The sequence below is a fragment of the Phocoena sinus genome, chromosome 14 (genome assembly GCF_008692025.1).
Source record: "Phocoena sinus isolate mPhoSin1 chromosome 14, mPhoSin1.pri, whole genome shotgun sequence".
Lineage (NCBI taxonomy): Eukaryota > Metazoa > Chordata > Mammalia > Artiodactyla > Phocoenidae > Phocoena > Phocoena sinus.
This window is the reverse complement of record NC_045776.1, coordinates 54948326-55525041: the sequence shown is the minus strand read 5'-3', so window position 1 is coordinate 55525041 and position 576716 is coordinate 54948326. Positions and strand designations below refer to the sequence as shown.

General features: G+C 42.7%; 2 protein-coding genes, 1 long non-coding RNA gene and 2 pseudogenes across 9 annotated transcripts; 2 read left to right on the top strand and 3 right to left on the bottom strand.

Annotated features, from left to right (window-relative positions):
* The first annotated feature begins 46331 nt into the window (after window positions 1-46331).
* LOC116738893 lies at window positions 46332-47933 on the top strand (annotated as a pseudogene).
* A 106850-nt stretch (window positions 47934-154783) lies between these two features.
* On the top strand, window positions 154784-480284 carry DLGAP1 (DLG associated protein 1). 3 transcript variants are annotated; one of them, XM_032602889.1, is made up of 10 exons: window positions 154784-155740; window positions 223722-223936; window positions 301292-301469; window positions 313796-314036; window positions 417280-417656; window positions 425634-425725; window positions 454765-455186; window positions 472855-472946; window positions 477174-477326; window positions 480075-480284. In XM_032602889.1, the coding sequence occupies exons 1-10, from the start codon at window positions 154784-154786 to the stop codon at window positions 480282-480284; spliced, it is 2937 nt and encodes a 978-aa protein (XP_032458780.1). The 3 variants fall into 3 exon arrangements, with proteins under 3 accessions (XP_032458780.1, XP_032458781.1, XP_032458782.1); XM_032602891.1 differs by lacking the exon at window positions 154784-155740 and adding an exon at window positions 160844-160956; XM_032602890.1 differs by lacking the exon at window positions 480075-480284 and having other exon boundaries at window positions 477174-477674.
* LOC116739010 lies at window positions 172932-184927 on the bottom strand (annotated as a pseudogene).
* On the bottom strand, window positions 395016-409487 carry LOC116738955. 3 transcript variants are annotated; one of them, XR_004345411.1, is made up of 5 exons: window positions 408956-409487; window positions 401944-402415; window positions 398661-398799; window positions 396113-396936; window positions 395016-395714 (listed from the first exon to the last, which is right to left on the bottom strand). It is a non-coding gene; the product is annotated as an uncharacterized LOC116738955 (long non-coding RNA). The 3 variants fall into 3 exon arrangements; XR_004345410.1 differs by having other exon boundaries at window positions 395016-396936; XR_004345412.1 differs by lacking the exon at window positions 401944-402415 and having other exon boundaries at window positions 395016-396936; window positions 398661-398802.
* Window positions 480285-509972: 29688 nt separating the features above from the next.
* TGIF1 (TGFB induced factor homeobox 1) lies at window positions 509973-518498 on the bottom strand. 3 transcript variants are annotated; one of them, XM_032603270.1, is made up of 4 exons: window positions 517958-518498; window positions 517514-517698; window positions 511838-512064; window positions 509973-511028 (listed from the first exon to the last, which is right to left on the bottom strand). In XM_032603270.1, exons 2-4 carry the CDS (start codon window positions 517527-517529, stop codon window positions 510453-510455), a joined length of 819 nt encoding a protein of 272 aa, XP_032459161.1. In that variant the 5' UTR covers window positions 517530-517698; window positions 517958-518498; the 3' UTR covers window positions 509973-510452. The 3 variants fall into 3 exon arrangements, with proteins under 3 accessions (XP_032459161.1, XP_032459162.1, XP_032459163.1); XM_032603271.1 differs by having other exon boundaries at window positions 518007-518498; XM_032603272.1 differs by lacking the exons at window positions 517514-517698; window positions 517958-518498 and adding an exon at window positions 516003-516459.
* Window positions 518499-576716: the final 58218 nt, after the last annotated feature.

Sequence of the window (576716 nt, the reverse complement as noted above, 5' to 3'; positions counted from 1 at the left end):
TAAACTAACGAGCAAAGCAGAAATTAGGGAGAGGTTAAGAACGATTATTCTAGTACTTTCTAATCTGATGAAAATATGGAACGTTGATTAAGGACTTTAAAAATGTATATTTATTTATTTTTGGCTGCGTTAGGTCTTCTTTGCTGCATGGGCTTTCTCTAGTTGTGGCGAGCGGGGGCTACTCTTCATTGCAGTGTGCACGTTTCTCATTGCAGTGGCTTCTCTTGTTGCGGAGCACGGGCTCTAGGCGCACAGGCTTCAGTAGTTGTGGCTCGTGGGCTCTAGAGTGCAGGCTCAGTAGTTGTGGCGCATGGACTTAGTTGCTCTGTGGCATGTGGAATCTTCCCGGACCAGGGCTCGAACCTGTGTCCCCTGAATTGGCAAGCGGATTCTTAACCACTGCGCCACCAGGGAAGCCCAAGGACTATTTTATTAAAGAGCTGCAGCTGGGGAAAAATGAGTTCATCTGGTCCAGTATTCTGTAGAGCACAAGAACATTCATTCATTCATTCACTCTTTCTGTTGTTCATTCAATGTATATTTATTCAACACCACTATGGATACAAAAGTGACCATAATGCTTGCTGCCATCAAGAAGCTTACGGGGGCGTGGGGGCGGGGGGAGGAAGGGAGGAGCTGACAATGATTCCTAAGAAATGGATAATGCTCTAATTGTGATGAGTACAGAGTATGATGGGAGTACATGGGTTCCAGAACCTTCCTTGTAGCTCCTAACTCTGTAATCTCTAAGATGTTGACTTCCAAGTGGCTCATCTCCCAACTGTGTGACGTGATCATCTGCCTCTGGAACTGACTGCCTCAGCCCTGCTATAAAAGGTCTCTATGGATAGGTTTTTATTTGGCTCTTTTTTTCCGAGGGAAGTTTCCTCTTTGCTTCCCGACTCCAACAATTAACTTGTAAGGCCAGTCTTTCTCAGGCCCCGTGCAAGGATAGAGCAACCTAGACCCAACTACTACTCAGCCACTTCTCTTTATTTTTTTTCCCTTGATTTCTTCTGTGTTTTCTTGTATTTGAAACTTCACTGGACGAAAACCTAGGTAGCTCTGTGTTTTATGTGCACTTCCCCAGCTGGGGAAGTGGTCCTTCTCAGGATATCCATAGGTAGAATAGGAAAAAAAAAAAATGGCATTTGGTCAAATGATTGAGGGGAAAAATAATGTGTACTGAATCATTTCTCTTAGTACAGAAATTTTCAGAGCCTTTAGTTAATAGTTGTATCGTGAATCTCCAACAGGGGTAAAATCTCATTTAATGACACATCCGTTGTTTTTAAATTGAAGTATAGTTGATTTACAATGTTGTTAGTTTCTGGTGTACAGCAAAGTGATTGAGTTATACTCATATATATTCTTTTTCATTTTCTTTTCAATCTGGTTTATCACAGGATATTGAATGTAGTTCCCTGTGCTAAACAGTAGGACCTGTTGTTTAATCCATCCTATATATACTAGTTTGCATTTGCTAATCCCAAACTCCCACTCCAACCTTCCCCCACACCCCCTCCCCCTTGCCAACCACAAGTCTGTTCTCTATGTCTGTGAATCTGTTTCTGTTTCATAGATAAGTTCATTTGTCTCACGTCCCTTTTGTGTGTGGGCAATACAGCTGTTATCATCTGGAAAATTCTGAACACAGTTTGGGAAATCGCTTTCAAATGTCCGTCCAAACATGTCAGTAATTGCCTTCCATGTGAACCAGTTATTCCTTAGTTACCTTAGGAACTGCTGTCCCTTATGCTCCATAATCAATATATTTCTCTTATTATTATTCTATTAGTTATAAAGTATCAAAGCTGGGAAAATGAAGGAAAGAAGTCACTTTGCTTATTATTCATAATGTCACCTTCAAGTTTGTCCACATGCATATTTTTACATGGCTGCGGTCACCACATGTGGTTTCAAATATGTAAAGAATTTAATATTATTTCTTTTAATTTATTTAATTTATTTTTATTTTTGGCTGTGTTGGGTCTTCGTTGCTGCACATGGGCTTTCTCTAGTTGAGGCAAGCAGGGGCTACTCTTCATTGCAGCGCGCGGGCTTTTCATTGCGGTGGCTTCTCTTGTTGCCGAGCACGGGCTCTAGGTGCGTGGGCTTCAGTAGTTGTGGCACGTGGGCTCAGTAGTTGTGGCTCGCGGGCTCTAGAGCCCAGGCTCAATAGTTGTGGCGCACGGGCTCAGTTGCTCCGTGGCGTGTGGGATCTTCTTGGACCAGGGATCAAACCTGTGTCCCCCGCATTGGCAGGCGGATTCTTAACCACTGCGCCACTAGGGAAGTCCCGAGAATTTAATATTATTTCATAGGATTTTTCTAAGTTGCTCTCTGGTCTTTTTAGTTCCATTTTAACTGAAGCACCATTTTCCAGTCGTCAATTTACTTATTTCCTTACGGTTAAACAGTTAAGTTCCTTCCAGTCCTCCCCTACAATAAAACCACAAAGGACATCTTAACTTAATTCATTATATTTTTCATTATTTTCAGACAGATTTTTCAAAGACTCATCCTCCTTTGAAACTCACTGCTATAAAGCTCTTTTATGTCCCTTATTGAAGATTACTCTTTAAACTACCCAGCAACCCCTAGGGTTTTTACATATAGTGATTTGACAAACACTGTTGTTGATTTCCCATCAACTAGCTTTAAAGTAGCCATGTGAACTACCTACCAAACAAGCAAGACCATTTTGGGGCAAAAATGGTCTGAAACACTGTGTACCCACTGGGTACACTTATAGAGGATTTTCCTAAGTAGGTCATCATTTTATTTTCATTGATGGCACAGTCATCGGTGCTTTCAGTAGTTTTGGTGGAAGTATATTTGTAAATGCAACATATATTTTATTCTATCATCTAAAAAGAAATTTTATGCTACAGATCAACCAGCTAAAACTCAACTTCACTTTTTTTTTAACCATAGGACTTGGCTTAACAAATAATTTGTTTTTTTAACAATTTCTTGACCTTCTTCACCAACAAGAAGAGATAATAACTCAGAACCCCCATATTGCAAACATTGTAACACCAGACTTATTTGGTTATCAAACTTCTGTGAAGTTTAATCATTCTGACTAGTGACTTACTTGACAGATATTCACTGAGCACCTATGATTGGCCAGACACTGTTATAGAATATAGTCATGAACAAAAGAGACAAAAACCTTTTCTTCACAAAGATGTCATTCTAGTGATAGGAAGAGAAAGACAATAAAATAAAAGAAGGTAGATTGCATATATAGAAGGTTAGAATGTGACAAATGATGTAGACAAAAAAGAAATCAGAGAAAAGTGAAAATAATACCAGAGAACAGAGAGAGGGTTGCAAATTTAAATAGAGCCACCAGGGAGGACCTTACTGAAAAGGTAACAGTTGCGGGCAAACCCTGACGGAGGTGAGAGAGTGAGGTATACGTGAACCTGAGGGTAGGATATGACAGGCAAGGGAAAGGGCACATAGCAAAACTCCAATATAATTGGGATTTACTGTGTATGAGAAAGAGCCCCAAAGTTTGGAATTAGGAAACCTAGATTTTCGGGTGAGCTCCTGTAATATCTACCTACGTGACATTTATTAGCAAGTCACTCAGCATCTCTGAAGTTCGAGTGAAATGTATAGGGATGGGCTTGGGGAACGGAATCATTTCTGAATTTCTTCCCTACTCTACAATTCCATAGCTATTTGTTCATGAATAACTGAGTCATTAAGAGGAGGTTAGGTGGCATTTATTAGCACATCTAATTCACAAGGCAGGGAAACACAGGATGCATTTAAGAAAACTCGACATCGCAGATGCCTCCAGTGAACGGGTTCAGTGCTTCAGTGTTACACATCAGTAATATGGAAGTCATAATTACACCAGATACCTCATTCTCTGAAACAGAGAAATATGCTGATTCTAGGAGTGATGAGGATAAAGGGATGAAATGGTAATAGATTTCACCTGCTGGGAGCACTGTTAGTCTCATGAAAGTTCCTATTTAGTTTGATATGATGTGTCATTTCAACACGTGGTATGGTATGTTCTGTCCATGCATTTTGAAAACCGTCCAAGGTCTGATGGTTATTTATCTGCTGCCAATCAGAGTGCCCAAGCAAGTTAGGACACTGGCATCCCAGGGAACAGAGCAAGGCAGTGCCGTTCTCAGCACGTTCATTTTATGATTTGTCACGTGCTTTCATTTTTCCTTAAAACTACACTTTGCGTAGAACCACGAATAAAAGTAATTGGTAGCTATGTGATAGATATCCACACAGAGAGATGGTTCCCTGTACATTTATATGCTTTGGGTGACCTTTAGCGATTAAAAATTCATATGCCTGAGACAGTTTTTGCACTAATAGCACCTCGTCAGGGAAAGAATGAGCGGACTTTTTAGCATCTTCCCAGCAGCCTTGCGTTTATTTCTAGATTTTTCTATTTAGGTCCACTTTACAGCTGTTTCTAGGAAAGAAGCATACCTGATTCTTCTCCAGCTTGGAACGGTTTTTGTTTTTTTTTTTCATTTTTATTGAAGTAGATGAGACCGAAACTGATTGGCTCACCAAGGGCCCTTTAAGGAGGATATCACCATTGTGCGCTATTTAAGCAGAACCGTCCTGAAGGCACCACAAGGGATGGTTTTAAATTTCAGCTCTTAGTGAAGTAAATCAGCTTCAAGGTCATTTATACCCCAAGCTCTGCCCAGGGCTGCTGAGCTGGAGAGTCATGACCCGAGTCACCGTAAACAGAGGTATGTTTTATCTTCTCTTTTGCTACGGCTCTGTTTTTGCAGCAATGCCATTCTAAATTGACCTCAAAGCAATGAAAATGTTATATAGCAAGTGGTCCTATGTGAACAAGAGCTGTAGAACTTACCTCCTCCTGTGGAGACGGGAGGGAATGTGAGGGAACGAACATTTTTTGGGAATACTTGCTATGTTCCGGATTCTGGACTACATACTAAAACATACCACTTCATTTGACCTTAGTACAGTAGATCGTTATTCCTGTTTTTAAACGGAAACTGAGACTCGGGCGAATCTTACAGGTAGTACGTCGTAAAGACTTCCAAAATCTCTATACTTTCCCCCAAAAAAGCACGCTGACTCCCATTAGCTAGCCACTGATTGATTGCACAGGTCCAGTAGTCGTCTGACTTTGAACCCCAGAGCAGCCCCATGGCTGCCCCAGAGGCAGGGGGGCTCCAGGAGGCAGGCGCTGTCTGTTGCCGGGGGACATGGCTGGGACAGCAGCTGATTCAGGCTGTGTCACTGGGGGCTGAGCCACCACCCCTAGAATTCGTATCTTAATAATGACAGGTAGCCTCCTGAACCTTGGGAAGTACCAAAACCCTCAGCCTGACTTCACAGGACCTAATGCCAACTGATACATTTATTTTGTGAGACATTGCAGGACTGAGACCAAGGAACAGATTTTTGCATCCCCTTCCTGATAGATGGTTTCCCTGAGGAGTCTCTCTTGTAACCCAGAAAGTCACAGAAGAATCCGAAATAGGGACTTAGGCACTACTAAATGGATACCTGTCTAGCGAATCGAGTATGGGATGATCATCTGGTGCTTTTCCTAATCTCCAGACCTAGAAATGATTGTTTAGAATCAGAGCTTCGTTCTTCTAGGAGGTGTTGTAGACTCAGAAGATTCTATTCTCTCAACTGTTCTCTTTTGCTACTTTTTTTTACATCCTCTGGTAACACCCAACCCCTGTGTATTTATGACCCAGTATACTCTGAGGTTTCAGTATTCTACCCTGAAAAGTGCAAAAACCATCCTAAACTAGAGAAGAAAAATTTGGCCTCGTTATTTTCTTGAGGCAGCACTTTTTAATCCTCTTTTCTTCAGGCTCAGAGTGGCGCGTGGGACTCCAGATGCCTCACAATGAAAGAGCGAGGGACATTTGTGCAACTCTCTTAGTCAAGAAAAACCACTAACGCCTGGAATAGTTCTCAGTGGTTTAGAAGCCTTTTTCTAGCACTGCTTAAACTAAATTCAGTTTAGCCTAACTAGTGTGGGGGGGGGGGGGGGGGTGGCGGGGGGATGGCAGAGGTCAAGGGGAATCGACTTAAGAAGCACCTTTGTCTTTTGTAAGTGGAAGTACCACTGTCGCCACAAGAACCCGACAGCACTTTCTGACATAATGTTGTCGATGTTCTTCTGGGAAGAGTGGGCACCATTTTGACCTTAAGACGACTTACCTCCCACCAGGAGGAAGCAGATTCGGATTCACTCATCTTGAGGCATCTGTGTTGGGCTGTTTTCGAGATAAGACCACTTGTATCCTGGCAAGAGATTGTTTCAAAGCAAAGTAACCGTTTTCTAAAACTGCTTGGCAACGTAAAATGTCAATTTGAGGAATTCCTTGAGGGTCATGGAAAGAATCCAAGAAGTGTCCTGTGTCTATGGTTAGATTAACATTCTGTTTACATTTGGAATCACAGCAAATAGGACTCAGGTGCAAAACGCCAATCTTAGTAAAGAGCTACACTCAGGAAACTTTTTACTTGGTATTTGTGTTCTGGTGAGAATGGCAGCATCACAGTCCAAAAGTAAGATGAAAGGGGACTTTGGAGTCAGAGAACTGAGTCTTGGGTAGTTGTGTGATCGGGGTCCAGTGGCTTTACCTAATGCCCTGAAGGACCGTCACCAGGTTGGTGGAATGGTTATGACAATGATACCTCATTGAGTTGTCACAGGTATCAAATGCAACGTGTGCAAGAAATGCTCGGGGAAATGAAGGGTGCGTGCACCTGGCCTTGGACCGGGTCAGCGCTGTGTCCCTGCACACACTCCAGACTCAGTGTCCTTTATAATTACTGTGCATCCTCCAGCCGTCTCATTTCCTTCTAAACCCCCGGAACGCAGAATTGTGCTAGTAGCCCGGTCAGTGCACAAGAGGCAGTTGTGGCTGGCAGGCAGGCAGGTAGACGGGGAAGTTCCTGCTCTTATCCGAGTTGCCCAGCATCCAGGTCTTTCTCTCTCCGTCTGGTCCCTTCATGCCGCCTGGTTTCTTTTTCACTCCTGGATTGCTGTCTCCTGGGTCAGCCATCTGAGTCTTGGAGACAACAGCCTGAGATCAGGCCCCATCACTCCCCCAGGTCAAGTCCATGCTCCACAGAACTTGTCCCCACCTCCAGATCTGCCCTGGGTGCCTTTTCATGAGACATAGCGATACTCTGCAGAGAAAAAGAGGTTGTGATCAGGACGCCCACCCAAAGGAAGGCTTTCAGAGTGTGGTCGTCAAGGATGCTCTTCACCAGATATGTCTAGTCTCCCCATTTCTGGTTCATAAGGAACTGTACTCCCCCGACCCCTCTAGTTAGCTGTGGCCACGTGAGTTGCTTTGGCCAAGGACACGTGAGCGCGAATGGTTTTGCCGCTTCTGAGCACAAGCGCCCGGAGACAGAGGAGAATTTGACACGTCCCTTTTCTTGCCTTAGTGAAAATGGAAGCCAGTGTCCAGTGAAAAGCCTTAGTATTGGCATTGCTGGGGGTAATAGTCACTTGATCCAACTCAGAAAGACTGGAATCCTGCCCAGCGGTGTTGCTCCCTGTCTGCCAGGCCTCACCAGGGAAGCTGGGATTCCACAAGGACATGAGGTCAGGGCTCCATCATCTGAAGCTCCAGCCTCAACTGCAACTTTTCCTTCCAGTCCTAAAGCTGAGACAGACTTCTCTTATTTTTTTTTTTAATTGAAGGATAGCTGATTTACAATGTTGTGTTAGTTTCTGCTGTACAGCAAAGTGATTCAGTTATACATATACATTTTTCATATTCTTTTCCATTACAGCTTATCACAGGATATTGAATATAGTTCCCTGTGCTATACAGTAGGACTTTGTCATTTATCCATCCTGTATATAATAGTTTGCTTCTGCTAATCCCCAACTCCCAATCCATCCCTCCCCCAGCTCACCTGAGAGAGACTCTGATGCTGATACTTTAATCTAGAGAAAGTTTTAGGCTTTCCTGAAAGCTATACGACTCTCATGGGGAACAGTTTTGCCATGGCTTTCAGGAAACTTATAGCCATATCTGACACGTAGTCGCTGTTACTTTTCCCCTTTCAGGGAGTACATTTGCATCCTTGTATTTTCTTTGAACCCCATTTTTATTCCAATGTTGGTATTAACTTTTTAAAAACATCTCTTATCATCACCTAACTAAAATATGTTTTGACGGAGCCAAAGAGTTTATTTTTTTTTCAAAAAACTTGCCTATCTGAGGTCCGTATTTTTTTGTGTGTTTTTTTATTGAAGTATAGTTAATTTACAATGTTGTGTTAGTTTCAAGTGTACAGCAAAATGATTCAGTTATACATACATATATTCTTTTTCAGATTCTTTTCCATTATAGGTTATTATTACAAAACATCGAGTAGAGCTAAAAACATGTGGCGGTCACAGCAGGTGAGGACAGGAACTGCATCTCATTCTTCTGAGGGTCCCCCACCCCAGCATGGGACCCGGCATGTAACAAGTACCCAAGAGTACTCTATAGAGTGAATGAATTCGCATTTTAAAAACAAGTATTGGGCTTCCCTGGTGGCGCAGTGGTTGGGAGTCCGCCTGCCGATGTGGGGGGCGCGGGTTCGTGCCCCGGTCCGGGAGGGTCCCGCGTGCCGCGGAGCGGCTGGGCCCGTGAGCCGTGGCCGCTGAGCCTGCGCTCCGCGGCGGTGAGGGGCCCGCGTGCTGCAGAAGAAAAAGAAAACAAAACACAAGTATTATTATTCTTGTAGCTAAGCCTTGGGGCAAATCTGAAAACAGGAGAAAGGTTCTTCCGTTTAAGTCAGCAGGAACAGCTGTATCAATTGGACTCAGTCCTGAAAATACGATTCAGACTCATCGTGACATTCGCCGCAAATAGAGGCTAGTGCTGCTGTTTGCGCCCTGATTTATACTATGGGTCAGATTTTCAAAATAGGAATCCAGATTATTTTTCTTCCTTGAGACGGAAGCTGGATTAAAAGCAAGGTTTAGCCAAGCAGTGACTTCGTTTATGGCTTCAAGAAAGCAATGGTTCTATTTTAAGACCATCACTCTCACACTTGAAAGTAAAGTGAAGGTTACTGATGATAGTAGAAAAGGGAAAACATCGGCAGAGTCATTAATGAAGACACAGTGCTGTGTTGACTCTTATCTTTTACCCCTGGCTTTAAAAAAAAAAAAAAAAGTATTTATGCCTTAGGTAGTGCCTGTCAGTAAATAAAATGGTAAATTTTCCATCATTATTTTGGAATTATTCTGAATTTTTTTTTTCAGTGCTGACTCATGCATCACACATGCATCTGGGCAAAATTTAGCAATTCTTCCCTCTAACACAACAAAAGACATATTCCTCCACCTCTGTTCCCCCCCCCCCCCCCCATCATCTTACTGATAACCCCGTTTAGGAATATTTTAACAGGAGGCCGTGAGAAGCGCTAATCTTTACAGAAAGGGCATATAATTTGCCATCGGTGGAATTTCAAACTTCGGGGGAGACCCACGTGCACACGTGGCAGGTGTGCACGTGTGTCGCCTGTGTGTCTCCTGTCCCAGATTCCCCGTACAGGCATAGGCGTGACCCCAGCTGACTGGTCAGTTCTGCCAGACAGAGGTATCTTGTTTAATAATTCTTACCATTAGAGCAAAAACTCCTGGAAAAGACCTGATAATCCCTCAACTAAGCTAATGTAAACTAATTCATAGGATGACCAAAAAGTTACATTCGTATTATGTAGACAGAATATTCTCTTATTTTTATTTTTTAACTTCTTTCGTCCTTGAAATTCAATTACTTTGTCAGGATATGTCTCCTTTTTTAAAAAATATTTATTTATTTATTTATTTGGTGTGGCAAGCAGTCTCCTTAGTTGTGGCTCCCGGGCTCCTTAGTTGCGGCTTGCCATCTCCCCAGTTGCAGCACGTGGTCTCCTTAGTTGTGGCATGGGAACTCTTAGTTGTGACATGCATGTGGGATCTAGCTCCCTGACCTGGGATCAAACCCAGGCCCCCTGCATTGGGAGCGCAGGGTCCTATCCGCTGTGCCGCCAGGGAAGTCCCTAGACAGGATATTCTTCCCCAAATACATTGAACTGAAGAGTCAAACAGGTTCTGTTTGATGAGGTAAATGCACACTTACCTAATAAAAATTAAAACCAGTTTAAGAGAAGACTTGTTCTTTGGCATAAAAAATCAGTTGTCCTAAATATATTTAAATATTTATTTTTAAGTATGTTTTTTAAAAAAATTTGCTCTATCAGGGTTCTTTTAAAGTAGGTGTTAAGCTGGGACAAAGTGAGAGAGTGGCATGGACATATATACACTACCAAATGTAAAATAGACAGCTAGTGGGAAGCAGCCGCATAGCACAGGGAGAAAAGCTCGGTGCTTTGTGACCACCTAGAGGGGTGGGATAGGGAGGGTGGGAGGGAGAGAGACGCAAGAGGGAAGAGATATGGGGACATATGTGTATGTATAACTAACTGACTCACTTTGTTATAAAGCAGAAACTAACACACCATTGTAAAGCAATTATACTCCAATAAAGATGTTTAAAAAAAAAATCTCTGAACTTTAAAAAAAAATAAAGTAGGTAGAGATGGCAGGATCATTTGGGATCCGTACAAAAATGATTTCATCTTAACAGGAACAGATCAGTGAGTCATAGTAAAAATTTATAGTTAGCACAATGGATTTATGCATTTTTGTTACAGTATCATGATAGTTTAAAGATATTTGATAAGTATCTTTAAGTCTGTAATCAGATAAATCTTGGGGGGCAGAAATGCTTATGGGCTAAGAAAACCTAGTTTGAAAGCAACTGAAAAAAAAAGGTGAAGGGTTTTTGAAATCACCGTAGAAGTCACGGGATAAAACGGATTCATTGCAACATCTAATTTATATATCTCTCTCTTTTTTTTTTTTTTTTTTTTTTTTTTTTTTTTTTTTTTTTTTTTTTGCGGTACGCGGGCCTCTCCCTTTGCGGAGCACAGGCTCCGGACGCGCAGGCTCAGCGGCCGTGGCTGGCGGACTCTCAACCACTGCGCCACCAGGGAAGCCCAATATATATCTTTTTTTTTTTTAATGTGGATGTTGAGTAAAGGACATCATGTAATGTAGGAATGCATAATGTTGGGAAAGTGTCTTTGTGATTAAATTGCTGGCTGCAAGGTGAGCAGGTCTAAACACTCAAGAGAAAAGGGTGCCTGGGCCATTAGACAGCAGCATAGGCTGTGCTCAGAAATGACCTTCACAAAGAGCTTTAGATGATGATTACGTTAGTTGAAAGGGCTCCAAGCAGGGAAGTCATTAATTTTGGAAGGAGTTGATCAGTGATGCTTTTCATTTCTCTCTGCTGCTTCACACAAGACTAATTTATTTGTTTTTTAAAGATGTGAAATTTTCTGTCAAACTCTTATGTAGTGGAATAATAGCTATTTTACAGTGAAAGGGGGGAGGGGTACCCTCACTTGTTGTAACTTGATTCCCCAAGTTCCCTTTTGGAACGTTTCTCTCTACCTTCTCCCCAAGGCTTACTAAACGCAGAATCTGAATAATTTTTAATAATTCAGTCAAATGGCAAAGCACATTACAGATATCTGAGCTGGAGCTTTTCCTGGTTTCTGAGTGGATTCTGTATTTCCCTGTAGCCTCATTTTACATCCCTTCTGATGAAGTTTAAATCCAGTGCTTATCATTCTTCCCTCATAATAACTACTCATTCACCCATTCAACAGATATTTACTAAATATTTTCTGTGCTTTCTGTGCAAATCATGAGTCAGTTACGCTCACGTAAGTATAGCGTTGGCCAAAAACTCCGTTCGGGTTTTTTCCCTAAGATCATACGGAAAAACCCAAACAGTGTTTTTGACCAGCCCAATATATTGTTATTTAAACCTGCCAGTCTCAGTGGCTGCTGTAATTGGCCATCCAGATACCCATTTAGGACCAAAGTATTTATTGCACCCCCTGCTGGGCGTGTTGGCAGCTGATGGCTCTCAGCTGCATCCCTGCTGGGGCATTTGGTTAAAAGGAGCTGCCTCACTCAAGGTTAAGCTTCTTCCCCGGGGCAGCCCCCATCCAAGGACTAGTCAGTGATGGCGCTACAAAGGCTCAACCCCCTTGCCTCAATCTGGGACGATTCTGAAGGGCTGTCTGAGCTCCAGAGCTCAGCATTTTCCTCCACCCCATCCTTCTTCCATGGCTACTTCAGTGACGGTTCTCCCCAGTGTACCCGCCCCTGCATCCTGCTCTCAAATCTCCATCTCTGAGTCTGTCTCCATGGAACCCAACCTGAGACACGATAAACCATAGAGCACCACCTGTCCAAGCCATTCTTCACCGTTCCCTCTATTGTTTCCATCATCCCTCTTCATATTCAGAGCTGCACTGTGTTTTGGGTTACCACAGTAGCCATTGCTTTTCAGATTCGTAGCCATTGCTTTTCAGATTCTAGCCATCGAAACAAAATGCTCTGATATTTTCTCCCAAAACTTCGCAGTCTGACCAGTGGCAGGTGAGTGATGCTGGGTGTCCAGACTGTGCTTAAAGAGAGTGATAAGATTGATGCTCGGTGCTAGTCTGTTTTGAAAAGCAAACTGAATCATTAGCTCGTCTGGCAGAGCATTTTCAATTGACTCCCATTAACCTAACTTTCTTGTGTAGCACATTATGCTTTAAGTAGATTTCATAGTGTATTGTTTTCGCCCATCAGGAGAGCAAACAGTAGGAACTAGCAAAATTAGGTCGCATGGGCTTCCCTGGTGGCGCAGAGGTTGAGTCCGCCTGCCGATGCGGGGGACACGGGTTCGTGCCCCAGTCCGGGAAGATCCCACATGCCGCGGAGCGGCTGGGCGCGTGAGCCACGGACGCTGAGCCTGCGCGTCCGGAGCCTGTGCTCCGCAGCGGGAGAGGCCGCGACAGTGAGAGGGCCCGTGTACTGCAAAAAAAAAAAAAATCAGGCCCCATTTGTTTATTTTTGTTTTTATTTCCATTACTCTAGGAGACAAATCCAAAAGATATTGCTATGATTTATGTCAAAGAGTGTCTTGCCTATGTTTTCCTCTAGGGGTTTTAGAGTATCCAGTCTTACATTTAGGTCTTTAATCCATTTTATTTTGGTGTACAGGGTTAGAGAATGTCCTAATTTCATTTTTTTTTTTTTTTTTTTTTAGATACGCGGGCCTCTCACTGTTGTGGCCTCTCCCGTTGCGGGGCACAGGCTCCGGACGCGCAGGCTCAGCGGCCGTGGCTCAAGGGCGCAGCCGCTCTGCGGCATGTGGGATCCTCCCGGACCAGGGCATGAACCCGCGTCCCCTGCATCGGCAGGCGGACTCTCAACCACTGCGCCACCAGGGAAGCCCTAATTTCATTCTTTTACATGTAGCTGTCCAATTTTCCCAGCACCACTTATTGAAGAGACTGTCTTTTCTCCATTGTATATTCTTGCCTCCTTTGTCACAGATTAATTGACCATAGGTGAGTGGGTTTATTTCTGGGCTTTCTATCCTGTCCCACTGATCTATATTTCTGTTTTTGTGCCAGTACTATACTGTAGCTTTGTAGTACAGTCTGAAGTCAGGGTGCCTGATTCCTCCAGCTCTGTTTTTCTTTCTCAAGATTGCTTTGGCTGTTCAGGGTCTTTTGTGAAACTTACATGAAACTGTAAATCAACTAATTTGTTCCGGTATCATGCAGGTGAACTACTTTGTCTCAGGTCTCAGCCTTTGCACCTTTTAGTTAAATTCGGGCTGGGTCAGAAGAGGACGGGGCCTCCTACTGGAAGAGGCATCAGCTTTAGCAGGGCTCTGTATGCTGGATTTATAACCTGTTACACTGGGGTTCCTGAGGCAGTTCACTGATGCTTTTTGCATGTACTTGAGGAAAATGAGTAAGATCAAGCACCCTTTTCTGTGGTGGAAACTTAAAGACTTCTTTCTGTTAGAAATCGTTATTTTCATCCCTGAACTCCAAGGAAAATAGAAACATTCTAGGACTGGATATTCTGTTTTCTTCCTCACTATTCAGTTGCCTATATCAAATATTTATGAAGCACCGAATCCATATGAGAAGATGCTGACCTTCACACTTGGGACACATCAGGGAACAAAACAGGCACTGTCCCCACCCTAAGTTCCTACCTTTGTCCACTTTCTTTATCCCACTTCCCATGGGAGGGAGGAGCTAGGAAAGGAAGCAGTGATTTTATGGAACATACTTCCAGATTTTCACACAGGGCTTTCAGTTATTCTTTTCTGTTTTATTCTCAGATCATGTGGCTCACTTATTTGCTTAGATTTATTTTCTTGAAATATAGTTGACTTACAGTGTTGTATTAATTTCTGCTGTACAGCAAAGCGAGTCAGTTATATACACATTCTTTTTCATGTTCTTTTCCATTACGGTTTCTCTCAGGAGAGTGAATCTAGTTCCCTGTGCTGTACGCTAGGACCTTGTTGTTTATCCATCCTATATATAATAATTTGCACCTGCTAACCCTAAACTCCCAATCCATCCCTCCCCAACCCCTTGTCAACTACAAGTCTGCTCTCTATGTCTGTGAGTCTGTTTGTTTCTGTTTTGTAGATAAGTCTAATTGTGTCCTGTTTTAGATTCCACATATAAGTGCTATCATATGGTATTTGTCTTTCTGTCTGACTTACTTCACTCAGTATGACAATCTCTAGGTCCATCCATGTTGCTGCAGATGGCATTATTTCATTTCTTTTTTGTGGCTGTGTATATATATATTCCATTTTTTATATACATATGTAGGTTATATGGTCACTTTTGACTACTGGAATGCAATTTTTGGTGTGAATAAGACTGAAAGCTCTCCCCCTCCTCTACATCACCTGTAAATATTGCTGGTGTGATGAGGGGCTGGGAAGGTGCAGGGAGGGTATATTTATTTAGTGTTTAGGATACTCCACGGACTTTACATAAGATGTGGTATGTAACCCGCACAGTGAATCTGAGAGTTGGATACTCTCTTTATCCCTGTGTTCTGTATAAGACAGCTGAGCCTTAGCGAGGGACTCCGTAACTTTCTGGAGAGGACACAGATGGTGGGGGACTGAGCCAGGACTGATCCCAGGTCCACCTGCCTCTCCCTCCTGTGTTGATTGTGCCGGTAGAAACATCGCACTCTGGTCTACCGGCCTTATCATTATATCCAGAGCTAGAGAAACCATTCCCCAATACAGTAAGCGTGTTTTCAGATTTTGAAACAAACGTGCTTTAAAGTGAGTTTGAGCAATAGAGCCTCGTGGGCATAAGACACTCAGAAGAAGAGGACGTGTTACAAAGATGGGTGTGACGTCGGAGGCGTCCCTCATGATGGCCGCCACGTATACAGAAATCTATTAAGAGTATGTGTTTATTACTCTTCAATCCTAAAGTTGTAAACTTCGTGAATTGTCTGAAGCCAAAGAAGGAGAGTTTGCGTTTCATGGAGGAGTTAAAATACTGACACAGAAAATATTAGTTGGTTGTCTCTATATGTTCTGCTTTGTTTTGCAAAGGATGCGGAGTGGCCTGGAAGGGGAGTTGTCAGTGGATCAGTAGGGATATAAATAAAAATTGATATCAGTGTAGGTGGAATTTAAGGCTCTGAATACTTACATTAAGCTGATATTCTTAAAAGCTAAAGCAAAAAGGAAAACTATGTATGAGTTTGTTGGTCGTCTGTCTACCTTAATTGCCAGGACAAGGATGCCAAAAACACAGCCCAGCACCTGGCCCTTTCCCCACCCACACACAGTATGAGTGAGGTCACAGAGCTCTTTTGTGCAAAGGCCAGACGGGGTTCAGGTTCATGTAAAACAGTGCTCTTGGCCGGCACTACCCATGGATTACAGCTGGCAAAAATGGAAGCCTCTTTTTGTCATCGTGGACTGGCTTCTCTAGTACGTGCTTGAGAGAGTACTCAGGCCTCTGAAAGGCTGAAATGGTGAAACCCACCATTTGATGTGTGTTTCTCTAGGGAGAGGCTTGAGAGCTTTTGATCCATGTAGGGAGAGGCTTGAGAGCTTTTGATCCATGAAAGGGTCACAGTCAGGAATGCATTGATCTTGGGTCCTTTAAACCCCCTTCAATATTTCTGTCGAGGGCTTCAATAAAAGGTGAGCAGCACATAGTTCAAAGGCTCACTTCTCTGGCAAGGGCCTAGGGCCAGTGTTCTGTGTCGCTGATTAAAGCAGGGCCGTATACTCTAATGATCAAAGCCACCATCAGCCAGCCCCGTCTTGGGAGAACTGAGAGCCTCATCCAGGCTGGCTCGGACACCCACCTGGGCAGGGAAGGGTGAGGCAGAACCGGTCAGATATGCTTCTTGAGGGTCTTCTCTGTGCCAGAAAATGAGGACACACTGTTAGATCAGGCTTATTAATTACTATTTGTGTTATTTGTTGTGAAGGACGGAAGGGCTGGAATTGTCCGTAAAATTGAGCTGAGTATCTCCCAGAACAAACATACATATCTCCAAAATTTTCACCACGTATTTCTTTTCAGGGTCTTTTAAAGGTCTAAAACCATCATGTCAGTTTAGGAATAGAGGAATATGTTTATAACAAACAGATCTAAATTTTCATCTTGCTGGTTTAGGACTATAGAAATGTCCTGTTTTTAATTCTGGCCATTAAAATAGTTTTTTGGTGCGTTAAATTCAGAGACTAGGTTACTCAGGCAGTACCGAGCAGATTTGTTAAATTTACATTGGAATATTTAATGCTCACCACCAAGTGAAGCCACCAATTGATCATGTTTTAAGGAATTTAGTGTTACGATTATTAGAAGGATCCTGTAGAAAGGGGATGGAAGTTTGCACTCATCTGATGGCTTCAGTTTCTCCATGAATTAGAGAAATGTCAGAGGTTTGAGGAGTTTGTTTTGCTACAAGCAAAGAAAATATTTGTCAACTTCACTTTTAACCATGCACAGATATCCAAAATGCACTACTCATTTATACAATACGGTAGGATTATCTGGAGTGTGATGCTGGGCAAGTTAACACTCTGTGCCTGCTTCCTCATTTGCATAACGGGGAAGTAACAGGACCTACCTGAGAGAAGTGTCGTAAGTACTCGATGTGATTGCCGTAGGGAAATGCGTACCTCTATGTCAGTAGTATCAATATCTGACACATAGTAAGCAAGTGTTGGCAGTCATTAAGGAAAACCAACAGCACCAGAGACAAGCTAAAATGAACATTCCAAAGAAAGGACCCCGATGGAAAAAGAATTTTTAAAACAGCATTTTTTCCAATTAAAAAACTTTCAGAGATTAGAATTTAAAATTGCTCGTAAGGAACACTGAGAAGCTACTGCAACCATGAAACGGAAGTGATCTGTTAATAAGATAGTCAAAGAAAATTTAGAGCATGACAGGTAAAAGGACAAAGCTATAAGACAAACAAGAGCAGTTCCAGCCTCCCTTGCAGTTTGGTGTGGCCAAAAGCACGGTTTCTGGCCAGTGGAACCTGGGAGGTGATGTGTGTCACTCCCAAGCGCAGCCCTCTGTGCGGTGAGACGGTGGCTGGGATCGCACAGGAGCCAGGGTCTTGCTTGTCTGTGGCCACGGCAGAGGGAACAGTGAAATTCAGTGCTGCACTAGGAGTCTGAACTTTGGGGGTATCTACTGAAGTGTTGGTTTTCTCTAGACAGGAGTGTCATCAGCAGATGTACATTTCCAAAAATCCACTCCTTGGGCTGGTGGAGGAGATCTAAGGGGGTGGGTGGGATGGACGGCAGGGAGTAAAGGCTGAGACTTAACCGTTTCACCTGGGTGGTTACTTAAGTCTGATAGAGGCAGTGTTGGAGGACGGATGGCAAGTGAAATTTGGGCAGGTAGCAGCAGCGTGGCGTTGAGATGCCGGGGTAGGAAACAGAGGTGGTCACACATGTCATAGCTCTGGGGGTGCTTGTGCCTCACGGCCTCGGTCCTTTTCCCCCATCAATCACCTCCTGCAGTCTGTCTGTCTCAAACAATTTTCGGGCTGTTTTCTATCTGGAATATACAACCGCCCCCACCTGGACAGTCTAGAAGTTTCCTGAACTGCCTTTTCCCCCACGTCACCGCTTCCGTGAAGGGCTTCTCTCTCCTGCAGACAAGCCTGACTGCTCATCCTTTGCCCCTTCTCTCCCTTCATGACCTATGGAAAGGAGGTCATCGTGCGCACCGGGCATTTTTCCCACTAGATGGAGAGCTTTGGGATGGTAGAGATTTTTCATCATCTTTATGACTACCAGAGGACCTATGACATAATAGGTGCTCAGTAGACGTTTGAGCTAATTAATAGAATAAGGGGACAGGAAAAGGTATGAACCTTGAACTGGGACCATGCTCGCTTGCCTTCTCATACAGTCTACCCAATTGTATGATTCCTGTTCTTTTAGTTGCTTCAAAATTAGCAATTTTCTTATAAGGAAACTCGGCTTAGGAGCATGTGAACACACTTGCACTGGAGGAAGAGAAAGAAAATTAGTCCTGCCTGCCTTTTATTTATTTTTGGCTGCACTGGGTCTCCGTTGGGGCGTGCAGGCTTTGGTAGTTGTGGCGCACGGGCTTAGTTGCTCTGCGGCATGTGGGATCTTCCCAGCCCAGGGCCCGAACCCATGGTCCCCTGCATCGGCAAGTGGATTTCTAACCACTGTGCCAGCAGGGAAGCCCACTCCTGCCTTTCTAACAGCCAGAGTTTTCCACAATTGTACATTAGAGCATACTCAAGTGAATGTATCATTCGCCTAGTGAAATGGTTAATGGTAACTTTAACTCTTAGGACATACGTAGTTTTTCGTGAGTTGTTTACCCAATATATATTCTCCCCTTAGTATCAGAACTCCAGTTTTAGTTGGAGTAGCAATGTGAGCGACTGAAAAACCACATTTCCCAGCCGGCAGTACACCAAGATGTGGCCATTTACATTAAAAGAAGTGAAATTGAGTTCGTTGTTTGTAGTGAGGTGGATGGACCTAGAGACTGTCATACAGAGTGAAGAGTGAAGTAAGTCCGAAAGAGAAAAACAGATACCGTATGCTAACACATATATATGGAATCTAAAAAAAGAAGAAAAAATGGTTTGAAGAACCTCGGGGCAGGACAGGAATAAAGACGCAGAGGTAGAGAATGGACTTGAGGACACCCTCAAGGGAGGGGGACGCGTAAGCTGAGACGAAGCGAGAGAGTAGCACGGACATATGTACACTACCAAATGTAAAATAGGTAGCTAGTGGGAAGCAGCCGCATAGCACAGGGAGATCAGCTCGGTGCTTTGTGACCACCTAGAAGGGAGGGAGAGGGAAGAGATATGGGCATATATGTATACATATAGCTGATTCACTTTGTTATAAAGCAGAAACTAACACACCATTGTAAAGCAGTTATAAAGGTTAAAAAAAAAAGATGTGGCCATTTAAATCAGTCCTGGCTAATGAGATGGTAGTGAAAAGGGAGTAGGGAAGTTTACATGGCTCTTCAAAAAGAGCTGACATGCCTTGGAGATTTGTCCCTTTAACCTCCTACTTCTGACCCTGGTGGCTGGCACCCTAGCAGCTGTCTTGGAACAAGAGGTGACCTTGAATAGCTGTAGAGTGGAAGAGCATTAAGCATCTGAATCTGGACTACCAAAGAACCAAATGCAAGCATAGGATGGGTTGTCTCCTATGGTAGCAACCTAATGCTATCTAGCCTGGCTTCAAGGTTTGGTAATAGATAGATAGAAGTGCCCTAATGATTCTTACGATTTCCACATTGTTTTGTGTGTGCTCAGGAGGTAACAAATTTTCATCTCCGTGGAAAAATTAGGGAAATGATACGTAACACTGTGAGACGTCTGGAAGGGCCTTCAGGTAGAGCCCGTTATGGAAGACAGCATAATCGTACTCCTTGTTGATTACACAACTCAGAGTACTAGGCGCTCTGCGCTCACAGCTCCGTGCTGATTACAAACACACACAAATGCTAGGGTGTGCGGCAAATCACTGTTTGCCTTTGCCTTTTCTACATATGTAGTCTTTAACGAGTCAGTGAGATATGCTGGTCCTTTTGTCCCCTGGCATGCTACTCTTCTTTTCCACTGCGCTGTTCTCCCCCGCCACCCCACTGCTGCTCCTTGTGGCCTGGCAAAGGGACTCACTCATTCACCCAGTGGTTCTTGTTCCTGGGAGGGTGGACACCGTCATTCTTTTTTTTCCCTCAGCTGTATTGAGCTGTAAATTAACATTGTGTAGGTTTAAAGTATACAGCATGATGATTTGATACACATATATATTGCAAAATATAAAGGATAGTTAACGTATACATCACTTAGTTACCATGTGCATATGTGTGTGTGGTTAGAACATTTATTCTTGGGGTAGCTTTCAAGTATACAACACAGTATTATTAACTATAGTCACCATGCTGTACATTACATCCCCAGGGTAGAACTGACAGCCTGCACCCTCTGACCAGCATCTCCCCGTTTCCCAGCCCCTGGCAACCACAATTTTACTATTTCTGTGAGTTCGACTTCTTAGATTCTACACATAAGTTAGAGAATGAAAAATGTTGTATAATCGCTCTCATTTCATTTAGTAAAATGGTCTCGAGGTCCTTCCATGTTGTTGCAAAAGGTAGGATCTTCCCCTCCTTTTGATGGCTGAATAATATTCCATTATGTATATTTATTTATACCACCGTCTCTTTATCCATTCATCTGGTCCGGGACCCTTTCTATGTCTTTTCTATGTCTTGGCTACTGTAAATAATGCTGCAGTACACATGGGGGTGCAGATAACTGCTTCAAGACAGTGATTTCACTTCCTTCAGATACATACCCAGGAGTGGGATTGCTAGATCATTCTATTTTTAATTATTTGAGGGACCACCTTACTGTTTTCCATAATGGCTGAACCAATTTACATAACTGCCATGGGTTATTATGCTAAAATTTTCCATTCCCAATAGAATAAGGAGAGGAAGGGAAACAAGTAACAAAGGGAAGAGAAAACGCCATCCTGCCATGGGCACGTGATGGTCTCCTCCACTCTATCCCCAGTCTTACGCCTGGTACTCTCCTTATTTCAACAATTGTGTCATTAATTTGTTGAATGAGTGAACATGTAATGACTAAGCAAACGTTTGGTGCTGCCATGGTGGTTGTCCCAACATCAGCTGAAATACAGAAATAGTAAAGGAATCTCAAGGACTGTTTGGCTAGTACTGTCCACAAAGGATTGATAATGCCAGACCGTAAAGCAAAAACCTGGCCCCCCCGCACCCACTCGTTCAGGGAAAGAGGCATAAGTCCACAGAAAACTGGCAGATATCACTCCCTTCCTATTTCCTGTATCAAGGCTTCATCAGTATTTGTTCTTCTGCTTTTGCCTTTGAATAACCTTGTTTCCCTTTTGCACATTGGTTCAAAAGTCAGAAAAATATAACCCCCTAAAAGCAGCGTGTTGGGCACTTGTGCTGCTTGAATAAAAAGCTAGGGTAAGTGTAGAGAAATGGAGATCATTATTTTTCCACATCATTGGTTCTGGCTTGTCTTTCACAGCATGAGAATAAAACACTTTGTGAAAGTTCGAAAATGCTGGGCATGAAAAATGATTTTCATTTTTGGACAGATGTGATGTATCTTCAGAAGCTATTTCTAGCCAACAGCTTACCTGTCGTTTTGAAAACCTTCACTCCAAAAAAACCTCTAGCATGATGAAAACCTCTTCAGCTTTCTGCATGGAGTCTTGGGGTCTAAAGATAAAATTAAGAACATACAAACACCTTGTAACCATAGGTGTTTATGTAACTGTACTTGAAAACTTAGGTGTGTGGTTTTGTAAAGGGATGACAACTTGATATTTTCATTTGCCAGAGTAGCTGGACAAAGTAACATTGTTGTTTCTATGTAATAAAATTCTACTAAAAAATCCTAATGGGTGGGCTGCCCAGATAAGAGCAAACACCCACCAGGATTCATTAGTAACTAACTCCACTTTAAAAAGTGGTTTATGTGATAGGTAAGGAAATAAAATTTGGAAATTTTGACTTCTTAGCTTGCATTGGCAGAAAAGGGAAAACCATAATAGAATAACAAACTTAAGACAATCTAAAACTAAAGCTAGGGAATAACCTCAAAAGAAATCAGCCTGAGTGAATGTTGACTGGTGTCCATGTGGCTTATGCAATAAGCATGTAAATCCTTGAGAGACGTCACCACATAATATGACAGGAGAGCAAACCAATCCAGAAACACAGAGTAGCTAACTCACAATGATGAAAACAGGTGGTAAGATAACGGTTTGTTCTACTGAGTGCTTAACACGAGCCCAGTGATAATGCTGAATGTTTTAACGTGTGCTGTATCCCATTTATTCCTCAGCACAGCCCTATTTCGATACAATCACCTAGTTTTTTTATTGAGGTAAACATTGCCATACCTGCATTTCACAGAGGAGGGAACAGAGGGGAAATTCCAGTTCGAGATGGTCATAGGAGGATCCTAAACTCACCTGCTCTCACAGAACCCTGAATCTACATACAGAAAAATTGACACACTGGAGGGGAAAAAATGTCGAAGCACGTAGGAGAGGCCCTAAACCCCACGCACAGCACGGCAACTCCTACTCAAGAGGGAACTCGTAACCTTGAGCTTTTCCCTAAAGAGGGAAGGGTTTGAACCCCACATTGGTTGCCCCAGCATTTAAGATCTGCACCTGAGAGATGAGCCCCAAGACATCGAACTTTGAAAGCCACCGAGGCTTCATCCCCAAGACCCACGAGTCTATAGTGAAGTAAGAAATAGGTCTTCAAGGGCTGGTACAGGTTCTCCTCACCAGGTCCCAGAGCAGAGGCAGCCAAGTGAAAAGTGCCCAGTCTTTCTGTGAAGGACGCTTATTTCCTTATCCTAAAGCTTCAGCCTGAGGGGCAGAACACTCATCCAGGGGCCTGTAAAATACTCTTCACAGAGGAGGCCAGCAGGTACCATTGTGCACCCTTCCTTGCCCCAGCTTGTCAGCACCTCTCAAAAAGGAGGTTGGATATTTCACTGGCACCTGCTGACCAGGGGACAGCACTATATTGCCAGGTTCTGGTGGCCAGTGAGGCTTTCACTCACAGGCCCTGCGGGACTGTTACAAACGGAGAACAAGTTCTTAATTGGCTACCCCACCCAAGGCACAGCACGGAGAGAGCAGACTGAACCACACCCCAGTCTTTCTGTGAAAGAGGCTTCTTAGCTTATTTTCATAGCTGTGACCCAAGGGGGCAGGCTTGAAATTAAACACACAGGAAGGGGCCAATTACAATCCTAGCCAGAGGAGAAAGGCATAGCCCATCTTTACGCCCTCGCTGACCTCAGGTCATCAGTGTGTCCAAGAAAGGAGCCTTGTGTACATGTCAGACACACTGGCTCTTGGGTCCGCCAACCAGAGGCCATAGTTCTTGTTATCCGGGCTCAGTGACCAGCAGGGCTTGTGTTCACAAGTTCAATGTGATGGTAGTAAAGAAAAAAAAACAGTTCTTACCTATCACCCCAGGGCTCAGTGTAGAGATAGAAATACCCCTCTGCCAGTCTTCCCTTGAAAAAGGTATATTTGCATACTTTTGCCTAAGGGTATGGCTTCCAGTCAGCCTCAATCTGTTTATGAAGAGCCTCACCTTTGGAACGTCGGTTGATTATGGCATGCCCTAAAGTAGGGAACCTTTAAAAACTCAAGTAGGCTACTTGAACAATCACGAAGGTTTGAGAGAAAACCAAGAGCTGGGGCAGGGTTAAGTTTCATCCCCTACAGGAGGTCACTCCTGCAAAACTGGGAGAGGTGGTAGTTTTGAGCTAATGCACAGAAACCAACAAGAGTCAAGCAAAATAAAGAAACAGAGGAATATGTTCCAAATGGAAGAGCAAGATAAAACCTCAGGGAAAAATCCTTCATGAAACGGAGATAAGTGATTTACTTAATAAAGAATCAGTATAATAAAGGTGCTCACAGAGCTCACGTGAAGAATGGATGAACAAAGTGAGAATTTTCAACAAAGAAATGAAAAATATAAGAAAGCACAAAGAGAAGTCACAGAGCTGAAGAATATAGTAACTACTGAAAAGTGCTCTAGAGTTCAACAACAGACTAGATATAGAGGATAGGATCTGTGAACTCAAAGACGGGGCAGTGGAACTCACCCTATCCGAGCAGCAAAAAGAAAAGAGAATGAAAAAGAGGAAAGATAGCTTAATGGACTTATAGGATAATATCAAGCAGACAACACTGGCATTATAGGAGTCCAGAAGAAGAGAAAGGGGCAGAAAATGTATCTGAAGAAATAATGGCTGACAACGACCCTAACCTGGGAAAAGAAAGTCATTCAGATCCAGGAAGCCCTGGGAGTTTCAATAAGATAAACCAAAGACAGTCATATCAAGACACTTTACAATTAGAGACTCTTGAAGAGAAAAACAACTCGTTTTGTACAAGGGAACCCCTACAAGACTATTAGCGGTTTTCTCAGGCGAAACACTGCAGGCCAGAAGGGAGTAGTATGATATATTCAAAGTGCTGAAAGGACAAAAACACTGCCAGTCAAGAATACTCTACCCACAAAAGTTTTCCTTCAGATTTGAAGGACAGATAAAGAGTTTTCCTAACAAGCAAAAGCTGAAGGAGTTCATCACCACTACAGCAGCCTTAGTAAAGGGCTCTAATTAGTAACAAAACATATGACAGTATAAATTTCGCTGGTAAATACATTATAAATTTCACTGGTAAATATATAGTAAAATTCAGAATACTCTAATGATGTATAAAGGTGATTGGTTAACGATTTAGACATCTAGTATGAAGGTTAAAAGGCAGAAAAGGTAAAAACTGTAATTACGGTAATTTGTTAATGGATACACAAGATAGATAAACGAGGTAAATGGTGACATCAAAAACACAAGACATGGGGTGTGGTGCAAAAATGTAAAGCTTTACTCAAATGTAAATGGATTAAATGCTCCCATCCAAAGACAGAGAGTGGCTGAATGGATTCTAAAAAACAAGGCACATCTCTATCCTGTCTAAAAGAGACTCACTTCAGATATAAGGGCACATGCAGAATGTAAGTGAAGGGGCGGAAAAAGATTATCCATGCAAATGGAAACCAAAAGAAAGCTGGAGTAGTTGTACTTAGATCAAACAAAATAGACTTCTAGACAATGACGGTAATAAGGAATCGAGAAGGCCATTATATAATGATAAAAGGGTCAATCCAACAAGAGAATTTAACATTTGTAAATATTTATGCAACCAAAAGACGAGCACCTAATTATATAAAGCAGATATTAACAGACCTAAGGGGAGAAAGAGACAGCAATACAATCAAAGTAGGGATGTTCATCAGTGGGATGTTCATCAGTGGATAGATCATCCCAGAGAATCAGTAAGGAAGTAGCAGCCTTAAATGACATTAGTTAAGTCTGGTATTAAGTACATCAGTGACCTGAACAGACGTGTACAGAACATACTATCTAAAAAAGCAACAGAATTCACAATAGGTCATATGTTAAAGCAAGTCTTACGAAATTTAAGAAAGGGGAAGTCACGTCAAGCATATTTTCCATCCATAACAGTATGAAACTAGAAATCAATTAGGAGAATACGACTGAAAAGTCGCAAATATGTGGAGATTACACAACATGTTACTGACCAATCAGTGGGGCAAAAAACATCAAAATATACCTCGAGGCAAGTGAAAATACAACACAACAAAACTTATGGGAAAAGTTCAAAGAGGGAAGCAAAAGTCGTTGGAAGAGGGAATTTCATAATGATAAATGCCTACGTCGAGAAGCAAGAAACATCTCAAATAAACCACCTCACTTTACACCTCAGGAACTCAAAAGAGAGGAAGAAATAATGTCCGGTGTTAGTACACAGAGAGAAAATGACCAAGTTCAGAGTGCAGTTAAATGAAATAAGAGACTAAAAATGATCAATGAAACTAAGTCACTTGTTTTTTTTAGAAAAGAAACAAAATCGACAAACCTTTAGCTAGTATCACCAAGGAAAAAAAGAGAGGACTCAAAATCAGAAATCAAAGAGGAGACATTACAGCTGATCACCACAGAAACGCAAGAGATCAAGGAGACTACTATAAACAAGTATACACCAACAACTTAGAAGAAATCAATAAATTTCTAGATGTACAGATAGTCCCTGAATTCTGATGGTGCAAAAGTGACATGCATTTAGTAGAAACTGTACTTCTGAATGTAACTCTTCTGTATGATTCTCTCTTGTGGTGCTGGACAGCAGCAGCAAGCCACAGCTCCCAGTCGGCCATGTAAACACACAGGGTAAACAACCAGTGCACTTCACAACCATTCTGTTTTTCACTTTCGGTAGAATCTCAATAAACTACACTTTATTTTAAAACAGACTGTGGGTTAGATGATTTTGCCCAACTGTAGGCTAATGTAAGTGCTGTGAGCATGTTTAAGGTAGGCTAGGCCAAGCTACAGTGTACAGTAGGTTAGCTGTATTAAATACATTTGCAACTTCTACAAAGAAATAGAAAATCTGAACACACCGATTACCAGTAAGGAGACTGAATCAATCATCAAAAACCTCCCAACAAACAAAAATCCAAGACCAGGCAGCCACACAGGTAAATTCTACTGAATAGTTAAAGAATTAGTATCAATTCTTCACAACCTCTTCCCCCAAAAACCGAAGAGGGAACACTTCCAAACAAGGTTTTAAAATGACTTTTTAAAAATGACTTGCCCTCATTTTACAAGGTCAGAATTACCCTGATACCAAAATCAAACAAGGATGCCACGCACATACTCTCCCACACACACACACACACACACACACACAAATTATAGGCCAATATCCCCGATGCACATAGATGCAAAAATCCTCAACAAAATACTAGCAAACTGAATTCAACAATACATTAAGAGGACCCTCAAGATGCCAGAGGAGTAAGACGTGGACATCACCTTCTTCCCCACAAATATATCAGAAATAAATCTACACGTGGAACAGCTCCTACAGAACACCTACAGAATGCTGGCAGAAGACCTCAGACCTCCCAAAAGGCAAGAAACTCCCCACATACCTGGGTAGAGCAAAAGGAGAAAGGAAAAACAGACAAAAGAATAGGGACAGGACCTGCACCTCTGGGAGGGAGCTGTGAAGGAGGAAAGGTTTCCACACACTAGGAAGCCCCTTCGCGGGCAGAGACAGGGAGTGGGCAGCGGGGGGAAGCATCGGAGGCACGGAGGAGAGGGCAGCAGCAGGTGCAGAGGGCAAAGCAGAGAGATTCCTGCACAGAGGACCGGTGCCGACCAGCACTCACCAGCCCGAGAGGCTTGTCTGCTCACCCGCCGGGGCGGGCAGGGACTGGGAGCAGAGGCTCGGGCTTTGGAGGTAAGATCCCAGGGAGAGGACTGGGGTTGGCTGCGTGAACACAGCCTGAAGGGGGCTAGTGCACCACAGCTAAGCAGGAGGGAGTCTGGGAAAAAGTCTGGACCTGCCAAAGAGGCAAGAGACCATTGTTTTGGGGTGCATGAGGAGAGGAGATTCAGAGCACCGCCTAAATGAGCTTCAAAGACAGGCGCAAGCCACAGCTATCAGTACAGACACCAGAGATAGGCATGAAACACTAATGCTGTTGCTGTAGCCACCAAGAATCCTGTGGGCAGGCACAGGTCACTCTCCACACCTCCCCTCCCAGGAGCCAGTGCAGCCCACCACTGCCAGGGTCCCGTGATCCAGGGACAACTCGCCCGGGAGAACGCACAGCACGCCCCAGGCTGTTGCAACATCACGTGGACCTCTGCCACTGCAGGCTCGCCCCTCATTCTGTACCCCTCCCTTGCTCCGGCTGAATGAGCCAGAGCCCCCTAATCAGGCACTCCTTTAACCCGGTCCTGTCTGGGCAGGAACAGACGCCCTCAGGTGACCTACACGCAGAGGTGGGGCCAAATCCAAAGCTGAACCCCAGGAGCTGTGTGAACAAAGAAGAGAAAGGGAAATCTCTCCCAGCAGCCTCAGGAGCAGAGGAATAAATCTCCACAATCAACTTCATGCACCCAGCATCTGTGGAATTCCTGAATAGACAACGAATCATCCCAAAATTGAGGCGGTGGACTTTGGGAGCAACGCAACTGTAGATTTGGGGGGGTTTGCTGTATGCGACAGACTAGTTTCTGATCTTTATGTTTACCTTAGTTTAGTTTTTAATGCTTGTTATCATTGGCGGATTTGTTTATTGGTTTGGTTGCTCTCTTCTTTTTTAATTCCATTTTTATTTTAAAAATATTTTTTAAATTTTTTATTTTAGTAACTTTTTTGTTTGTTTGTTTTATTTTTCTTCTGAGCCGTGTGGCTGACAGGGTCATGGTGCTCCAGCCAGGTGTCAGGCCTGAGCCTCTGAGGTGGGAGAGCTGAGTTCAGGACATTGGACCACAGGAGACCTCCCGGCCCCACATAATATTAGTCAGCAAGAGGTCTCCCAGAGATCTCCGTCTCAACGCTAAGACCCACCTCCACTCAACAAGCAGCAAGCTACAGTGCTGGACACCCCATGCCACACAACTAGCAACAAAGGAACACAACCCCACCCATTAACAGAGAGGCTGCCTAAAATCATAAGTCCACAGACACCCAAAAACACACCACCAGACACGGGCCTGCCCACCAGAAAGACAAGATCCAGCCTCATCCACCAGGACACAGGCACTAGTCCTCTCCACCAGGAAACCTACACAACCCACTGAACCAATCTTACCCATTGGGGGCAGACACAAAAAGAACAGGAACTACAAACCTGCAGCCTGTGAAAAGGAGACCCCAAACACAGGAAGTTAAGCAAAATGACAGATAAATACACAGCAGATGAAGGAGCAAGGTAAAAACCCACCAGACCAAACAAATGAAGAAGAAATAGGCAGTCTACCTGGAAAAGAATTCAGAGTAATGAGAGTAAAGATGATCCAAAATCTTAGGAAATAGAATGGAGAAAATGCAAGAAACATTTAACAAGGACCTATAAGAACTAAAGAGCCAACAAACAATAATTAACAACGCAATAAATGAAATGAACAGTTCTCTAGGAGGAATCAATAGCAGAAGAACAGATAAGTGACCTGGAAGATAAAATAGTGGAAATAACTACTGCAGAGCAGAATAAAGAAAAAAGAATGAAAAGAATTGAGGACAGTCTCAGAGACCTCGGGGACAACATTAAACACACAAACATTCGAATTATAGGGGTCCCAGAAGAAGAAGAGGGAAAAAATGGGACTGAGGAAATATTTGAAGAGATTATAGTTGAAAACTCCTCTAATATGGGAAAGGAAATCAAGTCCGGGAAGCACAGGGAGTCCCATACAGGATAAATCCAAGGAGAAACATGCCAACACACATTATCAATCAAACTAGCAAAAATTAAATACAAAGAAAAATATTAAAAGCAGCTAGGGAAAAGCAACAAATAACATACAAGGGAATCCCCATAAGGTTAACAGCTGATCTTTCAGCAGAAACTCTGCAAGCCAGAAGGGAGTGGCAGGACATATTTAAAGTGATGAAAGGGAAAAACCTACAACCAAGATTACCCAGCAAGGATCTCATTCAGATTCAACGGGGAAATTAAAACCTTAACAGACAACCAAAAGCTAAGAGAATTCAGCACCAGCAAACCAGCTTTAAACAAATGCTAAAGGAACTTCACAAGAGAAGGAAAAGACCTACAATAACAACCCCAAAACAATTAAGAAAATGGGAATAGGAACATACATATTGATAAGTACCTTAAATGTAAATGGACTAAATGCTCCAACCAAAAACATAGATTGGCTGAATGGATACAAAAACAAGACCTGTATATATGCTGTCTACAAGAGACCCACTTCAGACCTAGGGGCACATACTGACTGGAAGTGAAGGGATGGAAAAAGATATTCCATGCAAATGGAAATCAAAAGAAAGCTGGAGTAGCAATTCTCGTATCAGACAAAATAGACTTAAAGACTATTACAAGAGACAAAGAAGGACACTACATCATGATCAAGGGATCAATCCAAGAAGAAGATACAACAACTGTAAATATTTATGCACCCAACATAGGAGCCCCTCAATACATAAGGCAAATGCTGACAGCCATAAAAGGGGAAACTGACAGTAACACGACAATAGTAAGGAACTTTAACACCCCACTTTCACCAGTGGACAGATCAACCATAATGAAAATAAATAAGGTAACACAAGCTTTAAATGACGCATTAAACAAGATGGACTTAATTGATACTTATAGGACATTCCATCCAAAAACAAAAGAATACACATTTTTCTCAAGTGCTCATGGAACATTCTCCAGGATAGATCATATCTTGAGTCACAACTCAAGCCTTGGTAAATTTAAGAAAATTGAAAACACATCAAGTATTTTTTCCGACCACAACACTATGAGACTAGATATCAATTACAGGAAAAAATCTGTTAAAAATACAAACACTTGGAGGCTAAACAATACACTACTAAATAACCAGGAGATAGCTGAAGAAATCAAAGAGGAAATCAAAAAATACCTAGAAACAAATGATAATGAAAACACGATGGCACAAAACCCATGGGATCCAGCAAAAGCAGGTCTAAGAGGGAAGTTTATAGCAATAAAATCCTACCTCAAGAAACAAGAAACATCTCAAAGAAACAACCTAACCTTACACCTAAAGCAATTAGAGAAAGAAAAACCAAAAACCCCCAAAGATCAAATCAGAAATAAATGAAAAAGAAATGAAGGCAATGATAGCAAAGATCAATAAAACTAAGAGCTGTTTTTTTGAGAAAATAAACAAAATTGATAAAACTTTAGCCAGACTCATCAAGCGAAAAAGGGAGAAGACTCAAACCAACAGAATTAGAAATGAAGTAACAACTGATACTGCAGGAAAAGAAAGGATCATGAGAGATTACCACAAGCAACTGTATGCCAATGAAATGGACAACCTGGAAGAAATGGACAAATTCTTAGAAAAGCACAACCTTCCAAGACTGAACCAGGAAGAAAGAAAAACAGAGCAATCACAAGCACTGAAATTGAAACTGTGATTAAAAATCTTCGAACAAACAAAAACCCAGGACCAGATGGCTTCACAGGCAAATTCTATCAAACATTAAGAGAAGAGCTAACACCTATTCTTCTCAAACTCTTCCAAAATATAGCAGAGGGAGGAACACTCCCAAACTCATTCTACGAGGCCAGCATCACCCTGATACCAAAACCAGACAAAGATGTCCCACAAAAAAATATCACTGACGAACACAGATGCAAAAATCCTCAACAAAATACTAGCAAACAAAATCCAACAGCACATTAAATGGATCATACACCACGATCAAGTGGGGTTTATCCCAGGAATGCAAGGATTCTTCAATATACACAAATCAATCAATGTGATGCACCATATTAACAAACTGAAGGATAAAACCAATATGATCATCTGACAGGAAAAGCTTTTGACAAAATTCAACACCCATTTATGATTTTAAAAACTCCCCAGAAAATAGGCAAAGAGGGAACTTACCTCAACATAATACGGGCCACATATGACAAACCCACAGCCAACATTGTTCTCAATGGTGAAAAACTGAAACCATTTGCACTAAGATCAGGAACAAGACAAGGTTGCCCACTCTCACCACTCTTACTCAACATAGTTTGGGAAGTTTTAGCCACAGCAATCAGAGAAGAAAAAGAAATAAGGGGTATCAAAATCAGAATGAAGAAGTAAAGCTGTCACTGTTTGCAGACAACATGATACTATACATAGAGCTTCCTAAAGATGCTACCAGAAAACTACTAGAGCTAATCAATGACTTTGGTAAAGTAGCAAGAAACAAAATTAATGCACAGAAACCTCTTGCATTCCTACACACTAATGATGAAAAATCTGAAAGAGAAATTAAGGAAACACTCCCATTTACCACTGCAACAACAACAAAAAAAGAATAAAATAGGAATAAGCCTACCTAAGGAGACAAAAGACCTGTATGCAGAAAATAAGACGCTGATAAAATAAAGATGATACAAATAGATGGAGAGATATTATACCATGTTCTTGGATTGGAAGAATCAACATTGTGAAAATGACTCTACTACCCAAAGCATCTACAGATTCAATGCAATCCCTATCAAACTACCAATGGCATTTTTCACAGACCTACAACAAAACATTTCACAATTTATATGGAAACACAAAAGACCCTGAATAGCCAAGGCAATCTCGAGAAAAAAAACGGAGCTGGAGGACTCAGGCTCCCTGACTTCAGACTATACTACAAAGCTACAGTAATCAAGACAGTATGGTACTGGCACAAAAACAGAAACATAGATCAATGGAACAGGATAGAAAGCCCAGAGATAGGACTCTCCTGGTGGCACAGTGGTTGAGAGTCCGCCTGCCGATGCAGGGGACACGGGTTCGTGCCCTGGTCCAGGAAGATCCCACATGCTGCAGAGCAGCTAGGCCCGTGAGCCATGGCCGCTGGGCCTGCGCGTCCGCAGCCTGTGCTCCACAACAGGAGAGGCCACGACAGTGAGAGGCCTGCATACCGCAAAAAAAAAAAAAAAGCCCAGAGATAAACCCATGCACATATGGTCACCTTATTTTGATTAAGGAGGCAAGAATACACAATGCAGAAAAGACAACCTCTTCAATAAGTGGTGCTGGGAAAACTGGACAGCTACATTTAAGAGAATGAAATTAGAACACTTCCTAACACCATACACAAAAATCAACTCAAAATGGATTAAAGACCTAAATGTAAGGCCAGGCACTATAAAACGCTTAGAGGGAAGCATAGGCAGAACACCCTATGACGTAAGTCACAGCAAGATCCTTTCTGACCCAATGCCTAGAGAAATGAAGATAAAAATAAAAATAAACAAATGGGACCTAATGAAACTTCAAAGCTTTTGTACAGCAAAGGAAATGATAAACAAGATTAAAAGACAACCCTCAGAATGGGAGAAAATATTTGCAAATGAAGCAATGACAAAGGATTAATCTCCAAAATATACAAGCAGCTCATGCAGCTCAATATCAAAAAAACAAACAATCCAGTCCCAAAATGGGCAGAAGACCTAAATAGACATTTCTCCAAAGAAGATATACAGACTGCCAACAAACACATGAAAGGATGCTCAACATCACTAATCATTAGAGAAATGCAAATCAAAACTACAATGAGGTATCACCTGACACCGGTCAGAATGGCCATCATCAACACTCTACAAACAATAATGCTGGAGAGGGTGTGGAGAAAAGGGAACTCTCTTGCACTGTTGGTGAGAATGTAAATTGATACAGCCACTATGGAGAACAGTACGGAGGTTCCTTAAAAAACCAAAAATAGAACTACCATACGACCTAGCAATCCCACTACTGGGCATGTACCCTGAGAGAACCGTAATTCAAAAAGAGTCATGTACCACCATGTTCATTGCAGCACTATTTACAAGAGCCAGGATATGGAAGCAACCTAAATGTCCATCGACAGATGAATGGATAAAGAAGATGTGGCACATATATACAATGGAATATTACTCAGCCATAAAAAGAAACAAAATGGAGTTATTTGTCATGAGGTAGGTGGATCTAGAGACTGTCATACAGAGTGAAGTAAGTCAGAAAGGGGAAAACAAATACCGTATGCTAATGCATATATTTGGAATCTAAAAAAAAAGTGGTTCTGAAGAACCTCAGGGCCTGACAGGAATAAAGATGCAGATGTAGAGAATGGACTTGAGGACCCAGGGAGGGGGACAGTTAAGCTGGGACGAAGTGAGAGAGTAGCATGGACATATATACACTACCAAATGTAAAATAGATAGCTAGTGGGAAGCAGCTGCATAGCGCAGGGAGATCAGCTCAGTGCTTTGTGACTACCTACAGCCATGGGAGGGAGATGCAAGAGGGAGGGAGGGGATATAGGGATAGATGTATACGTATAGCTGATTCACTTTGTTATACAGCAGAAACTAACACAACAATGGAAAGCAATTATACTCCAATAAAGATGTTTAAAAATAAATAAATAACAAAACGTGTATTTACTAGTAAAAAGAAAAAGATACATTAAAAGGGTCATACACTGATCAAGTGGTATTTATTCCTGGAACGCAAGGATGGGTCAACATCTGCAAATTAATCAATGTGATACACCACGTTAACAGAATGAAAGATAAAAATCATATGATCATTTCAACAGAGACAGAAAAAGCGTTTGACACAATTCAATATCCATTTATGATAAAATCTCTCAACACAGTGGGTATAGAGGGAACATACATGAACATAATAAAGGCCACATATGATAAGCACACAGCTAATATAACAGTGAAAAAAGCTGAAAGATTTTTCTCTAAGATCAGGAAAAGACAAGGATGCCCACTCTCGTTCACTTACATTTAACATAGTTTTTAAGTCCTAGCCAGAACAATTAGGCAAAAAATACCCAATACATATCGGGTTGGAATGCAATCTCTAGAATAAATAGTCTAGGGCAATTAATGTAGTAAAACACTATATTTAAGAATTAAATAGAATGAATTTCAATAGAAAAACTAAATACATATAAAAAACCCTAAAGACTCTATCAAAAGTCTGTTAGAACTAATAAATTCAGTAAAGTTGCAGGATACAAAATCAGTGTACAAGAATGTGTTGCATTTCTGTACACTAGTAAGAAAGTAAGGATACAATGCCATTTACATTTACCTAAGAATAAATTTAACCAAGGAGGTAAAAGACCTGTACACTGAAAATTATAAGATCTTGATGCAAGAACTTGAAGACAAAAATAAATAGGTGCTCATGGATTGAAAGAATTAATGTTGTTAAAATGTTCATACTATTCAAAACGATCTGTGGAATCAATGCATTTCTTGGCCTCTAGGCTCCCGCGGTCTAGCAGAAAAGACCAAGGCACACAGGAATGCCAGCGCAGTCAATAAGAGGTAAGTACAAAGGACTACAGATGCAGAGAGGAGTGAATAATTGTCTTCTGTCTAGAAGCTCAGGGAAGGCATTGTTCAGAGATTACATGTGAACCAGCCCTGTGAACCAGCCCTAAGGTGAGTGAGGTTTCTCCAGATGAAGATAGGGGCCAAGGCGTTCTAAAAGGAGCAGTACCATAAGGGCATATGGATGTGACAGACGCAAGGTGCATCCTGAGAGCAGTACCTAAATAATGGGAGCATCTTTTGCTTGTGAAGAAATGACAGAGATGATACTGAAACAAAAGATGGGATCCAGATTTTAAGAGGCCTTGGGCATCACCTTAGAATTGTTCTTTATCTGTAATCACTGGACAACATCACAGGCTTCTTCTGGGGTGGGGGTGAGTCCTGTCATGATACAATTGTTTTAGAAAAATTAACTCTGGCAGGAGAAGGAAGAGAGACTGAGAAGAGAAGAATGTGGTGAAATAGTGGGGGTAGAGGGGCAGGACCACAGTGTGGGGGCTGGAGGCTGCAGGCTGCCATCCTCCCCTCCCGGCCATGCAGCTGCCACATAACAGACTCTACAGCAAATCTCTAAAAGTCTTAGATGAAAACACAGGAAGACCATTCTTTGACATAAATCACAGCAATGTCCCTTTTGATCCATCTCCTAGAGTAATGGAAATACAAATAAACAAGTGGGACGTAATTAAACTGAAAAGCTTTTGAACAGCAAAGGAAACCATAAACAAAACTAAAACACAACCCACAGAATGGGAGAAAAATATTTGCAAATGATCCTACCGATGGGATTAATCTTCAAAATCTACAAACAGCTCATGCAGCTCAATATCAAAACGAGGGCTTCCCTGCTGGCGCAGTGGTTGAGAGTCCGCCTGCCGATGCAGGGGACACGGGTTCGTGCCCCGGTCCGGGAAGATCCCACATGCTGCAGAGCAGCTGGGCCAGTGAGCCATGGCCGCTGGGCCTGCACGTCCAGAGCCTGTGCTCCGCAACGGGAGAGGCCACAACAGTGAGAGGCCCGCATACCACAAAAAAATAAATAAAAATAAAATATCAAAACGAAAACAAGCAACCCAATCAGAAAATGGGAAGAAGACCTAAATAGACATTTCTCCAAAGAAGACATACAGATGGCCAAGAGGCACGTGAAAAGATGCTGAACATCACAATTATTAGAGAAATGCAAATCAGAACTGAAATGCGGTATCACCTCACACCAGTCAGAATGGCCATCATCAAAAAAATCCACAAACAATAAATGCTGGAGAGGGTGCGGAGAAAAGGGAACTCTCCTACACTGTTGGCAGGAATGTAAATCAGTACAGCCACTACAGAGAACAATATGGAGGTTCCTTAAAAAAACTAAAAACAGAGCTAACATGTTATCCAGCAATCCCACTCCTGGGCATAAATCTGGAGCAGATCATGGTTCGAAAGGATACATGCATCCCAGTGTTCACTGCAGCCTACTTACAGTAGCCAAGACATGGAAGCAACCTAAATGTCCATCGACAGAGGAATGGATAAAGAAGATGGGGTATGTGTATACAGTGGAATATTACTCAGCCATAAAAAAGAAGGAAATAATGCCATTTGCAGCAATATGGATGGACCTGGAGATTATCATACTAACTGAAGTAAATCAGAGAAAGACAAATGTCATATGATATCGCTTATGTGAAATCTTAAAAAGATACAAATGAACTTATTTACAAAACAGAAGCAGACGCACAGACTTAGAAAACAAACGTATGGTTACCAAAGGGGAAAGGTTGGGGGGAGGGATAAATTATGAGATTGAGATTAATATATACGCACTGCTATATATAAAATAGATAACCAACAAGGACCTACTCTGTAGCACATGGAACTCTGGTCAGTATTCTGTAATAACCTAAATGGGAAGAGAATTTTAAGAAGAATAGAGACATGTATATGTATAACTGAATCACTTTGCTGTAATCTGAAACTAACACAACATTGTTAATCAACTTTACCCCAATATAAAATAAAAATTTTGGACTGGGGCTTCCCTGGTGGCACAGTGGTTGAGAGTCCACCTGCCGATGCAGGGGACATGGGTTCGTGCCCTGGTCCGGGAGGATCCCACATGCCACGGAGTAGCTGGGCCCATGAGCCATGGCCGCTGAGCCTGCGCGTCCGGAGCCTGTTGCTCTGCAACGGGAGAGGCCACAACAGTGAGAGGCCCGCGTATCGCGAAAAAAAAAAAAAAATTTTGGACTTCCCTGGTGGCACAGTGGTTAAGAATCCGTCTGCCAGTGCAGAGGACATGGGTTTGAGGCCTGGTCCAAGAAGATTCCACATGCCGTGGAGCAGCTAAGCCACAACTACTGAGCCTGCGCTCTAGAGCCTGCGAGCCACTACTGAAGCCCACGCACCTAGAGCCCGTGCTCCGCAACAAGAGAAGACACTGCAGTGAGAAGCCCGCGCACCCCAACAAAGAGTAGCCCCTGCTCAACGCAACTAGAGAAAGCCCGCGCACAGCAACAAAGACCCAATTCAGCCATAAATAAATAAATTTATTAAAAAATAATTTTTTTTTTAAAAAAGAGGCTGCTGAAGACTTAAAACCTGAAGTAAGAAGACTTAAATATGGGGGGTGGGGATCAAAGCTGAGTCATGCATGTGTAGGCAAGAAAGACTTTCCCTCTACTCTCCCAGGTTCAATAGCTGGGTCTACAAAGTAAACTAACAACACAGACTAACAGGAGAAAAAGTATACAAATGCACTAACTTTTTTTTTAAAAAAACATCTTTATGGGAGTATAATTGCTTTACAATGGTGTGTTAGTTTCTGCTTTATAACAAAGTGAATCAGTTATACATATACATATGTCCCCATATCTCTTCCCCCTTGCATCTCCCTACCTCCCACCCTCCCTATCCCACCTCTCTAGGTGGTCACAAAGCACCGAGCTGATCTCTCTGTGCTGTGCGGCTGCTTCCCACTAGCTATTTTACGTTTGGTAGTGTATATATGTCCATGCCACTCTCACTTTTTCCCAGCGTACCCTTCCCCCTCCCCATATCCTCAGGTCCATTGTCTAGTACGTCTGTGTCTTTATTCCCGTCTTGCCCCTAGGCTCTTCATGACCTTTTTGTTTTGTTTTTTTTTAGATTCCATATATATGTGTTAGCATACAGTATTTTTCTCTTTCTGACTTACTTCATTGACAGACTCTAGGTCCATCCACCTCACTACAAATAACTCAATTTCGTTTCTTTTTATGGCTGAGTAATACTCCATCGTATACACGTGCCACATCTTCTTTATCCATTCATCTGTTGATGGACACTTAGGTTGCTTCCATGTCCTGGCTATTGTAAATAGAGCACAAATGTACTAACTTTTAATGTTATATCCATGGGGGGCATCACAGGGGGAAAAAAAGTGAATACCCAAAAGAGATGTGAGATTTGAGCATTTATATACCATACTGTCTTAATAGGGGAAGTGGAAGGGGGATGTAGGCCACTTCAAGGAGAGTGAATGATTTTTAGGAAAGATGGATGGGGCCTTGGAAGGGTAGATGGGAGACATGATGGTTGTGACAGAGCTTGTCTGGCTGTGATGGGGACTTCTAGTGTCCTCTTCTACGTTAAGAGTCAGTCTTCCCTGGGTGATGAAACTCCCAGGAAGGGATGGATGAGAGTTGAGTTCCTTTGGGAGGATCTCTGTATGTCGGGGAGTTCAGAGAAGACCTTTCCCTGCATTTGCATTTTTAGCTCGAAGTTAGCCTTACACCAATGAGGCATATTTTAGGGTGGCATATTCTGCCACCCTTCACATTCTATAAACAATTCTTAATTGTTGGGAAAGTCAGAGATGAATATGGCATGGCATTTGCCGTTAGGACTTGGAGCAAGAAGTTAGGGCTCTGATAAGAGGAGAAACATTAGCTTCAGAGTAGAATGAAGAGCCAGAGGCAGGGGTGTGTGTGACATTTTTGAAGAATGGTGATTTTAGATGTTTAGCCTGCACAAGGTGAAGGTTTAGTAGGTGACAAGTAAGAGAGTACGTCTGTTCCAAGCTGGCTCCACATCAGCTCCAAGGGGAACTTGACTGACTCACCTACTTTCCAGGTGCTTCCTGGACATCTGTGTTGAAAACAAATGACCAATAGAACTTGATGCACAACTAGGTTTGAGAACTATTGGAACCGATCAGATATTAGGAACTGGATTATGGATGCTCTGAGTTTTAGAGAAGACAGTGAGCAGTGGATTGCTGTGGACCAGGCATGACGGAGGGGGATCCCCGTCCGAGTGGCCAAGCAGGGATGACAAGGAAGAAACGAGACACAAAGATAACACTGATAGTCATGGAGGCATGGACAGAAGGGAGAGAGTAGGCAAACAGAAGTCGGCTGCATCATACCCTCTTGAGAACATGCCAATGTTCACTGCCCCACCCAGAGTACCCAGTATCTTGACTCACAGCATGAGAATGGAGTAGGTGTTTGTTGAATAAATGACTGAATCAAGTAAATACATGGGGAACAAAACCCAGGAAAACTGAGGGATTGTGGAATATGGTATCACCAAAACATAACTCAGAAGAATAAACGTTTAGAGGAAAAACCTGAATCCAGTTTTAGACTTAGGTTTAAGCAAACAGACATGATGATACAGGTTCAAATGTTTGACAAGCCAGTGTACAAAAGGAAGCCATCGGGCTCCTAAGTTTCTGTAAGTTTCCATCACTCCCTCCTGTTTCGTTTGTATTTGACTAGGGAACTAAAATATGCATAATGTTTCTAACAGGCAAAATCTACCCTGGGATCCACTGAGTGCCACTAGAGGGTCTGGTATCTGCTCTAGAGAAATCCTGATTGAATGACAAAGATGCCAAGAACAGTAAGTCACTATGGAGGAGCAAGGTGGGAAGAATGGAGCCCGTGAACCGCAGATATTCCAAAGTAAGGAAGGATTAAGGTTGTAGGGAATGTCTGTCTATATTTCAAAGCCCCCTGCCAGCTTCCCACTATGCCTCCACAGTCCAGCACACCCCACCCAACAACAAGCATGTGTGCGCACGCACACACACCCAATTGCTTGGGCAGTTAGAGACCCAAAGAGTCTGTTGAGCAGACTCTTGACTTTTTTTGGAACCATAATACAGAAAGAAATGCCTGAGGCAAAAGGTTAATGCACCGTCAGAAATCACGGCCACCTTCCATTTATCCAAGCTCAACGCTAACGTTTTAACTTTAAAAATATGCCCCATTATTTCCAGCTTGATCTCTTAGTGATTTTATGTAGGTTATTTTGATGAAAGCTGAAAATCTTTCCCACGCTGGTTGTCCTATACTGTGTAGCCAAAATTCATAGAACAGAAACACCTTCCTTTTAGTGACTCACTCTTTTTCCTTTTCTGACTCATATGGTTTACCTTTTTTTTGTTTTTTTTTCACAGTAGGGATCAGTGAGTATTCTGGTAATCTAACTGATGTATATTTCAGGGCTAACAACAGAACATTAACATTGGCTGAGGGCAGGACTGGAGAATATTCACGTTACCTTCTGTGAAGAACAGGCTTACAAGGCTAGAAGGGAAAAAGGGGTTACTGAGGAGGAGGGAAGTCCTCCTAGCTTTTCACTATTAACCTACCTGCTCCATCCATGAATACCCAGGAAACAAGACAAAAAGATTCAAAAATTATTAATACCATGGAGAGGAAAATAGAGTTTCAATTACCTCAAGTCCATTGATCCTTCTTTAATGATGAAAGAAACAGCATCTGAACCAGAGAACACATAAGTGGCTCAGAAGTAGAAAGCTGCCTCTCTCTCCGAAGTCAATGTGACAAATCTTGCTTAAGGCAGACAAGTCTACTTATTTGAACCATACCACTTGAGCCACATATAAGAATTCTTTAATTATGATATGACCTTAAGTTAAATTCCCTGAAATTTCTGTGGATTTCTCAAAATTCATCCAGAATATTCAGTGCTCTTAAGCTGTTAAATCATCCGCCAGGACTCCAATCAGGCTGTCAGTTCTTTGAACTTCTGCACCTTTAGACCCTGTTACCCAGTCCTTGCTGGACTTCCTTCCCAGAGCCTGAGGCTGTGCCAGCACCGGCACCCACACCGAACACAGACACACCCACGCAGAACACGGACGCACCCACACACCCTTTAACTGTGAACAAATGAAAATGAAAGCATTGATGAAACTGGCAGAGCTAATGACCCATTCCAGTGTCTGCTGGCTGGTCCCTGTCCTCCTGTTGGGAATTTTCTCTGTATCTATGACATCCCTCTCTCCAACCTCTTTGCCTCTCTTCTTCTCTGCTCTACTAATACAGCAACAGATTTGATACCATCAGTTTGTCTTTGATAGAAACACATTCACACAAAATGTCATGTCTTTCAAACGTTCACATTTGATGCCTGTTTGTGTCAATATGTGTAAAATGAAATATTTTTTTTCAAGTTGAAAGAGTTTCTAAGCTGAACATTAAGCAGGGATAACTTAAATGCCCTGAAGATAAATCTGCTTCCAATCTTAACCTGCCTGAACAAGAAGAAAATGTACCCCCAAAGAAATTAGATCCTTGGGCTACTTTCTTCTTTTTTTTTCTTCTATCTCTTAAGAGTCATTGTCAAGACCCATATATATGCTGTCTAAAAGAGACCCACTTCAGACCTAGAGACACATACAGACTGAAAGTAAGGGGATGGAAAAAGATATTCCATGCAAATGGAAACCCAAAGAAAGCTGGAGTAGCAATTCTCATATCAGACAAAATAGACTTTAAAATAAAGACTATTAGAAGAGACAAAGAAGGACACTACATAATGATCAAGGGATCGATCCAAGAAGATATAACAATTGTAAATATTTATGCGCCCAACATAGGAGCACCTCGATACATAAGGCAAATACTAACAGCCATAAAAGGGGAAATCGACAGTAAAACATTCATAGTAGGGGACTTTAACACCCCACTTTCACCAAAGGACAGATCATCCAAAATGAAAATCAATAAGGTAACACAAGCTTTAAATGATATTAAACAAGATGGACTTAATTGATATTTATAGGACATTCCATCCAAAAACAACAGAATACACATTTTTCTCAAGTGCTCATGGAACTTTCTCCAGGATAGATCATATCTTGGGTCACAAATCAAGCCTTGGCAAATTTAAGAAAATTGAAGTTGTATCACGTATCTTTTCCGACCACAACGCTGTGAGACTAGGTATCAATTACAGGAAAAGATCTGTAAAAAATACAAACACATGGAGGCTAAACAATACACTACTTAATAACGAAGTGATCACTGAAGAAATCAAAGGGGAAATTTAAAAATGACTAGAAACAAATGACAATGGAGGCACGACGACCCAAAAGCTATAGGATGCAGCAAAAGCAGTTCTAAGAGGGAAGTTGATAGCAATACAATCCTACCTTAAGAAACAGGAAACATCTCAAATAAACAACCTAACCTTGCACCTAAAGCAGTTGGAGAAAGAAGAACAGAAAAACCCCACAGTTAGCAGAAGGAAAGAAATCATAAAAATCAGATCAGAAATAAATGAAAAAGAAATGAAGGAAACAATAGAAAAGATCAATAAAACTAAAAGCTGGTTCTTTGAGAAGATAAACAAAACTGATAAACCGTTAGCCAGACTCATCAAGAAGAAAAGGGAGAAGACTCAAATCAATAGAATTAGAAACTAAAAAGGAGAAGTAACAACTGGACACTGCAGAAATACAAAGATGATGAGAGATTACTACAAGCAACTCTATGCCAATAAAATGGACAACCTGGAAGAAATGGACAAACAGAAAATATGAACAGACCAATCACAAGCACTGAAATTGAAACTGTGATTAAAAATCTTCCAACAAACAAAAGCCCAGGACCAGATGGCTTCACAGGCAAATTCTATCAAACATTTAGAGAAGAGCTAACACCTATCTTTCTCAAACTCTTCCAAAGTATAGCAGAGGGAGGAACACTCCCAAACTCATTCTACAAGGCCACCATCACCTTGATACCAAAACCAGACAAGGATGTTACAAGGAAAGAAAACTACAGGCCAATATCACTGATGCTCATAGATGCAAAATTCCTCAACAAAATACTAGCAAACAGAATCCAACAGCACATTAATAGGATCATACACCATGATCAAGTGGGGTTTATTCCAGGAAGGTAAGGATTCTTCAATATATGCAAATCAATCAACATGATACACCATATTAACAAACTGAAGGAGAAAAAACATATGATCATCTCAATAGATGCAGAGAAAGCTTTTGACAAAATTCAACACCCATGTATGATAAAGACCCTACAGAAAGTAGGCATAGGGGGAACTTTCCTCAACATAATAAAGGCCATATATGACAAACCCACAGCCAACCTCATCCTCAATGGTGAAAACCTGAAAGCATTTCCACTGAGATCAGGAACAAGACAAGGTTGCCCACTCTCACCACTCTTATTCAACATAGTTTTGGAAGTTTTAGCCACAGCAATCAGAGGAGAAAAGGAAATAAAAGGAATCCAAATCGGAAAAGAAGAAGTAGAGCTGTCACTGTTTGCAGATGACATGATACTATACATAGAGAATCCTAAAGATGCCACCAGAAAACTACTAGAGCTAATCAGTGAATTTGGTAAAGTAGCAGGATACAAAATACATGCACAGAAATCTCTGGCATTCCTATACACTAATGATGAACAAGCTGAAAGTGAAATCAAGAAATCACTCAAATATACCATTGCAACAAAAAGAATAAAATATCTAGGAATAAACCTACCTAAAGAGACAAAAGACCTGTATGCAGAAAATTATAAGACACTGATGAAAGAAATTAAAGAGGATACAAATAGATGGAGAGACACACCATGTTCTTGGATTGGAAGAATCAACATTGTGAAAATGACTCTACTACCCAAAGCAATCTACAGATTCAGTGCAATCCCTGTCAAACTACCACTGGCATTTTTCACAGAACTAGAACAAAAAATTTCACAATTTGTATGGAAACACAAAAGACCCCGAATAGCCAAAGCAATCTTGAGAAAGAAAAACAGAGCTGGAGGAATCAGGCTCCCTGACTTCAGACTATACTACAAAGCTACAGTAATCAAGACAGTATGGTACTGGCACAAAAACAGATAGATCAATGGAACAGGATAGAAAGCCCAGAGATAAACCCACGTACATATGGTCACCTTATCTTTGATAAAGGAGGCAGGAATGTACAGTGGAGAAAGGACAGCCTCTTCAATAAGTGGTGCTGGGAAAACTGGACAGGTACATGTAAAAGTATGAGATTAGATCACTCCCTAACACCATACACAAAAATAGCTCAAAATGGATTAAAGACCTAAATGTAAGGCCAGAAACTGTCAAACTCTTAGAGGAAAACATAAGCAGAACACTCTATGACATAAATCACAGCAAGATCCTTTTTGACCCACCTCCTAGAGAAATGGAAATGAAAACAAAAATAAACAAATGGGACCTAATGAAACTTCAAAGCTTTTGCACAGCAAAGGAAACCATAAACAAGACCAAAAGACAACCCTCAGAATGGGAGAAAATATTTGCAAATGAAGCTACTGACAAAGGATTAATCTCCAAAATTTATAAGCAGCTCATACAGCTCAATAAAAAACAAACAACCCAATCCAAAAATGGGCAGAAGACCTAAATAGACATTTCTCCAAAGAAGATATACAGACTGCCAACAAACACATGAAAGAATGCTCAGCATCATTAATCATTAGAGAAATGCAAATCAAAACTACTATGAGATATCATCTCACACCAGTCAGAATGGCCATCATCAAAAAATCTAGAAACAGTGCTGGAGAGGGTATGGAGAAAAGGGAACCCTCTTGCACTGCTGGTAGGAATGTGAAGTGGTACAGCCACCATGGAGAACAGTATGAAGGTTCCTTAAAAATCTACAAATAGAACTACTATGTGACCTAGCAATCCCACTGCTGGGCATATCACCTGAGAAAACCATAATTCAAAAAGAGTCATGTACCAAAATGTTCATTGCAGCTCTGTTTACAATAGCCCAGAGATGGAAACAACCTAAGTGCCCATCATCGGATGAATGGATAAAGAAGATGTGGCACATATATACAATGGAATATTACTCAGCCATAAAAAGAAACAAAATAGAGCTATTTGTAATGAGGTGGGTAGACCTAGAGACTGTCATACAGAGTGAAGTAAGTCAGAAAGAGAAAGACAAATACCGTATGCTAACACATATATATGGAATTTAAGAAAAAAAAATGTCATGAAGAACCTAGGGGTAAGACAGGAGTAAAGACACAGACCTAACTAGAGAATGGACTTGAGGATATGGGGAGGTGGAAGGGTGAGCTGTGACAAAGCGAGAGAGAGGCATGGACATATATACACTACCAAACATAAGGTAGATAGCTAGTGGGAAGCAGCCACATAGCACAGGGAGATCAGCTCGGTGCTTTGTGACTGCCTGGAGGGGTGGGATAGGGAGGGTGGGAGGGTGGGAGACGTAAGAGGGAAAAGATATGAGAACGTATGTATATGTATAACTGATTCACTTTGTTATAAAGCAGAAACTAACACACCATTGTAAAGCAATTATACTCCAATAAATATGTAAAAAAAAAAAAAAAAAAAAGAGTCATCTTCCCATTTCTCTGCCCCAGGCGTCTGGACCGAGGGCTAATTCTTAGGGCCTCCTCTCTCTCTCTCGACCACCCAGGGTAGAGACTCCAAACACAACCCTAACAGATGCCTAATAGAATCCCTTGGGAAGCTTTCTGTCCCAACTACTGAATGCTTCCAGTGTATTTCCTCATCTTTCTATCTTCCCACTGGGGTCAAACTTCTCTAAGCCTCATCCTCTACCACCCTCATTAAGAATCAGTGCTCACACCAAAGGAAACCATGAACTAAATGAAAACCCAACCTACAGAATGGGAGAAAATATTCGTAAATGATGCAACCAACAAGGGCTTAATCTCCAAAATACACAAACAGCTCATACAATTCAACAACAAAAAAAGCAAACAATCCAATAGAAAAATGGGCAGAAGACCTAAATGGACATTTCTCCAAAGAGGAAATACAGATGGCCAATAGGCACCTGAAAAGATGCTCAACAGTGCTAATTATTAGAGAAATGCAAATCAAAATTAGAACGAGATATCACCTCAGACCAGCTAGAATGGCCATCATTAAAAAGTCTGGGCAGTGGCAGCAGATCCCGGCAAGTGATGGGAGTCCGTGCCTCTGGACCTGGCCCTGGTCCCGAGGCGTTGGTGGATGGGCATTCCGGGATGGCCTCCATGGAGAAGCCACCGGCCAGCAAGGTCCTGCTGGACAACACGGTGCCGCTGACAGCAGCCATCGAGGTGAGCCAGAGCCTGCCGTCCCACGTGGAATATATCATTTGGGTACAAAGAGGAATTTCTGTAGAAAATAGCTGACAGATTGTTAGGAGATACAGTGACTTTGATTTGCTGAACAACAGATTGCAGGCCTAAGTCTACCTCTTCCTCCCAAAAAACTGATTGGTAACATGGATCGTGAATTCATAGCTGAGAAGCAGAAAGGTCTTCAGAACTATCAACATTATCACCACATATCATATCTTGTCTAATTGTGAGCTGGTTAAGATGTTTTTAGATCCAAACAACTATTCTGCAAACTATACTGAGATTGCCTTACAACAGGTTTCCACGTTCTTCCAATCAGAACCAAAGTGGGAGGTGGTGGAACCACTGAAATACACAGGTTGGAGGAAAAGAAAGAAGTATTTCTTGTTGAAGAGTAAAAATCAGCCAAAGGAGCGGCTAGTGTTAAGCTGGGCTGACCTTGGTCCTGACAAATCCTCAGCATTGCTAATTAGAATGTTTAATGAAAAAGCAACTTTGAAGGACTTGATCAACCAAAAGACCCATTCCTAAGGGACTACCGCAACCCTAAGAAGATTCAAGGCTTTGAACTCCAGCAAATAAAAACATACAGGCGACAAATATTAGAGGTACTAAAGTTTCTCCATGACAAGGGACTCCCTTATGGGCACCTTCATGCTTCCAGCGTGATGCTGGAAGGGGACACTTGCTGGCTGCTGGACCTTGAGAATTCCTTGTTGGGCCTTCCTTCTTTCTCCCAATCTTATTTCTCACAATTCAGGAAAATCAGTACATTGGAGAGTGTGGACGTCCACTGCTTCGGCCACTTACTGGATGAGATGACGACCACCAGACTCAGTGCCTGTAGACTTCTCCTCTCCTGCACTGTCTATGGCTGTGGTGGCCATGTTGGAGTCTACGCTGTCTTGTGAAGCCTGTAAAGATGACGGGTCCACCATTTCCTGGCTCTTACAGATGCCATTATTCAGTGATGTTCTGATAACTACCTTGGAAAAGCCACGGTTTAAGATCCCCACAAAGTTAAGAGAGGCATTGAGCTTTGCCGAAGAATGTACAGAAAAGAGGCTAACTGACGAACAGAAACAGGTCCACCAGCATCAAAGACTGCTGAGAGCTCAGCCTCACCATGGATCTGAAGAAGAAAGAAAACAGAGGGAGATTATAGCTAGAAAGAAGTCAAAACGATCTGCTGTTGAAATCAGTGAAGAGCCTTCAGCAAAATACAGCAACTCCAATAATTCAGCAGGATCTGGGGCCAGCTCGCCTCTCACATCCCCATCATCACCGACTCCACCCTCTACGGCAGGGATGCCCGCATTACCTCCTCCTCTGCCACCAGCAGCTCCGTTGCCTCCTGAGAGCACAGAGGCACCCACACAGCTTCTGCCCTAGGCTGTGAATGGCGTGAGCCAAGGGGCCTTAATCAGCTCCATCCAGAATTACCGAAGAGGAACTTTGAGGAAAACCGAAACCTGTGATCATAGCACTCCTAGGATCGGCTAAAGCTTTGTGTGTACACCTGGAGGGAAAAGTCCTTTTTATTTTCCTTCCACCTCCAACCCCTAAAGTATCTGGATGAATAATTGCTGAGCCAGTACAGCAACATACGACTTTGCAGATGCTCACGTAAGAGGCTTTTCAAGAGGGAAATAGTCTTCAAGTAGAGTAAAGCCAGGCTGGCATTGCTGCCTTAAGAAATATCTTGCTCCTTTGTTACTGTTGAAAAGGAATCTTGTTCGTCATCTTTTGGTGGCAGCAGGAAATAATTGGAATCAATTATTTCCACCAACAGAAGGAAATGGACAAAAACAAAAACAGACAACATACAGTCACAGCGGTGAATGGCCTTCGTGTTGCAGTCCCTCCTGTCCTGTCAGACAGCTCCTAGAAATGTTCCTCTCAGAGTTCATTTCTCTATTCTAAAGCATTTTCTGGTTATTTCTTAGATGACACCCATTCTTGCTACCTTAATTTCATCCTAGACATTAACACTGTAGCCCAAAGCACAGTTATGCCGCGCTGAGAGTCAGAGAAGCAACTGAGTTCTTCATTTTCCCCTCAGATAGAACGGGGAAAGTTCATAACAGTCTCTTAAGTTCAAACAGGAACTCCATTGTGGTTATAGAACTCAGGGCTAAAGGAACTACTCTAGACTCTTAGTTCGCTTTAGTTAGTATGTATCGAACAGACAAACGTTAACATCAGAAAAAGCTCTTTAGAGGATCTTTTTAATCCTCAGCAATTAAGTCAAGTTTGGGGTTTGCCAGGGGAGGGTATTATTACAACACAAGTACATTTGGCAAAATGAGTTCTGATTTTTGAAAGATTTATCCAAATATATCATCTTTTTACTGTTACTCATTTATTAGAAAGATCCTTTATCCTGTGATTGGCTTAAACCCTTAAATAAACTGCACTTCAAAGGATTATAAATAATCCACCTAAAAATTCAAGTTACACACATCAGTGTTGGTTACTATGAAGAGAGAATGTCATTGTGTATAGTTTCACAGAATCTGTGATAAATGTTCAGCTGTATTTTTTATTAAAATCATGTCACCAAAAAAAAAAGTCTACAAATAACAAATGTGGAGAAAAGGGAACCCTCATACACTGTTGGTGAGAATGTAAGTTGGTGCAGCCACCGTGGAAAACAGTATGGAGGTTCCTCAGAAAACTAAAAATAGAGTTGCCATATGATCCAGCAATCCCACTCCTCGGCATATATCCAGACAAAACTATAATTCTAAAAGATATATGCACCCCTGTGTTCATAGCAGCACTATTCACAATAGCCAAGACAGGGGAACAACCTAAATGTCCATCGACAGATGAATGGATAAAGAAGATGTGGCATATATACACAAAGGAATATTACTCAGCTATAAAAAAATGAAATAATGCCATTTGCAGCAACATGGATGCAACTAGAGATTATTATACTAAGTGAAGTCAGTCAGAAAGACAAAGACAAATATATGATATCACTATTTGTGGAATCTAAATATGACACAAATGAACCTATCTATGAAACAGAAACAGAATCACAGACAATAGAGAATAGACTTCTGGTTGCCAAGGGGGAGGGGGGTGGGAGAGGGAAGGATTGGGAGTTTGGGATTAGCAGATGCCAACTATTATATGTAAAATAGATAAACAACAAAGTCCTACTGTATAGCACAGGGAACTAGATTCAGTATCCTGAGATAAACCATAATGGAAAATATGAAAAAGAATGTATGTGTGTGTGTGTGTGTGTGTGTGTATATATATATATATATATATATATATATATATATATATATATATATATAAATGAGTCACTTTGCTGTACAGCAGAAATTAACACATTATAAATCAACTATACTTCAATTAAAAAAAAAGGAATCATTGCTAATACCCTGTTGGGGAAGGAAAGGAAGAAGAGGTGTTTCGTACTGTCTCAAGGCCCGGTGATCACGAAGGGACACTTCTGAAGAGCAGCCGTGTTCTACTGGCCTGTGTCAGCATCCAGGACACTCGGGACCGCAGTGGGATTCTTCCCAGACTGGAGAGGGAGGCATTAGATAGGGTCCTGGCAGTGGGAAAAGACGTCAGCAGATCCCCGAACCGCGGAGATTTCACTGCTGAAGATTCGAGCGTTAACACGCGTGGCTGGTGATGCGACCAGGATGATGAAACAGCGTAGCGCGTCAGAACAACCGTTACCGTAGACATAGGCATAGAGATGCTCACTAACCACGTAAAACAGAAACCTCCAAACTTTCAGTCTTTTTAACAGTTATCTGGAAAATGGCAGCAAGATGGCATCATTTTTGAACTCCCCAAGTCACCCCATACAAACAGAGCAACTAGGAGAGCAAAAGCAAAACCTCACAGGCCACATCTACAGTCAAGTGGTGGGAAAACATATCCCTGTGTAGCCCCAGTATATGTGTGGGCTGGAATCAGTGACTGGTGACGTTAAGATATGCGTGTTACAGGAAACAGAAAGGAGGCAAAAGGGCCTCCTATGGCCCCAGGAGCCTGCAGAGTCTTGTTGGCTCCAGTCTGTGGGTGAACAGAGCACCACTGTGGGTGGTGCTGGAGCAGCCTGGGCCCCATGGACCCTCAACAGAGACCCGTAACAGATGTAACCAACGCCCCCTCTGAGACAAAGCCCCACAGTGAGGAGAGAATGCTGGGGATGGAATCCGTATTGAGGAGGAAAGAGACAATAGGGGCAAAGGAGACACGAGAAAGAGAAGATCCAGATAAAAGTTGGGGAGGGGGAAAGAGTAGATACCAGACGCTGTAAGGCTGTCATTGTGAACGCTTCCCAAAACAGATGCGGGATGCTAGAGCTGCGAAGCCAGGAAGCTCTCCTGATCCTACCTTCCCTCCTAAGAGTAAAGGAAACTCATGCCACTTAAACATTAGTACAGAAAACAATTGCAGTCAAAGCCACAAGGGAAAATGGACTGTGGAACACAATGATGTCCCTACAGACATGAAACGCATGCTGGCAAGACAGGCCGACCAAAAAATGACAATCTAATAGTTCACATCAAGCTAAATAAAAGGGAAATGAATGATAGGAGCCTTGAAAGAACAGCATAACCCAGAATTTTTTAAAAAGATGCTAATTAGAGAAAACACAGACTTGAAAAGCAAGTCTATAAAATTTGGGAAAAAGAGAGGAAAGAAAAATTCACTTTAAAATCTCAAGACTAAATAAGAACAACCAAAGCAGTGAATGAACACCACAGAAACTGCTTTAAGAAAAACAGAATGGGAAAGAATAACTATTTTAAATAAAAAGATAAAATATATATACATACTTTTATACTTATATAGGACAACAGGAAAGGAGATCTAGTGTCATAGAAGTACCTACAAAAGAGAATCTGTGTAATGAAAGAGAACATATATTGTCAATTATAACTCAAGAATATTTTCTGAAATTTAAAAAAGACTTGCACTACATACTGAAAGGACATACCTGGCAAAATTGACCAGAATGGCCCTGCACCTAAACAGAGTCTAGAAAAACTATGATCTTTAAATAAAAGAAAAATTCTTTCTGGTGCCAAATTTAAAGGTTCATATCCCTTATAAAGAAAGAAAATGAGACGGTCATCTGACTTGGCAATAGCAGTGCTTTATGCCAGAGGACAACAGGGTAATGTTTAAGAAACACAAGGAAAGGAAACCTGAGGAGTTTATATCCAGCTACACTGATCTTTAAATGTAATGGTCACAATTGCTTACGCCCACTTAAGAACCCAGAGTATAGTTCCTATGAGTCTCTCCTGGGAAATTTCCTGGAGGACAAGCTTCAGACAGCCAAAATGATGGAAGAGACATCAACAGTAGGAGTCGTAGTGAGCACTAAATACAGTATATTTGTTTGTATAAGTTAGAGTCCCTGTAGGTTCTAAGGGAGAGGGTGTAAGAGGAAATGGCCAAAGGATGGAGGGTAGATGAGAAAGAGGATGTGAGACGTAGAGGAAGCCCTCTGATTGTCTCACAGGTATCAATGGGGAGGAAAAAGGTATTCGTTGAAAGATTCTGGGGAATGGGAAACAGGGAGAAGAAGGGGTCACTAGCTAATGTCAATTTCCTTCATAGTAAGATGTTAGGAGGACGTAGTAAAAGGAGGATTAAAGGTATCATACACAGATATTAGTAACTTCATACATATTAGCTCATGTCAAAATATTAATAAAAAGGCATCAGAACAAAGAAACACAAACCTTTCTAAATACAAAGAGAGCAAACAAACACTGTAGACCAGTACTTCTCAAACTATTGGTCAGGAAGGACCAGTAGTTTTCTTTGTTCGTTTGCTTTTTGTTTTTTGTTCCCCACCCCCCCCCCCCCCAACAATGGCAAACCGCTATTTTTGTAAAATACACAGTCACATGCTTGGACTTTACGGCAGATTGCCTAAACATTTCTAAATGTGTTCTTTTGCTTTCTGTACATATACCATGTCTTAGGAACAAACAGTTCATGGATCAGACTGGTAAAGACCATCCGGTGAAAGAACAGGAATGTAAAGCAGTAAGATTAGGGGTGCGTGTATATATTATATATATGGAAATATACATAACATTAATGTGACAAAACTGATGCCTGTTAAATTAGTTAAACAAGGAGGCCGTTAGACTCATGCCCTGATGCCACAGAACCCTGTGTAAACAAACCAAAACCTAAGCCTTAAATGCTTCCAGGTTACAAAAATGAGACCTAAGGGCAACCCATCACAAAGGGCCAACTGGGCTTTACGCTTCAGCTGATCAGTAATTTCCTCACTTTGCTTCCACCTTTTCTCTGTAACTTTCTCCCCAGGCTTGCGTCAGTGGAGCTGTTAGAAAATTCCAGTTTGGCACTGCCCTTTTGAATCAATTTTTGCTCAGATCTTAAATTTTTTAAGATCTTTTAACATGTCAAACATCTAGATCCTATTAATAAATGTAAAAGGGCTTAATTCACCAATTCTTCGCAAGGATTTTCAGATTACTTAACAAAGCAAAATCCAACACTCCAGGTTAATATATTGATATATTATTTATGTATATTTTATATATGTATACTTTTCTCCACTTGGAATAATACATGTAATTTTTTCAGATGAAGGAAAGTCTGAAAATTACACTAACACTTGTCTAATAAAGAGGAAGGGGATAAAAATATATATGACATAGGTGCATATGTAAAATTAATAGTTATAAGTAAACGTTAACCTTAATGAAAGGATAAATCAGAGCATTTAAAAATAAAATAGTAACCAAAAGGTAGAGGTAGGAAACAGGACAGAGGGGAAGAGGGATAAGAATAAAAACTAGATTTGTTTTTCTAAATTTGACTTTAGAGTCATATAAAAATTTTTTTTAATTATAAAATTTATTTTATTTAAAATTTATTTTATTTTAATTATTTTATTTAAAATTTAATTTAATTTAATATTTAATTATAAAATTTATTTTATTTAAAATTTATTTTATTTTAATTATAAAATTAAATTTAACCTAAAGCAATCTCTAAACATCAAAATGCGACAGCTGAGCCTTATGTCCAGCAGGTGGCACAACAACACCAGGAGGACGCTTCCAAGTGTCTGAAACAGAGATTTGACTGTTGTCCTGAGTGGAATGTTACCATAAGGACAAAAACAGCTACAGAGAAGCTTAAACTGATATTTTCATCATTTTCTTGGTGGTATCTTAATATTTATTCTGAGACCATGTGTGTGTGTTATGGATAAAAGCAAATGGGTAATTATACTCGTATCATCGAAAACCTGAATATTTGACGTAAGGAAAGTACACAGCAAAAACTAAAATCCTCTACTACTAAGTTTGAATAAGAAGTATTTTATGATACACATTATTTTACTAAACTAAATAATTCCTAGCTTTGTCCTCTGAAAAGACTTAGAAACAAGTGCTCGATCTCACACACTGAGATCATGGTCTCCACGTACCATTTTCTACTAATAGGAATCAAGTGCTCCTTGAACAGCTGATTACAGATCTGTGGCAGGAAATATGTAAGATGATATCAGAATATCAAAGGCAGCTTTGATGATATCAGAATGCTGATATTAAGTTAAAGAAGCTCCCAGCAGCCAAAGGTGAGAAAACTTTAATAAACACAGTAACTGCAATAAGTTGAAACACATCAAGTGTGCTAAACTTCGTGTATTCCTAATGCTACTATGGAAATAAAAGACTACTGACCATCCTTGAAAATGCAGGGAAACCAAAATCATTACTTCACAAACTAGCAAATAAAGAGGAGAGATCAGGGAGGATGGAGGAGGGATGGAATGGGAGTTTGGGGCTAGCAGATGCAAACTAGTATATAGGATGGGTAAACAACAAGGTCCTACTGTATATAGCACAGGGGACTGTATTCAATATCCTGTGATAAACCATAATGGAAAAGAATATGAAAAATAATATATATATGTATAACTGAATCACTTTGCTGTACAGAAATTAACACAACATTGTAAATCAACTATACTTCGATTTTTAAAATTACAAATAGAAAATAAAGGGGAGAGATCAAATATTTATCCTGCTTTCTCTATACAAACTATTCCAAGTAACCAAGTAGTAGGTGAGATGCTTCTTTTCATAGAAGTATTTCATCTAATAAATGAAGAAGGAATTTAACATTTTCAGTGCCACTATTTTATAACCTTTAATGAATATCAGATTCAGACAATAGTAATCACTGACTGCCGATATCACCAAAAAGCCATCAGGCATGTGCTTCTGAATAGAGGTATACCCCACCACCTATGGGATATTTTTACCAAAAACTGAACCTTAATCTGATGACATCACTATTCAGTACTAGTTCTGTGGCGCTATCGAGCATTTGAAATGTGCCGAAGCCAAATGGAGATGTGCTTTAAATGTAAAATACACACCAGATGGCAAAAACTTAGTATGAAAAAAAGAATGTAAACTACTTCAATAATATTTAATATTGACTGCAAGCTAAAATAATATTTGTGTATGTTAGATTTTTTAAAATTATATTAAAATGAATTTCAGCTAATTCTTTTCCTTTTTTAAATGTCATTATAAAATTTAAAAGTACATCGATGGGACTTCCCTGGTGGCGCAGCGGTTGAGAGTCCGCCTGCCGATGCAGGGGACACGGGTTCGTGCCCCGGTCCGGGAAGATCCCACATGCCGCCGAGCGGCTGGGCCCGTGAGTCATGGCCGCTGAGCCTGCGCGTCCGGAGCCTGTGCTCCGCAACGGGAGAGGCCACAACAGTGACGGCCCGCGTACGGCAAAAAAAAAAAAAAAAAAAAAAAGTACATCGATGGTTAAAATAAGTGTATAAAAGATAAAATAAAATTATGTTTATGGCTAATATTATATTTCTATTTGGACAGCCTTGTTCTAGTTGTAACTACAGCTTACAGGAAATACCTTGGACAAAGGAACATGTTACATGGCACCAGAAGAACGGAAATAGCAAAATCCAGGCTTTTGGAATCACTGTAATTCATATGTCTAATCCATTTTAACGAGAGTCAAATTTAACATAAATGTATGTGCCTGAGCGTTATAATTCATGTAGAGGTAGTCATGAATATTAATATCTATGAAATCATAGATGAAATCATAGATTTGGTTTCTCAGTTATATTCTCACTGTTGCTCATAAAAATGTATAACAATTAAAAACTTATAAAACTTTGCATTGCCTAAAGTAATTTATTACCAGTGCTATGTGAACTGCCCTATGCAAAACACTGAAATTTTTAATTTTTAAATAAACTGAAAACTTATTATCTCAGTTTTGTCAGCTATATACATACATAATTATTATCTCTCTACTAGTAGAAAGCCTTGGTTTAAAATTTACTATGTCCTTAGACCTCCAAATAGCATTCCTATAGCGCATGAGAACTTAATTTAAAATAATTTTCTTGATTAAAATATAACACAAAACCAAATTAGACACGTGAAAATTTTAAATCCCTTCCATCCTCTCTTCCATCTTTACTGTTGTCCCCAAAGTTAGACATTAAATGAATAAATGTACTATAAAATGTCAGAATAGGTACTGACTTAACGTTTGCTCATACTTCAATTTTAATGACTTTTTTACATACTTGACATAATAGGCAACCAAAAATATTAGGTAATTTGTGTCTCTGTTTATTAAATCAGAATAATTAAATGGTATCTTAACTTCTATTTTTACTCATTTATGAAAAAATATATGAAAATTTAGCATGCTTTAATCTTTTACCAGGACAGAAATGTCTAGCCAACTCACAGAAAGATATCTTACACACTCATACAGCAGTGCACTGATAAATACGGTTATATATATTGAAAATCTTGGATTTTTTTTCTTTACTCACGCTGCACCAAAGCAAGCAACCACTAGGCGGCAGTGCTGTTAAAGCGACGATCTCTTGGGGATTGGAAAGGCCAGCTCAGATCAAACTACCAAAGGCTAATGAGATAAATAGCAACAAAAGCATGTGTTTGTTTCCCCTTCCTTTTCTGAAGTTATACGGACAATACGCAAATTCATCACAACCTCTTGGAAGAGACGTTTTGCGGAAAGCCTGAGCCCTTTAGCTTAGTGATAGTCTTTTGGTGACATCTTCAATTCAATTAAAATCAGCTGAATTCCAAGCAACAAAAGCATACATAGTAAGTAACTAACCCTATCGTTTCTCCGTTTTTTGGCTAAGATTGAAAGTACTAATTAACCCATAAAGCCGCCCACTACCTACAAAAAGAATAAGGTCAAAACTTAAAAATCCGAAAGCTATGAAAATCTTTTTACAGTTTCTAAGATTATATTTTTGTCTTTTTTAAGGGCATAAAGCTCTTGTGAGCAGTTACTTGACGGTACATTTCGCAAAGAGTATTGGACATAGTCTAAAAATCCTTAATCTGTGATAATGAAATAATCATTTATATGTCAGATGCAGAATAAGCAGACTGCTAAGTTCCAGTACCTTTTACTATGATGTGAACTTTCTAATATTCAAGCAACAAATCACTTTTTTTTTCATTTAGAATATTAGAATCTAAGTATTATAGAAGCTATACTTTGAATCATGGGTTTGACTTACTTATATTTTAATAAACTATTCTAGAGAGTTCACATTATTTCGTTTTGAACAATTCTTTAAGTCTCTTTGGAATATATAATTTCACAGCAGGTAGTTCAGGTGATTATAAAAGTGCATCATTAATTAATCCTAGTTGACTTTGATTCATTTCTTCAGATCTTTCTGACTTTGAAATTGTGCCTAGAATTTCTATAACCTGTTTGTCTTGAGGTTTTTATAAACAGTAAATGCTTTGCGCCTCTCCATGTGATGGCCATCATCTGGCTTTTGGCAACTAGAAATTGCAGCTCGCCAGGGTTTCTGTCAGGTTGGAGAAAATTTTAGTCTTACCATATCTGTCAGCATCCCATTGCACAGAGACGTGGCTTCAAAGGGTTGAAGAGAGAATTTAAAGCAGCAGCTGTTTACAGAGCAGTGGGCAGGTTAACAGAAAGCAAACAGAGAGGCTGAATTACCCAGAAATCAGCACAGTGGGAAGTGGTCCCCACCCTAGGCGTGAAGGGATGGAAACAAGGAAGAAAGAGTGTTTCCGGAGGCTGAGAGCACTGGAGCTGCCATCCTAGAGGAACCACGGCTGACACACGGATGCTGGGAGGAAGCACGCCAGACAGACCCACCCTCTGTCCGCCCTCCCACCCTCTACTCTCCACCAGTGCCTCTTGACCACCCAGAGCTCGGCAGGGAGGGGTGGACCACAGGGAGAGGGGTGGCCACAGCAGATGGGGAAGAAACAGGACCACTGAAGGGACCGACTCAATAAAGACAGTCTCACTACTGAAACTTGTCTGTATGGCTCCCCCCTGAGCTTTTTACTTCACTCCCCACATTCTTGCCAAACCAAAGCAGAAACAGTATTTTAGGGAAATGCTTCCTTACACATGCCAGGCTTTTAGACAAACGTTTTGTTCCCTACTGCATGCCTCCCATCTTTTGTGCGATTCAAGAGGAAGCACTGTTTGTGCTAGAAAAGCCTAGAACTGTTTCTTCTCAACATCTCACCGTGACAAGCTTTTGAGTAGATTCAGTGAAGTCAGTGCCCCTTGAGTTTGGGGAGCTCAGTCAGCGATCCCCAGAGAAGGGAGACTGGATTCATTCCCTCCTGTATCTCTAAGGAGTTGCCATGAAAGCCCCAGCTCAACTCAGCACCCCTGACTGGACCATTGGAATCTCACCTTGTTTGGCTGACTTTCAGTGTTCCCTTTCCTTCTTATAATCTATTTGAAACTCCAGCAGGAAAAAAAATTCAAATGCAAAACATGTCACTTTCACAAAATATGGTTCTCATTGTATCCTACCCCTTCCTTACCCTACCTCCCCTTCTTTTTTAAAATATTTATTTATTTATGGCTGCGTTGTGGCGAGTGGGGGCTACTCTTCGTTGCGGTGCATGGGCTTCTCATCATGGTGGCTTCTCTTGCTGCAGAGCACGGGCTCTAGGCACGTGGGCTTCAGTAGTTATGGCTTGCGGGCTCTAGAGCGCAGGCTCAGTAGTTGCGGCTCACGAGCTTAGTTACTCCGCGGCATGTGGGATCTTCCCAGACCAGGGCTCGAACCCGTGTCCCCTGCATTGGCAGGTGGATTCTTAACCACTGCGCCACCAGGGAAGCCCCCTTACCTCTCCTTCTGATCTTTCCTGAAAGGACGAAAGAAAAGGAAATCTCTATGGTTTCATTCTAATTACAGTCTCATTAAATGACTGACGATTTTGTCACACACGTATGGGCAAAGTTCTGTAAGAAAGCAACTGATTAAAGCTGATGACTTTCGTTCAAAAAGCATATTCTGAAATTCAATCGGTGAATAAAAATTTATGCTTTTTTTTCCCCCTTCTTTCCTCAGAGTCCTCTGCATTATGCAAAGGAAGCCTCATCTTATGTTTCCAACCCCCTTTTCTTTCTCTTTCCCCTGCACTGTTGGTTCCCATCTTATTCCCACTTACATCACTGCTATACTGAGTGGGTCCCAGGTGTGTGGGCTTTGTACCAGCAAGCTTTCTCTCTTTATCTACTTGCTTCTGAAGATAAATCCTTGGCAGAAATGCAAACAAACTGATTGGGCTTGTACATTTCTGTCAGGGGCAAGGCCTTCCTATAGCAACCCAATCACAAAACTGACTTGATTTTCTTCTAACAGTTCTGAGCAAAATTAAAAATTGGATACCGCCACCTACATTGGGGCAGATTTAATATTGCTGGGTTCTCTTGTGATTACAGGGTACATACACTCCCTCACACCTTTTCCAAATAGGTCTTACAAGTCTTCAAGGAACCTGTGTTAGCTAAATAATCTTGAGAGTTATTACAATGAAAGTCTGTTTTCTAAATGTTTGTACATTTATCGATGCCAGTACTTATAGTTCAGTTTATTTGTACAGGTTGTACCACTTACTAACAATGAGACCTAATTAAAATAGGTAGCTTTTATGTCAACTTGGGGGGGGGGGGGAAGGAGAAAAGCTACACCTTTAAAATATAGATCTTATCATTTCAGTTCAAAGGAGCCAGCTGGGCTATCAGACTTCCCCACTTCACAAAAGAGCTGCTTGGCTAAGGGTGTTCCAAACAAGACATCTTTTTTTTTTTTTTAATGCTTTAAATCATTAAAAATAGAGGGAACAAATCTAAGAAGGTAAACCAATTAAGTAGGAACTTTTCAATGAACATTTTTTTAGGCATATAGAAACTGCAAAGAGTAAGGATTTTTCCGCAGGCACTGTCTTATTAGGCTTGATTTATCCTGTTTATTGTGGAACCACATGACTGGATGTGCCATCCGGGGAGAGAAGTATTCTGTGATCTAGAGAAACATCTAGTTTCTCTTCAATTTGTCATTTTTAGAAATAATCACAAAGAAGTGCTTTTTTTTTTTTTTTTTTTCTGCGGTACGCGGGCCTCTCTCTGTTGTGGCCTCTCCCGTTGCGGAGCACAGGCTCCGGGCGCGCAGGCTTAGCAGCCATGGCTCACGGGCCCAGCCGCTCCGTGGCATGTGGGATCTTCCCGGACCGCGGAACGAACCCGCGTCCCCTGCATCGGCAGGCGGACTCTCAACCACTGCGCCACGAGAGAAGCCCAGAAGTGCATTTTTCCATAGTCTTCCATATACAAAGTATGTCAAGGCAGGACAAATATTATGATTTATATTCCATTAAATAGTCATTGTAGGGTTATTACCTTTGAATAAATTATGACCTCAAATGTATCTAAGGAAATTATAAAAGTGAAAATAAACGTATCTGAACACACTTTTTAAACTTTGATACTTACAAGGATAATTAAAACACTAGCACCTAGTGTTCTATAGATTGAGTTTAAATACGCAAAGCACTTGGAACAAGACCTGGCAGAGGTCACTGTAAGAACTAGCTATTATTATAGTTTTTAAAATATTATGGTTATAATTGAATTTTAGAATTTTAAAATACGATGAAAAAGAATAGCGTTCAAGTCAGTGGTTTTCAACCTTATTTTTAAGCAGCAAAATCTAATTTTTCAAAAATTCTTTCTGCGGGCTTCCCTGGTGGCGCAGTGGTTGAGAGTCTGCCTGCCGATGCAGGGGACACGGGTTCGTGCCCCGGTCCGGGAAGATCCCACATGCCGCAGAGCGGCTGGGCCCGTGAGCCATGGCCGCTGAGCCTGCGCGTCCGGAGCCTGTGCCCCGCAATGGGAGAGGCCACAACAGTGAGAGGCCCGCGTTACGCAAAAAAAAAAAAAATTCTTTCTACAAACACAAAAGGTCGAGTGCACCCCAATTAGTAGGCCAGATAAAAAGGAGTCTCTGCTTGAAGTGGGGCCCAGACTCCCAGCATCAGCTGAATCCCCCGAGGCAACTCCGGAACCCAGTCTGAAAGCTAAGCCAAGGCACCCCACCATTTCACAGATGAGGAAAATAAATCCTAGGGAGGGAGATGCCCTCATTCCCAAAGCCAGCACATTCAGATTGCTTCCCAGAAAATAACTAATCACCTGCTCTACCTGAAAACAAATGCTTTTTGCAGGAGATACTCAAAATAGTTAACCAGTAACCAACCAGAATATCTCTGCCTAGCTGGAGCCTCTCATAATCAGTATTAACTCGTTAGTTACTAAATTATAAGGCATTTTTGTGGGAGGCAGGATGTCACAGTGGAGGGACTGGGGAGCCAGGCCTTTAGTATCAAAGTGGTGTTAACAACTGGTGATTTCCTGTTGATGGGAATGTAAATTGGTGCAGCCACTACAGAAAACAGTATGGAGGTTCCTCAAAAAACTAATAATAGAGTTGCCATATGATCCAGCAATCCCACTCCCGGGCATATACACAGACAAAACTATAATTTGAAAAGATACATGCACCCCTATGCTCATAGCAGCACTATTTACAATAGCCAAGACATAGAAACAACCTAAATGTCCATCGACAGATGAATGGATAAAGAAGACGTATTGTGTGTACAGACACACACACACACACACACACACACACACACACAATGGAATATCAGCCATAGAAAAGAACAAAATAATGCCATTTGCAGCAACATGGATGGACCTAAAGATTATCATACTAAATCAAAAAGAGAAAGACAAATACCGTATGATATCACTTATACGTGGAATCTAAAATACGATACAAATCAACATATCTTTGAAACAAAAACAGACTCATAGATACAGAGAACAGACTTGTTTGTGGTTGCCAACGGGGTAGGAGAGAGAAGGAGTGGGAGTTTGGGATTAACAGAGGCACTCTATTGTATATAGGATGGATAAACAACAAGGTCCTACTGTATAGCACAGGGAACTATATTCAATATTCTGTGACAAATCATAATGGAAAGGAACATATATGTATAACTGAGTCCTTTGCTTTACAGTAGCAAGTAACACAACATTGTAAATCAACCATACTTCAATAAATTTTTTTTACATCTACTAAAAAATTTTTTAAAAAGAGGGCTTCCCTGGTGGTGCAGTGGTTGGGAGTCCGCCAGCTGATGCAGGGGACGCGGGTTCGTGCCCTGGTCTGGAGGATCCCACATGCCGCAGAGCAGCTGGGCCGGTGAGCCATGGCCACTGAGCCTGTGTGTCCGGAGCCTGTGCTCCGCAACGGGAGAGGCCACAACGGTGAGAGGCCCGTGTACCGCAAAAAAAAAAACAAAAAACAGAACTGGTGATTTCAACAATGTACAGTCATACTGAATGCACACTAGCTAAATGTCAGCTCTGGGGGTTTGAGATGTCCTCTGCTGGAAAAAAATCCACGTCAGATTGGACTCGTGTTGCAAATAGCTATTCTACAGATGGAAACTCCAGAGAACGGTATCTATTTCCTCTCATTTGGCCTCCCTAGACATTAAAGTTTTGCTCTCCCCTGGCCTTTTCCAAAACATTTAGGCATATTGTCTTCCAAAAGAAGGAACTACTGACGATGTTCACCATTCTTAAAGAAAGTAACAGTATAAATCTCCTCTCTTACGTGGGAGAGAGTAATGTGAACTAAATATCCATGGCCATAAGTGAATTTGTCTGTGATAAAGAACTATTGTGAAGTTAAAATTCTTAAACCCAGGTCCTTGCAGAAAGTTGACAGTAGTTGTCTGGGATAGAAATTGCATATGATTGCTTTGTATTTATCATTCAGAATAAGTCGAACAGTCCAGATAGCTGAGAACTACTAACTGCAGAAGTGGATCCATCTTAACAGAAGAGTTTACAAAGATACTTGTCGTTCCCTTGTACTTATTGAAATAAATGACTGTTGCCAGTGGTTCTTGACACAAAACGTTATCTGCATGATAGGCAGGTGATAGTGACAGCAGGAAAAAAAAAAGAACAAAGACCAGCCTGGTGCCCCAGATGGGAGGACTGGTATGCTGCATTGAACGGAAGGCGGATGCGGGGAGAGATGGGAATGGGAGACTGTGTGCGTGAGAAACCAGCAAAGTGGGTACAAACAGCTTCTTAACTTGAACTCGGATGGATTCCTGCGACTTCGTGAAGTTTAGACTAGACCCCCCCTATGTCAAGAACAGGTCTGGCCCTCTCTCATATTCCAGAAGAATATCTCAACATCACTTTTCTGGCTCCTGGGGGATGGAGGGAGGCACAAGAGCAAATTCGTTTACGTGTATGACTTCAAGGGAAGAGCATTTGGCTAATGAGTCAGCAGCTGTTTGATTAAGCTAATGACTCATCCTGGGATATTTATGGAGCACAACTATTTTTCAAGCTTGTAAAAATGTAAAGGAAAAAAAAAGCTCCCTAAGACCCCAAAAGCAGATGTTTCTGCAATTATGAACAAAGTATACTGTTCATACGGTAAGAACTGTAAACTCTTCCTCCAGATTCATCAGTTTATCTGTGAAAACATGTGCGTCTTCTTAAGAGGTGCTAGATTTATTTCCAGTGAACAGAGAACATCTACCGATTACTTATTTTATGGCAAGCATTGTTCTGTGCAAAAAAAAAAAGCATAAGACAAAAGCCCCAGCCTTTAAGGAGTAAAGTATGATAAGAAAGTTATATACCCCAAAAACATAACTAATAATGAAAAGTGATCTTTTTAATGTGAGTGTCATGGGCTATTATTGGCATAACTTCTCATCTGCTTATGATAAGTATATATTACATACTAGTTATATATAATTGTATATTATATAATTATATTGTGTTATATATCAATTATATTATTGTCTATTAATATGGAATCTATTACAATCTATTGTTATATTATAATTACTATATAATTATTAATAGCTTATAATTAATAGTTGCTATCTATTGAAACCTTACTATGATCCAGGCCTCGTGCATTTGAGGCCTCCTGTCAGAAGAGCGTGTATTCCAAAGAGAGTTTAAAATTAGACTAAAAGAAATAGCATAAACCCCATTGAGAGGAGACAGAGGGGAGTGTGACAGTGGCCTAAGAGGTTGCTGTCGGGACGCTCATCACTTTTGGCTCAGAGGTACTTGCTAATCAAGACAGGGAAACTGGATATGTTACAGAAACTCAAGGAGGTGGTTCATCCAGCTGGTGTCTTTGAATGAGGGTTCACGCAGGAATTAGATCTGAAATTGCCTCTGAAGAATGGGTAAGACTCAGTCAATGGAAGGAATTTCCCAGCAGGCAAATGGCTTGAACGAAAACAGTGAGGCAGACACAGGACAGTCACAACTCACTACCTGAACAGCCACAACTCCAATCAGTACATAAACCCGTTTGATAATGAAGGACACACGTGGGGAAGAATGGGCAGGAAACGTGGGCAGGAATCCGGGGCTCCTGGGCTGGAGAAAGGCTCAAAGGCCAAAGTGGATTAGTAGCAGGAAGATTACTCTGGGCCGAGTGCAGCGTGCGCAAGGCTGGCAGCGGGAATTGGGTAGGAGTCTGCTGTAGACTGGCCTAGGGAAAATGAGACAGGACCTACCACACAGAGAGAATGCCAAAGGAAGGAAAAGGAAGCCACAGCAGAGAAAGGTGACGACTACTCAACTGTGAGAAGCAACCAGAGAAAAAAACTAAAGATGGCTCTGGAGTCTGAAGCCGGGGTGACCGGATGAAAGTGGTGAGAGTAGACCTGTCTCGTCAGACAAGTTCTTTTAGACACAGCACTGAGCTTAGAGTGCCGGCCGAGCTCACGCTAGCGATGGACACAAGAAGCAAATCTCGCCCGCATCTAAAATACAGGGAACTGCAGCCAGGAGCTAAGTGGAGACCTATTTGAGCAGTCAGGGCCAGGTGACACTCGGGTGACTAACTGATGAGATCTCAGGGAATGTTGAGAAAAAAGCATCCTGATTGCAGGGGGGTGATAGTTACCTGCACTTAGAAGGCATATTAGTTTGGTTTAAATGACATAAAATTTTCCCCCAGTTTTGGAGGCTGGAAGTCAAGATCGAGGTGTCAGTTTCTCCTGGGGCCTCTCTCCTTGGCCTGCAGATGGCTGTCTTCTCCCTGTGTCCTCACATGGGGTGTCCTCATCCCTCTGTACATGTCTATGTCCTAATCTCCTCTTCTTATAAGGGCCCCAGTCATACTGGATTAGGTCTCACCCATAGAACCTTATTTTAAACTTCATAATGTATTCAAAGGCCCTGTTTCCAAATACAGTCATAGTCTGCAATACCTGGGGGCTTAGGACTTCCACATATGAAATTTGAAGGGACACAATTCAGCCCATAACAGAAGATAAGGAAACTCGTAAATGGGGAAGAGGATGAGCATTAAAGCTTCCACAGACACAAAGGGCCCGGGAATTACAGACTCCTCTTTTTGTTTGTATGTTAGGTGGTACCAGAACTGGCATTCTCTGAGGTCTTGCCCAAACATCTCCCATTACACAGTAATATTGCAAAATGAATTTTCAACGCCGCATCTTTTCAGTTCTGCACACCTGAGGGCATGGTGCCTAGAGAGTCATAAAAATGACCTCAATAAACCCAGTTAGTTAAGAAGCATAAATGACGTCTAGGTGGCGTTGATTTTTTTATATCAATAAACGCATCACAAAAGCAAGGTGAAAATCACAAGGAAGATGGTTGACACACTGCACCGTTTTGTCTTATGATTTTTTGATTTTTGTTCTTTCAAAAGACTACCGACTGGAGAAGTTTTCCAAGCTGTCCCACTCGGTGAGGGTGCTTATTTTCTTCTGTTCACAGGAGACTTCTCTTCTCTTCTTTCCATGATTTCTGACCAAATAGGGCTGTTTGTGCCTTTCTTTCCATTTAGAATTCCAAATTACCTGTCTTTTCATCTCTTCCCCTCAAGTCCAAGTTCCGGGCCTCAGCGGTAGCATTTCAGTGTTACCTGCTGTCATTCTAGGAGCTGTTTGCTGGAAACCTGCCCAGCTGTAACCTTCCTGAACATACTGATATCTCTTCAGAAAATAACACAGACTTTAGAGCAAGCTAATGATTTATTTCCCCATCCTGATAGGTTTTGAAAATGCTTCACTCACAATGGAAGACTGTATAAAATTTATATTTTTGTTCTCGGCAGGAGGGTGGGGTGTGAGAAACACCATAATCTCACGTTGTGGGGTCAATCATTCTTTACTCAATTTATGTTCTTCTACAGGTTTATTCTGGTATTTCCTTTCAGTAGAGGACCCAAAGCATTTTTTTAAACCTAAACATGTCTCAGGTAAACCCTAGTACTCCGGAGACAGCTCACTTTGCACATGACTTAGTGGAACGTATATTTTCAACCCCCCGTAACCAGCTAGTGGGAACTTGGCAAGTGACACATCCTTTGTTGGTCTGAGCTGCCTCATCTAACAGCAGAGATTGATACGGTGCTGAGTGCATCAGGAAAATGAGTTTTTTTATTTTGGAAATATTCAGTTTAGGGTCCTGTTCGAACATACAAATGTCCCTGTCCTTCTGGGATGGCTGTGAGATTAAATGAGTACCTGGTATAAAGTTAATTCAAGAAATGGCAGCCAGTGAGATTATTAACTCAAGGTAGCTTTTGCCTTTTCCTGCCGAATATCCCCTAAACTCTTGTACATATGAGATTAATGAGCGAGAGACAGATCCGCTCATAACTCTGCTCCGAGATCTCAAATAAGGCAAAAATAAATCTAAGTAACAAATATTCTTTTCTTTTTTTGTGGGTAAGAACAATTAACATGAGACCTACACTTAACACGTTTTTAACCGCACAATACTGTTAACTACAGATCTAATATTATACAGCAGATCTCTTGAACTTAATCATCTAGCATAATTGAAACTTTGTACCCCTTGAACAGAAACTCCCCATTTCTGGCAACCACCATTCTACTCTCTGTTTCTGCGAGTTTGACTATTTTAGAGACCTCATATAAGTAGAACCATGCCATATTTATTCTTCTGTAACTGGTTTATTTTATTTAACATGTTCTCCAGGTTCATCCATGGTGTCACATAGAGCAGGGTTTCCTTCTTAAAAGACAAATACATATCTGTATTCCTTTGATTTCTCTAATGTTTTCTGTAAGTAAATTTTATAGGAACCTGTTTCTGGTGGGTGATCGTAACTCTTTAGATACGAACATGAGTGATTCTATTTTACTCTTCAAAGTTATATTAAAGTTTAAGAATTGCAGAAAACTACCTTTAGGAAAAATATTCTAACAAATCTCTTAAAATACAAGCAATTGAGGCTTATTTTATCCTTTACTTTTCCATCATATTCTCAAACCGAATTAATAAGTAACTATTAATCACCTAAACTCTGTAAGGCACTGTGCTAGACTGCTGTAGAAAATCCTGAAAAGTACAAAATCGGCTGCTTTCCAACCAGCTGGGAAGAAAAGCCATAATGATGAGGGACAAGATGGATATAAATGCAACACATGTCTGAAGGGCCGACTGTGTGTCAGGCACATAGGGAGTAAGAACTACTTTAGACTATCTCATCGAAACCTCATCACATCCCCGAGGCGTGCCTGACCCATCGACGTTCAGAGGAGGTAAGTTGCCAGCCCTATGTCACAGGTCTGTCTTGCTCTAAAAGCCTAAGTAGTTCCTATATCATAATACCCATCATGAAAAGTTAAACGGTAGCCAACAACATACTAACAATAAACAACTGTCTAGATAATTGCAAAAGAGTTGTCATATGGTACTAGCAATGAAAAGTATGTGTTTTAAGAGATCAGAGGCAAGAATCGTTGGATTAAAATGATCAAGGAAAGTCCTACAAAATATAACCCGACACTATATCCTACATATCTAAGTGGTTCAGTACCCCACAAATTCTCTATAACCCAGTCCAGTCCATCATTGGACAACCAGACAATATTCAATCAGCTCTCGTTTTTTTTCTTTTTCTTTGCGGTACACAGGCCTGTCACTGTTGTGGCTCTTCCCGTTGCGGAGCACAGGCTCCGGACGCGCAGGCTCAGCAGCCATGGCTCACAGGCCCAGCCGCTCCGCAGCACACGGGATCCTCCCGGACCGGGGCACGAACCTGCGTCCCCTGCATCGGCAGGCGGACTCTCAACCACTGCGCCACCAGGGAAGCCCCAGCTATTTTAATTTCAAGCATTTTATTCCAAACCATACAGAACTGAAGGGCACTGGAGATTTGGGGTGACCTTCCCTTCCCTTGCCAGCTCTTCTCTAAGCTCTTTTGAGGCCCCTGCCCTTAGCTACTGGACCTTCTGGAGCAGGACGAGCCACCACTTTGCAATGAGCACAGAACGTTCCCAGGAACGCTTCCTTCCCTTCCTTCCCCTATAGTCCCTAAATTCTTTCGTTACCTTTTAACACCCCCAGGCCAAAGCCCTGCCTTCTGTTGTATATGACTCTGCCGTAGGCTGTCGTCTCAGCCATGTCTGAGTTATGCTAGCGTGTCTACCTCCTTGCTGGCTTTGAGTCATATCACAAAAGGTGACAGAGGAGAAAGTAGGGAGGAAAATCAAGAATTCTCTGAATATAACTACGGTCCAAGTCTTTTAAAAAGGTGTTCTGATTTAATAAATAAAGTACATTTTCCCCCTTAGGGACAAATACTCTGCATTCTGCCTGTCCAGAAATATGGACCTTTTGTAGGCGGGCATTTCTAATTTTTAATTTTCTTGTATTTTGACGTTCTGCTGTTTCCAGTGCATTTGTTATTTGAAAATCGTTTAAAAATAGGAATCTATATAAAAACAAACTAGGAGGCAAGGTTTGAGGGGCAAGGTTTTTTCTATTAAATTAACATATTTTAATATTTCATCAGAGATTAGGTCATGATGATAATAGCGCTTTTTATGTGTTGCTGATAGATTATTTAATACAGATCTCTGGAAAAGCAATTTTAATCAAACATTAAAAGCTAAGAATAGACTCATGCCTTTGACTCAGTGATTCCATTAAAAGAAATTATCCTAAGAAAACAATATAGCTTCTTCAATAAATGGTGTTGGGAAAACTGGACAGCAACATGCAAAAGAACAAAACTGGACCACTATCTTACATGGTACTCAAAATCATCAAAATGGGTTAAGGACTTGAACCATAAAACCTGAAACCCAAAACGATAAAACTCCTAGAAAAAATATATAAGGGGTAAGCTCTTAGACATCAGTCTTGGCAATGATATTTTGGATTTGACACCAAAAGCAAAGGCAACAAAAGCAAAAAATAAACAAGTGGGACTGCAAAAAAATAGCTTCTGTGCAGCAAAAGACACCTTCGACAAAATGAAAAGACAACCTATGGAAAGGGAGAAAATGTTTGCATATATTTGGTAAGACGTTGATATAAAAAATATAAAAATACTCAATAGCAAAAAAAAAAAAGCAAACAAGCCAATTAAAAAATGGGAAAAAGATCTGATAGACAGTTTTCCAAAAAAGACACGGATGGCCAACAGGCACATGAAAAGATGCTCAACAGCGGTAATCATCAGGAAAGTACAAATCAAAACCACAATGAGACATCACCTCACACCTGTTAAAATAGCTGCTATCAAAGAGACAAAAAATTGTAAGTGCTAGGGAGGATGTGGAGAAAGGGAACCCCTGTGCACTTTTGGTGGGAATGAAAATTGGTGTAGCCATTATTAAAAATAGTATGGAGGTTCCTCAAACAATTATAAGTAGAAATACCATATAATCCAGCAATTCAACTTCTGAGTATTTATCCAAAGCAAACAAAATCACTATGTCAAAACTATATCTGTATCCCTATGTTCACTGAAGCATTGTTTACAATAGCCAAGACATGGAAGCAACCTAAGTGCACACTGAGAGATGAACGGATAAAGAAAATGTGATACATACACACAAACACACACACACACACACACAGACATACACAAAATGGAATATCATTCAGCCATACAAAAGAAGGAAATCCTGCCATTTGCAACATTTATACACTAACAATGAACTATCATAAAGAGAAATTAAGAAAGCACTCCATTTACAATGCATTAAAAAGAATGAGATACCTAGGAATAAATTTAACTGAGGTGAAAGACCTGTACTCTGAAAATTATAAGACACTGATGAAAGAAACTGAAGACAAATAAATGGAAAGATAGACCATCCTCATGGATTGGAAGACTTACTATTGTAAAAATGTCCATATTACCTCAAGCAGTCTACAGATTCTAAGCAATTTCCATCAAAATTCCAATGGCATTTTTCACAGAAATAGAACAAATGATTCTAAAATTTGTATGGAACCACCAAAGATCCCAAGTAGCCAAAGCAGTGTTGAGATGCAAGAACAAAGCTGGACACATCATGCGCCCAGTTTTCAAACTATATTACAAAGCTACAGTAATCCAAACAGTATGGTATTGGCATAAAAACAGATACATAAATCAGTGGAACAGAATAGAGAGCCCAGAAATAAGCCCACACATATAGGACCAATTAATTTATGACACAGGAAGCAAGATCTACAATGGGAAAAAACAGTCTCTTCAATAAGCCATGCTGGCAAAACTGGACGGCTACATTTAAAAGAATGAAACTGGACCACTCTCTTACCCAATACACAAAAGTAAACTCAAAATGCATTAAAGACTTGACTGTAAGACTAGAAACTCTAAAACTCCTAGAAGAAAATGTAGGTAGTAAGCTCCTTGACCTCACACTTGGCAATATTTTTTTATCTGACCTCAAAGGTGAGAAAAGCAACAAAAACAACAATACACTAATGAGACTTCATCAAACTAAAAGGCTTCTGCACAGCAAAGGAAAATATCAACAAAAATAAAAAGGCAACCTACTGAATGGGTGAAGAAATTTGCAAATCACATATCTAATAAGGGGTTAATATCCATAATATATAAAGGATTTGTATAGCTTAATAACAAAAAAATAATAATTTGGTTTAAAAATTGGCAGAGGATCTGAATATTTTTCCAGAGACATACAGATGGCCAACAGGCACATGAAAAGCTATTCAACATCACTAATCATAAGGGAAATACAAATACAAATCACAGTGAGATATTACATCATACCTGTCAGAATGGCTATCAAAAGGACTAGAAGTAACAAGTGTTGGCAGGGATATGGGGTAAAGAGAACCCTAGACACTGCTGGTGGGAATGTAAATTGGTGCAGCCACTATAGAAAATTATACGGAAGGTCCTAAAAAAATTTAAAAATGGAACTACCTTATGATCCAGCAATTCTATTTCTGGGTATTTATCCAAAGAAAATAAAAACACTAATTCAAAAAGATACACGCACCCTGTATTCATTGCAGCATTATTTACAGTAGCCAAGGTGTAGAAACAACCTATGCGTCCACTGATGGATGAATGGATAAAGAAGGTATGGTATATATACCCAATAGAATACTACTCAGCGATAAAAAAGGAATGAAATCTTGCCTTTGCAACAACATAGATGGACCCTGAGGTGTCATGCTAAGTGAAGTAAGTCAGACAGAGAAAGACAAATACCATATGGTTTCACTTATGTGTGTAGTGGAATCTAAAAGACAAAACAAACGAAACAAAACTCACAGCTACAGAGAACAGAATGGTGGTTGCCAGAGGGGAAGGGAGTTTGCCGATGGACAAAATGCATGAAGGGAAATAAAAGGAACAACCTTCCAGTTATAAAGTAAGTCAGTCACGTGGATGTAACATACAGCATGATGACTAGGGTCAATGATAATACTTTACTGCAAATTTGAAAGTTGCTCTCATTACAAGAAAAAAAATTTTTTGTAACATGGTGACAGATAGTAACTAAACTTATTGTGGTGATCATTTCACAATGTATACAAATGTTGAATCACTGTGTTGAACACCTGAAACTAATGGCATGTTGTCAGTTAGCCTTCAATTAAATGAAATGAACAATTTTCTGATACTATAGGTCTAGCTTTAAAAGATTTAAAGACCTCACAGTACCATGAAGAAAATAAATAACATATAAAAACATGCATGGAGGAGAAAACACCAAAAGGGAAGTGTAACAGTGATGTGAGAGGGTGGTAAGAATTACGGGTGATGCTTATTTCATTTTGTCTATTCTCTACATTTTCTACAATGTATTTTTTCATTGTGATAAAATATACATAATATAAACTTTACCATTTTAACCATTAAGTGTACAGTTCATAGATATTGAGTACATTCACATTCTTGTGTAACGGATCTCCAGAACTTTTTCACTTTGCAAAACTGAAACTCCATACCCATTAAACACTAACTCCCCATTCCCCAGCAATGACCATTCTACTTTGTCTCTGGCTTTGACTACTTGAGTCACCTCATACAAGTGTAATCAGACGATATTTGTCTTTTTGTGACCAGTTTATTTTATTTAGCATAATGTCCTCAAGGTTCATCCATGTTGTAGAATGTGAGAGGATTTCCTTTCTTTTTAAGGCCATATTCCATTGTATGTATTGTATTGCTTTTACATGTTTTATTTATAAATTTTAAAATCCTACCCCACCATATGAATCTCACATTGACCTCTTCTCTGTTCAACCACCTAAAGCCCCTTTTCTACAGTAGGCCTTTTGACGTTGAATTTATTCAGTGTCCTGCTGTCATTTACCCGCTTCATAGCAAGTTCTTTATATCTCACTTTTAAGTGAAAGCAGAAGCCCTAGGACAGTTAGCCCCATAAAAAAGAAAAGCATTCAGTGGCCGTGCTGGGAGAGACAAACCCCTGATGTATTACAGGAGAGGCTGGCCTTTTTCTCTCCTCCTATAGTGAGGTCCTTTTGGTTGAAGGATATTGAAATCTGAAGCTCCTCTTAGGAAGCTGAAAAGTTTTTCAGAAAATATTTTAAAGTCCTGACTTGAAAGATCCTAATACATTATCTTCTGTCTTCTCCTATGGACTCCTGGGCCTTCCTTGAAACTTTACAGCCTAGATTCATTTTGTCAGGTTTCAGAAAGAACAAAATTACCTAAAATAGAGAAAAAAAAATTGGCAGGCAGTTTGGCCAAAGCTCAGAGTTGGTCAGCTAACAGCTCTGGCAGAAGGAAATGCTATAAGCCAGAAGCACGTTCCCCATGGGATGCTCACTCAGGAAGCCACAGGCCAACCAGGGAAGCCAATAGCTCCTGACACCTGAGCCAGGGCCACATAAGCTCTTGCACCATCACTCCCTCTCCCAAAAGAAGGATCAATTCCCAAACCAGGCTATTTGATCCCCAGTAAAAGGGGCACAAGGTAACAGAGCTCTTCCTGAGATGAACTGCAGCTTCCAGGAGTGAAAAAACTGGTAGCTTATTATTTGTTATTGGCGCTAGAAAAATCTTACAGCCTCATTAAAAACAAATTTATTGACTGTTTTCTGCAAAGGGCAATGTAATAGTTAATTTGATATGTCAACTTGCCTAGGTGATGGTGTCTAGGTATTTGGTCAAACCCCAAGCTAAACGATGCTGTGAACCCATTCTTTAGATGAGATTAACATTTAAGTCAGTTGACATTAGAGCAGATTACCCTCCATGGTGTGGGTGGGCCTCGTCTAATCAGTTGAAGTCTTTAAGAAAAAAAAGCTGGAGGTCCCCAGAGGAAGAGGGAATTCTGCCTCCAGGCTGCTTTCAAACCTGAGCTGTAACATTCCCTGGGTCTCCAGCCTCCTGGCCTCTTCTGCAGATTTGGGACTTGTCATCCCCCACAATCACATGAGCCAATTCACTCCTTATTGGTTCCATTCCCTGGAGAACCCTGAGTAATGCAGGCAAGAAAAACCAGGTAATTCTCTATTTGCTTTGCGTAGTCTCTTTTACTGAACATTGTTTTTTCTAATTAGATATAGGCAGCTTAAAGGCTGCATCCAGTATTACATTCCCTGTGTCCCTTACAGAATCTTGAAAAGTGCTTTGTAGATAGTAGGTATTCAATAAATATTTGATTTCTTAATTTGAATAAAAAGCCAGATGATAATACTGTCAAAATGAAGTCTTCCTGGGCAGTGACTTGTGGAGATTTTTTTAAATTAACTGTTAGACATGACAAGCCTGCAGCAAAAGACTTTGCTTCCATCAGTTGTCCTTTTTCTTGTTATCCTTTCGGAGCACCAAACCTAATTAATGTGGAGGCCCAGAGTCTGGTTCCTATTCTGGGTCAATGCTAACGATTGAAATCTAGGTAGGGAAATGTGACCTCAAGGTTATGCTCTAGCTACTGAAAGAGGCGGGTGGGGATGCTGGTGCTTTGGGACACATGTGGGGTGCTGGGGGGGGCAGTTGTGGAATCAAAGGTTAATACAGCTGTCTCAATGCTTGATTGTCCCTTAGGCCTGTATTCCAGCATTCCTGGCTTCAGGAAGTAAACATACCACAGCTGGACTGGAACCCTGGCCAGAAGCAGACCACGTAGGCCCCAGGGTGTAGGGCTTCTATGGGGTCCTCAGAGCAAGGGAGCAGGCTTATGTTCACTTCCTGAATCCCACTGAATATTAAAGTGGGGTTACAAACCCACAGCCAGCATCGTCCTCAATGGTGAAAAACTGAAACCATTTCCACTAAGATAAAGAACAAGACAAGGTTGCCCACTATCACCACTATTAGTCAACATAGTTTTGGAAGTTTTAGCTACAGCAATCACAGAAGAAAAAGAAATAAAAGAAATCCAAATTGGAAAAGAAAAAGTAAAGCTGTCACTGTTTGCTGATGACATGATACTATACATAGAGAATCCTAAAGACACTACCGGAAAACTACTAGAGCTAACCAATGAATTTGGTAAAGTAGCAGGATACAAAATTAATGCACAGAAATCTCTGGCATTCCTATACACTAATGATGAAAAATCTGAAAGTGAAATCAAGAAAACACTCCCATTTAGCATTGCAACAAAAAGAATAAAATATCTAGGAATAAACCTACCTAAGGATACGAAAGACCTGTATGCAGAAAATTATAAGACACTGATGAAAGAAATTAAAGATGATACAAATAGATGGAGAGATATATCATGTTCTTGGATTGGAAGAATCAACACTGTGAAAATGACTCTACTACCCAAAGCAATCTACAGATTCAATGCAATCCATATCAAACTACCACTGGCATTTTTCACAGAACCAGAACAAAAAAATTCACAATTTGTATGGAAACACAAAAGACCCTGAATAGCCAAAGCAATCTTGAGAAAGAAAAACAGAGCTGGAGGAATCAGGCTCCCTGACTTCAGACTATACTACAAAGCTACAGTAATCAAGACAGTATGGTACTGGCACAAAAACAGAAATATAGATCAATGGAACAGGATAGAAAGCCCAGAGATAAACCCACGTACATATGGTCACCTGATCTTGGATAAAGGAGGCAAGAATATACAGTGGAGAAAAGACAGCCTCTTCAATAAGTGGTGCTGGGAAAACTGGACAGCTACATGTAAAAGAATGAAATTAGAACACTCCCTAACACTATACACACTAAACTCAAAATGGATTAAAGACCTAAATGTAAGGCCAGACACTATCAAACTCTTAGAGGAAAACATAGGCAGAACACTCTATGACATACATCACAGCAAGATCCTTTTTGACCCACCTCCTAGAGAAATGGAAATAAAAACAAAAATAAACAAATGGGACCTAATGAAACTTCAAAGCTTTTGCACAGCAAAGGTAACCATAAACCAGACAAAAAGACAACCCTCAGAATGGGAGAAAATATTTGCAAGTGAAGCAACTGACAAAGAATTAATCTCCAAAACATACAAGCAACTCATGCAGCTCTATATCAAAAAAACAAACAACCCAATCCAAAAATGGGCAGAAGACCTAAACAGACATTTCTCCAAAGAAGATATACAGATTGCCAACAAACACATGAAAGAATACTCAACATCATTAATCATTAGAGAAATGCAAATCAAAACTACAATGAGATATCATCTCACACCAGTCAGAATGGCCATCATCAAAAAATCTACAAACAATAAATGCTGGAGAGGGTGTGGAGAAAAGGGAACCCTCTTGCACTGTTGATGGGAATGTAAATTGATAAAGCTACTATGGAGAACAGTATGGAGGTTCCTTAGAAAACTAAAAACAGAACTACCATACGACCCAGCAATCCCACTACTGGGCATATACCCTGAGAAAACCGTAATTCAAAAAGAGTCATGTACCACAATGTTCATTGCAGCTCTATTTACAACAGCCAGGCTATGGAAGCAACCTAAGTGTCCATCAACAGACGAATGGATAAAGAAGATGTGGCACATATATACAATGGAATATTACTCAGCCATATAAAGGAACGAAACTGAGTTATTTGTAGTGAGGTGGATGGACCTAGAGACTGTCATACAGAGTGAAGTCAGTCAGAAAGAGAAAAACAAATACTGTATGCTAACACATATATATGGAATCTAAAAAAAGAAAAAAAATGGTCAGAAGAACCTAGGGGCAGGATGGGAATAAAGATGCAGACCTACTAGAGAATGGACTTGAGGATACGGGGAGGGGGAAGGGTAAGTTGGGATGAAGTGAGAGAGTGGCATGGACATATATACACTACCAAACGTAAAATAGATAGCTAGTTGGAAGCAGCCGCGTAGCACAGGGAGATCAGCTCAGTGCTTTGTGACCACCTAGAGGGGTGGGATAGGGAGGGTGGGAGGGAGGGAGATGCAAGGGGGAAGAGATATGGGGACATATGTATATGTGTAACTGATTCACTTTGTTGTAAAGCAGAAACTAACACACCATTGTAAAGCAATTATACTCTAATAAAGATGTTAAAAATAAATAAAGTGGGTTTTAGTTACATTGGGAGAAAAAATTTTCTTATGCTTATCTTTAATGTTAATAGTAATCCTAAGATACCTCTAATATGACTTAATAAAGTATCATTGGTTCCATTTGTAGTTTTGATTTGCATTTCTCTAATAATTAGCAACGTTGAGAATCTTTTCATGTGCCTGCTGGCCATCTGTATATCTTCTTTGGGGAAATGTCTATTTAGATCTTCTGCCCATTTTTTGATTGATTTGTTTTTTTGATATTGAGCTGTATGAGCTCTTTGTATATTTTGGAAATCCATCCCTTGTCAGTCACATCATTTGCAAATACTTTCTTCCAGTCTGTAGGTTCTAGATTTTGTAACTGAGGGTTAACTGAGAGTAAAAACTATGGCTGTTTTGCAGCCTCGTAACAGGTCAAGATGTTTATTTCCATCTTTGTTTCCACTTTTTAACAAATTCCCTAAAAGGTACATAACTTGTTTTATTGATTAGTCCAGTATTTCTCCCTCACCTCCCATATGTTTGCAATACAAATTCGCTATGATTTGTAGCAATGACATATGTTGTAATACAGCATTTAACAGTTATACCTGCGTACAAAGTATGTTCATTACCAAGGCATTCTTTCCTTGGAGGACTTTTTATAGTTATTGGAGCCATTAGGATCAAGTTATGCAGCAATAAGAAACCTAGGATGAAATCTCTTTTTTAAGTTACCCTATTTTCCCTAGAGCCCCAGCGTTTGAAAAATGCAAACAAATCATCTCATATGTTCTCTATGAGATTTAAAATGAAATCTCTGATAAGTTAGTGCAATTAATTTTTATATGAAATAAGGGAGGGATAAATGGCTTGAGAACAATAGAATTCAACTCATCCTAAATTCTGCATTTTCACTTTTGTGATATGTTTGCTTTATCCTGCTCTGAAAAACTATGTTCTGTTGCTCTACCTACAACGACAAGCATTGATCAGACTTACCATTATTATTAAGCACTGATTAAACGTCCACACCCTAACACAACAAATCTGCTAGCTTCTCTGCATGTGCCTTCCATCTTAATGCAGACAAGACAGACAAGAGGGCCTCTTTTTTTGTTGTTTGTTTTTTGGTCACACTGCACGGCATATGGGATCTTGATATTTAATCCTAGAGTCTTCCTTTACATAATCTATATGTAAAAGGCCCTTTAGATGGGGCACATTAAAACATTAAATGAACACCAGCTTCGGATAGAGCCTCCTTAGTGGCAAGCTGACAGACGTGGAAGAGTTGGCAGAAGGAAGTTGGCACTCTTATTAAGGGCGATTTTGATTTTTTCATAGTTTTGTGGCTATTCACAGCTAAAATAAAAACCCAAACAGCTTCATCTGTGCTGATCTCTTTGTTAGAATTTTTTTTAAGGACAAATTCTGAAAAGTCTGTACTTGGGCCATGGTCCTCCTTTCTGTGAATAGGGTATCTTTACTTGATTCCAGGTATCTTTTATAAATTAGGTCCCGGGCCACTCTCTTCCTTCTATACATATTTTTGGAGAGCATGCACCCTTATTTTCCTAAAGTTGGAGTGTGTCAGTGGTGTAACATGTAGGGCAGAATGTGCAGGAGAGTTTGCAAAAACCAATGGGCGCTACACAATAGGAGAGCTCCTTGTGCTTCTCTGCCATTGAATCTTCAAGAAGAAATGACTAAAGACTACTTTAAAGAATTACTGGATGTGTTGATTGGCCAACTGCTAATCAGCGAGATTTCTAATAGAGCTCCATAATATCAGGGTACTGTCAAGTTTGGTACATGTAAATTCAAGTCTTTCGACCTGGAGAGAGAAGCCACCTTAATCTTCATGATTTTTCCTCTAAACACTTGAAGAGCAACACAATCCATAATCATCATTTTCCTTGAATATTGTTAGGAAAAGTAGTACTTCTCTTTCAGAACAGACTCCTGTCTTCCCAGCGCTTTTCATTCATGAGTTACCTCTTTCTCCTTTTTGTCTCATCAGCCTGGTAACACCTGCAGTGGATGTCTTTTAGAAGGAAGTTGGAGGAACAACGCTCTTCCCCCCAAAATCAGTTGTTTTATCACTAGTTGTTTGTTATTATGATTATTCTCTCCATAAAGTTGGGCAGGAAGAAGGAGAAATTTAAAAGCTCCTTTCCGGGGCTTCCCTGGTGGCACAGTGGTTGAGAGTCCGCCTGCCGATGCAGGGGACACGGGTTCGTGCCCCGGTCCGGGAGGATCCCACGTGCCGCGGAGCGGCTGGGCCCGTGAGCCATGGCCGCTGAGCCTGCGCGTCCGGAGCCTGTGCTCCGCAACGGGAGAGGCCACAGAGGTGAGAGGCCCGCGTACCGCAAAAAAAAAAGCTCCTTTCCATGGTATCACTTATTAGCTGTTCCAACAGAGGTTTGATAGAGTATGAAGATTCAAAGTAGTAAGAAAAGGTACTTCCCTTGAATTTCAATTATCTCTGCTTTTTCTAGGTAACATTTGCACAAGTAACTGACTGCCGTTTCTAAATCATCCTGCACACATTACTGTGCTCTTTCTAAAACTGCATAAGACAATTGTTCGTCTTTTGAGGACCAGGAATATAAAGATGCTTGCTATTTAAACCTTCCATGATGGTTTTCGCTAGGTAAACAGATGATGCTTGATATACATTTTTTTGTTAACTTTCTGTATTTTCAAGTTTTCTTTAAGGTGTACATTCAGCCATTTTATTCATCCAATGTTAGTCAACTGGCTGCCCTGAGACAAATGACATGCTGGTTGACGGGACTATAAAGAGAACAAGACAGACACGTACTAGAAATCTTGCACAAAATAAAAGACTGAGATCAATAGCCTGAAAGTGATATGAAATTGAGACAAGATTCAGCTTTTCCTTTTAAGATGAGAGAGCCTCTTAACCATGATTAAATGTCGATGGAAAGATACTGATAGAGAGTGAAGGGCCTAAGATACAATAGAAGAGGAGGCGAAGATGGGAGCCTGGTGAACTTATAGCTCCTTCCTCTAAGCATGATCAAAGGAGGAAAGATGTGATGGAGTTAGGTACATTTTCGGGACTAGTGTCAGGAAAATTTTCCAGTAAGTTATTTTACCTGAAAATAAAGAGTAAGAGGTAAGATTGATTGTTGGGAATGATTAACAAGTAGGCAGAAAGAACGTTCAAAACAGCTACCGGTAGAACACGAGGGAACAGTGACAAGGAGGACGTGGGCCTCCACCTGGCATCTGGTGCCCAATGTAGCTGAGAGCTATACATTTATACTGGGACCAATCTGTACAGTTGGGTGATTTTCTCAGAAGCACTCAACAGTCTTACTTACATAATGGAAATAAATAACCCCCCCCAACTTTTAAATAGCTTCACATAGTCTGAAGCCAAAAGTAGACTCAAATATGCCTTAAGCCAAAATAACCAAGGACGGCTTTCAGAAACGGAACGGAGAGTGACAAACACCACCATTAACCTCTGTATAGTCGTCCCTCAGTAGCCACGGGGGATTGGGTCCAGGACCCCATTGGATACCAAAATCCATGCGTGCTCAAGTCCCTTATATAAAATGGCACAGTATTTGCATAGCACCTACACACATCCTCTCATGTACTTTAAATCATCTCTAGATTACTTGTAATACCTAATACAACGTAAGTGCTATGTAAATAGTCGCTGGCACGTGGCAAATTCAAGTTTCACTTTCTGGAACATTCTGGAATTTTTTTTTTTAGAATACCTTTGACCTGCAGTTGGTTGGATCCGTCAGCACAGAACCCCCAGACATGAAGGGCTGACTGTACGTGATGTCTTCTCCTTAGATACTGTCATTTTCAGATGGAGCCTAGATGATGGGGGAATTTCCAGGGTGACAGACTGCCTCCGTCCTTGCCGGTGGTTCTCAAACTTGAGCCTGCATCAGGATCACCTGCAGGGCTTGTTCCAACATGGACTGCTGATTCAGTTTCTGACTCAGTAGGTCTAGGCTGGGGCCCTACAATTTGCATATCTATTAAGTTCCGGGGTACTGCTGACACTGCTGGTCGGACACCCCTGCTCTAAATCAAACCCTGCAACAGGATGAATCAAACCCTGCAACAGTGGTTAAAGTTACCAGAGCTGCTGTGTTCAGGGTCTATTTCCCATTCGCTGCTGGTTCTCTGCGTACCTACCGCGGTGCCCGGCGCATAAGTGACACCCAGTAACTGCTTTGAGGAAGGCAGGCAAACCATCATTACTTGAATGCCCTCCACGAATGTGGCTGGCACACTGCTCCGTGGACGCCGAGAGGCACTTTCACATACACAGAAACATCAACTCATTGATAACATCTCTGTGACAAAGGAATAAAATGCCGAGTTACTGACATAGCCTAAGCTCCTAAACTAATAGCATTTATTTCAGGCTATGATCTTAGTTCTGTATAAACAGGAGGTCACAAGTGTAGATCTTTGCAAACTAGAAAATTTCAAAAAGTATATCCTTTTCTTCTTTGACCCTGTAAGCAAAGCATTTAGTACCATAATCCCCACTTTAGGGAAAATCTGCAGAAACTTCTGCAGAACTAGTTCCGACAGAACTAGGACCACAGTCTCTTAATTCTTGTGATGTCACCACCGACCTATGCCTTGCCAGGTCCCGTGGTCAGTCTTCTCTGCATCTTGGTCGGTCAGCAGTTTGAACCAGCCGACTAGTCCTTTTTCAAACCACTGTCTTCTCTAGGCTCCGTGCTGCCTGGTTTCCCTTCCGCTTCTTGCAGAAACTTTTGCTCTCCCATCCTCTCCTGGACCCTGGAATGTCAGAAGGCCCCGGGGAGCTCTTGTCCTGACTGCCTTCTCCTCTGTCCCTCGATGATCTCACCCAGCCCCAGGACTGTGGACAGCACGCTGAGGTCACCCGGGTCTGCATCCCCAGCCCAGACTTCCCTCTCGCCTTCACACTCATTTATTCAACTGTCAGCCTGGCATCTCCACGTGAATACCTAATAAGCATCTCAAATGTCAGAGGTCCGAAACAGAATCCTCACCTGCCTCGAACCTACTTCTCCCCAGTCTTCCTCGTTTCAGGAGATGTCACCCCCATATATCAGTTACTCGGGCCAAAATCTTGGGCACCATCTTGGATTTCTTTCCTGCGCTCACTTTCCACAAACCCCTTTGATCAGCTTTTGCTCCCACACTCTTTCCGGAGCAACTCCTTTGTACCATCGCCCCTGCTGCAACCACAGTTACCACCTTCTCTCTTCCTTTAATCCATGCCAAGAGCTTCATAACTTCCCACTCACCTCCACTGGTCCATGCTCCACCAAGCAACTAGAGTGATTCTGTTTCCAGGTGAGTCAGACCATAACAGTTCTCTGATTGTAACCTGCCAAAGGCTTCCCCCCCACAAGCAGAATAAATCCAAGTCTCTTACCATGACTATAGGATGCTGCTTCCCTATCCTTATCTTCCACCGCTACCCTACCCAGCCAGCCCCGTGGAATCCCAGCCACCCTGGCCTTCCTTCTCCGTCTTGAACATAACAAGCCTCTCCTGCCTCTGGGCTTTCCCCCTTTACAGCTGCTGTTCCCTCTGCCTATAACTGTCCTTTTCCAACCCCTTTCCTAACCACATTCGCCACAGTGGTTCCCCGCCACCCCATCACTCTCTATCCCATTTTTATTTCCTTCTGAGCACTTACTTGAAATTATTTCAATAGTTATTTGTTTAAATATTTACCTGTATCTGGCAACTGGAGTATAAACTCCAAGCAGGCAGGGATTTTCTCTTTTTCATCCCAGATCACTTAGGGCGTTATTTAGAACATCGCACACCACACAAGCATGTTGAATTGATGAACTCTGTTGTTCTTCTACGATGCCATGCTGGTGCCTCTTAATGTATTGTTTCATAATTTGATCAGAATCTACTCCAGTATCCGGAAGATGGGTTGTTCCAATCAATGGTAAAACCACACACTCAAATCTCTTCTTCTCGAATCCCAAAAGTCATTATTCCAAAGATAGATGCTTGGGCCGCGTAACAGAAATCTCACGCCATGGTCTTTATGTAGTCCTCAATGTTTACTTTTAACCCAGACCATAGACTATGTTTTGAACTCCACATAAACCCCTTCTGGCTAGTGTCTTTCAAAATGCTACAAACAAGATCAGGTTTTTCACTCAAATCCTCCAGAATATTCTAGATAGACTTCAATTTGAGAATTAGTTGAAGTTCCCATACTGACTGTATTGCCCTAGCTCAAAAATATTTGACAGTGATCATCTGCTTTTTGGTGTCATTCAGCATTTTGTGTTCTGAATTGAGGCCACAGAAAAGAAATAAAGAGAATCCGTGCCTCAGGGTGTTTACAGAGTTGTGGGTTTCTTCCCTCCGTGTTTCAATTCTATTCCTTTAGCATTAAAAACAACAGGGATCTCCCTTTGGCCGAGTACTTAAAACCACCTTGCTCTGCTTTAGATTAGGAGTTAACCTAAATTTGGTTACATTTCCTACCACAGCCAGTTAATTCTCTTAATAGAATCATTATAAACCTGCAGGAATAGAAGCAAGAGTCATTCATCCCAATTAGACTGTACCAAGGTGAGACTCCCTTATTTCCACGCCGAACTCCCTTTGTCCACAGGTTTGTACTTCCTTCTTATATTTACGTACCACCTCCTGAAATCCCTTGACTGATAATAGCTTCCACTGGTTAAAACGTACGTCATGCTCTAGTAACTGCTGAAACACTAAGTGTATCGAAAGCGACTGTGAACACTTTGAGAGTAAGTTACACAAGTGTCCGCCTGAGGCCTGTCTTGTGCCTTTGCTATGCTAGGTGTCAGAATATATAAGTTGGTCAAGGTTCCTTTGGCTAAGAGTCCCTTTTCCTTCGAGGCTTCTCCTCATCAGACCACACTTACCTGGTAGGTTTCCCAAAGCGCCAGCGCCGGGGCGTGTGCCCCGCGTGATTCCATCCACTGTACTGATGACCCCCATGTTTACCCCTAGCCGTACGCTCCTAGCATCGCTCATGCCGTCATCCGTCTGTGGGGACGTGTGGATGCCCAGGGACACCTCACACACCACGAATCTGAAACCAAACTCATTATTTTCCTACCTTCACTGACACGTCTGCTCTCCTTTCTTCCTGTATGACATCCCGATTCACATGACCCACAGGACTGTGACTGACCGTGGTCCCCAGCCTGAAACACTGAGCTTTTTCCTGAGCTTTGTACTCATGATAAATTGATCCCTAAATCACATAGATTCTGCTGAAGAATACGGTGCCTCTGGCCTGACCTCTTCTCTCCACCCACGCTGCCAATTTTAGGAGCATAATTTATCTCACTCTTTTGTGTCTTTGATGAGGTTTGGGGGTAGATGGGTAGTCTACGTCTCCAGTTGTATCTTGATCTCCTCCTCCTAATTTTAGCTAAGGAATGACTCTTGCAGCCATGTGAGTAAGTAGCATTGTCCGATGGAAATACAATGAGCCACGCATGAAATTTTACATTTTCTAGTAGCCATATTGTAAGAGAACAAAGAAACCAGTGACTTTAATTTTGAGACTATATTCAATTTAAACCAGTACATCCAAAATATGACAATTTCAAACTATAATTTACATTCAAATTTTCAGTAGGTATTTCAGTCCTTTTTCTTGGTTCAGAGTCAAGTGTTCCATGGCCTCGTGGGGCCGGTGGCTGTCATATTCCATAATATCATTGTAGGTGGTGAACTGGAGTGGCGCTAACACTCATAGAGAAGGATATACCTATAGCATCAGTGAGCAGTCAGGCCATAAAATAAGATACTGGTGATAGAAACAAAACAATAACCCATAACTACGCTGAAAAATATGAAGGTAGCCATCAGGAGAGAACTCATAAAGCAGATGGAATCAAACTGAGGATAAAACCACAGCCCAAATTAGGGAGAGGGGCAAAGGGAAAACTTTGCAACCAGAAGATAAAGAGGTCCTGGAGATCTAACGCACAGAATCCTGATTAGAGTCAAGCATACTGTATTATATGCCAGAATTGCTAAGGAACCAGACCTTAAATGTTCTCACCACAAAAAAAGAAATGATCATTATCTGATGTGAGAGAGGTGTTCATCAACACCAAGGTGGTAATCATCTTGCAACGTGTAAGTGGATCAAATCCACACACTGTACACCTTGAACTTACACAGTGTTGCAGGTCAATAGTATCTCAAGTCAAAACAAAACATCACAGCCTAAAATACACAGAAGAGGATGGACCTTCAAGAATAAAGTTTCCTAAAAGAAAATCCCACTAGAGAGCTAGAGGCACACTGTATCAGGCCCTAGAAAGGGCCCTGGGGCAGATGAGTTGGTAATTAAGAGATGGCCTTGGGAAAAGCAAGGTAAGTAGGGCACCTCGCCCTCATGCACCTGTGAGCCCAGGCAGCTGTGACTCTCTCCTCCAGACTGAACGGCTCAAGAACTACTGTTTGATCTAGGTGAAAGCTCTTCTGCTGGTTTTTCTTTAAGGGAAGCAGACAAGAACCTGGGGGAACGAAATGGGGCCGGTGAGGCCAGTGTCGGCCCCCAGGGTAGAGCACTGAGGGTGTATTTGGAGGTGGGGACTCTAACAGGAGGGGCCCCTAGGCTTTGCTGCAGGTAAGGAGAAATGCCTCTCACCCATCCTGCCCTCCCCACAATGATAGAAGACGGACTGCTGAGATCAGAACTCACATTAATAGAAAAATTAATAGGGTTTCTTACTTCAGCGGAAGCAATTCAGACTTCAGTCCTGTCCTGACCGTAAGCGTGAACAGAAAACCAAGAATCGTCAAACTTTGAAAGAAAACACTTCAAAGCGAAACATCAAATTCGACAAAGTGAAGAACTCACTCCAAGGAAAGAGTGTCAATAGAAAACTAAGGCAACTTGAAAATAAATATGAAAATAACATAACCCTCCTCCTCAAATATTCAATAATATTTAATAAAAATAGAACAAATTAACCGTATGACCAAAAAACAAATATACAGTCTCAGCCTAAAGTCTGGAGAGCAGAATGAAACCGGCTCAAAGAATGAATACTCTGGAAGGAACCTCTAAAATATCCCGTAAACAAATGCAGGGATGGATAGAATGGGATGAGTCAGGACACGTAAGAATAGAAAATAGAGCCAAATCTTAAACATCTGTCTAATAGGAGTTTTAGAAGAGCAGAAACTGGAGGAGAGAAAATACTGAGCGACTTTAAAGAAAATTTCCCTGAGCTGAAGGGCACAGCACGGTTCACCTCCAGAATATTCAGATGTAAATAAACTTACGCATGTATGACATCTTCCAGGCAGAGGGAGGGGTGGACACAGATTAATTACAAGGGAGTGAGGACGAGGTGGGCCAGACTTGTCATCAGTAACGCTGTGTGCCAGCAAGCCTGGGGCCAACCTTCCCAAGCGCGGAGGGAAAATGAATAGTCGTTTGTATCTAGCTCATACTCAAATTTAATGTGGGAAAACAGAGCGTTCTGAATAAAGTTTACTAAATGAGGTCCTTTCTGAAAAAATAACTAGAGAATTTATTGCAGCAAATGAAGCCAAGGAAAAAGAAGGAATAAGGGCATCAGAAATACTACTATAGGGAAAATCTTACCACTAAGGTTTAAATGCCTGATTGTACGTAGTACAATAAAATATAAAACAAAAATTCCCAAAATCAGTATGCCGGGGTACTGTCACGTTCCAAAGCAGGATCAAAGCATTAGATGTGACACATTCCTAGGCAGCCATGCGAGCCTTTACCGGATCAAAGCATTAGATGTGACACATTCCTAGGCAGCCATGCGAGCCTTTACCGGATGTGACTCAGAGTCCAAGAACCTGCTCAGCCATATCAGCATCCTTCATCCAGTTCTGACACCTGAGCAGCTGGGGCCACTGCCCCGGGCGCGCTGGATTAGAAGGCCCACTGTGGCCTTCCTCTGGCCACGCCCCCCACAGCAACACGAGGAGTCTGTGGGATCCCTGAAGTCCATGCTTCCCATCGCCCCACCTGTAGACCACGCTCCTCGTACCTGGGAAGCTGCAGTTCCCAATCAAGCGTCCCTGAGCCGACTTCCAATCCCTGCCTAGCTCTTCCCGAGGTCGCCCTCCTGTGGCTGACCAGGCACCAGGGTCCTCAGTCCTCTGACAGGGATGGCCAGGGGGTGGGGAGTTAGGGCAGAGCCTGGACCCACACGCAGGTGCCCACATGCATCCCACTCCCGGCATGGGATGCATCCAGGTGTGGGAAGAGAGATGCCCGAGGACCCTCCGTTTGTGTTCCTGTTCTAAGCCCCCAAAATGTTAGGGACTGGCCTCCCTTCATCTTTGGCAGAGGAAGAAAGGCAGGGAGGGGAGAGAGGATTCAGTCAAGGAAGAAGTGGAGCTGAGAGCGGACTTCAGGAAATCACCAACCAGACTTAGCGACTAGAGAAGGGAGAGATGAAAGCTCTCAGACGGAGTGTCAGGAGGTTTCCTGCACGAAGTTAAAAGTGGCCTAAACAACGTGTATACTTACTACTGCACACAGCACAGGAGGGAGGCCCCAGGACGGTTTCTTCCGGTGGCTGTGTGAGATCCTCCATAACCTGCTTCCCTTCCATCTCTCCTCTCTGTGTCTGTAGTCAGTGCAAGCTTGACCTCTTCTGCCGTTGCCCTCAGGGGCCCAGCATGCTGACTCTAGCCCTAAGGGATGCAGCTAGGCAACGATGTCCAGAAGCAGGAAAATAACCAGCCTGTCTTGGGTCCCTTTTACAAAGCATGAAAAGTTCCTAGAAGCTCCGCCATCCCCCGCATCTCATTTGCCAGAACCCACCACTGGCCAGAGAAAGTGCCTTTACCCTTGGCCAGGACTGACTCAGGCTGATGCCAGGTGGCCCTGAAGCACAGCCCACCTTGGGGCTCTGTGGGCCAGAAAAGCGGGTGTGGCTGCAGGGCAGGCACCTTCTGGGGGGAAGGCCAGAGGGCCAAGGACTGACAGGGTATCTCCAAGCGGAGTTCCCAGACCAACAGCACCACCTGGGGACTTATCAGAAATGCCGATCTCCAGCTTCAGATCTCTGGAATCTGCAGCTCTGGAAGTGGGCCCATCAGTATGATAACATGTCCTCTGGGGGCTCTGAGGTGCTCAGGTTTGAGAACCACTGCCTGTACCCACCCCCCTCTAGTGGGATGAATCTGCAAAGGCGAAGAAAAGAGGGAACGAGCAGGCAGCTGTGAAACCACCCCAGGAGGGAAGGACAGAGTTGTCAGCAACGTCTAAGGCAGTGAAGAGACCTAGGTTTTACTTACAGAGCTTATAGGGAACAGGAAATTGATCAACTGCACCCAAAGCAGTTACATGCAAGCGAAGGGCTTTCAGGAAGGCCTGTGCAGTTTTAAGGAAGACAAAAAGAATCCAGTGGAAAACTCAAGACACTGGCAATGAGGTAATTCTCAGGGGAGGACTTTCCTGGGGGCCGTGAAGGGAGAGAGATTAGTGCCATGTGCTTTAACACCTGAACCACTTGTCAAGAGCAGCTGTTGAGCGTTTGGAATGAGGCTTATCTGAACTGAAATGTGCCATTGACATGAAGTGCACACTGGATCTCAAGCCTCAGTATAAAGAGAGAAAATGGACGATAACCCCTTACTAATTTTATAAAGATTACATGTCAGTAAAACAATTGACGGATTGTTTTAAATATATTCCTAAAACTAATTGCACCTCTTTATTAACGAGGCTACTAGAATTTTCACTTACATTTGTGGCTAACATATTGTTTCTGATGGAGAACTCTGGTCTAGAGCAAAAGGGAGTCTAATGTGTTTGGAGAAAAACTGAATGAAAATGTTTAGAGAAGAGTTTAGAAGTTTCAGGTCAACATAAGGATCTAAGGAAAACACTACATGCAGTTTTTTCAAGATTCTTCTCATGTTAAATTGTGTCTTACAATATATAGAGAGAAAAATGTTTCTGCCCCTTGAAAAGAAAGGAAAAAAAAAACCTGAGGGGCTTCCCTGGTGGCGCAGTGGTTGAGAGTCCGCCTGCCGATGCAGGGGACGCGGGTTCGTGCCCCGGTCTGGGAGGATCCCACACGCCGTGGAACGGCTGGGCCCGTGAGCCATGGCTGCTGAGCCTGTGCATCCGGAGCCTGTGCTCCGCAACGGGAGAGGCCACAACAGTGAGAGGCCCGCGTACCGCAAAAAAAAACCTGAGGAGATTATGAAGATACAGAAGTTCACCTGTAAAAGACTGGCTACTCATTTAAAGCTGTCAAGGAGGAGTTGAGTTCGTTGAGTGAGGATATAATTTGGTGCTGAAATTTCTTCCATGTTTGAAAGAAACCTCCAACTAGTAGGTTGAACTAAACTACTGGTGGACAAAAGAAGAAAAAGTTCCAAAGGTCATCCCTGGCTTTTTTTCGGTTCATGCTCGAGCAGAAAGAACAAGCCATAAGAGTAAGATGTCTGACAGTGTTCCTTGAGATGCTCTAGGTGAGCCCATCTCAGAAGTGCCTCAAACATCGAAACACAGGACTTGCTTAGGAAGAGTCTGGTACCACCGACTACGGCAAACAGGAGGACAGCGCTAACTGGGGGCTTTTTTAAAAAGCAACGTGTTGCCTCCTGAGAAGCTGTCACTCAAAACCTTCCTCTCAATGCTTGGAGGCCACACAGGGGAGAGGAAAGATGCTATAGAAAATATCCTTACTTATAACTCTATATCCTCAAGTTCCACAGAACCTACAAAAGCTTTCTTCCTCAACAGGCTTCAACTACAGCAACATGGATGGACCTAGAGATTGTCATACTAAGACAAAGAAAGACAAATATCATATGATATCACTTATATGTGGAACCTACAAAAAAGATACAAATGAACTTATATACAAAACAGAAATAGACTCACCAGACATAGAAAACAAACTTACGGTTACCAAAGGGGAAGGGGGGGGAGAAGGGATAAATTAGAAATTTGGGATTAACAAATACATACTACCATATATAAAATAGGTAAACAACCGGGACCTACTGTATAGCACAGGGAACTATATTCAATATCTTGCAATAGCCTGTGATGGAAAAGAATCTGAAAAATATATATGTGTATATAGATATGTATAGATAGATAGGTAACTGAATCACTTTGCTGTACACGGGCCACATTGTAAATTAACTATACTTGAAAAAAAACAGGATTAAACTGTCTTAGACTTTCTGTTTCTCAAATTGTGAACTCTCAACTTCCTTTTCTCAATCTTCATGTGTTTTTTTGGCCGATGCTGTAATACTTGACTTGGCTAGGAGACTGCTTCTTGTTCATTCTGTAGCTTATTTTTTTTTTGGCCTCCCTCAGATTGCATTTTCTCTTAAGAGTAGCACTGAAGTCCCAGCTACAACACCAGCCATTCCCCACTCTCCTTCTTATCGTTGTTTAAAAAAATATGAAACGGGGAAAAAAGTAAAAATGACCCCACTGTAGAATGTAGTCCCATCAAATACAGACTCTGAGATTCCCATACTGGGTTCTGCGTGATTTACTATAAAAGAGAGATGAATGGCTAGGACCATAAGAAAGACATTCTTCAGAGAGAGAACTATAGATCTAAGTGCTTTGCTTCCAACGGCAAAGTTTTAACAACCGGAGGTTTTATATGGTACATATATACAATGGAGTACTTCTCAGCCATAAAGAAGAATGAAATAATGCCATTTGCAGCAACATGAGTGGATCTAGAGATTATCATACTAAATGAAGTCAGAGAAAGACATACCATCTGCTATCTCTTATATATGGAATCTAAAAATATGACACAAACTTATCTACAAAACAGACTCACAGACATAGAGAACAGACTTGTGGTTGCCAAGTTGGGGGCTTGGGGAAGGGATGGAGTGGGAATTTGGGGTTAGAAGATGCAAACTATTATATATAGAGGGGATAAACAAGGTCCTGCTGTATCCACAGGGAACTGTGTTCAATAGCCTGTGATAAACCGTAATAGGAAAGAATATAAAAAAGAATACATATGTATAACAATCACTTTGCTGTACAGCAGAAATTAACACAACATTTTTTTAAATTGAAGTATAGTTGATTTACAATCAGAATTTTTAAATTTTCAAGTAACCAATGTCTAAAATACTTTTGAAGCAGAAAAATGTTGAATACATTTTCAAGGTTAACCAAACAAAGGAATTATCAGTGTGGTCATCAACAAGTAGGTAAAGTTTTGAAAATATCTGACACGTGTAAAATCGACCTCCTTGGTCAATGAAAACACAAACGCCATACCTTGAATGTGAGTATATTAAACTCCTATTGCATGGGGCTTCCCTGGTGGCGCAGTGGTTGAGAGTCCGCCTGCCGACGCAGGGGACGCGGGTTCGTGCACGCGGCCCGGGAAGATCCCACATGCCGTGGAGCGGCTGGGCCCATGAGCCATGGCCGCTGGGCCTGCGCATCCAGAGCCTGTGCTCTGCAGCAGGAGAGGCCGCAAAAGTGAGAGGCCCACGTACCACTAAAAAAAAAAAAAAAATCCTATTGCTGCTATAACAAATTACCACCAACGTAGGGGCTTAAATTAAAACAGCACACATGTGTTAGCCTACATTTCTGGAAGCCAGAAGTCCAAAATGGGTGTCACTGGGCTAAAGTCAAGGTGTTGGCAGGGCTGTATTCCTTCTGGAGGCTGTAGGGGAGAGGTTTCCCTTCCTTTTCCAGCTTCTGGAGACCGCCGCCCCCCCCAAAAAACATTCCTTCGCTCATGGCCCCTCCTTCATCTTCAAATCAGTCTCTGGCTCTGACTCCCCTGTTTTCCTCTCACTTATAAGGACCCCTGTAATTACATTTGACCTACCTAATTAGGATAACCTTCTGATCTCAAGATTTTTATCTCAATCATTCCTGCAATGTCCCTTTTGCCACATAAGCTACCTTATGGACTGAATGTTTCTTTTCCCTTCAGAATTCATATGTTGAAATCCTAACCCCCAAGGTGATGGTATTAGGAGGCAGGGCCTTTGAGAGGTGCCTAAATCATAAGAGTGGAGCCCTCCAGGGTGGGATTAGTGCCCTCATATGGGAGACCCCACAGAGCTCTCCAGTTGCCCTTCCACCATGGGAGGGTACAAGGGTGAGCGGACAGTCTGCTCTCACAGAACCCGACCAGCCTGGCACCCTGACCTCAGACTTCCATTCTCTAAAACCGAGAAATAAATTTTTCTTGTTTAAGCCTCCCAGTCTGTGGTACTTGTTATAGCAGCCTGAACTGACTGTATCATATTCACAGATTCTGGAGATTAGGACATAGCCATCTTTGGGGGCCGTTATCCTGCCTATTCAGGAGACCTCTAACGATTGGCACTTTCTGGAAAAGAAAAGAAAGGAGATGTTAGAGGAATTCCTTCAGAGTGAAACATCTTTATTTCATCTTCGCTTTTGAGAGATATTTTCCCCAGGTATAGATTTCTAGGTTGATAGGACTTTTTCTTCTTTACGTACTTTAAAGATAGATCTTTTTGGTTACATTGCTTCTGTGAGATATCTGCCATGCTTATCTTTCCTCCTCTGTAAACAACACCCTCTTTCTTTGGCTGCTTTTAAGATTCCCCCTTTGTTACCCGCTCTATACAGGTAGATTATGCCTTGGTGTAGTTTTCCTCATATTTCTCATGTTTGGAATTCATTGCGCTTCTTAGATCAGTAGATTTAATAGTTTTCACCAAATTTCAGCCATTATTTCTTCAGTAACCCCTTCAGGGGCTCCAGCTACACAAATATTAGGCTACTTAACATAGTCCCAGCTCACCAATGCTCTTTTGTCTTTGAGGGATTCTTTTTTCTCTATTTCATTTCAGATAGTTTCGATTTCTGTGTCTTGAAATCCACTAATCTTTCCTTCTGCAATGTCTAGTCTTCCATTCATCCCATCCAGTGTTTTTTTTTGTTTTTTTTTTTTTTTTTTGCGGTACGCGGGCCTCTTACTGTCACGGCCTCTCCCATTGCGAAGCACAGGCTCCGGACGCGCAGGCTCAGCGGCCATGGCTCACCGGCCCAGTCGCTCCGCGGCATGTGGGATCTTCCCGGACCGGGGCACGAACCCGTGTCCCCTGCATCGGCAGGCGGACTCTCAACCACTGCGCCACCAGGGAAGCCCCATCCAGTGTATTTTTCATTGCACACATATTAATTTTCTATTCAATTTGGGGCCCTTTTATATCTTCAGTGTCCCTACTGATCTTCTTGATTGGTTACTAGACACTGTGAATTTTACTTTGTTGAGTGCTGGATATTTTTGTATTTCTAAAAGAGATTATTGAGCTTTGTTCTGTGATATAAATAAATCACTTGGAAACAGCTTGATTTTTTTTTTTGAGTCGTGCTTTTATGCTTTGTTAGATGGGTCCCATGAATTCTGAACTGTTCCAATCTGCCTGGTAAGGACGAGTGCTATTCTCAGCTCTGAATGAGCACCACATGTTGTTTGCTAATCTTTTCAGATGTGTTTTCCCCCAGACTTGGGTAGTTTCTTCACATGCATTTGCTGGTCAGACCCTCTGCACCTCTCTGGGATTCTCTCTGTATAGCTCTCTCCTCTTGGGTACTGTCCTGAAAACTCCATCTGCCTTGGTCTCCTTGGACTTTGTCTCCTACACTCACGCAGTCAGCTCAGCTGGGCTCTACCTGGATTTTCCCCCTCCCTGGGCCGTAGCCTGGAAACTCTCTTTGCAATAAGTGAATGAAATCGACAGGTTTTCCCCATTTCTTTCCCATCTCTCAGGAATCACTGATTTTCATTGCCTGATGTCTAGTGCTTTGAAAACTGTCGTTTCATATATTTTGTCCAGTGTTTTTGGTTGTTTCAGGCAGGAGATAAATCTGGTCCCTTGTGACTCTACCTTGGGCAGAAGTACCTCAACCCTTTAGCAATTTATAGACCCTTTGAGAATTTCCTAATCTTGTATTTATCATTATCTCAAACAGTTCTTTCACGTGTTTCTCGTAAACAATTCTGAGACTTTCCATTTATCTGAACACAAGGCTGTGGCACTAGGGACATAAGTCAAATAACTTTTTGCTTTAAAATCATTAAGTGTGACTCAACTGTCTAGTGTGAAATAGTTTTCTTATTTTACTTATTAGAATATTGTTCACCTTTCATTGAAGTACATTCACTGTTTGATCTTTCACTCATCCTATTACTCATCTTCCAATGTGTCAGTTAAAATAAAACCTGTTCACACCGCTTGACATCAAATATCATGTTTTGACAGTTTGCTGTTAGAGGCTTTTGACCAGAGACTGTGCCCTACAGGGCCTTTTACTCCCATCTCTTGAGTGGCATCATATAAACATGGTTCTAATGTATGATAAGAAAGGAAGTGTTTCTAAGATAGTATCTTTTTAGGAAGATAGCTTTATTCTAAACTATGTTTGATCTTTTTATGTTTTCGACATTTGACCATTTCCTTCCTTAAAGTAAAATACCTATGCATTCGCAAGTGATAAACCACTGTCTATAGCCTTCGTATATTGAGAAAAACAAAATAAATATGTACCTAATGTTAAGGGCAAGAGATGAAGTGTCTTCTCATAATAATAATGTTGAAAATAGTTTTCCTTCTTCAGTACAATCTGACAGGAGTGGAAATAAAAAGCCCCAAGCAAAAAGTCTTGGATGAAATAACTTCATCTAAGCCATGGAGTCCCCTCAGCCATTTTTTTTTTTTTCTTTCCATCTTACTAGAGCCTAATTTATGAGAATCCCAAAGAGATAAGTAAAAAGGGTTCTGAACCCAATTCCAAGCGGTCGGGGGATGGCTGTTTCCCTATACCATCGAGCAATTCTCAATCCCCAAGTCAGGGTCCTACAGTTTAACTTAATTCTGACACTGTCTACCGGGAGATAGAGTCAGACCACACAGGTTAAGGGCTCAGTCCTTCAAGACTGCCACCCTCCCTCCCCCACTTCAGAGGCCAATCTCAAATCCAGGTTGTCACCTACATTTCTGACCAGACTATACATCAGAGGTTCCCACAACCCCTCCTTGGGTTCAGTTAATTTGTCAGAGAGGCTCACAGAACTCAGGAAGCCAGTTTACTCACTAGATTGCCGATTTATTACAAAGGATACAAAAGGATACCAACCAGTGGCTACATGAAGTGACAGACGGGCAAGGTATGAGGAAAGGGCACAGAGCTTCCATGCCGTCTCCAGGCAAGCCTCCCCACATCTCCGTGTGCTCACCAACCCTGAAGCTCTCCAAACCCTGTCCTTTTGGGGTCTTACGGGGGCTTCATTACATAGGCACAACTGATTAAAACATTGGCCATTGGTGACTGAACTCAACCTCAGCCCTCTCCCCTCCCCAGAGGTCAGGAAGTGGGACTGAAAGTTCCAGCCCTCTCATGTCTTGCCTGGTTTTCCCGCCAACCAGCCCCCATCCTTAGGTGCAGTCCAAAAGGCACCTTATTAACATAACAAAAGACCCCTTTATTGCTCTCTTCACTTAGGAAATTCCAAGAGTTTTGGAAGCTCTGTGCCACATAAAAGCTTTTATGTGCGTGTGACTGAAATATCAGACATCTTACTATGATCATTTAAGGATCCGTATTTCAATGGTTTAAATATTTCCATTTGGAAAATTTAGAGTAGAACTCTTGGACATACCACTGCAGGAGCTAAGAAAGTTTAAAGGACTGTTTACTCAAAAATCTGAGCTAAAGCAATTTCTTATGACTTTTAATTTTTTAAAGAATTAGCTCATTTTCTATGCTGTATATTTGGTTTACAACTAATAGACTTGGAGAGGACCTTCAGTCTCCTAAGGGCTGAACATAGAACCTAACTTTGGTGGGAACACAGTAGTATACGTAGACGAATCCTTCCATGGTTAAGTAGGCAAATGGCCCCCCAGACATCAAGAGAGCAACATATCACAATCTGTCTTGAATGGTTTAAAGAGATTCCAAGTGCTTATTTACTTATTGTAAACACTCTCTTACCTGTAATTTTATTCCGTTGCTAATGGTTCTGTGGCAATAAGGATAAACTGCTCAGCGTCCCCCAAAATTGTTCATATACTTAAAGATAAAATTATTCACCCAATCACCATCTTTCTTTATGTAAGACAATATCACTGAAGTTTGATAAATGAGTACATGTTAAGGGATTAATATTAATTTATCCTCTTCTCTGTGAACATTTGCAGTGGTTTTGCTTCTAATCGCAGCACACCCTTTTGTGTCACCTCTCGCCTGGCTCAGTCCGTTGAAACACAAGGCTAGTGGTGTCAAGGCTGCAGGTTGAGGATCAGAGTTGGCCAGTTCACTCGAGGAAAACCAACCCCTTGCAATGGTCAGAAGCCACCCAGGTATCTCCATTCAGGTAACTGGTTAATGAGTATCACAAGGGAAACTGGTCAGTGGTGTGACGTTAACTCAGAACAGCCTTCGCACCAACCGGAAAACCTGCTCCAAGGCTGTATATAGGCTTGGTCACAGTGCCAGAGCACCGTGATTTGATACAACGTATTAAAAAGCCAAGCAGTTTAAAGGAAATTAAAAAAATAAAAGCAGTAAAAATCATCTCTGAAAGGGGAAATTTTTTTTTTCTTCCCAAGAAGGTCTGATCTGAGTTCAAGGTTAGTTGACTTCGGTCACATGCTCCACAGATGGAGCATCTCTGAAAAACCAACTAATCACTAACAAGAATGTAATATGCCATTGGGAACCATTTCCCTCTAGTATAGCAATTTCCACGTTTTTCTACCGTCTTGCATTTCCCATAAAGTATCTCGATAATTCTAATAACCTAAATCTTCAAGAAAATTAACATTCAGTTAATCGGTCAACTTTTCTTCTTTGTAAAACAAAGAGGTTTTGGAATTACAAAAGATTTTAGTGGATACATTTAAAATTAAAGTCAGAGAGTTAGACCAAACAATAAATCAGTAAACAAAAGAAAAATGAAAATGAAGAACCAGTATACCAATTTCAAGACATTTTGGTAACTACTCTCCAAAAGTTTTCTAATACATTCATCAAAAGACACATTTTCCACCAAAATTTAAAAATCAACCATTTGAGAATTCTAAAATACCAACTTAAGTGTATTAGATGTCCATTTCCACTCTATTACAGTGATTTCCTCCCCCAGAAATATCTTTATGTATTTGTCTATGTGTGTATTTGATGTTTTTGAGTGCTGAAATTAAAAACCACTTTGAGAAAACTATTGTCCATCACATTCTAATTCACTTATTTTATTCTAATTAGAGTATTAATGCTTGAATAAGCTCTAGACAAATGACATTATTCCTACAGCATAGGCTACACACGTAGAAATAAGATTAGCTTTCTTCATTTGCTGTCTAGGGTCTGCTGACCCAAAAACGTTTTGTTGTTTTTTTTTTTCAATACAAAGGGCAGATACAGTAACTTCTTACTTGAATGACAATTTGCTTCATGTGCTGCGGTTTAAGGAAAACTTTCTCACCTTTTCTCCCACATTGGATCCCCCCTTCAGTCTTTCTGTTCCTTGAACACGGATGACTGTCATCCCATGTAATTCATTCACCTTGATATAGCTATACTTTTAAAATGTCGACCTATCAAAATCCTGTTTTATAATACTACAATTAGAAAAACACCGTGAACAAACAGTCCCTTTTGAGGGCTGGTAGGGATGAAATAATTGGCCAAGTGAATTTGCCTCAGACTAGGACAAACGCAAGCGGAGGTCAGGAGAATGACTTCAAGCAGAAAGTGTGGCCAGTTCCGATGCCATGGCTACTTCCTCAGCTTGAGAAGTTCTGTGTCTATCCTTCACTCATTCACTCGGCTTGCATTAAGTATTGATGATGTGCTATCCACTAGGAAAATTAAAATAAGCAACAATTAGAAACGGTTCCTGCCCTCACGGGGCTTTCTATGCAGTGGGAGAGAGAGATGCTTCTAATAATTCAGCAGACACATGTGGACTTAAGTGGGATAGGCAGCTGAGGGCAGGCAGGGTCTGTGACTGTAACAGAGAGGATTTGATTCCCTGAGGAGGCGCCGACTGACCGCAGGTTTGAAGGATAAGAGCAGTTATATCTCCAGAATGTCAATGTAAATCGTGCCATGACTTTCCACAAATGATGGAATATTGGCTTGTGCCTCTTTTTCAGAGTTCCTGTCCTGTTAGGTTTGTTAACTAGTCCTGAAAGGCTTGTAGGGATGCTCAAGCAATTGTACATTGAGTGGTAAGTCTAATAGGCAAAGCACCTTGGTCAGCTTCTTCCTGAATATGGAGATATCTGATTGGTGGCATGAAAAATCTCTGTATAATGTGAAATCCACTTCTCTGATATTGTTGTAAATCTGCATCTCTTCTGATGCTTTTCCTAGCACATACCATCTGTGTTTTAGGAGTGAAGTAAATGAATTTGTTTTCCTTAAAGAAACATCACGTGGACCACAAAATGTGTAGACAGGTGGTCTTCAGTAAGACACATTTTCTTCCAACGTGATTTACACTACTACTTAGTCTAATAATTACTAACACCTCACCCATCTTAAAATGATCTTCTTAGAAAGATAGAAAATAGCAGATTTCTTTTTGAGAACAAAGAATAAACTGGTATTTATGCCCAATGTTTTATCTATGTGATATTCAATACAATCAATTATATATTATATTGACTCAACCACACACATGCAACTCAATTCAACATTAACTCAGAGATGATGATGTCCTATGTAGGGAAAAAAAGTGTTGTTTAATAAAGAAAAAGTTGTTCTGACCAGTAAAATCATCTAGAGTAAGATAATGGAGCTATAACAGCCACAGTCCTGTGAGGAAAACAGAACCCATGCCACGTGATTCAATAGAGGTCATTTCATACAGGGAATTGGTTACAAAGGTGGTGGGCAAGAGCTGAAAAACAGAGCAGCAGCAGGAAACCTACACCACCCTGGAGCTGGGGGGTGGAGACACAGGGGAAAAGCTGTGTAACTAGGACCCAATGCCACAGCTGCATCACTCCTACAACCACTGAGGTAACTGCAGCAGAGACAGGGAGAAATACCCTGGCTTCTCCCTTCATTTTCCCACCAAGCTTCCCACCAACTCAACCTAACTCAAGCCAGTTGTACAGGAGGCTAGCATGGAGTTTGCAAATAGCCCCGTGATGCAGAGCAGAGGAAGGGCAAAGAATAAACCTGAAGGCAGACAGACAGATGACTGGCACAGAGCCAGGAAATGATGCCGAATGGTCCCATGCCTAAGGATTCCAGACCCCAGGACTGTCAGTGCTTCTTTTTCTAACCTTTTCCTTGAAACTGTCTTTCCTTAGAGCCACTTTTAACTGTTCCTTACTGAATGTGTTATTTTTTCCTTCTATACTTTGACCAACGTAGGCGTTGATGCTTGGCTATTCCCCTGTAAAAAAAAACAACAACAACAAAAAAACAATGCCAGACCAACTAGATCCACTCATCTGCAGAGCTTACAGCCAGGCTGTAGACATAGCCAGGCAGTGTAGACAGCCACGTGTGAAGTGCAAAGAAAGAATTCTGTGAAACCCTAACAGCAGTGCAGGGAGCGGAGGGGGGACTAGTCTATACCCAACCCAAAGTGTACAGATTGGAATGTAGTGGTTATGATGGGAAAAAATGGTGGGTTTAGGGAGTGGGGGGAGTGGAGCACGGCGGCCCAACCGTCCCACCCTCCAGCCTACCTTCTCTATTGTTGGGAGATCCACCCAAGGAATCAAGCAAGGAGCTATATCCCATTCATCATATAAGGCTGCCCCCTAACAATATCAAGAACTTAGTGGAAAAATCTTATAAATACATCTTCAAATTAAGGCAGGAAGCTCCAAAGCATCATGTCCGGGTTTAAATGAAATGAGACAAATGTGATTAGTTCTTTCGTTCAGTCAAAATTCGGTGTTAATTTTAGCAGTGACTCAGATCATTTCTGGTATCCTTTATTAGCAACAAGTCAGAACCTTTATTTATGAGTAACTTGAGTCCACAAAGAAAATGATACTTTTCCAAAAAGGTTTTCAGCAGAGACCAAATTATTGTAATACTTGATAGTTTTCTTCAGAGGAAATACTCTGCGCGTTTAAGATTTGTTGTTGTTTATGTGTTTTAGATTTGGAAAATTCACAGAAAAATCTTTTTACTGATATAGTAATGTAAATAACTTGACCAGGTAATAAAGCATATTTATAGTTGATCAAATCTATTTTGAATTGGCTTGGGAGACAACTTAATTTCTTAATGTTTGGCTTTATAGGGAAGCTGTTGATTTTTTAACTTAATTTTTATCTTATATTGGAGTGTAGTTGATTTACAGTGTTGTGTTAGTTTCAGGTGTACAGCAAAGTGATTCAGCTGTACATATACATATATCCATTCTTCTTCTGATTCTTTTCCCATATAGGCCATTACAGAATATTGAGTAGAGTTCCCTATGCTATACAGATGTTGATTTTTTAAAAAATTGATCCCTGTTGCTATGGAAACCATACCATTGACACATTAGTCAAGCCCCGGAGTGATACGGTCTAATAACTAATATGAAGCACAGAGAACAAATGCACCAAACCACAGTCTTCTTGCCTCATAACTACCCCCCATATTGACAGGCTGGACCGTCCATGGGTCAGAGCAAAGCCACAGTGGCCCTGCCATCTGAGACAGCAATGGAGAATAAGGATGCTTTTATAGGAGAAGCTCATTCTTTTTCATGTTTCTAAAATTATTTGTGCAACTAAAAGATTTAAGAAACAAGGGAATAAAGTAATCTAAGCCATGAAATCCCTAATCAGGCAAATGTTGCTATTAAGTACACCTGCTGTAGCTTTCCACCAGAATCAAAACCATTGCTCGGCATCATTAAGGTCAAAGTTTTGAGATGCAATTTCCTAGAAGATGAGACGGCCAAGAATTTCATCCCTGGGCTTGGCTTATCTAATAATTTTCATCCACAGAGATTCTAAATGTGTAGTCTAAGATTATCTTGGGTATCTACTATTGGAACTGTATGTTAATATTTTCATTATATTGGAAGGACACCTCATTAATTGAAACCATTGCTTTACGGAAGATATTAACTCTTGAAATCCCATAAGAAGATGGTCTTATCTTTCTTTTACAGGAAAGATACCGAGCCAGTATCTTTAAGAATTCTTGGTGGCGGTTCTTTTCTCTTCGAAAAATTTACCTTGACCTTCACGTTCACCTTTTTTATTTCTACTGAAATGTTAGAACCAACCATACTGCTCAGGGATACTTCCAAGCCCTACATCCTGCTCCAAACGAAACTATCTTTTAAATATTATTATATATTCCCAAACTATGAGACATGAAGAGGTCAAAGAGTAGTATATGTTTTTCCTTCAAGTTTGCTTCTATCTCATCAGGTGGTTCATACTTTGGCTGGCAAGTCCTGTTTTCCTCCTCAGTCACATTATTAGGTACAACTGGATATTCTAATAGGTAATGTTTCTGAGCTCACATACCAGGCACTCTGAAAGATTTTACATGTATTAACTCTCAGTATCTGCATCAATCTGTGCCTAGGCAGAAGGCTTGGTGGGTCCCTCTGTTCACCACAAAGGTGCAAGGTAGAAGCACACCAGGGACCCTCTCAATGACAAGGTGATTCTTACAGATGGCCAATAGGCACATGAAAAGATGTTCAGTATCTCTAATTATTAGAGAAGTGCACGTCAAAATTATGATGAGGTACCACCTCACACTGGTCAGAATGGCCATCATCAAAAAGTCTACAAATAATAAATGCTAGAGAGGGTGTGGAGACAAAGGAACCCTCCTACACTGTTGGTGGGAATGTAAATTGGTACAACCACTAGAGAACAGTATGGAAGTTCCTTAAAAAACTAAAACCAGAGCTACCATATGATCCTGCAATCCCACTCCTGGGCATATATCTGGAGAAAACCATAAATCAAAAAGATACATGCACCCCAATGTTCATTGCACTACTATTTACAATAGCAAAGACATGGAAGCAACTGAAGTGTCCTTAACTGATGAATGGATAAAGAAGATGTGGTACATACACACAATGGAATATTACTCAGCCATTAAAAAGAATGAAATAATGCTATTTGTGGCAACACAGATGGACCTAGCAATTATCATACTAAGTGAAGTAAGCCAGAGAAAGACAAATATCATATGATATCACTTATATGTGGAATATAAAAAAATGATACAAATGAACATATATACAAAACAGAAATAGACCCACAGACATAGAAATAAACTCATGGTTACCAAAGTGAGAGGATGGAAGGGATAAACTAGGAGGCTGGGACTGACATATACATACTACTGTATATAAAATAGATAACCAAAAAGGACCTACTGTATAGCACAGGGAACTCTACTCAATACTCTTAATGACCTATGAGGGAAAAGAATCTGAAAAAAAAAGAAATATGTATGTATTACTGAATCACTTTGCTGTACACCTGAAACTAATACAACATTGTAAATCAACTATACTTCAATTCTTTTAAAAAGACCCTATCTCAAAAAAAAAGTCACCTCATGAGGTATTGGGGGTTAAGACTTCAACATATGATTTTGAAAGGGACACAATTTACCCACAACAGAGACCTAAATCCAAGGACTGTGATACCTCGGGGATAAGAGATGCACATATAAGCTTATGTATATAAACATATGTATAAAGTGTACAATGTCACTTTACTTGCTGTATTAGAGTAAATAGTTGGAATCACTCAGAAAGAAGAAAATTGGGATGTGGGTTACATTAATGGCATTTGGGTTTATTTCTAATGCCTGTTTTTCTTAGGTATGGTTTGCAGTCCCTGAGCTAATTCCTCTCTTCTAAGGTTGACCAGTCCTACTGATTTTCACACTCACAAAGGGAGTGATCCTCTGTGAGACACAGACTATTTCCTGGCAGCAATGTTCTTTTTCTCACACCAGAAAAAAAAAATCTCTTTCACAGTAGATAGCCCTCTATCTTTGTAGTTTATCGCTTTTGAAACCTTGACATGAGTAAGCTCTCTGACGTGACGATGCCAAAATCAAGTGTTTCGTCATTACGTGAGTGAAGCCTGGCATTCTATGAAGCCAAACTTTTCAGTATCCAAGCAAAATTTTTTTTTTCCTTTTTTCCTTCCTCCTAAAATATATATTGATCAATTTAACCTCTTTGATCCTTGGAAAATGACAGGCGAACAGCTTAAGAAGTGGCGGGGTGGGGGGGAACCATAGGACTCAGTGAACTTAAGACAGAAGATTGATCCCAGAAAACTAAATAACCAGAAAAGAGATGTGAAATAGGAAACTGGATGGAGAGCAAGAAAGAAAATGGGAACCAATTTCCTTTGAAAGTGAACGGTGAAAAAAAAGCTGAAAATAAAACCAGTTCTTGCTTATTTTTAATAGCTGCATTAAGAGAGAGTTTCAGGAGAAAAAGCCTTAAAATGTTACTACTGGTCCCGATTCTCATCCTTAAGCTGACTCCCTCCTCACCAGGCGCCCCATCTCCCAAATTCTATCCACACCACCCCCCTCATATCTAATCCCTAGAGGGTATATTAGGTACAGGAACACAATTAATTTTCTCCATGGTGTGAACAAACCAAAGAATTTTCCATGAGAATTGTGAAAACAAATGATTTCAATTCAAGAAATAGTAAGGATCTACTATGTGTTAGGTACCGTATGTAATAAATTCCCGCCTTCAAGGGGGAAAAAAAAGCCCAGAACAGATCAAGATTTCTGGTCTTTACTCTGGCCACAGACTGGCTTGGTTCCATGAAGGGGCACAAGTCCCTACTTGTGGATCTAGCTCATTGCGGCACAATTCTCAGGAATATTCAGTGGTCACATTTCACCCATCTCCTCCCTCCCTGTTGGTTACCTCGTCCTCCAGTTCCCCACTTCTTCCGGTTATACAGTCGTGAACACAGTGGACACCCAGAACCTGGCCACTGATTGCCACCTCTGCCTTCACTGTCCGAGTTCCAGCCCATCACCTCCAGCCTGGATTACCCTGCTACCTGGTCTCTCCATTTCCACTCTGTCCCCTGTAGTATATTCTCACCTGGCAGCCAGCGTGATGCTTTTAAAGAGTGAGTCATCTCACATCATCCACTTGCTCCAAGCCCTGAGGGGCCTGCCACAGATCTCAGAGTGACATCTGACTGCTCACCTTAGGCCACAGGGCCAGGGCCTGGTCTGGACCCCACTGTCCTGCCGACCACTCCCTCCAGCTTTCTTGCTTCCAATGCTGCGGCTACACGGACCTCCCTGCATTCATTCTTCATTCCAGCACATTAATTGAGCAAATACTATCTGCCCAGCATCCTTCTAGGTACCTGGGGTACAGCAATGAATATAACAGGCCGGCCCTGAGGAGCTTTCATTCCAATGTCAGACACCCACCGAGCACACCCAGGCTCCCGGCCTGGCCCCTGCTGTTCCCTCTGCCCCCAGTGCTCTTCCCCACATTTCCACATGGGTCGCTCCCCAGCATGTAGGTCTCAGCCCAGGCTCCTCCCCAGAGAGGCTTTCTCTGACCTTCTCATTACTTTCTCTCCCCACGTGCTGCTTTATTTTCCCTCAGATCCCCATCATAGCTGACATTATAGGTTCAGCTGTCTAATGTCAGCTCCCTAGTCAGACTGAAAGATGCAAGAGGACAGGGCATTTTTTATTGTTTCAAGTTATTGGGTCAACAGCCCCAAAGTACCGACCCTTTTATACTTGTGTTTATGTTCTGACGCCTGTGTTGCTGCCAGGAGCTCAGCTGACGCGGCTCTCAGCACACCAGCCTCTGTAGCACCAACTCATCTGCTGTTTCTAATCCATTCCGAGCTTGGACACTGAATAACCACACCTCATGATAACAGCCAGTGTCGGCCCCGCGCTTTCATCCTCACGGCAGCCCTGTCAGTTGTGGTCTGTTATTATCCCCACTGTTCAGTTCAAGAAACTGAGGCTCAGAGAGTATAAATACTGTGTTTCTGGTGACTCAGATAATAAATGTTAGAGCCAAATTAGAATCAGTGCAGTGTGACTCCGAAGTCCTCACGCTTAACCACTATAATACAAGCCTATCCCTTCCTAGAGTTGCATGTAAAGAAAGAAAAATTGGCTGTATTGCCTGAGGGGGCTTCCTATGAGGAAGGGGCATAAATTTTGACACACCCATTTTGGTTACTTTGTACCTCAGAGGGGTCAAAGTATGGGGGGGGAGCGGCTATACAAAATAGTACAGCACAGAGAACTATACTCAATATTTTGTAATAATCTATAGGGGAAGAGAATCTGAAAGAAAGATATATATGCATATGTATATGTATAACTGAATCACTTTGCTGTACACCTGAAACTAACGCTCCATTGTAAATCAACTATACTTCAATTAAAAAAATAAAAAGAATAAAACACAAAGTATCGGGGGGCTAAACTCTAGATGTACGAGTTATAGTCTATAAGCAGCAGAGTTGCAGTACATGCCGGAGAGTAACTTGAAAGCATGTGTAAATTCATGTGACCTAGAGCACCCCCTCCACCTCCTCCATGTATTCCAAAGCTGGCTTCTCCTGGGGGTACCCACGTTTAGCCTCCATTCACAGCTCATTCTCTCTCTGCTTCATAAGCACTCCATGTGCTCTCTCCATGAATCCCCTACAAACTGGTTTTTAGTAAGAACTGAGGCAGGCAGCTTATGTGTCAGAGCTGACTTCAAACGCCCACACAAGATCACTGTCTCTCTCTCTCTCCATCCACGTTCACCGGCTTTCGACATGACGATTAGGACTTCTGAGTGGTGGGTCATCACTCCTTATTCTTTGCTCTTGGCAACGCTGACAGTTGCCACATCACCCTACGTGGGTCTCCAAATTGTGACTAGTTTTGCGGCTGTTGGAGGGCTGGAACTTTTCTCGAAGGCTATGCAACAGCATTTCGTCCATTCATGCACTCATTCAAACATCATCTTTAGATTCTTACTGTAGACCAGAAATCCTGCAAGTGTGATCAGACAGACCCCAGGGCCTTTGCTCAAGCCATTCACAGTCTAATAGGCAAGAATATACCCAGATGGTTGTAATAGTGTTGCTAGGGAAATCATGGCAAAATGCCTATGGAATTATGGAGATGCTTGTTGGGAGTGGAGTACCTATCCTGAACAAGGGGAGAATCTCTTCCTTTTCAAATGCTAGACCAACTAAGAAGAACTGGGCACATGGAAAGGCCAAGATACAGGGAAGGGAAAACTCAGCTCCAGCCAGAAATGACATGATCTGTAGGGAAAACCTAGAATTGATACGTCATTGGAGTGGTGAGGGGAGACCGCAGAACAAGGAGGAAACAGGAGTGGAGCTGAGAGAGGCAGGGTCGTGCCGGCCTCGGTTATGGTGAAGGTTTGGGAACTGATTCACCTCAGGATACGATCACAGCTTAAACAGAGCGAAGTCTGCGTGGAGATTGGACTGGCAAGAGGAGAGTGGGTTGGGGGCACCTAGCAAGTCTGAGGGATTCAGTCTGTAGCCCCATAACAAGGTAGGACTGAAAGATGGTGGCCTGACCTCTAGAGGATGACCCCGGTATGGCTGCAAGGAGAGAGCTGTGTATTATGGGCTAAGTCTTTTATTAGAAGCAATTAGTGAAGCCAGGATCGGGGATTTGACTCTTATACAGGATTTGTATGAGCAGAGTATTTTCTTTCCCTTGGGAAAAGACAACCTCTCAAACCCTGAAGGCAGAGTGAAACAAGCTTGGACTTTGGAAAGAGAGCAGATTCAAATCTGTAGTCTAGCACTAGCTGTGTGACCCTAGACAAGTTATCAAACCTCTCTGATCACAAGAGCCCTCCCCTGCAATGTTTACCATCTACACACAGTTTTCTGATCCGCTGTTGGGACTCAGACCCAGGAGCTATTAGCCATTTGCATTGCTCTTATCATCATCATCACTGCTTTGCAAAGAAGAGGTAGACGGGACAGCAGATGGACGGCTGCACCTGTCTTGTTGGAGATGATGAAACTGTGTCAACTTGTGTCATCAGCCCATCGTTGGGCATAGTAACCTGACACCCCTGTAAACAGCAGCAGCACCCAAAACCCTTGCTTTGAGGCACACCTGAGTAAGTTTTTTTTCAACCCAACTTGCCCACCACTACCAGATTAACCTTCCCAAAATACTGTAGTTTAGAATTTTCTATTTAGAAGCTAACCATGGAGCACTGTTCCATTTCTACTTCCCCGAGGAAGAATGGAAGAAATCTCCCAGGACCTGGAGAAGGAGGACGTCTATACCTGCTTTATCCACCTCACGAGGTTGCGGTGAGGATCAAAGCGGGTAGTCCCTGTAGACGGGTTCTGTGTGTTACAAAGCTCTATACAGTAAGTCCCCTACATACGAACCTTCAAGCTGCCAACTTTCAAAGAAGCGAATGTGCATACCAGCCCCCGTATGCCAGCTGGTATACGGTACTACTGTACTTTTCAAGGTACTGTAAGATTTTAAATGTTTTATTTTTTGGTGTTTGCTTTTTATGTACGTATTATTTGTGTGAAAAGTACCATAAACCTATTACACTACAGTACTACATAGCCGACTGTGTTCGTTGGGTACCTAGGCTAACTCTGTCGGACTTAACGAGCAAATTGGACTTATAAACACACTCTTGGAATGGAACTCGTTCGTATGTAGGGGAGTTACTGTACAGAAAAGGGAAATAGTGTTTACTGATGGCCTGCTATATGCCCAATGAGTAAGTATTCTTTCTTAGAGCCATTACAGTAACTCTTTTAGATATTTTTATTCCATCTTCAAAGATCAAGAATATCTGAGGCTCAGCAAGGTCAAGTCCCTTGGGCAAAGGTGCACAGCTCTCAGGAACGAACAGGGTTGGGATTCAGAAGTGTGCTTTCGATTCCTCGTTGGGTGCCTCGTGCCCTTTCTAAAAGGACCCCCTCACTCCAGGCAGACTCATCTAGCTAGTGCGCCGTGGACACTTTCTCTTCGCTGTTATCCAATTTTATCCCCTCTGCGCGGCCCCCACTTAGGACCTGCCCTGGCTGCACCTCCATCTATCTGTCCCTTCCCCGAGATGCTTTACTTGGCATTAAATCATAACACAGATAGCACGAGGGGTTTTTGCACTACTGTCTGGTTGAACTCTTAATTCTGAAAATTTCACTCTATGTGTAATTTTATGTCACCAATAGGTCTGAAAGTTTTCGGAAGGCAGAGACTACCCGTTCTCTATCATGCCTGGCATTCTATCGATTGATCCATCTACACCCACATGTAGTAGACATCCCTAGATACTTTAATAGAAATACGGTCAACATACAATATGATGTTAGTTTCAGGTGTACTACGTAGTGATTTGATATTTCCATACATTATGAAATGATCACCACAGTCTAGGAACCACCTGTCCCCATACAAAGTTATCATATTGATAGTATTACTGACCATACATTCCATATGCTGTATATTACATCCCTGTGGCTTAACGATCTGAGGTTTGTACCTCTTAATCCCCTTCACCTATTTTGCCCTCCTCCCACATCCCCTCTGGCACCCACCTGTCGTCCTGTCTCTATGAGTCTGTTTTCATTTTGCTTTGTTTTTTAGATCCCACGTATATGTGAGACCATACAGCGCTTGTCTTTCTGTCTGGCTTTTCATTCAGCGTACTCTCCTCTAGATCCACCCGTGTTGTTGCAAATGGCAAGATTTCATTTTTTAAATGGCTGAGTCGTATTCCATTGCATGTATATATATAACATACACACATACACATATATAAGCCACAGCTTCTTGGTCCCTTCATCTACAGATGGAAACTTAGGTTGCTTCCACATCTCGGCTGTCGTAAAGAACGCTGTGTATATCTTTTCGAATTAGTGCTTTTGTTTTCTTGGGGTAAATACCCAGACGTGGAATTGCTGGATCATATGGCAATTCTATTTTTAGTTTTTTGAGGAACCTCCATACTGCTTTTCATAGTGGCTGCACCATTTACACCAACTGATAGTCTTTTCAAAACAGATGGTATTTTCCTGCACAATATCCCAAAACAGTCTCCCATAGACACGCTGGTATGAGGACAACAGCTTGCTGGGTCCCGGGTCAGTCAGGGTCTTTAAAAGTAGTCAGGTGGGCTCTTAAACACTAACTTATTGGCCTGATCTTTGAGTCGCCCCAGGCAATGCATGAGGGTAGATACCCCTGGACATTTAAACATGTACGGAATGAATGAGTCAGTGAAGAAGAGGCCTCTCTTTACACGAGCCTCCCGGCTTGTTTACTGTGTACAGGCCTTGAAAGCATTCTGTTCAGGCCCAACACCCTTAGGGAAATTCACACAACTGCCATCTCCTCTTACAGCGTCACGTGTATGCTCACTAATCAAAATGAAGGAACTGTAACGGAAGTGCCTGTACTTTGTCAATATTTTTTTTTTTTTTTTTTCAGTAAATGGAGTTGTGTTATTAGTGACTAGGCGAAGTCACTAAAAAAAAGTAACAGTTAGCAGATCCTCGCAGAGAGACTGTCTTTCCACATGACTGCTCCCTGCCTGAGGCAACTCAAAGATCAGATCAATAAGTTAGTGTTTAAGAGCTCACTTGACTACTTTTTTTTTGTTTGTTTGTTTTTGCGGTACGTGGGCCTCTCACTGTTGTGGCCTCTCCCGTTGCGGAGCACAGGCTCCGGACACACAGGCTTAGCGGCCATGGCTCACGGGCCCAGCCACTCCGCGGCACGTGGGATCTTCCCGGACCGGGGCACGAACCCGCGTCCCCTGCATCGGCAGGCGGACTCTCAACCACTGCGCCACCAGGGAAGCCCCTCACTTGGCTACTTTTAAAGACCCTGACTGACCCAGGACTCAGGAAGCTGTTGTCCTCATACCAGAGTGTCTATGGGAGACTCTTTTGGAATATTGTGTGGGAAGATATCATCTCTTTTGAAAACACTATCAATTCGATGCGTCTGCCAGCTTTTCTCTACAACCGTGGCCACCGGGACACACTGTACCAGGTCCTCTCCTTGTAGCCTGAGCCCCTCCCCGTGTCCCTCAATTCTGACCTGAACAGATCAGGTCCCAAACCAGTAACGGTGTGAGAGGGAGAGTTCACACCAAGAGGGGACTGGACGCAAGGTGAGCAGGCTGTGATCAAGGCCGGTGGCCAATGACCAGGAGGCCCAGGCTTTCAGAAAGAGAACAAGCAGCCAGAAGAAAGAGGCCCCTGCCCAGGGCTGTGCTGCTCGGCCCCTTCTTGCTGCCTTCTCTGCTCCCGGGTTCAAACCCAGAGAGGAAGAGCGGAAAGATCAATTCTGGACAATTCGTTGAAACTCTGAGTCAGTCAAACTTGATTTCCAACTTGACTGTGAAATTACCCAAAAAGTTCTGAAAAACACTCCCTTCAGCTTCTTAGCAGGAATGGGGTCTTGAGAACAAATGGAGTTCAGATGTGGAACAACAGAGAACACTCCATTTCTGCCACTTGAATTGTGACTAGAGATTCTGACCCCAATGCATGTATTTGGTCATTATTTTATGCATGTCCATTTGCCTCACTGGACTGGAAGCTACAAGACGACAGAGACCATCTGTATTTTCCTCTCATTTTATCCTCAACTCCAAGTTCAATGAGTGCCCTATTGAGTAGCAAGAGGCAGGGGTGTCAAGTAGGAAGAGTCCAGCCTCTGAAGCTGGGAGACGTGAGTCCTACAATATCAGTTGCATCAGTGAATGAATTCCCAAGTGCAACGCGCCCCGCAGCGATCCACCACCTTGAACGCAGCCCAACTCCCAAGGTCAAATGTCTTCCCGTTCACCGTCTGTAAGTCGCAGAGCCCACTTGGACAGCAAGCTGAACCCCTAACTGCTGTCCCCTCCCCCCATCCCCATCCCCCGTCTGCCCTTCAGATGCCCTTCCAGTAGGAACCAGGCTGAGCCCAGCTCGCCCTACCTGGCTTCCACACAGCACAGGTGCGTGTTCTCAAAACAGAGTCTTCTTTTTCTAATGACCTAGACAGCAACTGGCTTAAGTGTTTTCTATTTCTGGCCGGTTACTGCCTAGCATCGAGTGGTCAAGCGCGTATGGAATAACATTTCAGGGAGAGGAGAAGCCAGTGCTAAGGTGACTGGTCCTTTCACGTTTCAGTCGTGCCTCTGATTCAGTTGTTATCTGCGAGATGCTCTGAGCAGCGATGAAACCAGTCTCCAAAGGTGGCTCCATCCCCGCTGCCTTTGTCACATCCTGTATGTTGACCTCATGGCCAGCCACGCCCCTTGATCCCCTCAGGGTTCCCAGGAGGTGGAGATGTTCCTTCTGCTGGTAAGCAGGCCCTGAGCTCTTCCCGAGGGCACGTCTGTCTGCTGCATCTTAGAGGCTGACTCCACAGCTTCATTCTGGCACAAACCTTGTGGCGGAGGTGGGGGAGTGTTTTGGGGGAGGGTATTGTTCCCATCTACCACTGAGCTTCAGAAGATGCCCACGAGGCACTTTTTGTTTTTAGTGGCTAGATCTCCAGAGGGGAAAAAAGCACCCAAGAGGATTTTTGGACCCCATACTCTGGGAGACCGGTTGTCAGGATATCTTTGGTTTGGGCTGTACCCGTTCATGCGTCTACCCACCGCAAGCTGCTGTGACAACCCCCGTCTGCCCAGTGCCCTTCAAGTGGCCCTTCCCAAATGGCCAGAGCTCTTTAGAGCCCCCCACGTGGGCAAGGTGGGCAGGAGCGTTATTGGGCTGTTTAAGTACATTCCGGACGCTCTGACATGGCCTTTCTACTTCTGTGACTGGGCCTGTGGTGGCCGGCATCTGCCGCGGCATTCCTCATTACAGGAGAGGTGCAGGCCAGGCATCAGTCCGAGCAGCAGCGTGGGAGGGAACACGCAGAGACCCAGAGACCGGCCGTTCTCCTGAGGGCACGCAGGCTGGAGGCCGGCAGACGAACCCATCTTGCCGTTGCTGAAAGAGGAGATGCGTCGATCAAGGCCACGAGGATGCAGACAGAAAAATGTGACCCCAGTGCCTCCCGGGATGCTCTATTTGCAAAAAGCCGTCTTCTTTAAGTGGGATTAATTATTGCCGTAATTACTTCGTCTTTTGAAAAATAATCCTCTGTCCAAAAGTGACACTGAGCTGCTACTGAGGTTTGTGGGAAGGAGCACGTCGAAAGGGATGCACCTTTAGATGTTCTGGCCAAGACCAGTGCCTGCTTCCTCCGTCCTGCCAGGTGGGCTGGGTTAGAATTACCTTGGGCATCGTGAATTAATTACAAGCACAGACTCCCAGGCCCCACCTTGTCCTATTTTGTCAGAGGGGATCAGGGCCCAGGAATCTAGATTTTTTTTTTTTTTTTTTTTTTTTGGCGGTACGCGAACCTCTCACTGCCGTGGCCTCTCCCGTTGCGGAGCACAGGCTCCGGACGCGCAGGCTCAGCGGCCATGGCTCACGGGCCCAGCCGCTCCGCGGCATGTGGGATCTTCCCGGACCGGGGCACGAACCTGTGTCCCCTGCATTGGCAGGCGGACTCTCAACCACTGCGCCACCAGGGAAGCCCCATGGGCCCAGGAATCTAGATTTTAACCAGCATCCCAATTCATTCGGAATCGTATCCAGATCTGAAAACCACTACCTGACCGTTGTCTGGCTCTGCATCTCACCTCCAGTCCCCGAGGAAGGCAGGTGCCCAGAGAGGAAGCCAACAACATCTCGTGCCCGGACCCAAAGTCGGGGGCCGGGGCAGGACTGCATGAAGGGCTACTTCTCCGAGTTCCGTCAGCCTAAAGGGCTAGAGCCAAAGTCAACGGAAAGACCACTTTGGCCTATTTCGAGGCCACAGCTCCCAAAGCCAAAGCTTGCGTCTCACCTCTCCATGCAGGGGAAGGCGAGAATGACCACGTAGATGCCAGACAGAGGCTGAAGGGAAGGGACAGCATGTTTGCCAACAAGCCAGGCCTTGGCGGAGCGGGCAGGGGGAGTGGGGAGCACGTAGCGGGGCTGCCCCACCTTCAGCAAGGCACAGCCTCTGCACCCAGAATGCTGCTGTGTCCTCCGGGCCTTCTTAGGGGAGAGAAGGGGCGGGCAGTAGAGAAAACGGTGGAGGCAGTACTTAGGCCCTGCTCGGAAGCCACCTTAGGGCCATTTTAGACCAGCTTTCATGTAACCATGACAACAAGGTAGACAACTCCCAAACCCACAAAAGGGATGCATCCGTTTCAAGGGCCAATGGGTCATTCCTGTTCTTCCTCAATCCTAGTGCTGTGTGGTTTCCCACAGGTGCTTGGATAAACGTCCAAGAGCTCCCTGGACTGTTATGACCCCACCTTTCAGAGTCACTGGACAACGGTGTCGTTGTCACCTCATCACGCCTACTCTCACGGTTCTGCCTCTTAGGAGTTGGTGGAAAGAGGAGGCAGGGAGCACAGAGGGATCCCCACTGAGTCCCAGGGACCTAATTCTGACGTCACCACCAAAAGTCCCAGGCCAGAGCATCTGGAGGAGTGACCATGTGGGCACCCCATCAGGCTGGAGTCTTTCTAATGAAGGAGGGGCTCAGAGCCGTACAGACTCAGGGGCAGCCTACACAGGCTCTGCGCTTCTGTCCCCCACTCAAGATGTTAAATGCTAAAAGTGAACTAATGCAGACTTCTAAAACAGACTGCTCCCAAAACCGCCTCGAGAAATAGGAGTGATGATTTCATTAGGAAAGTATTTTAAAATGCAAACCACCTGGGAAAATATTTGCTGCGTATTTGATAGCAGTGGGCTCAGCCCAATGCCAGGTACAGTAACTACTTGATAAGTTGTAGCTGTTATTGTTGTCATTAAAATAGAGCTTCCTACAAGTTGATACAAAAATAAGAAAGTGCTCACAGCAGACAGGTCACAAAAGATGAGGTTTAAATGGCCCACAAAGCATATAAAATATCCTCATTAAAAATCAAATAGTAAGTTAATAAAAGAACTTTTCCCCACACATTGACAAAATTTGCTTTTCTAGTTGTTATATTTTAAGATAATACCCAGTTCATCGCAGCCCGACCCTCGTAACCTTTCCATAGAGTGACCTGCCAGTTCATCTTATGAGATGACAAACTCTAGAAACGTTCGTGTATACTTTGGTGCAATAATTCCATGTGTGGAGAATTCAGTCTAAGAAAAAGAACATGCACAAATACTTATCTACAGAATGTCCCTTACACTGTTGTTTATTAAAGCAAAACATGTTATGAATTATCTAAATATTTAACAATAGAGGTTGACGAAAAATATCACTGTACAATATAAAGATATTCAGACATATATATGATGTTGCAGACCACCTTTCTGTCATCATGCAAAGATGGTCAGGATAGCCAATATTGGGAAAGGGAACTTGCAAAACCTGAATGAAAGTATCGAAAAATATAATGCGTGCTAACGATGATTGCCTGTGCATGGTGGAATTCTAAATCTTTTATTGTTTGGTTCTGCTTCACAGCATTTTCTAGTTTTTCTGTAGTGTATAAACATTGCTTCTATATTAAGAAAAGCAATAAACAATTTTGACTTTTAAGACTTCAGGACATAGTCCCAGACTTAAACACATGTCTCAACTGGGATCCCTCTTTCATCTTGCTAATATTTACAGAGAACTTACATATGCCAGACTCTGCTGGTGCTGGAAAGAAAAGCATACATGTTAGCTGTTAACTATTGGCTTAGTACTTCTTTTACTATCAGCACGATTAGTATTGGCACTAGCGTCCATATCAGTATTAGCATTATTAGGGGAGTGAGTATAGATGAGAAAACATACTATCATTGCAGGATAGTACATTCAAGCACAGGGAGATATAGGAGAGGTCGCTAACCCAGACTTTAGGTGCCAGAGAAGGGAGGGCTTCCTGGAGGAAGGGGTAAGTTTAAGTCAAGAGGGCTGCTAAGGAAGAGGAAGGGGACGAGTTGCTGGCAGAAGGAAAAGCACAGGCAGAGAATTCACTAAGAGAGCCATGGTGCAAAGAACCCAGGTCCTGGTTGAGTCATCCTTACCCACAGCTGTACACCCCCTTTGCAGAAAACTTTGACAAACACACTAAGGGACCTTTGTTCCGAGGAGACGATAAAAATCCACAGCAGAGAATTTAAAGTTCAGCAGAGAGAAATAAATTTAGTCTATATTACTCCTTTTTCTGCTAAAATACACATATCATAAGCATAAAAAATATTTAGGTGGGGGCTTCCCTGGTGGCGCAGTGGTTGAGAGTCCGCCTGCCGATGCAGGGGACACGGGTTTGTGCCCCGGTCCGGGAGGATCCCACATGCCGCGGAGCGGCTGGGCCCGTGAGCCATAGCCGCTGAGCCTGCGCGTCTGGAGCCTGTGCTCCGCAACGGGAGAGGCCACAACAGTGAGAGGCCCGTGTACCGCAGGAAAAAAAAAAAAAAAAAAAATGTTAAGGAGCACAATGGACTTTGAGCATATGACTGATGTGAGAAATATGCCTCTGTGTTCAAATGCTCCCCCAAGGAGAAATGCTCAACAACTTAACTGCCCAGAGAGTTGTCAAAAGGTCTCATTCCAAAAACTGGATGCCTAGCTTCTTAATGAAAAACTGTATTACGTCCTTATCGTCAGATAAGCTCATAAAACCTCTTTGGTTTATACAAATAGAAGACGGTACAGATGGATGCCATGAAGAAGCAGGGAAAATAGTGATGTAGATGGGGTGGGAGGGAGGGGAGGTCCAGAAACTTCACACAGAAGATGAGCTGCTTAGTGAGGATGTAGAGAAACCACCAATGGCAGGGGTGGGTGGGGGGAGGCCATGTAGGAAGGGAAAATCCCTAAGCAGGTCTATCTCCAAGGTCGTCTTCTGTATGTAACTGGTTTGCAAGTCAGATCATCTCAGCTTTGCGAAAAATACCGTAACGCAGAGAAACTTTTCTCCTGGTGTACAAGTACAAACCTAAATGATTCGAACATTTTTTAAATGAATTCATACTGCTTAATGACCTGATGTACCATGTACCTGTTACAATTTGCCTTCCTTAACAAATGCACCTGCTGGTATCCCATCACTTTACTCCAGTGGACTTCATATTAAAAGACAATGAATGTAAAAGAACAATTCAATTTTGCCTTCCTTATCCCACTAGTAGAAGGGGTTTTTTCAGCATCAAGATGCTAAATCATATGCACAGCTGAAGGCCTAACATTTGAAACTTCTCTGATGATGTAAGAAACATTTATTTAGGCTAAGAAAATTGCAACTGGCTGCTTTCCTCCTATGTCACAATGGCACATTTATGATTCTTACACTGATGTAACAGCCATTTATCATACTTAATGGGGTACATCATTCATTCAAATATTTTTTTCTAGGCACTGACGCTGATACGTATAATTATATATGCCCATTTGAATATGGAATGTACCATAATTTAGAGTTCTTTCAATCTTTCAATAAAGGCATTTATACAAGAATATGCCCTTCAATCAGGCCATTGGTTTTCCCCAAAATTTTACGATGTAAATATAGTTACTCATCCACTCTCGCCCCCTGCTTTTAGCATCTATTAATTATTCCTGCCTGAATCAGTTATTAACCAGCCTATGTGATCTTCTAACGATAGAATCATTTCTAGATTCATTAGTCGATATTCTACTGTAAAAAAAAGAGCTCTCATTTATTTAGCATGGATTGTATATACTTATTTTACTCAATTCTACTTATTTTGCTTCTCAAATTTTTCTGCCCCAGATTTGGTCAGAGGGAGCACCTTCAAGCAAACTCCTATGACATCTGATATTTCCCAGTGTTGCTCGAGCTTTTCCTTACTTTATGACATAACAAGAAGTTCCAGGATCATCTTGTATTTTCCCAGCCCCAGTATTGGATTTCACAGAGAAGCCATTTCCCCAAGGAGCCCTGATTCCTTTTAGTCAAGAATGGTAGTTAGAACCCAAGACGTGGGTGCTGGAGGTACGCGTGGCTACAGTGGTGTCATTGCTTCCAAGTCCTCTCAGTAGAACTAGGAAATATATGTGTGTGTATGTGTGTGCATGCACGTGCATGCAAGCACACACACACACACACACACACACACACCTCTATCTACATCTATTAGAAACCATTCGCTTAGACCAGTGGGTCTCCACCAGGGAGATTTTGCCCCCAAAGGACATTTGGCAATGTCTGCAGACAATTCTGGCTGTCAGAGCTGGGTGGGGGGGTGGCTACTACTCCCATCTACTAAGCAGAAGCCACAGTTAACTGCTAAATATCCTACAAACCACAGGACAGCCCCTCACAACGAAGAATCATCTGACCCAAAACGTCAGTAGTGCTGAAGTCGAGAAACCCTGCCTTACACTGTATCTCGGATTTCAATCCAGCAACAGTGCTGGCTCTTGGATTTCCTGTGACAGTGAGGAACACGGCCACCTCCAGCCACAACGTGCTTACTTGTGTGATCAATCCTCGAATACACAGAAAGTATCTTTCCGAATTGCTGTCCCATCTCTCCGCAGAGAAACAAGCCTACGTACTGAAACAGTATTTGTCTAGGTGGGATTTCTTTTGTTTTAGTTTTTGGTTTTTTGTTTTTTTTTTCTTTTTTGGTCTTTAGCCTAAAGATAGTCAAAGTGCTGTATTCACAAGTTATTTGGGTTTTTTTTTTTTTAACCTGAATCTAATTAATGCAGGAGAACAATCTGAGCTTTATTGCTTTGCTCTTCTCTATACTTGTAGCTCTGAAAATAAACTGTATTTTGCTTAGATCCGTATGTCCTGGAGTATGAAAGTCTTTAAATGAGCCCTATTGGCCTGTGTGATTTTTCTGGCTAAATTTCTTATACCAAAAGAGGTTATTTTCATAATATTGTTTTTTTCCTTACACATTAGTCTAAAAAGAGCAGGTTAAAATTTGAGTTATGACAACTCCGAGAATGCCAGGGCTGTAACAGGAGGGGCCAGGGCCCCATAGCGACTTGCTCAGGGTTAGAAACAGCGCTCAGCCTTCACATCTAAGTTAGAGATAGATGGGCACTTCTCAGCATACACACACTACTGTTAGGGGTACCAACAGAGGTAGTGCAAACTAAAATTTCTGCATCTGAAGATGACACATCCTTTGGAATCTTAAAAGTGAAAGAAAAAAAAAACATCCCATGAATCTGTTACTAAATGGAAATACAACAAAAACGGGTTTATGTAAGGTAAATGCTACCAGACCACTTTACTCAGGGGTGATGTATTTTGAACTCCCATTTACAACTCAAGAGCAGATTTTAGATGATATCATAGAGTATCATCGAAGGTAGCAAAACAGAATTAAAAACCAGTAACAAGATGTCTTTATTTCCAGATCTAGATCTCTCAGTAGAGCACTCTTCTGAGCTCCAGAACCTTGAATCTAACTCTGCTGGGCATTACCTCCTCCTAGGGCCCGCAGTCACCTACCCTCATCAAGTCCAAAGTAGATTTTATTACAGTTAACTCCAAGTACTGGTGAACTGTTTTGATGCTGACCAGTGAACTGGAACTGTTCACCCCCACAGCAGGGCTCAGAAACTAGGGAAGGAGGCAGTCGCCTCTGAGCTATTTAATTTACCAACTGCACGTCCTTACAACCCTTAACAAAGGCATACTTGAGCTGTTCTGTTTATTCTGACATTGACATATTACTTTACACTTTACAGTGTGGTTTGCCAAACATTTTTATTTGATCCTCTCGACAATCCTCTCCTACTAACCCCCTGCCTTTTTTTTTTAAGCAAAAAAATTCAACTTTAATAACATTCTCAAATGCACTCTCATAGAAATTGACAGACCCAAGATTCAAACCTGTATCTTCTGACTCTAAACTCGTGCCTTCTGAATTGTGTAGGAATTGCAGACACTACAAGTTTCTCTCGTGGTGATGTTCCCACTATGCACAGGGAAACAATGTGTGCATACACGTCCATATTTTTTTTCTCAAACGCTTGCATTACACTGAAGTAGTCTTCCCATTATATAACTGGGGAAACTGTATCTCAGGGGAAACTGTATCTCAGAGTACTGAATGATCTTGCCCTATATTACCCAGATTGGAAATGGCAAAGCCAGAACAAGACGGCAGATATCAGAGTTCCTAGTTTAATTCTCTTTCTTTACATTTGTGGATCATAAAAGAATGCTTCCCTGAAAATGCTTTCTACTCCTGTCGAGCTGTAGAATCAATCCAAATTGCATCAGTATGTTAGGAAATTAAATAATCCCTTTTACCACGTAGTGACCATAAGTGTAGCAGAACTACAGTTTTATAAACTTACAAGTTGAATTTTTAATGGTTAAGGCTGTAGTTGCCAGGCAAAAAATTAATAATCCTTTCTAGCAGTTATCAGCACTGAGAGTTTCGTTTTCGCCAGAGGAACATAGAAAACTGACATAAAATTACTCGTATGAGTCAGAATGTAGCACTCACCACTCAGGAAAACCGTTGGGAAGGGGAAGCAATTGACAAGAAGTGATCTCATCCTTGAAAGAGGGCATGACTATTGATTGCTATCTGGTCAACAAGATCTTCTACATCAATAGACATTGCTTCGTGGATACTTTGACATGTCTCCTTGGGTGGGGTGGAGCAAGCCACGGTCTAAATGAAGGTCTAGTATAACACAACACAAACATTCATTTCATAGCTATCAAGGAAAAGTTGAAGGGTGAGGTATGTGGCAGTAGGCAGCAGTCAGTATACCCTGGGAAAGAAATGCTGCCTAAATTAGTCACGTCAGGTGGTGGCAGAAGGAAGGTAGAAACTTGAAACTGTGGCACAAAAATCAGAAATACAGATCAATGGAACAGGTTAGAGAGCCCAGAGATAAACCCACGCACCTGTGGTCAACTTATCCATGACAAAGGAGGCAAGGATGTACAATGGAGGAGAGACAGTCTCTTCAGTAAGTTGTGCTGGGAAAACTGGACAGCTACATGTAAAAGAATGAAATGAGAACACTCCCTAACACCATATACAAAAATAAACTCAAAATGGATTAAAGACCTAAATGTAAGGCCAGATACTATAAAACTCTTAGAGGAAAACATAGGCAGAATACTCTGTGACATAAATCACAGCAAGATCTTTTGACCCACCTCCTAGAGTAATGAAAATAAAAATAAACAAATGGGACCTAATTAAACCCAAAAGCTTTTGCACAGCAAAAGAAACCATAAACAAAAAGACAACCTACAGAATGGGAGAAAATATTTGCAAACGAAGCAACTGACAAGGGATTAATCTCCAAAATATACAAACAGCTCGTGCAGATCAATAACAAAAAAAAACCAAACGACCCAATCAAAAAATGGGTGGAAGATCTAAATAGACATTTCTCCAAAGAAGACATACAGATGGACAAGAAGCACATGAAAAGATGCTCAACATCACTGATTATTAGAGAAATGCAAAGCAAAACTACAGTGAGGTATCACCTCACACCTGTCAGAATGGCCATCATCAAAAAATCTACAAATGATAAATGCTGGAGAGGGTGTGGAGAAAAGGGTTACCCTCCTACACTGTTGGTGGGAATGTAAATTGGTGTAGCCACTACAGAGAACAGTATGGAAGTTCTTTAAAAAACTAAAAATAGAGCTACCATATGATCCAGCAATCCCACTCCTGGGCATATATCCGGAGAAAACCATAATTCAGAAAGATACATGCAACCCAATGTTCACTGCAGCACTATTTACAATAGCCAGGACATGGAAGCAACCTAAAGGGAACGGATAAAGGACAGAGGAATGGATAGAGATGTGGTACATATACACAATGGACTATTACTCAGCCATAAAAAAAGAATGAAATAATGCCATTTGCAGCAACGTGGATGGACCTAGAGATTGTCATACTGAGTGAAGTAAGACAGAGAAAGACAAATATCATATGATATCACTTATATGTGGAATCTAAAAAATGGTACAAATGGACTTATTTACAAAACAAAAATAGAGTTAAAGATGTAGAAAACAACCTTATGGTTACCAGGGGAGGGATAAATTGGGAGGCTGGGATTGACATATACATACTACTATATATAAAATAGGTAACTAATAAGGACCTACTGTGTAGCACAGGGAACTCTACTCAATACTCTGTAATGACCTATATGGAAAAAGAATCTAAAAGAGTGGATACATGTGTATGAATAACTGATTCACTTTGCTGTACACCTGAAACTAACACAACATTGTAAATCAACTCTACTCCAATAAAAATTGTTTTAAAAAGAAACTTGGAAGTGACGCATTGCAATTGCAGTGAACTCAGTGGTAACCCGTCGGAGGAATGGTGAGAGCAGCCAGCATGACAGATCGATCCCATCCTACTAGTTCTGCCTCCGAGCATTTGTGAATTCCTTCTTACATTCAAAGTGACCGATGTGAAAAGGAAGATTTCTTTTCTCAGGCTCCTAACATCTGCAGAAAGTCATCAGGTGATGACTCTCCCCTCCCAGGCAGCTTTATCTAACCATATGCCCACTATTTCACAGTGGGTCTTACAGCAGCTCCTCCTTATTCGTGTCATTTTCTTAGCTTACTGCTTCTGAGCACAGGGTTGAAGTCAGACGGGTCTTTGTTCAAAGCTGGCTTTGTCACTTACTAGCTGTGTGGCCTTAGGTAAGTGCCCTAGATTTTCTGAGCTTCTGTGTATACTTCTGGAAAATGAAAGTGATAACGTTGTAGCGTTGCTGTAAGGATTAATTGAGATAATACAGGTCAAGCGCTTTATTTAGCACCGTTCCTGGCATATCACAATGGCTATTACAGTTGTATCGCCTTATATCTAGTACATTTCAGCAGGTTCCTATTTGATAGCATGACTCAAGAATCCCACTTTAACGAATCCATTTTTCCACTGCCTCCGTATTAACTTGGTAAAGCAGTATGATGACTGTGGCACCCCTTGTGCAGAAACCATCAGTAGCTCCCCTTTATCAATCCAGTAACTTAAAAACGTAAAGTCATTCCCAGTCTAGCCTCAACCTAACTCTCCAGCCTTAACTCCCAATTAAACCCATCGGGAATCTCCAGTCTGCCCCTGGTGCATTGTAGTGAGCTACCCCTGAACATGAAAACTTGGTAACATCAGTGGATGGTATGGAGTTCCCTTAATAACTCCCAAGGAAGCGATACAGATTTGCCAAGGGGAACCTTCAAACAAAGCTAAGGATGTGAGATGTGGGAATTGCAGGTCTCTCCCAAGTGCCTACCAAGGAGATTAAAATTATTCAAGATGCTTGCTGAAACCGAGGGCCAGAGAAAGGGCAAGGCCTTCACCAGTCTTTCTAGTGGATCAACTCTACGTTCAGGAATCTTTGACACGGCATGTGTGTTATCTTGGCCAGACTCTCACCGGGCTGTGCATGTCTTAGATTATCCGAATGTTTCCTCCATCCCTTTGCATAGCTGGCCTATGCTTTGCTCTTGGAAAACTGTAAGCACCTGTGCTGAATGGTTGGGACCCCAAGTGCTGCCTGCCGTCCTCCTCAATTCGGTTTCTCCATTTTCCTTCCATCCGCCCCTTCCTTTCCAGCCCTCCACCACCAGCAGTTCAGGGCACCATCACTGCTCCTTCTATTTCAATAGACACTGGCTGGTTCTCCTCCTTCCATGTTCCCTTACTGCCCTCGTCCCCCCGAGGAACGGTAGTCTCCTCTCTGAATGCCAGTCCCTGGAGCAACCGTAGCACTGGGAGAAATCATGCTTTCAGCAGAGAAGATGTGTGGGGAAAGGCTCCAGAAACATATTTAATGGCCTAACAGGCTGCACCTCTAGCTCCTGAATCAGAACTTCTGAGATACAGTCCCTGAATGTCATTTGATTACTTTTCCCCCTTTAATGCCTGTGTTAGGCCGGCTGTTAGTCACTTTCCACTGACTCTTAGAGGCTAGAGAGAGCCTGGAAAACACCTAACAGAGCGTTTCTTATTTCAAAGAAACTGAGGCTCAGAGAGGTGAAGTGACTGCTTTGACGTCGATGCACTCAAAACGAGAATTATTCTGCGTGCCAATGTCTCCTGTAGCCAGCATGTGTGTCTCAAAGCTTCTGTCAGGAGTGCTTCATTTTCATAGCAACAGACATGATATTTCAGCAACAACAAGAAAGCACACAGCCAGTCCAAGAGCCCGGTAATAACAGGTAAGGCATGTTTCACAGCTCAGCTTCAATAGAGATGATTGAGAGGAACCAGGACAACGCAGACGTGCCAGCAGCATCTCCATCCTTCAGAATGTTAATATCCCAGCACTTCCTCCTCTACCAGACCCTCTCCCCCTTGTCAGACACGAGGAAAACCCGTAAAAGTGTTTCCTTCCTCTTTAAGGCAGCTTAAAGGTGGGGGAGAGGGGAAGCAAGCTCCTCGAACCTGATTTACTTTTTTTTTTTACCTTCTTCCCACAATTCGTGCTACCACCACAATCCCATATCCTCAGTCTGAGGGAGAATGTGTTATTCGTTCACTGTGGTGTTGTTATCCGACATTTTCCCTTTCTCCCCAGGTACCGACTTTCCCATATACACAATTTTCACGATATAAGTTTAGTGTATTATTTACTGTAGCAGAGTATTTACTCCATATCCTTACGTACGTCATGCTGCTTTAAGAACCACCCAGAATACGCTCAACGACTGTCAAAGCCCAAGTCTTCTCTTACTTATGCCACCATTTATTTAGTAGCGAATGACAGGTGAATGGGGCAGACCCTTGAGATTGGCCAGGTATATGTCTAATGACTTGATGAACATCCACATTTATAAATACTAGTATCGCTCGTTATTCTATTATATGATGTAAAATATATTTTAGGTGACTCTTCCAGAAATGAGGACATAAAGATAACAAAACTGATGGAGAAAGATATTAGGCTCCTTGGACGCAGCCATCACTCTTAGACCAACCTCCGTTGCCCTCTGGTTCTTATCCACGGGCGCAAAGGCAGGACGCTGCTGCCCCCTGTCTGCAAGTCCTTCAGCCCCGAATGCAAACCCCTGCCTCTGTAATGGACACTGCAGCCATTCTCTGGGCAGTTCGCTACAATGCACTTGAAACAGCATCTATGCTCCTTCCACCCATCCTACCCTCTCCTGCACTCCCCACTGCAGTGACCAACTAGTTCCTCCCACCCCTCTGCAAGCATCAGCTCCTAAGATTAGGGGGAGGCAGTGATGCCTAGTGGTTACAAACACAGACTCCAGAGCCAGCCTTTCTTCACTGGTCTCCTGGCCCCCATCGTTTACAATCTGTATTACTTGGGGGCAAATTATCCCGTTTCTTTGGGCCACACTTTCCTCATTTGTAAAAGGGGGACATTAATAATACCTACACTGTAGAATTCTTAACAGGATTTGATGAGTTGGACTATATAAAGAACTTAAACAGGGCATCTGAACCAGACGTTTAGTCTTTCAGGGTATCCTGCTCAATAAATAAACTGTTGGCAGACAGGTTGGAAGAATGACTCCCGAGTTTCAACGTACACAGTGATAAGTTTGGATAAGTTTTAGAACCGGAAACTACCATGGTAACCTCATTGGACCATCCATCTCCCTACATAGGGTAGTCATATTAACTGTATGTTTTGTATTGTTTCATTTTGTAGATGTTGGTCCAAGTTAGGAGAAAGGGTAAGATTTTCGGAGTGATAAAGGAGGATGCTAGCAAGGTCAGAATTCCGGATTTTTTTTAATAAAATTAATTCCCACTGCCATTTTCTTTTTTGGCCACGTGCATGCCTTGTGGGATCTTAGTTCCCCAGCCAGGAAACGAACCCGTGCCCCCTACTGTGGTAGCACAGAGTCCTAACCACCGGACCACCAGGGAAGTCCCTGCCACTTTCATACCTTACTTGTTAGGAACACAGGTAGATATGGAAGAGTGGTCCACAGGTCTCAGTTTCACTCATGAGGATATCACGCGGTGCAAGTTCTTAGAAGTTAAAGGGAAGAGTTTCTGGGCAGCAGTTCAGTAAGTGTTGTTAGTATTTACAGTAATATGACGACGATGTTCTATAGCACGTGAATGAATGTCCAAGCTCAGGACAAACTAAGCAGGGTGTAAGGATGTTCTCCCCACAAAGTTCTATCGATTAACCCGTGAGAGCTTGGGGTAGACCTAAGAACAAGAGGTGTTCGTTTCGTGGCTTCTCCCCATCCCCATAGGAAAACTGTTCTTATCTGAGGGCAGCAGACGCTCACTATGGAAATTATCATCTCCCCAGCATCGGTGCCGATTGGCAATGCATGTCAGCTTGCCCACTCGCGACAGATGTCAAGGATCCCGAACCTTCCATATGCTCCTCTGTTCTCCGGGAAGGCACAGGAGCACGAAGCAGACTTGGCTGGTACAGCCGTGACCGTGGGTGTCTCTCAGCAACGTCACTGTCCTTGGGCTATTTAGCACCAGACAAGTTTCCAGCAAGTTGAACACATTCCGTGGTGGACAGCACAGGGAGAAAGTCAAGCTCTCAGATGTTTGGCTGTGAGTCTACGGATATCTCTGGGGTTTCTAATTAGCTCCCTTGAACAAGGGCGATATGGTTTGGCAGCATCATTTCTACAGGGTGTTGGGCATCTTGCTATAATAGAGAGCAGGGACTCTTCTGTTTTCATTGACTTTTCTTCTCACCGAAGGTCTCAGACTTGTCAGAGCTCGCTCTTCTTTCTAAAGGCAGCAAAATGTCTTCAGAAATGACATTCTCCCAACAGAAAGAATTTACAAATATTGCATCCAACTGTAACTGGTATTTCAGAAGGAGCCCGTTCTGGGCTGGTCTGCTGTTTTCCTTACATTTTCTTCCCCCTTATGATCGTTATTTTCAAAATCAAAGGCTTAGTTGATTTGGAAACTCTCCAAGCTTACACAAGCATTCCTAAGAACGGGTCAATCACATCTTCTGTTTGAGATCTGGTTCTAAAATGCCTTTTTCAGTTGCAACTAGCAGTTTCCATCTTTGTTTCTTTTCCTTTCCAACTTTCTTGGTTCCTTTTTGTTTTGTTTGTTTTTTGCTGTATGCAGGCCTCTCACTGCTGTGGCCTCTCCCATTGCGGAGCACAGGCTCCGGACTCACAGGCTTAGCATCCATGGCTCAGGGGCCCGCATGTGGGATCTTCCCGGACCGGGGCACAAACCCGCGTCCCCTGCATCAGCAGGTGGACTCTCAACCACTGCGCCACCAGGGAAGCCCCTCTTGGTTCCTTTTTAATCTTCTTGATCACCTCCTTAGGTCCTAACGGGGGCTACTTCTTCCCGGAGCTCTGGTGCAGAGAGCTGGCATCTTTCTACCGGGTCTCCATGAGGTTCACTTCCAAAGCCTCTGACTGTGGCTCATTCCGTGTGCTTTAAGTAGTCTCAGTTATTCTTGTACATAATTGTCATAGCTGAGCTTATTACACTCAGCTTATAATAAAACTATTAAAATTCTTTTTTAGGGAATCCCCTGGTGGTCCAGCGTTTAGGGCTCCCCACTTACACTGCATGGGGGCACGGGTTCAATCCCTGGTCAGGGAGCTAAGATCCCGAATGCCATGCGGCGCAGCCAAAAAAAAAAAAAATTCTTTTTTAAAAGAAGCCATAGTGAACATTGGAAGGGCTTTTAATTAAGACGGAGTTGGTAAATTGCTATGAAAGTAAAACATAAGTTTTCCAGTCCAAACTAGCTATGCATTTCCCATTTGTCATTTACTGAGTACTACCCTCTTGCTTTCTGCTTGAAGAAAAAATGTCATCTTTATTATAATGGTTTTAAGCTAGCAAGACATATGGCAGTGGATTAGGGAGGGAACATAATTTCAGTCACTGATTATTCATGAATAGACTAACCGAAGAGGGGCATTTAGTTTAAGGAGAAATAATGAGAACTTGAACTCTATGAAAATTTCCTTCCTTCAGTTGAGATTTTGAGCTCTTTTGAAATTTTGGTCCAAGTCCAAAAGGGTCAGTATTTCAGTCCTGCCATAGAAGTCATTCTCTGTTCTTAAATCAGGATAGAAAACAGAAAAAGTAATTATATGCCTCTTACGGAAAATTCAGGAATTCACTCCTTTTATATACCACTTTGAGTAATAAACAGAAGCTGTGTTTGACAGGAATATTATTTCACCTTGTAGCTCCATAACAATTTCCCTCAAATAATTCAGGGTACCTCTTCCTGCTAATGAGTCCTCCCAGAACCTTAGAGAGAAGTAGAGGCCACAGAACTGCAGAGCTGGAACAAACCTGACATCATCGAGTCTGGGGATTATTCCTTCTTCAGCTGTGAAACTTTTTGTTTCCAAACAAAAACTTACACTGGGGCCTGATAGACAGACAGACACAAGCAGCTGTTCTGGTTGAAGTAGAAGAGATAACAGAGTTGCCCCGACTCAGCTTCCCCCAACTCCCAACCCCTCCAAGTCAGCAAGGGGCCTTTCCAAATCCAATTCTAGCCCCACCTCAGACTCTTCTAGAAGCAAAGAAACAGGGGCACAGAAAGGGGGCTCGCCTTAGCTTGGCCGGGCTCACCGGCATCCCACAGCTCCACCTGTTTCTGTTTGAGCTCAACCCCTGTCCCCTCTCTGGCTTTGCGTTTCTCCGGGGAGCTTAGGCAATGCTGTATATTTATATTATGTGTTTATGCATTTAAATAGATATATGGATATGTATAACTGAATCACTTTATTGTACACCTGAACCTAACAACACTGTAAATCAACTATACGCCAATGTAAAATAAAAAATGGTTTACTAAATTAAAAAATACCCCCAGTTGATTGTAAGACCCTGGAAGGAAAGAGCTCGTGTGATTCCTTCATGCCACCCGACAGCCCCTCGGCATCCAGTGACGAGCTTTATACGAAGCAGGTGCTCGGGCCACAGTGACTGGTGTGAACTGAAGTTGCCCCCCACCCTGAAAGATGGCCCACATTAGATAAAGCGCTAGAGCTGTTAGGAGTACAAGAAATTCGATTTTGGCTTGTTGAAGTCTCAATATCCAGGTTCCTATGGGATGTAATCTTTTATTTTCCGACTCAAAGTGGGCCTTAGTTGTGCATCAGAGTATTAAGTGTCAGAGATCAGGGGTTTCAAAACATCAACACGTATCAGAATCACCCGCAGCGCTTGTTTAAACGGCCTGACTCACGAGGCCTGGGGACTGAGAAGCTGCATCTTTAACAAGGTCCCAGGTGACACGGATGCGGCAGGTCCAGGTCCTCTTTGAGAACAAACTACCGTTGACCTTACATAAAGCTACTAATTTGGCATTCAGTACATTTTCCACCCCTGGCATAGGCTGAGCCTGGAGCAGCTAGGTAGACGTTATCAATTAACCTCTCCTTCTGCAGCTGGGCTGCCAAAGAGGCAAGGGAAGTGCTATGATTCAGTAAAAGGAATCAGGATTTACTTCAATTCTGGCTAAATATTTCACAGAGGAGCCATTACTCAGCTCATGAGGAAACTGTCTTAGATTGCCGTGTTGTAGGGTTGAAAATGTATGTCATTTCCTTACCGGGTGATTCAGTGAGCTATCACATGCCGTGTCACCCTATACCCCACCGTGAGCAATCCTCTAGTCACTGGCCATCTTGAAGGTAAGCAACTTCCTGCTTATTCTGAGAGGTCGAATCCATCTACTGACAGTGGGTGGGGAATACATTTCTCTTGATCACCACAGAAAATGAAGGGAAATTCAGAAATAATGCCGTGTGCAGCAACATGGATGGACCTAGAGATTATCATACTAAGTCAGAAAGAGAAAGACAACATCAGTACCATACGATACCACACGTGTAATCTAAAATATAACCCAAATGAACCTATGTACGAAACAGAAACAGACTCACAGACAAAGAGAACAGACTTGTGGTTGCCAAGGGGGAGGGGGTGTGAGGGAGGGAAGGGTTGGGAGTTTGAGATTAGCGGATGCAAACTACTATGTATAGGATGGATAAACAAGGTCCTACTGTATAGCACAGAGAACGGTATTCAATATCCTGTGATAAACCCTAATGGAAAAGAATATGAAAAATAATATATATAGGTATAACTGAATCACTTCGCTGTACGGCAGAAATTAAACACTATAAATCAACTATACTTCAATAAAATTTTTTAAAATACAAAAATAAAATAAAGGGAAATTCAGGCACTGTCCTTTTTCATAAGGATCCAATCTTGACCTTCTTTGCATGATGACTACCATCATCCTCTTCGCCTACCATCAGAAAAAAGTTTTTCCCTAATTTGTATGAGATAATTTATGCAAAATCAATTCAGTTCCACAAACACTGAGTACTGTAAGCCAGCCAGTGTGCTGAGAAAAATCTGGTATGTATAAGATCAACCTCCATCCTAGAGGCCTGCATAGTTCACGTAAAACAAGGAAACGTGGCCCAAATGGACTCAAACTAGGTGCCCGGTAAACTTTTTTTTGTCCTCAGAGAGAAAGCCATTTGACCTGGTAGGCATTTACCATCCAGAAATTTCTAGTAGGAGTTACCCATTTGCTCTATTTGTACTCGCCTAATTAAGCCAGGGCTTTCTCAGCTCACAGCTGGAGAAATTAAACTCAGGAGGGTTTCAATGCCTTATCCTCAAGCAATTCGTGGACCAAAACCGGGATTAGAACTCTGACTCCTTCTAATTCCCAGCAAGCAATCATCCTCGCAGGTTTTGCAGAAATTCTCCCACCTCCACCCAGGCTTTTGTTAGCGTTCACGGTTTTTAGACACTACCGATGACATCAGAAAGATCCCTATTCTAAGTTTCTTCAATATTTTCATATATTTAGAAAATGAGGCATCCCTTCTCAATCCTTTATTTCTATCCGGGAGAGGAGGTGAATCATTCCATTGAAGCTGGCAATGGATCCCGCTTCATCACTGACGGCCCCCAGATGCTGCCAAGGTGGCAGGCGCTGGCAGATGGCGGTGATTTCTAATCACCAGTTTTGCCTTATTCTAAAGTCATTTATGGAGTTTTCATTGCTCTGGAGTCCACTAAGAAGACAGTAAACAATTTAGCCCACCTGAGGTCACTTACCCAAAGGCTGTGTTTTGTTCTAAGTCGTTACTCAATTTGAATTTTGGCCGATAGGAAACAGCAGGTTCTAATGGATGAAATTTTTGGTCTGGAACTTTTTTTTTTTTTTTTTTTAAACATCTTTATTGGGGTATAATTGCTTTACAATGGTGTGTTAGTTTCTGCTTTATAACAAAGTGAATCAGCTATACATATACATATGTTGGTCTGGAACTTCTTGACTTTCTTTTTTTTTTTTTTAAAGCCAAACCCAACTCTGCGTGCTTCGTCTTAAATCACTTGTGGTGGATCATACCAACATCGAAACAGCCAGCAAACGCATTACATTTTCACTTCTTTGAAAACGAGGGTATGGAGAGAAAACTGTCCTTCTGAGAACAGATAACATCTGCCAATTACTGCCCTGGGGACTCTTTACCATTTGAATAATGACATGATAATACACATTCTCACTGGAAAGATATTTTAATGATTCCTTAATATTAGCTAGGAATACTAGGTCATCGGTAAAACGTTTTTAACTGTGAAAGAATAGCAAATGATTTCTTCCTGTTCCTTGGCCACCAGGGGGCATTCTCAAGAACCTCTCATTAAACCCATCAAATAACGCTGGATCAAGAAAGCTGAAGTTTGTCAATATAAGCCTTGAACTTAACTTGGCTTAAAAATAGGAAAAAGTATTTCTTCTAGAAAACTCAAAACCACTTGAACATACCATAGTTAGATACCTAGGCAAGAGAAAATCACGTATGGGCTATATTCTTCTCATAAGAGCTTTCCAGCATTCTAGGTAAATAGAAAAGTGAATATACACAGAAGGTGTCTCAGGCAGGCAGTGAATAAGTGAACACCTTCTGTGTGCGGTACACCAAAGAGACGGCAAAAATGGAGATGTATGGTCCTTGCTGTTCCAGGAATTTACCCACGATTAACACTATTTGGAAGAACCAAGAGAAAGAGAAACCTATAAAGTTTTGTAGTTCCAAGTGTTTTCTTTTTTTAATCAACCACTCTCCCAGTGAAATAGAAGTAATTATCACTAATAGAAAGAAATCAAAAGCAGGAAAAAAAGATCCATGGTCAGTAGTAGCAAACTAGCATCCAGGGTTCTTAGGTGTCACCTCTAGACAGCTGGTCCCTTTTAAAACTCAGCCTGAGAATACAAGTTGCAGTTAATGGTCCATCAAGGTGATGTAACCCATGACATTAATCTGATATGAAAGTACAGATGAACTTATGACTAGTCAAAGACTAAACCTCAACTTCCATCCAGCCATTTCGGTTTATGTGGTCTCAGGTCCCAAATGAGGAAACTTAGGTGCCAAAAACCTGGAAGCTATGACGTCAAAAATGTTTCTTGCCTGCAGTCGAAAATTTCAGTCACATGCTACTAAATGGATGAACCTTGAGGACCTTATACTAAGTGAAATAAGCCGGCCATAAAAGGACAAATACTGTATGATTCCACTTACACGAGGCATCTAAAGTAGTCGAATTTATAAATAAAGAGAATAGAATGGAGGTTGGGGGAGGGGGTTGGAGGAGAGGGCAAGGGGGAGTTGTCAAATTGCTATAGAGTTTCAGTGCTGCCAGGTGAAAAGGTTCTGGAGGTCTGTTTCACCACAATGTATATACACCAAACACTACTAAACTGTGTACTTAAAAAACGTTCAAGATGGTAAATTTTATATGTGTATTCTATCACAACAAAAACGTTTTAATGACGTGAAAAAAAAGAAAACCTCACTTAGGAAAGATCTTCAGCAATTACCTTCAGCTGTTGAAGCCAGAATTTTTACCACTGCCCTTTGCCTTGTATAGCAAAGGCTATCGTGGCAATAAACAAGGAGCCAGGTGTCTCGAGGTTAGAATTACCACTGTTACTGAGATTTTTTCCAAGCAGACAGAAGTTCATCTCGAACTTAAAAGTCCATATTCTAACCAAACACCGCCACCTATTTTTAGATAGTATGCGTTGCATCTACTGATTTCAGCAACTCAAGTTAGAATTTCCTCAACACACACCTTGCCACCCGAACTATGAAGAACAAACTCAATGAGGCACCCATGCACCCATGACTGTGGCTCAAGCATCTTAAAAACTAAAATATGCAGATCTTTGCCTCAGACAAAATTTATTGTTCAAGATTTAGGAATACGCCGTCCCTAGCATGATACTTCAAACATATTTTTGTAAGTTACTTTTCACAACGTTTATTAAACGTGTATGCCGATTAATGCAAAATTGGATGCTACATAACATTCTGTTTAAGGACTTTTTGTCCCTGAGAAATCATATTTGTGAGATAGCCTAAATGTTTCCTCCCCCTTACGAATGCCACATAAAAGAATAAGCAGGCATAAATAGAGAATTTCTGAAAAAATAACAACATAACCCTCCGTGGCAGTGGCTACCGATATGGGAGCAGCACAGCAGACTCGCCAAGGGAGCATTCTGAAAAAACAGACGGCCAGGTCAAACCCCAGGTTTTCCTGAGTGGGGGGCCAGAAATCTTCTCTCAAGAGTGCCCCTGACGATTCTGAATCACAGCCAGAGTTAAGAGCGAAATTCGATAGTTATACACTCTGAGATGTTTAATCAATGACTTAGGAGTGCACAGCTTTCGTCCCATGTAAGTTACCCCTAAATAACACGTCAGGAGATTTTTTATTCGTTACTTCCTAATTACGTCACATTCATAAGCACGCATCTATCCTGTTCCCCATCACACTCTTTGTATATTGTGTTCTCACTTTGCCCGTGAGCCAAACGAACAGGGAATTATGTCTGACTCAACGTTCAGTAGTGTCTAGAACACCGACGCCGAGTCAAGCGTTAAAAAACAGTAGGACCTACGTGTGGCTTTCATACACCCAAAATCCTTTCATGCAGGTATGTCGGGTTTAAAATCTGCCCTTACAAATCACGTGTGCAGGAACATAACTTTTCCTTCTTTGTTACAAGTAAATTAAGCTTACCTTTGAGACCCCGGCTGCAGTCCAGATGGAGAACTTGGGATACTTGTGCCGTGAAAGTTAACAGCCACGCCGCGTGAGGTTCTTCCCTTTTAGAGAGAAGTTCGGTCAAATGAGGTATTTATTGTTTCTTCACGCCGGGAGGCTTTCCCAGCGTCCCACGTGGGGCTGCCGACGCCGCCTCCTCCCTGGCGTCTTCTCGCTGGCCCTCGGGTCCTCCGTGCTACCAAGAGTTGCTAACACCTGTGGTCCCCACCGCAGCCTCTGGTCATGAAGTGGGAGCACCTGTGTTGTCCCCGCCCTCACCTCGGGCCTCTGGTTCTTTCAGCACTCCTGCAACTACTCAGCACTGTTCCCTCCTCCCCCGGCTAGGGAGGGAGGGGCTCTCTGAGGTCACCCGTCCACCGAGTCAGCCCTGGACCCTCACCAATCCCAGCGTGAATCAAACCTATGAAGCCTCCCTAGTAGGCTTGCCATCTTTCCAAGGTGGGATGCAGGCAGAGGTCTGTGATGCTCCCAGGCCTGTCTCACCTGAGCCCACACCAGGTTTCGACCCTAGGAGTTGATAGGGTGAGAAGTGAGCCTCCTTTTCAAATTTGCCTGGAAACACAAAAGACTCCGAGGAGCCAAAACAATCTCGAGAAAGAAGAACAGAGCTGGAGACATCACACTCCCTGACTTCACACTGGTCTTTTTTTACACACTGTTTTCTAAACTGTAGGTCAAGAAATAATTGTGTTCACAGCCAGCATTTTTAAATTACATGGAATCCAATAGTATAGGGTCAACTAGAAGAGAACATTTGCTGTATTTCTTTATTTTATATTCTGGATCAAGAAGTAAACTATTTTTTTTTTTTACTGTCAAAAAAGGATCAGAAACTCTGGTCTCTCATTCTGTCACCTTTTAAACTCTCTGGTGTCCCAATAAGATCTTTTATCTCTGATATCTCTGGCTTTCCCAGGAAGAAAACACTTCCATAGAATCACCCTTCAAGCTCTCTCCTCTCGGATTTATTTTGTAAACTGTACTCTAAGCGTTGCAGACTCTCCTGTGTCTGGCTCTTCTCCCTCCTGTGTCTGGTCCCCGCAATGTCCAGTTAAGACGTTCATAATGACCCCTTCTGAGCTGAGGACGTTTTCATTCCTGCTTTCTCTGTGTCCCCTTGTGTCCTTCCTACCCTGGGGCCATTAGCTTCACCCTCCAGCCTAGTTTTAATGGTCAGAGGACCCGGGGAATCAAGAGAGAGAAAATACTACACAGAGCAATTCAAAATTTTAACCTGCCACACAGGAAGGTGGCGGTTTCCCAGCACTTTAAGTATTTTTTTAATGTTTAGACGCATAATAACAATCCCTCTGAACTGTTTGATTTGTTTATACTGGTAGTCACCTATTTTACAAGGCTAGATAAAGCAAAGAGTCATTTAAAAACACTGCCCTCAAACATTTAGTTTTGACTTAAAACTTGTAAGCGGTTATTCATTCACTAACCTTTCATGAGGCATCAAGGCCTTTTTTTAAATGAATCTATTGACTGAAGTTCCAAGCCGTCTTTCCTACGTGAACCACATTCATGACGTATTACCTACAAATTCTGCTTTCGGTTTTCTTTAGGTCGGGATGTACAAAACCATCTGAATGCAGCATCCTTCTAAATTGTCATTATTTTTTCCATGATTTACACTTGTCTCACCCACAACTACTTGAGCAGCAATTTTTAACAACACTTTGTCTTGTCAACCTTCGCAAAGCTTTCTCAATTGAAAGAGAAACCATTTCTTTAAACTCTTTTTTGAAGAGATTTTAGAGAAATGGCTTTTCTGCATTCATAGTTCAACGCTCTTTGTAATACTTAACTGAACTAAGTAATCGTAATGCCACGTTAGACTAACGTGAATAGATTTGAGGAAAAGTCTAGAAAAGCTCTAAAATAGCTCGATAGTGTGAGCGTTCCTTGTGCCGTGGGCAGCCTGGCTGTTTCTCCGGAGAGGATGAACAGGGTCCATTAAGCTGGGAAGTGAGTTAGGTGTTTTGTGAAAAGGGTTTCTACTGCACTAAGAAGAAAGATTCACCCTAAGATAAAGCAAAATGCACGGTATGATCATTACAGAAAAATGTCCTCATGTAGCGAAAAGAGCACTTTCTGATGGCGGAAGGAGAAAGCGGAAGTGAGGGAAATTATAGATTCTAGACACGGACACTGCTTCATTCATGACTTTGTGTAAATCAAGTAAACTTCCTAGAGTTCAAGGTTTTTTTAAATCTTTTTTGTTTTTCTTTTTAATGAAGCTTTTCTCTTCAGCTTCGAGTCCTATTGTCCATACTCACCCAAAGTTCTCGTGGGTCAACGTGGTTTAGGTGGAAAAGGGGTGAATTGTGCTGTTTCTTCTTCTTCCTCTGAAATGGGGGACTTGGCATCCCCCACCCCCGATTCCTCAGGTCTGCTCTGCAGGATGGTCATTCTGAAAAATGGCAAGAGGTAGTCTTTGTTTAACATCTTTATTGGAGTATAATTGCTTTACAGTGGTGTGTTAGTTTCTGCTGTATCACAAAGTGAATCAGCTATACGTATACATATATCTCCATATCCCCTCCGTCTTGCGTTTCCCTCCCTCCCTCCCTATCCCACCCCTCTAGGTGGCCACAAAGCACCGAGCTGATCTCCCTGTGCTATGCAAGAGGTAGTCTTCAAAAGATGCAGTGACCAGACAGTTTTACAAAATGCTGGGGTAAAAATGTTTAAAAGGTTTCTTTACTGAAAAACTTTACAGCCTTTAATAGGCTAAAGGGTTTGTGAATGTCTAAAAAGAGGATATAATAGCCAGCTTCCCCCAAATATATTGCACCAAATCTCTCTTTTTTTCTTTTCTTTTTTTCCTCATAGAATCTCTCTCAGGATTAGAGATCCACAGAAAACAACTTTGGGGAAATTCTAGCCCAGCTATTTCTGTGGTCCTTTCTATCTCCAAATTCCCTAGCCTACATCATTGGCTAATTGAGGCTTTTAACAAACAAGGTATTGGAAATGGCCAGAGAAGCAACGGGGATTATTTTTAAAAGACAAAAGCTTGCACAAAGTCAGGAAGGGTATGGAAATTTACCAGAACCTTCTTTTTTTTTTTAATTTTTATTGGAGTATAGTTGATTTACAGTGTTGTTAGCAGAACCTCCTTTTGATGTTTTCCCTGGCACCAAGAAATGACCACCAATAAACTACAATTACTTAAAAACTTGTGTACAATATTGGTATTGGTAGAAGTGATTTCCAAATTATCTCTGTTCCTTCTTTGGCCCCTCCCTTGATGCATATACATTTCAACTCTCTTGATTTATTTTTTCAATGTCAGTGATGAGACTATCCAGAGAAAATGGAACAGAGATTAAAGATAGTATTAGGAGTTAATAATAATAAAGAATGACAGAGTTGGGTCTTTCTACCAAGAAACCTTGCGAATTCATGTACCTTCAATTTTTCCAGAAAACGCATTTACCTCTATCTACCAAGTGAGTAAGGTTCATGTTTTTATTCCTCTTTTATTTTATGTGCAAGGGATAAGTGAGCCAGAACCAAAGTGTATCTTGAAAGACTAATCTCAAGTCTTTTTAAGGAGTGACTAACATTAAATGCATTAACAGCTAAGAATTATAGAAATTATACTCTTTTGTAAGAACAAAATATTTAGTCTTGACAGTTTTGCTTTAATTATGAGGTCTGCCTCTTCCAAGTGCTGATTCATTAAGTGGTTAAACTATAAAAAGATCAAGTGCATTTTCTCCCAATTTGAATGGATTGTTTAATCATCACTGAAAACTCACTGAATGGCAGCTCCAAGAATGCATATGATGGATGCCTTTACGGTCGGACTCTATAGACTGAAGTTTGGAGGCAGGACCAGATGAAATCCATGGACTCCATTTTTCCAGCAGCATCCTCAGAGGCCCAGCCTAACCTCGGCTTAACCCCAAGCTTGAGGACCCCAGAAGAATAAATAAAATTCCTAAAATTATATTTCCTTAAAGTTTGAGGTCATTCTGAGGCCAAGCCAGCATTGCCGCAGTGTTTGTAGATTTCACCAGGTCTGGTGCCACCTACTGGACCATATTACCACTGTTGACCCCCGAGCAACCCACATCTGTTCTCCATCTTACCCTGCACTGCTTAGTCCCATGGCTCTGGAGCAAGATGCCCTGTTTAGCATCTGTCTGGGTAGCACCCTGCAAAAGGATTCTGATCTCATGTGTCATCCTTCACAGCCTTTGGTTACGGAGAGAATTTGTCCACACGTAACCTAAACGCCGTGCCTGAGAGTGGATCCCCTCAATTTTGTTGGTATAAAGTGGAGCGAAGCGGAATTCTCACCAGATGAGGGTCAGGAAGGAAAACTTTTCCTCCAGCTCAGAGCTGTAGGCTTTATTACTGGCGTTTCCTTATGAAAGGGACCCATCTCTCTGGGAAATCATGCCAGTAAAATTTCACTAAGGCCAATAGCCAGCCACGGGATAATCTCTTTTTTTTCGTCTTGTGTGTTTTTTGCTGCATAGTTTCTGACATACGAATGTTACTTACTTCTGGCATTTCGGTATCGCTATTTTTCTAATGAGGCATCTGGTATGAAACAAAGCAACAATTAAAGGTCAGAGGCAGCTAGGATACAAGGATTTTCTTTGAAATGTGTTCTGTGATAATATCACTCCACCTGGAAGGAATGGTGAGCGCAACGAGCCCAGCTGTCTCCAGTGTTCCTATAAACAGCCAACACTCTCAGACTCAGAGGAGCAGGACACGTGGTACAAATACGCCTCTTATTGTTTATGGCTGTATCTAGGTTAAGGGAATTTTAAAGGGCGTGATTCCTCTGCGGTTTGAAACACATTCTGCAAAGAACCAACGGGCCATTTTTCCCTGTGAATGTTTGCAGTGTGAACACTGGGCTGGTCATATATAAGTTTATATATGTCCATATATTATATTCATAGTGTTATCGCAATTTTCTTGCCTCTAAAATGGAAAGATTTGGACTAGATTATATTGAATAAATAACGTTCATTAGAAAAATTATCTTTAATATTATTACAGATCTTTTTTTAAAGGAGGCAGATTTAGACAAATTGGCTGGATTGCCACATTCAAATTCCTAGTGAGCGTTCCCTTTTGCTGAGTTTGCATTTACTCAGTGGAGTAAGCAGTGCGCTGATTTTCTGCATTTCCTTACTTCGGCATATTCCCAGATGTCCCCACTTATTTATTAATTTCAGTCAGTAAGGTATTTAGTCAACAAAAATAGGGCGAGGTCAGAAAGACGCCTAAGAATCGGTTCTTGCCTTCTGAGAGCCTGCAATCCGAAAGAGAAAACAGGGCACTTAGGAAAACACTGAACGAATACCTTACATATAATGTACACGTACAGCAAGGTGCTGTCAGAGCTCAGAGAAGAGGCAGATCACCCCCAGATGGAATGAACAAAGAAGGCTTCATGGAGGGAGGACAGTTGGAATGGGTCTTAAAGGATAAGTAGGAATCTGAGGGTTTTCCACTTAGAGTCTTCAGGCCAAGAAGATACCAAGCATATTCTAGGAATAACAAATACCCACACAGTTTATGCAGAGGAGCTTGGGCCGATGCGTTTGGGAAATAGATTTGAGCGAGGTTATCAAGGGTCTTGAACGTCTGAAGTCAAGGCTTTATAAGCAAGAAGGAGCCATGGAACGTCTGTGAGTTGGTGAGGCTCGCGCATGGGGGAGCTGAGCAGAGGGTAGAGGCAGGAATAGAGCTCAGAATAGGAGATCATCGTTGTCATACAAACTAGAGACAGAGCCAGATCTGGCGTGGAAGTTAGAGAAGTCAAAAGAAGAGGAGAGATGTGAGAGAGGTCCATTTATCCATTAAATTAACAATTACCGAGCGTTAGCTGTATGCCACCGTTTTCCAAACATCCATCATTTGTACACCACCATCATGATTTTTGCCACATCTGCTTCTCCTGGTGTTATTTTTTTACTTAATATTTTTTTACAAGTAGACTCATTTTCAATTGAAATACATTATCCTTTTCAAAAGAAGTCTGATGTCACTTCCACTTGCCTTGCCTCCAACAGAAGTTAACCATGAAACTAAGAATAAGCAAAACAAAACAAGTTAATCACTTAGGTAGATGCTGTGTTTGCCGAAGCCTGCTTAAAAGGGAGGAAAAGCAAAAAGAGATTTAAAAACATACCATCAATAAACAGAGATGTTTCTGCTTTGACTAAACTCAATGGATTGTAAGAGAATTGAAGTGGAAATAACTTTCTCGTTATATGTCAGTACTAGGGTACTGTGCTCCGAGCCAGCTCCAGTGCTGGGTCCTAGGGATGCAAAGATGAACACCATCCTCTGTTCTCAGAGGGCTTGGCTGAGCAGAAAGATAGGAAGCCCACAAATGCATCCTGACAGAGCAAGAAGAAAGCCCATAGTGGGCAGTGGACGCCCTAGGACACTGCTGGCCCATTGGGAGCTTGGGGCGCCCCTCTTAGACTCCTTCCTCAGGTCATGGTTCCTTGGCAATTGAATCCTAGTTCTAGCGTTTAACTCCTATTTCATATGTGTGGGCTGCTTCCATCTAATTGCTAAGAACAAGCATAACAACCTGCCCTTATTTTCTGAGAAAACAAAACAAACGGGGAGATTTCTTAGGCTGAGCCGAAAAGTTAAAATAGGGTGGGAAACACCCCAGGTAAGTGGTAAACTATTGCCACATAGGAGGACCCACAGCAGGCTGTCAGATCCTTCGCCCCTGTCAGAGCTACAGCCTGAGATGAATTAACCTCTTAGACAGCCTGAGATCACGGGTCTGAGAGCCAGGGGCATGCAGCCCACTGTCCCTCGGCAAGCAGCTCCTAACTCCCTCCATGTGGTTCAGCTTTTATATTTTTAGGAGATTATACAGCTCATTGTAGACGAGCGGCTGTAAACTGGCAAGTGTATTGGCCTTAAGAGTAACGGAAGCCACCCCGCAGTGGGAGAGGAGGTAACTAGAAAGACGGCTGCCGAAACAATGGCTGAGCTTCATCATCGTGATGCTGTGCGAGGTGAATAAGATGGTGGGGTAGGGAAGCAGTTGACTTCTGAAGGACGAATAGGAGTTACTAGGCATCGAAGGGCATTCCCCAAGTGGAGGAAGGAAGCACCACACAAAAGTCATAAAGAACAGAAGAGCAGAATGGGTAAGGAAAACCACAGGTGGTCTGGGGGTTGTAGCCCAGAGCCTGGGGGATGGTAGCCTAGAGCCTGGGGGATGGTGAGAGGGCATAGAAGTGAGGCTGGGGGATATTCATATCAAAGCCCCGAGGGGCTGTGCATTCAGGCTACACGAGGGGTCAGGCTTTATGTTGACGGGAATGGAGACAGTTTTGGGCAGGGAAGGTGCGTGATCAGATTAGGAGGTGAGAAGATCATTTCTGGAGGAATAGGAAGAAGAGGTGGAGGCAGTGAATGGAAGAGGCAGTGGGACTTGAAAATCATTTTTACCATTTCTAAATCTTTCTCCTTTGCCCGTTTTGCTGTTCTCAGCACCCACAAGCCGAATAAGGGATGTCCAAGGCAGGATCCCATTATAACAAACTCCCACATTGGAGAAAATAGTTTTCCGGAGTCAAATTTCTTTTTTCTTCTAACCCGTCATCTAATCTGTGTCGTTCCTCCTGCTTCCCGAAGGCGTACCGTTCCTCTTTCACAAGTCTTGGAGTATCCACTCAAATGCATTTATGGGACATGTAACTGAGCCAGCAAACTGATGGGGTTTTCCCCCACCTTTTTGTTTTATCCATTCAACATTTATTGAGCACTTACTCCGTGCGTGGCATTGGGTTAGACGCCGAGCAGTCAGATCCCTTGAGGAGTTCACATTAGGGCGGAAGACAGAATAATGTGCAAATAAGTAGTCTTCAGTGAGGTGAATGCTTAGAAAGCACTGAAATGCGGTTCTTTCCAAGGGGCCATGAGTTGCCCAGGTCCAGGACTCAGGGGTGGAGGGAGGAGAGATGGTTAGGTCCCTGGGCAGGGCACCTGTGGGCTCGGATGAAGAACAGCAGTGTCCTGTGCCGGTAGTTACCCAAGTGCCGTAAGTTACCTCGAATTTCCAGGAACCCACAGGAGAGACAAACTGTGTTGCCTGTAACAGATTCCCTGTCCATCTCGCGTTCCTGCACTCTTTTCCCTTGGGCACAGAGAAGACGATTTCCCCAGGGCAGCCCTCCATTACCCATGGATCCAGTTTTACGCTGTGATTAGTTGCTATTGGATTCCAACCCTTTTCATAGAATTGACGTTCGTCCTTATAAACGTGTTTCTCCACAGCTTAATTTTTCAGGTTTTTTCATTTACATTCGGTGACCCAGAGCAATGCTCAGGGTCTATAAATAAAAATAAATGTTGATAGAAAACTTAAACAATTCTAAAGGGATTTCCTCATCCGAAGAACACAGGATGTTGACCATGTTGAAAACCAGTTATGTGGCTGCCAGTTGCAGACCGAGGACCATAACAGGTGAACTCTTATAATTTATAGAGCTGTTTTCTCCTAAAATAGCCTTCTCTAAAGGAGAGACAAGAAAAGAAAGAGGAAAAAAAATAATACATTTCTAAGCCCACACAAGCAAATAAAAGCAAAAAGTGGGATAGTAAGAGAAGATGCCCCGTTTCCAGTTAAACATTCTACATGCTAGAAGCTCAGGGCAACAGCAAGGACGTTTTCTGAAATCTGACCAACCCTGGGCATCTTGGGTCCAGAGAATAAGTAGTAGGGCAAAAGCATCCCCATTTTGAATCTCATTTCATCCAAAAGTTTTCTTGGAGTCTAAAATGAACGATTTTCCTGCAAGCAGCAACCTTTTAACGTCCCTATTCCCATTTGAAGCCACTTCCCATCTGGCTTACACAGTTGGGTCTCACACTCACCACCCTTGCTCGTTCTGAGATCTGCTGGGCTGGAATTTTAAGCTGCCCATTTATCTGGCCGGAAAGTGAAACTTACAACCCTCCTTCAGTGGAATTGTGTCTCGACACAGATTCAGGTAGAGGAAACAACACCGCTCAGTGATCAGAAGGAAAGCTGCCATGGGTGGTGGTTACAGCAGGGACCACTCATGGGATGCCAGTCCAGTGAAGAGTTGATTGTGAAGTCTCTCCCCCCCTCTGATTTCCTTCATTTGTCTTTTGGGTCTTTACTTATCTCTGTAGCGTAGGCTGCCTCCCTGAATGAAGGGAATTACCGCCCCCCGCCCCGTGCCAGCATTAGCAGATGGTGCGGGGAAGCAGCCATGCAGAAATTGAAAATTTCCAGGTTAAGTTTAGAGGTGTGAAGAGAAAAAAGGCGTCTTTCATGAAGAAGTTTGTAAATTCTCCTAGGTTTCTCGCAATTTTCCCTTTCAATGGCCTATCTACAGGTATAGGTAATATATATGTTAAGTATATGTCTGTGTCTCTGAAATCTGTATGCAATTTCCATGGTTGAAATTATTGTCTTATTAGATAATAACAACAGATGAACAATCCTACTTCTATATGATGCTGGAATGCGTGATTTTTCTCCTGGGTCCTCTTTTTAAGTATGCTTACGTGACTGTGTATTTAAATAAAAGTACATCGGTGATAGCAAAGCGACAGGGCTGCCACCCCACACATCAGCTTGCCCCCTGCAGGTGTGCTGCTGTACACAATGTGTACGTATGCTGCAGCCTTGGTGACATCCCATCGCTGTGGTTGAGTGACAAAGACGAACTTTGTCATCGATAGCGTAGGGGCACACAGCGCAAGTGCTGGGATTCAACTTCCTGGATTAACTCTGAGTAAATTATTTAACCTCTCTGTGCCTCATTTTCCTCCTCTGGGAAATGCAGACAATAGGAGTACCTACTTGCTAGGGCTGCTGTGATAACTAAGTGGATGATGCCTCTAAAGTGCCTAGGGCAGGGTCTGGCACATAGACCGATCTGCCTAATGTTTGCTGAAATATACTAGCAGGTATAAACTTAACTGAACTACCTCTTTAAGAAATAAGCCAGTGTCTTATACATCATCGCCTAACGGACAATATAATACAATGACCACTATTTTAAACATTATATATTGTCTCCCAACACAAGAATGTACTTTCCATGAAGGAATGGACATTTTGAGTTGTGCTCATGACGCAATCCTCGGTTCCTAGAGCTGTACCATCATTTAGTATATACTCAACACATATTTGTTGGGAAAAAAGGAATACGTGAATGTTAGCTCTTTTATTAGCTTCTAGAGATAACTGAGAAGTGATTGTCTACACTGGCTCACTTCTATATTGAGGCTGAAGACATTATCCACATAATATACAAAGGTCTAGGTGAGGTGGGGAGAATGGGGCACGGGTAGCTGGGGCCCTGGGCTCAGCACATCCACAGGCTGACATCTATGATGTGTATAAAGTTGCTGAGTCCTGAACAAGATCTCAGGGCCACCTAGTCACACCTGAGGATGTGCATTCCCAGGGGGCAGCTTCCTCATTAGGTTATTAAATGCTTATTAGATGTTTAAGCTGGATGGGTCTTCTTATATCAAAAAAAATTGATATGATGAAGTATGATAGTATGTATTATCTTTTTTCTTTTCATTATTTTCTTTTAGCAGCTAAACTTTTCTTCAAAGGAAAGTCCAAAAGCTGTGGAGGTCCACTGATGGCAGGCTGGTCCCTGCTCTGCTGCCCCCAGCATCCTAAAGTTTCTTGGAGCTGTCCATAGGGCCGGAAGCACAAGTGCTTTAAGTCTCACAGCCCCGGGGTCAAGTGTTAGCTTAGCTGCTTACTGGCTGTGCTCCCTGGGCAAGCCATTCAACTTCTGTGAACCTCAGTCTCCTCATCTGTGGGAAGGGGAGAAATCATGCCAAGCTTGCAAGGGTTCAAAAGGGATCCTTACTGAGTTCCTGCCCCATCATAGGCCTCTATAAAGTGCAGCTGATATTTCACAGAATTCAGAAATACCAGTGAGATCATTCTGTAGCTTACTGAGTCCCTTGTAGGCCGCCTCAGCAAGAGAAAAGGGCTCCCCCTCATGACATCGATCAGCAGCCAGGTTCTAACCAGAGAGTTCTCCCATCTTCAAGATGTGCAGAGAATTTGACATGGAGTCTCCCAACATTTTCTCCCATCGTTGTCTTGGTAGCTCCAGAGCCTCTAATTGCTGAGAAGGTCGAGGAGGATGCCTGATCCGCAGGATGGATGCAGCCCCTGTGCCGTAGATGGGACGGCAAAGTAGGCATCCATCCGCAATCCTCATGAGACGCCACTCACAGAACGATTCGCACAGTGCCCACACACAGACACGTTACTCCCAGGAAAAAGACAGTCATTTTATTTATAAATTACCACCTTTTTTACATTAAAAATATTGTGTTTCTGAATGTCCCTGGTGGTGCAGTGGTTAAGAATCCGCCTGCCAATGCAGGGGACACGGGTTTGATCCCTGGTCCGGGAAGATCCCACGTGCCGCGGAGCAACTAAACCCGTGAGCCACAACTACTGAGCCTGTGCGCCACAACTACTGAGCCCACGTGCTCTAACTACTGAAGCCCGCGTGCCTAGAGCCCGTGCTCCACAACAAGAGAAGCCACCTCAGTGGGAAGCCCGAGCACCGTAACAAAGAGTAGCCCCCGCTCGCAGCAACTAGAGGAAGTCCACACACAGCAACGAAGACCCAACGCAGCCAAAAACAAATAAATAAATAAAAAAATACAGATTGCCAAATGCAATGTGGTACCTTGGACTGGAAAAAAAATATATTGTGTTTCTAAGTTAACAGGCTGGGATTAACATATACACACTACTATGTATAAAATAGATAACCAACAAGGACCTACTGTATAGCACAGGGAACCATATTCAATATCTTGTAATAACCTATAAGGGAAAAGAATCTGAAAATATATGTGTGTGTGTGTGTGTGTGTGTATAACTGAATCACTGTGCTGTACACCTGAAGCTTACACAACAGTGTAAATCAACTATACTTCAATTAAAAATTTTTTTAAATATATTGTGTTTCTCAAAATTGAAAAAAAATATATTGTGCTTCCGAAACAGGAGACCTCCCATTCATGTATTTATTCAGCTAACATTTACTGAGTACATCCTATAGAACGGGGACTTTCCCAGGAAATGGTTATACGAAAATGAGCGAGACCCCTTATGCCCACTAGAATCCCGTGGTCTCCTGGGAGAGATCCACATAAAAGGCAATAAATGACCACAGACATTTCCAGTGCCTGGTGGCAGTTTGGATGATGTGCGTGAGAAGACACATGAGGCAGCTGTCAATTCTGCCCCCCTGGGTTCAGCAAAGGCATCACCAAAGAAGTGACAACAGGGCTGGGGCTTGAAGAAAAAGTTTGAGTTTAGTCTAATGGAGGGAAGGACCATGTGCATCCCAGGAAGAATCACAGATGTAAGAAACAGGGCATCTAGTTGAGTGGTTCTCACTGTGATTCCTCAACCAGCATCAACATCATCAGGGAATTTGTTAGAAATGCAAATTCTTGGGAACCACCCCTGAAACTCAGGATTGGGTCCAGCAATCTGTGTCTTAAGTCCTCCAGCTGATTCCCTGCACACTCAACTTTGAGAAGCATTGTTACGGTCAGTTGATGGTATCAAGGGAAGGAAAAAATATATTAGCCAAGTATTTGTATTTTACATAGTACAGAGATACCTGGCTATAGATTTTCCATCCCCCCAAAAGATTGAAGCAGGCTACATGATTACATATATCATCATTAAAAGGGATAAGGTACACAGCCAGAGAAAACAATGAAAGTAGAACAAAAGTAGAAAAGCAATAACCATTACTATTTTCTTGCAAATTTCCCAATAAATTTCCCGGGATTCAAATAGAGATGGAAAGGCATTTATCTGACAAGAGTGACAGTACCTGCAAGATGTTAACAGTACCTGGCAGTTGTTAAACACACAGTTTTGCTCATACTAAGACCTGAGAGGGATTTCCTCATCACACCGCATTCAGAAGACAAGTTTTGCAGAGGTGGATAACATCCCAACAGTAAAAACCACACAAGTATACATATCAGCTTCTTATAACTTCCTTACACAGGCTTAATATCAAAGAGAGTTCAGTGAAAGGAGTCCAGCGGGAGGCCTTAACAATGAGGTCAAGTTTGTAGCTCTCAGACGATCTGACTCACATCTGGATCGTATCCTCGGAGATGAACGACACAGAAGCATTAAAAAGCCAAAGGAGAAATGGAATGGTTAGACCTGAACGAAACACAGGGCGGGCTTTGCACATCATCCTAAGAGCCTCAGTTTTGAAGACTGTGCTGCTCTGGACCCTCCAAACCTCCCAAACTGAGATGTCTTTGCATCCCTTAACTTTGGCACCTTCTAGACTTGTTTTTTTTTCAAAAGCTTTTTACCTGATGCATTACATATACAACACAGACCACACAATCTAGAGCTTGATTAGATTCCAATTTCTACTATTCTTGATTATTTTATATTCATGTGGCTTATTTTCTCAACTAGACCATAAATTAGTTAAGGCCACTCATTTCCATGTGTCCTTTGGCACAGGGAACATTTAAGAGGAGGCTTTATTGGTTTATTTTTTTTTGAAGTATAGTTGATTTACAATGTTGTGTTAGTTTCTGCTGTATCTCAAAGTGATTCAATTATACGTATATATACATTCTTTTTCATATGCTTTTCCATTATGGTTTGTCACAGGGTGTTGAATAGAGTTCTCTGTGCTCTACAGTAGGACCTTGTTGTTCATCCATCCTATATATAAAAGCTTACATCTGCTAACCCCAACCTCCCATTCCATCCCTCCCCCAACCCCCTCCCCCTTGGCAACCTCCAGTCTGTTCTCTATGTCCATGATTCCGTTTCTGTTTCACAGATAGGTTCATTTGTGCCATATTTTAGATTCCACATATAAGAGATATCATATGATATTTGGCTTTCGCTTTCTGACTTACTTCACTTAGTATGATAATCTCTAGGTCCATCCATGTTGCTACCAATGGCATTATTTCACTCCTTTTTATGGCTGAGAGGTATTCCACTGTGTACGTGTGCCACATCTTCTTTATCCATGCCTCTGTCAATGGACATTGAGGTTGTTTCTATGTCTTACTATTGTGAATAGTGCTGCTGTGAACACAGGGGTGCATGTATCTTTCTGAATTATAGTTTTGTCTGGATATACGCCCAGGAGTGGGATTGCTGGGTCGTATGGTAGTTCTATTTTCAGTTTCTTGAGGAACCTCCATACTGTTCTCCATAGTGACTGTAGCAGTTTATGTTCCCACCAACAGTGCAGGAGGGTTCCCTTTTCTCCTAGGTGGTGGTTCTAATACGCTTGCAGCTGCCCAGCTGGGCAGAAGGGTAAACTTTACTCGGATGAGTAAGCTTTAGTGGGCCTCCCGTGGTTCCGCAACAGACAGTACAGGGTCTCAAGCCACTGTGGCCAGGGAGCTGGGCCTGGCCAGGCCTAGGAAGTTGATAGGCAGCCTCTCTGTTTCTTTCCCAGGGCTACGTGGAGTCTGGATCTGTTTCTCCCTGTATGTTTGCTCCTCTCTCTTCTCACATGCTCCCTCTGCGGGACCCTTGTTTCTGCTGCCCCACACTCCGATAATAGCACATGGCTCTGGCTTCCGGTGGTGCCGACATTGACCCTTCCTGTACTTGACCTTGCGGATAAGCTCACCAGGGTTCAGTGACTCCAGGAACATTGTCATTTAAATTTCCAGGAGCCAGCATCTGACTGATTCAGCTAAGCCTCCACATGGATGCCCCTGAGCTGGGGTCTGCAAACCCAGTTCGGTCAGCTCAGAGGACATGGTGATTGCATCAACATTCCTGGCCAGGATGAGCTCAGGGGAAAAAATTCCCCAAAACAGGTGTCAGCTGAACGGCTACCGCAAAAGGGGGCCACTATAGGTACTTTCTGGGCCTTAGCACTTGGTAAAGTAGATTTGTACAGCAAACTTGGCAAGCAAAGCAACAGCATTTAAAAGAAAGGAATTTATGAAAGGAAACTTTTGATTCAGGTAAAAAATAGACAGACAGATAGATAGATAGGGAGTCGGGCTGTGAAGCAAGTTGTCTAGAATGTGCCAGAACATGTTCACGGGACTATTCAGCTAGTGACAAGAGATGTAGACAAAAATAACTCCGTTTTCATCAGAGGCTATTTCCACTGCTTCTTTTCAAGTTGCCTCATGTTGTATCAGTCATTATGTTTTCTATCATGGTTGTCTTTATAGCCCATTAGACAGTTTAATTCTATCATCATTCCTGTTTCTCCTAGATTAGTCAATGGATTGCATGTTTTCCTCGGCCTTTTTTTTTTTTTTTTTGGAGTAGACACTCATGGTTTGTGCTCTTTTCTGTGAAAATTCTGCAGATTATCTGTTTTATCCCCATAAGGTTAGGGTGTCCCCCTGCCCACAGTGCCTCCTAAAGAGCTGATGGCCATGGCTGGTCAAGGTGACCAAATTCTCTTAGCGACTCCCAGGGGAATCCATCTGCAGACTTAGCTGAGATAATCACACCCTCTTCTAGAATGATCCAAATGAGGGTAATCCCATGGGGAGCACATCTCCAAAGTCACATAGAGTCAGGACAGCTACCTTCCCACCTGTGTCAATGCAAAATAATGTTAGGAAGTTTTATAATGTACTGCTTCAGTTACCTCCGCGTAAAAATCCTCTCCTAAGCCCTGTGTTCTTTTACCCAACCAGCAGTAAGTATAGACCGATATCAATGACGACTTTCTAACCATTTCTCAAGGAACACTACTCTTCACCTTTTTATTCTCAAAAACCATAATGAAACCGCTTTTGAAAGCTTTGTATGAAGACAGAGGCGATGGCAATTGTGCTATACCAATGTGACCAAATTGGAGGAGGCCCGGGATCTTGTTCCATTTGTTTTGTTTTTTGTATAACACCGTATCTTTTGAAAGGGAAATGTTCCAAAGGCATTTATTTGTAGCAGCAGACTGACTGAAGGAGGTATTCACAAACAAAATCGACCTACAGATGATTCGGATAGCAGTTAATGTTCATGAAAAGCCAGAATACGTTCTGCGTTTATAAAACGGCTTGGCCTTGTGCTTTGAGCAATAGAACTGGTGTGTTTCAGCCTGTGCTTATTCAAAGGCGCTCTAATGGTATTTGTACAATTTTAAGTACTGATACGTAGTACATGAAAATCGTTGAGTGGGGAAGCCTGAAAAAGTGAGAGAAAATGGCATTCAGTTATCTCCTGCAGCTACCAATTCAGAAAGTGAGAAAATATCCCCGAAGTGGGCCTTTGGGCAAAGTTAACTCGCGTATGTTTCTGTTTACCCTAAAATGGCATGACTTCATTTGTTTGTAGTATATTAATGAGAACCATTCCCTTATTTAAAAAAAAAAATTATTGAAAATCATGCACCTGTTAAACATTCATATCATTCTTTATTCTCAGTCTCCATAGAATGGGGGTTTATTAGTAGTAGAGGAAAAAATTACGAATAAAAAATCTGCATCCATGTTGCATAGAATTTTGTTCTGCCTGGAAAAAGTGCCCTGTTTAGTCTGTAGTGGGAACACATGTGGGCAGAAGGTCTGAAGTGGGAGACACTGCCCGCATCGGCCAGGACATTCTCACCCTTTCGGGGGTTACTGCTAACTCCCTTTTAGTCTTCTCTCATGAACTGCCCAAGCAAGAAGTAATTGCTTCCTTTAGATCTTCTTGCTTGTTCCCACCCCTAAACCTATCCTCTAAGTACAGCCAGGGAAATCTCTAGTATAAGCGTGGCTGCGTCGCTGCCTGGTTTAAATTGGTCTCACGGATGTGACCACCACCAGCAAAGTCAAGTCCTGTGTGTTATAGCATAGCTGGCAAATCTCTCCAGGATTCAGCCCTGACTACCCATCTCACTTAGGACTTGGTTCAAATGCAAGGGTCAGAAAACAAATCACAGCGGTGTAGACAAAGATAAAGGTCCATTCCCTCCCCCATAAACAAGAATGCCGGGTCCTTTATCTTGTGCTGCTACCATCCTCAGACTGTAACTTCCACCTCATGGTCCAAGATCACTGCTCCCCAAGCTCTCAAGTCTGAATTCCAGCCAGGGAAGGCGTAAAGAAGGTATGCCCTTCCCTTTAGAGTCATTTTCCAGAAATTGCACCTGCCATTCTCAATTATACTCCATTAGCCAGACTTAGTCACCTGTGCACATCTAGGGAGACTAGGAAATGAGCCATTAGTCTGGGACTGCTTTATACTCTTCATTAAGAGAATCCTTTCTTTCTCTGCAGTTGAATGTCGCAACCCGGCACGGGCAGCTCACAGGTAAATGGGGGGAGGCAAAAAAGTGACCTGACCCTGAAGACATTCACGGAGATTTCTTCTTCCTGGTACCTCCCTAAACCAGAACGCAGTGCTTCCTGCTCTCCTGGGCAGGGTCCCCCACATTGTCCTTTCTAAAGCAAGTTGTGGTTGTTCAGCTGTCATTCCCGATTGAGGGAGAGAGTGGACACCCTTCGGGTGGGTCCTCTCTCTGCATGTAAAGAAAAATGAAGCCCAGCAGCTCTAAATAAAGACATGCACAGACGTCAAGATAAGAACTTGCCAGCTTGGCAAGACTGTTTTCCATCTTGTCAGCATCTTCTAATATGTGGTTTGTTCGCTTTCTCCTTGGTGCTAATAAATTACCTGCCTTGAGAATTTCCTTTACGGTTCTTGCTGGATTGTTCTCGCTTTAGTCATCATCTGGACAGCAGTGCTTCTGCTGCAGGTGTGAGAGCTCTGTAAAAAGCGGTACATCTCACACTCAGAGCTCATCTCACAGTAGCCAATATAGCCAACATATTTTCCAAGCCAACAATCAGGACATGTCATCTGATGGTAAAATCGAACTTAGGAGGATAACAAAACATAATTTTGAAGTCATAGTGAACAAGAAAAAATGAGAGATGATCACCGTCGTCATAGAAACCCTTACGAAGGCATGTTGACTCACACTTCCCACCCTGGCTCAGAGAGGAAGGTACAAAAGAAAATTTCGCTTTCTATTTTCAGAAATCTTTTACGGCCACTTAAAACCTTCTTCCGGAGCTAGCAGCTTCATTTTCCAAGAATGTGGAAGGTAACAAGAATTGTTCTTTATCTTTCTTCACGTCTAGGTCACATCTCTCTGAGCACATCATAAGCCCTTTGGCCATTAGGGATTTGCTGGTTGCATTTGGTTGTCTGCAGCAGCAAACGCTGAGCCTTGCAAGGGGGGGACGTTCAGTTAATTCTTCCCGGGATGGTGTTAGTCACACCATAGGCTGCAGCAAGTGATGTCCACGGTTTGCCACTTACGAACGTGAATTAGGAGAGGGAAAAAAGGAAGTGACAGAAAGAAGTAGGCTGGGAGGGGAGTTCATGAGTAACAAAAGAAGAAAATAAAGAATGAGGGAAATAAACATATGGACACCAAGGGGGGAAAGGGGGGTGGGATGAATTGGGAGATTCGGATTGACATATACACACTACTATGTATAAAATAGATAACTAATGAGAACCTTCTGTACAGCACAGGGAACTTTGCTTAATGCTCTGTGGTGACCTAAACGGGAAGGAAATCCAAAAAACGGGGGATATATGTATACATATAGCTGATTCACTTCGTTGTATGGCAGAAACTAACACAACATTGTAAAGCAACCATACCCCAATTTAAGAAAAAAGAAGAATGAAAGGTGGAAGAGCAGGACGTCGATGGTAGGTGCCACAGCTATTATTTAGTCATTAAGGGTTTTAGATCATCTGCCCCCCCCCACCAGGAAGTCACTGAATGTGTTGCTTTAATTTATAATCACAAATTAATCTATTTTCCTTTTTCAAAGACGAGAGAGTAGAAGAGACGTAAGATTTTCCCTAGAAAGGGCCAGGGTATTAAGTCATTTATCTGGCCTTAGCCAGAAAGTTAGATGGAGCATTTAGAAATGTTTATGATTATTTATTGCCATTTTTTTCATGACCTTATTTGCCTATATCACAGAGAAAAAGATCAAGATTTCAATATCCTTTTAAAAATATTGCGTAAAGAAGGACCAAAGTTAACTTACTTATTCTTGATGCAATTTATTACTCTCTATGAAAATATAAGTGCTTGCCGCTAGGCTGAAAATAGCCCACTTAAACTGCAGTAAAAATCACACCGTGCATGTTTAACTTGCAAAAATGATCATCAGTTACATCATTTAACAAATTTATCATTAATGGCCTTAAAAACCCTCTTTGTTTGCTCTGCGTGTCCTCAGGCAACATCATCTTACATGAAATGCCATTCACAGATTAAAGATAATTACATAAATATTGAATACATGATCTCAAATAATCTTAAACATTTTGGAGTAAATATGTATAATTCATGTTTTCAGCTCTTGCCAGCTCCACACTTAGCAAAAAAAATCCACCCAAGACCTAGATGCTTCAGAAGGAAAGGTTGAAGCATTATTTCATATTATTTTATATACTGAGATACATGTAATCATAAAACTTAGTATGTGACCATAATCCAACTGGTTTGCTATTTTTGTCTTTTATTTTTAAGTCTATATTTAAAAGGCAAAAATGTCTTCAATGGGACCTGTTTTATCCAGAGAAACTTTCTCATGCAATGGATTTTTCCACCTAAATTAGTTTGTGCCACAGTTTTGCTGAAAACATGTATTTAATCTTTCTGGATCCCTCTTTGCCACAGCCTACTCTTGGTATCGTAACTTCATACAAAGTGGTCCCAAGGTATTTTATGCTAAAATTTCCTTTATATTAGTGTCCTCAGTGGGCAAGTTTTGATTTACAGGTTCTTCCTGAACCACAGGTGTCATGAGTCCTGCTTTTCCTTTTTGTCTCTTCAGGTGTCATTTTCTTTCTCTCCTTCAAACAGTTTGTCCTCAGTCTAGACATCCTGTAGTCAGCAGGCCAGGCAAACTCCCAGATTTTAACTCCAAGGCAGGGAGAACTTTGAGAGGTGAGATATTCATTGGTGGGTCGTGGAGAGGCAGAAGTGGGAGGCTAATGGGTAGCAAAAGGCACATTCACCTGTATGCCTCCTGCCTCACCTTGAAAACCACTGGTCCCTAAAATGCCTGAGAGATGGTCCCTTCCTTCCTTCCTTGGCCCTTCCCTTGTCACACAGTCCTGTTCTCACTCAGCAGATGTGACTTGAACCACAGGATGGACCACCCTGGGAAATTTTGCATTGATGCATTAATTCACTGACTAAATGCTTTACTGAGTTCCCACCATCAGCCAAGCACTTTGCTGGCCACTGGATGCGTAAAACATAGTCTCTACCCTCAAGAAGCTCCTGATTTAGTAGACGAACCGAGTTCAAAAGATTCCAATGATTAAAACCTCCCATCAGTTTGCCCGAGCAATTAATCCAGAAACTGAGAGACGAGGAGGAGAAAAGGAGCTTCATAAAACATGCTTAGAGATTTTCGTCAGGAGCTCCCACACACAGTATGTCCCATGGAACAGACGAGTCCTGACCCCACAAAACTCTGTGTTTTTCTTCATTAGGCCATATGTGGGTATTTCATTCTGTTTTTTTAATTAAACCAATTATCTCTCCCCATCTGAATATCTGAGATGACGTTTGTGATATTTTTGGAAAGTCACATTGGCTTTTCCGGACAACTCTCCATATGACAATTTTTGTATTGTGGGAAGTTTAAAAAAAAAAAAAAAAAAAATCTGGCTGTCAGGAGAATTGCATTCAACTACTGAAGAACTCTCTCTGTTAGAGTCCAAAGAAAGTACTCTGCCCAGTAGAACAGCAGCCTGGGCACTAAAGCGCGGGGAAGGCTTGGAATGACCTGATTTCCCACCGGTGGATCTGTAGGGCGCCCTTCTCTCCCAGGCAGACATGACCCTTAGGTTCAGGCCCTTCATGTCCTCAGGAACATTTCAAGAGCCTTTCCTTTGGCCATCTTGCCATCACTTGTAAATATTTACCAGAAACTTTTAAACCAGCAAAAGGAGATGCCCTGTTATTCAAATTAGCCAATTCAAGCTTATTTGTTCTTCATCAGCTCTCAGTTGGTTGACAGGAAGCTCTTAATTCTCTGATGACAGAAATACACGGGCAGATTTTCTCTACAGCTCTGATTTATTTGCCACGCCATTAGTTTTTCCAACTCTAATTACCACGGTGGGATTGTTTGCTGTAATTGTTACCACGGAATTCTAATGGGAAAGTATGTGACAGAAGATACAGAGATATATCCTAAAGTTATAAGGTGCCAGTATCCTCTTTTATTTATGTTTTTCACTCACATTTATGGGGTGCTTACTGTGTGTCTATGTGGCCCACCTGGTACAAGGTAGGGAGATGTAAAGGACGTAATGGTGGCTAAGAGGTAAGCTAGCCTCAGGGAGCTTGAGCTAGCAGGGAAAGCATGAGACAAAGCATTCCAGAGGAGCTGGAGAGCGTGCAGTAGATGCCCTGCGAGCACAGAGGGGAACTAATTCTCTCTGCAGGGGGCGGATCAGCAAAAGCCTCGCAGTTTAAGGGAGCCCTTCCGGTCTGCTAGCTTGACGATTAACATACAGTTAAGAATAAAAGGAGAGCAGCAGGGGAAAGATACAGTTATTGGAATCCTGGAGGGAGGGGCAGTTTTTCTCCCGAGTCACTTAAAAATAGTTCAGCATTTTTATACGTTCTTTTCCGGGTTTACTAGCTTTCACCCCTACTGTCTCTCCTATAGGACTGGCATGGGCTTTCCCGGCCTACAGAGGTAACAGGGCTTTTCCAACAATGCGTTAAAGCTGCTTTTAGGGAGAGTCATGAGTTCTGCCAGAAAACCAACTCAGTAGCAGACACACGTGGAAAGAGAGCAATATCTATTGACCAAGTGAAGCGTTAACCATTGTCCCCCTCTCCTCCATTCCCCCAGGTCCTTGCGGGAGACGGGTCTGGAACCTAACCACCGGGTGTCCATGACCCCCGTGGTTGCGCCCCATCAGCGATGAAAGGGTTATCGGGCAGCCGCAGCCATCACCACGGAGTCACCTGCGATTCGGCCTGTGACTCGCTGTCGCACCACGCAGACCGCAAGCCATACCTGCTGAGCCCGGTGGAGCACCACCCGGCCGACCACCCCTACTACACTCAGCGTACCTCCTTCCAGGCCGAGTGCGTGGGCCCCTTCAGCGACCCGCTGGCCAGCAGCACCTTCCCGCGCCGGCACTACACCTCGCAGCAGGAGCTGAAGGACGAGTGCGCCCTGGTGCCTCGCACCCTGGCCACCAAGGCCAACCGCATCCCCGCCAACCTCCTGGACCAGTTTGAGAGGCAGCTGCCTCTCAACAGGGATGGCTACCACACATTGCAGTACAAGCGCACGGCCGTGGAGCACCGCAGCGACAGCCCCGGCCGCATCCGCCACCTGGTCCACTCGGTCCAGAAACTCTTCACCAAATCGCACTCCCTGGAGGGGCCGTCCAAGGGCAGTGTCAACGGGGGCAAGGCCAGCCCCGAGGAGACGCAGACCGTGAGGTACGGCAAGCGCAGCAAGAGCAGGGAGCGCCGCCCCGAGCCCAAGCCCCGCAACAACGCTTCCCCGGGCTGGTGGAGCTCCGAAGACAACCTCGACGGCGACATGTGCATCTACCACGCCCCCTCGGGCGTGATGACCATGGGCAGGTGCCCCGACCGCTCGGCCTCCCAGTACTTCATGGAGGCCTACAACACCATCAGCGAGCAGGCTGTGAAGGCCTCCCGGAGTAACAACGATGTCAAGTGCACCACCTGTGCCAACCTGCCCGTCACCCTAGACGCGCCGCTGCTGAAGAAGAGCGCCTGGTCCTCCACACTGACCGTGAGTCGAGCCCGAGAGGTTTACCAGAAAGCCTCGGTTAACATGGACCAGGCCATGGTGAAGTCAGAGTCGTGTCAACAGGAACGTTCCTGCCAGTACCTTCAGGTACCATTTATGTGGAGGGATGGATGCTTAGATGTTGTACCTGCTGATTGTGTGGTATTTCCTCCTGGGTCCTAGTCTTGGCTCTACTATGAATTGCCTATATGAGCCTGAGCGAATTACTTAGCATTTCTGGGGCGGAGGGCTCCTGTCAGGAAACAAGCCTGCTAGCAACCTCATCCAGTTATCTTGAGATACTAGATATAAAAGTGCTTTGAAAAGCACGCCTACCTAAAGGCAAGAAGTTATTAATGTTTTGTGTTCCTCTTTTGTCTGAAGGATCGTGGGATAGGGAGGAGAGAAAAGGGGAGTTTACACAGAATTTTAAAATAAATCCACCTTTTTACAAAAGTCAACAATGATCTTTGGAATTCTGGAAAGAGTTTAATTAGATCTATTCGGTTTTTTAAAATTATTATTATTATTTTAAATTCTGTCTGAAGCTATTAGTTTGGAAAAATTAATCTACCTCTTCACCATTGCAATTTTCATACCACCACCAACACTAATCACACTCCTACCCAAGTTCCCACCCCCCAGAGCACAGGGAGTTGGGGTGATGCCCTACGCCCTGAGGAGGTGGAGTTGGAGACAGTCTGGGGACCTGACAGGCACAGCTCCAGAGACCCAGGACAACAGAGAAGAGGAGGAAAAGAAGGGGAAGCATCTGTACAGTAAAATACAATTAGTGTCAGAACGTAAATCCCACACACATACAGACCCAAGGGCGCTCCTCCCCTTCCACGGTCTCCTATTTTCCCTACTGTCCTCCAATCCACTTAAAACAGATTTCACCCGGATAATAATATCAGGGGAAGAGTCTTTTTCTTCCCTACCTCCTCCTTCTAGTATTGTCATTTTTCCCAAGACACAACCTTCCATAAGAGGGATCCTCATGTTTTTCCTTTTCAAAGTGTCTTTCTCGGCCCTCCCTTGCTATCCTCATCTTCTTAGAAAAGGTTTTACTGAACTATAAAATCATGACATAATCATTTCCCACCCTTAAGAATAAATGCAAGGAAAAAAGTCTTCCACCAAGACATTCATCTTGTTGCTCTCTTTGGATTTCTTCTGACAAAGCTGACTCCCTTGGGAATGCCTCCACCAAGCCCTGAAAATATTCCAGTCGCTGGACAGTCAATGGCAGTCACTGGACAAGGACAGTGCCAGAGCCCATTCCCAGAGTTCAGAAGAGGCCACTATTGTGTGGATAGTTTTCACAAACAACACAGTATTTCCTACTGAAGGTGGCATTGTTTAATTTACTGTAAGCTTGTTACGTGTGTTAATTAAGTCATCAAGAACCACTAACAGAATTTTAGAGCTAAAGGGATCATCTAATCCAACCTCTTCATTCATTTAGCATGTAAAAAACTAGACTCAAAGAAAGGCAAAGGCCTAGTGGGTCATACTGTTAGTATGTGGCAGAGGTAGGACCAGAACCCAAGTCTCTTAACTTATAGAAAAGACCATTACAAGGGTTACAACTGAAAGCTTTAGCAATTCTTTAAGCACATAAATCTCATCCACTATTGAGAATAAAGTATTTTGATAAAATATCTGTCTTGAAGAAAGGATGTGTAATGAGATAGAAAACCTAGGATACATTTTTGTCTATGAAGGTTTTGTGACTCGTGGCAAAAACAAAACAAATTCAATTTTCTAAAAAAAAACTTGAACTTTAGTAAGTAGTGATGAGATTGGATAAGAAATATCTAATTTAAGAGGATACTGTACCTGGATCTAGGACCAGCCTTTGTTAGTAACAAAATGCTTTCATGATACTAGCATAATTGCCTGCTTCCTACCTTAAGCTCATTTTCCTTTCCTTTTTATAAACTTTTTGAAGTTAAAAGCTCAAGTAGTGGTGAAAAGTGGAAGGATAAGGAAAGGAAGAAGGAAAATGATATTAACTGAAAATCTACTATGTACCAGATACTGCAGCGAACATTTTCACATTTGTTATTTCATTTAATCCTCATAATAGTCCTGAGAGCTACAGATAATAACTCTCAGTTTTTGCAAGAGAGGAAACCGAGGCTTAGAAATATCAAGTGACGTAATGTTATGTGGCCAGTAAGTTGTAGAACTGAGTTTTAGACTTAGATCTATCTGATGCAAAATAGCTCTTTCCAAAACACCCCAGCACAACTCCGGAATCAAGGACATGAAACGGTGAGCAAGGAGGAAAACAAATCTTTAAAGAAAACATATTATTATTCAAGTTCTTCAGTAAAATAAGAATGAAAGCTTGAAGATTTAAGTATGGGATTTAGTATAGTAGCATTATTGGATCTCATCATAAAGATTTGGAAATTCTATTTTCAAATTGTTTGCCTTCTTTTACGCTAGTTTTTTTTTTTTTTAACATCTTTATTGGAGTATAATTGCTTTACAATGGTGTGTTAGTTTCTGCTGTATAACAAAGTGAATCAGCTATACGTATACATATATCCCCATATCCCCTCCCTCTTGCGTCTCCCTCCACCCTCCCTGTCCCACCCCTCTAGGTGGTCACAAAGCACCGAGCTGATCTCCCTGTACTATGAGGCTGCTTCCCACTTAAGCTAGTTGTTTTTAATGAAATATTTGAGGCTTACAGAAAGATATCAAGAAAAAAATAAATACCCATTTATACATCACCCAGCTAGAGAAATAAAACATTAATTACAATGGATCACACAGGTACCCTCCTCAATCCCATTTCCTTCCCTTCCTCCCGAGAGTAATAGCTAATCTGACTTGATACCAGAAGCACCTTTGTCTTTAATTCTGGAGTTACTGAAAGACTGAAAAAATTGTAATATTTTCTGTTCTTCATTGAGCAATAATTAACTCTAAGACACGCTAGTTCAACACTTGAAATATAAACTGAGCTCCAAGTCATGTCTTCTTTAGCAAATATTGACATTTATTGAGCTCCTATTCTGTGCAACACTTTCAAACTGAAAAAAAAATCCTGTATTTCAAAGTGGGGACATAGTATGTTTAATAAATAAACTAAATGTAGAGCGGTGTGTGCTTCCCAACCAGTGCGCTGAGATGAAGAGCTCATATAAAGAAAGGGAGGAAGAAGCTGGACATTCACAAGGGGAGAAAGGAGATGGGAAACTCCTAAGAACTGGACGTCCTTCCAGCTCTCTTCTTGCTTTATAGGGAAGGGAGAATCTATGTCCTGCAGAAGCTCCCCTTAGGAAGATAGGTTTAGCCAGTCCCTGTCAGCTCCTATAGAATAATTTCATTTATAAGCTCATTCTTAGAAGCAAATTTGGGAACAAATAGGTTCTTTTTTTTTTTTTCCAGTTGTATTGCTTTAATTATCAACTAATATTGAAACTGGATGTACAAATGTGTTTGATTTCAATGTCACAAAGTTTAGTGGACAAAGCATTGAACTTTAAATAAGAGGGTCTATGTTTTAGTTCCTATTTGCCGCTAACTAGTTGGTGATCACTCACTAATGATAGGGCTTAGAACCATCATTTCAGCTCTCCAGGTCTCCTTCTTCTACTATAAAGTAAGGCACTTGGTCAAGAAGGCCTGGGATCTCAGTCCATATCTTCAGACTCCTAAGTTACATATGCAGAGCACTAATTAGAGCCATTTTCAAGAGTTGTAAAGCCTGGAGCTACCATTTAATACATGTTTAAAGTAGATGCTTTTCCAGTGTTATCTAATTTGCTCTCTGAAACTCTATGAGGTATTTTATAGTTGAAGAAACTGAGATTTAGTAAATTAGATTAAGTCACTTGCCCAAGGATACACAGCTAGTACATGGCAACACAGAGAGTCAAACCTGATTTGTCTGCCTTCAAAGCCTGGATTTCTCCATTTACACCTGATCCCTACCCCTTCCAAATATAAAACAGAGGGAGGAAGCGACATATACTATATACCTATTATGTTCCAGAAGTCATACAACAGCTCATTTAGTACCCAAAACACCTTTGTAAAATTAGTATTACTATTTACTCCAATTTTATGGATGACAAAACTGAGGCACAAAAGCTGAAATCATTTGTCCAAGAACTCATGGATAGTCACTGGGAGAGCTAAAACTTGACTGTGGGTCTGAGTCTATAATGTGCTTCAGAAATAGAAATAAATGCATTTTTTTCGTTTTAATAGTTGTTTTATTCTGTAGCAAATGTATGCATTCATTTGACCTCCTCTGGGTGCACACAGTTAAGAATGCATGTCCATGAAATGTGACCCATCTCAGATGAGCAATGGAATGGCTGGAATGTCCCTAGTTTAATTTGACTGAGTATAGGTTAATATTCACCAATACTGGAATTCTAAATACTAAAAAGTTCTGATCTGCTCTTTGTAGAATTATCACTTAGAAATCATTTAACTTAGGCCATTGACACGATTATACAGAACATGAGAGGTCTGTAGGTATTGGGTCTCCGTCTGACATTGATTTAAAAATAAAATACTGTAGCTTGAAATCATTGCAAGTTCCAGTTAATACAGTCAATTGGTGAGATGTGCTTCCTCACAAGCTGTTTGTAGTTAATTTTAAAAAGACTCCCTTTTTTTTTTTTTCCAATATTGTTATTTTTAAATGTCAAGAATCAGATGTCTGCTGTTTAGAACTACTGTACGGCTGCCAGTGACTTTCTGTATCAGGATTTGCAGCAGAGACATGGATTTGAAGACATTAAAACTGTTTAATTCTCAGTTGAGATGTGGTTGGCTTTTGTATATTTGGAATAGAGCATTTATGGCACATCTCAGGGTAAGTGCTCATCGTTAAGTAAATAAAATAGGAAGGGGGTCAAAGGAGTAAAGGGAGTTTTGGTTGTTGATTTGTTTTCGCTTTAAGAAAGCAGGATTCTTGGTTCTGTATATGCCTCTTTATGTAAAGTGAGTGTTGAGTGACTGGTATAATAAGATATTCAGAAGAGCAAGATTTTAGATTTCCAACTGTTAGCCTTAAAAAAAAAAAAATCCCTTCAACTCCATGTATTTTGCATTCATCCAGCAGCAGACACAAGAAAAAGGAAACAAAGCTCTTCGGTAAAAGTAGAGAGAGAGAGAGACACAGAGAGAGAGGGAGAGAGAGGGAGAGAGAGAGCGCGCGCACAAGACGGACAAGAAAGCAAGCACCCTCAGAGATGCAATTTTAGGAGAGCAAAATGATCGACCTTTTTAAGGCTGAGTGGGTTTCCTCAGTTTGTGTGCAAGTTTCAAGAAATGGAAGGACTGACCAGGTTTGAGTACAACTCTTTTATTACTTTGTATTTGGTGATAGTGTGTTGTTTGTTTAGGTGGGAGGGGTTTTTTTTGGGGGGGGGAGAGTTTTTGTTATTTTATTTTTTCTCTAAATAATGGCTAGCATAACTGAAAGGGCTAAAATCTGATGTGTGTACAGATGGTAAGAAAACAGGTAGAGACATCAGATACCTACACATCTGTGTCTGCAAGAGGCTGCATAGAATCTTTAATTGACAAAGGATCTAAGGTGCTAGATGCCATGAGAGGACATTGTGTGTCTTAATGGTTGAAATGTGATCCGTTGTTTTCCATGACAAGAATCCTGAATGCTTACTGTTCCTTTGCAAAAGTAAAATTTCTGGATGGTTTGCGTTTCTGTGGATTTTCTTGTGGCTTTTTTTTCCCTGTTGGTTAAATAAGACTCCACAAAAGATCACTGAAGAATCATTCATAACAAGCATGAACCCAGAGTTATTTTTTCAATGCAGGTACAACTATTTTTCAAAATTTTGTTCAAAATTATGTCAGCCTTTGCCCAGTGGGGTTTTCTTTCCCCAGCTGAGGTTTTCCTTCCTCTTATTTTAGAACAATTTAAATGATGTTAGTTTTAAAAAAACTACTTTATGTGAAATGTGTGACAGTGCTGAGCAGTTCTGCTAGTGACTTTGGTTACTGTGATGTTTCCTTGCTGCCTTTTATAAAAAAAAAAGTTAACCACATTGACGATTTTCTTTATTTTCAATTTAAATTGCCTTAATAATCCAGCAAAAAGTGTCAAGATTCTTGAATATATTTCCTATTTGGCTTGTACAATCTTCTCCCTATTTTTTCCCTGATATCTTAGTAGAGATGTCCCTCTTTCTTGACAGAAAAATGAGGTTACTTCTGCCTGATCCTACTTTGAATGTAGAGTCAGTGATTCTGGTAATTCTCTCTCTGATTCTCTATAATTCTCTCTGTTACTCAGATCCCAGTATTGGGCAGGGGAGACAACTGGCAAAATATTCTGAGAAAGTAGGGGTCCAGAAAGAGTCAGTGGTAGTAAAAGAAAGATCAAAAATCCTTCCTGAAAGTTGTTAAACTTTATTATTCTTGGTCTGCAGTTTCATTATGCTAAAGACGTTTTCGGCTATACCAAAAGTGCTTGGTTAGCCACAATCAAAGGTTTCATGGCACAGACTTTCAGACCCCACAGAGTCCAATCAACTCATGGAAGGTATAGCATTGCTTAGCACAGAGTAAAAAAGAAAAACCAGCTTTGGATCGCTTAGTAGCCAGTGGACTCTATCTCCTCTTTCTCCATTCTCCTTAGAGGACAGTTTGCTTGGTTGAAAATTAAATACAAGAGCCCAGGGTAAATATTTACCATTCAGTAAAGAAGCATTCATCCATAATCTCTGGTCCATTTGAGATCATGCCTTTACATGACCTAACACAGATGTGATCTGTGAATGGTAGAACACATTGGTTTTTTGCTTACGGTTTTATAGGGGGGTCACTTAAAATATATATGCAGTATGGCCAGCTGGCTTTGACTCGGTGGTTAGACTAGGTTTTTTACCATTTTAGTTTTAAATTCAAAAGCAACAACCTCTCTTGGTGGATTACTGTGCTCATTGGTGAGTTGAATCATGGAAAAATTCCATCTTTATTGTTCCAAACAGCTGAAATCAGAAACTTCATATGGTTCAAACTGTAGTACCTCTAACAGCCAGATTTTTTTCTGTCATTTGCCAGGATAGCTTGGTAGAGAAAAAGAAACCTGGCCTTTTCAGGTCAAATCAGGTTACTATTACTGAAATCCATAAGGAGTTATAAGACCTTACTATGATTTATGTTACTCATTTGAAACTTTGAATCCGTACGTTTTCCTGTTGGATAAAAATAACATGCATTTGGGACTTCACAACAGCGGTTCACTTATCTGCTTCTAAAAACCATCTCGCCTCATCCCCAACCAGCAGGCTGTGTCCCTAGCTGCCATTTGGAACACATTAGGACACAGGGAAAAATCGTTTTACTCAAGTTTTGTAAATGCATATTTAAGTGTTTTAATAAATTCTTGGACAGAAACCACGGTAACGGGGGGGGGGGGGCTTTAATTTTTTTTCAGTGAATGATTTATTCTCCTTCAGCCCAATCCTGTTTGTAATTAAAAGGTAAAGATAAAGAGCTAATTACTGTTAAACAATTAGCAAAGGTAAAGGAGGGAATAGAGTGTAAGGAGATGCCCACCAGCTCATTCCTTCATTTGCCGTGACCAATTTCTTACTTATATTGTTTAACACTTTTATTTCTTGGGGAACACTCATATGACCAAGGAATGACCTCTTCTGGCTCTCTGATCTTTTAAGTTTAAGAATATAAACGATTATCTTGTGGAAAAAAATTGCTTTTTTCCATCTGTTAAAGGTTAGCAATATTCCCTGCCTTGTTTCCATTTCTAAAATAGACTTCTAATTACACTCACAAAATGGGCTTTCTAGGTAAGTATACCTTTTCTTTCATGTACATTGCCACTCTTCTCTATCAGTTGGAGCTTCTACTCCTTGTTCTCCCAGAATTTGGAAACTTCCTACAAAATTCAGGCTTGTGCTGTCACAGAGCTGTCTAGGAAGCAGAGTTACGTGGAGTCTAGAGTTACTGTATGTTGTACGCATGTGTCCAGGTCCACATATACACGTTACATCTGCACAGGCATTCCTGTACCCATACTTCTAAAATATGCATTTATACTTATGCTTTCTTTGATATCTGATTCATGACGTAAGATCTATTTCAAACGTACCATTTCACAAAGTCCACGAAAGAAGAATGACTATAAAGTGGGGAAACAGACTTTTCATAGATCCTGCTAAGGAAACAGCTTGCCTTGCTTTTAAAGCGATTATTTTAAATCTCAGACCACTAGTATGAACCAGCTAGGGGGGTTCCTGCTTCCTTAGTGTAAGGATCAATCCCTTTCATACAAAGAGACATCCGACAACAATGAAAGGAAATGACTTCTGTTCCTCTCATTTTTTTTAACCACTGTTAATTATATACTTGCAGGATTGTCAAACTCCTCGCTGATTTTACTCTCCAAGTCTCTCAGACTTTAAGGTGTGTAGTTAAAGAAGCAGGCAGGCTTTATTTTCTGTTTTTCAGAAAAATGATGGTTTCAGCGTTCCTGAACCTCCTCATTGCAAGGCCATCCACTATACCTTCTCATTCACAAACTCTTCCCTGGAAGGTGGGCGTAGCATCGTTCCACCTACCTATTTCTCACCTAATAATCCCCTTACAGAACAACTGTTTCAGATTATTTAGTCCAACCTACTCTCTCTAAAAGTGGGAAAAATAAACCCTAAGGAAGTACCTTGACTGACAAAGATGAGTCATCTCATTACTAGCAGGCTGAGACCAGCACACTAACTGCCCAGCTACAGCCCTGTTCTTTTTCCCACTATGTCTCTCACATCTATGAAAACTTTTAAGGCTCTTTTCAAAGACGAACTCATCCTTTCTTACTCCATCCATTTAAGGCAGTGGGGTCAAGGTACCAGGAGGCAAAGAACTGATCTGAAAATGAGATTTGAAGCATGGTTTTGGCTTAAAAGGTTCACAAGAGATGAAGACAGTTGTTAACTAAATAATTACCTGAAGTTCGTAATTCTGGGGTTACAAATGGCAGGGTATGATTTTTAAATTCTAAGTAAAAGAAATGGGTATGTTTCTCCTGTTATCCCTGTCGCTCCCTCCTGCATCCCAGTGGTTTTATTACAAGGAAACCCTGTACCGACGGAGGACAAAGTGAGCAAAATTGCTCCAAGTTCGGGTGTGTGATCTCTAGTCATTACACTCAGAGCCCTGGGACTGGATTGTGAGGATGACATGCTTCTTTCTGGCATCTTCCACTATCTTGGCAGCCAGCTCCTCTCACCTCTCACCTCACTTTCCTAGGATAAAAATTATTAACATAGCTGTAACCGCATTTTTCAAAGCAATGTATGTGTGTGTGTGTGTGTGTGTGTGTGTGTGTGTGTGTGTGTGTGTAATATGTGACACATAGGACATGCTATATTGGGATAACGGGAACAAATATATTAAATCAGGGTAAGTCTAGAAAATGCGAAACAAATAATGCATAGGAGACATCAAGGGCTACAGGTTGATCTCTTGGTCATTGCTTTTGAAATTCAAAAGCGAGAAAATAGAAGATCTAGCTCTAAAGTTGAAAATGCTGTACGAAACGGTATATAGTGGCATCCATGAGGGTAAAAATTGAGCACAATGATACATTTGTCTGCACGTGTAGCCATATATGTGTGTGGCCACTAGCTCTATCATTGAATATTTAGGGCAATAGTTCCTTAACTTTGTGTGTGCAAGAACCACCTTGAGGGTGTCTGTAAAATAAGGATTTGTGGCATCGATCCAAGAGATTCTGATTCTGTAGCTCTGGTATGAGTCCAGTACAGAGATCAATCTAAGGACCACACTTGAACCTGATGCTAGGGAACTGTCAGACTAGATTCATAATTGTATTTACTGAAGGGGGCAGTAGAGTCTAACAGATGAAAACATTGGCTTTACTATCACGACTGACCTCCCACATGAGTTTGGGCTCCCTCTACTTAGTACTTCCATTTCTATATCTGCAAAATGGGCATAATGATATGACTCTTGTGTTTGTTAAGGCCTCAGAAAAATATTTCATTTCAAATTCGGGAAAGAAGTAAAAACTATAATGTGAAATGTTTTGAGTTTACAAACCCTCAGATGTTAGCATGCTTCACTGCTTCTTCACGTGTTTCATATACCACTTTTTCTGTTACATTTTGCTTGATCGAACTTCCGTTACACCAAGGTTAGCCTGAACATATCCGATTCTGGGAAAGGAAAGCAGTCTCCCAATGTCGGATGACAAGTCTTCATCACAATGTAGATTTAAGGCTTCCTCACCCCATGTGCCAACTAAACACATAAAGCTTTTGTCTGCGGGTGAAAAGATCACAAAGGGTCAATCTTTTGATAGCTCAGCTTCTGTGGGTCAGGTTTCCCCCACGGCTCGATATTTGCTAATGGAACACAATTTTTCTGGCCTCCTCAAGCTTTCGTGTGTGTTTAGACAAAACCTGCTTTTGTTTTCAGATCCTAAGTCTGTCAAGACCTGCTGCCTTATTCCAGGCAGCTCTGGTAAGTCCACAGGGCAAGTCTAATTAAGAGCAACAGCTATGGGGCTATCCACTCACCTCCTTTCTTGGGTCTCTGTTGAGTGTTTCTACCAAGGCAGCTTCAATGCGTGGGAGTTCTTCCACCGTTGCTGGCGGATGACAATAGGTCCTTGTCCATCACTCTTTTTTGCTCCTGTCTAAAGTCCCTGATCACTCCTGTTCATTCTCAGACGCCAGCTCCACCACAGGCCACCTGCTGGCCCCGGGTGTACTACAGACATCAGTCTGACTGGCGGCCCCCAGCAGTAAATACATACAAAGGGACACCCCTTTTAAGTCCCTTAAAGGATCCCGACTACTTGTAATCCTTGGATAATTCATCTTTTTTTTTTCTTCTTCTTCTTCTTCTCTCCTAACTAGTAGAAGTTCAGCTGGCTTTTCGGTAACTCAGGGGGTGTCAGTGCAAGTAACTGTCATTTGTTTGCAAATGAACCTGAGCTTTCTGAAAATGATTCCCCTGTAAAATCTTCCCCCCGTCACACTCCTCCAGGCTTCTCGTGGATTTGACATTGTTTCCTGTTCTCCCACCTCTTGGAAGTATTTCATGGCACGCTGAGCAGACACTTTTAGTCAAAAACACCTATAAATAGCTGATTTTCCTGCTTGCTGCCTTCTCTCTAAGGCTTTCACAAAGGAGGTGAACAAATCCACTAGAAACAAGAACTCTCTGTGAGGGCTGTGCGGTGACGCTTATGAAAAATCCGATCTACAGGCCAACAATTACCGTGTGGGTCCCTTTGCCATATTTGACTTAGGCAATCACTGCCCAGAAAAAGAAACATTTTATTTCACGCCAGCTGATCTCATGAACTGAACAATCAATCAAAAATGTCTCAGATGAGCTTTCCTGCTTCTTTAAAAACGTTTATTTTGACTTTCACGCTGCTTTAAAAAAAAAAAAAAATCCCAAAGCCAACAGCTGTTTCTTAGATTCTATTGGTAAATCTAGGTGACCAATTCCTATGGCTATTCTGTGATAGGAAATGTGAAACTACTTCCACGTTCCTCCTCCAAACCGGCCTTGCTTATAGAGAGTTTCACTGTCTGCTCTGTCTTTGCTCTGTCTCCTATGTCACCCATCATCAGCACCCCCAAATCTCCCAGGGTGGTGTCATGGAACTCCCTGGAAGCCTGCACTCAGCTAGGCAAGGCCATAATACCAGCCTTCACTGACCTCACTGAAATGACCCTTAGAAATCAGACACATGACATTGATAAACTCGTTCCCTTCCTCCACACCTTACTGAGCAAAGGAGAATTGGGCTTAGCTATTTTATTATATAATTTGGAATTATATAATCATATTATATAATTTGGAAACTCTCCCAAAACCATGTTTACAGCTGAGGAAACTGAGGCCTGGAGAGATTAACCAGCATTCCCTTGGCTCTTCGGTTGTAGAGAGGGGGGTGGGTGTCTTCCTCAGTCCTCTCACCCCACCTGTTAGCAGTCCTCTATCATGGAGCATGAGATCGTCATTGATCTTGGTGTTCTGTCTACTCAAGAAGTTCTGCCACCAGCCCTGCTCCCTGCTTTTTCCACTCTAGGCACTGGGTCTAATGTGGTTTTGGTTTAGCCTGTTGCTAAGGTTTCTAGAAAGTACATCTCGTTAAGGCTTTCCTCTTTGTGAACTGAACACGCACAGTCAACACAAGTATGGGAAAGAACTTCAAAGGACAGTTAGCTCAGTGCTTTTGACATTTTTAACCATGGGATTCCTTGTTCATATAAAGCAGAATACATTAAACATAAAGCAGTCCCCACTCTGTATTCATGGGTTCCGCAGATGGAAAATATTAGAAAAATAAATAAATTTCAGAAAGCTCCAAAACGGAAGCTTGAATTTGCCTTGCGCCAGCAACTATTTCCGTAGCATTTCCATTGCATTTACAACTATTTTCAGAGCATTTACACTGTATTAGGTATTATAAGTAATCTAGAGATGATTTAAAGTACACGAAGATGTGCATAGGTTATATGCAAATACTGCACCATTTCAAAGAAGGGACTTGAGCATCCCTGGATACCAAGAGATGACTGCAGTACTCACACTGAAGCAAGACTAGAATTCAAATCCAAATCCCCTTCCCTCCCATCCACTGCCCTGCATCCAAGTTTCCCTGAAGGGGGGGCGGGGGCTTCCAAAGCACAGTTTGAAATTTGTTGCCCATTCCTTAAGCGGATCTTAGCTAAGGAAGAGTTTAATGATTGGTGGGTGGTGGTGGGGGAGGAGACACAGGGATGGGAGGGACCAGGATGGGGCAGAGGAGGGGAGTCTGTATCCACTGTTGATAAACCAACTCTTGACAAGTCAGAAAAATCAGAAAACCCTGATGAAGTCCAAAAGGTGTCAGTTAACTGTCCCAAGCTTGGTAAATTTAATCGGCAGCTCTCCCAGGCTGCAGTCCAGCTGCCCTGTCTTTCCTGAAAACGACAACTGATCATGGGTGCCAAGAGTTCCTGACTGGCTCACAGTATGAAAGCACTTGTTGACTCCAACAGACAAGTTCTTATGTCACCTTCATTCCTTTTCCTCAGCTGTGACCCAGAGAGAGGGACTGGCTTTTCTATGAACAGGCAGGCCTTTCAGCCCCAGGCCGGTGCTCAGCCCGTACACCATACTGAACACTTCCCCATCTTCATCACACGCTTGATGTACTTACATGGGCTAATGAACGATGGCAATGATAATAAGTCAATGATGAAGGAGAAGAAGGAGAAAAAAGGGAGAAAAAGAAGGACTATAATTTACTGAGAAATTTCAATAGGCCTATGCTTAACATATATTGTCCGTATTTCTGAAAGTTACTAGGGTAGCGGTTCATACCCTCATTTTTTACAAAATGGAGGTAATTAATTTGCCCAAGATTATATTGCTGGTAAGTGACAGAATGGAGATTTAAACCTTGATCCGTCTGATTCCACAACCTGTTCACTTCCCATCGTACGAGGCTGCCTCTGCTTGGTAAATATTCCCTCTGATCTTTTCCTGACGAATTGTTTCTCAATGAGAATTTATTTTAATGACAATTTTTTAAATGCTTAACTATAATTAAAAAACAGATTCTACCTCTATGATTAGGTGTAGTTTGGAAAGTGGCCATGTTAGAAAGTAACATATGAGATTCATTTGCAAAGTCAGATGTATAATGTAAATTGGAGTAGAACAATATCATTCCATATAACTGGAAAATTACATCTCAGCCTATGAAAGAACCGTCACTCAAAGCTGTTGTGCTTATTCTTTTTTCAATGAGAAACAATACAGTTTATCCCTTGAGACTGCCAACCTGATTGTAGTTATAACATTATTAAAACACCATAAGGTTATGTCCCAATTAGAACTGTCTGCCCATTTAATATCCTTTGCTTGTATTAATTTGGGGATGTTTTCTTCTACAAGAATTAACTTCGCTGAAACGGTGAGGAAGGAAACAAGGAATCCCCAAACCCAGTTTCTCTATAACAGTGTGACTTCATACTTTTGTCCTATGGGGATACCAGATAGTTATCTCCAAGGCATGTTTTGAGCCAGAATTCTGCTGGGTGCGTGAGCTCCACACATCCCAAATTGTTAACTAAATATTTGGGAAGTTCACAAACCTTACTATTCGTTAAAATTATCAGAGGTCCAAAGGAAAAGATATGTTTCCCTAAAGGTCGACCTTTAGAATGCTTCTTAATTACTTATATAACTGAATCAAGTAAGCCATGTAATTAATACCCAGTGCAGAGGACTCATGTGTCTCAGTTGAAGTTGGCCGGGGGCTACAGATATCCAATAAACAGTGCTGTTAGGGAATGTTAGCAGAGTTTAAACTAAATTTCTATAATAGATAACACAGAACACTCAGGCTTTTGAAATCCATCAGGATAAAAGGTGCCATACTCAGTTATGAATCTGGAAGTCGTGGAGTCCTTAATATTCTACTTTTCAGCTCATGTTGGACTTTTCCTCATGTACATGTCTCTCATCACAGAGAATTCAGTGTTCTATCTAGCAAGCCCTTATTTAATGCCCTCTCCGTTTGCTTAAGCCCAGATGAAGTTCGTTTAAAGTAATGGTTACAGTCTTAATGTTTCCACAGCCTCCACTTTCTCTTGTCAATATTTTATAAAATATCCCCATGCATAAGAAGGAAATGTTAATTATTCACTTCACAGGGACAGGCAAGTAACTAAGAAATGAAAGAACTCACTAAAATTAAACAATGCCAATTTCATCTCATTGATGTTTTTGAACACTGTCCTTCTTAGAGTCAACCAGCCATGATGTCACCCAACTGTCATAATATGTAGTCTCTTCGCGTTATCTACATCGTGAGTGTATAATGAAAAATTCTGTTAAATCATTTACGAGGACAGCCTTCTCAACATCTTTCATTCAACCAAGATTTATTTAGCGCCTGTTTGACCCACACTGAACTCTGGGAGAGGTGACTACATAAACGTGGGAAAGGGAAAGACCAGGGTGGGGAAAGGCAACCAGGCTTCCGGCCCCGGAGGCAGTGGGGCTGCCCAGGCCCTGAGAAGAAATCTGCAGAGACAGCAAACCGGCTGTGGGGAAACCATCCTAGCGTTCACGTAGCATCGTGTGCTCGTCCAGCAGCAGGCCGGTAGGATGGGACCGCCTGGATTCTGTGGGGGACAGCGCCACACTGCGCCCCCAGAGAACTGAGATGCCGCTGGGGCACCAATAGTTCACAGGCACGAGAAGAGCAGAGGGACAGCAAATCGGGAGAGAACCCCAGGGAATAACAGATGGGTTTATCACACCAAAACCCAACTGTATCCCCGGCTCATACCCCTGAGGGGGCAACTGTTAGGTAGGAAGATATTTCCTAACAAAGCCATCGGATCCCAAGCAAGGTGAAGACCTTCTCGTTATTAAAAATATGTAACGAGAGGCTGGCTGAACATGTCAGGGACAGAGCGAAGGAAATTTCCCTATTTGGGGAAATGAGGGCAGGTGGCCCCCGGGGTTCCTTCAAATCAAATAGTCTCCGTACACAGTGCTTCGCAATGTGGTAGCCACCAGCCACGTGTGGCTATTTAAATTTACATTAATTAAAGTTAAATAAAAGGAAAGATTCAGCCCCTCGGTCACCATGGCCACATTTCTAGTACTCAGTAGTCACATGTGACTGGTGTTTACCATATTGAACAACAAAGATATAAAACCTGCCCGTCACTACAGAAAGTTCTATTGGACTGCGTGGTTCTAGCTGTTTCTTGTCTATTTTAATATACTGAGTTCTACTAGATTTGGGCTTTGCCCCAAGAAGGTAACATCGTGTTGTGATGTCCCAGCGCTTAGAGGTGGTGCCCCGGTGAGAGCTGCCGTGGGAATGCCTGTTTTCCGCCTCCTACTCAGGACAATGGCATCAAATAAACCACTTCACCACTCATATCTTCTAGTTCTTCCTTTAGAAAAATATCTTGCCGAGTTATTGTGAAGAGTAAGTTCTTTAAGGTACCTAGCATTCAGAAAGCACAACTAATTTTTGACTAGAAACACAAGAACTAGCCTGGGATTTTGTCCAGATTCTCACCCACCATTTATCAGGACTTGCCACGCCTGGGGCCTTGCTCTGGGCGCAGAACGCACAGCGTTTCCCTGGATCTTCCCATCCGCCCTGGCTCTGGCCCCTCCAAGGAGCCTGCTCAGCTCCCACTCTGCCTTTTGTACCTGACTGACCATGAGCTGCCCGGGCAGTACGCAGCACAGCACTTCCATTCACACTCTGAGCTTTGGGCCGAAGCTCTCGCTCGGACAGTAACCCTCACGTGTGATTCTCATTTATGAAAGAGGGCTGCCAAAATTTTCTCCTACTCACGGTGATTTGTAAATTACAATGTTGTGGCACCCCTGGGAGCTGCCGCTGGGTGCCAATGGGTTCAGAAGTTGGCGATGCATGGTATTATCTGCTACAGCCAGCCGCACGGCTGGTGCCAATCAGACGGGCCCCCCTCCCCCCGACAACAGGTACCGTTTGCACGTTACCTGAGGCACTCCTGCATCCCTCACCTTCTCCTGCCTTTGACCAAACGGCAAGAGCTTTCTAGAGAGGCCCTTGGAGTATTCGCTACGGGTTATCTGGGGGCAGTGTTTACTTCAGCCCTATTCACTGAGAAGAGTGGGCACCTCCCTGCTGCCTATGAAATAAATCAATGTACCAATGGATGGGTGTCAATGAGAGACTTAGCACACCATTCTGAGTTGGAAATAAGAGTCACCTGCTTAGGTAAGAGGCAGTAATCTCATGGAATAATAACCAGCACGTACGTTGTAGTCTTCTGTTTTAACGTAACCGGTATTACCAAAAACATGCCGTCTGGCCACATTTGTTTACTTTCCAAACGTCAAAAGCCGTATTTTCTCACACTGTTCTCTGAAACCAAGTGTTCTTTGGCCAACTTTGAGGCCTAGAAAGAGATTGCTTCAGCCCCACGAGGCAGAAAAATGCCATTGGTGGCAGGCCAGTTGGAAAGCTTGCTTTCCAGAATAGGCCTTTCTAGAAAAGCTTACAAGCCAGGCCTCCCTAATACAGACCCTCAGAGGAAAAGGGTTTCCAGGCCTGGAGCATCTCGGGAAGGTTACTTATGGTGCCGGGGCTGCCCAGAAGCAGAAGTGACGAGCTTGCACATCTGACTGACTTTGGAAGTAATCCTACCTTGAGAAGACCGTTGGATGGGGTGGAGGAGAACTCGGATGCAGGAAGGCAGGGCACACCCATCCACCTAATTCAGTGCTCTTAGCCTGCGACTGTGGACAGATAGGACACGTAGTCCCCAAGAATGGACTCTAGGGGGTCGTGAACTCCTGAATTTAACACATTGAGGAGGGGGTTGTTTGTGTTCATCCTGTTCTGGAGAAAAGTCCTTAGCTTTTAGCATGTCCCCAAAAGACATAAAGGGCTACTAACAAGTTTAAATTATGATATCCTTAAAATTAGGTAACTTTTCCCCCAGATGATCCAGCAATCCCACTCCTGGGCATATATCTGGAGAAAAACGTAATTCCAAAAGACACACACACCCCAATGTTCACAGCAGCACTGTTTACAATAGCCAAGACATGGAAGCAACCTAAATGTCCATCCACAGATGAATGGATAAAGAAGATGTGGTACGTATATACAATGGAATATTACTCAGCCATAAAAAAGAATGAAATAATGCCATTTGCGGCAATATGGATGGACCTAGAGATGATCATACTAAGTGAAGTCAGACAGAGAAAGACAAACATCATATGATACCACTTGTATGTGGAATCTAAAAGAAGGATACAAGTGAACTTATTTATAAAACAGAAATAGACTCACAGAGTTAGAAAGAAAACTTACGGTTACCAAAGGGCACAGGGGGAGAGGGATAAATTAAGAGTTTGGGATTAAAATATACACACTACCATATGTAAAACTGATAACCAACAAGGACCTACTGTATAGCACAGGGAACTAATACTCCATATCTTGTAATAACCTATAGTGGAAGACAATGTAAAAAAAGACTAGATAGATAGATAGATATAACTGAATCACTTTACTTTATACCTAAAACTAACACAACATTGTAAACCAACTATATTTCAAGAAAAAAATTTTTTAATTAGCTTTTTCCTTAAAAAGTTAAAGTTGATGACTTTCCTTCTTCCTTGTAACATCTCATTAGAAAAGCCTTTTGGGTTATAGCCTTAGAATACTTTGAGGAATGGGGAATTTTTCAAGAATTATTATTGTGGGTGCCTGTTACCTGAAATAGATAGATCCTGTGTTGGAACTTGGAGATCCTGTTACAAAGTAAAGTGTGTGATAGGATTTACCGTAAAGGAGCTCTTCCTGAGTGATCAATTCAAGTAACAAAAAGTGACGTTCTGCTGTGTACAAGGGCTGAAGCTGAGATAAGAGGGGAATTCAAAGATTTGTAAAATAGCTCACACTCTTAGAGAGTTTGTAGTCTAGTGGGACACTGGGTGGTTAGATAAATAGAATACAAGGCAAAGTAAGAAGCAGTATGAAGATACCTGAACAAGGAATATGGAGGTTGATAGGAAGAAAAATTCCAACCTGGGGTTTAGGAAAGGGAGGATAAAGAAGAAAGGTTTCCCCATTTGAAACACTATGTCTCTGAAGCTTTGGTATCATTCCTTTGGAAGCACATTGGTAGGGATTTCTCTTAGCTTTTGCCCATTTTTACTAATCTCTCAGTAATTTAGCTCTGTATCTCCCATGCCCGACTTAGTGCCTAACAGACACCATTTATGTATGTATGTATGGATGGATGGATGGATGGATGGACGGATGGGTGATGGATGGGTGGGTGGATAGGTGAGTGGGTGGACGGATGGATGGAGGAATTAATAGGCAAGTAGGTGGGGGGGTGAGTGGATTGATGGATGGATGGATGGATGGATGGATCACAGGCAGGAGAGAGGAAAGGCACAGAGAGAGGGAGAGAAGAAGAAATAGAATTCACAACATCATAGTAGTTATTTCACCAGCCAGCTCAGTTCAGAGTCTCGTGGGAGAGGAGTTTAGAAAGGTCAACATCTCCATGGATCAGAAGTCTGGGCACAGTCTAGCTCAGCTGAGTGGCGTGCTCAAGGCCTTCCAAGGCTGAAATGAAGATATCAGCTGGGCTGGGCTCTCATCTGCAGGCTCTGGGGAAGATTCTACTTCCAAATGAATTTAGGCAGATAGCGGAATTCAGTTCCCCGCGGCTGTACAACCGAGGTCCTTGCATCTGCAAGCCACCAAACGTCGTATCAAACCTCTGATCGTGCTTTGAATCCCTCTGACTCTCTCTGCCACATCTCTCTGACTTTCTCTTCTGCCCTCAGCCAGGAGAAAACTCTTCTTTTACTTTTCACTTTGATTTTATTATGGTAACGTAGACATAGCACAGACATAACACCCCTCTTCTTTTAAGGGCCCACGTGATCACAGTGGGTCCACCCAGATTAATCCAGTATAATCGACCTATTTTAAGATCACCGATCAGTAACGTTGCTGACATCCGCAAAGCCCCTTTGGCCATGAACCAGAACATATTCACGGGTGTGACAGCAGGGGTTAGAGATCATGGGAGTCAAAATTCTGTCTACCGTAATAGTTAACAACAGAGTGCATATAAATAGTAAATTGGTGAGGAGGGCACTTTTAGTGACAGTCATGCCATTCAAAGGCATGCAGTCAGTTTTAGGAAGATAAAGTACAGCTTTGGATCCAGACAGCTGTGTTCAAACCCTGTGTTTTACAGATTAGGCACCTTTGAGTGAGTTATTTAACCTCTCTCTGCCATGGGCTCCTCCTTTGTAATATGGTGGTAATAACAATCCCTATCATGTAAGGGTCTTGAGAGGACTAAATGGGTGAATGTAATATAAAAGATGTAGGACAACGCTTGGAAAGGGAGCATTATATATTATATAATGCCTCAAGAAATGCTATGATTATTACTATTAAGTGTGAAAACGTGGCGGTACCAACATGAACTGAAACAAGGCAGCAGATCTAAGAGACATTGCAGAAGTTACCGTTAGAGGACACAATTTCGTTTAGTCAGGCTTTTGAGGAAGTGAAATCCTACAGCATCTGTACTCGTTTCCTATTGCTGCTATAACAAGTAACTGCAAATCTAATGGTTTAAACACAAATTTATTATCTTACAGCTCTGGGGATCAGAAGTCTGAAATGGGTCTCACTGAGCTAAAATCATATCAGCAGGGCTGTGTCCCTTCTGGAGGCTCTAGGGGAAAATGCATTTTCTTGCCAATTTTCCAGCTTCTAGAGGCTGCCTGTATTCCTTGAGGCCTGGCTCCCCCTTCATCTTCGGAGCCGGCAGTCACATCACTCTAATTTCTGCTTCTGTGGTCACATCGTCTTCTCTGACTTTCCTGCCTCCCTCTTTCACTTACAAAGACCCCTGTAATCACATTGGATTCATCTGGACAATCCAGGATAATCTCCCATCTCAAAATCATTAACTCAATCACCTCTGCAAAGTCCCTTTTGCCATGTAAGGTAACACTGTCACAGTTTACCTGGCTTAAAACGTGGGCATCTTTGGCGAGCCATTATGCCACCTGCCACAGAATCTACCACCTCATCTGTGATATGTTTTTTTAACCTAATCATTTTTGAAACTTTGTATGAAAAGTGTGTGAAATCATCTGCCCAGAGCATATCAGCTAAATGAGATCAATGTACGCATTCAGTGGTCCTGGAGACTTCTTTCACGCGGAGATGGACTAAAAGGGCATCAACTTCTGTGTTTGTTAGATTATCTAAAACTATCTGACTATTTAGACTATTTAAACTATGTTAGTCTATTTTAAGCCATTTTAAACTGTTTTAAACTATTGGGTCTAGATTCCTCTTTGCCTATGTGTTATATATTTGCTGCTTTTTTTAAATTTAGAATGTTTAATATTCACTTAAACTTACACTAAAATGCCAATTCTTCATATCACTTGAAGACATCTTTCCAATATCTATATGTAAATACATACATTTTACACATTTGCAATTAACATGTTGCATGTATTTTTGCCTTTTGCTGCACATAATATAATTTTTAAATCAAATACTTGTGAGCACTAACTACATGTCAGGCACTCTGTTAAAGACTGGGCATACAGGGCTTCCCTGGTGGCGCAGTGGTTGAGAGTCCGCCTGCCGATGCAGGGGACGTGGGTTCGTGCCCCGGTCCGGGAAGATCCCACATGCCGCGGAGCGGCTGGGCCCGTGAGCCATGGCCGCTGAGCCTGTGCGTCTGGAGTCTGTACTCCCCAACGGGAGAGGCCACAACAGTGAGAGGCCCGCATACTGCAAAAAAAAAAAAAAAAAAAAAAAAAAGACTGGGCATACAAAGTTGAAAAATACAGCTTCTATCCTCAAGGATTTCTTACCATAGTGGGAGAGAGGAGGGATGCTGATGGTAAGAATTTTTATTTTTATTGGAGTATAATTCCTTTACAATGTTGTGTTAGTTTCTGCTGTACCATGAAGTGAATCAGCCATATGTATGCATATATCCCCTCCCTCTTGGACCTCCCTCCCACCCCACCCCCCATCCCACCCATCTAGGTCATCACAGAGCACCGAGCTGAGCTCCCTGTGCTATACAGCAGGTTCCCACTAGCTATTTTACACATGGTAGTGTATTTATGTCAAACCTAATCTCCCAGTTCATCCCACCCTCCCCTTCCCCCCCATGTCCACATGTCCATTCTCTACATCTACGTCTCTATTCCTGCCCTACAAATAGGTTCATCTGTACCATTTTTCTAGATTCCACATATATGCGTTAATATACAGTATTTGTTTTTCTCTTTCTGGCTTACTTCACTCTGTGTGACAGATTCTAGGTCCATCCGCATCTCTACAAATGACCCAGTTTCGTTCCTTTTATGGCTGAGTAATATTCCCTTATATATATGTACCACATCTTCTTTACCCATTCAAAAGGAAAAAACATGTTTAAAATATATAGAATTGCCTAGGCTTGGAGCTTGAATGACTTGGTTGTCAGGAAAGAGAAGAATAGAAATGAAGACCAATTTATGGTTTGAAGAATTGGATGCATGTCAGTATCTCCAATTGAGATAGGTAATCTGGGAGAAAAAATAAGTTGGGATGGGAAAGATGATTTAGTTCTAGACATCTTGAATCTGATGTGCCTATAGAATATCCAGTTGAAGGTGTCCCATAGGCAAGCCTTCACTTATCCGAATATTATTTAGGAGGATATCATAATAATTCAGACAAGAGATGATTGTGGTTCAGACAAAGCTAGAAGCAATAAAGATGGAGAGAAGTAAATGTATCTTTCTACCGTATCTTTAAGGTGCCAGGTTGGTCAAAAGTCCTCAGGTGAGGAAGACAGACAAGTGAAGGCAGCTGAATTTATGAGTCTGGAGTTCAGGAAGCTGTCAGGGCTGGAGAAGGATTAGCTGGGAGTTATCACGTAGAAGGTAGAGGTAAGTCTGAGTGAATGAGATCACATTGGGACATGTATGTTAGAAGGTGGGGCAGCACAGACCAGTTTCCTAGGTTACACAGATATTTAAACACAGACAGGTAGCAAAGGAAAAACCATGCTAATGGGTCAGCAAGATCAAAACAGCCTGGAAGTAAAGGGAGATCAGGATTTCAAGAAATAGGAAAAGTTGAACAAGGTCAACTACCAAAGAGGGGTCGAGTCAGACCTGGAATGAAAAGTCTATCAATGAATCTGGCAATTAAGAAGTAACTATTTAATTTGCCAGTAGTTTCATTATTATCATAATGTATCATTTTGTGTATATACATTGTATGCATATATATGCTTATCATTTTAATAAATGCTTATTATTTTTAATGTCTAGCATTTTAATAAAAATATTGTGGCTATTAAAGTATGCTAACACACCATGGTTAGAATACTGATTTCTCAATTATTTCACATTTGAATTTTTTTTTTACATTTTTCACCATTATGAATAATGCCTTAAACGTCTTTTTCAATAAAATGTGGACAGTTTTTTCTGGTTAGTATTCCCAAATATTATGCACTCGTCTTAAATTCAAAAAAAAAGAAGTGCAAGTAAATCTTAGTATCTTCAAATAATTTAAAAATTCTGATTTTGAATAATTATTCGGCAGAGACTTGTTTACCCTTTCCGTTGTTTTCAGATGGAGACAATCACAAACATTTGGACTATGGTCTAGCATGGAACGCACGCTTCCAAAGCCAGCATTTCCTCGGTATATTACATCCTGAAGTCCTCTATTGATGCAGTATTATAGTGAATAACCTCCAGAGGAATCTGTTTCCTTTCTCTACATTACAAACCATTTAACACCCATGAGTAATAGGTTTCTTCACTTGCAAAGGACTAAAGTAATTTCCCATTTATTAGCTATTTTTGTTGACCTCACTTCACTAGAGATCCTCAATCTAAGTTTTATTTTAGCAATCACAATTCTCTCATCTAATTAACAAAAAAATTGGGCCATTGCCTCAGTGGCCTGCATTCAACCCTATTTTGACTGGCGATTTTCTAATAATATCTCATGCTCCTTTCCACCCCTGTACTTGTAACAGTAGTTTCTGTTGCATTGAGTTCATTCTCTTTGCCCCCATTCTGCTCTGTTTGTTTGTTTTTTCCCCTCACGTTCCTTTTTTTCTTTTCCTGTATTTACTTAGTAACCTATCCAGATCTTTCACTGTTACAAATGCCTCAGGAAGCATCCAATTACTTAATCAGTAGAAATTCCTGGATTCGCTGGGCCGATGGGAATGCCAAATGGTAAGGCTTTTTGCACGTTACCAAATGGCCTCTAGAAAGGGTCCCTGAATTTTCACCCCAGAAGCAGTTTCCATTCTTGACACCCTTCTTAGAAGATTCTTCTCTGTCGTGAGTCCAAGCCCACCTCTCTTTCTTTAACTTGGATGTAGAGCTATGTGAAATAAATCAAATTTTTCTTCTACAAGGCAGTCCTTCAAATGTTTGATTAAAACTATTGTTCGCTTCCCTGGTGGCGCAGTGGTTGAGAGTCCGCCTGCCGATGCAGGGGACATGGGTTCGTGCCCCGGTCCAGGAGGATCCCACATGCCGTGGAGCGGCTGGGCCCATAAGCCATGGCCGCTGAGCCTGCGTGTCCGGAGCCTGTGCTCCGCAGCAGGAGAGGCTACAACAGTGAGAGGCCCGTGTACCGCAAAACAAACAAACAAACAAAAAAAACTATTGTTCGCCCATAAGTCTTCATTGTTCTATCTTCAAAATACCTAGTTCCTTCAGCAATTCTCTGAGAATAGCACATCAAGCTCTTTTAGCTGACAACAGACAAATTGTATTTTGTTCCAAGAAAAGCAGCATCTCTCTTAACTTATGATATTATTTTGTGAACAATATTTCAGTTGAATTTGGACTTCACAGCACCCTTTGGAAATCTTTGGATATGAATACCCTACTTCTATCAAGGTACCAGCTCGTCTGGCAGCCATGCCAACCTGTCTCATACTCAGAAAAAACTGTGAGCCATTCATTCACATGAAATCATTTTGACATGTTTGTCTTACCTTGTACTATGCGCTTAGGTGGTTTAACATAATGTAGACTATTATGTTTATCTTTATTAAATGTCATCTTATAAATACAAATGTGTCTTTCTAGCCCAAGGTCACTCCTTACTATTATGCACAGTCTAATTCTAGAGAACATCATTTATATTAGTAGTTATCTTAGTTATTTATTTATTACCATAATTTTCCAGAAAATGACAGTAGAGTCTTGTGGAAGGGACAGGTTGTTTCTAATTCACCCACCTAAAAGTGCCATTTGGACGACCAGAAAGAATGCTTCCACTGTCAAAACTGGAGAAATACTAAATCTGAAATCCAGCATTTTAAATATTTTCCCAAGATGTATTATATTCTAAATCTCATAATAGTGTCTAATATATCATCATGGAAGTTGATGATTAAAAAACTGTTCAGAATAGGGCCAAAAAGAAAGGCTTATGCATACCACTAAAGACCACTCTCCAGTTTTTCTTGAAATTATTTATATACCATCTAGGAAAAGCCATTCAACCAGTTGTGAATCTCCTATTCAGTCCACTTTTGGACTGTTCAAAAGTGTATCGCTTTATCACCGGTATTATTGGGGAGGTTCATAATATACGTTTATTGGGGAAATTTTGTAAAATACATAAGAAAATAAAGAAGATAATCAAAATCACCCAGAGATAATCACTGTAAATATTTTTGTGTTATTGCTGTTCTTTGAAGATACTGATATCACTAAACCTCTGAATAAGCTCACCAAAAAGAGAAAAAGAAAGCATAATATAAACACTATTAGGCATGAAGACAGGAACAGGGATAAATTTACAGTAGATATTAAATCTATCGTAGGACTAGAACAGAAATAGATTTTATACCAATATATTGAAAACTTAAGTGGATAATTTCTTAGAAAAACAAAGTATTCAAAACTCAGTAAAAACAAGAACCATGAATACATCCATAACAGTTTAAGAAACGGACACATTAGTTTAACATTTACTCAGAAAGAGAAAGACCAGACCCAGATAGTTTCATGAAACCAGCGAGAAAATGTTAATCCCTGTCATATAAAAATTCTTCTAGAGATCTGAACAAAGAAAAGATGCCCAGTTCATTTTAGGATTTCGTATAATCTTAACTAGATGACGGCAGTCTGAGAAAGGAAAATTGTAATGCAATTTCTCTCACGAACCTGATGCAAAAATTCTTAATAAATATTTCAATAAAATTAACTAATTATAAATAATGTAAAATAACATGACCAGACGGGATTTATTTGCTAATGAAAGGAAGCCTTAGCATTAGAAAAAAAATATTCATACAATTCACAGCAACTAGGAGATTAAAGGAGAAAACACACATGACTATCTCAATATATGCATAAAAGACATTTTATAATATTCAACAGCCATTAAGGATTTAGAAAAAAAGTAAAACAAACTAGTAATAGAAAAAAGTTCTTAAAGTATATCTACATATGTATAGCTACAGAAACTTCATGTCATATCAGATCATAAAGGTATTCCTTTTAAATCCATGAAAATGATATACCTCTTCTAAAATGTGTTGAGGTAGATTTTGGCCACTGGTTCTTTTTTTATTGTTATTGAGGTATAACTGACATATAGCGTTATATTAGTTTTAGGCATACAACATAATGATTCAATATTTGTATATACTGCAAAAATGATCACCACCAGAAATAGAGACACAGACGTGGAGAACAAACATACGGACACCAAGGGGGGAAAGCCGGGGCGGGGGTGGTGGTGGCGGTGGGATGAATTGGAAGATTGGGATTGACATGTATACACTAATATGTATAAAATAGATAACTAATAAGAACCTGCTGTAGAAAAATAAATAAATTAAATTTTAAAAAAAGATCACCACCATAAGTCTAGTTTACATCTGTCACCATACACAGTTTAAAATTTTTTTTCTTGTGATGAGAACTTTTAAGATCTACTCTCTTAGCAACTTTCAAATATGCAGTGCAGGATTATAAACTATAATCACCGTGCTGTACATTACACCCCAGGACTTCTTTATTTTATAACCGGAAGTTTGTACCTTTTGACCATCTTCACCATTTCCCACAACCACCACCCCCCGCCTCTGGCAACCATCAATCTGTTCTCTGTATCTATAAGCTCAGGGGTTTTTTTTTCCGATTCCACATGTAAGTGAGATCATACAGTGTTTGTCTTTCTCTGTCTGACTTGTTTCACGTAGCATAATGCCCTCAAGGTCCACCCATGTCACAAATGGCAATATTTCATTATTTTTATGACTGAGTAAATATATATATATGCATGCCACATCTTCCTTATCCATTCATCCATCAGTGGACACCTAGGTTGCTTCCATGTCTTGGCTATTGTGAATAGTGCTGTAATGAACATGGGGGTGTTGGCCACTGATTCTTTGATGACATTTTTCTGTTGACATTTTCTGTTTCATGTCTGTCTACAGCCCATCCTCTAGGATTTTCCCCTAGAAAGGTTCATTTGCGCAATAGGACCCAAATTCTGGCACGTCCAAAGCTCTTTTTACTTGAGTCTTTACATTGGAAAGAGCTTAACTAGACAGAGAATCGTCGGCTCCTGCTTTCTTAGCTCAGTCTCTTGTAGATGCTGCTCTGTTCTGTGCTCAGGTTACATGTTTCTGCAGGTAAGTCTAATGTCCACCTCATTTTCTCTCCCTTAACCTCATTTCATCTTTTTGCTTGACCACCTAAAGGATTCTTTTCAAAACTTTTTCTGAGACATTTCTTTACACTGACCATTCTGAATGACGTCTCACTGATAAAATGGTTACCTTTTCATTAAATAGATTTTAGACTTTTTATTTCAGAAAAGCTCTCTTGCCTTATATTTTAAGATAATTATTCTATTCCATGGGTTTGACTTTCTTTGCGAATCACAGCTATGCCTATGTTGGCTATATTGCCTTGTTTCTCTAATCCTTCTGTATCCTTTTTATCTCGGCACCATTTCTGTGCTCTTTTCGTTCTTGTCTTTTGTGTCCCTTTATTGACCTTCCTTTCCTTCAATTCTGCCAGTTCCTATTTCACATCCTCCAGCTGTCTACCAGCAACCTTCGTTTTCTCACTTTTTTCCCTGAGTTCTTATCATTCTGCTTTGTGATCTTCGTTTATAGCTGTAATTGCTTCATGAATTACTGTTTCTATTTGGGTTATGCTTTTAAACTTCGTGGCAACATATTTTCCTGGTACATTTTCATTATTTATAAGAAATTTGTGGCTGCTGTTTTCCATATTCCCTAGAGGACCTGCACACATGTTCCTTTTATGTTACTCTTATTTAAACAAGTTTTTTGGTTTGGGGGTTTTTTTTGTTTTTTTTTTTTTTTTTACTATTCAAACAGTTTAATACATCTTTTTTCAGAAGAACTCTGCTGGCAGTAAATCTTCACAATCGCACTTACATTTTAAAATTCGGAGACTTGGAACTATCACAAGAAATGCTAGAAGCCTACTAGATATACATTTTATTTAAATTTCACGGTACTGAAATGTCAAAGTACTTATTTAGGACTCTGAATGTAAAATAGCCCTAGATCTTAAAGGAAAAATACTGTCAAATCTGAAAGCAGATTGTAATCTTTGGGCAAGCTGTTAGGGCTTTAGTGATTCCTCTTCCATTTTGAGCTTTTAAAATAGTGACTGCTGGGCTTCCCTGGTGGCGCAGTGGTTCAGAGTCCGCCTGCCGATGTAGGGGACACGGGTTCGTGCCCCTGTCCGGGAAGATCCCACATGCCGCGGAGCGGCTGGGCCCGTGAGCCATGGCCGCTGAGCCTGCACGTCCGGAGCGTGTGCTCCACAACGGGACAGGTCACAACAGTGAGAAACCCGCGTACCGGAAAAAAAAAAAAAAAAAAAAAACCAGTATAAGAAAGAATGATGAGATCAACATTCACCATTCTTGGATCTTCAGCAAATTCAGGATCAATGTAGAAAATTACTGGCATATCTACTCCCTCTTGTGGATTAAGCCCTTGCTCTTCAAAACAGAACAGAGGCACTGCATCTTATCGAAATACTGTCCAGCTTCAAATGGTGCGACGTTGTATGTAGGAATTCCGTTTACTGGTTTGTCAGTAGGAGTCTTAGCTTTATAAAACGCCAGTGCAGTCTCCCCTGGCACTACGTATATTTCTGTCTGCTGAGGTCTAAAGTTCCACTGGAGACTTGCATGCACATCTGCATTAAAGGTGACTTCAGTGATGCGATCCTTAACAGGTACCATGTTTCCAGTCTGGTCTGATGCATGACCTGCTACTGCCGATTCTCCAGGTCCAGTAGTCTGGCCGTAGAGCCGGTAAAGGGGCACGGCGGCGCAGGACACCCCCCTCCCCCCAGCATGCCCACGGCCGCAGCGGCCAAGTTCGTGAGGAGTGTCTTGTTCGGCCGCCGCCAATCCTCGTCCTGTGCGTGCGTGAGGGGGTTCGTGCCCTTCGGCCGCCGCGGCGGCCGCCGCCGCACCGCCAGCCTCGGGCGCCTCCCTGTCCCGAGCCGTCTCAGCTCCCTCTAGGCGCCCCCTGTCCCTCTCCTCCCCGACTGGAGACAAGGCTCTACCCTCTCCGCAGCCCTGGTCCTGTTCCCAGGGTGATTCCAGGGCCACCCGCAGAGAGCGACGCGCCTTCATCCCGGACGCCAGAGCCCTCCCATGGCCGGAACAAGTTTTTTTTGTTTGTTTGTTTAAGAGAATCAGAAGGTAGGCAGTCATTTTTCAAGCATTCATGAACCAAGGGCTTCCTTTGCTGTTGCTACAGTTATCCACTGTTTCTTTATCGTATGACGCATCTGTGTACTCACACATCCTCTGACTCTCAGACAAAACCTAGTTCTTTTCTCCCTCAGTTATTTCATGGATGACCCCGCACGTTACCAGTCACGTGGGGACAGAAATGATACAGTCATTTTTAGAAAGAATTTTTCTGGCCCTTAGTGAGATTTGCCCATTCACCCTCCACCACCTACATCAGTCCCTGCCTTTCCACGCTGCAATGCTCTCAGACTGAGGTCCTCACTTCGGGGGAGGGTGTATTTGGCAGAGCTTTCCGAGCTCTGCTACAGCTAGGTCCCCTTCATACCTCTCATTTACCTGCCACTTTCCTATCCCTTTCCTCCTTGGCTTTCTGCCTGACTCCGATTTGGGAGTTTGTGGGTGTTCTGCTGGTTTCGCTGAAAATGTGATTTCTGGGTAATTCTCTTTGTTTTGTTGTATTATTGTTTTTGTTGTTCGGAATGGCTGCCAGGAAGAGAAGTGAGAAAAATCAGTGGAAACCAGTCCTGTTAACGTTTAGAAATATTTTCCTCCTGTTTTCTTTCTATAAAGATGACTTTGCGTAAGGAAGCGCAGGTTATATGTATACCCATCGACCAAGTTAATCTTCAAAAATAAAAGTAAAACACAGTCAGCCTAGCATACTACTTCTTCATAAACGCAAGCTGCTTCTTCCGGTGCTCAGAGATCGTCCTTTAACAGCCTGTTCTAGGAGGCTGCTGCTTTGTAAACTCAAGCCCATCAAGCTGTGTTCTTTTGGATGATTCAAAAGACTTGTCCATCTTCATCTTTCCCCATCACATTGTCTTTGACAGGTTTTAATTACCCACCTTGATTCTGGGGTCCTACCGAAAGCTCTCTGTGTACACAAAGATGTAATTTGCCTGAGCACAGCAACTTAAGTTGATTGTTTTTAGGCGTGCCCTCCTTTCAAAAGGAAAATGTCTTCACCGGGGAAACTAAATTCTGAATTTAATAAATCTCATGATATTTTAAAACATCCTGCGTGCTCATTTTCTAAGCAAAATGCTTAATAGTGGATCTTCATGCAGTAGCGAGATCACAGCTGTGATGACAAGGGAACTATATAAAATGGTCAGATTTTATAAACAAGAAGACTAGTCCTGACACCCAACATAGAACATATGCTTTAAATGATTTCACTAGTAGCAATTATGCTATCATTACCCTCCCACCACAGCCTGCCAATTTAAGAGCTCTTTCACTGATTCATTCAAAAACTATTTATTAAATGCCTACTGTTGCCAGGCCCTGTGTAATTGCGAAGGATTCAGTGATGATCAGAAACAGACATGTATATATCACCCTTCCCGCTCCCCATATCCTCAAGTCCGTTCTCCAGTAGGTCTGTGTCTTTATTCCTGTCTTACCCCTAGGTTCTTCATGACATTTTTTTCCCTTAAATTCCATATATATGTGTTAGCATACGGTATTTATCTTTCTCTTTCTGACTTACTTCACTCTGTATGACAGACTCTAGTAAGGTACATAGCTAGTGGGAAGCAGCCGCATAGCACAGGGATATCAGCTCGGTGCTTTGTGACCGCCTGGAGGGGTGGGATAGGGAGGGTGGGAGGGAGGGAGACGTAAGAGGGAAGAGATATGGGAACATATGTATACGTATAACTGATTCACTTTGTTATAAAGTAGAAAGTAACACACCATTGTAAAGCAATTACACCCCAATAAAGATGTTAAAAAAAAAAAAGAAAGAAAGAAAGAAACAGACCTGATTCCTACTCTCATGCTCCCATTATCAGTGGGGATATAAACATTACTCAAATCGATGACACAAATAAATTTAAATTTACTACCATGGCAAGGGCTACTGTTGAAATATGCTGGGAGCTTACCCTGTCTGCAGTCTTGGTTGTCCCTTTCTTTGCTGGCAGGAACTGTGGCTGACTTCAAATTCCCATAGGACTAGGACCCCTTGAGATTCTAGGGGATGGGCAACTAGTATTTCTTAGCACTACCCTAAACATCTTGCACCTGAGATCAGACTGCTGGGTCCCTGAGACAAAAATGTTTATTCCCTGCTTTCCCTCCATACAATCCATCCCTCGTCCTTGCCCTGTTAGAAGAGTGACCAGTGGGAAATCAGGTCCCTCCACAGTGAGTTTAAAACTAAGAGGCAACCCAAGCAAGTGTCTTCAAAGATACCAAGAGTGTAGTAGCCCAAGTGCCTTCTGAACCCTCTACTCGTAAGTAAAAACCTATTCCAAGTGATCAGTTTGCTCAGTAGCTACAAAGGAGATTATGATACTGTGATAGCAGATTGACTTAAGAAGTTGGGGGAAGCACACCCTAGGAAATAGTGGTTGGGATTGGGTCTGAAGGAAGATTTAAAGTCAATTAGACAATGAGCCAGGGGAATCAGGCAAAGGTAGGGAGAAACAAAAGGGTCAGAAATAAATCTAGTGTGGTTAGGTCACCAAGGTGGTGCAAAATGAGTCTGGGAAGATATGCAGGACTCTATCTGTCAGGGTCCTGGAGGTAGTGTCTAAAATTTGAATCTTTATATCCTTGTTTGTGTGCGTAGAACAGCAGGAGTGGGGAGAGATGATATCCACGTTGCCTTCTGAAAACATCCCTTTAGAGGAAGTGAAAAGGTAAATAAAATGAAAGAAGGAGAACCAGTTAGAAGACAAGTATAGCATCTCAGGTGAAAGAAAATGGTGACAGTGATGTTGAGGCAGGTGGATAGTTTCCAGAGATTCCCAATCTATAGGACTTGGCAATGTTGAGGGAAAAGGAAGTGTCCGGAATGGTACCTATGTCTCTGACTTGCATAAAAGATGGTGTTTCCATTCACTGAAGTAGGGAGTTCGAGAACAGCTACAGTGGGGTGTGGGCAGGAAAGGGGGAAGAGAAAATGAGTTTGATTTTGAAGGTCCTGTGTGTGAAGTGCTTCAAGGAATCTAAGTAAAGTTGTCAGGGACCTGAAGTTCATATGGGAGATCTGGAATGAAAATACAAATTTATTTTTGAGAAAACAGAATTTTTTTGAGGTATGGTTGATTTACAATGTCGTGTTAGTTTTAGGTGTTCAGCACAGTGATTCAGTTATATTTAGTTATATATATATATATATATATATATATTCTTTTTCAGATTCTTTTCCCTTATAGGTTATTACAAAATCTTGAGTATAGCTCTCTGTGCTGTACAGTAGGTCCTTGTTGGTTATCTGTTTTATATATAGTACTATGTATGCGTTAATCCCAACCACCTAATTTGTCCCCCCTCCTTCCCCTTTGGTAACCATAAGCTTGTTTTCTGTGTCTGGGGGTCTATTTCTGTTTTGTAAATAAGTTCATTTGTATCTTTTTTTTTTTTTTTAGATTCCACACATAAGAGATATCATATGATATTTGTCTTTGCCTGGCTTACTTCACTTAGTATGATAATCTCTAGGTCCGTCCATCTTGCTACAACTGGCATTAGTTTATTCTTTTTATGGCTGAGTAATATTCCATTGTATATATGTGCCACATCTTCTTTATCCATTCCTCTGTCGACGGACATTTAAGTTGCTTCCCTGACCTGGCTATTGTAAATAGTGCTGCTATGAACATTGGTGTATATGTATCTTCTCAAATTATAGTTTTCTCCAGATCTATGCCCAGGAGTGGGATTGCTGGATCATATGGTAACTCTGTTTTTAGTTTTGAAAATACAAATGTATGAGTCATCTGCATACAAGAGGTTTTCCTGAAGTGCAGATTTCTCTTCACCGTGCTTCCTTTTCTAACCTTTCCAATTTGCAGATCCTTTGCTTTGATACAGAAAATGGTAAAGTTTGAGAGTTTGATGTTTAGTTCTCCACCTCCCCTTTCTCCTCCTTCATCATCATCTGTTCACATTACACCATCTGGACCACGTCTCAGGATTCCTTGTTCTTCTGTTTGTTCCAATTCATATCTTTCCAAAAGCCTTTTTCTTTTTTTTACTGTCCCTGGCTTTTTTAATCGCTTTTATTATTTTTTAATTCAAACTTCATTTAATTCTGCGTTTTAGCACTCTTGGTGCAATTCCTGTAGATGCTCATCACTTACGTGTACTCTTCCTTGATTGTGAACCCATCTCTCTTGTTAGAAACAAGTTCCTTTAATTTGAGCATTTCAAAACCCTCCTTGTTCAATTCTTTTGGTCTCTTTAAAGGCTTTCTTCTTTTATTCTCATCTCAACCACTTGCTGTTATATCATCAGAATTAAGGTTTGGGATCCTACTTTCCCTCTTGAATCACCTGTCCTTTCATGCTATCTAATCAAAAACAAGTGTCCCCTTGTTAATCAACTATACTCCAATATAAAATAAAAAGTTAAATAAATAAAAAAACTAGTCTCCTTCTTCCTCTCTTTCTCTTCTTCTTCGTCTTCTTCCTCTTGCTCTCACTCTCTCTGATTTGGGGGGTTTTTCTTATGGAAAATTATCCATGATTAAAAACCAGCACAAATGGTTCTTCAGGTAGGTCTACAGTCCATGAGTCCTCAAGGATTTTCCAAGTTTGGGGTTATCTTGACACTTTCCCCACCTCTCCCTATCTACCTTTTACAGAATTTACTATATATAACAAATTCTTGTAGTTGCAACCATTATATGACAATATTTCATGACAAATTTATAATTTTATTAACATTTATTAAGATATGTGCAAACCATAAAATTCACCTATTTAAAATACACCATTCAGTGGTTTCAGTGTATTCACAGAGTTGTGCAAACATCACCACCATCTAAGATAAGAACATTCATCACTCCAGTAAGAGCCCCATTTGTATTCACTTCCCAGTACACCGCCCACAAGCCTATAGAGCAACCACCGAGCAACGTTCTGTCTCCATAGATTCTGCCTGTTCTGGACATTTCGTATAAATGGGATCATACACTCTGTGATGACTCCTGTCAGTCAGCATATGCTGTTTTCAGAACATATCCATGGTACAGCATGTGTCAATACTTGATTTTGTGTGGACACGTGTTTTCATTTCTCCCGAGTATATGCCTAAGAGTGGAACTGCTGAGTCATATGGTAACTCTGTTTAACATTTTGAGGCAAATCCATCATTATTGCTTTTTCTTTATCGTTTCTCATTAGAGGCAGCCATGCTCTCATTAATTCAGGAGAGAACTGGGGGCTTGATTTTGCATGGTGACAAAGTCAAAGAAAGCTTAAACGGTCTTTAAGCTAAAATTGCTTTGCTCAGTGACGCTGTCCTTGTCTATTGATTTTCCAAGACTTGTCTCGCTGTTGTGATTGCATATTTTCCTTGGTAAAGCTGGATCTTAGTAAATGAGACTGCTCGAATTCTGTGAAGTAAAACGCTTGAGAGAGGAAGCTGCCACACTTCCTTTGCCCATCTTGGAAATGAGACACTTTCACTAAATAAGGTTCTTTGGGGATGTTTTCTATGGAAGTCATTTTTTAAGAAAGAAAAAGTGTTTGCCGAAAGGTTTCTAGAACATGTTTAATTCATTTGAAGAAAATTAATTATTAAAGAATGTGACTTTTTTTTTCTGAAAGAGAATTTGATGACCTGAGGACAGATATCTATTGCTATCTCGCTTCTGGGTCTCCGTCTGTAGGAGCTCCCGGAATGCTGTATCCAACACAATGTTGTGTGTGTATGCACACTTATCTCCGAAATCGTAAAATGCGTCTATCTTGCCATTCACTGGTCAGACAAGCAGGTTTTCTTTTTAAAGAAAATTACAGAGATCGCTCCCCCACGTGGATTTCTCCTTGACAAAATATATATTATCCACTAACGTGCTGCAAAGTGAATCAATAGTCCAAGAATCCACCAAGCTAAAAACAGCAAGGTAATTTTGCTGGGACCGTGAACAGGCAGGACGTTATCATTGCAACTGCCCTGCCTACGGAACAGGCTTAAAATTCTCCACTAAGTAGTCACTTCGGTGATAAGATCTGAGTTTGTTAACTATCTTCATATGAAAGAAACTGTAAAGTTGCAGGTCTAGAGTTGTGAGCCTCGGGCCAACCGCTCCCCACCTCCCAAGTTCTGTGTTTACTGCCTTACTCACCCACTTTGCATCGGCAAATCACAGGGAGAAGCTAAATGCTCTCAGCTGCGCTAGACCAAATCAAAGCTGAGATGAATAATGAACTTACTTTTCCATAAAGACATTCTGTTTGGCATTTCAGCTAATAAGGTAAGCTAATGGCAATTCTGGGCTATGGAAAAGAAGATAAATAGTCTCTTTGTGCTTGTTTTCTGTGCTAATCCATAATTTTTCTTTTAACATACTGGAGTTAATGTCATGTTTCACGATGTCTGCGAATTTGGGATGAACAATTTCATAAAGAGTACCCACCCCCCATCGGTGTGCCCTTTTCCTTTGATTTCGTTACTTATTGGTACTGGAGGGGCTGAGGGAGAAATCCAGCTTTTTAGAGAGAATGGCATCTGTATAAGAATATTGTTATCATGTATAATGCAAAGTGAATTTAGCTTAAGAGCAGAATAGGTAGATGCAGCAAAGACAGATAAAATGATATAAGCCCTGATGATTGAATGTATTTAGCGTGATATATTGTAAATTAAACGTTGAATATGCTCCAAGGAAAGCAGAATACATACTTCGTGCTGGTTTCTGAGTCATTTCATTTCTAAGTACATGTTATTCTAGAGAAGGTAGTAATTTTCAATTGCTAAAATTATTCCACAGCTTCGGTTTAGGTGGGTTTTATTTTGTAAGGCTGTTTTTAAAATAGCAGCGTGCCGGTAATGTGCATTTTCCTTATTACTTCCTTGATTTACTGTGGCTGCAAGGATTTCGGTTCGTGTGGAAAACGTACTTGTTTGTCCACTGAAGTTCAGGGAATAAAAAACCATCAGACCCCTGTGAGACTTTCATGGCTACCTTGGCTACTATATCTTAAAAACAAAATGTGATGAAACAGTTATGAGATTGGGATTTCTTTTTGTGATCCAGCTTTTCAGGGTTTAACACGGAGATTTTTCTTTTAGTCAATCGGAGCACAAATCCCTGAGACTAGCAAAAGCTTAGCAAGATGGGGTGGGGAAGAAATTACCATCTTTTCTTTTCAAGAAGAATGGCAAAAATGAAAAATAAGATTTCTGTTTTCTGGGCTCATTGCTATGTCACCTGAAACTCAGAGACTCTGTTCTCTCAAAGTAGGTGACCTCAAAAGATATTTCAGAAGATCTATTCAAAACAGCCAAAGTATGTGGGAAATTTTGGAGAAATGGAAAGGAAATGGTTCTCCTTTTCCTACCTAATTTTCCCATTTTGTTTTTATGCGTGGGAGATGAGCTGTGACACCAGATATTTTTGTTTCGTGGAAATCTTTAAACATTGCAATCAGACTCTTATAGAAAAAGGAAGAATTTTCCTTCTCCCCTCCTCTAAACTGTTCACAGTATCTGTTTTTCCTAGAAGCATAAAGGGATGCTAAGTTTCAGCACAAGGACCAGCCACTGCTAAAGACTTAGTTCCACTTACGTGTCCCCCATGTGCCACCTACAAATTTTGGGCATTTCTCTGGAAAAACCTGTAATTTAGCAAACCTATGAGAAGTAGGAGTGTAGCATTTTAGTCTATCACAGCTCATTTTTAAGAACATATGTTACCTATTCATACTTCAAGGTTTTAAAATATGTCCGATTTCACAGCTTTTCTCTGTGTGGAGGACCGTTGGAAGCTCAAACATGGCGGAGTGCTTGGGGTTCGTAAAGGTGTTTGTCTTCTTTTCCTCTTTCTCCCCTTTCTGTCTAAGACCTCATCACTCCAGACCATGCTTGACTGTCCCATGCACTTTTATTGCTTCTTTATTTCTGACATTTCCCCCCGTTTCCCTTCTCCCCAGCATCACTGATCCAGAGCCTGTGGGTTGCACTGTGTCCATTTGGAAGTTGGAAGAAATGAACAAACTAGAAAGCAAACTCTGATAACCCCCAAGTTGTTGTCTTCTATTTCCTGTCATTTATACAATAAGAAAACTTTGATACCAGCATGACTTTTTATCCACTACTGCCACCTAAAACCAACCCGATGATTTCAATATGCAGGGTTTTTGACCAGCATCCTTTTGGTGATTCTTTTTGTCTTCGGTGGTCAACCCACTCACCCTTCACCATGAGATGCAAAGTTCCTAGTCCTTCCAGGCATTCTTAGTGATGCCAGATGAAAGCAGGTGTTACAGACTAACTCATTAACTCTTTGTGTTAATTAATGGAGAAAATCTAGAGAAAGCAGCACCTCTGCCTTCCCTTCACACACACACACACACACGCACACGCACACGCACACACACACACGTGGAAAGACCACGGAGCCGCCATCCACGGAGGGCAGTGGTAACCGAGGCAACAGCGTGGTCACAGATGGCCCGCCATCCTAACAAGTTCTTGGCACACAGCAAGGAGGCTTGAGCAGAAGGCAGCAAACAGATTTGTTCCCAAATACATGTGAAGCCCATTTGTGGGGACAATCAGAATTAGGTGGAGGAGGAGCAAAGATGAGAGGGGGACTGGAACATCGCTACACTTGGTTACTATCGCTAAGGTTACCTCGTTGACGCACACAGGCTGGAGGACCCGAGGGTATCTGCGTTATAAAAGTAAAGGTGGGCTTCCCTGGTGGCACAGTGGTTAAGAATCTGCCTGCCAATGCAGGGGACACGGGTTCGAGCCCTGGTCCGGGAAGATCCCACATGCCACGGAGCAACTAAGCCCGTGCGCCACAACTACTGAGCCTGTGCTCTAGAGCCTGTGAGCCACAACTACTGAGCCCACGTGCCACAACTACTGAAGCCCACGTGCCTAGAGCCCGTGCTCCGCAACAAGAGAAGCCACCACAATGAGAAGCCTGCGCACCGCAAGGAAGAGTAGCCTCCGCTCACAGCAACTAGAGAAAGCCCGCGCGCAGCAACGAAGACGCAACGCAGCCAAAAATAAATAAAATTAAAAAAAAAAAAAGTAAAGGCATTACTGAAAAGCCAACATCTCTAAAACTGGGCTCACTATCTTCCCCACAAGACTTCTTAACCTGCATTTCCTACTCCTGTAAATAGAACCACCGTCTACCCATTTTTTCAGCCCAGAAACAGAGGAGAAGACCTTGATTTTCCCCTCTACCTCCCCTTACATCTCTAAGGTAGACTCCTAAGAGTTGGTTGGATGGATGAATGAATGGATGGGAAAACCACCAAGTCCTACAGATTTTATTTCTATTCACCTCTCTTCATCCCCTCTGCCACTATCCTTGTTGAAGCTCCATAGTTTCTCACCTAGATTAGTATAAATTCCTCCTAAGTGTTCTTCCTGCCTCTAGGTTTCCTTTCATCCAGTTCATTCTATATATTGGGTTGGCCAAAAATGTTCGCTCGGATTTTGCCATAAGATGTTACGGAAAAACCTGAGTGAACATCTTGGCCAACCCAATACTAGCGTCCAAATGACATTTCTGAAATACAGATAGAATCAGTAAATCTTCTGCTTTTACATCCTTCAGTGGTTCCTCCATACTCCCAGTGGTAAAGTCCAGACTTCTTCCCACGACTTACAGGGCATGACATACTTGGGGACCTTTTTCTTTCACAGCCTGATTTCTCAACACTCCCTCTGTCTACTCTGCATTTCATCCACACTGATGTACTTTTAACTTTCTCATATCCATTCACTCCAAACTCCTCTCTTCCTTATTTACGCCTTGTGAACTTTTTAGTCTTGGCTTAGATGACACTTCCTCCAAGAAGCCCTCTCTGACTGGCCATGTTTGTGTCCAGTCTCTCCCCATAGTTCTCATCACATCCATCATGAAGGTAGATATCTGGTCTCTTATTCACAGTGTGGCCACAAACGAGCCCAAAGAAAATTCTATCCGACTGCATGAATAGAAACTTGGACTCCTTAACGACTTCATTACCTTTTTTTTTTTTTTTTTTTTTGTGGTACACGGGCCTCTCACTGTTGTGGCCTCTCCCGCACAGGCTCCGGACGCGCAGGCTCAGCAGCCGTGGCTCACGGGCCCAGCCGCTCCGCGGCATGTGGGATCTTCCTGGACCGGGGCACGAACCCGCGTCCCCTGCATCGGCAGGCGGACCCTCAACCACTGCGCCACCAGGGAAGCCCTATTACCTTTTGTTTTGATGAGGTCGCAGAAACCAAATGCAATGATTCTTTATGTTGCTCATTCCCGCAAAGAACTGTGCTAAAGCCATTCATGTAAATTCTTTAATCTTGATGTGCTTATACCCATTTCATAAATGCGAAGACTGAGGCTCAAGCTGCCCTGAGTAACACTGATATTAACGAATGGGCCCCCTCGTCTGTTTGATTCCAGGAGCCAGCTCTTTCTATCCTCCACGTGGCCCACTGCCACCCTGGAGTGAGAGAACATTTTAATCTTAAAAATGAATAGTGGATGGTAGAAAAATCCTTGATTTTTCACCACCTGCCTGTTCCTTTGCTTTCTCACCTCCCCAGTGCACCCCGAGTGTATCCTTCCCTTATTGTTAACCTGAAAGTACCTTTCTTTGTGCTGTATTCTTTCTTCTCCAGACTCAGTGCCTTTTTCTGCCTTTCTTGTTCTCCCCATGGTGAGAGTAGCTGGGCCTCACGTTTCTGTTCTATTTCCATTGTCCTTTTCAACATGAATTTCTTTCCCGGTCCTGCTCTGTGATTACTCTTTCCACAGCGCTTTTGCCTGAGCTCAGTTAGATCTTAACATTCATCAGTCATAGCTTGACGTCAGACTACTCAGGGGGCTTCCAGTGGCCTTTCAGGGGGAAGCAAATTGCTGCTGTTACCACCCGACCCCTTAATTAGCGGTGCTCTCTGCGGGAGAAATCTCTAGAAGTGCAGCTAGAAAAGGGGCATCTACAACTTCTGGACAATTATCCACGTTGTGTTGACCGTGATTGTCTTTAGGGTCCTTGTGATCCAAATCAACCCATGGACGCACGTGGTCCCAAAAGCTGAGAGACAACGGTACAGTATCATGTGAGGAACACACGCTCCTAAGGTGGATGGACCTCGGTTTCTCTATCTATGTGGCCTCGAGACATCAGTTTACCTCTCTGTGCCTGTTTCTTCGTCTGTAAAACAGAGATAATAACGGTGCCCACCTCGTAAACTGTCGCCCAGCACGGAGTTAAGTCCTCTTCCACGTTGGTAGTGTTGGTGGATGGGGTATACGGAGAAATGGCTCCGAATACGGCCCATCCTCACCCTAGAAAAGTGTGAATGTGACTGTTTAGGGCAAATGTGACTTTGCAGGTGGGACTGAGCTAAGGATCTTGGGATGGGAATTTGATCCTGGATTATCTGGGTGAGCCCTCAATGGAATCACAAGGGTCCTTGTAAGAGGGAAGCAGAGGGAGACTTGAGCACAGGGGAAGGCCACGTGAACATGGAAACAGAGAGATTTGAAGATGCTGTGCTGCTAGTTTTGAAGTGGAGGAAGGATGGGCAAGGCAAGGACATGGACCATCCCCTAGAGCTTCCAGAGGGAGCTCAGGGCTGCTGATACCTTGGTTTCAGCCCAGGAAACCAACTTTAGACTTCTGGCCTCCAGAACTGTAAGGGAAGAAATGTGAGTTGTTTGAAGCCACTAAATGTGTACAATTTGATACAGCAGCCCCAGGAAACTAATACAGCGGTGGTATTTTAGGAAACGAAAGATGACTCCAAATGAGCTGATAGAGTAAGAAAGGGGATATTACAAAGGCTGCTGCATGGGGGGCTGGGAGGGGGGCAGGGGGTATCGGGGAGGCCCTCTGAGCCTTAGATGTGCGCCTGACAGGTGGTTGGAGGTACCGCAGTGCCGTGTGTTAGAGGAAGGGCAGAAGGAGAAAGTGGAAGGGTGCCGCCTGGGTGGGGATTTTAGGCAGAACCAGAAGGGAGGTCTCGTGGAGGCGGGAGCTGGTGAGTGGTGGTTGAGGCTGGGATGTGGCAGGGAGGGTGCCAAGCCGAGGGTAGAAGGCCCTGCTCAGCAAGGAGTGATCAGTTCAGAAGAAAGGATGGTTTGGGGATTTCCTTGAGGAGGGAAAAGAAATGTGGACTTAGAAAAGACCCACAGAAACCAAAGGACCGATTTTCTATTGTTCTCAGCTCCCTATTACTCATAGAAAAAAGGCAATCCAAGAAAAGGCGTTTTGAAAAAGACCTGTTGTGCTTTAAACCAAGTCAAGATTATTAGCAAGAGATTGAGTGCCTTCAGCTTAATCTATAAAGCGGTCCCATCCGGAGAGTCTCAGTCTGGAGCGAAGTTTGTTTTGAACTCTCCATGTATTGTACGTAAATTGGTGTTTCCTGTAGAACACACTGCCCTTTCTCAAGGCCATAACTCCGCATATGCTGTTTCCTCACGTGTAATACCCTCTTTTTATACCTGGGTCCAGCTGGCAGTCTGGACCACCATCCAAGTCTCAAGTCAAGTACAACCTCCTTGAAGCAGTTTCCATGGTAACCGCACTGTCTAGTATGTGTTTTCCAGCAATGTCGTAACTTCACTGCAGCCACACTTGTGTGCTTCTCGCTCCCCTCCCGCCACAAATTCTACCTCTCCCTCCACAGATTGAGATCCCTGGGGGCAAATACCAATCTACTGGTACTTACATCTTCTGCTCCCATAGTACATGGCATATAGGAAGGCCTCAATAAATGTGAATGGTTGCTAAGAGAGCAGATCTTAAACATTCTCAGCACAAAAAAAAAAAAAAAAAATGGCACTTAAGTGATGTGATGAGGCGTTAGCTATGTTAAGCTATGGTGGTCATCATTTTACAATATATAATTGTATAAAGTCGATAGGTGGTACCCCTTAAATTAACACAGTGTTATATATCAATTATAGCTCAGTAAAGCTGGAAACAGCACACACAATATAAGGGGGCTTCGAGAACAAAAAATAAATGTGAATGGATGGATGGATGGATGGCTTCATTCATTCATTTATCCTGTGGGCAGAGTTATCGTGGAATAAAGAAAACAAGTACAGTTCATGAACCCTAATGTCAGTGTCTTGAGAAAGTAAGGCCTTCTACAGTATTCTTTCAAAAGCAGGAAATTATAAAAGGAAATAACACCAGAACTGCATGAAACAGGTATTAATTCCTTTATCATCTATTGTATAGTTCAAACAACAACTCAAAATCGGAGCTAGAATTTAAGAACAAGTGTTCTGGACTTTCAGATTGAATTCACCTTCTCTCCTATGACGTGATTTTTTTTTTAACTGAGGCAGTCTATCAAAGGAGAACAACAAAATACCATGTTAAATGCACACTGATTTATTTTCAAGCGTAATAAAGCCACAGGTGGATTTTTACCTATTGTATTTCACAATTGAGGAAAACTTGTCTGAAATTCACAATTTTTTTCTTAAGATAAATATGTCTTATAGAGAAGACATATTTATATAGACATTTTATATTATATATAGAAGCACGCTACTATCATTAATGGTTACTACTATTATCTTTTTTTATAAAAATGGATAGTAAGAGCAGTAGTCAAACATGTCATGTTCATATTGGGAATAAAATTATATGAACTGACTCACAGATAAAGAAAACAAACTTATAGTTGCCAAAGGGGAGAGGGAAGGGGAGAGGGGTAAATTAGGGGTATGGGATTAACAGATACAAACTGCTCTATTTAAAATAGATAAGCAACAAGGATATGCTGCGTAGGACAGGGAATTATACCCATTATCTTGTAATAACCTATAATGGAGTATAATCTGCAAAAATACTGAGTCATTATGCTCTACACCTGCAACTAATACAATATTGTAAATCAACTCTTCTTCAATTTTAAAAGTTATCTTATAGTAATTAAATGCATCACTAATAAATTATCAAGTGATTAAATATCTACAGTCTCTGCCCACAGCAAGCAATTCAAAGGGCCCAATTAGTATGTTGAAGTCTCAGGAATAAATTATAAACTACTTTATCCTCATCCTACGTCCTATTTTTTTATTTATTTAGGCTGTGCCGGGTCTTAGTTGGGGCATGCAGGATCTTCATTGTGGAATGTGGGATCTTTAGTTGTGGCATGCGGGATCTTTAGTTGTGGCATGCAGACTCAGTTGTGGCATGCGTGTGGGATCTAGGTCCCCAACCAGGGATAGAACCCAGGTCCCCTGCGTTGGGAGTGCGGAGTCTTACCCACTGGACCACCAGGGCAGTCCCTGAAGTACTTTGTAAACTTCGAATTACATAGTTAACAGGCTCTAAGAGTTTATTCATTACCGTGAACAGGAAAAAGTTGCAGCTGGCTACCAGATTGGGTGATACATACCTACATCGTACATCAAACATGTAGAATTTGAACACTTTCCGCCTGTAAAAGGCACGATGCCTGCCGTTGTAGGCGATACAGATATGTGTACCAGCCGTGCTCAGTTCTGTGCTTTACAACTGCTGAGAATTTCTAGTCTTATTTGTTTATAAACCAAGCAATGGGCTGTTTCTTAACATCTGAAAGACCCTGATCGGCCTGATTAAAACTGATTAATTGCTTTAAAGAAAATTGCCTTAAAGAAAGAACAACTAGCATTTTAATATTTCCTGACTTCAAGTAAACTAGTAACAGTGTTACTCCCTCTTAGTACTCTGTAATTAAGTCCTGTGTTTGTGGTAGGGGAATAATTTTGTTGGGCTAAAACATCAGGAAAACTCAGTTCTTTTACCCACTCACGGAAGCTTTGAACGGTTGGCTGTTATTCTAACACAGTTCCGATCTTCTCTCTCTCCTTTCCGTGGTTTTAACTTTGTGGCTGTATCCCAATCTACATTATTTGAAAATTACTAAGAAATTAGATGTCATCAACTAGCAATGTACTGGTCTTTTCAAAAATTGTCTCTTTCCAGGGCTTCCCTGGTGGCGCAGTGATTGAGAGTCTGCCTGCCAATGCAGGGGACGTGGGTTCGTGCCCCGGTCCGGGAGGATCCCACGTGCCGCGGAGCGGCCGAAAAATTGTCTCTTTTCTAAACTACCATGAAATCTAGAGAGAGGAAAAAACATGTCGTGTTTGCATTCATCACTGCACATGACTTTTATAAGCTGGCATATTTTGCTTTCTCAAAACAAAATTCTAAATCAAGTCTAAAGTTTTTAAAAAATTTAGTAGTTTTTGAAAGTTTTGTTTATGAGGAGGATACATTTGTATAAGATATAGAGTTAATATTGTTCATTGCTTGATCAAATTAATGTATTCACAGAGTCAAAAATCACATACAAATCAAGCTGAGGGGACCATAAGAGGGAATATACTTAAGTATCGCCTACGTCTAAGTGCTTCATTTTTATAGAAAAAAACATAAACGCTCTAAGTTACTGAGGAGGGAGAGCTAATTCATTGTAGCGGAGGTTTGAACATAAAAAGGAAAGAAGAAAGAAAATAACACGTTCGGATTTTGAAACCTTATTACATCATAACACCCCAAATTGGGAAGAAGAGGGAAAACACATCTTGAAAACCTGGTCCACACATGCATGCCTCTCTCACAAAATCCCAGCCCTATTTTATTAACACATTTTCACACGGAGCAGTTGGATCTAATGAGAGGCTAGATCTTGCCTTTGTGTCCGAAATGGATTTATTTCTCCCCTCATTCTGAGTTCTCCTGTAGCCAGCCCCAGAGCCTGGAGAGCCTGCTTCGTTGTTCATCATTAGCGTTTATCATTTTTACAGAATGCCACGGCGCGCTCAGAACTGTACCTTGCTATTCAAAAGAAAACACAAAATCCCTGTACTTGGCGGGGAGGGTGACCCAGACCATTAAAAGCATTCACAGTGTCTAAGAAAAGGAAACTACAAGAGTGATGAAACCATGCATCTGGTAGGCTGCCTCTGAGAGGTGGGTTCCCACGGGCTACGGATGGATGGGTGCCTGAGAATTCTTTCTCCCGCCTAAACTGACCACCGACTGCGATGGCTCAGAGCAGCAGGCCACCTTGGAGCAGGGGCAGGTAGCAGTCCCGCAGTGGAGCGAGCCAGGTATTGAAGTCACATAACAGGTGGGCGAAAGTGCCCTTCCTCCCCAATGGGCAAACACCATTCACCTGCCATCTGTGTGACAGCATTCAGGGTCGGGGGAACACCTGACAAAGGTGAAAGAGAATCTACTCCCATTACTTTTATGATCATGCAGAGAAAACTTGCATAAAAACCGAGGATAGGAATGTGATGTGGTCCATTTGCAGCATGGACCTAGAGATTGTCATATCGAGTGAAGTAACTCAGGCAGAGAAAGAGAAATATCGTATGATATCGCTTATGTGGGGAATCTAAAAAAAAAATGATACAAATGAACTTATTTATAAAACAGAAACAGACTCACAGACTTAGAGAAAGAACTTATGGTTACCAGGGTGGGGAAGGGTTGTGGGGACGGATAGTTAGGGAGCTTGGGATTGACGTGTACACGCTGCTGTATTTAAAATGGATAACCAGCAAGCCCCTACTCTATGGCACAGGGAACTCTGTTCAATATTCTGAAACAACCTAATTGGAAAATAATTTGAAAAAGAATAGATACATGTATATGTATAACTGAAAAAAAAAAAAGAATGTGGCATGGTGATGACATACACCCCTGCCCTCACACAGACCTGATTTCCTCTTTCATATTACCCAATAAATGCAATTTCCTCCTAAAGTACATTTTTAAATAAATAAGAGCGGTAGGATTCTGACAAAGGTATATTTTTCTGGGTGGGAAAGTGATGCATTTGGTTTCATTTCCTCCTGGTGTCGTAATCCTTTGTCACATCAGCAATGCTACCAAGATTGGAACACTGATTTTAATATTTCATACTTTAATTGACTAGAGTTCTTCTGTATACCTACTCGGTTTGAAATTTGGGGTGACAGTATATTTTCAGCTCAACCTATTTTAATTCTTATCCTAGACTCCAAGGAATCAGATGACAGCAGGTTTAAGGTAACATTAACCACTTCTTATTTTTGGCAGGTTGGTAAAAATTATTAAATTTTAATTATTAAATCGGTCTATAAAGTCAAGTAAAATGCACTCAAAATCACCTTTATATTCATTTTTGTAACCACAGAGCCTGCCACATAGCAGGCACGCAATAGATAGCTGATGAAAGAATGATGGGGGAAAAGCATATCATTAGAAGGGTGAAAAAGAGAAATCTCCATATGCAATCAGAAGGAACTCTTTCTAACCATATTTGAGGTTTCCGTTAAATGAATTTCAATCACCAAAAAGTAAAACTCAGGTGAGATGCCCTTAGACATCCAATGATTGTGACTGGTTTCAAAAGAGCTATAGTTTATTTGTTAGAAAGGAGAATAAGTTACATGAAGTCCTCATAACATAAAATTTGCCTTTCTTACATAATGGAAATGGTAAAAGTGGCATTAGAGTTCTCTTTCTTTCTCCAAAGGATATTTTTTTAAAAGCACCCACAAATGTCATCCCATCTATTTTTAAGCAAAGTGCTGCTGGATAAACAGCTGAATCGTCTAAACCCAATGGGAAAATTCAACTTTAATAAGCTATTTTATCTCATTGAAAATAAGTGACACAGACCGATACAGAACATATGGGTTTTTGCATACGATTACATGTACACTTTCTTAACTTTAGATACAAAATTCTAACCCAAGCTGAAAATGTAGGAAAGCAAAATAGCTTTAATAATAGTTCTTACTGATTCTCCTACCCAGCTTTCATCAGTTTCCAGTTAAAACCTTTCCTTAGGTTTTCTTTGCAAGGGATGGAATAGAATCTGTAGACTGAGATCATGTGAAGACAACACAAATTCTAAAAGGCCAGATCTATATGGACTGTAAATTTGTGGACTTTTCACAAATTTTGCTTTTTTAAAGAAAAGTGCGTTTAGGGTTTTTCCACAGAATTCATTTTGTAATGAAATTGATACATGTTAATTCTGAAAAAAATACAGGCAGTATGGAATGGTACCGAGTTAAAAGTAAAAGCCCCCTGCTTCCCAGGCTCCCCGCTCCTACATCCTAAAGATAGCCACCACTATTATCATTTTAGTGTTTTCTGATATTTCTTGCATGTACTCGAACACAAAAATATATGCGTATGTATGAGTGTTATACTGTAAATACTATTCAGCACGTGGCCCTTTTACTTTATTATATATGCAGTTGACCCTTGGACAACATGGGGGTTGGGATGCCAACCCTCCACTAAGAAGAAAATTTGCATATAATTTATAATTAGCTCTTCCTCTAGGCGGTCCCTCCATATCTAAGGTTCTAGATCCTCGGATTCAACCAATCAGGATCATGTAGTTCTGTAACATCTACTATTGAAAAAAAATCCACATATAACTGGACCCACACAGTTCAAACCCACATTGTTCAAAAGTCAACTGTGTTGGTCTTCTCTCCATGTCAGTAAATAGATCCACCCCATTCTTTTTAGCGGCTGTGAGATGCTTCATTACATGGCAGTGTTCCTTCCTTTAGCAATTGTTTAATGCTCATCTACCATATGCCGGGCACACTTCCAGATACTGAGAATACAGAACTAAACAAAACAAAATCGCTGCGTTCAGGAAGATCACATTCTACATATTGAGGAACTAGGATGTTAGCAATGCATATCGACAACTGTCATTCACAATCACATTGTTAGCTTTTTACAAATGATGCCAAAATAAATCGCCCAGTAATTAAATCTTTAAACCAATTCATCAGTTGAATAAATTGCAGATATTATTTTTATAGATTCAGTCTTTCAGTCAGTGCTTTCGTTATGTTATCAACTGAGTTTCATTAATTAAAATAATGCAATAATAGAATTTTTATGAATCACTCTATCTTTTATAAATCTACATCCTCAAGTACCTTAATAAAGATATTAAAATTTTATCTGAATTGAATCCACCTGGGCTAGCCTATGTTAATGCTTCAAAGGGGAGGCTGGTCAGATGCCCTAGTTTCCCTCTACTTTTACTGATCCATGTGCTAGAAACTTCTGATTTAATTATTTCATGATCCCCAAATGCCTCCCGGATACAATTTTTATGTCTCCTTTTGGTTTCTGTATAACATAAGAACAAAGGAAGGATGTTTTGTAAATCAAAACAAATAAATGTACTTCTCCATAGGAAATTCAAGAAAATTATGCCTCCTACAAAACTGGACAGAAAAATCAATTGTTACTTATGTGATTCTTGTTCAAAAAGCCATCCCTAAAACACCAGATAGGGAAAACCACTTCTGAGTGTCTGTTGTCTCTGTGTCCCATATATTTATTACAACTGAAATCAGGTCAAATTTTACATCTAGAAGCACTTTGGATGGAAGAAGAGAACAAATCCCCCCCTTTCCTGCCTCATCCTACCCCACAGTGTCCTACCTACCCCCCAAAAGTATTTTCTGTCTGGGACTTCTTACAGTGATATCGGAACATTTGACTAGCTTGGCTAGAAGCTAGGAAGCACTTAATTTTCTTTTTCTGATTTAAGAACTATGTCCTCCTTAAAAAAAAAAAAAAAATTCCCTGTGGACTTTCTGACACAAAAGAGTTTGTTTTGTTTTCTGGATGTTGTCCAACTCTGTCTCAAGAAAAGAGAAAATAATTACTTTTTGCCAGATGGGATATCGTAAGTGGAGCTTAATTTAACACTTTTCTATTAATTCAAATTTTTTTCTTCCTCTGCACAAACAATTGCAAACTTGAGTGGGAGGTTAAGTGCCCCCTCATCCAGCAGCAGTGAGGTGTATATGAATTACAGCAGGCCAGCCTTATTACTAGGAGGAGGCTTGAATAGCTGAAGAACCCAAATCAGGTCAGTTTGACTCATTACCAAGAAGGTAAAGAAAGGGGAAAAAAGACCCAAAGTAAGCCTTTCTCAAATGAAATATATCTGCGTCGTTACTGTTTGTAGGAGTTCACAACTTCTGTACTGGAAAAACATCATCGCTGAATATGAAATATGGGTATGTGTCCGTGTATGTGTGAGAGAGAGAATTCTAAAGACAATATTCCAGAATTCCCATCAATATTGGGGGTTACAATCCAAAAATGGGCAGAAGACCTAAATAGACCTTTCTCCAAAGAAGATATACAGACTGCCAAAAAACACATGAAAGAATGCTCAACATCATTAATCATTAGAGAAATGCAAATCAAAACTACAATGAGATATCATCTCACACCAGTCAGAATGGCCATCATCAAAAAATCTAGAAACAATTAATGCTGGAGAGGGTGTGGAGAAAAGGGAACACTCTTGCACTGCTGGTGGGAATGTGAATTGGTACAGCCACTATGGAGAACAGTATGGAGGTTCCTTAAAAAACTAAAAATAGAACTACCATACGACCCAGCAATCCCACTACTGGGCATATACCCTGAGAAAACCAAAATTCAAAAAGAGTCATGTACCAAAATGTTCATTGCAGCTCTATTTACAATAGCCCGGAGATGGAAACAACCTAAGTGCCCATCATCGGATGAATGGATAAAGAAGATGTGGCACATATATACAATGGAATATTACTCAGCCATAAAAAGAAACAAAATAGAGCTATTTGTAATGAGGTGGATAGACCTAGAGTCTGTCATACAGAGTGAAGTAAGTCAGAAAGAGAAAGACAAATACCGTATGCTAACACATATATATGGAATTTAAGGGAAAAAAATGTCATGAAGAACCTAGGGGTAAGACAGGAATAAAGACACAGACCTACTAGAGAACGGACTTGAGGATATAGGGTGGGGGGAAGGATGAGCTGTGACAAAGTGAGAGAGAGGCATGGACATATATACACTACCAAATGTAAGGTAGATAGCTAGTGGGAAGAAGCCGCATAGCACAGGGAGATCAGCTTTGTGCTTTGTGACCGCCTGGAGGGGTGGGATAGGGAGGGTGGGAGGGAGGGAGACGCAAGAGGGAAGAGATATGGGATCATATGTATATGTATAACTGATTCACTCTGTTATAAAGCAGAAACTAATACACCATTGTAAAGCAATTATACCCCAATAAAGATGTTAAAAAATATATATATATTGGGGGTTAGAAGGAGTCATGGAGCATGCCATTAGCAAAGACTCTTCTACAAAGATAATCATTCATTATCTTGAATAAGATTCTTACCTCGTGACAGTTTTTATCATAAAAAGTTGGCACGGTCTAGGTTCATGATACAATGCAAGACGTGACACATACCTATATTTATAAGCCAATGTCACTTTCATGTCTCTATTTGCTATATTTCGTTTGCACAGATTCCTTTGAGTGAAACAAATGTTGGTATAAGCTGTACAAAACATATAAGTTCCCATAGACTGCGTTCTGTTGTGGTTTTTCCCATCTACACATAGGAGCCAACCTCCATTTCTGTTCTCTGCATATCCATAGAGGAGATCAAAACAGTTTTGCAAATTGTGAAAAGAAGTCATGAAGATGAATCATTTTCTCATTTTGTTGAGTTCAGAGGATAAGTAGTTGCAGTATGATGAAGCTGAAAGCACTCAGGTCCTAGAGAGAAGAGATCTGAATTCTAGCCCAATTCTGCCACTTATTAGCGGTATAAACTGTAATTTACATTCCGGGTGTCAGTTTCTTCATTTGTAAATGACGGCATTTATCAAAGCATGATGTGAATAGATGTTCATCTGAAGAGAAGGAATTGAATTTGACAAACCGAGTGATATACTCAGTTTTCTTTATTGGCAGACCTCCACAGAAACACCCAATTGCAGCTCCCTAGAGGCCACCAACGACTCTCTCCTGGATGCTGGCTATGCATCCAATCCCCCAAATCCACCGCCATGTTACTGCACCCCACCACCAGCTCCTGCATGCACAGGGCACTCCCTACCTCTGCATACCAGATGGCAGACTTCTTCCCTGCTATTCATAGAGGAAAATCCAGGACTGAAGGTTCCCACACTTACATCCCAACTGATCCAAACATGAGGTATAACTCAGGTGATGTAATAAACGATTTCATGAGCACTTTTATCTCATTTTATTTTTTAAGCTTATTTGATAATCTGCTTGGAACTGGAAATACAGGCAGGAATAAGACATAATCTCAGCCAGAGGAATGATGTCATCCTGCCTCTCGAGTAGCTTACAGTGGGTGGGTGAGACGGATTTGTCAACAAGTGGTTTTAAAATATTGTGATCGCGTTACGTTAGTAGTATGGGCAGGTTGTCAGAGCATTTCTTTATTTTTTTAGGTGAGCTCTATATTTGTTCCATGAAGGGAGGTCATTATGGAATTCTTGGTCTTTTAGAATGTAGAAGAGCTTAAACAAAAGATAGGTCTCTGAGAATCCTATGTATTTCGTGTGGTGTGATGTGTAGATTTTCCTCTTCATTTGTCAACGAGAAACAGAAATTTCACAAATGACTCTCTTGCCCTTAAAAGCTTGTCAATTAAATTCACAAGCCCGGCGGGTGCTCTGCTAGGCGCTGGGTCTGAAGTCCAAACAGCAGAGGTTCCCTCTGCTTGGACAGCCTTTGTGGGGCTCCTGAGAGGCCGGTTAGGGAGCTGGTATTTACATGTAGGTTTTGACCCAAACTAACTCCTAGAGAAGGGACAGAGCACATACAGCTCACGACTGAAGAGAGCCTGCCTATCAACCGGCACTGAGGGGTCCTGTCTGCACCTGGAGTCTCACGCCCGCCGCCCCAGAAGCCGCCACCTGTGATGGTTGGTTCTGGGTGCCCCACCTGGCTAGGCTAGAGGACCCAGTTATTTACTTAAACACTAATCCAGGCATCCCTGGGAAGGAATCGTGTAGATTAAAATCTACATTCAGTTGACTAAGGAAAGGGGCTGACCCCTGATAATGTGGTTGGGCCTCGTCCAATCAGGTGAAAGGCCTAAGAGCAAAGCTCTTCTTCCAGGAGCAGAAGCAGCTCTGCCCGCAGACGGCAGCATCAGCTCTGGCCTGAGTTTCCACCCTACCAGCCTGCCCACCAGATTTCATACTTGCCATCCCCCAAAACCAAAACCATGTGCCAATTCCTTCAAAGAAATCTCTGTTCATTCTGTTCTGCTCTCAGAACGTTAACTGATCCACTGTCCCTCACTCACAGGCCACTGAAGATCCCCCCAAGTGCACGGAACTTCCCACCCCAAGCCCCTCCCACCCCCAAGCTCAAAGAGCTTTGAACTATTCCACAGTCCACCACGGTTCAGCTCTATTATGAATTAAATAGGCTGTAGGGGGTTGGCTCCCCGTGGGAACTTAATCATCACTTACAACATGATTTCTACACAAAAATACCTTGTGAATTCCAAAAACGAGCTTTTATTTAATAGACATTTTATATATATATATATATATATATATATATATATATATATATATATAAAATACTTATATGTAAGTTCATACCATCTTTATCCTTACAGTAAGGCCCTGAGTATGTGTTCCTGTCCTCATTTGATGTTTGAGAACACTGAGGTTAAAAGAGATTAAGGTCACTGGGCCAAAATCACACCTGGTAAGTCGTAGAGTCAGATCTGAACCCGGCTTTACCTGATTCCAAACTCTATACCATATTCATGTCACTATGATCCTTCCCCGTACGTGAAAAACTACCTGGGTAAGAATTACATAGTGGCAAAACATTCCATTTTCTTCTGTGCCACGTTTGTAGGTGTGCTGTGTGGAGAAGGGTTTAGACATTACCTAACATTTATTGAGAGCTTACTATGTGCCAGGTGCTTAAAGATTCCTTTAATGAAACGTCTAGGTTGAATAATATATCATTTCTATACTTGGACACTTCAAGATTCTAAAACATGTTATTCCTAATGATTTTTTGTCCCAGTCCGTCTATTTTGGTCATAGATATTTAATGGGTTTTTCTCTCTTGTTCTTCAATGACAGAGGTTTCACATTGACATCAAGTACCATATAAATTAGAATGAAAAGACAGGGCTGTTCTAAGGTGAATGAAAGCCTTTTAATTTATTTATTAATAACATGCAAATGCCTTTTCATTTTGCTAATGGTGTCCTTCACTGTGCAAAACTTTTAAGTTTGATTCGGTCCCATTTGCTTTTTTTTTCTGTTTATTTTGCCTGAGGAAACAGATCCAAAAAAATTATTGCTAAGACGATGTCATAATGTACTGCCTATGCTTTCTTCTAGCAGTTTTGTGATTTCAGGTGTTACATTTAGAGGCGCAAACAACTGGGTATAAAATAAGTTACAAGGGTGTAATGTACAGCTTAGGGAATATAGCCAATATTTTGTAATAACTTTATATGGAGTATAATCTATACAACTACTGAATCACTATGTTGTACACCTGATACTAATATACTATTGTAAGTCGAGTATATGTCAATTTTTAGAAAAACAACATGCAAATACATTCAAGCATCAGGCTGCCTGCTCTTGCTTTTGCACATGTGGTACCAGCCCAGGTGTTGGACTGACTCCTTCTGAGAGGGCATCTCCAACCCTGGCCAGTGCGTTCTCTGACTCTCGGCTACACAGGGGCCCATTCAGAAAGACACTCCTGTCTGTCCTTATTCTGAAGATAGAAAGCCATTTAGAAATATTCTTCTACAAAAATACAATCAGTAAATGTAAAGGTAACTAAGAACCGGAGCACTCAATTCAAGGAGTATTACTTTAGGGTCTCATAGCTACTCATCCAACAAGCAAGCACGTCTTAAGCATTTACTTTATCAAAGGTGCTTTGGGAGAAACAAAGATGAATCACATTGTCTCTCTGATGAATAATGAGCGTGGTGGCGCTCGGTACTGGATGCTCTAAAACACAATGTTTTTCAAACCAATGGCCGCAACCAATTAGTGGTTAGTGAAATCAATCCAGTGGGTCACAAACAACATTATTATTATTTTTTTTTTTTTTTTTGCGGTACGCGGGCCTCTCACTGCTGTGGCCTCTCCCGTTGTGGAGCACAGGCTCCGGACGCGCAGGCTCAGCAGCCATGGCCCACGGGCCCAGCCGCTCCGTGGCATGTGGGATCTTCCCGGACCGGGGCACGAACCTGCGTCCCCTGCATCGGCAGGCGGACTCCCAACCACTGCACCACCAGGGAAGCCCCAACATTATTTTTAACTAAGTAGAATTTAAGGAAAAAAAATGTCATGAAGAACCTAGGGGTAAGACAGGAATAAAGACACAGACCTACTAGAGAACGGACTTGAGGATATAGGGTGGGGGGAAGGATGAGCTGTGACAAAGTGGGAGAGAGGCATGGACATATGTACTTTCTTCTAGAAGAAAATAGAAGAGAGAGTGCGTGGCATGCAGAGAGGTTAAGTAGTTCTTTCTTTCAGTGGTGTATGTGCATGTACCCATTTCCAAAGTAAGATGTATTTCTTACTGTGAAACATAGTTTAAAAAGTGTTCAAAAGCTCCTGCTTTAGAGAGAGAGAGAAAGAAGAAAACAAAAGCCTTGAACTCAAGAAGCTTGCAGCTTGCTGGGAAGATAAAGCTGATTAACGAACACAAAACCCGTCGGATAAAGCAGCTCAGAACTCTGCGCTAAAATGAACCTTGCTGATTTCGTGCCCCAGTGGGATTAAGACCAGGGAAAAATCACCATGACAGTTCATTACTCCTTCCTCCTCAACAAACCCTCCACACTCAGCCTTGAGGACCACACCTCGGTGACCCTTCTCAGACAGTCTTGCTTGTTCCTGACCAACTCCCCAGCTCCTGAGGTTGGATCGGTGCCCAATGGGCACATCTCTTGGGCCACTTCTCTCTTTTACATTTTTTTTTTTTTTTTTTTTTTTTTTTTTTTTTGCGGTACGCGGGCCTCTCACTGCTGTGGCCTCTCCCATTGCGGAGCACAGGCTCCGGACGCACAGGCTCAGTGGCCATGGCTCACGGGCCCAGCCACTCTGCAGCATGTGGGATCTTCTCGGACCGGGGCACAAACCCGTGTCCCCTGCCCCGGCAGGCGGACTCTCAACCACTGCTCCACCAGGGAAGCCCTCTTTTACATTTCTTAGATCACCTCATTATTCTCAGAGCTTTAAATACCATGGGACTGCCCACATTTGGTTTCCCAGCCACATTACCTGAACTCCCAGGCTTGGATACCCACATCCCCATTCAGTCTCTCTACTGAGATGTCTCGTGGGCATCTCAAACTGAACGCGTCCCCAACTGGACTCCTAAGCTTTGTCCCCCATCTCTGCACCTCCCTTGGGCCTCCTCATCTCAGCTAATGGGAATTCACTCCATCCCACTGATGAGGCCAAAAGCCTTGGAGACTCTCATAACTCCTCTCTTACCTGCAACACCCATGTCCCGATCATCGTTAAGAAACCCGCTGGCCCTATCTTCTCCCCATCTCCTCCTCCACCACCAGCATCCCTCACCTCCACTCTAGTCTGGATCACTGCATAAGCCCCCCACACTGTCCCTCTGATCCTACCCTTACCCCCTCCTAGCCATTCTAAACCAGCACCGGAAGTGATCCTCTTAAGCCAGAAAATGTCCCATCTCTCATCAAAACCTCCGATCTATTCCCATCTCACCCTGAGTCAAAGCCACGGTCATCACCATGGCCTGCAAAGCCCACATGATCTGCACCCCACCCCTGATTGCCATCACGCCCACCATCACACACAGCTGTGCTCACCTACAGTCTCCTCTCCCTCCCACCTGGCCTCCCCTCAGGACCTTCTCACTCTTCTTTCAGCCTTGAGCACTCACCTTACAGATCTCAGGGCTAATCCCTCACCCCGCATCGTGCTGATCTGTACTCGGAGGTCTCTTTCTCAGTGAGACCTTCCGGGTCTGTGCACACCCTTCAACACTGCACATCCCGCCCACACGTACCCTCTGGTCCCCCTCCCCAGCTTTCTTTTTCTCCACAGCCCATTCACCATGTAACGTACATTTTATTTATCATATGAATGTCCTTTTCCTCCTTCCACCACCCCCCCCCCCCCCCCCCCCCCCCCCCCCCCCGCGAAGGCAATTGTTTTTCCTGTTTATACATTGCCGTGTCCCCTGTGGCTAAAGCAGCAGCTACTCCACAATAATATACATTGAATAGCAAATATGTATTGGATAAGTGAGTGAATAACAGTATTTTGAAAACATCACAAAAGAAATGGTATTGTAGTTTTACCTCCAGCCTAACCACTAAGCAAAGGAAAAGAATACCATCATAAAGTTTGGTCCAAGAAACCTTACCTCAAACCCTACAATGAATACTCCAGGTGGGACATGCCCTCTCACTGGAGCTTGAGCTAGTTTGGAGATCCTGGTTCAGGTACCTGTTGGGTGTATCGCTCATCTGTGCCCAGGCTTTAGTAACAGCTCCTCTTAGCTCTAGATATCATGCTGTCTAGAGGAAGTGGGTTGAAACATACGCTTAAAGTACAAATCCTCAAGAGACAGATTCCCCATACAAGGATTATTAACGTGGAACTCTGTGTTACACACGTGCAAAGGACACACAAAATATTATTCAGTTCTTTTTAGATTCACGTAATTTGAAAGATGATCATAGGGTTATATTAGAGTGTGGTATTCAGGAAGGAAGGGTTCTATTTTGGTCCATCTGAATGCAGTACACTTTCAGGTGTTGTAAATGTAACTTGGAATAAAGAGTCCAAACATCACTAAGATGCAGTAGTAATCATATGATAGCAATGGAAAGCAGGAAATTATTACTTGGGTCTCTTCTTAAATCTGCTGAGTTTTTTTAAATAGATGCCAAATACCTAAGCGAATGATTCACAAGTATAATAATTTATAGCATCATCTGAGAAACTTAATATCCCCAAATTAATGATAAACTAAAGGAAAATATTTGCTGAAATTCATTTCAGAATTCATAATTTGGAAATTAAGTATTAATACTGGAGATGATGGACTTGATAGTTTTTAGACTCTAAACGAGCTTTAACAGTTGTTCCTAATAAGATTATCAGACTTTACATTCTAAGGAGAAAGATCCATGCTCGTAAGCATTTGACAAGGACTGGGGTCTCCATACATGCTGGGAGATTCATAACATTTTAGCCAACACTGAAGTTTACTTTTGATGAATGGTATTTCTACACCTGGGCTTCTGTTGACCCCAGGAGGAAGCTCACTAACCTTCGACCCACTTCGCTGCTCCTGAACACCAGACACAGAAGTCTAGTTTGCCTCAGGGGATTCGAGTCAGGGAATTATAGTACAGAAACCTACATGCTAGTGACTGCAAAAATAATGGAAAAATATGATGGCTTAGCTAGCCATGGCAAGCCAACAGACATGCCTCCAATATGTCAGAAAGACGTGAGAAATGAACAGTTGCATTAAAAACTAAGGACTCTAAATTAGCTTATCTCTGTATAGTCAGTGGAAATACATATATTTACCATAGACCTAAACTTCTGGTGTTTTTATCTTGCTATCTATTAGAATGATGTTCTTGCTTATATTTCACTCAAACTTGTAGCCAGCTGTAACTGCTGGGTGACGGGTGTTCTGCGGGCATTATTTTTCAAAGTCTTTCGGTTCTTCCAAGCAGCTAACCCTCACTACTTGTTACAGGTTTCAAAATGTTAATAGTGTTGTATCTCCCAGCAACTTGATGCTTGAGTTTTATGTTTAATGGAAAACTACTAAGTTTTGAAGGTTACAGAATGATATGATGAAAAGATCATAGAAATTTGAGTGACACAAATGTGCCTTTCAATTCTGACTACGGTTTACTAGCTATAAATTTTCGAGGATGTTATTTAAAGCATAAGTCTCAATTCTCTCATCTTTTCAGTGGAATGACTAACCACGCTGGGGTTTTGTATTACCTGAGATAATGTTTGTGTAGCAGGGAATGTAAAACGGCTGCCAGTGGGTCCTAAAGCTAATTGCTTCCCTATAGATATACTGCAGGAGAGGAACAGTCTTTGTCCCAGCTTCCTAGCAAAGGTCCGGAGATGCTTGCTGATTGAACAGCCTGAGATCACACACTCAGCCATAAGACAAGCAATAGAGCTGGGGAACGTGATATGCCAAGTCCTCTGCCACTCCTGAGACATATGGAGACCTCAAGTGGGGGGGAGCAAGGTTTCCCCAAAGCCAAATCGTGGGGATGTGACAAGAATCAGAAGTAGAACTGGGTAGCAGAAGCCACAGACGTTCACTACCATCAAAATACAGGGTAGACAATGAATAAAATGCATTTTCCTCCCCTCTCCTCACATTATACTGGAATATAGTACCGTAGTTACTATTTCTTGTTCTGGTATCACAGGGGTATCTTCCCAACAGATCGTGCCCCCTTTGACGTAAGCATCACCTCAGCAATATTTTCTGCCAGCCCCACAAAGGCCCATGGATCCTTCCCCTCCTTTGAGGGGTCACAGACCTTGCCCCTCCACATTTCTCCTGCAGTGTCATTTCCCAATGGAAATGCACCTTGCATTTGCACAGATACATTCAACTCCAAAGGAACAGTTTTAGCACCAAGAAGAGGATTCATAAGAACCAACGACAAAGCCAGTAGGTACTTCGGAGGTACTGAAATGTAATACTCAACTTAGCTTGATTCGCGTTAAAACTATTTTTACTCTTTTCCTTCATCCACCCCGCCCAGATTTGCCCGATCCGCTTAAAACTTGTAAACCTCTTTGAGACCAGACTGTGTTTTGTGAAATGTCTTTGGTGTATCGCCCTGGCACCTGCTATGGTACAAGGTACCCCACAGATACCTGTAAACATACGTGGGTGAGAATAATTCCATAGGGTAGCAGTGAGTGAATCACCATCAAATAGCATCGTTTACAACGTTCTATTCAAGGGTGTTTTAAAACGCTATTTGGAGAAAGATGTGGCAGTGGGTATTAGCCCTATTTAAAAAGAGGTAGGTATTTACTCTTGTCCTCGATAGGTAATTTTTAAGCAAATTAACTTTTACACCAGCTTCAGGATTCAAGGGGAGTTAGAAAGGGTGGTTGCCAGGGAAATCAGGCCTTGGGATCTACACATCGTGTAATTGTAATTTTCCTATTCTTGCTTTTTTTTTTTTTTTCTTTCTGCTTTTGCTCTGAAAAGAGCAAGCTAAAAAGGCTACAGGGACATTTATGCCAAGTCGCATTTGTCAAGTTGAAAGCTGTGTGGAGCAGAAAAGCAGTTCTCCCAGCTGCAAAGAAGATGCAGAGAAGCCGAGTGAGTAGGGAATCTGAGAGCTCACTAAAAGTGCTTAGAAGGCCGATGCATTACAGCCATTTCCGGACAGAGCGCTAGGCAGGACCTTGACATCCAGGGCAAAGCCTTCTTACAAATGCTGAAAAACCACCAGAGTGCTTGGAGGCCCTCACAGCACCCTTGAAAATGTGGCAGTCAGGCAGGTCTTCTGATTCCTCACAAACCGTCCACGTACGTTTAAGCAAAAACTGAGAACAACGGTTGTTAAGGGCGCCACGCAATGGTGAGACAGTAAGCGCTGCTTTCTCTCACACTTATTTTCCATATTTATTATTGTAAACCCTCTTTATCCGTGCTAGCCAATTAGGGGCAAGCTACTGTGTGTGCTTATTTCAACAGTTATATTTTATTTTGAAAAAGTACAGAGCATGGGAGCACGCACTCATTTTTTTTTAAGTTAATTTGTTCACACCCTCAATCAGCATATCAGAGGCAGCGTGATATCCTCAAAGGCTTTGGTATCAGATAAATGCAGACTCCTACTCGTTATGATGACCTTGGGCAAGTCAGTCCAGCTTTTTGAGTTCAGTTTTGCCTCAGCAAAATGGAAACAGGAGTGTCTATTTCATAGGACTGCTAGAGGGATTAAAATAAAGTCACACTGGTATCGCTTCCAGCCCTTGACATTACTCTATACATGTCAGCTTATTCTGTAATTATCTCAGATCCCCAGCTTTCCTTTCCTAAGTACAGGTTCGCCTCCTCCTATTTACCCTTCCTTATCAAGCTCGGGAAAGGCCAAATAGGTTGACCCCCTTCAGCTATAGCCAAGTGCCCTCACTTACCTGGTTGCTTCAACCGAAATGCTCAGTTGTTGAAGAAATCAACAGCTGCTAACAGGTAGCCTTGCAAATACAAGCCTAGTATTGATACCCACCATTTTAATCACAGCTCTTCCTTGCTCCACTGTCTTGATTTCTACCTAATGAACCAAATGCCTAAGTTATTTCTCCCAGCTTCTTTGGTTCCTGATGAAATAGAAGCTGGCTCTAAACCTCACCTCTGCCTTAGGTTTATGTGTTTTCCTCCCAAGTCTCTGCAGCCCAGAACTGCTCACAGAATTACCCCGGCCTCCCCTGGTATATTTCAGGACACATGCTCCATTTTGGCTGTCCCGGCTTTCTAAGTGTCTGCGTTCCTTTTGTGGCTCTCAGATTTCCCCAAATCTCACGCATTTTCATTACTCCAAACCTCACCATCCAACTTCCCATCCTGAGATAATCTGCTCTCAAGGAGTCACTCACACATGGCTTCATCTCCCAGCCATCGGCTCCCAGACCATCCCTGGCACAGAATGTCTGACTCTATCTACATTGAGTTATACTCTATGACAGCAGCTCAGCCAAACCCCATGTGCATTGGAAGGGCCTTTTCAAAGTAAGCCTTCCCATGTCTGCAATAGTATGTCTTATTTTAATTTCAAGGCATGTAGTTCTTTGTTTATGAATTATTTTTTCCTCAGACTTTAAAACTCTCAGAAGTTGTTTTCTTATCTGAACTCTGTGTTCTTTAGATGATCATAAAATGACAATTGTTACTCCTAGAACCACCAAGATCTAAATACGAAGGAAAAACCTCCCTGGACTGTGTATGGCAGACCCCTCCCAGCTTGGGCGTGGTGTCACTCTGACCTAGCCACTAACCTCTCTGGACTTCAGTTTCTTTATTCGATAAAATGAGATTATAATATTTACTCTTCCTATCCTTCAAGGCGGTTGTAAACATCCTGAGACAATCGTGTAAACTTATGTTTTTGGCCAAAGCATGACATAGCTGAATGCTAACTGTTATTAATCTGGTCACTAAGGAATACAAACATTAAGTTCTATAATTGCTATCCCAGAATACATCAATTCGTGTTCTTATTTTTGCACATATTCTTTAAAAAGCTGTTTGATAGATTCCTGAGCTCCATATTTCTCACATTTTAGCATCTTTGATATTGGAATGTATCATTTAATCTATGGAGTGTCAGAGCTTAATTGGTGGTGTTTCTTTCTCAGTGGTACAAAAATGTATTGAGGAGTTTACGTTGGTATCTTGGATTCGGTAAAATGCAACATTTGGAGTTCAGGGGAAAGCTGAGGAAGTGTAAAAGTAGGGGTACCTTGTCTATTCAGAACGGAATAGAAATCCTATTAACCAAGAGGGGAATAGGATAACCTCCCCCTGCCCCCACCAAAAATAAAAAATTAGCAAAGAGTTTGAGACATTCAGACAGAAGGAATTACCTTGAATGATGCCACTTTAAGGTTCCCTATGGGAAACCTCTTATAGATATATAAAATATATATAATATACATTATATTATAAATTACATGTATTAGAAATATATAATATTTTATTTATATTTTCATATATATGAGACTTTTCTATTTTTACATAGGGTTACATATATATATTCCCTTTGCTTTTATATCTTTATACTAGAATATCTACTTTAATGACTAGAAGGATGTTAGTTAAAACACCACTGCTTTTTTTTTTTTTTTTTTTTTTGCGGTACGTGGGCCTCTCACGGTCGCGGCCTCTCCCGTTGCGGAGCACAGGCTCCAGACGCGCAGGCTCAGCGGCCATGGCTCACGCGCAGCCGCTCCGCGGCATGTGGGATCTTCCCGGACCGGGGCACGAACCCGTGTCCCCTGCATCGGCAGGCGGACTCTCAACCATCTGCGCCACCAGGGAAGCCCAACACCACTGCTTTTTAATCCCAAGATATTTATAGCTCGCCATACTTTAAAAGTAGCCACGAGGAGACAGATCTGTAACATTTATTCTCAGATGTTTAATGGTGCTTTGAAGTTCACAAGCTATATTCTCACACATTATCTCTATTCATTATACATCTATTATCATCCCCATTTTACAGATGGAAAAATTGAATCAAAGAGGTAAAGTGACTCATTCCAGGTCACACACAGTGAGTGAATGCAAAATTGTTGTTGGAATTAATTAGTTCTTCTTTTCCAGCCTCTCCCCACCACAGTGACTAAGCGCTGCACAGAGCAGACACTTCGTGCAGCCCAGCACCTCCCTGACCACAGGCTGTTTGTTGGCTTTAACCGTCCTCAGACATCTGGAATGCATAGGTCTTGAGTCAAGGTTTCTAAAAGAAAAATAGCTTCTCCAAATACAAAAATATCTCCAATGGAGTTTTCTTTTTCCTTAAAATTTCTGCTTTATGAACAAAAAGGAGTCATTTGAGATTCGATCACTGGGAAGCCAGGCCAGCTTCAGTTGGCCCAAGGAAGCAGGTTCCCCACTTGGTCCTACAGAATAGAGATGAATCCCCAGGACAGAGAATGTAGAGTAGGCAGTATATTAGAAATTTAAGTTTTTGCTTAATATATTTCAATTATTTCTGCCCCTCCATTATCAAAGAAATTGAAAGCAAGGCATGAGAGTCTTCTTGGAAAGCCAACGTCATCCACCATGAGGGAGCATCTGTGTGCCGAGTGCAGAACTCCCATAAAATAGACCTTTATTGAGTACTTCCTGTGTGCTCGTGGTCATTACCTCATTTAATCCATGTATAACTTTATGGGGTAGGAAACAGACAAGGAAACTGAGGCACAGAGAATTTCATTAAGGAGCCCACGGATGTCCCTATTTAGTGGTCCAGCGGAAACCCAAACCTGGACAAGCTGGTTGCAGAGCCCAAGCCCCTAACCCTTCAGCAGTACGGCTTCCCCCAGTTTCAGCAAGCTTACTGAGCCATTGGAGAGACGACACAAAGACACAGAAAACAAGTCATATATATAAATGCCATTGTAGGATTATGCAACTTAAGTACTTAGAAGGAATCTGTGGATCAGGTTAGGGGCCATACCGTCTCCATCACAACCATACAACTCTGCCCTTCTAATTTAAAACCAGCCACAGTCAATACGTAATGAGTGGACATGACTGTGTGCCAATAAAACTTTATTTACAAATGCAGATGGCAAGCTGGATTTCACCTGTGAGCTACAGTTGGCTGACCCCCTTATGTAGATGGTACATGCTATAGATTTCATAAAGGAGTTGAATTTAGGCTGGAGCAGTTGGAGGGAGCTTTGGGATTGCTGAGTTCAGCTTGAAGGAAGATTTGAGATGGGTTTACAAGAGCCTATGTGACCTGGTCCCACCTCCCCAGCCTCTCCTGGCATTTCCCTCTTGGTCAGGACTCTCCCGCCACAATGGCGTCTTCTTCCTAGGCTTCAGTTACACACAAAGCTTATCCCTACTCTAGAGACTTCGCACTGGCTGATCCTTCTGCCTGGAAGCACTTCCCCAGCTCTCCTCCAGGTTGGCTCCTTTGGTCGGAACTGATCTCCTCGTAGATGTTACCTCTTCCCAGTGGCTTCGCTGAGGAACATGTTAAAGGAGTTCTCCTCCAACCCCTTTGTCACATCGCCCCATCTTATTTTCCTAATGGCATTTATGGTTTCTGAAATCATCTTGTTCATTTATGGGTATACTCGTCTATCATCCATCTCTTCCTGCTCTCCTTCTGCAATGTAAGCTCCACAACTTGGGATCAACATTTGTGTGGTTCACTGCCTGCACATTCCCGGCACCCAGACCATGGCTTGAAAATGAACAAGCAAAAAATACCTGCAGAGACACCGCTTTGGGAAAGCAGGTGTTTTCCTTACTTGCTGCAAGTAATAAATCCTGCCTTCTCTGGAAAAAAGAAAAGAAAAAGAAAAAAAAACCTTGCAAAAGTGAAGGAAGAAGGGAGGCAGACAAGGAGAGAGGCAAAGAGGGAGACAGAAAATGTAAGCATGCCACCATTAGGTGGTACTAATTTTCTCTTGTTGCATTAGGATGGCCCATCATTCAGTGCCCATGACACTATTTCAACTAAGAAAGCATCTTCATCCTGTAATTAGAGGATGATAGCATCTGGTTATGGTCATTCCTTGTCAGAGACAGGTCTTTTTACTCCTGAACCACGACATATGGTTTAAGTTATAGCCTGGCTATCCCCAAAATAGAAAAATGCACACGAATCCTCATTTTGTTCCCTCAAAAATAAAGTTCTCCACTGGAGTTTCATGCTTAAACATACGCATTAAAAAACAAATAATCCTCTTTTTCTCTAACCCATACTGTTGTTAAACCCTAAGCTTTATTAGACTGATTTTATTGCTGTTTCTTTAACGTTTACCGGGTCTAACCGCCCCACGAAGCTCGTGAAGGCAAGCAGGACATCTGGCTTGCCTGCCATCAACAAGGGCCCAGGCTGCTCCTTTATCTGCTCCAGCTTCCCTTTCGTACAAAGATTTCCATTCCACTAACCACTAGGACCGGCAATAGGAAGGTTTTCTCAGACAGCTGCAAGGTTAGTTTTTTCTTTGGATTTGCCTAAATCTTTTCTCTCTGTGCAACTGACACAGAAAGACACAGCAACCTTGACTAGATCACAATAGTAGCCGCAGCACATGACTCTCCTTTCTTTTCAATGCAAAGGGAGTAACATTTCATGCCCTGGCCCCTAAACAAACTGGTATGCTTTCCTTGAAAACAATGTAACCAACCACTGCCTCCTCTTTTGCTTTCAAATTTAAGAGACGTAATAAAAACTGCGGCTCAAATTATAGCGACTTTGCTGGCCCTTATTGTTCTGCAGCAGTATTTTTCTTCTCCAAAGTCTTGAGGTTCTGTTTCTTTACATTTTTCCTGGAGCTAATTTCTGTATTATTTTACATGTAATTTATTGTAGGCTACCTTTCAGTGTAGGAATAATGTATTGATTTTTAAAACCCATTCCAAAGCAAATCACTTGCATAAACTTCTTAGCTGATATCATTTGAAAAATATGTTTAATTGAAACATATACACATTAAATACTTCCCGGCTGGTTCCCTTAGCAACAGTTGCAGCCTGTTTCTAGTGTAAGACCAAGTTTCTACCATAAACTAACTTTGAAAAAAACAAAACACCTAAACAAAAATTTGCCGTGTTTTGTTTCATAAACATTATGAGCTTATAAGTTGTCATTGGTCTCTGACATAGTTCAGAGAGCGACGCTTATGAGCTGTGCATCAGTACTGAGAAATGGCAAGCATTGGCTGCCTCCTCTGTGACCCTCAGCTGTACCAACTTAATTTATAAGATGCAATTACTGAGCCAATAATGAAGGTTCTGAGTATGATCCTATCTTTGCAGTGACTCACCTGCCAATGGAAGGAAAACAAGACTGTTCTCAGCATTTATAATTTCCCTAAGAAGTCTCCCTGTTGCTATGGTGATGTGGATGGGTTTTTAGCTAAAAAAGCAAAAACTCTACATTGCTACTACCATAATTAATAAATGGCAAATGGATCAGACGTGACGGATGACAAAGGTGTCATGGGACTATAGTTGTTCAGTTCTATAGGTGCCACAAGATCATACAGAGAGAGACAGTATCAAATATGGTCATGGCAAGACCCCAGGAGCTGCTGGGCTGGAACTCTGCCCCTTTGTAGCTGGGATGTCGGGCGAGTTACATAACCTCAGGTTCCTCATTTGTAAAACGGGGATAATAATAGTGCCCTTAGCTGTGTGGATCAAATGAGTTAACCTGTATAAAGCCTTTAGAACAGTGCCTGCACATAGGAAGCATGATTTAAGAGCTTGTTAAATAAAACAAGCTGCATAGTGAAGCTTAACCAAACTTTATTGGTAGTTTTCAGCATTAGAACCTACAAACCACTGTTTTCAGGTCCAGGAATAGTAGCATCTCTTCAGTCTGATGTTTCTAGATATACGTTTTCAAATTATATAGATAAATGTGTAAATTAAGGAGGAAAGCATAGTGCTTTCGGTGGAATGTCTGTTCTCAGTTCCTAGAACCGATAATGTTTAAAAATCTGTGTCTACTCTGTGTGTGCATCATTGTGGACGGTTAACACTTTAGATTTAAAATTTGTATGTTATTAATCATAAATTTTAGATTAAGTAAACACTTATCTTTGAGTTAAACCAAAAATGCTTTGGACCCTAGTGCTGCCATTTATTAGTTATGTGTTCTTTGGCAAATTTCTTAAGCTCCCTGAGCTTCTGCTCCTCATCCGAGAAATACAGAAAAATACACAGAGGTGTTGTATCAATGAAACAAGATCCTATAAGCAAATTTCTTAGCCTAGTTAAATGTTAATAATGAAACATGGCATTATTTAATGGATAATCAGTGAATAGTTAGCATGAAAATAGTCAATACCTTTTTACCTTCTCAGTGCAAACCTGGCCAGTTCTCGGGAGTCCTTCCTGGATCCTCCTTCCCTATCACCATTACTGATAACTCCTGTTCCTAGTGTCTCCTTAGTGCATAGTCCATCTACGGCACCACATCTGAAACTTGCTAACACGTTGACTTGGAACTGTTGCCAAATTTTTGTATGCTCTGTCTTCTCATCTCTGTTATCAGCTTGCTGAGAGCAAGAACCAGCCTCCCCATTTTCTGGTCTCTTTTAATTAAGCCCTGTGCAGTGTTCTGTGCACAGTACGTAGGATGTTTGTTACTTCTTAATGGACACAAAGAGTGGCCGTTATTGTGCATTTCTTTTACCAAATGGAGGAGATATGAGACCCTAGGTTGGGTCCATGTTGAACTGGGGAATCTAAGAACTGAAAATAAGGTCAGAAAGAAGCCCTCTGTAGCACAGTGTGGTACCCTGCTGAACTCAAAGGAAATGATTGTAGAAAGGAAAACGAACAGCGTGCTGAGAACGTTGTCTTGAGGGGTCCCCACAATTAGGGACTTGGAGCAGGATCCGGCAAAGCTAGAGGGAAAGAACAATCCAGATAAGTAGTGGGTAACTCAGGTAAGTAGAGTAACCAGAAAGCCAAAAGGGGAGAGACTCTTAAGAGGTGTTTTGAGTGTGTGTGTATGTGTGTGTGTGTGTGTGTGTGTGTCTGTGTGTGAAGAGGCCAAGAAAAATTTCAGTTAAGAAAGTGCCACTAGCTTTCATGAGATCATTGGAAACCTTCAAAGAGTGTTTCGAGCACTCTATGGAGGCTAAATCCAAATTAAGAGGATTCAGAAAGAACCGGTGCTTGGGGAGCGAATGCATCTGGTGTAGACCACTGGTTTAGGAGGAAGCACTATGGATACAATATGCTAGAGATGGAAGATGCAGGGAAGGTAAAAGAGGAACATTCCTGAATTTTAAATAACAACTGAAAACAAACCATTGAAAAGCTCTAATAAAACCGCTTTCCAACGGCATCCGTACGCCTGGCAATCATTTTCAGCGTGAGAAAACGGAGACGTGAATCAAATGGTTATACTTTTTCCTAGTACCCAGGTTCTTTCAAAGCTTGAGACATAGATTTGCATGTATTCAAAATATTTTCAGACCAATTATGGTAAAACACTATTGTTGAAAAGTTAATGTCTAAAGTTTTACATAATTACCCGTATTACCCATATTCACAGTCAGGAAAGAAAAGAAGAAGATAGACTTTTATAAAGCATGAACTATCTGTTTTGTATCTGCATAGGTCCCTCAGGATGAATGGACAGGGTACACCCCTCGAGGTAAAGATGATGAAATTCCCTGCCGCAGAATGCGGAGCGGCAGCTACATCAAGGCCATGGGAGATGAAGACAGCGGGGACTCGGACACCAGCCCCAAGCCTTCTCCCAAAGTTGCTGCGCGAAGGGAAAGCTATCTCAAGGCTACTCAGCCATCCCTTACAGAACTCACCACACTCAAGTAAGTGTTTCCGACGCTCTACTTCCGGTAGCCCAGCCCCCTGTATAATCACCTACAATCCGATCTTGCAACTTCTAGCGTAAATGGGGCAGAAAACACCCCACAGATGGAGCACTGTGCGGTACTGAATGTTCTATTGATTATGACCTTGGGTCCGACTCATACATCCCAGTGCCTTCAAAGACACAGGCATCCAGCTGCGCCCTGCATAGAGCATAAGCTGAACCCCCAACCTTCCAAAAGAGTTTGCAACGATCCAGAATGGCCTCTAAAAAGAATTAAGATTTCTGACCAATGAGGATATCTGTGTATCCCCACTCTTGGATGTTGTTTAGCCACTGAATCTATGGGGCAATGCTTCCTTTAAAAACTCTTGAATTTTTCAGATGATTGAGTAATAAAATAGAGTAGATTATCTTGGAGAAGGTTATAGAATGTGGCTATGCTTAAAAATTGGGTAATATGTGAAAATTCTTGACAGATGTTTTTAAACTTGGACACTCGATGCATATTATAATTTGTAAGACCTTAAGAATTTTTTTTTGTTTTGAAAAATATGGTTCTAAGTAGTCCTTACTTCGGTTTGTGCTATGTGTAAACAGAGAACAGCATTACAAAAGAACCTACTGAAACTGATCATTGTAAGGCCTGATTTAATTGTTAATATTATTTCTGGAGAAAAAAGGATTATGGGTAATTAGTATTTTTAAGTGCCTTTGATTCCATATTTTGAGGAAATACATATTACTATCCGTGCATTTATATTGCATTACAAAATAAAATATTAAAAGGCAAAGTAAAATAAAACAGAAAAAAGACCAAATCCATCAGATTGAGGAGAAGAAACTAGATTATTAAAACCCAGAATACTAAAAAAACAGCTGACTTCTATCATGGAAATGTATTCAAATAGCAAACTATCAATATATCATAATATATTTTAAAGAAGTGACAGAGAGGGTCTCCTCATGAACCTTTTTTCAGAGGATCGTGTGGAACCACTGTGGATCAGTTCAATGAAAAATGAATACCCATGACATTAGTAAACCAACCCAAGAAAAGCAGCTCTTTCTTTCCTTCGGCTTCTGGTTACCCTTCCTCTTTGCCTTTATTACTGCAGGTGATAGTTTCCTAGTGTTGCCATGACCAAGTACCATGAACTTGAAACAGTACAGATTTATTATCTCACAGTTCTGGAAGCTGGAAGTCTGAAATCAAGGTATTGTCAGGGCCACGCTCCTTCTGAAGCCTGGAAAGAATAATCCCTCGTTGCCTCTTCCTAGCTTCTGGCTGTGTCCGGCCACCCCTGGCATTCCTTGGCTCACAACTACGGCACTTTGATTTCTGCCTCTGTGGTCACCTGGCCTTCTACCTTCCGTGTCTTCGCGTGGTTGTCTTCTTATGATGTCAGTCATATTGGATCAATAATGACCTCATTTTTAACTTGATTAAATCTGCAAAGACCCTATTTCCAGATAAGGTCATGTTCACAGGTATTAAATTTAGGACTTTGACATATCAGTGTGGAAAATACAATGTAACCCCTAACCCTGCCACACAAGGTAACAGTTGATCACAGAAATGGAAAATACAATCGGGTCTTCACTGCACTGTGGCACCCCTCACAGAGGCTCAGAAAAGAACTGAGCCAGTCTGAAAAGAACTGGATTTGTAATAATGGCAGTGGGCCGAGGTGGTATGAAAATTAGGGGGGGCCAAGGAGACTTCTGGGAAGTATCTTCTGTGAACTTTAGAATATCTCTCCCCTAGAGGCAATTAAAGGTAGTCACAGCCGTGGTGTTAACTGACATCTTCTAGAAGATGCAAAAAGACGGGGATGCTTTGGGCAAGAAATTCACTTGGACCCTCAAGATCTCAGTATCCTCAAATGCAAACCAAGCAGTGGGATTCTGCAACTTCCAGAGTCCCTTCCACCCCCTTTATATCCCATTCATTTACCTGTTGGGATGCATGTCACATCAGATGCATGACGCTTTGGGTTGTGGGGGATGAGATACAATGAGTCCTGCTGCTCGAGTCCTACCAGGGCCGAGGAGAACAGAAAAGAGCAGAGCCACAGGGGAGCGTGTGGGGAGTGCTCTAAGGAGGCTGAGGACAGGGGAGGTGCAGAAGTCAACTTTCACCATTGAGTCTTGGACCCATCTCCTTATTAGCTTCAGGGCTGTGGGGAATCTGCTCTGAAGTCACTGGAACTCTTTCATTTTGCTTCCACCTGATGTTATCTTCCTTCAATGTCCCGGAGCCTGTTTTTACAACCATCCTATATATATTTTTTTTACTGTTCAGAAGTTTGAAGAGCAGAAAAAGGTGAACACACAGACAGTGGCTAAACTGGTGGTAGAAAGGTCAGGTACCTGAGTATTAGAGTAGTGACTGTGCTTTTCTTCCTCCAAACCTATGGAAATTCCAAATGGTACCCAATTTACTAGGGGACACCTACTACACTGAAAAACGTTTTTTCTTTTCTAAGGATGGAGTTTCACCAAACCATCTCTGTCACCCTCTGTTCTTTAATAGGCAAGACAACAGCTCACCGTCATTCACACACGCCTTTCTTCCCTGTGCTACCGTCACCTCCCCCAGACTTATTTGTCATAGTCTGTTTGTCTCCATTCATTTCTCCCTCATCTGCTCCAGGAGCTCCCTTTCCGCTTACGGTCCACGTATTACGCTTCCATCATACTCAACAACATAGGTGTCTTAGTGATGTCTAGTTTAATGAGATTTCAAGAGGTACACAAGGGAAAGAAGGGGAATACACTAGGAAAGCAAAAATTCGGACATGACATAACTCATAATCCATTCTTTTCTTTCTTGACGATGTTTTGACTGGAGCTCATTATTTTTCTAGTTCAAAGCATTCCATCCCTCATAAGAAAAAAGATCCCCATATCCTGGAATTCTAGTTCCCCAAAAAAGAAAACTATATTTTTGTTCCTACTTCTTTGACATTTAAGTCCATTTTTTTTCCTCCTTCCTCCTCAGCAATTCACAGCTTTAGGGATGAATCATAGCCATGAACCAAGATAACTAAAATTAGCCAAGTGAGATGGGGCAAACATTTTGTTTGAGGTTTTCAACTCCCATCTTCTCTCAGGAATGTTGGAGAAGAGGCACTCCTACACTTTCTTACATTGTTTTTCTTCTTTCTTTTCTGTTTTCCAAAGGCATCTTGAGAGCTTATTTCTGAGGCTAGTTTTCTTCAGCTACTTAATGTCAATGATTGTGTCTTCAGGTAGCTAAGGCCTAAGGTCAGCTGAACATTCCGGAGCCAGAAGGAGTCTTGAGACAATGAACTCCATCTTTGGGCTGCAAAACTTCTGTAGCTACTCTCTGGGGACCATCATCTCTCCCACTCCCTTCTCTTCTCCCAAAGATAGTAACAAATCCCTTCCCCTCACTGCTAGCTTTTCCTTCTTTCTTCATTATTAACTAACAACGAATTTGAAATGGCATATCACCCAGGAATATTAGTATTTTCAAAAAGAACTTTTGAATGTTTAACAGCAAATTCTCAGGCAAGTAGGAGAGAGGTTTGGAGGCCCAAGTTTCCTCAAAGCAGGTCACCACAGCTTGGCTCTGATGAGGGATTTAAGTCTTTTACTTGGATTTGCTATAATATTCTATTTATTCTGGAAAGGAGACTCCTGTCTGCTTCCATGATTAGTTAAAGCCATGTCCAAATCCCATCGTGGACTTCTATTCAATAGACTGTAAAAAGAACTTTTAAAAAATGATGTTAAGTGAGCTGTCATGTAAAAGATTCTAAAGTTAAATTCAAATAAATGTCCATTATCCTAAGCAAATAACACATTAAATCTCTTCGTAGTTCTTTATCCCTTCATCCAAGCACTAAGAAAAAATTTCTCCTGGAAGAAATAGTCAGCCTCTGATATTATAGACTTTGAAACTCCTCTGAAATCGGTGAGATGGGCCCCAGGCTTTTGTGCATGCTTGGCTCTGGAGAGGACCCGTCAGAGCCCCCAGCAATGTGGATAATGTATGTAACAAAAGGCTTCAGGAAGATTTATTTTCAATCCTAAATGCTAATTTATTTTCAGGATGGTTAAACCTCGAAATCATCATTCTTTTTCTAATCCTGAAACTTTTTAAAAAAAATAAATAGCTCTGTGGCTTTTGGCAACTGGTTTGATGTCTCTGAGTCCCACCACCCCCCTCCCAAATTAAATGAGAGTCTCATGCTCTTAGCTTGGATGGTGCCACTTAGATTACTCCCTCTCAGCCCCACCCCAGCCCCGTGCAGACAGCATTAGCTGATCCCAGAATTAATGGATCCCGGCACCCTCCCAACCGAGTACAGACTGGGCCTCGGATCCCTTCTCAACACAGAGCTTCAACCACACTTCTCATTGACCAGCCATGACACAAGGTGCTATCCCTCGTCTACACGGTCTCTGAGGAAACTTTCAGCACTAATGTGTATAATTATAAGGATGAAGCACAAAGCACTGGCAGTTCACAGTCTGAAGACAAAAGAAGGTAGTATTGGTAAATGAAATAATTTGAGAAGAGACAGATGGCGTTGTTCTCCTTCAGCTTTAATTCTGGAGATTTAAAATGAGTCAGTTCTACATCAGGAACCCAAAACTGTAGCCTCTTGCTGGAGTGTCTTGTTTTGCTTATCTATGCAGAAGTTTCCTTCTCCCTTTTTTCTCTCTAGTCACACTACGTCCTCTGCTATTTCTTCACATTCCACATGCCCCTCCCACCCACCTACAGCTTCCTGTATTCCTTCTCTTCCCAGAAAAAGGAGGGGGCACGGGCTATGAAGATGGAAGCATGGCGATTTTTTTTTTCCTAAGGATGTGAACCATATTGAAGAACGTAGCCACGTACATCTTTCCTTCTTTGTCTTAAGTGGAGGGAAATGCCTCTGTTTTCCTTTGTTGTCTGTTCTCCCCAAATACTTTGATATTCCGCTCCTGTCCCTCAGTAACTGTAACATGTAGCGGCAGATGCCCCTTCCAATGGGAGGACAAACGGACTAGCATAACCCAACACTACAAAATTGTGAGTTTACGTCCTCTGTGACATCAACTCAGGATAGTTTCCCATCTTTCCCAACCATAACACTGTCTTCTTATATCCTCTATCCTCCCAACCCCTCCCCCCCAAAATAAGAAGAAATGGGACAAAGTTTAAAACAGGGAAACTCATTCATTTACTCATAGACAAATTATCTAAATACCTTTCAACCCACTGCTAGAAAAAAAAAAGCCTGGTTAAAAGACAAAATAAACAAGCAAAACCGCTGGTACAAGAAATTGCCTATTATATTCAGCCTCTGTCACCATGCCCAGCTTAAAAAAAATAGGTCTCTCTTTGGGGTGTGAACACCCTCCTCCAAATGAGATGGGCGTGTGAGTATCATAGTCTGTATCCTAGTCTCTTGCTCTTTAGCAAAGACCATTTTGGAAAGGAGCCTGCATTGGTTGCACTGTCCCTGCAATGATCACAACCTCAGAGAGCAACGAATTGTCCGTGTGTCTTTGAGGAAGGTGAAGGAATGAAAGGAAATTCAGATGCCTTTTAGAGAGAAGGAATGGAAAGTTTAAAACACAGGAGAGAGATTTCAGTTTTAATGAGGTTCTAAGTGCCTGAATGAGTGCTCAGGGCTTATATTTCTGTGTCTTGCTTTGTTTTGATTGTTGAATCACCATAACTGCATACATGAGATTTTCCCCACTTTACAAATGAGGAATCTCTGTCTTAGGGAGATCAAATAACTTGTCCAAGGTTACATGTCAACTAAGATATGAGGCCAGCGGTTGAAAGCAGAAAGAATAAAAAGCTGGTTGGAATGATGGACTCACTGAGACTGCAGAGATGAGCAAAAGATATGAAAGAGGGTCCAAAATGGAAGAGAAAAGGAAGAACAACTGGGTGCCCAGGAAAAGGAGCCATTCAGGCAGATATGGAGAATTCAGAGCAGATTTGAGGGGGATGTCAGAGGCTGCAGTGAAATAAGTTCTGACCTGGAAGTGCAAGCAGGCAGACATGCAGCTGAAACAGGAAGGGCCTTGAGAACATCTTGACTCAGGCTTGGCCTGGGGTAAAGAAAGGAAAGATCAAACGACCAAAGGATTGAGGAGATTAAGAGTTAAGTAGGCATTGGCTGATGGGGTCATGGGGAGAAATGATGGGCTCTTGGGAGCCTGGGTTCAGCCTGGTCGGGACAAGTGTAGTAGCAAACCCGGGGCCTGTGTGTGCTCTGTGTCTCTACAGTGTGTCAGCTGGGCCTTCCTCACATGCCCCGGCCAGGTGTGGCAGTGTCAACAAGGCCCTAGAGACAGTGGAGAGATGGGGGCAAGGGAAGACCCCAAAGAGGGTTCTGGAAACGAAAAGTCCTCACTCCTTTTAGGCTATACTACTTACTATCCTGCCAGGTAGACTTCTGTTTGCAAAGAGCGTTAAAACTCCTTTCCTTTGCCCATCTGTTTGCAACCATTCCCTCAATTTCATATCTGTGTTCCCTGTTAAAAGTGCAGACAACCAGGTATAAAGAACACACTAATAATAGAAATCTTATTCGTGTTTCACTCACTCATTTATTCATGTAACAAACATTTATTCAGCACCTTTAATATTAAAGTACTGTGTGAGGCATGTACACCTTGGTTTCAATAAATTTATTAAATGCTTTACTAAAATCTGGTTTTCCAGGGTCAAGTAGGAATAAATATATATATATAGCTGGATATACTCTCAAATCTAAAAATGGCAAAGGCAGGCACAGTAGAAATGAAAGGAATTAAAATTCAGAGGCTGTTAGTACTAAAGTTGATGCTTTTGTTCAGAATTTTTCTCTGATCAGAAAAATCTACTTTACCTGGCACGGGGAGGGTTTTGTTGTTGTTGTTTTGGGATTTTTTTTTTTTTTTTACAGTTTACTATTTTGTCAGGATAGTTCCAGTTATTAGCTTTGCTGTCATTTTATATCATTAAGGCAATCTCATGGGCCTCAGATGGCAGGAATGAAAACAGCTCCTTGAAAAGGACCCCTAGGCAGATGTATTAGAAGCCGCCTCTCATCCTTTTTGAGGGAGGCTGGGCGTAAGTCCCAAGTACACGTACCTTTACAGAGGATGCATATGAATGACAAAACCATCAACATCCCAATAAAACAGAAAGAAATGAGATCAACACTGCAGCCAAAGGAATTCAGGTTAACTGCAGGGAGGAACTCCTAACTGCCAAGTTTTTAATTATTGCATAAATTAATTTGGGAATTTTGAGAGCAACTTTCCCAGGCATCTTTTAAAACAACCTGAACTCCCTTTCTCTGAGCACATTGATAACTCTGCTTGGAAATTTGGGTGGAACACACCAAACCTCTGTATCAGATTTTTCCAGCCTGTGGAGCCTAAGTCTTATCATGTACACTGATCCTATATTTTTAAGATAAGCATGCAGGAAGCTGAGATTTCAAGGTGCCCACATAATTCACTGCTTCGTAAGTACATCACTTCTCTTCCTGCCTCTTCTGCTTCAATCAACTAAATTACCATTTTCCTAACTTCAGTCTTGAAACGTTGTGGTTCACCTCTCACCTCCTCAGGCGTTAGGGCTTCCCTTCACTCACGTGGATGACTGCAATGGACCGGTTTGTCTAGCTGCCTCTAGCCTCTCTCAGCAACCACTCTTCCCAGAGACTTTCTACCAGGTCACCGCAAAATCATTTCTGAACCCCATGTGTCTCTTCACATGGTCCCCAGCAGCGTTCAGAGTTTCTTGCTCCTTTGAGATCTTCTTCCCTGCTTTCCTCTTACAAGGATTCTGTGCTTCTATCAAATGGAGCTCCTAATTGTTCTTTTTCGCTGGCTTCAGGCCTGTCCTAGTTGGGATAGGCTACATTATACTGGGACTAAAAAACAACCCCTAAATCAGAGAGGCTTCTAACAACAGAACTTTATGTCTTGCTCATGTTACCCGACCATCTTGGCTCAGTAGGGAACTCTGCTCACCTTGGTCACCCAGGATCAAGTTATGGATACAAAACATCAACAAGGGCTCCCAGAGTCACCAGGGCAGGGCACGAGCACAGGGTCTTAACGCTTCCTCTCGCAAGTGGGACAGGTCCCCTCTGTTCCTGTTTACAGGCAAAAGCTAGTGACGTGGCAACGTCTATCTTCAAAGAGGGCAACAAAGGCAATCTTACCATGTGCCCAGGACATGGATGCACAAAACAATATTTGGCAAACAGCACCAATGACTATCAAAGTCTGTCTGGACACAAAATTTTTGGCTTACTGTCTCTCCCACAAGCAAAATATATTCATGTCCTACCACCATCGAGGGGAGAAAACCCAAAAGCCCTGCCCTGGTCCTATCATAGCCCCGTCAACCTCAAAATGTGTGGTCTGTGGGTGGTGTGTGATAGCCTGTAAAGCAGGGGATGATGCACTGTAATAGCTGCATCTGGTCCAGATGTGGATCCTCTGCATCTGGAGACCTGCAGACTCAAAACGATAAACGATTTGCCTCCCACACACCCCATACATAACGACAGGAGAAGGTCAAACCATCCACAGTAAACATTCCCATTCAAAAAGGAGATGGGAGCTAACAGTAGTCACTGGTCCATAGCAATTCTGAAATCCCCACTGGGTAGGATGCTGTCAACTCTGGGGGAGGGAATGTTTCTTGATTCGGCTGCATTCTGCTCCCTGGAGCAACTTCTCTGGTCTTTGTCCCCCGTGTCATCCAGCTCCCTGGGACACTGTTCCATTCCTATTATCCTCCATGACCATATCCAAAGTACACATCAGGGAACATGCTCTCCTTGAAGCCAAGAGACATTTTAGGACGCCTCTCACTGCTGTGTCTTTTAATTTAGGCTTGTGATGCTTTGGGAAGTACGGCTCTCTCACGACCATAATCAACTTCTTACCTATTGGTTCCAGTGAGTTCCACGTAGCAACCGTCACACAGAACCCTTGGAGATGCAATGGCCATTTTTGCTCTATTTGTTTGCCTTCCTACCCTGATGCCTCTCTCTATCTCAGATACTCTCAGCTTATCAACTTATTAGCCGCTCTTCCCTGAAGCATTTTAATCTAATCAAAAAGATTCACTTAACTGTATCTTCATTCTAAATCATCTGACTCCATTCAGAAGCATTAATAATGGAGTGAGGGGGCCATGTCCTTGATTTGAACGTTGCCACACAGGGTGGTTTTCATCATGTCTTCTTTACTCAAAGGCGTTCTTGGGTTTACCTTTTACAAATCGGCTTGAGATCAGTTGCTTCTTCCAATCCCACAAGTCCACAAATGTCTAGACCCTTTTTTTTTTTTTTTTTTTAAGATGTTGGGGGTAGGAGTTTATTAATTATTTATTTTTGCTGTGTTGGGTCTTCGTTTCTGTGCGAGGGCTTTCTCTAGTTGTGGCAAGCGGGGGCCACTCTTCATCGCGGTGCAGGGGCCTCTCACTATCGCGGCCTCTCTTGTCGCGGAGCACAGGCTCCAGACGCGCAGGCTCAGTACTTGTGGCTCACGGGCGTAGTTGCTCCGCGGCATGTGGGATCCTCCCACAAGACGAGGGCTCGAACCCATGTCCCCTGCATTAGCAGGCAGATTCTCAACCACCGTGCCACCAGGGAAGCCCCTAGACTCTTCTTATTCCCTTTCATTACTACTTGTATTTAACCAATTCTTTTCTGAGTTTATTTCAAAGTACATAACACCTTGTTGAAGGCTGCCAAGAGCAATCAACACATTTTATTAACAATGTGTTTTGCAACTACTTCCCCTAGAGTTACGCGTTCATTTGTTACATCATCTACCTTCCTAGTTGTTACAGACAACAATTTACCAAATGACTCACCACTGTATAACATGGATCAGTGTGTTTCCAGACTCATAGTTATCTTGCTTCCTGTTACCAAACCCTATAACCATAGCCACATATTTTAGGTTACTTTGTTGTTGCTGTTGTTACATGAGAACCCAATTTCTAGTACTAACTTATATACAATCTAGGACAGGCCAGGTTAAGCTCTGTTAATAAACAACCCCAAATTGCCAAAGCTTATTTCTTGCTTACAAGTTTATTTCTTGGACACAATTTCTTGTGTCCATCATGAGTTGGCAGGAGGCTCTGTTCACTGTATTCACTCAGATACCCAGAAAGTATATCTGAAGGTATAACTCAACCAGTGCTCCCCTGGTTATTGAATCAGAGAAAGAGGATGCAGTGAATAGGGCACTATTTCCTGGACGTGATGCACATCGCTTGTGTTCACATTTCATTGCTAAAGCCACCTACATGACCACACAAATATCAGAGAGGCAGAGAAGTGCAGCATTGCCACGTGCCCAGAAATGGAGAGCTGGATGTACATGATGAACAGCAGTAATGGTCCTCAAAGCCTTTGTTTATGCCGTTCCCCACCCTATACGCCAGGAATGCCATCTCCTCTCCATCTGTTCACTCAAAAGAGGCTCACGATAGCATGCTGCTTAAGAGTGCAGGCTCTGTGGCGAGATTATCTGGGTTCAAAACCATAGCTCTGTCACTTCTAGATGGGTTACTGTGGGAAAATTATTTAACCAATTCTGAATCTCAACTTCCTCACCCGTTACACAGGGATGGTAATATTTCCTACCTCAAGAGTAATTGTGAAGCTTGGGAAAGGTAGCATATGTGAAACTCCTAGGACAGTGCCTAGCATGGTCAGTGCCCCATTTATGTTAGCTATTACATCATCATTATTATCGTTGGCCACCTACTACTATGAGCTAAGCACTGGGATATATCAGTAGTCAGGGTTCCTAGTATATTAGAACTTACAGTCTAATGGTGGAGAAGAGTAGAAGGAAGTCCCCATTCTTTTCAATCTTCCTCTTAAATTTAACCTCTCCCTGTTGGCTGTTATTTCTTCCTCCTAAGAACTCCGGAAGCGCTGTGTTGAAACCTTTCTCACGGTAATTACAGCCTTCTCACACGCTTGCCTATTTCCTCCGTTCCCCATGCCAAAGGGGGTTCCGATGCTATCTGAAGATGATTGTGGGGACTTCCCTGGCGCTCCAGCGGTTAAGACTCTGCACCTCCACGGCAGCGCGGACTCTGCGCTTCCACGGCAGCGCGGGTTCGATCCCTGGTCGGGGAACTAAGATCCCACGTGATGCACGGTGCGGCCAAAAATAAAATAAAGCTGGTTGTGAAGCCCTTGGCGCAATCCCAAGGAGATGCAAACAATGCTAACTCACCATTACACCGTCCCTACCTGCTTACAGGGCCTTGATCGACAGCTTCCGGGAGTAGCTTTCACCTGTAACTGCTGAGATGAATTGTGATCTCACATCTGCCCTCCACCCTTTGGCTGTGTCTCTGCTCGCTCAGACTCTTCACCCTCCCTCCGCCTCTGAATCTGTGGTTCTCAGAAAGCTCCCTGTTCTTTCCCAACCCCGCTGAGCATCGTCAGCCCACCTGGAGGCTGGAAGCTCAGCCTGGCAGGTACACATTACCCTGTTAAAAATATGATGCAGCCATGCCTCGTACTGTCATCCACGCTGAACATGGGCACATTTCCCTCAGTTCATCTGGGGAATCCTGTCCTTTCTAGTTCTGGGAAGAGGAGGGGAGTGGATGTAACAAATCAGCCTTAACTACTCCTTTTGGAATTGGAGAAGGGTTCTCTTCAGTGATTGAGGCAACTGCTTCGCACCCTGTCCAACTTATCTGTGAACCCAAATAAGCCAATGAGGAGGATATATATTTGCTCATCTATCCTGCTAACTAGGAATATCTTAATTTGCTTCCAAGCCTATTTCTCAGGATAAATAATTGTAGATAACAATTTACCAAGTGTTTTCAGTACATCTCATTTGACCCTCCCAATGGCCTCAGAAGGAATTTAGAATTGATTTTAAACAACACTTTACAGATCATCGAAGGGTTTCGCGTGATTATGAACTTCTCGAGGTAGAGCCGGGCTCTGCTTTCCACTCCAGCTTTCTTCCTCCCACTGCCTAGTGGAACTCTGGTCACTTTTCCCCCAGCAAGACTGTCCTCGCCATCTGGACACCATTCCTGACTTCCAGCTCAGAAACTTGTTTTAGTTCTTTGCACCACTTCTCCTTCCCAGAAAAAGCAGAGCTGAGAACTCAAGGCATAGATCCAGGTTACCAACTGCCTATGAAATTGCCACCACCCATGGTATCATCACCCCTGGGCCAGATTTCAAGAAAGATGGACACTTGGTTGTGAGTGCAGGTACCTGAGAGGATTGGGCTGGTCCTAGAGATCGTGTCTGGAGAGGCTGGGATTAAAAAGCCAAGCTGGGACACTTTCCCTGGTTGTTTCCCTTGTTTCCTCCACTCAGTGAAGAAAGGTTGTGTCAGAGTTTCAGAGTGAGAGCAGCTAAGGATTAGAAGGACTGGCTACGTTCTTTAAGCCTGAGACTGTGCACTTCCTCATTTTAAGGAATCACTCAGCGGTGTCGTCTGGGTCCAACTGGCCAATGAGAGCCGAGGCTTCACATCTCCTCCCAACTCCACACTTGGTTTTGTCACCCTGGTAACTTGATATTGGCCATGATGGGAATATTTATACCACGGAAATCAACAAACCCTACCAATCAGATATTCTTCCTCCCAGAGAGCCAGTTTTTAAACATTTTCCTCTATGCCACTGTACATTATCTTCATGGAGTCTTGATTCTGAGATAAGATGAAAGAAAAATCTTAGAAGCAAAGCTGGAAAGAACTTTAGAGATGATTCCCACCCTGTTATGTTATAAATGAGGTGGAGGCCCGGAGAAGATCAGTGACTTGCTAAAATTATTGGGCAAGTTTTAGGACCCAGGTTTTATTCTCATGCTCAGCCAAGAACTCTTTCCAGAGAAATCAAAGTTTTCAGCAGCTACATTCCCTGAGGGAGACAAGAGAAATATAAAACTCGGTCTGTACTGCAACTATCTGATTAAACACCACCAAGAGTGATGAAAACTATTTTGTATCATTATTTGTAAGTTTCACAATTACATTATGTATGTTACCTCCAACTGTAAGTGCTAGATTTGTTCAGGAGATAGGAAATGATTAGGAAGTAGAAATAGCAAGGGATGGGCTTCCTAAAACAGAAAGGATTCAGCCTGGAATTTGAATAATTACTCAGAAGTAACAGACCGGGGAGGGGAAAGGTGTCTGAATATAAAGAAACCAAGCTGACTGATACATGAGGAGTATTTAAAAATGGGAAACTGTCTTTGGAAAGATAGTGAAGACTTTTCTAAGCAAGATCCTTAAATATCCAGAGAATTCATTGTGTTTTAATCCAGTTAGTGAGAGTGAATTGTTGGTGACAGAAGGGGAATTAAGTGATGTTTTGTTTCAGAAAGATGGCCTGTATGGTGTGGAGTGAAAAGTCAGTTATAGGAGGGTTTTTCTCCCATTCAGATGAAAGGTTATGCTATACTATTTTCACGGGTATCTACATGTAGATGGATGTTTTCTGACATCTCAGTATTCATTCTTTCTTAGGGAGGCTTTATGGGTGATTTTCTTTCTTGTGCTTTTCTCTAATTTTGTTTTTTTTTTATTATTTGTGTTTTTTGTTAGTGTGTATTTAATGTTTTTAATTGAAGTATAGTTGGTTTACAATGCTGTGTTAGTTTCAGTTGCACGGCAAAGTGATTCAGATATATAAATATATGTTTCTTTTCAGATTCTTTTCCACATAGGTAGTGTATATTTAATTTTAACCCAAAAATTGATCTCAAAGGATAATAATGACTAACACCTAGAAGCACTCCCTACATGCCAGTACATATAATAATATTAATGGTAATGGAAAAGAATATGAAAAAGAACGTATATATGTGTAACAATCACTTTGCTATACTGTAGAAATTAACACATTGAAATCAACTATACTTCAATAAAACAAATTTTTAAAAAATGATAATTCTAATGGTACCTATAAGACAGAAATTATTATAGTAGGATTATTCAGTGAGGAAACCGGAACACAGGAGGTTAACTGACCTGTCAGAGGGTACAGAATTGGAGCTCCACAGCCAGGATTTCAATCCAGAGCCCATACCATGAACCACTATACTACACTGCCTCTGGATGTAATCCAGAGACAAGTCATATGCAGAGAGTTTGAAATCAAGTAAAGGAAGTTGCACTGACCCAGACACGAAATGCTAGAAGTGTAGACCAGGGTGATAGCAGAAGAGGTGATATGCAGTTAAACAGGTAAATAAAAATATCAAAAGTCAACCAGGAATGGGTAATTTCCCTTTTTATTGCTATTTTCTCTTGTTTGTCACAGTGATACCCTACATCACAACAAATGCCATGCCTACACACCTCTCCTTTCTGTTTAATGGGAAGATTTCCTTTTTTATTATTGTAAAAATAACACTCGTAAAAATTTCAACAGCACCAAAGAATGTTTTAATAGTATATAAAAGTCTTCCCTCCCTCTCCAATCCCTTTTTACCCCTCCTTAGAGGTAAGAATTGTAACCATTTCTTGTGTATCAGAAACGCACTATGCATATATTACATATACACATTTACACTTTCTTTACACACACCTATTCTACAATTTGTTCTTTTCACTTAAAATTATCTCTTGGGCTTCCCTGGTGGCGCAGTGGTTGAGAGTCCGCCTGCCGATGCAGGGGACACGGGTTCGGGCCCCGGTCCGGGAAGATCCCACATGCCGCGGAGCGGCTGGGCCCGTGAGCCATGGCCGCTGAGCCTGAGCGCCCGGAGCCTGAGCGTCTGGAGCCTGTTCTCCGCAACAGGAGAGGCCACAACAGTGAGAGGCCCGCGTACCGCAAAAAAAAAAAAAAAAAAAAATTGTTTCTTAAGCATTGTTTTATATAAGTTCATACAGATTAACATTTTTTTAAAAATTATTTTTAACAACTGCAAAGTATCCCATCGTATGTGTGTATAATAATTTAGGTAACCACTTCCCTCTTTTTTCAAAAATATTTTTAATATTTATTTAAATAAATTTAATATTTAAAAAATTTTAATATTTGGCTGCATCAGATCTTAGTTGCGGCACGCGGGATCTTTTGTTGCAGCACATAGGTTTCTCTCTAGTGTTGCACATGGCTCCAGGGCACGCCAGCTTTCTAGTTGTGGCATGCGGGCTCTAGAACGCATGGGCTTAGTTGCCCCGTGGCATGTGGGATCTTAGTTCCCCGACCAGGGATTGAACCCGCATCCCCTGCTTTGGAAGGTGGATTCTTAACCACTGGACCACCAGGGGAGTCCCTGTTGGGGAATATTCTGTATGCAAAGCTATAGAAGGTAAAAAGGGCTTAGTTATAAGAAAAAGAGCTATTTTTCTCTGGTATTGCGATTCTAAATCTTGGGCAAGAGTGCGGTAAATGAGCTAAGAGTTTAAACGTTATTTTAATAAACATGAGGTCTTAGGATCTCAAAGCCCTTGACCATTTGAAGAGAATGAAAAGGAAGCAAAAAGCATGATATAAAGTGAAATATGTTCCCAGCCACCGAAATCAAAAGGTATAATCATAAAGGCTGCTTTTTCAATTCCTTGCATGCAGGACTGGGTTCTAAGACTACGCCACTCAGGGCTTGAATATAAACAACCTACCACCGGAAAAACAATCCAGGGGCCATTGTAAAAAGAAGTAGATTTTTGGTTTTGGGTTTTTAACTGACAGTCATGGTGATATTTTATCAACAGCTAGAAATTTCCAGCTTATTTTCCTTTCTGAATATATTGAGATTGGCTGAGCTGTTTGGAAGATAAGTTAATATCTTTCTGAATATATTGAGATTGGCTGAGCTGTTTGGAAGATAAGTTAATATCTTTCTTCCCACTCCTCTGGCACTGGCTGTTTTGAAAAAAACAACTATCATCTTACATAGAGGAAATACTTAGTAGTAGCTGGAGGGAGCAGTGACCCTTAGGGTAAAAAAATCTTAGGTTGTTTTGTCTTGTTTTCCCAACATAAGGTAAAGCTATTAAATGCCTGTATTACTCAATACCCTAGACCTTCCCTGAGTTTGGTTAAGTAGTTGCCCATAGCAACCACCAACACTGGAAGAAGCTGAGCTGAGTACTGTGGGGGAAAAAAGGTAGTGAGCATCTGTCCACCTTTCCTGATCCTTTCCTGTGCCCCGGAGGTAACTACGTTAAATCTAAATGATAATTTAAATACATTAATAATGTTTTCTGTGCTCCTTTATTTAAAAAACAAAAGCAAAAAACACCTCTACTCATTCAACGATATGATAAAATACTGAAAATATAACAATTGTCCTTTGAGTCTGCTGGCTGCCCTGGACTCTGTTAAAGGCAGAGTACCAGGAATCAGAGGAAGGCTGGGAAGAAACTCCACAGAAGGGGCAGCTCTCTTGGCCGTGCCCCTCTGTCTTCTTCCCTCTCCCATCATCGCCATGTCCACTCCTCAGGGGCCCACTAGTGACAATTAGATCGCAGACTTGACGATGTAAAAGCGGCACAAAATACTGAGAAAAGGCAGACACGAGTACAGATCCGCACTTCACCGCTCTGCAACCTTAAACCAGTTACTTAACTTCTCTGAGTGCAAGGTCTTTTTTTTTTCATTTTTAAAATGGTTCAATTATAATTAAGTGAATATTGTGAGGATTAAATGAGCTAACATATGGAAGCACCTAATCTGAAATGCTTTATCCAGAAACCTCGTATTTATTGTCTCCAATGTGCAAGACACAAATTTTCCTTTAAAACAAACCAACCAACCTAGAGGGAAAAAGACAACGGAAAACCACAGAAACAGATACGTTTACAGAGAATAGATGTCTCAACCCACAACCCCCGCCCCCCCCCCAATATACCAAGCCAATTGGGCAGATCCCTGTGGGATTCTTTCCACACAACCGGAATCCTAGTCTCCTCCTCAAGTGGAGGACCGGCCCTGGACTATGTTTTTCTTCTACTCTGTGGCTGCCCTTGGCCTTTGATCCCTGTAGGTTCACCCCCTGGTCCCTGTCCCCAGAAGGAAGGTACTTCCGTGGCTGCCTCTCCAGTTGTGCTCTCTGACTGCGGATCTATACGGGGTCCCTGGAAGCCCGTCTTTGTCCTTTATCCATCCTCACTGATTCGTCTCCTCTGTTGGGAGACTTCATGGGCAGGTTGCTGAGACCGATCTGTGGTTTGGTGCAGCCAAGTGTTTTATTTACTGTTCTAAACCGGTATCTTTGCCTGTGTTTCCAGGAAGTCACTGGTTGGGGAGCAGGGCTTGCACTGGACCAGATCCTTCTGCTGAAACTTGTGATATACTAAGTCCTTGACTCACTTGACCAATTTGGGTGAAACACATGCCTCTGATAATGTACAAGGGCACCTACCTGATCCACCACTAAAAATGTTAAGAATACCCTGTTTTCTTGCTCACTAACCTTTAATGATGCAAAGCTTTCTTTCTTCTCTTATTCTTCGTATTTTTCATTCTTTGATCTACATCTGCCAGTATTGACCATTTTCTGTCTCTGAGAACAATGGCTCAAGAAAGGGTGGTGAGGGGCTTCCCTGGTGGCACAGTGGTTAAGAATCCACCTGCCAATGCTGGGGACACAGGTTCGAGTCCTGGTCCGGGAAGATCCCACATGCCTCGGAGCAACTAAGCCCGTGCGCCACAACTAGTGAGCCTGCGCTCTAGAGCCCGCGAGCCACAACTACTGAGCCTGCGTGCTGCAACTACTGAAGGCCGTGTGCCTAGAGCCCTTGCTCTGCAACGAGAAGCCACCACAATGAGAAGACCGCACACCACAACGAAGAGTAGCCCCTGCTTGCCACAACTAGAGAAAGCCCGCGCACAGCAATGAAGACCCAATGCAGATGAAAATAAAATAAAATTAATTAATTTAAAAAAAAAAGATACTGATTCCATTGCACAGAGATGAATGCACGGGGCCTCATACAGGGAGGCAAGGAGACAGCAGCTTGCAGAAGTCAGATGTGGGGGGAAAGGAAACAAGTGACGCACTTCCTCCCCACCATATGTTTTCAACTTAGGCCGATCCTGTGTGCAGAGGGTTGGCAGAGCTCCCTCTGCTGCCGGATCACTTGGACAGTAGCTCACAGCCACGCAGCTACCTTGATAATTAGGTGGAGTCCCTGCCAACTTCTGCAATCTGCCCTCTAGGAGGCAGCTGGCCAAGCCATGCCTTTGCGGCCGTGCGTGATCCCACGTGGATGATTCAACCCCGCTGTCCTATGTCAGCCTTTCCCACCTCCACACAAAACCCTGAAGTGGGAGAAGCTCTCTCCACAGAGCGGAACCTTCTGCATTCAGCATGATGTAAGTGCCGAACAGGGGACGCTGGCTTGGTTATTACCGGGCCCGCCTGAGGCATCACTTCCCATTGCCACGGTCAGGTTCAACAAGGAATTAGGAGCAAGCAACACGGAGAGTTGTGAAGTCAGAAGAAAATGAATGGGGGCCTATAACTGAGATGGGCTTTCAATACGTGTCACAATAATGCATGTTGGCGACTACATGGTCTTTTATTTATATATTAGGTCCCAGTTGACAAGCTTCCCATCTTATTGCTGGGCCCTGAGATGTCACCTTCCATGTTGCCATGGTTAAGGAAGGATTAAAGGAGGAGGAACAGCCATAGGGATGTGAGGGCAGGTGGTACTAACAGACCCCCTGGGACCTGGTCAGCCACGCCCAACCCTTCAAAGGAGAAAGGGGATGTATACAGTTAGACTCGAAACATGGAAATGTACGTGACAGCCTGGCTTGTTCATTTATCCATCTACTCAACAAGTACTAAGTGCTTGCTGTGTACCAGGGAGTACCATAATGAACAAGACAGACAGCAGCCCTACCCTCGTAAAGAGCTTGCAATCCAGCAGAGGAGACAAAAATAAGCGACATGGATAAATGAAGTAGAGCGTAGGTCAGATGTGGATAAAGTGTCAGGGGCAGAGCACTGGGCTTTGGATGGGGATGAAGTGCTGGGAAGGAAAAAATTAAGGAGGGGAGGGCCACACCGAGAAGGGGATACATGGGTGAAGGCCTGAAGGAGGTGAGGGCGTCAGGCCTGCAGCAGTAGGAGGGGAGAGGATTCAGGTAGGGAGCCATAAGTGCAAAGTCCCTGAGGTCACCTGGTATGTGTGAGGCCCAGCATGAGGCCTGTGTGGCCAGAGCAGAGTGGGCGAGGCAAGAGCAGAAGAAGGAGGGTCCCAGAGAGAAAGGAGCCACACTCACAACAGGCCTGCAGGCCATGTGAGGACTCTGGGTTTTACTGAGTGAGATGGGAAGATATTAGAAAGCTTTTAGGTAGAGAAGTGGCATATTAAGAGGATTACCCCAGCTGAGTGTTTTTAGAAGAAACTACAGGGGCACAAGGATGGAGGCAGGGAGGACCCTATGGCAGCATTCCAGGGTAGCAACAGTGGGGCCTGGACGGGTGGCAGCACCGAGGGTGGGAGCAGAGCCCGTGGGTGTGTGACGCATCGCATGTGGGCTGTGAAGGGAGGGGCCAGGCGAGGGTTCTGGCTGAGGTTGGGGGCAGGGGGGTGATCGTGAGAGGAGCAGATCTGGGAAGAATCTGGATATTTAGGTGTTAAAAAAAAAAATCAGAAATCCACAAAGAAGATTCCTGAGGTGTCCTTGTTAAAGGCCCCTGCACCTTTGCTGTGACTTGGGCAGGGGGAGGGGTGGGTCTAACAGTTGCCCTCCTACCGAGAATTCTGAATGTTTAGGTTCATTTCTTTCATATCCGGTAAATTTTAAACATTTTTTTAACATCTTTATTGGAGTATGATTGCTTTACGATGCTGTGTTAGTTTCTGCTGTATAACAAAGTGAGTCAGCTATACGTATACATATATCCCCATATCACCTCCCTCTTGCGTCTCCCTCCCACCTTCCCTATGCCACCCCTCTATGTGGTCACAAAGCACCGAGCTGATCTCCCTGTGCTGTGCGGCTGCTTCCCACGAGCTATCTATTTTACATTTGGTAGTGTATATATGTCCATGCTACTCTCTCACTTCCCCTTCCCCCGCTCCATGTCCTCAAGTCCATTCACTTTGTCAACGACTTTATCCCTGCCCGGCCACTAGGTTCATCATTTCTTTTAGATTCCATATATATGCGTTAGCGTACAGTATTTGTTTTTCTCTTTCTGACTTACTTGACTGTGTATGACACTCTAGGTCCGTCCACCTCACTACAAATAACTCAATTTCGTTTCTTTTTATGGCTGAGTAATATTCCATTGTACATATGTGCCACATCTCCTTCATCCATTCATCTGTCGATGGGCACTTAGGTTGCTTCCACGTCCTGGCTATTGTAAATGGTGCTGCAATGAACATTGTGGTACATGACTCTTTTTGAATTATGGTTTTCTCAGGGTATATGCCCAGTAGTGGGATTGCTGGGTCGTATAGTAGTTCTATTTGTAGTTTTGTAAGGAACCTCCATACTGTTCTCCATAGTGACTGTATCAATTTACATTCCCACCAACAGTGCAAGAGGGTTCCCTTTTCTCCACACCGTCTCCAGCATTTATTGTTTGTAGATTTTTTTGATGATGGCCATTCTGAACAGGGTGAGATGATACCTCATTGTAGTTTTGATTTGCATTTCTCTAATGATTAGTGACGTTGAGCATCCTTTCTTGTGTTTGTTGGCAATCTGTATATCTTCTTTGGAGAAAGGTCTATTTAGGTCTTCTGCCCATTTTTGGATTGGGTTGTTTTTTTGATATTGAGCTGCACAAGCTGCTTGTAAATTTTGGAGATTAATCCTTTGTCAGTTGTTTCATTTGCAAATATTTTCTCCCATTCTGAGGGTTGTCTTTTCGTCTTGTTTATGGTTTCCTTTGCTGTGCAAAAGCTTTGAAGTTTCATTAGGTCCCATTTGTTTATTTTTGGTTTTATTTCCATTTCTCTAGGAGGTGGGTCAAAAAGGATCTTGCTGTGATGTATGTCATAGAGTGTTCTGCCTATGTTTTCCTCTAAGAGTTTTATAGTGTCTGGCCTTATATTTAGGTCTTTAATCCATTTTGAGTTTATTTTTGTGTTTGGTGTTGGGGTGTGTTCTAATTTCACTCTTTTACATGTAGCTGTCCAGTTTTCCCAGCACCACTTATTGAAGAGGTTGTCTTTTCTCCACTGAATATTCTTGCCTCCTTTATCAAAGATAAGGTGACCATATGTACATGGGTTTATCTCTGGGCTTTCTATCCTGTTCCATTGATCTATATTTCTGTTTTTCTGCCAGTACCATACTGTCTTGATTACTGGAGCTTTGTAGTATAGTCTGAAGTCAGGGAGCCTGATTCCGCCAGCTCCGTTTTTCTCTCTCAAGATTGCTTTGGCTATTCGGGGTCTCCTGTGTTTCCATACAAATTGTGAAATATTTTGTTCTAGTTCTGTGAAAAATGCCATTGGTAGTTTGATAGGGATTGCACTGAATCTGTAGGTTGCTTTGGGTAGTATAGTCATTTTCACAATGTTGATTCTTTCAATCTAAGAACATGGTATATCCCTCCATCTGTTGGTATCCTCTTTAATTTCTTTCATCAGCGTCTTATAGTTTTCTGCATACAGGACTTTTGTCTCCCTAGTAGGTTTATTCCTAGGTATTTTATTCTTTCTGTTGCAATGGTAAATGGGAGTATTTCCTTAACTTCTCATTCAGATTTTTCATCGTTCGTGTATAGGAATGCAAGAGATTTCTGTGAATTAATGCTGTACCCTACTACTTTACCAAATTCATTGATTAGCTCTAGTAGTTTTCTGGTAGCATCTTTAGGATTCTCTTTGTATAGTATCATGTCATCTGCAAACAGTGACAATTTTACTTCTTCTTTTCCGATTTGGATTCCTTTTATTTCTTTTTCATCTCTGATTGCTGTTGCTAAAACTTCCAAAACTATGTTGAATAATAGGGGTGAGAGTGGGCAACCCTGTCTTTTTCCTGATCTTAGTGGAAATGGTTTCAGTTTTTCACCATTGAGAACGATGTTGGCTGTGGGTTTGTCATATATGGGCTTTATTATGTTGAGGTAAGTTCCCTCTATGCCTACTTTCTGCAGAGTTTTTATCATAAATGGGTGTTGAATTTTGTCAAAAGCTTTTTCTGCATCTATTGAGATGATCATATGGTTTTTATCCATCAATTTGTTAATATGGTATATCACATTGATTGATTTGCATATATTGAAGAATCCTTGCATTCCTGGGAAAAAACCCACTTGATCATGGTGTATGATCCTTTTAATGTGCTGTTGGATTCTATTTGCTAGTATTTTGTTGAGGATTTTTGCATCTATGTTGATCAGTGATATTGGCCTGTAGTTTTGTGTGTGTGTGACATCTTTGTCTGGTTTTGGTATCAGGTTAATGGTGGCCTTGTAGAATGAGTTTGGGAGTGTTGCTCCCTCTGCTATATTTTGGAAGAGTTTGAGAAGGATAGGTGTTAGCTCTTCTGTAAATGTTTGATAGAATTCGCCTGTGAAGCCATCTGATCCTGGGCTTTTGTTTGTTGGAAGATTTTTAATCACAGTTTCAATTTCAGTGCTTGTGATTGGTCTGTTTATATTTTCTATTTATTCCTGGTCCATTCTTGGAAGTTTGTCCTTTTCTAAGAATTTGTCTAGTTCTCCCAGGTTGTCCATTTTATTGGCATACAGTTGCTTGTAGTAATCTTTCAAAATCCTTTGTATTTCTGCAGTGTCAGTTGTTACTTTTCATTTTTCAGTTCTAATTCTGTTGATTTGAGTTTTTTCCCTTTTTTTCTTGGTAAGTCTGGCTAATGGTGTATCAATTTTGTTTATCTTCTCAAAGAACCAGCTTTTAGTTTTGTTGATCTTTGCTGTCATTTCCTTCATTTCTTTTTCATTTATTTCTGATAGGATATGTATGATTTCTTTCCTTCTGCTAACTTTGGGGTTTTTTTGTACTTCTTTCTCTAATTGCTTTAGATGTAAGTTTAGGTTGTTTATTTGAGATATTTCTTGTTTCTTGAGGTAGGAGTGTATTGCTATAAACTTCCCTCTTAGAACTGCTTTTGCTGCATCCCATGGGTTTTGGGGCATCGTGTTTTCATTGTCATTTGTTTCTAGGTATTTTTTGATTTCCTCTGTGATTTCTTCAGTGATCTCTTGGTTATTTAGTAGTGCATTGTTTAGCCTCCATGTGTTTGTATTTTTTACAGTTTTTTTCCTGTAACTGATATCTAGTCTCATAGCATTGTGGTCGGAAAAGATTCTTGATACAATTTCAATTTTCTTAAATTTACCAAGGCTTGATTTGTGACCCATGATATGATCTATCCTGGAGAATGTTCCATGAGCACTTGAGAAGAAAGTGTATCCTGTTGTTTTTGGATGGAATGTCCTATAAATATTAAGTCCATCTTGTTTAATGTGTCATTGAAAGCTTGTGTTTCCTTATTTATTTTCATGTTGGATGATCTGTCCATTGGTGAAAGTGGGGTGTTAAAGTCCCCTACTATGTTTGTGTTACTGTCGATTTCCCCTTTTATAGCTGTTAGTATTTGCCTTATGTATTGAGGTGTTCCTATGTTGGGTGCATAAATATTTACAATTGTTATATTTTCTTGGATTGACCCCTTGATCATTATGTAGTGTCCTTCTTTGTCTCCTGTTATAGTCTTTAGTTTAAAGTCTATTTTGTCTGATATGAGAATTGCTACTCCAGCTTTCTTTTGATTTCCATTGGCATGGAATATGTTTTTCCATCCCCTCACTTTCAGTCTGTATGTGTCCCTAGGTCTGAAGTGGGTCTCTTGTAGACAGCACATATATGGGCCTTGTTTTTATATCCATTCAGACAGTCTGTGTCTTTTGGTTGGAGCATTTAATCCATTTACATTTAAGGTGGTTATCAATTTTTTTTTCCATTTACCATTTTCTTAATTGTTTTGCATTTGTTATTGTAGGTCCTTTCCTTCTCTTGTGTTTCCTGCCTAGAGAAGTTCCTTTAGTATTTGTTGTAAAGCTGGTTTGGTGGGGCTGAATTCTCTTAGCTTTTGCTTGTCTGTAAAGGTTTTAATTTCTCCATCAAATGAATGAGATCCTTGCTGGGTAGAGTAATCTTGGTTGTAGCTTTTTCCCTTTCATCACTTTAAATATGTCCTGCCACTCTCTTCTGGCTTGCAGAGTTTCTGCTGAAAGATCAACTGTTAACCTTATGGGGATTCCTTTGTATGTTATTTGTTGCTTTTCCCTTGCTGTTTTTAATATTTTTTCTTTGTATTTAATATTTCATAGTTTGATTAATATGTGTCTTGGCATGTTTCTCCTTGGATTTATCCTGTATGGGACTCTGCATTTCCTGGACTTGATTGGCTACTTCCTCACCCATATTAGGGAAGTTTTCAACTATAATCTCTTCAAATATTTTCTCAATCCCTTTCTTTTTCTCTTCTTCTACTGGGACCCCTATAATTCGAGTGTTGGTGCTTTTAACATTGCCCCAGAGGTCTCTGAGACTGTCCTCAATTCTTTTCATTCTTTTTTCTTTATTCTGCTCTGCGGTAGTTATTTCCACTATTTTATCTTCCAGGTCACTTATCCGTTCTTCTGCCTCAGTTATTCTGCTACTGATCCCTTCTAGAGAAGTTTTAATTTCATTTATTGCGTTGTTCATGATTGTTTGTTTGCTCTTTAGTTCTTCTAGGTCCTTGTTAAATATTTCTTGTATTTTCTCCATTCTATTTCCAAGATTCTGGATCATCTTCACTATCATTACTCTGAATTCTTTTTCAGGTAGACTGCCTATTTCCTCTTCATTTGTTTGGTCTGGTGGGTTTTTACCTTGCTTCTTCACCTGCTGTGTGTTTCTTTGTCTTCTCATTTTGCTTAACTTACTGTGTTTGGGGTCTCCTTTTCACAGGCTGCACGTTCGTAGTTCCCGTTGTTTTTGGTGTCTGCCCCCAGTGGCTAAGGTTGGTTCCGTGGGTTGTGTAGTCTTCCTGGTGGAGGGGACTGGTGCCTACGTTCTGGTGGATGAGGCTGCTTGTCTTTCTGGTGGGCAGGACCACGTCCAGTGGTGTGTTTTGTGGGGTCTGTGAACTTAGTATGATTTTAGGCAGCCTCTCTGCTAATGCGTGGGGGTGTGTTCCTGTCTTGCTAGTTGTTTTGCATGGGGTGTCCAACACTGGAGCTTGCTGGTCATTGAGCTGGGTCTTAGCGTTGAGATGGAGATCTCTGGGAGAGCTCTTGCCGACTGATATTATTTGGGGCCAGGAGGTCTCTGATGGTCCAATATCCTGAACTCGGCTCTCCCACCTCAGAGGCTCAGGCCTGACACCCGGCCGGAGCACCAAGACCCTGTCAGCCACACTGCCAGGTATGTGGGGAGTTTCTTGCCTTTTGGGAAGTCTGAGGTCTTCTGCCAGCATTCAGTAGGTATTCTGTAGGAGTTGTTCCACATGTAGCTGTTTTTTTTTTTTTTTTTTTTTGCGGTACACGGGCCTCTCACTGCTGTGGCCTCTCCTGCCGCGGAGCACAGGCTCCGGACGCGCAGGCCCAGTGGCCACGGCTCACGGGCCCAGCTGCTCCGCGGCATGTGGGAGCTTCCCAGACCGGGGCACGAACCCGCGTCCCCTGCATCGGCAGGTGGACCCTCAACCACTGCGCCACCAGGGAAGCCCTGTAGCTGTATTTTTGATGTATTTGTGGGGAGGAAGGTGATCTCCACGTCTCACTCATCCGCCATCTTGAAGGTCCAGGATCTAAACATTTCTTTTATTAGGCCAAGGATTGATTCTTTAAGTATTTATTCATTTAGGCACACGCCCTTTTGAAGAGCCAATGGAAACTATGAACATTCTCCCCAAACAGCACACACACGCACATTGTATCTTGCTCGCAGTATCTGGAAATCCATGAGCCCCCAGCCTATATGGAGCATTTTGAGGCAGAGACATACCCACTGTTAGTGAACAGTGGGGGTGGTCCCCAAGGACCATTTCGATGGGGTTTCATCTATGCTCTTATTTCACAAAATTGCCCTTGTAATATTGCCCTTGTAACAGGAATAATACTACAACCTTTAAAAATGTGAACTGGTAAATATTTAAGAAAAATAAATGCTGTAAATATGTTTTCACAGAATCAGTCCTCATGCAAAATCAAGCCTGTGCATCAGTGCCTCTTACTGTCTCCCCAAGGGTGGTCGCCAGCCCAAGGCTGAGCTTCTCTGCAAGGGTGTCACTAACTCACCACTCCTAACAGGACCTATTGTACTTGGGACTGCTAAAACTTATAAATATTAAGCCAAAACCTCTTTTCCTGTTTCTAGGCCCCAAAACACATGGCCATACAGAACAATTCCCAAAATATCCAAGAATCCATCCATTTTTACCATAACCTACTTGGCCACTGGGGTGACGCAGACTTGAACTTTAACCACAGGGACCAGAGAAGTTGTAAGTGGGTGGAGTGGAGCCTAGGGTGGCTGGCCTGTGAGTGGACCCTCCTTCTGCCAGAGCATCTTGCCATCCAGGTCATGTTGTCTGTCTCAAGCCAGTTCCCCAGAAATGGCACCCGAGATAGAGCCTCCATGCTCTTCCTCAAAGGAAAAGGAGGCCATACAGGGAGGGTGATGTCAGGCTGGGCAGAAGGTAGAGCAGGTGCAAGGTGGGACATTACCAAGCTGGCCAGGGCTTTGCAGGAAAACATAGCTGATTATTTGGTTACAAGGGATGTCTCCAAGGAGACCATATGGAACCACTGCATTCTGGAACATTCCATCAGAGAGTGAAAGGACAAGCAGTTTGTCTGCAAGTTCCTTCCAGTTTCCTGTCTCTCCTTGGTCCAAACTTGCTCCCACAGGGTATTAATTGGGCCACACTTTGGAGCTGTGACATTTGGTCCCTCCAGTCACCCAGTAAGGAAGCCTGAGGCTCCATAGGCCCAGAGGCTCCCTGGGGCTGAGTCCAAGGGGTCAAGCAGGACCAAAAGGACCTGGGAGGTGCGCAAGCTGCATCCAGTACGTTATCTTGACAGCCGCAGGTGCTGGTGACACACACTGTCGGGTCAGAGAATCACCTGGTTCCTTCTGGTCTGTGGTGGATGCTGAGCCAGCAGGGGAAAATGCAGAGTCAGGGTCCCACCTCCACAGTGGATGGGTTGAGAGGAGGAAAGCGAGAGGTCAGGGTCTCCATCTGAGAGGTCAGCATGACACCAAAGCAGAACAGAATGTCCCATTTTAACGCCTGCAGTAGCCCCAGCTCAGCATAAGGCAGGAGGCCACCGCTGAGCAGGCGAGTGAGGATCCAGGGCCGAGTGGCTGGGGCTCCCGGGATAAAATGCAGGTCGGACAGGGAGTGGGTTAAGGCTCGAGCCAGCCGGCCGTAGGTGGAGGGTCTACCGCACGGAGGTGGGAGCAGATGGGGGTCGACACGTGACTTTGCCGTTAAAAATGACAGATCGCCTACTTGCCTATTTCAATGGTGCTTTGTTTGTGCTGCTCACCCTATCAGGCTTTAAACTGCAGAGATTGTTACACTTTTTAGGAAAATATATTTTAATTCACATACAGTACACAGCTATCTATGTATACAATATACATTACATAAAGACGACCACTGACACTTAAACAGATACGTGTGTGTTTTTTCTCAAGCTCTCTCTCTCTCACACACGCACGCGCGCACACACACACACACACACACACCACCTTGCTTCAGTAAACGGCATCATACAACCCAGACTAGACTTCGACAGCTCTGGATTCGAGCCAGCTGTATGAATCCAGGGCCCATTGTTCTTACGAGGCACTTTGAGTTTTCTGACCCCATTGTAGTAACGGACATGTATGAAATAACAAGGGGAAAGAAAGAAACGCTGTTTTTTTACAAGCTTTCCCATCTCTGATGATTTCTGGTGACTACTGCTATGCTAGATTGAGCCAGTTTTGATTAGTAATTATCATCCTGCCTCGCAAAGTTGCTAGAAGTTATGGTGCTTGTCAAGTGTATTATGACATTGCACCTACTTTTCCGAGGGATATCATTTCTCACAGCCTGATGAGCTGCCACCTCTTCCCCACCTGTTCTCCAGAAACATCATCGTAGTTGACAGGTCTTTATTGCCTCAGCCCCAAAAGTCCTGCCCATGGCATCCCGTGAAGGTGAACCTGCACTAATTGATTCTGTCATTTCTACGAGGCAGAAACCACATCTGTGGGAGCCTGGTTGGTTCTTTTGTTTTAATGAAGCAAAAGTAGCCTCCATATTTGTCTGTGCCTGTCTGCAAAGTGACAGTGATTTATCTCAGGCTGAAAGCAAGTTCAGGGCCCTCCTTGGGACGGATGCCGATGCCCTGCCAAATACCCTCACGATGATTCCCTCAGAGGGACCCGTCCCTCTTCCCAAAGCCAAAAACTTAGTGTCCACGGCCCTAAAAACCATCGAGCTCTCCCCTTCTCCTCCGATTCTGTCGTGGACACATCGTATTTAAAAGAAACACAGGCAAGTACTCTTCCTTCGGTTAAATCTAGCGCCTGTTCCCTGCTTTTCTGGAATAAACCAGATCATGAAAACCACAATTTAATCCCACTTCCTCGTGTGAGAGATAAGAAGAACAAAGACTTGGGGAGACTCTGAAACTGTCCATACAAAGAAAGAGCACCGTTTGCCGGGGGATCTGCTTGTTTTACAACTAAACAAAGAGTCCTTCTCATTCTAGCTCATTCTAAAATCTTTTTGTAGACTTTGAATTTTTTAATTTTCCACTGATCCTGACATGTAATCTGGGGGCCAATAGGCATTTCCCCAAACTAAAAATCAACAATACTTAGTTGATCCTTGAAAGCCAAGAGGAACTTATCAACATTTGCCCCCATTTAGGCTCTAAGAATCTTCTTTGACTCTGAAATAATTTATGTACCAGACCTACTGCTTCCAACAGTTTCCAAAACAGACCCTCTGACAATTAAAACTATTATTGCTGATTACCTTAGTATGGTGCCTAAGTTCTGGTATTTCCTTTTATTGTCTTTTTTTTTTATTCTTTCAAACCTAAATTTCTCTTTTTAAAATGGGACACTAGCACTTCTTCTGTATTTTTCATGAACACTTAAGATCACTCATGTCCTCCCAAATGCTTCAGCCAAGGGCATTATGGAGTTCTCACCTTTGTTGACCTGTCTGTACATTTTATCTGTTGACCACTGTCTTCCTGAAACTCTTCTGTTGGCTCCGCTCTCTCTTTGCTCTCATCCTAAACATCAGACCCTCCCCTCTCCCTGTCTTGTAGGTGCCCCCATCCTTCGCCGTCTCCTTAGATACTCGGTCTTTGTCTCTCCTCGTTTGATGCTGCCTCTGTAGACAAGCTCATCCACTTTTGCAGAGTCATTTATTGTCTGCCTGGTTTTAACTCTCAAATCGACCTCTTCAGCCCAGGGCTTTTAACTGAGCTCCACATCTTCTAGAAGGTTCCCAACTACCTCTGAATGACACACTGACACCTTGGTATTGAAAGATGTCACAATGGGACGCTTCACTTTCTTCTTACCTGTTTCCTCTTCTCCATTCCCTGCCTCAGGGAGTGACATCATGATCTAAACCCTGCTTGAGTGGGCTCCCTGGGTTCCCCTCTGTCACCTCCTTTTTCTTCAGCCTCTACTTCAGCAGGTCTTTAAAGTCTATTGATTATGTCTCCTAAATATTTCTCTAATAACTTCTCTTCTTCATCAGATTCTTCAAGGACTTATCTCACTATGTCTTGTTATTGTTGTTGTTTTGTTTTACTTTCTTCTCTTTTTCCCCCCTAGGATCTTAGTTCCCTGACTAGGGATCAAACCCATGCCCCCTGCAGTGGAAGTGTGGAGTCCTAACCACTGGACCACCAGGGAATTCCCTTTTCTTTTTTTTTTTTAATTGAAATATAGTGGATTTACGATAGTGTGTTAGCTTCAAGTGTACAGCAAAGGGATTCAGTTACATATATTTTTTCAGATTATTTTCCATCGTAGGCTATTACAAGATATTGAATAGAGTTCCCTGTGCTCTACAGTAAATCCTTGTTGCTCATCTATTTTATATATAGTAGTGTGTATCTGTTAAGTCCATACTATTAATTTTCCCCACCCCACCTCCCTTTGCCCTTAGAAAACAAACATATGGTTACCAATATGAGTTTATATCTGTTTCGTAAGTACATTCATTTATATATTTAATTTTTTAACTTGAAGTATAGTTGATTTACAATGTTGTCTTAGTTTCATTGGTACAGCAAAATGATTCAGTTATACATACATATATTTCTATTTTTTTCAGATTCTTTTCCCTTATAGGTTATTACAAAATATTGAATAGAGTTCCCTGAGCTCTACAGTAGGTCCTTAATGTTTATCTGTTTTAATATAGTGGTGTGTATATGTTAATCCCAAACTCCTAATTCATCCCTCTCTCCTCTTTCTCCTTTGGTAACCATAAGTTTGCTTTCTATGTCTGATATCTCACTGTGTCTTAACCGTCTGTCTACATATTACTCTCTGCTAAACTAGGGGCAGGACTAGATTGAGAACTAGACTTTCATAGCCATCTGTCGCTTCAGTGACCAGCACTGTAGGTACTGGCACATAGGAGATGCCAATAAATTAATTCTCTTGTGAATGAAGAAAACAGCAAATGTATAAGTGACCTACAACATTAAAAGAGTTTTGAACGGAAAAATTAGCTATAATATCACATTACAGGGGTGGTTTGGTTGTTGTTGCTTGTTTTTAGCAGGTCTTTTCAGTGCTTCGTCTATAGGCATACATTTTTTTAGGTAGTTATAATGATAATGGACATATAATTTTCTGTTCTGCTTTTTTCTACTTAAGCATTGACTTGTAGCCGTTTCTCCACGTGCTTATGTGGGCTTTATAGTTCTCCTTTGTAATGGCTACATTATATGGCAAAAGTAATTCCAGAACAACAGGGGTAGGATTGCCAAGCCAGCACTGGTAGGATTACATCTGATACACAGCACGGAGTGCCAGAGGAACCTGCCAAAGTGTAATAACTTTGAAAACCTCGAACTCAAAGCCCAAATTTTCCCATTGGCCAAATAACCCTAATCATAGTTGTTTGTAATCCTCAGAGAAAGCGTGTTGTACAGGTGGAAATTATTTTTAGCATCTTATAGGTTTGAAATATGTTTGTAGACTAGGAATAACTTGCTTTCCTTCGTCTCTCCCTTTGAAGGCAGAGCAGGTTCATGATAACCTACCTTCCCAGAGCAGCCAGGGTTGAGAAGTGTAAGCTGGGAAGGCCAGGCAGAAATATTTCACTGCCTTTGTTGTTCTGGACTCACCTATTTTATCTTTTAAAAAGTTTCCTCCCTGCCTTTCTCCCATAATATGATCATCTTTGCCTGAAATGATGAAATGTTAGCACTGATTAATTATCCCTAGCCCAATTCTCGTGTTTCAGATGAAGAAAGAGAGTTCTGGAAAAGCAAAGCAACTTCAAAGTCCTCATGTCCTTGGCTTCTCCTTGCCCCTTCCAGAGTGACCCATTTCTGGAAGAATTTTGGAGTCAAAAGAAATTCCAAACTTTGGGTGACTTTCCATTAATTTTTCAGAAGAAATTAAGTCCAGTAAGAACAAAAGACACCTCCCAGAAGACAGTGAAGTCCCCTTTGTCCTCATGTAATGCTATGTTTTTATGACTCATCAATTAAACAATACTAACCACAGTGAAATCATAAGGAAATCTACCATATTCATATATGCTCATTTTCCTCTCATTCACTTTAATGTGACAATATTTCCATGCCCAAAAAAGACAAGCCCACTTCGTTTTGATCACCGTTAACATTTTTCCTAAACTTTGTTTCAGAAGCATAAACTGTCGTGCAATGCTCTTTACCTCTGCTTGTTGTATAAATAACCATGGCTAAATCTCCCATTTTTTGTCTCAAAATCCACCGCTTGGTAACGGCCATTTTCATTTATGACAATGTAAAAAGGCAAATGATACACTCCATGAAATCTCTTTTGAGTTGTTTTCCCCACTGAAGGACATTCATTTGCCATGCTTTTTTAAAAATAAAAATTGTATATATTTAAGGCATAAGCATGATGATTTGATGTACATCGTAAAATGATTGCTGCAGTCACACTGGTGGTGGTAACACATCAGCACCTCACATCGTTACTATTTGTTTTGTGTTGAGAACATCTGAAATCTACCCCGTTAGCACATTTCCGGTATGAAATACAGTATTATTAACTGCAGTCGTCATGCTGTACATTCAATCTGTAGACTTATGTACCCTACATAATTGCAGCTTTGTACCTTTTGACCAACATCTCCCCTCTTCCTCCACCCTCATCCCCTGGTAACCACTGTTCTACTCTCTGCTTCTATGAGTTAGGCTTCTTTACATTCCACATTAAGGACAGCATGAGGTATTTGTCTTTCTCTGCCTCTCTTGCCACTAAACTTTAACTCTGAGCTCCAAGCCAGAGTTCATTATTAATATCAAGCTTTTGGTAAATGAACGAGACCTCACTGAAAAACTTCTTGAGCTCAAATGCCTTATTTTATACAACCCATGCAGTGCTTGAAAGTCATTTACAAATGAAAATTGTATTCATCACCCACGCTGTCCATTCACTTAGCTTATTTTTGAGGTTCACTTAAAAAGTTTGGTCTCTGTTCAGTGAGAACCCCATACTCTCACCTGTGACAGCAGATGGCCCAAATGCTGAGACTTCCTTGTTAGAATCGAGGACTGTTAAAGTCTGAGGGTTCTCTGTTAGCATCCAGGACGTTTAGTTCAAATTTTTGCTTACATTTCTCCAGTCTGAGGGTACACATACCTCTGATAGCCTTTTCCACTGATGACACCTCTCTTGATCAGGAAGATACTTATTCAGTGAACTCACATCTACTTCCTTGCTATTTTTACTCATTTATTCTCATTAGATATTTTAACATAGCCACACCCAAAAAAAAAAAAAATCATTCTAAAATCTTTCAGAAAATGAGTTACCACCATGCTCTACTTTTCTATAAGTTCAAGTTAAAGGAAACATATCAGACATCAGTAACGCAGGCTCTCACTCTTCCCATAAAACCTATCAGACAAATATAAATAATATATTTTCCTATATCTGGGATTCAACACTGAAGTTTGTTCCTGAGGTTCCTCCTGGGTTTGTTTCTATTATCTGTAGCTACTTTATCTCTTCTGGCCCTGAATATGTGACTATCTAATCATCATCATAAAAGCCAAATGGAAGTATTTGGCCTATAAAATAATGCATTGGAACCACGAGAGCCATTAGCCTCTGTGGAAAGTAGAATAATGACCGCCCCCCCAAAAAAAAAGTCCACATGATAATCCCCAGAACGTATGCATATGTTACCTTACATGGCAGATGGACTTTGCAAATGTGATTAAGGATCTTGAGCTAGAAGTGCAATCACAAGATATCATATAAAAGGGAGGCAGAAGGGTCAGAATCAGAGAAGGAGATGATGACAGATGCAGAGGCCAGAGAAGGAGAGACTGGATGATGCTACATTGCTGGCTTTGGAGGTGAAGGAAGGGGCTACAAGCTAAGGAATGCAGACTGCCTCTAGAAGGGAAAAGACAAGGGAAGAGATTCTCCCCTGGAACATCCATAGGCAGCTCAGCCCTACTGACTCTTTGATTGTGGCCATAAGACCCATTTTGGACTTCCTATCCCCAGAACTCTAAGATAATAAACTGGGGGGGGGGGGGGGTGCAGTTTAGATCATTTACATTTAATACAATTATGGATATGACTAGACATCAGTTTACAATGTTGATGTCATTTTCTGTTTGTCCCCATGATTTTTGTTCCTCTCTATCCTCTTGCCTGTCTTCCTTTGAAATATTCAAATAGCACTCATATTCCATTTTAATTTTTCTGTTGGCTCTGTGACTCTCTCTTCATATAGATGTTTTGAGTGGTTATTTTCAGGATTACTTATTTCATACCTAACTTTCCACAGTCTACCTGGAGTTAATATTTCCCCCAACAATATAACACCATTTTCTCTCTCCCCTTTTTGTTATAATCATCATATATATTTTCACATACCAAAAATCCCACTAAATGATGTTCTGCATTTGCTTTCCACGACATACATATTTTAAAGAACTTGAGAGGTATAAAATAGTCTCTTTAGCCAGATAGTTACCATTTCAGTTGTTTTTCCTGAATTCCTCATGTTCTAGTTTTCCCTCTAGTATCATTATCTTTCCATCTGAGAACGCACCTCTAGCATTTTTTTGTCTTAAAGCAGATCTACTGGGGATGGATTCTAAATCTGTGGGGGGGGGGGGTTGTTTTTTGGGTTTTTTTGCGGTACGCGGGCCCCTCACTGTTGCGGCCTCTCCCGTTGCGGAGCACAGGCTCCGGATGCGCAGGCTTAGCGGCCAGGGCTCACGGGCCCAGCCGCTCCGCGGCCTGTGGGATCTTCCCGGACCGGGGCACGAACCCGCGTCCCCTGCAGCGGCAGGCGGACTCTCAACCACTGCGCCACCAGGGAAGCCCAATCTGTGTGTTTTTAAGCCTCAGTTCGAGGTTATATGTTACAGCAGCGATAGGAAACCAATACACCTCTCCTTCAGAACTCCTTACATCAGTGAGGGGATATTTACGGACACAAAATGAATACACCAATGCTGCGCAGGCTATTAAAAACCATGAGAAGGGAAGTGGACATTATTTTCTCAGTCCATAAAGCGAGGCGGATATTTAAAAGGGGGACTTGGGTGGCATTTTACAAATCTGGAGAAAGCCTTGACGCAGGAGTGTGGTTGTCGGATAGAAGGAACAGCAGGAAGGCGGGTGAGTGGCAGGGAGTGGGTGAGGGGCCAGTGGCAGAAGATGTAGCCAAGGAGGTGGCAGAGCCCTGGCCTGTGAAGTTTACAGGTTTCACCCAAAACGTTGAACTTGGGCTTCCCTGGTAGAGCAGTGGTTGGGAGTCCGCCCGCCGATGCGGGGGACGCGGGTTCGTGCCCCGGTCCGGGAAGATCCCACGTGCCGCGGAGCGGCTGGGCCCGTGAGCCATGGCCGCTGAGCCTGCGCGTCCGGAGCCTGTGCTCCGCTGCGGGAGAGGAAAAAACGTTGAACTTGAGAGCACTTCTAGAGCTCATTTTTGTTTCCTTGATTTCGTCTTTAGCAAGATAGGCTTTCCAGGACGCCCCTTCCCCTGGCTGTGGCTCCAGAACCAGCCCGAGCATCACACATCTTCCTTGTGGCAGCAGCTGGAGTGGGTGCAGTGAAGAGCAGCCCGGTGGCGGTGGGGCCGGGCAGGAGGGGGGCCCATCAAAGGAGCCTAATCACAGAACACACTGACACTGCGGCTGCGTTGCCGCCGACTGGGAGAAAATATCTTCATTTGGACACCTGAGCAGAGGAGTAAAAATAGAATCCCCAGGATTTAAAAATAAAATAACACACACACACACACAGAAAGCAGACTCAAATCTCTCCTGAGACTAGAACAGTTTGAAGGGGGAAAAAAAGAAGAAAATGGAGCACCAATTTTGATAGAATAGAGAAATGGGGAAGAGGATGGTAAGTAATTCCATGAAGCCCGGTTGCTGGGGCACAGAGACCCAACCCCTGGGGGCTAGAGGAGGAAGCAGCCCAGGTCAGGCATCTTGTCCTGGTGCCTGAAACTGTGGACCCAGCCACCTTCCAGGAAGCCCTGGCATGGCGCCCAGGGACACACTATGGCTGGAAGGCTGGTGCTTCGTCCTTAATCCACCTCTCCCCTTACACATGTGTGTGCAAGCATACACACAGACACTGTTTGTTTCCACTCTAGTCTTCCAAATGACTCCTGCTGTGGATGAAAGACCACATACTCAATATTTGGAAATTAGGGGGGTTTTTTGACACTCAAAACCTGTACCGGGAAAGAAATGAGCCCACCAGGCAGCCTCCTGGGTGGGAACAACCTTGCCTCAGTGCTTACAAATGAAAATACAAAGGGTTCCCACCTCCATCACCATTACCGCCCCTTCTAGAAGTTGCTTCAGGATCCAGGATCCACAGGAAGGGAAAAGCCTTTTATTCATAAGCAAGCACCTTCAAACGGCTATTACTCTATTTTTATTACAGCTTTATGGAGATAAAATGTACATGCCAGGCAATTCATCCATTTAGAGTAGACAGTAAAATGGTTGCTACAATCAATATTAGAACATTTTCATCACCCCGAAAACCCCTATGCCTCTTCTCCGTATTTCCCCTCAACCCCTCCTCCAGCCCTAGACAACCCTCAATCTACTTTCTGTCTCTATGGACTCATCTCTTCTGGACATTTATTTCATAAATGTGGTCCTTTGTGATTGACTTAGCAGATTGACTTAGCACGCTTTCAAGGCTAATCCATGTTGTAGCATGTATAAGTACTTCATTTCTTTTTATGGCTCAGTAATATTCCATTGTATGAACGTACCACATTTTATTTATCCATTCTTCAGTTGAAGGACGTTTGGATTGTCTCCACGTGTTGACTATTATGAATAATGCTGCTGTGGACTATGTGGCCTGTTTTCATTTCTCCTGGGTACATACCTAGGAGTGGACTTGCTGGGTCATAGGACAACTTTATGTTTAACCTTCTGAGGAACTGCCAGACTGTTTTCCAAAGTGGTTGCACCATTTTACATTCCCACCACACGTGGTGGGTTCCAATTTCTCCACATCCTGGCCAACCTTGTTATCACCTATATTATTGATTATAGCCATCCTAGTGGTATTTCGTTGTGGTTCTGATTTGCATTTCCCTGATAGCCAATGATATTGAGCATCTTTCCATGTGCTTATTGGTCACTTGCATATCTTCTCTGGAGAAATATCTATTCAGAACCTTTACTCATTTTTAAGTGGGTTATTTGTCTTTTAATTATCGAGTTGGTTGTAGGAGTTCTTACAGATATAAGTTCCTCATCAGAGATATGATATGCAAAAATGTTTATCCCATTCTGCGAGTTTTCCTTTCATTCTCTTGACAGAGAGAACGTCAGAATAGCAATCCTTAGAATTGCAAATGTTTTTAATTTTGATGAAATCCAATTTATCTGTTTTCTTTAGTTGCTATCTTCATTACTGCAGCTTTTGTAGTAAGTGTTGAAACTGGGAAATGTGAGCCCTCCAATTTTGTTCCTTTTACAGATTGTTTTGGCTATTCTGGGTCCCTTGAATTTCCATAGGAATTTTAGGATCAGCTTGTCGATTTCTGCAAAGATGCCAGCTTGGATTTTGATAGGGATGCACTGAATCTATAGATCAGTTTGGGGAGTACTGTCATCTTCAAATATTGTCTCCCAATCAATGTCTTGAACTTCTTTCCATGACTTTGTAGTTTTCAGAGTATAAGTTTGGCGCTTTTCTTTTTGCTAAATATGGTCCTAAGTTTTTTTTTTTTTTTTTTTTTGTGGTACACGGGCCTCTCACTGTTGTGGCCTCTCCCGTTGCGGAGCACAGGCTCCGGACGTGCAGGCTCAGCGGCCATGGCTCACGGGCCCAGCCGCTCCGCGGCATGTGGGATCTTCCCGGACCGGGGCATGAACCCGTATCCCCTGAATCGGCAGGCGGACTCTCAACAACTGCGCCACCAGGGAAGCCCAATATTTTATTCTTTTTGATGCTACTGTAAATAGAGCTATTTCCTTCATTTAATTTTCACTTTGTCCGCAGCTACTATGCAGAAATCTAATTGATTTTTATATATTGATCTTATACCCTGCAATCTTTCTGAACAAAAGGAACTGGGATTAAAATATACAATTTAAAAACAAAACAACACAGGTCGCAATAAAAGAGGTCAAAAACATTTTAAAAGAAATGCAATTATAAGTTTGAAAAGAAGGTAAGTCGTGTTTTTATCCAGAGTAAAGGGAAATAGGACCCTTGAGGTCTGTAAAGAGGTAAGATAGTTTGTCAGGGGAGTAAAAACATGGCCGATGTTTTTGTTAGTTGAGACTTTAACTTTTAGAATATTTAACATAAAGTTTCTCTTGGTGTGGAAGGGACTCATTTCCTTGTCACCTCAACACTCATGCTTGGCATAAGCCAAGTTTCCAGACTTAGCATCCTTGGGAAGAGGCCACCTTACAGTGGTACAGTCGCTGTACAACTAATCTAATGACCACAAGAAAGGCAAGATTGGGTGGACCTTTGTGAGTCATTGCCAGCATTTTCTTTTTCCTCAAAATCAAGCTAGGCCATTAAAGGGATTCTGGGTCTTTGCCCACGTTCTCCCCAAGTTGTCTGACACATGGACCATAAACACCAGCAAAGTCTCTCCTTGCATGACTAGTGTGGTCCAGTTGGTTTGTACCTAATATTTCATACTAAAATCTTGGAGCGAAAGTGAATTTTAATGACCCTTGAGGCATCCTTTTCACCTCCCAACCAAGATGGTTACTGAGAACAGCTTGGGATACAGAGATTCTATCCAGAAATCTCCTATACAGTTTTTTAAACAAATAAATAGGCAACAGTAACTATGACAGTAGCTGTGTTTTGATAAAATCAAGTTACATGGATGCATACTTTGCACACAGATGAGTAACAGTTGAATCAATCAGTCAAAAAAAGGAAAGATGTAAACTTACCGAGTTTTTAAGAAATTGAACAGTAAATAATCTTCTGTTTTAAAACTTCTACAGTATTTAATGGTATGTAATTGGCAAATATGGTTTAAAACTTTAAATAAAAAATTTTTAATGCCCTTTGAAAACAGACCTATGCTCTTTGCTCCCAAAGGATCCACTTATGGACATGTGTGCTGTAGTCAGTCTTGTCTAAGGGCACAGATATATACATGCAAGGGTAAAAAATTTAAAGGTGCCTTAAATGTCCATTAATAGGAAAATGTTTAAATAAACTATGGGGAACTATGTAATCATTAAAAACAGTGTCAGCCTCCAAAAGAACTGACCCCAAAAAAAGTGTACAAGATAAATTACTTATTGAGAAAATCAAAATATATAATATCACATATATATATATGGTATCTCACACTTTTAAAAATCACATATTAGAAAATAAATATTTCTCCGTAACGATACTGATCTATGAATATAAAAGAAGAAAAATACATGGAAGGATCCTGTGATAAGCAGAATAACAGCCCGCAAAGCTGTCCACATCCTAATCCCAGAACCGGTGAATATGTTATTTGGCGACGGAGAGTTTAGTGCACATGAAATTAAGGTTATGAACCAGCTGACTTTAAAATAGGGAGATTGGGACGTCCCTGGTGGTCCAGTGGTTAAGAATCCACCTTCCAGTGCCGGGGACTCGGGTTCGATCCGTGTTCAGGGAACTAAGATCCCACATGCAGCGGGGCGACTAAGTCCGCGCGCCACAACTAGAAAGGAGCCCACGGGCCTCGATGAAAGATCCCTCATGCTGCAACTAAGACCCGACACACCAGATAAATATTTTTTTAATAATAATAAAATAGGGAGATTGTCCTGGATTATCTGGATGGGCTCAATGTACTCACAAGGGTACTTACAAGTGAGAGGGGGAGGCAGGCGCGTCAGAGTCAGAATCAGAATCAGAATCAGAGGGGCGCAGCTGGGAAAGACTCGACTGGCCATTGCTGGGTTTAGAGGTGGAGGAAGGGCCATGATTCCAGGACACAGCTGCCTCTAGAAGCTGGCAAAGGAAACCCATTCTCCACTAGAGCCTAGAGAAAACGATCCTGTTGACACCTTGATCTTAGCCCAGTGAGACCTGTTTCATACTTATGACCTCCACAACCATAAGATAATAAATTTGTGTTGTCTCTATCCACTAATAAAGACAGTAATTTTTTACAGCAGCAACAGGAAATGAATAAAGATGCATAGCAAACTAAATAGTAAGTTATGTTCAATGGAGTAGAATTAAAGTGCAATGAGAGGACACCTTTATTTTTTACACTTTACAGTTATTGACTATGTTTTTTATATGAACACAGGTACCTTTTGTAATTTAAAAGATTTTTTTTAAAACCTGTGGGGTTGTCTATGAGAGAAGAGTAGACAGACGGACAACTATAATAAAGAGTAGACAGACGGACAACTATAAGGATGTTGAGAAAGGAAAGGATAGTCCTTTCTGTTTGCATCACAGCAACTGGAGGAGGTGGGATTTAAAGTGGATCTTAAATCAACAGGATATTGACAAGCAAAGATAGAGGCGATCAAAATGAAGAGGCAGCCTGAACAAAGGGATGGTCCAAGCACGTGGGAGGACTAGCCGGTGTAATTTACATGATATTCAGCCGAGCACAGTGGGACTCCCCATCTACAAGAGCTTTAATCCCTGATCCCAGAGGCTTGGATGGCTTACTGCGGGTTTGGGCTTCATTTGGTAGGTGATGGAAACCTATGAAGGTTTTGGCATTGTGGAAAAAACTGACTGCGTTACTGTTTCAGATTAATCCTTCAGTGCAGAGAGATAAGGGAGACAGAGAGGTACACCCCACCACAGCTAGGCCCTGAGATCGACGGCAATGCAGAGGGGAATTTGGGAGCTGCTGTGGAAGCCAGTTCTGGAAGGCTTCATCACTCAGCAGCTGTGGGCTGGCAGGAGAAGGAAGCAGAGCAGTAGGAAATGTGAGGGTGAGAACGGGTTGGGATAAACTGAGTTTGAGATGCCAGGGGAGTCTCCTGTGTAGGTGCCGGGTGGCAGCGGGATAGGGGTGACTTGTAAGGCTCCAGGACAGGGGGGGTGCCATGGAGAGTGGGCACAGGGCCACGGCCAGAGCCTGGACAGCACCCATCAGTATCTCCACGGCAAGATCCATCTTTCTGTCACATCCTCGTCCCTTCTCTTTAACCCATACGCTTCCCCTGCCTGCCCTCCCAGGGAACTTTTATACCTGGCACAGTGATCATTTGTTCTTCTTTCCCATAGCCGTACTTAGCCTTTCTAAATATTTCACAAACATAGTGGTTCAGCGCCAGAAGTCTTGCACTCTGCATATTCTCAGGGGTGAGTGTGTCTCTTCACACGCTGCTGACGTGCACAGGTCTCTCTCTGCTGAGATTCTAGTGACAGATTCCCCAGCAGCCCTGAGAAACCCGGGCCCACAGTCCACACTGTTAGGAAACCTGTCTTTACTGCTGACCTAGACCTTTCCATCAGAAAGGTCTTTTCTTCCCGAGATCTGCCAAAACAAGAGGCGTGACCTGCTTTTTATATGCATCGTAAAAGGTAATTAGTTCAAGACCCTGATGTGCACAAACTTTTCTCATATATACTAAGTATTTCATCAGAAATTCTTCTGGAGTAAGTCTCATTAGCAATCGTGCAAAGTGAGGGGCTGGCAAAGAGCAAAAATAAAAGAACGGACCACTTGCTTTGGGGGGATTCATGCCATTTGAGTTTTACAGACACAAACATCCACCCCTCCCCCTGGTCTCAGGAGAGGCCTCCCCACCCCAGGAATCCTACATTAGATCTGAAGAACTAGCTTCTGGTCAGCTTTTTTCTCTTAATACCCAGGAAGCCAAGGGACCAACATTATTAGCTTAATTGTCCTATTGTACTGAAAGAAACAGTATTTAACATCAAAACGCAAGACATTTTTCTGATCTGGTCTTGCTGATCCACTCAAACTTATCACTGATTTGAAACACCTTTCAGAATCAAAAGGTAACTCTCTACCCCAGACATCCTGGGAATGACATTTACATCTCTCTTTTTTTTTTTTTTTTTTTTTACAAGAGGAGATGACCATAACGATATTCTATGAACAATCCCAAGTACAAAGGCTGAGAATTGCTTTCTTTCCCTTATGTTCAATGTGAAACAATAAGCAACAGGGCTCTAAGGGATTTATTTTATGATAGGTGCTTGTATCGCCCCTGCTCGCCCCTCCCCCGGCCACCATGCATATTTTCCACCACCTCCACTTTTACAAAATTATCTACTTTTTTTTTCTTCATCATATTCCCTTCAGTTTGTTCTTTAAAATGATCACTTTGGATACCACATGGGTTGATACTGAAACGGCCCCTCCCTGGTGAGGAGCTCCTGGTCACTGGGGGATATTTCAGAATTTCCTACTGAACATCCATGTTAAGTCCCCACCCCGCTCTGCCAAATACCCAGCCCCATTTATGGATGGGCATTTAAAGAGAAATTTTGAACTGTCATTGAAATAGATTTCTTTTAAATTAATGTATTTATTATTTATTTATTTCTGGCTGCATTGGGTCTTCATTGCTGCGTGTGGGCTTTCTCTAGTTGTTGCGGCGAGCAGGGGCTGTTCTTCGTTGCGGTACACGGGCTTCTCATTGTGGTGGCTTCTCTTTGCGGTGGCTTCTCTGTGTTGCCGAGCACAAGCTCTATGCGCATGGGCTTCAGTAGTTGTGGCACGTGGGCTCAGTAGTTGCAGCTCGTGGGCTCTAGAGTGCAGGCTTCAGTAGTTGTGGCACGCGGGCTCAGTAGTTGCCGCTTACGGGCTCTAGAGCACAGGCTCAGTAGTTGTGGCGCACGGGCTTAGTTGCTCCGGGGCATGTGGGATCTTCCCGGACCAGGGCTCGAACCCGCGTCCCCTGTATTGGCTGGTGGATTCTTAACCACTGCGCTACCAGGGAAGTCCCGAAATACAGGTCTTTAAAATGTAGAAGGCCTTGACTTCCCTGGTGGTCCAGTGGTTAAGACTCCACTCTTCCACTGCAGGGCGCATGGGTTCAAACCCTGGTCAGGGAACTAAGATCCCCCGTGCTGCATGGCCAAAAAAGAAAAAAACATTTTTTAATGTAGAAGGCCTTGAAAATGATTTTACAAACACACATATAAAATAATTCTCCCAAGAATCTCTTTGAATTGGCTTCTTGAAATGGCAGCTGAGCAAATGTTACATAATTTCCCCTTTCATCACACTCGGTGAGAGAAACAGTGCAATGTCCCCAAAGAAACATGAAGGTGCTGGGGCGGGGACGGGGTAGAAAAAGCATTTTCACTTTTAGGTTATGATGGAGGGTCGGCTTAGCCCCAAACGTGGCCAAGGTCCCTAAGCAAAGAAGCCAAGAACTGAGTCGACGTGAAAAGTTAATCGTGCATTTGCTCCTACCAGAGGCCAGGCGCTGGGGTTCAGGTTGAAGCCACTGTAGCACGGTGATACCAAAACCATGAGACCGCTGGATTTCTGAGCATTCGTTTCATCTGGGCTCTACTAACACACATCCATGCCCCACTCCTGACCTTCTAGAACTGAGTTCCCTGGAGACAGAGAGCTCCAGGTCATGGTGATGAGAACCTTTAAAAGGCAAGATTAACTTTTCCTTTAAAACTAGCCACACATTCTCTCCTTGATTTCCGGGGATTTACATTCCCTTTCTGAACGCAATTCTATAGTCAGGGCGTGATCTGTTATTTGGAGGTTGATGTGCCGGTAGAAGAATGAGACAAACTTTCCATTCTCCTCCCTCTCTTTTCACTCTGCCTGATCACTGGTCATTTCACTGATCATTAAATCGTTCGCCAATAGGAAACACAAACAGGGTGACAGTCGTTCAGGGGGTTGAGGTGTCTCAGCAAAATGGACGGTGAAGTGAGCACCAGTTCTGGATTCTGAGGGCGTGGGTTCAAGCACATACCAGATCTAGGCCACAAATGTGATGGCCAGAGGCGGGTCTCACCTTGGATTGAAACCGTGAAACCTCAGCTCTGCCACTGACGGTGTGACCTAACATGTGAATGCACTTTACTGCATGTCGATTCACTGGTCTAGTCATTGGGAATGACGGTAATACCTATGTCATAGTACTGTAATGAAACGACTCACATACAAAGCACCCAACACAGGGGCTGACAGGCAACAGGTAACTCTTGTTATATGTGATGGTAACTCTCATTGTCCTAGTTGTATAAAATCAAATGGGTCCCTTAACCTTCTGTCTTCTGTGCCCTAAACTATAAAATAGTGCCAACCTCACAGAGCTGTAAGAATTATCCTATTGTATCATATGAAAGTACCATGCACATAATCACCAGTAAAATACTAGTTATAGAAAAGTCTTAAAAATCGGGGTCAGCTGTTGACAACAGCCAACACATGAAAGCAACCTAAATGTCCATAGACAGAGGAATGGATAAAGAAGATGCGGTACATATACACAATGGAATATTACTCAGCCATAAAAAAGAATGAAATAAGGCCATCTGCAGCAACATGGATGGACCTAGAGATTATCATACTAAGTGAAGTAAGTCAGACAGAGAAAGACAAATATCATATGACATCATTTATATGTGGAATCTAAAAAACGGTACAAATGAACTTGTTTACAAAATGGAAATAGACTTACAGACGGAAAAGAAACTTACGGTTACCAAAGGGGAAAGGGAGGGGGAGGATACATTAGGAGTTTGGGATTAACATACACTACTATATATAAAATAGGTAAACAACAAGGACCTACCTATAGCACAGGAAACTATACTCAATATCTTTAATAATCTGTAATGGAAAAGAATCTGAAAATGTGTGTATATATACATAAAACGGAATCACTTTGCTGTACACTTGAAACTAACACAACATTATAAATTAACTATACTTCAATTAAAAGACTGGGGGTCGGGCTTCCCTGGTGGCGCAGTGGTTGAGAGTCCGCCTGCCGACGCAGGGGACACGGGTTCGTGCCCCGGTCCGGAAGGATCCCACATACCGCGGAGCGGCTGGGCCCGTGAGCCACGGCCGCTGAGCCTGCGCGTCCGGAGCCTGTGCTCCGCAACGGGAGAGGCCACGACAGTGAGAGGCCCACGTACCGCAAAAAATAAATAAATAAATAAATAAATAAAATAAAAACCTGGGGGTCAGAAGACCAATAAGAAATCTCACATACTACTTTGGGAAACGATTTCACATGACCCACTCCAGCTGAAGGAGCTCTATCAGGGAGGAACCCCAGCCTCACAGACAAGCAAGGGGTAATAAGACCCCAAAGGAGATGCCTGGGTGACAAGCAGGGTGGGTTGCCACACCCCACAGTAGCCAGAAGTGGACTCTGAGATGTAATACATCAGAGCCAGACAGTTTATTCCGCACAGCACAGCACATGGCAGGAACATCAGGCGGTGATGCTGGTTCCCCGGCCTCCCAAGCCCCCTGGGCAACATGGCGGGTCCAGATGGAAGCCGGTCCAAAAGCAGGCTGTACTGCAGCCGAGGAACGCGTGACCCAGAGCTCAGCACCTTTGTAGCAAGCGGCAAACGAGCCAGTCCCCCCGCTTCCACTGCGGAAGGAGCAGTAACCACACCACGCTCACCTTGACCTACCTTGTTTTTATGTGACCAGCTACAGGAACTGCTCAGGAGCAGGGATGTACGGCTTCAAGTCTGCACCCTTGAGGACATTCAGGGATGCTTGGGGCCCACGGTGGACTGTCCCTCCCCCAAAATGCATAGCCTATGAGCCAGTCATTACAGTAATTATTCCATCCTGGGTACACAACCGAAATGCAAGCCCATGCCACCAAAAGACATACAAAATATTCAGAGCTGTGTTACTTTTTAACAGCCCCCAAGTGCAAAGGACTAAAATGTCCATCGACAACAGAATGGATAAATATATGACAGGACGGGCACACAATGGGATACTTACACTGTTAAACAAACAACAGCTACCCCGAACAACCGGGAAGAATCTCGTAAACGTCATGTTGAGGGAAAGGACCCAGACACACAAAAGGACACACCCTTTATGATTCCATTTATCTAGAGTTAAAAGCAAGCCAAACCAATCCACGGGCTGAGACGCCAACGGGGCGGGAACCTTTGGGGAGGGGAGGAAGTGGTGACAGGCAGCCAGCCTCTGGGACACTCGTGACGCTCTCTTTCTTGATGGAGAGGTGTTTCCATAGGTGTGTTCACTTTGGGACAAGGCATCTGGCTGTAAACTTATAACTCATATCCTTTTCCCTATATGTTATATTTCAGTAAAACTTTTTTGTTTTAAAGAAGTTGGGCCAAGTAGAGAGAATGGAATGATTGGGCCCGCGGCCACCATCCCTTTAATGACGAGCATTACTGCCAGCAGCGAGAGGAAGAGAAGCCGTTAGCAGGCCAGCTCTTCTAACAAGGGACAGCATCGCAGATAGAGACTCCTAAGTGAGCCTTAAACAGGTGACATCACCAACATTCCACAGCATTCCAGAGAATAATCATACCACAAATGACTGCTCAGAACTATTGCTTCTAAGAACCCCCGATTACCACAAGTCCTTCTATTACTGACCATTACATATTCTTCCTGATTAAGTACCTTGTCACTAGGAGGAAAAGGAAGATGAAGCTTTTGGCGTCTGGCAGATTGAGCCATTGCCCTGGCTTTTATTAAGGCTTAAACAGGAGATCTGAGCTTCTTGTATCTGAGCACACGCCCATAGGAAAATTCTGGCACTGAGTTATTGGAACAGCTTTCGGATGCTACCAAAATCCCGAAGTTGGCAATCTTTGCAGAACTTCCCTCAGACAGCTGCTGAAAATTATTTCTAATAGTAGGAGGATGGAGGTGGGGTGCCAGCTGCTGGGAGATAGTGGGAGAGGTAAGCAGCCTAATTTTGGGGTAGAAAGAAGTCTTATTTCTCAGCTTGGATTCTCAGTAACAGAAAAATATATTTTGGTTCTTTCTGTTACTTTTTAACTTGGCAATTTATAACTCCTAACATCTGACTGTCAGGCTACACAGAAATATTAGCAGAGTGTAAATCTGTTTCCCTCTCAGTCTGCTTAAGTTAATGTAGCACCAATGTCTGGTATTCCCAGAAAAGAGTAGAATGTATTTACTAACATATAGCATATAAGGTCAGTTAAAAATAAATAACATTTAGCGATCAATTTAAATGAATTTGGCTAGACTTTTATCAGCAGGGGAAGAAGTTATTCAACCGATCTGCAGTTCGTTACACCAGAACGTGGACGACCAGATCTAACCTTCACCTCTAAGCATCTAATCTGAAAGCAAACAGGAGAGCTGGAATCACCAATCCAAATTCAGTACAGAATTGTACTAGAAACCCAGTTTAGTAATTTCTGGTAGAAATCTTTATCCTAGTATTTATCATCCAGGATTTTTATTGTCCAACTATTTGTTTCCTCTGACAACCCTGGGCTTCCTTAAGCCACAGATTTCTTTATATGTCACAGGCTCTGGCATAGTACCAGGCACATGGCTGGTAGTCAATGCATTTTGTTGGATGAACAAATAAACCTGCTTGGCTGGTATCATGGGGAGAGAACAGAAGTGTTTACTGATCAGCTCAGCCCATCTGACCGAGGTTCTCTCATCAGCTAGACCCACCAAGTCTCAGAACACAATGACCTCATTTCCAAGCTTTGTCATATTTTCATTTTTTAAAATAGATTTTATCTTTTTAGAGTAGTTCTATGTTTACAGCAAAATTGGGCGGAAAGTACAGAGCTTTCCCTTATACTCCATCTCCACATGCACAGCCTCCCCTATGATCAACATCCCCACCAGATGGTCCATTTGTTACAACTGAGGAGCCTACACTGACACATCTTCATCACCCAGAGAACACAGCTGACATTACAGTTCACTGTGTGGCACATTCCATGCATTGTGACCAAATCATAATAACCCTCCACTGTAGTATCATACAGAACAGCTTCCCTGTCCTAGAAGTCCTCTGTACTCTGCCTCTTCATCCCTCCCTCTCCACTAACCCCAGGCCACCAGGGATCTTCTCACTGTCTCCATAGTTCTGTCTTTCCCAGAATGTCATAGAGTTGGAATCACACAGTATGTAGCCTTTTCCAATTGGTTTCCTTCACTTTGTAATATGCATTTAAGGTTCTTTGTATCTTTTCACGGCTCGATTGGTTTGGTTTTAGTGCTTTCTATATATATATATATATATTTTTTTTTTTTTTTTTGCGGTATGCAGGCCTCTCACTGTTGTGGCCTCTCCCGTTGCGGAGCACAGGCTCCGGACGCGCAGGCTCAGCGGCCATGGCTCATGGGCCTAGCCACTCCGCGGCACGTGGGATCTTCCCGGACCGGGGCACGAACCCGTGTCTCCTACATCGGCAGGCGGACTCTCAACCACTGTGCCACCAGGGAAGCCCATATATTTTTAATTTATTTATTTACTTACATATTTTTTTATTTTTCGCTGCAGTGGGTCTTTGTTACTGCGCGTGGGCTTTCTCTAGTTGCGGCGATCAGGCGCTACTCTTCTTTGCGGTGTGCCGGCTTCTCATTGCGGTAGCTTCTCTTGTTGTGGAGCACGGGCTCTAGGCTCACAGCTTCAGTAGTTGTGGCACACGGGCTTAGTTGCTCCGCGGCATGTGGGATCTTCCCAGACCAGGGCTCGAACCCGTGTCCCCTGCATTGGCAGACGGATTCTTAACCAATGCACCACCAGGGAAGTCCCTGCTTTCTATATTTTTGAGATGACACTTTTTTTTTTTAATGCAACTGTTTTTTATTTTTATTTTTTTAACATCTTTATTGGAGTATAATTGCTCTACCATGTTGTGTTAGTTTCTGCTATATAACAAACTGAATTAGCTCTATGTATAAATATATCCCCATACCCCTCCCTCTTGTGTCTCCCTCCAACCCTTCCTATCCCACCCCTCCAGGTGGTGACAAAGCACCAAGCCGATCTCCCTGTGCTATGCAGCTACTTCCCACTAGCTATCTATTTTACATTTGGTAGTGCGTATATGTCAATGCTACTCTCTCACTTCATCCCCTCCCTGTGTCAAGACCATTCTCTACATCTGCGTCTTTATTCCTGTCCTGCGCCTAGGTTCGTCAGAACCTTTTTTTTTTTTTTAATAGATTCCATATATATGTATTAGCATATGGTATTTGTTCTTCTCTTTCTGACTTACTTCACTCTGTATGACAGACTCTAGGTCCATCCACCTCACTACAAATAACTCAATTTCATTTCTTTTTATGGCTGAGTAATATTCCATTGTATATATGTGCCACATCTTCTTTATCCATTCATCTGTTGATGGACACTTAGGTTGCTTCCATGTCCTGGCTATTGTAAATAGTGCTGCAATGAACATTGTGGTACATGACTCTTTTTGAGTTGGGTTTTCTCAGGGTATATGCCCAGCAGTGGGATTGCTGGGTCATATGGTAGTTCTATTTGTAGTTTTTTAAGGAACCTCCATACTGTTCTCCATAGTGGCTGTATCAATCTACATTCCCATCAACAGTATAAGAGGGTTCCCTTTTCTCCACACCGTCTCCATCATTTATTGCTTCTAGATTTTTTGATGATGGCCATTCTGACTGGTGTGAGATGATATCTCATTATAGTTTTGATTTGCATTTCTGTAATGATTAGTGATGTTGAGCATCCTTTCACGTGTTTGTTGTCAATCTGTATATCTTCTTTGGAAAAATGTCTATTTAGATCTTCTGCCTATTTTTGGATTGGGTTGTTTGTTTTTTTGATATTGAGCTGCATGAGCTGCTTGTATATTTGGCGGATTAATCCTTTGTCAGTTGCTTTGTTTGAAAATATTTTCTCCCATTCTGAGGGTTGTCTTTTCGTCTGGTTTATGGTTACCTTTGCTGTGCAAAAGCTTTTAAGTTGCATTAGGCCCCATTTGTTTATTTTTGTTTTTATTTCCATTTCTCTAGGAGGTAGGTCAAAAGAGATCTTGCTGTGATTTATGTCATGGAGTGTTCTGCCTATGTTTTCCTCTAAGAGTTTGATAGTGTCTGGCCTTATATTTAGGCCTTTAATCCATTTTGAATTTATTTTTGTGTATGATATTAGGGAGTGTTCTAATTTCATTCTTTTACGTGTAGCTGTCCAGTTTTCCCAGCACCACTTATTGAAGAGGCTGTCTTCTCTCCATTGTATACTCTTGTCTCCTTTATCAAAGATAAGGTGACCATATGGGCGTGGGTTTATCTCTGGGTTTTCTATCCTGTTCCATTGATCTATATTTCTGTTTTTCTGCCAGAACCATACTGTCTTGATTACTGTAGCTCTGTAGTATAGTCTGAAGTCAGGGAGCCTGATTCCTCCAGCTCCATTTTTCTTTCTCAAGATTGCTTTGGCTATTTGGGGTCTTTTGTGTTTCCATACAAATTGTGAAATATTTTGTTCTAGTTCTGTGAAAAATGCCATTGGTAGTTTGATAGGGATTGCACTGAATCTGTAGATTGCTTTGGGTAGTAAAGTCATTTTCAAAATATTGATTCTTCCAATCCAAGAACAGGCTATGTCTCTCAATCTGTTGCTATCATCTTTAATTTCTTTCATCAGTGTCTTATAGTTTTCTGCATACAGTTCTTTTGTCTCCTTAGGTAGGTTTATTCCTAGGTATTTTATTCCTTTTGTTGCAATGGTAAATGGGAGTGTTTCCTTATTTCTCTTTCACAGTTTTCATCGTTCGTGTATAGGAATGCAAGAGATTTCTGTGCATTAATTTTGTAACCTGCTACTTTACCAAATTCATTGATTAGCTTTAGTAGTTTTTTGGTAGCATCTTTAGGATTACTCTGTGTATAGTATCTTGTCATCTGCAAACAGTGACAGCTTTACTTCTTTTCCGATTTGGATTCCTTTTATTTCTTTTTCGTCTCTGATTGCTGTGGCTAAAAATTCCAAAACTATGTTGAATAATAGGGTTGAGAGAGGGCAACCCTGTCTTGTTTCTGATCTTAGTGGAAATGGTTTCAGTTTTTCACCATTGAGAACGATGTTGGCTGTGGGTTTGTCATATATGGGCTTTATTATGTTGAGGTAAGTTCCCTCTATGCCTACTTTCTGCAGAGTTTTTATCATAAATGGGTGTTGAATTTTGTCAAAAGCTTTTTCTGCATCTACTGAGATGATCATATGCTTTTTCTCCTTCAGTTTGTTAATATGGTGTATCACAACATTGATTGATTTGCGTATATTGAAGAATCCTTGCATTACTTGGATAAACCCCACTTGATCATGGTGTATGATCCTTTTAATGTGCTGTTGGATTCTGTTTGCTAGTATTTTGTTGAGGATTTTTGCATCTATGTTGATCAGTGATATTGGCCTGCAGTTTTCTTTTTTTGTGACATCTTTGTCTGCTTTGGGTATCAGGGTGATGGTGGCCTTGTAGAGTGAGTTTGGGAGTGTTGCTTCCTCTGCTATATTTTGGAAGAGTTTGAGAAGGATAGGTGTTAGCTCTTCTCTAAATGTCTGATAGAATTTGCCTGTGAAGCCATCTGGTCCTGGGCTTTTGTCTGTTGGAAGGTTTTAAATCACAGTTTCAATTTAAGTGCTTGTGATTTGTCTGTTTATTTTTTCTATTTCTTCCTGTTTCATTCTCGGAAATTTGTCCTTTTCTAAGAATTTGTCCAGTTCTTCCAGGTTGTCCATTTTATTGGCATATAGTTTCTTGTAGTAATCGCTCATGATCCTTTGTATTTCTGCAGTGTCAGTTGTTACTTTTTCTTTTTCATTTCTAATTCTACTGATTTGAGTCTTCTCCCTTGTTTTCTTGATGAGTCTGTCTAATGGCTTATCAATTTTGTTTATCTTCTCAAAGAACCAGCTTTTAGTTTTATTGATCTTTGCTATCTTTTCCTTCACTTCTTTCTCGGTTATTTCTGATCTGATCTTTACGATTTCTTTCCTTCTGCTAACTTTGGGGGGTTTTGTTCTTCTTTCTCTAATTGCTTTAGGTGTAAGGTTAGGTTATTTATTTAAGATTTTTCTTGGTTCTTGAGGTAGGAGTGTATTGCTATAAACTTCCCTCTTAGAACTGCTTTTGCTGCATCCCATAGGTTTTGGGTTGTTGTGTTTTCATTGTCATTTGTTTCTAGGTATTTTTTGATTTCCTCTTTGATCTCTTCAGTGATCTCTTGGTTATTTAGTAGCGCACTGTTTAGCCTCCACGTGTTTGTATTTTTTGCAGTTTTTTTCCCTATAATTGGTATAAGAGGACACTTCTGATGATCTAAATTAGTTCTCATTATTTCTGGGGGAGAACCCAGAAATCCATTGTCCCAATCCTGACCGTAATTAAACTCATCAGGGGAGATAGACTCAGAGGCCCAAGCACTTGCTCAAGACTGAATTTTAACCAGTCTAGGGTGGGGTCTAGGCATCAATACTATGTACTGTGTCCCCAAGTGATATGACCAGAGTTGAGGACCGTTGCTGTAGTGGTACATTTATTCTAAATACCTTAGAGTTGCTGAAAGTCTATAATAATAAAGGAGGCTACGATTTCATCTGCCACATGCCCCACAAGTAATAATTTATTTTAATATAAACAGCAAAGTCATTGTTACATGTCATATCTTGCATTACCATATTTTTTTCTTTTTTTTGGCCTCTGCCAGCTTGTTGCTTCATTAAGAGTGCAGGTGACTTAAGATGCACTATTCTGGTTTTTTTATGCTATGATTATCTCATAATCTAACTCCAGATTCAGAGCACTCTTGGACATAAAGTTGGGCCTCTGATTTTAAATAGTCTAGAACTATGACACCATAAAACTCATAGAAGAGAACACAGGCAAAACATTCTCTGACATAAATCATACAAATGTTTTCTTAGGTCAGTCTCCCAAGGTAATAGAAATAGAGCAAAAATAAACAAATGGAACCTAATCAAACTTATAAGCTTTTGCACAGCAAAGGAAACCACAAACAAAACAAAAAGACAACCTACAGACCGGGAGAAAATATTTGCAAATGATGCGACCGACAAGGGCTTAATTTCCAAAATATACAAACAACTCATACAACTCAATAACAAAAAAACAAACAACCCAATCAAAAAATGGGCTGAAGACCTAAATAGGCATTTCTCCAAAGAAGACATACAGATGACCAAGAGGCACATGAAAAGCTGCTCAACATCACTAATTATTAGAGAAATGCAAATCAAAACTACAACGAGGTATCACCTCACACCAGTCAGAATGGCCGCCAACAGAAAGTCTATAAATAATAAATGCTGAAGAGGGTGTGGAAAAAGTGAACCCTCCTACACTGTTGATGGGAATGTAAATTGGTGCAGCCACTACGGAGAGCAGTATGGAGGTTCCTCAAAAAGCTAAAATAGCCTAGAACTGGAAGGTCAGCTCTGCCTTCGTTATCACCCTGGACAGATAAACATGCAGTGAACCTCAGGAGATTTGTATGGAGAGAAATCACCTAAGTATTACTTTGAAATGTGAGTGCCTTATATGATGATCCTTTCCTCATTAAGGACTCCAAGCACTTCTGCGGTATATACTAAATAAGTAGTGAATCACTTAGAAATGCAATCAAAGTCTAGTTTCACATAAGCAAGTCTGACAGCCTCTCATAACAGCCTGGCAGGACTTCGTCCTTCTGCCAATTCTCAGCAAGTGTCAAAGTTGAGTGAGATTTCCTCTGCCAGGTCCCCTGCTGGGATGATTGCCAACAGGCAGAAAGAGATCATATTGGGGCAAAGATTAATATCTGACCCCTGGGTGAGATTACCTTTCGGTAATGAATCAGCAACGTTTCTTTGAAATCAGCAGAAATATGAGAGGAAGCATCATTTACCATGAATAACCGTCACCAGGGAATTAGAAGAGTGACCTTTGGGTAAACTACTTAAACCCGTGGGTTCCATGTTATCATTTTTTAGAGCAAAGACGTGTTCATTTTAAATGCCAGCACTGTGCCCGTGACCTTCCCTCCACCCCACAGGTCACCAGAAGCTCTAAGAGGTGTGACAACCTAACCACTCCAGCCTGGACTCCCCTCTCCCACCCACATTGCCCTGCTCTTTTTTTTTTTTTTTTTTTTGCGGTATGCGGGCCTCTCACTGTTGTGGCCTCTCCCGTTGCGGAGCACAGGCTCCGGACGCGCAGGCTCAGCGGCCATGGCTCACGGGCCCAGCCGCTCCGCGGCATGTGGGATCTTCCCGGACCGGGGCACGAACCCGTGTCCCCTGCATCGGCAGGTGGGCTCTCAACCGCTGCGCCACCAGGGAAGCCCTTGCGCTGCTCTTGCCCTCACTTCTCCCTCTTGCTCTCGCCCCCTTTGTCCCCCACTTTCCAGCAAAAGTCCTTGAAACTGCTCTGTGTCCTCCCTGCCACCAGTGGCCTCCCCCAACCCTCCCCCGAGCCCACCGTGCTCTCCTGAGGTCGCCGGTGACCCCACCCCCGTGGCCAAATCCAGTCTCCGCTCTCAGCGCTCATCATGCCCGACCCCCCAGCGGCATTTGATCGCTGACAGGTAGGCAGTCACAGGCATCGTCCTCCCCTGGCTTTCTCGTCCCCCTCCTCCCTCACGGAAAGCTTCTCTCCATCTCATCTGCTGCTGCATCTTCCTCTCCAGCCTCTCCCCACGCAAGTGCCTCAGGGCTGTGTCCCCCTCCCACAGGGCCCTCAGCGACGGCCAAGGCTTTAAATATTATCATCACTGCGTAGACTCCAACATGGGTACCTGTAGCCGTGACTTCACTCCTGGACTCTAGACTGAGACCCCCATCTTCCTCAACATCTCAACACCTGGATTCTCAAACTCGACAGGTCCAACCCCAAACCTCCCCTCTCCTCCCCACACCTGCTCCTCCCTTCTCCTCCCACCTTATTTAATAGCCTCTAGAGCTGTCCAGTTGTTTAGACCAAAGGCTTTGAGGTCATCCTCCACTCTCCTTTTTTTCTCACATTCCACATCCAATTCATGAGCAAGTCTAATTGGTTCTCTTGTCAGAATGTATCTAGAATCCGACCACTCTGAACACCTCTACTGCCAACACCCTAGAGCCAGCCGCCATCCTTACTTGCCTGAATGACTGCAGTCGCTTTCAGACCAGTCCCCCCCTCCCACTCCTGGCTCCTGCAGTCACTCTCCACACAGCCACCAGACCAATTCTGTAAAACCCCAAGTCACATGGTGTTTCTCTCTGATTGGAACCCTCCAGTACCTTCCTGTCTCAATCAGAGATAAAGCCAAAGACCTAACAAAGGCCAACGTGATCTCACACACACACACACACACACACACACACACACACACACACACACACACACACACATCCATCTCCTCCTGATTCTGTCTCCCGCGAGTCTCCTCTGTTCCCTCCACTCCAGCCACACTTCCCTCCCCGCTGCTCCTGGAACAGGGCGGACACACACCCAGATCAGGACACTTGCACCTGCCCTTCCCTCCATCTCAATGCTCCATCCACAGTCATCACTCTACCTGGTCACTCAAGCCAGGAGTCCATAGACTCTCCATCTATTTTCTATCTCAGCATCCGCTTATTTCCGTTATAATACATACCATTATTAGGGACTTTTTATTAGGTTTCCCCCTTTTTTTGTTGGATTGCACTCAGCGTGTGCTCCCCCACTAAATTATAAGTACCATGATGAACTCATTCCCTATTATCCCCAGCACCTAGCCCAGTACCTAGTATATAGCAGGTACTCAATACACAATTGTTAAATAAGTAAGGGAGTGAATGAATTGGATAAATGAGCGGCTCAACGTGCCCTAAACTGACTGTGCATAGGACTATACAGCTGCTCCACCACCACACTGGGAGCGTGGCAATAGCGTACACTGCGCCTGTGGCTTGCAAACAAGGGGACAGGCAGAGGGGAAGCTGTAGCATCAGGTACCCGAGGTGGTGCCCTGGAATATGCAGGGAGGCACCGAAGGGGAGAGCAGAGGTTTGGTACGGCTTCCTCCAGAGCCTGAGTCCTGGCAGCCAGGAAAGTCCTCCTCTGCTTCCTTTTCAAAAGCTAGAACCATTCGAGGCCGCCTGCGTAAGCCGTCCTCCCCCTGGAACAGATTCTTCGCGTTTCAAGGTGACTTCACGGACCTGATAAGGTTTTCTCATTGTCCGTATCATTTGACAGAAAAATACCTGTCTCCTGATAGAGAGAGAGATTTAATAGCAATCTGAATGCTTTGAGAATGTTAAGCTTGTGTTCAATTTAACAACTAATGTCTTTTGTAGTTCTAACCCAAAACTTTAGGACAAATGGACATGTAATTTTTATTTTAACATATGAGACGCAAAAGCCTCCACAAGGGGTGTGTGTGGGGGGGTCTCTCTCTCTCTCTCTCTCTCTCTCCCCTTTCCAGCATTTGTAATTACTGTACATTTATGAACAAACTTAGGGTTACATTAACCCTGATAAATTCACAGAGCAAGGACAGCAGCTTCTTTTTATAAAACTATTCCAGATCAATTTTTATGGATATTTCTTATGCAACCCAAAGACGGTGCACTTTTGCCTGTTGAGATAATCCGCGGGATTTTTTTTTTCTTCAGCTTTTTGACTGAGCAGTTAGAGATATCAACCTATTGTCCTCATTTATGGCATCTGGTATATGCCCAGTCCCTCATATGGCCATGTTCATACCTTGATGGAAAAACTAAAGTCCTAATCAAAGTCATTTTGGGGTTAATTGAGTGGAAAGTCTCACTGTTTTCTCACGTGACTTTTGAGTCCTAACGGGCTGATGCCATGTTATATTAGGAGATCTGTGAGGCAAGCGTCTACAGAGAGAAATATCTTCGAATAGGCTGCTCTGCTTAAACTCACCTTTGGTTGAACCTTCTGTTCACATTTATTTCTTCATTGATCTTCATCATAAAAAGGTTTCTAACTCAACATTAAAACAATCATTGCAGAAGATCTTAATTAACAGCAAAATGCCACCATCGTTGCAGATATTATCTGTTTGTGGTACCATATTTCTGCGTTTAATATGAGCATTTAAAATGCTTTTCATTCAATGTGGAATCTTACAAAATAACATAAATCAACTCATTTACAAAACAGACACAGACTCACAGACATAGAAAAAGAAACTTATGGTTACCGAAGGAGAAAGGGGAGAGGGAGGGATAAATTAGGCATATGGGATTATCAGATACTATATATAAAATAGATAACCAACGAGGATTTACTGTAGAACACAAGGAACTATATTCAATATCTTGTAATAACCTATAATGGAAAAGAATCTGACAAAGAATATATATATACACTTATATATATATTCAATATATAACTGAATCACTCTGCTGTACACTTGGAACACAATATTGTAAATCAACTATAGTTCAGTTAAAAATAAAAAATAAACTGCTATTCATTCATAGTTTTATCATCCATCTCTCTCAACTTCAGAACAGGAAACAGTGGACCTTCTTTCCATCATTGCTCTCAAGGACCCTAAACAGATGGGCACGGGTTCTCCACACCTGGAGGTCTCTGAGCTGTACTGGCGGGGCTGGTGAGAGTGGCTGTTTAGGCTCCCCTCCACCCCCCGAACTAGGCCTCCCAAAGGAGGAGCCTGAAACTGGCAGCCCGCCAGGGGAACTGGCAAGGGAGGATTTGGGTGGCTCCAGAAAATCCCAGTCTATTAGGAAACAGCTAGACAGATGATTTCTAAAGTCTCCAGCACTAAAACTCCAGGAACTGACTAAAGTCACATGTTAAAACACACTTCTAAACTGTATTCTTTTAAGCACTGCAACATTTACATCAATTTTTTGAACATCAAATATACAAACTAGCATGCATTTAGCTCCACAAATTCCAAAATGCTTAAGCTTAATAGCACTGCCATATCGTAACTCATTTGTCCCCCAAATTGAACTCCCTGGAAATATGTGAAGAAGCAAACGGATATGACTTTATGTGTAGAATAAGGTCATCAGAACAGCTCATCCGAAGATGTCCTTCTGCCTACACCTTTCCATTGATAGCAATACATCAGCTATTTTAACTAATTAGGAAACAATTTTGAGCCAAGACAGTACTTGATGCAAGGGTCGGGGGGTGCCGTTGGCAAGGAAAGTCAGGCACGTGTTGAATACAGAATACAATTTTAGACTTGGTGGTAGAAAGAAAGAAAAACGATGAGAAGCTACCGTCTCTACCAATACTAGTTTACCACCACGTGTCCTTCTAGCTTGGGAGCCGACAGAGATTACGTGCCTGTTGGGATCCTAGCTCATTACCAGTGAGTGAGTCAAGCACTGGGACTGGAGCCCATCAAGAAACTGGCTTGTTAGCTTCCGTGAGTTTCCTATGAGAAGTTTTAAACCTTCTTTGTATATTATCAACGTAGTGCCCTTCCACATAAAAAAAAGTCCCGTCGAGGAATCCACAGGGAACTCGTTACAAACTCCTCCACTCCATTATTCTTCCCACCTGATTTTAAAGCACAAGCAATGCTCTTCTTTTAAATGGAAGATGCTAAAGATCATTCTTGGCAGGAACACCGAGGTAAACCAGGAGCCCAGGTCAGCTTAAGGTACAAAGGGGGTGGGTGGGGCCTGCCGGGTGGTACTGGAGTGGTACAGGGCTTAGCGTTGTTCTCTCCAAACTGCCACGCACGTAAGACTCACCCGGGAATCTTGTTCACACGCAGGTGCTAATGCAGCAGGCCTGAAATGGGGCCTGGGATTATGCATTTCTAAAAGCTCCCAGGTGATGCTGGTCCTAGGACCAAATTTTGAGCAGCTTGCTTTTGAAAATACCCTGAGAGCCTAAATTAACTGTGCTGCAGTGGAGCTCAGAAAGAGAGGAGGTGGTGAAAATAATACGAAAGTTCCCCAGATGATCCCATGAATGTGTGATTCACCAGAAAAGACTCCTTGTTTAAACATATGTGAAGAAAACAGGCAGATACAGCTAATTTAAAAAAACAAAACAAAACCTAGCTTATTAACTTTTTACCGTCAGAGCCTACGGCTGTTATAACGTAGATGCGGCAACGTATTCATGATTCTATCTTCAAATTTGTGCTTGTTTCCCCCTAATGAGCTCCGCCACTTCCAGCTTAAATCCTAGAAATGCTAACTCAGAAGTGGGGAATGTTCTTCTCACATTAGATATTTATCTTGTAAATAAACCTGGCAGGGGCCACCGGGATTTTTTTTTTTTTTTTTTTTTGATGTGGACCATTTTTAAAGTCTTTATTGAATTTGTTACAATACTGCTTCTGTCTTACGTTTTGGTTTTTTGGCTGGAAGCATGTAGGATCTTAGCTCCCCAATCAGGGATCGAACCAGCACCCCCTGCATTGGAAGGCGAAGTCTTAACCACTGGACTGACAGGGAAGTCCCCACCTGGAGTTTTTTTAAAGGACCCAGGGCAGGCTGTTAGTAGTAAACCTCAGTTCTGGCATCAGCTGTGCCACTAACTAGCTGGTTAGACCACAGACCTCCTCTGAGCCTGAATTCCACATCTGTGAAATGAGAGCCTTAGAAAAAATGACTCCATCAATCCAGGCCCCTGACCTCCTTTGATTCTTTAAGTCACCAATGGCAAATATTTAACAACTTGATTTGAGCGGATTACCTTGGATTTTCCAGAAGTCCCCCTTCCTTGCAGATTTCTTTCATGCTTGTCCTCCAAGAGGTGCAGAACCTCCCAGCCAGCCAGAGCCTTCTGCTCATTCCACGGTGTCGACCGCCCCCTGCAGGCGCTCCACGGGACTGACTCGCCCGGTGATCGGGACACGTCTCCTGGGGAAACAGACTCAGTCTTACCACCACGTAGACACTGGGCACAGGAAAGGGTAGGACAGAGCATACGTGTCTTTTTCATTAGAGGAGCGACAAAGGCTAATTCATAAAGACCCAGAGGAGAGGAAGGGCCCTCAGGGGTTGGAAAGGGGAAGGGCAAGGGGCGAGTCTTAGCTGTCCCAGCAGCAGCATCTGAAAAGGGAGCTTTATTTATTGTCTAATCCCTTAGCTCCCTAGCTCATGTTTCATACACATTACTTATCAGAATCTTGGGATTTTCCACAGCAGAATATGTATAATCTATTATGTTGCTACCATAATAGAGTACATTTTGACCAGACAGCTTTTATCCCTTTTTATGTGTTAGTAAATGATTGTTCAGTGCTTCGCTATAGAAAAGTTAAACCATCCTCAGGAAGATGAATATTACCTTTGCATTCTCTCTCACTCAAAGCATAAGAAATTACCATAATTCACCGAGGCGCAAAGGTAATAAAAGTGGGTAGAAGTCGTCTTTTCAACATCTGAGCACGTTTCTGAAAAAGCTTTTGACTGCCCATAGTCCTAATGATTACTGTCTTTGTACCTAATTGACCTAGTAACAGTACATGCGGGCATTTGAATACTATTTGAGCCTGGTGATAATGGATTAGTGGGCCGTGTCTCCATTTTGCTCGCTCACAATGCTTTAGAATATGTTTCTGCCTTGTAGGCAATTATACTTTCTTTTCAGAATCTGTGATGTGAATGATTCTTCACATTTCCTGAAAAAGCTTTTTTTTCCTTTTTGTTCAGATGAGGGGGGACTTTCTCTCTTAATATGAGTTTTAGAACCGTTGCGTTTCCACAGCTTAAGCTGATGTAAAACATAGCCGATTAACGTGCATTCCTGTGTGTTTCGTGGCACATCAAGACTGTGTTTTAAATGCCTTTTCCCATGGTCACCTCATCTTCTCATGCCTGAATTAAGGCATCAGGGTGGCTGTAAGGAGCTGTAGTAGCCAGCGATGTGTTGGAAAGGCAGCGGGCAGAGGAGCAAAGTCCAGTCCCCAGCAATCACCTACATTTCCCGGAGAATCAGAGAACAAGGGGACAGCCCCACCACCCCCTGGCTCCTGCTTGCCTTCCTTTCCTGTGACAACAGTGCTGACCCACTGGGCAGGGAGATGGAATATTCAGGAAGCCTCATACACTGGCGTCTAACCAGGCCTTCAAGCCCACACCCATGAGTACATTCTTGACATTTATATACATTACAAATTGATCACCACAGTAAGTCTAGTAACCACTTCTCACCATACAAAGTTACTACAGTATTATTGACTATATTCCCTATGCTGTACATTACATCCCCATGACTTACTTGTTTTATAACTGGAAGTTTGTACTCTTAGTCCCCTTCACTTAGTCCCCCACTCCCCTCCCCTCTGGCAACCACCCATTTGTTCTCTGCATCTATGCATCTGTCGCTGTTTTGTTTGTTCCTTTGTTTTGTTTGTTAGATTCCGCATACAAATGAAATCAGATGGCATGGGCCTTTCTCTGTCTGACTTATTTCACTTAGCATAGTATAGATCCATCCATTTTGTGGCAGATGGCAGGATTTCGTTCCTTTTCACGGCTAAGTAATATTCCAGTGTGTGTGTGTGTGTGTGTGTCTGTGTGTGTGTAAAACACATCTGCTTTATCCATTCATCTGTTGATGGACACTTAGGTCGTATTGTAAATAATGCTGCAATAAACATAGGTGTGCAGATATCTTTTCAAATTAATGTTTTCATTTTCTTTGGAAATATACCAAGAAGTGGACTTTCTGGGTCATGAACATATGCTTAAAGCATCCATTACTCACTGCCACAGACACAGACCCCGCTTCACTGTGGCAGAAGTTTAAAAATTTGGAGATTAACTTGGTTCTGCTTATTCTCAGGCATGAACGCAGTTCCAACACCTAGTTATGGACTAGGTGAGGAATCAGGTTATTAGTTTTCTTCTACATTCTAACCCGTTTATTGTCTGAGGGTAGACTTATTTTTTAATTAAATTTTTGCTTTGGTATAATTGTAGATTCCCATGTAGTCATAAAAATAACGCAGGGAGATCCCAATGGCAACGTCTTGCAGAACTACAGTGCAATATCGCAGGCGGGATGCTGACACAGTCAAGATACAAAACCTTTCATCACACAAATATCCCTCACGTTGCCTTTTTAGAGCCACATTCACTCCCCATGCACCCACACCCCTTTCTATACCCCTGGCAACTACCAACCTGTCCTCCATTTCTATGAATTTGTCATCTCAAGATGGTTATGTAAGTGGAATCATATAGTATGCAACCTTTGGGGAATTACTTTTATCGCTCAGCATTATTCTCTGGGGATTCGTCCAGGCTGTGCCGAGTAGACTCGCGTGGTATGGATGTACCACAGTTTGTTTAGCCATTCAACTGTTGAAGGACATCTGTTCCCAATTTATTACGAATAAAGCTGCTGCAACATTCCTGCGGAGGTTTTTCAGCGAACGGAGGCTTCGTTTCTCTAAGATTAATTTCCAGAAGTACAATGGCTGGTCACATAATAGTTGCCTGTTTCATTTTTTAAGGAGCTGTCATATAATTTTTTACAGTGGCTGCACCACTTTACTTTCCCACCAGCAATCCATGAGTGATTCTGTTTCTCTAAATCCTCATCAACATTTATGGTCATTATTTTTTCCGTTTAGCCATTCTGTTAGATGTGTAATGGTATCTCCTTGTGGATTTCATTTGAGTTTCCCCAGTGGCTAATGATGTTGAATATTTTTTCATGTGCTTCTTTGTGAAACATCTCTTCCCATCTTTTGGCCATTTTCGAATTGGATTTTTTTGGGGGGGGTTGGGTTTTAAAGGTGCTTCGTTTATAGAAGCCGCTAGTTCTTTGTCACATGTGTGACATTCAGATATCTTCTCCAGGGTCTAGCTTGTTTTCTTCATCTTCTTAAAAGTCTTTCACAGAGGAAAAGCTTTCGATGAAGTCAAATTTATCAAGTTTCCCTTTTATGGATCATTCTTCGTGTCAAATCTAAGAACCTAGTTTAGAATCCCAACGATTTTCTTTAATGTTTTTTCTGAAAGTCTATTTTACATTGAAGTCCATGATCCATTTTTAGTTTAATCTTGTACAAGGTGTGAGACTTAAAGTTCATTTTGTTTGTGTATGGATGTTTACTCCAATACCATTTATGAAAAAGCCATCTTTTCTCCATGAATTGCATTTGCACTTTTGTCAATAATCAGTTGAGCATATTCGTGTAGGTTTAGTTCTAGATTCTCCATCTGTCCCATTGATCTGTGTGTCTGTCCCCCCACTAACACCACACAGCTTTGAGTAGAGTGAATCCTCCCACTTTATTTTTCAAAATTATTTTAGCTATTCTAGTTACTTTGACTTTCCATGTAAATTTTAGAATAGCCTACTTCTATAAAAATATGTGATTTTGATAGGAAATGCATTAAACTTGCATATCAATTTGGGGAAAATTGACACTTTTAATATGTCGAGTATTCCAACTCATAAACACGGTATGCATCTCCATTTATCTAGCTCTTCTTTGATTTCTTTCATCGGTGTTGCAGTTTTCAGTATACAAGTCCTGCATATGTTTTGTTTATAACATGTAATTAGATTACAACTAAGTTGTTTTTGTTTATTTGTTTTTGGTTTTTGGGTTTTTTTTTTTGCGGTACATGGGCCTCTCACCATTGTGACCTCTCCCGTTGCGGAGCACAGGCTCCGGACACGCAGGCTCAGCGGCCATGGCTCACGGGCCCAGCCGCTCTGTGGCATGTGGGATCTTCCCGGACCGGGGCACGAACCTGCGTCCCCTGCATTGGCAGGCGGACTCTCAACCACTGCGCCACCAGGGAAGCCCAACTAAGTATTTTTTAAGTGATTTTTTTTTAAAGGAGGCAACACTCGTTTTGGGGTGTTTTTTTAAATTATTTATTTATTTTTGGCTGCATTGGGTCTTCGTTGCTGCACATGGGCCTTTTCTCTAGTTGTGGCGAGCGGGGGCTACTCTTCGTTGCAGTGCGTGGGCTCCTCATTGCGGTGGCTTCTCTTGTTGCAGAGCACGGACTCTAGGCAGGCGGGCTTCAGTAGTTGCAGCTCACGGGCTCAGTAGTTGTGGCTCACACGCTGTAGAGCACAGGCTCAGTAGTTGTAGCACATGGGCTTAGTTGCTCCGCAAAGTGTGGGATCTTCCCGGACCAGGGCTCGAACCCGTGTCCCCTGCATTGGCAGGCGGATTCTTAACCACTGTGCCACCAGAGAGGTCCCTTTAAGTGATTATAAATGGTGTTGCATATCTAATTTCAGTGTCCATGTCTTCATGCTGGTATACAGAGATACAGTTGATTTTTGTATAATCTTATATCCTGTGACTTTGCTGAATTGCTAGTTCAGGAATTTTTTGCAGATTCCTTGGGATTTTCTATGTTGGCAATCGTGTCACCTACAATTAGGGACAGTTGTATTTCTACCTTCTCAATCTGTATGCTTTTTGTTTCCTTATTGCACTGGCTAGGCTTCTAGCACGATGTTGAATAAGAGTGGTGAGAATGGACGTCCTTGCCTTGTTGTTAGCTGTAGGTTTTTTGTAGATAATCTTTAACAAATTGAGGAAGTTCCCTCCTATTTCTATTTTTCTGAGAGCTTTTATTAAGAATGAGTTGTTGAATTTTGTCAAATGCATTTTCTGCATCAATCGATAAGATCATGTAATTTTTCTTCTTTAGCCTATTAATATGGTATTACATTGATTGATTTTCAAATTTTGAACCAGCCTTGCACCTCTGCAAGTGGCATACCCCATCCAAGTAGAATAAACTATTACATATTGGGGAATTATCTTGTAACCTAATGTAAACATGACTCCTAGACATTCAGGTCTGCTGCTAGCCTATGTAGTACTTTTGCACAAATTAGAAAAAGGTGTCCCTTCCTCAAATAAAGAATATGGCCAACTACCTAAGCCCAACTTAGAACCAAAACCAGGTAACTGCCACAAATAAGAAGAAAACACTTAAAGCCCTGAAAATTTAGTTTCCATCTAAAGGAACTCAGATATAATTGTAGAATCATTATTGGTAATATTTTAGGAACCATGGGAAAAGTGCCAAGAAAAAAGTAAATATTATCTCAGTTTTTCCAATGAGAGGATTCTAAAAATTGAAAATAGTTAATCTAGCGTAAATCCTTGGGGAGATTTCAGAATGAATTTTTAAACAGATGGTTTGTGATGATTTAGAAAATAGGGAGCCAGCATAGATTTACTAAACAGGAATATATAGGACTGCCTGTATTCTCCTCTCTAAAATGGTTGAGACATATCAGAGGAATGTAACTGCATTTAGGATAGCGTTTAAAACGTTTAAAGGGTAGATCCCAATAGGCTTGCAGGCAAAAATTGAAATCAGAGAAGCATGGGTTGGGAAATAGAGGTATAAGATAAAAAGCCTAACAGCAAAGACTGTATTGTTAATGGACTGAGCCAACTCAAAAGATCATGGATTTGCCCACTCCTGGTCAATAATTTTACAGGCGATTAGGTAAGAAAATACATGGCATTCTTAAGGGGAAGGCACAAGGTAGTTAAGACTACAGAAATTAGCTAGATCGAGCTTCCAATTCTAAGTTTACAAACTCATCAGCCTCAGTTTCCTCATCTATAAAATAGGAATAATAATGCCTCATAACTGTTATAATGATTCACAATATTGGTGTGCTAACTAAATAAGATATTATAGGTAAAGCGTAGAACCTTGTAGCACTCACGGATTTGGGGTTTTGTTACGTTTGCTTCTGTTATCACATTTGCTGGTGACACAACTGGGAAGAAGAGCTGATATATCGTATATATTGTATGGGGATGACAGGATTAGCCTTTGGTTTCAATTTCACAGGGTCAAAAATCCTAATGACTTAACACCTTTTGAGGTGAAGATCTAGAAGTTGCGCAAAGGGAGCTTACCAGAAGCTAACAGCGTGACTATATGCCAAACTATACAAGCTTTCTCAGACTGCACCCCAAGACGATTTTCTACAGAACAGACAGTAATAGCCATTCTGTGTTCCACACTTGTCAGTCTATATATGAAAGGCTGAGTTCGGTTCTAGATGCTCTGTTGTCAAAGAGAAAGTAACAAATTGGACCAACCTTAGGGACGAGTCATCAAGTTAACGGAGATCCTACAGATCTTGACCTGAGAGAACCAGATAAAGGGGGCGTGTCACCAGGAGGCTTAGCTGGGGCACAACAGCTGTGTCTTAATCAGTTGAAGACTGTTAACACGGAAGACATGTCTTCTTTGAGATCTTTTGATATGCCCGTAGTGAGTGTAGACACAGAGCATTTGACAATGAGGAACAGAAGAAAACCAACATTAAAAGAATTATTTAAGACTCTGTCTTTAGTTGCTTTTTTGTCTTCCTAAAGTTAAGTCAGACTATGAAGCACTTTATGAAAAATCTATCAAAGTACTTTCACACAGGCTTTAACGGCTCCAATGTGTCAATGTCAACTTACATCTGTGTAAGAACATCTGACACTTTAAACTGAAAGAAACACCCTGCCTTCAGCTCAAAGCAGCATTTACACCCCTCCCAAGAATTATCACTGTGGGCTCTTTACTAACTAGTACATTTCAGTTGTCATCCCATCTTCCTTAGTGATGACATTATTTCTTTCCTTAACCAGTTCATAGACTGACTCCTGTCAACACTCTTTCTGCAATCTCTAACTGCTTATAGAGTCATGTTCCAGGATGTCTTAATCATGGCAATAGCATTTATTCTCAATAATACTGTACCAAGTTTTAATTATATTACTGTTTTGCAATCACTAGAGCAGTAAAATTATACTCAGATTCATTACTATACTTTCCACCAAATAGAAGTATCATTTTTCTGTTTTCAGCCATAGCAATAATAGTTAGTTCCTCAAACACTACTGTATTATTTTGTGTCCCAGAAACTTACTATAAATGATCAACAGAGTGTCTTTTTTTTTGCGGTACGCGGGCCTCTCACTGCTGTGGCCTCTCCCGTTGCGGAGCACAGGCTCCGAACGTGCAGGCTCAGCGGCCATGGCTCACGGTCCCAGCCGCTCCGCAGCACGTGGGATCTTCCCGGACCGGAGCATGAACCCGTGTCCCCTGCATCGGCAGGCGGACTCTCAACCACTGCGCCACCAGGGAAGCCCTCCTACCCTCTTCTTGAACATCTATTAAAAGCACAGCACAGATTCTCTTGAAGTTCTGCATATTTGTCTCTGTCTGGAGACTGACGTTATCAAAGGCAGGAATCTTGTGTCCTCCACAGCATCTAGCACAAGCGTTATGAATAGTTGGCACTTGATTCGTATTGTTTTAAATCTAATGTTGCACAGTCTAGAGAATCTAGGGGAAAGAATGTTTGAATTCCAAGTGTCAGAAGAGTCTAAATGTGATAGATAAACATATTTGGCACACTGGAAGAATTACATTTTATGTTGAAAATTTCCGTGGCTGATGAATTATTGTTAAAAGAGCTGCACCTTTATTTTGCACAAGACCCACTTTATAACTAAAATGAATGATCCCAGCTTATAGCAGATGGCTTTGTAGAGAGTTAGCCTGCGGCTCTTTGATAATCTTCCCAGTAGAACAAGTCAACAATCCCAACCCTTATCGGCTTTTTTCTACAGAGCGAAGCTAATGGAGCAAAGAGAAATCCCCAAGATTATTTCCTCATCTCCCTTTTACTGCACCCTGGACTTCTAAGAGACAGCAAGGTCCAGAACACTTGACAATGCCATGTCTCCCAGAAATAAGGCTGACATTCACCCCCCATATCAAACATTTATGGAAGAAGAACAACAAAGAATATAGCAAGGGACCTATAGGAGTTTGTGCCTTCAGTTTGTATCTTAAACTATAAAAATTGCCCCTGTGTCTAAGCTGTGCTCTTCGGCTAGGGCTAATCAGATGGTAAAACGGATTGCTTTATGAATTTACAATTCTAAGAAATAGAAGGGGGCTTCCGTGGTGGCGCAGTAGTTGAGAGTCCGCCTGCCGATGCAGGGGACACGGGTTCGTGCCCCAGTCCGGGAAGATCCCACGTGCCGCGGAAAGGCTAGGCCCGTGAGCCACGGCCGCTGAGCCTGCGCGTCTGGAGCCTGTGCTCCGCAACAGGAGAGGCCACAACAGTGAGAGGCCCACGTACCGGAAAAAAAAAAAAAAAAGAAGTAGAAGGAAAATGAAACATTTAGGGAACAACATGGTGTTGTAAAAGAAGTTTGAAAAAAGGACTCTATGTGGCTAGCAATGAATCAGTCTGTTTTTCTGGGAATGTCTTAACTTCCTTTTTGAACGATGGTTTTTCTGTATATAGATTTCTTTGTTGACAATCTTTATCTTTCAGCACTTTGAATATTTCATCTCAATGCCTTCTAGCATCCATAGTTTATGATGAGAAGTCAGCTTTTAATCTTATTGATCATTCCTTGTAAGTGGTGAGTCATTTCTTTCTGCTTTCAAGATTTTCTCATTGTCTTTGCCTTCTGACGCTATGACAAGGATATGGTTAGGTGTGGATCTCATTGAGTTTATAGTATTTTAAGTGTTTTAAGCTTCTTAGGTATGTAGATTAGTGTTTTCATCAAATTTGGGAAGTTTTCGACCACTAATTCTTCAAATATATTTTCTACCTCTTCTTCTGGAACTCCAATTACATGTATGTTGATGTGTTTGATGGTGTCCCACAAGTCTTTGAAACTGTTTATTTTTCTTTATTCTCTTCCTGTTTCTCAGGCTGCATAATCTCTCTTCAGGTTTGATTCTTCTTCGAGGGGCTCGCTGTAAGCCCCTTGAGTAAAATTTTCATTTTAGTTATTATTATGTAATTATTACTAGGAATGAGTATCTATTTCATTTCAGAAAATAATTATTTTCAACTCCAAAATTTATTGATTCTTTTTTTTGTTATATCTCTCTCTTTATTGATAGTCTCAATTTGGTGATACATAGTTGTCATGCTTTCCTTTAAATCTTTACACATAGTGCTTTTAGTTCTTTGAAAATATTCATAACTGATTTAAGGTCTTTGTCTATTAAGTCCAACATCTGGCTCCCTTCAAGGACCTTTTTTATTAGCTGTTTTTTCTCTGTATTTGATCCATAATTTCTCGTTTGTTTGCAGGTCGCATTATTTTTTGTGGAAAATCGTACATTTTAGATATTATAGCAACTCTTGGACCAGATATTCCCCAATTCCTTTTTATTTAAATCTTTATATTGAAAAATAAAACACGTATACAAAAATCACACAAAATACATGACTTAATGAATTATCATAAGGCAAATACCCTTGAAACTACCATCCGGATCAAGTGTCTCCCTCTCCTCAAAAGTACCCACTCTCTGGACTTTTATGGTAATCATTACCTTGTCTTTGTTTATGGTTTTATAATCCAAAGTATCCTTCCCTTAATACTATACTTCATGTTTCCCACTTCCTGAATTTGATATATATTTTGAGTTTCTTAAACTACAAATTTCCCCCTCCATCCTTTCTCTCCCTCCCACCCCAGTTTATTTTATTCATTTTGTTTGTCTGTTCTACCTTGCTACTGCTTATTCTTTAGCAACTTGCCTGGACTAGCTCTTTAGATTCTGCATTCCCTACAACATCTATCTACTGACTTCTCTGCTTCCTTTTTGTAAATTCTTGCTTTTATTTTTAAACCTGGCTTCCTTGGGTTCACCCTGGGGTCATCATAGTTTAGTGGTTAGCCAGTGATTGGTCAGAATATTTTCTAAATACTTTAAACCAATAAGTCTTCCACCTTTTGCCAATGGCATCTGGCTATGAAGGCACACTTTCAAATTTCAGGAAGTTTACAAATCAGCCTTAGCTTTCAATTCCTGCTTAGGCCGGGTTTCAAGGTCAGCCACAGGTGAGTGACCGAAGTCCTTTCTTTTCTTAGGTCTTTTCTGGGCACGTGCAGAGCCTTGTGCATATATGAAGCCTTCTAGGTTCTCAAGCAGCACATCAAAACTTTTAAATATCCTCTAGAGCCATCAGATTTTCCAGGTCTTTCTTTTAAATTTTGGGCCAGGCTCTTGTTTTGCTCCAACTGAAATTATAACCTCAGGTAGCTATGATGTTAGCAATTTCAGCCAATTACTATTGTTTTTGGTAACAACCTGGGATAGGGGTTTTTCCACAGAATTGAGCTCCCAGTCAGATCAAATAGTATCAACGCTCTGGGGATGGGGCTTTTCCAGGGAGGTGAGAGACCAGTCAAAGCATCACCATGCACTGAAGGTGATGCTTTCAACCGAGCTCCATGAGGTGCATCCCCTGTGTTGGTTTTGAGGCTTCTGTGGTGTGTGGCTGCTATGCCAAGGAGCTGAGGAGCATGGGAATGGAGGTGACTACATTCAGTACTTTTTCTTGTGTAAATAATTTTCAGTTTGTTCTCTGAGTTCAATTTCCAGAGTTCTGTAATGGTTGATGTTGCCAGTAGTTCTGCAATTGCTTCTGTGTAGAACAGGACTCACTGAGGTCCTTCCTCTGTCATTCCAGAAGTCCCACTTCATATGTGAAGTTTCTTGCTCTGTGATCTTGAATAATATTTTCCTATAAACCTTTACGGTCATGAGAATTGAAAAAACCTATGCCAACACAAAAACTGGAACATGACTGTTCATATCGGCATAATTCATAAAAGCCAAAAAGTGGAAACAAACCAAGTGTCTGTCAACTGATGAATGGACAAATTAAGGCATAAATCCATGCCATGAAATATTATTCAGCCATAAAAAGGAATGAAGTACTGATACATGCTACAACATGGGTGAACCTTGAAAACATCATGATAAGTGAAAGAAGCCAGTGGGGAAAAGCCACAGATTATACGATTCCATATGTATCAAATGTCCTGAACAGGCAAAGACATAGAGACAAGAGGTAGCTTAGTGGTTTCCAAGGGTTAGTAGTAAGGAGGAATAGAGAGAGACTAGTGATGGGTACAGGGAAGTGTGGACAGGGAAGGGGAATGAAAACATTCTAAAATTAGTGGTTACGGTTGTACAACTCTGTGAATATACTAAAGACCACTGAACTGTACCTGTTAAAAGGGTGAATTTTATGGTGTATGAATTTTATCGCAATAAAGCTTTTAAAAATCCTTTATAGGGTCTTTCGCTATAAGTAAGAGAATTTTGAAATTTTGGAAACTATTTGAGGTCTAGAGTAGTGATCAACTGAGTTCCCCTCTCATTCATTTATGTATTCATCCATCGATTTCATGGGGTGATTCATGGGCAGTGCCTGGCATAAAAGGAAGCACTCAGGTAGGCGTTAGTCGTCATTAGTCACTTTAAAAATGTAAGGGCTAGTGTACCACTGCGTAACAAAAGGAATGAAATACTGACTCCACCTTCTAAGAACTCAAAAATCTAAGGAGTACACAGACATGTAAACAAAAAACTACAACAGTGGGAAAAGTGTGTGGCACAGAAATATAAAAGACACTATAGGAGTACAGATGGAGAAATAGTTTATTTAGTCAGGGAGAACAAAGGAGGCTTTCTAAAGAGAACTGACTAGAATCCCATTAGACTCAGTGATCCGGAATCATGATTCCAGATCCTCCCAGCAATAGGTGCTCTAACACCTAGTGACCTGATAAATGAGTTGAAGTAAGAGTTCTGTGGGTAGAAAGTGGAGGAAGAAGTGTATTCCAAGCAAAAAACAAAAACAAAAAACCAGCATGTGCAGAGATAAAGAAGCATGAGAGTGTATGCATGGTACATGTGAGGAAGTAGCAAAAGGTGATACTAGAAAAGTAAGTACAGAGTTTAGACTTTCTCCCACCGATGAAGAGGATTCACAGAGGACTTTTAAGCAAGAGAGTGTCCTAATCACTAGCAGGAGAAGAGAGATGCACTGGAGGGGACAAGACCGGCCATAGGGAGCCTGGTTTGGGAGGATCAAGATGAAGGCTGAACTAAGGAAGTAATGAAGCAAGAAGGGTGAGGAGGACGCGGAGGAAAGGAATTGTAAGTGTAACCAGGAATCAAAACTGAGAAAATTGGATCATCAACTGGATTTGGACAATTAAGAGGGAAACAGGATAAACACCTGGATATTTGGTTTGGTTGACAGGATAGATTTCAATGCCATTCATCTCAATGTGGAATAAGTAAAAAGGAGCAAATTTGAGGGAAAAGGTAACGTGTTCATTTGGGGGTTGTGATGAGTATTTGATACCTGTGGAACACCTGGGTAGAAATGCCCAGTTAATTGGAAGTTTAGTTTTGAAGTTTAAGAGCTATGGGCTACAAATAGATCTGTGAGTTGTCAGGATAAAGTTAGTAGTAGAAGCCGCTGAGCAGATGAGGTTGTCCAAGGAGAGAATGTAGAAAAAATGAGAACATAAAGAACTGTAAATTCTTAGGGAATAAGAATATTTGAGGGCAAGGGAGAGAAATAGGAACCCCCATGTGAGTGCAGGCAAGATTCCCCAAGAAATAGGAGATGGGAAGAGAATACATAAGTCAGGGAAAGACCAAGGTTCCGTCTCAATTACCTTGAACACGACATAACTCCTTGAAATCACGGTTTCCTTATCTGTAGGTTGATATTAATAATAACTAAGTGATTTGTAAATGGTAATAAATGTCAGCTATTATTATAAACTAGAAATAACTCAAGAGTTCAGAGCTGCCAAAGTGAACAACTTGAATGCAACTTATACTTTCAGAAGGACTATAAAGGCATCACACATGAAGTTGCTGAGAAGAACGCTGGGCTCGGTTTTACCAAAGCAGGTTGACCAAAAGAACACCCTGAATTAGATTCCCCAAAACTAGTAACTGAGCAGTGTCACCCACTAAGTACCATTTGCCACACCGAGGCCCAAGGAATCAAAGCCTCTCAGTTGAAGCCATGAATGCTTGAGAGAGTAAATTGATAACAGAGTCATGACCAAGGACAAAATACTTTCATCTTCAAACCAGAGCAATTGGATTAACCCCAGAGTCAATAAAATGTTTCCTCTGAGTCCTATCGAATAACCTGACATTTCAATGCTTTTATAAGTCGGAATCAAGGCAAAGTGGGAAAAAAAAAAAGAAAAAAAAACAGAAATTAGGATACAGATCAATCAGTAAGATGGTCCATCACCTCCGGAAATTCTCCCATTAGACTCACAGAGTCATGAAGCATTTCCTTCTCTGGAGGAAAAAAAATTCAAACCACCTGAAGTTATATTTTTTCAGCTTCATTATCCATTCTGACAAACTTGTATATATTTATATATATTATAACGTGTATGTATTATAACTGACAAAATGGTATATACTTAAAGTGTACAATGGATAGTTTGACTGCATGTTTTTTGAAATGATTACCACAATCAGGTTAATTATTACCTCCATCACCTCACATTTTGTGTGTGTGTGGTGAGAATGCTTACGTTCTACTCTCCTAGCAAATTTCAAGTACATGACACAGTATTATTCACTCTAGTTACCATGCTGTACATTAGTTCCCCAGACCTTATTCATCTTGTGGAATTATAATTTTAGTGACATATCACAGGGTTAATCATTTTCTCTTTGGGGACACTGATTTAAAATGTTGTGTTCCAGACAGAGAAAACAGACTTGTGGTCCCCAAGGGAGAGGGTTGGTAGAGGAGAGATGGATTGGAAGTTCGGGATTAGCAGAGGCAAACTATTATATAGAGAATGGATAAACAACAAGGTCCTACTGTATAGTACAGGGAACTATATTCAACATCCTGTGATAAACCATAATCACACAAATTTATATATATAGAGAGAGAGAGAGAGAGAACTGAATCACTTTGCTGTACAGCAGAAATTAACACAACATTGTAAATCAACTATAGTTCATATAGGTTATTATCACTATTCTTTTCCATTGTGGTAAATCAACTATACTCCAATAAAATTAAAATATTTTAAAACATTTTTAAAAACTATACTTTAATAAAATAAAAATTTTGTTTAAATGTTGTGTTCCAAGTATTATTAGATTTTCTCTTTTTGCAGTGGCACTCTTACTGATACACTAGCCAAGTGTGTTTGTCTAGCTGCTCCACAGCCACCTAAGGGCGTCGTCCCACCTTTAGGTGCAGTTAAAGGACATGATAATGAATGGGGCTCAACCAGGCCAAAATCTCAGTTCAGGTGGGATAAGCCATGAGAGGTTAACTTAGCATAAGCAATCTGGGGAGAAAGTGAAAAATGATGGATGTCATTTGAATAGGCTAACATTGATAAATAATTAATCTTACACGAGAGTTAATATTTCTGAATAGGCACACTCCTTTCCTTCCTAGCAAATCAACTTCCTCTTGAGGTGAAAATAATCACTGCATTCTTTTTTGGAATTTCCTTCCTGACTGTTTCAGCGTCAGGAGCACATGTACATACTGTGCCCTTTATGTTGACAGCTGTGGGCTCTGCTCTCTAAGTGGACAAGATAAAAGAGTTCATTCCCTTATATTCAGTGTATCATTAAAGAATGCATTGTTTTATCAGGAATGACTCACCAGGTAGAACTATTCAATCTCTTCTGAATGACTTTTCAGTTTGGAATTTGGGAATTATGCCTTATTTCATAACAAGCGGCCAGGGTGAATGATTATCTCAATGATGCTTCATTTCTCCATCTCAGCCAGCAGACAGACACTCATTTCTCAAAACATTGGGTTTTCACTTCTTTTGAATGGAGATCATTTACAAAACAGCCACCCCCAATGCTGCCCTGATAACCGCTTGGAAGAGCAGCATTTTTTATGTTGGCAATATCATCGCTCTGGGTCAGGTTACAAAATAGCCGAAGAAACACATTTGTCACCTCTCAAGTTCTATGTGAAAGTGAACTTTAGGTTATAAATGCTTCTAGCTAAGTCTCTCTTTTCCTAGAAGAAATCTCAAAGGGAAAATTTATTCTTCAGTTTATTTGTTTTTTGGCTGGGATTTTTGGCATGGGCATTTATAAAGTGGTCCATGGGGAATCTCCATAATGGCACAGGATCCAAAGGGAACATTGCTAGAACAATCAGTTTCTCTTTTGTGGTAGTAAGATACATAAGAGGTTTCCTTTTGATGTTAAATTCTAGATCTGTTCTAATTTGTCCCCTCCTTCAGTGTAGTTGCAAAAAGTGGCTGTTAATCAAATTCTCAGCTTTTAGTATAAAATTTATAGATTAATTTAGGGAAAGTTTAATTTTTTTTACAATATTGAGTTTTCCCTCCAGGAAATTTGTTTTCCTCTTTTATTAGGACTTGTTTATTGCTCTCCATAAAATTTTTTTTTTTGCTGCGTTGGGTCTTCATTGCTGCGCTCAGGCTTTCTCTAGCTGTGGTGAGCGGGGGCTACTCTTCCTTGCGGTGCACTGGCTTCTCATTGCGGTGGCTTCTCTTGTTGCAGAGCACAGGCTCTAGGCTCGCAGGCTCAGTAGTTGTGGTGCACGGGCTTAGTTCTCCGCTGTATGTGGATCTTCCTGGACCAGGGCTCGAACCCATGTCCCCTGCATTGGCAGGTGGATTCTTTTTTTTCTTTCTTTCTTTTTCTTTTTTAACATCTTTATTGGAGTATAACTCCTTTACAATGGTTAGTTTCTGCTGTATAACAAAGTGAATCAGCTATACATACATATATATATATATATATATATATATATATATATATATATAGCCCCATACCCGCTCCCTCTTGCATCTCCCTCCCACCCTCCTTATCCCACCCCTCTAGGTGGTCACAAAGCACTGAGCTGATCTCCCTGTGCTATGCAGTTTCTTCCCACTAGCTATCTATTTTACGTTTGGTAGTGTATATATGTCCATGTCACTCTCTCACTTCGTCCCAGCTTACCCTTCCCCCTCCCCATGTCCTTAAGTCCATTCTCTACGTCTGGCAGGCAGATTCTTAACCACTGCGCCACCAGGGAAACCCTGCCCTGCATAAAGCTTTGTCACTTTTTTCAAAAATTTCTGGTGCATTTCTTTTTTGTAATTTCTACTTATTTTATAATGTTTTGCCATTTTGAATGAGATTTTTTTAATTAAAATTTCTACTTGGTGGTGGAAGTATATAGAAAAATTATTAATTTCTCAATTTTTACCCTGTACGTAACTATTTGGGGGATCACTCTTATTAGTTCTCATAGTTTTTCAGTTGATTTTCTTTTACCTTCCAGCTAATTAGCTGTATAATCTGTAAATACTCAAAGTTCACCTTTTCTTCACAATATTTATATCCGTATTTCTTTTTTTATTTTTTCTAATTTCATTAGCTAGGATCTCCAGAATAATGATATATAACAGCAGCTATATTGGGCCTACATCTATCTCCTTATCAACTTTAATTTTTAATTGCAAGCAATGTTACAGCAAAAAAAATTTTAATTTAATAATGAAAGAAAAATCGCCCTGAATCCCACGTGAAAACAAACTTTAAAAATTAGTAATAAACACAGACATAGAAAACAAACTTGTGGTTACCAAAGGGGAAAGAGGGGGAGGGGGATAAATGAGGAGTTTGGGATTAAAACATACAAACTACTATACATAAAGTAGATAAACCACAAGGACCTATTGTATAGCACAGGGAACTGTATTCAATATCCTGTAATAACATATAATAGAAAATAATATGAAAAAGAATAGATATATATGTATAACTGAATCACTTTGCTGTACACCTGAACCTAACATAACATTGTAAATCAACTATATTTCAGTAAAATTTTTTTTTAATTACTAAAAAAATAATTCCTTGTACGTGTATAGAAAGAGTAAGGAAGGACATACACTGAGCTGCTCTGGGTAGTTCTTTCAGGGGAGTGGAATTCTGGAGCAGGAATAAGGAGAGTGGAGACCCACTTTCTGCTTTGAGCACCTATGGATAGCTTGGCTTTTTGCAAGGAGCAATTTCTACTTTTATAATTTTAAAATGCATCTGGGACACAACATTATAAATCAACTATACTCCAATAAAATTTGTCAAATAGCAAAAATAAATAAATAAATAAAATATATTGGGAAATTTATTAATACAGTTGAATAGTTCTGAATTTAATATATCAAATATGAATACATTTAATAAACAGATTTATTACCTTAAGTATAAAGATATTGTATGCTAAGGCTTTTTTCATTTTGCAAAAATATTGACTTAATAAAGAAATATGTGTTCATAAAAAATAAAATAAAAAATGCATCTTGGAAAAAATCTGAAGAGTATAAAGTATGCAAAGATTTGTCTTTGGATATCAAGATTTAGATATGCGCACATATTTAATGTCTAAAATTTAAGTTTTGATCACTAAGTTATATCTCAACTAAATGAGATCACGATTAGATAAATAGATGATAGAAAGATTGATATAGTTATAGACATATAACCACTTGCTGTTACTAGAAAGTCCAAAAACAGAAAGATGGCACAGAAAAGAATTGGGTACAAAGGAAAAGCTTGCAAATTACACAGGGCAGAAGTCCGGGGCAGGGCAGTAGCAGCTCTACTCTCCTTCCCAGGCTGCCTTGGAAGATATGATTGAGGAAATTATTTCCTGGGCTGAAAAAATTATAATTGCTCTCTGATGTCATCAGATCTCAATGATTTCCCATCAAACGTTTTCTTTCCTAGACCCCACGGGGGAGTTTAGCAACCATGGGAGAGCATCTCTAGTATTTGCCCCTGTGTGTAGGGTGCCACATTGATCACAGTCCTACCCTATCTTATTACTGCCTGCGTGTTAGAACAGGACTAAACCCACACTTTTCGTTGTTCTCTTTCAGGATTTCCAATGAGCACTCCCCCAAACTCCAGATCCGGAGTCACAGTTACCTGAGGGCGGTCAGTGAGGTCTCCATCAACCGAAGCCTAGACAGCCTTGACCCTGCGGGCCTGCTCACATCACCAAAGTTCCGCTCCAGGAATGAGAGCTACATGCGAGCCATGAGCACCATCAGCCAGGTGAGCCCTGTGGCTGCATCTGTGAACTGTACCAGGGTTGGTGGAAAACAAGAGGGCATGACGTGAGGAGGGTGACACCCCCCAGAATGATGCTGAGGGGTCTGGCAGGAGGTCAGGTCTAAATGCTGCCTGGTTTGGCCACCGGGGGCTCCTGGTACCAACAGTCTACCAGCAGGGGAGGGGTCTTTGGCAGATGGATAAAGCACATCAGGGGAGTCCTTGGAAATTCCTTAGCAGTCAGTTGGCACCAACAAAGTAGTCATTAAGGAGTTGTTGGATGAGGCTTCAGTTGGAAAGATGTTTGAAGGATAGAAGGACAGGGTAGACATCATTGGCAAAACCAAGGCAGTGTCAAGTCATAAAAGTATTAAGCAGGTAATCAAGACAGGGACCCAGGCACGGGAAATGAGATACGATCTATTTAACCCCAAGTGGATCCTAGGTGAATATTGCATCTTGGTTATAAGACACAAGCCCACTTCTAAGAACTGGTACCCAGAACTAGGGATGAAGACTCAGTAAAGGTGACTTAAGGTTTCATCCGAAATATTCAGCTAAAGTTTCTTGATGGCTCCCACTGATGGTCTCAGAGAATGTGGGGGAGGGTTAGGCTGCCCAAACCAAGGGAGGGTTGAACCTAGGACTCCTGGAGGGCCTGACCCTGCAGCTTTCAGGGGTCACCAGGCGAGCAGGAGGTGGCTCCAGGGCTTCCTCTGAGAGGACAAATGAAAAAAGGGTATTTTTTTGAAATAATGTTTAGGAGCTCTGAATTTTAATTTATGTCACAATTTTTAAAACTAAGCACCATACTATTAACTCAGCTCATATGCAGTGAGCAAAACACTGGGCCAGATTTTGCCAGCTAGTCAATGGTGATTAATGCCTAATTCCTGCTCCCCAAGTTTACAGTCTAATGGAGAGCATACAAAAAACGTAAAAGTGCTGTAAATAACAAACGTTATTTACTTGCACAAAAACACTCTGAGGTATGGGCTTCCCTGGAGGCACAGTGGTTAAGAATCCGCCTGCCAATGCAGGGGACACAGGTTCGATCCCTGGTCCAGGAAGATCCCACATGCTGTGAAGCAACTAAGCTCATACGCCACAACTACTGAAGCCAGTGAGCCACAACTCCTGAGCCCACATGCCACAACTCCTGAAGCCAGCGAGCCACAACTACTTAAGTCCTCGCACCTGGAGCCCGTGCTCTGCAACAAGAGAAGCCACCACAATGAGAAGGCCACGCGCAGCAACGAAGACCCAATGCAGCTAAAAATTAATTAATTAATTAAAAAAAAAAAACACTCTGAGGTAGGTAGGGCAAGAGTTAACCATAAGAGCTGCCTTTATTGGGTCAGGCACTGTGCCAACTGCTTCATATTTTCATAATATTAGTTCTTCTAAACACATTGTAAGATATATAAGTAACCAGAAATTAAATGGGACTTTCTTTGTGGTCAAAACTAGGAATATGCATTTTAACAAATATTCCAAGTGATTCTAATAAAGCAATACATTAATATTAACGTCGTATATATCTGAACTTTGAAAACGCTGGCCTAAAGCATATTCAAGGAATAACGAATTCTCAAGTGTAGTTAGAGCTCAGAATACTTATAGCAATGGGAAGTCTGTTCTGAATTTTGTCCTGGGGATATTTTTTGTACACGGCCTTCCATGCAGGGCCCAGGGGACTGGACTTTATGCATTAGGAATGGGACTGATTGAAAATTAATGAAAACTTCAGCTTTTAAGCAGGCAAAAGATATGATCAGAACTTTGGTGGAGGATAATTAATCTAGCAAAAAAAATGTAGGAAAGATTGGAGAGGATGAGAAAGAGGCTAGAGGCAGAGAAGCCAGTTTGAAAGACATTGTGATCACCAAGGTGAGCATTACTACTGCTGCTGCTGCTGCTGGTGGCGGTGGTGGTGGTGAGGATAGTGGTGGAGATGGTGGTGAGGTGATAATGATGGTGGTGGTAGAGTTGGTGGTAATGGTGGTGGTAGTGGTGATGGTGAAGGTGGTAACGCTGGTGGCGGTGATAGACTAAGCACTGAAGCATCTCTGATCTGTCGGAGCGAGACCCCGAAATAGGACCACTGCTCTCATTTTGGCCCTACCATCAAAATAGAGCTCCCTGCTCTAAATGAATTCTTGTAAAGCAAAGGCAGGGACCACAGCAAGGCTCCGAAAGCAGGGTAGGGCAGGAGTCAGGGAAAGCTGACGTACTGGATTCCAGGATTTGCCGACTGTACATTTCCTTACTTTAAAGTAATCTCCAAAGGGAATTCCCTGGCAGTCCAGTGGTTAGGACTCTGCACTTCCACTGCCAGGGCCCAGGGTTCAATCCCTGTTCAGGGAACTAAGATCCCCCATGCCGCACAGAGAAGCATGCAAAAATAAATGAATGAATGAATGAATGAATGAATAAATGTAACCTCCAAGAGTACGCATACCTATTTGTGCTAGGTACTGCTGTCCAGTGATACCCACTATCCCAACTCTTAGGTAAATATTTGGCGCCTCACGTGGTGAAATTTGGACTTGCCTTGTTCTTACTTTTTTCACAGTAAACAATATAATATTTAAAACGTCTTTAAGCTTATCTTTATCCTGGACAGGTTCATGCTCACATAGCCTTCCAGAATTGCAAAATAGTCTACAAATCCCAGGTGTCATACCTGCAGAATACTCCGGTGGGTTTAGAATATTTCGTTGGAAAATGTTTATACACACTTACTGCTTTTATAATTTTACATGGTTAACACAGGAGAGCAGGTCACTTCCCCATCAGGACATGCATCTACACAGCTGCCTGCTTTTAGTCCCTACTCTGTAGATCTGACCTTCCTTGAGACAGTGTCACTTCCTGGTAACAACTTAGTAAAGTATCAAGAAATCACTGAAGAGGCATATGTGGGCCTTGATCCAGGGGTGGGTCAAGTCTGCAATTCAGTGGCGTGATCATTTCGCCTTAAGTAAAATACAGAAAGCAGAGCCATCCTAAATGGATTCCTAATGACACACCATTTTTCTAGGTCCATATTCAATTTTCAAGTAATAGAGTATCGTGAAGGATAATTTCAAACTTTCTATCGCAGTCCCAACGTTGTCATTATTCAAAGGGAATGGTTTCTTCTTCAAAGCAATCCTACCATACATACTCTAGGCTTTTCAAAAAGTAGTTGGTTTTTGTGATGTCAGATATATTCTCTCTTATAGATCTTCAGTAGCAGCTCTAGTAGTATAGAATTTAAGTAGATTATATCCTATTCTTCCTTAAAACCTGATATATTATTGATATATTATTCATCAAAGGCTCCTAGAAACATCAAAGTAAAATGTCGTAAGCCAAGAAATTGGTCTAGAATAACTAAATTGTTTGTTTCTGCCATTCATACCTTAACAGAAATGAAACATTCCTAAAAACAGACTGTGCTTGGATGATAGAGAAAAACTGAACACCTTTTTATATGTTTATAACCTTTCTATATTTTTTTTACTATATATACATCTAATAAAACAGGGGCTTTTAAAGTAAGACTTGAGAAGAAAGAATTATAGAAAGTCACATTTTAAAATATATTTGGTATAATAACTGTCATTTCCAAATTAGTTTAATTTACATCTCAATTTATTTCAAGTCCAAACCTCAAATATCTTCATCTGGAATCATAAACTAGAAGCCCACAGACATATTTTGTCCAGTAACGTGTTGAGTTTCCACAACATTTTTTAATTTTTTCTTAAGAGGGACTCCATTATCTTTATTTATTTTTTAATAGTTTTTTGGCCATGTTGGGTGTTTGTTGCTGTGCTTGGGCTTTCTCTAGTTGCAGCGAGCAGGGGCTACTCTTCGTTGCGGTGCGCAGGCTTCTCATCGTGGTGGCTTTTCTTGTTGAGGAGCACGGGCTCTAGGAGAGCAGGCTTCAATAGTTGCAGCACGTGGGCTCAGTAGTTGCAGCACATGGGCCACAGGGTACGTGGACTTCAGTAGTTGTGGTTTGTGGGCTCTAGAGCGCAGGCTCAGTAGTTGTGGCGCATGGGCTTAGTTGCTTCACGGCAACTCCCGGACCAGGGATCGAACCCATGTCCCCTGCATTGGCAGGCAGACTCTTAACCATTGCACCACCAGGGAAGTCCCACATCATTTTCAAAACACAAATGTAATAGGCAGTTATTGTGCTCGGTGGTAATACCAGCAGTTTAGCTGTGATTTTTGACCTAGATCATCCCTTCACTTTATATATATCAAGAAGTGGAAACTCAAATAAATTAAGCATCTGTCAGCACCCAGTTAGTCAGTGACTGAACCTAGAAAACCCAGGTGTCCTGACTCCTAACTGGTAAGTTTCTCCAATGTCTGCTGGAATTGGGGTATGGGTGGCAATAATAATGCCAATAACAGTAGTGGTAATTATGAAAATGAGAATAATAGAATAGTTACCAAGTATTGCTTACCTGATATAAGCTATAAGCTTTGCATATTATCTCATTAGTTTCATAGCAACTATAAGAAAGATCATTTTTTTGATTTATCAAACTCAGTCTTAGAGAATTAGAGTAACTTGTCTCATTCTTCCCACTACACTATCTCACAAAATAATATCTAGTATTTATCAAATGCCTACCATGTGCCTTGAAATGTGCACTTGTATATTTCATTTTTTTATCCTTAAAGCATCCCTATGAGGTAGGTATTATTATACGCATTTTAAAGACTAGGAAAATGAGGCTCAGAGAATTCAAGCGAATTGCTCATGATATCATAGAAAGAGCATTAAACTACTCCTTCTTTCCATATAGAAAATAAATCCAAATAAATTTAAAATCTGAGCACTAACACAAAGTAACAAAAAATTTTAAATTAGGGGACTATGTGTACGATATTATGGTGAGAATTATAACTTTTAATAAAATAAGAATTATAGAAAACATAAAATAAAAGATAGACATCTAATCTAACTAAAATTCAAATATTTCTGTGCAGCAGAAGACATCTTAAAGTTAAAATTGATGGGGGAATATTTAAACACATCAAGAAAAAAACTTAATGTTCCAGTTGCCTAAAGTGTTTCTACCAATTAGTATGAAAAGATAAACAACCTAAAATAATTTGGGGCAAAGCTTATGAAATAGCAAATCAAAAGGGAAAAAAGTACCAAGTCCAATAAATATAGGAAAAGATGTTCATATACACTAGTAGGCTGGTGAAGATAAGCTGAAATAGCACATCACTCTTGACCTATCAGGCAGCAAAAACAGCTAATACCCAGTACTGGTGACCATGTTGAGAAATGAGCTCTGACTTCCTTGCTATTGGGGATGAATTGCTACAATTGTTTTTGAAAGTAACGTGGTAAAATCTACAAAAGGTAAAATAATCTTTTGGCAAGGGAATCCCACTTGTGTAACTTTATAATACAGAAATGAAAGTACCAGAATATAAAGATAAACAAACAAGGAAGTTGGTCATAGCGTGGCCTCCAAGGACATACTTGAATCATCATCCGCAAAGCAGTGGTTAAATAAATTATGGTCCAATCATACTATACAATATCATGGAGGTGGTGGCTTAGTGTCTGAATCTCCCTGAGTCTCTGTATAAAAGCAGACAGAGCAACTAGATAGAAAAACTAAAAATTCACGGACAACATTTACAACAAAATCAGACGACAAGATACTCCGTGAACCCAAAATGTAAGTAGATAGGAACAAACCACCAGTAGCCATAAGCCTGTGTTGCATCCACATCTGTGCTGGAGAACACAGAGGAAAACAATGACTTTCTTGATGGATATGAGTAAAGCAGAAGGAAACCAGCATCAGGTAGTTTGGAGGGGTGGGGTATGTATTTGAGAATAGCAGCTGAAACTGGGAAGGATTTGCCTTCTCTAAGAGCAGGTAAATTCGAGGGGCCTGCAGTAAAATCAGGAGAGGTTGGGGAAATCTGAGCCTATGTATACACTGGAAACCAACCAACCAGTTTTTCCTTCAAGAAGAGGGCCCAGTTCTCAGAAGAAACAGTTGGGAATAGAATCAAATACAAGCAAGATAGAGATAATAGCAAAGAAGAAAAGAGAAGGTTCAGGTAAAAGTTGGGGGAAGGAACAAGAGAATCAGGAAATCTTGGAAAGCAACATGATGCTAAAACAATAGAAGAGGAAGCCCTGTGGAAAATTCAGGGGGAAAATCCTGAATGTATCACCCTCTCAAGGTCAGAAAAACTAATTTTACTGAGAAATGAAGAACAAAAAAATATCCACTTTAAATCACAGTCAAAGTCACTATAATAAAGAAAAGAGAATAAGGAGCAGAATAACATTCCTACAGAAATGAAAGCATGACAGAAAGACACACCCACAAAATAGATCGAAACTGTAACACACTCTTTCAAAATAAGCTAAAAAACATTAAGAAAATGACATAAGGGCTTCCCTGGTGGCGCAGTGGTTGAGAGTCCGCCTGCCGATGCAGGGGACATGGGTTCGTGCCCCGGTCCGGGAAGATCCCACATGCCGCGGCAGCGGCTGGGCCCGTGAGCCACGGCCGCTGAGCCTGCGCGTCCGGAGCCCGTGCTCCACAACGGGAGAGGCCACAGCAGTGAGAGGCCCGCGTATCGCAAAAAAAAAAAAAAAGAAAATGACATAAGACATGGGAGGAAAAGATATATCTGAATTTTCAAAAACTTAAAAATGATGCCACAGAACTCAGGAAAGAATTAGAAGTAAAAGAAAAATCATTTCAATGAAGATTAGACTGAGGGAATAGAGGAGCAAGTGAATGAGACATTTTATACACTGAGAAAACTAGAACCTGAAAAGGAGGAAGAGTTTTTAAATCAAGAAAAAAAAAGAAGAGTTAAAAAGGATTCAAGAGAAATTGATAAATATGGAAGATAGGCAAAGATTGACCATAGAGATAATAGAAGTCCCTGAAGAAGATAATCAAATCAAAGGACCAGAACAAATAATAAAACATTAAAGAAAACATCCCTGAAATAAAAAGATTCAAAAGAATATACCATGTACCTGAGAAACTGACCCAAAACAATAAATACCAAGACATAGTCTCGTAAAATTACAGGATTTTGAAGAATTTAAAAAAAAAAACCACCACCCCCCCCTTTGGACTTCTAGACAAAAAAAGCAAGTGACTTAAGAAAGAACAAAAATTAAATTATCATCAGACTCTATAATAACAGTAGTTTATGCCAAAATAAAATTGAGTAATATGTTATTGTAGCCAAGGGGGAAAATGTGAACCAAATATTTTATATCCAAAAAAACTGACTTTCAAATATAAAAAGCATGGGCACACTATTAAAAGCATGGAGGAATGCAGGGAATACCGTTTCCGTGAGCCCATCCCGAGGCATCTACCAGACAGTGAGCTTTAGACAACCCAAAAGACCAAATGTAAGAACTAGTGGCAAATAGATGCATGACTTTACTTCTGGACTCTCCATTCTGTTCCATTGGTCTGTATGTCTGTCCTATGTCAGTGCCAAACTGTTTTGATTATTGTAGCTTTGTAGTTAGTTTTGAGATCAGGAAGTATAAGACCTCCAGTTTGGTTTTGGAAATTATGATGTATCACTGTATTTTTCTTCATGTTTCTTGTTCTTGGATTCCAACAATGAACACTAGGAGTTTCAGAAAGAAAAGAGAAAACAGAAGGAAGGCAATTACTAATGAAATAATGGTCCCAGAACTGAAAGACATGAATCTGCAGGTTGAGAGGGCCCACACAGTACCCAGCAAAATGGATGGAGAAAGATCCACACAGAGAATGCCATGGTGAAACATTAGATCATTTAGTACCTAAAAGGGATGGGGCAAACCAGCTCACGTGGAAAGGCTCAGGAATGAGAAAGGCATCCACTTGCTCAATCATAGCACACATGGAGGCTAAGAGACAGGAGCAAAGCCTGGAAACATCTGAAGGAAAAGGGATACAGCTAGAATTCTAAATGCAAGCATGCTCTCCCTTAACAGTGGAGGTGGGGTACAGACATTTCCATCAATGTGAGGTGGCGCCTTCCCAAGAAAGCACTGGAAGATGTGCTCCACCAAAAGGAGGGAATAAAATTAGGAAGAGGGAACAGGGGCTCCACCACAGGCTAGATAATAAAGGGCACCCCTGGGATGATGGGGAAGGGAGATCCCAGGACAGCAGTGGGCTTGGCAGCCATAGACTGCAGTAGGATAGGAGGCTCCAAGAGGGATGCTTCAAGGGCAGGAAGGAAACCAAGAGGTCTATGAACATATCAAGAGATTCACATAAGCATGTGTTCTGCAATATGGATGCAAACACCATAAAATCCAACTGGAAGAATTGAAAATGGTTGCCTCTGGGGAGGGAGAATTGGGGGGTGGGCTGGGTGGGTCAGGGGTCTACTCTTTGTCTTTATAAGCCATCTAGAACTATTTGACCTATATTTGTGTCTAAGTTGGATGAAGGATCATCTTTTTATATGAAAAAAGTAGTGGCAAGCATTAAATATATAGTTATTTGTAACACTAAGACTAATGAGAGCTACAGTGGGAGAGAACGTGTAAGTTATATGCTCTGATAATGTCAATCTAGCACAACTATTTTTAAATGAGGGAATAATAGAGACAGCAGATGCAAAAAAAAAAAAGAATTGTGAACTGTTTTCAGTAATGGTTGGGCAGGTGGTATTAGTATGCTATTCTGAGGCTGTTGTGTACGTATTGTGGAAGAAAGCAAATGAATCACTGTAGTATATCCCAATTCCATCATCTTCTGTGTCCTTGAAAACGAGGATTTTTAATATGCGATAAAGGTATATGTATAAACATAACATAGAAGAAGTTACATAAAAACACTGCAGTGTGAATTTGAATTCGATGTATTCATAACCTAGTTCTCTGTCCACTGAAAGGCCTAGGAAGATTGACCAACCCTGTAGCAATGACAGTGAAGCTTCCTGGTACCCAAACTGTGTTCTTGTGATACAATTTACCACTAAAAGAAAAAAGACTTTGTGGAAAAATACTAATTTCAGGACTGGGCAGGAAAGATGCAAGATAAGTTTTGAATAACTTGTCATACCAGATACAAAGGAAGTTATCAAAGACCACTGGTCTCATGTCAAAAGGACCCAGGAGCCAACCTAAGAGGTTCCCACTGGCCACAGATGGGACAGATGAGTTAAATAAGAATGAAAATAGAAGTGGATTTAAAACCATCAAATACTTTTAAATCTGAGTCCATTTTTATACTTTTAAAAATTAACTGGTCATGTTTGGTAGATACAAGAGAACAAATTTATTATCTTAAAAATTAGTAAATAGGGACTCCCCTGGTGGTCCAGTGGTTAAGAATCTGCCTTCCAATGCAGGGGATGCAGGTTCGATCCCTGATCGGGAAACTAAGATCCTATATGCTGCAGGACAACTAGAGGGCCCACACACCGCAACAAAGAGCCCACACTGCAATTAAGACCTGATACGGCCAAATAAATAAATAAATATATATATTTTTTTAACTAGTAAATAAAAGGGAAAAGATCAAACATCTGCTGTTACTGTGTGAACTGAACCTACTAACCAACTAATATGAGAGGAAGCATTTCTTTATTTAAAAAAAATTCCAACTAGTGACTGTAAAAGTTGGTAGAACCAAGAATATCACCATTTTGCAACCCCCAATGAACTAATGGATCTAGGCACTGAGCATCAATGACTCCCAACAGCATAAAAAGAGAGATAACCAGACATAATGTGCTTCCTGATGAGAGAGCCCGTGACACATGACCTCTAGTCTTGCCAAAGAGATTGAACCTGAGTCTGATCAAGCCTCTGGATCCAACTTTCAAATTTCAGGAAACACAAAGGACAGTGGAACATGCTAAATCTTCCGTGTGCAGGAAATCAGCAAATCCAGACTCTGGGAAACTTTCCAGGTCAAACGCCCCAGGTGCTTCAATAGATAAGTTGTAATATTTGTTAAAAACGGGTGGAGGGAGGCCTGAATATAAAAAGTGAATTAAAAGATATAAATTTTTCAAATGGGTAAGACCGAACTGTAGAGTCTAGGGATGCACACTTAGGTAAAAAAAACATAAATGCAAAGCAGTGCTTGCAATAAAACTCAGAGTAGTAATTACTTTTGGAGGGAGGGTGGGGGCTGTGGGTAGGATGGGGTCTATGGAGGGGCTTCTAGGTGCCTGAGAAAATTCTGTTCCCCGATCTGAGTACTAGGTACAAGGGTGTTGGCTTTATTATAATTCACAAGCTATGCATTTATTTTGCATGGTTTTCTATATCTGTATATAATAAAAACAAAAAGTTAAAAGAGAATGAAGGGGCTTCCCTGGTGGCGCAGTGGTTAAGAATCCGCCTGACAATGCAAGGGACACGGGTTCAAGCCCTGCTCGGGGAAGATCCCACTTGCCGCAGAGCAACTAAGCCCGTGCACCACAACTACTGAGCCTGCGCTCTAGAGCCCGCGAGACACAACTACTGAAGCCCGTGCGCCTAGAGCCCACACTCAACCAAAGAAGCCACTGCAATAAGAAGCCCGTGCACCCCAATGAAGAGTAGCCCCCGCTCAACACAACTAAAGAAAGGCTGCGCACAGCAACGCAGACCCAACACAGCCAAAAATAAAGAAATATATAAATAAAATTTTTTAAAAAAGAGAATAAAGAAGGAGAATCCTATTAAGAATATAAGTATAAAATAGAAGTTTAAGTGGAAAAAAACAGGTTGCAGAATTATTCAATATATTTACTTTATGATTCATTTTTTATGAAAAATAGGGTAGGGGGCACTAATACCCTCTGAAAGGTAATCATCCAGGTTTAATTGTTGTTACCTTGATAGGGATAGATACTTTACTATCTCTTTGGGATATTTGATTAATAGGGGAAAATCTATTAATAATAATAAATATATATATAGTTTGTTTTACTTTTTACTTTGAAATCATTCCAAACTGACAAAAGAGTCCCATGTGAAGTACAAAGACCTCCTGTACATCATTGACCCAGATTCATACTCATTATTAAAATTTTGCCTCATTTGCTCACTTTCTCTATATTTGACAATTAGTTGCAAACATCATGTCCCTTTACCTCTAAATGCGCCTCCAACTATCTCCTAAAAACAAGTATATATTATATATATATAATTTTTAAATATGGACATATATAATTATTAGCCTTGAAAATGTGCAGGGATTTTATATCAAATTAGATAAAGTATATGAAAATACTACTTTAAACTGTAAAGAATTATTATTAAGAAATGTATGTCTCTTTTTCACTTGATATGCCTTAAGGTAATTGAAGTTTAAAGAAATTAGCCATTATTGGATTGCATCTTCCTATAACATAAAATTGCCATCCTTTTCAGTATACACTCAAGCTTAATTATAGTTTAATCTGTTAAATTTTCAATTACTCATGAATTTGATATTAAGGAAATTTGACATACGAAGTTCTGGAAGGTAGCAGAACTTTGAAGAATGCTGCCACACCTCTATCCCATCAGCTGCAAAGTGAGAAACTGACAGAAGCACCTGGTCTGGATTTTTTTTTTTTTTTTTAAGGTGGTGCTCAAATCCAATGTAAATTATATACAGGGGAATATAATAATAAAAACTGATGCTTCGAAAAGGGAAGACCTCATTTGGAAGAATTTTAAAACACATTTATAAACAATTTGTGGACCATATCAGCTTTTATAGAGAAGAGTGAAACCTTCTTTAAATAGTATGTAGATAGTTTGAAAATCTCAGTAGTGCCTTTCAAGATTTTCACATCTGGGTTTGGTCTATTTTTGTGCATGATGTGGGTATCTTGCCAGAAAATACAGGGCCTGTTTTTATACTTTGCAGTAAATTAAGTTTCAGTCGATGCAAATTATTTGACGAGCTAGTCACTTCCAAAGGCACAATAAAAATACTAGTTTCTGAAACGTTTGTGCTAAAATTACAGCCCCATTGAAATATACGAACTCTGACCGCAGGCCTATAAAATTGGCCCCTAGGTTTGCATTCATAAATAAGGAAGAATTAGCACCTTGGCGTGCCCTGATGTAAGATTTCCCTACGCCACGCTTCCCTGCATTCTAAAAACAAAGTTCTTTTTCTTTAGAATTTAATTGACTATTTGGGATCTTAAACTAGATACCATTCTACTATAGTCTGTCAGGTAGAGTAAATACAATGCGCTGAAGTTTACTGTAAGCGGACGGGGCGTTCTTCTGGGGGATGCAGTTTGGAGATGCTCCGAGGGCGAGGTGGCTTCTCCCCCGGAACAGCGCAGTGTTACGGTCCCCGTCTCGCCCGCAGGTGAGCGAGATGGAGGTGAACGGGCAGTTCGAGTCGGTGTGCGAGTCGGTGTTCAGCGAGCTGGAGTCACAGGCAGTGGAGGCCCTGGACCTGCCGATGCCCGGCTGCTTCCGCATGCGGAGCCACAGCTACGTGCGCGCCATCGAGAAGGGCTGCTCGCAGGACGACGAGTGCGTGTCGCTGAGGTCTTCCTCCCCACCGCGTACCACCACCACCGTGAGGACCATCCAGAGCAGCACGGGTGAGTGGGCAGAGCTGGCCCCGCGCCCGGGGGGCTGCACGACTGCCCCCAGACACTGCACGTGGTCCCCTCGCTGTTATCACACGGTCACCCTTCACCAAACCCCACCTACAGCCCTCGAGGCAGCGCGTCTGCTTCCCTGCTCGCCTCTATCCCCAGCCTCCACCGGCCACATCCACGCACACCCTTCTTCCTCCATCTCCATCTCTGGTATCAACAGAGGAGACTGCAACTGTGGGACCAAGAGGGATGGCACAGGGGGAAGATCTTCCCAAAACACCCACACAACATCCTAGGACCGCACACTCATCCCACCCAACTCCTACTCTCCATCATCAGGCCCTGACTTTTAGGGGTGTGACCCCTCCAGGAATCAGACACCCTGACTGTTGAGCGTCACAGAGCTGGAAAGCTTTTTAAATTCCAAGATATCCACAAAATGACTCTCCCAAAAGACCTGAAGTACCACTGTGAGAAAATAAGAAACGGATGATGCAGTAATATTGATTGCACACTTTATGAGTTTTCTTTCCTTATAACAGAAGGCAGATTTATTTCATCATTTTAAAACCTCCTAACTATATGCATACAGAATCTCCTTTTCCCTCTAAACTAATTCAGGTTTATGCTGCTACACTGTCTTTTGATCTGATTTTAGTCAGAGAGGCACAGAAGAGCTTAACTGGTTTCCATGACACTGGACCTACACAGGAACATAGTCATGGATTGTGTGTGACAGTGTACATGTGTTTTTTGGGTTTTGGGGTGCTTTTTTAAAAATAACATTTGGGTCCAAGAAGAAAATCCCCTCCATAGTTAACTAGTCTTAACTTTGATGGAATTCAGCATTACTCCAATAAAGACTAATTCTACAAAAAGATCATCAAACCAAGAGTCAAGATAAATAATGATGAATTAATTAGAAGGAAGAGTCTTACTAGACTATTGTATTATTCAGTTTTTGTTCTAGGTGCCTCAAATGTAATTATCGTTCAGCCTAGAACGTCTGCAGGCTTGAGAATTAATAGGTTCTCAAACCTGAATTAAAATCCTACTAACTAGAAAGACGGGGTTGAGATAGAATTTGCAAATAACCATTAGAGGTGAAACAATAGGCATTCCTTCTGGACCAATGCAAATTGGGATCTCAGGATTAGGGGAAAGATGCTTCTAGACGTTACCCTGGCTCAGCAGCCCCTCCAGAGCGCAGCAGCTCTGGCCCTGGCTGGCTGTCTCCCACCAGAGATGGTGGGTGTGCATTCCTGCTCACTAGGAAATTTCGCAAGAACAGCCCAGACGAGGTTAATAAGTTAAATAAGGTTGATTCAGAAAATGAACACATTTTTTAATTCATTCATGGGCATATTTATGTGTGTTTACATTTGTGCACTAAGTGTGGCTTGAAGGTCTGCCTGCGCCTCTAGCTTCCTCACTGTGTCTTTGGTGTTTCCTTGTTTCCCTGACCCTACTTCCAGCTCCCCCTCAGTCCTCTTCCGTGTCTGCTCCGTTCTCTGTATAGCGGCCTCATCACCCGCCAGCTACTCTTCTGTGCTGTAGTTAGTCCTTAAACATGCAAAATGCAGATCCTTGCCCAGAAGGGCCGAGGGAAGGAAAAGGGCTACTGGCTCACCTCCACCTCCACCACCCCTGCAGGGAGCAGTGTTGGGGGTAAAGTGACAAGGACTCCAGGATGGCTGTTTTCAGATCAACTAAGAGGTGTTTGTGTTTCGTCCTTTAAGAGACAATTTACTTACTCTTTGTACTGTGCTTTTCACCCCAAATGCGCTATTCTGACCTTCCTAAGACCCTTCCCAGCTGCTCTGGGGGTTTGCAGAGTCCAAACAATAAAAATCCAGGTAAAATCCAGGTTGCCAGTTACATCGGAATTTCAGATCAATGGTGAATACTTCTGTAGTGTAAGTATATCCCAAATATTGCATGGGACCTACTTATACGACAGAATTATCTGTAGTGTCTGCAGTGTTTGCTAAATCTGACAAGCCTATCAGAGAAGGAAGTGAGCAAGGCCTGGGAGGGCGTCCTGTGCTGTTCCATTTAGAATGTAAATTAAGGGATTTCCCTGGTGGCGCAGTGCTTAAGAATCTGCCTGCCAATGCAGGGGACAGGGGTTCCATCCCTGGTCAGGAAAGATCCCACATGCTGCAGAGCAACTAAGCCCGTGTGCCACAACTACTGAGCCTGCGCTCTAGAGCCCTAGAGCCACAACTACTGAGCCTACGTGCCACAACTGCTGAAACTCACGCACCTAGAGCCCACGCTCCGCGACAAGAGAAGCCACCGCGATGAGAAGCCCATGCACCGCAACGAAGAGTAGCCCCCGCTCGCCACAGCTTGAGAAAGCCCACGTGCAGCAATGAAGACCCAACACAGCCAAAAAAATAAAATAGAATAGAATGTAAGTTCAGTTGGAGGGGCTTTAGCCAGTGGCCCTATGTGGGAGAACAGCCAAATAATAAAAGAAATAAATGAAAACACCACGGAGGTGACAGCAACTGCTCCATCTTGGGCTCCACATGCCTTGTCCTATGTCCTGGACCCCATCCACCTGCAGCCGTCTAGATGGGAAGGCTCCAGGCTTGGCTACAGCTGCAGGGGTTTAGGGTCAGGAAGATGTCACAGGGAATGGTGAAGCATAAAGTATCAGATTTTTGTACAGGGCAGCCGGTGACCTCACCCTTCATCATCCAAGTCAACATTATGATATATCATTTTTACAGTCGGGGAAAAGTAAGCAAACAATTTAAGGGCTAAATATTACAGGAGTTTCTAAGTAAGTCCTTTAGAATTCTAATATCACTTTTCACAATTTCTCTACGCCATGAATTGGTTCTTTTTAAAAAGTCGCTTTAGGATATAATAAGATTCTGTGCCCTTCATTCCACTGCTCTCATAATTCCTGGGCTTCCTCCTTACCCCTCTTCCTTCTCTCTCTCTCTCACACACACACACAATTTTCCCTTTCTCTGTCATGTGATGTCAGTACCATCATATTTTCTTCTACTGGTTTCCTTCCAGTAGAAGTTTCCTTCCTACTTTCTCATAGGACCTACTAATTTTTGAAAGCGTGCGCTCATCTGTGTTAATCAGGAACTGACTTTGCTCTAATTTTAACCATTTCCCCATGTACACAGGTCAAATTTACAACCGTGTTGGGACAGGAGGTAGATTTCTCCTTTGCTCATTATTCTTGGGACATTTACAACAGATTCCATTTGTCTTAAACTTCCCTTTCCCTGAAAGACAATGCTTCGTTTTTGTCAAATGCAGTTAATAGCTATACCTTTTCTCCCCACGGACAGTCCACATTCTGAGTCTTTGATTTTTGTGTCAGCCCGTTTTGAATTGTTCAAATTTTCAACAAAATAGACACTTAAACTTTTCTCCTCCAGCCTTGTCCATTCTTTATATGAGCAAAATGACACCACCGACAAAGGTCCACAACAGTGCCTGCTGCCACGTGGGAGAATCAGGAAGATGGGCTTGGCTCTAGATGGCCCTAAGGAGCCCCTAGTAAAATGATCAAGGATTAACGGAGCCTTGGGGACCAACTAGGAGCTGAGTTAGGGAGTGATTTATAGTTATGCTTCTTTTGGTTTATTGACTTTTCGGTTTATCTAACTATGATACAGTCCTATGTTATCTCAGTATATCATCTGCTTCAAGCACGCAGATAATCTCTCCATCTAATAGATTCAACAAGTTTTTATATAATCATTGCACCTGGGACTATTTGGTGAGGATTACAGCTACCGTAGGAAAGTAAAAATTTTAAGAGGGCAGTTAGCCTTATGACTGTGGGAAAACAAGCACCCTTACCTCAATCGTCTGAATATTTTAGGTGAAAGTAGAACTTGGTGCTAGAAACAGACCCAGACCTCCACTTCAGAGTACTGGATTCGACTGGCCTCCTTGTGGAATATACAAATGCAATTGTACGCGTTTAAGGATGAGGTTTCTTTTCACTTCCGACACTAAGCATCCAGGATCTATCAAAGGCATTACCACATTGCAGCTAGACAGACTTCAATATGGTGACATCAAAAAATATATATATATATATGGTGACATCAGGGGCCTGGATAAGCAAAAATAGTGTATCAACATCAGTGGATCTACTCATACAGATACACAGACACACACGTGGTCAGCAGAGACAAAATGCATCGTTTGTAGTTGTTACCCAGCAAGTAGTAGGCAGGAGGGTCAGTGGGTGTGGACAGAGGGAGATTTTTAAAATAAGCACGTATTGCTTTTCATGATTTTAAAAGCCAATATAATATTTGAATTAAAATAATACTCTTTGACAGAAATAGGCAGACTATCATGATATATGCTTCTCTGGTCTTTTAAGAAGTTTTCGCTTTGAAACTACAAGTCTTTAAAGGAAGCTTTATGTAGCAATAATATAATATTTATAAAGAGTAAGTATATGCTACCCTGTTGCTCCTCACGTTTGGCCTGTGTGCTATATTCTTCTATTAGGGGAAGCTCTTAGAAATGGATGGGGTTGAACTGGTCTCCTGTTCTTGATGGAGCCCCCAGGAAGGGCAGCGAGGGCCCAGGACAGAGCGTCACCCTGGCGAGCAGCCAGGGCCCTCCAGCAGGGAGTCAACACACTTTGCCCTCTTGAGTGTGGCTTGGGGCCGCGGTGATCACAGCATGTTTTCCAGTTTGATTTTTCTAACAAGAGAGATCACATTTTTCTTTAAATAGAGACACGCTCTTCCATAATCTTAACCTCACACACTTTCCCAGCTCCAGATACAGAAGCAGTTACCTTTTTGAGCACCTGAGGTCGGGGCTAACATCCCAGGAGTTCTCACAGGTTTGGGTCATCACACCCAGGCAGCCATCCCATCTAGAAGACCACACCAAACCTACCTCCCAGCATCCTACACTCCAATCCCATACAGCCTGCTTCCCCCCCACCCCCAGCAACAGCAACAAACCCTAAACACACAAGATCTTAAGCAGAATAACATGAAGGTAGTAATTTACATTTATAACACATGCTAGGCATTCAATAATGGAGGAAAAAAAGGTAAGAGAAGATGCAGAAAAATACTTGTTTTACTCCGATATAATTGACATATTACATCGTGTAAGTTTAAGTAACTGTGATTTAAAAACTCCCAACAAACAAAAGTCCAGGACCAGAGGGATTCACAGGCGAATTCTATCAAACATTTACAGAGGAGTTAACACCTATCCTTCTGAAACTATTCCAGAAAATTGCAGAGGAAGGAACACCCCCAAGCTCATTCTATGAGGTCACCATCACCCGGATGCTAAAACTGGACAGATACCACACTGTGTAAGTTTAAGTTGTAGAATGAGTTGATCTGATTCATTCATATGATTAGCACCACAGTGTCAGCTGACACCTCCATCACAGCACATAATTATCACCTCTTTCCTATGGTGAGAACACTTAAGACCTAGTCTCTCAGCGACTTTGAATGTAATACAGTATTGTTGACTATGATCACGGTTCTGTGCATTCGATCTCCAGAACTTATTCATCTTCTAAACGGAAGTTTGTTCTTTTGACCACTGTCTTCCCCTTTGCCCCATCCTCCCGCCCCTAGTAAACACCACTCTACTCTCTAAGAGTGCAGCTTTTTGAGATTCCACATATAAGTGAGATTATGCAGTATTTCTCTTTCTCTGACTTATTTCACTTAACATAATGCCCTCAGGGTCCACCCATGTTGTCACAAATGGCAGGGTTTCCTCCTTTTTGTGGCTGAATAAATGTTCTATTGTGTATCTATATACCACATCTTCATCCATCCATCCCTCCATGCACACTTATGTTGTTTCCATATCTTGGCTATCATGAATAATGCTGCAGTAATTAGCCAAAAAAAAAAATACTTAAGTACCTCACAAACTCCATACTCAACAACTGTTTGGGGACTTTCCTGGTGGTCCAGTGGTAAAGAATCCGCCTTCCAATGCAGGGGACGTTGGTTCGATCTCTGATCAGGGAACTAAGATCCCACATGCCGCGAGGCAACAAAGCCCACATGCCACAACTACTGAGCCCTCGCACCACAACTAGGGAGAAGCCCACGTGCCTCAGCTAAGACCCAATGCAGCCGAAAATAAATAAATAAAAAATAACTAATTAAAAAGTTTGGATAATCAAGGTGACTTTCCCAGGGAAATAGCGTTGCTGTTAAAATAAGTTGAATGATAAAATACTAGCAATAGAAACTTCTATATCATCCAGTCCAGGGGTCTGAAACTACAGCCTATGAGCCAGATCTAACCTGCTGCCTATTTTTGTAAAAAAAATTTTATGGGCACAAAATCACATCCATTTGCTGACACGTTGTCTGTGGCTGAGTAGTTGCTCCAGAGACCGTATGGTACAGAAAGCCAAAGATGTTTACACTCTGGCCCTTTACCGAAAGAGGCTGCCACCCCCGATCTAATCCACAAACGCATTTTAAGGTAGGAAAACTAAGGCCCAAAGTGGTAGGCTTCTAGCTGGAGGCAAAGTCAGAATAAAACCCCAGGTGAGCCATAGCCCTTTGCTTGTTTGCGCCTCAGCTCTACAAATTCATGGAGAATCCTTAGAGTTCAGAGGAAGCTCACTTCTTTCTAACAGGCGCAAAGTTAATTAACAGGTTGTTTTTATAAAGCAATGAGGGAAAAGTTCAGAAGTCCAAATGACAGACAGCAATTTTTTTTAAACAAAGAAACTTTCCTTTCTATTCAAGATAAGAACAAGTAATAAATTTCAGATCTTGCCTGGACTGGTTCCTTGTCCCTCTGCTTATGAGGCTCCCTTCCTTGAATTTCTCCAAACATCCAAGTAGAATTGTGGAGATGTCCACTTCCTCCCATCTTAGAAGGCCTAGACCAAAAAAAAAAAAAAAAAAGGCAAGATTTGTAGTACAACTTATGCCTCTTGTGAGGCAACTGCTCTGTTTTTTATATCTGAGAAAACTGACAGTGATGACTTTTGGAAGAATTTTGGTTATAATGTTTCTTCTTTGGGGCCCTTAAGGTGACATTCTTCTGCACTCTAAGTAGAAATATTATGAAGTCATAAAATGCAAAAGTCCTGTCGACACTGAGGAAGACACAGGGTCTGAAGAGTGTCTTCTGCTTTCATCTCCTCCAGTAGTTTTGCTGCATATAAAACACCTCTCGGGGGTGTGGAGAAAAGGGAACCCTCCGACACTGTTGGTGGGAAGGTAAATTGGTGTAGCCACTATGGAGAACAGTATGGAGGTTCCTCAAAAAACTAAAAATAGAGTTTCCATATGATCCTGCAATCCCACCCCTGGGCATATACCCAGACAAAACTATAAATAAAAAAGATGCATGTACCCCTATATTCATAGCAGCACTATTCACAATAGCCAAGACATGGAAACAACCTAAATGTCCATAGACAGAGGAATGGATAAAACAGACGTAGTAGATATATATACAATGGAATACTACTCAGCCATAAATAAAGAATGAAATAATGCCATTTGCAGCAACATGGAATGAGTTAGAGATTATCATAATAAGCGACATAAGTCAGACCGAGAAAGACAAATACCATATGATATCACTTACATGTGGAATCTAAAATATGACACAAATGAACTTACATAAGAAACAGAAACAGACGTAGAGAACAGTCTTGTGGTTGCCGAGGGGGCCAGAGGGGGTCGGGGGAAGGATGAATTGGGAGTTTGGGATTAGCAGATGCAAACCATTGTATGTGGAATGGATGAACAAGGTCCTACTGCAGAGCACAGGGAACTATATTCAATATCCTGTAATAAACCATAATGGAAAAGAATATGAATATATATATATATGAATCACTTTGCTGTACAGTAGAAATTAACACATTGTTAAATCAACTATAGTTGAATAAAATAAATTTTTTTAAAAATCGCCTCTCATATAACTGATTCACTTTGTTATAAAGCAGAAACTAACACACCATTGTAAAGCAATTATACTCCAATAAAAACGTTAAAAAAAAAAAAAATTGCCTCTCAGGACCAAAGTGCCAAACCTGGAGGTATCATGCACCGTAGACAGCCCTCAAATCTGCCTTTGCCCATGGGAGAGGTTGTCACAGGGCCAATAGTGATGGGGCCCCAGGGTCTTCCGGCCTTTAGCGTTGTTGTGAGGTTCAAATGAGATCATTAATAAGGAAGCACTATGTAAATTACACATCAGAATGCCTCTACCTTGGGTTTAATTTTAATCTCTCAATCTCGCTTAGTTTAATAATAATGATAATGGCTAATCTTGGAGCGCGTACACTTTGACGCGCATTATGAACCAGTTGCATAGATTATCTTGTGTAATCCTCACAAATACTCCATGACATGTATGGGATGTGATATCATCATTTTCATCATGCAGGAAAAAATATTAAGGCTTAGCGAGTGTAAACAGCTGGACCAAGCTAGTGACAGAACAGGCTCTTAAATTCTCTTTACTCATCAATAAATGCTTAGTAAAGTATAGTATACCCTGAACTAATTTATTACAAATCTGTCTACAGAATGAGAGGCCCAGGAACTCTTTTTTTTTTTTTTGCGGTATGCGGGCCTCTCACTGTTGTGGCCTCTCCCGTTGCGGAGCACAGGCTCCGGATGCACAGGCTCAGCGGTCATGGCTCACGGGCCCAGCCGCTTTGCGGCACATGGGATCTTCCCGGACCGGGGCACAAACCCGTGTCCCCTGCATCGGCAGGCGGACTCTCAACCACTGCGCCACCAGGGAAGCCCCAGGAACTCTTTTCTTTCATTTTTCTTCCCACAAATATTCATTTAGTTCCTGCCATGTTTGAAACCTGTGTTTTCCATTAAAATTTCTGAAAATCCCTCTTTAAAAGAAACTGTTTTGATCACATATTAGTGACATGGTTTTTCATGCTGGTTTGTCTAACCCTGGGATATCTGTTTAAAGTGAAATTAAAGATTAAAAAAGAAAGAGAAATGACAATGAATAAAAAAAAAGCCTCAAAGAAGAAAATACTCTTTGGGTTTAAAATTTCATATTATACTTGGTCATTTTGACATGAAGGTGGATTTAAAAGATCAAATATCCAACCCTTGATCTAGTTATAGTGCTGTCAGATAGCACTGAGTGGAAAAAAGAATTTTTACCAATTCACATGTAAAGTAAGCAGGTGGTAAAGTCTGTGTTGTGGCTGATGAAATCATCAGAGGTCTCTACCTTGCACTAAGTAAAAAAATACTATAATTTAATCCTGATCTGGCTGGTCTCTTGGCTGGGTTGAGCATTCATAACCCAGTTACCAAGGTCAATCAGAAAACACAAATTAGAAAATCAGACTTCTTTCCTGTGAATATGGGAAATTTCTCCAAAAAATTAATGACATGACAACACAGAACCTAAAAATCCGCTTTTTTCTCTTTCTGATACCTCCGTAGACACTGTTTTGTAATGGAATATGTGAACATATTTAAAAGCCTTCAGTAAGTCCAACATTGTCTGATCCAATTAGCATTGAACTTTAACAAATATAGTAGAATAATAGTAACTAAAAACCATATGTGTGATTAATGCTAGCACTTGGACAACCCTACACAGCTCCAGCTAGTAAATAAATCCAAGAGCCGAGCTTTTGTATTTCTCTCTGTTCCTCTTGCCATTGACTTTCTGTCAAGCATACAGGGTAACCCTTTACTGCTGCCAAGTGTCCTTACTTAAAAAAGAGAGAAGACCAAGATGAATAGTACCATGATTTTACTATATTAGCAATTATATAAGAAATAGTCTTATATTTATCGTAATGAGAAAGCAATGATCATGTCACTATTAACACTGAAAGTTTTCTTTGCCATCTGCTGGTGTCCTACTGACATGTAAATTCCACCAGCATACAAGATAACTTTTCCTTTTTTACCCTTTTCTTTTTATTGCCATTTTTTTAACTGAAGTACAGTTGATTTACAATGTTGTGTTAATTTCTGCAGTACAGCAAAGAGACTCAGTTATACACATGTACACATTCTTTTTCATATTCTTTTCCATGATGGTTTATCACAGGGTATTGAATATAGTTCCCTGTGCTATGCAGTAGGACCTTGCTATTTACCCATTCTTTTTTTTTTTTTCTTTTTATTTAATAGTTTGCTTCTACCAACCCCAAACTCCCACTCCATCCCTCCCCCTCCTCTCCCCCTTGGCAACCTCAAGTCTGTTCTCTATGTCTGTGAGTCTGTTTCTGTTTCATAGATAAGTTCACTTGTGCCATATTTTAGATTCCACATATAAGTGATATCATATGGTATTTGTCTTTCTCTTTCTGACTTATTTCACTTAGTATTATAATCTCTAGTTGTATCCATGTTGCGGCTCTTTTTTACACTTTTCTATTAATTATCAGTATTACTGAGAATACTCATAACTTCTAATTTAACTTGCAGAAGAAAATAACCAGTCTAAATTATCTCTAAAAAATACAAAAAACTGTCAAAATTTAATTAGTGTTTATCCCTACAATATTTTTTCAGTTTTATGGTTTCAAGGGGATACGTAATATTATTAAAATTAACTTTGCTGAACCACTTTTATACTTTACAGGTATATCCCTGACAAAGAATATCAGATCTGATGAAATCAAAAGCTCACTCTGAATTTCTGAGTAGGATTACCGTCCTTTGCCTCTTAAAATCCAAACTTGAATTGCTTTTGCATCTGATATCCTTATCCCATTACATACTTTCCCCCACAATTAAATTATATAATTTAAGAAAATCAGTGAGTCTATGTCATCCACTGCTTTGCCTCTAAAATATCTTATTCTCTTCCAAAATGTTGATGACGGCCAGAGAATTATGACGAGATATGAAATGTTGGCTTTTATCATTTTCAAGGAACTTCTTTCCATCATCTTTAATTTTAACTTTTTGTTTAGAAATAATTATGTATTTACAGGAAATTACAAAGATAGTACAGAAGTCACTTATACCCCTCAGTCTACCCCAATGGTTACATCGTAGATAACAATACAATATCAAAACCAGGAAACTGACTTTGGCGCAATGTATATGGGTAGTTATCACAAGTGCAGATTCTCGCAACTACCACTGCACTCGAGATACAGAACCATACCATCACGACAAAGATCTACTCTTGTCCACATTTTACCACTTTGAATCAAGTATAGAAACCTAACCTCCCTACAAGTCCCTTTGCCTTCTCTCATTTATAATATAATTATCTTAAATATTTTCTCTACATACATTGAGAGCCACATCACACAACGTTATACTTTTTGCTTCAAACGTCAAATATAATGTACAAAATATCGGAGGCGAGAGGAAGTCTATTGTATTTACCCATATTTTTTTGCCAAATTGCCAAGTTTGGGAAATTTTCAGCCATTATTTCGATGACCACTTTTTCATCCCCACCCTCCTTCTCCCATCCTTCTGGGACTCCTGTGACCCAGGAGCCACGACTTCTTCAATGCGTGGTTTGAGCAGAGTTTCCTTCGAAGAGGACATGCGTGGGCTGGCACTATCCTTTTTAAATCTCTATTAAACGACTTCTTCTGCCTGGCAAACATCGAAACAATTCTTTCCACACAGAGATGCCCCACCTAACGTGACCCAACTTTCACACAGGGGCGACCACCCAAAATTACATTTCACTCTGCACCCTGTGCTCAGTGCCGTATCACTGTCAGAGTCCAGTATCCTCCTTCCCAGTCCTGTCTCACCATTCTGCAAACTATGGGATAAATTGTACACTCTTTAAAAATACTCAACTATGCAAAGCAAACACTCAACAATCTTGATTGAGAAAAAGGTGAAGACAAAAAACGCTCAAGGACAGCATATCCATTGTCCTTCAAACCATCTAGGATGACTTTAGTGGCATTTGTCACAGTGGCATTTTAATAAAGCACAGCGTGTCTTAAAAAGTAGTGCAAACCAGACATTCTCTGTTTATTTAGCCTTTGGAATTGCCATGTGTTTGCTTAAGTCAGATGGCAGCTACATCAATATCTTTTCCAGTTTTATTGACAGCACATTTACTGTATCCCATTAAATAAAAAGAATGTTTAAAGAAGCTTTCTTTTCAGAATTCCCTGGCTGTCCGGTGGTTAGGTCTCCATGCTCTTACTGCCGAGGGCCCAGGTTCAATCCCTGTTTGGGGAACTAAGATCCCACAAGCCGTGTAGCACAGCCAAAAAAAATAAAATAAAATAAAGTTAACAAAAAAGAAACTTTCTTTTCATTTAAAAATTAGTTACCTGATACAGCCACTATGGAAAACAGTATGGAGTATCATCAAAAAATTAAAAACATAACTACCATATGATCTAGCAATTCCATTTCTGTGTATTTTTCCAAAGAAAATAAAAACACTAATTCAAAAAGATGTATGCTGGGACTTCCCTGGTGGTGCAGTGGTTAAGAATCTGCCTCCAATGCAGGGACACAGGTTCGAGCCCTGGTCCAGGAAGATCCCACATGCCGCGGAGCAACTAAACCCATGCACCACAACTACTGAGCCTGTGCTCTGGATCCTGTGAGCCACAACTACTGAGCCCACATGCCACAACCACCGAAGCCTGCACACCTAGAGCCCAAGCTCTGCAACAAGAGAAGCGACTGCACACTGCAATGAAGAGTAGGCCCTGCTCATCGCAACTAGAGAAAGCCCTGCGCAGCAACGAAGACCCAACGCGGCCAAAAATAAACAAAAATAAAATAAATTAAAAAACAAACAAACAAAAAGATATATGCACACCTGTGTTCATTGCAGCACTATTTACAATAGCCAAAATATGGAAGCACAGTGTCCATCAACAGATAAATGGATAAAGGAGATATGCTGTACACACGTGTAATGGAATATTACTCAGCCATAAAAAGGAATGAAATCTTGCAATTTGCAACAACAAGGATGGATCTAGAGGGTATTATGCTTAGTGAAATGTCAGGCAGAGAAAGACAAATACTGTATGATTTCACTTATATGTGGAATCTAGAAAGCAAATTAACAAACAGAACAATGCTCCCAGATACAGAGAACAAAGAGATGGCTGCCAAAGGGAAGTGGAGTGAGGGGATGAGTGAAATAAGTGAGGGAGATTGAGGCACAAACTTCCAGTTATAAAATAAATAAGTCACAGGATGTAATGTACAACATAGGAGATATAGTCAATATTGTAGTAACTTTACATGGTGACAATTGGTAACTAGACTTGTGATGACCATTTCGTAATATATAAAAATATCAAATCACTATGTTGTACACCTGAAACTAATATACTCTTGTAAGTCAATTATACTTCAATTAAAATTTTTCTTCTTTTGTAACTAAGGTAATAAAAAGTTCAAAATAAGAAAATTTTAAATAATAAAATCAAAATGAGTTACCTAAAATATAAATAGCTGTCTATCAGAAAAAAAGAAAACCACATTCCACAAGTCCTTAGTACTTTAATTGCTTAAATCAAAAGAATGCAAGCTTTTAACTTGGGCCTTCGGCAGTCTTGAGGTCTCTACTAGTCTTATATGGTATAAGGTCTTGTTAGTACCTTGTGACCCAAACTATAGGCTAAAAAGTTTAAATACCACTTAATTTATCGCTTTGCACCTGTTCAACAATTAGCCTTCAAAACACAAAGCTACAGTTCTCACATACAGGATTTTCCCCATGAATATTTGTTGATAGTTGATTGATAGGTGCAAATGTAAGATTTCCTCAGGAAATTTTCTACTTCACTGAATTCTCTAAGTTTCTGCGATGACTCCGACATCTATACAGAAGCAGAAAGTTCTTTACTTTTTTCTCATGCACCTGAAAATAAACCAGTTCATTTTAGAAAGAGTGGGATGGTCATATGTCGCTCGCACACCATCTTGAGAAACAAAGTTTCAATCATTTTTTATTTGGGGAAAGGACTTCCCAAAATGGGTGAAATAGTGAGACTCAAGGAGACTGGTAAATGTTAACTTCTGCAAATAAAGGCTTCTGTTTATTCTTAGGCTTTTAGTTTCTACTTTATGTTCTTTCCCCACCTTGTCCTAGCCAAAGCCCCATGGAGGTTACATCCCTACCTCTTCCCTCTCTTATCTGTAAATTTAAAAATTATACTAATATTATTAGCCGCAGTCCTGACCTGGCCTCAAATCTCTGTTTAACCCATGAATAGCTGAATAAGGGGGACTTCATGGAATGCTGATCCCATCTCTGAAACTGTGAGAAAATCTATAAAAGATTTGTATCAACATTGATTCCTTTTTTTCTAGCTTTCTCTTACAATGCTCATATTATTCAGCCCCCAAAGTACTAAAGTACCATGAAAGGCCAGAAAAAATACTGATAAGCCCTAAAGGTGCTAAGAACATGGAATTTCTTCCTTATTTTGACTCTCCATTAAAACCCAAAAAACAGCAAAACTCCCACTCTTTGCACCCATCCAAGCCATAAGATACAACCCAAGCGGTGTGTTGAAATCTCTAAAAACTTTTTGAATGTTCATTATATTTTTGACCTCTACTTCCCTTCAATGAAACTGTTCTGCAGAAACAATCTGACACAGAGAAAATTTTATAAAGATGTTCACCACAACATTATTTATGATGGTGAAAGATTTGAACCACCTTTGTTGGTGGTGAACATTTGTCTACCTACCGGTAGGGAAACATTAGGTAAATTATGGAACATTCACTTCAATGAACTATTATGCCAACCATAAAAAGTATATTTAGAAAGAGCTTATGATAATATTTAGGGGAAGAACTTCTGATATTATATCAAGCTAGAAATCTACAGTACATTGAAACACTGTCCAAAATTGTGTGTTTGTATATGCGTTGTGTACACACAAACCTGCATACATAGTGCAGAACTATGTTAAGAAATTGCAACCAGGAAAAAAAACAAACTGGGAGGAAATAAATGCACTAGAATGTTAAACAGTGATTACCTTTGCTATAGGAGCCAAAGATGGTGTGGGTTTTTCTTTTTTCATATATATAACTTTATTTATTTAGTTTTGGCTGTGTTGGGTCTTCGCTGACGCACTTGGGCTTTCTCTAGTTGCGGCGAGTGGGGGCTACGTTCGTTGCAGTGCGTGGGCTTCTCATTGCAGTGGCTTCTTTTGTTGAGGAACACGGGTTCTAGGTGCGCGGGCTTCAGTGGTTTGGGCTCACAGGCTCAGTAGTTGTGGCGCACGGGCTTAGTTGCTCCGCGGCATGTGGGATCTTCCCGGACCAGGGCTTGAACCCGTGCTCCCTGTATGGGCAGGAAGATTCTTAACCACTGCGCCACCAGGGAAGCCCTGGGGTTTTCTTTATACTTTATTTTCCAAATATTCTGCAGTGGGCATGTTTTACTTTCATAATACAGAAAATGAATTTTATTTTTAAAACAGAAATAGCTAACATTTCAGGGTTAGGGCTCCATTTGGAACACTAAATTAAATTGTAAAATTAAATTAAACCCTAAATTAAATTTTTTTTTCCTAAATTAAATTTTTGAAGGGTCCTTTGCTTTGTCTTCCCCACCTCATAGGGGTAGCAAGCGAGCTTTCTATATTTTGCAGTTCTTTTTTGCCTTCAGGTGTCAGAGGCAGTTCATTTGCAAACAGCAGTTGCAGGTGGTCTTTGAAGAGAAGGGCGTTTAGGACAAAGGCCTAAAGCTACATAAAACCAGCTTAAGGGGTCTTTGGAAACATAAATCCATGCCTTTGTAGTTCTTATGCTGACAGAGCTAAACGCTCAGAGGCACGCTGTCAGCTTTTACCTGTGTTCCAGCCAGAAAAGCTCCCCAAGCAATTATGGGGAGAGAAGAGGTTTCTGCCACCACCATGATCTAACACAGCAAGGGAGGCCACCTGTGTTTTTAGAAAGGCGAGAACTCTTTAGAAAGCAGAAAGTGAAGTGCCGGATGCGGATGGAATTGTGCAGAGTCCCGGAAGATATTCATCATCCTTATTCATTAAGAAAGAAAGTGATGTGGACAAATTTACACCAAAAAAGGATGAAGAACTCTTGCTTCATGAGAAGTGTCAAAGCCACAAGACAAAGGCCAGTGCTTTGGGGGATTCCTGTGACCCTCCGCACAGCACTCTGCTGGCTCTGGAAATGAACTTCACTGGGCTTATTGGTGGCATTCATCACAGCATCTGCCTTTTCCTTTCCCAAACCCTTTCCTTTGTCTACACCTCCTCTTTTCATTATTCTTTTTCCAGAGAGAACTCAAAATCACTTGGCCTTTTCTCACCCATTCCAACAACTCAAGGTGAAACTTTAGGAAAGGTGAATATTGCCATGCTAACCAATTCTCTCTTCTCACCTATGTTCTCCTGGAACTCTGTTTAAGGGAACACGGCACGAATGAGGCCCAGAAACAAGCAGTTGAGCTCCCTTCGTTCACATGGTCACAGGGCTTTGGACAAAACTATTAATACTGTGGGCTGGCAATTCCCAATCCTTATTGTGCAGAACACGTTAATTACATCAGAAGCATTGTGAAGCCTTCATCTAGGGAGTGAAAGAGATAACTCTGCTGTGTTATATCTACTGAATTTTAAAACCTGTATACATTAATTCATACCTTTCAACCTGGTAGTAGATCTATATAGCGTTCGAGCTGTATACGTGAAACAGGAGGATTTTAACCAGATGATGAGTGGACGAAGCTTACTTCCTGCCTGTGCTTTACAAGTCCGCCATGATCTTTAATGATAACTGTATGTGTTCATTTGCAGCCTTCCTTCTGGGCTTATACCTCCACCCACCTATTTACAGCCTCTGCTTGTTTGAAAACCAGTGGACTCTTTGAACCTGTGTGTCGTTTGTAACAGTCCATTCCAAATACACTCCTCTGGGTTTCAATTACATAATAGGGAAGCCCTAAACCGTCTTAGAAAAACCACACATGGTTTTGTTTTGCTTCCAAAGAAAGACTTAATAGGATTACATTACAGAACAAGACACCCACACTTCTCTCCCCTCAAACTGGTTCTGAATCAAAATTACGGATTTTTTTTTTTAAAGAGCAAGGGGAGATTAAGAAACTTGTGGTCCTTGGATAAAGTTCTTCCTTAAAGAGCTATTTCTGATGTTAACACACCTCCAGAAGCACTTGGACGATTCAGAATAGGGCAGAATCTTCATAGTGTCCCCGCCTGCTGGCCTATGTTTTTCTGTGTAACTCAGAATGGTAAATCATCGTCAAAACCTTTTATTTTTGGATGCCCCATATGCTCGTTTTCTCTCTTTCCAAATAGTCTGACGAAAAGGCACAAGCAAATAACTAAAGCCTTAATGAAATAGGCATATTGATCAATTCTGCTTCCTGGGCACTTCCCGGGAACGTGCCTGGAGCAAATGAGGACCTGTGGATGCCCACTAAACATCTGCGGGACGCCAGGCTTCCTGTATGCTCTGTTTCACAGGCAGCTCTTTGTATATTGCACGTGTCACGCTGCGTATCAGAGGAAGAACCACCAAATATTTATGTATTGAAGGTTATGATCAAGTGAAAGACTAAAAGCAAACTCTTGAGTTTTGCGAAGAAAACTGTGAGCAAAAACATAATTATCAATTCGCTGCTCAATTCTCCCTCCACAGAGCATGTTCTACCCCATACCATATGCCTTCGGAAAATTTACTCGTCTCACCTTTTCAGCTAAAGCGTCCCCCAACTTGACAAATCTTTCCAATTACTGCATAACCCTCGATTGTCTGAACTTATGTGTCCACAGGATCCCAACCCCATGCATCTTGGATTTACCCCATCCTCATCCTATTTCTCCTTCCTCCTAATCTTCTCTGGCACATGGTTAATATCAGCTGTTGTCAGTTTCGGCGCCTAGTAAATATTCTGGGAAAGGTGATTGGAAGTTCAATCAGTTGCAGCTGTACCAAACTCCGCTGATAAAGCGGTGGATGGTGGGGAAAAGTGGTGGATGGTGGGGAAAAGCTGGGAGAGGGAGAACTGGCCAAATGACCTTGATTCAGAATTCACCCTGATCGTATTTGGTGGTGGTTCAGGTTCTGCCTTGTGTGTACAGATTTCCCAATAGCCAGTGTCTGATTTGGCACCAAGGCACTGTTTCATAAGGATTCACTGACGATACTGGCAGCTCTAAATGCCGATAATTGATTTTTCAGAAATATTCCCTGTACCTTCCCCACCCCAGCCCTCTCTTTACCCATCCCACCCCCATCTATCTGAGCACATCTGAAGGATCATTCCGGAAAGAAAAGAAAAGCAATAGGACCACTTCACTATCTTATGTTTGGCTTTCAAACTGGGGAGCTGATGGTAAGAGGACTGGTCCCGTTGAGACAGAGTTTCTTCTATCTTTGCTACACGAACGTGTAGTTCTGCAAGCTGCAAAGGGTGGCAACTTAAGCATTTTAACTAAAATTGTCATCACCTCCTTTGCCCGCCCTTTTTCTCTGCCCCAGTCCCCTACGACTTCAGCTGCAGTGGGCAGGCAGCTACTGAAAGGGGAAGCCTGAGATGTGATAAGCCTTTGCCAACAAGCTCCCGACCCACCTGCCATTGGACACCCCAACTTTAGTTCCCTTCAGGGGGCCTGCTGAAAATCCCAGCCTGTTGTTACTCGAAGGAAATAACACCCCAGGCAGTTATAAGCTCTTAATAACGTTGAATACGGTGGTCAGATATTTCCCGAAGGAGAGCCCCAGGGTAAGACCTTCCCATGGGAAACCCTGGGTACACAGGAGATGGAAGGCCTTTTCCATGTGAAAAGGGAGACCAAGGAAAAGGGAGCCAGCCCCACGCCTATCACTTCCCCTGCCCCCAAAGTCCAGCCCGCTCGGTGCCTCAGAGGCCACCCTTCTGAGCCCCCCACAGACCCTGCTGTCACCCACCAAGAGATGGGGAGGGGCCGAGAGGGCAGTAAGAACACTGAGATCCCCCATTTAGTAAATGCCCATTTGGGGTTGCAACCTCAGGCTTTAGGACAGAGCAGAATGAAAACCGAAACTTCTAGCCATTAACCGGTCCTTCCTTTCCCCCCACCCTCCCCGGACCCAGCGTGAACTCACCAAAAAGGCCTCTGACGGGGACGCAGGGACAGCCTGTCAGGACCCTACAGTGCACACCTCCACGTCCTTCTCCACGCTCAGCCCCTCTGCCCATCCTTCAGCCGCATCATCACTACCAGGTGGGCTTAGGTCTGCCTCTCAACCCCAGTCAACACGGCTGATTGTCTGCGTGGGCTCCACGAACCGCTTTTCAGGTGTATCTCACCTGGGTGGCCCTTTCTCCTTTTTTGGTTTTGCATTTCATTTTCGTTCCAGTAGACCAATTGGACGTAAACATTTCGCCTGGCTCTTCTCTAACTCATTTTTTATACTTTATAGTGATATGATCTGATTCACTTTTATGATGAAAGAATTGATCACTGGAGTCATTATGGGAGGCTGTGGAGTTTATAGACCCCCCAGCTATCGGTTCTTATGTCAGTTCCTGAAAGAAAATGTGATACGCTGGTTGGTGTTCTACTTCCTTTTGTGTCACCCTCTTACAAGCAGCGGCTGAGCTCACTGGACGTACAGCCCAGGCCTTGCCCCATACGGCCCCTCCCGCCTCTTGGCCCTCTTCTGTCCCAGGCACACAGCCTTCTGGCTACCCCTGGTCCACAGCACATCCCAGCTTTATCCCATCACGGCCGTCCTCTGGCCTGAGCATGCCGCCTTCTTGGCACACCTGTACGCTATTAGCTGCTCACAGGGCACTTTGACCCACGTATGAGGAGCTCTGACCTCCTGAACCTCGGCAAGTTCCTGCCTCAGGCTCTGGTGCCTCTGCCTGGACTCCTCCCCCGCCACCACCCACCCCATGATCCTCGTCCCTCTGGGCTCTGTCTCAGGACCACCTGCCCTGCCCCATGGCACTCTCCTATCCCTTGCTATGCTTTCTTTTTTCTTCACTTACTACTAGGGGTCATGAAATTCAATATTTACTTGGGTATTTGTCATTTAATTCTAGACCACTTTCTCTGCCTTATTCACTACTATGTCCCCAGCTCTTAGAACAGGGACATCTGTAACAGATGCTTTTAAAATATCTGCAGAATGAATATGAGAGAGAGCCATGCTTCTCTCCCCGTAGACATGACCCTTGTGGAAACAATGTGAACCCATCAGACCATAATCTTCAGCCTTTTGAACCCATGCCCCCTTTTGATAAAGAAAAAAAAAAATCTCATGTCCCCTTGCAGTGCCTGTGAGCTAGGGGTGCAGTGGGATGGGCAGGGGGTGGGGGGTGAGGTCGGTGAGAGTTTTCGGATTACTAAAAGAAAGAATGAGCTACAAACCCTTCAAATCACCTTTCCTAAATATACCTTCTCTCAACCAGGGATTTGGTGAGAGTAGGGAAGAAACGGTTTGAGACGGTCTTGGTTTAGGGTAGGTGGTCTCTCCTAGTGTCAAATGAAGGACCATAGGGTATTCGTGGAGAGAGCCCACTGCCCACAGAAGCATCCATCCATGCCCCGAGCTGTCTGTCCTACACTACTTAAAACACCTGTGCTGCCTCTCCTGTGTTAGAGGGATAGCAGTGATTCACTGTCAGTGGACTTAAGCTTTAGTGTGTTTGCTGATCTACCTAAAAAACCCAGATTCGGGTCTATCCTGGGAAGGGTCCCTTGGATCTCAGAGGCAGGACAGCATCCCTGCTATTCCCATACCACCTACCTCTGATTTATGTACCAGTGAAGCGTGGCAGCAGTGGAAGTGAGGAGAAAAGAGGACTATCTAGTATTGTCTGATCCTTCGGTCCAGAAAACACTTCTCTGTGCCAAATCTGAGTTCAGGGCCAGGAACACCAACATGATAAGAAAGCATCCTTGCCCGGAGGACTTCCCAGTCTAGCATGAAAACCAACACTTTTCATTGCAATGCCATTTGCAAAATGCCCAATTTTTGCATTGCTTTTACAGTGGCAGAATTTTCTAGGATTGGGTGCAAATATACATGTTCTCTGCAGACTGAAAAGAGGCTGAAAACCCTGGTGTAATCTGTCTCCCTGAACTATTACAGGATTTCAGAAAGTTGACACGCGCAGTAACTTTGATCTCCTCAGGCATCTCATTGGGAATTCAGTTCCAGCTCAAAAGTGCTAACGGTACAGTTTACATCCAAATGGAGCTTCTCAGATCAGAAGAGTTGGTTCAGTACTGCTCTTGATTCGTCCATGTACAGGGAAGGATTCCTAAAATGCATCTCTTGGAGTCAAGGACTTCTAAAGGGGTGTATTTTGGTGACTGGCTGGAGGGTGAATGGACCGCCCCAGAATGAAGGAAGGTGTCGGGGGATTGGCATAGATGTCAGGGTACAATGCAGTTTTCTAATTTTGTTTAAGCCAGGATTTGGATTTGAGTTTACTTGTGGGTTGCATTTCCTTCATAGCCCGGACCATCGTTTGCTATAAACACCTTGAGAAAATGTGCTACATTTGTTTTCCCATCATTGTATACCCGGTGCCTGGCATAGACTAAATGCTTAATAGATATTTGTTGGATAAATTAAACAAATAGACTTTGTACAGTTTCTGCATCCCCTTCTCTCTGGAGAGTGGATTCAAACATACTAAAAGCTTCCCAAGTGGCTGAAGGCATCCCATTACTCCACTTAAAGAAAGCTGGTCCCTCTCTCCTCTCTCCCTTTCACCTGATAAAAAACAAAAAAAAAGAAAAAATGCCCTATCTGAGTTCCGGATGAAAGGTCCAGGGTGAAAGGTCCCCTTTGCAAGTACTGTCCAGTGTGCTCTTGAGATTTTGTTTCTTTCCTTTGGGAAAGCTCATTGGAGTCCTTTGGTATCCTTTTGTTCCTTCCACATTTCCAAGCTTTAGATCCCTTATGATTGTTCCTTAAACTTGTAAATTTCCTTGTGAATTCTTGTTGGAGAGCAGGCAGCAAGATTAAAAGCCATTTAAGTCCAGATGCCTGTCACAAAGAGGCCCCTTCCCCTCTGCCCTTTCTGAAGGTGTCCTTGGAGGGGGAGGGCCCTTGACAGTAAGGTGGGATCCTGGGCTCTGGGGTAACCAGCCAGGACTCAGCCGCCCCCAGTACTTCTCAGGCTAAATGAGTGAAGACGACCCTGTATAATCTTCAAGTTAGTGAATCCGCAGCTCTGACAATAAAGGCATTGCTTTACCACGTCAGATCTGTGTTCTGTCTCAGGAATTACAAAGAATGAGTCATATAAGGTACTTCTGCCATTTTCTCACAGATGGAACGATGCCATTCGGAATCTCAAAGGAGATTGAGGGCCTGGCTGTTCACTCCGTGAGGGTCCCCTGCTCTAAGCACTCCGTGGCCCCAGCATCCATTCTTTCTAAGGACTTTGTTTCTGTGCCTCTTTAATGTGGTCAAAGGGCTCTAAAGGGCCCCTTTCAATCAGACTGATATAGCCCTTGCCTTCACAGAAGACAGGAATCCTACCTTCCAGAAATCCAACAACCCTTGCAGGAGAACAAAGATGTCAGTGATTACAATGCGTCATTGTAAGCACGATATATACACATGTATGAGGATCTCTTTTCTTCTGCCTCCATCAAAAGCAAGTGACAAAGTGCTCTTCCAGAGACCGAAGCCTGAATACCACCCTCTCTCTCCTTTTCTTTTCTCAGACTGACACACAGTTGCAGTGAGAGAACTCGCAGAGTCGTGAAATCCTAAGATACAAACCATATCCAGAGGGGTGGGTATTCAGATACGTGGGTATATGAGAGGCCAGCAGACAGATGCTAGATCTCTGCTTACTAATTCATCAGGCTTTTAGCAACCCGTTTCTCCATCTCAGCCCCATGGAGCTAACCCACAACATCATCCGTGATGCCTGGTGATACTCATTTCTCTCTTTCTGAACTCGGGTCTTCTCTTAAATTTCATATCAAAATTCCTTTTTTTCCCCCAATTCCTAAACTCAGTGGTACCAGCATCCTCTAGAGTCTTACGAGTACCTCACTATCAAGTTCTCGTGGGGGGGATTTTTCTGCCAGGTTATATGACTCTAGTGCTTCGTTGCTCCCAACGTTTCTTGCTTACTTGTCCCTGGTAAGCTCACGTCCTCCTCGGATGGGTGTAGCACTCTGATCTGTATCCCATCATTCCGTCAGCTCCCGTTTCTCTCTGCATCCAGCTCATAACACCACTCGACCAATCGCTGTCACACATACTGCCTTCATTGGGCCTTTTCTTCAATGGTCAGAGTCAACATTTACATCTTCAGAGCCCAATTAGGTTCTCATACCTGCCAGCACTTTGAGCAAGAGAATTTTTATCATGTTTTCCATCATCTGTCCTCGCCCTGGAGCTGTTGCTGTGTGAACTCTGCAGGGAGGGTGAAGGGGAGAGATGCGGCCCATGCCCGTTGAGGCATCAGTGCTGTACCTGAGTGTGAAGACAGAAAGCCCACCTCTGCTCATCACCCATGTGCTCGGGGACTGGTATTAAATGTACGGTGGCCATTTAATGTATGGCCGAAACTGGGTCCCTTTGGAGAGTGAAAAAGGCACCATTAATATTTACACTGAGGGCTTCCCTGGTGGCGCAGTGGTTGAGAGTCCGCCCGCCGATGCAAGGGACACGGGTTCGTGCCCCGGTCCGGGAAGATCCCACGTGCTGCGGAGCGGCTGGGCCCGTGAGCCATGGCCACTGAGCCTGCGCGTCCGGAGCCTGTGCTGTGCAACGGGAGAGGCCGCAACAGTGAGAGGCCCGCATACCGCAAAAAAAAAAAAAAAATTTACACTGAGATATATGCTCGCCCTATTGAAATGGCATTTTGAGTCAGAAAGTGTGTTTAAGCCCGGGACCCTAGATGAAGCTGTGTCCTAATGCTCCTTCGCTGATGGTTCGCGCAAAGCAGCCTCGTGTAAAGGATGACACTGTGATCACTGAAGGGTGATACGTCTGAGAGGCAAACACAAATGACTCATTCCAGCTGCAATATTTACACAAGTACAACGCAGTACAGTACCGGGAGGTGAATAAAGCACTACACAGCTGTATTCCCTACCCCCCACCGAAGTTTCCTGAGAAGTAGTCTGAGAAGTTTAAAATATTCCTTTCCAGAAAAAAAACCCTGAAATAACCCCTTCATTTATTTTAGATTCCTTTCAGATAGCCTCGCAGATGGTTTGCTGAAATCATCACACCAACAAAATCTGTTTGGCTCAAAAAAGTAAAATAACCAAATTATCTGCATTTCTCTGTGATAAAAAGCTGAATTTCTAAAACAAAAAAACTGCGTTTCTTATTTCCATCTATTAAACTTATCCCTGCTCTGCATTTTGTCAGCTGAACTACAGAAATAATTCCTTAAAGAGCCACATGTTTTCCCCTTTATCGCTGAATTCTGGAGCCCCAAAATATAGTGTTATAAAAGCTGACTTTTCCCTGTTTGCTTTTCTACATATGCATGTCTTTTCTTCTTGACGCAAGCCTCGTATCAAAACATCCAAAAGACGTTAAATACTAATACATCCAGGAGGTGTTCTTTCTGACTCTAATTGCAGGCATCCATCCAGTTTCCATGGCATCAGCTCAGGAACAAAGCTCAGATTAAAAATACTTCCCTCCAGGAAAGATACCTATGACCAAACAGGCCAGTCAGTGGGACAGCTGGGGAGCAGAGTCCCATGTTCGCTCAGAGGTTTTAGTTCAAAGTTGTTTTGAGATTTGTAGAAATAATTGTCCCTCCCCACCAATGGTCTTGATGCAAAGACAAGCATGCCAGCCCCCCGGGGTCCCTGGTACCCAGGACACATACCCTCCCGTGGGCTCTGCACAGTTTCCTCCTCAAGAATAGGATGTGAGGAGATGCAGTGAGGTGACTCAGTCTCCGAGATCCTATCTGCTGTCACTGCAGTCTTGTTTTTACATTTTTTAAAGCATCTGCTCCTGGGTGCTTATGGTTTTACAAAGCAGTCTTAACGTTCCCAGTAGTATAATTGTCCAGATAGAGCCATGCCTGCTGCTGCTGTGGGAACCGTCAAGATTAGAGGCTCAGCATGGGAAGGCGACTCTGGGGAGGAATTTGTCTACTGTAGGGCATATTCATCCCCAAGGGGATTCTCCACTGAGCGCTGTTGGGTGACGTCTCCCCCTGGCGGCTGCTGACGTGCGCACAGGGGACAGACCGATCCGCAGCTGGGATGCCTTCCAGGAAGTTGCGACTGTATAGAGCTGATTTACTTTGTTGTACAACAAAAACTAACACAACATTGTAAAGCAATTATACTCCAATAAAGATATTAAATAAATAAAATTTTTAAAAATAAAATATTTCAAGAAAACAGAGAATTTATCCACATGGAATGAAATTTTTTTTTTTTTGGCCACGGCTTGTGGGATCTTAGTTCCCTACCAGGGATTGAACCCATGCCCTTGGCAGTGAAAGTGCAGAGTCCTAACTACTGGACCAGCAGGAAATTCCCTCGAGTGAACTTTCAAATAAATATCCCTTCATCTTCTAAAAGGAAACAAGTGAAAAGCAGCCACTGGCTCTCTGGACACACACCCCTCCTCATGTTTCCATTTCTTCATCAGCAGTGGGGACCACCATCCTCTCACACTTAAAGCCGTTCTGGCATTTTCTCTCCTCCATTTTCTCTGATTGGTTCGCCACAAGCCCCGTTTGCCCTTTATAACATTTCTCAAGTGCCCTGTTCATCAGTTCCTCCAACCTATAAACATACAACTGGCCAATAGCATTTGAATGAAATGTGATAAGATTCAGAGCCCAGGACTCCAAAGGCTCCCGCTGACAGGGAGTTCTGATTCCTCTTTGGGACAGCTCCAGACTTTCACCCCCGGGAACAGCTATTTCTGGTGACTCAGAGTCACAGGCTTCACACTGGTTCAGAAATTCTGGACTAAGCGGTATGTGCCTGAGTCCCCATCCTCCTTCCTGGTCCTTCTTTTCTCCAAATGGTCTTGTGACCAGCTGGTGCCCCCAGGCTCTACACCCTCACAGCCTTGGGGTAGATGCTACCTTCACAGAATTTAAAACACCCAATACCCCCTTGCTTCTCTTTGTCCTACTAAGTAATTTTCCTGCCTGTTTCTAAGACCAAATTCCCATCTTATACTCTTCTCTAGGACTTGGGTCCCTGTCCTGTGTCTCCTCACCCAGTCACTTATAGCTTCCTGGGTGAGACAGAAGGTCCATTTCCCCTGCTGGGCTCTACCCTCGGGGTCCACTGTGCCTCTCAGGAACTTTTCAGCTGCCCTCCCATAAGAAGCATAAAGAGATAGCAATTTGCACACCCCTAGTCTTGACTTATGGAGTCCACTCCACCAGGGAAGTACTCACAGTTGAGCACATAAAACACACCGCTATTTTACAATTCAAGGCGGTCTCGGCATACTCATAGATACAGAATAAAATACATGTGTACATCTCAACATCACCCCGGCATCCTGGCACACACTGAATATCTGACACAGTCACCTGTAGGAGCTCTGTCTCTCTCACCCCACGACTCTGCTGTGATTCTTGATTTCGTATTGCCTTATCCCTCTCTACATCCGTCTGTCAGATTCTGGCTGAATTATCTCCATTTATCCTACGGAAACATCACTTTTTGCTCTGGGCTCGAAATATACCAACACAGACTCAGAAGGAATCTTTTCTCCATCACACTAAGTCCAAGCTATTCCCGGGCTCATCCCCTACCCCTTCTCTGCATCAGCCTCTTCTCCACTCTGGCCCAACTGGCCAACCCAAACCCAGCTTCCGTACAACCTCCAGCCCCTCAGGATCCCCAGCTCAACTCGCCCGCACAGATTTCATCCCGTAGGTGTGTTTAGAATCCTCCTCCCACCTTGCTCTATTGCTTTCTTTGACTTCGCAGCATTGTCTTTCTCCTAATCCCATGTTATGATTTTCACCTTCTTAGAGTCCTCACCGACTTGTGGGGTGGGGGGGAATTGCTTCAGAGCGCCCAACACAGGCCCTGCCCTACCTTCTCACCATCAACCAGAACGCCACACACTGACGTGGCAGGATGAAGAATACCTCCAGAATGTATTCACCCTCGGAGACCCGAGGACAGTGGTTACTTCTCCCTGCTTCATGGAGTGTTTTGCCCCTCTGATGAGATCAGACCATTCGTACATCTAAAAAGCCATCATCTGGCTTCCCTGGTGGCGCAGTAGTTAAGAATCCGCCTGCCAGTGCAGGGGACACGGGTTCGAGCCCTGGTCCAGGAAGATCCCACAAGCCGCGGATGCAACTAAGCCCGTGAGCCACAACTACTGAGCCTGCTCTCTAGAGCCTGCGAGCCACAACTACTGAGCCCGTGTGCCACAACTACTGAAGCCTGTGTGCCTAGAGCCCGTGCTCATCCCCTTTCCATGAAGATAAATAAGTAAATGTAATTTTTACATATCACAAAAAAATAAAATAAAAAGCCATCATCCCCTCACATCAGCAGCTGATGCAGACGGTACCAACACTGAACACCAAGCAGTAGAGATGCAAAAACAAAATGCACCCCTACCAGCCTCCTCGCCCAACGTATGCTCCCTTTTGTCCTTTCCAAATAAACAGATCTTCAGTGGAGGAAGAAACTTCATTTTAAGTGTATCAGGACACTCTGACTTCAGCTGGAAAATCACAGAGGATTCGTGGCCCTGCAGATAATTATATACCAAGTTGCACTGAGTCAATTACCCTGAGTATCTGAGTTTCCCTTTTCTCTTTATCTAACTAATCATAGTCGGCAAGGAGCTATCCCACTAATCTGACTGGTGTACGTTTATACAGCGTTGGCCTTCATATTAAAATAGATTTTCTGACAAGTTTCTGCCTGGGCATCGTGTAATTAAATATTTTGCATCTCTTCAACATGCAGATTAGCATAGGCAGACAAGAGAAAATCAGGAACGGCTTTTGTGGTGATCTGGGGGCTGGCTTCCTGATGGCCATAGAGTTGAACAAGGCCAGGATTAGTAACCTAGATCCCAGCTCTGCATCGCCAGCAGGCCTACCTCCTTCCCTAGTTCTGGAACACTAGAGAAGCCAGCTGAACTTCCAGGGACAGAGCGTCTTGATTTCCCAGTGGAGGAAAAATGTTAATAAAGAAGGCGGTTGATGACAGTAATTCAGAGCTAATGTCCATCTCCCCAAGAGTGTAACAGGAGAACTCATAACAGGAGAGCACTTGGAAGCTTTAAAGTGCTGAATAGTTAGCAAACAGCTGCTATATGCAGATCTCAGACCAACTGGATCATCTGGCCCTCACTTATAGAAACAAGGTTGGCTTCCCGGGGCCTGAACCACTGCCAACGTAAATAAATGGGGAAAGGTACTGAGCGAACTTGGAGAGCTAATGCCTCCGATTTCACTGTCAGTTGGGAGTGAGAGTGGGCTGTGGTGTGCTCTGATGCCCGGTAAAAGAATAAATTGCTAATTAAAATGATAAAATTGCTTTTGAACTCAGGAGACCGGGAGAACTTTATAATTGACTCTTATAATGTGTTTCTGGATGCCTAAACGCAACTACTAATTGTTGGGAGGTGGGAGGGTAGAGGGTGGATAGGGGAGGTCATCCATTTCGTTTTGTATTAAAAATAAAAACACTCCAAAAAATGTACATAAAGGAAATGATTCCTTCTCTCCTCTGTAAGAGTCAACCTTTGATCTTGAGATAAATTCCATTACCAGAGGCAGCTTCTAAAGCAGCCAGGAATTTGTTTCCCTTTATGTAGTTTTGATGATATGTTGAAATGATTAGTAAATTGCTAGGACTTCTCCTAAGGATAACTCCTTATACACTGAGGTGAACTAAAACAAACACTGCCTTGAGCAAATACAGAGAAAAATACGGGCCACCATTGTGTCATTTTCGGCATTCTCCCCTTACCTTTTCTTATGTGAAATATTAAACTAATTCCTCAACTCTTCTTAAAAATAGTATTGTATGGGGCTTCCCTGGTGGCGCAGTGGTTGAGAGTCCGCCTGCCGATGCAGGGGACGCGGGTTCTTGCCCCGGTCTGGGAAGATCCCACGTGCCGCGGAGCGGCTGGGCCCATGAGCTGTGGCCGCTGAGCCTGCGCGTCCGGAGCCTGTGCTCCGCAGCGGGAGAGGCCACAACAGTGAGAGGCCCGCGTACCGCAAAAAAAAAAAAAAAAAAAAAAATAGTATTGTATGGTGGAATTATGGAACTATTTGGGCTGGTATCTTATCATTACATTGTTACAATTATAAATACAAATACAGGCCAATAAATTTAAAGATTTTTTTAAAGTTTACTTGCTAAAGCCACACTCACATTACTATAACTTTGCAGAGTAAATTTTGTTCATCCAACTCATGTTGTTTCAAAGTAGCCCATTAACTATGGAAATTGGCCCAAATATAACGGGGAGCTTCCTTTTTCAGTTATGTGGCTGCTCTTGAGGGGCCCTACTAAACCAAACCTTCATATGTGCCTTTGGTCTATACCAAATCCTGTTGTGGGTGGCTAGCCGATTTTGTCCCATTTTCCTAAGTTATATTTGCTTCTTCCTGACATTATTAGAAACCAGCCACCCTGAGCAGCTCTGAACCATAAGTCTTGGTCTCAGCGAACAGTGACATGAGAGGCAGAGTCTAATTCTGATTATTGGTGGTTAAAAAAAACAAACAAAACAAAAAATCTAATAGGACACTTGAAGGGAAAAAACAGGAAAAATAAAAAAGAATAGGAATTATAAGAAAATTCCCTTAAAAAGAAATACTTGAGGAGGAAATGGGGAAACTAAAAGATCAATCACTTCCCTTCTTCAGGGAGATCAGCTCGGTGCTTTGTGATGACCTAGAGGGGTGAGATAGGGAGGGTGGGAGGGAGGGAGACGCAAGAGGGAAGAGATATGGGAACATATGTATAACTGATTCACTTTGTTATAAAGCAGAAACTAACACACCATTGTAAAGCAATTATACTCCAATAAAGATGTAAAAAATATAAATACACACACACACACACACACACATCACTTCCCTTCTTAAAACTCCCTTTTCAGGACTTCCCTGGTGGTCCAGTGGTTAAGGCTCTACTCTTCCACTGCAAGGGACATGGGTTTGATCCCTGGTCAGTGAACTAAGATCCTGAAAGCCATGCAGCCAAAAACTAAATAAACAAATACAAATTTTAAAAATAATAATAAAATTTAAAGTCTCCAAAAAATTAAAAACAAACAAAACACTGCCTTCTCCAATGTTCTTCTCTCAGCCTTCCCTTCCTCTGGGCACTTGAACTACTTCATCCCAGAACCCACCCTCAAAGATCCTGGAACTAGCAGGCCATCCCAGGCCATTCAAAGACCATGGTGCTTCAGAGTCAAAGGCCCCAGGTCATCTTGGAATCCCCAAAACTTCTCCAGGAGCTAAACCAAGGCCAAGTAAATCTCTCCTTCCTTGGTATTGCCCATTCAAATCCTGACCCAGCCCTCAGGATACCACTAATTATCCTAGAGCTTATAAATTGTCAACAATCTTAGGAATTGCACCCAAAAAGGTGTGGGGTCGGGGGAGGCTTGTCGGCTTTTCTCAGACTGTATTCCAGGATTACATGAGGTGTTCCAGAAAAAAAAATTTTAACAAAAAAATCTATATCCCACCTATGGAGATATGTTTGAATATAACACATATTTCAAACGTCTTAAGAAGTCACAGTGTTTGTTTCCATACTGAAAACTCTAAGAAACCCTACAGCAAAGCAATCTCTTCAATTGTAATTGATCCAGAATTTTACAAATTGCTTTAATCACAAAATCTTTTTTTTCCCCCTCAAAACCTATTTTTATATATCTCAGAACTGGTCTTCCAAGGCTTACATTTGGGAAATATTTGAACAAAAACTATGCCATGTTAACCTGGGTGTATTTGTGTGGGTCCAAACCCTAGACACAGGAAAATGTACCATTATATCCATCACCCATGTTTTGGTTTGCTGAGGTGGGTAGCGAGTCTCAGCATGTATCAGCTTCCCCTTGAAATGGCTGATTACCTTTTCTTTTTAATGATGATGCTTAGAGGAGGAAGATGATAGGGCCACTAAAAAAGGATACATGATGCCTGTTGTCTGATATATACAAGGACTTAGATGATTTTTCAGACATTCAGAGCATCACAAAAATGACCCTGACTGATGGGAAATCTAAAATTACATTTCTGAAATCCGTTAAAAGTCGAATGGAGAATAGAGTTTATTCAACAGCTAGGTTTTCCTCTTTGTTATCTAGCTGATGAAAGGGTTTGTTGTTTGAGGAGCTCAATTATAATCTGAGGTTTTGGGAGCAGTTTGGAGCATTTAACCTGAGCAGGGAAATAAATGAACATAAGTTCTGCCAGAAACCACTGATCCTGCTTTGCAAATAATACACTAATGCCATAATAATACAAAGACTTCTTCAAAGCTTCTTTTTCAGTTTAGTAGACATTTGTCCAGTTTATAGTCTGCAAAAACATTGTGCTAAGGGGTAGGACCTTAAAATCTTTCTCGAGAGACAGATCTATGCATATAGATAGCAGGGAGCACATGAAACCTGGGGCAAAGTAGGGGGCTGCTAAAGGTGTGCTGGGTGTGAACGAGCTGAATGGCTTTAAACTGCAACATTTCTGTTCTCTAATCTGTTTCTCATAAATACTTCCCTGCAGTGGAGTCAATAGTGAAGGGCCTTGGAGGATCTGGAGACCAGAAAGGAGGATGGGTGAAAGAGGCCACAGGCTCACATATCAATGAAATTTGTGCAAACATGTGAAGAATCCACAAGGGGGCTGGGGAGTGGGGCTGCAGACACTGCCAGATGTTTCCAAACCATCCCAGTCTACCCTTTAACCCATTCCTTACTTAGCCTGTTTGTCATCTTTAAGCAGAACACATTTTCGCTTATTTTTCTTTTGTCTTGTCCTTTTTTTTTCTTACATACCTAGAATAAAATGCCTTAAACTAATGAGAGAAAAGCAAAGATTACCAACAGCAACATTCTAAAGTTTCTTCTAAGACACTGTAGTAGCCTTACAGGAACAGGTATTTAACATCTTTCTTTTTGTTTATGACTTTCCAGAATTACATTGATCTTTCTCTTAGGTCGCCAAGATGCCCCAAAAGGTTGCACCTATTCCACTTCCGAGGATAATCTCTCTCTGCTTCCTTTCCCCATGTTGGATTTCTACTTTGTATCTCATGCCTCTGTCTGATTTTAAGTCACACAGATTCCTTCCTATGAATCAAGAAATTGGGAGGTGATAACCATGAACCACATACATTTTGGATGGAAAATAATTGCCTTATAATGGATTAAATTTTAAATCCATCTTTGAGGTTCGGAATCATTGTACTTATTATGCGAGAGCTGCTGTTTGTTCAGAATTTCTCTTTTCATATGATAGGTTGGTCATTTATCTTCTCTGGACATTTCTTTCATTACCCTATATGCTTAGCTTCCTAGCATAACATTTGTTTTGCCTTTTTTTTTTTTTGGCATTAAATTCCCAGTTTTTTTCTATGAAAAGATTATATATGCTTCTACAAGTCATTTTTTTATTCCTACCTACACCTTCAATACTTCCAGTATTTCTAAAAGCACCTTTCCATTATAATGACTTTACATAATTAGTTAATATTCTCAAAGCTTGATATATTTAGTGCTCAGCTCCTTATTTTTCTTTTTTTTTTCTTTTTTTTGGCCATGCCACGTGGCTTGCAGGATCTTAGTTCCCTGACCAGGGACTGAACCCAGGCCCCAGCAGTGAGAGTGCCGAGTCCTAAACATTGGACTGCCAGGGAATTCCCTCCGTTCCTCATTTTTTTTTTTTTTTTTTTTTTTTGCGGTACGCGGGCCTCTCACTGTTATGGCCTCTCCCATTGTGGAGCACAGGCTCCGGACGCGCAGGCCCAGCGGCCATGGCTCACGGGCCTAGCCACTCTGCGGCATGTGGGATCTTCCCGGACCGGGGCGCAAACCTGTGTCCCTTGCATCGGCAGGCGGACTCTCAACCACTGCGCCACCAGGGCAGCCCCGTTCCTCATTTTTAACAGCAAACGTTCTTCATTATTTTCGATAATTCTAAATTTGGGAACCAACTTCTTACCAGCTCTGATAAGGTCATCACCCTGTTTAATCTATAGTGATTAACGATGATTAGCAAAGTACTATAGCAAAGCAAGTCAACTTTTCGATTAGGTCGTTTGCTATGCTCATATGATAAGTATTGTCCTTAATTTTTTAAACCATCTGTCCATTTTATGAAGGCTAATTCAGTGAAAACTAGATAATACAATCAGAAAATCCTCCTAAATGGGCACTCATCAGCTGAAGCACCTGAAGGTACCCTGAATTGAGGGAAGGTGCCTGTGTCCGTTTCCTATAGATACTGTAATAAATTATAAAAAACTTGGCGACTTAACACTAATATATTATCTTAGAGCTCTGAGAGGCTAGACGTACGAAATGGGGTCACTGTGCTACAATCTAGCTGTCAGCGAGGTTACCGAGCACCTTCTGGGGGCTCTAGGGAAGAACCCATTTGCTTGCTTTTTTCATCTCTTAGAAGCTGCCCAGGGACTTCCTTCGTGGCCCAGTGGTTAAGAATCTGCCTGCCAATGCAGGGGACGGGGGTTCGAGCCCTGGTCCAGGAAGATCCCACATGCCGCAGAGCAACTAAGCCTGTGCACCACAACTACTGAACCTGCACTCTAGAGCCCGCGAGCCACAACTACTGAGCCTCTGCGCCACAACTACTGAAGCCGGCATGCCTAGAGCCCGTGCTCCACAACAAGAGAAGCCACTGCAATGAGAAGCCTGCACACTGGAACGAAGAGTAGCCCCCGCTCACCGCAACTAGAGAAAGCCCGAGGGCAGCAACAAAGACCCAACGCAGCCAAAAATAAATGAAAATAAAAAGTAAATAAATTTTTAAAAAAAGAAGCTGCCCACATTCCTGGGTTCATGGCCTCTTCCTCCATCTTCAAGCCAGCAGTGCCAGTCCAGTCCTTCCCACTCTGCATCACTCTGTCTCTGACCCTCCTGCCTCCCTCTTTTACTTATAAAGACCCTTGGAATTACCTTGCCCCACCCACCCCGGATAATCCAGAATTATCTCCTCATCTCAAGATGCTTCCTCACTTCTGCAAAGTCCCTTTTCCCAAATAAAACAACATTTATAGGTTCCAGGGATTAGGACTTGGACATCTTTGCTGGGGAGAGGGGGATGGGCATGATTCTGCCTACCACAGTGCCTCTGACATCTGTTCCACAAAGAGGAGCCCAGGCTCCTACCCACTCTTGCGGGGAGGGTGGTGTGCACCCTTCTTAACATACTCTAAAAGGCTACTTAGAACCTGACCAATGATCTCTAGTCTGGCTGGAACTCTTCTTTTCCTGAGACAATTGAAGGTCTGTTTCCATGGTGAAGGCCTGCCTGTAGGGCAAAAGTCACAGGAAAGAAATACCTGCATATAAAACCTCCATTACTATCTACAGCATTAATAGAAGGAAACATGGTATTTGTCCTACAAACTGAATAAAAATATGCGATAGGTATCACTATCATAACCAACGCATGTATGCATGAAAGTGGAGGATCTCCAACTTTCAGGAAAATTATGGGGACTTCCCTGGTGGCGCAGTGGTTAAGAATCCGCCTGCCAATGCAGGGGACACAGGTTCGATCCCGGTCCGGGAAGACCCCACATGCCATGGAGCAACTAAGCCCGTGTCCCACAACTACTGAAGCCCACACGCCTAGAGCCCATGCTCCGCAACAAGAGAAGCCACCACAATGAGAAACCCACACAACACAACGAAAAGTAGCCCTGGCTCACCGCAACTGGAGAAAGCCTGTGCACAGCAATGAAGACCCAAAGCAGCCAAAATATTTTTTAAAAAAATAAAAAGAAAATTATGGCTTGAATAAAGTCTTCCTCTGGCATACTGTTTATATAGTGTATCTTAACGAGCTGTCACCTCTCTCGGAGAACATCTTTCATATCAGCGTTAGAATACAGTTATTTGGGGGTCTTCCCTGGTGGCGCAGTAGTTGAGAGTCCGCCTGCCAATGCAGGGGACATGGGTTCGTGCCCCGGTCCGGGAAGATCCCACATGCCGCGGGGCAGCTGGGCCCGTGAGCCATGGCCGCTGAGCCTGCGCGTCCGGAGCCTGTGCTCCGCAACGGGAGAGGCCACAACAGTGAGAGGCCCACGTACCGCAAAAAAAAAAAAAAAAAAAAAAAAAAAAAAAAAAAAAAGAATACAGTTATTTGACCGGGTGGATCAAATATCACCTGTTTCTATTCTTGATTAATAGGTACCAGTTACTGACACACACACCCTTTTTTTTTTGGCCACATGGCTTGTGGGATCTTGTTTCCCTGACCAGGGATTGAACCCGGCCCCTTGACAGTGAAAGCTAGGAGTCCTAACCACTGGACCACTCCCCTATTGACCCCTTTTATGTTTCAGAAACATCATTTTGTGCTTCAGGTTTGTGACTTTATTTAATCGTTCTGTCACTCCAGTGAGGGTGATATTACTTGCTCTATTATACAGGGGAAAAAATTAAGAATGTTGGAGAATAAGCAGTTTGCCCAAAAGCATAAACCTAGTGAGACCATGAACCTGCATTCCCTCCCTGACACTAATTTCATTTCATTCACTTCGTCTTACCGTAATTTCTCAACAATATGGCTAACAGTGTTTGCCTTTTACGGCCCCTGCGAGTATTCTCCGAGATGATTTAATACTCCTTAATTATTTGCTTACCACCTCATTTCCTGTCTGTGATGATAATTCTTTCTCTGATCTTCATTATGGCTGTACATTCCTCGCATGGGGGAAGATGCAGCTACGTTTATTTCTAGCCACATAAGCACTTATTATTTCATCCTTGATTTCTCACTGGGCCTCTAGAACTGAAAAGCATCATTTATCGTCTCAAATAGAGATGAAGAAAAAAAAGTTTCTCTCAACAGATTTGGAGGCTTTCTAGTCTAATCTTCTCTCCATAAAACCTCAGGCTAAGTTTCAGTAAAGCTACTTCTGTTTATAGCATTGTATCAGGACAGTTCTTATTTATTGTTGATATATTGGGTTGTTTATTGTAAAGGGAAACTAAATTGATCCCTTGGTCTTTTCTGAATATTTGGCCTTTTCTCACCTCATTTCAGCTAACATCAGCATCTTCTCCGTATTTTATCAGTCAGATAACTCAATGTATTTTTTTAATCAAAGTTTTGGACACGAGTCTTCAATCAAATGATGTACATAAATAATGGAGAATGCACCTAGGAGTTCCATATTATGAGAGCTTTTCCTAGAACCCAGGAAGAAGTCCTGTGTTTAAACATCACACCGGTCCTCTGAGAGTTACCAAATTCTACAGCTGAAAGGGACTTTGAGTTCATCTAAAGTAGCTGCCTCCTTACAGGATAGGCAACAAAGATCAACTAACATCTTAGAGAAGAGTCAGGATTCAAATCCAGGCCTTCTGAGTCATAAATTATTAATCACATCTTTAGAAAAATTAGAAACCTAGAGAAGATCAGGCCCAACTTCTCCTGTATCTTCTTCACTTGCATCTCTGAAAACTGGTCTTCTGGCCTTGGACTTTAAATCTAGAACCTTTTCCAAAGTATCATGGTCTCCCGGTAATAATATACTGGCTTTTAGAGGAGGAAAGGAAACAAATATGAACCCAAGCAGAAGGAATCTGCTGTTTATCCAGCAGTATCCATTTATGTAAATACTTTAGAGGCTGCTCTTGGAGGAGACAAATAAGCATTTCATTTAGTCGTTATCCTTGATCATATAAGGCAACTAGAGACCAGAGTTCTCTGAAGAAGGTGGTTATAAAATATACCATTGAATTTTTTAAATGCTTCACAACTTTATTAGCATCACACAGCGAGTATATGTCAGTCTGCAGAACTGGAAGCATAGTTTTCTCCCTGAGGATGCCGTCAAGAGAAATTCTTTCCTATAGATACTCCTGGGTCACAAATCAATGTGAGAAACGCCCTTTAATGAATCCCTCCCAGACATCATCTCTGACCCTAAGAAATCACTGAAAATAATGACACGATAGTGTTGTTCTCAAGTCCATTTAAACCTGTTGAAATTTCTCTAGAATAATGCCAATTCCTAGCCCCTTCTCTGGTGCTAGAAACAGCGGTTGAATGGAATCCCAATAAGCCTCCATTTTATGTGGAAGACGTTTGTATCAGTAAATTGAGTTGAAATGATCCTCTCTTCTTTCTCCAAGGCAGCTAGTCCCACACTTTTTCAGGTCTCAGCAGATAAACAGTGATTCTAAGACCACTCCTCCCTGTGACCAAACCTTCTTAGCTTTCTCTAGTCATCTTTCCATAGGACTGTGGAAAGCACAGCTGGTAGCATAGCTTCAACAGAGACCTTCTTATTCTTCCTAAAACTGAGTGTGTGTGTGTGTGCGTGTGTAGAACACTACCATGGGTAAAAAATATATTTTCCCCTAAATTCTCAATGACTAAGCTTTGAGGATAAAAGAACAGAACACGTGTAACAACAGAATAGAATATTTAAAATCAGGACTTTCTCAGAAAATTTAGACTCTGTGATCACTGCACCAAGCTGCCCTTCTTTCTTCTGCCCTTAAGCCTGTGGACATCACTGCCATCCTTTCTAGATCCCAGATAGACCCTGAGGGCAGAGTTCATAGCTGGTCCTTTTGTGGTCTTCTTCTTTCAACCCTAAGCAATCTGGACTGACGTTTTTGGTTTTGGTTTGCTCCTGTTCTGCTGTGACAGTCATACAGAGGGAACAGCTGGGGAGCTCCAGCCAATCTCTCCTGTCACGCTACTGGCCTGCCACTACCAGAGAACTTGAGTATTTTACCATCAGCTAGAGCTAGGAGAGCCACAAAGTTTCTACAACCTCAGCTGAGATGTCCTGTGAGGACCTGCTGTGCTATTCTCTTGGGAAATAGCTCCGCAACCTAATAGAAGTCAGAAAACCACAGTGATACCTCACATCCCTGAGCTGGGTTTCTTAAAGAACCAAAGCAGCCTCAAGCTCATAGACTGTATCTATGGTGCCATGTCATCTATAACACCTGCAGCTCGTGGGTCGTATCGTGATCGCTAAGGGACTGAGCACACGGGGACTGAGGTGGGGAAGTAATAAAAACTGTGGATGGTCATAACATGCTCTTTTGGGGTGGTTTATACTTAGTCATTCCCAGCCACATTCCACGGGTCAAGTGCAGCCAACCAGAGCTGCGTTTTTCTGGAAGTAAAAGTTGATACTCATTCTTGCAACAGAAAGAATGACAATATTGTCACACAAGCACTTTTATGATTACAGAGGCCTCACTCTGAGTTTGCCTGAAGCCTTGGATCCATGAAGTGGATGGTTCCAGACACACTAGAAACATGGACCTCCTCAGATCATGGAGTGACTTGCTATTTAGCAGAGGATTTTGGATTGAAACTCTGGGAAGCCACTGATGGTTTTTAAGCACAGAAATGTCTCCATATCTGTCCCAGGATATAAAGGTGATGAGTAATATTAGAATAGATATAAGAGGTAGTGGGACAAGAGGACAGAGAATTCTCTTGTCAAATGAGGGTCCAGGCCAGGAAGGACGACACCTGAAACCAGTAGGGCGCTGATTCGCTGGGGCAAAATGGGGAAGTTCCGGGGGTCACAACTGGCTCTAGGGCAGATTCATTTGTACTGAAGAGGTGATTCAGGTGGATGATAAGGGTCATGACCCAAGGAACAATTTTACTATTACTTAGAGGCAGAGTTGATTTGAGAAATGGTGATGTCTGAGGGATGACTGGGCTGGTGATGGAGGAACTGGAGTAGAGATAAGGTTACTAAAGTTGGGGAAATTGTGTGAGACCCTAAACCTGGATGTTGAAATCTCAGAGGATGGGATGGAAAAGTTCACGAATCAGGGGTTAAAGTCGCTATGGAAAAGGAGGAATATCCTGGAAGTTAGTCGATACAGACAGAGAAAATGGTGAAAGTGCATTTTAGCCTCAAAACAAGAGCGTCTATAGGGTGGTGGGAACAAACAAACAATCTACAAATGGCAGCGGGAATGGAAAAGTACAGTGGTCCACGCGAAACCTGAGATCGGTGCTTATAGTCAGGGACAGAAACCTGGTGATTGGGAACACGGGTAAGAAAGAGACTTTTCTGTGGCTACCCTGCTGAATTTTGAATTTTAAACCATGAAAATGTGGTATCTTTTCTCATTACTTTTTTTTATAAGTTACTTAAACTCTGTGGACTTAAGGCTTTCACGGATAAAAAGAGATCTTAATGTCACCCATCTCACTGAATTTTTATAAAGATTAAATGAGTAATGTACGTAAAGTTGTTAGGACAATACTAGAAACAGTAATTTTTCATTAATTGTTAATGATCTACACCATCACATATCATAATCATTTAATTAATCTCAAAATGTAGAGAAAACAGCATCTAATAACAATGCCTGGGGCTTCATCTGGAAAGACTCAAGGCTTTTTTCTTTTTCTTTTTTGTTTTCTTTGTATGCCGACCTTAGCATCTCTTCTCCAGAAAGGGTGAGAAGTGGCCTCAAATTGGCAAGGGCTTGAGGGCAATGGGATTATCAAGGAAAAGTCTTTTTCCTTAAGGCCGAGGTGGGGAAAGAAGGTTTCACTCACAATACAAAGGGATCCCACAGAATTTGGGGTGCACTGGCACCAGCTCATACTGGCTCCTGAGAACTGATTGTGACATTTTCAAGAATTTTTCCAGCTGGTAGATGTCAAGTTGGCAGCTTCCCAACAGCCATATGGCAGAATTTGCACCATAAAAATCAGCAAATGTTTCAAATCAGAAGGCCCTTCAGAGAGCCGATTGCTAAACTTGACCAGCACACCCCTGCATATGCATCGTGGAAAGCACTGTAAGAGAATAAATGAGAGAGTGGGTCCAAGGGAAGTGGGAATGTGCAGCCTGGGTGAGTGAGCTGGAGGGGATGGAAGTGAGCAAAGATACCAGGAGTGGAGGAAATAAGAAATGGTGACATGAACAGCAGTATCTTATTAGTAACAGGGAAGAGCTGATTTTCTAGCCCGAGTTTCCATCGAAATGCTAGACTTCTGACCAACCGTCTGCAAATTTGCCTCCCTAATATAAAATGCTGTCTGACCATTGCTTGCAGCTTGGAAACTCAAGCAAAGACAGGTGATCTAACTGTTCTCTGCAACAGATTTTCTCACTAGAGTTCTGAATGAAAACAAAAGCACATACGACTCCTTTTGCATAGATTTGTACAATTTACAGGGCACCAGGTGACATATACAAGACTCAGTATTTTCCCTTCAGCTCCTTCCGTACTTTTGATCTTTCCCTTCTAGTCTTCTTTCATAATCACATTCTTAGACCTAGGTATCTTCAGTGGGTATTGAGATTACCCTTGCCCTTGCCTTCCTGTCTTAAACCAAAAATAAAATGTCTTGGATTTAATAGGAGGAACAAAATAGATGAAAAGCCAGATTACTGTTTTTGAAATGGAGACTTGATGAAGACTATCCAGGCCAATTATTCATGGTATGATGTGCCCTTTTAATTAACACAGGCAAACTCGGTAAGCAAGTTGGATGTCAATTAGGCTACCAAATTTTGCATCCAGGATTGAATTTCTTGAACATTTATTGCATCCTCACCATGTGAAAAGCACTGAAAGAAGAGCTGCAAAGGAAGTAAAACGCATGGCCTCTGTCCCCAAGTAGTTTGGAATATAGGAAGGAGACTGGTGATGAAGAATTCAGACTCTGCGTTCAGAGAGCCCCAACTTATAATCAAAACTCTTCCACCTGGAGTTGTGTAATCACAGGATTTTACTTAATCTCTCTGGGCTTCAGTTTTCTCATTGTCTCAGTCAATTCAGGCTGCTGTAACAAAATATCACAAACTGAGTGGCCTAGGAACAACAGAAATCTACTTCTCACAGTTCTGGAGGCTGGAGGTCTGAGATCAGAGTGCCCACATGGTCAGGTTCTGTGTCTGGTGAGGCTTCTGCTTCCTGGTTCATAAATGGCCTCACATGTAACTTCACGTGGAGGAAGGGGCAAGGGAACTTCCTTGACCCTCTTTTATAAGGGCACTAATCCCATTCATGACGGTTCCACCCTCATAACCTAATCACCTCCTAAATGCCCCACCTCCTAAGACCATCACATTGAGTGTTAGGATACCAGCATGTGAATTTTAGGGGGACACAAACATATAGACCATCTTTATTCAGCTTGCAGAGGTGAAGTGAGAGAATGCATATAAAAGTTAACCTACTGCCTGGTACTTGGCAGTGCTAAATATTAATGGGTGGGGATGATGTTGATAGTGGTGGACTTGGTGAAAATGATAAAAGTGAGGAAAGTAACGGAAGTGAGAGAAATAGAGGTGATTATGGTGGAAGTGGCAGAGGTGGTGGAGGTGATAGTAGTGGAGGTGATGATGGTGGAGGTGATGATGGTGGAGGTGATGGTGGTGGAGGTGATGGTGGTGGAGGTGATGGTGGTGGAGGTGATGGTGTCGGAGGTGATGGTGGTGAAGGTGATGGTGGTGGAGGTGATGGTGGTGGAGGTGATGGTGGTGGAGGTGATGGTGTCGGAGGTGATGGTGGTGAAGGTGATGGTGGTGGAGGTGATGACCGTGGAGGTGATGGTGGTGGAGGTGATGATGGCGGAGGTGATGATAATGGAGGTGATGGTGTTGGAGGTGATGACCGTGGAGGTGATGACCGTGGAGGTGATGGTGGTGAAGGTGATGGTGGTGGAGGTGATGATGGCAGAGGTGATGATAATGGAGGTGATGGTGTTGGAGGTGATGACGGTGGAGGTGATGGTGTTGGAGGTGATGATGGTGGAGGTGATGATGGTGATGGTGGTAGAGGTGAGGTGATGGTGGTGGAGGTGATGATGGGGGAGGTAATGGTCGTGGTGGCAGCAGCTTTCATTGTAAGAGTCCTCTTCATCATAATAGCAATTCGTATACTAACAATAGTTATTACAATAGTCTTTTTAATAGAATTGTTTAGGCGTATCCCATCAACAGGGATTTTCTTTCGATTAGTACTTCTAGAGAGCAAAAGTATAAGAGAACCAATGAGAGCAATGCTGTAGTAGAATGCACAGGTCACTAAGGGCAACAGAAATGTAATTAATTATAATGCTGTGTACTAAGGGCCATAACAACAGTATGCTGAGTGATAAAAGAACACAATCGGGGGATAGATTTGTGCCTCAAGAGGACTGTGAAGGCTTCACTGCAAAAGGCAGTGAGCTGAGCCCAGAAAGTGAAAAGAAATTGTCCACATGGAAAACTGGGGAAGGGTGTCCAAGTCAAGAGCGTAGCACATGTAGAGGAACAGAGACTCAGAAGTACATGGTGTATGAAGGAAAGAGTGGACCACAGAATAGGGTACACAGAGGAAGTGATGGAAGAAGAGGTTGGACCTGGGCCTTGAACTTTATCCTTCAGGCGGTAGAGAGCTAGTACCTGTTTTTAGGTAAGGAAGTCACTCTTATGGAGAATGAATTAAAGAGAAAAAAGCCTAAGACAGAAAGACCAGTTGGAAGACAGCTGAAAGGGTCCAGACGAGAGGACACAGTGCTGGCCCAGGCGTGGAACTGGGGACGAAGAGAAGAGAATGGGTGTGAGAGGCTACCCCGGAGATGGAGGGGAAATAGGAACAAAGGAAAAGGAGTGGGTTTGAAGTAAGTTCTCCCCAGCTTCTCTGCATTTAGGCTGCCCTGATACGGGAGGTGTGCTTGCCACACTATTGATAAGCCTCTGAAATTGAGCCTAGAAAGAGGAAGAACACAGTGGCTGTAAAAGTAATACAGATTAAGAACAAGTACTTCAGTAGCAAGCGGTCTCTGAAACACTCCCTGGTGTTACCTACTTCTCATTAACTTTCAAGGATGAGAAATGTAGAAGGAGAAATGTAGAAGTCAAATTCTGTCTAGTGTGTGTGTGTCTCTCTAATCAGCAATGAGTGACTAAAGAGTAGTGATGTTTCCCCCCCCAAAAAATTCTAGAAAAATCTGGAATCTTCATAACTGATTTTTTAACAGATAAGAAACAATATTAACTTACCCAGGCTCCTTTCTGAACGTCACTGTTCTATCTTTAATAATGCTTCTGTATTTCCTGAACAAAAATATGTCTCGTAGAAGATTCTGAAGAGCATACCATGAAATTCATAAATAACATGAATAACGCAGGACTTTGTCGTCAGTTGGAAGGATTCGGCTTCTTACTCTAAGTGAAACAGGAGCCATTTCTGAGTTTTAGCAAATGGGTTACATGATCTTGGTTGTTAAAGAATTCTTCTTATTGCTCTGCTGGGACTAAGACTATATGGGGACAAGGGCAAAAGCATCTATGATTATTTCTTCAAAATAAATTCTAAAAAATGGAAAGTAGAATTATTTCATCAAGCCTATATTTGTATAGGTTCTCTTACAAATTATAATCCCATAAGCAGTGCATGAGGATATGTGGGAGAAAATATCTGTTAGAAAGTTAGCTCCTGGGGAGTTCAAGTTCAAAATCTGTTTTCTACCTTTGGAAAATAACTGGCTCCATCTAGGACTTAAATAATCTATTTCCGTGACACGGTTATCGTTTCTGCTCAAGTACAGTCATGAAGCAGGAAAGCATGAATTATCAATTTAAGAGTAGGTAGGATTAAGAATTGCTTCCCAAGCAGCCACATAGCACAGGGAGATGAGCTCGGTGCTTGGTGACCACCTAGAGGGGTGGGATAGGGAGGGTGGGAGGGAGGGAGACGCAAGAGGGAGGGGATATGGGGATATATGTATATGTATAGCTGATTCACTTTGTTATAAAGCAGACACTAACACACCACTGTAAAGCAATCATACTCCAATAAAGATATTTAAAAAAAAAAAAAGAATTGCTTCCCATGTTTATCAAGCATTTATTGAGCACCTACTGTGTGCCAGGCACTGGACTGCTCCTGAGGACACAGCAGTAACACCCACCCAGGAACTGCCCCTACTTCAAGGAGCAGATAATCTGAGACTTTTTGATTTTTTGTAATGTTTATGCATATAATTGTTTACCATGGCTATAGGGTGCTAAAAAGAGAGAAATAATGCTGTTAAGATTCTAGGTCAACTATGAAATGTGTGGTCAGGGAAAATTCATTGCCCCTTCCTCAAGGAAATCTTCCTTGAGTTCCAGGTGAGGGAAGAGCAAAGGACAAAGACCAGGAATGAGAAGAAGTAGTTAACTAAAAAAAGCCAGCATCGCTGGAACACAGAGATTAGTAGTGGGGAGAGAGGGGAGGAGGGATGTGCTTTTTAGGAAGGGATGTCCTTCCTAAAAAAAGAAGTAGGAAGGACCCGGATAACCCAGAATGTCATACACCATCTGAAGGATTTTGAAAGTTTTGTAATGGGAGGCTAGTAAACGGTTTCAACCAAGAGTCAAGCAGCTTAACCTTTTCAGATGTCCTTTTCTGAGGTATAAGTGACACATAACATGTTATTTCCAGGTGTACAACGTAATGATTCAATACTCGTACATATGGCTGAATGATCACCACAATAAGTCTAGTTAATATCCGTCACCACACATAGATGTTCTTAATTTAAAAACCTAACATATGGGACTTCCTTGGTGGTGCAGTGGTTAGGAATCCTTCTGCCAATGCAGGGGACACAGGTTCAAGCCCTGGTCTGGGAAGATCCCACACGCCACGGAGCCACTAAGCCCGTGCACCACAACTACTGAAGCCCGCATGCCTAGAGCCCATGCTCTGCACAAGAGAAGCCACCACAGTGAGGAGCCCGCTCAACGAAGAGTAGCCCCTGCTCGCCACAACTAGAGAAAGCCCGCGCACAGCAATGAAGACCCATTGCAGCCAAAAATAAATAACTAAATAAATTCATTTAAAAAAAAAAAAACCTAACATAAAACTAATAGACTGACCTTGATTTCAATGTGCTTAGTTATGGAAAAGTTAATGTTAGATGGTTTATAGACCAAATATGGACCATTTCGCTTACCGGACAGTTGTCAGTTGTTAACTTCAGGATGTGGTTAATATAAGCAGAATTGTTCTATACATTTGGAGATATTGAAATAGAAATGACTTAGAAATTTCTCCTAAACATAACACAATGTTATGCTTGATAGCACTTGTAGAAACCATACCCTTGCATTTTCACTGCAGACTTTGAGAATGACGATCAGAATTTTTGCACATCACTTACCAAATGAAAATGAAAACCTCTAAGACAAATTTGTTTCTGCAGGGTGGCTTTTGCACTCACATAAAGATTTAGCCGACAACTAACAAAAAAGAATTTGGGGAATAGATGGGAGAAACAACTGTCCAGGAAGCTATCAGTTGCCAGGTTTGCTTGGAACGCAGTGGAATTCCCTGGAAGCCCCATTTAGCTCACTGATGATCATATGCCTTTAGAAATCACATTACAGGCTCAATTTTCTGTCTCATCTCCTCTTGAAAAAGAACATACATTTCCAGGCTCCCCCAGGATGCATAATTTTGCACCATATTTAGTGGTTGTTACCACCATTTATCTCTCCAGTCGTCCCCCAAGTCCATTTTGTATAAGTCTGAATATGCCTTGCACACGTTTAAAAATGACATTCTCAGTTAGACTTCAAAAGGCAGAAGTTAGCTAAAATGAGCTCACTTTGATTATCTTATTCCAACAATTTAAAAGTTTTAGCGGGCTTCCCTGTGGCGCAGTGGTTGCGAGCCCGCCTGCCAATGCAGGGGACGTGGGTTTCAGCTCTGGTCCGGGAAGATCCCACGTGCCGCAGAGCAACTCAGCCCGTGCACCACAACTACTGAGCCTGCGCTCTACAGCCCGCGAGCCACAACTACTGAGCCCGCGTGCCACAACTACTGAAGCCCGTGCACATAAAGCCCATTCTCCACAATATGAGAAACCACTGCAGTGAGAAGCCCTCACACTGCAACAAAGAGCAGCTCCCGCTCTCCGCAACTAGAGAAAGCCCACGCACGGCAACGAAGACCCAACGTGGTGAAAAATAAGTAAATTTATTTAAAAAAAAAAAAGTTTTAGCTTTCTTAACAGTATTCACTTTTTTACATCATCTGTGGGAGATTATAAAGATGCAGCGCAAAATGAAAAGAAATAACTAGAAGGCTTGGAACCCTAGACTTAGCCTGCCTTGCTGTGTCTTAAAGACTGGGATTGTACAATCTAGTGAATATTTATTTTTCCTTAACCGTTACCTAGCACTTGTATTTGTCAGCCGTTGCTCAAAGAGGCTTTACAAATATGAACACATCAAATATTACATGTGTAATATTTGCATAATAACACATCATGGGGCGTCCTGTTTCTCATTTATGGTGGACAGCTCCTTAAACTGAGAATATCTTGATGAAAGGTGCCAAGCCAGCTCTGAGGATCTGAGTAGATATTTAGCGGAGCAGAGTCCAATATTTGGGCAAAGCCATATAAGAATGTGTTGGGGAGGAAATATTTTCCCTCTACCCTCTTATGTTCTTTCCTTGGGGGCCTGCAAATTAAACTGACAAAAGACAGATTAGCCAGAGAAAACACAGAGTTTAATTCAGGTACACATGGGAATTCATAGAAAAATAAAACTCAGGGAGGTAGTTAGAATTTGAGGCTTATATACCCTCTTACTAGGGGAAGGGGAGGAAAAAGCATGTAACCAATGACTCAGGAAAGATAAATGGGCCCTGGGGAGGATAGATGAGAGATATGATCGTTTTACGACAATATCTGCTTAAATGTGGTGACATTTCTCTTCTCTGGTGGTGAATCAGTCTTACCTGGTTGCAGGAACTCCTGGAGAGTGAATTTATGACAACCGAGCTGGCTCTACTTTCAAGCAGATAAGAGAGTTCAAAAAAAGAAACCCATTCTCAAATGTCATCAGCTCAAAATAATTTTATGCCACAGCAGCATATTCCAGATGCCTTTGGAAAGAACCAGGGCCAAAGTAGACTGCCCTTGACCCCCACTGCTAGCAGCCATTCGGGCTCTGAGCTAGCCCTGAGGGCAGAGCTCTGTACGGGAATGAGGCGAGAATGGACAATCTCGAGTCCCAACATACTCCAGAGGCCCAGTCACGCTGGTCTAGAAGTGTCAGAGATGTGCTGAAGTCCAGGTTTGCACTGAGGCCATCCTCAGGGACAAGACTAGCACTGGAGAAGCCTCACTACCTAGACCATTCCTCTGTATTTCGGGGTTTTAATGATGTCTCATAGAACGGACTTTTTCAAGAGTACAGAATTTTTTTTTATCACCCCTTAGTCAATCATAGTGGGAAACTCACATGGTCCTCTTCACCAACAAACACCACAGACATTTACCAACACCAGACAGTCTATGCTATTAGTGGCATCCTCGTCTTGACCGTTGAGGAAACTGAGACACATAAAAGTTTAATGACCTTTCCAAGGGTCAGATGGCTAGTCAGTGATGCAGTCAGTATCTGTATCTGTTCAGTTTGACTCCAAAATTGAAGCTCTTGGAAATTCCCTGGTGGTCCAGTGGTTAGGACTCCGCACCAGGGGGCTGGGTTCGATCCCTGTTCAGGGAACTAAGATCCCCACAAGCCGCATAGTGCGGCCAAAGAAGAAGAAGGAGAAGAAAGTCACTAGCATGTGATAATTAAAAAAAAAAAATTCAAGCTCTTAACAACCATGAATCGTGCCTCTACTGTGAGGGCTTCCTTGAAATTTTTTATTTTAACTGAATACAAGCATAATAAGTGACTTCAAGGAGATTTTATGGATAGTATTAATGTGACAATATTATAACCTAAAAAGCAGTCTTGCTAATAATATCACTCTATCGACCCATCCTAATGTAATAGATTCTTCAGATAACCATTCTCCTCCATAATTGGACATGGTGCCTGCACAGTTTCAGGGAACTTCAGAACCCCCCCCTAAGTCCCATCCAAGGATCATGTTCTCCTGCCTCCAATTCTGTGGCCATATTGACTTTCAGCTGCTGTTGATTAGGAAGTGTAGTTGATCCTTTTGTGAACGGCATTGTTACATGCAACCAACAAACAATAAATTTTCATGGTACACGTACTCTGCCAGGCACTGTGCACTGTGCTAGTCACGGTGGATACAAATATAAATCAGGTATAATCCTCCCTTTCAAGTTTCCATCAGACAGAGAAGCAATGAAGGCAGAGAGAGGCAGGACAGTTCGGGTGTGTACAAAATGCAGAGGAGATGCCAGGAAAGGTTTTACAACACAGGAGATATTTGAGTTGGTTCTGAAAAATGGGTAAGTGTACAGCAGCCACTCATGTGACCACTTAACAAAAAACTGGCAGATTAGAATCTGATCAGTTCCATTTAAAAGCTATTTGGAAGTCTCGAAGATTCCGCAGAGGGTGGAGAAGAAAAGAATCTGAATTTTAAAATTTCATTCCGTGTTTTGTCAAACCATGTCTCTATTCTGTGACCCCGGATAAGACTGGAAGCAGCGTCCTTGCACAGCTTGACGGGCATTCTCCGGGCTTTCCATGTGATGGTGTAAAACAGCACGCAAACACCAGGGGGCAATGCGGTTTCACCAAAAATCACAGGAAACGCTCCAGATCTTGTTTTGACTACGAACTTTTAAAGCATCCTGGTGCAAAGGTGAAATCCTTAATAAAAAGAAGAGTTTCGCTAAGGAAAAAAAAAAAAACTTTTAAAAATCGTTTCTTCGAAAGCTTCCCGAATTGCCGTCAAAATTGCCTTTCAGCATTTGTGCACAGCTGAACGTTTTGCAATATTATTTGCAAAAGAATTTCTTCAAATTTGTTCTCAATACAGCTGCCTGATCTTCCCCATACTCTGCCTAAGAAATCTAACCAGCCCCCAGCTAGCCCGAATTCACACGGCTGGGACTCTATTGCGTCCTCAGCCCATCGTGGGCTCTCCTCCCTCCGCGTCCTTGCAGCGTACCCAGCTGCCTCTTTGGCGGAGCTGCGGCTCCCTCGAAGGTAATTCCAATCGGGCCTGTGTTCTGTTTCCGGCTCAGCAGCCGCCAGGTGTGTGCCCTCCCTTAACCCCCAAGGATGAGAGATCAAAGGTGTGTCTACATCTGCCTCCTGCCCAGCTCTTTAATCTGTTAACACGTTCAAAAGGGACAAGTACGGTATTGTGCGCTTAGGGAGGGAGGACAAATCAGAGCCATGGAAATGGACAACGTCCCAGAGTGTGTGAACGCGCTCAGAGGAGGCGGGTTATGTCGGTCTACATAGTAACCCTGCCATTTGGGGAGTGTTTTCTTTTAAATTATATTATGAATATTATGCGTAAATGGAGGTCTTCTTTTCTCTGATTGGAGCCCTACTAAACCCTCTTAAAAAATACATTGTACGGAATTCCCTGCCGGTCCAGTGGTTAAGACTCGGGCTTTCACTGCCTTGGATCCGGGTTCAATCCCTGGTCGGGGAAAGAAGATACCGCAAGCCGCGCAGCATGGCCAAAAAATAATTTTTAAAAAATTTTAATATTGTACATAGGCCCATTTGGAGACTACTGTTAAGAGAACTATAACGAGGCAAAGGAAAATCCTTTTAAAATTATGAAATGGACATTTTAAGGACATTTATAGGGACCTTATTTCACATACAGCAAAAATGACAGACTAAGGACTTAAGGAAACAGCAGAAAAATTTTAAGACAGACAGTTTCCAGTGGACCCATCTATTTTCCATATGAACAAGACTCAATAAGTATGGAAATACATTTTTTAAAAAACAGTAGACTGCAAATTAGATATTTAGAAAATAGTCTTGGAAGCAGAGGTAATGGACGGTATGGAATCTACCCAGACACCAGCCCTCCTGCAGTTCTTTCCGGCCACAGTTTTGGATGAAGGGGTAGGGCAGAAAAGAGCTCACAATCTAGTAAGAAATTCTTTCTAAACTTAAATTTAGAAATCATTTAGAAAGTTGAGCACCCACAACTTTCTTTAGATTCTCAGGAGAGCTCCCTAATTTCCAGCAAAGACATAAATGTGAGAACACGGACAGTTTTTTTTCCTCTGCTCTCCTGTGCCCACACACACACAGAAGCAATTTTCAGCTTCCTCTTCTCTGCACAGCAGTGACCAAAAGGAACTTCAGCAACTTCGGTTGTGCTGAGCTGCCATCACAGACAGATATTAAGTCACATTGTCTTTCCTCAGTTACAACAAATTTGAATCCAAAAGTTCACAATGTGTGAGAGAGAAGAATAGTGACACGGTTATTAGATTCTCCGGTGAGGAGGGAGTCTTTATCAGCTGCATCAAATATTTCCATTCATCTACTTAAATATTTATTCAGCACTGTGTCCAGACACACTACTTGACTCTGGAAATCGTTGATCAAAGTGTCTTGCTCACAATCTAGAAGTGGAAGCTGGCATTCATGAAATAATCACAGAGATAATTGCTCTGAAAGAAACACAGTTTTTGCAGGAGAATCTACTGTAACAAAGGAACTAATTTAGAGGGTCAGGGAGAACTTCCCTGAGAAAATCCTCATAAGCTAAGAGCTGGAAGATCAGGAAGAGTGACAGAGGGCACACGTTAATATTCAGAGACCTAAAGCGTGGTGTGACCGGAGTACCGATTGCTAAGGGCTGAGATGCCAGGTAAGGTCAGAGAATTTGGGCTCAGGTTCAGTTACCTGTTGCTACATAACATATGACTCCAAAACATAGCAAAGGAGCTTAAAAACAACTGCTTTAGTATACCCCACGATCTTATGGGACATGAACTTAGACAGGGTTCACCTGGATGATTCTTCTGTTGCATATTCAGCTAGAGGTTGGGCTGGTCTAGGAGATCCGGGATGGCATTATTCACATGGTACCTTAGTTTCAATGTCGGGGGGGGGGGGGGGGGGTGGCTCAGCTGGGGCTGTTGAACAGAGCACCTGTAAGTGGCCCCTCCAGCACTGCAGCTTTAAGATGTCTTACAGGGCAGCTCAGGGCTCCCAGAGAGAGTGCCCGGGAGACAGGAACTATTAAGGTCGGGCCAAGATAGCATCATTTTCACCATATTCTATTGGTCAGAGCAGTCACAGAGCCCACCCAGGTCAAGGGGAACAACTGTTCTCAATGGGAACAGTTTCAAATAATTTGTGGCTATCTTTAGTCAGCCATGGTTCACCATTGGACACAAACTATTTACATTCCCCTGTAGGCAAAATGTACTCACTCCTAAAGCCGTCCAGAAAAGTCATCTTATTATGGCATAAGTTCAAGTTTGAGGTCCAGGTTCTTACCATCTAAATAAGGGTCAAGTGCTGATAAGGATCTTTGATATAGCTCTCTAGTACAGCTGCTCTCAATATGAAGACTTGTGAACTGAAATGAAAAGTATAATACCCCCACCGTACACACACATACCAAGCCAGCATATACGGATGGTACAGAGGTGAGATCAATGCAGTGAGCAATTCTCATTCAAAGAGTGGAGGAAAAGGAGGCACAGAGCAATCGCTGGCCTGTAGCAGTTCTGAAATCCACATACTGTCAGTTCCCTGACTTGGAGGGCCCAGTCCTGCTCCCTGACTCTCTGCAGTTCTGGTTGCCACCCTGAAAACTCTTGGTCATACCTCCTAAGTTATCTTGTTTCCGTAATGTCTTAGTTAGCTCGAGCTGCCATAACAAAATACCATAGACTGGATGGCTTAAACAACAGATATTTATTTCTTACACTTCTGAAGCCTGGAAGTCTGAAATCAGGGTGCCAGCATGGTCAGGATCTGGTGAGGACTGTCTTCCTGTCTTGTAAATGGACACCTTGCTGTGTGCTCACATGGCCTTTCCTCAGTGCATAAATGTGGAGAGGGAGAGTAATATATTTCTCTTCCTCTTCTTTCAAGGGCACTAATCCCATCATGGGAGCCCCACCCTCATGACCTTATCTAGACCTAAGTAACTGCCAAAGGCCCTACCTCCAAATGCCATCACATTAGGGGCTAGTTAGGGCTTCAACGTATGAATTTGGGGAAGAAGGGGCGAGGGGAACACAATTTAGTCCTTAGCACATAAGAAACGGCATTTGCCACTGAATAATCTTCTCAGCCTATTTCCTGCCCGTAGATGTTGGGAGGCTTTAAAGACTCTTCCACTTTGAACTACCTCTTCCCATTTTTATCCAAGCTGATAATGTGTACACTAATACACTCCTCTTGAAATCTTTGTGGGCCTCCTATGAATCTTATTAGACTTCACTCTATTAGACAAAACACACATCCACAATTCTCCTCAAGACAATCCCTTCTTTGGCCTGGGCTCGGAGTCAGGGTGCCGTGGGAAAACACCCTTAGGATTCTCAGAAGAATTTTTGTCTCTTTTAGAATCTTGAGGCACACCTAAGTGTTTCTGAAGGCATAAAAAAGGGTCTTATGGCCACACGCTTGAGATGATCTCCACCATCAGTCAGTTTCTAAGTTGAGAGCCTCTCGCCTTTGACAAAACTAGGAATGTGAAACCATTTTATCTTTTTTTAAACCAACAAGTACTAGCTCTATATATTTCTCCTAAATTTTTGCTTGAAAACTGAACAGTTCCTTTTTTTAACTCATCTTTCTTTATACATTATCATATGCAACTCTTTTAAAGAACCAACTGGCACTTTAAGCATTCTACCTGCAAATCTCCTTACTAAAATCTATGAATTCATCAGGTATTTTTTTATTTTCCATGTTACTACAAGTGACAACGTTGCCAAGCGTCCTGTTTCTACATCAGAAGAGTTGCCTTTTCTTTAGTCTCCCAGTTTGGGAGGACGGTGGCAAGTTTTCCCTGTCCTCCTAGCTTTCACCAGCAGTCTCCTCAAGGCCTTCTAGCTTCTTCCCTCAGCAGATGTTGTTAGTTAGAATGTCTAAACCTGGTCTCTCCATCACAGCAGTCTTAGGACTTCCAACCTGGTATGTCAGGGTTTCCAGAGACAGAAAAAAGAGGCTGCCTGCTTCATAAAGCCTGGGCACCGACATTGGGAGAGCATCACTTTCACTGTACTTTAATGGTCAAAGCAGTCTCAGAGCTGGCCCTGATTCAAGAAGAGGGGACATAGCCCACATCTCTCTATGGGAGGTGTACGGAAGAATTTGTGACCATTTTTATTCCACTATGGGTGACATCATGTAGGGCTTTGCAAGTCATGTTAAGGCTTTTGAATAAAGGCTTTTATCTTAAAAGTAATGACAAGCCATTTAAGAATTTTAAAAGGGAGAGGGTATCACATAATTGGACTTGCCTTTTGAAAAGATCACTCCAGCTGCAGTATAAGAATGCACTGACGGACTTCCTTGATGGTCCAGTGGTTAAGACTCCATGCTTCCAATGCAGGGGGCACAGGGTTCAATCCCTGTTCAGGGGAACTGAGATCCCACATGACACCAGGCACGGCCAAAAAAAAAGAATGCATTGGAAGAAGGTTATTAAAAACAGAATGGCTCTTTCTTAGTTCCTCTTTCTCAATCCAAATTTTATCATACAGATTCCTGTGAACATTACTATGGCAATTTGGCCTGGGGTAATGACAGTAGAGGCAAGAAAACTGCAGATTCCAGAGATATTTGGATATAAAATCAATTAGCTAATACTCCTTGAAGTCCACTTAGGGTAATCTTGCTTCCAACCCTAACCCTAACCCTAACCATAGCCCTAACCCTAACCCTAACCCTAGCCCTAGCCCTAACCCTAACCCTAACCCTAGCCCTAACCCTAACCCTAACCCTAACCCTAACCCTAACCCTAACCCTAACCCTAAACCTAACATTGCTAAACTTACTTCTTGGGGACTTTTTACATTATAATCCTGAAACCTAATCTCTACTGTAATTTATGTGTATTCACTCCACACATCAATGTTCACTAATCTCCATGAAGACCAGCCTCTAAATAGAAATAGTCAGTGGTCAACAGAATAAAACCTAGGATTCTGTTCAATGATATCCACAATTAAGATAACATGTTTGAATTACACTTGCTGGGATCGATCAGATTTTCTTTGAAGACACCTGGAAACACTTGGCAAATATCACTTATTCGTTTGATAAATACTGATTTAAGTATGTACTGTATGCCACGCACTGTTCTGGTCAAGGGAGTTACGGCAGCAAGCCAGAAAGACCAGGTTCCTGTTCTCATTCTGCTCACGTTCTAATGAGGAAAAACAGCCCAAAACAAAGAACCAAACACTAAATCAATGAGATAATTTTTAAGTAGTGATGACTGCTATAAAAAATAAATAAATAAGGGAGCTTCCCTGGTGGCGCAGTGGTTGAGAGTCCGCCTGCCGATGCAGGGGACGCAAGTTCGTGCCCCGGTCCAGGAAGATCCTACATGCCGCGGAGTGGCTGGGCCCGTGAGCCATGGCCGCTGAGCCTGCGCGTGGGGAGCCTGTTGCTCCGCAACGGGAGACGCCACAGAAGTGAGAGGCCCGCGTACCGCAAAAAAATAAATAAATAAATAAGAGAGATGGGCCAGAGAATTCTTACTGGGACTGCTATAAATACAGTAATCACGGAAGGATTCTTCAAGAAAGTGACATTTGAAGTAAAAGCTGAATGAAGAGAAAGAGCTAGCTGTGGGAAGATCCAGCAGTTTGGGGAAGAGCATTCAAGACGGAGGGAGCAGCAAGTAGGGGTGGAGCGGGGACAAAAAGGAATTCGCACTGCAAAGTACAGAGAGAAAACCAAGTGGCTAAAGCGTTTGAGTGAGGGAGAAAGTCACCTGAAATGAAGTAGAAGACATAAGAAAATAAGCAGGAATACATCACATAGGCCCTCATTGGCCAGGGTTAAAAATTTGATGAGTATTTTAACAATAATGAGATGTCATTGCAGGGTTTTAGTGAGTCTTAGTCATTCACACTTTAGCATGAATTATTTTAACCTGACTCTTTCTCCTAAGAATTACTTTAGATCAACTGAGGTGAGTCATTAGGTGGAAAAAACATTTCAGTAGACTATGAAGATTTAAATGGGGGAGAGGGGATGGGTAGGCTCCACTGTGTGTATATATACATATATGTATGTGTTCTGGCTCACCCTGAATTCCAGGCAATGTCAATGTCAGCCAGTCACCAGACAATGTCTACTGTGTGTCCTAGAAGTCAGCGATGCTACATGTAGCTTTTCAGCACCAACATCAATCATTTCTCAAATATTCATTTTTTTTTAATATTTCTATTTTAAGATAAAGGATATAGCTTCTCATTCTATTAGTTTTTGTATAATAATGTTAATATTAGCTACCTAACCAGATTTAGCCAATTCTAGATTTTCACTATAACATAGTTAACCTTGCAATATAAAAGCCTATCCTGCTATAGGGAAAAGCTTGATTTGGGGTTTAAAAAAATAAGAGAAGTACATATGGAGTAACAAATCACTAATGTTTTTGTTAAAATAATGTTTACACTTAGAGTTCTAAAGTCCGAATTTTGTTTTTTAATGGACCTTTTTATCCCTTACTCTATAAATGCATTCCTGGGCTCCCATCCACCACCACCCACATCTCCCATAAGAAATTCTTTAGACTTTCTTGCTTTACTTGCATCAAGCCTGTTTCTACACACTGATTAGATCGCACTGTTGTCCTTTCATTTGAGTGAGAGTTGCTGACACCATAGTTGCGTACGAAAATAAACATGGCTGGAAAAAAATCAATATTCTGACCTGGTTTCCTGCATAAAGATTCCACAGTTTAAAAAAGACAGGATCATTGCTTACTAAGCCAATGACTCATACTTCTTGGCATGGTTGCCTGACCAAAAGAATGCCAAAACCGTTTAGCTTGTGTTCTTAGTTGATGGTCAATGACTGTTATTTCCAAGGTGACCTATGTATAGTGTATTTTTGCGTATGACAGGTTTAAGAGGTTGTGAAATTACTGGCAAAATAATAGTAAATGCTCAGCTTATTCACATTTGACTTGTTTGGTTAAATTACAGCCCCTTTTGTGAATATCTCAGAAAGTATTTGGAAGGTCAAGATTTTCTTCTCTGGCCCTGAGTAGAAAGAAACATCAGTTATGGCCATGGTGTGTCAGACCTGGTTCATACCAGCTGGCAAAAGCCAATTGTTACATTGTCGAGAATTTTCTAAGTCCATTATTAAACATAGCCATTATTACAATCAAATTAGGCAAGCTTCCAATTATAATTATGTTAAAAAACAATGGTAATAAATACCTAAAACTCTTTACTTCTAATCGTTTGACTACATTTTACTATCCATGCTCTTGGGGTTTTTTATGTCTCCTGTCCATGTGTGGTGAGATACTACGTGATGGTTTTGCTACTACCCATCTCTTCCCAAAGCCATGTTAGGTGACATCAAAGCCGGTACCTCGACGTAGGCCTTAGTGGGAGTATTTACATAGCGTTGATGTTGAAAGAGTTTTAATTTAATGAAAATAATTTATACAAAAGTGAAAAATAGTTTAACAGCAGATCACATAAAAGATATAATGAAAATGAATTTATTGGGAAAAGAGCCAACTGGGATGAAATTCAATGCATGATTTTGTCAAATCATGATTGATTTGCTGGCTATGAATACAAGAGTTGGGCCCAAATCAACAAAAGTATTCTGTGAGAATCTATTGGCTATATGGAAATTGCAATAAAGAAGGTGGTATATTTTACTATTATGTATAGTTCGTGTATATCATATATATCAGTAAAACTCATAATATATACACATAATACAGGCACACTTTCTCCTCTGGAGAGTCCCTTGTTAAACATTGACCAGACATTACTGGTTCCACAGGAAAGATGAAATTCGACTGGTAACTTAAAAGCGGTTTTTTTCAGAAAGTTATAAAGGAGAGCGAGTTTGTCTCTTTGCGAACAGAATCTGTTAAAATCAGCGTGTGCTCAAGCTGACAGCAGTTCGGTTTGCCAGTATGAAAAAGGGTTTGGTTTCCATTTTTCCTTTAAGACTCCTCCTGTTTGCAAGAGAACCAGAATTTCAACCCAATGAAACTGTAGACTTTGTTTTTTCAGCCCTAAGGTATCATGGCTGTCACATAGGGTTTGGGAAATATTGTTTATTTATAATTATGACTTATAAAAAAAAAAACTTTCAGAATCAAACTATTGGACCAGGTCTAATTTAGTTTAGTATTTTCACCTTTCAATTCACCAAAAAGGTACATGAATATCCAATCAAGGGTAGTGTCTATTTGTTTCGTGAAAAATTTGACAAGCTCGGCCCCTCCACTGACCTGCAGGGGATGGGAACAGTGAACCCAGGAGACCAGAAATGGCCTCAGGTCCAATCACCCAGAAAAGGAAGTTGCCATATCACACCATGATTTTTAACCACCTATTATGTATTTCAACAGAAACCCTGTCCCAACACGTAGCAAATGATCTCTAAACACAATTTAAGTAGGAAATATTAGACCTTGGTGTCTTTTTTAGTGAAGTTTTAATCAATCCATCATCCAGCATGATTTATCTACAGACATAGTCGTTCAGACTATTGAGACTCGGCCTTTGTTTCATCCAAACACACGTCAGATCCCTTATTTAAGTGAAAAACGCTCCCAAATGGTACTAGTGGGGAGATGAAGACACTCAGGAGGTTTAATCAACGACTGAAAATTACTTCGTTTTTGAAGTTGATATCTGTTTACTTGAATTCTCAAAAAGCCAGGAAAAAACAAAATCCAGTTCTGAAGCATGTATGTATTGTGAGAAGCCTGGCAAAGGTAATTTGGATCCATTCTATAACTGCCACTTTTTGTTTTTATTCAAGGTGTCATAAAACTGAGTTCTGCAGTTGAAGGTACGTTTTTACAACCACAAAATCAATAACGTTTTGCTTCGAGGTTGCACCGCGTGGCTTTGTAGCTACACCGCTTCTGTGGCCGTGGTGTCTGAAGCCATGTTCTAATTGCCAGCTACCGCCATTCCATCTGTGTTTCTCCTCGTCCTGGTCCCTTTATGCCACACGTCTCTCAGCGCCCCCATGAGTGGCCTTAACACTGACCCCAGAAGCAGCATTGACGAGAGCAAATGTGTTTGGTTCTGTCCCTGATGGGATGGTCTCGGGCCCAGTTCCTTAGAGAGCCCTTCCCTCTGCAGCATCCTTATTGGAGGCTGGACCTTGAGTCTTGTCAGGAACCCTTCCCCCCTTCTTTCTGTAGGACCTTTTCTAGAGGGTTTTGGTCCCTTATCCCAATGTAGCAGACATGTTTGCCCAGGATGTCTGCAGGCATGGAGTCATTATAGCTTCCTGATGAGAAAATTAAGTGGTTAGGGCATTTGCCAGTCTCCAAACACGAGGTACCACCCAGGAGGTATTGCAAGAACCAGGTTCCTTGAGTGTCACCCATGTCACCCACACTGGGCAGTCCCGTAGAATTGTGCATTCGAGAAACTGAGAAGAAAATGAGGGATTTAAAGAAAAAGGAGGGTCGGTGGGGGAAAGAAGACACAGCCGCGTTTCACTGAGTAACCCCCAAAATGATGTTAAAAACACCTCATTGTTTGAAATGACTTACTAGTTATTGGTATAAAATCGACCATCTTTCCCTCAGAGGAGCCTACATTTCGCAAGTAGGGAATGTGTCATTTTCTCTCTTTGTGAGTGTCTATTTGTTGTGGGGGGTGTGTGTGTGTGTTCTCGCTTATTGGGGATTTGTCAGTCATGCATTGGAGGGTTCTTCATCCCCACTTAATCAGGGGAAGCTCCTTGGAAGAGGTGGTGGGCTTTAAGGTGAGTTTTCAAATTTCAGAAGAGACGTGGCTTCACGAATGGGCAACGCCTGGAGGTGGAGAGCGGGAAAATGCCAAGGGTGTTGGAGTGGTGAGACCACCTGCTAGACTCAAGCAAAGGGACTGGGTGGGCTGGAGTTGGCAGGTTGGGAGATGAGAGAGGGACTCGGGAATGTCCCCACGGGGCTGGCACATCCAAAGCGGGGGGGGCTCTGTCCTTTTAGTGGATTTAGTACCATCATATTTTGCAAAACACATTAAAAAGACAATAATTCTGACATTCATGGCAGAAAGTGCGCTGCTCTCTCAAGTAAGGAAGGGACCAGGAGATGGTGCAGGCAGTGGCATTTCGGGGTCAAGAGAGGAGCTAAACGATGTCCCTCAAGGAACGAGGGAGGGCACAGTGCACGTGTCAGGCCCCTGCAAGGCCAAGCAGGAATTCAAGGTTCCTCTGCGCAGAAACACGGAATTTTATTGAGAGATGACCCAAACCTCACCCTGGCTAACAAAACAGAAGACACAGCAACGAGAGCAAGCAGAACCATGAGGATGACTTTGCCTGTGGAAACTCCCAGTGGCAAGTCAAGCCGTGTTTCGGTTAATTATCTGTAGAATTCCAGATAACAGTGGGTCCACACTAGGCTGTTTGGATGTGTTATCAAGGAATGGCTTTGAAGTCAGAGCTTTTAATATTTCCTGCTTGGCCTAAGCACAGTATTCCACTTACAACAAAAGGATGGAAAAACACATTTTTAAAAAAGCCAGAAAGCCAAGAGAACATAACTTAAAAACTATCGTTCTGCTAGAACAACGGCCCCGTCATCATTTTGCTCATAACTACGGTTACTCCTGGTTGCATCTGAACCCCCCAAACAGGTTTATGGTCTTCAGAGAAAAAGAAGAGCGAGGAAGAAGAAGGGCAGGGGGCAGAATGACTGTCTGGGGCTTTTTCGGGAGCATCCTCGTCTCTCTGAGTTCCTGGGGCTCACAGGGAGCGGCCGTGGGTACCAGAGGTCAGGACTATTTCGACTGCTGCTTGAGCATCTTTTTGGCAGCTTCTTGGCTGCAGGCTGTAGTAGCTTGAAGGCTTGGGAGCATGCCGTGTTGTAGCTGTGTTAGAACCTGTGTGTCCAGGGGGCCCCCCGGGGCGCTGTTGTTGAGTGGAGGGGGTGTTCCACGCATGCGCTCTCCGTGCATCTGGAAGGGGAGAGTTTAACAAGCATGCTTTGTGGGAGGTACATTGGACACTGTTGTCTCGATTCGAAATCAAACCTCAGATGGTGGTGCTATGTGAATGCTTAGCTCTTTACTGGCTATTTTCCATCTGCGGAATGGACTCAAGGCGGCTTCTACAGCTTATGAAGGCAAGAAACATGCAGATCAGTGGAGGGCATCCACTGCCAGAAATGAAACCGATTTCCCTTTCTTTAAAAATGACTCTGTTCTGGATTATCCTAGAACTCTGAGAATGGCACTAAGGTTTTAGGTAGGTTATCCTTTTCTTTTTCTCTTCTTTTTAAGGAAAAACAATTGTCAAATCATAAGAGAACGTCAACAAAGATTCCATGTGCTACTTCCTACTGAGTATTGCTGTTACGCAGGTCTGTCCGTTCTCTTTTTCTGAAGCAGGGCTGCCCCCTTCAGTATTTTGCAGCTTCATGTAAGCTTCTAAAATCAGCAGAAAGGAAAAAGCTATTTATATCACGGGAATGGTAAGGTTAAAAGTGAATGGGCCTTTCACATTTTAAAGACTTAAAATTACGGTGAAAGAGAAACACACATCAATACTTTCTTTTGCGATGAAGAAAAGATATTTGAACAGGAAAAAATTTAGGTTTGAAAGAAATAATTGCAAAGTTTTGTTGATAACACTGATGAGTTCTGGACTCTAATTTCAGATTGATAACCTCAAACTCAGAAAATTGGGGGGAATTCCCTGGCTGTGCAGTGGTTAGGACTCTGCGCTCACTGCCGAGGGCCCGGGTTTGATCCCTGGTCAGGGGACTAAGATCCCACAAGACATGCGGCCAAAAAAAAAAAAAAGAAAAGAAAAGAAAAGAAAACTGGGGTAAGAGAGAAACATCCAGACAGCTAACTGGGGAGAAGGAGAAATATTTGGGGCGATAGCAAGAATTCCATGACAGAATCTTCTAAATATTCCTCTTAAAAGGGATATTCCCTCTTGAAATTGGAGGAGGAAGAGGTACATATTTCCACAAGTAGGACCAACGTACCAGCCTGTCCAAGCAAAATGAGAAGGGAGGTCATGGAAGCACTGAGTCATGCCTGAGTTAGAATTGCCCTGACATCCTGCAGGCATCTTTCCACGGAGAGAGCGGGGGAGAGAGGGTCCAGCCCCAGACAGAAGCTCCTTATCTGACTCCCAGCTCACGTGGGGCTGGGAGGCTGCAAGCCTGGAGGCTGAGGACAGGCCTGTGCAACTGATAACCAGGTGCACTTTGTGAGGTGACTTGCCTCAAAGGCGACTTGTTTATCCCTTGTAGGTAGGTGACAATCCGAAATTTCAAAATGTTGTCAAATTCTTCTGAAAGCCTCTATGAGGGAATGAAGTTTGGTTTCTTTGGAAAAGTTCCATGTCTTTCAAAATGGGAACAGATGAGCCTCTAGGAAGAAATCTAAGAGGCGAGATGGTGACCCAAGCCCCCACTGTCGATGGTGCCTTTAGAGGGAAGGCTGGGTTTCCAGTTAACACCAGAGGTAACGTTTTGATTGTGAATCCCGTGTCTCAATGAACAGCTTCGATTTCATGAACAAAAGCTCTGCTGGGCTTGTGGAGCTTTTGTTTTTCTTTTTTCTTCTTGTCACCTCATTTTATTTAGATAATTTTTTTCTTCCAGTGTTGAGATATAATTGACATACGGCACTGTATAAGCTTACGGTGGACAGCGTAAGGATTTGATTTACGTACATCATGAAATGATCATCATAGTAAGTTAATGAACATCCGTCATCTCATAGTTAGAAAATAAAAAAAATTTTCCTTGTGATGAGAACTTTTAGGATTTACTCTTAATAACTTTCATGTATAACATACAGCTGTGTTCATTATATTTATCATGTTGTACCTAACATCCTTAGTACTTATTTATCTTATAACTGCAAGTTTGTACCTTTTCATCACCTTCATCCAATTCCCCCCTCCTAACCCCCCATCCCCACTCCCCACCCCCTACCCCCTACCCTACCACCACCGCCCCACCTCTGATAACCACAAATCTGATTTCTTTTTCTTTGAGTTTGTTTGTTTTTGGAGTATAATTGACCTACAACACAATGTTAGTTCCTGGTACACATCATGATTCAATATCTCTATACATTACAAAACGGTCACCACTAGATATTTTGAAAGTGTCTTTCTTCGTGGTCATGACTCGTGTACCATAAACCCCACAGAGCAGGGCACTTAGGACTGTTGTCACATCCAAGGTGATGTTCTCTGGGGCCTCAAGACCTCAGACCCAGTGAATGGAATGACTCCTCAAGAATAGGTAAAAATAAAATAAGGAAAAACGTGACTCAATCTTTGTTCCCATTTTCAAAATTCACAACACCCACAGCTTCATGTCTGTATTGTAAATCTGTAAACATAGAGCTGCTTTTCAGTTATGAAGCGTTGATCTGACCTTTCATGTGTGTTGAGGAAAGAGATACTTTTGCTTAAGTAATTCTGTTTTCCATAATATGACATGCAGTGTTTCCAAAAATGCCCCAGTCTCAGTCTGTTTGGACTGCTATAACAAATTACCATAGATTGGGTGGTTTAAACAACAGAAATTTCTCTCACACAGTTCTGGAGCCTGAAAGTCCAAGATCAAGTCCCTGGCAGGTTCCTTGTCTGGTGAGGGCCCCCTACTGGGTTGCAGACAGCTGACTAGGGAGCTCTTTTGTGTCCCTTTCATAAGGGCACTAATCCCATTCACAAGGGCTCCTCCCTTATGACCTATTCACCTCCCAAGACCCAACCTTTTAATACCTTGGTGGTTAAGATTTCAACACATGAATTTTGGGGGGACATAAATATTAAGTCCGTAGCAACACCAAATGAATTTAACATTTTAAAAATATTCCAAATGTATTGATATAATTCCCCCCCCAGATGAATTTTGTTCTTGTCATTGTATCTTTCTTTTTCTGAGCAAAGCCATATACTCAATACATCAGGTTAGACTGTGGTAGATCCATTAACAAATAGATAGCTGATTGGACCTCTTTCTAGTAATAAATTTAGGATAAAGATTCAGTATGTTTATTACTGGAAATCAAAGCAAAACATCTTTACAGACCTTCAAGTCAGAGAGCTACAGAGACAAGCAAGGGCTGCCTCCAGGGAAAGAATCCCTCCCCGTTCAACCAGAGTGAAGGGGGGCAGTGTGTCAGGGATCTAAAAACAGAATACTGTAGAAACTGAAATCAAGCCTCAAGAAAGTTGTTTCTGCAAAGACAGCCAGACCCTCTGCCTGCAGGGCTAACCTGGACTCTGGATCAACCGTACTGAGCAGTCAGGGTTCTCTCCTCAAATGTATTTTGCAGAGCATTGCTATACTTTGGGTGAAATTGTACTATTAAATAACAATGTCTCTGGGAAGAATGAGTACTGAGCTGAGAATTTACCAAGTAGCTTCCAAAAACTAGGACCCTCCTGAAATGGCAGAGATAGATTCATGTGACCCATAAAATGGAAGTTGAATTTTGCCTAAATCGCAGTCTTTGTTGGGATGACCCTCACCTTGGGAAGAGTTCACCTCGAATAACCAGCGGAAGCATTTCAGAACTTTCTCACAGTCACCTTTTTGTTTTGTGTTGTTTTCCTTTTTCTCCTTCTCTCCTGCCCTCTCCCTCCTCCTCTATTCCAGCTGTACTTCTGTTTCTGCTGTGTCACAGAAAGCAAAGTAGACGGCCCTTCAGGCAACAGAAGGCCAACAACTAACTGGATGGTTTTGGCAAGTAACTACTTGCCTAGTTATCCAATAGGATGGAGATCTCTATTGCCTGGGGCAGCTGAAAAGACTAAAACAAGCTGATGTATGTAAAGGACTTAACCTAGTGTATGGTATACAGTAGGTGCTTCTAAGCTCTTGTTCTCTTCTCTACCTTTCCCTCTCTCTGCTGACTTCCCAAGCTGCCCTGCAGCCCTCCCTCTCTCCAGGGTCCAAAGATCTAGCCAACAAGTGATCACTTCCACTGGAGTATATGACGGCATGCTGCTGAAAGTGTCATTTTGGGCAAAGCCATAGAAAACAACCAGAATAAACCTTTGCTTCTCTGCTTTGAGAGAGTTTTGAGGGAAGCAGCTCCTCAGATGGGAATACAGCTCCTTGATCACCTCACGGGAGCTCCGTGCCCAAGTGAACAGGGCTGGGGTCCAATCGCAACCCCACCTGGAGGTGTTCCCATCAGATGGGATCATTCCCCTACCTGCTCATCCAGTCCTGGGTGGGGGTGGGGAGGAGAGGAAAGGTTTCAGCTGGTCCAACAAACAAAGTGTTAGGTAAACACTGATTTTTATCAATATTAATAATGTTTTCTTATGAACTAGTTTATAAGGTCACAGTGTTCCTGAGTGCGCCGTTTGTCAACACTAACCAAAAATATGGAAGTTTTTGAATAAAGAAAACTAAAGAGACAACAACCATAGCCATCCAAAGAGCAGCCTTCTATAAATCTTTACATCTATAGCCAAAAACTAATAAAGTCTGTGCTGAATAAGCAGGCTTGAGCACCTAGCAAGAGATTAGCATAACTCAGAAGACAGTTTGCTTCCAAAGCACCAAAGCATAGCCTTCACCACCCTCCCTGGGGCAGGAAATAGAAATTTATAAATCAAAGGCAAGCTGTAAAGGAAAATCTGCCAGTTTAAGTCACTGATTTATTTCCTGGCTTTTCTCTTTGTTTTTTAAGAGAGTAAGTTTCAGCGCTTATGTGTTGACTATTTTTAGCAATCTTCTGGAAGTTTTCAGTGTACACAAAGCTCTTACATAAAAAAATAGCCAACTCTATTATGCTGCATTAAGAAGGCAGCTTTTAAGGACAGTGGTCTCATTTGCAGTCTTTGAAGTCAATTCAATAGTGATTTTAAAGCCACTTCTAGTATTTTGGTTCCAAATTTAGAAAATGGCCTTTACATTTTCAATCTAAAATCGTGGTCTGACCTTACTATTAATTTTGGGACACACCATAATTTAGACAACTGCTGAAATCACTTAAGGCTTTGGTTTGGAGCATGAAGCTGAAAAATCACACCCTCTTAAATTACCCATCACATCCATTAAAATTAACTGTGAGATCAACTTGATGTTGACCCTGTGTGCATTTGGTGTTCAACTAAGATGCTTACCTATCTAAATATTGCCACAGCTGTATATACAACTGTTTGGTTGAAGCCATTAATGCTTTAAGTTGGAAGAATACACATTATGACTTTAGTTTGGTTTCACTGAGGAAAAAGCCAAAGCATTTTTACAGTAATACGTCAGTGAAATGCAAAATCAGACACCAGTCCCAAGAGCTTTATGGATCTGAAATGTTTTGGAGGTATGTATGGATTTTCAGGTGTTTCCTAGTTTTAACCAACATGTATGCTTAGGTGGAAACAGAAAGCTAACGGATACAGCTCTCTTGAGTACAGTTTTTCTTGAACACATGCCTGTCAAGAGATGCAGAGGCAAGTTTAATTTCCTTTTAAGCCTTCTGTATACCATGGTTGATTTTATAGATGGCCTCCTCAAGTGTAAACTCCTAACACTAAGTTTGGAACACATTCTATTGGAGGACAGTATAAAGGACATTCCTAGGTTCAAACTTTGTCCCCATAACTCCTTGACTGTGCTGTAATCTGAAGCAAGTCACTCTCTCTGAATCACACTTTCCTCATCTATAAAATGGGCTTAAAAGTACTGAGCAATCCAGATGATTAAGAGGCCTAAATAAAAGGAGCTCCTGTTGAAGTACCTAGTAAAGTGTTTGGCACATAGGTATTCAATATATTGTAGATGTTTATATATATTGTTTTGTTACTGCCTTTATTTTTATTGCATTGGCTCAAAAACTGAATTCTCAAAACCAATGCTTCTACTTTTGCTTGACGTTATTTCATAAGTTTTTAAGAGTAATGATCGTGTACCTAATTATGAATTTGGATTTTTTACTAAATTGAATAGAATTTTATTGCATGTAACCTAATGGAAATCTAACCAAAGTTAGACACAATCAAAATCACATGGTAGGGCTTCCCTGGTGGCTCAGTGGTTGAGAGCCCACCTGCCGATGCAGGGGACGCGGGTTAGTGCCCCGGTCTGGGAAGATCCCACATTGCCGTGGAACAGCTGGGCCCATGAGCCATGGCCGCTGAGCCTGCACGTCCGGAGCCTGTGCTCCGCAATGGGAGAGGCCACAACAGTGAGAGGCCCACGTACCGCAAAAAAAAAAAAAAAAATTACATGGTACTTAGGAAAAATGATCAGCATATCTCCAAATATCATTTACTCCACTGTTTTCCGTTCTTCATCCGGTGGTTAACGTGGTTTAAGTTTGGAGCATTTTTGTTTTGTTTTCATATTGCTTTGGAATAACATTACTCCAGTAAATGTTCCTCAAATTAAAAATAGAACACTTTAAAAAATATCACCCTAGAATGATTTAGAACATACTAGCCTTTTCAATATCCCAGCGCTTGTAGAATATTATATTTATAAGGCATATTGAGGGGAAGAATTCAGCCTGCTTGAGGCCTATGGCAGCTGGCACAGAAAGACTTTATTTCCAAACATATTTTATTACTTTATTGTTCTTAACCTATTAAGACCAAATTAATAAAGTTATTAAATGCCTGCATTATGCCATGTCTCATATGAGGCTGTGAGGAAAGACAGATGAACCAGACGTAGTTCTCCTATCTAGAAAATGTGGCATCTATGGAAACGGATCGTTACAATTTCATATAATAAAAATGGAGTAGTAGGAGTAGATTAAACGAGTTACATGAACATAGAAGTCAGCCTAGGAACTCTGCCTGGGGATCAGAAAGATGCCCCAGCAAAAGACATACCGAAGGCAAAGCGGAAGCAGTTTATCTGCAGGTGTACTGAACCCCACCCAGGGCAGACAGATCCCGGCCGACGCCTCCAGGAATCAGATGCGGCCGCTCCCAGGCACCATCTCGCCAGATGGCAGGAGGGAGCGGCTGGGATCCTTAGAATGGGACACATGTAAGTGAACATCCTCCAAGACCGTGATCCCACTGAGGACGGGGGTCTAGGTGCTAGTGGAAACAGCTCTCAGAGAACACTGAGCACGCAGCCCTGTACCCTGGAGGTGAAGCTGTGTGTTTCACCCGTGCACTTGGCTTTTGCCTTAGGCAAATCTTGTCCTGGACCTGCATGGAACCTCACAGGCTCCTTTAGAAAATTCACCCTATATCATTTAAAATATACCACAATGATCCACATCCCCTGTTTTTGGTGGTTGTTTTGTGGTTTGTTGTTGGGTTTTTTTGTTTTTGTTTGTTTGGTTGGTCGGTTGGTTGGTTGGTTTTTTTGGCCAAGCTGCACAGCTTGAGAGATCTCAGTTCCCCGGTGTGGACTGAACGCAGGCCACGGCAGTGAAAGCCTAGAATCCTAACCACTAGGCCACCAGGGGTCTCCCAACATCCCCTTTAGATAAATTTGTCTTCTTTAAAAATCTTTTAAAGAATTTGTATCATTTTTTAATCTACGATTAAGTATGTAAAACTCATTCAGTTTATGATTAGCTATGATTCCTTGGTAATCATACATATTTAGTATGTATGAAAGTATTTTCAAATGTAATGGAATTTTGTGAATGGTAAGTTTAACAATTAGTGATGCTAACATAATGTTAGTTTATAACATTCAATTAAATTTTTATTAGTTTTGATTTTGCGATTTTTTAATCCGTGGTTTAGTGCCAGTAAGTTTTTTCAAGACTCAAATATTGTATATCCTCTTGAAAGGCTCATAAGCTGAGGCCTGGTGCCTCACAGGACATAATCATTGTAACACCTGTTCTGTGCCCTTATGGGATTGCTGTGGGGTTAAGTGGGGTGAGGGACTGAAAGTACTTCTGAATCTAGAGTGAAATATAAATATTTGTTATCATGAATATATTGCTATGTATAGAAAATCAGTCTACTGTTGATACCACAGAGGACAGTGTATGTGTATATACGTATATATATATATATATGTATTGTCTTATTTTTATGGAATAACTGCCCCTAGAATACTTGGTAATATACATTAATCATTACTTATTAATACATTTGTTATTTATAATTAGTAAAAATATATATGTATATATACTCAGTAGTATATCTATAAATACATTGTCTTACTTTTTCAGAACATCCGTGCCATCTTGTTTGCTACCTTCATGAAGGATATGTTTCCCTATAGCATAGTTGTTCAGAGTTCAGTTCTAGAGTCTGACTGCCTAGGTTTGAATCCTGGCTTTCCTGCTTATTAGCTGTGTGACTGTGGGCAAGTTAATTAACTTCTCTGGACCTCTCTTGCCTCACTAAAAGTTGGAATGACAATAATAGTTAATGATTAAGTTGTATAATCCATGATAAGTTCGTGGAACCGCGTATGTCACATCATATGCACTCGATAAACGATGATGGCTGTAGTAAAAATAACAGTAGTCCTACTAGGAATAAAGGAGGTGAGAACAATTCTCCAGCTAGGAAAGGTCTTTAATTTACACACGCAGTATAGGAAGAACACAGGTGTGGACATATGTTCGGTTTCCATCACTGCTGTGTCCTCAGTGGAGAATGTAGTACAGGGACCACGACTGGGGGCTGACTAACCCACCTCTCCATGTGCTGGGTTCTCTGTGTGGGAACTTTGTCAGTTTCCAATACTTGTTCAAGCGAGGATTCATTTCAGCCCCAAGTCCAAGGGCTCACTGCTCTGTTTCCTGCCATGGCACGTCCTGACTTTCCTGGATGCTTTGAACTGCTTTTGAAGATCACATTCTATTACCACACGTTACAAAGAATTCTGGTTTTGATCCTGGGAGTGGGCCATACTGCATTGCTTGGCCCAGAAATCAAGGATTTCAGTGTGAGGTTTGGGGTAAGAGCCCGTGGCTTTGCAAACAAGGCGGCCTGGCTCTTAGCCCAGAGCGGGCCTTCAGCAGGACTTCATGCCAAGTTACCCTGTTTCTCTTGCTCTATATCTTTTTTTTTTCCCAGCAAATACATATTAAGCACCTATTGCCTGAAAGACACTATCATAAGAGCTGTGAGAGATACAAAAAAAAAAAAATCGTGAACCTATCTCATTAATCTAGTCAATTTAAAAGACAAGTCTAGGGGACTTCCCTGGTAGTCCAGTGGTAAAGAATCCACCTTACAATGCAGGGGACACAGGTTCGATCCCTGGTCAGGGAACTAAGATCCCATATGCCGCGGGGCAACTAAGCACACGAGCTGCAACTACTGAGCTCGCGCACCTCACCAAGAGCCCACGTGCCACCCACTACAGAGCCCACGCGCTCTGGAACCCATGCACCACAACTAGAGAGAGGGAAAATGCACACACCACAACTAGAGAGAAGTCCGAGCGCCACAGCAAAAGATCCCACGTACCGCAACAAAGATCCCGCGTACCACAACTAAGACCTGATACAGCCAAAAATAAATAAATTTTTTAAAAAGCAAGTCTATGAATAGCAATAGTGGGAGTCAGTCAAATGATACATTGTATTTCTTATATTCAGGGTCTCTACGGTAGATACTATATGCCAAGCTGGCTCTACAGGCATCACATCTGTGGGCAGATTTTAAGCAAAGGGGCCGCTTTACAAAATTCATACAAAATTCTAGTCCTGTGACAGCCCATGACCTTGTGCTGTCTTCACAAAGCAGCACATTCATGCTCTTCCTTGCTTTTGTATGGGATCCTCTGGCCGCAGCCGAGAGCGCTCAGGCCATGGGGGGACTTTTCTATTCAAAACCAATGGGTGTAGAAAGCTCTATCAGGAAACCGAAGGTTAGTTTTTTTGAGTTCTTGTGGCCTTATCATGGAAAACGGTCAGATAAAATAGACTGAACAAAATGAGACTTATTATACAACCATCGAGGCCCATCTGATATCCACTTTGATACCATAAATGGATGTGACAACTTTAGGACCTTGGTGAACTTTATGCTACAAACAGGCTCATTTAGAGCTGTTCTCCAGATAAAATAGAACTCAGAGACTGAAGGTATCAAGGACTGATGGAATCAAATGTTTCTGTTAAAAACAGCAAATATACAACACCTCAGGGGCTTAATATTATTCTTTAAATGTCCCTACTCTTAAAAACGTAAGATTAACAGACAAGTCATTGTGACCTTTATAAAGTATAAAATTATTCCATTAACAAGATGACATTCAAAGCAGTGAAATACACATTAATGTAACTGAAAGAAGAATATGAAAGTATGAGATCGGGAGATGAAAGAAAAAAAAAAAAAAGCTGCCCAGAAGAAAAACAAACAAAAAACCTAGAATTGATAGTGAAATACCAGTTGATTTCTGAATAGAAAATATTAAAGTGCTAGCATGATGGAAGGGTCAAGTGGCAGGCTTTCTACCTACCATATTTGGAATTGGTCCTTACCAAAACTCTACTATATTAATATATTCTTGAAAGAACTAGAAAACATTTTTAAAAGCGTCATCAAAATCACAGATACAGGAAAGTGGCCCCGGAAACAAAGTGTGGCTACCCTCTACCCAATAAACTGAGTATATTTCTACAGGCAGACAAGAGGAAAGACCTAGACAGAGACCTTTCTAGAATCTGCGGTTCATTCATTTTATTTTACCAGAGCGTGGCACTTAAAATTAGGAAGTGAAATTCCTTGATTAGCCTTTGCCTCTTTCTTGCTTCTTAACTATCCCTACAAATATCCATAAACATATACACGCAAAATTACAAAACAGTAACAATAAGGACAGGGTACCCCAGCTGCCCATTAGGTAATCAGGCTCATTCTGAGGTCCTTTGTCTGAGAGTCCAGTTTTGTTCTTAGAGAAAGATCAGTTTCCTTAGAAAGACATATGAACTGGTTTAAGATGTGTAAAACTATAATTTTTTTTAAATTCTACTGAGCCAAGTACTGTGGAGGTACAGGGTTAGAGAGGGTCAAGACAGGGGGTCTGATGTCTTGGGAAGACAGAAATCCATAATCACAGTGCAGGGATGAGAGGTGTGTGAGGCATCGTCTACGGGCTAAGAGGGCACAGGGACAGTGTGGATAATTCAGGAAGTTTTCACAGAAGAGGTGATAGCAGACAGGACATGTGAAAGATGAGTAGGAGTTTGCCAGGTAAAGAAAGGGAGGGTGGAAATTACAGGCAGAGGAACAGTGTGTGTCAAGTCAAAGAGCAGGAAATATGTCAATTATATTATATTTGAAAAAGGAGCCAATGCTGTCTAGGGAGAGAAGAGGAAGAAGCAGAAGAGAAAGGGTTAAGTTATAAGAATCCCAACAAGGGGTTTGGGCATCATCCTTTAGGAAGGGAAGAGTCACTGAAGACCTTTCAGGCAGGGAATACAGTGATCAAGTTTGCCTCTTCAAAAGATAACTCAGAGGGCTTCCCTGGTGGCGCAGTGGTTGAGAGTTCGCCTGCCGATGCAGGAGACACGGGTTCGTGCCCCGGTCCGGGAGGATCCCACATGCCGCGGAGCGGCTGGGCCCGTGAGCCATGGCATCCGGAGCCTGTGCTCCACAACGGGAGAGGCCACAACAGTGAGTGGCCCGCGTACCGCAGAAAAAGATAACTCAGAGGACAGTGTAGGTTTTGACTGGAGACAGAGAAGCCTGTAATTATTAGGGAAGGCCTGTCAAGATCAAGGCAATCCATGAGATGGAGGAGATTGGATTCATGGAATTGATGACTATGTAAACATACCTATGAGGAAGGGGAATGCGGGGTTACAAATTGGATATTGCCAACTTCTTTATTTTTGAACGTTAGAATCAAACGTAAGGGGGTTCCATTAAGCAAAAAAGAGTTGGATTGAACATAAGAAAATTGTTAACAAATAGCCAACTGCAAGATGAAGTTCTTAATCTGGGTCAATGAATGAACTTTAGAGAGTCCCTACAACCATCTGAAATTAAAATCACACTTTGTACATGTGTGCATATGTGAATTATTTCTGGAGAAGAGTGTCTATAGCTTTCAACAGATAATCTAAGGAGTCAATGACCCAAGATGTAAAAGAACCTCTTCACTGCAAAATTTGTAGAATTGCAATTTCAATGAAGTTTTAGAAAACAGGGTTGAATACCGTTACGAACTGTGTTTCTAAACTTTAAAAAAAATCCATACCCCCTTTTGATATCCTATAGGTATATATATACACCCTGGCGTAAGCAACCTCCTTACACTCTGAAAGGCTGATAGATTCTCCTAAGGGAAATATGCAAAGCATCCCCCTTCCCTGCCTCACCCCTGTCTTCCCCCTGCTCCACCACCCCAATCACACTGAGAGTCCTTCACAGTAACATCCTCCGGCCAAAAAGATATGGTTAGGTTTTACTTTCTGTCACTGTAATATACAAACCAATAGATATTTCATTTTCCAAATTTAAAATTATGTTCTGATAGGGTTTCACTTCTAGTGATATGACAGGATATATACACGTATGCACGCACGCACACATATATATAAGCATACATATATATTCTTAAAAACATCAAAGATCTAACGAGTTAGTAAGGAGTTACTGGAAAGCAGAAAGTGGAAGAGGTAACCAAAACAGTAAAGGTGCTCCTGCCCTGAGGGCATTTGCTGAATCAGGTTGATCATAAATCCAGGTTTTGATGGTCCCCTATAGTAGGAAGAAGCAGACAGACATTAACGTCCAGAGCCTGCCCAAGGAGAAATCTAACAGGAAAACCCTATTCCATACAACATGCACCCCCAAAAGCTTATACCCTATAGGTAAGGATGAATCAGAATGTAACCATCTCCACATGAGACACTTCCCAACCCCAGCTCCAAACGAAACAAAATACACATGCACAAAAAACTCCTGTGGTGGTAGAAGGCAAGGGATTATCCATTCATGAGAAGTTGTAACCATATATATACTTCTCTCATGCCCTTGGCCCAAATTCACATCAACTGAGCGGTTCAAACACCCTCAATCCATGAATAGTTCAAATGATAATCCTCTACAGAAAAAGGAATATTTCCCGAGGCCACAAATAGCTTTCCAAAATAATTCTCCAAGGAAAGTGATCTGTTCACTGTCAAAAATAACCAAACGGGGCTTCCCTGTTGGTGCAGTGCTTAAGAATCCGCCTGCCAATGCAGGGGACACGGGTTCGATCCCTGGTCTGGGAAGATCCCACATGCCGCGGAGCAACTAAGCCCGTGCACCACAACTACTGAGCCTGTGCTCTAGAGCCCGCGAGCTACAACTACTGAGCCCGCGAGCCACAACTGCAGAAGCCCGCGCACCTAGAACCCGTGCTCCGCAACAAGAGAAGCCACCGCAGTGAGAAGCCCACGAACCGCAATGAAGAGTAGCCCCTGCTCGCCACAACTAGAGAAAGCCCGTGTGCAGCAACAAAGACCCAACACAGCCAAAAATAAACACAAATAAATTTATTTTTTTAATAAATGACTTTAAGTGACTTTAAAAATAACCAAGCACACAAGGAAACAGGGCATCATAGCAAGAAGAGAACAGACCCTCTGAGGATTAAGATGTTAGATTAGAATTGTTACAATACAGATATACATGCCATGTGTAAAGAAATAAAAGATACACTTTAGAGGATCTGTGGGGAAAAAAACTATTTGTAAATGACTAGGAGATTAGAAAAAGTGTTACTTCTGCGATGGGCAGAGCTTTATAAAGGGGAAAAGACGTACAGGGGGTGTGAACTGGGTGCTTCTGGGGTGCTGCCAGCATTCTATATCTTGGTCTAGATGGTGGTTACATGATGTTCATTTTGTAATTATTCTTTAAGAATATTATATACACAGAGAGAGAATAATTAACAAAATATTCTATTACAAGGCAAACTATGCTTTTTCAAATTACAAAAACAATCCCCCACCACATCCCTCCCCCAACCCCCTAGGATTCTGATATGCCCTCCTGTTGGAGAATCAACAGGATGACGTTTAGGGCTATAGAGTATAGAGGAAGGACTGTAGAGATAGGGTATGAGGAAACACACGTACTCCAGTGGCACCTTCTACCCCATGGGTCAGTGCTGGAGGGAGGAGCGTAGGGGAAGATTGACCAATGCTTGGGATCTGGTCAGTGTCTTCCCTGAGCTCTGATGCCTTATAACTTTTTTTTTTTTTTTTTGCGGTACACGGGCCTCTCACTGCTGTGGCCTCTCCCGTTGTGGCGCACAGCCTCCGGACGCGCAGGCTCAGCGGCCATGGCTCACGGGCCCAGCCGCTCCGCGGCATGTGGGATCTTCCCGGACCGGGGCACGAACCCATGTCCCCTGCATCGGCAGGCGGGCTCTCAACCACTGCGCCACCACGGAAGCCCCCTTTTTTTTTTTTTTTTTTTTTTTTTTTTTAAACTTCTTTAATCTGTTCTTCTCAAGAGCATATGTAACCTAAAGACTTAGTAATCACACACCAGAAAAATTTGGTTCCAAAAATAATTACTAACACTAATAAAATATTAGGGCTATTTTTATGAGACCATGACATTGTTTCAGAATTAAACGTCTGACAGCTTTCAAAATTGAATTCACATACCATGAAATGCACCCATTTAAAGTATATAATTAGTGTCCTTTTTTTTGTTTTCTGTTTTTTTAGGATATTCACAGAGTTGTGCAACCATCACCCACAATCTAAGTTTGGAACATTTCCATCACCCCAATTAGTCACTCTCCACCTTCTGACCCCAAACCTAGGCAAGCCCTAACTGACTTTCTGTCCCTCAGAATTAAAATGTATGCTTTTAGTTTAACTGCCTTAAAGCAAACTATTTTCTATTACGAATGCTTGAAATTGCCCCAAATCTAATCTCCTGAAAAGAATCGCTAATTCAGCCTCTGACTGTTTTCTGTTGGGGGCAGTGTTTTAAGTGGCGCTACCTTGGGGAACTGTGCAGATGCCGAGCATCTCCAGGGCAACATGCTTGACCTGAAGATGGTCTCTCCTCACCACTGTGACTCACTCACCCCCCAAACACACATGCAACCTCAAACAGGGTGTGATGATCAAAAATGTCAGCACAACTGCATGTAGGTCTTGGCCACCAAAACTAGTAGGTGGCATGTGCCCAAGTCTTTACGTAAGATTTGACTGTCACAAAATCATTAGGCATGTACTGTAAAGATTTCCGTGAAGGGAGAGGCAAAGCCTGGTAGAAGTCGCTGCCAGGAGCCCCGAGGCAGTAGAGGCAGTGGTGTAACCGAATCAAACTTGGGTCCACTTGGCCGAAGTAAAGCCAGTCTACTGACACCAAGTGGTGGTGAAGGAAAGTACAACATTTATTGTAAGGTGCCATACAAGGAGTTTGGGACAGCTAGTACTCAAAAAGCCTGAACTCCCCAGCAAAGCATTTTAAAGGCAAGATGAGGGAGGGGCATCCCAGCTTGTGTACAATTCTCTGATTGGTTGATGGTGAGGTGACAGGATGGTTAACAGTGTCAATCCTTAGGCACCAGTAGGTGTGGGGGCTACATGCTCATGGTCATCAAGTAGTTAATTTCTTCCATTTGGTGGCATTTTAGCATCTGTAAAACAACTCAGGAAGTGTGCATCAGATACCATTCTCTAGGTACTTCAGAGAGGAGCTACAGCTGTGGATGTAGAGAGGGGTCTGTCCCAGGCAGGCCCCGTAGGGTCCTGCTCGGTTCATAGGCTCTATGAGGCAGGCACCGGGCAGATTCAAGGGGCTGATCACTTTGGTTCTTCCCTTTTGCAGGTTCTCTGAGTGGTGGGTAGACTTTGCTTCTCAGAGCATCTCTGGGGGACCATCTATATGGGACCGTTATGTATTTTGTCTTTTAGGACAGGAGGGAGGGGCATTCAGTGAAATCCACCTGGGTCTTTGTGGCCTATTACCTGGAGTTTAGATTATTTTGCTCTTGAGGTCCTATCTTAGTCTTATCAGGATGCTCTCACAAAATATCATAGGCTGGAAAGCTTAAACAACAGACATGTGTTTTCTCATGGTCTCGGAGGCTGGAAAGTCCAAGATCAAAATGTCAGCAGGGTAGGTGTCTGGAGAAAGTTCCCCTCCTGGATTCTAGACACTGCCTTCTCACCCTGTCCTCACATGGCCTTTCCATGTGAAGAGGGAGAAGGGGACAGAGAGAAGGAGACATCTCCCCAGTACCCTCTCTTCTTATAAGGGCGCTAATCCCATCACCAGGGTCCCACCCTCTGGACCTCATCTAAGCCTAATTACCTCCCCATCTCCAAATACCAACACAACGGGGTTGAGCCTTCAACATATGACGCCTCTGGGGAAGGAGGTGCAGACATTCAGTCCATAACAGGTTCCCTTAGGTGCATAAGGTAATATTATGACCAATCCCTCCCTTTAAACAGAATAAGATAAAATTTGAATTAAAAGGGGGTGGGGTAGTCTTCCTCTGTTAGTTTCCCCTATTCTTGTAAATAGTCTTTAACGTGACCTGTTTATCATGAACTGTTCCTGTGAAGGAAAAATGGCCCTTCCCTTCTAAGAAAGGTACATCTTAACGTTTGTGGGGTTCAGGTGCTAAGTGAACGGCTACAAAGTGCTTGCTGCTCAGAGAAAGTGACACGGCAGAAACCAGCCGCCAGCCTCGCCAAGCTGTTTCCTTTGACAGTCCAGAGGCCTGCCCAGCCCTTCTGGTTTCCCGGAATGTTGTCCCTGGGTCGTCACGGGGTGGCCAAGGAAAAACCCTGCAGCCTCCCTGGTGAGCTGGAATAAGACCTCATTCGTCAACAGGGACGGATACCCTGAGTGGCCCCCACGGAGCCCGACGCAAGCTCGGGGGCACAGTCACAGCGGCCAGTCCCCATGTGGCCCAGCGCGTGCAGTGTCCCAGACCCACTGCCCCAAAGGGACAGTTCACACCCAGGTCACCACAGCCCACCATCTCACAGAAGAGGTGGACGTGACCGGATTGCACAGACAAACATCCGACAGGCTCCGACAGGCTCAGTTTAGGCGGCACGGAGGTGACTGGGGAGAGTCTGGTTCCTCTCAGCACTGGCGTTTTATCAATTGCATCTCAAATGCTGTCACTCACCCGGAAAGGTCCTAAAACACCCCTTGCTTCCGCTTCTGAAGCAGAGGGATGTGGTGGCAGCTGTCTGGGGGATATGGGGCTGGGCCTGAGGGGTAGGAAGGAAAATTACCAGGTGGGACTGGACCAGACGGAGGAAAACAGGCAGTGCGGGAAGGTGGGAATATCCCCACTGACGTCCAGCCAGCATCCCTCCACTGGAGGCCCAGGGGCTGCGTAGAAAAGCTCCATCAGCTGGGAAGCTAGGAGAAATGCCCTCATTTTATAGGGAGGAAGACTTTTCCTTTTCACAGAGCCTTGAAGAAGCTCAAGGAGAGATGTTAGCAGAACTTAAAAGGGACTGAATCCCTTACATAAGTGAACTTGTGTATTGGATCCATTATATACATGAAGCCTGGAAATAGGAGACTAATATCAGGGCTGGTGTAAATAATGGCTATTAATTGCAATTAATAACATTAACTACAATTAATTACAATTCACCACAGTAGTATTAAGCATTTACTTTGTTCCAAGTCCTGCACTGGGCCCTTTACCTGTATTATCTCACTTAACCTCTCAACAACCCTATCAGATTAGTACTTTCAGCATGCCCACTTTACAGACAAGGACACCAAGACTCGGAGAAATTAAGCTCCCAAGATCACCCAGCTAACAGGAGGCTGACCCAGGAATAAAATCATTGCGTGATTCCATAACTGTAAGCTCTGGCAGGAAGGAGCGACCTCACGTTTCTAAAGCGAGTATCTTTCCAACTAGCCAGTTTGGGATTGCCTCAGGCAGGCAAGGAGCTGGGAAAAGAAGAGAGGGAAACAGCCACCCCTTAGGCCACCTCAGGCTGGGACAAATATACAAAATCTCGCAGGGGCTCTGTAACCACAATCTAGCCTTCTTCCCGGTCTCTTTAGCACAGCACAGGCTATGAAGGGGGTGGGGACCTGTAGCCCTAAGGAGACTGAATTCTAGGCCACCCTTCTCCCACATTTCCCTGCAGAGCCCATCATTGGAGGGATAACTGTGCCCATCATTCCCAGATTCCAAGCCAAGCAGTGTACACCAGGAAACTAGTTTAACTGTAGATTCGCTAGGAACACACACACACATCTGAGGGTCCACGAGTACCCTTCATTCCTGAAGAACCAGCCCAGTCACTTATTTTGAAGGTGAACTTTAGTGTGTATCAGAATCACCTGAAGGGCTTTTTTTTTTTTTTTTTGCGCTACGCGGGCCGCTCACTGCTATGGCCTCTCCCGTTGCGGAGCACAGGCTCCGGACGCGCAGGCTCAGCGGCCATGGCTCACGGGCCCAGACGCTCCACGGCATGTGGGATCTTCCCGGACCGGAGCACGAACCCGTGTCCCCTGCATCGGCGGGCGGACTCTCAACCACTGCGCCACCAGGGAAGCCCCTGAAGGGCTTTTAAAAACACAGATTGCTGAGCTCCACCCGAGTGCTTCTGAATCCTGGGTCTGGGTGGAGGCTGAGAACTTGACCCACAAGTTCCCGGCGCTGCTGGTACTGCTGGTTGGGGGACCACCTTTGAAAACCACCATTTTAACTGATGGAAGCCTTAGCTTTGTGACTCCATTTCTGGGCACGTATCTCCGCATGTTGAAATGTGATAGCGGCTGTTCAAGGACGTTCATCCTTACCACCTGTGTTGATTTCCTATCGCTGCTGTAACCTTACCACACACTTAGGGGCTTAAAACAACACCAGTCATCTTACAGTTTTGGAAATCAGAAGTCTAAAATGGGTCTGCAAGGGCCATACTCTGTTGTGGAGACTCCAGGGGAGAATCCGTTTCCTACCTTTCGCAGCTGCTAGAGGACGCCTGCACTTCCAGGCTCATGGCCCCTTCCTCTGTCCTGAAAAACAGCAGCAGAGTAGCATCTTGAAAACACACACACACACACACACACACACACTCTCTGCTCCGAGTCACTTCTTCTCTGACTAACCCTCTTAGAAGAATCCGTGTGATTTCATTGGCCCACCCCAGCTGAGCCCACCTAAATAATCCAGAGCAATCTTTCCACTTTAAGACCATTGGGACTTCCCTGGCGGTCCAATGGTTAAGACTCCACGCTCCCACTGCAGGGGGCACGGGTTCAATCCCTGGCTGGGAACTAAGAGCCCACGTGCCATGTGGCGCGGCCAAAAAAAAAGACCCTTAACTTAATCACATCTGAAATCCCCCTTTGTGATGGAAGGGGAACATACGCACAGATTCTGAACATTAGTACGTGGGCATCTTTAGGGGCCTTCATTCTGTTCACCACCCCAGCCATCCGACAGCTGCTTACCCTCCTATATCACAGTGCCCTTCCCGCAAAAGAAAAACCGAAACCTTATCAGGATTTTGCAGGATGCCATCCCTCCTTCGGACTCTCCTGGTAATGAAGCATCTTGCACGGAGGACGGGTAGTAGGGGGAGGAAGGTAGGAGCCCTGAGGGAGGGAGTTAACCAAGTGCCTCTTAGACCAGGCCCCAAACAGCCACTAAATCTCCCCACACTTGCCAGACTTTCTAGAATCTAGCGCCTTGGTGCCTCTCCCTCTGAGCCAGGAGCCTCCAGGCTCCTGCCTGGGCCTCACCCCAGGTTAGCGCTCACCCCAGGCTCAGCCACCAGCGCTGGCTCAAACCTGCCAGCAGACCCTTGTGAAAGATGCAGCAAGAGGAACTCTACTCAAAGCCTTCTTGCCTTTTGAGTTTCCGATGATTACCCTCAGAACTTTTCTGGGCTGAAGTCCCAGCCTCCAGGCTGTGAACTTTCTATTGGTGCGTTAATTTGCTCAGGCTGCTGTAACAAACGACGACAGACCGGGTGGCGTAAACAACAGAAATAAAGAAACGTACTTTCTCACAGTCCTGGGGCCTGTAAGTCTGAGGTCAAGGTGTGGGCAGGCTGTTTCTCCTGAAGCCTCTTTTGTTGGCTTGCAGACGGCTGTATCCTCTCTGCATCCTCACGTCACCCTTCCTCTGTGAGACGCCCCTGGTGTCTCTCTTTTTATAAGGACCCAGTCCTATTGGATTCCAGCCCATCCTCATTTTACCTCATTTTAACTTAATCACCTCTTTAAAGCCCTTATCTCCAAATAGGCTTGCAATCCTGAGGTCCTGAGAGTGAGGGCTTCAACGTTTGAATTGGAGGGAGGACACACTCAGCTCCTAACAGGTGGCTAGGATCCTGGGAGACTCAAAAATCACTTCCATCCTCTCTGTGTAACAGATGGGCTAGGCGCAATCAGGGCAGGTATGGGGAGGGGTAGGCCAAGCCGGGACTGTCACAGTGTGCACCTCGGCCCCGGTCTGCCTTTTGGTCTTAGGTCGGGGATGGGAGGAAGGTGGAGGAGGCCAAAGAAGCCCCCGCAGGCTGAGTTTTAGTCTCTATAAGCAAGAAGCAGCATTTAAGGCTCACCCTCCCGAAAGCCAGCTCCCTGCAGGAAGTTTTTTGCTTGATACACAATTTACAGCAAGTCACAGACATTCCACCAAGTCAATACACACCCTGGACCCAGAGGAAATAAAGGAGCTGACAGTGAGGCCTTGTGTTTGATGGTCTTTGCAGGGGCTGTGTGGTAGAAAATGATTTCATCCTCAAGGCATGGCTCTGAGAAGGAAGTCAGCCAGCAAGTTGAAACAAAGCAAACAGCCTTATCTTGTTCTTGATTCATGGGTTCCGCTTTCTTCAAAGCCCTTTAGAGGCAGGACACTGAATTGTCATTGTCAGAGTAACTGCTGCTGCAAAGTCCCTCCTGGGACCTTGCATCTGTGACTTATAAGACCTGGGGTCTCTGACATTTTTCCTTGACAAACCTTTGCTGCTCGCTGGTCAGACTCACTACCCAACATGGGCTTAAAATATACATATATGAAACACACACACGTATATACTAAGTGAAATCAGCCGGTCACAAAAATCACAAACACTGTATGATTCCACGTACAGTATAAGAGGGACCCAGAGTCGTCAAATTCAGAGACAGAAAGTAGAAGGGTGGTTCGCAGGGGCTGGGGGTGAGGGAGGGGAAGCCCTTGTTTAATGGGTAGAGTTTCAGTTTTGCAGGATGAAAAGGGTCTGGAGATCTTTTGCACAACAGTGTTAATGTACTTATTGAACTGTACACTTAAAGATGGTTAACATGGTAAGTTTTACGTTACATATATTTTAGCACCGTTTTTTTAAAAGGCTGCTGTAAGCAATTATTTAATAGAATGAGTAATGATCATGTGATAGAATGTCAAGCCAGCCTAGGTTTGAATCCCGTATCTGCCACTCACTAGTTTTGGGACAGCGTTCTAAGTTCTTTGTTTAGTGCCTTAAAACGACAGCAATCGTGTTATTACTTCTGTTCCTATGGGGCAGGAATTTGGGAAGAGCTTTGGCTGGGTAGTTCTGGCTCAGGGTCTCTTCCGAGCTTGCAGTTGGGTGGGTGGAGGGTTGGATCACTGGGGGCTGCTGAACACCTCTCCCTCTTCCTAAGAGTCTCCAGGCTTCTTCATGTGGTCTTTCCACGAGGCCGACTTGGGCTTCCTTACAGCATGGCGGCCTCAGGGAAATTGGATGCTTCTGTGGTGGCTCAGGGCTCCAGGCAGGCAGATGTCCCAGGGACTAAGGGAGAAAGAAACAGCATCACCTTTTCTGATTTAGCCCTGGAGGTCATGCACTGTCAGTTCCTCCGTACTCTCTCGGTCACAAGCAAATCACACACTTCCCCAAGTTCAAGGGGAGGGGTATCGGACTCCACCTCACCATGGGAAGTGGCAAAGTTCTAGAGCAGGTCTGGCAAATTACGACCCTTGGAACAAATCAGGCTCACCTCTCCAAGGCAGCCATGTCCGTGCATTTACATATTGTCTCTGGCTTTGCCACAATGTCAAAGTTGAGTTGTTTGGGACAGAGACCGCATGGTCTGCAAAACCAAAAATATTTACTATACAGCTCTTTATAGATTTTCCTGACCCCTGTTCTAGAAGACCATGTTGGATGGACAATATTGTTTTAGCCACCTTTGGAATATGCCGTTGGCTGCAGGCAGGTTACAAGCTGCTCTGAACTTTACCTGGGTCTCCAACTCTGTAAAAAGGAATGATGATCATATGTAAAAAGTACTCAGCAAAATTCCACACCTGTAACACGTAAAGTATACAATTTAGTTCTTCCCCTTCCAGGCTTAATCATGATTTGAGAGTCACAGAAAGTTGTTTACTGCCACTCTAGGTCTATTAGCATTCAGAAATTCCCAATTTTAGACCCTCCCTGGAATTAAGGCAGACTTTACAGAGACCCTCTTTTTTCTTTTTTAAAGAAACTCTTTATTTTATATTGGCGTATAGTTGATTAACAATGTTGTGTTAGTTTCAGGTGTACAGCAAAGTGATTCAGTTATATGTATATTACATGTATCTCTTCTTTTTTCAAATTCTTTTCCCATCTATATTGTTACATAATATTGAGCAGGGTTCCCTGTGCTATACAGTAGGTCCTTGTTGGTTATCCATTTTAAATATAGCAGCGTGTACACGTCAATCCCGAACTCCCTAACTATCCCTTCCCCCCACCCTTCCCCCACTGGTAACCATAAGTTCGTTAGAGACCCTCTTTTTAAACACGTATTTATTAATTACTCCGGAGGAAGGAAATGTTTGCAAGAATTCTTTTAAAAAGGCAATCCCCTGTCCCCTGCCCCCCAGCCATCCTCCAATGCATTATTTTATCAGACTAGCTACATTTTTACCTTTCAGAGAACAAATACCTAAGGGACTGAGGCAATCTCATAAATTTGGAACTGAGTGACCGGGTAACAGCATGGTGGTGGCAGGTCTCCGACGCCCTAGGGAGAGAAAGACACAAGAAATTTGACCTACTTCACAGTTTTGCTCAGGGCTACCTCAGCCTCAGACAAAGCAATGAAAAATGTTTTCTTGGCCTCCCCTTACCCATCGCCTCCCTCTCCTACTGCCCAGACTTGTTATCTCCGCCCCGACCTCCTCCACCCGCCAAGATTGCCCTTGGATTTTTTCCTCTCCTACCCTGGATGTTTCCAAGGCCAATCCTCCAGCAGCTCTCGGAGATTATCTGCTTGTGACCCTGCTGTCCTCCCTGCTCCAAATTCAAGCAGGGTCCTTCTGAAGCCTAGTTATTCAGTGCTTCTGAACTCGTTCTCTCTAGAAGAAAGCTTCTATCCAAGAAAATAGAGACCCCTAACAGGCACTGGAGTAACATTAGACCTGCAAGTCCCAATTCTCCTACTCATTTACTCAAAAACCACCAAAATTAACAACTGTTAATTTGTGCATCATTCAAACAAACTATATTCTGTCTCCTCTCCAAATTACGTTTGACTCCAATCACTTTTTTTTTTTTTTTTTGCGGTACGCGGGCCTCTCACTGCTGTGGCCTCTCCCGTTGCGGAGCACAGGCTCCGGACGCGCAGGCTCAGCGGCCATGGCTCACGGGCCCAGCCGCTCCGCGGCATGTGGGATCCTCCCGGACCGAGGCACGAACCCGTGTCCCCTGCATCGGCAGGCGGACTCTGAACCACTGCGCCACCAGGGAAGCCCCTCCAATCACTTTTAAAATCTACTTAGCTTCACCTTGAGCTGTGTTGGAAGAACAGTTCCTTTTTATTGCAGCTATATGTCGCCATGTTAGTTTTATATCAAATATTATATGAGTGTTTGGGGGGGCAGCTGGGAGGGGAAGTGTGTAACTAGATGATTAGAGAACACTCCCTCTGGCCCTATTAATTTTTACAGCATTTTCCCCTCCTATTTTGCTTAAATTTGCAACTTTATGCAAATTTTATGAAACATTTTGTGGTATCCCCAGAGCCCCAGCTCAGCCAAAGGCCAGCTCAATTTACTTTGCTCCAGGAAGCATTGTGGTTTGGAAAAATCACTCAGCTGGCTGCGAAAAAAGTAAAAATTGTTACTACTACAGCTGATGCGGATCCTACAGATGGCTGTAAAATGAATAAAAAGTAGTTAAGCGCATTGCCCTAGGTCACAGACCTACTCATTTATGGACCTGGAATTCCAAAGACTTTTGGCCCTTCCAAGTGTTCCGTTCATTCATAAATTCATACTCCCTCAGGGTACCAGGCACTGGGCCCTTTCAACCAATATTGCTCCCTTTACTCCGTTCTCCAGAGTGCTTTTGTTTATTTTATATCCAATATCACTTATAAAATAACGCGCTGCCAACCATTCTCTTAAGCTCAAAAAAAATTTTTTGACAACATACTTTCTAATCTATCCTTAGGTTAGCGATAGAAAAATGGACTAAAATGACAGACATTGAGATATGTTTAGTAGAAAAGCTTTGGTTGTTTTGCTTATTTTTATCTCAGGTAAACATCTGGGAAGTAACTAAAACTAGAAGTATGGTCTGAGATGGTCAATGTTTCTGAAGTACTTTTATGACTAAAACCGTGAACGTAAAGGTCACATGAAATCAGAATTTTGAGTGTGTCTGTAACAGGAGCACTGCTGGTGGATGTACTGAACAACAGAGTTTTAGCCTGAGATTCGGTTTGTTTTATCACCTACCCCTTACCTGGCACCAGACTAGATAACTGAGACACCTGGTTGCCATGGAGACGAGATGGCATCACCGGATCACATCTGTGTACAAGTATAGCTTCAGAGTTTCACAGGCCTTTTGCACAGGAACAGGGGTACGCCCGGCTTACTGGCTGCTAAGACAAAACAAAGGGATTTCCCTTATGAAATGGTTGATGTTGTTACCATGTACTATTTATTGAGCACTTACTATGTGTCAGGTAATATTCTGAGCATTTCTCAGATATTACTTCATTTCATCCTCCCACCAACCCTGCAAGCGTTACTATTCCTATTTCACAGAGTAAAAAACTGATGTTTAAACAGACCTCCCTAGGTCTGCCTCCAAAACGTATATTCTGAAACATCATGCATTATTGCCTCTCAGGCATGGAAAGCAAAGTTATTGCTGTTGGCTTGATAGGTTTTTAGTAATTTAAGTGCATCATTTTAGGGCTAGTATCCTACCTAGTCACTTTGGCGAACTAGGGAGATTTAGTTGACAGGCCTTAAGCAGTGCTTGGAGAGGGTCTGTGCTTTTAAATTCTCAAGTACTTGAACTGAAACAGAGTGAGCTGGTCCCATTCACATCCTGCCCTCCAGCCCCCTCTAGCCGGAAGTTATTAGTGTTGACCATGAGGGCAAAGGAGAACATACTTGAAAATGTTTTGGGTTTGTTTTTGTCTCTTCTGAACTGAGTGGTAATATAGAAGGCAGGAAGACAGTTTTAAACCACCGACAGGGATCCATCCCACAAGACCGCAGAAGTTCATGGCAATCTCTGCATTTTCCAAGATACAAGACAGCAGAGGCTGGGGCCAGTCATCTGTGTGATTTAAGGAGATGGGGGCTGCAGGGGGTGGGTTGGGGTACAATGGCACAAAGCTGATAAAGACGGACCAAGCAAGCCACAACTCCCAACCCGAGGGGAGGGCTTGCACTTAGGAAAGATGCAACATAGGCCATTTTATTTTCTCCCCGCATCTCCTCCTCTCAGTAGGTGGCTCCATGGCTGAGAGGGCAGAATGTGGGGCTGCTCGAAGCTGGGTGGTGAAGGAAGGCCGCTCTAAGGAGAGGATTTATGAGCTGAGGCCAGAGAGATGAGATGAAATTTTAACATTAAGCACTAGGGACAGGCATCTTAAAATGTGCTCTCAACACGGAACTTCTGCGTAGGGCTCTTCATGCTGTAGAAACCCCAACATGTGGAAAGGATAGGATCTCCCCACCTCCAGTAAAATCTCCTCGGGAGTTTTCAAGATGGTTTCTGTATTACTGGAATTTTGTTGTAACAAATAATGCAGGAAGGAAAGAAGAGAGCCTCCTTCCTGTGTTCGAGATATTAAGTGCCACACCACGTCCCCTTACATCATATTAACTACATCATCCGTCTCATGACACTAAGAGGTCACCGAGACTGTTACCCAAACTCAACAGATGAGGAAAAGGGATGAGAGCTGTGTCATCTGAGGTCCTGCAGCCAGTAAGTGGCAGGTCAGGATTTGACCAGGTCTGGTTGCCTTCAAGGCACTGCCTTTTCCAGACACCACTAGTGGAAGCTGGGCCACCACAGCTGAGCACCTCTTTGAAATACAGACAGTCTGCTTTGGTGAGACCTTGTATAATAGCATTTGCCATACAGAATCATTTAATCCAACAAATAAGTATAATAGGAAACAAAGATCTACCTGATCACTAATTTCCCTGTGCTTTCATACCAGAGCATCAGTGTAACAGGAACGAGCAAAGTGTGATGAATTCTATAGGAAACATATGTAGGAGGGGCTCACAGAACACAGATGAAGTGAATCTTGAAGCATGAACAGGAGTTTTCCAAGCCAGGAAGGACGCTTAGCATCTGTAAAGTCATTGCATAAGTGCCAGGCCAAACAGATCAATTAGCAAATCAATAAGTAAAATTAAAAAAAAATAAAATTAGAGTGGACTTCCCTGGTGGCGCAGTGGTTAAGAATCCGCCTGCCGATGCAGGGGACACGGGTTCGTGCCCCGGTCCGGGAAGATCCCACATGCCGCGGAGCGAGCGTCTGGGCCCGTGAGCCATGGCCGCTGAGCCTGCGCGTCCGGAGCCTGTGCTCCGCAACGGGAGAGGCCACAGAAGTGAGAGGCCCGCGTACCGCAAAAAAAAAAAAAAAAAAAAAGTCAGGGATTTTCATGAGAACTAAGAGGAGGCATTTAGAGGGACTTCCGGAAGCCTTCCTGGAAAAGGCGACACCTCAGCTGATACCTGAAGGAGAAAGAGGACAGAACGTTCCTATAGGGAAATTCCCTCTGCAAAGGCCAGGGAACTTGGTGGCTTGAACAGCTAAAAGGAAAAGTGGTCGGGAGGACGTGGAGTTCTGAAACCTGAAAGGATGAGGAGGAACTAAGTAATTAGAATCTCCAAAGCCCCAGACCCACGTCTTTATCCCGAGGGCAGAGCTGTCAGCCGGATCCGTTCATAATCTCCCCCTCCTGCTCTGAGCGTATAACAGTTTGGAGCCAGGGACAAGACAGAGCCCGTGAGACCAATTAGAAAAGTATTTCTCAAACTCCTGACAGACAAGATACATTCTACCTGTTAACCCAGAATGCACACAGATCTCGGGACACACACTGACACAAGCGTCCCGAAACCAAATTTACCCCTTTGTTTGATGCACTCTGACGTTTTCTAATCTATTCCTTTTTTTTTTTTAATGGTGAAACTGTATGACCCACCTCAACTGATTTCACGACCCGTTAATAAGTCACAACAGGTAGTTTGAGGAACGCTGAGGTAGGAAGTTGCTGTCATCTTCCAGAGAGGAAATAATAGGATCTAGGGAAGCAGAAAGGTGGATTGTAGGATGTGGAAGGATTCCAGAAGGATTTAAGAGATAGGAGGGAAGGACCCAAAGGAATTAGGGGTGATGCCCAGAGTTGTGGCTTTAACTCTGGGTAGAAAAAGGAGTTACCTGCTAAGATAGGGAAAGTGAACTTGAAGATCTACTAGGAGGGTAGACACTGAGTCTTTGAGAAATGCCCATTTTGTTTGGTCAACACAAAATGTACCTCTTAATTTGAAGATTATCTGAAGAAAAAGTGTCTAAAGGCTACATTATGTAATTCCAGAAAGTGGTCAGGTTTTACTAAAAGAGGGAGCAAAATGGTGATGTTGAAAAGGAGGAAACCATTCGTCATCGGGCAGGGGGTAGGCTCTGCAGCGAGCCTCAAAACCCTACTTAGAAAGGAGAGTCAAGCTATAAACCCCAAGGAAACAACCCAGATCGAATACTCACCTGGTGCTTTGCTGTGGCTGCCATCAGGGCTTTTGTAAGACAGAGAATAGGGTAAGTAGAGCCTTTGACTTTTCAGGTACCAAACTCGTTGGCAGGAGTTAACTTCTTTACAAAGTTGGCACCGCTTTTAGAATCCCCGATCACGAGTTCAGGAAGGGAGCGGGCGTTGCTTATGCACTTCTTGTAAAAATGAAAATCCATTAACTTTATTCTTCATGCATGTTCTCCAACAGCATCGGGTCAAAGGGACTTTTTTCCTTCCTCTTTTCAGAGCTTCCAGGTCCCAATCTGGCTCCTTCTAAATCTTTTATTTTACAAAACAATAGGGAGTGGTGGTAGCCTGTGGCTAGTTGAAGATTTTGAACAATAGGTGTTTCTGAGCCGGGTTTATGGAAATGGTCCTGTCTGTGTCCTGGGGGTAGATTGTAAATGAGATGTAGAGAGGAGCTCTATTGTGTGGATGGCATTCGGCCTGAAAGAGAGGAATTTCCTTACTGTGCTAGTATTTAAAGTAGATTTGTTGCTGCTTTTGCTAAAACTTTTTATCCAGCTTCTGGAGCTAACAGCACTGAATGAGTCACTGGGTAAGACTGAGACTTCCTGCCCTCCCTAGCAGGGCTCCGGCTCTGTCATTTACATTTAGAAAGGACAGACTAAGAAGATTGCTTGGATTTTCATCAGCTTGAGCCTCTTTTTCAGATCGTCCCGGGGACCTGAGCCGCCTGCAATCCATTACCCCCAGGAGAGCGTGGCCAAGCCGGGCTGTTTTTCTCACTCCCTGGAAAACTTCTGTTTTGCTCGCTTTCTTTTTAAAATCCAAGGAGAGAGACAAACACCATCTCCCGCCTTACGCCTTCCCTTTTTTGTAAATGACAGGCAATTTCAGTTTACTGTAATTACCTCGGACTGAGGTTGGACCAACTCCACTCTTAGAAGATAAGGCAACAGTTTTATTACCTCTCAGCCAGGTGCCTGGGGGTGACAAGGCTGGCTTTTATCTGGAGATGTGGTGAGGTTATCAGTAACTGAAAGGGGCTGAACCTTTGAGCGGTGGCCATTAACATGCTTCCCTTCCCTGTGATCAATTTCCTAACTCTTTATTGGTAATTAATGTTGATCCAAAGACCAGCGCTGGTCTCCTCCAGTGTTTCCCCATTCCGGCACCTCAGCACTTCAGCAATCCTACTGATAAATGGTGTACACACAATTACAACCACGGGCCAGTCCCCGTAACATGAGCTTGAAATTCCAAACAAGGCCCCAAACACAACCCACTGAACAGCTTAACGTCCTCTCATTTGGTAGGTTTGCAGTGGGTATAGCTGGGTTTTTCCAAGAATTGATTAATAAAACCTTTCACCTACGACACTAGAAATCCGAAAGAATCAAAATGATTTCGCTTTACTATCCATGGTTCCTTTCGAAAAGTAAAATGTAATCCACACCAGGAGGCAGTGCAGGGCCTGTTCTAGATTAAAAGAAAAAAAAAAATTTCTAGTGCTTGATCTATTTCTGCCTGCAGTTCATGGACATGTCTAGCCACACAACGGTTTATTCTTTAATTCAAGCTATTTTACATGGAGTCTGTCTGTTATCTCTTGGATTGGAAATGTGGGATGAAAACTTGTGATCTGAAAATGATTTTCCAACTGTGTCCTGGGTAGAGCTTTAATGAACGAGGAATGCCCTTAGGGATCAACTTTTAGGTGCTGTCATGGGCTGCATCAAATTAGCACAGCAGCCAGCCTGGACCTAGGGTGGAACCTCCTGTCAGTACAAAGTATGGTGGGCCAAGGAGAAGAATGTTACTTTTATCTCTTTGGCTGTGAAGTCAGATCATAGCTTTAGGGTACAGGATGAGAATGGGGGAGAGAATGATGGAAGGGATGGCTCAAAACACACACACACACACACACACACACACACACACACACACACAAGCACACAACCTGGCAGATATGAAGTGTTTACCTCCAAGCGTTTATCTTCAGAATACTAATTCTGTAATTTTTATAGACAGCATTCCACACTGTGGGAAGAGGCCAGTTAAAAGCCCCTACAAGTACCCCTGTTACCATTATAACAAAACCCAACAAAGGTGTTTCTGCCAATGGTGTGTGAAACACAGTGACAAACCAATGAATACCCAGAACTCACACGGTCGAGGAAAGAGAGACAATGTCAGAAGTATTATCCAATTTGAAATCGGATTCCTCTTTTCCTTAAAGATGTAGAAACCTTGCCCACCCACCAGGCCAAGCCCACCACCACCCAGTCACTACCCATCCCCCTTTCTCCTCCTGGGCCAGAGCTCTGTCCAGGACCAGAGATGCCCTGGAGGAGGAGGTCCCTGGTGGGGGGGGGGGGGGGGCTCTGATGCACCGAGGCACCTGAAGGAGTGGGTGGCCACCATCCTTCAGCGCTCTGAAAGCCATAGGCCAAAACCTGACCTTGCAACTACTTGCAGTGTGACTGTTTCACCTTTTCCTGCAGACAGGTTAGAGTACCCAGGCCCCCCAGGGTGTGTCATGCAAATCAGCTTTCTACAATCCAAATCGTTCTGAATTCCAAGCACATTTGACCAAGAGATTCAGAAAAAGGCTTCTGGACATTGCTCTCATTAGGGTTCAAAGGAGAATCTTAATGACAGAAATATAAGGCAGCTCTTTAAAAGAAGAGAACGGAGGCTTAGATGAGAAGAACCCAGGTTCCAATCGGACCCCACTCTGCAGAAGGTGGGCAACCCAAACTCTCTTGCCTCCAGTCACTTGTGGAGCTGGGATGATAGGTCCAGGCACCTGGCTCCAGGAAACACAGTGAATGAGGATGCTGTGGGCAGTAGCTAGAGTAAACTGGTAGATTTTAGTGCTGGCCTCACCAGTTTGCTGGGATTTTTAAAAACATTTTATTGGAGTAGAGTTGATTTACAATGTTGTGTTAGTTTCAGGTGTACGGCAAAGTGAATTAGTTATACATATACATATATTCATTCTTTTCAGATTCTTTTCCCTATAGGTTATCACAGAATATTGAGTAGAGTTCCCTGTGCTATACAGTAGGCCCTTGTTGGTTATCTATCTTATATATATAGTAGCGTGGGTACGTTCATCTCAAACTCCTGATTCATCCCTCCCCACCACGTTTCCTCTTTGGTAACCTTAAGTTTGTTTTCGATAACCGTAAGTCTGTTTCTGTTTTGTAAATAAGTTCATTTGTGTCACTTTTGAAAAATTAGATTCCACAGGGAATTCCCTGGTGGTCCAGAGGTTAAGACTCCGTGCTTTCACTGCTGTGGGCCCGGGTTCAATCCCTGGTCAGGGAACTAAGATCTCACCAGCCATGTGGCATGGCCAAAAAAAATAAGATTCCACATATAAGTGATATCACATGGTATTTGTCTTTCTCTGGCTTACTTCACTCAGTATGACAATCTCTAGGTCCATCCATGTTGCTGCAAATGGCATTATTTCGTTCTTTTTAATGGCTGAGTAGTATTCCATAGCATATACATACCACATCTTCTTTATCCATTCCTCTGTTGATGGACATTTAGGTTGCCTCATATCTTGGCTACTGTAAACAGTGTTGCAATGAACATTGGGGTGTCTGTGTCTTTTTGATTTTTTTATGGTTTTCTCTGGATATATGCCCAGGAGTGGGACTGCTGGGTGATATGGTAGTTCTATTTTTAGTTTCTTCAGGGAACTCCATACTGTTCTCCATAGCGGTTGTACTAATTTACATTCCCACCAACAGCGTAGGAGGGTTCCTTGATATTTTTATTTAATTCTGGCAAATGACCAAAACCCAACTGTACAGTGGAATTGTGAATGCAGTCTGAAGTGGCCCTTTACGAACCCACTGTAAAGGCTGATGGTGTTTGCTGTGTGGTGCAGACAGAAGAAGACTGGGGGGCCCCGGCCAAGTTCTTCTCTGGACCTGTGTCCTCATCTGTCAGTGACACAGTTGGATAATGAAGTGTCATTTTGAAGCACTGATCCTGTCATCTGAGAGTCAGTAAGGGGCTGGTGTCCTTTCTGGGCCCAGCGGGCTGGTAGACGGTATTCCACAGCTTAACTCAAAAAGTCTGTCCTGTTTTTCCTTTGAGGAGGGGGGTTTCAGGGAGGAAAGCGGAAAGGAGTTGGACGAATAATTAGCTGTCTCACTGCACAGATCAGGCCCCCCTACATGCCTTGCTCTCCAGACACAGGTAATTATTTCTCATCGCCCTCCAACTGACAGCAAGACATGCTGGATACATTTCCTTTCTTCTTTGCTTCCTCATATATCCTGTTTCCCCCAGTTTGTCTGATGCAAAAGCTTCTGCTCCAGGTGGAGCCAGCCCGCCAAGCCCTCTGTCCACAGAGCAGCAGCGTCAGGCTGCTTTGACACAAGGTCTGCCTTCTCTCCGAAGCCCAGGGTGTTGGCCAGAGAGCAGAGGCTCCTGATCGATCCAGCCAGAGGTTTCAGTGAGGACTCAGCCCGACGGACCATGATGAGACGTGACCTCACCGGGTTTGGACACAGCACCCTCGCTCTGCATGGCCAGCTCACCGTTTCAAGGGAGACCAGTGGGCAGTGTGTGCCCGAGACCCTGCTCCCACCTGGAGCCAGTCAGCCACTCCACCTGGCCTCAGAGCTCTGTACCCCCTGAGGTCCGCTGTGTGTCCCAGACACGGCCCCACGGCAAAGAGTCCTGCTGGGCTGTGTGATTGCATTCCAGGTTTCCCTTGCTTTCCAGGTCCATGGTACAGGTGTCATGAAATGAGACCAGGAATAAGAAGTCAAAGAATAATAAGGAGTGGAAGGAACTGAGGAGGAAAGGCAGCTGCTCTGGGAAAAGGGCAGTGAGCATCACAGCCCCACATGGATAAAGCCCAGCAGAGAGGGTGGAGGAAGTTAGGTGGATAATCCATAGGACTAACTGCTTCCAGCTGATACGAGGTGGGCCTTTCACATTCTAGCTCCATGTCAAAAGCTGGCCAATCACTGCTGCATTTGGCCAGCAATTGACCAAGGCCAAACAGAGGTGGGCATCAGTGATGGGAGATTATGTTGCAACATCCAAGGTCACAGAGACTGGCTTTGCTGAGTATTCATTTTCTTTCTACCCTGGTGACTTTGCTTTCCTAATTATTAGTCCCTTTTTCTGCTTCTCCAGGAAATCCCTTCTCGTCCCTGTTCCTTCCTTCACGTAACAAGTATTTACCACCATACGACTACGTGCCACGCATGGTCTAAGTACTGTGGTTGTCATGAATACAACGGACAACAATGCCTGACCTTGTGATTCTTACATCCTTAACTAATTCCTTTCTCTCAGTTTGGTCCGGAAAAAATAAAAAATTTCACCTAACAGGGAATAGAGGCAAGTATTGCTAAGAAGTGACATCTAACAAGAAATGAAAGCTAGCTGATGAGAAGCTTAAAAGCAAAATGTCCTTCCCCAATCCTGGCACCATCCCTACCCCAGGTATCCCAGGCCTGTTATCTTCCAACAAGACCCAGTCTGCCCGAACCTGAGGAGGTGGGACCAGCTGCCCAAACAGGAAACCTTATTTCATTCTGTAACCCTGACCTTGGGTCCTGAATCTTCCCCTCCTGTAAACAGTCCATTCAACCCAGGAAGACCTGCTGACTTGGCTGGGACAAATTCTGAAAAATTCACATAATGTTACAAACATTAAAAAAGAAAAAAAAAAATCCCTAGATCCTAGAGGAAGTGGTATATCTGATTCAATCGTTAGAAATTGCTTCATAAAGTCATGGAACAAATGGAAATTTAATCCTAACAGATGACACTGCCAGCGCAGTCACTTGTGTGCTTGGATGACTCAGTAGCATCTGTTGGAGAGGCTGGGAAAATGAGCCATGAAATCATGAAGGCATTCCCTGCTGGAAGCAACGGCCCCGCCTCGCAAATTAGTAAGCCAGGCATTCTCAACATCCTGCTGTGAACCTTTGTGCCTAGTTCTGTGAAGGTTATGACTCACCTGAGCTACCGGTCAAATGATTCTTACTCAGAGTCCTCAGTTTTTAATCTTTACTATTAAATGATCAAGGCAACAACCAGCCGAATGTCTGTCTACTTTCAAGATGTTCCTTTGAAATGATTGATTTTAGGCAACAACTGATTTTACATAGGGTAACCCTCAAATTCTCATATTAACTGGTTGCCAAGCTTCATTAAAGGGTCTCATTAGAGGCTTTAGACCTCCGTCCCTGGACCTGGGCCTTCTAAAATGACTTTCCTCCAAACAGCACTTAACTTCCTTTAATTTAGTTAATTAGTGGAACTTTTTGAAGAGAACGGTTACTTTGATCTAAACCCTTTTCTTAGTTTCTGGTTAACATTTCCAGAGAGGAACAAAGAGGGATGCCCTCACGCCTGGCAGAAGCTACCAGCAGCTCACAACTGCAGTCCTTCCTCCAAATCAGAGACCACGGAGGGCGGGAGAAGCCCTGAGAGGAGGAAGACTGGTTAAAACTACTGCCCTTGGCATTTTCGTGGGTGTTTGCCCCAGACAGAGATAAAAGAGCTAGGGTGGGGCTGCAAAGCACGCTCTCTGGGAAGCTGGGCCTGCAGTTTGGAAATCCTCAGTCATCCTTGAAAATCAACTAACTGGAAACAAGCGATGGGAATTAGAAATGCTTCTACCTGCAAGCTTCCTGCAAACAACCGACGAATTCAGATAAAAATGGAAAATGCAAGTCCCACCCACCAGGAATCCTCAGTTTCCTGTCTATTCATCCTCACTGCCATCCACCTAACCAAATGGCCACAGCAGTTTTTGCTTTTCAGCTTGCCAAGGAAACAAAAACTGTTGCCCTAGCGGATGCTTTGGGGAAAAAAAAAAGGTCAGCAACCTCAACCCAGAGATCCTACCCTGCAGCACGGGTAAAATTTTTGTTGAGGTGATAAATTAAAAAGCAAGACTTCTGACTCTTGACTTCCACTCTGCGTTTTTTGGGCAAACGCAGCCCAGACGTCCCGCGTCCCAGCGTGACTTACCTGGGAGCCTCGGACTGTACCTTGAAAGGTACATCGGTGATGTTCCGAGCTTGGTCACCAGGGGGCGTTCGAGAGCCGGGCTGCCGCAGCAATACTTTGTTTTCTCAGACTTGGAGTGGCGAAGGGGGAGGGCGGGGGGAGAGGGCGGGAGGAGGGGGTGGCGAGGGAGATGCAGCTGGCTTTCAAAAAATCCTTTTGTTCTCTGAAATCCTGCCGCTCGCCGTTATAGAAGGCAAAGGTTGCCACGTTACCTGTTGCCAGGGTCCTGAGAGTGCTTGGGGAAAATGTGGGCGACAAAGGTAGCGCACAAAGTCCTGGGCTCGGTGGCCTTCCAGCCCTTTGGCCGGGCTTGGCGCTGACATTTGGAGAGCAGCTGCCGCGATCGCCGAGCATTGTTTGGTTGTAGTTCTAACAGAGGAGTGGCTGCGTCTTACATCATTTCCAGGCATGAAGTGCCTGGGGCTTTTTTTTTTTTTTTTAATGACTAATTTTCGGGTCCCTCCCTCCCTGGAGTTTGGGACAGAACATGCACTGTGCAGGACAGCCTTACCTCAGGAAGCCCAAGTTTTGTAGCAACTTGTTAAAATAACTCGGGTGCCTCAAAGGAAAAAAAAAAAAAGCTATGCTCCTGAAACAAACCTTTCCATTCTTCCTTCTGAGAACAATGTTGTGTTTGATTAGCCATGGAGGCTGCTCCCTGAAAGATCTGCTCTCCCCACCAGGGCCGGGCTACTATCGGCTGAATAGATCTCTGAGCCAGACAAGCCTGGGCTCCGGGCATTTGTCTGGCATTAGGAAGCGTCTGGAATACTAGTAACTACCAACTGGCGAGCCTTATGACTACAAGAGTTCTTACACCACCCCTCCCTCTCTGTCCACATCCCTCTCCGCTCCCCTCCACCCGTACACAAGCCTGCTTTTCTCTACTTCGAGGGAGGAAAGGTTAGCTCGTTTCTGTGGTTTCCGTGGCGGATGGCTCTGGTGGTAATCAGTCCCATAGCCACGTACCTGGAGCCAAAACTAACCAGGACAGAGGCCAGCAGAAGCCCTGCCCCCACCCTCCCCAGGAGCCCTGCGCCCAGTCCCCGCAGCCCTCTGATCACCGACGCCTCACCATGGGGCCAGCAGGCTGCGGACCGCTGACCACCACACTTTGGGTGGCCTGTAAATGTTAAGCTGTAAATATTTTGAAAAAAGGGAGCGATTTTTCCATGTGTATTTTGTTTCGTGGAGTTTCTCTCCTTTTGCAAATTTTTTCAAGTTGCAGCTGGGCACCCCTTGTTGACCACTCCAAATGCATTCATCCTCCAGACCTTTGCGCTCCTAGCTCAGTCCTCTGGGTCAAAGGACTCCCAGAGGACTGAGCTAGGAGCAGTTTCCTGGAATTCCTCGTGGAGAGAGCATTATCTTCTACCGGAGGCGGTGTTTCAGGGAAGGCTTACTATGCGGATGAATACAGGCGATTTAGCTGAACAGAAGAGGTGGGATTGGAGGCTGTGTGAACATCTAGGAGCAGCATGACTTAGAGAAGTCAGTTACCTACCCTGGGCCTCAGTCTTACCATCAAACAAATGGGTTTAGTGAGATCTATCTGGGTTGTGAGACCATGTCTATTAAATTATTTTTTAAATTAATTTATTTATTTTTGGCTGCGTTGGGTCTTCTCTGCTGCTCTCGGGCTTTCTCTAGTTGCGGCCAGCAGGGGCCACTCTTCGTTGCGGTGCATGGGCTTCTCATTGCGGTGGCTTCTCTTGTTGCGGAGCATGGGCTGTAGGTGCGAGGGCTTCAGTAGTTGTCGCAGCGGGCTTAGTAGTTGTGGCTCACGGGCTCTAGAGCACAAGCTCAGTAGTTGTGGCACACAGGCTTAGTTGCTCCGCGGCATGTGGGGTCTTCCCGGACCAGGGGTCGAACCCGTGTCCCCTGATTTTGCAGGCGGATTCTTAACCACTGGGGCACCTGGGAAGTCCTGTCTATTAAATTCTTAGCACAGCGTGTGATACGGAGGAAAGATGAACTCTCCAGTGATTGAGTTGATCTAAGGGCAGGTGAAGCGTCTGGACTCGTTCTCCATCTCATCAACTTTGTTTTCACCTGGGTTTGTGCTTTTATCATGTGAAGGACTCCAGCTAGATCACAGATTTGTCTGGCGTTTGATGGGGCAGTCCAGACTGGGGAGCATGTCACCCTGGGGAGGATGATCTCCACCGTTCATTGTAAATTCAGCACTTCTGGGCCTGCTTGCCCGGAAGTGGCAGCAGCAAACTTCTCGATTAAGAGTTTTGTCTTCATCGGTGCCAATATGTGCTCCCAGGATGCCAGAACATTCCTCACTGCTACCAACAGCCTGCTGGTAACTCTCCCTGGCCTCCTCTCTTAGCATCCTTGTCAATGGGTCCCTACTTCTCAGACAGAGAGCTCACTCCCCAACGAGGGCCCCATATTCCATCCTTGGACGACCGACTCCTAGAAAAGTATTCTTTATGCCTCTCTGAGCTTTTCCTTTTGTGGTTTCTCTGCGGGCCTCATACGGCCTGAGTCCATGCCATCCTTTACACAATAGCCTTCGAAATAATGGGAAACCCCTCCGACTACCTTCTCTTGCAAACGAAACACCCTCTCTTCTTAAACCATTCCTTATAAGACGTGGTCCTCAGAGAACCCTGTGATTTCCCCTTAAAGGGAGGGCAGGAAGGCGGCAAGGCAATCCTTCCATCATTCTAGATATCACACCTCTATGCAGACACACCTTCATAGAAATAGACAACTTACCTGACGTTAAAACCACAAGTCTACTCTTCCCGTCCTGTATTTGTGCAGTCCTCCCTTTATGTCCCAAGTTTAGGTCCTCCCACATTTCTCTCCTTTGGCCTCTCCATATCGTTTTGCTTTCTAAAGTAGGCTGTAGTTTCAAGTTACCTCTCTAGTCTCTCAATCTCACGCGCAATACCACTGCCCTGTCCCCTGGATTTGCGAACATTCCAAAATCAGTGCTTCTCAAACTATCTCTGGTGACGGACAGTTTGTTTTCTTATTGGATGTCAAATCTGTTGCAGGTCAACGTTTTGGTAAAATGCCATAAAAATGAATTACTAGAAGAAAGAAATTAAAAAAACAAAAACATGCAAAAGACAAGCCGTCATCTTTCTAATGGATTCAACGGACAGAATCTCTGTAGAATTGCTATAAAGTTTCTAAACGCTCCCTCTGGGTGTTTTCATGACCTGTCTCACGGTGCACTCATCAGATACTTTGTGAATCCAAACCTGTCTGTGGGTTACACTTTGTATAGCACCGGGTCTGTGTGGTAGGCGTGCTGGAAATGCTTAACAACCAGCTCTCTGGGGGGGGATACCTACTGAGTCACAGCACCTGCCAATTCCTGTGGTGTAAACACTCAAACCAAGGTCAGTTTCAAGCTAGCAAGGAAATGTCACTGAACACAGACTTGGGGAGGGATTTGCACAGTTGAATCTAGCCAGCTGATAAGAGCCAGTTCCAGCGCCCCACTGTTAGCCCCATTCCACTTTTTAAATCTCTTTTCCAATAAAGCACTTCCTTTTGAGGGCTTGTTAACCTCCTGTTCAGCTGGACCAAATCACTCAAATCAGGAGACCTTTGTCCTCGATAGAAACTAGACGGAAACTAGACCGTTCCGGGCAGCCCTTCTCTCTCTGGTGGTCTGGACTCAGCAAGAGCAGACCATCTGATACGACTCACTGCAAATCCAAAGTTGCTCTTACTAGTAAAAGCAGATCAAGTCACAGCCTGCTTTGTGGTTAAGAACAACGTAGGACAGCTTGTTTACACCTACAAAGTCAGCCATGTACTTGTATATTTTGGAATTCTTCTGTTGATCTTTTGTGTTTTTATTTGTAGTTCCTTGTGGGCTTGTTCTCGTATCTGAAAGCGTTTCTAACATTCAGCAACCGGGAACTACTAAATAATTCCCCAACGTAGCTTTAGAGTATGTGACCCATTAGCTCAGCCAGTAAGTCCATATTAATAAGAAGAAATAAAAAGTAGGTTTGCTCCTACATCTGTTTTGTGTCCAGCTGACATACATAGGATAACCGGAATGAAAAGAGAGTCCAGGTAGTTTTCCAGAAATCCTTCACCACTCCAGACAAAAATAATCCCTGGCTCTGGTCTTTCTGAGACTTACAACAGCATTATCTTTCTATGCAAATGGAGAAAATACTGAAGAATCAGCTACAAACTGAAATAAGGTAGGAATTTGTTCTCATTTGTTTTTCGCCATAAGTTCTTCTTTTAAAAAATTGTTTTTTCTTAATTCAAATGTAAAAACCGATCTCTGGTCTCTTGATGCATTACAGTATTATGTGAATGAAAGTAATGACAGTGAAATCTGGAAACCTGCTCCCGCTGACTCTTCTTGTAAATGGATAGGAGACTTTGCAGCCAACTTTGCGCTGGGATAGCACATCACCAGAACCCAAAGGAGAAAAAAATCTATGTATCTGATATGAGCAAATAAACCTATCCGACAAAGGAAAGCGGTGATAATGATTAAACCAACAGGATCATTTCTTTTTCAAGTTCCACTTGAGTAAAAGGAGCACTTGCATTTTTTAATCAGTGTTTTTGAGAATGTTCCTCTTAAACAAACGAAGTGTTTCCCTTACTGCATGTAAGCCCCTCATTTTTTGTTTCTGTCTTGACCAGACAAGATTTATTAACTTGTTGTGTTTCACCGTCCTTGGGCCCCACTCTACCACATGCTTCCTGGTGCTCAGACCTCAGTGCATTCTATTTTTTGTTTGTTTTTTTTTTTTTTTTTGCGGTACACGGGCCACTCACCGTTGTGGCCTCTCCCATTGCGGAGCACAGGCTCCGGACGCGCAGGCTCAGCGGCCATGGCTCACGGGCCCAGCCGCTCCGCGGCACGTGGGATCTTCCCGGACCGGGGCCCGAACCGGTGTCCCCTGCATCGGCAGGCGGACTCTCAACCACTGCGCCACCAGGGAAGCCCAGACCTCAGTGTATTCTAAATCATTCGTGGTGCTGAATCACGAGAGTAGAATTTTAAAAACAAAACAACAACAAAGAGAGAAGAGAAGTGTTTAGGGCTTAGCCTGCAAAACTAAGGAAGCGTGATGCTGGGAAAAATTGGGGGATTTAGTTGTCTGAGTTTTTGGAGCAGCCTCAAATGCACAAGAACTGGGGCATGAGGAGGAAGGGAATTGCGAGAAGTGTGAGTTGTGTGTTGGGTCTCCTTTCTTCGTCCTCAAAGTGTAATCTTAAAGATTTGAATTCCTTTAAAATTCCTATTTGATGACTGACAGGTGGTGCTTCTTTGACTCCGATGGCCCTGGCAGAATTGTGCCAAGCTCTAAACACCAGTAAAATCTCATAGTAAAGCCCCTGGGATGTAACCCCATGGCGGATGGTCCCCTAATTCAGAGTGAGCCAATCTCAAACTCTTACCTCCTTTGGGCATTGGGCCTGGGCCAGCCTGTTGAGGAAGCCATGTCCCCAGGGTCCTCCCTGTCCAGTCTAACCCTAGTGGATGCCTAGCATTGCTGCTGCTGTCCTGAAATTCCCCGGCGATCCAAGTCCCCAGAATTATCCCTATTGATACCGAAGAGGAAATGATAACAGCCACCAGATGGCGCCAAATTGCATTTGGCCCCAGGGGGTGCGTAGCCAATCCCGACATCACACTGGAAATAATGTGACACCCCCACCCCCCAATCATAGGTACCACATCGTGCTGTAAATCACAGCAAATGATACGATACTGTATTTGGCCGCGTTGTCCGGTTTTGGTTATCCACACCCAAGAAGGAAACTGGGGATAGCTAACAAGGAGCAGTAAACAATCTAAAGGATCAGACATTTGATGTTGGAAAGCGGCACTTCATTTCTTTGGAATATAGGTGGGCTGAATGTCCTGAGAACCCATCTCAAACAAAATACAGTAAGTCCCCTACACAGGAACGAGTTCTGTTCCGAGAGCGCATTCATAAGTCCAATTGTTCATAAGTCCAGCAAAGTTAGCCTAGGTACCCAACTAACACGATCGGCTACATAGTACTGTACTGTAATAGGGTTATAATACTTTTCACACAAATAATACATAAAAAAACAAGCACAAAAAATAAAGAAAACATTTTTATTCTTACAGTACAGTACCTTGAAAAGCACAGTAGTCCAGCACAACAGCCGTGCACGGTCACATCTTTGAACGTTCGCAATGTAGGGGACTTCCTGTAATGAGTTCACATTGTAGGAGAAGTCATAAAATGATCTAGTTTCTTAGATTCGAATAGATAGATTGATTCTATCCTAATGATGGTCCCTCCCCGGCCCACCCACTCTGGTTTGCAGCTGGGTAACTGACACCGAGCATTATCCCCTTCAAATTTCCTGGGAAGCGGAAAGTAGCTCCTCAGTGGTTACAGTGCATGAAATTCAATCAAGTGAGGGGAAACATCAACCGTGCACGTGTCTGCATCCCTTGGCTTCCCTGTGGCTGGTGGGATAACCTGAGCCCGGGCTGGTCCTGCTCCAGCTCTGCCTCCGCCAGCGCTGTGAGCCTCCCTCTCCTGGTCCCGGGCTCGTTAGCTAAAAGCTGCGGAGTTTGGAGTGTGTACCGCTGAGCTCTGTTCCTATTTAAAGATGTGTGATTCACGCACAGCTGAGATGGAAGGTTTTCCTGGGGGAGACTCTGCCAGTCCCAGGTAACGGAGAGGAGGCTACATTTCTATTATTCAGGTTACCCTCACCTCCAGAGCACACGTGATACTGTAATGTGACATCTGTGTGTTTCTTTTCCTTCAACTCTTGGGCAAGCCCTGGGAAGTAGCCGAACATTTCTGTCCCCATCTTTTATGGTTAAGGAAATTACACCAAATCACAGGGCAGTGGAGCAGCAGGGCAGAGAAGTGCGATCCTTCTGTTCATTGTTCATTATAGGATGATTTTTTTTTGAGTGACCTCAGGAAACACCCTGAATATCGAAGTGAGTATTTCATTCAGCGAGATGGCCTGAGGGACAACTAGAACCATGGGTAACTAGCTAGCATTGTGTGGTCAGGACTATTCGATTTGGTGTTAACAACGGTCCCGAAAGGAAAGGCTGAGGGTGGGGCTGGGAATGAGGTGGGGCAGAAAGTGATGGAAACACAATAGTTTGAACCATTTTTAAGGGGACTCAACAAAAGTCTTTAGAAAGCTGGTTAAGGAATCATTCTTTACCAGGGGGCGGTTCCCACGTGGAAATTTCATTCTCTTCAATCTGTGTTTCACTGCATCGTGCTCCACAAATATGGAATGCTGAGAAGCAGTGTGTACAGCTTCTTCAGGACCCTGGGTTTACCCTCAGATGTTTGCAGAGGAGGGGCTGCAGGCTGTTCCAGTGGGAACCTCCGAAAGGGGCGTCTCACTGTGCAGAACCTTGGGCTGATCACGTCGCCCTGAAGGACAGCACTTTGGGGAGTGGGTTCCTACAGGCCACACGCAGGCTGATCTCCCAACTAGCGGGTACATTTATTTTACAGTAGGAGACGTGTGTGTGGTTTCCTCCCTCTCAGAGGACGGATCTGCTCTGAAACAGCAACACAATTCAGAACTAAAGTTTATAGAGTGAGCACATACCCAGAAAAAGAAAGGAAGGAAGGAAGGAAAGAGGGAGGGAGGGAGGAAGGGAGGAAGAGAAAAAAAGAAAAAGAAAAGGAGGGAGGAGAAACAGAATGAAGATAAAAGCAAGGTGTAAGAAGTTAAGACAGTGGGCTGCGCTCAGCCCCCCACCGGCGCCCTGCTCCCTCCCCCCCCCCCCCACAGGCACTTTGCCCTGTTCTTAGGATTAGAACACACAGGCTCACAACCTCTTTGCTTTCTTCTTTTTTTCAATGTTCTTTATTGACCCCCAGAATCTTCTCCAATGAGTTACTTTGTTCAGCATTAGCTGTGGTTAAAATTTCCCTGAGAAGGCAAAGATTTCCCAGGTCTTTTCCGTGTTATACATTATCTTTCAGGGTGCCCTGTTGCCCAGGAAGATTTCTACAGATGGCTAGTCCTGTCTGTTTTATGTCAGTTCATATTAATCTCCATTTCAGAAACTTCCATCTCAGAGATCAGTGTTTTTCAGTCTCTTTCCCCCTCAGTCGTATGGGGGTGTCGCCTTAGAGGAGGCCCAAATATGCCCCCTAAGCAGGGATCTCACTTAGTCTATCAACAGACCTGTTTTCACGTTCAATGTCTTGGTGTGTTTCGTGGGCCCTAATTTCCAATGGATGTCAGTTACAATATTGACAATGAAAACCCATGCAGAAATCAGTGTCTTTGTTTTCGCTGTCTTCCAGTGTCATCTTGCATTACAACATATAAGAAGACACCACCTCCAGTCCCACCCAGAACTACCACGAAACCTTTCATTTCTATCACAGCCCAGAGTAGCACAGAGTCGGCCCAGGACGCCTACATGGATGGACAGGGCCAGCGAGGGGATATTATCAGCCAGTCTGGACTGAGCAACTCCACGGAGAGCCTGGACAGTATGAAGGCTCTGACAGCCGCCATCGAAGCCGCCAATGCCCAGATCCACGGCCCAGCAAGTCAACACATGGGCAACAATGCTGCCACCATCACCACCACCACCACCGCCATGGCCACCATCACTGCAGAGGACAGGAAGAAGGACCACTTCAAGAAGAATCGATGCCTGTCCATTGGGATACAGGTAACAGCCTCCCTTTCTGTCCTTTGAAATAGGAGCCCAGGGAGTTCCCTGGTGGTCTAGGGGTTAGAACTCGGCGCTTTCACTGTCACGGCCTGGGTTCAATCCCTGTTTGGGGAACTGAGGTCCCACAAGCTGAGTACCTCAGCCAAAAAAATAAATAAATTTGTTAAAAAAAAAAAAAAAAGAAATAGGAACCCCAGATGAAGAAATGTACCCGCCCCCCCAGAAGATTCACTATCTTGCCATTTTGGATGAGGTAGGACCAGACTTTCAAATTACTGGCTCTGGACTCCTGTACGTTGTGAAATGTGATTTTAAAAAATTACGAAGGTGTTTTGTCTATAGACATTATAGGCATCTTTCCCCCCCACCCCCCAAATTCCAATCTTTTAAAATTGAAGTATAGTTGATTAGCAGCTTTTATTTTTGTTCTCGAAATTGAATGTGGTGAGACAAGGGGAGGATAATTAAACAAACATGAACACAATCAAACATAAAGTGTCCCCAATTCCTAATGCACATTTTGATTCTCAAAAAAGGAGTGGGCATCCAAGAACAACGTGGATGACTGGATGGTGTTACAGTGTGTTCAATGCTATTGAGTAACCATACGAGAACAAAAATGTGAACCACTTCTCACAGACATGGGAGTGATGGCCAGTGAGTGAGACCAAAGGGAAGGAGAGTGTGGAAAGCAATAACTCCCATCACAGCCTCATGAGGAAAGAATGTGCACCAGGGTCAGTGTAATTGTGGGCTATTTAATCATGCATTTCATTAAAAAGGTAGATACTTCGGCAGGCTTCTCAGTTCAGTTCTCTGTTTTCTATTGCCCAACGATAAGATCAAACTGATTCTTGGTTGTTAGATGGGTTCAGCTTGGCTTACCCTGCTAGAAATTTCCTCGCATCCATGGAGAAGAGTCATTCTTTCCCCCCATTTTTGTTGTGCTGTACCGTTCTGCAGGTGCCCTTTGAATAATAACTTCCTGACGTGGTGGCCCATAAATCTATCCACACTGAACCAACTCTAAGGCACGTCTAAGCACCAGGCGTGGGGTACGTTTTCACAACGATGATGGATGTTCACCATCCATCCTGCAGAGTCCACTTTGAAAGGACAATTAAACTTTCTCTGGTAGCAATGAGTCAAATGCTTTTTTATAACCAACGGGTTACCATGGCACGACTTGTCAAGTTTCCTAAAAGAACTTGTAGCACGGGTGCTTGGGACCAGATGACCTAGCAGGAGGCCCCGGGCCTGAAGTCAGCCTCCACCCACCCTCACCCCAACCCCAATCCCAGGAGTTAATTCCCTCCCACCGCCCAGAGGATTTCAAGGGGTGGGGAAGAGCAGAGGCCGGTCTTCTGTGTCGTCCCAGGCAAATTATTTAATCTTCCTGAGACTGTCTTCTCATCGAGCCCACGTAGGATTATTTGAAGGAGGGAGTTTACAAAATCCAGCTTCCTGTAAGGCTTTCAGTTTGGGATGACGAAAAAATTCTGGGGCTGGGTAGTGCTGATGGTAGCACAGTAATGGGAATGTACTTAATGCCACTGGAACTGTACACTTAAAAGGGGTTGAATGGGGGCTTCCCTGGTGGCGCAGTGGTTGAGAGTCCGCCTGCCGATGCAGGGGACGCGGGTTCGTGCCCCGGTCCAGGAAGATCCCACATGCCGCGGAGCGGCTGGGCCCGTGAGCCATGGCCGCTGAGCCTGCGCGTGCGGAGCCTGTGCTCCGCCTGCGTACCGCAAAACAAAACAAAACAAAAAAAAGGGTTAAATGGAGAATTTTATGTCTGTTTTACCGTAATTTTTTTAAAATTCCACCTTTCTTATCTGGCACATAAGTGGCACCCAGTAATGTTAGTTTTCTTCTACTTCCTTAATGTTTAAATTTTTTTCTTTATTTTACATTAGTTTTTCAATAGATAATATATTCCTATGGCTCAAAATTCAAAAGTTATAAAAAGACATACAGTGACCAGCCTCTCTCCCCTTGCTATTCAATAGCCAGTCAGGGGCTTCCCTGGTGGCGCAGTGGTTGAGAATCCGCCTGCCAGTGCAGGGGACACAGGTTCGTGCCCCGGTCCGGGAAGATCCCACATGCCGCGGAGCAACTAGGCCCGTGAGCCACAACTACTGAGCCTGCGCGTCTGCAGCTTGTGCTCCGCAACAAGAGAGGCCGCGACAGTGAGAGGCCCGCGCACCGCGATGAAGAGTGGGCCCCGCTCGCCGCAAGTAGAGAAAGCCCACGCACAGAAAAGAAGACCCAACACAGCCAAAAATAAATAAATAAATAAATAAATAAATAAATGAAAAAAAAAAAAAAAAATAGCCAGTCAGTTCTCCTTTCCGGAGAAAATCAATAGAATGCAATACTTGCATCTCCCTGCAGGGATATTTTGCACATATTCAAGCAAATATATATTTATTCCCCTTTTTACCCAGATAGTAGCAGCATATACCTCACACTAGTCTATATCTTGCCTTTTTTCACTTAACAATGTATTTTAAAGGTAATTATCTGCCTTACTGTTCATTTTATTTAAAAGCTTCTATCTTGATCACCTCCCAGTTCTGCTGGTTGGTTAGGTTACTCTCTAAATAATTCTTAGAATAAAGCACTCATATACTATATGACATCCAACTTATATTATTATTCTTTTTACCCAGTAAGACAGAACTACTCTGAAATTCACGAATAATGTTGGGGAGAAAGTCTTTGTTTCAGAGACCACCCTGCTTCTTGAATATTTGGATATTTTAGTGAGCTAAAGAATTGTTCTTACTCTTCCTCCAATCATTGTTCACAGCTATAGAAATTATATGAGAGCACTGCGTGCTTTACGTGGTTGTCTCATTCTGCCTCTACAGCAGCCCTATGGCATAGGTGGGGTTATTATCTCTCCCCCAGAAGTGAGAACCCAAGGTCACACATCTTATGTTGACAGAGCCTAGATTGTACCTTGGCATCTAATGTGACCATATTATGCTGCTCCTTTGATGGAGAATAATAAGTAAATTTAAATTTAGGATACAAAATAGTCATCAAATTTCATTACACTGTAATCTAATTTAAATCCTAATCCCCCAAATATGTGATACTAGGACCTTGGGCTCTTTCTCACAGTTTACCTTTTTAGGGTGAGAGTTTTCAAGCCTTTCTCAACATTTTAAATTTAATCTATATCTAATAGTTAATATTATAATTATTTACTTTACAGCCTGTGTGAACTTAGGCCAATTACTTAATGGTTTCCTCATCCGGAAAATGAGAATAATAATAGTTGCTATCGCATCGGGTACTTTATATGTTGTAATAAAAACTGATGGATAGGGACTTCCCTGGTGGCGCAGTGGTAAGAATCTGCCTGCCAATGCAGGGGACACGGGTTCAATCCCTGGCCCGGGAAGATCCCACAAGCCGCGGAGCAACTAAGCCCGTGCGCCACAACTACTGAGCCGGTGCTCTAGAGCCCACGAGCCACAACTACTGAGTCCACAAGCTACAACTACTGAGCCCACGTGCCACAACTACTGAAGCTCCTGCACCTAGAGCCCGTGCTCTGCAACAAGAAAAGCCACCACGATGAGAAGCCTGTGCACCGCAACAAAGAGAAGCCCCTGCTCGCCGCAACTAGAGAAAGCCCATGTGCAGCAATGAAGACCCAATGCAGCCAAAAAATACATAAATAAAATTAAAAACAAAAAACTGATGGATACAGTATATGTAAAGTTCAAAGCATAGTGCCTGGCATATTAAGGGCCCAGTAAATATTAGGTTTGATTGTTATTATTAGTATTATCCTCCTTTAAAATTTTGATTAGCCAGAAACACTAAAATTGTATCATCGGCCGTGGGCTTTCTCAATTTTTTTCAGGACAGAGATTTAATTAACCCTGCAACATATTTAAATTTTTGAATGCCTCTTCATAAATTTAAGTAGATTACCCTACATACTATATAAGAGACGTGACATTTGTCAATATTTGGATCTAACTAACTAAGGGGATTAAAGTCAGAGAGATAAATTTATCTGCAATGACTAAAGCTTAAGAAGATGACAACGCTTTGATGCAAATAAGCTGTGAGTTTGGACAGGTGGGGCGAGCCTGGAACAGTACAACGTCCTTCATCCTCGGACCCCTGCTTCCTTTCTTTCTCCCTTTCCTGGTGCATTGAGCACCACGGTTCTTAAGGGGAATATCTATCATGCATCTTTCGAAAAAATTTCATTGGGTAATTTTGAAACTACCCCAAAGTGTAACGCTGCAGCATCGTACTTTGTCTGACATCCTGAGCATTTTTAATTTCCATGAGTGTAGCCATACGGAACCAGTTAGAATCCCATTCAGGAAAAAGGAAGCCGTGCTCGTTTCTCACACAGAGGCAGTTTCATCCACCAAATTGGTTCTACAGTAATGGGATGGTTGAGAGAGCAGAAAGGGATGCAGTAAGAGGTCACCCTTGGACTAGGGGAGCAGAAGGGGAAAGACGGGGTTACCAAAATTCAGACACTCAAGAGGAGAGGCCCATATAGACCACTGAGGCGAGCACGGCTGTCTGGTGCCAGGACTTGCAAGGGCTGGCGCACGCGCTGTTGGGCTTCGAAAGGGCTTCCCTCCTCCGACCTTCCTTGGTTAGAACCTAACTGGAGGCCAGCGAGCAAGGAAGCCTGGGAAATGTAGTCTTCAGAGTCCTGGCCCCTGTGCCACAGAGCAGCTGGGTAGAGAAGGTGGGCTTGGGGCTTCCAGACAGTAACTAAGTCACCAGAATGAGGCACTTTGTCCGATTAATAAATAAATGTGCTATTTCCCTCAATGAGCACATGCATTCAAAAGCCCGTGACGGATGTGGTGAACATGTGATCTTGGTTCACGTGTTCTTCTAGTGGGAGCAACTCACAGCACTAAATATGATTCTAGAATATCTAAAAATATGCATTTTTATATAATATGTCACCAAAACTCACATCAACTACTTTTTCTGGTGCTTTTTCTGGTGTTCTAGTCCTCGGTGGGTGGGGGAAGGATATGGATAAATGAATAAATGGAAAGCTATTCAATATTTCTATATGGGAATACTCCAAAGTGTAAAGATGGCAATTCTCTCAAAATTCATATAAATATTTAAAGAAATTTCAATGAAAATTCCTATGTGATTTTTATCACTTAGTCGAGACTAGGGGGAGGGTTTTGACAATGTGATGCTAAAGTTTATTTAGAAGTTAATACCCCAAAATACCCTAGAGGTTTTGGGGTTTTTAATGAGTAAAATTTATTTTTTATTTAAAAAAATTTTTAAGTTTTTTATACAAATTTTAAATGTTACTTTCCATTTATAGTTATCACAAGATATTGGCTGCATTCCCCATGTTGTACAATATATCCTTGAGCCCATCTTACACCCAAGAGCCTGGGCCTCCCCCTCCCCCACCCCTATATTGCCCCTCCCTCTCTCACCACTGATAACCACTAGCTGGTTCTCTATATCTGTGAGACTGTTTCTTTTTTGTTCTACTCACTACTTTGTTGTACCTTTTAGATTCCACATACAAGTGGTATCATACAATATTTGTCTTTCTCTGTCTGACTTATTTCACTTAGCTTACTGCCCTCCAAGTCCATCCATGTTGCTGCAAATGGCAAAATTTCATTCTTTTTAATGGCTAAGTAATATTCCATTGTATATATGTACCACATCTTCTTCATCCATTCATCTGTTGATGGACACTTAGGTTGCTGGAGTTTTTAAATTACATTTTTAAAAAAGAATTACAGGGACTTCCCTGGTAGAGCAGTGGTTAAGAATCCACCTGCCAATGCAGGGGACACAGATTCAAGCTCTGGTCCAGGAAGATCCCACATGCCACAGAGCAACTAAGCCCGTGCGCCACAACTACTGAGCCTGCGCTCTAGAGCCCGCAAGCCACAACTACTGAGCCTGTGAGCCACAACTACTGAAGCCCGCGCACCTAGAGCCCATGCTCCGCAACAAGAGAAGCCACCACAACGAAAAGCCTGCATGCCACAAAGAACACCCAACGCAGCCAAAAATAAATAAATAAAATAAATAAATTTATTTTAAAAAAAGAGAATTACAAGAGGAGACTTGTCACAGAAGATATCAAGATTTATTACAAAATTATATCAGGGAAAAAAAGAGAGGGAGGAGCAATAAGACCAATAGACCCAAAACACATTTTTATGTATGAGAATGTTTGGGTAAATATATATGGGTAAAATTTGGTATAAGATAAAGTTGGCATCTCAAACCAAAGAGATGAATTAGTTAATAAAAAGAGCCAGGTCAATTGATGATTCATGTGCAGAAAAAATATTAAATTTCTGTATCTTCTACACAAACATTTCAGGATAGTGGATTTAAGAACTAAATATGAAAAAAAAAATGAAAGCATAAAAACAAATATAAGAGAACCTTTGGTCTTTCCCAACCATAAAAGCTAGATTGACTACATAGTAATTTAAGATTCTCTACAATGAAGGACAAAATTTAAAAGACAAACGATAAACTGGGAAAAAATATTTACAGTATATATAGCCAAGAAAGGGTTTAAGGGTCATAAGATATAAAGAGATCCTATAAAGAAGAAAATAAACAACTCAATAAGAAAAAACCCCCCACAATAACTAGCAAAGGATATAAATAGGCAATTTACAGATAAAAATACAAGAGGCTAATAGATATTTTTCACCTGTGGTATTAGCAAAAATTTTAAAGTTTGCCAATATTTAATATTGGTGAACATTTGGAAAATGGATATTCCCGTACACTGATAAATGCTTTGAAGAGCAGTTTGTCAACATCCCTTACAGTTGAATATGCTCAGTACTTCCATCTAACATTTCTACTATTAAGAATTTTTCTCATACAATAGTTGCAGAATTGTGCTAAATATACATATGAAATATTAATTATAATACTAAATGTAATAACAGCAGAGAGAAAATTACCCTGATGCCCACGTTGCTTACATAACCATTAAAAGGAGTATTTACGTAGCCAACAAAAGGATTGAGTTAGAGCTATATTTACTAACATGATAAAATGTCCAAAAGATAGCAGTGTTAAATGAATAAAGCAGATTGCACACAAAAAATATATAGTATAATCTCATCTGTGTAAATTTAGTATTAATAATCATTTTTATATATAATATATTCTACATATGTTAAAAGATGCTCAAATATGCATCAAAGGATTGACCGTGCTTCGTGGGGAACTTTTGCTTTCTACATTATATACTTCTGTGTTTTAGTTTTATACAACTTATGTTAAATGGCTTTCTATTTAGAAAAAACTGATTTATTAAAAACATAGAGAAAAAAGAGGAATAAATCTAACTGCTCTGAATAGTCATAACATTTATTTCAAATTTGGGTTGGGCCTAATCTGTCACATAAGCTATCAGTTATATACAGATACATTTTCTATATGAACTATAATATATGCATAGCTATTTAGAAACTATGGAGTGATATCCAAAGCCAATTCCTTAATTTAAGGGGGAAAAAAAAATGAGGATGCTCTATAGTTATATTAATAAGGTTAATACCTAAATCTCCTAATGTCAACAATTCTAACTATGATAAATGAAATTTCTTCCTTCTTTTGCATTTTGTTATCTGCAAATTCAAAACTTTCAACAACACAATCCCATGAGGTGCTCCCTTCTAATACAGAGCTCACAGGAAGTATATCCTGACAAGTCCATGCAGGAATCACAGACATTTATTAGGCACTTTGGAAATGAACAAAACTGCATTTTACTAAGATCAGCAGAGTCCAAGTGCATTATAATGAAGTTGCTCATCAAACACGTAAACATTGAACAAAAAGGTTATAAATCACAAACATTCCAATAATATTACAGAGGTTTCTAATGAAATGGGACTTTGTTTTTCAAGCAAGATGACTAAAATAGAGCACCTCTACTTTTGGTTATTTCTTCAGGTGGACGATGCTGAAGAACCTAACAAAACAGGGGAAAATAAAGCACCCAGTAAGTTCCAGTCCATAGGAGTGCAAGTAGAAGAAGAGAAATGGTGAGTCCACATGCATTTGTCCCCTTTCGTCTTGATGTTGGCAAGTATGGTACACGTATTTTTTCCCTATGAAAAACCTTCAAGATTCAGTGTTATTTCCCGTTAACTTCTGGGAGAATTCAGAGGGTGAGCCTGAGTCAATATTAGCTGATTCCTTCCTCTACTTTAATACTGGAGACCACTCCATTTAAATGTTAGCTAGAATAGTAGTGTTGGGGCCCAAAATATGCCTCAATGGCACGTTGATTATTTTGAATTAAAACTACTTAAGAAACAGTCAACGCGAGAGGGATACTTTTACCCTCCTCTCTGTCTCCCTGAAAGCAAGAAATAGATTTCCCATGTGAAAGGTGCTCTCCTCGTACTGGGAGGTAGAAAGACACCATTATCACCAGAGATAGGGGACTCAGGGCTGAGAAGCCTGCACACTTGTTACTTCTTCTTTTCTTTTTTTTAAATTTATTTTTTTAACATCTTTATTGGAGTATAATTGCTTTACACTGGTGTGTTAGTTTCTGCTTTATAACAGAGTGAATCAGTTATACATATACATATGTTCCCATATCTCTTCCCTCTTGCGTCTCCCTCCCTCCCACCCTCCCTATCCCACCCCTCCAGGCGGTCACAAAGCACCCAGCTGATCGCCCTGTGCTATGTGGCTGCTTCCCACTAGCTATCTATTTTACGTTTGGTAGTGTATATATGTCCATGCCACTCTCTCACTTTGTCACAGCTCACCCTTCCCCCTCCCCATATCCTCAAGTCCATTCTCTAGTAGGTCTGTTTCTTTATTCCTGTCTTACCCCTAGGTTCTTCATGACATTTTTTTTTTCTTAAATTCCATATATATGTGTTAGCATACGGTACTTGTTACTTCTTTACTAATTTACTACCTAAGCGCAAACTTTGCTTAAATTCCTTACTAATTAAACACCCAAAGCTAAGTTTCTTTGTCCTGTCAATCCCTCTCATATTTATTGCTTCTTTGTCTAAAAAATATAAAAGCTATCTGCTCTGGCCACTTCTTGGGTCCCGTTTCTTTGCAACCTCTATGTGCACACAAATTAAATGGGTTTCTTTTTCTCCAGTCCACAGGACACAACCTGTCTTGTGTCAGTTTTATGATTGGTCCAGCCACAGGATCTCAAGAGGAGAAAAGGGGAAATTTCCCCTCCCTGACAGTAGAATAAGTGGGTCCCACTCACACACACATAAATACTGTGTGGAGTACTGTTGTGTTGCCAAACTATCCCTCTTCAAAAAACCGTCGCACTTTTGACTATAGACTTTTTAAGAGAAGAGGACTTATTGGTATTTTTATTTCTAGAGCTTAATAGTGTCTCATGTTTAGTGTGTGCTCAATGAATGATGAATGAATGAATGAACAAATGAGGAGTAGGAAGGGGAGAAGACTCCCTGTCACTATCCAGGATCACCAGTTTCTTTAGATTGTTCTTTAAGATCAGCTTACTTTAGACTTAGTATCTAGAAGTAGGAAATTTAGAGTTTGAGAAGATCACAGAATCCGGAAGCTGGAAAGGACTTCTGAGGTCAGTCCATTCATTTTATAAATGAGAATTTGATCTGGAGAGGTTTGTGGGTTTCCCAGTCAAACTGTGAGGACCATGATGGATGGAACTATGTTTTTTTTTTTTTTTTTTTAATTAATTCATTTATTTATTTATATTTTTGGCTGTGTAGGGTCTTCGTTTCTGTGCGAGGGCTTTCTCTAGTTGCGGCGAGCGGGGGCCACTCTTCATCGCCGTGCACGGGCCTCTCACTGTCGTGGCCTCTCTTGTTGCGGAGCACAGGCTCCAGACACACAGGCTCAGTAATTGTGGCTCACGGGCCCAGTCGCTCCGTGGCATGTGGGATCTTCCCAGACCAGGGCTCGAACCCGTGTCCCCTGCATTGGCAGGCAGATTCTCAACCACTGCGCCACCAAGGAAGCCCCGGAACTATGTTTTATTGAGAGTAATACCCCCAGCTTCCAGACTGTGCTTTTTTTTTTTTTTTTTTTTGCGGTACGCGGGCCCCTCACTTCTGTGGCCTCTCCCGTTGCGGAGCACAGGCTCCGGACGCGCAGGCTCAGCGGCCATGGCTCACGGGCCCAGCCGCTCCGCAGTATGTGAGATCCTCCCGGACCGGGGCACAAACCCGCGTCCCCTGCATCGGCAGGTGGACTCTCAACCACTGTGCCACCAGGGAAGCCCCAGACTGTGCTTTTCATATACTAAGTATGTAGTGAATGTTGGCTGAATGTAGTAAAACTGCAGTTATAGTGGGAGGAAGAACTCTATATTCTAAATCAGGATATCAGTTCAACTTTCCCACTAACTTTTTATGTGTTAATAAGGAGAAATCAGTTGGATGTCATCCATCCAACCATTCATCACCCATCCATTCAATAAATATCTATGGAACGTCTCCTATATACAAGGCCCCATGTAACATAAACTTAAAATCTGAGAATAAGTCACGCATCAGTTCATGGAACGGGTCCTATTTTATAGCCTCCTGTTATTGACACTGCCTTTGTATCTAAAAGGTTTTCAATATACATATATATAACATTTTGATGCTACTATATCTGATATAATTACACAATGCTGGAAGCCCAGAAAATTGGTACAACCCTAATGTGGAAACTAATATGACAAAAATTAGCAATAATTATACAACTATCCAAATCTATTGACCCAGGAATTCCATTCATGGGGCTATCCTGAATGAAATCACTCAGTGAAAGGGAAAAAATTGTGGAACATTACCTATCATTGTAAAAGAAAAATGTCAGTCATCACGTGTCAAGCAATAAGAGAATACTTTTGTAAGTTATAGCATGTCACCAGGATAGACTACTATACAGCTATTAAATGTGATTATAAAGAAGATGTGGAAACATGGGAGAAATTCCCATGATACGATGTTAAGTGAAAAAGAGGACATAATACCCACATATAATATTCACAAAGAAGAACAAGGACTGAAACGTAATCTGTAAAAATGGTAGGTTTAGGAGTGATTTTTGTTTTCTTTTACTCTAAAATGTTTACTTATTGTATCTACTTCAAGTTTTAGTAATCATTACTTTCAAGCCAACCCTTCTGGTACATGTTCCTTTCATTGTTTTAGAAAATGTTTTGAAAATGTAAACTCAGTAGATATGAAAGATCTCATGGTAAGAAAACATATTCCTCCTTCCCCTACAAGCCCGACTTGCTTGTTTTCCTCAATGATGTAGTGGTTAAGAACACAGGCTCCTGAACCAAGATTCAAATCCTGACTCTTCCACCTACTAGCTGGGAGGCCTTGATCAAATTACTAAATATCTTTTTGCCTTGGTTTCCTTATCTGTAAAAAGAAGATAACAGGCAATTTCTGGTCCAGCAGGTAAAGAAGAGCTTAGAAGTCACCACTCTGTTTTAACAACAAGTAAAAATGCTGTTCAAACTGAAAAATCAACAACTCTTCTTAAACCAGTCAGAGAAGTGAGGCCACAAGAAAAGTCAGTGCTCTAGGTACTGCAGAGACTCACAGACACAGAGAATCACAACTTGCTGGAGTAGAAACCCACAAGAGAAAGCCCCATGCGAACCAGTACCAGGGTAGGAAAACATGAACTGTAACTGATGAATTGCTGGCAGCCCAGGGAGGACAAGTCTGAGAGTTGAAATTTTTACAGGGACCCAGTCATAGGGGGGCCTCCATACTTTCATGATTCTTACCAGCAGAAGATCTACCAGGTCCTCACAGTGGAAATCAGAGAAGAATCCTCTCATGCTTCTGACGGAGAGAGGGGAAAGGAACCATTCTGAAATATGCCAGAGCATTCTGTTCTTAACAAGACCTGCCTGCAGGAGAAACTAATTTACCAGAGCCTTATCTGCTGGGTTTCTAATCTGAGCCTAAATCTACCTGGGAGAAGGGAAATACCTAACCCCAGCCAGCCCCTTCTTGCCATCCTGTCCTGCAGTGGGGGGAAGGTGGGGAGAGATTGAGAAACACTGTTGAAGTTCACAGTCCAAGGGCACAGGCTCACTGAAAGACTAAGAGCTAATCGTAGGACTAGAGAATGCTTCCCCTCCCCACCACCTCACCACCGCATTTATTAAAAACCCATTATTCACCACAGTTGTTTCACCCAGTACATCATGTCCATCTTTCAACAATGACTTACAAGGCATACTAAAAGGTAAAAAACACAGCTTGCAGAGACTAAACAAGCACTAGACCCAGAGTCAACTATGACAAGAATGTTGGAAGTCTGGGTGTACTCTGATGCTTTTGCAAAAATGTTCCTATAAAAGGGTTTCATCTTCAAGGAATTCGTGGAAAACACTCTGACAAGTACAGGTTTCTGGTAACTGACTATACGGCTGAACTGAATGAATAAGCATTGTCAGAACTCTAATGGAAAACTGATGAATTCATAGAAGTGCTAACAAAAGATCAAGATAAAAAAAATTAATTATATGGGACTGAGTGAACTGATGAGGATGCTTATAATTTTTGACTTTCTGTTTGAATAAAAAAAAAAATTCCACAAGGACTCAGGGGCAAAAAATATACAAATCAATTTTCACTGCAAAGTAAAGGAGCTGTTGCAGTGGAGGATTCCTGGACTGAATGTCAATATTCTGACATAGTATGAGTGTGTTTCGTGTTTGGTAATTGCAATCATTGTTGCTTTTGTTGTGGTCATCCATTTACAATGCTTGGGGTCAGTTTATTTACCTCTTGTAAAAATAAAATACAGTGTGTGTGTGAAAAAAATAAATAAATGATTTAAAAAGTTTAAAAAAAACCTGAAAGCAGGAAAACAATAAGCTTGGATGGATGGCTGGGTAGATGGAGAGATAATAGGAAGTATTCATAAATTCACTGGTGAAATTTGGTAGGTTGAATCAATCGAATCTAAATCAAATATTTCTTTAGAGGGTATGGAGACATGCAGCTTTTAGGTTAAATGACAGTTTAGAGAAGTGGCAAGTAAATGAAGGTTTTGTACATTAAAATAAAGATCTGGGTTACACAATTTGATAGCAATTAAACAAAAAAGAATGTTGGAAGTAACAGATCAGGAATTTTTTTACACTATGATTAAAATGCTAAAGACTTTAATAGAAACAGCAGACAGCATACAAGAACAGATGAATAATGTAAGCAGAAAAATGGAAATTCTAAGAAAAAATAAAAAACAAATGCTAGAGATTGGAAACACTGTACCAGAAACGAAGAATGCTTTTGATGGACGCATTAGTAGACTAGTCATGGCTGAGGAAAGAATCTCTGAGCTTGCGGATACAACAGTAGAAACCTCTAAAACTGGAAGCAAAGAGGAAACAAAACCTGAAAAAAATCAGAACAGAATATCCAAAAACTCTGGGACAATTACAGAAGGTGAACATATGCATAACGAGAATACCAGAAGGAAAAGACAGAAAGGGACAGAAGCAACATTTGAAGCAATAGTGACTGAAAATTGCCCCAAATTAGTGTCAGACACCAAACTACAGATTTAGGAAGCTCATAGAAGGCCAAGCAGGATAAATGCCCAATACAATACACCTAGACATGTCATATTCAAAGAAAACCAAGGAAAAATTCCTGAAACAAGACAGAAGGAAAAGACACCTTTCCTATTGAGGTGCAAAACTAAGGATTATATGTGGCTTTTCCTCAGAAACCATGCAAATAAGAAGGGAATAGAGTGAAATATTTAATATTTGAGAGAAAAAAACAGCAGCCTAGAATCCTATACTCTGTGAAATTATCCTTTAAAAAGGAAGGAAAAATAAAGACTTTCTCAGACAAACAAAAATTGAGGGAATTTGTAGCCAGTAGATCCAACTTGCTGAAATGTTAAAAGAAGTTCTTCAGAGAGAAGGAAAATGATATAGGCCAGGAACTCAGTTCTACATGAAGAAAGGAAGGGCATCAGAGAAGGAAAAAGTGAAGGTAAAAGAAAAACTTTCATTTATCTTATTATTAATGGATCTAACAGATAGATAACAGTTTGTTCAAAACAATAATAGGAACAATATATATGAATATATTATACTCTTGAGTATAAATGAATTGAATAACAGCAATCATACAAAGGATGAAAGGTAAGAATTAGGGCTACTTAATTATTATAAGGTACTTGCACTACTCTTTTTTTTTTTTTTTTTTTTTTATAAACCTATAGATATTTATTTTTTTATTTTTTTATTTTTTTTTTTAAACATCTTTATTGGGGTATAATTGCTTTACAATGGTGTGTTAGTTTCTGCTTTACAACAAAGTGAATCAGCTATACATATACATATGTTCCCATATGTCTTCCCTCTTGCGTCTCCCTCCCTCCCACTCTCCCCATCCCACCCTTCCAGGCTGTCACAAAGCACCGAGCTAATATCCCTGTGCCTTGCGGCTGCTTCCCCCCAGCTATCTACCTTACTATGTTTGTTAGTGTGTATATGTCCATGACTCTCTCTCGCCCTGTCAAAACTCACCCTTCCCCCTCCCCATATCCTTAAGTCCGTTCTCCAGTAGGTCTGCGTCTTTATTCCTATCTTACCCCTAGGTTCTTCATGACATTTTTTTCCCTTAAATTCCATATATATGTGTTAGCATACGGTATTTGTCTTTTTCTTTCTGACTTACTTCACTCTGTATGACAGATTCTAGGTCTATCCATCTCATTACAAATAGCTCAATTTCATTTCTTTTTAAGGCTGAGTAATATTCCATTGTGTATATGTGCCACATCTTCTTTATCCATTCATCCGATGATGGGCGCTTAGGTTGTTTCCATGTCCTGGCTATTGTAAATAGAGCTGCAATGAACATTTTGGTACATGACTCTCTTTGAATTTTGGTTTTCTCAGGGTATATGCCAAGTAGTGGGATTGCTGGGTCATATGGTAATTCTATTTGTAGTTTTTTAAGGAACCTCCATACTGTTCTCCACAGTGGCTGAACCAATTCACATTCCCACCAGCAGTGCAAGAGTGTCCCCTTTTCTCCACACCCTCTCCAGCATTTATTGTTTCTTGATTTTTTGATGATGGCCATTCTGACTGGTGTGAGATGATATCTCATTGTAGTTTTGATTTGCATTTCTCTAATGATTAATGATGTTGAGCATTCTTTCATGTGTTTGTTGGCATTCTGTATATCTTCTTTGGAGAAATGTCTATTTAGGTCTTCTGCCCATTTTTGGATGGGGTTGTTTGTATTTTTGTTATTGAGCTGCATGAGCTGCTTGTAAATTTTGGAGATTAATCCTTTGTCAGTTGCTTCATTTGCAAATGTTTTCTCCCATTCTGAGGGTTGTCTTTTGGTCTTGGTTATGGTTTCCTTTGCTGTGCAAAAGCTTTGAAGTTTCATTAGGTCCCATTTGTTTATTTTTGTTTTTATTTCCATTACTCTAGGAGGTGGGTCAGAAAGGATCTTGCTGTGATTTATGTCATAGAGTGTTCTTCCTATGTTTTCTTCTAAGAGTTTGATAGTTTCTGGCCTTACATTTAGGTCTTTAATCCATTTTGAGCTTATTTTTGTGTATGGTGTTAGGGAGTGATCTAATCTCATACTTTTACATGTACCTGTCCAGTTTTCCCAGCACCATTTATTGAAGAGGCTGTCCTTTCTCCACTGTACTTTCCTGCCTCCTTTATCAAAGATAAGGTGTCCATATGTGCGTGGGTTTATCTCTGGGCTTTCTATCCTGTTCCACTGATCTATCTTTCTGTTTTTGTGCCAGTACCATACTGTCTTGATTACTGTTGCTTTGTAATATAGTCTGAAGTCAGGGAGCCTTATTCCTCCAGCTCCTTTTTTCGTTCTAAAGATTGCTTTGGCTATTCGGGGTCTTTTGTGTTTCCATACAAATTGCGAAATTTTTTGTTCTAGTTCTGTGAAAAATGCCAGTGGTAGTTTGATAGGGATTGCATTGAATCTGTAGATTGCTTTGGGTAGTAGAGTCATTTTCACAATGTTGATTCTTCCCATCCAAGAACATGGTATATCTCTCCATCTATTTGTATCATCTTTAATTTCTTTCATCAGTGTCTTATAATTTTCTGCATACAGGTCTTTCGTATCCTTAGGTAGGTTTATTCCTAGATATTTTATTCTTTTTGTTGCAATGGTAAATGGGAGTGTTTTCTTGATTTCACTTTCAGATTTTTCATCATTAGTATATAGGAATGCCAGAGATTTCTGAAGGTACTTGCACTACTCTTGAAGTGATATAGTATTATTTGAAAATGAACTTGGATTAGTTGTAAAATGTACAGTGAAAACTCTAGGGCAACCACTAAAAAGAGTGAAAAAGAAGTATAACTTACATGCTAAGAAAAGAGGGAATTGTGTGGAAGACAAAACTAGGACAACAAATAGAAAACAGTTAACAAATATGGTAGACATTAATCCAACGATATCAATAATCACTTTAAACGTCAATTGTCTAAATATACCAATTAGAAGACAGACATTGTCAGAGTGGATTAAAAACAATACCCAATTTTATGTTTTCTACAAGGAACCCAAGTTAAATATAAAGACACGTACAGATTAAAAGTAAGGGGATCGGACTTCCCTGGTGGTGCAGTGGTTAAGAATCCACCTGCCAGTGTAGGGGACATGGGTTCGAGCCCTGGTCTGGGAAGATCTCTCATGCTGCAGAGCAACTAAGCCCGTGCGCCACAACTACTGAGCCTGCGCTCTAGAGCCCGCCAGCCACAACTACTGAGCCCACGTGTCACAACTACTGAAGCCCGTGCGCCTAGAGCCTGAGCTCCACAACAAAGAGAAGCCACCGCAATGAGAAGCCCGTGCACCACAACAAAGAGTAGCCCCCCCACCCCCGCTCGCCGCAACTAGAGAAAGCCTGTGTGGAGCAACAAAGACCCAACGCAGCCAAAAATAAATAAATTTATTTTAAAAATAAGAATAAAAGTAAGGGATCAGAGTGAAATAAGTCAGAAAGAGAAAAACATATACCATATGCTAACACATATATATGGAATCTAAAAAAAAAAAAAGGTTCTGATGAACCTAGGGGCAGGACAGGAATAAAGATGCACACATAGAAAATGGACTCGAGGACACAGGGAGGGGTAAGGGTAAGCTGGGACGAAGTGAGAGAGTAACATTGACATATATACACTACCAAATGTAAAATAGATAGCTAGTGGGAAGCAGCTGCATAGCACAAGGAGATCAGCTCGCTGCTTTGTGACCACCTAGAGGGGTGGGATAGGGAGGGTGGGAGGGAGATGCAAGAGGGAGGGGATATGGGGATATATGTATACATATAGCTGATTCACTTTGTTATACAGCAGAAACTAACACAACATTGTAAAGCAATTATACTCCAATAAAGATGTTAAAAAAATTTTTTTAAAGTAAGGGAATGGAGAAAGATATACCATATTAACACTAGTCAAAAGAAAGCAGGAGTGGCTACATTAATTTCAGACAGCAGACTTTGGAGTAAGGGAAATTATCAGAGATAAGGAGGGATATTACATAATGATAAAGGGTTCAGTTCTCCAAAAAGACATAACAATCTTTAATGTTTATATGCTTAATAAGAGCATCAAAATACATGAGGCAAAAACTGATAGTATTGCAAGGAAAAATAGATGAATCCACTCTTATATTTGAAAACTTCAACCCCCTCTATCAAAAATGGACAGATCCAGAAAGCCAAATATCAGAAAAGACAGAAATGACCTCAACAGCACCATCAATCATCTGAATATAACTGACATCCGTAGACTACTTCATCTAACAGCAGCAGATTACACATTCTTCTCAAATTCACATGGAACATTCACCAAGATAGACCACATTCTGGGCAACAGAACATATCCTGATACATTTCAAAGAATAAAAGTTACACAATGTCTGCTCTCAGACCACAGTGGAATTAAACTAGAAATCAATAGCAGAAAGACGGCTGGAAATTTCCAAAATATTTAGAGATTAAACAATACATTTCCAAATGACACACGAGTCAAAGAAGAACTCTCAATAGAAATTTTTTAATATTTTGAGCTGAATGAAAATAAAAACACAACTTATCAAAACTTGTGTGATGCAGCAAAAATAGCACTTAGAGCAAAATTTATAGCATTGAATGCATATGTTAGAAAGGAAGAAAGATCTAAAGTCAATTGCCTATGCTTCCACCTTACCAGACTTGAAGAAGAAGAGCAATTAAATCCAAAGTAAGCAGAGGAAAAGAAACAATAAAAACTAGAGCAGAAATTAATGAAATTGAAAATAGCAAATCAAAATAGAACATCCACAAAACCAAAAGCTTATTCTTCGAAAAGACCAATAAAATTGATAAGCCTCTAGTCAGGCTAACTAAGGAAAAAAAGAAAGAAGACACAAATTACTAATATCAGAAATTAAGGGACTTCCCTGGTGTTACAGTGGTTAAGAATCTGCCTGCCAATGCAGGGGACATGGGTTTGATCTCTGGTCCAGGAGGATCCCACATGCCGCAGAGCAGCTAAGCCTGTGCGCCACAACTACTGAGTCTGCGCTCTAGAGCTCACAAGCCACAACTACTGAGCCCGCGTGCCACAACTACTGAAACCCGCATGCCTAGAGCCTGTGCCCTGCAACAAGAGAAGCCACTGCAATGAGATGCCTGCGCACCTCAACGAAAGAGTAGCCCACTACAGAAAGCCTGTGTGTAGCAGCGAAGACCCAACACAGCCAAAAATAAATAAATAAAAGAAATTTAAAAAAAAGAAATTAGAGGGGGACATCACACAAATCCCATGGAAATTAAAAGGATAATAAAGGGGGCTTCCGTGGTGGCGCAGTGGTTGAGGGTCCGCCTGCCAATGCAGAGGACACGGGTTCGCGCCCCGGTCCGGGGGGATCCGGCATGCTGCGGGGCGGCTGGGCCCGTGAGCCATGGCCGCTGAGCCTGCGCGTCCGGAGCCTGTGCTCTGCAGCGGGAGAGGCCACAACAGTGAGAGGCCCACGTAAACAACTCTATGCCCACAAATAATAACCTAGATAAAATGGACCAATTCCTTAAAATATAAAATCTGCCAAAACTCGCACAAGAAGAAATAATCTGAATAGGCCTATATCTATTAAAGAAATTGAATCAATAAATAATAATCATCCAAAAGAGAAATCACCAGGCCCAGATGGGCTCACTGGTGAATTCTACAAAATATTTAAGGAATGACTTATATCAATCGTCTATAATCTCTTCCAAAGATAGAAGCAGATGGAATACTTCCTAAATCATCCTATGAGGCCAGCATTACACTAATACCAAAACCAGAAAAAGACATGATGAGAAAAGAAAACTGCATTCCAATATCTCTCATGAACATAGATGCAAAAATTCTCAAGTATTAACAAGTCAAATTCAACAATATATAAAACAAATTGTACACCATGGCCAAGTAGGTTTTATCTCAGATATGCAAGGCTGGTTCAACATTTGAAAATCAGTTGATGTAATCCATCACATCAACTGGCTAAGAAGAAAGACCACATGAACACATCAATAAATGCAGAAAAAGCATTTGACAAAATCCAATACTAACTCCTGATCAAAAATTTTCAGCAAACTAGGAATAGAGGGGAAATTTCTCAACTTGATAAGGAATATCTATGAAAAACCTACAGCCAACGTATTAGTTAATGGTGAGGACCTTGAAGCTTTTGTGCTAAGATCAGGAACGAGGCAAGAATGTTCTCTCTTACCCCTGCTTTTCAGTATCATACTGGACGTCTTGGTTAGTGCAGTAAGGCAGGAAAAGGAAATAATAGGTATACAGATTAGAAAGGAAGGAACAAAACTGTGTTCACAGATAACACGATTGTCTACGTAGAAAATCGGAATGAATTGACAAAAAAACTCCTGGAACTAACAAATAATTATACCAAGTTTGCAGGATACAAGGTGAATATACAAAAGTTAGTCACTATCCTGTATACCAGCAATGAAATAAGAAAAAGAAATAAGCTGTCAAGCCACAAAAAGACAAGGAGGAAACTTAAATGCAGGTGATTAAGTAAAAGAAGCCAATCTGAAAAGGCTACATACCGTATGATTCCAACTATACAACACTCTGGGAAAAGGCAAAACTATAGAGACAGTAGGAAAAAAGTGTTTGGGGGAAGGGAAGTGTATATAAGCAGAGCACAGATGGTTTTCAGGGCACTGAGACTATTCTGTAGGATACTGCAGTGGTGTCATTTTACATCTGTGCAAACCCATACAATACACCACACCAAGAGTGAACTTTAACGTGAGCTGTGAACTTTGGATGGTAATGATGTGTCAGTGTGGGCTCATTACTAGTAACAAATGCATCACTCCAGTGGGAGATGGTGATGGCGGGGAAGCTGTATATGTCAAGGCGTAGGAGGTATATGGGAAATCGCTGTACTTTCTGCTCAGTTTTGCTGTGAACCTAAAACTTCTGTAAAATTTATTAATTTTAAAAAAAGAGAGAAGGATACACAATAGGGTAAACATCAGTGTTGTCCTGGGGTGTTTTGTTTAACATATGTAAAACATTTAGAAAAATACTTGACACACAGGAAGCACTACATAAGTGTTTCCTATTCTATTAGGCACCTAAATAGAATCTCTCTAAAGATTGACATCTCAAGAAAGCAATTCTACCATCTTTTCTTTAAAAATGAGAGAGGGCTTCCCTGGTGGCGCAGTGGTTGAGAGTCCGCCTGCCGATGCAGGGGACACGGGTTCGTGCCCCGGTCTGGGAGTATCCCGCGTGCCGCGGAGCGGCTGGGCCCGTGAGCCATGGCCGCTGGGCCTGCGCGTCCGGAGCCTGTGCTCGGCAAAGGGAGAGGCCACAGCAGTGAGAGGCCCGCGTACCGCAAAAAAAAAGAGAAAATTGAGACTTCCCTGGAGGTCCAGTGGTTAACACTCCATGCTCCCAATGCAGGGGGTACGGGTTGGCCCCTGATCCCTGGTCAAGGCCAAAAGTAAAAATAATAAAATATAAAATGAAAATAAGAGCAAATCATCTTAATTTTTTAAATGTACTTCAAACATTTCCCCTGCAGTCAATAATTCTATATCACCAAATTCATGCCCTGACACTTGTTCATCTACAGGAGTGTTTAATATTACATTATTTGGACATGCCTAATAGCAACCCCCAAACTTCAAATGAGCTACTTTCATCATGTTATTAAAAAGTTGAATAATTAATAAATTATTGAAGTCTGTAGGATGCTCAGTTCCTCCGTAAACTGACTGATTTCTTTTTCTTTTTTCTTGTTTTTTTTTTTTTTTTTTTTTTTTGGTACGTGGGCCTCTCACTGTTGTGGCCTCTCCCGCTGCGGAGCACAGGCTCCGGACGCGCAGGCTCAGTGGCCATGGCTCACGGGCACAGCCGCTCCGCGGCATGTGGGGTCTTCCCAGACCGGGGCATGAACCCGTATCCCCTGAATCGGCAGGCGGACTCCCAAGCACTGCGCCACCAGGGGAGCCCTGAGTGATTTCTTTTAAATTCATCCCCCAAAAGGGCTAGCAGCCCCAATTTTGCCGCTTAACCTTCCAAAATATACCCGTCCTCAAAGGTCAGTTTGCAGTTAACCGCTATGAAGTAAATAAGCATTAAAAAATGGATGTTAATGATTGTTTTGAGCCTTTCCAAAAGAAACCCCGTGTCAAACAAGCAGGGATTACTCGTTTCTTCTGTTTCTAATTATAATTCTTTTTATAATTTTGCTGGTATCCACTCATTTAGATAGGATCTTAAAGCACAAAATTGGGCAGATGAGATTTCTTAAAGACAGCTGTGGGATTTTTTTTTTTTTTTTTTTAATTATCCAGGGCTTCCCTGGTGGCGCAGTGGTTGAGAGTCCGCCTGCCAATGCAGGGGACGCGGGTTCGTGCCCCGGTCTGGGAGGATCCTGCGTGCCGCGGAGCGGCTGGGCCCGTGAGCCGTGGCCGCTGGGCCTGCGCGTCCGGAGCCTGTGCTCCGCAACGGGAGAGGCCACAACAGTGAGAGGCCCGCGTACCGCAAAAAAAAAAAAAAAAAAAAAAAAAAATTATCCAGTGGTAAAGATGAGACTGTTATTTTCGCATTGAATGGCCATTACAATCCATCTTTTCCTTCCCCAAGTAAACAGACTGATAAACAACACTAACCTAACAAAAAGTGAAAACAGAAAGAAAATAGAGCCAGAGAAAGAAAGAGATAGTGCAAAGAGAGGAAGATTAAAAGACTTCGGAAGAGGCTCAGAGACTCCTCACCACCTTTTGAAACCATCACAATTTAGGAACCAAATCCGACATAACAAAGTCCATCTGCCTGATCCATCTATTCAGAGGCAGACTTGTAAATTCAGGGTGCTCTTCAGTGTTCCCTATCCAAACAAAAGGAAAATCAATAACTCATTAGTAAAAACATAAAATGCACTGGGTAACCAACCTACTTCAAGAAAAAGAATCGAAATGGAGTATCACAAATCTTCCTGGTATATTTTCAGGCAGCCATCACATCCTGAAAATGCCATTGGTAGCAGAAGTGCCACGTCCATTCTCCAGAGCTGCCTCACCGTGGGGACTGGGCACAGAGGAAGGCTGCCTAAAGATCACTAGTTTAAATGCCATGGCAGCTCCAAGCCAGAGTCAATGAATGCATGTGGTTTTGAAGCAAGACTGCTTTCTTAAGCCAATAAAGAAATACCTCCTCTCCATCCAACATTAGCTATCTGTCCCCAATTCCTGTTTCACGGGTCAGCTAGTAGGATTATTCGAAAGGATCCACATGGCATATTTTTGCTGCTCTGCAGGACTGATCCTAAGCAAAGCAGGCACATCTTGCCAACCCCTCTCCCAGGGACACTCCCCTCAGCTGCTGCTCTATTGCAGGGCCTCCAAGCATCCCACCCCCATTCTCTCTCATCCTTTGGACTGCTCGCCAGGAGTTTGCATGAGGTCTTCTTGTCTTTCAAGCTGATAATTAGCAAATCTAGTAAACCAACCCTTTCTATTGACTTAGGTGAAAAAGCTAAAAGACTCCCAGGGATCTCCTCTTTCCTTCCAAGTAACAATTGTATTTCAATAGTAGTTCAAACTAGACTTTCTTACATTAGCCCACTAGTGACTCCAAGACTCTTAACAGTGGACACAAAGAGGAAGAATATTATCATTTTCGTTATAAAAATAGCATGCAGCTTTACTTGCAGGAAAACATACAGCAGTGTGTTAACAGTGTATATAACTCTCTGATGTACTTTGGAGCAATTGAAAAAACTGTGATTATACATGTGGATGGAGAGATAGAGAGATATCTTTTTAAGTGTTATCTACCTTTTCTATAACAATTGTGTGTTATTAATATACTTAATGATAAGAAAAGTAAGATAGTATTTATACATTATGAAAATTTATAAATTACAGAAATAAAATTAAAATTTCCCATAATCCCATCCATTAACCATGAACTAATAAAGGGGTATATTTTTACCCATGCTTTTTCCATGAACATTTTGAAAGTTGTTGAAATCATCCTATGTATAAAATTCAGTAATGTTTTAAAAATCAACTATTACAACAAGGGCTTTATCATTATTAAAAATTCATGACAAATACTTCTTTTAATGGTTACATAATATTCAAGAATAGGTGTAGACCATAATTTGCTTCCCCTTTCTCTCCCTGTTGAATATCTACATTATTTCTAGATTGACTTTTGATTAAAGGTGGCGAAAAACATATACACATCAATCTTTGAGACCTTCTGAAACTAAATGACAGTAAAAGGATTTTGTGTTTGTTTTGGCACAAACTGTCAAGGATGAAGAGAACGAAAGAGGAAAAAATACAACAGCAAAACTGTGAAAGCTGGAAGGCAGATAGACAAGTGATACCTGACTTAGGCGACCAGAAAAAGTTGAATCTAAAGCCAGTGATGCAGAAATCTAAGATGTAATTCAATTTAAGTTTCAGAACCCACAAAAGGCACGGGCATTGACAGCACTGGATGTAGGGGTGAAGGTGGAGCTAAAAGCTGTCTGAATCTACAGTCAGGTGAAAGACAGCCCTTCCCCACTCTGGCAGGAGACAGGAGGCTTCCCTTCAGAGGCTAAAACAAAGGGTCCTGGGTCTGGAGGACAGTTGAGGGCAGTTTGCTGTAATGAAAATAGGAGGATAAATGAAAATTCACAAACATAATGTTGAGGCACCTGCCCTAAGCGTTCTATGTTCACTCAGCTCCCAGAATCCCGGCAGCCACGTTCCCTCTACACGGGCATATGGAACAGTCTATGGTGGGAGAGTGGACCAGTCTGAGCCCAAAGACCCAAAGAAACCACCATCAGGGATTTTTGCAGGTGAAAGCCCAGTCAGATCACCTGACACTGAGGATCGCAGTGGATGAGCCCCTCACCGAGGCACAGACTTCTCCAGAGGCTTTTACTATGCCTTTCAAGGAGGCATGTGGTAGAATGGGGCCCAAGGACGGTGAAACACAAGTTAATAAATCTTGTCTGGTTAAGACAGAAACAAAAAATGAGGGGCTCACAGTAAGGGAAACACTTCATTTGTTTAAGAGGAACATTTTCAAAAAGACTGATTGAAAGATGCAATTGCTCCTTTTACTCAAGTGGAACTTGAAAAAGAAATGATGTTGTTGATTTAATCGTTATTACTGCTTTCCTTTGTCACATAGGTTTATTTGTTCATTTCAGATAAACTGATTTTTTCTCCTTCTTTGGGTCCTGGTGATATGCTATCCCAGCTCAAAGTTGGCTGAAAAGTCTCCTATCTGGGACTTCTCTGGTGGTGCAGTGGTTAAGAATCCTCCTGCCAATGTAGGGGACATGGGTTTGAGCCCTGGTCCCGCGAGATCCCACATGCCGCAGAGCAACTAAGCCCAGTGTGCCACAACTACTGAGCCCGCGTGCCACAACTACTGAAGCCCATGCGCCTAGAGCCCGCGCTCCACAACTGAAGAGTAGCCCCCTCTCGCCGCAACTAGAGAAAGCCCGTGCACAACAACGAAGACCCAACGCAGCCAAAAATAAATAAATATATAAACTTATATTTTAAAAAAAGAAATTAAAAATTTAACAGAGAACTGGAAAACCCAACAGAAGAGTTGGAAAGTACACGTGAAGACATTTCTAGAAAGACGTACAAAAAGGAGAAAAGCAAAGAGAGAAGTAAATATAGAATTCAAGAAACACGTGATCCAGCACAAGAAAGGGGGAAAGGAAAGGATGATGGAGAAAAGGAATTCCCAGACAATGGTGGTGCAGCAGGTCTGGGGAGTGACCAGGTGAGAGGGAGCAGGTCAGAAGCTGTGAAAGATTTCTTCAGGAAGACTGGTAGAATTCCTAATCTGTTTCAATGCACGGAGAGGACATTTACATACCTGGAGGAATTTTGAGGATTAAGTGCTAAGTACATAAAAGTTCAGCAAATTTTTAAAAGGAAAAAAATGTGCAGGAAGTAGAATTTAATATGGCATATTTGTTTGCTAGGGCTGCCATAACAAAGTATCGCAGACTGGGTGGCTTAAACAACAGAAATTTATTTCCTCACAGTTCTGGAGGCTAGAAGTCCAAGATCAAGGTGTCGGGAATGTTGATTTCTTCCGCAGCCTTTGGTTTGTAGATGGCCATCTCCTTCCTGTCTTCAGATGTTCTTCCCTCTGTGTCTGTCTGTGTCAAAATTTCCTCTTCTTTGAGGATATCAGTTACACTGAATTAGGGCCCAACCACATGACTTCCTTTTACTTTAATTACCTCTTTAAAGGCCCTATCTCCAAATACAGTCACATTCTGAGGTACGGAGAATTAGGATTTCAACAGGAATTTGTGGGAGGAGCACACAATTCAGCCCATAACACATGGTCAGCTGTGAATACTATTTTCCGCTCATAATAATGTGGCCATAAAAGGCAAGGTCTGAATATTGGTCCAAATTTACAATGCAAGTATATTAGGAGAATGGAAAGATACAGGAACAGACCAGAAATACATTTGTGTGTGTGTGTGTGTGTGTGTGTGTGTGTGTGTGAGAGAGAGAGAGAGAGAGAGACAGAGACAGAGACACTGAGAGAGGAAGGAAGAATGTTGATGAGGTGAGAGAAATCTAAATCTTCATCTTTCCTATGGACAAATGCTGAATGTAAAAAAAGAATAGCAATTTTTGTTATTTAGAAATAGTGTTTATAAGTGGCTGCCTCTGGAGCAGTAAATTGTTACATAAGTAGGCCAGGAATTTCTATTTTTCATAGCCAGCCTTGTGGAACCATTTGATATTTTAAAACTGTGCATGGGGCTTCCCTGGTGGCGCAATGGTTGAGAGTCTGCCTGCCGATGCAGGGGACGCGGGTTCATGCCCCGGTCCAGGAAGATCCCACATGCCGCGGAGCTGCTGGGCCCGTGAGCCATGGCCGCTGAGCCTGTGCATCCGGAGCCTGTGCTACGCAACGGGAGAGGCCACAACAGTGAGAGGCCCGTGTACCGCAAAAACAAAAAAACCCAAAAAACTGTGCATGTATAAACATAAAATGTGGACTGATCAAAATAATAATATATAATATTGTGATAAATATCTTTGTACAGTATGTATTTTCACTATTTCAGATGATCCCATTTCCTGAAATGGAATTCCTGGGTCTAAGAATTATAACATTTTTTAATGTTCTTGATATCCATTTTTAAATAGCTCCTGAAAAAAAATCTGTACCACTTTACACTGAGAGCGAGGCACTTGAGAGCACAGATACCTCCCCAAATCCCATCACGTACTTTGTTTTAACAGCTTTATTTTATTTTATTTTATTTTTGCGGTACGCAGGCCTCTCACTGTTGTGGCCTCTCGCGTTGCGGAGCACAGGCTCCGGACGCGCAGGCTCAGCGGCCATGGCTCACGGGCCCAGCAGCTCCGCGGCATGCGGGATCCTCCCGGACGGGGGCACGAACCCGTGTCCCCTGCATCGGCAGGCGGACTCTCAACCACTGCGCCAGGGAAGCCTTTAACAGCTTTATTGACGTTAATGAACATACAGTAAACTATACATAAGTGTACACTTTGATAAATTTTGACATATATTTGTCAAATCTATATATATGTGAAATGAAACTATCACCACCACCAAAATAGAGAACACATCCATCACTCCCAAAAGTCTCCTCCTATATAGTCACTCCCTCCTTCCCACCCGCTCCTCCTCCCCTACCACTTTCCCCACTTGCTGTCACTTGTTTGCATTTTCCAGAATTTTATTGCAATAAAATCTTGCAGTACGTAATCCTTTTTGGCCTGGTTCCTCTCAGCTGGCATAAGGACTTTGAGGTTCATCCAATGTTTTGCATGTATGAATAGTCTGAACCTTTTACTGCAAATTAGGGTTCCAATGTATGGATATACCAACTTTGTTTATTCAGTGACCTGTTGATGAACACTTAGGTATATCCAGTTTCGAGTAATTAAAGTCAAGCTGCTATGAACATTGTGTACTAATCTAACATATGCTTTCATTTCTCTTAGATAAAAACCTAGGAGTGGGTTGGGTCTAATGGGATGTGAATTTTTAATGTTTTAAAAAGCAGCCAAAGAGTTTTCCAAAGTCGTATACATTTTACATTCCTACTGTGTGCAAGTTCCTTTGTTTCATATTATCCCTACCGTGTAAGAGTTCCAGTTGCTCCATATTATTGTCAATATTAGGTACGGTTGGTCTTTTTAATTTTAGAAATGTTAATAGATACGTGATATTCTCTCATTGTGGTTTTAATTTGCATTTCCCTAATGCATAATGATGTTGAACATCTTTTCATGAACTTATTTTCTATCCATATATCTTCTTTAGTGAAATGTCTATTCAAATCTTTAAAAACAGAACTAGTTTTATATATATTATTATTGAGTTGTGTGAGTACTTTACCTTCTGGACGCACATTCTTTATCAGACAGGAGATTTGCAAATATTTTCTCCTTGTCTGTGGCTTGTCTTTTCATTCTCTCAGAGTTGAAAAGCAGTAATTCATAATTTTTTTTTCATTATTTTTTTGTTTGTTTGTTTTTTTGTTTTATTTTTTTGTGGTACGCAGGCCTCTCACTGTTGTGGCCTCTCCCATTGCGGAGCACAGGCTCCGGACGCACAGGCTCAGTGGCCATGGCTCATGGGCCTAGCCGCTCCGCGGCATGTGGGATCCTCCCGGCCCGGGGCACGAACCCACGTCCCCTCCATCGGCAGGCGGACTCTCAGCCACGGCGCCACCAGGGAAGCCCAGTAATTCATAATTTTAACAAAGTCCCGTTTTTCTTTTATGGATTGTGCTTTCAGTGTCATACCTAAGAAATCTTTGGCTAATTCAAGGTGACAAAGTTTTTCTGTTTCCTTCCAGAATGTTTACAGTTTTCAATTTTATGGTCTATGACCTATATTTGAGTTAATTTTTACATATGGTGCAAGGTATGGGTCAAATTTTTTGCATATGAATATTCTTTGTACCTTTTCCCAAATATTTATTGATATATAAAAATGGATATATTTTTGCATTCTCTATGTTGTTCCATTGATCTAAGTGTCCATCTTTATGCCAGTGCCACACTGTCTTGACTATTGTAGCTTTATAGTAAGTCTTGAAATCAGGTAGTGTAAGACCACCAACTTCCTTCTTTTTAAAGCTCTTTTTTTACAGCTATTTTAGGTCCTGCACATATTCTGTCAGCTTTGCTCACTGATATTTCATATTTTTCTTGCTGTTGTAAGTGGTATTATTTTAATTTCAGCTTCCAATTATCCACTGATAGATCATATAAATACCAGTTTTTTGGTATGTAACTCTTCTTTTACAGTTGTTTCAGATAGAAGTGTAAATAAATTCAATCATTGCCAGAAGCAGAACTCATCAACGTAGGTTTTGTTTGGCTTGTAGGTAGGGTAAGCCCTGTCATTTAGCACTGTTCTCTGGTTGGAAGGTCATGGAATGTACTGGAATGTATGGAAATCACGGGGAAAGAAAGAGCATTTTAATCAAAGAGATCCAAATTAAAAGTAACTTTACCTTTCCATATCTAAAGTTTACAAGTTGGATACAATGAACACCAGTGGCCTCTTTTAGGCGTATGTTCTCCGATTCAACATTCCAGCAGTGTTCCTTCAATTTTAAAGTAGCATTGCACGCAGATGGAGACTTTTAGTTGAAGGTCTAGGCCCAGTCTCCTGGGTCTTGCCTTTCTGCTTGTTACCCTATTTCCCAGGTTGCTATATTGCTCTCATAATCTCTAGTTCGGAAACAAGAGATAAATGTGGATAAGTGCGTGGTATGTGTTCTGGCTTCCTGCCCCCATCCCCACTCAAATATCTTTTATAAGCTTAGATACTTATATGTGTTTTGGAACAATTTATCAAGCAATAATTTTTGGTCCTCACAATTGAAAGGGTTAAGGGCAGCTAGAAGCTTTGCAATGGTGTACTTTTGCGTTATTTATTAACATTGTCAAGTTGACAAGTCGACATGTCTTTAGTGGTTGTACAGAGAGAAGCTCCTGGTCTCACAGCAATTTTCTGGCAAGAAAACTCCAGAATGTTATTGTCCTAGTGTATGTGTATTTAATATTTCCATTTATGTCTTCGTAAACTACTTCTTAACTGTCTGGCCTATTTATTTGGAGCTCATCCAAGTGAGAATCATTGTTACTGCAAGGACTATTTACCTGCAGCGACCAGGGAATTAGAGAAAACTCATCCCGGAATAAATGGATAGTAAGTCACTTTGTGGCCTTTTCCTCCCTCTTCAACTCCCTCACCCGCCATTCCTTTGTTAAATAGATGAAGTTGGAATACAGTGAATGTCTAGAGCAGGATGTGTGCGTCTGGAGGTGTGGACATGCAAAGGGAAGGCCAAGATCTTTTCATCTATGTTCATTTATGGGATGGGGATGAGAGCAGATGGGTATTTTGGTTATTTGCATAATAGCTTCTGGTCTTTCTTCTCCCCAGTTGGTGGAACCATCTCCTTCTCTCCTATGTTACAAAATAATACACAGACCTCGAGGACACACTTAATGGTTAGGGGGATAAATGCTGGTATCAAAACGTGCTTGTGCGGAATTCCCTGACGGTCCAGCGGTTAGGACTCAGTGCTCTCACTGCCGGGGCCCTGGGTTCAATCCTTCGTGGGGGAACTAAGATCCCGCAAGTCGTACCGGGTGGCAAAAAGAAAAAAATGTGCTTGTGAAGGACACTCGCCATGTCAGCAGGTTTGTGAATGCACAGATTGAGTCACAGGTGTGGAAGGAAAGCACACTAGCGTCTATTATGAGAGCTGCTCCCCATTTCTAGAAACAAAAGCCTACTTTTGTTTTTTCACCAAAATTACCTCTATTTCCATACAATTCTGAGTTTTTAACATCTCCCTTGCTTCACACTTAAAGCTTGTGGCCTCAAAACTGGGTGGAACAAGCATGTGGAAAGGGAGCATTGTTTTCTCTTTTAACACCATGTCAACTGCTACAAAAGATCTCTTTTGATTGTAAGTGACTTACATATGTAAACATTTGGGCTTGTAGTGATTTGTGCCTTTTCAACTAAGCAGAATGTTAAAAACAAAAAGCCAACATGGAGGCAGCATCTTCTGACAGCCAGTTCAGGGACCACAGACTTGGCAAGAACTTCGGCAGTCAAAAACATCCAGCCTTTGCCAACCCAGAAGCTTTGGATCAATCCCACTCCGCACAGCTTCCTTGTAGTATGACAAAGCCTAGCACTCACCCTCCATATTATACTTGACAAACAATCTCTCTTCTTTGCCAAGTTAACAATACCATAACTTAGCCAAATAGTTCTTCCAGTACACCTGACTTTTAAAGGTGTGGCATTCATGCAATTTAAATTTCAAAAGCCTGAAACTTGGCAATTCCTGATATGCCTCATACATCTTTTTCTTTCCCTTTCTTTCTTTCTTTCTTTCTCTCTCTCTCTCCTTCCTTCCTTCCCTCCTTCCTTCCTTCTTTCCTTCCTTCCCTCTTCACTCTCTCCCTCCCTTCCTTTCTCTTCCTCCTCTCTCCCTCTTTCTTTCTTTCTTTTTACGTGCTTTTCAAGATAATTTAGTTGGCAAGAAGAAAAATAACCATCTTACTCACAAGCCTATGGCCCCCATTTGACCCCAAAACAAGACTCAATAAAAGAGAATTGTGAGTGAGACTTCTCAGGCTTTTGTTCGTTACCTGGGGTCAGGAGCCATCGAATGACCCAATGTTCTGGTTGCTGAGGGAAAGCCATTCCCTCTGGGGCACAGTCAGCTCAAGGATGTTTTGTTGAGGCTCCCAACCAAGGTTCCCATAGCGACACCCATCAAGGATACAGCACCTGCCCGGCTGGTACTAAGGCGAGAACAGCCAAATGCTGGGCCCTCGCAGACACTATCAGGTGATACCAAGCCGGCTCTCAGCACTTTCCATTCCCTCCCTTTCTTTTTTTTTTTTTTTTTTTTGCTGTACGTGGGCCTCTCACTGTTGTGGCCTCTCCCGTTGCGGAGCACAGGCTCCAGACGCGCAGGCTCAGCCACTTTGAGGCATGTGGGATCTTCCCGGACCGGGGCACGAACCCGTGTCCCCTGCATCGGCAGGCAGACTTTCAACCACTGTGCCACCAGGGAAGCCCCCTCCCTTTCTTTTATTTGACAAATGCATTACAATTATCTGGCCTAGAGAGAGTCTTCATGTAGAAAACCTATTCTAATTTTCTTTGCTTAAAGAGAGCTTCAGGCAAACGTATGATGAACGTGGAGGGCTTTAAATAACCAATAGATGCTTGTGTTGAGGTAGTTTTACAATCTGTCAATAGGACAGTGCTAACCACATAAAATAAGCAGCAGGACGGTTTTTTCCCACTGAACTTGTGAGCAGGGTTGCATGACATGTAGGTTCCTCTGTGCTCTGTTCTAACTGGGAGGCTCGTCTGACAGAAAGAGTGAACCTCTTTGTTAGAAAAAGTCTTAATTCTTGATATCAGTCTCCTCATTCCCCTTGCCTACCTTTTGATCTATCTTTCATTTTATGTAATGAGACGTCCTGGATTTTACATCGGTTAAGGGCCATTTCCCAAGAGACAAAGATGGCACACTTTTGAAGAAAAGCATTTTCGAATTCTACATATATTCAGCCTTGACAGCAGGCACGGGAAAAGTGTCTAAAGAAGAAAGAACAGCGTAGGACTAGCGTTTTTTTCTTTGAAACTAGATTTAGCCCTGAAAAGCAACCATTATGTGGATGAGAGGGATGGAAAAGAGAACCAGGAACCAGAGGATTCTGTAACGGGTGTGACTGAGGGAGTCTCCCTAAGATAAGTTTATGGCTTGAGTCTCAGATAGTTGAACTTACAGGAACAAAGCATGTGCGGTCTAAAGATATAGACTGTGCTTAGTTTTCATTCATGACTTATTTTGTTTAAATACAGCCCCATCAGACAGGGGGGATGAGAATGGGCCTCTGAGATTTACCATCTGTTCACTGATTTGGAATCTCCTGGACAGAAAAGTGGTGGGAGCGGGGCACAAAATCCTCTCATCAGAAATATAAACTCGGGCTTCCCTGGTGGCACAGTGGTTAAGAATCTGCCTGCCGATGCAGGGGATACGGGTTTGAGCCCCGGCCTGGGAAGATCCCACATGCTGCGGAGCAACTAAGCCCGTGCGCAACAACTACTGAGCCTGCGCTCTAGAGCCGGAGAGCCACAACTACTGAGCCCACGCGCCACAACTACCGAAGCCCACACGCCTACAGCCCGTACTCTGCAACAAGAGAAGCCACCGCAATAAGCAGCCTGTGCACCATAACAGAGTGGCCCCGACTCGCCACAACTAGAGAAAGCCTGCACACAGCAACAAAGACCCAACGCAGCCAAAAATTAATTAATTTTAAAAAAAGAAATATAAACTTGTTTCATAGAAAGAGCACAGAGCAACAGCAGAGGTGAATGCCCACAAGTGCCTTTCCTCTTGCCTTCAGAACAGACAAGTTATTGTACGCCGTAGTGGTTGGTCCGGTCTTTGGTTTCATGGTTTTCTGCTCCTTTGGCCAGAATATTGGCCGGTCCTTTTCAGAAGTTGTAATTATCACACATTTTGCCTTTAGGGCACGAAGGGCCAAAGAAGCTTCAAGACTGGAAATTGTGGGTTTGCAAACAGCAGGCCACAGGGTTCAGCTTTCAGGTTTATACCATCCACCAGCAACTGATCTATTCTCTTCAGAAACACAGAAGGGAAACCAATGACTCCCTCTGTGTTCCTATCAAAACTTTTAAACAACAACAACTTGATTGCACCCTTCTCCCAGAAGGAACTCTGCACATGAAAGACATAAAGCGTTTCATAGAGCAGAACATTCTTTGAAAACTCAGGGTAGAAGAAAGCACTTGCTTAAGGAACTTAATTTAGAGAAACAGTGTAGCCTGCACAGGGCTGCCTGAGTTCAAAGGCACCGCTTTTAATCCCAAACCACTTTAATTTTACTTAACTTTTCTTTCTTTCTGGGTGACTAACCTGGAAACTTCTACTCATCTCCTGCCAAGTAATTTTTCTGAAGAAGGTGGATACTTTACAAGATTCATAGCCAGGAGCCCTCTGTCAGGAATGCTGGTGGTACGGTTTTGTGTAGATAAAAACAGAGGCACAAGGAAAGTGGGTCATTGTGATTTGCATGTGGAACAGACTCAGTCTCCGGCAAGTTTGCTCAGACTGGAAGCAATAAGGCGCTGGGCCTTCCTTAAGTTTGGAAATGGAATGCCTCTGGCAGCCTATGATCTTGGAGAGGGGAGCTGAGTGTTTTCATAGCTGGGATTTTGTGTTAGTGGAACAGGTAGAATGTCAACTGTTGTGAGGAAAGTCAACCAGTTCGCACACATGCAGCTGGAGAGAAAGCTCAGCTTCAGATGTCATTTAACGTGTTGGTGGATGAACAAGAAGGCGGCAGAAATGGCCTCTCGCAGCCAAGAAGCCGGTGATTATTGGAAAAATCGCGGTAGCACAGTTCTTCTTGTTTTCACTGCTAGGACCAGGAAGGACATTCTTTCAGACTTCCACACTGAGTGATTTTTCCTATGACCCATTTCGGAGTTAAAGGACTTATAAAATGGCCACGCCTGGGCCTTCCCTGGTGGCGCAGTGGTTGAGAATCTGCCTGCTAATGCAGGGGCCACGGGTTCGAGCCCTGGTCTGGGAGGATCCCACATGCCGCGGAGCAACTAGGCCCGTGGACCACAACTACTGAGCCTGCGCGTCTGGAGCCTGTGCTCCGCAACAAGAGAGGCCGCGATAGAGGCCTGCGCACGGCGATGAAGAGTGGCCCCCACTTGCCACAACTAGAGAAAGCCCTCGCACAGAAACAAAGACCCAACACAGCCAAAACTAAATAAATAAATTCTTTTAAAAAATGGCCACACCTGATACCTTCCACAGAAATAACTTCTTGCAAACAGCAAACAGTGAGATGGGCTGGCCTTTATTGGCAGGCCTATCTTCATAAAATGAATGGTGAGAATCACAACATTTATTATTGTGATCATCCTAATAATTAACACAGACCAACTGTGCAGTCATTTACTTTTTTGGTATTTATTCTCTAGGGGGAAAACATGGGCTGATTAAGATGATTGTACCCTCTCCTTTTTGTGGCTTCCGGTCTGTTCATTATTTATTTTTGAGAGACCAGAATATTAGTATTAATTGGCTCTGATAGAGTGTTCCACAAGAGTTAAGAAAAAAGCATATAATCTGGTTTATTAAATGTTGTATGGACATTATTTAGTGCACTCTCCTTTAAGGCTGGCACTATTGAATATTAACTGAAAATCAACTAGCAAATAAACCATCTTAACATGGCATAATCATGAGCCAGTCAAGAAAATATATCACCTCACACCCATTAGGATGGCTACTATCGAAAAAGTCACAGACGCAGAGAACAAACGTACGGATACCAAGGGGGAAGCGGGGGCTACTATCGAAAGTCACAGACGCAGAGAACAAACATATGGATACCAAGGGGGAAGTGGGGGGTGATGAACTGGGAGATTGGGATTGACATATATACACTATGGATACTATGTATAAAACAGATAACTAATGAGAACCTACTGTATAGCACAGGAAACTACTCGGTGCTCTGTGGTGACCTAAATGGAAAAGAAATCCAAAAAAGAGGGGATATACGTATATGTATAGCTGATTCACTGTGCTGTACAGCAGAAACTAACAGAATATTGTAAAGCAACTATACTCCAATAAAAATTTTAAAAAAAAGAAAAAGTCAGAAAATCACTGTTGGTAAGGATGTGGAGAAACTGGAAAACATGCATTGTTGGTGGGAATATAAAATGGTACAACTGCTAGGGAAAACAGCTCCTCAAAATATTAAAAACAGAATTAGCACATAATTCAACAATTCTACTTCTGGGTATATACCCAGAAGAGTTGAAAGCAGAGTCTCAAAGAGTTATTTGTACACCCATGTTCATAGCAGAATTATTCACAATAGTCAAAAGGTGGAACCAACCCAAATGTCTACTGATGAATGAAAAAATAAACACAATGTGCAAAAAAAAAAAAAAAAAAAAAAAAAAAAACACAATGTGCTATGTACATATAATGGGATATTATTCAGCCTTAAATAGGAAGGAAATTCCGACATATGCTACAATATGGATGAACCTTGAAGACATCACGCTAAGTGAAATAAGCCAGCGACAGAAAGACACATACCGTATGACTCAACTTACATGAAGGACCTAGAGTAGTCAAATTCAGAGAGACAGAAAGTGGAATTGTGGTTGCCAGAGGCTGGAAGGAAGGGGGAATGGGGAGTTGTTTAACGGGTACAGAGTTTCAACTGGGGAAGATGAAAAGGTTCTGGAGATGGATGGTGGTGATGGTTGTACAACAGTGTGAATGTATTTAATGCCACTGAACCGTACATTTAAAAATGGTTAAACTTGTAAATTTTATGTTACATATATTTCTTCAGAATAAAAAATAAATAAAATATTAGATCAGGAAGTTACCTTAAAAAAAAAAGAAGTATAAAGTGGGGGTAACAGATACCTGATGCTGCCTTCAGTAGACATATCCTCTTATATCCTGTTAAATCATCATTTCCTGTCTGCTCTAGGAGCCAAGGAAGCTTTCTGGGGGTGTGTTTTAAATTACTTCAGGCCCACACCTTCCCTTGCCCCTTGTCTGAGAAAGAATTCACTGCTCCCCTGTCCTTCCCCACCCCTCCCTCCTTCCATACATCCTCACCTTTGCGGTAGGGGTCAAGAGAAATCTAGAACCATTTGATTGTATGTCCATATAAAATGGTGTTAACAAGTTGTCTTTTATCACCTCGGTAGAAGAACTATGGAGAGGGAAATTAAAGGCGCAGGGAAGGATGGTACCGGAAAACTCTAGAACCTCGAGCTGATTTTGCCCCAAAGGCTTTGCATCAAATTATCACGATGACCCTGTGATCAAGAGACAGGTGAAAACTTCCCAGGGGAAGGAGCTTTAACGTTAAGGGGAGCTTAATGACAGTTTAGTTTGCTTTCAGGTAAGAGCTGTCCCTGGGAAATGTGGTTATGTGGGATTCAAGAGAGTTTTGGCCCAGGTGGGTTGTTGTTGTTGTTTTCTCTCCTCTTGTTTCAAAGGAAATTACGCAGACTAAGAGATAACTGAATTGTTTCCCTACCCCTCACCAAATTTACCCTTCACTGAATGTCAGGATTCAAGCCACTGCCGATTTGGGGAGGAAGTTGAACCCCGGACATCATTCTGGCTTTGAGAGCGGTGCCTGCGGTCCACTTCTAAACCTTCTCTAGATACGTTTTCACATTCCATATTGAACAGAGATGAGGGCTCTGTGCTCTTTACACTAGAGCCAGGGCAATCGATGCGCCGGCGTCAAGGGCTACCTCTGCAGACTGAGAAGATGAGACCCCCTCTTGCACACCCACGAAAAGACACAGAATGTAATTCTGCTTTGAGAAACATCTTTGAACTAACTCGTCTCTCTCTATCCCTCCAAGCTTCCGCAGGTTCACTCGATCCAACAGTGTGACGACGGCCGTGCAGGCCGACCTGGACTTCCACGATAACCTGGAGAACTCTCTGGAGTCTATAGAGGACAATTCATGCCCCGGCCCGGTGGCCAGACAGTTCTCCCGGGACGCCAGCACCTCCACGGTCAGCATCCAGGGCTCAGGAAACCACTACCACGCCTGCGCGGCCGACGAGGACTTCGATGCGGATTTCGACCCTTCCATTCTGCCGCCCCCAGACCCCTGGATTGACTCAATCACCGAAGATCCCCTGGAGGCCGTGCAGAGGTCAGTGTGCCACCGGGACGGCCACTGGTTTCTGAAGCTTCTCCAGGCGGAGCGGGACCGCATGGAAGGGTGGTGCCAGCAGATGGAGAGAGAAGAGCGCGAGAACAACCTGCCCGAGGACAGTAAGTGCGGCGCAGCGCCTGCGCACGCGCCCCCCGGGGTCAGGTCCCCGGGGCCGGGTCCCCGGGGCCGGGGAGGGGATGCTTTCATAGCGCTGGGCAAGCCGTGCAGGTCCCCGCCCCAAACGGGAACGTGTGGAAGAGCTGGGCGGTTCAGGCCGAGTCCACACACCCCTGGTGCCCAATAAAGACAAGCCACCCCCCTACACACACACACACACGCCAGGCAGCCGTAACACCTTCTCTACCTCTGCCTCCGCGACCTCCACCTCTGGACCAACGTGGGGTGGACGCATGCTTCCGACACGGTTTCTCTTCCCCAAGATGCTCCCGCAGGGAATGAACAGAAATTCTAAATAGTTTCAAGATCCCCAGATACGCGTGCCTTGGGCATTTATAATCTTACAGGTGTATTACTTTCATTAACATACAGGATTAAAACAAGGCCGGTCGTGTCTAGGCCCGTAGACGCCAAGCTTATTGACATCCTTGGACCTGGTTAGCCCGCACTTTCCCCCTTAGGTTTTAGGAAAGCAAACCTTCAGCCGCTAAAGCAATTAACCCAATTTAATGGGTTAAAGTAAATGATCAAATAAAGGATGGTTAAGTTAAATAAATAACGGAGACTCCGCACACCGTTCTTTTCAGACTTGGACTTTTAACAACGATTCCTATTAACAGTTGACAAAGAAGTTGCCAGATTACTGCAGTCCGGTTGCACATTGATAACGATTTTGAAATTGGAATAGCATTTATAATCAGTGTGTATTTCATTGTTGCGTGTTTATTTCCCTCCGAAAAACGATTATTAAATGAATGGTGGATCTTCCAACCGATGATATTTTTGAATCAGAGAAATTCAGTGGTAGGCATCAAAGCCTGCCTTCATTTTTGTGTGGGAACCACCTGGAAGAGTATTAGCGTGATGTGGTTTTAGACCTTTTTTTTTTTTTTTTTTGCGGTACGTGGGCCTCTCACTGTTGTGGCCTCTCCCGTTGCGGAGCACAGGCTCCGGACGCGTAGGCTCAGCGGCCATGGCTCACGGGCCCAGCCGCTCCGCGGCATGTGGGATCTTCCCGGACCGGGGCACGAACCCGTGTCCCCTGCATGGGCAGGCGGACTCTCAACCACTGCGCCACCAGGGAAGCCCTAGACCTATTTTTAAAATCATTTAACTTTTTATTGTGAACATTTAAAAACACTTGCAAAAGTAGAGGGTTTACTGTAATGAACCCCCATATTCCCATCACCCAGCTCAACTACTGGCTGGTCTCATCTTCCCCCACTTGTCATCATTTTTGCCAGAGGATCTTAAAGAAAATCCAGCGCGTCCCGTCACTTCACCACGTTATCTCTGATAAGGACTTTATGTATACGTATATAACCATCGTGCATTATCATCCCTAACAAAAACAATAATAATTTCTTAACAATTAGATCGAGAGCTTTCTGTAAATCACGTTCAGTTGACTTACTAAGTGAACCAAACTGATTGTGTCCGGGAGCAGTGAGTTTTCCTTAAAGGAAGTACTTTTGTGAGAATGGAGACTGGAAAATGACAGTTTGCAGGTTGTGGGATTTCCGCTCTGTGTCTTGCTCACAGCTCTTCTCTGCTTTTTCTTGCTTCTGACCCCTATCCACCCGCTGACTAACTTAGTTGTTGCCTTTCTGAGCAGGTTAGAAAATCCATCAATGGGTTTCTGTAACGTTCCTTTTGTTCTTGCATGTTATGAGTGCAAACAACTTAGCAGTGGAAAAGTAAACCTCCTTGACACTTGACCCAACCGTTGGTGCCACTGCAGGCTCACCCAGGTGTGGATCCACAGGGAGAATATGCTCTGTGCCCAAGTGACAGGGGTGTGAAGCACAGCCCGGCAGCAGTGGGCGGGGGAAGTTTTCGGTAAGAAATTCTTAGCAGTCGCATCTTCTTATTCTCCTTTCCCCGTGAGTATACCCGAAGCCTAGTAGCTTTTCCTGGGAAAAATGCCCATGTCTAAGGAGCAGTGGCCTCGGGTGCACAGCTCAACAGGGCAAGCTGTCTTGCAGATTTCAGTCCATGCAATGCATGGATTCGAACTTGTTCTAGCTTCGCTGCTTGGCTTCCAATAAGACCTGGGGAAGCTGCTCATCTGGTGTTTTCTTTTAATCTGATGTTTTCTTCCCATCTGAGACTAGATCTACTTCTCTCAACCCAGCTTTATATGATGCGTGAGGATAGTCATCGTATACATATTTAGAAAAGTCTTCCTTAACACTTAAGGAGCTATGAAAACAAGTCAATGTATTTTGATACCAGCACATATATTTGGAAGGTGAGAACCTTGTTAGAAAATCAGGTTCTAATCCTGTGTTTGAGATGAAAGAGAAGCATATTTGTAGCTTGAACATGAAGGAACTGCTCATTCATTCACTGTTCCAGAATTTTACTGTACATGTTATTTGCAATAGTGATTTATAAATAGGACTCATAAACCTCTTCCATATGAAGGTATTTTGTTATAACAAGATTTGTTCTAATAATGATTTGCTGTCTTTGTACACGAAAGTGCCGCTGTCCCACCATGAATAAGCCGTCTTCTTAAGGACGCTGTCTTTAGAGTAGTGATAAATTTTCTCAAATCTGCCTCTGTTTTACAAGGTTGCTGCCTGAGGGCGGTGGTGGGGTGTGAAGGTCATGGCTGCAGAACAGACAAAGATAACTTAGGGTGGGAGTATTTCTGGTGCTTTGCTTAAAGTATTCAACTGAATAAATTAATCTTAGATGACAAGTATGCAATGAGACCCGCTGCACTGGGGAGTGAGTCTCCCTGTGTAGTTTGAAACATATTTCGATATCAGAGCCCCCTTTTTCTAAGTTAAAAAAAAAATTACACACAACACCAATAAATATAATAGGAAGAACGGTGAAGCTCTTTGGTGAGGGCCTGGAGTCCTATCTGCTCAGCCTCTACCACTCTCTGGACAGAGGTCCCTAGAAACCCTCCCTGCCACCAAAAAAAATCCCAGGATTCCTGGAATAGTTTGAAAGCCAATGGTCTATAGTGAAAAGTCCAACTTACTAATTTTTTTAGATACAATTTTATAACTTTAGATCAAACAGCTAACACAAAGATCAGAGGTAAATGCCTTTCCTACATGTTTTTTTAGATGTACAAAACTGATTCAGATTAGAAACATCTATTTAACCTACAAAACCTATCTAACCTACAAAAATGGCTCTTCCTTCAAATCTCAGCTTGGGCCTCACCTTCTAGAAGTCTTTGCAGAATGCATCCCTTCAGGCTGAGTTGGGTGTGCCTCCCTGGTGCTTCTGTAATAGCCTGCGCATTTGTCTATCAGGTATTTCCAACTTTATTTGATGGTAATCTATGTATCTCTCTCCTCCACTGAAAAGTGAGGTCTGAGGACCGAAATTACTCTTGTCTCATTCATTTTCATATCCGCTGCCCCTCTGATGGTTCTTGGCACAGAGTAGGGGATCAGTGAATATGTATTTGAGTCCTGGGACTATTTTGGAAATACTGTTTTACAAAAGTATTTTCCTTAGCAAAATCTTTCTTCCTAAGTGGTTACAAAATATTCAACAGGTAGTTCGCAGCTATTGTTGCCAAAAGCTAGAAGGGGAGGTCCCTTGCGAGGTAGAGAGCGCTGCTTGATCTGAAGAGAGATTCGGCAGAGACACGAGCGCCTACCACAGAGAGGCTAGAAAGGACTTGTGTGTCGGTCAGCTGCGTGAGCTAGACGAACCCGCGTGTCCCTTCCAGCTCTTGGGACGCGATTCCATCCCATAAGCACTTGAAAGCTTTCTCTATCTTTCATGCCCTGGATGGTACAAAACAGAAGCTTCCACCCACTAGCATTCCAGAATTCTAAACAGCGCAGAGGTACACACACATGCCCGGTCAAAGAGTCGCCAATTTCAAATGAGGCAAATGGAAATCAGTGAGGATCTGACCAGAAAGCCGGGAGGAAGGGAGAATATAAACCAGTGAGAAAGCATCCATCTTGTCCTTACAGTCCCCTGGGCCGTGGGCTATATAGGCTTTGACAGGTGTTGTTTTATTTGCCCTCACAACAGCTCTCTGGCAGTCCCTCCTCCAAGGTCACACAACACAGAAGCGCCTGATGGAATAGATACAACACGAATAACATTTGACAAGATAATGATACTTTGTGTGTGCTTGGCTGCTCTAACGCTCCGCATACATATCTGTCCCTGCTTCCTTGGCAACCACAGTCCTGTTCTGATAAGTGGGCCTGGAGTTGCAGAGGGCCTTTGTTTTTACTAATTCTCTCATTTAACCTTTGCTTTTTTTATAAGGGGGGGCGAGTGGTAAGGAAGAGGGGCCAATCCCGTTTGGCAGGCATAGCCAATGTCTGAGTAACCAGCTTAAAAAAAAAGAAGTCTGTGTACACTCAGAAAAATAGATTTGATAAATGGGTCAAACGCAGATCTGTCTCTTGGCCAGGCCACCTTATGTGTCCTTTGGGTCCTAGATAGGAAGGTCTCTCTTCAGGGTACATGACGACGGTTGGCTCCGTGACAGATCCCTCCCAGGAGAGCTGGTCTTCATCCTCGGTAGGGAAAGGTAAGGATAGGGTGGAAGAAAGGAACGAGTCTAACCACACCTGCTTAATTTATTTCGTGGGGCCCCGGAATTATTCCAAATTTTCAATATTTTTAAACGTTTGGGTGACTGCTTTAATGCCTCTGAACGGCCCACTTAAAAACGGTTAAAATGGTAGATCTCACGTACATTTTACCACGCACACAGAAATATCCACCCCACTGCCCCCCAAAAAAAGTCTGCAGCAGCTGAAGGTAGATGGGTCAGGCTTGCTGTCTTCACGTCCAGAGTTATTCATCACGCTTATGAGAATGTAAGGTATTTTGTTAAGTATCTTCCTGAATTCAAAATACAACATGTCCACTGGCAGGGGTCGGGGGAGAAGTTAGGAAGAGAGCTCATCTGGTCAATGGGAACCTGAGGTTCAGATCTGGGGCGTGTGGTGGCTGCCATCACCTTTCTCTATCACAGAGTTGAAGAAAAAAAAAAAAAGCCATCCAGTCTTCAGGAATTAGTCAGTGATCACTTATTTTATGCTGCAATCATCCTGATTCTGACCGCTGCTTCCTAGGGATCTTGTTTGTGGCCTTCCAGGACTGGAAAACACTGCTTTCCCCAAAACTGGACAAAGTGCTCAAGGAAGCACAGAGAGAAAACAAGCACTCGCGGTCACCCGGTCCCCTCCAGCCAGCTTTCCAAAAGTCCATCTATAAATTCTTTGGGTGTGTGGGTCTGTTGTTTTCCCTGCGAAAATAAAAGCAGCGCGAGGACTTTAGTTCTTGGGTGAAACCTTCCTCCCTAACAGTCGATGGTAGGTTTTTGGCTCGGTAACAGAAGAAGGGAAATCTGCAGTGAGCGAGGTTTCCTCGCGGCCGGGGCAGCTGACAGAACGTTCCCGCAGCTCTCGAAGTAAACCGATCCGAGCCTCTTTCAGACAATGGGGCCTTGTGTGAAACAGCTGTCTCGGGGAGATGGCTCGGTGCTGTTGGCCGGGGCCTGCCTGTTACAGAGATCCGTCTGGTATTATCTGACTGGGACGAAACGCCCAGATGGAGCGCAGGGCTCCCACCAGGAATGCGGTCCAGCACCGATGGCTCGAAACACGGGCTCGGGTTTCAGTGGCCCCAGGATGAAATACTGGTCGATTGTGCTTGGAAATCTAGCAGTGCCTCCTGAATTGTGGGCAACTTATATGTGGAATTTTCAGGCTTTATCTGAAACGAACTGATAAACCCAAAGCGTGTGCGGGATGGAGGCAGATTAATTCCACTTTAATTTTGCCCTGTAATAGCATCCCCGTTAGTGAAACTTGGCCTTGAGTCCCCCAGAAGGCCTGGGAGCCTTGGCAGCGAACGTGGGGCTGGTAACGAAACCCGAAATGGGGTTTGCCCGGTTTCAGGTTGAGTTATGGGAAGCTGTGTACAGTCATCGCTGCAACCGTTGATGGGTGCCATGCCCAGGCTGGCTCTGCCCAGGGTCTCTGCAACCTGAGGACTGGTGGGTGGGTGGCAGGCAGAGGAACACTCTGATTTCCTCAGCTCAGTTGCCTCAAGCCTTGTGTGCTTCTAAGTGGGGCAAGGTGGGTGCATCCTAGCTCCTTCCTGTTTTATTTTCATCTTTCTTTTGCAATGACCTGCAAAAGGTCCCTCCCCACCCCCACGCCCCAAGACACGCACGCACACACGCACACACACACATATGCACACACACTGCATACTCTCTTTTTTTAAGGTCTGGCCAACCTGATATTAGTGACCAGAAAGCGACAGGAATGAAAAGAAAACTGTGTGCAATGTGCCTTATGTTTAACCTTCTAGAACGCTTGCTGCATTTTGCTTTGCACAGCACTGAGCACAAGGAGAAAGGTGTTGGTGCTGGAAGGTCATTTCCGAGCATCCCTTCTGTGGATGTGTTTCACTGGGAGTGGTCTGAGGCTGAGGGGCACGGAGGCGAGGAGAGGTGAAGATGGGCAGAGGGAAGACAGGATGCCTGGAAGCAGCTCTCCAGGTCCCTGGGCCATTGCTGTCCCCTTTATTCCAGACACTTGTACATTGTAGAGAGGCAGAGATTGCAGAGAGAGGGCCTGACTCGTGGAGCACGGTCCCCGATCACTTTGTCTAACAGTAACCAATTTCTGTGAAAGATCATTGCAATGGCCTTCAAATGCAGTACTTAATCCTTCCATATTCCCAAGGGAAATGTTAAATCATTTCATCTCATTCAGCTTTCAAAGGCTCAAAAACTGTATTTATCTATGTGATGTAGATGCTGTTACTATCTCATGGCTGATGTAAATGGAGATATGGATCGAAGCGTAACCATCTTTTATGAGTGAGACTCCTGGAGTATGGACTGGGGAAAAAACATCAGCTGAATTTTTGAAAACTTGCTCTTTACAAACAAAATACTATTTCCCCCATGGTTTAGCCCCGTGGAAGCTCTGGTTTTAGTCCATGGGATAATTTCTACTTGAGAATTCTATTCTTTATTCATTAGCTTTTAATAAATTCATAAAGTCGTCATTCTTTGTTCATTTAAGTTTTGGCTCCTTTAAGGGAAAAAAAAAGTGCTCTTGTTACATTCAGAGCAGCCCTTGTCAGCCAGGAGTGAAACAGATCCATGTTTTCTGTGGAGACCTTTTTATTGACAACAGCTCTGGATCACAAATGTGTTTGAGAAGCAGCTGGGCAGTTGGTTGGAGAAATTCTTTTCCACGAGGACAAACTCGTGAATTAAAATGTCTCCACTTGGATAATCCCGACTTGAAATCACACGGATTTGGTCTGACAAATCCACATGACTTTGGAGTAAGTGGGTGGGTCCACTTTTTTAAAAATTCCTTTTTCCTCCTCACTCCTAAAGTCTACAACATTCCCCCGGCGGGCGGGGAGGCCAGGTGAGTAAAAAGTCAAAAGTTGAGGATAGGGAGGTTTAATTCACCCACAAACTCGTTCAACTTTTCCCAAATGGCTTGGTTCTTCCAGCCTGAGTCAGCACACCTAGTATTATAAATAGAAAACCAAGAGGAAGAATAGCCCCACCAAGACTATCTTAGCCAATGAATCAGTCAAGACTGTAAGGAAAAAGTGGTGCTAGGCACGGTAAAACCTTAAAGAAGTAGAATCTTAGGCCTGGAATCTTGCCCTTAATTAATTTTTCTGGTTAACATAGAGCTTATTGATGAGTCAGTTCACTTCAAAACTTCTTCCAACAGGATAACTGGGAGTTACATCGGCACAGCCTATGCCATGCCTGCTTGTAAAGTCAGACATATAAATAGATGGTGCTGGAAAGAATGCGGAGAGGGCAGAGACAGAGCTGTGCACGGAAATTTGAGGAGCAAAGCGAGGGAGAGGTGAAAGGGGATAGGTCTTTCTGGAGGATGCACACCTGTGCACAGGGGGTGGGGCCAGTGTGGGGCGGGGCCGGTGTGGGAGCCAAGGCAGGAGGCACCCCAGCTCAGTGTTTAGCTTGAGCAAAGGCACTGCGGAGAGACCAGGTTTTGGATTTGGGAAACTGGGGGCCCAGGGCACTGAGAGAGTGGGCAGAGGTGAGGCTGGACAGGTGGGCCATTGAAGGGAGTTTCCCGCTTATCCCAGGGATGACAGGGGAGCATGGAAAAGTTTTAAGCGTGAGAAATATATGAGATAAGAAGACCCTCCAGTTAATAGGACCAAACCTCCAAACTGGCAATGGAGGGAGAATATTCATGCTGTGGAGGGGGTGATGGAGCCTTGTAGCCCTAATCATAAGCAACCAGGGACTCCTGAGAGGAATGTGGATGTGGGGAGACAAGAGGTGTCGAGGGGTTGCTCAGACGTACTGCACGAAGGGTTGGTATACACCAGAGTTACAAATTTGAGCAAAATAAACCTATTTTACAGAATAGCTGAACCCAGGAGCATGGATGGGGTCACTTGAGGGGACTAAGGGAAGGGGGCTCAGGACCGAGTTTTGTGTTCAACATTCTCGAGGTGGAGGGAAGCAGAGGTCAGGGCCGGAGAGCTCTGTGGGTGCCCAGGGGGCTGAGATTCCTTTGTGCTAAACGCAGAGGTCCAGGAGGGGGGAGGGGAGGGGAGAGCCAGACCGCAGGGAGGGGGGACCCTGGGAGCTGAGGATGTAGAGAGAGCAAAGGAGTCTGCCCTTTGGAGAATCCAGCATTTAAGGGAATGTATTGGTATGCTCCGGCTGCCATAACAAAGTACCACCCGTGGCCTCAGCAACAGAAATTTCTTTTCTCACAGCTTCGTGGGCTAGAAGGCTGAGCTCAAGGTGCCCGTTTGTCCCTAGGCCTCTCCCCTTGGCTTGGTCTTCCCTCTGTGTGTATCTACATCCTGATCCCATCGTCTTATAAGAACACCAGTTATGTTGGGTGAGGACTCGCTCTAATGACCTCGCTTTAACTTAATTACCGATGTAAAGGCCCTGGTCCAAATACAGTCACGGCTGGAGGACTTGGATGTTAGGACTTCAACAGATGAATCTGGGGAGGACACAATTCAGCCTATAACAGGGGAGAAGAGGAATTTCATTTTAGCTAGAGGGGATCACGAGATGGGGGAGGATTTTCCCCTTAGAATGGGAGCGACTTGATAATGCTGGCAGCCCTCTCAAGTAGGGCTGCAGAGAAGGGCAGAGGTGGCAGAGAGGGAGTAGGTTCTCCGAGCAGCCAGGAGGGAGTGGTCCAAGGACACAGATAGACGGGAAGGGTGGGCGTAGAGAGCTCTTTAGGACGGGGGCAGTTATCAGTCGCCGGCTGACTCCATTAAGAAGCAATGGCAGTAACTCCAGGCACCTGACGTCTCTGATGCCGGCCACGTCACTGTTCGCCCATCACTCATTAGAGCTTTAGGGGAACTGCGTGGGGGGCAAGTGTCAGGAGAGGGCAGAACACTGAGAGTGGTCATGCCTGATCCCCCTGTTTACTTCATCTCACAGGAGGCAAAGTTATGGTTGAAGATGAGGTAGCAGGGGTCTAGTTGTGAGTGAATAAGAGTCAGAAAAGGAGGGTCAGGGAGGGAGGTGACCAAGACCATCTTGAAGGACTAATAAACAGCTGCAAGAGATGGGCTGAGTTTGGAGCCCATGGGTCTGAATGGCTCTAAACCACACGGCAAAACACAGCTCACAGAGCATCGGGTGGGCCCAGCGCCCTGCAGGCCAGATGTGTCTGGCCTACTCTGCACCTGAAGATGGACCTTGTTTTGCTGGAGCATCTGTGGCTCCCGGGGAGGGTCTGACCCTTGATTTTGCAGCGAGTCTGTTTTCTGCACAGGCTCCAGCAGGATGGTCTAGGCGTCCAGCCTTGGTTAAGGTCCTGTCTTCTCCGTGTGTCTCTGTCATCCAGCAGCCAGTTGGCCACTGTTCTAGCTCTGTTAGGTGGGGAGCTATGCCAGACTCTACAGATAGGCACGAAAGTCTGGGGCCCTGAAGAATTGTTGTGGATTCCTTATGCACACAGACCAAAGGCATGATTCACCCACGCACTGACGCTTGTCTAAGTCGGCCTGCATGAAAGCCACCAAAAAAAGAGGACCTTCAGTCAGCTCACACTGTTGGGGAGAGACGACAGAGCGTGAAGATTAGCAGGATAAATAATTCCCTGTTTGGGATCATGTCACCTTTTAGTTTCCCAGGTGAATGACCAAGAGCTAAAGAATGTCGATAGGATATAGGAGTTATCATTCCTGCTACATCCTAACAATTTTCATATATGATTTCATTAAATAATCAGCAATCCTATGAAGACAGCATTATGATCGCTTGACAGACAAAAGAAAACAGAGTCTGAGAGTACAATAAATTCTCCCAAGCTCCGCAGCTGATAAGTGGTATTTCTGACTCCAGTGCCTATTCTCTTTCCGGTATGTCACACAGAGAGGAAGTTAGGAAAGGAAGCAGACCAGGTGAATTAGGTGTAGGCGGCAGGGCCTGGGACGTGTCCCACCAGCCTGTCCACTGCAGAAGCTTCACCACTGGTGGGACAGCCAGGCGGACTCCTCTGTATTGATGGGTAGTGTCCAGGTTGAAGATATAAATGCTGATGGTGGAGCCGGCACAGTCTGTAAGAACCGGAAGCAGTCATAGCCGGCATAGTCTGTAAGAACCGGAAGCAGTCATAGCCGGCACAGTCCGTAAGAACCGGAAGCAGTCAAAGCCGGCACAGTCCGTAAGAACCGGAAGCAGTCAAAGCAACCAGTGCCCCTGGCTTGTCAGCTCTAGAGGCCTAACCCTTCTTGAATATTAAGTGCGTACGTTCGTTATGCGTAAGGACATTTTTTTCAAACAAAGCGTCACACATATTTATTCCTGAACCAAGCTACTCATGCAGAAATGTAGAAACAAAGAAAAAAATCATTTTCCCAATAAAACACATCCAACTGTCTAGATAGTCGGGATGTTTTCAGCTTGACATGGTAAGATGCTGGTGACTTTGATACAGTATAAATATGTGCGCCATCTCCCACGCGGTTCCTTATAGACCCAGCTCGGTCTCATCCAGTGTCTCCGATTGGAGCCGGACCAGATTTTATTCCCAGTTTTTATCCAAATCCACTGGGGAAGGGGATGATTCTGCTTTTGTTTCATGGCCAGGAGTCCCTGGATCCTGAAAGTCTTGTGATTGACAAACAGATTCAGCCACACAGATCGTGATGGCAGAGATAGGGAGCTAGGCCTATGGATATAAAATAAGGGTTTTGACTCAGCGAAAAGTCAGACACGTCCCCAGAGGAGACGGCCTTTGTTTTACTCGGCTACCACTGAACACTTGAGAGAAACTGTTCATTCCCTTCACTCCTGTGCCTTTTATACCATTTCCTTTTTCCCCAAATAAAAATGGTACCATGTGGGGGTCAGTGGGAAGGAGGAGGTGTGCTCTTTTCTAGATGTCTCGGTTTCTGATCGAATGTAGCGAGGAAATTTTAAATCGCAGTTTTCATAAAAGACTATTTTGTCTTTCTCTGCTTCTCATTACGATGCGTAGTCTTTCAAAGAAAAAACAAAACCTGAACCTTACACCCGCCATCTCTTTCAAGTGACCCCTGGTTCCTGCATTCTTTTCGTGACTGAGATTTCTCTGTGCGACAGTCATTTTCGGTAGACGTGCTTTGCCCTCCTGCCCTGACGTAGGACAAGGATCAGACTTGCCGGACTTCTGCAAATTCCCCCACTGACTGGTTACAGCTGCCCCCCTTCTCTCCACTGGCCGTGGCTAGAAAGTGTGGATAAAGGAAAGAAAGCATGCTCAGAGGCCTTCAGTTGAGTAGATTCAGAACCAGTTCTCAGTAAGTGTTGAGGGAAAAGGGCACAGCTGGACCAGGGCCGCAGGGAAGGCACTTCATACTTTGAGCCCAGCTTTTCTCAGCTAAAATGGTGACATTGGCCCTGCCCCACGGGGTCCTGTGAGGATCCCATTAGATGTGCACGTGAAAGTGCTTTGAAATACAAGGTAATAGTAATATAAATAGGCAGGTTTTTGCAAAAACCAAACAGTGATGGCCTTTCTGATCTTCCTGGCTTTGTGTGGTGAACTAATCCAGGCCTTGTCCTCTCTGCTATGATCCCCCAGAGCCACCCATTCATCGTGGGATGAGAGGTCTCTAGGCTTATAAGTGGGGGAGTTAATAAAGAGATGCCCACTTCTTACATAGAAGGAATTCAGTTCAACAGCGTTTGGGGTTGCTGTTCTGCAGTCCCACTGAGGGATAGACTAACACAGGAGCTGGGAGGAAAGGAAAGGGAGAAAGGAACCTGAAAAAATTCACCATCAGGGTTCTTACAGGCATGCAGGGAAACCAGGGTTCTCTACATGCAAAGAGCGGCAAAGCAAGACAAGGCCTATTCTGTGATTACATGTGATACAAATAGATGGGATAAATCACGGTTAAATGGCATGCCTGGGGTGACACAGCAGAGATTATTATTCTGGAAGAGGCAGGGAATGGGCCCTAAGGGAAATGGATGGTAAAAACTATTAACTACATTTGGATGGAACAATCTGGAAAGACTGTGTGGACCAGAGTGTGAGAAAAAACCAACTAAAGGAAACCCCAGGGGCACATCTTCCTCCTGGATGGACAGAGCCTTAAACCGCCCATTCTAGGCCGTGGGGTCTCAGCTGTGCTAGAGGGGTCACCCCAATCTAACAGTCTCCTTTGCTCTCAAGAAGGCCCTTAGGGCTTCCCTGGTGGCGCAGTGGTTGAGAGTCCGCCTGCCGATGCAGGGGACGTGGGTTCGTGCCCCGGTCTGGGAGGATCCCACATGCCGCGGAGCGGCTGGGCCCGCGAGCCATGGCTGCTGAGCCTGCGCGTCCGGAGCCTGTGCTCCGCAACGGGAGAGGCCACAACAGTGAGAGGCCCGCGTACCACAAAAAAAAAAAAAAAAAAAAAAAGAAGGCCCTTAGCTGTCACCTTTCTAGGACCAAAGGAGACACCTTCATAAACTCAGGGGTGGGACTGGGATGTTTGTTGTCTGGTCTAGTGGTTTCCTTTAGGGAGGGAGGGAGAGGGGACAGAAGTAGAGAACAAATACTTTGTCCGTAGGGCTTCCCTTCACTGGAGAGGGAGAGAGGGGAAAAAAAGAAAGAAATAGAAGTTCAGAAGCAAATTTGAAAAAAATTAACATTTGATCCTTTGAGGGAGAGCACATCCATGGATGTTTGCTCCCTTGCCCTTTTTGTACTTTCATGTATTTTAACTTTTTTCCAAAATAAAAAACAGTGACATTTTCAAATGATGATTGCTATAACAGTTTAGTCCAGAGCCAATTTCATATTGCAACGGATACCAACACAAACCACTTTTGTTGTTGTTGTTCTTTGCTTATTTTCCTTTTTTAAGGAGAGAGACCAAGAGAACTGAAAACTCTCTGATCACCATTTAAAGAATTCACTGTCCTTTGGCCCAATCATACTCCTTCCCATCCATCCCAATCCAAGTGACCCAGCAGATCCCAAACACGTATAGCCATGTTTGTATTTCTGACGTCCATCTCCCCCACGTCCCCTCACCAGAATGGAATCCACAAGGGCAAGATTTTGTCCTCATCACCGTGTCACATCCATGCAGCACAGCCTGGCACATCGTATGCCCTTATTCAATATTTGCTGAGTAACTGAGTGAATTCCCAGAACCCACAGGGACTGTCCCTGCACCAGCTTTTGTGTAGATCCCACAAGTCCTTTCAGGCTCCTTTGACATTTTTGGCCTTGCCTTTGAGGGCCAACCCAGCCCCTGCGAAGTTAATTGCCACCACGTACAGTAAAATAGTGAGATGCAAGGCTAACACCTTGGGAAGATGTCCTGTACCTAGGCCTCTTCTGGAACTTTCTTTCACCAGGTTGGGCTGTTATATAGGCAGCCTGAATATCTCATTTACGCTTGCTCCCTTATCCTTCTTTTCCTAGCATCCCTGAGAGCAGTACTTTTCTTTCCACCCTGCTGAAGGCTGGTATGGAACATCTTAGTTTCAAAATGACATTTAGGGCTTCCCTGGTGGCGCAGTGGCTGAGAGTCCGTCTGCTGATGCAAGGGACACGGGTTTGTGCCCCGGTCCGGGAAGATCCCACATGCCGCAGAGCGGCTGGGCCCGCGAACCATGGCCGCTGAGCCTGCGTGTCCGGAGCCTCTGCTCCGCAATGGGAGAGGCCACACAGTGAGAGGCCCACCTACCACAAAAAAAGAAAAAAAAAAAAAAGATGACATTCAGATTCTTCTTTCTTCTTAATCTCATTTCTTTTTTTTCCAAATATTAATTAATTATTTATTTATTTTTGGCTGAGCTGGGTCTTTGTTGCTGCGCGTGGGCTTTTCTCTAGTTGTGGCAAGCGGGGGCTACTCTTCGTTGTGGTGCGCGGGCTTTTCATTGCGGTGGCTTCTCTTGTTCTGGAGCATGGGCTCTAGGCATGTGGGCTTCAGTAGTTGCAGCACATGGGCTCAGTAGCTGTGGCTCGCGGGCTCTAGAGCGCAGGCTCAGTAGTTGTGGCGCACGGGCTTAGTTGCTCTGCAGCACGTGGGATCTTCCCGGACCATGGCTCAAACCCGTGTCCCCTGAATCAGCACTTAACCACTGGGCCACCAGGGAAGCCCTTTATCTCATTTCTTTACCAACATTCAGCCTTTTTTTTTTTCTACTTTTTACTTCCATTGGAGTTTACCATTTACTTTGTTTTTTTACCTCCTCAAAGCCTATGTAACAAATATGAATTTTACCTTCAGAAGAAAAGAGTTATTTCACCCACCAAGTGAGTGTCTAATGGAAAAACTAAACTAAAAAAAACTTTATTAGAGCTTTCTTAAGATCAAAGTGAGTTTTTAGTTCTCTGGAAAAGAAAACGTGGAGGACAAGGAAGTAGGGGTAATCGTCTGATTGTCCCAGACCTCCTGGTTCATGGAGACAAATCCTCATCTCCCCACCCTGGGCCTAGGAAAGGTCATCTCTCAGACACTAGAAATGCAAGTAATCCTGGAGCCAGCAGGGAATTTCCATTCAAGGAACGTGATGGTAAAAACCTGAAAAACAGAACGGCCCCGACTCTATTCCCGGCGTTTTCGCTCTCACCAGACCATGCTGAGTGAAGATGTCCCTTGCTTGACTTCCAAGAAGACATCCGAGTTAGCCCCTACCTACATGGTGGGTGTTGCCCAAATGACTGTTTACAGCAGTGCTTTCCCCTCATTTGAGAATCGCTGTCTTATTCAGCTCATCTTGTTATGCGGTCCATTACAGAGCTTAGGTATCTGGGTGTCATTGAGAGCCATTAGCTCAAACTGTTGAGGTGTATCCGGATACCTCAAGTTTCTCTCACAGTCCCCAGGAGCTGTACAATCCCAGGCAGCCAACTGGAGACCTGGGTTCTAGTTCTAAGCTTTCAGGAATCATTCTGAGATTTGCTGGTGTCACAGTCCTGCCCTTCAGCAAGATCATTCAGAGAGGTTTCCAGAAACCTCAGAGTTTGCCTAAAGTCATGTGTTCACTTAGGAAGTGCCCCTTCCGATCTGTCTCTGATCTGGGACAGGTCCTCCAAAGCGCATACCTGTCCCAGACAACCAAGGATACTGGTTGCCTATGAATAATCCAGACTTTTTTTTTTTTTTCTCTTCTCTTCTGGGCAGAGCAAGTGTGGGGCCCACAGTCGCACACCCACAGTGGAAGTGTGGAGTCCTGGTCCTCAATAATAAACGTTTATTGAGCACTTGCTGTATAATCAGATCCAGTCCTAAGCAATTCACACACATTGCCGCTTTTTTTTTTTTTTTTTGCGGTTCGCGGGCCTCTCACTGCTGCGGCCTCTCCCGTTGCCGAGCACAGGCTCCGGATGCGCCGGCTCAGCGGCCATGGCTCACGGGCCCAGCCGCTCCGTGGCACGTGGGATCTTCCCGGACCGGGGCACAAACCCGCGTCCCCCGCATCGGCAGGCGGACTCTCAACCACTGCGCCACCAGGGAAGCCCCCACATTGCCACTTTTAACCTTCACAACAACCCTGCCAGTAAGTAGGTACCCTTAGCCCCATTTTATATATAAGAAAACAGAGATTAGGTGACTTGTCCAGGGCAGTGGCTAGGAAGTGTTCCAGCAAGGATCCTTGGCCAGTCAGGGCCAGTACTCTTAACTTCTGTGGTGCCCTGTGCTGTGTTTTCTGCTTCGGGGTGTTGAGAAAAGGAGGGAGACCTCACACAAGTGATTGATCTGTTAAAGAGGAAAAGGTAATCATCCCCAAAGATTTTACAAACAGATTGAAAAAAATGTCAACTCCTGGGCCTGAAAATGTGCTGCCTGGTGGCTCTCAAGGGGGACCTCCGCTATCCCTGGGGGGGTAACCTCTGCACTTCAGCTCTGGTGTGACTGGTGACTTCTAGAGTTCAGAGATGCCCTGGTCACATGTGCGGGAAGGCTGAAATATTTGGGTAGTGCCCAGGGGGTGGGCAGCCGAAATCGTTATCCAGCCTGGCAGCCTTAAACAGAGGAGCAGGTGACTAGAAACCCCAAAATGAAGTTGCTTTTCGTTGTCTTCTCAGTCTTTGTGGGGAATGTGGTCAAGAAAGGGAGATCTAATTCCACTCCGAGTCTCAGGCTCGGTAAATTCAGAACAAAACTACAGCAGCAAAAACGTTGCTTCAGTCCCATAAAATCTCTCCCTGTGAAGATCTCCAAGCGGGCAAGCCCCCCTCGGAGGCTCTCCCGCTCTGGCTTTCTCTGTGGGCGCCGTCTCCTCTTCCTTCCTGCCCGGTGCCCAGTGCCGGGTGGCCGGGCTCCAGCCGCGCAGCAGCCCGGGCCCCACCGGCGTAGGGAGCGTCTCTGGGATAACACGGAGCTCGGGATGCTCGGGATGCTGGGGCAGAGGCTCCTTTCTGCTCAGCTCGCCCATGCGCTGAAAGGTTCTCCCCTTCGACTGCACCGGAGGCAAGAAGTAGCTTGCAAAGGGAGGATTTTCAGCACAGTGCACAGGGAATTAAACCTCTATGAACAATAACGTTGGTCTGTGGAGTGGAAAAGCAGGGGCAGTGCTGGCGTCCCCTAGGCAACGGGCTGACAATGTTCACTCCTTAGACAATCTTGCAACTGGCCATGGCTCTTTCCTGACAGTACCAGTGGCTGAACTCCGGAAAATTAATGAAGGCTATGGATGGGATATGGTGAGTGCCACGAGATTCCCCGCTCCAAATTAGGGCTGCTTTTCTTGTGTTTGAACTCGGATTAGAAAAACAAGCTAGCAGACCATGACTGCTGACACAAATAAATCCATAACTGTACTGGCAAACACTTGAAATTCATCCTTGCAGTAAAAGGGAAAAAAAAGCAAAACTATTTGCCTCCTTTCCTGGTAACATCCAGGGCTGTGATGGAAAACTCCGTTATTCCTCAGAAAGATGCATGATGAGCATGTGTTTTTCTCCAAGTTGGTTTTCTTCTTTAACCCAGGAGCGTCTGTTCCATAGACCGCAGAGCAACGGCCACGACCGGGCTGTGTACGTGTGCGCGCGTGCGGTGTGCATATCGTTTTCCCTAATTACTACAGCATAACTTCCTCTTTGCTTTACCAGACTAAGTCTCAGCAATGAGACGTCACGTGTAAACTTCTTGTCTGTTTGCTTTTTTCAGTTCTAGGGAAAATCCGAACTGCAGTTGGCAGTGCCCAACTTCTTATGGCCCAGAAATTCTACCAGTTCAGAGAACTGTGTGAAGAAAACCTGGTAGGTATCCTTACCCATCACTACCATTTTCCCTGCTAGTACCACGAGAAGAACCTGTTGTCAAGACCGGTCCAGCTAAAGTAGAACCAAGTCACAGCCCATCGGACTCTCTTACCTGGAATAGAGAGTTTTCTGATGAATCATATATTTCCTGCTTTTCTTAAAATTAAAAATATTTATGTTATACTTAAGTAATCTTTGAAGAAAGAATCCAATCAGGTTAAAACTCCATTCCCCTCCCCTTTTTTGTTCGGTAACTGACAACTTTCCATTCTCCTGGCCTTCTGATTTCATTATTCTTACCAAACTATGGAGCAGACTGATACGTAAAAAATAATATTACAGCAAAAAAATCATTTTCGATAATGAGTTTCTTTCTGAAATAGCCATCAGGGCTTATTTTCTTATCAGAGTTCTCTGTTTTAATTCAAGAATCAGAAGTGGAAGGTGTCATAAAGTATAGATTTGATCTCCCTGAGACCAATGAATCATTCATCCTTCTTGGACATACAGAAACAAAATAAACCAGGACAAAGAGACAAAACTAATACTAGCATCAACAACATTTTTTAAAAATTGCCAGCAAAATACAAGGGCAAGAGCTTTCTCACAGAATTTTTTTTAAATGCTACCGTCTCTACAAGTGTCATTCCACAAACATAGCTTTTATTGGTCAATTAATGATCAAGTTGGATCTAAATAAAGAAAATGAAAAGCAACTAGTTTATCTCCTGGAAGGTTAGAAGCATGAATCATTTGCAATCTGATTGACCCAGACTATGATTTTAGAGTTCTAACCACATCTTGTTAACAAGGACAAATACAGACTGAAAGGAATTTATCTAGACAGGGCTCAACCAAGAGCAGATATAAACCCGGCAAAAGTTGGTGCTCTCCGTCTCTCTTCACCAGGCTTTTCTTTTTGAACCCTCCCCTTGGGGCTATCCTTTCCTTCCTCCTCACCCCCACCCCCGACATCTATAGTTTGTTTTCTCCTCCCTCAGCAAAAATCACCTGACCCTTCTTTCAGCGTCTCAGAAATTCTATTCTGAATTATGAGATAATATATATTAGTAGATGTATTGATAAGTGATTCAACCAATATCTTATTGAGCTTCACTACGTGCAAGGTACAGAATTCCTGCTAATCCGTAAACTTGCGGATGTGTCACAGATCTTTTTTTTTCTTTTCGCGGTACGCGGGCCTCTCACTGTTGTGGCCTCTCCCATTGCGGAGCACAGGCTCCGGACGCGCAGGCTCAGTGGCCATGGCTCACGGGCCCAGCCGCTCCGCGGCACGTGGGATCCTCCCGGACCGGGGCACGAACCCGAGTGCCCTGCATCGGCAGGCGGACTCTTAACCACTGCGCCACCAGGGAAGCCCCACAGATCTTAATTAATATGATTCTTTGCTCTTGTAAAGAATCCTATGTAAAAAAGTTCATATAAAGCCATATTTCTCAAACTGGCCAAAAGACACAGGCGGAGGCCCATAAGTACACGCTACAGGGCAAACCCAGCACACCTTTGAAAAGAATTATAGAAGCAGGAGCAGAAGCGCACTGTGTCCTCAGAGCTTTTAAGTTTATGATCTGGTTAGATCCTCAAAGCAACGGTCTGGAGAATATAGTGACATTATTTTTATGACGGTTCTACAGTTGAGGAAAATGGGCCTGCAAGAGCTCAGTGACTTGCCAGGGCTGCGTGGTAAGAGGCAGAGCCAAGGTTCAGATCCCAGTGTGTTCGACTTCAATCCCTGTAAAGGCCCCCCAGGATCTGAGTCCCCTCCTCACCCTGCTGGCTCAGCTCCATCTCCTCTGCAGCAGGAAGCACGGTGGCCTGGTGATGCCACCACTTAGGTCTACAAAGCTGCATTAAAGCAGCACTGAGATTGGTCACACCAGGCCCAGCTCTGCTTGCTTGAGTTCTTACTCTGAGGAGGACACCTGAAAACACTTGCACCTTGTCTCCGACTTGACTCTCGGGCATAGAATAAATGGATGGCAACAAAAGTCAACCCAGGGACCTGGCCCGCCGTATCCTTCTCAACCTCTACCACCTCTGACCTCCAAGTGGCCTGGTTCATACTCAAGCGGGTCGTGTATCTCCTTCTGTGCTGGGGTGTCACAGGAGCCTCTGATTCGGAGACTGGCTGAGCACCCAGGCTCTTTCCCTCTGCTTCCCCATCCATCCCCTGGATGCTGTGGCAGCAAAGAGAGTCTTGGTGGGAAAGGAACAAATTACCCGTGTTACAGAGTTAAACGACCTCTATCGTTTCATCGACTGATGCACTAAAACAGTTTAACCAACGGAGCTTGTGACCTAAAAGATTTTGGTGAACTTCAAAGTGTGAGCAATTCAGCTTTTAGTTACCAATAAGATAAGGAAATATATTGCGAGATCATAAAACTCCATTTGACAAGTACTTTGTCAAAGCTATTATCTGTCTATTCTGAACCTAGATATTAAGAAACTTTCTTTTTAGTTTACTAGATCAAAGTACTACAGAGAAACCCTCTTGTGAATTCAGATGTCATTAGAATAGAGTTTAACACTGACCCAAATACTTACAAATTTTAGAACTTAACTTATTCCAATGATCTATGGGTAGTTTTAAAAGTGTAAGTTTATAAATATATTCTTTACTTGTATTTATTTTGAAGCCAGACCAATAACGCTAGTCCATGAAAGGGCTAAAACGTTCTTTCCAACTTACTAACTTTGATGGTCACCAACCTTGAGCTTCCTGAAATTCTGATGATATTTTCATAGGGCTGGTTTTAAAAGTACAAACTGGCCTCCAGTTATTATACGGCATGAGACGTCAGTCTTTCCAATTGCCCAGATTCCCAGAGGTAACCAAAACGGACCCCTGCTAGAAACTTTTGGCAAATGGGAGTCCCACCTATCTGCCCATGAATGCCTTCAGCTACTGTTGCAGGTAGTAACCAGCGATGAACACAACACCTTCAGTCTTTAGTTGTTTTTTCTGTCTCAGACCATATAAATGAGTGGTTCATACTTTCTAGTACTTGTCAGGGATATGTGAACGAGGGCAAAGAAAGTCAATCCACAAACCAAAGAATGTTTAATATTATCTAGCAAATGGGTCACTGCAGGCATCTACGTGTGCGTATAGACAAGTGTTCTCACATTTGCCGAGTTACGTTACGGTCAATTTAAAACTAATTCGTTTCCAAATGATTTTGTCCAAGTACTTATATGATAACGTGACTTCCTACATTAGAGATATCTTAATTGTTAAACACACAGTAGTTTGAAAATCCAGTTCTTTTATTACTTATTATCACTTGTTTGCCCTAGTATTTTCACTCAACGTGAGTATTAAAATGAACCTTACTTTAGATTCCTTATATGTTCTCTGAGTATGTTGGATGGCATGGAGTTGAATACTGACTCTAGCACCAACACACTGTATTTTTTTTTTTTTGCAAGAAGGTATTTTCCTTTAAATATAGCTTTAAATGCATCTTGTCATAGATCATACATTCTGGGATTTTTCAAATGTTTGTAGACTCCCTGCCATAGCGTACTGAAGGATGTTATATTAACAAAAGAAGAATTTTACTTTGACGTTGAGAATCACTGACTCCAATGTGTATAAGATGAGTGTATAAACTTACCATTTGCAGTAGAATCTTTTTTTAAAAACCAAACTCAGAGAGAGTATAAACGTGGTTGCCAGGGGCTTGGGTGTGGGGGAAACAGGGAGAGGTTGGTAACATGGTACAGATTTTCAGCTATCAAATGAATAAGGTCTGAAGATCTAATTAGAACATGGTGACCATAGTTGATAACAGTGTATTGTATAACTGGGCTTCGCCAAGAGAGTAGAACATATATGTTCTCACACACACACAAAGATAAATACATGAGGTGATGATGTGTTACTTAACTCGACGGGGAGTCCTTTCACAATGTGTGTATATATCAGATCATCACGTTGTACGCTCTAAATAGTTTGCAATTTGGTCAACTATTCCTTAATAAAGGTGAATATGTATATAAGACATATATACATATAAAATATAAAATAAATAAATAAAAGGGCCATCGATAGCCTCACTTTTTTCTCCTATCTGAAAACCAAAAGGAACTCATCCTCCTTGCGTTATTTGAAATATTTGAAAAGGCCACCTTGGTCCTGTGCTTGTTGTCCTAGATCATCACCTCTAAAGCGTGAATGTTTTTCTTTCTCTTGTACAGAATCCCAACGCTCATCCAAGGCCCACCTCCCAGGATTTGGCGGGGTTCTGGGACATGCTGCAGTTGTCCATAGAAAATATTAGTATGAAATTTGATGAACTTCATCAGTTAAAGGCCAATAATTGGAAACAGATGGATCCTCTTGACAAGAAGGTAGAACAATGTAGATTTTGTATGGTTCATTTAAAAACCTGCACAAACACTGGACAGTCTAAATAGGCTTCTGCTTTCAGTCTTGCTGTTTACAATGTGAAATGGAGCTGATATCATATTAATTTCATTGTAATGACAATGTTTACATAGTAATCATTTGGGATATTATCTGTAATATGTTTCAGGCATATTTTTAAAGAAAAACCTGTCTCTGTGAATTGGAAAATGGGAATGTAGCTTTTTTTGTTAATTAAACTTTAAGTTAAACCGTTTTAGTCACTGGAAGGGACTGCCTCCATTTTGCTTTTTAAACTAAAATAAATGACATCTTCAGCGCATGACTACATACAGCAAGAGTTCAACTTCCTTACACCCCTAGAATGTGTTTCCGAGAAAATAGGAAGCCCTGCAAACTAACCGACTTTGATAATCATTTCATAAATACAGTAATGAAGAAACCACTGTTGTTCAAGTGTAAAAATATACACACCGTAAAGTTTCACAGTAATCATAAATGTTGGGATTTTTTAAGAGTTTTACTATTGGTTGATTTGCCTTGGGGAATATCGCCCACTGGGTTCCTCATGCGAGAGCTTAGAAGTAAAGACTCAGATTCTTTAACTTGAATTAATAAATGGCAATTTTCACATTTGATTATGGCGGGTCCACCAGGCTTGCCCAGGTATCCAATGTCCACCTCCCTAGGCTGGCCAGGCATGCATGACTTTTTTAACCCTTTGCTTTCCTATGGCCTGAGGTCAGATGTTCCCGAGAGATTCAACTTCTAAATATTAGGCACAGCTATACTTGTGACGCCCTTTCCTGATCCCTGCACCTATCAGAGAGCAAGCAGCAGTCCAATCCATTCTGCTGCTGCCCATTATAATACCAGGGTTCTTGGAGTCCATGGGCTCCCAGGAGAAATCCAGTGCCAACAGCCGGTGCATAATCAAAGGGGCCACCGCTCTCATCACTGTCCCTCATCTCTAATTCTGTCACCATCCACCTGTGGGGTTTTGGTGCGAAGCATCAAAGTACCATTGATGTCTGTGTGGCCTCTCACTGGGGGAGCCAAACATTTGCACTCAATCTAGTTTTCTTTAATCTGGGTTTAAAACTGTCTGCTACGTAAGCTTTTAAATTGGTCTGACTTTAAGAAAACACTACAGATGTACACACATACTGGTAACTGAATTTCTAGAGCTGATCCATCTAATTTCTCACTCGTGGATTTTTAAAAATTATAGTTAAAAAATAAAATGTGCAAGGAAAGGAAAATATGACTAAAAAGTTTCCAACATTCATACTTTCAAAAATATCGACTGAGTTACCCAACAATGAAGATTTTAAACGTCCAAAAGGAGTGAAGCTAAGAATTGATATATGTGACCTATTGACACAGTAAATCATTAGTTAACTTGATGTCTAAATCTTCATGCACGTTGTCTGTGATCAGAGCTTTGCATCACCCCATGAACTGGAAGGGAAACAATGAACGAGACAATCAGAGTTGGTGGAATATGGTTTGCGCTCTGTGCTTTCCTTTTTTATCCACACAAGACGCCACCTTAAACAGCCGGCGGGCAACTCCAGTGCAGTACGTTAACTAGGTGCTTCACCCAGGCAAGCAAGGAGGAACACAGAGAATGCCCTTTGGAGAATCATGGAATCCCTAATTTAAGATACTTTTCACATTTAGTTTTATGAGAATTAGGGTATTTTATTAAAAAATGAAATCATCAGATTCACGTGGACCTTTGTGCAGCCTGAAAACTCACCATCTTTTTCCTAAAAATCCTTTGTGGTTTAGATTCCCTTCTTTCCCACTGTACTTCTTTTTCCAGCCCAAGTGATGAATGGCTTTCGTTTTTGCAACGACATTTAAAAATAGCCACCCGTTTTCTAGTTTGCTGCTGCTAGGGGGATGAACTCTTTCAGTCTTGTGTTCAATTTTCATGGCACAGTGTCTGTCCCTGTGATGGAATTGCCCTCTGGGCCGCCACAGTCGCCCCGAGATCCCTAAGGCGTGACGGTCCAGCAGGATGTTTTAGGAGCTGACTCCACTACCCGGGAGGGTAAGGAACTGTCCAAGTCCTCCCTCCAGGGTGACCCTGCCCAGTACATTGCTGTGTGTTTGTGTGTGACGTGCAAACGGGTGTAACTCACTGTGGCATCAGCAAAGCTAAAGGAACCAGGCTTACAATCTTCTTCCTCGTTTGGCTGTTTACGTTTGGGTGGGCCCAAGGAGAGGGCAGGGATGTTTTTAAACTCTGAACCGAGCTCGCACCCTCCGCCTCCCTCCTTAGGGGGATGCAGAGTTCTAAGAGGCGACCGCTGCCACCCTTTCCCATCTCTGGCACCCAGCACAGTCTGGAGCCTCCAGAGAAAAACCGCAGTAAACGTGCTGGGAGCCGCAGCCTTTCAGCAGGCGGGGGGCATTTTAAATACCCACATCCTTCCCTTGGAGAGACCTAGTTCTGCCATCCAGCTTTACCCTTGGCCTTAAACTTACCGGTATTTTTTTCCCCCTGCATCTTTTGAATACGCAAGCCAGAATAATGAAGAAAAAATATATACATATCTATACATGTAAATATATATATATATACAGTGTGCAGATCAGAACTAACCTAACCACCCTTAGGCTTAAAAAAAAAAAAAAAGTGTGCTAACTACTGACCTATCCCAGTTTTTCCCAAGCTTGTCCTGAGAAGCTGTGTAATGTCCTGAACCTTCTGCTTTGATCAGGAGCGAAGGGCCCCTCCTCCAGTGCCCAAGAAGCCGGCGAAGGGCCCCGCGCCGCTGATCCGGGAGCGCTCGCTGGAGAGCTCGCAGCGCCAGGAGGCCCGCAAGCGCCTGATGGCCGCCAAGCGCGCCGCGTCCGTCCGCCAGAACTCGGCCACCGAGAGCGCCGAGAGCATCGAGATCTACATCCCCGAGGCGCAGACCCGGCTCTGAGGCCCCCGGCCGCCGCGCCCCCGGCCGCCTCCTCCCCGGCGCCCGCCCTTCGCCTTCTTGGCCCGCCCACCCGTGTAGACGCGGCCCCTCTAGGTCACCCGCCATCCTCCGTTCTCTCGAGCTTGTCTGTCCTTAGATTCCAGCAATATCGAACCATAGGGTATCTCAGAAATCCAGGATCCCGGGGTGGGGGAGTCCCGAGGTGGGTGGTCCCCTCGGGACCTCGCGGACTTCCACCCGAAAGAAACTAGGAAACTAGGGCTCCGATCCCCCTGATTTCCCCGACACGCTTCCTATTTGGGCAAGCAGATGGAACACTTGATTTCCAACCTCAGAAATCACACACCCTGTCACCGGAGTCGGGAAGTGACACACCGAGAGGGGACGCAGAGGGGCTGGGGGGCGGGGGACCAGGATGCGGAGTGGGGGAAAGAGAAGCAAACCCTGCGGGTGCCGGGGGTACCTGCGTCGCTCACAGCTGCAAAACTGCCTCACTCTTGTGTCATCAGTCACTGCTTCAGATGTCTCAATCGGCAGAAGATTGTCAATCCGATCTTTCAGGGATATCCATCTATTCTGAAAGGCAATAAAATGAAGATAGGCAAGGCAAGACAAAGGAAGCACTGCTAGTTTAAAAGACTACATAAGGGATTTTTTTTTTGTCCTATTCTTAAGAAAAGTTACACCTGAAGTGTTTTATCAGCTTTTCTTGTACTATGTATATTATATTGTTGTGATGGTGGTGGTGGGGTCTTTAGGGGAAAGTGTTGGTTCTATTAATTTGTTAATGTCCATCCTGGGGGCCTACCTAATTACACAGAGCTAAGTACATCTCTGCTTACGGAGTGCTGTACATGGCAGCCGGGCTGCTTTCTGCGAAAAGTTGGGATTTTCCTAGCATCCCCTTGGAATGCTACACATCCGTCTCTTTTAACCCAGTAGTTCATACGGCAGACGTCTGTCTTCATCAGTCTTTTCTCACTGCTCCACAGTCCTAACACACCCCCGAATAAGGATTTTGTCCTGTGTCAAACCGGTAAAATAAGCTTTCTGTCCAGTAGACATGCTGCCTCGTTCCAAAGAGCGGCCACTTGTCTTGAGGTCCCAGGTAGAGAGAGAAGAAATTTGACCTGTGAGGTTCAGAGGCCACATGGAGGGGGACAGTGTCATGATTCCTAAACACTGAAAGAAACCCAGGCTTTTGGCAGAGAATGTTGATTTCCGTTTTTAGTCCTGATGGATGGCCAGTATGACTTTTGCATCCAGCTCAAGTTATCTTTAAATGCCCTTACTCGTAGCAGTTTAAGCACTTAGAATGAGGTGATCTTAAATGATCACTAGCGTTTTATCCAGCTCCCTAAAGCGTTAGAAATTACCATTGAAAAATGAAAGATTTTAAAAACATACATCAAATACTCTTGCACCAGAGATGCTTTTTAAAAAAAAAAAAAAAACTCTCATAGCCAGGTGCTAATTTAATTTTATTTAAGCAATTAAGAGAGGTGATGGGTTCTGGCAACAACTATTTTCATGGACATATTCTAAAACCACTAGAGAATTCGCTACCTCTCAGAGCCATTGATGCTTTGAGCTATCTTTATAAACAGGGCACAAATGTTTACTGCTGTGGTTTACAAGACAAGGGCTACTAACATTTAAAAACCAACCAACCAACTTTTAACTAGGGTGAACAAAGCACCTTTGAGTGCTTTATAAAATTGGAGCAGACAGAGAATTTGAGCTTCAAGTATTGCTGGTTTTAAAAAGAATACACCTTTTCTTTACTCTGTAGCAGCCAGGGAAGGTCACACAAAGTTTGCATCAAGTAAGGCCAACTGCCACCTTGGGTAGCCTATGGTCTCATTCAACCCTGACAGTGACTCGGAACTCAGATTAACGTGAAGGAAGCCACACCCATTTGAAGACCAGATGTCCCCATCCACAGCTCTGCACCCTGAGGTGGAGATAAGATTTGGATTAAGAAATAGATTTCTAATACGATTCAAGATCATCCTACAATATTTTCTTTGCAAACTGGTTTAGCCCAGGATATTTTAAAGAGAGACAAGAGATGGCCTATTTATCTTGTCTATGTGAACGGTATTTGTATATTCATAAGCTATTTTTGGTAAGAATTTTAAATCTTTTAGCCGAAGGCCTCCAGGCACCATGACCTTTGCCTTCCTTGAAAACACCAATTGTACAAACACTTTATAGAAGGCTAATTATTGATGTTAAGACATGATCCCACATAAACCTGCCTGTTAATCACTTGCCCCCTTAAGCTGACATCCATGACCATAACCTTTGTCACATTGTTCTTCTGATGTAATTTGTAGAAATGTTTTTTAGTTCATATTGGAAAATGTATGTACCCTGAAAAATTACTTATTTTGTTTAACTTTGGTATAAAGGTGTTTGGGCATTTTCTTGGGGAGGGGGGATTACAAAAGAAGTTTGTCTCCCACATCAAAAAACGTTCAAAGAAATTAAGTATTTATTATATTTTTTGCAGATGTTTCCATACAACTCACATAACCTTTTTGTAAAGAGAGATGAAGAAATGGATTAAAGATTTTTAATATTTGAAATGGTAAATAGAACTAATTTATTTGTACTATATTTCTGTTATTTATAGATGTTTCCTTAATGTTTTACTGTGCTTTCCCACTTTAATTTAAGCCTTATCCTTGTGAATTTACCATTTCTTTTTTAAAACCTGTCTAGATGCATATTTTAAATAACTGGAATGTAAATCACTAGCATATCTGAATTCCCAAATGTAATTTTTAAAAATTATTTTGGTTTGGAAAAAAAAAAAGATTCATTTGAAAGCCTTCAGATGGAGGGGTGGGGAACATTTTTATGGCTTTATGAATTGGAATTTCATAGGCTTATCTACCTAGACTGTGTGTGGACAAAAAAAAAATTGTAAATAGATGAATGTTTCCCATAATGTATAAAGAAATTAATAAAATACTTAATGCACTGCTTTCAGGTCTGTGTGTTTTCACTACAGAGTCCTACTTCTTCTAAAAGATAAGTAATTGCCTTTGGGGGGGGGTGAATAATTAAGCAGTCAAGAAGCATATCATTGTGACTTTCATTGTAACGACACACGTACTAGTCCAGGTGAGCTGGTGGGTAGACCTTGCACCCTATGGAAGGGCTTTAAGTACCAAAAACTAAAAGTCCTCTTACTGTGATAATTACACGCATCTGAAAGTTTCAGGTCAGGAGCTGTATGTTTTATGAAAGATGTTATTAGCTTCTCAAACATGTTCAAATCTGTATAGATTTTTACCCACGTGGATTTCTTTCAAAACATTTCATCACTTTTGTTTCCTACACAGTTCCCTGGGGTAGGGAAAATCAGAATAATGCATTGTGGTTTTCATTTCATCCTCACAGTACTGAAAAACTGCTCCCTGAGGTTCGGTCACTCGCCCAGCATGGCACAATTATTAAGTGACAGATTTGAGTCCAAAATCCAAGCCTGCGTTCAGCTTTGTCTTCAGTGAGGTCTTTATCGTTCTTCTCACATTTAGAATTGGTAATTGCCACTGTCAATTTCCCCTGGTTTTCATCTAGGTCATATTTGTAAGCCTTACTTTATACACAAAAATACAGACTCACCAAAAACAACAAAAAAGTAAATTAAAACACTTTATACAGTGGACTTACACTGATCTGAAAATGCCACAACCCTGAGACCTGTGTCCACAATACTTCCTCCCACCAAGTTCTTGGGCAAAGCCATACATCTATATGCAACAAACTTGGAAACTGTTAAGCAGATAAGCCACTTTGTCCGATTTTTATACATAAGCGAGACCTGTGCCAGTCACCAAAATAACACAATGTACTTTTGAAAGTGCTTCCAAAGAGCAATGATCAAGTGGCCGGACGCAGGCAAGGTTGCAAAGGTCTCATTACTTTGGCTCATGCACTGACCGTTCACGTAGTGTGAACTGTGATTATACTTCTTGACTTTCAGCAAATTAATTCTTATATTTTATCGGGGCTCCTTAAACATTTCAGCCAATCCTAAAACAAAATGAGTTAGTTTTTGCACACAGAAATTTGAATTTCAGTGAAGCAATTTCCCATGTTACAGGGTCCACTCCCGCCCCACCCACAGCAAGATGTAATTTCATTTTTTATAGATATTGAACAAAATGGTTTGAATTTCTTTTTGTATCTTTGAAATCCACACCCTTGAAAATATAAACTGATTTTGGTTTAAATAAATGACACATGGAAAATCCTACTGTCTGAATGTGTTCATTCTCGTATGCCACTGTTACCAAAGGGTACCGAAATCCACCTGGGGTTTGTTCAATAGGCTGTTTAACTTTCAGCTACTAAACTAAGATCAGATTAACTCCTTTTGCAAACAGAAACTAGTGGCCCAGGCTGAAAACTCTCTCTGGTCCTAACGCATTTACTAAGTTTACAGAATAGGTCTTAAATTCCTCTGCAAGTCACTCATTTCCCCTGAAGCAGAGAGAGGAAATAGTGTGCTCTTCCCTGTCTGGGCTTCCTGCTGGCCCAGGGAGGCATCATCAGAAAACCACAGGGGGGCTTCCCTGGTGGCGCAGTGGTTGAGAGTCCGCCTGACGATGCAGGGCACACGGGTTCGTGCCCCGGTCCGGGAAGATCCCACATGCCGAGGGGCGGCTGGGCCCGTGAGCCATGGCCGCTGAGCCTGCGCGTCCGGAGCCTGTGCTCCGCAACGGGAGAGGCCACAACTGTAAGAGGCCCGGATACGGCAAAAAAAAAAAAAAAAAAAAAACCCACCAAAAGTCAAAGTCTGCCATGTAGCTGATTGAACTGTTGCTGTTCATCAAATGTTTTCACTAGAACAGATGAAAAAAATGCCATTCTTCTGCTTCACACTTCTAGTCTGCCTTCAGGGAGAAGTAGATGCTAATGTCCTCTTTCCGAATTACTCGATAGGTAAATCAGTGTCACGAGGGAGCTTCTATAGAGACCTCAATAAAGAGATTCTTCCATAGAAAAACTCTCCTTGGACTTCCCTGGTGGCACAGTGGTTAAGAATCCACCTGCCAACGCAGGGGACACAGGTTCGATCCCTGGTCCAGGAAGATCCCACACGCCGCAGAGCAACTAAGCCCGTGCACCACAACTACTGAGCCTGCACTCTAGAGCCCGTGAGCCACAACTACTGAAGCCTGCGTGCCTAGAGCCCGTGCTCTGCAACAAGAGAAACCACGGCAATGAGAAGCCATGCACCGCAACAAAGAGTAGCCCCCGCTCGCTGCAACTAGAGAAAGCCTGCCTGCAGCAATGAAGACCCAAAGCAGCCAAAGGAAGAAAAGAAAAACTCTCTTTTTCACTTGGGAAAGGAGGAAGGGGGAAGCAAATAGAGTCTTAGTTTTCCCTTGTGATATAAAGAGGGAAAATGCATTCTTTCTATTGAGTCTAGTATGAGGAGGTTACAAACAATTACGGGTTTTGTAGTCTTAAATCCTGGTGCTTTCACTACGTCTGAAGACCAATGCTCTGGAAACAGAAAACATTCCTGCATAGCTAGCCTTCTGAGGTCTACACCCATAACGACCAGTCGACGAGTCCTTCCTTCTTCCTAGGACATTCAAGTCCAATGCCTTCTAGCAATTTCTATGAGGAAACAATGGAGAGAAACATCTAGGGAGTTAGATAATACTGTGGATGTCCCCATAAAGTACATTGGAAGAAACATCTCTGAAGATGAAAATATTCTATTCACTGAAAAAAAGGCCGGGGGGGGACATTTTAGAGCGGTTTTAGTCTTAGGGAATAACCTCTTGCTGTAGAAAATGTTTACTTCTGTAAGTGACACTTTTTAAAACACCAGCTTCGTCACTTCATTTCCTTTCTAGAATAAGACCTAATGTACTTTGCAACCCCAGCCAACACAATGTCTGTCCGTAATTCCCAAGTGTGAGAAGAGGCAGATCTTAAACAAAGGTGAGAAGAGTTTAAATAATTTACTCTTAGAGTCCTTTGGAGGGAAGAGAGCCTCGCTGCCTTCACTGCCTTTGCCGGTGGGAGTTGACGGTTTTCTTCTCTGCAGCCTGGCCCCTGGCAGGAGCAGGACCTGGTACTCAGGGTGAGCCTGGTATTTCTAACGTTGAACTTGACACACTTGAAAGAGCAACTCAAGGGCTCCTGACTTGTTTCTTACATTAGTCAAGCAAGGTAATGAGTCTGGAATGTCTGAAAGGGAATCCTTTCCAAGGAGCTTGTGTCTGTTCTCGTCTTGAGTCGATGCCCCAAAGATCCCTTGACTAGCAGTTGTTCAAAATGAAATCATAAAGCAAGCAAGCAGTCTTACAGAGAGAGTGAAAAATTGATCAGTAGTGTGGAAAATTGGAACATTGGAGAGAGGTTGGCACAGGACAATGGGGATTTCCAAACTGACTGAGCATGTCTGTTAAGCACTTTGGAAATAGTGGTGAAGTGAGGAATAGTTATTCAGATAATTCTGAGTAATTCTGGACACAAGGAAAGAAAAACACCCTACTAATGGGGACCTAGGCCACCTGTCAGTGGCTGAAATTCTTCATGTATTTGCTCTCAAGTTCATTTCATTTAAAGACAGATTCTGAGGAGGCCAAAGACCAGCTGTTCTTCTAGCAAAGGCAACACATTACAGTTAGGTTAAATATTCAACTGAGAGAACCTGAGTTAAATATTAAGGTAATGCTTACCTACAGAAATACAAGGTCTTGACCACACTGGGAAAGTTGGTGTACCGTCCCCAGAGACAGTCATTCTGACGGAACTGCGTCACCTGAATGATTCTCGTGAACGAGGCCAGGTCCTCCACCACTCCTAGTATTGAAATGTGTTCATTAGATAATAGACACAGAGAAGACCGGTCTCTCCACCCCTTCTACACCCTGGGATCCCTGTTGGCTTCATCATGCCGTTAAAGATTTCCCAGCAGGGTTCCTGTCAGGGACTCCAGGTTCACAGGCAGAGAGGATCCAGCTGGGAGAGAACAGAGGCAGAGGGAAAAGTCCCCACACACTCCAGTGGAAACACCCACGTGTCACCTTGATTGCAACATTCTGACATGGGCTTGGTCAGAAAGCATTGCCATAAGCTTATAAGACATTTACAGATACTCTAAGCATTTCTCTTAGAAACTGGACTGACCCCCTCATCAGCCTCATCCTGCCCTGAGTAGACCTGTCTGCCCAGCAGGGACAGGGCCGTTGGGTAAGTGGGGCAAAGCTTGGGCTATGGAGCCAGATGGTCTGGGTTTGAATCCTTTGCTCTACCATATACTAGCTGTGTCTTCTCGGGCAAGGTACTTAGCCTCTCTGTGCCTCAGTTTCCCCATCTGTACAATTAGGATGAAAATAGTACTTGTTTCACAGGGTTGGTTTAAGGATTAAATGAATTAATATACGTAAAGTTCTTGATACACTGCCTTGCACGTGGTAAGCACTGGATAAACGTCCACTAGCACCATCATTATCACACATTTACATTTACTAAGAAAATACTGTTTGATATGCATTCTGTAACTTAATCCTCACAGCAGCCCCATGAGATAGTCACTACAAGTGAATTAGGGAGCACCTCAAGGTCACAGGTAAGTGACAGAGCTAGCATTTGAATCCATCTAACTCTAGATGTTTTGTATGTGCGAGATTTTTGTGCAAGACAAAGCAATGCATCTTTTTCTTTTCTTTTTTTTTCTGGTGAAAAACGTATCCATATGAAAATTTCAAACAGAATAAGAGTGTATATAATGAAAATAAGCCTCCTTTCACTCCAGTTCTTTCCTGCAATATGCAACATCTTTGAACACTTTATTGTATACCCTCCCCAAATTTTTCTATACACATTCAAGTATATATTTTTCCTTTTTCCACAGACTGGAAGCATACTACACACATTCCTCTACTGTTTGCTTTTTCATTTAGTAATGAATGCTCCATTTCAGAACACTCTGACCCACCCATTCTCTTTAATGGCTCCATAGCATTCCAGTTTATGAATGAACCATAAAACATTGTTAGTCCCCCTACTGATGGACTATTAGGCTGTTTCTACCACTTGCTATGACAAACAAAATCCGCAGTGAAAAGCATTTTACAATGTATCTTCAGTACACCTGGGAATGTATCTAAGGGTTATAGTCCTAGACAAATGGACGGGCGCTTTTGTTTTTAAATGTTGCCAATTGGCTTTCCAAAAGGGCTGCCTTGATTTTCATTTCACCAAGCAGGTATGAGTTTTAGCACCTACCCTTGCAAACAAGGAAACAAAGCATTCAAAAAGTAAATTCAGAGGCACGCTTAAAACAGCAACCACAAATGCAGGCACCTTCCAGTTGACTTTCAACAAGGAAGGAAAAAAGTCGCTAGAAATGTGGAGGCAGATTTAATGTAACATCAGCCCCAAGGTGTGAACTCCTCCAGGAACTGGGTTTATTTGCACAGCCCTTACTTAGATGGCAGCCTAGGATCCCAACGAGTTCCTGCAGCAGTCTAGGCTAACCCTGGGACTCAATCCAGGACAGGAGCAGAGAGGAAACACTTCGATGGTCAGTAGGTTTATACCGGGACACCAGCACCTATGCATGGTAGTTCTGTTTTTCAATTATTAGTTTTTTAAAAAGTAAAACTCCAGAGACTTCCCTGGTGGTGCAGTGGTTAAGAATCTGCCTTCCAGTGCAGGGGACGGGGGTTCAGTCCCTGGTCAGGGAGCTAGATCCCACATGCATGTCGCAACTAAGGAGCCCGAGAGCCACAACTAAGACCCGGTGCAACCAAAAAAAAGTAAAACTCGACATCTAAAAAGGCTTTAAGATGATTTACAGAATTAAATCATAAAACACTGAACAGTTTTAAAATAAAAGGAAATAAGAAAAAGAAAATTGCTAGATAAGTAAATTCACCAAGTTCCCAGGGTCCTGAGTTGTGAATCCTAAGTTTCTTTCTAAGCTTCCTGATAGTCAGGGCAAAGCAGTCAGCATTTTTTTACAGTCTGTTTTCATTCGGTTTGGAGATACCAAAAGTTTAAAAATCCCCCTTCTATGCTCAAAGAGCTACAAAACTGATTTTGCAAACCTAATGTGTGAACACAACCGCCTCGCAAATCACAGCGCTGGCCATGTAGAACGAAGTATGACGACTGTGTCTTTAAAACCATCCCCCTTTTATTTAAGTGGTTTGAGTGATTTTTTGGTTCTTGGCAAACACATGGCCCCAGAATAAGACAGAGTTAACTGACATCCTTGTTGAGACCGACATCCTTTGAGTTCAGTCCAAGAATGTGTCCTTCCTTCTAGGAAGTAAGCAATATTTCAGTGGGTCTTTTTTTTCTTTTCCACCCCGCCTCTTTTCTTTTCAAGCAGACCTCCTGACAAATAAGAGGTCCTCCTTTTCCTGTTCAGACAGGCCTACATCAGAGCGTGTGACTGTTGAGACCTATTTGTCTTTGAGCAGGAAATCTTCGTTTCCCAAACACATCCCTTTGTCACGCTAAAGGCTGCAACCATTTCAGCCCAGCAGTCTCAGCGGGAAGACACTGCTGTCCCTTGGGGCTGTCACCACCCAACACTGGTGTCTGTGCTGTGACCCAGAGGGCAGTTTCAGCTGCACTTAGGCAAACAGTCCTGTGCCTTTTAACACATGTCAGGACAGTAGATTCTTCCTCCGTGTGGGGATGCGCATAGAGGACTTCACACAGCAGTTAGGGTCCGAAGGTCTGGTTAACAGTTTAGCCCCAGACCTGAAAAGATGGCTTTGAAGTTGAATTTATTTAGCCCTCCCCCCACCACCCACAAGGGGATTCTGACTCAGTAGGTCTGCTCTGAGAGCCAATTTGCGTTTCTAACAAATTCACCAGGGGAGTCTACTGCCAGAGTCCACAGGCACTTCCCGCAGCAGCTTTCAACCTGGGAAGAAATCTACACAGCAAATCAATTACATCAGGATGGGGGAGGCAGGAAGGGCCAAAGGCATCTGTGTTTGGGTGCAGCCAAGGTTGAGAACCTCCACTGTAGAGGCATCTTAAGCAAAAGGAATGGGTTGATCAAAGGCATGGAGGAGAGACGGAGCAGTGACGTAGGGGTCAATAGCCAAAGTACACAGGTATAGCTAGAATGACAGGTGCTTCACGGGGGTGTACTTTAACTCATACGCCAAGGCAAGGATAAATAAGAATTCGTGTGCTATGCACACACACAAATTCTATCGTTACCTAAATCATGACTAGGAATCTTATGACCTACTTGCTAGTGGAGCACAATTTCTCCATTTGTATCTAAGGGGACTTAGTCTGGGGCATAAGTGAGCATGTCTGATGAGCGTGAGTCTTCCCATTGAGGTTAAACATCTCTGTCAGTCTGGCTCTCATTCTGAGAATTAGAACCCAGAAAGTTCAACATCATACAGAGTATTTATATGAAGTGACTAGCTTGCATCAGTTTATTTCCCAAAATATACTTTGCAGTAAAAGGTGAATCAATTACTACACACCCGAGAGTTTTCCACAGTCACCTAGCACAGACAATCACATATTGTAAGGAATCACTTAAGATGACAGTTTTCTCATCTATCACAATTTTAGTTCATTGAGACCATTATAACAAAAATACCATAGACTGGGTGGCTTAAGCAACATTTATTTCTCACAGTTCTGGATGCTGGCAAGTTGACGATCAAGGCACTGGTAGATTGGTGTCTGGTGAGGGTCTGCTCCCTAGTTCATAGATGGCTAAGGGAGCTCTCTGGGGTGTCTTTTATAAGGGCACTGATCCCATTCACGAGGGCCCCACCCTCATGATCTAATCACCCCACCCAAAGACTCCACCTCCAAATACATTGGCAATTAGGCGTCAGCATAAGAATTGGTGGTCAACACAAATATTCAGTCTATAGCAGCCACTTTCCTGCTCTTCAGTAACTCCAGAATCTCGAGAATATTGGTCATGTGTACTCAATTATTTGCATAGTAATCAGTACTAGTCTCCTGCAGGGGCTTAAATCCTGAGAGTTCATATTCCTACACAACAAAAAGACAGTGCCAGTTTGTGTCACAAAAATATCCTCAAGCTTTGGTCTGTGATCAGACTCCTTATGTTAATCAACCTTCACTACAATGAACTTCCTGTACAGTCATATTTTAGACTCTCTCTGGATATTTTATATAAGAAAGAGATTTGAACTATAAGGATGAAACCACAGATACTGAACTTTCCAGGACAATTTAGATGTTAGAGATTTTGTATTTAGGTGTTGATATTGATGGATATACAAATCAGAAAAAAAAAAAAAAGTCCTTTGTCAGACTAAGTGCCTCATCCTTGGTTCCAAAGCATACTGTTCTCCACTTCATCAAATTCCGGCTCCCCGCTTCTCCCTCACCCAGAAATCTATGCAGATTTTTCTACAGACGATAATTTGCAAATCTAACTGACTTCCAGAGTCATCCTCCCTACTTTTAAAAGAGCTCTCAAGCCTGTTGGTCATGCAGACATATATATAGAGAGAGAAATATCAGAAATTGTGTGGGCTTTCCATGGCCCTGGAAACTCAATTATTTTGAGTTATCCTTTCTGTTTTCCCTCCTCCCCATTCCAACCCCTACCTGGGGAAGTCCCAAGTAACTGCCCCCAGGATTTCTACTAATTCTCAGGTAAGAGCTTAACGTCTGTGGTCTTTTTAGGTCTTTGGGTTCCTGCTACATGATGTTTATATTCTGTATCATGTTGAATTGGCCTCAGACTCAGTCCCTTTCCTATATACACACCCACACACACACACACCCCCACACAAATCTCACAGCATGATATGATTCTTAGGGTCTGGCAGGGGACTTCCCTGGTGGTCCAGTAGGTAAGACTCCACGCTCCCAATGCAGGGGACCAGGGTTCGATCCTTGGCTGGGGAGCTAGATCCCGCGTGCATGCCGCAACAAAGAGTCTGCATGCCGCAACAAAGACCCGGCGCAGCCAAAATAAATTAATTTAATTTAATTTAGTTGATCAATTAAAATAAAAAAGGTCCGGCAGGATTCTGAGTGCATCCTTCAGCCATCCCTCCTCCATGGAGCACCTGGGACAAGCTTCACTGCGCTGACTTTCCATAGCTCCCGTCTTGCTCACCTCCCTCCCTCCCTCAGGCAGAATACTGAAGTGTCTCTCCCTGGTCACAAATGGGACAATTTGAGCATCAATAAGAAAATAACTGCAATAGATTAAAACGCATCAAATATGTAAAATCCAGGAGTTCATCACGATACTTGGCACTTCAAGCTCTCAGCCCAGCGCTCACAGAGTCTTTGCAGTGACGGAAGTGTCCGTGTCTGACTGGAGCATCCTTCCTGCAGATTTCCTCCTGGGAGACAGGTATCCTCCTAAGTGGGCCCTTTCCTATCACCCTATTTAAAATTGCACACTCCCACATCCACCCGACCCGCAGACACCTCTCTCTCTTCCCTCCTTGTTTTTCTCCACCTCTTCTCACCATCCAACCTACAATAGACAACCAACAAAATACATAAATAAAAGGTCCTCTTCCCTTCTCCCAACTAGAAAGTAAACCTGAGGAGGGTAGGGATTTTTCTCTTCTGGTCTGTTTTAATCATTTTGATATTTCCAGCACCAGAAAAATGCCTGGTGTATAAGAGGCACTCAATCAATATTAGTCGAATGGATGAATGACAGTTGAGTTATTTCTCACCTTTTCTGTTAATAATCCCTCACTATTCTCACTTCTTCTATAAAAAGTTGTTGCAGTTGTTTGTGTTTTCCTGTTAGGTTAAATATAGAGGAATTAAAGTCAAAAGGGCCTGGGGCAACTCAGGATGGAGTGAGCATATTTACTGCAGGAGGCAAGTAAGGTAAAACCACTAATTCAGAGTAAAAGATGCTGATGAAAATGTAAGCCTGTCCCCTGATACTCTCGGAAATATCAGGCAGGTTCAGGGGTGGATGCTAAACTCCCCCCATAGGATGAGACGGGAGCTATAGTGCTTTGGGAAAGTTTTTTTTTTTTTTTTTTTTGAGATGACCGCACACAGGAAGCAGAAATATTTGGGGTTTGAGGTTACACAAAAAGGGGGACACATCCCAGTAACTCAGAGCTGGCACACTGAGAATTCACAGGATGAGAGAAATATCCAAAAGCAAAAAGCAAACCTGTCCATGAAGCCAAAATGTTACCAAGTGCTCTGTGGAGCAATCCGCCTGAAATCCGCCTCCATCCACACATGAAAACACTGAGGGGCAGAATCTCAGGTGTCTTGGGCAAGTTCACAGCCAAGCTCATGACACGTGGCTGCACTGGATTTCAGCTATAGCTTTGTACCCATCGACTGTGTGCCTAGAGGCCCGCCAGGATTGACTCATATACTGTGGGTGTATAACCCTAACTTTCCTGTCGAGTTCACGCCTAAATGTCAGTAAGATTGAAGCAGCAGGCGGAGCAGGGTCCAATACCGCCGAAGAGCTGTCTTGTCTGGGAGATCATTCAGCCCAGAACTCGAATCCCAGCTCCGTCAGGTCCCAGCTCCACGCCTTGGATGAGCTCATCCAGTCTCAGTTTTCTTGTCCGTCAAAGACATAGGACGATACCTATTTTACCTACTTCACTGACTATTGTGAGGATTCAGTGGGATGACGTTTCACAGGAAACCTTCAGCAGAGTCCTGGCACATGGTTAGCACCCAATAATTGGTACCGTAACATTTTTGCAATAGCAGAAGTTTTGAATTTGTTTCTTGCACAAAGGCTTGAAATTGGTTTAGTTACAACATCTTAGATTAACTATTAAATCTAACAGCTTTTAAACCAGTTGGACAGGTTACTTCCTGTTGTTCATTTTTTCTGCATTAGTCATGAAGACTGGATGCCAGAGCACTCATTTTACCCTCCAACATTTCTCAATGTATAATCTCAAACTTGCAGCCAAATTGAAAGACTTTGACAGTGGTCACCCCCACATATACCCACTGCCCAGCTCCTACCACTAACATCTTCCTGGACTGGTGGTATCACCCATCTATCCATTACTCGTCCCTCTCCCAGCTGGCCATCTGTATTTTTTTAAATGCATTTCAAAGTAAGTTTCAGACATTTACATCCGAATACTTCAGCATCCCTGTCTCTAATTAGCATTTAATGTTTGTTTACATTTTTTAATCCCTGAATTCTGACATAAAAGGTACATTGGAGATCATTCAGTGTTATTCCCTTCATTCCACAGATGTGGAAACTGAGCCAGTATGTGTGTTTTCTGGAAATGGCATTAGCTTCGAGAGTGACGACCCCCAGCAACATTCAGAGCCATGTTTTAGGATTTTCTCCATTTCATTTTTCAGATAGTTTTTTTTTTTTTTTTTTCAAGACTTTGTTTTTGCAGAGCATGTTTTACAACAAAATTGATGCACCAGCTGCCTTAGCAGAGTCCTGTGGTCACCTCTGAGCCAGGGGTAGTGTCACCTTTCCCTAATTCACACAGTTCCCCTAATGGAACAAACAAAGGTTACCACTGCGGAGCTTCCCTCGCAAGGCACCTGGGCCTGCGGAGTGATGGGGTTAAGGTATGCTGAGAGCAAGGCGGGGGCAGCTGGGTTTTCCCAGGCAGGGCTCTCCAGCCTTGAGCTGCCGCATACACTGTACAAGTGTGACCGCTTTCCACGTCTGTGGTGATGAGAAAGGATTGGGAAGTAGGGCCCGACCAAGCCATTTGACTGTTCTCACTCCACGAAAGCAACGTATTAACAGACTCAGGCAACCTTCTCCTGACGGTACCACATTTGTGAACTATTCTTCTATCTTAAATGTCCCTTTCTAGAAAACGTTGTGGAAAAACTAGTTTAGATGCCACCTAGTCCAAATGGGGGGGTCTGAATATAGGGTAAAGTACACGCCAGGTTTGATGGCAGGGATAGCTTGAGTGTTCCTCACCAACCTTCTGGGGAGAGGGGTGGTGTCGGGTTAGGATTAATCCAGTTTGGGTTTTTTTGTTTTGTTTTTATTTTCTTTTTTGAGGGGGTGTGGGGGTGTGGTGGGGACCATGCTGCCTGGTTTGTAGGATCTTAGTTCCCCAACCAAGGGTCGAACCCGGCCCCAGCGGTGCCAGGGAATTCCCAGGACTGATCCAGTTAGGTTGATTGTAGACGACAGTTGAGTGCTAGCCGCCCCCAACCAAGAACACGGGTTCCTATTTGGGGTCTGACAGAGGAGCCCCTGGTCTCAGCCTGGCTTCTGTCACGGCCCTTTGGCTTCCAAGGGCTGGATTCAGAGTTGGAGGAAGGACATATCCTTCACGAAAGCCACAGGTGTTCCCATGTGGCTCCAACTCTTAGGATTACACGATGTTGGTCCCGTTGGTCGTCTCTCCCGTGCTGGCCTGCAGCTTGGTTGTGTGAACACTTTAATGTACGCTTACAGTGACAATAGGGACAGAAAGGGCAACCCAACGTTCCTGTCCCTTCTGTCTCTTCACCCAGACCTTTAGCCACACGGATGGGGCCTGGCTGGTCCTCACTTTTCCTACATTTCGGAGGCCCTCGGCATGGAACCTGGATCACTGACTAGCAAGAAGTCTGGGGTGGGAAATACTGAAGCGGAGCCAGGGCCGTTCAGGGGCGCGTAACCTGAAGTCCCACAGGGCTCCAGGCTCAGAAGGGTCCTGTGCTTGGTTTAATGCTCTGCTGTAACCATTTACAATTCCTAATCATCGTACCTGCCAATCTGTGTTTTGTAAGTGAAGACCAATGGGACGGTGGTGGGTGGGTGTGCACAAGCGGAGGGGATAGGCATCGTGTGTGTGTGTGTGTGTGTGTGTGTGTGTGTGTGTCTGCAGCTATTCCCGGCTGCTCCATCCTCACATCGCGGTCCACACGCCCATGAGCACAGGACTCCAATGGACCCATAATGCCTGGGGGATCGGCGAGACTCAAAGTGGGTGCCAGGTAAGGTGCTAGACCTACACCCGAATCATCAGAGGACCTGATGGTGCCAAGCAGCCATCCTTTCCATTCGAACCAGAAAGAAAGCAGTGACATTCTAAGAAACATGAACAAACAAGGAGCTCCATCATATTCTCTCCTGCTCTCATTACTTCCCTGTATGAGCCAACTACTTATACCCACAAGGACGACAGAAAAGGAAAAAGGGAAAGAAAGGGCGGTCCATGGTTCCTCCTCCCTCCATCCCCTCTGTACTCTGTGAGCTGAGAGAATGTCGGAGAATGTTGGTAGGAGGTGAGCATATTAAGTGAAAAAACAAGTAAACAAGAATTTACTTTTATGTACGGTTTCCAGTTCTAGTAAGAACAAAACGTACATGTAGGAACAAGCTACGAAATAGAAAGTGTGTCATTTGGGTGATTTTGTATGTGTTACATGCTGTTATATTTAAAACTGGCATTGCACAATATAAAGATGGATGGTAAAAATTCATGCTATTAATTTAAAATGGTAGTTTTTCTTTCCTGAAAACAATAAATAATAGAAAACACCATGACAAGTTGACAGAAAGGAGAAAGCTTTACATTTTAGTACCTCTAATGGTACTTTTTTTCCTGTTTTTTGAAGTGGTCCCACATGTATATTTTGCACCAGGCCCTGCAAATTACAGAGCCAGCCCTGAATTTGAATTATGGAGCCTAGACACCTGTATTTGAAAGCCTCCTGCTGAGACATTCTGAAGCAGCCAGAATCTAGAAGCTAGGTGCTGTTTCAAAAGCTTCCCAGGGTTCTCTTCCCACCACCCACCCTGCCCCTCTCCCCTCTGGCCAGCAGAGTTCTGAACACAAAGGTTCTCCAAGCACAAAAATTATCAGCCTTGCATAGCTGTGGCTCCCTCAAATGAGACTTAAACTATTCTTCAGATGTCCTCAGTGTTAAGCATATAGTTGCCCAGCTACTCTGAAAAGACTGCTCAGTTTTTTTTGTTTTTGCGGTACGCAGGCCTCTCACTGCTGTGGCCTCTCCCGTTGCAGAGCACAGGCTCCAGACGCGCAGGCTCAGCGGCCATGGCTCACGGGCCCAGCCGCTCCGCGGCACGTGGGATCTTCCCGGACCGGGGCACGAACCTGCGTCCCCTGCGTCGACAGGCGGACTCTCAACCACTGCGCCACCAGGGAAGCCCCAAGACTGCTCAGTTTTAAATGCACTACATCTTGACTTCAGAGGCTACACATTTTTATTCCTTGGAGTCATAAGGTTCTTTCCTATCCAGTTTCTAAATGCCCCTCTGATTTCTAAGTTTACAATTACAGTCACTTGCCTAATCAACTCCAGGTTTTCTTGGAGCTCTGTCCTCAAGAAATCTCATGGGCCCTTGAGCTGCTCCCCTGTTCTGTCTCCAGTGAAGGCCAACACACCTGGTCCTGGCAGGACCAGCTGGCACTCCGCAGCCACGAGGCCACGGGTCCCCCTCTCCCGCCTCCATCTCCTTCTCCTGGAAACACCTCATCTTCCCCCGGCTTCCCTGTCCCCTCCCCCCACCCTGCATCCTCTTCATCAATTCCCATTCCTTCTACCTGAAGCAAAACACTTGGGACTCTCCAATTTATGTGTCTGTGTGTGGCTTGTGGGATCTGAGTTCCCCGACCAGGGATGGAACCCATGCCTCCTACAGTGGAAGTGCGGAGTCCTAACCATTGGACTACCAGGGAATTCCCTCCAAAATTTTAACATAGACTCCTCTCTTCCCTGGACTGAAGCGTCATCCCTAAAGTTTAGTTATCCTTTTGATAGTTTTGCCCAGAGAAAGTGGTCATTTCATCATTTGCAGACCCCTATATTAAACTTTTTACTTGCATTCTGTCACACAGTAAACATTTTACTTAAGTTTATGATGGTCCGATTTTAGGGGACTTTCAGACAACCTACAGTTTATCAGATCTACATGTATTAGTATTTATGTCCTTAGAAAGTTAGAGCTTTCAGAGGCTGAAGAGGTAGATTTAACACAACCCTTTAGCTTTACTGGTGAGAAGAACTAACCTGGAGAAGTTAGGGTCATCCTGGCCTCGTATCACTCTTAGTTCTTCCGAAGTAAACCTCTTCCTTCTTCACCAGGCGGCAGCTTCAGTTATAAAGTTGTTACTGAACGAGGTTTGTTTTGCCCTACGCGCAGCTAGCCAAACACTAAGACACCGAGCTCTCTGCGGCAGAGAGAGGGTTTATGCATAAGACAGCCTAACGCAGACACAGGAGAAGAAAATCTCAGAGTCGCCTCCCACAAGGCTGAGGGCCTGGGGTATTTATGGGATGAGTTGACGTCCCAGGCGTGGGGATCGCGGAGAAAGGTGATGGGAAACAGGTGCTTCATCCTCGTTCTGCGCAGGCGCAACTCAGCCACAGCCTGTGTACTTTCAGAAGCGAAGGCCCTTGGCACGATCTGAGGGTGGGGTTTTCGGCCCTCTGCCATCAAAAGGTTACCGAAAAAAAAAAAAAAAAAAAAAAAGGTTACCGAGCACACACTAGAGCATGCCCAGATGGAGGGTCAGTGGTCCCATTGTCTTTTTTCTTGCAATTTTTATTGGAGTATAGTTAATCTACAATGTTGTGTCAGTTTCAGGTGCACCGCAAAATGAATCAGCCCCACAATACCTACATCTACTCTTTTTCCTTCTTTCCCTATCCAGTCTTAACCAGCTCAGCTCCGACTAGACACAGCTGATCCAGGTTCTTGGAAAACATCTTATTGTTTAGGCTCCCGAGCGGCTTAGAAGACAAGCAAGGTTTTTGCAGCAACATTTAAAAGGACCTTGATTAGTGAAGGCAGGTTACAGGTGAAACGGATTTTACTGATGATTACCCACGGTATCGCAGTCACCCCTCAGTTTCCCTGGCGGGTTGGTTTCAGGGCCCCCGTGGATGCTCAAGTCCCTCATATAAAACGGCCGTAACACAGTGAATACAGTTGGCCCTCCGTATCCGGGGTTCACATCTGCAGATGCAGAGGGCTGAGTGTATATCCAAACCACAGAAGGCAGGAAACTTCTGGGTTCACGAAAGCATTCACATGCAGGGAGGGTGGAGTACCCAGTTCCATGGAGACAGAGGCTCCTGTACTGGGGACCCTTCTGGACCTCACCCAATGTACCTCTTCATCTGGCTACTGTATCCTTTATAATCTCCTTTACAATAAACTGGTAAAGGGATTTAAAAAGCGGTAGGGAAAGAAGAAAGGAGGGCAAAGGGTGAAGGAAGAGGAGAGTTGAAGGAGAGAAATTTTCCCTGAGTCAGGAGGGAAGGAAACAAAGGCAAAACATCTAAGAATGGACACATGAGATTCTCTCGAGCCAGTTCTTGTTTCTGGTTAAAAGACTGTGATGTGTGATAAAACAGTCTCTGGAGTATAAAACAGACATGAAGAAACTGAGGCTTGGACAAGTAAGTAACTTGAAAAGGTTAAGAGACAAACCCAGTTTTCTTATCTAGATAGTCCCCAAAGAGCCCTCCAAGAAGAAATGAAAACAATTTTTGAGTCATGATAAATTTAGCATCTTTCAGAAGAACAGGGGGAAAAAACTATCACAGAAGGCACAATGAGATCTCTTCAGAGGATTCCTCTTAAGTGAGCCCGGAGGGAGAAGGAGAAAGCAGGTCAGAGGCTCTGGATGGTCAGCCCTTTAGTGACTAGGAACCAGTGTTATTTTGAACTTCCCAGGAATGATGCCAGTGGTAAAAATTCAAACAGCTAGTTTGAGAGAGATGATGATTACCTAGTCTTCAGCATAGCGGCCACCACTCTCTCCAGCATACAACCCGTTTCTGAAGCCCTCCTATCCCTGCTTTGTAGAACATCCTGAGGGAGAAGGCAGTAGACACAGCATTAGGGGTGGGGGACCCGAACTGCTGCCGTTGTGAAGACAGGCTGGAGGCAGGAAGAACTGGCGGGTCCAAGCCTGGCAGGACAAGATCAAAGGCTGAAACTGGATTAGGAAACTGCCAGGCGGCTGTGTCAGGCAGGACTCTGCACCTGGCCAGGTAATGGTGGGTGTGTGGAGGTAGATTCATTCTATCTAAGATGCAACAACATTTGTAGATCAATCTGCTTTGCTCTAAAACATTTAAAGCGTTTTCCCCTCGTTACTTCATTTAATCCTCTCAACGACCTTGAAATTTAGGTTTTATTTTCACCGAATTTAGAGAAGCAGCAGCCAGGCTTAGAGATGACAGAAAACTTGCTTGAGGCTACATAAATTCAAATCTCTTTCACCCGTGCCCCCAGTTCTAAAATACCTCCCGAAGCAATGTAAAAAATACAGCTTTTTCTTTTTCTTTTTTTTTTTTTTGACTGCGCTGCGTGTCTTGTGAGATCTCAGGCTTGCAGGATCTCAGTTCCCTGATCAGGGAGTGAATCTGGGCCACGGCACTGAAAGCCCAGAATCCTAACCACTAGGCCACCAGGGAACTCCCTAAAGCATTTTTGAAAATCCAGATACAGATGTATAAAATCCTGGAGGCCAAAATTCCATGGGCCTTGAAAGGGAAATAAAGCCCAAGGACTAGCATTGACTTGTAATTGACCGTAGAATTTAATGAAAAATTTTAAAAAGACTGGATGTTACCTAACCTATCACCCTTGCATACAAATGTGTCTTGGTAAGGAACAGTGCTGTATGTCTGTAACTCAGAATTTCCAGTCCATATTACCCTCGCCCACACTTGTTACTTGAGTGCCATTGTGATGGACAGAATATATAGCACTTAATAGCTGCTGTACTGATCAGAGTTCCTCTACACTGAACTGTTTCTCCTGGTTACTCAGCATCAGGCCAGCAGACATTAATTTAGGTACCCGCATAAATGTCCTTGTAAGTGAGCCTAAGAGCCCTAATCCTCCATTGTCAGAGATCTGAGTTACAAAGAGGGACACCCCTGGACGCCCCCACCCCCAACCTGTCCATTTAACATTGTGACGCCAAGTATTATGGGGGAAAATGCCCTTTAACTGAAGAAAACATGCTGTTGTGTGAACCCAGTAGGCAGATGGAGAAACAGGAAGGCTGAGATTAGAGTCTGCATTACAGTTCTTTTGATGTTTCCCAAGCCAACTGGGGAAGCCGGTGAGGCTCTGAGAGAGCGATCAAAGGTGCCTCTGCAGGTTCAGATTAACAGGGAATTGGCGGATCAGGGCAGCACCTGCCTGAGAATAGCAATACACCTCACCAAATAAAGTTAATCTTTTAGTCAAGCTTGGAGGTGGCAATCCTTTTAGAAAACTTACACAGGCTAAGTTTATTCTTGCTGTGTCTTAGGTCTCTGAAGGGAAAATAACGCTCTGCTTTTGTTTCTTCCCATAGAGGTATTTATTTATTTTAAAGCTGATCTTTGCCCCGGGTGTATACCATTTAACACCCTGGCTCTGGTTTCACAAAAGGTGGATGTTTGGGGGTTTGGAGGACAGGGGTGGAAAGGCACTGCCATAAATCTTTACTCGCCTTTAAAACTTCAAGTGTTAGGAATTCCCTTGCGGTCCGGTGGTTAGAACTCTGAGCTCTCACCGCTGAGGGCCCAGGTTCAATCCCTGGTCTGAGAACTAAAATCCCACAAGCTGTGCAGTGTGGCCAAAAAGAGAAAAAAAGAAAAAACTTAGCGTGTTATTCGATGAAGCTGTACCTCTGTCCCAGAGCAGTTCCTTCATCTCTATTTGGGGAAATATAGCTTAAAAGACATATTTTTTTTTTTTTTGCACAGAGGAAATTGAAAGGAGCAGCACTGAGTAACTATAGCCACTAGAACAAGTCTAAAAATTCTCAATCAAAATAAAAAACAGAAACATACTAAAAAAGGTAGTAGGCCAAGGTCACAGGCTCAGAAAGCCAATACTTAGGGAAAAGAAATGCACTGAATAGTAGATTAAGTGTTAAGACTTAGCACAGAGAAACTACACAACAGATTTCTTGGCCTTGGAGAGTTCATTATTTCAGGCCCTGGCTCATCATAAGGTTTAGGAAACCAGGAGGACGTGTCACATTCTGCAAGTCTCCCTGAGAAGCAGACGTGGCCAAAAGGAAATGGAGTGGTGGAGGAGAGGGGGCGTTTGATAGCAGAAAAATAAGTGGAGGTACTTGAAAGAGAAAACTTGCATATGATCATCTGCCAAAGCGACCATCAAATCTTTACTGAACAGTCTGATGAAAGTGGGATGGTTCCAAGTTGTTTCATTTCAGGCAGAGTATGTGGAAAGTGAACTTGCAGAATCTCGCAGGGAACGTGGCTCTATTACGGCTGGTACCCACACACAAGCTGAGCTCAGATGAGTCTCAGTTTCCTCAGCTACACAATGGGAATAACATGTCTCATCCGGGTTGTGAGGAGGAAATGACATATGCACCCAAAGTGTTCAAGAACTGTTGTTATAATAATATAACAAATAATAAAATCTTCAGTAAATATTATAGCTTTTCTTTTCCAAATCACTCTAACGTTTTTTATTTCAGTACTGGACTTACAGATGCTACCAGAAAACCACGTTACAATTGGAAGGACCGTTGATGAGAGAATTTAAAGTAAGTGATGTTCCAGATTGTGGAGACTGACTGTACGAATAGGCTGGAGGAAAAGTTAGCTAACGTAAATATACACATAGGCATTTCACAGACCCATCCGAATAAATCAAATTCCAAAACAAAAATCAATGGAAATAACTTTTTACTTTTTTTATTATTTTTTTGCCACACAGCACGGCTTGTGGGAATCTTAGTTCCCCCACCAGGGATTGAACACGGGCCCGTGGCAGTGAGAGCACGGAGTCCTAACCACTGGAACGCCAGGGAATTCCCTGGAAAGAACTTTAAAGTAACAAAACATTAGTGATCTGATTAGGTAACAAGGCAAAAGGTAATAAAATTTTATTTAAAGGGTTAAAAGTTAAAAAGACTATCTTTTACTGTATTTCAATCTATTTACAGTCTCTAAAAGCCATATCCTCATATTAAAATTTATATGAAAAGAATACATGCCTTTAGTGTATTAAGTAGATACATATTAGCAATAATTTGAGGCAAGATAGAAAAGCTGAACTTGTCCTAAGGTCATAAATTTGAGTGATCCAATCAAGTGTGACCATGTTCAAGTTTCAGTAATTTATTTACGAAGACAAGTTTGGAATATTAAAAAAAACAAGAAAACCAAGTTGGCAAGGCTTCTTAGAATTTACCTTCTAGAAAAACCCCTCTATTGTTTCATTTTCCTTATCCCTATGCTGTTACTTAAATGTCTGTTCTCTGCAAGTCTGAGTACATTCCTATCGTGGGATTTGAGTCCATTTGTAAGTCATGGACTCAGTGCTTCAGAGTTCGTACGTTCTCCGGTGTCTATAAAATATTTCATTCAAGACTGCTTCCTTGACATTTGGTGAAAGCCTTGTAGTTGTGGTCTCCATCAATTTATCATGCTGCCCTTACTTGTCAGCTGTCCTATTGTGACCGTCAACCTTAAGTTACTCCTTTCCTTCAGCCACAAGGTGTCTGTTGAGTATTTTCTGCTTCCAGTCTCTGAATCATAAAACCCATCTAAGATGGCAGTCTGTTTTTAGTGAGAGGTCAAGACTTGCCACATTTTCCTCTCACTGAGACTGTTTAAACCTTGATCTCTGAATACTGCTTTTTCCTCTTTGGCCAGGTTCCAGATATAAACTTTATTTTTTGGTTCGATCCAAACCCACGTTTACCTTCCTGCAGTGTTAGGTCTATTTGTTAGTGTCTTGGTTTTATATATTGTATGGGCTATAGGTATACCATAGTATGAGCTCAGTGCCTAATTAAATCTCTCATTGGTTAAGCTACCCTGGGTGATAATTCTACAGCAAATTGCATTTCTTTTACAAAAACCGTCAAATGCCCCAAAAGACTACAAAAGCAAATTTTTCTAGGTCTGCAAAGAGAATAAATTGTCAACTCCCAGTGTTCTACTTATGAAGAGAAACAGCGGCTAAAGAATAGTTTAGGGCAGTGGTTCCCAAATTTGTTTATGTATTAGAATCACCAGGGGATCTTTAAAAAATTCCAAAATCCAAGCCACAGTTGTTTTTAAAGCTTTCCAGGTGATTCCAATGTGTAGATAAGTTTGAGAACTCCTGATTCAGAGTTTTAAAGTAGAGGGTCGGGCTTCCCTGGTGGCACAGTGGTTGAGAGTCCGCCTGCCGATGCAGGGGACACGCGTTCGTGCCCCGGTCCGGGAAGATCCCACATGCCGCGGAGCGGCTAGGCCCATGAGCCATGGCCGCTGAGCCTGCGTGTCCAGGGCCTGTGCTCCGCAACGGGAGAGGCCACAACAGTGAGGGGCCCACGTACTGCAAAAAAAAAGTAGACGGTCAGTCATCCACTTTCAGAAGAAGGGAACTTCAAGGGGGTAAGACGTGCAAGTTTGCACCTTGATACCTGAGGGCACACCTCATTCTTCAGAAGACTAAGGGTGGCAGAGAGCTGCAGCCTTAATGGCTTGAGATATCAAGGACCGAGTTGGGGTTGGTAGTGCAGATGAAGTTAGCAGAGGAATCCTGGAAAGCAAGGAAGAGCGGAAGGAGCAAACCTGAAACTCTGAATCCCAGTGAGTCCACTGAAAGGCAGCAGCTGGAAGCTTAAAGAACTGATCGGAGATCTGAGCTACTATCTACTACAGGGGAGAAGGAGACTGAGGTTTCAGTCCAGCCAAATGACTGGCTGCCAGAACAAAAATTAACACTCTTCAGAGGAATGTAGCAGAATCCAGAGTCCTTATTAATGTATCATCCATAATGTCCACTGTATAGTAAAACATCATCAGACAAGAAAAAAGTATCAATACCTGACTCCTACTGAAGCAAAATGCAGTCAAAAACTTAAAGTGAAGCCATTATAAGTAACTTATAGGAAAATATACTCTTATTTAATAGACTGACGGGGAATCTCAGCAGAGAAATAGCAATGATAAAAAAAGGACTAATTCTGCATGTGACAAATACAATAACTGATATCAAAATTCACTGGATGGCCTCAACAGCACTTTAGAGACAGTGGAAGAGTTGGTGAATTAAAAGTTAATACAAACGATCCAATCTGAAGATTAGAGAGAAGCAAGATTAAAGAAAAGAGACTTCCCTGGTGGCACAGTGGTTAAGAATCCACCTGCCAGTGCAGGGGACACGGGTTCGAGCCCTGGTCCAAGAAGATCCCACACACTGCGGAGCCACTAAGCCCGTGCACCACAACTACTAAGACTGTGCTCTAGAGCCCGCAAGCCACAACTACTGAAGCCCATGCACCTTGAGTCTGTGCTCCACAACAAGAGAAGCCACTTCAATGAGAAGCCCATGCATCACAACAAAGAGTAGCCCCTGCTCACCCCAACTAGAGAAAGTCTGTGTGCAGCAATGAAGACCCAACACAGCCAAAAATAAATAAATAAAATAAATAATTTATTTTAAAAAAAGATGAAAGAAAAACATGATAATCTCAGATAATGTACTGGAGTTCTAGAGATCTACTGGAGTTCTAGAAGGAGAGGAGAAAAGAGAAAAAATTTTTGAAGAAATAATGGCCAATATTTCCCAAATTTGGTAAAAAAACAAAACATAAACTTACAGATCCAAGCTCAACAAACCCCCAAGCAGGATAAACTACAATTATACCTAGACACATCATAGCCAAACTGCTGAAATACAAAGATGAAAGAGCCAGAGAAAGACATTACATACAAGAGAACAATGCTACAAGTGACAACTGATGTCTCTTCAGAGACAATGGAAGCCAGACAATAAATGCCTTTCAAGTGATGGAAAAAAACAACCCAGGATTCTATCTTCAGTGAAACTATCCTTCAAAGATGAAAGTAAAATAAAAGTCATTTTCAGTGAACAAAAATAGATGATCAGTCACCAGCAGGCCTCCACAATTCTCAAGAAAATTCAAGCTGAAGAGAAATGACGTGTCATTCAGACTCACAAGGAATGAAGAACATCAGAAATGGTAGATATTTAGCAAATATAAAAGACTATAGGGATTTCCCTGGTGGCACAGGGGTTAAGAATCTGCCTGCCGATGCAGGGGACATGGGTTCGAGCCCTGGTCTGGGAAGATCCCACATGCTGTGGAGCAACTAAACCTGTATGCCGCAACTACTGAGCCCACGTGCCACAACTACTGAAGCCCGTGTGCCTAGAGCCCATGCCCTGCAATGAGAGAGGCCACCACAATGAGAAGCCCGCACACAGCAATGAAGAGTAGCCCACCCACCGCAACTAGAGAAAGCTCACGTGCAGCGATGAAGACTCAATGCGGCCATAAATAAATAAATTTATATTTAAAAAAGACTATATACAGGCATACCTTGTCTTATTGCACTTTGCTTTATTGTGCTTTGCAGGTGTTGTTTTTGACAAATTGAAGGTTTGTGGCAACTCTGTGTCAAGTCTATTTGGTGGCACAGCATTCGTTCTCTTCGTGTCTGTGCCACATTTTGGTAATTCTTGCCGTATTTCAAACTGTTTCATTTTTATTCTATTTGTTACAGTGACCTGTAATCAGTGAGGTTTTTTTTTGCCACGCCGTGTGGCTTGTGGGATCTTAGTTCCCCAACCAGGGATCGAAACCACACCCTCGGCAGTGAAAGCCCAGAGTCCTAACCACTGGACCGCCAGGGCATTCCCTCAGTGATCTTTTTTTTTTTTTTTTTTTTTTTGCGGTAAGCGGACCTCTCACTGCTGTGGCCTCTCCCGTTGCAGAGCACAGGCTCCGGACGCGCAGGCTCAGCGGCCATGGCTCACGGGCCTAGCCGCTCCGCGGCATGTGGGATCTTCCCGGACCGGGGCACGAACCCGTGTGCCCTGCATTGGCAGGCGGACTCTCAACCACTGTGCCACCAGGGAAGCCCCCTCAGTGATCTTTGATGTTATTAAGTATTGCAAAAAGATTGTGACTTGCTGAATGCTGAGATGATGGCTAGTACTCTTTATCAAATAAAGGATTTTTAAATTAAGGTATGTACATTTTTTATTGCACATTTAATAGACTACAGTATAATGTAAACATAACTTCTATATGGACTGGGAACCAAAAAATTTGTGTGACTCACTTTGTGATATTCACTTCATTGGGGTGGTTTGGAACCAAACCCACAATATCTCCAATGTATGCCTGTATACATTCTCTTTTCTCTTAATTTTTAAAAAAGACACATGCCTGTTTCAAACAAAAATTATAACATTATACTGTTGGATTTATCAGGTATAGCTATTATATATGAAAAACAACAAAAAAAGAAGAGAGTAAATGGAACCATACTGTTCTAAGTTTCTGTATTCTGTATGAGGTTGTATAATATTAATTCTAAGTTGACTGTGATAAATTAAAGATGTATACTGTAATCCCCTAGAACAACCATTAAAAACAATATAGGGCTTCCCTGGTGGCACAGTGGTTGAGAGTCCACCTGCTGATGCAGGGGACATGGGTTCGTGCCCTGGTCCGGGAGGTTCCCACATGCCGCGGAGTGGCTGGGCCTGTGAGCCATGGCCATTGAGCCTGCGCGTCCGGAGCCTGTGCTCCGCAACGGGAGAGGCCACAACGGTGGGAGGCCCGTGTACTGCAAAAATACAAATAAAAAAACAATATAATTTGAAAGCCAATAGAAAAATCACAACAAAATATTCAACTAACCCAAAAAAAGGCAAGAAAAGAGGAACAGAGGGAGGAAAAAAATCCAAATGGTAAACTGAATCCAAACGTATTAGTAGTTATATTAAATATAAACCAACTAAACACACCAAGTAAAAGGCAGAGATTGTTAGGCCAGTTAAAAAAGCACGACCCAACTACATGTTATCTTAAAGAGATGAACTTTAAATACAAATTAAGTTAGGGCTTCCCTGGTGGCACAGTGGTTAAGAATCCACCTGCCGGTGCAGGGGACACAGGTTCAAGCCTTGGTCCAGGAAGATCCCACATGCCATGGAGCAACTAAGCCCGTGCACCACAACTACTGAGCCTGCACTCTAGAGCCCGTGAGCCACAACTACTGAGCCAGCGAGCCACAACTACTGAAGCCCATGCACCTAGAGCCCGTGCTGTGCAACGAGAAGCCACCACAGTAAGAAGCCCCAAAAAAGAGTAGCCCCCACTTGCCACAACTAGAGAAAGCCCGTGCGCAGCAATGAAGACCCAATGCAGCCAAAAATAAATAAAAAAAATTTAAAAAACACAGGTTAAAAGTAAACAAATGAGAAAAGATATTTCATGCAAATACTAAGCAAACAGTTATTTCTATTTGGCTCCAATTTGAATAAACACTTTTTTACATGTACCTTTCCAATTACATTTGTTACACACCAGTTATTTATCAACCTGGATCCATTTGGGGTGATTCTTTTTTTTTAATGTTTGGGTTTCATTTGACCCTTGACATTTATTTTTCTTTTAAATCACTCACATGACTGCTTTCTCCCCTCCCCCACCCAGTATGATTAATGAAATGTCTTATCAAGGGAAGCCTTTCAGGATTTGCTGGTCTCTCTTATCTGTACTCAAAGGATTTCGGCATTTGATCTAGCTATTAAAGCAGGTAATGATTCTTAATCCCCTTTGATTTTTCATTCATTCTTATTTGTTTACTTTGCTCCTTTTATGTCCATTATTTCCTTTTTGGTTTTGTCTATTTCTGCAACTCTGAGGTGGGGCTAGCCCACTGGCGGCTGATGAGCCCTTCAAAGCTGCACCCCCCCCACAGGCTAGAGGCACCACCTTCTCCTCCCTTGTTTTTTCTTCCAACTCCTGGTTGTCCTCATCAGTTTTTCTCTTCCACTTAGAGAAGAAGTCTTTGAGTTTAGCTCTTTCTACAGTAGGCACCTTCTAAACAGAATTTCAAAATTAGACAAACTTAAGTTTGGAAGAGTTTTCCTACATTCTTTAAACAATACTAAAGCTCTAATGCTCCCTCAAACTTAGACAATTCACAGCTGGGGCAGGGCTGGAAAGAACATGACTATAATAACAAAGAAACCTCATACTAAGCATGACTACAAAGAATGGTTTTGTGGCATGTGACAAATCTGCTCAAGTGAAAGGAACACCACCAATTCCCTTCTAGCCATCCTGGCTTCATCAAGAATTGCCTATCCCAACAAACTCCACTTGTGTATGCCACCACTTTTCACAAACCGTGACCTTAGGAAAGAAACCTAATAAACTAACAGTCCCATGGGAGACAGAACCCCACTGCTTTAACCACTTTAGACAATGTTTTAAAAGATGCTTTTAAATGTAAAGGCCATACCTAACTGGACCACTGAACAAAAATTATTTTAGACAGTAACATGCAAGAGGCAATACTAAGAACTGCTTGGGTTGTTGTTTACTTCTGAAAACTTGAGCCATGATCAGGTGCTTTAAGATCTTCCTTTTCAACGTGGGTCATGTCTTAAAATACGCAGACTAGGTCACCAAGGGATTTAGTGGTTAGCTAAACACCAATGGAAACGATTCATTCCAACTTGCAGTTTTGAGTAAAGATTTAAGGGCCTGCTATGCCTCCTATCAAGAGTAAATTATCACACATCCTGTTTATACAGCCTGGCTTGTCCACAGGTCTTCAAAGAGCTGGTGACACCCCCCTAACTCACACTCCACCCTACCCCCAACTTCCTGCTCGTTGGGGTGCTATATTCCTACTGATTTTTAAGAAGTGCCTCCCTCAACAAAATACTCTGCATTGCAGTACTTTTTAAAGAAAATACTTTATTACGTTATGAAAAAAATGCATCAATCAACTAGATTCATACTTGTTTGAAAAAAAAATTGAAAATTTATTAATTAGACAGTATGTGGGCATCCTGTTCCACATGGGAATGAGAAGATGCTATAGGTTCTCTAAGTATTGCACAGTCTGAAAAAGACACCAACAAAAAAAAGGGGAGGGGAAAAAAAAATCACATAATCTTGGGAACCACCTCACATTATGAATAATCTACCAAGAAACATTTAAAAAAGAAAACCCTTTGTTTCTACAGTAGCTTTGAGTTTATAGTTCTTGGAATGACTGTATTCCATTGACAACATCTCAGTAACAGGAAGCTTCATTTTAGCAATCCCATGTGCAAATATTAATAAAAAAATATATAAAATAATGCAATTCACCTCTTGCCATCATCCCAGCAATCATAACATTTCTGAGAACTGTTTTGCTTGAAAAAAGGGGTTAAGCCATAAGTTTTGCCTGAAGCTCCATTTCTGCAGCCCGTTTGAGTGCAACATCTACCAGAAGCTGAAATCCACTAAAATCTTGGTTGAGGTCCGGTGGAGTAGGGGGAGGAGTGTTGAAAAGACCACTCTGTGTGTGTGCACTTGGTCCAGATTTACACGTGTCCTCTGGGTACATGAGGGAGGTGTCTGTAAAGCTGCTGGCTGCCATCTGCTGTATATCTGTGTTTTGTCCCACACCAACTGACTGGCAGAGAGAGAAAGGCACATCTTTCAATGCAGTCACAGTGGTATGACAGATAACTGATGGACGAGCCAAAATGGATCCCGGGGATGATGGCTTAGGAGACAGTGGCCTCCCTAGGGCTGGGTTGGGTCCAGCTGTACAGGAGTGAAAAGGGCTCTCCTCTAGAGCCGGCATGAAGTTTCTGATGCCTGTTGCTGACTCCACAGAGCTGGCTTCAGATATCTTGGCCCCTCGGCGGGAAATTGTGAACTGATTTGGATCTTTGCCATCCTTTCTCAGCATGTCGGGGAGGAGCCTGCGCCGGGCGTTGATAAACCAGTTACAGACCTGAAATCATACGGGGATGTTTTAGACGCTTTAACACTCCGCCAACACGCCCGAGAACCTTCTTGGGGGTGCCTTACTGCTCTCTCTCTTTGCATTCAAGGAGGCATGAAAAGGCTTAACGGGACCTACAAAGTTATTTAGAGGTATTTGAGCCCAGCCAAGAAAAGAGAGGTGTTTCCTGTCATAAACCTCCTCTTTTTCTAATACAAATCCCCTTTTTGGTCTCTCATCATCCTTAAACCTTTTCAGGAGAAAGGAAAAGAAAGGTATACATTCTCAAACGCCTGAAAATGATTTTAGAGACGGAATTTTACCTTTTAACTCTCCCCATATTAACCTGTTATCTACTGCCCCAGCATTTAAGTTAATCAACTACAGGAAAACCTTTCCTGTATGAAAAGAGCCACTCCTCCCAGTTACTGATTTTTCCCAGTTCAAATGACAATGTCAACAGACAGAACATGAATTACCTCACTGAAGTCTGAACTTGTTTAAATATCAAACCAGTTTCCTGGGCAATAGAGTACGATTTAACCTCCTTCTTATGTTTGTTGCATAAAGGAAGGCTCTTTTAGGCATTAAAGGGAATGCTATTTGACAGATGACTGTCAAGTGTTTCTGTTTCTCTACATAGCCAGTTATTAGCTGTTAGCACTATAAAAACTTTACAAGAAAAAGATATGCCCCCTCCCCCTTTTTTTGAGTGGGGAGGCACTTAATGCCTTGCTATACAGGAATGCTATAAAGCGACTTTGGGGGGAAAAACCCACCACACCCCCAGGCATACAGCTGGTGTTCCTTTCCCTTACCTGTAGTGTAGAGAGGTGTGTTTGTTGGGACAGTAATGCTTTTTCTTGCTCTGAGGGGTAGGCATTGTATCGGTGTTCATACAGCCAATCGCGGAGAATCTGAACGGATTCCTTGGGCAGGTTGCCCCTCCGCCTTCTCTTGCCTGAGCCCGCAGAAGAGGAGAGGTCCAGGGGGCTGTCCATGCTGTCATCATCCTCGGTCTCACTGCCAGACGCGGCAACAACACCTAGAGAGGACAGAGGCCAGCCGTCAGCCACTGTTATCAGCAAAGCTCACCTCTTTTGACCACTCAGCACAACTGTGTTTTCTCAACTCTTGAGAGCCAAACAAGCGAAGAACGGGTGTTTTCCGTCCTGAAACACCAGAGCTCATGTGAAATCTCAAGAGTAATTCGACTAGCAGCATATTCTAGATTCCCAGCCCACCCGCAGATTCCCTTTCGTACCCATTTTCCTATAGGATTCAACATCTCACATTCCTTTTCAATGATGCTCAGAAATGTCTAATCCAGCAAGTGAGACAAAGCTGCACCTAAAGCGAATAGCTTGCCACGTGTGAAACAGGAAAGGTGTCATAAGCAGACGGGATGCGTCTGACAACCTTCTCCGTGAGGTCATTGCTAACTAGGAAAAAGAATCCAACTAATATACCTTTGAAACACTGTTCCTCCTCCCTCTTCCACTGAAGCTTTTGAAATAAAAAGGAAGATTTTTTCCACTGATATAAGCCAAGAAAATTACACTTGTAACCCAGTTAGTAGTCTAAAGATAAAATGCATGGCAGATTTTTCTGCCAATTCCTTTTCTTTTCCTTTTCATTGCTACCTCCATTTATTCAAAACTAGACACCTACTTTTAATGGACAGTACTAGTCACTTTTTACTAAATGCAAACAACCACTGAAGTTTTCAGTTTCACTGCATAAAAATATTCTTCTGTTTTTAGTACTTAATGTAAGAGGTCAAAAGATGCCTAGTAGTGAATAAACTTTAAAACTTCCATAAATTTCAACTGCCAGTTTAATCCGAACCCAGGATACTACATATCAATAAGCAGAGATCAGCTTTAAATCGTTACATGACAAAGAAAACTGAATATGCAACCCCCAGAGGAAACTCTCTTTTGTTTACAAGCGCTTTAATCCTACCAGAAATTTTTAAAAAGTCACACCCATAGAGAATATTTAAATCACACATAGACTGGGTTCTACAAAAATCGGACTTGGCCCTTTTAGACATTTAAAGATGATTTTGAACTTTAACCCTTCCCCGTTTCAAATCCACAAAAGGCTACTCAGACTAAAGACGTATATTCTCATTTTTGAAGACAATTTAGAATTTTTAAAACATAAATAAATTATAAACTATAGTATGCTTGAAAAACCAGTATTTCTAAATTTTTTTTTTTTCAGTATTTCTATATAAAGGAAATTAAAGTAGCATGACATTTAAAGGTAGGCACTCTTAACTTTGTCGACACAAGCTCAAGTGGTTTTCCTTGATAGGAAATAAAAACAGAATATTCCTCAGAGTGATAAACCATTCAATGTATCTTAAAGGAACTTTCCCCAAACCCCATCCTTTCAAAGCATTTTAACACAATGAAACTCAAAAAGCTACTCATTCCAAGATTTGTTGATGAGCTAGCTCATCAGTTAATTGAGTCTAACTCTTCTTGGTGACACATTTTCAGTTTTGGACTGCAGGGGGCAGAAGGTGCTGGAGGGAGTGTCCGCAAAAAAGGCAGAACCTTCCAAAGACAAAGTAAAGCAAGTTCTAACAAAAGAGTAGGATGATCTTGCAAATTCACTTTGGCTCAAGGCTTAATTAACAAACAGCCATCAGTAAAAGGCCCAGCAATCCTAAATTTTAACAGCAGCTGCGTATCTGATGTTTTTCAACCCAGATTTCATTAAACTGCTTAAAAAGAAAGAAAAAAAAGGAGGCACATTTAAAACTGAAAGTGCTTTCACTGTTGAGAAGATGAGAAACTTTTAAAACCTGTGTTGAAACTTGGGTGAAAAACTATTAACAAAAAAACCTTAAGAAATTATAAAGGTTCCTGTTTTACATTTGCTCTGATAAAGAAATCTTAACTTTTAAAAACGTGTCAAGTAACTGAATGACTAAAGCAAATGTGAATAGAGCAATTTGTTTAAACTCTTCAAAAAGTCTGAAAAGTCAGAACTTCTCTAGGCTATTAACCCCACCACCCCTTTTTAACGTTTTAGAAACAGTGTTAAAGTCTGCTCACTGAACAGTGAATTCCCAACTGTAAATTGACAATCACAAATAGTTTGAAACAAACAAAAAACCCCTAAAGCCTGTCCTTTGATCTGCTCACTTAGTTTGACAAGAAGCCTGATCTTTCAAAACAGGCTAGTGACACAAAAGCAGGTTTCAGTTAAGCAACACCAAACTGCAGCGACTTTACTCTGTTCTCAGTTCATTTAAATAAAAGAGCAGCCAGGCCTCCGGACCTCTTAACAAATATTTCCAATATGTGCACAAAAGCTGACGGAACAGGAAGTTAAGACTTCAATTCCTTGGCTGTGCCAGCTGATATTTCACTACAGCAAACCACGTTTGCTGCTGTCAGGACTGTTTTCATTAAAACTCTCCCTCCGGATTGTGGCTCAACTTGGAAAAACAAAGACTTTTCCAAGTTACTCATTTCCTATTGTAACAGAGCTTTGGAACACTCTCCCGGTTACGACTTGTTTCCAAACGTTTTACTCTGCTCACACTTTAAAAAATGTGGTGGTCGGGGGCGGGGGGGCGGTGCGGGGGGATCACAAGCCTCTTTTACTCCATCCACATACAAGGAAATTTGTTTAGAAAGCCACAAGATGCTCTATGAATCCCATAGCCCTAAAAAGCATTTTTTTTTTTCCTGAGTAGTAACAGGGGGAGGGGCAGAGCCCGGGGTGGTGGCAGAGAGACAATGGTTGTGAAGTTGTACTCTTTTTTTTTTTTTTTTTTTTTGTGAAGTTGTACTCTTAAAAAAAAAAAATCTGGAAGAGACTAGAAAAGGATCTGGGAATAACAATAACCGAAAGCAACGCTTAAGGGTAAAAATAGGAAAAAGCAAACCTAACCTAACAGGTTTCCTGATCAGAACATCTCAGGAGAAGCGACGGGAAACGTACTTAACCCGCCAGGCACTAAATCCAAGGAGCGCTAGGATGAACCCAGCCGCAGAAGTTTGAAGCAAGAATCCCACATCGTCAGAAACCAGGAGCAAAGAGATTTAGGGGGTTTTCCTCAACGAATCTCCTTGCTTGTTTGAAAATCTTTTGGAGAGATCTTTTGGGCATTCTCAGTTTTCTAAGACGAGACACTATTGTCACAAAGCAGTCTTACCAAATCCCCGGCTCCGCGATTTTTAAAGTGCTTTTGTTTTCAACAAAACTTGAAAAGATTTTCACTGACTTTTATAAAACGGACAGTCCAACTCGGCGAGCCAGATCTCTTCCGGAGCCCTAGCGGAGGCCACTGGGCGCGGGGCCCCCAGGTGGCTGGAGGCTGGGGCGGGGGCGGGCAGGACCTAGAGGGACTCGCCGAGGGAGGAGCCCGGCCCCGCCGGCCCGGGAGCTTTTGTTCCGCCAACTCCTCGGCCCCCGCTGAAGTCGCCCCTCCGACCGCACGAGTGAGAGCAAACCCAGGCCTTGGAGTTTCAGATTACAAGAAGAAACTGAAAACGGGGCCGTGAATCTCAACCTCCTCAGGGGCCTGCCCACCCGCAGAGGATTTGCCAGGAAAACCTAAAAAGGGAAAGAAACCCGGGCAACCTCGGCAGTCTCCGCTCCCCCGCAAGGGCTCCGAACCAGTCGCGAAGTTTCCCCTCCAACACGTCACCTTTCATTGTTTCCATGAGTCGACGCGGTAGCAGTACCTCGCGCCCCGGGGCAGCGCGCCCCGAAGATTCCCCAGGGACCGGCGGGTTCCTGCCCCGTCCCCTGGCTGGGGTGGGGGGAGGGCGCCGAGAGAGGGGTGCCGGGAAGGACGGGGGGGCACCGGCACAATAACGGAGAGGGGGGAACCCCAGAGCCTTACGGGTGGTCGGGGAGGATCATCACAGCCTTCCCCGCCAGAGCCCGAACAATGGGGGGAGCCCACCCCGGCGCAAGCCCAGCTCTGCTCTGCTCTCGGATCACAAGACGCACCCGTCAAAAACAACCCAACTTGTCTCAGTCAGTTCACCAGGAGGGAGAGAACGCCTTCCAGGGACGATCTGGACCGGTCAGCCTTCCACGAGTAGACCTGGTCTCCCTGGGCGCCCCCGGGCGCTCCCCGCGCGCCTCTTCTCGCCGAGCCCAGTTAAACGTCCAAACCTCTGAGCCCCCGCTCTCGTCCTTCAGGGTCCCCGGGGAGAGGACGCGCGGGGAGTTAGTTCCACTACAACTACCAAGGCCCCGGGGTGGACGTTTAGTTTGACTCCCGCCCGCAAAGCGGGAGGTGGGGAGCTCTGCGTGTTTCAAAGGCACCAGCCCAGGATCAAACGAACAGAAATCCAAGGTGAAAATGTGGCCGAGGGAACCCTCTCGGCTCCGAGGCTACCCTCTCGGCTCCGAGGCTGCCCCACTCTAACGGGAGTCTGTTCTAACCGTATTCGCTCGACGAGTCTGAAAGAATGTGGAGCTGGAGAAACTCTGGCCGCAGCTGGGCATGCGCAGTAGTCACCCCTCCCCCCACCCCGCCCGCGCTGGCTTCCCCGAGCGATTAACTTCTGTTTTGAACCACTCGACATAAATCACAACAGAAAAGCCAACTCCGGCCCACGACGGAACATTCGGGGGTACCTCCCTGCTAGGGACTGAAAAGTTAACTTCAAAAGGGAGTTAAAATTCTTTGACCTTTCGTGGTGGTGTCTTTTTTTTCTCTTTTTCTTTCTGTGTATTTTGTTTTTAAACCAGACTGACGGCAAGTTTTAGCTATAAAGCTTCCAGAACGCTTCGTGGAAACAATGACAGACTCACTCTTTGCATGTCACACTTGAACTCATTCTGACTGCACGCCGCTTGCCCGCAGTCCTAACTCTTCCTCTTGCCCCAGATACATCGTGGGAAAACTTGTAGAGGCTGGGAATTCTGAAGTCTAGCTTTCCAAAGGGACCGACACTCGGGGGCGACCTGGGGTCCAGAGTCGCCTTCCTCTGATGGTGTAAACGCCCCATCCCTGGAGAAGACGTGCCCGGCCCAGCCGGGAGTGAGCGGGGTCCCAGGAGCCCAACTTTGAGACAAAGGCGCCGCGGCTCCGCCAGCCGGGCCCCCCAGGGTCCCAACGGCGAAAAGCGGGGCAGGGATGCCCCCGACCCGGACCCCACTCCCCCGCCCGCGAGAAAGAGCAAGAAGCCACGCGGCGAGCGTGGGGTGTCTGCGGAGACAATGAAACTTGGAGGCGCACAAACAAGGCGGCGAGCGTGTTTCTTGACAACGTGCCAGCAGCGTGGAGAGGCCCGTCTCCCCACAACAGCCCCTCGGGTGTTGTGTCTAAGAAGGAAACAACAACTGCCATTTCAGACGCAGCCTCAACAAAGAGAACGGCCGCCGCTCGGGCCTGCGAGCCCCGGGGCGGAAAAGTCCACCAAGTCACTCTCGCCCCGAACCCAGCGCCGCCCCTCAAGCACGTTTCCCTGGGACTCGCGTCCACGGCGCGCGCAGCCCGCGAGCCTTACCTTTCTTGCTTTTCATTCTGGAGCTCCCCTTCCAGCGCGAGGCGACGCTGGGGTCTCCAGGGGCTAGGAGCGAGGGCGAAGGGGCCGAGCGATTGTCCTCCTTCCCCGCCGACTCTCCCGTAACTTGTAGGACGCGCTCCAGCCGTTATTGCTAAACAAGGCGCTCGGATCCCAGGCTCCCGCTCCTTGGGTGGAATTCAAGTGACACTTGGGCTTCCTACGGCCGGAATCTTCTGGCAGCCGGCCGGGGGCTCCCCCTCGCCCAACTCGCTCCCCTCCCCACTCCGCTCCTTTGTTCCCCGCTCCTGCTCGGCGCACCTCGGCGCTGTCAGAGTGAGCGAGACGAGGAGGGAAGGTACAGGAGGTCCTGCCTCCGCCCCCAGCCGCCCGCCCCGTCCCCCGCCCGCCCAGCCGCTCCTCCGCCCCTCCGCCCCTCCCCCGCACCTTCCAGCCGCGGAGGACGGCACCGAGGGCCGCGGCCGCGCCGCCTCACCCCGCGTCCCCGGGCCGCTGTCACCCGTCCCTCGTGGGGGCGGCCGAGCCCAGAAACGCGATCGCTGCTCCCCACTGCGCGCACGCCGCCTGCATCCCCGGCTCGGCGGCGGCGACACCAGCCGAGCGCCCCGAGTTTCTACTTTAGGCCTTTCTTCCCGGGCCTGGCGAGGGTGCCTTTGGTTAGGAAATTGCAACAGATGGAAAAGAGGCTGTCTCCTCCTCCCCCTCCTCCACCCCAGGGAAGAAAAGGCTCCCCTTTCGTTTTTGACAGCTGCCCCAACTCCACCGTCCCCGCTCTGGCAGCAGGAGAAGACAGCGGCTGCTGGTTCAAGGGGCGGGGCTCCGTAGGAAAAGTATTCGGGACAAGAACCAACTTCTTCCAGAATGCGCGGCTGCCATTGACACGCGGGCGCGGCGCGGCGCACCCTTCTCCTCCGGGGGCTCTTCCTCCACAGCCACAGTGGGGGGCGGGGGGGGGAGGATGAGGCACAGACACCCCGGGTGAAAGTCTGTTCCCCCCGGCTAAAGCTGCGAGTTCCGGACTGGATTGCAAGGCAGTTTCGAAATCTAACATGTTGCGGACAGACACTTGTCATGCTCACATGCTCTTTAAAAGTCTCTGCCCGGGGACGGCCCGGACGCGCGCCTGCCCCGCCTAGACTCGGCCTGACGTCCGCACCCCCGGACCCGGGCAGCTGTGCCGCCTTTATGGGAAGGGGGCTACCACCCCCGGGGGCGCTCATCTGTTTCGGTAAACAGAGTCTACTTTTAGGACTTATATCCTGCTAGGGGACCCTTTTCTCCCCACCCCCCCACCCCCGGTACTTCAAACAGAAACTAACCATTAAGTAAATACATGTTCCTGTCGCTTTAATTTGGTTGAGAGGAAGACTCCAGTAGGAGTTCCTAGATGAAATTACCCTTTAAAAAGACTTCTCCTCTCCTCTCCTTTTCGCGTGTTTGTCCCCTTCGTCGTTTTGAAGTAAACGAACTGTCACATTGCCACATTAAGACTTTCCCCATCACTTAAAAAAAAAAACAGCCCAAACGTAAATAATTTAGCCTAATAGAGACGTCAGCTCCCGAGTCAGCCTCCAGTTTCTGCTCTGTGCTAGTTTTTGTTTTGTAATCTCTGTGAAGAACCCGGCAGAAGCTCCGTGGAAATAAGGTTCAACCTAAGGAGGAATAAGGCAGCCAAACGATGACTAACTAGATTTTGGAGCCTCTGTTTTAGGATTACACTGAAAATTAAAGCCAGCCTCCCACCCACTCACCCTCCCCCAAAAAAGACACCCCCGCCCCGAGAGTGAATAAGGCCAGAGTTTACAAAGCTTGGGTGGTTTTTTCCAATTACAGGACTTACAATGAATAAACAAGGAAAACAGCGTCAGTCTAAAGAAGGGAACGACCTTACGATTATTTTTTTCCTGTGGTGTGCCGACTGCTCGGCACCTAAGAGAACACACATCTAAAACGACCAAGCGGGGAACATGGTCCTGGGGGAAACCACCAGCCTGGAGGGGCTCCCCTGTAACTTGCCGGAGCGCAGTTCCTTCCCGGCCTGGCGGCAGATGAATCAGCGGCTGCGCCCGCGCGCAAGACAGATGTGGGGCGGGGAGGGGCCCGTTAGAGGGCCGCTCCGCTCCCGCGTTTGAAGGGTTGTTTGTTACTGGGATTGGTGGCTCACATCCGTTAGGGACCGGGAGAAGGGGGAGGAGGGACGCAGGAGGAGGAGCCGGACCGCCGGCGCTGCGCCTCAGCGGTCGGGGTGGCAGGAGCCTCGTCTGGAGCCGGTTACTGGGGAGACGCTTTGTTTGCTAACTTCGAAAGCCGCTTCGGCTGCCTCGGCCTCTTTCGAAGCCGGTCCACGAAACCCGCCTTCGGGTCGGCTTAACCCTCCCCCTGGGCCGTTTGCACCAGCGCGAGGCAAAACAGTTTCCTTCTTCCGCGTGGTTCTCCGCGGCCACGCGGTGGCTCTCATTATGTACACAAAGGTATCTTTTCCTTCGTCTAAGTGAACTTGGCTGATTATTGCGATTCTCAAGCAGCCGAGATGGAAACCGAGGGTTGCAGGGAGTTTATAGCTAGAAAACAAACTTTACCGGGGAAGGGACGCCGAGAATTAAAAGCCTCTTTTCAAATGGCCAGGAGGAGAAAGTCGAACGTTCAACTCTCTCGCTGGAGGTCCGGCTTGGTCCGGGCAATGCTCACCTTTGGCTCGAGCGAATCACACCGAAGCAGCTATTAAAGCTGGCGAGATGCTCCCGAGAGGAACACGGGCCCCCTCCCCCGGGTCGATGTCCTCCCTCCCACATCCTCAAGGCCCGTCCCAAACTTGTTTGAAGCTGTGGATTGTTGGTGCATTCTGGGAAGAAAGTGCCTGGAGTCTGCGTAACACAGGCCAGGAAAACAACCCGAAAGAGTGGGCTTGAAAAACCAGCAGTTGCTTAGGATATTTTTGTTTATTTGCTTTTCTCAAGGTGGAAAAACAAGTTTCAGTTCTGGCTCTGTGAGTCCCGAAATATCCCAGGTAGGGCCTCTCGGTGAAACCGATCCAGTGTCCTCTAAGATTCTTCCCAGTGCCTGGGGGGAGGAAATGTGGATTCACATTTACTATGTATTATTTGCTGAATTCATGTGGATGTTAATTATACTGGAAAATTGCATGAATGAAAAGTGAGAAAGTGTTTGGTACTTGATCGTCGTTTTGCACCATTATTTTTTCCCTCCAGGCACACAGTTCCATTTGGTGTCTTATCTTCCCAGGCTGCCTCAAGGCCAAGACAAGACACAGAGTTAAGTTACTTTTCACAGCTGCAAACCCTTCAAAAGCAAAAACTCAAAAAGAAACTTGGAAAGGCACATAAGCCAGAAAAGTGTATCAATACTTGCAGTTATTATTTTGATACGTGGTCCATCAAGTGATTGAAGACTATTTATTTCCTTCATCTCAGTGACCGCTGATAAAGCCTGATTCCACGGGGCACTGTCTTACGCCGAGGAATGATGACTCACGGTCACTGGATCCCTTTTGCTTCTCCTCTCTGGGGAACAGATATTTTTATAAAATATGCAGACTGCGGGGCTCCAAGCACTGCACAAGGCTTCTATAATCATCTCTTGACATCTCAGGTCAGGGGGTCCTAGGCTGCTTAAGGAGAAGCCAACCATTGTCTTTTCAAGGGCCTGGGGCTGGGCTACAACCACCAAGTGGTGATTTTATCTGTCCCATCAGCATGACTCTCCTCCCCTTAGTTACATGAATAATGTAACTTGTGCTACTACTTTTGTTTGTAATCACTTTTCTCCTGGCCTGCATTTCCCTTCCCAGCCCTTTTTTCCCTCTGCAGCACAGGCCTCATTTTTCTTTCCCTAGAGGGGATTTGAACTCAACGGGACAAAGCAGAAAGATAATTGTTCAGCACGGCCTCTAACCTCTCTATTCTCAACGTCATGATCTGTACTGTGTTTTACAGTTTAGGAAACAATTTAAATGACCTCATTTAATACTCAAACTAGTAAGCTAGGTTATTATTTTTTTCCTAAAGTGAAGATAGCACATCCAAATATAACAAAGCTAAAAGGCATAAAACCAAGTACTGGACATAAATTACCTGACTGAAAATCAAGTGTGCTCGCATCATCTGTGGAGGGTCTGGTGGATGTGGAAGGCAGTGTGGGGCAGAGACTGACCACAGATTACAACACCAGGGCCACCTGAGCACATGGAGGTTGCTCTAAAACCTGTCTCTTCTCTGAAATCTACCTGGAGTTTTACCAGAGGCTCTCTTCCAACCTGCCTGCTTTTTGTGCTTTTCTTCTTTCCTCATTTTTTAATTACAAAAAAAGGGGCGGGGTGGGGTGGAGGGAAGACTGTTCTCAAAAATCCAAGCAAGAAAGAAGTATACATAGTGAAATAGGAAAGACCTCTTAATCGACCCCTTTACTCTCCATATGCGCATATGTATATTACACTCAAATGTAAGGGGGTTTTCATTGTTATTTGTTGTTTTCAAGTCCCCTCTGCCTGGGATGGCCCCAAAGCATTTGCTGCCCATCGGGCTTTTTCTCACCAGTCAGAATTTGGCCTAAATATCTTCTCAGAAGAGTCTTCTGTGACCACTTGACCTAAATTTATTTACCTTCGCTGCCACCATCTCAGGGGTTCTCAACCGCAGTCCTGTTTGGGGCTGGATAATTCTCGGTTGTAGGGGGCTGTCCTGTGCATTGTAGGATGTTTACCAGCATCCCTGGCGGCTAACCAATACTGGCTGGTAACACCCTCCCCCCAAGTTGTGACAAACATCTCCAGACATTACCAACGTCCTCCAGAGGGGATAGAAATTGGGGTGGGGGACACCTCTGGTAGAGAACCACAGGTCTCGCTCAACCCTTTCTTTTCTTCCATAGCCCCACAATTTTTTTTTTTTTTTGGCTGCGCGGGCTCTTAGTTGCTGTGGGTGGGCTGTTCACTGTGGCGCGCAGGCTTCTCTCTAGTTGTGATACGCAGGCTCTGTAGTTGTGGCATGAGGGCTTACTTGCCCTGAGGCATGGGGGACCTTAGCTCACCGACTAGGGGTCGAACCCACATCCCCTGCATTGGAAGGCAGATTCTTAACCACTCGACGGCCAGGGAGGCCCCATAACACTGCAAGTTTTAATTATTTTGCTCATTTGACTGTTAGTGTGTTTGTCGTCCTTTGACACCCACCCCCACTAAAATGTGTGCTTATTGTTAAATATTCCCGAACTTGGCACAAGGCCTCAACCATAAAGGGACCCAATAAATATTTCTCAAACAAAATAATGCATGAAAATGAGACTGTAAGAATCGTTAATAAGAATACAATCCGTTATTGTAAAGAACACGCCAGGCAGCGTTAAATACTTCACATATTTTAATCTTTATTCCTGAAAACATCCTGAGAAGCACGCCTTATTGTTATCCCCATCTGACAGATGAAGAAGGGCAGTTCAACCATTTGTCCTGCCATTCTGACCCCTGGTCCATGATCCAAACAATAATGATATTCTGCAGCTTGCTTTTTTCATTTATGTTTAGTGCTAAGCATTTAAATAGTGTCTAATTTGTAACTAAGCACAAAAAGAAAGTGCAATTATAGTTAAAATATTCAACAATTGATAAAACATAGGCACCAACCAATGCCAGGAGCTCCTTCGGACTGTAAACGAGGGCAAACGGAACCAGTGTGTCTCAACAGAATGTCAGTTTGTATGTAGATCTTTGGGGGCTTTTGTGAGTATATTTGTAGGAGTCCCTGGAAGGTAGACTAGCTGAGTCAAAGGGCTGTGCATTCAAAATTTTCACAGATGTTGCCAAATTGCCCTCCAAATCATCTTACATAATTAAAACCTCTTTCTCTACACCCTTGCTAACACTACACATTATCAATCAATTTCATATTTGCCAGTCTCCTAGACAAATACATGACACCTAACTTTTTTAAGAACACATGTCTTGGTTTGAGAAGGTGAGCACGTTCTTGTGTTTTCTGTGCATTTATTTCTTCTTTTCACCTGTTCATAACTTTCGTCAAGTTTTCTACTGTGTTCATTGTTTTTCCTGTTCTTTTTTTCTTCTTTTATTTTCTTTTGGCGGTTCCGCTTCTAGGATCTTAGCTGCCTGACCAGGGATTGAACCCGGGCCCTCAGCAGTGGAAGCACAGAGTCCTAACCACTGGACCACCAAGGAATTCCCTTCCTTCCCTTTTTAAAATGGTGAGAACCAGCCTGTTTTTGTATGAGCCTAAAGGCATTTGACAGAATTAAAGGAACAAGGTTAGATGGACCAATAATGAAGGCGGGGGCGTGGGGTGATGTGTCCTGATTTAAAAAAAAAGAAAAAAATATATAGTTTGGAATAAGTACCATATTTATGAGGTAAAAGTAAGACCTTCAGAATACTGTACCAGTTTTTAACTGAGTCCCTTTCTCCTCTTTCCATCAAAGGGTTAATCCACTCATATGTTTCCATTTATCACCATTACCTCGTCTCAAAGCTGTAGAGGACCCATTTATAACAGCAATAAAATGATGAAATATCTAGGAGTAAAATTAACAAGAAATATGTGCAAGTTTTATGAAGAAAACTTTAAAACCCTACTGAGGGACATAAAGGAAGACTTAAGTAAAATAAAAGATATAATTTATCCTTTCCTGCAAGATTCAATAGCGAAAGCATAAAGATGTTTATCTTCCCCAAATCGATCTTTAAATTCAAAGCAATTTCTATTAAAATTCCAACAGGATTTTTTTCTTTAAATTGCTACACTTCATCAAAATTAAACAACCATACAATAGCCTGGGAAATTCTGAAAGAAGTGTTGGGATGGGAGGAGGGCAGGGGAAACCCCTTCAAATATTAAAGTGTATTTTGAAGTTAATAATAATTAAAATGTAAGTGTTTTGTACTGAGAATAAATAAAGAGGAAACAAAGAACAATGAGAGTTTAGAATATGATATGGACATTTAGATTTTGGCAAAGGTGACTTTTCCGATCAGGGTAAATTGAATTGGGACAATTGACTACTTTTAGTTAAAAATCAAGCTGATCTCTATCTCACTCCTTTAAGAAAAATAAAACTCATCTGAATCAGAGATTTAAATGTTAATTAAAAAGGCAACCCTGTATGTTCTAGAACAGTGGTTCCTCAGGCGGGATGTATGTGGCAACTTTGCCTCCCAGGGGACATTTGACAATGCCTGGCGACATTTTTGGTGATCACAGCTGGAGAGGAGCGGATGCTACTGGCATCTGGTGGATAGAGGCCAGGGATGCTGCTGTTTCACCGCACACAGAACAGACCTCCACAGGAAAATCATCCTGTCTGGAGGGTCAGTCGTGCTGAGGTTGAGACCACTTGTTCTGGAAGGAGGCATGAATATGATCTTGGAGTGGAGAGGCCTTTCTAACCAGGACACAAAATTGAGACCCAGTAAAAGAGATACATGTGTATAAGCATTTTGTATTTTTAAAAAAACTTGTGTTTGAGGAAAAAAATCATAAAATTTTCAAAAGCAAAAAAACTGGGAAAAAATAACGGGCGGCACATGTCAGGCACAAGACCTGGTTACCGAACTTATGGAGAGCTGATACAAATCAGAGGAAAAAAACCCTGTTTTTAAAAAGTAAAGTTGGGCAAAGTCTATAGATAAGCAGTTCAAAAAAAAAGAAAAAGAAATCCAAATAAACAGAAACATGAAAAAAAAAAGCCACCAAGAAAACTATTTTGCAGTCATTACAACAACAAAGTAAATCAGACTGAGCTGATATAGAAAGATGACTAATATATGTTGACAAGCTTTTTTGTTTTTGTTTCTTGGGGGATTTTTGGCAGCACTGTGAGGCTTGTGGCATCTTAGTTCCCCCGCAAGGAATTAAACCTGGGCCCTTGGCAGTGAGAGCTTAGAGTCCTAACCACTGGACTGCCAGGGAATTCCGTGGTACGTTGTTTTTAAGCAAGGTGAAGAACATTATAGTATTACCCCCATTTTAAAAAATTATTTATTCGGTTGCTCTGGGTCTTAGTTGCGGCTCTCTGGCTCCTTAGTTGTGTCATGCAAACTCTTAGTTGTGGCCTGTATGTGGGATCTAGTTCCCTGACCAGGGATTGAACCCTGGCCCCCTGCATCGGGAGCTCAGTCTTAACCACTGCGCCACCAGGGAAGTCCCTAGTGTTGCCCTTCTGTGTAAAATGTTTTATGCCTATATTTCTTTGGAACGATACTCAAGGAAACATTAACAATGGCTACCTTTGGAGGAAGAGAAGGGTAGAAAGGAATGAGATGCATGGCAAGGAGGGTTTTTTTAATCTTATACTTTTTTGTACAAGTCTGAGAAATGAGAGACAGACAGAGACAGAGGAAGAATATGAGCTGGAGTTGGAGAAGGCAGGTGCCCAGTCTAGACTGGTCATCATTTTTTTTACCTTCACTTATTCCTTCTTCCCAGCTCTTCCTCTTTTTAATGGAGATCTGAGTTTCTGGCTTATTTTCCTTCTCTCTAGAGAACTTCTTTTAACGTTTCTTACAAAGGCAGGTTTACTATCATCATTTTTGATGACTAAATAATAGTTCGTTGTAACTATGGATATAATTTATGTACCAATCCCCATTTATTGGACACTTAGGTTTCGTTCTGGTTTGAGTTAGAAGGGATTTTCAAAACTCATATAAAAACCCGAGCAGGGGTCTAAAATAGGATGAGCTGTATTTGGGGCCTTGAAGTCTGGTTCTTACAGTTCAGGAGCCAGGGGTGGTTAATCATTAGCAAGTGTGAATAACCCCCAGTGACACCCTGGGAGTTCATTATTCACTGCTATTTACAGGAAGTATCAAAGGCTGTCAAACCATTGGAATTGGATTGCCAAATCTGCAAAATGGGAAAGGTTAATCCTGATGCCGGTAATCTTTACAGAAAATTTGGCCAACCATTATAATATGTAACAAGGGAGCAAGATACTTTCCTCAAAATGAATGAATAAAAGCTGTCGATATATGGATGGAGTCCGCATACCCCTTGAAAGGCACGCAACACTTAAGTAAAGGCTTTCTCTTCTGTTGGTGTGTTCTTACCAGGGGACAATCTGCTTCCTAAAGCGTATCATCAGGCCTCCACAGGATGTCATGCAAAAGCCAAAACGATGATTCCATATTACCTTAAAAGGGAGGAAAACATTCACTTCCAAGCTACTTGGGTAAACTTTATCTTTAAAACTTAGGTATATTTGATTTTATTTCTCCAACCCATTTTGGAAGCTCTCCTCAGCAACACACAGAGTAGATTAGCGGGGGCAAAATTAATTTCTAAATCAGCCCATATGCGCCTCTCCCCTTCCCCTTGTGCTTGGTAGCAACTCATACATACTCTACTACTCTTGAATACATTTTATTTTTATTTATTTATTTATTTTTAAATAAATTTATTTATTTATTTATTTTGGGGTGTGTTGGGTCTTCGTTTCTGTGTGAGGGCTTTCTCTAGTTGCGGCGAGCGAGGGCTACTCTTCATCGCGGTGCGCAGGCCTCTTACTGTCGCGGCCTCTCTTGTTGCGGAGCACAGGCTCCAGACGCGCAGGCTCAGTAGTTGTGGCTCACGGGCCCAGTCGCTCCGTGGCATGTGGGATCTTCCCAGACCAGGGCCCGAACCCGTGTCCCCTGCATTGGCAGGCAGACTCCCAACCACTGTGCCACCAGGAAAGCCCTACATTTTATTTTTAAAAAAACCTTAAAAATAGCCAGGTGACCTCACAAACAAGGACTTTGTCCTGTCTTTGTTTTTTTCATTTTTTTGATGTAAAAATGTAAATATATCTAATAGTGGAGATCCTAGTGTAATAAATCCCCAAATATTCATCAGCCAGCTTCAACAATTATCGACCCATGGCCACTCTTGCTTCATCTATACCCTCACATACTTCCTTCTCTCCTATATTATTCTGAAGCAAATCCCAGACATTCTGTCACTTCTGGATAAGCTCTCCTAGTTAATGCTCTGCTTGCCTCGGCAGTAACACCTTCCTCCCTAGGCTAAATGGTTTGTTTACTAAAGGAGCCAAGAAGTCCCAGAATTATGCCCTATTGTATTTTCCTTTCTAGCTATTTCTCTTCCTGTGGTTAAACATTTTCTTCTTGCCAGAGAGACCAATTACATTTTATCTTTAGATGGGGCTTTAAAGCTTTTAGTTCTACTAGCCTCTGTTAGACCAATAACTGAGGTACATTTTCTCTTTTGCACAGTTCTACCCTCAAAACTTATATCAGTTTCTCCCATTTGAACTTGTCAGTTGCCCTTTTTTTTTTTTTTTCCCGTGGTTCAGGAAGCATGTTCACCAAATCAGTATCTCACTTTGAGGTCTCTAGAAATATTATTCTACTTTACTGACTATAAAGAAAAACATTACTTTAAAAATTCACAGCTACAAATGACTTTAAGGCAAATTATTTCCTTCGTGTGTGTGTGTGTGTGTGTGTGTGTGTGTGTGTGTGTGTGTCAGAGAGAGAGAGAGAGACAAAGAGAGAGACAGAGACAGACAGAGGAATAGGAAGATGGGGGAGTAAAGTCTAGAAAGATTTGATACATCTAGTATGGAGTTCTTTTCAGCCAAAACGACAGCCAGATGGTAACATTAAAACACAAACAGGGGCTTGCCTGGTGGCACAGTGGTTGAGAGTCCGCCTGCCGATGCAGGGGACACGGGTTCGTGCCCCGGTCCGGGAAGATCCCACATGCCGCAGAGCGGCTGGGCCCGTGAGCCATGGCCGCTGGGCCTACGCATCTGGAGCCTGTGCTCCGCAACGGGAGAGGCCACAATGGTGAGAGGCCTGCGTACCGCAAAAAAAAAAAAACACCCAAAAAAACCACACACAAACAGGACTTATTTAAGTTTTAAAACATAATATCCTGACCATTAGGTTTGAAAAACGTAGAATCATCAATAGCTTATCTGAACGCTTTCCCTCCCTCCCTCCCTCGCTCTCTCCCTTCCCTTTCCTTCTTTCCTTCCTCTCTCCCTCTCTTTCTGTCTCTCTCTCTCTCATAATTCTTGGACACATTATCCCTCATTGGAAATCACAAATCTGTGACCAATCCTAAATATTTTATACTTCACAAGAATTCCATTTAGTTGTTAAAACTAAACAAATCAACTATTCGCAAAAATGGTGTCTAGATTTCTTGAGTTAGGTACACTTTGCCTTCATCTAATAAAATATGTTCATCCTACCAGCTTTTTTATGGGAAAGAATAAACCCATACCTACACAAACTTCTATATGATTAGTCATTTGTCACTTATTTGTCTTCTTGAAAAGTACATTTTCCAAACATTCTGTAACCACAGTGCTTTGCCTTCTGTCACTTTTTTGAGCCTCCAAGAATTCTTGAGACATCATCACCCCAGTCTAAAATATAAGCCCCTCCATGGAGCTTTGAAATCCAATTCCCAAAGTAACCTACCTATTTTTCAAATTGATGATGCTGTTTAGACAAAGTTTCCTCTCTAATGTAACTTAAACCTACATCTGCTCCTCCCATTTCTCCCTCACCTACCCCCAAATTCTTCTCTTATTATTTTGCAAACTGCCGTCAAATCATTTCTGCTCAGAAAATGCAAAATCAACTTTAGTCCAGGAAAAAAATAACGTAAATTTTGTTTGTTGGACTTCAAGTTGTGTTAAGAAGATTTGAGTAAGTTACTGTTAAGGAATCCTTATCTGGTAACGGGTGGTCTAAGCTGGAAACAAACAAACTGAAAATACTGGAGTGGGAAGTTTACACTCATTCCTCATTGATTAGCTGTGGGATTAGAATGCCTCACCTCCACCCGGCACCGCCCCCTCTCACAGAGCAGATGGCCCAGGTATCAATTGTTCTCAAGAAGTGCAGCTGAGAAGGTTTGCAAGACATGCAAAAAGACTTTATACTCTTACTTCCGGGATAATGAAATTGAAGGTTTACTTCCTTTTACCTGGGGGTCTCGAAATCTACACTCTAACCCACGTCCACAGAAATAAAACAAAACTAAACTAAACTAAATTTGTGTGCTTCTCTTCCAGGATTCAGCTTTGTCTATTGCAAAATTTGACAATTTGCAGCCTTAAATGTCAACGCCTGTGCCCGAGTTGGTGGGATTTTGCCTCCCCATTCTCTTGCAAATTTTCTGCAATGAGCTTGGATTCTCTTACTTTTTTTTTTTTTTTTTTTTTTTTTTTTGTGGTATGCGGGCCTCTCACTGTGTGGCCTCTCCCATTGTGGAGCACAGGCTCCGGACGCGCAGGCTCAGCGGCCATGGCTCACGGGCCCGGCCGCTCCGCGGCATGTGGGATCTTCCCGGACGAGGGCACGAACCGCGTCCCCTGCATCGGCAGGCGGCCTCTCAACCACTGCGCCACCAGGGAAGCCAAAGGATTCTCTTACTTTTAATCAGCATAAAAAGCAATACGTTTATTTTTATATTTTTAAATAAAAGCTGCCTATTCTTGGCACCAGAGTATAGATACAATTACAGGTTCTACATGTGAACCGAAAGAGTGATATTATGCATTTGACAAATATTGGCAGTGATTCTTGAGTGCTTTGTGTCAAGTTTTTAAGCTGGTTGGTGTGAAAATAAAATAAGTAAGCAAAGAACAATAGGTGAATGTGCCCAGGGCAACAAAGTACGAGAAAAGATAAGTAGTTCAGGGCATTTCAAAAACTGGAGGAAGCAGAGTTTGCAAGGATTTGAGGAAACAGAGGCCTGTTGCTCAAAGCCAGTGACAGAGGAACTCACCAAAGTACATCTACAGTCTAGAAAAGGGGTGTATTCTTTGATCCAGCAGCTACACTTTGGGAGATTTATTCTAAGGTTTGGTGGTCTGATTTGGCAGCTACATAAGCGAGTCATGGAAGGTAAACCTCAAAAAGTATGGATATATTGAGGGACTTCCCTGGCGGTCCAGTGGTTAAGACTCTGTGCTTCCACTTCAGGGGGTGCAGGTTCGATCCCTGGTCAGGGAACTAAGATCCCACATGCCGCATGGTGTGGCCAAAAAACCCCACAAAAAACAAAAAACATACTAAAAGAAATGTATATTGAGGTCAAATTACCAGCCTGAGGTGGGGTCAGGCCTTATTCTGTAGGAAATGATGACTATTTGGCCATACCTCAGGGAGATGAAGTTTGCCGTTTTCCCTAGAATGAGTTAGAGGCGAACAGCCTCCTTAAAACAGTTTTAAAAGATTAAAGGCCCCAATTTCATTGTGCCTGTGAGAATGGGAATGATTTTTTTCACTTGGCAGTTTAAGTTTCTAAAAATAAAATTTACTGAACCTATTTATTACAAACACTTAAAATCGAGAAAACACTTTACCATCGTTTATACTATAAAAAGATAATGAGTAACCTAGATAATGCGAACCACTTCAGGCCGGGCTGGAGCCAGAATTTCGACTGCATAAGTCAGCTGTGTTACATGGCTTTATTTTTCCTGTCCACACTGCAGAGGTCAAAAGGTGTGAAAGGCTTGGAAAAGGCTAGATTTCTCAGCTTCTCCAAGCATCCTCGGGAGGTGTCAGCCCGCAAACAGGCTGTTGGCTAATTACGGTGGTTATGAAGTGCCTCCTGGGCCCGCTCATAACTATTTTTTAAATAGGCTGTTTCTCACCTTGATCGGCAAGATGTTACCAGATCTCTGACGGAAAAGAGGCTGTTCCTTAACTGTTTTTGCAGAATGAAACTGCAGAATCAGTGCTGGGGAAGTCGAGCTGATGTGGGGTTGAAGCATTAAAATCTGGGGCTGCCAACCCTCATTTTTTTTTTTTTTTTTTGTATGTGTGGTAAAATATATATAACATGAAATTTACCATTTTAGCCGTTTTTAAGTGCATGGTTCATTGACATTAAGTACGTTCACATTGTCGTGCAACCGTACCACCATCCAATTCCAGAACCTTTTTATCTTCCCAAACTGAAACTCTGTTCCCATTAAACACTAACTCCCTCTCCCCTCTCCTCAGCCCCTGGTAACCTCTATTCCACTTCCTGTCTCTATGCGTCTGACCATTCTAGGTCCCTAATATAAGTTGAATCATACAATATTTGTCCTTTTGAGTTTGGCCTATTTCACTCAGCTTCATGTCTTCAAGGTCCCCTGTTACAACATGTGTCAGAATTTCATTACTTTCTCATTCACCCTTGTTTTGGAACTTTTTCTTTTAATATAATTTCAGCCTTCCCAAAAGAGTGGTCAGAATAGTATAAAGAAATCCCATATACTCTTTACTACCCAGATTCCCCAGATCTGGTTCATTGTTTTTCACACATACACAAGCATTTCTCACGTATACCCTTTTTTCCAAGTTGCGGATATGTTGCCCCTTGAACCCTAAATACTTCAGTGTGTATTTCCTAAGAATGAGGACATCCTCTTACATCATACAATTATCAAAATTAGGAAACTAACGTTGATAGAATGCTATTACCCAATATTCGAACCAGATTCATCTTTTGCTAGTTGTCAAATAATGTTCTTCACAAGCAAGCAAAAATTTCCTTCAGAAGAAAGCAAAAATGTCTAGACTAAGATCTGACCTAGGAGCACACGTTGTATTTAGTCAGTGTATCTCTTTAGTCTCCTTTAATCTGGAACAGTCTCTTTGTCATTCACGACCTTGGCATTTTGGAAGAGTAAACCCCTGTTATTCTACAGAATGACCCCCACTTTGGCATTGTCTCCAGCTTCTTCCCTTAGATTGAGGCTGTGCATTTTTGACAGATAGATCACCACGGTGACGTCAGGCCCTTCTCAGTGCATCATATCAGGTGGCAGATGATTTCAATGTTACATGTCCCTTACAAGTGAACGTTCAATTTGATCACTCTGTTAAGGTTGTGTCTGCTGGGCTTCTCCACAATAAAGTTATTATTTTTCCCTTTGTAATTAATAAATATTCTGAAAGAAGGTCGATGTCCTATTCGTAACTTTCACCCTCTGGTTTTATAATCCATTATGATTCTAGCTTGAATCGAATATTACTGTCATATTTATCAACTGGTGATTTCTAACACCATCATTTCTCTTACATTTATTTGTTGGCATTCTACTGCATGGAAGAGCTTTTCTTTCCCCATTTCTTTCTTTGCTTGTTTGTTTATATCAGTATGGGTTTGTGGAGTTGTATGTTATTCAGTGGGTTATAACTGGTTACTATTGTTTTTAAACATCATAAAATTTAACTGTATCAATTGTGCAATCATTATCTGGTTGATAAATGATTCCTTAATAGCGATGTTGTACATGGCCTTAGTTCCTCATTATGAATGGGCCAATTTGATATTTCGTGACTTGCAGAGTAGCTGCAAAAGAGATATGGATGTATAGTATTTCTCTTTACAATATTTCTCACATTTGTTAATAATTGCAGCCTCTCAAAAATCCCTCAAGTGGGGCTTCCCTGGTGGCGTAGTGGTTGAGAGTCCGCCTGCCAATGCAGGGGACACGGGTTTGTGCCCCGGTCCGGGAAGATCCCACGTGCCGCGGAGCGCCTGGGCCCGTGAGCCATGGCCGCTGAGCCTGCGCGTCCGGAGCCTGTGCTCCGCAACGGGAGAGGCCACAACAGTGAGAGGCCCGCGTACCGCAAAAACAAAAACAAAAACAAACAAAAATCCCTCAAGTGAAGAAGTGCAGACATATTGAAATACTTATTTAAACAAATAAATTAGAGAGGATGCCTTTGAAATACTGTTACTCCATTCTTTGAGGACTTTCTTATTTTCTCGTACAACAAAATGTCCCAGGCTCATATTGGCTTTCCCTGCCTAACCCTGAAATCTATCATTTTTCCAAGAAGCCCTAGTTACTTTAAGTAAAGAAGGATATATAGACACCAAGATCTGGGCTCTAAATGTGCAAAGTGCATATTACTACTGGAGTGTCATTGCTTCTAGGTCCTCTCAGTAGACAGAGGTAGAACACACACACACACACACACACACACACACACACACACACACACACAGTATCCAGTTGAAAACCATGAATTCACACTAATACCTCTGATTTCAATCCAATACCACAGGCTTTATTTCAGTCTTCCTATTTTTCATGGTTGTAACTCTTCTCTGACAGTAAGAAACCTGTTTCCCATTACTCTCAAGATAGTGACTACTTGTTCAATTGTAGAATATACCAGCCGTGCCTCTACATGGCACGACTTATAATTCAATATTCCTTTGTTTCTTTTCTTTAATCTGAGGTTATAAGGTCAAAATACCATGTTCAAAAGTTACTTGAGAGCTTCCCTGGTGGCGCAGTTGTTAAGAATCCGCCTGCCAGTGCAGGTGACGTGGGTTCGAGCCCTGGTCCAGGAAGATCCCACATGCCATGGAGCAACTATGCCCGTGTGCCACAGCTACCAAACCTGCGCCCTAGAGCCTGCGAGCCACAACTACTGAGCCCACGTGCCACAACTATTGAAGCCCGCAGCCTAGAGCCTGTGCTCCGCAACAAGAGAAGACACCACAATGAGAAGCCCATGCACCACAATGAAGAGTAGCCCCTGCTCGTTGCAACTAGAGAAAGCCCGCGCGCAGCAACAAAGACCCAACGCAGCCAAAAGTAAATAAATTAATTAATTAATAAAAAAGATTTCTACAAAAGTTACTTGAGTCAGCTCTTCCTTCTGTCCTCTCCAGTGTGACTGTAATTCTTTTGAAATACATTTAGGTTTATTTTTTAAATTTATATTCCCTGCTATGGTTGCCCCACATTCTTTTGATTTTATCATTATTATGATAATGATGACTTGTTTGGTATGCAAAGCGTTAGCGTGATTCCAAAATCAATACTAAGTGGGAGGCTCACGTAGAGAAGTGTCAGTCCTTCAGGTCATTCAAAACATATACTATCAATTGTTTTGCTTGAATAGATAGACTCACTTCACTCATATTTGAGAAAAAAACTGTCAAATACCCATGTCTGAATAACAAGTTTGTCAATCAGCTGTTCTTTGAAGTAAAAATGGTGTTACATTAAAAACTGGCTACTTCAGGGCTTCCCTGATGGCGCAGTGGTTGAGAGTCCGCCTGCTGATGCAGGGGACACGGGTTCGTGCCCCGGTCCGGGAAGATCCCACATGCCGTGGAGCGGTTGGGCCCGTGGGCCATGGCCGCTAAGCCTGCACGTCTGGAGCCTGTGCTCTGCAATGGGAGAGGCCACAGCAGTGAGGGGCCTGCGTACAGCAAAAAAAAAAAAAAAAAAACTGGCTACTTCAGCTTGTAACTCAAACAGCAGAAGTACTTCATGGGTATTTCCCATTTAGTCACACAGAATATTAAAAAGACATGTACTCAGGTCAAGTTTGATAACATTACTAGTTTTTACAGCTGCTTCAAGAATATTCTTAAGGGAAACTGTCTTTTTTTTTTTTTTAACCAAGAGTGTGTGTCACTAAACAGTACGTGCCACAGCCTTGATTTGTGGTGGCCCCTGCAGTTTTACCTCCATTGCTTTTGCACCATCAGTGTCAATGTCACCTCTCTGAAAAAAGGCAAATAAATGGCTTCAGATTATTAGGAAAAGAGTTTTGATCTCACGGACCACCTGAAAGTGTCTCAGGGACCCCCAGGTGTGTGAGGACCACATTTTGAGAACTGCTACCATAGATAGATTTTTGTATTTTTCTTTTTTTCACTTAACATATTCTGGAAATTATTCCATATCAGTTTATAGAGATCATCCTTATTATTGTTATTTTATAGTTTCATAGTATTCCACTGTATGGATAATACCATCCTTCAATTACTTTCTTATGTTTGGACATTTAGACTGCAATTACAAACAATGTTGCAATGAACAATCTCATGCATACCTATTTTCATCTTACTGAATGTGTTTCCTGGGACAGCTTCCTAGAAGTGCAAGTGCTATGTCAAAAACAAACACGTGGCGCAGTGGTTGAGAGTCCGCCTGCCGATGCAGGGGACACGGGTTCGTGCCCTGGTCCGGGAAGATCCCACATGCTGCGGAGTGGCTGGGCCCGTGAGCCATGGCCGCTGAGCCTGCACGTCCGGAGCCTGTGCTCCGCAACTGGAGAGGCCACAACAGTGAGAGGCCCGCGTACCACACACACACACACAAAAAACCAAACATGTGTGTGGTTTTGTTAGAAGTTCCAGACTCCACTTCACAACGGTTGTACCAATCTGCATATCTACCAGCAATGAATAGGAGTTCCTGTTTCTCCACGGCCTTCGCAACAAAGTATAATATGGGGGATAGACATGTAAATGAATCAGACATTAAATGACCCATAGGCTATCTATAAAGGGGATAGCAGCCTTTTCTGGGAACTTTCTCCTCCAATACCAGTCTGTGGGTTGATAGAATTAACTGGACCCTAGCCAAAGCTGGGCCAGATTCCCTATCCTGGGAACTCTGAAATTAGGACTGATGTCCCACTCTGTCTCTGTTAGGAAATGATGTAAGCTTGGGGTCCATTTTATCATATTTGGTCATATACCAACCAAAGTAGAGAAAACCAGTTTGCAGAAGCAGAGATGAGACTAACCTCAGTTCCCGATGGCTCCTCTAACTCCTACGCTAGCTCCTGCAAGGCTGAGACTAACCTCAGCTCCCGATGGCTCCTCTAACTCCTACGCTAGCTCCTGCAAGGCTGAGACTAACCTCAGCTCCCGATGGCTCCTCTAACTCCTACGCTAGCTCCTGCAAGGCTGAGACTAACCTCAGGTCCCGATGGCTCCTCTAACTCCTACGCTAGCTCCTGCAAGGCTGAGACTAACCTCAGCTCCCGATGGCTCCTCTATCACATCCCATTAGCTAATACCAAGTTACATGGTCAAACCCGGATGCTAAGGAGGCTGAGAAATACAACCTGTGGCTGGATGGCCACGGGCTGGTCTAAAACTGAGGTACTTCTATTGCTAGCAGAAGAGGGAAGGATGTATTCAGAGAGGCAACTGGCAGTCTCAGCTACAGTCCACTCCTTGGTCACCCACATATTTCTGCTCGCCCTTCTTCCTAGATATAAAACACACGTTTCCCCGTTCGAGTGAGGCGACACAATGTTCCACCTGGCTGCTGCGTTCATTTTAAAGTCTAGGACCTCTGAGTGATACGCATTCCCCTCATCAGGACCACCTGTGACTCTCACCTGCATCTTCTGAAAAACAAGTCATCTGTCCTCCCAGCCTCCGCCCGCCAGGAACATAGTGGTAAATGAGGCACAGGATCATAAAAACGCTCTTTCAGAAGAGGAAAGAGGGCTTCCCCGCTGGCGCAGGGGTTAGGAATCCGCCTGCCAATGCAGGGAACACGGGTTCAAGCCCTGGTCCGGGAAGATCCCACATGCCGTGGAGCAACTAAGCCCGTGCGCCACAACTACTGAGCCTGTGCCCTAGAGCCTTCGAGCCACAGCTACTGAAGCCCGCGTGCCTAGAGCCCGTGCTCTGCAACAACAGAAGCCACCGCAATGAGAACCCGCGCACAGCAACGAAGACCCAATGCAGCCATAAATACATAAATAAATAAATGAATTTATAAAAAAAAAAAAAAGAAGAGGAAAGAAAGGGAGGGAAACAGCGGTCACTGGACCACTGCAATGACGTAACACCCACTGAGATTAGAGGCTCCCTGACCTAGCAACAAAGTGTGTTTCTCCATTGGACCCTGGCCCTACCAAGGAATTTCCCTGTTCATTATCGTCTGTGACCTTTGGTTTTGCCTCTGGGAGGTTCTTCCATCAATTATCCTCTGTAACTACATCTGAAGTGGTATTCATAAGTATGCTGTCATATAGATTCAGTTGTGAGGACCTTGAGGATTGCACGAGGGGGTTAAAGAATTACAGGTTCTTGGAGGATTCTTAATGTTTCTGGTATATTTCCTTCTATTTAGTTCCTTGGTCTAAAGGTTCCTTTGTAACTGCAGCCATATATCTTGTCTGGAAAAAGTTCTTAAGCCTGAGGAATCTCCTCTTCTACTCACTTGCTGGCACATGGCACAAACCCACACGTGAAATATTGTGATGGATACCCCGAGGCCGTGTGAAACAACAGGCTCAGGTTGGAAAGGAACCAAACTTTATTATAATCTATCTGGCTCCCACTGTCTGGTAAATAGCACTCAAGAAAGAATTTGCCAAACCTCCTTAGTGGAAATGTATTCCGTTCCACCGTGCTAACTCTTGCCTGGACTCATCTCTCTCACAGAACTTAGCTAAAGGCAGAAAAAAGCAGCCAACATACATAAACATTCAGACTTTTCTCAAACACTTCTCCTAGAGCTATGGACCTGATTGACATAAGCACTATATTCCAAGATAGTGCAGGAGACAGTTTATCTAAATTAATTTAGCTACTGCAGCTTTCTTTTAGTCAGTGTAGCCATGGTTTATCTGTCTCCATCCCTTTACTTTTTAAAAAAATTATTAATTAATTAATTAATATTTATTTTTGGCTGCGTTGGGTCTTTGTTGCTGTGAGTGGGCTTTCTCTAGTTGCGGTGAGCAGGGGCTACTCTTCACTGTGGTGCATGGGCTTCTCATTGTGGCGGCTTCTCTTGTTGCACAGCATGGGCTCTAGGCACGTGGGTTTCAGTAGTTGTGGCACATGGGCTCAGTAATTCTGGCTCATGGGCTTAGTTGCTCTGCAGCGTGTGGGATCTTCCCAGAGGGCTTGAACCTGTGTCCCCTGCATTGGCAGGCGGATTCTTAACCAATGCGCCTCCAGGGAAGTCCCTCCATCCCTTTACTTTTGATCTGTGTCTTTATATTTACATCGGATTTCCTATACACAACATATAGTCGGGTCATTATTTTATCCATTCTTATAGTCTCTGTTTTTTAATTGGTATATTTAGACCATTCACACTTAAAGTAATTATTGATATTGTTGGATTAGTATCGACCATATTTATAACTGTTTTTGGTTCACTGCTGTCCTTCTTTGTTTCTTTTTTGTTGTCCACTCTTTTCCTGCCTTCTCCGATTTTTTTTTTTTTTTTTGCCATGCAGTGTGGCGTGTGGGATCTTAGTTCCCTGACCAGGGATTGAACCTGTGACCCCTGCATTGGAAGCAAGGAGTCTTAACCACTGGACTGCCAGGGAAGTCCCTCTCTGGTTTTTTTTTTTTGCTGTACGCGGGCCTCTCACTGTTGTGGCCTCTCCCGTTGCGGAGCACAGGCTCCGGACGCGCAGGCTCAGCGGCCATGGCTCACGGGCCCAGCCGCTCCGTGGCATGTGGGATCCTCCCCGACCGGGGCACGAACCCGTGTCCCTTGAATCGGCAGGCAGACTCTCAACCACTGTGCCACCAGGGAAGCCCCCTCTCTGGTTTTTTTTTTTTTTTTTTTTTTTTGCTGTATGGGGGCCTCTCACTGTTATGGCCGCTCCCGTTGCGGAGCTCACTGTTGTGGCCGCTCCCGTTGCGGAGCACAGGCTCCGGACGCGCAGGCTCAGCGGCCATGGCTCACGGGCCCAGCTGCTCCGCGGCATGTGGGATCTTCCCAGACCGGGGCACGAACCCGCGTCCCCTGCATCGGCAAGCAGACTCTCAACCACTGCGCCACCAGGGAAGCCCCCCCTCTCTGGTTTTAACTGAGCATTTTGTATGATTCAATTTTCTTTCCTTTATTTTTTTCTTTTTTTTAATAGGACAAGGGAGTTTTTAAAATATTTTATTTATCTATTTATTTTATTTATTTTTGGCTGTGTTGGGTCTTAGTTGTGGCACTGGGATCTTTGTTGCAGTGCACGGGCTTCTCTCTAGTTGTGGCACGTGGGCTCTGTAGTTGTGGCGCACGGGCTTAGTTGCCCCGCAGCTTGTGGGATCTTAGTTCCCTGACCAGGGATCGAACCCGCATCCCCTGCATTGGAAGGTGGATTCTTAACCACTGAACCACTGGGGAAGTCCCTCTTTCCTTTCTTTGTATATCAATTATACTTCTTTAAAACATTTTTATTCATCGCCCTACAGTTTGTAATACACTTTGACGACTAATCTAAGTCTCCTTTCAAATAACATTATACCATTTCATGGGTATTACAGGTACTGTGTAACAGAATAGTTCCAATACCTCCCTCCCATCTCTTACAACATTGCTGTCAAGCACGTCACTTATCTATAAGCTATAATCATCTAATATATTGTTGCTACTATTACTTTAAACTAATGGTTAACTGTTAAATCCATTAAGAATAAGAAAAATAAAGATTTTATTTTACCTTCACTTCTCAATGCTTCATTTCTCAAACTCTCTTTTGTTATGTAGATCTGAGTTTCTGACCTATATCATTTTCCTTCCCTCTGAAGAACTTCTTTCAACATTTCTTACAAGACAGGTCTACTGGAGACAAATTCCCTCAATTTTTCCTTGTTTGAAAAAGTCTTTATTTCTCCTTTGCTTTTGAAGGATAATTTTGCTAGATACATAATTCTAGTTTGCTGATTTTTCTTTCAGTGCTGTAAATATTTTACTCCATTCTTCTTTTGCTTGCATGGTGTCTGAAAAAAAGGACGATATAATTCTTATTCTTGTTCCTCTATAGATAAGGTGAGTTTTTCTGCCCTCTCTGGCTTCTTTCAAGATTTTCTCCTTGTCTCAGATTTTCTGCAGTTTGAATATGATATGCCCAAGTGTACAGTTTTGTTATTTATGCTGGGTGGTATTCTCTGAGTTTCCTGAATCTGTGGCTTGGTCATTAATTTTAATCGGATTAATTTTGGAAAATTCTCAGCCATTATTGTTTCAAATACTTCTTTTGTTCTTTTCTCTCTCTCTCTTCTTCTTCTTCAGGTATTCCAAACACTCATATGTCACGCTTTCTGTCACTGTCCCACAGTCCTTGGATTTTCTGTTGCATCCTTTTTTTGTTGTTTTTTGTGGCCACACCACCCAGCATGTGGGATCTTAGTTCCCTGAGCAGGGATTGAACTTGTGCCCCCTGCAGTGGAAGCACAGAGTCTTAACCACTGGACCACCAGGAAGTCCCTGCTGCATCTTTTTCATTCTTTTCTTCTCTTTGTTTTTTAGCTTGGGAATTTTCTAGTCACATATCTTCAAACTCATTGATTCTTGTTTCACTATGTCTAGTCCACTGATGAGCCCATCAAAAGCATTCCTCATTTCTGCCACAGTGCATCTCTTTTTTAAAAAATTTAATTAATTTATTTTTGGCTGTGATGGGTCTTCGTTGCTATGCATGGGCTTTCTCTAGTTGCAGTGAGTGGGGGCTACTCTTCGTTGTGGTGCGTGGGCTTCTCATTGCGGTGGCTTCTCTTGTTGAGGGTGCAGGCTCTAGGCTCGTGGGCTTCGGTAGTTGCAGCGTGTGGGCTCACAAGTTGCTCCGCGGCATGTGGGATCTTCCTGGACCAGGGCTCGAACCCATGTCCCCTGAATTGGCAGGTGGATTCTTAACCACTGCACCACCAGGGAAGTCCCAGTGCTTTTCATTTCTAGCATTTCCTTTTTTTTTTTTTTTTTTTTGCTGTACGCGGGCCTCTCACTGTTGTGGCCTCTCCCGTTGCGGAGCACAGGCTCCGGACGCGCAGGCTCAGCAGCCATGGCTCACGGTCCCAGTCGCTCCACGGCATGTGGGATCTTCCCGGACCGGGGCACGAACCTGTGTCCCCTGCATTGGCAGGCAGACTCTCAACCACTCTAGCATTTCCTTTTGATTCTTTCTTAGAGTTTCCATCTCTCTGCTTATATTACTTGTTTTTGCATATTGTCCATTTTCTGCATTACATCTCCTAACATATTATTCATAGTTATTTTAAATTTCTGGTCTGATAATTCCAAAATCTCTGCCAAATTTAGTGGCCCTATCAAAAAAAGTAAAAGTGAAAAGAAACAGGTGATATATTAATTTTAATAATATATTTTACTTAACCTAATATGTCTAACATATTATCATTCAACATGTAATCAACATAAATTAGATATTAAAAACTTTTTGCACTAGGTCTTCGAACCCCAGGGTGTATTTTCTTGTTTGCTTGTTTTAACGTTTTTTTAAAATTAATTAATTAATTTATTTATTTTTGTCTGTGCTGGGTCTTTGTTGCTGCATGCAGGCTTTTTCTAGTTGCGGCGAGCGGGGGCTACTCTTCATTGTGGGGTGCGGGCTTCTCACTGCGGTGGCTTTTCTTGTTGCGGAACACAGGCTCTAGGCGTGCAGGCTTCAGTAGTTGTGGCACGTGGGCTTCAGTAGTTGTGGTTTGCAGGCTCTAGAGCGCAGGCTCAGTAGTTGTGGCACACGGGCTTAGTTGCTCCACAGCACGTGGGATCTTCCTGGACCACGGCTCAAACCCATGTTCCCTGCATTGGCAGGCAGATTCGTAACCACTGCGCCACCAGAGAAGCCCTGTATTTTTTTTTAATTATAGCACATCTCAATTAGGACTAATAACATTTCAAGTGCTCCATGGCTACCTGTGGCTGGTGGCTACCATGTTGCTGGTGGCTACCAGCTCAGGTATAAGAAATCCCTATCTCTGATTCTGAAAGCACAAACACTGTGATAAGACTAATATATATATATTTTTTATATAAATTTACCATCCTAACCATTTTAAGTGTACAGTTCAGTGGAAGTATATTAACACTGTCGTGCAAACAATCTCTAGACCTCTTTTCATCTTGCAAAACTGAAACTCTGTACCCATTAAACAGCAACTCTCCATTTACCTCTCCTCCCATCCCCTGGCAACCACCATTCTATTTCCTGTTTCTATGAATTTGACTTTAGACGTCTTATGTAAGTGGAATCATACAGTATTTGTCTCAGAAATGGGATTGCTGGATCATATGGTATTTCTGTTTTTATTACTTTTTGAGGAAACACTGTGCTATTTCCCATAGCAGCTACACCATTGTACGTTCCCACTAAACAATGCACAAAGGTTCTAATTTCTCCACATCCTTGCCAAAACTTTTATTTCTGTATTTTTTAAAAAATAGTAACCACATTACAGTCAACAGGTAGAATATGGTGTAATGTGATATCTCATCATGATTTTGATTTGCATTTCTCTAATGATTAGTGACGTTGAGCATCTTTTCATATGTTTTTTGGCCATTTGTATATCACCTTTAGAGAAATGTCTGTTCAAGTCATTTGCCCATTTTTTAGTCAGGTTATTTTTTTGCAGCAAATACAATCAGATACACACCTAGGTAGTCCAGGATGGGAATCAGAAGACATTACTTGGATCACTATCGTACTTAACAACACATAAGATCAACATAAAGAAAACGACTTCATAACAAAGGATACAAAAAACAAACAAACAAAATTGAAAGTACTTTCCTGACGTAATATAAACACAGCCCTCTGCATGTGGTATATGGTTTGCGGTTCTGGTTGAAGGTCAATGAAGATATAATTAAGCTCAATAAGGTACAGAGCTCTGTGGAATGGGGAACCAACTAAAGCAGAAGGTACAGTCTAGCGGCCATTTTCATTGATATTTCCCTATAGACGTTTCAGTCTTTAAGACATCTGGAATATGTTTTGTTATTTAATCTGACTTTTTTTTTTTTTCCAAATGGTTATCCAGTTCTCAACATCATTGATTGAATAATTCACTTTTTCACCTACCCAAATTTGAAAAGCTACCTTTTTATACATGCTTAAATCTTATATGAATTTGAGGCAGTTTTTGTTTTCCCTAGTCTACTCCATTATTTATTTATTCTTGTACCTGGATCATGGTATTTTAACTGTTGTAGCTTTTTTTTTTTTTTTTTTTGTGGTACGAGGGCCTCTCACTGTTGTGGCCTCTCCCATTGTGGAGCACAGGCGCTCCGGACGTGCAGGCTCAGCGGCCATGGCTCACGGGCCCAGCCACTCCGCGGCATGTAGGATCTTCCCAGACTGGGGCACGATCCCGTGTCCCCTGCATTGGCAGGCGGACCCCCAACCACTGCGCCACCAGGGAAGCCCTAACTATTGTAGCTTTATAATACCTGGGGAAAGAGTCTATGAATTGATCCCCACTATTCACTCCTCCTTCTTCCTTTTAGCAAGAATCCCTTCACTCTAAATTTTAGCTGAACATGGATACATGGCTGAGAGCTGGGAATTATAGATCACAGCCTGCTCTGCAGACTGGTGTGGTCACGTGACTAGACTGAAGCCCATGATGAGTGAAAATGAAGCATTTAACTTCCAAGTCATCCCCTTAAAGACAAATCTACTTGGCCCGGACTCTCCTATGGGCTAGAATGTGGATGTGGAATTGAGCCAGCTTCCATGCGAAAAGGACAACAACTTAGATAGTAGCAGCAGGAGACAGAAGAAATCAAGATCCCTAAATAACGTCCTGGAGTACAGCTTCGTTGTAACACTGGACCACTCACCTCTAGACAGTTTGCAGAAATTTAAAAAAACCTTCTATCTTATTGGAGCCTTATGTCTGGTGTCTCTTTGCCTATAACCTAAATAACAAAAAGCTGTTTAAGAATAACTTTTTTTTCCATTTTAAATATAATAAAGTGTAGGGACTTCCTTTAAAGAGTGGTAAAGAGTCCGCCTCCCAATCCCTGATCAGGGAGCTAAGATCCCATGTGCTGCGAGGCAACTAAGCCCCCAAGCCGCAACTACTGAGCCCGCACACCTCAACTAGAGAGCCCGTCTGCCACAAACTACAGCGCTCACGCGCTCTGGAGTCTGCGTGCCGCAACTAGAGAGAAGCCAGCGCCACAATGAAGATCCCGCGTGTCGCAACTAAGACCCAACACAGCCATAAATAAATAAATATTTAAAAAATAAATGTAATAGGGCTTCCCTGGTGGTGCAGTGGTTGAGAGTCCGCCTGCCGATGCAGAGGACACAGGTTCGTGCCCCTGTCCAGGAGGATCCCACGTGCCGCGGAGCGGCTGGGCCCGTGAGCCATGGTCGCTGGGCCTGCGTGTCCAGAGCCTGTGCTCCGCGGTGGGAGAGGCCACAGCAGTGAGAGGCCCGCGTACCGCAAAATATATATATATATATATAATAAATGTAATAAAGTGTATGTCGACTATAGAAAATTCAGAAAACAATGAGCAAAAAGAAGAAACACACCACATTTCTTCATAATTACACCATCAAGAGGTGGATATTTGAGGATATATACTTGTTTTCTGTGATTTCTATACTGACAGACAGAAAGATATTTATAGTCACATACTTATATAGAAATGGATGGATATATCGATCTATAACAAAAACAGGATTATACTCTATATTTTGAGCTGTGATACACTATTTCATGTAGCAGTGTATATTATGAACTTTGCCATATTATGAAATATTCTTTTGGATGTAGTATAATTTATTTAGCAAACTGCCCATTGTTGAACATCTAAATTGCTACAAATTTTTAACCATCATAAATAACACTGAAATAAGTAACTTAAAAAAATATATTTGTGTTTGTCCATGATGACTTACTTAGGATAAATTCCAACAAGTGAGATTTCTGGGTCAGGGAATATGCAAAATTCTATGTTTTTTTCTATGCATTTTCAAACTGCCATTTAGAAAGAATATAGAAGTGTAGTGCAGAAGACTATCACCTTCTCCAGCCTTTCTGACATTAGGTATTGTGGGGTTTTAATTAACAAAAACGTTTGCCAATTCCTCATTTTCTCTATTTTCAAGGATATTTTAAAGGGAATTTGGGAGAGACTTCAGTGTGGTGTGCTGGTAAAAGGAAACTGTGAGCTTCAATAGGATGGGGTCCTGAGGCCTAAAGAGGACACGGAGATGAGGCACCTCTTTTTGAAACTTCACTGTTAGAGTCAAGAGGCATCACGGGAAGCAGCATCATAAGGAAGTACCAGGTAAGATCCAGGATTAACAGAATCACCCATCTAACTGGGGCTAGACTTAGAGCTGAAGGCTGGCTACAAAGCCTGGAAATTTAGGGGAGGTGGTGAAGGAGAAGGCCGTACTGTTAGTTGATTACAGCATCACATACTCTTGCGCATTGAGGGTATGAGGGTTCAGGAACATTTAAGAGATGACAGTTATTCTTTAACGTTTTACTATAATTTTGACCAGTTCAGTGTAGCGTGAAACAAAAATAGAAGGAAAGGAGTAGATAAAATGATCATTTTGTATAAATGATTTGATTGTGCATCTAGAAAATGTGAGACAATTAAAGTGCTCAGTAATGAACTGTGTGACATTGGGCAATTAACCTCTCTGAGCTTCAGTTTTTTCATCTTTAAATTAGGATAATAATGATAATTAACTTACAGAGTTATTATGAAGAGTCAATGGGAAAATACATAAACACACAGCACAGTGACTGCCATTTGGAAACTGATCAATACTGCTACAATCGTATCGCTTATTTTTATTGTAGCAGTTAGAGGACAAATTTTAAAAAATCAGTAACTTTCTTGTAAAGCACCTATAAACAGGTAAAATATGATGAAAAGAAATCTCATCTATAGTAGGAAAAAAACCCTCATAAAATTCTTAAGAATAATCTTAGTAAAAAAATATATTTACCAAACTCTATGAAGAAAACTCCAAAATGCGCTCAAAGAAAAATAACTTAATAAGTTAACTTTCATTAACTTATTCTTTCTTGAATAAGTTAATGAAACAACCATCTTCCTGAATGGGAAGTCTCAGTACTACAAAGATGTCAGGTTTCACTTTCCCAAAGAGGAAATGCAGATAAATCTGTCCAACAGGCACATGAAAAGATGCTCAACACCAGTAATCATCAGGAAAATGCAAATCAAAACCACAATGAGGGGGCTTCCCTGGTGGCACAGTGGTTGCGAGTCCGCCTGCCGATGCAGGGGACGCGGGTTCATGCCCCGGTCTGGGAAGATCCCACATGCCGCGGAGCGGCCAGGCCCGTAAGCCATGGCCGCTGTGCCTGTGCGTCTGGAGCCTGTGCTCCGCAACGGGAGAGGCCACAACAGTGAGAGGCCAGCGTACCGCAGAAAAACCCAAAAACATATGTGTGTGTGTGTGTGTGTGTGTGTGTGTGTGTGTGTGTATATATATATATATATATACACACACACATATATAAAACTGAATCACTTTTCTGTATACCTGAAACATTCTAAATCAACTATACTTCATTAAAAATATTTTTTAAAGAAAATAACCTTTACAAATTGTACAAAAAATTTAAAAACCACAATGAGATATCACCTATCAGAATGGTTATCATCAAAAAACACCACAAATAACAAATATTGGCGAGGATGTGGAAAAAAGGGAACTCTTGTACATTGTTGGTGGGAATGTAAATTGGTGCAGTCACTATGTAAAACAGTATGAAGGTTTCTCAAAAAACTAAAAACAGAACTACCATATGACCCAGCAATTCCACTCTTGGGTATATATCTGAAAAAAACAAAAACACGAATTTTAAAACATAACATGCACCCCAATGTTCATAGCAGCACTATTTATAATTGCCAAGATATGGAAACAACCTAAGTGTCCATCAACAGATGAAAGGATAAAGAAGATGTGGTATACATATATACAATGGAATACTACTCAGCCATAAAAAAGAATGAAATTTTGCCATTTGCAGCAATTTGGATGGACTTGGAGGGTGTTATGCTAGGTGAAATAAGTCAGACAAAGACAAATACTGTAGGATATCACTTATATGTGGAATCTAAAAAAAAATGATACAAATGAACTCATTTACAAAACAGAAATAGACTCACAGACATCGAAAACAAACTTATGGTTACCAAAGGGGAAAGCAGGGGGAGGCATAAAATTTGGAATTTGGGATTAACAGGTACAGACTACTATATATAAAATAGATAAACAACAAGGACATACTGTACAGTGTAGGGAACTATATTCAATATCTGGTAATGGAAAGGAATCTGAAGAATATATGTGTGTGTGTATATATATATATATATATATATATATATATATATACACACATATAAAACTGAATCACTTTTCTGTATACCTGAAACATTCTAAATCAACTATACTTCATTAAAAATATATTTTAAAGAAAATAACCTTTACAAATTGTACAAAAAATTTAAAAAAATATATATATTTTAAAGCCAAAAATAAATAAAGATGTCAGGTTTAACAAAATTCCAATCAAATCTCAATTCCAGTTTGAGAACTGGAATTGAGAACTTTACCTAATGATTCTAAACTAATCTCCTGGGAAGAATGAGTGGCAAACAAGATGACTTTAGGTCAACTATTAGTAAACTTGATGGCACAAGAGCCAGGTCAAGAAGAATAAAATGTTCATTGGCTACATTCTCCTCTTTCACATGAAAATAGTTTCACTGATTCCATGAAAAAGAAAATTCTTATTTCTTCTACTCTAAAATCATGCCAACGAGCCAGTGAACATTCCTTTTTAGTCACTGAAATGTTAACACCTGGGGGTACTGAGTAACTAGAAATCTTTTACCCCCTACATTTCTGAGTTCACCAAGGGACATTCAATACATTCTCTTTTCACACTCGAAGAATCCTTGTAAGGTAGGTTTTACTCGTGATCAGCTCTACTTTATAGAGGGAAAAACTGAGACTTGGGCAAGGAAGCTTGACAAGGTCAAAGAGTGAGTCACTGGCAAAGGCCTGAATGAGTCCATTCCGCTCAATACAACATTCTGAGAATCTAATGAGCCAGATCCAAGCCGGATGCTGGGGATGCAGAGCGGGTAGGATGCAGCCACGCCCCTCTCCTACCTGGGTCCTCCAGGCCCGGGGCTCCTCCCACCTGCGGACAAGGGCAGGGCGGGCCCGGGCCGCAAGCTGGACCCTGGCTTCATCCATGTAGGCCGGTCTCTTCCTCCAGGCCTGGCCTTTCCCAGCTGAGGCAAATCATTGTTGTTCTAGAGGCTTCTTTCCCCCTTGTAAACATTTAAGATGTTTTTGAAGGATTCCTGGCTGTGTTTCCTAACGATAAGCTGGTTTCTATTTCCCAAAGCCTTTCTACCCCGGGGCAAGGGCAGGAGTGCCCCCTGGAAGAAAGAGGATGTGATGAAGGGGGACGGTCTTCAGGGCAGGAAGAGGAGGGGAAAGCCTGCCCTTCTTCCTAAGGCCGCTGCCGAGACCAGCGTGGAGCTGGAGGTAACGGAGTGGGCGGTCAGGCGGGTTCATTCCTCTTTCTGGGCTGGGATGAGGTCGCACGCTGGGGCGGGGGCGGAGGAGAGTGGATGTTTCCCAGGCTGCTCTGGGTTCCCAGGGAGTAACACCAGACCCAGAAGCTCCCACAGGCAGGTCTCAAGGATCAGGGAGACACAGAGGTGGCTGGCTTGAGTACCACGGGGCCGTGTGAGGGTAAAGGGGACCGGGACCAAAGGACCTGACAGCAGAGGCTTGGGGGGCGAAAGCCTGGGGGGCGGTGTGTGGCACAGACTCAGGGGGTGACTGCAGGAGCAGTCATTCGTTCCTCCAGCAGCCACTTCACCCAGCAGATGTGCGACAGGGCCCTGAGGCCAGGGCAGGCCTGGGCACAGCCCCCTCCAAGCCCCTTTCACCTCAAAGCCATCGAGGATAAGCCCCACCCGTTCCCCTAGATCCAGGGAGAGAAGGAAAATTTCAGAGTATTTTATCTGAAGACCACTCAATTAGATAAAGATTTTAATCAGCCCTAATGAGACGATGAACTTTGAATGAATGGAATGTTTACACTGAAATATACTTGTACAAATGGGAAGAAATGGAAATATGGTAAAGGAACCAAATTGCTGTTCTCTTGATACCTGAGAAGTGAAGGGTGGGTATGGGAGAGGGAGGTGTGCTGGTCAATGAGCCATCAGGGGGAAAAGGGTTCCTCCTCTAAGTGGCCATAAATTTCCAAAGGAGGCCGGCTTCACCTTCAGCTAGAGAGAGTGGATCGAGCATGGGCTACTCAGTGTTCCTCACACTTGGGTATGTATCAGAATGGCCTGGAAGTGAGACAGGAAGGGGGCAGGGCACAACCTTAAAAGAACGATATAGCCCGAGGACATGACATAAACTGATAAGAACCAAACAGGTCCAAGATGGTGGACAAGTCGACTTCTACTAGACCTTGCGCCTCAGAATACACTCATTGTAACATCAGCAAGCTAAATGACACACCCACAGGCGCCATGACAGTTCCAAGGTGGACCATAGAGGTCAAAAAGTGGGCGCGGCCCAATTCCTGAAAATCCCCACCCCTTCCCCAAAATAGCTGGGATACTCCTCCCACTCATTTGCCTATGAAATGGCCCACCCCTATAAAAACTGCTCTCGCCTTCTGAGACGGCCCACACTGTCTGTGGAGTGTGTTTCTCTCTAAATAAATCCACTTCTTACCTATCACTTTGTCTCTCACTGAATTCTCTCTGCAATGAGACATCAAGAATCTGAGCTTCATTAAGTCTGGAGACCAGGTGTGATCTCAGTTAAAAGACCGTGGGTTCAAGTCCCAATCTGGGTTGCAGGGTTTCAGAAGGCTTGTTTTTGTTTTTTTTCTTTGGCTGCGTGGCATGCGGGATCCTAGTTCCCCGGCCAGGGACTGGATCTGAGCTCCCTGCATTGGGAGCGCAGAGTCTTAAACACTGAGCCACCAGGGAAGTCCCTGGAAGGCTTGTTAGACCAGACTACATTCACAGGTATTCTGACTCATTATGTCTGGGATGAGGCCCCAAAATCTGCCTTTCTGACAAGCTTCTAGGTGATGATGATTCTGCCGTTATGGGGACCATACTTAGAGAACCACTGGTCTAAGTGAAGCACGGCCACTGCAGTAATTAGGATATTGCTCTGGCTGCTTTAATAGTGATCATAATAAATGAACAGAAGTTTATCTCTCTGTCATGCAAAATGCAAAACTAGTAGGAGCGTAAGAGGCTAGCGCAGCTCAGCTTCACGAGAATGTCTTGGGTGCCAGGTTTGTTCTACCTGTTGTCGTCACCCCCTAAGTAATTGCCCTCATCTTTATGTTTGAAGCTGACTCAGTACCACCAAACCTTCATGCCAGCAGAGGGGAGGACCTTAGATGGTGGAGAGCACACTTCTCCTTCTTCTTCTTTTTTTTAAAAAAATATTTATTTATTTATTTGGCTGCCCTAGGTCTTAGTTGCCGCACTCAGGATCTTCATTGCGGCATGCGGGATCTTTAGTTGTGGAATGCGGGCTCTTAGTTGCGGCATGCAGGATCTAGTTCCCTGACCAGGGATAGAACCTGGTTCCTCTACGTTGAGAGTGCAGAGTCTTAACCACTGCACCACCAGGGAAGTCCCAGAGAGCACACTTTTTTTTTTTGCGGTACGCGGGCCTCTCACTGTTGTGGCCTCTCCCGTTGCGGAGCACAGGCTCCGGATGCGCAGGCTCAGCGGCCATGGCTCACGGGCCCGGCCGCTCCGCGGCATGTGGGATCTTCCCAGACCGGGGCACGAACCCGTGTCCCCTGCATCGGCAGGCGGACTCTCAACCACTGCGCCACCAGGGAAGCCCGAGAGCACACTTTTAAAGGAATAATGCAGGGACTTCCCTGGTGGCCCAGTGGTTAAGAATCCACCCCCCAATTCAGAGGATGTGGGTTCGATCCCAGGTCAGGGAACTAAGATCCCACATACTTCGGGGCAACTAAGACTGTGTGCCACAACTACTGAGCCCGCGTGCCTCAACTAGAGAGCCCGTGTGCCACAAACTATAGAGCCCACGTGCTCTGGAGCCTGCGTGCTGCAACGAAGAACCTGCATTCTGCAACTAAGACTGGACACAGACAAAAAATAAAAATTAAAAAAAAAAATAAATAAAGGAATAATGCAGAAATGGCCCACATCATCCCCAGCCACATCCTAATGGCCAGGACTTAGCCACATGGCTACACCCAAGTGGCTTCTAGCTTGCTGATTTTATTTCCAGATAAAATTCAGGGGAGTTCTCTACAGAAAGGAAGAAAGAAGAGAGTGGATATCTGGGAGCAATTAACAGTCTCTGGTTCCATTCTCCTTTCCAGCAATTGTTTAAAGGTGCACATAACACAATTTTAGCCAGTGAGGAGGGGATGCCTGCAGAGGGCTTCTGGGAACAGTTTTCCTCTCTCCAAGAGACACATAGTATCCTCTTCAGGGTTGTGTCCTGTTGGATGTGAACCCTGAAAGAGCAGGGCAGCCAGCCTTTAGACAAAGCTTACAAGGTAAAGACGGCAGAGAGAAAGATGGAAAGACCCTAATGCTTGATGGAAGACCCAGAACCACGGAATTAAGTCAACCCGGAAGCTTCCCTGCTCTGTAGAGGCCCTTGTTGTGTCAGATAACAAATTTCTTATTCTTTAGGCCACAGTGAATTGGTTTTCCTGTTGTTCGCAGCCAAATCATCTTAATGAATAAGGTGACTTTTTAAGTGGCTTTCTTTCTTTTTACTTTTGCATTGTGGGCATCTTTATATTATCCTGAAATCTCAAAGTTAGTGTGAGATTTAAGAATACACAACCCCTTCCCTTTTTTCTCCAGCTAACGTCTTCTGAGCGTCTGTTGCGTGCTGGCTGATGACTCCCCCTAATTGCTTACCTCATTTGAAGCCACTGTCTCCCGGCTGCCAGTGTCTTTTTCTCTGGCTTATTCCTTGTCTTGCTGGGGCGTATCACCATACTCCCTTCTCAGATATGGGCTCCTCCTCCCATCCTTCAGGCTGGGTTGCCCCCCCACTCCGTGTTTCTCTAGTTACCACTTTCCTTCTCTCTCTTCCAGAAATTTATTGAGCATCAGATCACTGATGGCCACCTTCCTCATCTCTTGATTGGTCCTTGATTATTCCTTTTTATTCTTACTATCATTTCATTGGGGTCTCTGAAGCAGATCACATCGATATGTCTTTCTTCATCTGAACCAGAAGTTTTCATGCCTTTTTTTTTTTTTTGCAGTATGCGGGCCCTCTCACTGTTGTCGCCTCTCTCCCCGTTGCGGAGCACAGGCTCCGGACGCGCAGGCTCAGCGGCCATGGCTCACGGGCCCAGCCCGCTCCGCGGCCATGGCATGTGGGATCTTCCGGACAGAGCACGAACCCGTGTTACCCTGCATTGACAGGCGGACTCTCAACCACTGCGCCACCAGGGAAGCCTTTTCATGCCCTTTTAATACGACATATATCGTTCAGACTTGGAAACCGAGTCCTTATGTTGGGTAATTCACATTTCATACTCTCTTGAAACAACACCATCTCTTCTATTGCTCAAAAAATAAATTTTTTTTTTAGCATATTCAAGATATACTTAGGGACTTCCCTGGTGGGCCAGTGGTTAGGACTCTGCTTCCACTGCAGAGGGCGTGGGTTCGATCCCTGGTTAGGGAACCTAAGATCCTGCATGCCGCCCACGGCTCGGTTTAAAACAACAAAAAAGCTATAATTAGATGAACAACCATTGTATTTGCCTAGGAATTTTCAACCCACCACATCTACCATGTGGGATACTGCCTTTCCTAAGCATTCTTTTTATTTATTTATTTATTTATTTAGGCTGTGTTGGGTCTTCATTGCTGCGAGCGGGCTTTCTCTAGTTGCGGCGAGCGGGCTTTCTCTAGTTGCGGCGAGCAGGCTTCTCATTGCAGTGGCCTTCTCTTGTTGCGGAGCACGGGCTTTAGGTGCGCGGCTTCAGTACTTGTGGCGTGCAGGCTCTAGAGCACAGGCTCAGTAGTTGTAGAGCACAGGCCCAGTTGCTCCGCAGCATGTGGGATCCTCCCGGACCAGGGCTCGAACCCGTGTCCCCTGCATTGGCAGGCGGACTCTTAACCACTGTGCCACCAGGGAAGCCCCCCTAAGCGTTCTTTGAACTGCAGTGAGGGAACTAGAGTTTCTATGGCTGAACAAAACTGTAGAGTGTATATTAGAAGTTGTCTATTTTCCATTAATTATGAAAAATTCCTTTTTTTATCATTACTGCCCAAAGTGTGACTGAACATGCAGGTCACTAGAGATCGACAGTTCTCAAAGAAGTCTTTTTTTTTTAATTATTGAAAAGAAACAGATCTTAATTCAAGTACAATGGAAAAAGCATGTAAACAATAACACCCAAAGGACTGAATATTAATGGACCACTTAAATGTGCTCATATGTAAGAGATGCAAATTAGGCTTTCTTGAGAACCTACTATGTGCCTCGTAACTTTCCTATATTTAATAATTAATGCCCCCCAAAATCTTGTGAAGATCTTATTTCTATCGTAATGCTGAGGAAACCAGTTAATTTCCATTGAGGCTGAACCCCCAAGTCTGTGCCCTTTGCATTTTGTCATCCCAAGATAGTGGGGGAGCATCCACTCCCATCCATCTCCTAGGGCTGCTATAAGAGTCCACAGCTGGGTGCCTTAAAATCACAGAATGTCATTGTCTCCATTCTGGAGGCTAGCCGTCAGGAAACACAGGGTGTCACAGGGCCATGTGCTCTCGAAGGCTCCAAGGGAGAATCTGTTCCACGCCTTTTTTTTTTCGTTCCTGGTGTCATGGGAAAGCCCTGGGGCTCTTTGGCTTGCATTGCAACACTCCAGTCTCTGCGTCTGTGATCACGTGGTGGTGGTGGTGGTGGTGGTGGTGGTGGTGGTGGGTTCATGTGTGTGTGTGTGTGTGTGTGTGTGTCTTCACCATACTGTCTTTTTGTAAGGATCATCAGTCATAATGGATTAGGGCCCCCATACACAGTATGACCTCATCTTAACTAGTTATATTTCAATGACCCATCTTTCCAAATAATGGCACTTTCTGAGGCCCTGGGAGTTAAGACTTCAACACATCTTTTTTGGGGTGACACAGTTCAACCCCTAACACCATCTTAATTGGGTTTCCTTCTCTAAAAGGGCTCTATTTCAACCACTTCCTGATGAATGAAGGTATTGTTAGTGAAAAGTTCTCTGAATTAGCTACACAAATACCTACACAGTATCCTAATAAGATGGTAAAATTCCTTTCAAATGCAACCATGATTTTTAAAATCTTGAAGCTATATTAGAATCATATTATTGAAATACTTTACTTCAATGGATGATTTTTATTTGTGCTAAATTTTTTCACACATTAAAATATTCCCAGGAGTTATCGTTATCACATTAAAAGTAATGGAACTACATTCATTCCTCCAAAAGCAATTTCAGGGTATTAAATAATACACTGTGGCCCGTGAGCTGCAACTACCGAAGCCTGCGTGCCTAGAGCCCGTGCTCCGCAACAAGAGAAACCACTGCGATGAGAAGCCCGCGCACTGCAACAAAGAGTAGCCCCCGCTCGCCGCAACTAGAGAAAGCCTGCGTGCAGCAACAAAGACCCAACACAGCCAAAAGTAAATAAATAAAATAAAATAAAAATAAATGTAAAAAAAAAAATTCACTGTGATGAAAACTAGGTCTTTTTAGAATGTAAAGATTACCTTCAGAGGACTGCTTTTTTTGTAGACTCTGAAGTGTAACAATGACCACAATAAGTGTGGAGGGCTTCCCTGGTGGCGCAGCGGTTGAGAGTCCGCCTGCCGATGCAGGGGACACGGGTTCGTGCCCCAGTCCGGGAGGATCCCACGTGCCGCGGAGCGGCTGGGCCCGTGAGCCATGGCCGCTGAGCCTGCGCGTCCGGAGCCTGTGCTCCGCAATGGGAGAGGCCACGGCAGTGAGAGACCCGCGTACCGCAAAAAAAAAAAAGAAAAAAAAAAGAAAAAAAAAAAAAAAAATAAGTGTGGAGCTCATCTTAATGCCAAATCTCATTATTGTCTCTTAAATATTTACATTATTATTGTTTCATTGCTGATGGTTCTTCCAGAAACATCTAGAGGCTCATTAAAAACTAGAGGTACTGTGTACTAATGTTTTGTTTCTTTTAATAGACAGTAGGTTATATCAAAGATATAATTAGGACTATTTCACAAATGCAAATAATGAAAGGCTGTTTTGGATAAACTAAGATCCTACTGTATTCTTTATAAAAATGTATGTCAGCAGAATCTGAATTCTGGCTGGAACAGAGATCTATCTAGGCTATACGGCACCGGGCCCCTTTTAAGTGTCTAAAGTCATCAAGAGGGACAAAGTTGGATTTGCAAAAAGGCACACATTTACATGTGGCTTGCATAAATCACTCTTCTCATAGTTGCAGTTCTGTTACTTCTGTGGTTTCATTTCCCTTAACTTACTGTGGATCACCGCCCCCCCCCCCCCCCATCTTCCACAGAGACAGTTTTAGTGCGAGGCGGTATCATTTTCTGGTTTTCCACGCTAGTCTTCTAAGATTCAGGACATATGGAAGTTCATTCATTCGACAAAAGTAACCCGACGCCTCCCCAGGCCCTCCAGCTTTCCAGTGTGCTCACGAGTGTGTGCTTAGGTGTTCGTGTGACGGGGAAGGAACGCTTCTACTTACAACCTACATACGCAGCTGCAGCGCCCACCCTGCTTGGCGGCAGGTCCGAGCTCCCCCCCCCCACCCCACCCCGCAACCATTGCTGGGGAGCCCTGGGGTGGGGGATGGGTGCTCGTCCCGTGTCCGCACTTCCGTCCTGGGTTTCGACTCACTTTTCTCCCCCCACGCTGCAGGCTCCTCTGTCATTCACCTCCGGCTGTTTCATAAGCATTTCTCTACACAGCTGCTTCTCCCTCATCTCTTCCCCTCTTACACCACGTGCAGAGCCCTTTATTGCCCAAAGGATGTAGGCAAGGCTGCCATGTTTAACAGATTTGCCCAAGGTCTGAAACTAACAAACACAAGGGAACTGTTCTGCAGAAAAGGCTGCATTATCTGTCATCACTGTTAGTGGCGTCCACTGGCCACGCCTCTTCAGTTGAGGTCCCCTTGGGCCATCTGTTCTCTACCCCCAGCCTACCGTACCGCCGTCTTGTTGGGGCTCAGTTCCTTCTTTTCTACTGCCTCACCTCCACCACCTTTAGGTAAAGGAGCAGAAATCCCCTGAGGATTAAAAAAAAAAAAAACAGCTGTCTGCTTGAAACAAAGACCCTCCGCCGTTATATTACTGAAAGGCGCAATGACAGCAGCATTACAGTATTAAACAGCACCTACCGTCCCACCCGGTCTGAAACCCGTGCAGGTGGATCGCTCAACCGCTAGGCTTCCCTGAGAACAACGGACAGAAAGGGCTCAGGAAAGGTCCCTCCTGGAACAAACTGAAAGGTCTCATTCAAGCTTCTCTGCCAAACGCAGACACTGTTCCAGTTTTACACAAGCCCTTTAAAATTCTTCCTGCTACCAAAATCTTTCAACACTATCTACTGAAGACCTATTATGGGTTACAAATGGCCACATTAGTGATGGGCAAGGTCGCAAAGAACAGGGACTTCCCTGGCCTCCAGGGGCCCCATCCTGTGGGGAACCACATGAACATGGCTTCTAATCCTGGTTGCCACATGTTAACTACGTTCCTTGGATAAGTCACCTGAACTCCCAAACTTTACTTATCCCACCTTTAGGATGGGGAGAATAGTACTAGCCTTGACATGCTTCCAGGATTTCCCAAGAAATGAGAACATTTGTAAAAAAGTAAATACTTATAAAATTGTTTATGCACGCACATTGTTCTAATTACTAAATCTTAATCCATTCTAAGGGGTTCTTGTGATGAGCAGACATAATTGTGGAAAGTGTTTTTTAAGGATTCTGAGATGTTTCTGGAAGCTGGTTGGAAGCTAGAAGGAAGAAAGGGACACTTCTGAATGCAGAATCATTTATATTATTCAAAGGTATTATGCCAAGCTCCTGGGCAGATGGCGGTATTATTATAAACTGAAAAAGGGAAGGCCAAGGAGTCGGCTCTAGAGGTGAGTCCACGGCGGGAATATTGGAGCCTCCTGGGTAGCAGTCAGGTTTCCTGGGTTCACAACTATCCACTGACACTTACTAGCAGTAAGACCTTGGCCGAGGTACTTAACCTGTCTGCGTCTCACTTTCCTCACCTGTAAGATGAGGCTGTAACAGCTCCCATTTCAGAGTGTTTCTGTGAGGATGAAGTAAGTGTAGGCCCTTAGAAGGGCATGTAGGAAACGTAACACAACAGGGTTGAACCACTATTATATCTGGAGAGCCCACTGATGGAGTGTATCCCAGATTTGAAGAGACTTTTCTCACCTACTTAAGTTCAGAATGCTTACCTGAAACAGTTGAGTTTGACGATTGTACTTGAGCTTCTGCTAAGGAATGGTGTGAACTAACCCCCATAATCCTTCCCTTCTCATCCTTCCTCACTATTTCTTTAAGTGTCAGCCCTTGGGTATTTATTGATGACTGCTGCACTTCAATAAAACATCTTCGCTGTTATTCACTCTCTCCTCATAGTTTGTTTCCCAGATTTCATGCTGTCATTGTGGCTCTCTTTACAGCAGTATTGCACTTGTGTCTTCACTACAGGGGACCAAAGAAAGAGGTAGAATTGTCTTACAAACAATGCTTTCATTGAACATTCTCAAATGGGGTGTGTGTGTGTGTGTGTGTGTGTGTGTGTGTGTGTGTGTTCTGTTACTTTGTTGACTCGTATCCAGCTTGTGGTCTGCTTTCTTCCCTGGTTGCATCTAACCAATGTTTTCCCAGTTTCTGTTTATGAAATTTATTCCTTCCTTATCCACAAGAATCTACCTCTGTAACCTCGAATATATGTGGGTGTGCCTGTCAGGGACAGACAGTCTGAGGCGAGGTGTCTGTGAGACAGCCTGTGTGCTGTATGAGATCCCGGGACATGAGCGTTTACTTTGGGCCAGATGTCAGTTACAAATACAAAGAGCTGGTCCCGTAGTTGAATGATCTCAGAGCTCTCTGGGGTGAGGAAGTGGGAAAGGTAGGCGGGCAGTTTCAGGCTGAACCTGTTTGGCTTCTTTTTGCAGCACCCAGGTGATCACATTTAGGGTTTGCATTCTCTGCTCTGAAGTTGCAGAGCTTCCCTGCTGAACTTGGAGGTGAATGAGGTAACTGTCTCACTTTGTCCAGACAGGGGCTGCTTTGTAAACCAGACAGCAGCCTAGTATTCTAGCAAGACGGGGGCCTGTTCTGAAGCAGACAGACACACTTGGGAGGGCATCTCCTTCCCTTTGCTGAAGCTTCCGAATCCTGAGTTGGCTTTGTAGGATCCCAACAAGGAGAGCTAACTCTGTTATCTAATATTTTTTACCAGAATGTAAGAACCTATGATGTGTTTGTCTGCTCTGGGATCGTCTGCCCCTGGTCTGAAACCCTCTTCCCCAACACAGATGCAGAGAAGCTTTTTTTTTTTCCCCCTTCCTTTTTTGTCCCTAGAACTCCTTTGATTGGCACTTTCCAGGACAACACTGCACATCTTTTCTCTTTCTCTTCAGTTTTAACTTCATATTTCCTTCTTATCATCTAAAAATGAACATTATGTTCCTTTCATATACGATGTGTTTAGAATTTTTATACTGCTTTTTTTTCACTTAGTATATTTTGGGCATTTTCCCATGTTATTAAATTCTTTTGGAAACATAACTCTTGATGATTATACAATATTACTACTTATGTACCATGGTTGCTTAACCTTTTCTTTTGACATTTGGGGTGTCATTTTTCAATACTGCATCTAATTCAGAGGTTGGCTAGCCCTCTCGTCTGTATGGGATGACTCAGCGATTCCCTGCCAACTATGACACAAAATTCAATAAAGTCATATTAGTTAATAAATTAATAAAAGCATACCATTCAGGTGTGTCTGCTGGAGGGGAGGGAAAAGTGTTTTTCCTCTATGCATCTTAGGTTCATCCTGGGGCCTGCGAATCAGACCAACAAGACAGATTAACAAGAGACACAAACAGAATCTCAATTAATGCATGTGGGTATGTACACAGGGGAGCAGCCACTGATGAGTAACTCAAAGCAGGTGGTTCGAACTTGGGCTTACATGGCATCTTAACAAAAGAATAATAATTTTGTAGAAAAATGACAAGACAAAAGAACACAACTGAGCTTCTAGGGATGGCCAGGTGTGGGGAGGCAAATATATGGGGAAACTAAGGAAGACAAGGCCTGGGACTTCCCTGGTGGTCCAGTGGTTAAGACTCCACACTGCCACTCAGGGAATGTGGGTTCGATCCCTGGTTGGGGAACTAAGATCCCGCAAAACAAACAAACAAGGAAGACAAGGGCTAGTTAGCAAAGTTTGTTATGTCAGTTCCTCAGTGCCAACTCAGGGCTGATAGGGTCTGCTGTCAGTTGTCTCGTAATTAACTTCTGTGCTTCCTGGTAGAGAGGGGGAGTGGAGACACCTTTAAAAAGTTATGACCTGCATTTTGGCAAATGTGGGAGGGCGGAGGGCTTTTCTTGTATCTGCTTCTTCTCAGCTATCTTCATCCCAGAATATCCTTGTGCCAAAGTGGCATATTTTGGGGTGCCGCATTTTGCTACCCTTCACTGTGTTTAAGGCTAGTCATCTTCACTGATGCTCGAACCCTATTCTAAGGGGACTTCTGCCTCTGAAGGCCACTGCACTGGAGGCCAACTTTAGGGGGCATTATGTGAACCCCATGAGTCCTCCTGCACCGGTCACAACTGACTGGACCAGGGGTGGACACCGACCCTAGGGCAGGCCAGAGACAAAGGTGTGGGCTAGTGGGGAAGGACCACTGGGTCAAACTGAGAAACTGTGTGAGCAGAAGGCAGTTACCCGAGGGAGGCAAAGATGAGAAGATGCAGAGAAAAGCCTTGAGGGAGAAAGCACAGTGGGAGATAGAGACTGGAGATTTGAGTTCCAAACCTGGCTGTGCCCCTAGACCCTGAGGAATTTACTTAACCCCTTTAGACCTCCGTGTTTTCATCTGTAAATTGGAGATAATCATACTTACCTCACAGGGTTTTGGGGAGGATTAGAGATAGTGTATATAGAGTGTATGTAACATAATAGGACCTCTTCCAATGGTAGCTCTTATTACAGTAAAAGTATTTTTTAAATGGAAATCAATACAATAAAATCTTCTAAAATCATCACTTATAATGAAGCCCATGGAGGAAGTAAAGACTTCTACAACACAAGTGCTAGATTTTACACTCTTAAGAAACAGTCTGTTTTAATCACCCATGTTTACACTCAGTACTTAGCCCAGTACCTGACAAATCTTAATGCTCAATAAATGTAAACTGCTTTCAGTAAATCGCTTCAGAGCAGGATTTTTCTTTGACTCTAGCACCACTCAGATACCTAGATGCTGGAGCATTTTCATCACAAGTGCCTTGTCATAACGGGCCTCCGTGTAACTCACTGAGCCCCCTGTATGTGGAACCACCATGGCAACTACAACTTCCCTTTGAAAGGTTGGGATTTATGAGACCGTTTCTCTGCATCTTTTTCCCTTATTACTTCTCACTTGCTCTTCAGTATCCACATTTCACAGGCAAGCAAACACAAACAAACAAAAGACCGCTCATAAAAGTAACTTCCTTCTGTAATCTACTGGGGAGACAAAAAACAATCACGAAAGAGAAGAAAACACAGGCTGATGTTAGTTCCCCAAACCTTTAATAGGAGGTAAATATTGATATTTAAGTGAAAAGGTTCTGAAAGGCCCAGGAAGTGATCCTTAACGAAAGTCAGGATAAGCCATGGGACAGAAAGGGAGCATGGCAGGGGCACATTTCCATACCAAAGCGTATGAGGTGTGGAGGACATCTGTCGCTTTTTTTTTGTCTCCTCAACACGAGACTCCTCTTTACACGGGGGAATCGGTCTTCACAGAGCCCAGAGGATTCCCAAGGGACCGGCTACGGGGCTGGGTACACCGTCCACCACATCCAATCATGACACCCCAGCCATGTCTGCACAATGCAACTGGGCACTGACCCAAGCCAGTCCAATCATATTTCTTTCAAGAGATCTGGTACATGAAATGTTGGGAAAGAGAGAGTGTCTCATTCTTGTACCATGAGTTTGAGGGTTATCCATAGGATTGGGGCTACCAGGAGCTGTACTTCCTGCCGCATCCAATGAGCACAGTTGCATCAGAAGAGAATTGGGGCACATACAAAAAGAAAACAAAAGCAAAAACAAAAAGCAGAGACAAACATAACCTGAGAGGTAGAGTGGGAAATATGATCTTGATGACATCATTTGAACCCCTGAATGCACCTGTGACTGAAGCCTTTGTTTGGTTGAACAGATTGTAAGAGTAGAAAATGACTTTTAATGTCCCCACGCCCACCACACTCCCATCTCCAGGCTTGGCAAGTTGGTAAGAAGGTTTTCAAGAAAGAGGGAAGTTACTGTGCAAAAAGTCAGGAGAAGAATTTGGTCCTGGGGCAGCCATCCAGGGTGGATGGGATGAGGAGGAGAAGTGGGAGGAGCTGCAGAGAGAGAATGAGGGAGATGACAGGCCACACCCCTGTGATATAACCCCTCCTGGAATCTTTTCAAATCTTAAGTAAATTCAACTAAAAATCACTATTGATTTTTTGGGAAAATCGATTTTTTTACAAAAGGTATGCAGTTTTGTATGCTCATAGTTTTCTATCTCTGAGCATACAGAGAGAAACAGAGACACGAGATTTGGTTGGTATTGTGAGGTCTTTGGCCTTTTATAGGTCCTGGAATTGGCTGGGGACTAAACCAGTTATTTAGATCTTCAAAGGGCCAAGGCACCTTAGCTAACATCTGAGTTATGGATGTGAAAAGAAACAGGGAAGATTCAACACACACATAATAGGTGATCATGGAGAAGAGAATTTTGAAAAAAAAAAAAAAAAGAAACAAAATTTTCCAAGAGTTAATAAAAGGAGATTTTCCTGAAAGAAATGATCTTAAATCTTCAGGCTCAAAGAAATCAAGGAAAAAAGTGATGAGTTCCACTAAGATCAAGACATATCCTGACGAAGTAATTGAATTTCAAGGCTGAAAAAAGTTTTACAAGCATCTAGGCAAAAGAGACTTTTCACCTTTACAGAAAAATAATATATATCAGGCAGGCCTTAAACTTCTATCCACAGCTACACCAGATAGCAAGATGATGCAGCAATGTTGAGAAGAAAGAGTATGAATCAGAATTCCTTCCCCAGCCAGGATATCTTTCAAATGTAAAGGCATGAGAAGCACATTCGTAAATATGTAAGAACTGTATGATTTTAGCATTAATAAAATCCTCCTGAAAAATCCACTTGGAAGAATAACCCTGTGTCTGAAAGAAGAATCAGATTTAGAATTTATAAGTGGAGAAGCTGGGATAGTGGTAGACTAGCCATAAACATTGTATTCTGCTAGATAAAATTAATCATTACCACTGTGGTACCTATTGCTTCTGATAACATGATTATTATGGCTTCAGAAAGACATATTTTTATTATTTTACACAATGAATATATAATAATGACTTGGCGATAATAGACTGAGATTTTTAAAAATCCAGAACACGCCAAAAAAAAGCAAAAGATTTGGAGCCGGTTCATGATGGCAGACTAAAGAGATACGTTCCCTGCCCCACTCCCCAGGGTCCATGGCCCACAAAGTTTGAAGTAATCATGGAAGATAGTGGACAAGTTTGCAGGGACAGAAAAGGGGTTAATACCACAGCCCAGAATATCAGATGTACGAGATTGTTCCCAGGATGCTCCTGAGAAGCTCTTAGGTCAGAGTCAACAAGAGTCTCCAACACGCTGAAGAGGGACTGATGCCGTGCCAGCTCCAGCCTTGCCTTTGAGAGGACTGGTGGCTTTGCTGTCTTCCCCTCGAAATTCTTGGTACTCAGCGGCCACCCCGTGAGAAGCACAGGCCACAGGGAAAGGCCGAGTGAAGGTGGCCTTTCAGTCAACAGCCTGAAGGAGCATTACCTGCAGGTGGGTAACGTGGCCTTGGGGAGGCCTTGCTGGATGCGGCTCAGCCCACAGAGTCCCTGGAGATTATAGAATTGTATGTAATGTTGAATATCGATCATGCCAAAGATTACTATAGTTTAAAATACTGAGAGCTGAAGAGGGAAGGGGACATGAGAGGTCAAGTGTAAAGCCCTCGGCCTTAATGGAAGAAATCAGGACACAGCAATAGAATTTAAAGTGCTAATTGTAACCACCAGAAAAACAAAACACAGAAAATCTTAAGTTACTTCCGGAAAGTGGGACTAAGGGTAGGAATAATTCAGAAGGTAACTTATATTTCCATTAGGTTTCTATTTATTTATTTATTTTTAATAAAAATAAAATTTTTATTTTATTTATTTTTGCCGTGTGTGTGTGTGTGTGTGTATATATATATATATATATATATATATATATATATGACTGATTAGGTGAAAATATAAAGCCTAACATATGCACAAGAGACACACTGAAGATAAAAGACTTCAGAAAGAATAAAAATAAAAGAATGAACAAAATTGTAGCCAGTCAATTCAATAGAAAGAAAGTAATGGTAAGATATTTAAGGCAAAAGAAGTAAACTGGACAAAGAGGTTCATGTGGTGATAAAGGTATTTATACACAATTAATACATAAATGTCATGAAACGTTACACACCAAGTAAAGCATTAAAATATATGAAGCACAAACTTCAAGAAACAGAAGCAACAAAAATATAAACACTGAAAAATTAATACTTTTCTCAGGTAGTATTAAGAAAAACTGAGAAAAGAGGATAAAATGACATAATTTAAAAGGATAAGTATGCATGTGTTAAAGATTACACGTGAAAAACATGGAAGGATCCTTTCCTTGCTCTTAATAGCAGTTTGGGGAGAGAGGTAAGGACCCAATGGGCCTGGCGTTAGACACCTTTACTGTACTGTCATACTTAATCTAGCAAGTATTACTTTGGCAATATGAAAAACATCAAATAGAGAAAATGTGTAACGATTTATAAACCTGGATATATTTTGAAATTCATATCCTGAACACACCTTCTTTGCCAACACTAACAATTAGTTACTGTAATTTACTGTAAATATTTCACCACAAAGAACACCTCAAAAATATCCCCAAAGAAGAGAGTATAATCTGTTTTCTCTGACAGCAATGCAATAAAAAGTGTAATAAAAGAGAAAAATCAGCAATAAAAGTGAGGAGGCAAAACAAACCTTCCTAACTTGGAAGTTTTATGATGACTAGTACAAAAGAATAAGATGATGATAATGGTAATACAGATCGAAACACAACAGGCAAAGTTAAGGTTATATCGAGAGAAAAATTCCTGACCCCCAATGTCTTCGTTCCTTATCAAGGAAAAAAAAAAGAATTCAATAAGCAAATACTAGGGCTTCCCTGGTGGCGCAGTGGTTGAGAGTTCGCCTGCCGATGCAGGGGACATGGGTTCGTGCCCCGGGTCCGGGAAGATCCCACATGCCGCGGCAGCGGCTGGGCCCGTGAGCCATGGCCGCTGAGCCTGCGCGTCCGGAGCCTGTGCTCCACAACGGGAGAGGCCACAGCAGGGAGAGGCCCGCGTACCGCAAAAAAAAAAAAAAAAAAAAAAAAAGAATAAATGCTAGCTAGACTAGTCATGGGGAAAATTGGAGAAGGCATAAATAAACAAAAGAAAAGAAACAAGGAAGAAGGAAACCCCCGACTGGTCCCACCATTCCACCTCATTAGCCTGTGACTCATGGAGAGGACTTCATTTCTTCAGGTGTTTTATTTGTGAAAGTTACAACCCAGCAGACTCTGGAATTAACCCCCATGGGTGAAATTTCAGAGAAATGAGTGTAGACTAAAACAACTAAAACAAGTCCTCAGGGCAGGGTGTTTCTGTGCTGCAGTGTAAGATTAAGAGACAGCAGTTAGTGTAAAGCTGACTCCAAGCAACAGGTTTTATCATGGAGAAAGATCAAATCCTCACTTTATTGACTGTCAATCAGTAATACCCATGTACCACTCGAAACAGAAGATAAAGCTACAATCGAGGCAACTCAAGAGTAGATAAGAGATGTCTACTCAAAATCAAACAGAACCCCTGCTAATTCTCTATTCCAGACCACGATGTTCTAATAATATTCTTATGTTGGCAAAGTATGATTCAATTCAGCCACATCTTGGCAGGTTTCTCTGTTCATTGGTTCTCCCTTATCTTCTATTTCTTTGTAGTTGGCAAAGTATCTGGCATATGTGTGTAAGTAAGCAAAATGCTTGCTATTTCATTTCTTTTATTGATTTCGGTGGTCATGATGGTAAAGATGAGCAAAAAAACAAAACCATTCTAGGAAAATATCACTTTCTTCTATGAGTAGCAAGCTCATTTAAGTTTTATAATGTCATTGAGGTTAACAACAAAATGTATGTGATCTTCTTCACAAGACAAAAATCGATGTTTTTCTTGAATCATTGTAAAACTAAGGTTCAATTCATATTTGTGTGTGTGTGTGTGTGTGTGTGTGTGTGTGTGTGTGTGTGTGTGTGAAACCGTGGACCTCAGATTGGGACTTGAACCCATGGTCTTTTAACTGAGATCACACCTGGGCTCAGGACTTAATGAAGCTCAGGTTCTTAATGTCTCATTGCAGAAAGAATTCAGTGAGAGACAAAGTGATAGGTAAGAAGTGGATTTATTTAGAGAGAAACACACTCCACAGACAGAGTGTGGGCCATCTCAGAAGGCAAGAGGTCCCGAAATATGGGGTGGTTAGTCTTTATGGGCTGGGTAATTTCACAGGCTAATGAGCGGGAAGATTGTTCCAACTATTTTGGGGGAGGGGCAGAGATTTCTAGGAATTGGGCCACTGCCCACTTTCTGATCTTTGATGGTTGGCCTCAGAACTGTCATGGCACTGGTGGGTGTGTCACTTAGCTTATGCTAATGTATTACAATGAGTGTGTAATGAGTCTCAAGGTCCACTGGAAGTCAAATCTTCCACCATCTTGGACCTAGTTGGTTCTAACCAGTTTTTGTCATGTCCTATGGCTATGTCATTCTTTTAAGGGTGCCCTGCCGCCTTCCCTCCTGTTTCATGTGTATGGGTCTATCTATATGAAAAAAACACTTGAAGGAAACTGATTCTAGAATCTTAATAGTTTTGCATCTTCATGTACAAATACATTTTTACTTAAAATTCCAAGTATTTTGATTATTTCAAATTTCATTACTAATTTTTTGTGTTAGAGCACTGTGCTCAGAGAATGTGCTCTATATAATTTTTGCTCTTAAATTTTATAGTTTCTTTGTTGTCTAATAATAAATTCTGTTGACAATGGAAAAAAGCATATTATCTATGTGAAAGGTATAACATTTGATATGCAGCTATTAAGATAACGTTGTTACTTTTATTATTCTAGCCTCCATAATCTAGCTTATTTGCTGCCTGTGTGATTTGTGAAAGGCTGAGAACAGTGTATTAAAATATCCTATGTTACCAATATTATATCTATTAATTTCATTTTTGGTTTTTATATTTGGACATAATCTTATTCACAGTTTATAGGAAAATGAAGTGTAACCTTTATTAATATAAATGACAATGGTTTCCTTTCAGGAGTAGAAATATGTTCATAACTGGAGCAAAGGCAAAATTAAACTTTTAATTTTATAACATTCTGTATTATCTCTGCTTCCCAACCCTGTCCATGGATTATTTCTATTTTTTAAAGATAAAGAAATAAGCAAGGACTTCCCTGGTGGTGCAGCGGTTAAGAATCCACCTGCCAATGCAGGGGACATGGGTTCGAGCCCTGGTCCAGAAGATCCCACATGCCACAGAGCAGCTAAGCCCATGCATCCCAACTACTGAGCCCGCATGCCACAAGTACTGAAGCCCATGCGCCTAGAGCCCATGTTCCGCAACAACAGAAGCCACCACGATAAGAAGCCCACGCACCACAACAAAGAGTAGCCCCCGCTCACCGCAACTAGAGAAAGCCCGCGTGCAGCAATGAAGACCCAATGCAGCCAACCAAAAAATAAATAAATAAATAAGCAAGATATAAAGTAAAATAGCCATTTGTATCTCAATCTCTACTTTGTATGGTATTAGTATTATTATTCTTTCTTTATATATTTTGTTGTTGTTTAGTATTGCCTGATAAATATTTGGCTGGTATTTTCTTTTACTGTTTATATCAGAAACTTTTTAGGATCATTCAATATTAGAAAATTAATTACTATAATGTTATAGTGAAATTAATTAAACAAAGAGGCCATTAGACAGAGGGAGCACTAATGCCGCAGAGCCCTGTGTAAGCAAACCAAAACACAGGCTTATAAATTCCTCTAGGTTACAGAATTGAAACCTAAGGGCAACCCATCACAAAGAGCCAGCTGGGCTTTAAGCTACAGCCTATCGATAATTTCTTTTCTTTGCTCCCACACTTTCTCTATATGTCTTTCCCCCGGTTCCTGTTGGTGGAGCACTCCTAACCATTTCTTGTTTGGAGCGGTTTGATTTGAATTGATTTTTGCTCAGATAAACTCTTAAAATGTTTAATATGCCTCAGTTTATCATTTAACAATATTAATAAGTCTGGTAAGTCTTTTAAAAGCAGTGTATGCTGGAAGGCATTGAATAAAATTCAACATACCTAGCGTCAGAAAACTAGGGAAAAAAGCCACTACCAATTATTTTACCTTTACTCCTTTCTGCAGCTTCTTCTTCAGGGTGTCTCTAGAAATCGCATCAAGTTGGAGTCGGGTATCGTGTCTGATTCAGTCTGAGGATCTTTGTCTTTTCCGAGGAAGTTTGACCTATTTATATTCTTTGTTGTAACAGATACAGTGACCTTTCTAGAGTTATTTTGTTTCATAACTTATTTTTAAATTCTACTAGTGATAACCTTTAGGCTATTTGAACAAATCTGCATTTCTCTAAATGATAAAACCAAAAGCTCTCCTCAATGCCCCGCGCCCATTCAAGCAAGGTAAGAGGCACAGCAGACTAATGACTTTCTTAGACTAAGTGTTCCTCGGTCTCGGTCTTTGCTACTATGCCAAATCCGGATTATTGTTAAATATTTTTACATTACATATCTTTCCTTCAATATCTCCATGAACAGAGGTGCAAAAGTCATTCTTAAAACATTAGCAAATAGAATCCAACAATGAACAAAAAGGATAATATGTCATCACCAGGATATGCAAGAATGGTCTAGCACTCAAAAGGTGAATCAATGTAATTCACCACATTAACAACAATCCAGAAAGGAGAAATATCATATGAATGTTTCAAAAGATGCAAAAAAATGGCAAATGTCTGATCTTTATTATACTCCCACTGACACCTGAAGCTCTGGTTTTTGTTTTAGTCTATTTTCTCTCTCTTCAGATTGGCCATTTCTTTTGTTCTATCTTCAAGTTCACTGTCATCCTCATCCTGCTATTGAGCCCATCTGTGAGTTTTAAACTTTTGGTTATTGTATATTTCAGTGCTTCCAGCTAAAATAACAATACAGGAATGAAAAGACTGCAACTAGCAAGGACAAAAGGACCGGGAGAGGAGCCATCCACAGACAACAGAGATCCACAAACGTTTATGTAAGCAGACAGGGTAGGAGATCCCTGGAGAAAGAGAACCAGGCATGGCTTTCTTGACAGAAGAGAAGCCATTCTGGGCCTAAGCCATTTTGAGATCTAAGCCCAGCCACAAGGCTTGCCCTTGAACAGGTCTCAGTAATTAATGATCTTAAGGGAAGTAAGGAAATGCAGGAACAAAGAAAAAGCAGTCAAGAAACAACAGTTCAGCAATAAAGCAGAATCCTAGTTCCTCCTCAAGAGATATACATGGGCTTCCCTGGTGGCGCAGAGGTTGAGAGTCCGCCTGCCGATGCAGGGGACACGGGTTCGTGTCCCGGTCCGGGAGGATCCCACATGCCGCACGGCCGCTGAGCCTGAGCGTCTGGAGCCTGTGCTCCGCAACGGGAGAAGCCAGAACAGTGAGAGGCCCGCACAGCAAAAAAAAAAAAAAAAAAAAAAAAAAAGAAATATACATAACAATCTGACACATATCTTTGAGTCTTTCTGCAGGATCTAGGGCCCCTCCCAGGTGAAGGATGGAAATGATGGTGTTGACCCTCCCGATTTCCATCAACTAAAGCTTGGACTCTCTTGACCTTTGTCCCAATTCTATGCTGAATTCTCCTCTGCTCAGGCACCTTCACAAACATGCACGGAACCGCCCAAGCCCCTTCATGAATATGCATGTACCCTTAGCTTAAAAACTTCTCCAGCGTTGCTGTTCAGGGAGACACTGCTTTGGGGAATGTCCCGGGTGTTCTCCTTACTCAATGCAGGTAATGAATCCTTCCTTCTCCTGCTCTTTGGCTTGTGTCTTTGGCTTGACACCCACCAAGAGGCGAACCCTGTGTTCGGGTAACACTTACAACACGGGAAGCTCATGATGGAGTTTCCCTGCCTTAGCTGGGAAGGGTTTGCTCCTAATCATGCCGGGCAGGATGCCCGTGAGGAGTGAGATGATTCTCTGTGTAGAAACTGAGAGGGTCGTGGCTCCCAGGCACCAAGTAAGGTCTGTAGAAGGTGGGTATCTTCAAGCAGAGCCTGAGAAATGTGCTTGGATGCAGACCGTTTGTTTGGGGAAGTGATCCCAGTAGCGGGAGGTACTGAAAGGAGTCAAATAGGGGGACAATTGCATTTTCAAACCTTTCAGTACTCTGGGGAGCTGGACTTCAATCCTGCTGGGAAGTCTGGGAGCAGCCACGTACATATAACTCACCCCAGAACTGTCCACTGCAAGGATAGAAGGCTATTCATCAAGGAGCTCCCCCCACCCACTGCTCCGTGTGCTACCTCTGTCCTTCCAGTTAGCTCGTGTGTCTTAAGGGCCGCGCAGCCTCCCACCGTCCCCTCACTCACTGATTGTTGCAGGTATTTGAGGCACGTAAGAGCAACAAAAGTCATGATATACTCATAACCCTTCAGATTGCTCCCAGCCTTAAATTCCATGACGCCAACGTCATCTTCCCATTCACCATCCAACCACATGAAATGACGACCCCAGGTGGAATGTTTGCTCCTTACTGGTAAACAATTTCCTTAGAAAACCTAAAGTGTGGCACTTAGATGATTCCTCTTCCATTGCCTTTTGCCAAAAGGATGATCTTCAGGTAGGAAAAATCTAACTGTATTAATTATCTACTTCATGTGGTCCAAAATAACTAGTGATTAAAGTACTAGGAAATAAGTTATGAGTCTGAATACAGACTCCTACAAGACTAGGTAATAACAAGCAAAGACATGAATAAATGAAAGGATGGTAAGGACCCTTTAGTGGAGTTTTGTTAATGCAATTTTCCCCAACTTTTTATTTTGAAAACTTTCAAGTCTACAGAAAAGTTAAAAGAATAGCCCAAAGAACTTCCATGTACCCATTCCCTTGATTCACACATCCCTAACATTGGGCACTTTTACTTTCTATCTTCCTCTCTCTGAATCATTTGAAAGTAACTTGCAGACATCATCACACTATATTCCTAACTACTTAATCACTAACTCCTAAGCAAAAGGACCTTTTTTACATAACCACAATACCATGATCATATTCAGGAAATTTAACATTGGTATATTATCTAATATTCACTTATTATCAAAATATTAAAAATAAGAGCTATAGGGAGAGGGAAAAAAAAAACGTTTCCTCTACCCATCTTAGGTTCTCCAGCTTGGCGGGACTGGCCTGTTATTAGACTGGCCAAAGGCAGATCAACAAGAGAAAAACAAACAGAGGTTTATTAACATGTGCATCAGGCACGTACACGTGGCAGCCACGAGTAATCCAAAGGCATGTTTAGAACTTGGGTTTGTATATCACCTTAGGCTAAACAAAGGAAAAGGGGCTTTGGGGCTTTGGGCAGGGGAGGCAAGTTACGAGAAGGTGACCAAGAAAAGTATGGCAAATGTGGATTGTATAGTAAGGTTTATTATGTAGATTCAAGTAAGTGCCTTCTCTTTGGTTAACAACTGGAAGAGACTTCTTCCTGGTACTGGGAGAGCAAGACATCTTCACAAATGGAATTTCCATTTCTTTACAAAAGGAAAACTCATGCTCTTTTTTCAGAGCTTTTCCTGCATCTTCCATTAGCTCAAAATAATCCATACGCCAAAATAGGTATCTTTTGGGGTGGCGTATTCTGGTACCCTTTACAGCCAATAATCACACTTCCCCAACAGTCCCAAAATGCTGTTCATAGGTGTTTTTCTTTTTTGGCCACACCTCCAGCATGCAGGATCTTAGTTCCCGATCAGGGATTACACCCACGCCCCCCTGCAGTGGAAGCCCAGAGTCTTAACCACTAGACCACCAGGGAAGGCTTTTTTTTTTTTTTTTCCAATCCAGGAGCCAATCTAGAATTGTGTATTGCATTTATGTGTGTGTGTGTGTGTATTGCATTTAATTGTTATGTAGCTTTAGTCTCCTTTGATCTCAGTTTACTGCCCCCCCCCCCACTTTTAAGATACATGTAAGGAGTCCAGGCCTGTTGTTTTAAATGTATCAGAATAAAATTCATATTACTCACTTAGGTCTGAGCGTCCTTGTGTCCTTCTCAGTGCATTGTATCAGCAGGTGTGTAATGTGGTTGGTCTGAACATTAACATGTCATGTTTGACCACCTGGCTAAGGTGGGTGTCAGAGGGCTCCATTTCCTCTTTGTAATTAATTAATAAACAATCTGGGGGTGGTCATACTTGGATATAGTGTAAATCTTGTCTCCCAGCAGTTTTCACCTGTGGTTTTAGCATCCATCCTTCATACCTGTTTGAATCAGTCATTAAATTGTTGAAGTAATGACGATTTTTAAATCAATCACTCCTTTTATTTCGGAGCTGGGATTCATCTGTAAATAAAAGCCTATCCCATTACCACTTTTTGTTGGAGGATCCTGGACTCCTGGATTCTGTTTCAATTCAATTTGCTTTAATCCGTGGCCATCCTTATGTTTTAGATGTTCAAACTATCCCAACTTGGCCAGTAGAAGCCTGTTTTAGGAGATGCCTATGCTTTTTGATTTGTTCCCCCTAAAACCAAGTTCCCCCGCCGAGTTTATGATTAACCTCTCTATCCAAAACTGTGGAGCCCTCCCAGGTACAAAAGCCCCTCCTCATTTCTTGTTTGTGGAAAAAAGCTTTAGTCTCTTAGGCCTTCCTCAATTCCAAAGATCAGACTCAACCTGTTACTAATTAGGGAAGTGAGGGAATGCAGAAACAAAGGAAAAGCATACACAACAATCAAACACACATCTTTAAGGTGTGTTTAAAGAACTAAGACCCCCCCACCCACCCAGGTGGAGGTTGGTGACTACAAGCTGAACTCAAGCACACAGACCCCAGACTGGTTGGAAGCAGAAGGTTGATGACTGAGATTCCTGACACATCACCCAGTTACCTCACCACCAACCAATCAGAAGAAAGGTATGCCCCTTGCAGCCCTCACCCTAAATGTTGCCTTTAAAAACTTTTCCCTGAAAACCGTCAGGGAGTTCAGGTCCATTGAGCATGAACTCGTACTCCTTGCTTGGTGCCCTGCAAACAAATGGCGTACTTTCCTTCACCACAACCCAGCGTCAATAAGTTGACTTCGCAGGGCAGTGGGCAAACCCGCCCAAGTCTGGTTCGGTAACACCCAAGCATTTTTTTTTTTTTAACACTTTCTTACTTTCTGAAACAGTAAGATGAAGATGATTCAGGCCCACCCTGTGCTTTCCCTGCCCCAAACCTGAAATCGGCCAGCAACCCCTGGTTCCTTTTACTGGGAAGAGTATTGAATTACTGTGTTTTAATATACAGCATTTTTATGTGTTTTTTTTTAAAGTACCCCTGGATAGTTTGGAGAATTCTGATAACTTATCCCATGATTTACCTTTCCCATCCAATATCAATTACTTTATTGTTGCTAGTTATAGAAACAATTTCTGACAATTGGTATTTTAAAAGATTATCATCGTCCATGTTAAATTAATAAAATAGGTAGGCCAGGGGCTCAAGGTGGCTTTAATGCCTCAGAAGTCCAATAAACAAACCAAAACCTAAGCTTGAAATACCTCAAGGTTAAGAAATCGAAACGTAAGGAGAGCCAATCACAAACAGCCAACAAAGCTTTCCCAAAGAAGGCAACCGAAAGCTGTAGCCAACCAGTAATTTCCCCACTTTGCTTCCCATCCTCTCTGTAAAAGTCTTGCCCCCCAGCTCCTGTCCATGGAGCGCTCCTAACACTTCCGGTTTGGCGCTGCCTGATTCACTGGATTTTTGCTCAAATAGACTCTTAAAAATCTTAATATGCTTTTAACAGCCATCTGTTGTCTTTAAAGTAGTCTGTATAACATAAAATACTGGTCCACAGGTTTTAAATAGATGATCAAAAGTGATGAGGTACAGAGGAAGTGTCAAAAAATAATTTGTATTCCGAATGAATAATCTTAGTTTATGATCTTAAAGTTTTCTTCTAAATCAATATTCTATGATTTTTCAGTGAATAGCAGTGACCGCTACTGGGATTGGTTACGTAACTGTTTACTTAATTGAATGATTCATTGGCTGACACTGTTACAGTATGATGTCCCTCTAACACAGTGACTGAGCTGCAGGCAATGCATGAGAAACCCCGAAGTGCTGAGTCATGATAGCAATTGTACAAACTCTTGTAATTATTTTATTCTGACTATTTAAACATTCAATCATAAATTTCAGAAAACGGCCCATGTACCCACTTTACATTTGTCTTTTTTAGGGGGTTGGGGAGGTATTGATTTCTTGATGCATGGAGAAATTAGGAAAAAATAAACCACTTGCAAGAGAAGATTCTACTTTAACGACACCACTGCTGGATACACAGGGAATCTTTTCACTACGAAAACTTTTTAAGCTTTTTAGAAAATTTGTTTCTGCTAGAGATGCTTATGAACCTATAATCCTGCTCTTTTATGGTCCACTTAAGCTTGGAAAGGTATGCTTTTGTTCTATTGTGGTAAAATAAACATGAAATTTACTATTTTAACCATACTTAGGTGTATAATTCAGTGGCATTAAGTGCATTCACATTGTTATGCAATGAAGATCTGGCTGTACACTGTGGCCTGTGCCTGTTCAGGTCTGTTTTGGATTGTGTCAATCACAAGGGGCAGACTGTTCAAATATTATGTTATTACAGTCTACATAGAGCAGAGACAAGAGTCGAGGTTCACAGCATCCCATCTTTTAGTGAGAACAAAACTATACATACGTACATATATATATACACACACACACATATATATATGGAAATCTTAAATAGAAATAACTTTTTATTATATAAACCCACATAAAAAATAAAGGCTTTTTGACAATGTCATGAAGAACCTAGGGGTAAGACAGGAATAAAGACACAGACCTACTAGAGAGTGGACTTGAGGATATGGGGAGGGGGAAGGGTAAGCTGTGACAAAGTGAGAGAGTGGCATGGACATATATACACTACCAAACGTAAAATAGATAGCCAGTGGGAAGCGGCCGCATAGCACAGGGAGATCAGCTCGGTGCTTTGTGACCACCTAGAGGGGTGGGATAGGGAGGGTGGGAGGGAGGGATACGCAAGAGGGAAGAGATGTGGGAACATATGTATAAGTATAACTGATTCATTTTGTTGTAAAGCAGAAACTAACACACCATTGTAAAGCAATTATACTCCAATAAAGATGTTTAAAAAAAAAGGCTTTTTGAAACTAATATAACGGACATAATATATAATGGAAATAATATATAGGAATATATATTATACTAATATAATAGAAACTAATATAATATAAATGGACAATTGATATAGACTATCTACAAAATATAATAATAATAACAGTAATATGAATGACAAAAGAGCAAAAACTTATCGTGCTTATGTGTCAAGCACTGTTTCGGCAAAGAAGCACTTTATTTGTATTACTTAATCGTCAAAACATCCTACGCGGTAGACACAGTATATCCAAGCAGCTGTGCAGTGTTAAGAACATTGTTTCTGGAACTAGAGTTTAGAACCTGGGCTTAAATCCTGATCTGTCATTTACTTGCTGTGTGGCCTTGGGAGAATAACTTAATGTTTCTGTGCCTTAGTTTCCCTATTAGAAAAATGGGGACTATGCCAATAATAGTTTTTTTTTTTTTTTTTCTTTTTTTTTTCCAATAATAGTTTTGCGCCTACCTTATAGGATTGTTGTGAAGATTAAATAAATCACTGTATAAAGCACTTGGAAACATGAACCAGATTTGTATGACCTGAAAGCTCTTAACCACTCCACTATGTGCTGCTACTCATTCATTCCACAATTATTTACTGAGGACTTACTGCAGTGCTAAGGCACCATGCTAGGTGCTACAGATGCAGAAGTGCTTAAGAAAGCCCATGGGCTTCTCTGGTGGCGCAGTGGTTGAGAGTCCACCTGCTGATGCAGGAGACACGGGTTTGTGCCCCGGTCCGGGAAGATCCCACATGCCGCGGAGCGGCTGGGCCCCATGAGCCATGGCCGCTGAGCCTGCGCGTCCGGAGCCTGTGCTCCGCAACGGGAGAGGCCACAACAGTGAGAAGCCCGCGTACCGCAAAAAAAAGAAAAAAGGTTCACAGATGAGGAAACCTACATGACTGATAAATGTATGAAAAGATGTTCAGCCTCAAGGTAACCAGAGAAACGCAAATTTAAAAACCGAAGATTCTATTTTATGCTGGTGGAATTGGCACAAATTTTGGTTCTGATGATGCCAACTATTGGTGAGGAAGTGGAGCCACTAGAACTCTCACAGATTCTTGTTGGGAGTGTAAGACCAGAGTTTGGCAGAGGTGGGCAAAGGTTGAGGGTGGGCAAAGCCTACGGCAGGCACAGTGATTCTTAGCTTAGTTTGGGATGGCTCCCCTCAGCATAAGAGAGGAATGGTAGCAGGAATCGGTTTTGTGCTTCTGTTTTAAAATCAAATGGTGGGGACTCCCCTGGTTGTCCAGTGGTCAGGACTCTGAGCTTCCACTGCAGGGGGCATGGGTTCAATCCCTGGTTGGGGAACTAAGATCCTGCATGCCTGCTGGCGTGGCCTAAATAAATAAATAAACCATTAAAAAATAAAATAAAATAAAATGGTAGGGAATGGTAACGAGAACAGAAAAAAAGACCTCTTTCTTCCACTGTCTATTTATAAATGTAGGCATGAACTCTCCTTGGCCCTGCTTGAGTCACATGCCTTCTCCAGGTATGTTACCAGCGGGATGGGGTTACTATTATCAGCTCAGTCAGGGTCCCTTTGACCAGAGAGAGAGAGGCATCATCTCTGACAGACTCAGGGAGAGGCAGACTCCCAGAGGGAAAGGGGGTTTTGGGAAAATCCAAATCACAGATGTCCACTGTAGGATCAAACTGAGCA

Bases quoted from the DNA above. Each gene is read 5' to 3' on its own strand.
- DLGAP1 (XM_032602889.1), top strand. From the start codon at position 154,784: ATGAAAGGGTTATCGGGCAGCCGCAGCCATCACCACGGAGTCACCTGC. The intron at 301,470-313,795 runs GTGAGCCCTGTG...TCTCGCCCGCAG, and splicing joins CCATGAGCACCATCAGCCAG to GTGAGCGAGATGGAGGTGAA. The intron at 472,947-477,173 runs GTAGGTATCCTT...TCTCTTGTACAG, and splicing joins AACTGTGTGAAGAAAACCTG to AATCCCAACGCTCATCCAAG.
- TGIF1 (XM_032603270.1), bottom strand. The intron at 511,029-511,837 runs GTAAGGGAAAGG...GTATGATTTCAG, and splicing joins CACACCTCTCTACACTACAG to GTCTGTAACTGGTTTATCAA.